General features: G+C 40.2%; 3 protein-coding genes and 2 long non-coding RNA genes across 29 annotated transcripts; 2 read left to right on the top strand and 3 right to left on the bottom strand.

Annotated features, from left to right (window-relative positions):
• Positions 1-7462: 7462 nt before the first annotated feature.
• On the top strand, positions 7463-92935 carry UGCG (UDP-glucose ceramide glucosyltransferase). Of its 2 annotated transcripts, none has more exons than XM_030294202.1 (9): positions 7463-7639; positions 73338-73479; positions 82200-82302; positions 83030-83131; positions 84614-84726; positions 88181-88359; positions 89661-89747; positions 90246-90435; positions 90797-92935. In XM_030294202.1, exons 1-9 carry the CDS (start codon positions 7635-7637, stop codon positions 90965-90967), a joined length of 1092 nt encoding a protein of 363 aa, XP_030150062.1. In that variant the 5' UTR covers positions 7463-7634; the 3' UTR covers positions 90968-92935. The 2 variants fall into 2 exon arrangements, with proteins under 2 accessions (XP_030150062.1, XP_030150061.1); XM_030294201.1 differs by lacking the exon at positions 7463-7639 and adding an exon at positions 53598-53733.
• On the bottom strand, positions 54920-343637 carry SUSD1 (sushi domain containing 1). 17 transcript variants are annotated; one of them, XM_030294183.1, is made up of 19 exons: positions 343530-343637; positions 329568-329681; positions 326765-326920; positions 314864-315016; positions 314047-314226; positions 299074-299253; positions 289710-289807; positions 288735-288921; positions 274880-274989; positions 269869-270061; positions 244029-244120; positions 242522-242708; positions 232012-232108; positions 227497-227755; positions 222938-222977; positions 135524-135610; positions 62881-63031; positions 57723-57747; positions 54920-54956 (listed from the first exon to the last, which is right to left on the bottom strand). In XM_030294183.1, exons 1-19 carry the CDS (start codon positions 343633-343635, stop codon positions 54945-54947), a joined length of 2427 nt encoding a protein of 808 aa, XP_030150043.1. In that variant the 5' UTR covers positions 343636-343637; the 3' UTR covers positions 54920-54944. The 17 variants fall into 17 exon arrangements, 15 of the variants coding, with proteins under 15 accessions (XP_030150043.1, XP_030150042.1, XP_030150044.1 ...); XM_030294182.1 differs by lacking the exon at positions 54920-54956 and having other exon boundaries at positions 57582-57747; XR_003964319.1 differs by lacking the exons at positions 54920-54956; positions 62881-63031; positions 135524-135610 and adding an exon at positions 65512-66216 and having other exon boundaries at positions 57582-57747.
• A 12490-nt stretch (positions 343638-356127) lies between these two features.
• LOC115499788 lies at positions 356128-372044 on the bottom strand. Its single transcript, XR_003964295.1, has 3 exons — positions 371674-372044; positions 370228-370305; positions 356128-357252 (listed from the first exon to the last, which is right to left on the bottom strand). It is a non-coding gene; the product is annotated as an uncharacterized LOC115499788 (long non-coding RNA).
• Positions 372045-377220: 5176 nt separating this feature from the next.
• PTBP3 (polypyrimidine tract binding protein 3) lies at positions 377221-498019 on the bottom strand. 8 transcript variants are annotated; one of them, XM_030293960.2, is made up of 15 exons: positions 497836-498019; positions 494955-494988; positions 458689-458761; positions 437269-437438; positions 433707-433853; positions 424493-424657; positions 414010-414120; positions 412414-412588; positions 393851-393928; positions 391086-391225; positions 390806-390839; positions 387676-387768; positions 386358-386574; positions 382388-382465; positions 377221-382245 (listed from the first exon to the last, which is right to left on the bottom strand). In XM_030293960.2, the coding sequence occupies exons 1-15, from the start codon at positions 497841-497843 to the stop codon at positions 382113-382115; spliced, it is 1656 nt and encodes a 551-aa protein (XP_030149820.2). In that variant the 5' UTR covers positions 497844-498019; the 3' UTR covers positions 377221-382112. The 8 variants fall into 8 exon arrangements, with proteins under 8 accessions (XP_030149820.2, XP_030149819.2, XP_030149821.2 ...); XM_030293959.2 differs by having other exon boundaries at positions 458680-458761; XM_030293961.2 differs by lacking the exon at positions 424493-424657 and having other exon boundaries at positions 458680-458761.
• Positions 449395-475925, top strand: LOC115499787. Its single transcript, XR_003964294.1, has 4 exons — positions 449395-449527; positions 456799-456804; positions 474968-474979; positions 475916-475925. It is a non-coding gene; the product is annotated as an uncharacterized LOC115499787 (long non-coding RNA).
• Positions 498020-525998: the final 27979 nt, after the last annotated feature.

Below are 525998 nucleotides of genomic sequence, written 5' to 3' on the forward strand. Positions count from 1 at the left end.
GAAATTATCAGTGGTACCAGGGTACAGATGTCTAAGAGTGTAGGGAGAGGATTGAAAAATGCAATGGAAAAATTAATTGGATTGTCAATACATACAAGATTCCTGAGATGAGAGGAAGTTAGGAAGAGTATAGCTGTCCCCACAGGAAATGTATACTAAATATCCCTATGAAATATCCCAGAAAGAATGCAGCTGTGATATTGGGATTTATAAAAAATATATATTTGGTCTTCATTCTGGTTCCTGGCATAGGACTCCTAAAACCCTTGGAATTAACTGTGATGACGGAGATAAAGGTGTCTGGTATTGTTTTAATGAGGCAGCCTTTAGAAAGCACCTAGGGCTAGAGGCTGGTTGCCTGTGGGACCAACCACGTGATTTGAGGGTTGGAACTTTCGTCTAGTCCTCCCCGACCTCTGGGAAGGAGACAGGAGCTGGCAATGGAGTTTAGGCAGCAGCTGCTGATGATTTAATCAGCTGTGCCTACATAATGAAGCCTCCATTAAAGCCCCAAAGGACAGGATTCAGAGAGCTTCCAGGTTGGTGAACATGTGGAGATTGTGGGAGGGTGGCGTGCTTGGAGAGGGGATGGAACTTTAGTGCCCCTTTCCCCAGACCTTGCCCGATGCAACTTCTTCCATCTGGCTATTTCTGACTTAAATCCTTTTTATAATAAACTGGTAATGTAGTAAGTAAAATGTTTCTCTGACTTCTGTGAGCCACTAGAACAAATTAATGGAAATTAAGGAGGAGTCGTTGGAATCTCCAATCTATATCCAGTAGGTCAGAAGCACAGGTGACTACCTGGACTTGAGATTGGTGTCTGAAGTGTGTGTGTGTGTGTGTGTGTGTGTGTGTGTGTGTGTGTGTTGGGGGGTGCGTGTGCAGTCTTGTAGATCTGAGCCTTTAACATGTGGGATCTGATGCTATCTTTGGGTAGATAGCATCAGAATTGAATTAAGTTGTAGGTTACCCAGCTGGTGTCAGAACATTGCTAGTTGTGGGAGGAAAAACCATACCTTAGAATTCAGTGCAAAAATCTTAAAATAATCAAAAACCCTGGTTAGGAAAAAATAAGAAAACAATGCTTCTTTAGGCTTTAGGTGGCCTGTTACTGATTTCCTATAATTATGGAGACTTCTACTAAATCCAGAACTGAGGGAATTTAAAGGGCATTGTAGTATAATCACCCCATGATGGATAGGTACTGAGGTTCCTGTTAGCCAACAGTAATTTGATCTGGCTCTTTGGTAAAAGTACCTTAAGTTGAAGTATGAATGCTGAAAGATTTCACTAATTTTCTCCTGAGGACCACCTAACGATAAGAGGCTGATCCCAGGCAGGTAGGCCTTGTCCAATAAGGATTACGGAAGCAGTTTGTCTACTACTACTCCATTTTGTTGTTGTTGTTGTTGTTGTTGTTGTTGTTGTTGCTGTTGTTGTTGCTAAGCTATGCTGTCTGCTTGAGGTTTGATCCAGCACTACTCTATTCCAGCAGACACATCTGTTTTATGGAATAGGACTATTCTCAACCCTTACACCATCCTCCCTCAACCAGTCAGGTGTGAAGGCAGAAGACAAGACCAAAAAAGAAAAGAAGACAGTCCTAAATAATCCTCTACATATTTTGACTTTGGATTTCATGTGACAACCTAAGGAGACAGAATATTTTGTATGATAGGACAGTACATGATCTCTAAGTTCTACTACAGCTATTTAACTTATATTAATTCAGCTAATTCAGGAATGTTTGCCAGAATCTTCTTAGAATGGTGCCAACAACATTTATGTAATCACCTGTAGGTGAGGAAGGATAGATGTAAACACAAATTAAAAAAAAATTTTTTAATGTTTATTTATTTTTGAAGGAGAGAGAGACAGAGCACAAGCAGGGGAGGGGTAGAGAGAGAGGGAGACACAGAATCTGAAGCAGGCTCCAGGCTCTGAGCTGTCAGCACAGAGCTGGACACAGGGCTTGAACCCATGAACTGTGAGGTCGTGACCTGAGCTGAAGTCAGATGCTTAACTGAGTGAGCCACCCAGGCACCCTGTAAATACAAATTTTGACTTGCTGAAATTTAATCTTTGATAGTTAAAAAACTGCTACATTGATATGAACCCAGAATTTTGGAGATTAGATTATAAACAAAGTGATCATATAATTTATTGCCAAAACCTGACTCTTTTGAGAACAAAAGAAGCAAATTCATAATCACACCAGGGCAACAGGAACAAACTGAGGTTGTCCCAGGCAAACCAGGTAATACAGTTACTCTAATTATAAACTACATTTTGTGTAAGCAGAGTCAGGATTTCACAAATGAAGGATGAGTAGTTCTGGAGAATTTCTCTCTCCGCATCTTTCTCACTTTTCTTCCTCAACCCAGTTTCCCTAAGGTTTTCTGTTTCCTTCAATATCCCAACCACTTTTTCTAATTCTAATTCTCTACAAGAATATGAGGTGAATAAAACATTAAAACTAGTTTCACACATACTTGAACTTTAGCTGCTCTCTATAGTTACTAGCAAAACAGATGTAGTTTCGTGGGAACTCCAGACTGGCTACCAGTATGACTGCTGGAGGTACAGCATTTATGTAAAAAGTTAGTCTATATTCCCTATTTTCCTTTAGAGAAGGAACTTTATGGCCCCTTTCTGGCGTGTAAAAAGTCAACAGTATTAGAACGTGTTCATTTGAAATCACATGAAGTTTTATGCAGAATAACTTGTAGATTAATAAAATATTCTTTATTCTTTTCTGTTGAGGCATAATTGACATAATATTGTGTATGTTTAAGGTGTATAACATGCTGATTCGATACGTTTATGTGCTGCAATATGATTAACACTGTAGCATTAGCTAATACCTCTCTCATGTCACATAATTACCATTTCTTTTTTGTGGTGCAAGTACTCTTGATTTTATCCTATGTGGCAGTCACATGGCTTTTCATATCTCCGCCAAGCAAAGGGAGAACAAATCTGCCTTATTCATAAATTTGTATATCCATGCTGAAAGTTTTAGATGCACACACCATGATTGTCACAAGATATAATCATGTCTTCATAAGGTTAAAGGAAGAGGTAAACCTGTGACAGCCAGCCCAGTGCCCTCTGGGGACTTCAAAAAAATGTCATTAACTTCACATCAGACATAAAGGTCAGAGGGAGGGCAAACGATGGAAAAAAGATGTACTTTCAAACAACTTTCAAAAACTGACTTTTTAAGTGGGAACCTGGCTTTTTAAGTGGGAAACTGTAAATTGGACAAATTTACCTATAAATTGGACAAATACTTGTTCTCAAGTTCCTGATATGAATGGGATCTTGGAATTGAAGGGAAGCAGAATGTGCCACAAAATAATCAAAATATGGATTATTTTGAGCTGAAGTCAGTTAAGACCCAGAAGACTCAAAAACTTTTACCTTTCTCCTAAATATCCAAAAGAATTTTAGATAAGGGACCTAACCCAAAAGGAGAGCTGTTACCAGAAATAACTTTTTAATGTATTTTTTATTGAAGTAGTATATTCTTTTTTTGTTGATATGTAATATTACATTAGTTTTAAGTGTATAACATAGTGATTCAACAACTGTATACATTATTCTCACGAGTGTAGCTACCATCTGTCATCATACAATGCTATTACAATACCATTGACCATATTCCTTATGCTATACCTTTCATCCTTGTGACTTATTCATTCCGTAACTGGAAGCTTGTATGTCCCACGCACCTTTACCCATTTTGCCCCTCCCCCCACCCCTCCCCCTGGCAACCATCAATTCTTTTTTTTTTTAATGTTTATTTATTTTTGAGAGAGAGAAAGAGTGCACATGCATGTGCACATGAGCAGGGGAGGGGCAGAGAGAGATGGAGACAGAGAATCCCTAGCAGGCTCCATGCTGTCAGCACAGAGCCAGAGGCAGGGCTTGATCTCATAAACCATGAGATCATGACCTGAGTTGAAACCAAGAGTCCAAGGCTAAACCTGCTGAGCCACCCAGGCACCTGTTTGCTCTTTGTATTTATGGGTCTGTTTCTGCTTTTTTGTTTGTTAATTTATTGTTTTTTAGATTCCATATATAAATGAAAAATGGTTTTTGTCTTTGATTTATTTCACTCAGCATAACACCCTCTGTGTCCATTCATGTTGTTGCAAATAGCAAGATCTCATTCTTTCTTTATAGCTGAGTAATATTCCATAATATATATATATATATATATATATATATATATATATATATACATATATATACATATATATATACATATGTATATGTATGTATATGTATGTACATATACATATATATCCCACATCTCCTTTATCCATTCATCTGTCAGTGGACACTTAGGTTGCTTCCATATATTGGCTATTTTAAATAATGCTTCAATAAACATAAGGTGCATATATTTTTTTGTCATTTTCTTTGAGTGAATAGCCAGTAGTGCAATTATTGAATTGTATGGTATTTCTATTTTTAATTTTTTTTTATTTTAAGTAGGCTCCATGCCCAATATGAGGCTTGAGATTAAGACCTTGAGATTAAGAGTTGCATGCTCCACTGACTGAGCCAGCCAGGTGTCCCTATTTTTAATTATTTGAGGAACCTCCATACTGTTTTCCACAGTGACTGCACCAATTTACATTCCCACTGACAGTGCATGAGGGTTCCTTTACCAGAGATAACTTTTTATCTAAAAGACCTATCTGTATGGCAGGGCAAACATCTAATTGCCAAACATCTCTTCTTATCATCCTGTGAATTACCCTCCTCACCTTTGAAGCCCCAAGCCCTTATCCCATTCCTTAGCTCAGGACAGCATATAAGCTTCAACTGCTTGATTTGCCCTCAAATGTCATATCTTTGGGGCTTCTGTATATGCAAAATTAGACTTGTTTTTCTCTTTTTAATGTATTATATCATTTTAATCATTAGACAACCCAAAGAACCTAGAAAGGAAGAAGGGGAAATTTTTCTTCCCCTACAGAATGAAATCATCTTTAAGTAGTGTCTCCACACTTGTGCCAGCACATGGGAATCATTGTCAGAAGAAAGAGGAGGCACCCTTGAGAAACCCTGTATTATGTAATAATGACTTAAAGAATAGCCAGGATTTATATGGGACTTACTATGAATCAGGGACTGTTATAAATACTTTTCATATATTACCTCAGGAAAAACCTGGGCTTGGAGTCCTATAGGTCTGAGTCTGAATACTGGTTCTGTCACTTTCTAATTGTGTGGTCATAGGAAAAAGGTTCTTAAACTGTAATATTAAATTTCTTCAAATGCAAAATAGTCCTAGGGTTGTTGTTGAAATAAATGAGATCAGGTATGCACCAGCTCTAGTAGTGTGCTGGCACATAATGGTCCTTTCCCTCTTGTGCTGGTTACCCTGTGAGCCTTCAGATGACAAAACTGGTGCTAAGTGAACATTGTCTGTAGGCCAGGGAGTAGTTAGCCATCCTGATGTCACATGATATGGAGCATTCATTCACATGAGTGCTCATTAACTTTAAAAAGATTATGTGTCCTGTCAGTTAAGCGTACGACTCTTGATTTGGGTTCAGGTCATGATCTCACAGTTTGTGGGATCAAGCCCCGTATTGGGCTGTGAGCTGACAGTGCGGAGCCTGCTTGGGGTTCTCTGTCTCCCTCTTTCCCTACCCATCCCTCACTTTCTCTCTCTCTCTCGAAATAAACTTACAAAAAAAAAGATTATTTGTCTCTATCTGCTTGGGAAAAGTAGTTCCTGTTTCTTGACCTGTTTTCTAAAAACATGGAGAGTCTGGGAAGCAAAGACCCTGGTAGGATTCCCCAAAGCCACAGGAGACATTACAAGAATGACAAAAACTAATATTATGAAGATGATGAACTCAATTTGCATTTCATTTTAGGGTCCTGAGATTTAAAATTTTTATTTTCCGAGAAAGTCATTCATGGGGAGAACATTTATTTCTGGTGACCTGGCACTTGAAGGAGAGTGACCCTCACATAATTTCTTTTTGTCAAAAACTTCTGATATGTGATATTTACATCTCCACCCATACAGTTACTAGTAAAAAATATAGATGGTTTATATTGATCATTCTTAGTACTGAAAGACTTGCTAATCAAAGAGTCAACAACCACAAACCACTTTGAAAGTGAGGCTGGCACTCATAATTAACCTCATTTTTCAAGTGAAGGAACATGAGCACCAAAACAATGTGACCTAGCCAAAGCCACAACAAGTTAAGGGCAAGGATGAAGACTAGAATTCAATAAACTCTGAATCTCAAATCACAATTGCCTTGTACAGTCAACCTTTGTTAACCATTAGCAATTTTATGGTTCTTTCCTATGTTTGTGCTCGTGGTATTCAGAAGTGGGCTTTGTTGTTGTTCCTTGCTATGCAAGAGCAAATCGTGCTTACAATCAACCTGTCTCTCTGTGTGTGTGCGCGTGTGTGCGTGTCTCTCAAACACACACACACGTGCGCACACACGCACACACACACAATCTATTGAGAAAATTCCTTCCTAAACAATAACCTACTAATAAGTACTTTTAGATAATCAAAGGATAAGTGCATCAAAAGTATGTGGTCTTGCTGAGTCCCTTTAGGCTAAGATGTTATATAGAGAGATACCAGGAACACTTTAAGATGTAAGGCAGTTCACTTCCATGCTGTGTGTCCTGACCAGCCCATAGAGAATAGGTCAAAGTCAGTCACCAGTACCAGCTATCAATGCCAGTGGTATTTGCCTAGCTAGGATCCTGATCCCAGGATGCATGAATATCCTATTTTTCTGAGTTTTCAGCTTTTGGAGCTCTCTGATGTTCTATTATACTTTGGTTTTGAGAAACTATCTCAGGCTCTTCTCTGGCTGACCGGTTTCATACCCCCAGTAACTAAGTAACACACTTTGTATCCATGATCTGTGTTACAGCCAAGAGAACAGCTGTAAAATAGTTTGAGATGTTGAAGGTTGTTTTCCTTTTGATTCTTGTACTTTTTTGAACAAGCTACCCTCTTCCTAGCTTTCTTGAACAAACTATTGGGTGGCAGCAATTGCTTCCAAAGGTACTGTTTTAGAGGGATGGGCCTATACAGCCAAGAACAAAAAGTCAAAGTCTTGGCTTTGAATTCTAAAGTAGCCTGTGGAAATTGATAGCAGAGAAAACAGGCTTGCAAGCGCAGACTTTTAAATTGTAATCGTTGGGCTGTTTGAAAGTGAAAGTATTTTTAAGTTCAGAAGCTTGTCTTTGAAAACCAGGAGCCAAAATCCAAATATAAAGTTTATACCATAATTACCAGATTTTGGAACAATATAGGATGCTGGAAGAGCAGTTTTCCTAGCCAAAAGACAGTAAGATTTCCAGGACTTGGCAGAAAACAGAGAATTGGAGAGGACATGAAAGGAACTTGTCTTTATGGGTGTGGTTTCTATCCTTTACACTTTTCAGGCTGAGTCCCAAGAGGGTTATTGAAGAAACACATCAGCTATTCCATGAGGTTTAGGGGACCGTCAGAGCACGAGAACCATCGTCAGACTCCCCAGAGTGTTGCCTGATGAGATGGCATACCTTGTAGCGAAGGCTTCGTCCCTCGGAGAGCATCTGAACTGAGGAAGAGCAATTCCTAAATGAGGTACCAAGTAGCTGGGCCTGAGGCAGCTTCCTGGAGTCATGCACACCCCTGCATGATGTGAGAGAACCATCAAAAATTCCTATGCCACAGTATGATAGTTCTACAAAAAAAGTAAGCACAATTATCATAAGATCCAGCAATTTCACTTCTAGCTATATACCCAAATGAATTGAGAGCAGAAACTCAAACATACATTTTTATAACCGTGGTCATAGCAGCATTAGTCACAATATCCAGAACGTAGAAACAACCCAAGTATCCATTGACAGGTACACAGGTAAGTAAAATGCGTTATATACACATAATGTAATATTATTCAGCCTTAAAAAGGAATGAAATTCTGATACATGCTAAAATAGGATTAAACCTATCAAACATGCTAAGTGAAATAAGACAAATGCAAAAGGACAAATACTATATGATTCCATGCAGACGACATACTTAAAATAGTCAAATTCATAGAGAGTAGAATAATGGTTACCGGAGGTTTGGGGGAAGGGAGAATGGAGAGTTTTATAGGTATTGGGTTTTAGTTGAGATGGTGAAAACGTTGTGGAGATGGATAGTGGTGACAGCTGCACAAAAATGTAAATATGAACAATAATCCCAATGAACTGTACACTTAAAAATGGTTAAAATGGAAATTTTAGTGTGATGTATATTTTACCACAATTTTTAAAACTCAAGGGGGAAAAGTCCCATGCCCCCAGTAGGAAGACAAAAATGACTGAAAGTCAAGCCAGTGGCCTTGGAGAGGTCAGGAGGAGGGTATAGAGTGATTTGTAAAGCCCTGATGACTGATAAGCCAAGAGGACACACAGTTTAGCATGGTTATAGTGGGAATAGTCAGGTACCACACAGGAAACAGAGATTTTCCCTCTCAACAGAAATCACTGGGTGGTTTGCTAATGACTGAAAAACATATTCCTCTCCCCCCAAATTAGGATGATATACTACCCAGGATTCAGATCATCCAGATCTTAGATGACTACTAAAAAGGGACAGAAAAAGGTGAAGGGAGAAAATACCAACTTGACCATTTATCAAAAAAAGATTGAGTTTAAATTAGAAGGTGCCGAGATTACTTTGGATAACAGGGTTAGGTTTTCCATCATCAGTGAAAGAAGGATTCCAGAGCTAATGTAAGTTGAGTTACACATAAGTCATTTCCATTTCCACACATGCATGGATGTGTGTGACTGTGAAATGTATTCCCATTACAGTGCTGTATGCCTTTTCCAAACCTACAACTAAGGTGCTTCTCAAATCTGTGGCAATTCTGGAGCTCTTCTGTGAGGAACAGGGAGTTCGGCCTGTTACAAGATTAATCCAGCTTCCTTGGTCTCCAGAGAAGATGGCCACACAGTTTCACTGATGGCCAACCTCAAGACCAACCCCAGGACATGGGCAGCATGAAGCTGGATCTTTAGGGTACCTGGTAATTAAAACAGTAAACAGACTTGGCTTTCCAGGTCCCATGTTACACTGTTGCCTTTGAGAATACCTTTGGACTACTTGGACTTTTGGATAACTTCACCATCATCTTTCCAGTGGTTAGTGATAAGGATACAGAAGGGCTTCCTAAAGTAATAGCTATTAATAACTGCTAACTGGTAATCTGTATTACATAGTTATTCTTTGCTGGCACTGTGCTGAGTACTTTACATGCTTATCTCATTTAAGCCTCACCACACATCTGTAAAATTAAGTGCTAGTATTAATCACATTTTGCAGAAAAGGAAATTGAAGATTAATAAAGGCAGATTACTTGCTCCACATCACACAGCTAGTAAATAGCAGAGTGAGAAAGAACCCAGAAACCTGACTTCACAGAGCTTCAAGAGCTAGAAGATTACTTGCTTATTGTTTTGGGATATCCTCCTACTCTAAAAATCTAGCTTGACATGGATATTTATGGATACAATATAGTAAGAACTGGCTTAACTATTAGATTTGTGTTTGAGTACTCACAGGTTGATTACTGGTCCACATAAACAAAACTTCTGTTTGGTACCTAATAATTCAGCGATGGTTTTGAAATAGGACTTTGTCAAAAGCATTTGGGGTATCTTGGCGTTTACTAGTTTTATGAGCAATTCATCACCCCAATTCTATCCAAACTGCCTCTTAACATAGAACATGCTACATCTTTAAACCATATAAAACTCCCATCATCCGGGGCGCCTGGGTGGCGCAGTCGGTTAAGCGTCCGACTTCAGCCAGGTCACGATCTCGCGGCCCGTGAGTTCGAGCCCCGCGTCAGGCTCTGGGCTGATGGCTCAGAACCTGGAGCCTGCTTCCGATTCTGTGTCTCCCTCTCTCTCTGCCCCTCCCCCGTTCATGCTCTGTCTCTCTCTGTCCCAAAAATAAATAAACGTTGAAAAAAAATTAAAAAAAAAAAAAAACTCCCATCATCCAAGACTTCCCCACAACCATACTATTGGAAGCTTTACTTTTCTCTGTGGTATAGGGTTATCCTATTCATACAGGCACAGATAACTGACTTCCACAACTACCTCATGTGGGAGTAAGAGTTAATGGTTTTAAAGGCTGCCTTAGAAGCATGAGGGCTAATATCAGGGAGTAAGTTTGGAGCAACTGAGATAGACTACCGGCTTACCTCATGTCATAGAAGATGGTCGAGCTTTTTATTTTTGTCCTGTAGGCTACTAGGCAGGCAGGTAGATAGTGCCTTATCTTGGAAACAAGGGAAATAACAGTACAAACACTTCTCCATTCCTCATTCCCTCTGTCGTGTGATATCTCAGCAATCTTGCCCCAGTGGTGACGGGGCACTGTTTGGTACAGGAAGCATGCAGATGCTCTGTTCCTGAGCTTGATTATTACCTAGCTACCCAGAGCTTGCCTGTGGGAATACAGAATTCAGAGGAGGACTCTTCTGACCAGGAACAGTTATGAATGAAATGAAAGTCAGGCCAGAGAAGCTCATTTCTGGGTGTTTTATCTTTGTCCTAAAAATGAATCTAGCCAACCTCTCCAGATTATCCAAAACCTTTGACACGCCCCCACAAAGATCTCTGATAGCCTGACATGTCCTTTTCTAATGTACTCACACTAATGACACCCTAACCAGATGTAAAGACAGACCTCCAGAGGTCTAAGGAACTGCTTACCTATTCCTGATCATGAATGTCCCTAGGGCAACTTCCAGAACATGTCTCCAGAATTTTAAAGTTCTGAGAAAAGATTATTTTCAAAATATAATCAAATACTAAGAAAACTATTAATCAAGGATAAAGGAAGAAAACAGATTTTTTCAAACACAAAAAGGCTAAAATTTTACCTTCCAAGTAACTGTTCTTAGAACTTACTTGAAGATATGCCCCAGCTGGGGCGCCTGGGTGGCTTGGTCGGTTAAGCGTCCGACTTCGGCTCAGGTCATGATCTCACGGTCCATGGGTTCAAGCCCCGCGTCGGGCTCTGTGCTGACAGCTCAGAGCCTGGAGCCTGTTTCAGATTCTGTGTATCCCTCTCTCTGTGACCCTCCCCCATTCATGCTCTGTCTCTCTCTGTCTCAAAAATAAATAAACGTGGGGTGCCTGGGTGGCGCAGTCGGTTAAGCGTCCGACTTCAGCCAGGTCACGATCTCGCGGTCCGTGAGTTCGAGCCCCGCGTCAGGCTCTGGGCTGATGGCTCAGAGCCTGGAGCCTGTTTCCGATTCTGTGTCTCCCTCTCTCTCTGCCCCTCCCCCGTTCATGCTCTGTCTCTCTCTGTCCCAAAAATAAAATTAAAAAAAATAAATAAATAAACGTTAAAAAAAAAAAAAAAAAAAGATATGCCCAGCAAATTTAGAGAACAGACCAAGCAAGATGAGATATGGAATCCAGAAAACAGTGTACCACTCTTAACCCCCCCAAAAAAACAGCAAAGGGAGGGGGCGCCTGGATGGCTCAGTAACTGTCGGACTTCGGCTCATGTCATGAACTCATTGTTGGTAGGTTCAAGCCCCATGTCAGGCTGTGTGCTGACAGCTCAGAGCCTGTAGCCTGCTTCGGATTCTGTGTCTCCCTTTCTCTCTGTTCCTCCCCTGCTCACACTCTGGTGCTCTCTCTCTCTCTCTCTCCCTCTCTCTCTCTCTCAAAAATAAAGATAAAAAAAAAGAGTTAAAAAAAAAAAAGCAGCAGAGGGGGCACCTGCGTGGCTCAATCAGTTAAGCATCTGACTCTTGATTTTGGCTCAGGTTATGATCTCACGGTTCATGAGTTCGGTTCCTGAGTTCGAGTCCCGCATTGGACTCTGTGCTGACAACACGGAGCCTGCTCTGGATTCTCTCCCTGCTCTCTCTGCCCCTCCCCCATGCATGCACTTTCTCTTTCTCAAAAATAAATAAATAAACATTTTAAAAAAGCGACAAAGGAAGGAAGTTCCTGGATGAAGCTAATTAGCAAGTCTATAGAACAGCTATTCCAGATTGAAACTAGAAGATTAAGGGCTCTTAGATGAAAGTTTACAGAAATAAAGGGAACCCAATATTAAAGAAAATATTTTTGACAACTTGGAGAACTTGAGGAAAATGTAAATACAAATAAATCAAGAAGAAAGAAAAGTCATTAGAATTACAAAATATAGAAAAAAGTCATGACCCAAATGTGAAGCAAAAGACTTTCAGATCAAGATGGTAAGAGTGGATATATTCCATGATAATCCCCTTTGCTCTGTATGCATAGCAATAATAAAAACATAAAGAAAGAAAACCGGAAGTCATAACTAGGCCCAAATACCAGATAAATGCAAAAAATCCAAAAAAGGAACAGAAACTCAAAGCAGTAAAAAGGACGAAAGCGGGCAGCTGGAAGTTTGCCTTTTATAAAGTGAAAGGGGTTAAAAATGCTCCTGTGAGACAGGAAACTGGAACCAGACACATACCTCAAAACCCTGAGCAGTAGTGGGCCATCTTCAACACTGAAAAGAGAATGAAAATTAACCACTGCTAACTGCTGCCTGAGACCATAACTTCTAATGAACTGCAGGCCTGAGGAGACAGAGATCAAGATCATAGCTTTGCAACCAGGAGATAAGCCAAGACATCCAATGGTATGTGACTAGATCTGTCTTATCGTTAATATCACCTCTGATCCACTGTTATGAGACCTAGCTCTGAATTAGGGACCCAAAGGGCTGAGTGGAGGTAAAAACTCAGACAGTCAACAAAGGGTAAGGAGAGAGGTTAAGAGAGAGAGAGAGAGAACTGTAAAATAAAACAACAAATTCTCACTTAAGATGAAACAAAATTTCAAGACACAAATTTATTATTGTTTTTTTAAACATTTATTTATTTTGAGAGTCAAAGACAGAGCATGAGTGGGTGAGGGGCGGAGAGAGAGAGACATACAGAATCCAAAGCAGGCTCCAGGCTCTGAGCACAGAGCCCGATGTGGGGCTCGAACCCATAAACTTTGAGATCACAACCTGAGCCAAAGTGGGACGCTTACCCGACTGAGCCACCCAGACACCCCACAAACTTATTGTTAATAAAGATGACTACAAAACAGAGGGTGGACAGGGGCACCTGGTGGAGTGTTGTAGGGTGCAAAAAAAAAAAAACGTGGCTACTAAAATCTAAGAGAGACTTACTTTTCTCAGTCTGCACTTTGGTACCTTTCAAATTTGGGGAGGGAATTTTCTTTTTCATTCGAAGAGTCCAGGGAATCCCACCTGCTTCAATCTATAAATCTTAATATCAATCTATAACTTGATAATATTACATATAGTTAAGGCTCTCTCTGCAAGGTTTTTTAAGAAAAGGTCTTTCAGAACCTCAGCTCAAAGATCCTGTTGACAGTTTTGCAGAAAAGGCACCCAGTACATATTTGCTGACATTGGTGTTGTTATTGTTGATAATGATTATGATAGTGGCAATGATGAGATGAACAGGAACTCATTTCTTCACTCCACAAGCACCAGAGCTTTGTGAAGAGTCAACATCCTGATTTCTCCAGAATGGCATGTCAACAATGCTATTGCCCATTTCCTTCAGGGCTGGGCATTGACATGACTTCTACTTGCTATAAGGAGTGTCTCCTCTGTACTCATTCAGCATATCATTCTGCCCCCCAAGTGGGTTTTCAGAAATACCACCATTAGATCTGGTAACCCTGAATCAAAATTCTCTCCACTCAGCAGTTGATGCTGTGGTTGAGAGTGGACCATGCATTTGGGAGGAACCTAGATTTCAGGAAGCAATACGTGCTCACTAACCAAGCAAAGCATCATCAGAAACCGTATTATTAAGTGATGCATTCTTATCTCTCAGGGACCAAACACATCCACTTACAGCATTGTCTGGCAATTGCAGACCTGCCGACCAGGGGTAGGGGGAGAGACATAAGATCATTGCCACATAGCATACCATTTAGCCCAATAATCCTGCATCAGCTGTCTGAATACAGCGTGGCCCAAGGCTGATCCTGGAATTCTATATTCATCATATAGGCATGGTCTTTGTCACAGAGGATTCTCCATCCTTGCTCCTCTCCTCCTCCTTCCCTCTTTTCTTTCTTCCCTTTTTCCTTCCTTCACTCACCAGGCATGCTTTGAACTATGTGTATCAGATACTACTCCAATAAGAAGGTGGTAAGAATCACGTCAATTTTAAATTAGGAAAAGTCTGAAAGACCCCAACATCAGGAACTGAAGTAGGTTTTTTTCTGAGGAATAAGTGGAACAAACAAAACAGCAACTCCCTGGGGCGCCTGGGTGGTTCAGTCAGGTAAGCGTCTGACTTCAGCTCAGGTCACGGTTCGTGAGTTTGAGCCCTGCGTCAGGCTCTCTGCTGTCAGCACAGAGCCTGCTTCAGATCCTCTGTCTCCCTCTCTTTCTGCCCTTTCCCATGCTTGCTCTCTTTCTCTCTCAAAAAACTAAATAATCTTAAAAAAAAAAAAAAAACCTGAGCAATCCCCATCAGAGTTGCATATGCTTGAGTAATACCCTCTCCTACACCCACACCTGATTTGGTTGGCAAGATTCTGTGGGCAGTTGTAAGTATGATGGATAGAAAGATTCCCTTGAGTTATCTGGGCTCTTTGAAGGAGGAACAGAAAGGGCCACTGCCCAGTATGGTTGTGCAAGTTGGGTTATGCAAAGGAGTGCTTGGAGAAGGTGAGTCAGGGCAGAAATCTAGCTTGTGCTCTGTGCACTAAACCATGAGGTGAGTGCTGCAAAGGATAGCACATTTTTCTCATTCCTACAAAGGTAGACTGACTATGTTTTAGGAAGTAGATCCATTTTCTCTGATTGTAATTCTCTGATGAGAAGGTCAAGGAGTTGTAACCAGAGAGGGAACACCGGCTGTGTGGAGAGGCACAGGCTTTACAAAACAAGGTATAGAGTGGACATCGCCATCCACATCAGTTCCCCTGCTTTGAAACAGCCTAGAGCCAGGATTTTTTCTGACAATCCTAATATATTTCTAACTTGGGATTCAGACTTCATAGTGGGGCTTCTGGTTTCTAGCCAGTCCGTCCTCACATTAGTCCTGTTGATGTTTGTCTCCCTGAATGTGAATATATCCTCCTTATCCTCACTGACATCTTTGGATGGGAAATTCCTAGAGAATCCTCAGGAAGATGCAATGGGACTTGAACATTAAGTATTTGAGGAGATGTCACCCAGGACCAGCCCTGTCATCTAAAAAACCTGCCTGGAAAACACAAGTTTCCAGTCGTGGCTTGATCCCAACTCTATGCCTGCTCTTGAATAAGTCCTTACCTCTCTCTGGGTTTCAGTTTCTCGGTCTATACAATAAGAAGTTTGGGTCTTTATTGTTCCCTTAGGCTGTGGTTATACCCTGCTTGGCTTTCTGAGGTTGGAAGCATAAAAGTGACTTGGCAGCAAGGCCTGGTTTGTAGTCCCGTGGAGCCTGCATCTAGGACAAGAGGAATGATATGGTTGGAAGGCGCAGAGCCCTGTGCTTCTCTCCCTATGCAGTTCATGCCAAGTGAATCAAGGATATAATCACCCTTGGCATACCGAACATTACTGCACTTACTTCAGCTTCAGCTTCTCCTTTTATTCGTTAAGTTGCCATCCCTCCCACCTGTGCATGAGTATGCAGGTTGCTACAGTAAAAACCCTGGAGCTTTGAAGTTCCAGTTTCACCCCTTAATAGTTATGTGACTGATTCCCAGTTTCCTAATCTGTAAAGTGGAGATAATGATGTTTATGTCATGGAGTTGCTATGAGGATTAAATGAGATTCTGTCTAAAAAGCACATAACACAGGGCCTGGCTAATACATAATAATTTCCTTTCCTCTCCTACCTATCCACTCCCCTCTGCCCCACCACCAGTGTGCACATGGCAGTAAAGACTATTAAAATTTTGCACTGTGGAGGGGTAACTTGACTGTCTAATGACACACGTTCAGACATGAAACAGGTATGCACTTGGCTATTTGTGGCTTGATATCTCACGCTTGCCATTTTTTTCACCACAGTTTCATCTGAACAGATGTCTCATTAGAATGATAAAAAAAAAATGTACGTTTTTCCTCTGAAGTGGTAGTTTCCTCCAGTTATGCTGGACCTGATAATTTTGTGTGTGTATGGAAGAGGTTAGCATCCAGTGGGTCCACTCAAATGGCATTGGGAAGTCCCCTTAAATTTCAACCTCAGTGCTCTCTGATGAGTTGACTGTCTCCCAACATCCATCTGTGATTTGAAGCCCCATTGTGTTGTTACCGATACCAAAAATTAAAGAATTCTTCAAGGATTTCACCCCCTCCACAAGGCAGCCCATTCTATCTGTGGAGAGTTCTCTTTTAATGAAATGTACTATCTGCAACAATCACACACTGTTCTGATGTGTAGAAAATAAGCAAGTTAGTATAATGTGCTGGTTAAGAGCAAGGTCTCCTTATTCAGACTGTTTGATCTTGAAGACTGACTTTGGTACTTACTAGCTTTGTAACCTTGGATATGGTTAATTTCTCAATTTCCTTATCTAAAGAAATGGGGTCAACCTGGTTAAATAATTCAATATGTATAAAATGTCCGATACATAATTAGTTCTTATAAGTGTTTGTTTATAATACTGACAATGATCTCCCCTCCACACAAAAAGTTGTCATATCCCAGAATAAAGCTGAGAATGGCCCATTTAACAGCAGTAGAACTGGGTAAGTGAGAGGAGCCAGTACCTAGCACTTGAACCATCCATTTCAGAGATATACCCAGCTACAGGTCCTAGAAACCTTGTCTTGAGACAGACCATTATAACTAGAAGGAAGATTTCAATGTGAAGAGCAGTTTTCTGCTTATTGATCTCCTGGCTGATCATATGAGAGCTCAAGTCTCTGTCTCTGCCAGGTGAGTACAGTACACCTGAGGACAGTAAGGTCAGAATGGCTGTGAATTCCTGATCACCATCCATCTTTGCATTGTTGGTTTGATGCCCATGACCCAACCATCTCCTGGAACTTCTAGACCATGTCCTTGACTTCAGCCTGCTGCTATGAATAGTATATGCAACTTGTGTCAGTTACCAAATGGCTCCACCAGGACTTGGAACACCTGATTGAGAGAACTTCTTGGCAGAAAAGGCAAAAAAGTTGCTCCTGGCTCTGGCCTCATGCCTAAATCCTAAGAGTATGCTTGCTTTTGGTGCTGGAGGCCTGAGTTTTTAGAAAGGACACAGGGAATCTGTTGGCAAAGTTATCTGGGTTTTGGTTTACCCTGCTATACAAAACGAAAGGGGGGGCAGGAATTAGGGTATGTTAGAATTACTAAGGCTTCTTGGTAGTCAGAGCATGAAATAACTTCCCACTTCTGATCATTCTCAACTTGCTTGCTGGACCAGTTGAGGAAAGCTAGGATATTCACAAAGTCTGAACTCAGGTGTGTAACATCATCAGAATCTAGGAGGATGCCTGGAAGACAGCATTCTACAATGACTCAGACAGTCTGAATACTGAGGGATGCCCTTCAGTTTCTCTGCTTGAAGACCTTAATTTTTAGAAGTGCAAAGAATGAAAGATCAATAAAAACTGGATTGATGGAGGAAAGTTACCTATGGGAAGTGGTCCACATTTTCTACTTCCACTTCCAAGACCAGCTTTCCCACTTTCCCCTTACTTCCATCCCAGATTGTTATAACCAAGGTCCTCTACACCTTTGACTTCTTCCTCTTGACATACCTTGACATAACAGACACAGGTTCTTCCCAAAGGTTACTGCTTCCTCTGCTGTCCTTTCCATACTCTGTCTACTGCAGGAGCCAGAAGAAAGAGCAGCATTCTTACAGTCCAGTGTCATTTACAAGCTATTATTCCTATACATCAAATAGAACATTTTCCTCTGTTGAATTTCAAGCCACTAGGTTATATCACAATTCCCTTCCTTGACTCAAACTATCTTCCTAGTCCTTTCCCCAAATTTACTTCTTGCTCACGGTCCATGTCCAGTCCCTTAATAACCATGGGTGACCACAATGTCTGTGGGGATGATCTATCCCATAACTTCTTGACCTTCTCAATCCCATGACCTCCATGTAATTTCAGTGACACCCACCCCCCCCCAGTCATGGACTAATCTTGGATTTTGTCAGTTGCCCCAAACTACTCCATCTCTAGAATTATAACTCTAGTGTCCTATCCTCAGTATTCCACTTCTCACACCCCTTGCTCTTTCTAAACCTGCTCTTTGATCTTAACAAGACCTCCAGTATTTGATTCTTCCATTTTCCACTTTCTTCCAGTCTATTTGTCTCTCCCCTATCTAAATGAAATTCTTAGTTCTTCAGATCAAATACTGTTTGGCAAAACTTTCTGTTCTTTTGTCTCCTTAACCTTTTATCTAACCTACCTGGAAAAACAGCTGGACCTTCCATGACACATCACTGATCAACTCTCCTATTCCTCATCAATGTTTATTTTTAATTTATCTATTCTCTACAAATTCCCTACCCCTTCTGTGTCCCACCCTACCTTGTCACTCTTACAAGACATCCTCATTTAATACCTTACACAGAAAATAGAAAGTGTTAAAGAGTAATTGCCTTTAAGTCTCTGTCCCTCATTTCCAGTATGCAAAATTACCTTCATCTCCCTCCTCTGGTCTAAAACTAATCCTCTGATCTAAAGCTAATCTAAAGCCAAAGCTACATGTGCCATGAATTTTATCCCTGTCTACATCCTCATGGGCCTTTATCAGTTAACTCTCTGTTATCATTAATGTCTCCCTCTCAACTTGCATCTCAGAAGCTTCTATACCAGGCAGGTCCTGGTTCACTAGGCTTTTGCCTCACCTGGGAAATATCCACCTTGAGCATTACTTCAGGGGTGCCATTGATAGAAATATGAAAGTCAGAAAAAGGGGAAAAATTGTTAGGAACAAGAATTAGGAATTGCGACTTTAGTTTTTTAAGTACAGAGTTTGATGGGCCATTCCAGTAGAAATGTAGAGTAGGAGGTTTGGAGATGCTCATATGTATCTTTAGGAGAGAGATCAATCCTAGATATCCAACTTTCTTCCTTCCAGATATCCCTGACACATCAAGGGCATAGAACTATCCATTAACTTGGATGAGACGGGGGTGGGTCTTATCCCTGAGTATTTCTTTTCCTAGTATTTTGCTACAAAAGTCCTCTTAAGTTTTGGGGATATTAACATATTTATTTTAAAGGTATGTCAAAAAAAGGGTATGTCTTTGGTGCTGAAAATCCAGATGTTATAACTTTGAATTTCATCTCAATCTCCAGATGTGGAATCCAAAAAAAATTCTCTAGTCTTATAAGCAGAAAATAACAGTGTAACTCTGGGTCTTTATTAGGAATTCTTATATTTTTGTATAATTGAGGAAACCCTTAGAGTCATTGTACAGCCCTATTTATTAAAAGAAAGGCTCTGCAAGCCTTCTTGGGAGTCTCTCTCTCTTTGTCTCTCTGATCATCATGGTTGTCTCTGTCTCTCTCAAAATAAATAAATAAACTTAAAAAAAAAAAAGAAAGAAAGAAAGGCTCCCAGGCCACCTGGGTGGCTCAGTTGGTTAAGAGACAGCTCTTGGTTTCAGCTCAGGTCATGATCTTATGATTTCATGGGTTCAAGCACCACATCAGGCTCTGTTCTGGTGGTGCAGAGCCTGCTTGGGGTTCTCTCTCTCTCCTCTCTCTCTCTCTGCCCCTCCCCCACTCACACTGTCTCTGTCTCTCTCAAAAAAATAAATAAGCTCTAAAAAAAATTTTTTTTAAAGAAAAGAAAGGCTCCCTGAACTTTTGTTAGAGAATGACTTTACTGGAGCATCTGGCTGGCTCAGTTGGTAGAGTATTTAACTCTTGATCTCAGGGTTGTGAGTTCAAACCCCACATTATGTGTGGAGCCTACTTAAAAAAATAATAATAAAACAAGGCTTGCTTTAAAAAAAAGGGGGGGGCAGGTGCCTGGGTTGCTCCATTAGTTGAGAATCCGATCTTGATTTTGATCAAGGTCATGATCCCAGGGTCATGGGATTGAGCCCCGTGTTGGGCTCCACATCTGCTTAAGATTCTCTCTTTCCCTCTGCCCCTCTCCCCTGTGCTCTCTCTCTCTCTCTCAGGAAGGAAGGATGGAAGGAAGGAAGGAAGGAAGGAAGGAAGGAAGGAAGGAAGGAAGCAATGGAGGGATGAAAGGAGGGAGGAAAAGAAAATGAGTTTACTGTTTCCCCAGAAGTCAAAGTACACTATTCTACAGATGCTTCAACCTCCTCCTTTGAGTACCACTTACTGACAGAATATCTGCTACATTTAGAGTAGAAACAGGCAGAGGCTGAGAAATGCTGATGAACTTTTGGGTGGCATGTCTTTGGCCTTTGGTTGAACTACTACTCCTCAGAAGTTTATCATATTCCAAATTCCCTTTGATAAAATTGAGCTTTGTTTCTCTGATGGATAATTGCTGTCACTCTCAATTACCTCATTACATATTTAAAAATTATCTTATGTTGCTTTGAACTACCATAACCAACACACTCTTTTGATGATAACACACTGATTATAAATATCATCACAAAGTACACTTGAACATTCATCAGAAACTTGAAGATTTCCATGAACGAACAGGATGACATTCATCAATGTGCTTGAATATCTGCAGTGCCACTCTGCCAAATGGTCATCTGTCTTCTCTTTGAATCAGAGGTCATTATATGGGGTTTGGATGGATGAAACTTATAAATAAAAAGGTTGGAATTATAAGACTAGAAGAGTCTTTTAAAGGCCACCTACTCTTTTTAGGCACTAGACCATAAGTCATTCCATAGGATGAGATTTTATAATATATTCCTTTTTAAATTAAAAAAAATTAAATTTTAAAATTCTAGTATCATTACCTTATTTTTTAAATGTTTATTTATTTATTTTTGAGAGAGAGTGTGAGAGAGTGAACAGGGGAGGGGCAGAGAGAGAGAGAGGGAGACAGAAAATCACAAGCAGGCTCATGCTGTCAGCAGAGAGCCCAACTGAGATCATGACCTGAACTGAAACCAAGAGTTGGATGCTTGACTGACTGAGCCACTCAGGTGCCCCCAAATACAGTGTTATTTTAGTTTCAAGTGTACAATATAGTGATTCAATGATTCTATACATTACTGAGTGCTCATCATAATAAGTGTATTCTTTAATCTCCATCATCTATTTCACCCATCCCCCCACTCACCTCCCCTCTGGTAACCATCAGTTTGTTCTTTGTATTTAAGAGTCTGTTTCTTGGTTTGTCTCGCTCTTCTTTTTTTCCCCTTTATTCTTATGTTTGGTTTCTTGAATTCCACATATGAGTGAAATCATATGGTAGTAGTCTTTGTCTCAAGCTCCATCCATGCAAATGGCAAGATTTCATTCCTTTTTATGGCTGAATAATATTCCATCACACACACACACACACACACACACACACACACACACACACACCTTCTTTATCCATTCATAAATCAATGGACACTTGGGCTGCTTCCTTATCTTGGCTGTTGTAAATAATGCTGCTGTAATGTAGGGGTGCATGTATCCCTTTGAATTAGTGTTCTTGTATTCTTTGTATACATACCTGGTACTGTGATTGCTGGATCGTAGGGTTCTATTTTTAGCTTTTTGAGGAATGTCCATACTGTTTTCCACAGTAGCTGTACCAGTTTGCACTTCCACCAACAGTGTACAATGGTTTCTTTTTCTCCACATCCTCTCCAACACTTATTATTTCCTGTGTTTTGATTTTAACCATTCTGACAGGTATATTTCATTGTAGTTTTGATTTGCATTTCCCCAATAATGAGTGATGTTGAGCATCGTTTCATGTGTCTGTTGGCCATTTGTATATAATATATTCTTATCTCCTTCCCTTTCTTCCTCTCTTCTTCCTTGTCCTCCTCTTCACACAAACATTTACTGAGCACTCACAATGTTCAAGGTCTTATGGTAAGTATTGCTTAATATTTAGTATTGATTTAGTGATGAATAATCATTTCCTATCTTTAATACTCTATCTGGTAGAAAAAAGAGAATATGTTACTGCAGCCAGGAACCTAGGCAGGACATTTTTTTTTCTTAACTAAGTGATTAAGAAATATTTCTATTGTGGGACTCCTGGGTGGTTCAGTTGGTTAAGCATCTGACCCTTGATTTCAGCTCAGGTTATGATCTCATGGTTTGTGAGTTCGAGCCCTATGTTAGGCTCTTGCGCTCACAGTGCAAAGCCTGTTTGCGATTCTTTCTCTCCTTCTCTCTCTCTCTCAAAATAAATACACTTTTTTTTAAAAAAAGAAATATTTCTAGGGAGATGATGCTTCAACTCACCCTTCAAAGATGGGCAGCAAGTAACCAAACAGGCAGGGGGGAAAAGGGATTCCTGACAGAAGAGACATGATGAACAATCTTTCATGGAAGAGTGAGAGCACATGGTGAAATTGTAAATAGTGAAATGTAAATGAGCATATTGTGCGAATGTGGATAAAGGAGAGTCTGGTCACTTATTCTGATGATATTTCAGTAAAAATAAAAGTAGCTCTTAATTATATCCCTCTTTTTTAGCAGAATCCTTAAAAAGTTGACAAGAATATAATCTGATTCTATATCATTTATTTCTTTAATTTATTTATTTATTTTCAGAGAGAGAGAGAGAGAGAGAGGGAATCCCAAGCAGGTTCTGTGCTGTCACAGAGCCCAACTGAGGGTTCGAACTCATGAACCATGAGATCATGACCTGAGCCAAAAATCAAGAGTTGACACTTAGCCACCTGAGCCACCCAAGCACCCCTGATTCTATACCATTTAATTACAAGTGCCTTAGTACCAAATACAGGAAGAGGGAACTCAAAGGAAGTTTTGCATCTCTTCAACTTCTAAGAGTTATTCTTACTATTTGCTGAGGGGAATGGTTATTAATAGGAATAGTCAAGGGAATAATTCCTCAATTATTCTCAGCCAAGCTTCCTGGCAGTATTTCATTCAAATCAGAAGGATGTTAATTCTATTTTTCATAAGATAGAGGAGTATGACCAGTTGTAGCAAGTAGAATCCAAACCTCAAAGAGTCAGTTGGATTAGCCTCAGGGAATCCTGGTTTTATCCATGTGGTCCATAAACTAAATTATTATATTTGCAAAAAAAAAAATTCTTTAAGGACTGGCTATGAGCTTTATTTTGTATTCAAAGGCAGGAGGTGATAAATCTTAAAACAGGTCACATGACTTCTAGAGCTGATGTCACTGAGGTCTCTCTTCATCTCTCCTTGATCTATATCTTTCCTTTTGTTTTTTTTTTGTTTTTTTTAATGTTTTTATTTTATTTTTGAGACAGAGAGAGACAGAGCATGAACGGGGGAGAGCCAGAGATAGAGGGAGACACAGAATCCAAAGCAGGCTCCAGGCTCTGAGCTGCCAGCACAGAGCCCGACGCGGGGCTCGAACTCACAGACCATGAGATCATGACCCGAGCCGAAGTCAGACGCTTAACCGACTGAGCCACCCAGGCGCCCCTCTATCTTTCCTTTTGATCCTCATCCTTCCTCTTTTCCCTTTCTCTTTTTCTTTTGTCTAAATTTCTTCTTAATTTGTCTTATGCCTACCAGTATCTCTTTGGGCATTTAAATTTTTCTGCTAGTGATTTGGGTTTCTAACACTTTACCTAAAACAATATTTCAAGTAACTCTTTAGACTATTCATTTCTCAAGGCATGTCAAATAAGTTCCTCTCATGATTCCTCATACATTCCCACACTTGACAGAACCACACCTGGAGGAATGGGATTATTATTGTCTCTGTGTCACTTAGGAGCAAGTCTCTTGTGGAGGATCCTGTCTGTCCTTGGCCCTGCCCTGTTCCACACTTTTAACAGGGATGTGTATGAAGATATAGATGTCAGAATTACCAAATCTGCAGGTGACTCAAAGCCAGGAAGGATAGCTAAGACCATAGATGGCTGGCTGGAATGCTGGTATGAAATCAATAAGCTGAAATTTAAATCAGGCAGATAGATGTAAAGTTCAATGTGTTAAATTTAAAGAGAACTGACAGAAACTCAAGTCCTGAGTGGGATTAGTTCATGTGAGCTAGATTGAAAGGGTTTGTTGTTGTTGTTGTTGTTGTTTATTAATTTTTTAATGTTTATTTATTTTTGAGAGAAGGGGAGGGGCAGAGAGAAAGGGAGACACAGAATCTGAAGCAGGCTCCAGGCTCCAAGCTGTCAGCACAGAGCCCAATGCAGGGCTGGAACCCACAAACTGCAAGATCATGAACCTGAACTGAAGTTGGATGCTTAACCAACTGAGCCACGAAGGTGCCCCTAGATTGAAAGGTTTTAATTGAATATTAGCTTAGTAGAAGCCAAAGCATGAAGCAGCTGTTGAAAAGGCTAACATATTATTAGACTGTGAATCAAAAATAGGGTCCAGATCAAAAGAAGGGATTGCCATACTGTACTGCGTGTTGTCATATCATACCTGAAACATGATTATCTATGGTGAGGTAAAATAGGTGAGATAGATGGAGGGGGAAGGACAGTGAGAGGTCAGAAAACTAGAAGAGGGTCTAAACACCATGTCAGATGAAAGTGGTGAAAAAAACTTGGCAAGTAACAAATAGGAAGAGACTTACTATCTGAAGGTCAGTGTGAGCCAGACAACAACTCAAGAGGAATGTAGCAGTAGCTAATGTTGGCTCCCATCTCTGTCCTTCCTGTGCTCCTTGTCTCTGCCCAGTTCCTTTTATCCCTTTGAGTTCTAAAATGAGTCCAGACTTCTTCCATCTCAGCCCTAGCTCTAGTACATAGATATTATCTCTCTATGACTAAAGTATGGATGAGGTTGGCTTCATGGGTATATGATTCGTGCTGTTGCACAGGAACCTGCACTTAGACCCCATGCTTGGTCTAATTTTTACCTGAAATTCATAACAAGTTTTGAATAAGGGGCCTGGCATTTTCATTTTCCACTGAACCCCACAAATTATATAGCTCACCCTGGGTATAGAAAACATTCTTTTCTTCTTAGACCAATTGGAGTTTTCTAAAAGGAAGATTTACTGTCAACAGGAGATAGCAAACAATGTCAGCTACACTGATAGCTAGAAAAGAATACAATTTCAGATTATAAGTTAACCCCAAAGTGAACTAGAACTCAGCCCAAAAAATGTGATTTTCAGAACATTTAAGGGGGTCTATAGTTTTTGGCTCCTTTCCATCTCATTTTTGGCTACCCTAAATGTTAAATTAAGATATGCATATGCTCTGAGATGGATTTTGGTTTGGCAACAAAACCAAGCTGTAGGATCTGTGATACAGACTCCGTGCCAGGAATGGGCCCTAGGTCACTGGCTTTAGCTTCCTCACCACTTATCAGTGCCCTGTTTCTTACCTCCTCCTTTTGCCTCTTTCTTCTCATTGGAGATTGGGGCTCTGGCTTCTTCACTTTGACTCCATTTACTTCCTGTTTACTAGTGAATTGAAAAGTCCAGTTACACAAATTGGAGAACCTTGTCTTCCTTGCCTATTATTGGCATCATGTAAAGTTGCCAGATTTAGCAAATGAAAGTACAGGATGCCCAGTTAAATTAGAATTTTAGATAAACAATGGGTAAATTTTTAGCAGTTGTTCCAAATATCACATGACATCTGCTTACACTAAAAAAAGTATTTGCTGTTTAGCTGAAATTCAAATTTATTTGAACATCCTGTATTTTATCTTGGAACCCTAACATCATTAACACCCATGGATCTTGGGCCACCATCTAATTTCCTTGGTGTCCATTGTCATCTCTTCAGGTTTTTGCCTTCTGTTCTTATCTAATGCCAAATCCTGGCTCCTGCAATTTCTGCCTCCTCTCGAATTCCCATTTCAACAAGAGAGCAGAAGTGACTAACAGATTCTGAGTTTATTGAATAATCATATATGTTTCCCAATTCACATCACCAGTTCTTCTTACCTGTCCAAGTTCTCCTTCATAATTCCATTTCCAACTACCCCCAGAGAAGTCACAGTTACTAAATTTTGCAACAGAGATTGTGACTGGTTCTCTCACCATTATTTCCCCAGTAGCTACTGTATTACATGGCACCCAGTGGAGTTCAATAAATATTTGTTGAATCAGTTAAGTAAAGAATAAATTCTCCATAGACTGTTAGAACAGATGGAATAGAGTGTTCTATTTTATTCTGGGGGAAGGACTAGAGCCAATAGTACTAATGCTTAGGAAAATAATTTTGGCTTCAACACCCCCCAAAATTTCCTGCCATCAGAGGTCAGGGTGGTAGTGTTGAGAAGTCAAGAGCTGCCCAACCCTGGCAATATTCAGGAGGAGACTGATTCCCTATGGCCTAGTAAGAAGTGGTTGCCATAGAGAAAATTCCTGGACTGCAGTGAGAATTGTTAGATTACTTATAGCCCTCAGATTTAAGGATGCTAATGTACTCTCTCCACACATACTTTGTTTTTTGTTTTTTGTTTTTTGTTTTTTTGCACCTTGAAAGTTGCTTATGCTCTTGAATGCTGCTCTTCTGAGACCTAGGATGTATAATGGTTGCATACACATGTTAATGATGTGCCAATTAGCTTTGGTTTCAAATCTTGAAAGGCATAAAGACAAGAAAGTGATTCCTATCAATAAAAAATAAAAAGCTCTTAACTTTTCAGTTTATCTTTGATTTATATGTTTCTGTGTCTCTGTGTTGCAACGCTTTCCTTGGCCTTTTTCAAAAGGAACAGTGTAACAGTTGAAAACAAGTGACTACATGTCCATGGGGGAAATGTTGTGTTACCCAAAAGTACAGTCACTCATGGAAACCCAAGCTAGTACTTCAACATGAAAGAAAGTATTTGTAGGCATCATAAACATAAGCATTCCCCCCAGCAACCCTGGAATCCTTACATATCCCTCCATTCTTTTAATGTTGTAATGTGAGAGAAAGAATGAGATATCTGCGGTAGTGTTGTGTTTGAGCGATGCATGGTGTTGGTGGGGCAAGGCAGGAAGATAAAGAAGTATAGGAGAGTGGAAGCAATGTGTGATATCCCTGGGGCTGGGATGGGGAGTGTGCGATGGCTTTGGATGTGTGTGTCACATGTGAAAGCTGAGTAGAGACAGTACACATGTAATTACACACTCAGTAATATTTAATGTAATACTTCTTTAAATAAAAATTAATGCTGGGGCACCTGGGTAACACAGTGGTTAAGCCTCAGACTCTTGATTTCAGCTCAAGTCATGGTCTTACTGTCCATGGGATCAAGCCCTTCATTGGACTCTGTGCCGACAGTATGGAGCCTGCTTGGGATTCTCTCTCTCCCTTTCTCTCTCAATAAATAAATAAATTTAAAAAAATTAATGCTTTGGGTGAGGAACATGTTTTAAAGTTAGATAACAGTGGGAACGCCTGGGTGGCTCAGTCGGTTGGGTGTCCAACTCTTGATTTCGGCTCAGGTCATGATCCCAGGGTTGTGGGGTCGAGCTCTGTGTCAGGCTCTGCACTTGGCAGTGTGGAGCCTGCTTGGGGTCCTCTCTCTCCTCTCTCTGCCTCTCCCCAGCTCATGCTCTCTCTCTCTCTCTCTCTCTCCAAAGACATAAATAAACATTTAAAAAACAATGATGAATGTTATGGTATGTGAATTTCATCTCAATAAAGCTTTTGGTAAAAAGGTTAATACAAAGATCATGACCTGAACCAAAATCAAGAGTTGGACCCTTAACAGAATGAGCTACCCAGGCGCCCCACCATTAAACAACTTTTAAAAGCCTCTTCAGATATTCTTGTTTTAAAAAATCTTTTGGGGGGTGCCTGGGTGGCTCAGTCGGTTAAACATCTGACTTGGGCTCAGGTCATGGTCTTGCTGGTCATGAGTTCAAGCCCCACATTGGGCTCTCTGCTGTCAGCAGAGACCACTTCAGATCCTCCATCTCCCTCTCTCTGCCTCTGCCCACTCACACTCCTGGGCTCTCTCAAAAATAAATAAACATTAAATCCAACTCTTTTTTTTCTAATGTTTATTTTTGAGAGAGGGAGACAGACCATGAGTGGAGGAGGGGCAGAAAGAGACAGTGACACAGAATGTGAAGCAGGCTTCAGGCACTGAAATGTCAGCACAGAGTCCAACGCGGAGATCAAACCCATAAGCTGTGAGATCTTGACCGGAGCCAAAGTCTGATGCTCAACCAACTGAGCCAGCCAGGTACCCCTAGTGTCCAACTCTTGACCTCAGCTCAGGTCTTAATTTTGAGGTCATGAGTTCAAGCTCCACATTGGGCTCCATGCTGGGCATGGAGCCTACTTTAAAAAAAAAAAAAAAAGTTGCTTAATGTGTTCTGTGTGTTGTAATCTCTCCTCCCTACAAGGCCCTGCTCTTAAATAAAATCTGTGTGTATGAGTGAGATTTGTGTGGAAACCAATGAAGGAACTGAATTTCATGTACAGATTGACCTGCTCAGAATGGAAAATGAGACAGAAGAGGCCGAAGTCCAGTATGTAGGAAAGACCATGAGATGTAAGCCTCCTAGACTGTGCCAAAACTTTAGAAAGGGTCCTGAACTTGTGCTGGCCATGGAATTAGGACAGTTCAGTGAGTTCTATGTATATCTCAAAGATCAAGGAGGCCACATCTGAGAATCAGGTTAAGTCTGTTAAACAGGATTAAATCTTATTTGGAAGGCCCTTGTGAGCCCAGTATAGGAGTGGGGAGAATCTTGCCATACATTCTACTTACATCTGAAAGGGCCTTTGGAAGAGAGAACTGCCTCAATAGCCTCAGTTTAAATATTTGGGGCCCAATTCTCTAAGGCTCATACTTACATTTATTACTTGACACATTTCAAGGGGTTATTCACCCTCAAGATATTAGAATATGTATTAAGCTCAAGATCCCAGGTAGATAACCACATTTCTTATTTTACTAATAGATGTTCCATCCTGAGAGCAGATGTTTACAATATACCATGTGTATATGATTCTCTTCTTTCTATCTTAAAGGTTTCCCATTGAAAATGATAGTTGAGTATGAACAATGACAGCCCCTATATAGTTTCATAGCACTCAAGAAGCATGAAGATAACTGTATACTGGCTTTTCTATACTTGTTTCTTATAAATAAACCACTTTTCCCCCTAGAACTTTACGATTATAACCTATTCTGTTTTACGGTGGGCAAGCCTCAAAAAGAGACCCACGCTGATCCAAATCAGAAACTCCAGAGCTAGATGTCCAGGCATCAGTATTTTTTTAAAGCTTTCCTGATTTTTCCAATGTTTTGCCTTAGTTGCAAATTGCAGGAACTGTCTTTAGAGGCATGTGTATTTTGAAAAATTCTTATCCCCTCCTACAATATTTAATTCTATGGCTTGAATAACTAATTATGTAATACTTCCTATGTTTTTTCCCTCACTGTCACTTGTCAAAAGCACAACCTAAGGAATGAGAATTTAGAAAACAATATATTAATCCCAAGTAGCCTGATCATTTAATTCCTAATAATAATAATTTGAATTACTCCATTGATACTTCATTTTTAAATTCATTCCTTTGTTCATTAGCTCCATGCATTATTAAGCACCCATTATGTTCCCATAGTCTTCTAAGCACTGGTGATAAAAACAAAAATGAACAAGATATAGTCCTTGCTCTCAGGAAAATTGACAAGTCAGTAGGCAATTACAATATAGTGTGAGGCAGGTTAATGAGAGAGCAAGCACATGGAATGCTGGGTGCCCATTGAAGTGCATTTAACTGAATCTTGAAGGTTAAGAAAGTTTAGAAAGTATTGTCTAAGCTGAGACTCAGTGGATGAGAAGGACTTAATCCGGATGTAAAGACACAAGAGAAGAACAGTGCAGAGGCCAGAAGAAAAACAGAATGAACCCAACCAAAGAACTCTCAAAGATCCACATGTAGTTGAGCAGGACTACAGCTTAAAATTCAAGGAGGGCAGTGATTAAAGATGGGGCTGAACAGATAAGCAAAAGTCAGATTATGAAGGACTCTGTCCATCATGTTAAAGAGTTTAGACTTTATCTAGGTGGGATGTCATAGAAAGAGTTTTTAAAAATCAGAGTGACTAAAATTGAAAATATTGACAACACCAAGAATTGATAAGGATGTGAAGTAACTGGAATTCTTATATACAATACCTACTAATGCACCACAATCCAGCGGTTCCACCGTATGTTATGTACCAACAGAAATTAGTGCTTGTATCAACCAAATGATATACACAAAAATGTTCAAACAGTTTTATTTATAATATCTAATATCTAAACCCTGAAGATGACCCAAATAGCTGTCAACACTAAAAATGGTAAATAAATTGAGGTGTATGCATAGAGTGAAGTACTACATAGCAATAACCATTCATAGCAATAATACATAGCAATAATCAGTTCAACCTACTGAACGACATAGGCACCCCCACTTATATGGGTTTTTAAAGTAGGCAAAACTGGGGTGCTTGCTGGGTGGTTCAGTCGGTTGAACACCTGACTCTCGATTTTGGCTCAGGTCATGATCTCAGGGTTGTGAGATTGAGCCCTGTGTTGGGCTCTGCACTGACAGCACGATGCCTGCTTGGGATTCTCTCTCTCCCTCTCTCTCTGCTCCTCCCCATCTTGCACACTCACACATACGCTCTCTCTCAAAATAAATAAACATTAAAACAGAGCTAAAGTCAGCAAAACTAATCTGTGGGACAGCAATCAGAATAGTAGTTACCTTGGAGGTGGAGCATGACTCAAGTGGGGACATGTGGGAGCCTTCTGGAATGCCAGAATATTCTATATCTTGATCTGGTATACATAATTGAAAATATATCAATTCATATATTTAATATTTGGGCACTTTACGAGGTTACACCTCTCACTTTGGGCACTTTTACTAAGTCAACACCTTTATTAAGTAATGCCTCAATAAAAATTAAAAAGCAGAAGGGCACCTGGGTGGCTCATTTGGTTAAGCATCTGACTTCAGCTCAGGTCATGATCTCATAGTCTGTGGGTTCAAGCCTTGCATCAGTCTCTGTGCTGACAGCTCAGAGCCTGGAGCCTGCTTTGCATTCCGTGTCTCCCTCTGCCCCTCCCCTGCTCACAGTCTCTCTCTCTCTCTCTCTGTCTCTCTCTCTCTCTCTCCCTCTCTCTCTCTCTCTCTCTCAAAAATAAACATTAAAAAAGGGGGGGAGTGACATAACAAGATTTGCATTTTAGAGTGGCCACTCTCGTTGTAGAATGGACTGGAAGCAAGAATAAAAATTAGGAATAATGTCAGTAAGAGAGCAGTGGCCTGAAATACAAAATGGATCAATTGTATACATAAAAGGTAAGGAAGAGCGTGCTTGGTATTTCCTACGTGTGTGGTGGATGAGGGAGAAGGAAAGGAAGTGTGAAGAATGATTCAGAAGATTCTGGTTTAGGCAACAGAATGGATGGTGATGACATTCACTGAGAGAGAGAGAGCACAGAGGTGGAGCAAACTTTAGGTCATATTTAGTAAATGAGAAAAGGTCTGGGAAGGAGAACGGGGTGTGGCCAAGGCAGGCCATCCACTCTTTCCAGTTGGTCTGATGAGAGGGTCATAATCTCAATTTGAGTCACCAGCATTTGGTTAGCACTGGAAGGACCGGCTCCAGCCAGTCAGAGTGGTTGAGGGAGATATTAGGAACCTCTCTTACCTCATGAATAGGAATTTGTGGTTTGCAAGCAAAGCATGTGAAAAATAAAGATGGGTTTAGAGCAATGGGCCTCAAGTTTCCAAAATGCCAGAAAATGAAAAAGTAAAGCAGATAATGCCAAAGGAAATAAATATGCAGACCTTCTTCAGACATATGATGAGGAACACAGATCTTGAGTCTTTAAGAATGAGTTTATGCAGTTGGTTGGAATGAGGGGTGAGGGGAGGCACAAGGGCTCTAGGGTCAAACAAACACAGGTTCAAACCCCACCTCCACTACTTACTTGCATTGTGATTGAGGGCAAGCCAATTAAACATCCCAGGCCTGAGGTTTAAATAATTTCATATATGTGGAAGAAGTTAATTCATTATGGGCATTAAATATATGGATTTCCCTTTCTTCTTCTTCTTTTTTTTTTTTTAATTTTTTTTAAATGTTTATTTATTTTTGAGACAGGGAGAGACAGAGCATGAACGGGGGAGGGTCAGAGAGAGAGGGAGACACAGAATCTGAAACAGGCTTCAGGCTCTGAGCTGTCAGCCCAGAGCCCGACACAGGGCTCGAACTCACAGACCGCGAGATCATGACCTGAGCCGAAGTCGGGCGCTTAACCGACTGAGCCACCCAGGCGCCCCTTCTTTTTTTTTTTTTTAAACTGAGTTGAATTCTCAGCAGCTTTTTTTTTTTTTTTAAGTTTATTTATTTTTGAGACAGAGAGAGACAGAGCATGAACAGGGGAGGGGCAGAGAGAGTGGGAGACACAGAATCAGAAGCAGGCTCCAGGCTCTGAGCCATCAGCCCAGAGCCCGACGCGGGGCTCGAACTCACGGACCGTGAGATCATGACCTGAGCTGAAGTCGGACACTTAACCTACTGAGCCACCCAGGCGCCCCCCTTTCTTCTGTTTTTAAACTATTTATTTATTTATTTATTTATTTATTTATTTATTTAGAGAATGAACGGGGAAGGCACAGAGAAAGAGAGGGAGAGAGACAGAATCCCCAGCAGGCTCCCTACTCAGCAAGGAGCCCAATATGGGGCTTGATCTCATGACCATGAGATCATAACCATGAGATCACGACCTGAGCCAAAATCAAGAGTTGGATACTCGACTGACTGAGCCACCCAGGCACCCACCCTTTCTTCTTATTATGGACAAAGGGTCTCCAGTTGAATTTATATAAAAAGTCCCAAAGGGCAAAATGGCCTACTCAGACCACTTCACCAGATACCACTGTGCCTTCTGTTCATTGATTTTCAAAATGCTATTCTGCAGCCTTTTCTAATTATGTGAAGTAATCATCTTCTCCCTGTAATGCATGGTATATATAAAAAAAGTAATCCTTAAGCACTACAGGAGGTGTCTTTATTCTTGTCCATTCCATCTCTGATATTCCATCTTTCTCTTCCTATAATGCTGTTGAAGATTGTTATACAGGACTCAGAGATTGAATAATTGGCCTTATCACTATAGTTTAAAATATAAGTTTGACAAAGGTATTAATTAGGATTAGTTTGGTGGCATTAAACTAAATGCCCTAAAACAAGGATGGCTCAAAAACACAGAAATGTATTTTTTTTAATTTTTTTAATGTTTGTTTATTTTTGAGAGACAGAGAGAGACAGAGTGTGAGCGGGGGAGGGGCAGAGAGAGAGGGAGACACAGAATCCGAAGCAGGCTCCAGGCCCTCTGAGCTGTCGGCACAGAGCCCGATAGAAATGTATTTCTTGTAAAAGAAGCCTGAAGGTAGGCATTGCTGGGGTAGCTCAGCAATAATCTGATAACATAAGGGCTTCAAGCCACTGTATTTCTGTCTGCCGTATTAGCGTATGGCTACCATCCTTAGGGTACCTCATGGTTGAGGATGGCAGCTGGAGCAGCAGGCATCTTCTCCTAGTTGCAGGCCAGAAGGAAGAGAAAAGGCATAGGGGCAATAAAAGGCCTCTTCCACAGGGGGCAGTCTTCTTTATGTGGTCTTTATGAAAATTTCACAAAACATTCCAGTTTACATTTCATTGACCAAAACTAGCTGCAAGGGAAGCTGGAAAAAACATAGTTCCACGTGGTAAGATGCCCAGACAAAAGTCCAGATTCTGTTACTAAGGAGGGAGGGAAGAATTCATGTTGAGGTAGGCAACTTGTACTCTCAGGGATTTCATTCATCCAAAAAATATTTATTGTATGACTCTGTTTATTAGGCACCAGACCCTATTCCAAGCATTAGGATTTCATCAGGGGGAAAAAAAAGTTCTGTCTTCACATAACTCACATTCCAGTGGAATAATAATTGGTAACATTTATTAAGTGAATACTATATGCAAGACATGGTTTTAAGTATTTTATTTGTATTCATTTGATATTTGCAACAATCCTTTGGGGTATGTGCCATCACTATCCATATTTTGTAGATTAAAAAAAATAACCTAAGCACAGAGTTAATAATTTGGCAAGTTAATAACTTGCCCAAATTGATATGTCATAATTGGTAGATCCAGGATTTGAATTCAGTCTAACTCCCGAATGAATGCTTTTAATCTCTATACTATATTGCTTCTCCTCAATGTTTTCATATGCTTAATTTGCATTCTCTCTTGGGCATAAATAATTACATATATGTTTTGTGGGCACAAAATAGTTGGGCCCAATCCTCCCTCTTTCTTGTTCTGGTCATGAGGCATTGGAAGGGGGATGGCTGGCTATCCATTCTACCAGGAGTGAATGGGAGAAAGTCACCATATACAGGACCTAGGAAATCATTGGGCTGCTTGTCAACTTAGAGTGCTGCTCAGATGCAATAGTAAGTAGAAAGTGCCCTCTTTTTTAAAAGCTTTGACTTGAATTAGAGTCAGTGATGGCATCACTAGTTGTCAATCCAGAACCCTGGACATCATTTCTGACTCTACCCACTATTTCACATCCACATATAATCAATTAGTCCTTTTGTTTGAACCTTCTAAATACTTCTAGAATTTGACAGCTTATTTTCTTCATCTCTGTTGTCACATTACCAAATTCATGGCATTATCATGTGTCTGTGTAATTCAGTACCCACATATATGGTGTCCCTGCCTCCAATGGAGCCCTCTTGGGTCCACACTCCACATTGTAGGCTGGGGACTTAATAACCACAGCTGGTCACATTCTTAAAACCCTTCTTAAAACCCTTCAGTAATTCTACTTTATCCTCAGAATAATAGCCAGACTCTTAACCTGACTTACAGAGTCTTAAATTTCAAAGCAGACTGAAGACTGTTGCAAGCTGGGTTTCCCCCAGGAAGCAGCCCAGATTCAAGAGGAGGAGAATTAGACTCTACCTCTCAAAAAGAAGGGAAGCAGAGAATCCATGGCCATCTTTAATCTACCACAGATGTCTAATAGGTATCTCAGTTGTAACACATCCAAACAAAACTCTTAATTTCCTCTCCAAATCTATTCCTTGTGGTGATTACCATCCCAGTAAATCGGACCATTATTCATCCAGTTACTCAGGGTCCATATCTTAGAGCCATCTGTGACTCTTTAGAGCCATCTGTGATTCTTTCTCTCATACTCTGTATCTTATTTATTAGCAAATCCTGTTAGCACCACCTTCAAAATACATCCTAAATCTAATTACTTACTCTCTTCACCTCCATTGTTCCTGCTGTCATAGAATCTATATTTTAATGGAGCAGGCAAGTAATAAAATATATATATATATATATATATATATATATATATATATATATATATATATACCCTAATACAATTCCATACAGCCTTTTCCTGGACTACATTAATAGTCTTCCAACTGGATCATTAGCTTCCATTCTCATTCTCATGGACTCTTCACTGTACAACATCCAGAGAGATCCTATTAAAGTCATATCAAAATCATGTCACCCACGTACTCATAATGTTCCAGTGGCTTCAAATCTCAAAGCCAAATCCAAAATCCTTACTTTGACCATCAGAGCTTTGTTTTGTCTGGACCCTGGCCCTCACTATAACCAATTTCTTAACCTTTCTTCCCTTCATTCACTATACTCCAGCCCCACTGGCTTATGTGCTCTTCCTCCAAGAAGCCAAAAGTGCTCCTCTGCAGGGCCTTTGCACTTGCACTTTGCACTAAATGGATCTCTCCTTCCTTACATGCATACATTGTTTACTTCCTCACTTTGTTCAGTTCTTTGCTCAAATGTCATCTCTTCAGAGGAGCCCTCTCTACTACTGCAGAAATATTTACTCTTTATCCCCTCTCCCACACTGTACTATGTATGTATTTACTTGTATTGCCTCCCTGCTCTTAGAATACAGCCTCTGTGAGAACAGAAACTAAGTAATTTTGTTCACTGCTATTTCTCTATCACTAAAAACAGTGGTATCACATAATAGGTGCTCAATAAATATTTGTTAAATGAGTGAATAAATGTGCTTAGTCTGCCAACATGTTAGATGATCCAACAGCTAGAGCCAGAAGAGGGTATTCAATAAAATCTTGAGAGTAATGTGGCTCAGTGTGGAGCAGCGCCTTCCCTAATATTAATAACGAGGAGATTCTATTGCAAATCAAAGAAAGGTATAAAACTTGTGAATCTGCTTCTCATTTATTCTCTTCTAGGGATCTAACAATAGTCCCTCTTGGAAGAATTATGAATTACCAACATTAATACAACGACTTTCCTTTTATTCCTTCTTTAGGATATTAGATTATTTCCTATCTCTTTCTGGCATATACATTTTATAGTCCTCTGACAGGATTCCAGTTCTACTGATAAAGATAAATACATGTACCCTACCTAAGTTTGCTTGGTAATATAAACCATGGATAAATCATCAGGGCCCATGTACAAGACGAGCTGGCCAAGGTGATAGGAGGACATAGATGTAAGAAGAGATTGGGAAAATTACTGTAATATAGGAGGTTATAAATGTTGGTAAAAAAAAATCCCTTTCCTAATCAGTCTTAAGTTGTAACCTAACTCCCATTGTACCATGTATGCTAGGTGGTTAAATATCCCAATTAACATTAAAAAATGTTAAATTCTATCTTTTTGAAACACTAAAAGCAATTTGAGTACTAGCAGAAATTGTCAAAATTAATTTTGTCAGAGCTCTGTAAATTAACCAAAGACCTATAACCATCTGAGGAGACTTTATTCAAGAAGAAATAGGTTATCTGATTAGACCTGTAACAAGTAAAGATATCACAATAACAAAAAAGAAAAAAAAAACTTACCTAGAAGAAAAACCCAAACCCAGATGGCTTCACTAGTGAATTCTACTAAACATTTAAAGAAGAACACAGATCCCTCAAAAATTTTTTAAAAATTAGAAGTGGAGGGAATACTTCCCAGCTATTCTATGAGGCCATATTATCAATACCAAAACCAAAGACATTGTAAGAAAATAAAACTACAGACCAACATCTCTTATGAATATAGGCCTAAAAATCTTCAACAAAATACTAGCAGACTGAATCCAGCAATATCTAAAGAGGGTTATCCAACATGACCGAGTGGGATTTATTCCAAGAACACAAGGTTGGTTTAACATCTGAAAATCAATCACTACTGATAGATTAAAGTACTGATAGAATAAAGGGCAGAAACTATATGATCCTTTTAGTAGATGCAGAAAATGTATGTGACAAAACTCAACACTTTTTTATGATAAAAATATTCAACAATTTGGAAATATAAAGGAACTTTCTCAACCCAGTAAAACCCACAGCTAACATCATAGTGGTGAAGGACTGAAAGTTCCCCCCAATAATCAGTTACAAAACAATGATTTCTGATTTTGCCAGTTCTATTCACATTACACTAGAGGTTCTGGCTAGGGCACTTGGGCCAGAAAAAGAAATAAAAGGTACTCAGATTGAAAAGAAAGAAGTAAAACTATTTCTATTGGAAGATCATCATCTTCTGTGTAGAAAATCCTAATGAGCCACAAAGAAGCCATTAGAACTAATAAAACAAGTTTAGTAAGGCTTTGGGATACAAGATCATTATATAAAAATCTATTGTATTTCTGTACACTAGCAATGAATAATCCATAAATGAAATTAAGAAAATAATTCCATTTATAATAGCATCAAAGAGAATAAAATACTTAGGAATAAATTTAAGAAAGGAAAAGGTACGACCTATGCACTGAAAACATTGTTGAGTGAAATTAAAGATGACCTAAGTAAATGGAAAGTCATCCCATCATGAATCAGAAGACTTACTATTATTATAATAGTAATGCAACCCCTATCAATATCCCAGCTGTCTTTTTTGCAACAATTGACAAACTGATCCTAAAATTCATATTAAAACTCAAGAGCCAACCAAAACAATCTTGGAAAAGAACAAATTTGGAGAACTCATACATACGAATTTCAAACTTACTGCAACTCTACAGTGATGAAGACCATATGGGACTGGCAATAGAATCGAGATTCTAAAAATAAATCCATACATTGATGGTCAACTGTTTTTCAACAAACATGCCAAGACCATTCAAGGGGGAAGAATCATCTTTTAAACAAACGGTGACAGGACAACTGGATATACATGTACAAAAGAATGAAGTTGGACCCCTATCTCACATCATATAAAAATCAATTTTAAGAAATTAATTCAGGGGCTCCTGGGTGGCTCAGTCGGTTAAGCGGCCGACTTTGGCCCAGGTCATGATTTCGTGGTCCGTGAGTTCGAGCCCTGCGTCGGGCTCTGTGCTGACAGCTCAGAGCCTGGAGCCTGTTTCAGATTCTGTGTCTCCCTCTCTCTGACCCTCCCCCGTTCATGCTCTGTCTCTCTCTGTCTCAAAAATAAATAAACATTAAAAAAATTTTTTTTAAATTAATTCAAACTGGATCAAAGACCTAAATATAGGAACTAAAACCATAAAACTCTTAGAAGAAAATGGGGGAGTAAACCTTGTGACATTGAATTAGTCAATGGTGTCTTTGATATGATACTAAAGCACAAGAGACAAAAGAAAAAATAGATGAATTGGACCATTAAAATGAAAAGTTTTTGTTTCAAAGGACACGGTCAAGAAAGGAAAAAGAATAACCCTCAAAATGGGATGTTTGCAAATCATATATCTGATAAGGGGTTTGTATCTAAAATATATAAAGAACTCTTACAACCTAATAATAAAAAGATAAAAACCCAATTAAGAATCAACAAGGGATTTTAACAGACATTTCTCCAAAGAATGTATACAAATGGCCAATAAACACATGAAAATATGTTCACCATCTGTCTTAGTCTATTCAGGCAGCTAAAACAAAGTACACAGACTTTATAAACAACAGGAAATTATTCCTCACAGTTCTGCAGGCCAGGAAGTCCAAAATCAAGGTACCAACATGGTCATGTTCTGTTGAGAACCTTCTTTGTGATTCATAGCTGGCACCTTTGACTGTGCCCTCACATGGTAGAAGGGGCCGGGGAGCATTGTGGGATCTCTTTCAAAAGAGCTGTAATCCTGTTGATGAAGACTTCATCCTCATGGCCTACTCACCTCCCAAAGGCCCCACTTCTTAATAACATCATCTCTGGGGGTTGGTATTTCAATATATGAATTTTAGGTGGTCACAAACATTCAGGTTAAAGGATTTTGAGGTAGACATGTTTTTATTTCTCTTGGATACAAACCTAGGAGTGTCGAGTTGTGTGGTAACTTTAATTTTTGAGGAAGTGCCAGACTGTTTTCTAAAATGGCTGCACCATTTGACCATCTCACCAGCAATATATGTGGGCTTCCATTTTCCCACATCCTCACCAAAACTTGGTATAGTCATATCAGTAAGTGTGAAATGGTATCTCATTACAGTTTTGATTTGCATTTCCTTAGTGTCTAATGTTTCTATGATCTGAATGTGATTTGAGTTCAATGATTTTTGGTATATTCACAGAGTTGTGCAACTATTATTATCTAACTTCAGGACATTTTCATCATTGCAGAAAGAAATCCCAGACTCATTAGAAGTCATTCCCCACCTCCCCCTCCCTCCAGCCCATGGCAACCACTAGTTTAATTCCTGTCTCTATAGGTTTACCTATTCTGGCTATTTCATTAAAATAAAAGTATGCGGGGCGCCTGGGTGGCTCAGTCGGTTAAGCCTCTGACTTCAGCTCAGGTTGTGATCTCGCCATTCACAAGTTGGAGCCCCATGTCGGGCTCTGTGCTGACAGCTCAGAGCCTGGAGCCTGCTTCAGATTCTGTGTCTCCAAATTCTGTCCCTCCCCCACTCATGTTTTCTTTCTTTCTCTCTCTCTCAAAAGGAAGGAAGGAAGGAAGGAAGGAAGGAAGGAAGGAAGGAAGGAAGGAAGGAAGGAAGGAAGGAAGGAAGGAGGATGGGAGGGAGGGAGGGAGAAAAACTCAGTGTAGTGGGTATTGTGGTTATCTCTACAATTCTATTTTTCCCCATTCATTACATAGCTGCTATGCAGTTAGGGTGTGATTATCCATACTATCAGCTTCAGTGGGTCCTGATTTGACCATTCTAGTCTTTTTGCCATAGCATAAACCAGTGAGCAAGTGGCATCAGGGTTTTTGTTAAGTGGGTATGAATGAATAACACATTTTCTTTCTTCTTGCACATGAAGGGAAAACTGTGAGGTACAGGCAACTGTTAGCAGCCATCTTACAACCATGAGACAAGTCAGCTAGAAGACAAACCTGACACACTGAGAAGGAGAAAGCCAAGACTATCACAAAAAAATGGATCAAAAGCCCTAATGGAGCCTTGCCTGACTCCTGTGTCTTTTAAGCTGTGACTTAATGTCCTGTGCCACATGACAAATTTGCCTAGGACAAGTCTCAGCTTACACAAATTCTCCTAGCCTGATTGGTAATAGTGCTCCTTGCTTTCTGGAAAGGGTCCTGATTTAGACAATCATTTATATGGTCAATTCCCTATAACTGAATTTTCAATTACATATCCAGTTAAATTTAATAGTTAGTCAAGGCCAACTGTTTCTCAGATTGTGTCCATTCACACTGTTTCCTGGCTGGCTCTCAGCAAGCTCCCTCCGGTTATTCAGTTATTTAAAATACTTGGAATCACGGAGGAACAACAGAAGACATCTTGCTTTCCTCTCACTTTACCTGGTGGTCTCTTAAACTCTTTCTTCAGGACCCAGGACTTCTCCGTGAAGTCTTTCTAGACTTTCCTAAATAAATGTAATCATTCCCAGTCCCAAACAATTCTCCTCATACCTCTTCATCAACACTTTTAACATTGCATGCAATGATCTGTTTTCATGTTTATCTTTCTAGCCAACTATGAGCGTCTCCTGAAAAAACAATTACATCAATTTTAAGTTTGTATCCAAAGCACAAGAACAATGTGCTCCTGGAACATAGTTTCTTTTGAAATTTGTTGAGGACTAGAAAAGGAAAAGAAATGACTAAATAGGAAAGCCGTTCGTTTACCTTGTCATCTTAACAATCTTGTTCGTATAATTTTGCTCAGTATTTTCCACTGTACAGTGACTGCCCCTTAATGATATCCCCCAAACCCAAATGATTATAAAATAATTAAAATGGGCAATTGAATTTAGGGATGAGCTTAGTAAAGAAAAGGCCTCAATAGTTGTTTCTATTTCCTTGAGTTGCACAATGGGCTATTTCATGCTTCTTCACACTTGAGATAATACTTCAAATGTATGCCCACAATAGGGGTGCCTGGGTGGTTCAGTCAGTGAAGCGTCCAAATCTTGGTTTCTGCTCAGGTCATGATCTCACAGTTTCATGAGTTCAAGCCCCACAAAGGGCTCAAGATGACAGTGCAGAGCCTGCTTGGAATTCTCTGTACCCCCCACTCTCTCTGCCCCTCCCCCACTTGCACTCTCTCTGTCTCTCTCAAAATAAATAAATAAACTTAAAAAAATTTATGCCCACAACAAAATAAAGATTTAAAAATAATCTGTTAGGATTTTTGAACCATAAAATTGGTAGGATGGAAGGAGGGCTCATCTTCACAAATTCATTCTTAGTTTGTTGCTCATTCATGCAGTTGTTGTAATCTTTTTGAAAAAGAAAATTCTGACCTTAAAAAAAAACCCAGGTATATATGTTGTCATGTAAACTGACATGTTGTTGTCTGAAAACTTCATCTTCTGTTAATCCTGATATCCTGATGGCATTTTTTAAAAAAATGTTTATTTGTTTTTGAAAGAGAGAGAGCATGAGGAAGGGACAGAGAGAGGGGGACAGAAGATCTAAAACAGACTCTGTGCTGACAGCAGAAAGCAGATGCAGGGCTTGAACTCATGAACTGAACTGTGAGATCATGACCTGAGCCAAAGTCAAACCCTCAACCAACTCAGCTACCCAGGCCCCCCATCCTGATGCATTTCATTCTAAGTATTTTTAAGGTATTTATTACCCAAAAAAATATTAACACTTATTCAATATCACTGTTTCTTACATGTCAGAAGGCCCCACGTATATCTAAATACCTTTTGTTTTAATGTTTATTTATTTATTTTGGGAGAGGGAGAGAGAGTGAGAGAGCACTGCATGCATGTGAGCAGGGGAGGGGCAGAGAGAGAAAGGGAGAGACAGAGAATCCCAAGCAGGCTCCAGGCTGTCAGTACAGGACAGGGCTCGAGCTCACAATGGTGATATCATGACCTGAGCCAACATCAAGAGCTAGATACAAACGACTGAGCCACCCAGGCACCCTTAAATACCTTTTTAATCTTATTCTTCGCTTGGTATAATATTATATTTCAAGGCCTGAAATAAAAGGAATTTATTCATGGAATAAAAGTTTGTTTGCTCTTTATTAATTAATTATATCTTTCCTATTCCATGCAATTGTCATCTAATTGCATTTGTTTCTTATTGACTAAACTAGTTATGTTGGCAAGAAAATGAGATCAGTAGGATATTCTTATTTGTGTAATAAGCAAGGATTGTTATATGCTTGTATTACAGACAGGCTGATTTGCTAAAAAAAAATCCTTATGGGAATAGTTAATTTTAATATTTTTTAATAGCTAAAAACAGTAGAAGGAGAAATGGAGAAGACCAAGTTAGTGATCTATATGAAATTAAAATGAATGAACTCTATTAAAGAATAATAATAAAACTTTCATAGAATTTCATGTGCTTGGAACTGTTCTAAATATTTAAAATACGTGAACTTTAATCCTCACAACACAGGTCGTAGAGCTAGTAAACGGTAGAACTGGGATTCAAACCCAGACACTGACGTTCACAGTGTATGTGCTTAACTGATAGTCTACACTGAATCCTAAAACAAAGCATTCTTAAGATGAAAGGTATTTGGGGCGCCTGGGTGGCGCAGTCGGTTAAGCGTCCGACTTCAGCCAGGTCACGATCTTGCGGTCCGTGAGTTCGAGCCCCGCGTCAGGCTCTGGGCTGATGGGTCGGAGCCTGGAGCCTGTTTCCGATTCTGTGTCTCCCTCTCTCTCTGCCCCTCCCCCGTTCATGCTCTGTCTCTCTCTGTCCCAAAAATAAATAAACGTTGAAAAAAAAAATTTAAGATGAAAGGTATTTTGTAGAGATCCTAAACTCAGGTGATCCAGGTCATCTCAACAGCCTTTGCTCCGTAGTAAAAGTTAAATTCACATTTTTCTTACATTGTTAATACTATGAAATAATACCAGAAGAAGCAGATTTTATTGGTATTTCCCTGAATTATTTTATGAGAAGAAAGCACTTATGAAAAAAGACTGTTCTTTTTAATTCTTCTACTAGTTTTTACTCTCCTAGGTGAATTGTTCTGAAATGACAACATATTTTATGAAATTCCTTTTTTTTTTTTTTTTTTTTTTTTTTTTTTAAATTTTTTTTTCCAACGTTTATTTATTTTTGGGACAGAGAGAGACAGAGTATGAACGGGGGAGGGGCAGAGAGAGAGGGAGACACAGAATCGGAAACAGGCTCCAGGCTCTGAGCCATCAGCCCAGAGCCCGACGCGGGGCTCGAACTCACGGACTGCGAGATCGTGACCTGGCTGAAGTCGGATGCTTAACCGACTGCGCCACCCAGGCGCCCCTGAAATTCCTCTTAACCAAAGCAAAGATGTGGTAAAAAAGCAAGATGTTTAAATTGCCAGTGTCTCTAGGCGTAAAATACATGACCTATTCTTAATATGCTTTTCTGTACCTTCAACGGTGAAATTCACCTATATGGAACATTGGTTTCCAAACTAAATAGTGCTAAACAAAAATCACTTTACAATCAGAACCGTGAGAATTGTTTTTATGGGTTTTTGTTGTTGGTTACATTTTTACTGTTGGTGGTGGTGGTTTGGGGTTTGTTTGTTTGTTTAGTTTTTGTTTTGTTTGTTTTTTACCTGTCAAATTCAGAATCTTTCTTTTTTTATGAATATAACTTATTGTCAAATTGGCTTACATACAACCCCCAGTGCTCATCCCAACAAGTGCCCTCCTCAATGCCCATCACCCATTTTACCTCTCCCCATCTCCACCATCCACCCTTAGTTTGTTCTCTGTATTTAATAGTCTCTTGTGGTTTGCCTCCCTCCCTCTCTGTTTGTATCTATTTTTTTTCCCCTTCCCTTCCCCCATGGTCTTCTGTTAAGTTTCTCAAGATCCATATATGAGTGAAAACATATGATATCTGTGCTTCTCTGACTGTCTTATCTGTGCTTCTCTGACTGTGCTTCTCTGACTCAGCATAATACCTTCCAGTTCCATCCACATTGCTGTGAATGGCATGATTTCATTCTTTCTCATTGCCAAGTAGTATTCTATTGTATATATAAACCACATCTTCTTTATCCATTCATCAGTTGATGGACATGTAGGCTCTTTCCATAATTTGGCTATTGGTGAAAGTGCTGCTATAAACATTGCGGTACATGTGCCCCTATGCATCAGCACTCCTGTATCCCTTGGGCAAATTCCTAGCAGTGCTATTGCTGGGTCATAGGGTAGATCTATTTTTAATTTTTTGAGAAACTGTTTTTCAGAGTGGCTGCATCAGTTTGCCTTCCTACCAAAAGTGCAAGAGGGTTCCCATTTCTCCACATCCTCGCCAGCATCTATAGTTTCCTGATTTGTTCACTTTAGCCACTCTGACCAGTGTGAGATGGTATCTCAGTGTAGTTTTGATTTGTATTTCCCTGATGATGAGTGACGTTGAACATCTTTTCATGTGTCTGTCGGCCATCTGGATGTCTTCTTTGGAAAAGTGTCTATTCATGTCTTGTGACCATTTCTTCACTGGATTATTTGTTTTTTGGGTGTTGAGTTTTGTAAGTTATAGATTTTGGATACTAGCCCTTTTTCCGATATGTCATTTGCAAATATCTTTTCCCATTCTGTCAGTTGCCTTTTAGTTTTGTGATTGTTTCCTTTGCCGTGCAGAAGCATTTTATCTTGAACATCCCAGTAGTTCATTTTTGCTTTTAATTCCCTTGCCTTTGGAGATGTGTCGAGTAAGAAATTGCTGTGGCTGAGGTGAAAGAGGTTGTTGCCTGCTTTCTCCTCTAGAGTTTTGATGGTTTCCTGTCTCATATTTAGGTCTTTCATCCATTATGAGTTTATTTTTGTGTATAGTATAAGAAGGTGGTCTAGTTTCATTCTTCTGCCTGTTGCTGTCCAGTTCTCCCAGCACCATTTGCAAAGAGACTGTCTTTTTTCCACTGGATGCTCTTTCCTGCTTTGTCAAACATTAGTTGGCCATACATTTGTGGATCCAGTTCTGGGTTCTGCATTCTATTTCATTGGTCTATGTGTCTGTTTTTGTGCCAACACCATACTGTCTTGATGATTACGGCTTTGTAGTAGAGGCTAAAGTCCAGGATTGTGGTGCCTCCTGCTTTGGTTTTCTTTTTCAATATTACTTTGGCTATTTGGGGTCTTTGGTGGTTCCATACAAATTTTAGGATTGTTTTTTCTAGCTTTGAGAAGAATGCTGGTGCAATTTTGATTGGGATTGCATTGAATGTGTTGATTGCTTTGGCTAGTATTGACATTTTTTTTTAACATTTATTTATTTTTGAGACAGAGAGAGACAGAGCATGAACGGGGGAGGGTCAGAGAGAGAGGGAGACACAGAATCGGAAACAGGCTCCAGGCTCTGAGCTGTCAGCACAGAGCCCGACGCGGGGCTCGAACTCACAGACTGCGAGATCATGACCTGAGCCGAAGTCAGCCGCTTAAGCTTAACCAACTGAGCCACTCAGGCGCCCCTAGTATTGACATTTTAACAATATTCTTTCTTCCAATCCATAAGCATGGAATTGTTTTCCATTTCTTTGTGTCTTCTTCAATTTCCTTCATAAGCTTTCTATAGTTTTCAGCATACAGATCTTTTCCATCTTTGGTTAAGTTTATTCCTAGGTATTTAATGGTTCTTGGTGCAATTGTAAATGGGATCAGTTTCTTTATTTCTCTTTCTGTTGCTTCATATTGGTGTATAAAAATGCAACCGATTTCTGTACATTGATTTTGTACCCTGAGACTTTGCTGGATTCATGTATCAGTTCTAGGAGTCTTTTCATGGAGTCTTTTGGGTTTTCCATGTAGAGTATCATGTCTGTGAAAAGTGAAAGTTTGACTTCTTTGCCAATTTTGATGCCTTTTATTTCATTTTGTTGTCTGATTGCTGATGCTAGAACTTCCAACACTATGTTAAACAACAGTGGTGAGAGTGGACATCCCTGTCGTGTTCCTGATCTCAGGGGGAAAGCTGTCCGTTTTTCCCCATTGAGGATGATATTAGCTGTGGGCTTATCATATATGGCTTTTATGATGTTCAAGTATGTTCCTTCTATCGCGACTTTCTTGAAGGTTTTTATTAAGAAGGAATGTTGTATTTTGTCAAATGCTTTTTCTGCATCTATTGACAGGATCATATGGTTCTTATCCTTTCTTTTATTAATGTGATGTATCATGTTGATTGATTTGCGAATACTGAACCAGCCCTGCAGCTCAGGAATGAATCCCACTTGATCATGGTGAATAATTATTTTTACATGTTGTTGAATTAGATTTGCTAGTAACTTGTTGAGAATTTTTGCATCTGTGTTCATCAAGGATATTGGTCTGTAGTTCTCCTTTTTTGTGGGGTCTCTATCTGGTTGAAGAATCAAGGTAATGGTGGCTTCACAGAATGCGTCTGGAAGTTTTCCTTCCATTTCTATTTTTTGGAACAGCTTGAGAAGGATAGGTATTAACTCTGCTTTAAATGTCTGGTAGAATTCCCCAGGGAAGCCATCCGGTCCAGGACTCTTTTTTATTGGGAGATTTTTGATAACTGATTCAATTTTTCCACTAGTTATGGGTCTGTTCAAATTTTCTATTTCTTCCCATTTGAGTTTTGGTAGTGTGTGGGTGTCTAGGAATTTGTCCATTTGTTCCAAGTTGTCCTGTTTGTGGCATATAATTTTTCATAGTATTCTCTGATAATTGCTTATATTTCTGAGGGATTGGTTGTGATAAATCCATTTTCACTTGTGATTTTATCTATTTTATCTTCTCTCTTCTTTTTGAGAGGTCTGGTTAAGGGTTTATCAATTTTGTGTATTTTTTCAAAAAACAAACTCTTAGTTTCATTGATCTGTTCTACTGGGGCTTTTTCTTATTCTATATTGTTTATTTCTGCTCTAATGTTTATTATTTCTCTTCTTCTGCTGGGTTTGGGGTTTCTTTGTTGTTCTGCTTCTAGTTCCTTTAGGTGTGCTGTTAGATTTTGTATTTGGGATTTTTCTTGTTTCTTGAGATAGGCCTGGATTGCAATGTATTGTCCTCTTAGGACTACCTTTGCTGCATCACAAAGGATTTGGATTGTTGTGTTTTCATTTTCGTGTGTTTCCATATATTTTTTAATTTTTTCTTTAATTACCTGGTTGACCCATTCGTTCTTTAGTAGGATGTTCTTTAACCTCCATGCATTTGAAGGGTTTCTAAACTTTTTCCTGTAGTTGATTTCAAGTTTCATAGCATTTTGATCTGAACATGTGCATGTTCTTTTATATTTATTGCGGGCTGTTTTGTGAACCAGTATGTGTTCTATCTTGGAGAATGTTCCATGTGCATTTGAGAAGAATGTGTATTCTGCTGCTTTTGGATGCAAAGTTCTAAATATATCTGTCAAGTCCATCTGGTCCATTGTATCATTCAGGGCCCTTGTTTCTTTAGTGATCCTATGTCTAGATGATCTACCCATTGTTGTAAGTGGGGTATTAAAGTCCCCAGACTTTAATAAGTCTCACAGACCATAAGATCATGACCTGAGCTGAAGTCGGACGTTCAACCAACTGAGCCACCCAGGCACCCCATCAAGTTAATATTTCAAAAACTTTCTGGCATATAACTTATGTTGTGTTCAATAAATTAGAGTCTCAGCCTGTCTTTGTCTCTTTCTTTCAATAAACTACCAAGTTTGTTTACACACACACGCGCGCACACACACACGCACACAGCCTAGGTGAATGTTTTAACATTATAAACTTTAATAAAGAAATTGACTTGAGTCTATCTAAAAAGAAAGCAACTTTAGGGGCACCTGGCTGACTCAGCTGGTGGAGCATGCAACTCTTTATCTCAGGGTCATGAGTTTAAGACCCACTTTGGGAGTAGAGATTACTTTAAAAAAAACAAAGTCTAAAGAGTATAAATAAAAAAAACATTTTAATTAAAAGAATAAAAGGAAAGCAATTTTAAAAATATTTTGAAAAAGAAAATAGTTGACATTTACATGAGACATATTTGGAAATCTTTTATTTAGCTTCCTTTAAGAATAAACATTAGTGCTTCAACCTAGCACACTAGCACACTATGGACTAAAACAAAACCAAATATGAGATTTGAAAAGAAAAATTAGTATAAGTAAATCATTTTAATTAATCATTTGAATAAGTTAGCAAAACAGCTGAGAATGAAATAATGAACTCTAGTGAACTCCAGGCACTCCCCTGGACCACACCCAGACATACAAATACACTATACGTGTGGACTGTCAGGATCAGGCCCTGAACTGAGAATTTACCTAGAACCTTTGTGTTTGAAGGCTAGTCACAGCAATATAGTATCTTAGGATTTGTTCCTACCCATTTCATGGGTAACAAAACCAATGTAAGTTAAGCACCTGAGTTAAATGAGTAGATAAGGCATTTTTCTAACTAATTGCAAAACATGCTGAGGGGGAGAAAAAAACAAATGAATTAAATTACTTCTTTTGGCACTAGCACCACAAATTCCAGATCAATTGATTTTAACTTTGTTTTTGAAACTTCAAATTTACCCAATTTCTGGAAGATCACCTTTTTTTTTTAATGTTATTTTTAAAAAGTTTTTTATAGGGCTGAAAATTCACAGTATACCTGTCTTTTAAAAATAACAACACATTAACTGTAGGGAACTGAATTGTGATTTTTAAAATGTTTATATGAAAGATTCTTTATAATAATGACAAAGATGGAAAATACGTCCCATGCTGACATAAAAGTCATGCATTGACTCTGTCAAGGAGAATATAGGAGTTGGAGCAGGTCTTCAGGTTGTAATTAGGCAAACTAACATGTAGTTACTCTCTGCAATTCTGTGATCTAATTAGTAATATGAAGGAGGGGTTATGTTAAATAATGTGTATTTTTTTCCACACAGAAAAAATATTTTTAAAGTATTTAAAAAGTTGAAAGGAGAAAAGGAGAAAGTTTAACAATTTTTCCGGTGACTTCTCTCAACATAGATTATTTATTCATTCGTTCAACAAATATTTGAGTGCCTAGAAGGTGCAAAGCCCTGGGATCTGATGACAAACTAGATTATCTCACTTATTCAGACACTTACAATATGTACATATACATATGGTGGAGTACTCATTAGTTTTTAAAAGATAGATTTTATTTTCTGGAGCAGTTTTAGGTTTACAGCCAAACTGAGCAGAAATTATAGACAGTTCTCATATGCACTCTGCCTCAACACATGCACAGCACCCCCTACCCCCAACAACATCCTCACCAGAGTGGTGCCTTTGTTACAGCTGATGAACTTCCACTGACAATGTCATTACCCAAAGTCCACAGCTTATATTAGAATTCACTCTCGGTGTTGTAAATTCTATGGGTTTTGACAAATGTATAATACATGTACCCACCATTTTAGTATTAATGTTTCTTTATTTATGTTGAGGGAGAGTGCAAGTGGGAGAGGGGCAGAGGGAGAGGGAGAGAGAGAGAATCCCAAGCAGGATCTGCATTGCCGGTGCAGAGCCCTACATGGAGCTCAATCACACAAACAATGAGACCATGACCTGAGCCAAAATCCAGAGTCAGACGCTTAACCAACTGAGCCACCCAGGCACCCCAACAAAGTATTGTACAGATTAGTTTCATTGCCCTTAAAATCCTCTGTGATCACCTATTCATGTCTCTCTCCCATGACAACCACAACCACTGATCTTTTTACTGTCTCTAGGTTTGCCTTTCCTAGAATGCCATATAAGTGAAAAGATTGTCTTCTTTCACTTAGTAATATACATTTAATCTTCCTTCCTGTCCTTCATGAAGGCTTGATAGCACATTTCTTCTTGGTGCTGAATAATATTCCATTGTTTGGGCGTACCACATTGTATCCACTCATCTACTGAATGACATGGTTGCTTCCAAGTTTTGTTAGTTATGATTAAGTTGTTAGAAACATCTGTGTGCAGGTTTTTGTGTGTACATGTTTTCAACTCATTTGGATAAATATCAAGGATGCTATTGCTGGATCATATGGTTAGGAGTATGTTTAGTTCTGTAAGTAACTGCCAAACTGTCTTCCAAAGTGACTGTACCACTCATAATTTTAAAAGAATAAATAACAAAAATTTTCTACTTGGTTCTCATCAACCCCTTTGTAAAATAGAAAAATGGCCATATTTTTCACCATAAAAACAATAATGCTCATTATAGGAAATCAACAATATAAAAAGGCAGGTAAAAAAAATCAACACATTTCATTCTTCAAAGATAAATAATTGTCTGGTATTTCTTTCAGTGTTTTTTCTGTGCATAGCCTTTCAAGTGTCACATTTTAAACTTGATTTATCTAGAATCTCACCAATGATGATGTTTCTTAGACACAACCCAAATTGGGTATCCTGATTGTTGAAAATGTAACTTTAAAAAATGTAACATGAACCTTTATATATAGGCATATAGGGCATTATGTAACTAAGAGTATTAACTTACCAAAGATAAATTTTGTTCCTATGAAGTAATTTTATGTATGTACCTGTATTCTCCCAGCCTTCTGCCCTATCTTTTCGGGGACATGGGGCCAGAATTAATACAATTTTATTTAAGTTTCAGTTTAGAGTCAGCTATAAATATTTTGGTTTGGGTTTGGCTCAAGCCAAAAATGTGTTGTAACTACTTGGTTTGAACCAGATATTTGGAATTATTTTCTTGTTAAGGTTTTATAAACTAAAGTTTCTAGGGCCATTAAATGATAGTTAATTTTGGATTTTGTTTGCCTCTGAAAACACTGCTCCTCAAAACACTGCTCCTCAAAATTTATTAGTGTGAATTCTAATATATACAAATGCTACTAGATTATCTCTGGAGAGAATCAGAAGCCCTGGCCTTCATGAAATCGGTTTTCTAAAAGAGAAGAGTGCCCATTAGATAACCAAAAAAAGTGTTAACTGCTAAAAGTGAGATCAGTGGACAGGTTCTTTGCTAGACTCCTATACTGCTGTGCTACATGGAAGAAATGCACACTTTTATAGTATCTATAGAATGTTAGGATTATATATTCTAATTTAGGGTTACATATTCATGCATATTCATTTTGGAATATGTGGTCCTAACAGATACTGTAGAATGGTTTGTACAAGACCAACCGAAACTAGGCTCAAGTACAATATTGCTGCTTCTTATACAATATTGCTCTGCACTCAAAGTGTGGGGCCTGCTTGGGATTCTCTCTCCCTCTCTCTCTGCCCCTCCCCTGCTTGCACACGCGCACACGTGCGCACATACACTCTCTCTCTCTCTAAATAAACTTAAAATTTTTTTCCATTTGTAGTTATTTTGCTAGTAGTGTACCATCCCACTATAACTTTAATTCATCAACCAATAACTCTGAACAATAGAAGTTTCCTTTGTAAGCACTGTTCTTTCTCACCGACTTTACCCCAGTAAAACACAAAGTATAGTAAATGCAGATTGGTTCTCAGTACAGACATTAATTTAAACTCTTCTCTGATTGTAATTTATCACTTAATTGTAGATTAAGGTAGTTCATTTACTCAATATCAGCTATAATAAGTAGCAATGATAAAATAACCAACTTCTTTTCAAAATTGATTCAATTCTGAAATCTCAAGGGAGGTCATGGATTATTTTAAAGGAAATCACTTGAAATAATAAACACTGGCTAAACATAAAACAATCAAGAAACAATATAAACTCATCTAGGCTAAAGAAACAAACAGGAACATTTAATACTAGATTAAAACATCTCCCTGGACAGATTTAAAATGAAGATAAATGCTAAATTGCCTTACAATCCATAGTGCCACTGCTTAACATTTTAGAGCAGTGCTATCCACATGCGTAATTTAAAATTTTCTGGTAACTATATTTTAAAAGTAAAACAACAAAAACAGTAAAATTAGTAATTTTTAATTTAACCCAATATATCAAAAAATAGCTTCACGATGTAATCAATAATTGTAACCAAAATTGGTTAATGAGGTGGTCTTCGACATCGGCGTATGGTTTAGACGCACAGCACGTCTCAATTTCTACCAACCACATTTTAAGCGCTCAATAGCCACATATGGCTACCGTATTGGACAGTAGTCTTAGGGGACTTCCATACTAACTGATTCCTTATATTTGTGAATGTGAGAATTTCTTTTACGTTACATTCTCTACGGTGCTTAGAGATATGTGAGGCATACGATTATTTTGCTCTCCGGTTGGTTGTGATCCAAGACAACACAGCATTAAAAGCATTGAGAAAGAAAGGCAATGGGACACCCGTGCGTCCAGGAGCATGGCCTGGAGGAGGGCCTAAGCCTCTCTGAGCGGTGCCCGGCGGAGAAGCTGCAGATACAGCGTTGGAAACTGGATTTCGAGACAACCCGAGCGGCTGCCTGGAACTCCGTGTCTTTCTCTGGGGCGCCCCCGAACACTGCAGCCGGACAGAGGGCAAGCAGCCTCTGAGCCGGACACAGGGTCACGCGCCGCCACCGCCGGGGGAGGCCGGCCCCGGGGCTGCAGGGCTGGCCGCCCGGGGCGCCGCCGCCCGACGCCGAGGGGTAGGCGCGGGCGGAGAAAGGAGCCCGGGGAGAGACGGCGGGCTCGCGTCCAGCAGAAGCCTCGCAGGGGCGCGCTCTCGAAGGTGACGGTGACGCAGCGGGCGCGAGGGCGGCAAGGTGGGCGGGGAGCAGCGGCGCGCACCGCCCCTCGGAGAGGCGGGCGCCACGGTTCCGGAGGGCGGGGGCGAGGCGGGGCGCGCCGGGGAGTCGGATCGCTGGCCGCCGGTTTCGATTAGTGCACGGAGCTGCGGCGGCGGAGCAGGGTGCGGAGCTGCGCGGCCCGGGGTCCCGCGGCGAGGCGGCGGGGCGTTGGCATCTGGGGCGCAGGCGCTCAAGGACCGGCCGGCGCCTGTGAGGGTGTGGAGAGGCGAGCCGGAGCGCGGGGGCCACTGCCGCTCTGACCACGGAGCCCGGCCACCGCAGCGCCCGCAGCCGCGAGCGCGCCCAGGGCAGCGCGCGAACGAGTGCGCGCGGGCGGGGCGCGCAGGCCCTGCCCGCCCCTTCCGTCCCCACCCCCCTCCGCCCCTTCCTCTCCCCACCTTCCTCTCCCCTCCAGCGCCCCCGCGCCGGGCGCCCACCCTGTCCTCCGGCGGGAGCGCGGTCCGCGGCGGCGGCCGGAGCGGGCCGGGCCGGGCCGGGGGATGGCGCTGCTGGACCTGGCCCTGGAGGGAATGGCCGTCTTCGGGTTCGTCCTCTTCTTGGTGCTGTGGCTGATGCATTTCATGGCCATCATCTACACGTGAGTGAGGGGCAGCAGGAGAAGCCCTTGGCGCGGGGGTCAGGGCCTCCGGGTGAGAGAGTGGGAGGCATTGCGCTTTGGAGAGGATTGGGCTCGGGTGGGAGTGGAGAAAGCTAATTCTCAGACTGTTACTCCATTCCCTCTCACCTTGGACCAGCTGGGGCGGGGGTCCTTGAGGGGGGAAAGTGGTGAGTGAGGGGGTTTGCTGGGCTGCGGGCGACTGCACGGCCTGGGGAAAGGAGACTATGATCTTTCTATGTGTCCGCGGAACGTTGCTTGCTTGGTTTCATTGTGTTGGGGCTTCGTTTGATTTTTCATCTGGGCCAAATATAGTGTGTTGTTGTGCTGTAGTTGTTTTTTCGACCTGGACGACATTTCTGTTATGATGATGATCATTTTCACTCTTCTGGGAGCTGTACACAGCTACCCGGAGACCTCCCTGTGGATTTTTCTTCTTCCTGGATGCCTTTAGATAGGTGTGGAGCACCTGTCCACCTTGAAAAATATCCACCAAACCTCCGGGCTGACGTTACAGCCTAGAGTCATGTCAGCTTGTGTATTTCATTGTAGTTTTCTTTCCTTTTTTCCATTTCCTTACATACAGTCTTATTTAAATTTGTCTCCCCCCTCCCGACCTTTTTCATTATTAATTTAACAACTACATCTTGAGTCCTTACTAGATGCCATTCACTGGGGACACAGTGGTGAGCAGGACAACATTCCTGTCCTCATAGAGCTTACATTCTGGAAAGGAGAGGCAGATAATAATTCAAATAGCGTTATTTCACATAGTGATAAAGTCTGAATGATATAAAATAGGGTAGTGGGATGAATAATGATAGAATAATGAGTAATGAATAATGATAGAATAATAATAAACATTCACTTGTTTAAATGTCTTTAAAATGAAATCTGCCTTCCTAAAGAAAGGAAAGAATTACAGAGAGCACATTGCTGATACAGATTCACTGGCATTTTAGCCTGAAAAAAACATGATTATACATAGTAATCTTTATCACCAACTAGAAGAGGGCGTGTGTCAATAGAGGAGATGGGAAGACTTTTTTCTTTAATGTTTATTTATTTATTTTTGAGAGAGCACAAGCGGGGGAGGGAAAGAGAGAGAGAGAGAGGGAGAGAGCGAATCCCAATCAGGTTCTGGGCTGTCAGTGAAGAGCTGGATGCAGGGCTCTATCCCGAGAGCTGTGAGATCATGACCTGAGCTGAAATCAAGAGACAGATCCTTAACCTACTGAGCCACCCTGAGATGGGAGGACTTTTAAGAAATTTGTTACTCACCCCCCACCCCCACCCCACTTTTTACTCTAGAAAAAAATGTGCTTTTCCTTTTGGAAATTTTGCATTTTATCAGGATAGGGTGGCATTTCCTGGTACTGGAAAAAGGTGGTACATTGTAGAAAACATACTCCAAAGATATTTATTTGGAGGTGAAAAAAACATGCCACTTGGATACTGCTGATCTCAGTTTTTGTAGTTTGTAGCTGATGTCACTGAACACTTTCTGGAGTTCATTTTAAATATATATGAGTTCTTAAAAAGCAATGTTGTTACTATTTTCCAATCATAAAAATTTTAAAAATGCGAACTATGTAAGAAATTTAGACAGTACAGAGAGGAATAAAGAAAAGTTACACACACCAGAACTTCACCTTGTCAGCCTTTTGTGGCTGTCCTTCCAATTGTGTGTGTGTGTGTGTAGAGAGAGAAAGAAAGAAGGAAGGGGGTGGGGATTGACATTATAATTATTGTTCTGTAGCCTGCTTTTAAAATTTATCTATTTAGTAAAATGCTTTCTGGGAGCTCCTTTTTTACAAGGCACTTTTCTAGGTGCTGGAAATAAGGTTGAAGAACAGGACATCCAGGCTTTGCCCAACCTGCTCACATGGGGTTTCCATGTAAAATGTCATGACCACTTTTTTCCTATTTTAATAAATATCGTCTCTGCATCATTTTAAATAGATTTATGGCATTTTCGTTTATGAGGTACTAATATATATTCATTGATGGGCATTTAGGTTTCCGATTATCAACATTACAAACAACCCTGTGATGAATTCATATGTGTACACCTTTGAGAGGATTTCCTTAGTTTAGGTTCCTGAAAGGAATTATTGGGCCAGGAGCACATTTTAAACTTTGCTACATATTGCCCTATAGGAAGGTTGTATCTATTCGGAGTCCTGGTAACATTGTATGTTGGTCCTCATTTCCCCCTTGGATTTTATCGTGCTCCTCACTGTTTTCTGTTTTTTATTTTCATTCCTTTAATTACTAGTTCTATTGAACATTTTTCATATATTGATATGCTAGTTACATTTAGTTGTAAATTACATACTCATAATCCTTTGTGCTGCAATCTATTGCTGTATTAATCTTTTTGATACGAAGATTGTTTTTCTGTGATAGGTTGCATTTTTTCCCCCAGCTTTTTTTTTTTTTTTTTGTCTTTCAACTTTGTACATACGTTTAACTTGGAGGAAAGTATGTGCACCTGTGTTTTGGATTGTCAAGGCCTTTTTTTTCTTTTTTTTTTTTCAACGTTTATTTATTTTTGGGACAGAGAGAGACAGAGCATGAACGGGGGAGGGGCAGAGAGCGAGGGAGACGCAGAATCGGAAACAGGCTCCAGGCTCTGAGCCATCAGCCCAGAGCCCGACGCGGGGCTCGAACCCACAGACCGCGAGATCGTGACCTGGCTGAAGTCGGACGCTTAACCGACTGCGCCACCCAGGCGCCCCCTTTTTTTTCTTTTTTTAATGTTTCTGACTTGTGTAATTTTATAGCTATTCTTCCAATTATTATATGGTTAATATCTGTCTTTTAGTAATTTGAATTCTTTCCTTTTTTTTTTTTTACATTTTATCATGTAATGTACTCATTATTTTACTTTGTGATATGATGAGATCTAGAGACTTAATTTTAGGTTCACCTAAATATTTAGCCACTTGTCCCAAAATCACTAATTGAATTATTATTTGATTATACCACAGTTTTGAAATACTATCTTTATTATAGACTAAAATTCTTCTGTATTCTTGCATGTTTCAAGATTCCCAGTGCTGTTTCATCGATCTGTTCTTGTACTAGTATCCGCTATTTTTTTAAGATTTTTTTTAATTTTAATTTTTAAGTAATCTCTACACCCAGTGAGGGGCTCGAACTCACAGCCCCAAGATCGAGAGTGAAATGCTCCACTCGCTGAGCCAGCCAGGCACCCCTCCACTGTTTTAATTAATGAAGTTTTTTTTTTTTTAATTTTTTTTTTTCTTCAACGTTTTTATTTATTTTTGGGACAGAGAGAGACAGAGCATGAACGGGGGAGGGGCAGAGAGAGAGGGAGACACAGAATCGGAAACAGGCTCCAGGCTCCGAGCCATCAGCCCAGAGCCTGACGCGGGGCTCGAACTCACGGACCGCGAGATCGTGACCTGGCTGAAGTCGGACGCTTAACCGACTGCGCCACCCAGGCGCCCCTAATTAATGAAGTTTTATTACCTCATTACTGGTGAGGAAAGCCCCTTATTCTTTTGTAAACCTTATTGGATTTTATGCATTTTTACTTAAAGATATACTTTAAGATTTTTTCCCAAGCTCTAAGTAACCTTGTTTTTCAATTGGAATGATTAAAATATTATTTTTAATTGGAAGTATTAAATTTGCAGCTCAATTTAGAGAAAATTGACTTCTTTCAAGATAGGAGTATGATATATCCCCTTCCCTCTATAATATATACATAATGATAAAATCACACTTTTTTAATTAAAACAAACATGAGAAGTGTAGCTTAATATTCCAAGTAACCCATGGTGTCAGACTTGAGACAACTCTACAATTGTTGTAAGTTATTTATTTTGTGCTTAATGATTCACAGTAAAGTTTTCTTTAAATACTTTAAGTTAGTGCATTTAGCTTCATTAAAATACCATAGAGAGGCTTTGTATTTATTTTCTCATGCCCTACATAGTTACCTTTGTGACTTCCAGTAACAGGATCCTGAAAATAGAATGAAAAAAATGCAATTAGTTTATAACATTATAATGAATAGTTCATTCATTAAAGGAATCTTAAGAATACCTTTTTGAAATGAGTAACTCAACATAGAGCAAATAGTCAACAGCTTAATTTCTTTTTTTTTTAACAGTTCTTTTTTTTTAAGTTTATTTATTAATTTTGAGAGAGAGAATCCCAAGCAGGCTCCATGCTGTCAGAGCAGAGCCAGAAGTGGGGCTCAAATTCACAAACTGAGATCATCATCTGAGTCAGAATCCAGAATCTTAATCCAGATGCTTAACCGACTGAGCCACCCAGGCAACAGTTTAATTTCTGTATAAATTAAATCTTACCTCCCCCCCCCCCTTTTTTTTTTTTGCTGAATTCTTTCTGCTGGTGCCACCTTCAGAATTGCTTACTGATTTGATTTGATCCCTTTCTTATTGTAATAAGGATACTTCCTGGTTTGAATTGTTTTCAAGCTGAGCACTAAGGTTTGTTCCTCTACCCCTTTTTCTACTGTACTTAGTAAAATTGCAAACTTAATATCAACATTTTGACAAGGAAAGCTAAAGAACACTGGCAACAATATTTTGGTTAAGATGTCCTAATATTCTGTATTTTATTGAATAATATGTTTTCTGAATGCATGTTCTGTGTCCTCTAGAATCCTTTTTGAAACAAGGTAAAGCATACATATTAAAATAAGCAGATATTGAGACTTTTCTAAAATGTGTGTGCTCATTGGGGCGCCTGGGCGGCTCAGTCGGTTGTGCGTCCGACTTCAGCTCAGGTCATGATCCCACGGTTCGTGGGTTTGAGCCGTGCATTGAGCTCTGTGCTGACAGCTCAAAGCCTGGAACCTGCTTCTCATTCTGTGTCTCCCTCTCTCTCTGCCCCTCCCCTGCTCACACTCTGTCTCTCTCTGTCTCTCAAAAATAAATAAATGTAAAAAAAAAAATTTATAAAATTTGTGTGCTAGCAACTGATGGAAATGGATCCTATTTCAAAAACTTATATGGCTCTGGTTGTCACATTAAAGAGATTAATCATGGACACCTAATTGTCAAAAACATTTAAGTCATACAGATACTATAGGAAAATGGCTGAGAAAAGCTATAAAACTTTTAAAAAACTTGGGGCGCCTGGGTGGCACAGTCGGTTAAGCGTCCGACTTCAGCCAGGTCACGATCTCGCGGTCCGTGAGTTCGAGCCCCGCGTCAGGCTCTGGGCTGATGGCTCAGAGCCTGGAGCCTGTTTCTGATTCTGTGTCTCCCTCTCTCTGCCCCTCCCCCATTCATGCTCTGTCTCTCTCTGTCCCAAAAATAAATAAACGTTGAAAAAAAAAAATTTTTTTAAAAACCAACTGTTTCTTTTTTTAAATCAAATACAATGTGCAGTGGTATCTAGTTAATTTAGATTCAGTGTTCTATTGAATTGTGTCTTCTTAGAGACACAGCCAAGTATTAAAAAAATGGAGCTCAGGCTGGCTTCGTCCGTAGAGCCTGTGTTTCTTGATGTGAGGGCCGTGAGTTCAAACCCCACATTGGGTGTAAGATTACTAAAAAAAGGGTAAATAAACAACAACAAAAAATAGAGATCAGTGTGATTAATACAGTGAGCAATTCTTGCTCAGATTATTTGTTAAGATTTCACAGATGTCTTACAATTCTTATAAGCCTGCAATTTAACATAATTGAGATAATTTGTAAACTAGAGAGCCATTCTTTTTAGTATTTCAAAATGATCTCTGTTCACTGGTATCTCTATCTGTATACTGCTTTGCTCTTTTCCAATTTTAATATTGAACTGATACTTAGTCATTTCATGATATATTCTAGATGGCACACGTTTCCGGGATTACTGCCTATAATGCTCAAGATAAAATTCAGATTAGAGCACTGAAATTCAGGGCTCTTATTCCCAAGACTTTTTTTTTTCCCTAGGTGACCTTTATGAGTTTTTCCTTTTTTGAGATCTAATGTGGTTTGATAGCTTGGGGGCTGCGGTGAAATCCTTTAAGAAGTCTGGAAGCAGCCATTTTCTTCTCTTTTTAGCCCTTGGGAGCCATATTGCTGGATGATAAGGGTATCTGAGCGAGGCACCTTGCCTTTTTTCCTCTATCTCCCTTCTTTTTCTGTTCTCTCCCCCCGCACTCCCATTTTCCCTCTGCTTGGATTATCTTTTTTTTTTTTTTTTTTTTTGTCCTCTGTATGTAATGTCCTAATGATTAGTGCTAGGCTTTATCATTTAATTGACTGGAGGTGCCAGGCTAGTGTAGAAATACTCCTTGTATCTGTAAATATTAACTGCCCTCTAGTAAAGCAGAGGTCTTTTCCCTGGAGGTTTCCTTCCAGTTCATTCTACTTTTTTCTAACCTATTTAGCACAACGACTTCTATACCTGCTGCGTAGTTTTTGAGTGGAATTTAAATACTCATTGTATCAGGATGTCTGTGGTGAACCACCTGTCAGAAACGAATTGTTTTTAATGTAAATTTTAGCACTTTAAATGTTATTTTTATTTTTTTATTTATTTATTTTTTTTATTTTTTTTTTCAACGTTTATTTATTTTTGGGACAGAGAGAGACAGAGCATGAACGGGGGAGGGGCAGAGAGAGAGGGAGACACAGAATCGGAAACAGGTTCCAGGCTCCGAGCCATCAGCCCAGAGCCTGACGCGGGGCTCGAACTCCCGGACCGCGAGATCGTGACCTGGCTGAAGTCGGACGCTTAACCGACTGCGCCACCCAGGCGCCCCTTTAAATGTTATTTTTAGATAGTATGGCCTTTGCCTTAAATTCATTAATACGTTGGCGTTCTGAGCCTTAGTGGAATGTGAATTGAGAGCTTCTTGTTTGGGTTCAGTTCTGAGATACACTTGGACTTTGGCCACATGTTGATCAGGTAGGGTCATTGCTGCCAGGACCACTTTGGGTGCCCCTTTAACCTGAGCCTGGGAAGATACCAAATTGGACTATAGTGTGATAGCTTTAAAAAGCAAAATGACCATTGTAATTCAGTGTTAATATTCAGTGATGGTTCTGTTGATTCATCAACCCTCCCTCTTCCTACGTGATTAGTGCAGTACCCCTTATCTCTATTCTAGATTATTGTAACTATCTCTATTCACTGGTATCGCTTCCAACAGCCTTGCTCCCTTTTTACTTTACTTTTCTTACTGTTGCCTTATCCTCCTGGAGCACTAATCTTAGATCATGTGCTTAAAATTTTACTATGATTCCCTATTGCCTTCACGTTAAAATTCAGGCTCTTTAACAAGACATGCATAGTTCTTTAGGAGCTGAGCCCTGTACTTGTTTCTTCAGCAACATTGAATTACTGACATTCCCCTGATTATGCAATGTGTTTTCTTTAGAATTCTCCTTCCTTATGCTCCTTTTTTTCCCCTCCTTTTTTGTTTAACTAACTTCTACTCATTCAAGTCTATTTAGACTTTAGCTTTTTACTGGGTTAGGCGCCCCCCTTCTATCCTTCTTTAGTACCTAGATTTTACCCATCTAAATTGTAAATGTGTGTTCAGTTGTCTCTTTTCCCAATTAGATTGTAAGCTTTTGAGGGTAGGGATAGTGTCTTATTTACTGTTCCGTCTCCAGTGTGTACTAGGCACTCAATTATTGCTGGTTGAATGAATCATCTTTGAATTTTTTCCAGTAGTGATGGTGGATTTACATTCATTAGTTCAGTATCATTTGGCCATTGTGATCTGAGGTAGATGGTCAGATTTGGGGATGCTTTCAGTGGCCATGGACTCTGATGAAATGTATTGGACCAAACGGAATCTTTATTTCCCTATTTCTAATTAATTGCACATTAAAATAGAAACAAGACTCTATTAATAACATGTTTACTTACAGATCTGAGTCTCCTCCCCAAGGTTTTCCTATGGGAATGCCTGTCTTGTCATAAATAATCTTTACCCTTAGATCTGGCCTTCAGGGGATGCCGAACCCAGTGCTTTCCTGAGTTGGTTGACATGCAGATCATTAAGTGTCCCCCACTTTTCCTCCATCCACAGAATTTTATTTTATAAACAGAACAGTTTAATTTAAACATCACATTCTGCTTTAGGGAATTTTCTGGAAGACCATTGAGACAGTTTTGATTTGAAAACAGCTTGAGTGGATGCTATATTTGAGGGTCTCCTGTGTTTTTGAGCACTGTGTGCTGGGCTCATAGTCTGTTGGGTGCCTGTGTTACTTAGTTGTTATTAGCAAAATACCATGCCCTGTCCATCTCCCATACACTAGGGCTAACTTGTCACCAAAGGATTAGTGAGTTGGGGTTTTTTGGGGGGAGGGAATGGTAAAATTAATAAAGATCTTATTTGTTTTCAATGGTAATGGAATTTTTCGTATTCTCTAGTATGTAATTAAAGTCTACTGTCCAGTGGAAATAGTTTGTGTTTTCCCATAAATCTAAGTCACTACTAGTTATTTTGTGTCCTCTGGGGAATCTTCTGTCTGCAGAGTTCAGGTTGCACCAGAAGGTGTGCTTTGTGTTGCTGAAGAAGCCCATTTTGATGCAGTGCAATTTTTTAAAAGTTAAGTGGTATCTAGAAGTAATGTTAGTCATGACACCTAGTGATCATAAACACACAGTAACAGCCTTCCAGGGCACAGGCAGAAGTAACAACAACAGAAGCCTTTAATCATTGGAAATTGCAGGCATGGACTATGTGAAGTAGGGGACCTGCTGATATAGCAGTCAGCCTAATTTTACATGAAATATTAACAGGCTTGGTGGCATGGAACAGAGGAGATGAATTCCGAGAGTCAGATAAATCGGTTCAACCGAGCCACCCAGCAGAACTATTAAAAAAAAAGCGCTGTTGGGGGCGCCTGGGTGGCTCAGTCGGTTGAGCGTCCGACTTCGGCTCAGGTCATGATCCCACAGCTCGTGAGTTCGAGCACCGCGACGGCTCTGTGCTGACAGCTCAGAGCCTGGAGCCCGCTTCGGATTCTGTGTCTCCCCATCTCTCTGCCCCTCCCCTGCTCATGCTCTGTCTCTGTCTCAAAAATAAATAAAAACATTTAAAAAAAAAAAGCGCTGTTGGGGTGGGGGTGGGGGGCTGTTAAGCAAGGTGAACTTTGCCCTCGAGGAATCCTTACTCCCTTCGAAGCCTTTTGTGAGATTCTTGCTTCACTTCTGGGAGGTGTAGTTCTCTGCATTAAGGTTGCTGCGGAGGCTGCTACCAGCCTACTGAAGGGGAAGAGCAGAGCCTGCCCTCTCTCCAGGGAGTGTCCCTTCATACCAGGCTTCCCTCCTGCTCAAAATGCAATCAGAATATGAAACTGTAAAATAAGCCATTTAAAGTGGTACACACTAGGGGCGCCTGGGTGGCTCAACTCTTGATCTCGGCTCAGGTCATGATCTTGCAATTCGCAGTTTGTGAGATTGAGCCCCGCCTTGGGTTCTGTGCCGACAGTGTGGAGCCTGCTTGGGATTCTCCTTCTCCCCCTGCCCCAAATAAACAAACATTTTTTTAAGTGGTACGCACTATTAAATAAAAAAATTTATGAGAAAGGGAAAGCAGGGAGGGGAATTAAAAGATTAGAAGGCTTGGGGCGCCTGGGTGGCTCAGTCGGTTAAGCGGCCGACTTCGGCTCAGGTCATGATCTCACGGTCCGTGAGTTTGAGCCCCGAGTCGGGCTCTGTGATGCCAGCTCAGAGCCTGGAGCCTGTTTCAGGTTCTGTGTCTCCCTCTCTCTGACCCTCCCCCGTTCATGCTATGTCTCTCTCTGTCTCAAAAATAAATAAACGGGGGCGCCTGGGTGGCGCAGTCGGTTAAGCGTCCGACTTCAGCCGGGGCACGATCTCGCGGTCCGGGAGTTCGAGCCCCGCGTCAGAGGCTCTGGGCTGATGGCTCAGAGCCTGGAGCCTGTTTCCGATTCTGTGTCTCCCTCTCTCTCTGCCCCTCCCCCGTTCATGCTCTGTCTCTCTCTGTCCCAAAAATAAATAAACGTTGAAAAAAAAATTAAAAAAAAAATAAATAAATAAATAAACGTTAAAAAAAAAATTAAAAAAAAAAAAAAGATTAGAAGGCTCAAACGATAAGCCAAAATGGCAAAAAAGAGTAACAGTTTTAGAGATGAGCTGTTAGGAAACACAAATCATCCAAGATAAAATAAGGCCATCCCATCAGCTTAGAGGTTGAAAACCCTTCTGCAGAGCGGCAGTTAGGATTCATTGAGGTAAAGCTGTTATAAAGTCCACCAGAAACCCTGAATATTTCTTACAGTCACTTGGAGATCTTTGAAGTGTTCTGTGAATAGATGTCCTTCTAGCTCACAATGGAGGGCAGGACCTGAAGGCCTCTCTCTTTTGACTGTGATTCACCCCTCACGACTTTTTGGACTTGACTTACTCTGAGGAAGCAGCCCAGCCCGTGTACCCATACTCCTGTCCCCTGTGTTCTGTCCCTTGTCCCGCTGCTGGCAGGTACAGCCCTGCAGCAGCTGGCCATGAGCACCTCCTCCTCCCTGCCCTTGAGAGTGACGTGCCTTAATTACATGAATGCGACTTTTGTGACAGAGGGTGACTCCAGCTCCTGACTGAACATTTAATTTAGAAATAATTCCTCGGGAAAATGACACATTGAAGTTTTCCCGTGCTTTCTGTCTCCCCAAAATGGCTCAGTCACGTTCCAGGATGATTTTATTCTTTAAACATGAAACCAGTCAAAACCATTGACCGGATATAGAGGAGGTCCATTCCCTTTTGTAACCCAGTGTGTTCCTGAAAATGTAATAAAATCAAATTTCTGAAACTCAGATGGACATATATATTAGGAGGGGTGGTTCTGTTTCCATAAAGAACTAAGATTATTATTAAAATCCCAAATTATGGCCTGGGACACGCTGCCACTGACTGAGGGCTTTCCAGGTGTTCAGGGCTGTGTGGAGGGGCCTCCCTCTGGCCTGGACTGGAGTGCTTAGAAGGCTGCCTTGCAGTGTTTGCTCTGGGGACTGCGCCGGGAGTGGTGATTTAATAGTCTACAGAACAGTCTCTTCTGGACTCCCTCAAAATGTCTCCATTCTAGGAGGCAGTGTGCTTGGATTACATAGTCACTGGGGGGTTCCTTTGCTCATGGTGTCTGGCCTTCCCTGCTCCACTCTGAGCGTAGCCAGCTCTCCCTCTAGCAGAGAGAGCCAAGTGAAGGGTTCTGTGGCAGCAGAATCCCACATTTTGAGTCAGGCTCTGAGGGTAGAGGAATTCAGAGAAGCCAAGACTGATGCAGCGCCTCTGACCCACTGAGAACCCATCTAATGGTTTAAAGGAAGAGATCAGGCCACTTCAGGGGATAATTGGCGTTAATGTTCCTTACTTGCATTGCCTTTACACTTTTGGATGATCTCCGCAGAACTTCAGATTTGTTCCTAAATATTGGGTGTAATTTTACCTTGGGATATAATTTTAGCCTAAGAACTGCATACCATTTAAACTTTGTATTAAATGTGTTTTATGCCATGTTTTGACTGTCTCTTTTAACCGTGATTTGGGAATTTTGATGATCCCTTTTTCCCCCTTTAATCTTTCTTAATACACCAGAGTTGTTTTATGTTTTAAAAAAGCGCCTTATAGGGGTGCCTGGCTGGCACTCTCGGTCGGTGGAGTGTGCGAATCTTTGATCTTGGGGTTGTGAGTTCGAGCCCCACATTGGGTGTAGAGACTAGTTAAAAATAAAAGCCTTTAAAAAATAAAAAAATTTTTTAAACCCAACGTAATAGCTTAATATTTAAGTACCTATCAAAGAATCTTTAAATATGTGAATTTCCAGTTCTTCCATTCTGGTGTATAAGCCTCATCAATGTTTGTCATCTCTAAATCTCCTACTAGAACTATGGTAATTCAGAGAAGTTACATTTGGTGGAAAACGTCCTTAAAATTAGCAGCTTTAAAAAATGATCAATATTAGCTATCATTGAATGTTTACTTGTGGCTTAATTGCCTCTGTTTCTTACAACTACTTTGAGGTACGTACTAATTAATTATACACACTTTTAAAAAATTTGAGATAAAGAAGTGATTTACCCAAGGATTGGATTACTCAGCTAATTATCTGTGAAGCTGGTATAGAAATCCAGGAGAACCTCCTCCACCCCAGGCTCTTAAACCAGTATGCTGTCTGTAGGGCTGTGGATAACCTAAAAATAACCCCGGAAGTAATCTGCAAGGATAGAGTGTTAGTATGGGAATTTCTTCAGTTGCTGTGAATCTTGCTTCTGATAACTGGCAACATTGAGACTCGTGTGGAGAGAGCCCCTACTGCTTTCCTGCAGCTCTTCCCCATTCTCACACTGTTTGAGCTACTTCGTGGGCTACTTCTTTTCAGCCCATCCTGTAACTAGCTGCTTATCTTCCTGATTTTCCTGAGCTTTCGTCTCTCCTTACAGGAAATCTAGTCTTCCTAGGTCCATGGTTCTCAGCTTTGACTGCACCAGGGGAGGCGTAAAAAAAAAAAAAATTACAGTCAGTTAAGCCTCTCACTCTAAATTTCAGTTCAGGTCATGATCTCACGGCTCATGGGATCAAGCCCTGCCTTGGGCTCTGTGCTGACAGTGTAGAGCCAGCTTGGGACTCCTCTCTCTCTCTCTCTCTCTCAAAAATAAATAAGGGGCGCCTGGGTGGCGCAGTCGGTTAAGCGTCCGACTTCAGCCAGGTCACGATCTCGCGGTCCGTGAGTTCGAGCCCCGCGTCGGGCTCTGGGCTGATGGCTCAGAGCCTGGAGCCTGCTTCCGATTCTGTGTCTCCCTCTCTCTCTGCCCCTCCCCCGTTCATGCTCTGTCTCTCTCTGTCCCAAAAATAAATAAACGTTGAAAAAAAAAAAATTAAAAAAAAAAAATAAATAAACTTTTTTTTTTTTTTTTTTTTTTAAGTACTGCTTGCCTAGGTCTCAGCCCTAGACATTCTGATCTAACTGGTCTGGGCATCAGGATTTTTTTTAACTCCCCAGGTGATTTTCATGTGCAGTTAAGGTTGAGAACAGGTGCCCTAGGCTGTTCACCCACAGTTGTGGCCCTCACCTGTTATCTCTTGGTTTCATTGAATCCTCCATGTAGCCAGAACTCAAGTTCATCACTTCATCATCTTGCCCCTTGCCTTCCCTCCTATCAGTCTGCCTTGTTATCCTGAACCCATCTCATAATTTATAGCTTCTCAACTTTCAAAATCCTGCAGAGGGTAATCTCACAGCCATGTGGGTTAGTACTACTACACATTCATGGTCTCAGATCTCAGCTAAGCCTTCAGTGCTCTCTGGCACTGCCTTGTTTCTTTATTTAGCCTAGGTCACCCATTACTGGCGGAATCTCTTCTAAATCTTCACTATCCTGCCTTCCGTCTTGTCAGCTTTTCTTCACTCCTGCTCCACACTGTGGAGCCTGCCGTGCTATGCCATTTTCTGTCTTTACCTTTGACTAGCTCTTCCCCTCACTCTGTATACTCAAGTATTTAAAAATATTTTCCCCCAAATTAAACTGAAAAACCTTTTTCCATGTAGTTACTCTTGCCCTTTTACTCACCGTCAGGTTTCATGAGAAATTAGTGTTTATTCCGTTACCACATTGCACTTTTCATTCCTTTGCATCCATTCCTTTGCTTCATTCCTTTGCTTCCTTTTCATTCCATGCTCCCCCCTCCCCATGCACAGTGCTCCAGAGGCAGCAGATCCACACAGTGAGGTGGACATTTCAGTTCTTGCCTTCACCTCTCAGCTGCATTCAATGTTGCTCTTCCTTGAACCCTTTCAGAAAGAAAACAGCCAAATAAAGCCGTCTTTAATAAATCCTTTCTTCCTGCCTTTCTGCGTCTTGGCTTACTCCCTCCTGGTCTCCTGCATGTGTTATTGGCTCTATGTCAGTTACATTGATTTGTGGCCACCTGCTAATGGCATGCTTTACCCGGGAGAGCTTATGTAGTCAACAAACTCTGGATGGCTCCATATTTCTCTCTCTAGACTAACCTGACCTTCTGAGCTCTGTATATATGTTTCTTTATTCTTATCTAGTCAATGTTTTTTAAACTTGAGAACATACTGTTGTTTATCCTTATTTTGCCGGAGCCTGGAGAATTTATAGTCTACAGCAGTGTGGTTCACTGCTGGCCTGCATCAGAATCATTTGGATGCTTATAAAAATACAGATTCTTAGGCTCTGCAACCAGTCCATGAAGTTGTGATTTTCACCTGTGGGCATTATGTATACAAATATTGAGAAACGCTGGTCTCCTGGTCTGGAAATTGTATCATAGCAGTAGCTGGAGCAGTTGGAGGGCTTAGCTTCTTTGTTTTCCGTGTTGCAGGAGTCACTAAGCTTCTTTACCTGATGTCTAGTATGTTAAAAACCATTGTTTCCTATATTTTGTCTGATTTTTTTATGCTTATTTATTTTGAGAGAAAAAGTAGGGGAGGGACAGAGAGAGAGACGGAGGGAAGGGAAGGAGGGAGCGAATTCCAAGCAGGCTCCGTGCTCAGTGCAGAGCCCAACATAGGACTTATCTCATGACTGTGAGATCTTGAACTGAGCCAAAATTAAGAGTCGGAGGCTTAACCGACTGAGCCACCCAGGCACCCTGATTTTGTCTGATTTTTAAAAAGTTGTTTCAGGTGGGCAAGCAAATTGGGTCCCTGTTTCTTCATCTTGCCCAAAAGTTTAAGTGTGGGGGGTGGGGTGGGGTTTAGGTCAAGTTTTTTGATACTTTTGTAAAGACAGAGACAAGGCTGTATTAGCCCCAAATTGGAAATAACCCAAATGCCCATCAATGGAAAGTAACTAAATAAAGTGTGGTATGTTAATATAAGGAATACATGCTGTAATGAAAATGCATGAACTGTAACTAAATGTAACAACAAGGATGAATCTCACAAACATATGAAGTCAAAGAGGCCAGACACAAATGAGTACATCCTATGGGATTCCATTTAGATAACATTTTAATACTGGCAAAATTAGCCTATGGTGTTGGAAGTGAGGACAGTGGTTACCCTTGAGGGGGAAGGTAGTTAGTAGATGGGGACATGCAAAGCCTTCTGGGGTTCTGGTAATCCTGTTTCCTGATCTGGGTACTGGTTACATGGGTGTTTCACTCTGAGAAAATTCATTGAGCTGTATACTTATTTATATGTGACTTCACTGTTTGTGTGTCATGCATCAATAAAAAGTACTCTCCTCCACCCTCTAAAAGAAGGACAAGGTTGCAAACAAAATGCATGATGGGAAGGTAGAACTGGATTCCCAGTGTAGAACCTGAAAGTGAGAAAGAACTGTGCAAAGGATCCTGACAGAAGGCAGGTCACCTGCTCCAGGCCACAGGTGGAAATGCATACCTGTGATCGGTCCTGTGCAATGTGTGGATGCAGTAGGCTCAAGTTCAATTCTAAGTGATACAGAAACCCTGCCCCGAGATACCAAAGTAAAAACTGGTTTGAAACCAGGAAACCTTGTAGACCCTGTCAGAGCCACCCCACTTGGAAGACTCTACCACTTGGGCCACTTTTGAGACTCCAGGCAAATTGGCTGTTGATCATGTTTTGAAAGCTACAGATTGGTTTACAATACACTGGCCAAGGCCAAGGCACCCGCCAACATCATTTCTCTGTGTGGCAGGCGAAGTTAATAGATTTCTTGCTTTAGGACATAGCTTGGTTGACCGTAAGAGTTTTATATGAAGAAGAACTTCTATATATGTGCAATTCCCCCATTAGACTGCAGCTCCTTGACAGTAGGGAATTTGCCTGTCCATCACTGTATCTCCAGCACACAGGATAATGCATAGTATACATTCGGGGTTCAAAAATGATTGTTTAAAAAAAGGGATTAGGGGCGCCTGGGTGGCTCAGTCGGTTGGGCCGCCAACTTCAGCTCAGGTCATGATCTCGCGGTCTGTGAGTTCAAGCCCTGCGTCGGGCTCTGTGCTGACAGCTCAGAGCCTGGAGCCTGTTTCAGATTCTGTGTCTCCCTCTCTCTGACCCTCCCCTATTCATGCTCTGTCTCTCTCTGTCTCAAAAATAAATAAACATTAAAAAGAATTTTTTTTAAATAAAAAAAATTAAATTAAAAAAAGGGATTATTTGGTAAGGGGATGCTAAGTAGTTGTAGAGCACCACTGTGTGCTCATCATAGTGCTCTGTGATTTTGTGTGTGACTTCATGGATATTCTTTTATTGTTTTTGCTAAACATTTCAAGCAATTTGTAACAAGGGGCTTTGTCAGTTGTGTTACATAAATTGAAACTGTATTCTCCAAAGTAGGATTCTTGTATCCTAGGGTATGCTCCACAAGAGGACTCAGTGGGATATGGAAAGAAAATATTGGGGGATGGAGGGAGGAGAGATGGTTGTGGGGGAAAACACAAAAGACCTTTTTTTAAAGGTCCTGTGATATAGTTGGGAGTTCGAGTTATTTTTGAGTAGAAATTTCAGATCTAGTATTTACCAGTTGTCTTCATCATAAACCTGGAGAGGACTTCATTGTTGTTTGGTGAGTCAGAATGAGTCTGATAAAATACTGCATTCTTGATACGAAAAGCTCTTCAAAGGATAGGAGGTATATCTCTGTTAGTGTTTAAAACAAAATATCTTAATGAAGGAGAAGGGGTGGGGGAAATAGGATCAGTACTAGACTATTTAACACTGTTTAAGTTATCCTTGTTCTTAATCTAAAGACTTGCTAAATGCAATGAGATAGTGGGCTGGGTTTCTCTGAATTGGTCATGACCTTGTGCGTGTTTTGATAAGCTTAATAGCACTTGAATGATCTTGCAGTGGGAAGAGAATAAAAAATTTCTGGGATTTTAGTCCACCTTATTTTATCCTCCGTGTCTCAAACTGTTCCATGATTTCAGTGTTTTTGCTTCTCATTCTCTGCCACATTCTGGATAATTTCTTCAAATCTAGATTCCGTTTGTCCAGTCCTCTCTTAAACTGTATATGCAGTCTTCTGTTTTACCTATCTATTGAGTTTTTATGCCAACAATCATAATTTTTATTTCTAGACATTGCATGTTGTCTTTATATATATGATGGTCTCTCTCAATCTTTCTTTTGGGTTTTGTTCAGCAACACAGGTAGTTTGCGTTACAGGTTCCAAACCTGTGTGGTCAGGTGTTCTCCTGGAAGACTTTCCTTCTTTGAGGGGTGGATCCAAGAAGGCAACATCCGAATCTTCCCTCTGTGGGCCAGCATTTTTCTACTTTGCCTTTCAGGGATTCCATATTATACAAGGTTGTCAGAACAGAGTTCCCATCATTCTTACCTCAGGCTTGTCTCCATCTCTAGATCACCTGGGACTAACAGGTGGCCCTGGGGCAAAAGCATCCAACCCTCACTCACTCAGAGATTTCTCCTCATTTCTGACCTGAGAGGTTTCCCTTATTTTCTTAACAGTTCAGTCATGTATTTAAAAACATGCTTTGAGTGCAGTAGTATCAAATATTATAACCATTCTGTAAGAATGTGTGTGTGTGTGTGCGCGCGCACCTGTGTGCATGTGTGTTGGCTTGTATATGCATTTTTTAAAAGTCTGGAAAGATGAACGAGAAACTAATATTGCTGAGAATGTGGTGGTAAGAACGTGGCAGATGGGGGACAGGGGCGACAGGGAGACTTCTTTTACGTGAATATTTTAATATCTTCAGTGATTTGAACCATGTGGATACAACTGGTTCAGTCAATTAAATATATAAGTTTTTTTTTGTCTCCAGCAGTCTATATGTTCTCTATTGGCTGGGTTTCCTCAGACATCTAATCTGCCATTTTGTTAGATATGGAATAGTGGTCATTTTTGTGGTTATATAAATTTTAGATTATGGTTTTACCTCTGTCTAACCTCTCAATGAACTTGGTAGATGAATATTTTCCAAACTATCTATGGCAAAGGATCAGCTCTTTAAAATTTTTCCAGTCTGGCATGGACTAATACTCTGGTAAACTATAATAAAAATAAATACTGGGGGCGCCTGGGTAGCTCAGTCAGTTGACTGTCTGTCTCTTGATCGCTTCTCAGGCCTTGATCTCAGGGTTGTCAGTTCAAGCCCTGTTTTGGGAGGCTACTAACTACATACATACATAAATACATACATATACATACATACTGATCATGTGCTTGGATGGCATGGAAAGGTCAAAGTGCTATAAACATTTCTAAATGCTTCTCTCAATTTCTTCTCATCACAGACCAGTAAAAAGCCACTTTATTCACTGACCATACTGAGCAGCACTGCTGGAAATGGTGCCCCATTATTATCCAGCATTTGGGGACTGTGGAGCAGAAATTGGTATCACCTTGTTCTTTAAGAAATCTTTTGTTGGTTTAAATTTTTTTCCATTGTAGGTAACCTGTTTTCTTTCTGTAAAATCTTTAATGGCTTTATCTGAAACATTAGATGTTCACTGTGGCACATCCCTGTCTTTAATTAGCTGAGAGTGAGCCCATGGCTTACTGTTCTGGATGATGGTAGTGATGTACTTCCAGAAGGCATTCATAGATTAATTGCGTATTTCATCAAATCCAGGATGCTGGTGTTTTCTTGATCTTCTAGAAGGTTTCATTGGTTGGGTTTCATGCTATTAATTTAGGACTGCCATCTGGCTGCTACCAATCATAAGATGCCATTGATTTCGGAGATGTTAAAATGTGGAAGAACGTGTGTCTTAAAATATCTTGCACGTGGCCCCCTGATTGTTCTAACCTGTAATTACTGTTGAGTGCTTAGAGACGTGCTTATGAGAAGGAGGGAGGAAGACTTTGGTGACCTCCTTTAGAAACATCATCACTCTGCTGAAAGGCATCTCTTCTCTTTGTTGTGACACCGTGAACATTAACTGGGGCAAATTCTCTCTTTAATTGGCATGGCTTCCCTCCTCAAGAGCCATGGGATGGGTCAGCACTGAGAACCTTGGCCAACTTATCTGTGAATTGGTGGCAATGGTGTATCTTCCAGTGTCATTACCAGACATTTTTCTCATTATTGAGATTTCAAATTCCCTCTGTTCCATCCCAGCCATTCTGAGCTTGTGAATATTGGGAGTGCTGCTAGTTATCCCATTTTCTTGCTTGCCCTGCTGGTAGCCTAGTGCTTCTTTCCATCATGTGTTATGTGGACTGCTTACTATAGAAATATCTCAGATTTTTCTGGTTACACTTCTCTATTTTTCTGGGGAAGATAGGGATTTCCCTCCCCCCACCCCCTACAGTTTTTATAGTTTTTGGTCTCTTTTGATGGCTCTTTGGGAGGAAGGGCAGTTAATGTGTAGGCTAACACTATAATTCATTTCTTCACCATGTATTTATTGAATGCCTACTCTTTGCCAAGCATAGTTCTCTAAGCACTGTGAGTACAGCAATAAACAACACTCTTAAGCTCCAGCCTCCATTGGAACATTCATTCTGCTTAGATCTGGTTTTCCTAAACTGGATGCTTACCTGATTACTTTCCTACATTTTCAGATAACCCTTTAAAAAGATGTCAATTAAAAAAAAATTTAACTTCGTAGTTTCTTGATAGCTTGACGCATACTTTATATAGCACTATTGTGTTCTCCAGAAATAATGTATATATCATTTGCTTTTCAGCCGATTACACCTCAACAAGAAGGCAACGGACAAACAGCCATATAGCAAGCTCCCAGGTGTGTCTCTTCTGAAACCTTTGAAAGGAGTAGATCCTAACCTAATCAACAACTTGGAGACATTCTTCGAATTGGATTATCCCAAAGTAAGTACAGTCATGTACTCATTAGAAATGGGTGGGATCATGTTTGTTTGGTTTTTGGTGTGTGTGTGCGTGCACACGCTTCTCCCTCATGGTCAACACTTAGAGAGGCATTCTGATACTGTAAAAGGTGAAGGTATTAAACATTCATGGTGATCTCGGCCTCATACAACTTATGCTCTAGTAGCAGCAGTCACAGGACAGAAATGGGGTTGAGGAAGGGAGGGGTGCAGATTCCTTTTTGTAACCGCTTGTCCATCTGAATTTGAAATCTGTGAGTAAACCTCCTGGAACTCGGACATGGTTAAGTGCCTGGCAATTTGAATATAAAAATCTTGGGGCGCCTGGGTGGCGCAGTCGGTTAAGCGTCCGACTTCAGCCAGGTCACGATCTCGCGGTCCGTGAGTTCGAGCCCCGCGTCGGGCTCTGGGCTGATGGCTCAGAGCCTGGAGCCTGTTTCCGATTCTGTGTCTCCCTCTCTCTGCCCCTCCCCCGTTCATGCTCTGTCTCTCTCTGTCCCAAAAATAAATAAATGTTGAAAAAAAAAAAATTTAAAAAAAAAAAAAAAAAAAAGAATATAAAAATCTTGTTCCATGAGAGTTGTACGTGAATGACAGGAAGAAGAGGCAGTGAGAAAGAAAAAGCGGCGTTTAATGGTCTGAAATGGGATTCAGGATAGCTAGAAGTAAACATAAACCCCCTGTAAAATGTGGCTTTTGAGCCAAGAATAGGTTGCAGTTAGTGATAACATGGGTCTTCCTCATACCTAATTTCTAATTTCTGTATCTTTCTGACTTTTAATGCCCAATTGTTTTGTTCCTATCATTTATCTATACAAGTTGTAGATCTATGAACTCAACCTAATCCTTCATTGGAGAACTCCCGGTTTTGTTGAGATGAGAGTATTCTTTTTATCTCTTCCTTTTAATATTCCACCTGTAGTTTCTTTTTTTTTTTAAGTTCATTTATTTATTTTGAGAGTGAGAGAGTGTATGAGTGGGGGAAGGGCAAAGAGAGAGAGAGAGAGAGAGAGAGAGAGAGAGAGAGAATCCCAAGCAGGCTCCACACTGTCAGTGTGGACCTTGAGGAGCTCTGTGCGGGTCTCGATCCCACAAACCATGAGGTTAAGGCCTAAGCCCAAATCAAGAGTCAGATGCTTAACCGACTGAGTCACCCAGGTGCCCCTCTGCCTGTAGTTTCTTACGAGAACTTAACTGTTCCTCGATTTATGTATTTAGCTTCATCTCAGCTTTTTATTTATTTATTTAAAAAAAATTTTTTTTTAATGTTTATTTATTTATTTTTTTTTTTTTAAATTTTTTTTTTTTTCAACGTTTATTTATTTTTGGGACAGAGAGAGACAGAGCATGAACGGGGGAGGAGCAGAGAGAGAGGGAGACACAGAATCGGAAACAGGCTCCAGGCTCTGAGCCATCAGCCCAGAGCCTCTGACGCGGGGCTCGAACTCCCGGACCGCGAGATCGTGACCTGGCTGAAGTCGGACGCTTAACCGACTGCGCCACCCAGGCGCCCCTAATGTTTATTTATTTTTGAGACAGAGAGAGACAGAGCATGAGCAGGGGAGGGGCAGAGAGAGAGGGAGACACAGAATCTGAAACAGGCTCCAGGCTCTGAGCTGTCAGCACAGAGCCTGACGCGGGGCTTGAACTCACAAACCGTGAGATCATGACCTGAGCCGAAGTCAGACGCTTAACCGACCAAGCCACCCAGGCGCCCCCATCTCAACTTTTTAAATTGCGTGTTTGAAACACTGCTTTTGGATGTCTCTTTACATGTCTACATGCTTGATTTTAAGTCCATTTGAATTTTCCCTCCATGGTCTCTATTCACTTGCCTCAGTTTTTACCCTCACTGTCTCAGCTTTTCTATAGTTTTTGCCACTTGGAGACTCCTTCCTATTTCTTTAGGACAGTGTAACCCAAGTAATGAGAAGAAAGATAAAATACACACCACACTTCTCGTAGTAACTGGTTTTCATGCTCTTATTTTCTTTCTTTTTGCTCTTATTTTTCTCAGTAGCATCAATGAAAAGAATAGAGAAGACACAGATGTGATAGCCTTAATGCAGCTCTTATTAAGTATGTAGACACAAGTATAATTCAGTTATTTTGTAGTGTTTTTATGTTACTGCTTTTAAAGTTTGGAAGTCGAGGTATTTGAAGCTAATTTTAAGCAAAACCATTATGTGTTTTTCTTACAATTTGTGTGTGTTGTGTATTATATATGTATTTAATAATTTTAGAGATCTGAATCACGCATGTATTATCTATCCCATAAATTGAATATGTAATTTAAAAAAAATAAGATCTCTACTTGATTTTTTTCCCAACTAGAAGTGCAAAAAGTGGCCTTTAATAAAATTAATTGTAAACTAAGCTTTGCAATAAGGAATATGGAAGGTTTTTTCAGGAATGCCTAGGTGGTTCAGTCAGTTGAACATTTGACTTCGGCTCAGGTCATGATCTCACATCTTGTGAGTTTGAGCCCCACATCTGGCTTGCTGATGTCAGCGCAGAGCCCGCTTCTAATTCTGTGTCCCCCTTTCTCTGTCCCTCCCCCTTTTGCGCTCTCTCAAAAATAAACGTAAAAATAAAATAAAAATGGAAGGTTTTCAAGCCTCACATTGTATAAATACATGCAGAGAGATTTTTTCTTTTAATGTTTTTTAAGTTTGTTTATTTAGAGAGAGAGAGTACAAGCAAGGTAGGAACAGAGAGAGAGAGAAAGAGAGAGAGAGAGAGAGAGAGAATCCCAGGCAGGCTCCGCACCGGCAGTGCAGAGCCTGACGTGGGGCTTGAACCCACGAACTGTGAGATTATGACCCAAGCTGAGACCCAGAGTCTGTTGCCTAACCAACTGAGCCACCCAGGTGCAAGAGATTTTTTTAATAAATGAAAGAATATCTTCATTGATTATTACTAAATCTCAGAACAGCTTAGAATCATACATTTATCCTTGTGAAACTTAATGTCACATTTCAATTGTTTAATCCTCATCCTACCCTTTCCCCATTCAACCACTCTCAACTAAGTTATGGAACTTCTGTGTGGCAGCCCTTGTGCGATGATAGTCACAGAATTTAATTGGTTGAGGAAGTTAGTGTGGGCTTTAGTTGCAGAAAGAGTTTCTAAAAATAATCCAGGAACATATGTATCCATTAATTCTGAACATTTGGGGTAAGTCGATAACTGATTTCTTCTTCTGAATGATTTTTCTTTTATTACAATGTGGGATTATCTCAAGAGCTCTTGTTTTTGCTTTTTTCACAAATATGCCTTTGAGGTATTTAAATTCGTCAAGGAGAAAACTATTTTGATTCTTACTATAAAATGAGGAACTCCAAATGTAAGAGATTGTTTTTTATTACTTTTTCAAAATTTTATTTACTAATTATAAAAGTACTGTTAGCTGTGTAAATCGAAAATTTGTAAAGTGGAGGAAAAGTGTCAAGCACCTGCAGTCTAAAGGAAAATTTGGATCTCACGGTATTTCATTTGCTTTTTACTTTTTAGATTTTTAAATATTTATTTATTTTTGAGAGACAGAGTGTGAGTGGGGGAGGGGCAGAGAACGAGGGAAACCCAGAACTCCGAGCAGATTCCAGGCTCCGAGTTGTCAGCACAGAGCCCAATGCGGGGCTCAAACCCACGGACCATGAGATCATGACCTAAGCTGAAGTCGGATGCTTAACTGACTGAGCCACCAGGCGCCCCAATTTCGTTTGATTTTTAAAAGACCAAGAGCAATGGCCCATGTTCCACAAGAAACTGAAGTGAAACCACTGACCTCCCACCAATCTGAGTGTGAACAGACAAGTCGCTTGTGTGCCCAAGGAGGCCTGTAGTCCTGAAACGAACATTTGTGTGACTGCCAGGCCCAGCAAACTTTACTATTTGCTTTTTGTCGAGTGTGAACACTGTTTTAGAGAAGTATGTCTGGTTTCATCCTGGACCTAAATTTTTCCTCCTGATTTGATTTGGAACATTATAGGTGATTCTAGAAAAAAAAAAAAAGAACATGGTCAGAAATTTAATTTTTGACACGTGCAAGAATATTTCTTGTTCTGGTACTTGTTCTAAATTTCTAGGTTTAAATTTTGGTGAGACTGTTACTATGCTAATTGTCCTGAAAGATTTCTGTGCTTTACGTGTCTTATCAATTCACTTATTTTGATATTTATTTTTTGGGGGAGGGGGGAGTGAAAAAGCCATGTAATTCATTTTCCGCAAATTGAGCACTCGGTGGCAGCAAAGAAGGCATTTAGGGAGAGATTTAGCTGTAGCAGGAAGATTCAGCAAAATAGCTTTACTTTAGTAAATCCTTGCCATATGAAGAGTTTTTTAGTTAAATGATCAGAATTCTTACCAGAGTGAGGCTGTGGTCATTGTGGTGGGTTTTTTGCTTCTCTTGCAAATACACCATTGGTTTAAAATGTTACAAGTCCAGTGCCATGTTTAGACTCTTTCTTACCAGTGGTGTAGCTCTCCTTAAGAAGAATTGTTGGGGCGCCTGGGTGGCGCAGTCGGTTAAGCGTCCGACTTCAGCCAGGTCACGATCTCGCGGTCCGTGAGTTCGAGCCCCGTGTCGGGCTCTGGGCTGATGGCTCAGAGCCTGGAGCCTGTTTCCGACTCTGTGACTCCCTCTCTCTCTGCCCCTCCCCCGTTCATGCTCTGTCTCTCTCTGTCCCAAAAATAAATAAACGTTGAAAAAAAAAATTTTTAAAAATAAAAAAAGAAGAATTGTTTTCTAACTGGATAGTCTTCTAAACAAAGAATTAGAAGACAGAAAATCGAATCCGTTATCAAAAGACCAAGCACAACATATGTTAGTGAAACTTCCAAATCTGCAAGATTAGGAATTTACCAAGTAAATTTGGAAAACAGTATAAACAAACTATTTCTTGAAAATAGAGATGCATATAACTCAACTTGTCCAGTCTTTGAATTCAGAGCTGTGTTCTTACGAAACATTTCCTTCCTGGCATCTATCTTTTACTCAGAAGTTACCCTAAAGACAAATGCATTAACTTATAAGTGTATTATTAATCGTTCCATGCCAGAGACTGTTCTAGGCATTTGGGGTCTAAATCTCTTCTTGTCATAGAAAATTTATATTCTGTAATCCAAATACCCTCATAAAATTTTTCTTTAAAAATGATATGTAGTTATTTATAGACAATTCAAGATATTACTACTTGATATGCAATGTAATTGATTAATATCATTAAAAAGTTTTCTATTTTAAGATGTTTTGTCTTGTTTGCTATAGTTCAAAATTTATATTCCTAATGTCTACAGGGCTGAATCAGTGAGCCCTTTTTTCTTATGTCATTTATATACCTAAATCTAATGCTATATATGCATCTGAACGTAGCGTACGTGATTATTGCCATTTCAGACATTCACTTCTTGAATATCAAAGGGCTGGATCCCAGGTTGTGGATTTCCTACACCTCTCTTGTTCTCAGCCTTTTAGTCATTGTACTGTTTGAAAAGGAAATTACTGGGGCGCCTGGGTGGCGCAGTCGGTTAAGCGTCCGACTTCAGCCAGGTCACGATCTCGCGGTCCGTGAGTTCGAGCCCCGCGTCAGGCTCTGGGCTGATGGCTCAGAGCCTGGAGCCTGATTCCGATTCTGTGTCTCCCTCTCTCTCTGCCCCTCCCCCGTTCATGCTCTGTCTCTCTCTGTCCCAAAAATAAATAAACGTTGAAAAAAAAAATTAAAAAAAAAAAAAGAAAAGGAAATTACTAAGGAGTTGTTGGAGACTAATCTTCTCATCTAAATTACTCTGGGTTTTAGGCGTGCCTGGTTGTTTCAACTGAGTGTCCGTCTCAGGTCATGATCCCAGGGTTGTGGGATCGAGCCCTGTGTTGGGCTTTGCGCTGAGTGTGGAACATGCTTAGGATTCTCTATTTCTGTCTTTCTCTCTCTACCCCTCTCCCCCGTTCGCACTCTCAATAAAATAAAATAAGATAAAATAAAGAGATATGAAAAGTTTATTAAAAATAAATAAATAAATTGCTCTGGTGTTTATTTCTAGATTCATACTGCCCATTTATACTGGAATTCACTGTATTGTATAGCTGTTTCAGATTTATAAAGTAAGCGTTTTCTTGAAATATTTTTAAAGTGTAATATTTTTAATAAATGCTATATTTTTGAACATATATGCTTACATTTGATCCTTTAGATAGTGTAAAAATATACAAAAAATTTTTTTTGTTTATTTTTGAGAGAGAGAAAGAGAGCACGAACGGGGGAGGGGCAGAGAGAGAGAGGGAGACACAGGATCCGAAGCAGGCTCCAGGCTCCGAGCTGTCAGCATAGGGCCCGACATGGGATTCAAATCCCCCAAACTGTGAGATCATGACCTGAGCCAAAGTCAGACGCTTAACCTGCCGAGCCATCCAGGCACCCCTAAAAAATTTTTTTTTGTATTAGCTAAGAAAGCTTTCAACCAATATGCTGTGTTTTGCCGGTTACAGTGTAGTTGGAGTGATTTAATTATTCCAATACAGAGATTCCTAGCAAATAAAATGTTTGATCAAACTGAAGACATAGAGGTGGTTAGCAGAGCTGAAAAATCAAGATTCCTGGTTAACATTTAATACCTTAGAACATACTTGGAATGCTACCTCCTATTTGGTATAATTTTCAATATCAGAAACAAGCGAAAGCATAAGTCGTGTGTTTAAATAAAAGTCTGAACGTTTTTTAGATAATATGAATTGAGTTTCATTTGCACTCTGGCTAATCAGGAGGTGTTTGGTTTTCATTTGAAATTAAAAGGCATAATCAATAAAAATGGAAACTTTAAATCTTACATTTGAATAAAGGTAAACTGTCTCCTTTGAATACTTTTCTAGAGCTGTATTTTGCAAAGTTTTCTCTTGCTAGGGAAGAAAGCAAAGACTAACTTTTTTTATTATATTTTATGGAATTGTATCATTTACGAACATTTCCTTTCACTTGTATTTGCTCATACCTGCAAAACAGCATAAATTATAAAAGCATTAAAGAAACTGAGGTGTTGGGGAAAACTAGGCATTCTTACAGCAAGGGTGGCTGAGCAGTTCACTCTAGGAGGGAAGCTAATTGTAACTTTTACCCTTTGGAAAGTCACTTAATCTTTCTGATCTTCATTGTTAAGGTCGATGCCTTTTGGCTAGTTCAGCGGAACATTGTTTTGAGAGTCAGGTTGGGAAGAGGACTGATGCTTTACAGGATTTAGGAGTCAACCCTTTGGAAAATTCAAGGGCGTGGGCAGGAGTGGTGTCCTTCCCATTCTCAGATTTTTATCTGGTCCCTGAAGACTAGGTAGCTATGAAGTTGGTTTTAATACCTCCTGAGTGGCAATTTTGGTCAGTCATCATTAAAGGTAGCTAGTTGATAGAATGTATAATAATAGTAGGTAGAAAGTATGAGAAAAGTATACATTGTTTTCCCAGAGTCTACTTAACTATTGAGAAAACTTTTTTTTTTCCACTTGAAAAAAAAAATCTTATTACCTTCTTCATTGACCTTAGTTAGTCCTGGCCCTTCTCATACTCAGCTCCTAATTTCCATATTGCCAGTTTTTGCTGAGTTTCCCTTTACCTGAGCTGGTTCCTGTATGTTAGATACTTAGAAAGCTATGTCCTTAGCTCTTTGTATTTTATTTTTTAAACACATAGCTTTGTTTTTTTTGGGGACACAACTAACCTCCCTCCTTTGCTTAAAAATGTCCATCCCATTTTAGAAAGAGAATTGGTAGGATATTTGTCACTGACTGAGTCAGCATGAATTTAGCAGCACTTAAAAAAAAAGTTACTACTAAGAATACTTTTCCCACAAAATAATAAAGTAGCATCTTTATATGTGAAAGCAAACACTTTTTTTTAAAAAAAATGTAGTAGTTTATTAAATGGTAATTTAAAGGTTTAGCTCCAGATTTTTTAAACCTAGTTACATGTCCGAACTGCCCCCAGAGATTCTAATTCAAAAGTAAGAGTGGGGCCCAGTATTCTCTTTGAATAAATGTCCCAGGGTAACCGACACAGCCAGTCAAATGTGAAGAAATGACTTCCCTAATGTCCTATCAAAGAGTAAACATCCTATCAAAGAGTAAACGTAGCACTGAGCAAAATAAAACCCTGGATATTTTCATTGTTAGAAGGCTAATCATGCTTCTCAGGATGATAGACTTTCAACCAAATTCTATTTTATTTCAAAAAATTATTATACAGCAAAAATCTAATAGCACTTTGTCCTTTTCATGGGAAGAGTTTGGAAAAACTCTTTACGTTGATTATTCTGGGATTTGATACATACTTTATGGCACCTTCATGAAATAGTAAGTTCAGAGACAGAGCTTCTAGAGAACAGGGAGATGTTTCATGATGAAGGCCACAGAGAAGCTTGAGATCCAGTTTAATTCAGGCCATGCCTGTCTGGGAATGGCAAGACTTCCAACTGTGGGGGTTGCCAGTCTCTTCATTATCTCTGCTGCTTGCAAATCAGCCCCTGTTCTGGAGAAGCTGCTCTCAATTAAAGCAACACTTGATGTCATAAGTATTTGCATCGTTATGAGTACTCTCTTAACTTTTAAATGCTGTGTGTACAACGGCTTCTTTTTCCTAATGCTTTTTATCAATCAGTAAATACCAATAATGTGCTTATTTTTGTAAAAGAGGTTTAATCTCCGTAAAATGTGTTCTTTGACTAGTATGAAGTACTCCTTTGTGTACAAGATCACGATGATCCAGCCATTGATGTATGTAAGAAGCTTCTTGGAAAATACCCAAATGTTGATGCTAGATTGTTTATTGGTAGGTAACAAATAAATTCTACCATAACCCTTTTGCTTTAATAGTATTAAGTATCAGTAATCCTTGCATTAAACTATAGATTAAGCTGTTGGCCACCCACTGACGTTATTGGGATGTTTGCTCTCTGCGTGTTTGTTAGAGTAGGGAAAGGTGTTTCTAGCCTTTCGAGAGAACTTAAGTTATAAAAACACAGGGTGGTGGTGGTGGTCGTCGTTGTTTTTCCATATCTGGGATTAACAAAATAACCAAAAAAAAAAACCAACCCAAGTTATGTTTTTCTCAGACACGAGAATCTGTTATTTTTGTTTCTTTACTATTTTCAACCTGTGGGCCTTCTTATATCTCATTCACTGTAGTTGGGAGTGAGCAATAGAATTTACTTTTATTATATTGCAAAAAGAATATTTTTCAAAAGCCTGCAGGCTTATTCTAAAGACTTGTAGAGAGATATTTGCCATTAAACATTGATTCATACTTAACTATTGATGCAATAATTTAAGAATCAAACTGAAACTAATATATTTTCAAAGACAAATTAATTCTCTTTTTGAGAACGAACAATTTTTTCTAAATATGAATAATAAGGAATGCAAAACACATTAAAGTATGTTTGTTTCTGTTATTATGTATGAAGGTACTTTTCACTTCTCCCTACCATGTATCTGTATAATAGAATATATTTTCAGTGTTGGATGAATCTTTCATAGTTGTATCTTTAAATTTTTAGGTGGCAAAAAGGTTGGCATTAACCCTAAAATTAATAATTTAATGCCAGGATATGAAGTTGCAAAGTATGATCTGGTATGGATCTGTGATAGTGGAATAAGAGGTGAGCTGCTTTTTATTTGTTTTACAGAACTATTCATTTGATGATAAAATGCCAAAAGCATTCTAAAAATACATGCATCAATCCTTTTTGTTTGCCTAATAAAGTAATTCATTTCATCATTATTTCATGGTAAAATGTCAAGTTATACTTATTTGGAATTTTTTTTAATGCTACTCTAGAATGTTACATCTGTAGAATTGTTTTTGTTTTGAAGAGAAAATTCCAACTATTAAAAAAAGAATAGTCACGGTCTACCATACAATCCTTTACACAAGATTTTTCATAGTTGTTAGTTTTCCCGAGTTCATGTAATAACTTGTCTTTTACTTTAATCTGTTTGTGGCACCAATACTGTCTCACACAAAGGGACAGAAATTAGTGAGTATTTTACCGAAATACAAACATGGCTTTTAATTGGTTTTAGGAGGAAAATATACTGAAATCATAATTTGCGTGTTTGCATTTTTAAACATTTATATTCTAATATAATGTTATAATGTCTAACCCCTCAGTATTTGGGGTTGGGTGATTGTTGTTGAGGCTGCCCTATGGGATGGTTAGCAAGCATCCCTGGCCTCTCCACACTAGATGCCAGTAGCACCTCTTTCTCAGTAGTGACAACCAAAAATGTCCCTAGACGTTGCTAAGTGTCCCCTGCAGGGCAGCAGTTGGGAACCACTGTTGTAGAATATGTGTATTGAAGGCCCAAATACACTTTTATACAATAGGTTTGTTCATAGCTTTTGTATTTTTGAAGGAAATAAAAATACAAAGTCATGGAAAAAGGTAGGAGGTATTTGCTATTTGAAGAGGGGACAGTGATTTAAATTTTTTTTATTAGCTTGAAACAGATGTGAAAATTAATAGAAGTGTGACATGCCTGATTAATCAGGCTCATTATGAGTCTTGTCAATTCATGGACAGAGAGACTACGTTCATTCTTCGTGTTTGCTACCTTAAATTATTTTCTATCGTACATTTGTTTTGTTTTCATAATATATGTTCATCTCTCGGTCAAGTTTAATCTCATTCAATTCCCATTAGCAGTTTTATGACATAGGATATCTCATATCCTCCAAGAAAGTGGAGGCTCATCTCCTGTAGTTAGAGAGTGCAGGAAACCAGCGTAAGAACTGAGGTCCTTTCAGCTCTGCTCCTGTAACTTTTCCATTAGGAACACATTGTCCACATTCTAGTTGGGAGGTTCTGAAATAGGGGGAGTACCATTTTCAAGGTATATCCTGGCTCTGGTACATATTAGCCTGAAAGTGTGTAGAGTAAATTAGCTTATCATAAAGTATGCCTTTTTGAAATTTTGTATTCTACCTAGAAAAGTGATTGAGAATGATTTTATTAGATCCAGATGTAAAAAAGAACTTTATAACAGCTCACAAAATACATTTCACATTGGTGGGCATTTTACTAAAAAGGATTGTTTTTTTTCTCTTTCCCTCACCACCTGTTTGTCTTTTTTTATTGTAGTAATTCCAGACACACTTACTGACATGGTTAACCAAATGACAGAGAAAGTGGGCCTGGTTCATGGGCTGCCCTATGTAGCAGACAGACAGGGCTTTGCTGCTACATTAGAACAGGTAAGTATGGTTGTCATAGATAATATTGTTGCATCCCTGATCTTCCAGAAACTTGAGATTATTCTGAGAGTTGGGATGGACTACGTGGAGTTAACTGTAATTAAGTCTGTTTTAACCTGCTAAGTACTGGCATCCTCAAGATGAGAGTAGCTGTTTTAGTAGTGAAGAAATTCTTGGGCCCCTGGAATCACTCACAGCCGCACTCTGGCAGTGAATGGATGTGCAAAGGAAATATCTTGTGGTCTCATTACCAGCTGAACACAGTATATTGTTTCCTTCTGGTCCTTGCTTTCAGTTCTAGAGTTTGGTTCTAGGCTTACATAAAAGCACATGACATATAGTTCTTTCAGAAATCTAATCTGAAAATAATTTTTTTTTTAAGATTTTAAGTATTAATCTCTACACCCAAAGTGGGGCTCAAACTCACAACCCTGAGATCAAGAGTCACATGCTTTTCCAACTGAGCCAGCTGGGCACCCCAAGAATCTTTTTTAAATATCAGAGTATTTGAAATACACACAACAAAGGAAAATTGTTGTTATAAAATTATAAGTTATTACATTATAAGTTATTATAAAATCCATTTGATTTCCTTTTAAAATGGATCTCTAAAAATTACTGGAGAGGGGTGCCTGGGTGGTTCAGTTGGTTAAGCATCCGACTTCAGCTCAGGTCATGATCTTGCAGTTTGTGGGTTCGAGCCCTGCGTCAGGCTCTGGGCTGACAGCTCATAGCCTGGAGCCTGCTTTGGATTCTGTGTCTCCCTCTCTCTCTGTCCCTTCCCTACTCACACTCTGTCTCTCTCTGTCTCAAAAATAAATAAACATTGAAAACAAATTTTTTTTAATTACTGGACAAACTTATTTTGTGGTTTCCATTTTTTTCTCTTCACCCTATAATAGAATTATATAAACTATAAATTGTGGGAAAATGTAAGAAGCAAAAAAACAACAAGCTATAACCCTACCAACTAGAGGAAGTTTCTATTTTTTTTCCTATGTTGAGGTGGTACTCTAAAAACAGTTCATATATGATTTTTGTCACTTCATCAGCTTTTCTCCCTATCCTTAATAATTTTTAACATTTAATTAAAAAAAAAATTTTTTTTAACATTTATTTATTTTTGAGACAGAGAGAGAAAGAGCATGAACGGGGGAGGGGCAGAGAGAGAGGGAGACACAGAATCGGAAACAGGCTCCAGGCTCTGAGCCGTCAGCACAGAGCCCGATGTGGGGCTCGAACTCACAAACTGCGAGATCATGACCTGAGCCAAAGTCGGCCGCTTAACCGACGGAGCCACCCAGGTGCCGCAACATTTAATTTTTTTAAGTTTATTTATTTTGAGAGAGACAGAGACAGCACATGAGCAGGGAAGAGTCAGGGAGAGAGAGAGAGCTCATCCCAAGCAGGCTCCATGCTGTCAGTGCAGAGCCCAACGCAGGGCTTGAACCTACAAACCATAAGATCATGACCTGATGAAACCAAGAGTCAGACACTTAACTGACTGAGCCATCTAGGCGCCTCATGAGTAATTTTTTATAAAAGTGATTTTTGTTGACTATATCATAGTCTATCATCCTATCCTAGACCTGACTTAACCATTCCTGTGCTGTTAAACATTTAGGAAGAATGTTTTCACGTCATAAGGGAAGGACATATGGTTGCAATCTTTTAAACACGTCAACTTGCTTTTAAGTGTATCTGCACTTGTATGATTTTGAATTGCAGTCTTGTGATTACTACAGATCTTAGGGGGTAAAGGTACATTGTGTGTGGAATTTAACCTTTGGCACTTTGAGCCATGACCTCTTAATACTGCCCATGAATACATTTGTCCTATTGCAAGTCTTTAAATATCAGAGTTTTTGTTTAGTAAGAGAAACTCTGAGTAGTTACTTTAAAATAAAATACTTAAAAATTTTTTTTTAGTATTTATTTTTGAGAGAGAGTGTGAGAGAGCGTGCGAGTGGGGGAGGGGCAGAGAGAGAGGGACAGAGGATCCAAAGTAGGCTCTGTACTGCCAGCAGAGAGCCCGATGCCAGGGCCTGAACTCAGGAACCGTGAGACCGTGACCTGATCGGAAGTTGGACACTTAACCGACTAAGCCACCCAAGCACCCCCAAAATAAAATACTTTTTATTCTTATATGCCACATCATACTTTTGTTTTACAAATATCCAAGTTGATTTATAATGGCAGTGGTAAGCATCTCCCAGATCACACAAATCAGTGACTTAGGTTAAGTGTAATCCTTAAAGGCCCCTTTGCCATACTTAGAGTGAATGGAAATAGAGGGATTGTTCCAGTCTGTAAAGAAATCCTGGGAGCCTTTGATGGAGTCCCTATTTCCACCTCATTCCTAAAGCCTCACTTAATAACTGCTTAAGAAATTAAGATGTGCGCTTCTGGTCTTCAGCATTTGGTTCAGTTCAGCCCCATAAACCACAACTTCACTACAGTCTGGATGTCGAGCAGGCAGCAAGAATCCTATTATTTGTCACCACCCCTGCCAGTTCTCTTGTTCCATGCTGTGTGTATGTAACTGCTGCCATTGGGAAAAATCACCCTTCTCTATTTCAAGCTAGTTAGGAAAGCAGCATATCTAAGATGTAAACAAAAGGGTTTTATGTCTAATAATTAGGATGATGACCATTTTATTCTACCACTAATTTAGCAACTTGCATAGCTCATGACTTCAAAGCATATCTAGGGAAAGGGGGAGTAAAATGGAAGACAGAATTTCAGTATCTTCCCTGTTTGTGAAAGATACATTGAAAGATAACATTGGGCAAATCAGGAAGAAGCTCAGTGACTCAGGGGCAGGAAGCAGCCAGCTATGCAAAAAAGGGTGCAAAAAAGGAATTTAGAAACAGGATTGTCCTGTAGGTTGATATACCTACAGGTGAGTATTTGAGTATTTGTGTGTTATGTATGCATGTGTGAGTACACACATAAACACACGTGCATACGCATACACATATATGCATATACATATACCTTTATGTGTAGGGGTGTGTGTGTGCAGTTACACATATTTAAAGTACAATATATGTTATATATTATAAAGTATAATATAAAATATTAATGAATATTTTATATGTGTTTGAGTCCTATTTTTACCTGACTTATATCCAAATTAGGTTTTATTTGGATGAATCTTTAGGGAAGACAGTATTTATTTGGGAATACAATATATACTTTTCCCTCCTAGAAGTATATTTTTCTTCGTAATGGTAATAACAAGAATAGTCAACCAAACAAGAAATTACTGATTGCCTGCTACATGAAAACACTGTTTTATAAAAATTTTTATTCAGGTAGTTTATGTAAGAATAATAAGATACTCAGTCATACCTAAAGGATATTCTTTCGGAAAAAAAAAAAGTTTATACATGCCATACTTTTAACATAACATCCTAATTACACACATATGTTTTTGCTTTTGTTTCGGCAGGTATATTTTGGAACTTCTCATCCAAGGTCCTATATCTCTGCCAACGTAACTGGCTTCAAATGTGTGACAGGAATGTCTTGTTTAATGAGAAAGGATGTGTTAGATCAAGCAGGAGGGCTTATAGCTTTTGCTCAATACATTGCTGAGGATTACTTTATGGCCAAAGCCATAGCTGACCGGTAAGCAAACTAAATCACATTAGGCTGTAGTATTTTTAGTACCTGACTTCTGTTGGTTTATTGTATTTGTTAAAGTCTTGGATTAAGGGGCTATTTTATTTTAGTTTTTGCTAGTGAGTACAGAATAGGTCAGTATTTTTTAAGAAAGTAATTCCTGTTCATAGATATTGTTATGAAAGAAATATGTGAATAAATGATTGTTCTACATTCTTTAATGTGATTTGACATAATGAAAAGGAAGCTTCTCTGTGATTATAAATTTTCATTATTATGGATGTAAATTTCTATGTGTTTTAGAAGAATTAAAAAAGTGCAGTCATAAGCTATCAGGTGATTTAAATTTAAAGATTTACAAAATTTAAAGAATATGATTCCACATTTTGGAATTTCTCAGTAGATTATTTGATGCTCTGCTAAAAAGCCACTTAACGATTCATATGAATGGCTTAACATTTTCTCTATCACAAAATTGTTTGCTTTTAAAGGGGTTCATTGCCTCATGTGATAATTTACTAAAGATAGGATTTTAAAAATTGGTATGTTTTAAAAATTCTTTCGTGATGTTATTCATGTGGCTCATAGTTTCATAGTGTTTCCGATGAGATGTATATATAATACCACTTTTTGTTTGCATTTCATGTTGAATATCCACACACACATCACACATATTCCCCATCCCACCCCACCCCACTCCACCCCCCACTGCCCGCCATTTGATTTGGTGGGTTTTTTTGGTTTTGGTTTTGGTTAGTAGTGATCAGAGACTAAACTATTAATTTTTTTTTAACGTTTATTTATTTTTGAGACAGAGAGAGACAGAGCATGAACAGGGGAGGGGCAGAGAGAGAGGGAGACACAGAATCTGAAACAGGCTCCAGGCTCTGAGCCGTCAGCACAGAGCCCGACGCGGGGCTCTGACTCACGGACCGCGGGATCGTGACCTGAGCCAAAGTCAGACGCTTAACCGACTGACCCACCTAGGTGACGCGAGACTAAACTATTAAATACGAACCCACTCCACTTGGTACTTTGAGAACATCTGTATTTTAAGTTTTTTAAACTGTAAACTGAGAGGTTGTAGCTCCTTCCAGTTCTAGATGGTACTGTCATAGTCCTGTGTATTTGCTAAAACATCCAGGGGTATGATACACCCTAAGTAGGGTGCTGATCCTGAGAACTAGGCTCACCCTGAACACCAACAGTTCTTAAGTCCTTACAGTGATGAGTAAGTAAATGCATAACCAGTCATGCCTGCAGGTGTTCATCATCACAGTTCACTTTATAATTGTCTTAATTTTCAGAGGTTGGAGGTTTGCGATGTCCACTCAGGTTGCAATGCAAAACTCTGGCTCTTATTCAATTTCCCAATTTCAATCCAGAATGATCAGGTAAATCAGTTGGCTTTCTTCTTTTTATACATGGTTAAAAGAAAAAGGGGGGAGAGAGTAATTTTTACATGGTCTAACTTGATATTTAAAATATCTAAAAGTCAAATTTTTGTTTAGTTCCAGAAAAGAGAGGTTAGCATCTTTGTTAAAATAAATTTTAATGTCTAAATATATTTTCTTGCTGTGTAATCCTGAATGCGTTCAGTAAAGAGATGTTGAGACTTTGCTGTCTTTAATGTGCTGTTCTCTATTTTCTTTCTACACTTTGAATTTTATAATCTTTACTCATTAGAGTGTAGGCCATACAAATGAATATATAGATTTCTTTCTTTAATGTACTAAATAAAAATAGAAAAGTGATTCTTAAATACTCTTTAGAGACAAGGGCTTTTATGGAACAGGCTAAAGAGCTGATCATTTGGGGGGCAGGGAGTTGATTAGTCTTGTAACCAGGCTGTTTTAAAGAAAAGGTTTTTTTTGTTTTTTGTTTTTTTTTAGGTGGACCAAATTGCGAATTAACATGCTTCCCGCTACAATAATTTGTGAGCCAATTTCAGAGTGCTTTGTTGCCAGTTTAATTATTGGATGGGCAGCCCACCATGTATTCAGATGGGATATTATGGTATTTTTCATGTGTCATTGCCTGGCATGGTTTATATTTGACTACATTCAACTCAGGGGTGTCCAGGTATGTGGATAGGCATGAAAAGGTTGGCAGTCATTTGGTGGAACTAAAACTGGTTTAATTTAGAAAAGCTTGAAATTTATCCAACCCATTCTTCAGCTTCCCATTGAAGGTTAACATCGGGTTTAAACATTACCTTCTTTAGTGGAATGTGGACACAAAACTTAACTTGATTTTCAACTTTCAGGTGATAGTTATACTATCGCTTTTATTAAGCCTCCAAAAAAAATGATGTTAAGCAGTTCAGTTATCTAAAGAAGCAGGCTTGATTTCATATAGTGTATTTTAAAAGAGTGAAATTGAAGAATTCCATTTTTTAACTGTGTATAGTTCGACAGTAAATTTTTGTTTTTTTAATTCCTAGGGTGGCACACTGTGTTTTTCAAAACTTGATTATGCAGTAGCCTGGTTCATCCGTGAATCCATGACAATATACATTTTTTTGTCGGCATTATGGGACCCTACTATAAGCTGGAGAACTGGTCGCTACAGATTGCGCTGTGGGGGCACAGCGGAGGAAATTCTAGATGTATAGCTACAGCTTTGTGACTGTACATAAAGGAAAAAAGAGAAGTATTATAAATTATGTTTATATAAATGCTTTTAAAGATCTACCTTCAGTAGTTTTATCACATGTATGTTTGATATCTGTTCTTTAATTTATTTTGCATGGCACTTGCATCTGTGGAAAAAAAAAAAAAAACCCACATCTGTAGTCTTGGCCAAATGGTACCCTTTGTTTTGTGGAAGTAGAGAATCAAGAGAATTGGTTCTAGGAACCTGGCTTTGGTTTTTGTTGTTGTTTATTTTTTAAAATAAATATATATATATATATATATATAAAATATATGAATGCTCTGCAGCAAACACTATGACAGTATCCTTCAGTAGAGAAAGTTTCTTACTTGTGAGTACACTCTTTTAGAACATTTATGGGATGGCAGCAGCTTTGTTTTGGGGTTTAGAAAAGACTAGAAAGTAATCACTTTACGGATCTAAAGTGAATGGTGTCACGTGGTGAACAGTCCACGGTGAGGTACTAACTAAGAAACTTTTTCATGCTCTATGCCTACCTCTTGTAGTTGTTGCAGAGCAAATATAAATTGTAATAAGGTAGCTAGGCCTTGCAAAAACAAATGGAAAAACTTTAAAAATAATAATAAAAGAGCTGGAGTCTAGTATTTATATGAATCTGTGAGAGATTTTTTTTTTTTTTTTGGTCTCACTGCAATGAACCAAAAGTGGTTGAGTTTGGTTTTTAATTGTAGCCATGTATTGAAGGCATCCTTTTGACCAACTCTTGTTGGTTCTGTCTTGAACCATTGTTAATCACTGTGCTGGTAGACCTTTCCTTCCCTGCTTCTCACCTGCCCAAGTCCCTTCTTTCCTTAACTTTTTTTTTCGGGGTGGGGGGGGGTTTTGTTTTAGTGTGACTGGATGTTTTGATAGTTGTGAGGAAAAATGCATTTCAGACACATTTCACACATGAGCTATTTTCTTACACAGTATGTCTTGTTAAAAAGAATGTAATTTCATGATACAGGTATTTAATATCTTTTTTAAGTAAATATTCTAGCCATCAAATAAATTGCAGTAGAGTATTAAGTGGGGACAGGATGAGTTTTACTCTTAAAATTAATCAGTATCAAACTAAGTCTACTGTGTGTGTGTGTTTTTTTTTTACTCTTACAGTTAGTCTAGTCTTATTTAAATTGGATTTTTGTATTCCAGTTTGTATGACAGAATAGATCAGTGCTAGTTGTAAATGCATGCTGTATGTCACTCTTCTCTCCCCATCATGCCGCTGAACTTGCTTGTCAGGTTGTGCTTAACTTGTGGTGAACTGGACTTGTTTTTGTTTAAAACAAAATAGGCAAAAATGTAAGGGATAGTGCATAAGCCTTTTTTTTTTTTTTTTTTAACCTTTGGTAGTGGAATTTTTGCTTTTTCTTCGGGATTAGATGGCATGTTGTCCATATGAACGCCTGCTGCAGGGCTGATGCTGGCAATATGGCAGCTTTAAATTCTGTTACTACAGTTTCCATGTCAAAGCATAGTGTGTAGCATATCAGCAATAACTACATATTTAAAGAAAATGAACACGTTTTCACCTCACTGAGCCAACTCATTTAATTGTCTAATGACTAATATACATGGTTTAAATTGTAATATATCAATGTGTATACACTATGTATATACATTATGTATAAGCTTTTCTCTGGGCCAAACTGCTTCATTTAAAAAAAAAAATTTTTTTTTTTTTGGCGCCTTATGACGAATTTGTTTGAAGGGCATTTTCTTCATGAACAAAGGCTTTGATGCATATTCCTTTCTATGTGAAATGGGTAGTAGTGTTCCCTGAGGAAAGTTGCACAGTGAAAACCAGTCTAGTTGTGACCCACTCTGTTTTTTTTTTAAATCTCTATTACACAAGTTGAATTTTGCTGAATATGTTTGTAACTTGTCGGTTTGTTTAATGAAGTTTGGTTGATGCCATCCTTTGCACTGCTGAAGTGAAATCTTGCTTATTACTTGGCTTTTTGCTGATCTCAGTATGGGCAATGTAACAACACATCCAAATGGCTGGACAGACTTCTTGTGTTTTGTAAATAGAAACAATGACTGTTCTGTGTGTGTGTTTTATGTGGTCGTGGAGTATTTCCTTGAAGTGAAGCTTCACTTAAGCAGGACAGAGTGATTCTTTGTTTAGCAAGTTTAGGAGTGATGGTAAAATGGTAAGAAATAATATAAATGTTGAAGAAAGCACCACAACAGAACTGTAGGAGTCCAAATTTAATAAACCGTTAAAAAAAAATGTCTAGAATATACCACGTTTTATTTAAAATCATTGTATGAAGTTTTTTGTTTAAAATAAAAATTTGAATACAATCAAAACATTAACAATAATGTATTCTTGTTTGCTGTCTTGTATTTTTATAAACAACATATTCCACCATTCATATCAGGATTACTAAAAGAATTCTGTCAAGTGTTAATTTGAAATCTTCCTTTTTACCTGGGCTACAAAGTCAGGCTTATGGCTTGACGTTCGGCTTATCTGCGTTGGTTGCGTTGGTTGCACGTTATAACCACCTGGAGAACTTAAAAAAAAAAAAAAAATACAGATGCCTGGGCCCTGCCCACAGAGATTCTGGTTTAATTAGTGTGGGGTGAGGGCTGAGCTCTGCTTGTTCTGTTTGTGCAGGCAGGCCTGAGAAGCGCTGGCCCACAATCGCCTGTAGAAGAGACCCATTCGCCCCCGTGACCCCCTCGCCTAGGCTCAGAGCCTGACTCAGCCTCTTAGATGGTACAACTCCAGTGGTGGGAAAAGGCGGAACCAAGGAAAGGAACCGGCTCTGCTGCTGGAGACCTACATGGGAGCTAGACTAGGCCGTCCCCCACGCTCTCCAGTGCCAGGCCCCTCCCGGCCTAGAGGCGTTTCTGGGCCCATTTCACCACCAGCCTGTGAGGGAAGAGTACTTTTAACTGAGGAGCACATCCCAGGAGAGGAAGAGTCGAAAAGGAATTTGAAGGGATGAGAATGTTTTGCCATTAAATAGTAGTGATGGTTGCACAACCTTGTGACTATACCCAAAAAACCCACTGAATTGTCTGCCTTTAAAGGCAAATTTTATGGTCTGGTTAATTCTATTCCATTTTTTTTTTAATAAATGAAGGAAAATTAAAACCACTGTAAATGTATTATTTCCTTCCAGTCTTCTGGTACCGTTTGCTGAAATGGCTTCGAGAGAGTGCGTAGGACTGCTCTTTATGTGGCTTCCTTGCTCAAAGAATTGCCATTTTGAAAATCTTTCTAAATTTGACAGATGAAAATATTGTACCTCGTTGTTTAAACATAGGGATTTTGTTTTTGAGAGAGAGAGGGTGCAAGTGAGCGAGGGGCGGAGAGAGAGGGAGAGGGAAGCAGGCTCCCCTGAAGCAGGGCTCGAGTTCACCCGACGTGGGACTCAAACTCACAAACCCTGAGATCATGACCTGAGCTGAAGTCAGATGCTTCATGACTGAGCCACCCAGGCGCCCTAAACATACGGAATTTTTTACGACTGGCAAGATTATCTCTGCACGTAAGATTTACAACCACTGGAATGTCTTCCATTTCTTGGTCGTATTTAAATGAGGGTCTTAATGCTTTTTTATTGTGTATTCCACATCTCTTTTCTTTTTAACCATAAAAAACAATTTACATTACCAGACAAAACACTGCTAAAATCTTTGCATTTAAGATAATGTTTTCCCAAGGCAAGATGGGGTAGGCATGGAAATAACTGATTAACATTTGTGTAACTAAATGGCCCACACAAGTGTCCTGATCAAAGATCAGTCTTCCCAAATGTGATTTCCCTGCCTTAGAACACACCATTTTCAGCTTTGAAGTAACAATATACTGACATAAAGCTTACGTGGCATGTGAGTACTATTTTTTTTCAATACATTTCTGAACTTCATTGGCTAGTATTTAGTGGAATATTTCCTGGGCTTTAGAGTGAGGTTACGCTAACAGTGCAGTCATTTGGGCTTTCCCTCCCCACCCCACTCCCCCACCCCCATGCTTCAGAAATTATTTAGCCAGGAATTATCTGTTACTTGAAAGTTCAAAAGAATCTATCCATAAGACTTTACGGGCCTAGCACTTCAAAAACCTTTTCAGTTTATTTCATTGGTAATAATCAGTTCACATTTCCAACCTCTATTCTAAAGTCACTTTTAGTCATTTACACCATAGAGATGCATATGGCATTCTCATAATTTTCTTCCAACTCTCGCTAGCTACGTATGCTGCAGGGCAGGAGGTCTGCAGCCCCCGTGCGGGTTGAACTTGGACCTCTGATCTGAGAGTAGAGTTGGCTGGCAAGGCCATCCCTCCCGAGGCTACCAATACCCTCTTTCTACAAAGAAACCCTGACCCTGTGACTCCTTCTCTTGATATGCTTTAATGGCTTGATGTTACCTTCAGGGTAAAGCCCAAGCTTTACTATGGCAGAAAGGCTGTTTTATGGGGTGCCTCGGTGGTTCAGTCGGTTAAGCTTCCAACCTTGGCTCAGGTCATGGTCTCACAGTTTGTGGGTTCAAGCCCTGCGTCGGGCTCCGTGCTGACAGCTCAGAGCCCGGAGCCTGCTTCCGATTCTGTGTCTCCCTCTCACTCTGCCCCTCCCCTGCTGGCGCTCTCTCTCTCTGTCTCAAAAATAAAAACATGAAAAAGCGCGCCATTTTAGGTTATATCCTCGCCAGCACCTCCAGATCCACTTGTTACCATTTTGCCAAACTCACTCACATAAACTCTCATTGTAAACTTCCTGCATTCCTTGACGTCTGCCCTTCCCTGCTCTGGGCTTTGTGCCTGTTCCTTACTTAAACTCCAGTTCCTCTGACCTCTGCCCCGCTCTCGGGACTCTGCCCAGGGTGCCAACCCTTCCATGACTATCTTCTCTGGTTATATGCCCGGTGTCTGTGCCTCCCCAGCCTCACCCTGCACTTCTGTCCTAGCACTTAATACTAGTTCTTGTAATTGCTCCTATAGTTGTTTGTGTTCATCATTAAATTCGAAATGTCAAGGGCAGGGAGGGTCAGTCTCTTACTTGACTTTGTGTTCCAAGCGCCTAGCTTAGGACCTGACACAAAGTCCGTTTTATTGAATGAATTAACGAACAAATAAAGATAAGCATGCCTGCAGCACTAATCTTACGCCTACAGCCAATCACGTCATAGTTAGGAGCGCAGACTGTGGAGCCAGACCGGTTGGGCCCACTTTCCAGCGTCACCATATGCTTCCTGTATACACTCTCTGCGCCTCAGTGGATTCCAGTGTGATCTACTTCTCAGGGTCGATGTGAGAATTAAAGGAAATACTGGATATGAAAAGCCACATTCCTGGTAAAAGCTTGTGTTACAATAAGGATCTCCAGTCACTAAGTGAAAATGAAAGCTTAGTTGCACAGTCGGACAAAGTAGCTCTTCTTCCTCCAAGGCTTGAGGAAAAGAATCGTTCACAATCTGATGGAGAGAGTTGCTTGATCTTTTGTAGGGCAACTGACCCCTCCGCCCTTGGTGGTTCACAGTAAATATTCTATCTAGCGTTCAAGACAAAAAATCAGTCTGATTTATTTAAACTATTATAAATAGTGCTATTGTAGCCCATATAATACTGGCCAGAATGTTAGCTGATGGCCTGAACTGCAAGGCCTGGCAGTAAATTGCAAGACCTCACTGCACAGGCCTGCGTTCCCAGAAGAACAGTCCACAAAATCTGAAGACTGAGCACGTGGTGTTCACAGCAGAGCGTTGCAACACGCTATGTGCAATGAGGTGCACCCGTGACATGGGCAACATTCAAGGAATTTTACCTGACTGGAATGTTTCCTGCTATTATTCTTTAAAAGGACAACTGGTTCTGTGTAACTAAAAGACATTTCCTGGGTGTTCTCTGACCCTGAGCACTGAGAGCAGTGAGTGTGGAGGCTGAGGTCTCTAGACCTGGCCATCTGAAGGGGAATTTTCTTACACATGGCTTTGCAGCTTTCATGGTTCCTAAGCTGTAGGATAAGAATTATTTTATTTTTAATTTTTTTAATGTTTTTTTTTCTTTGAGAGCGAGCAACCGCAAGGGCAAGCGGGGGAGGGGCAGAGAGCCAGGGAGATTCAGAATCCTCAGCAAGCTCCAGGCTCTGAGCTATGAGCACAGAGCCTGATGCAGGGCTTGAACTCATGAGCCCACTTAACCAACTGAGCCACCCAGGCGCCCCGGATAAGAATTATTTTACATGCCAACTGTAGTGCCCCACTCCCCTATCATAAGGCCCCAAACTCTAAACCTTTATAAGCTTTCCTGAGATTCTGATGCAGGCACTTTCCAGGACACTGTGAGAAACATTTCAGTGGAGTTGTATCACCATGGGGATGCATTTTACTCAAGTTGACAGTGGAGTGAAGGTGGTGGCCTTGTGGGCAGGAGGGTTGAGGCTCAGCCCCTAGGATATAATTTTTTTGATCTCTAGGTGAAGTGGTTGCAATATTGTGATTTATAGTGAGATATGTGTGTGTGTGTGTGTGTGTGTGTGTGTGTGTGTGTGTATTTTAATGTTTATTTTGAGAGAGCACGAGCAGGGAAGGGGCAGAGAGAGCGAGAAATAGAGAGTCCCAAGCAGGCTCCCTACTTAAAGTGCAGAGCCCAAAGTGGGGCTTAATCCCATGAAGCATGAGATCATGACCTGAGCCTAAATCAAGAACCAGATATTCAACTGACTGAGCCACCCACGCACCCCTTTAATAAGAAACATATATTTCATCTTCAGCACCCTTTCTGGCACAGAGTTCCTAAAACCCTTATAATTTCCTGTGTGAAGAGAGGTCTTTTGTTATGTTAATGAGTTGACTCTAGGACCTGCATCTAGAGTTGGGGTTGATTGCCCGGAGAACCAAACTTGGGATTGGAGGTTTGGAACTTTCAGTCCCACCCTCCTGACCTGCAGGGAGGGGAGAGGGGTTGGAGGTTGAATCAATCACCAATGGGCAATGATTTAAATCATGCCGATGTAATGAAGCCTCCATAAAAACCCAAAGGATGGAGTTCAGAGGACTTCCAGGATGGTGAACACATGGAGATTTGAGGAGATTCACGTGCCTGGAGAGGGCATGGGATCTCCAAGCCTTTCCTCATGCCCTGGCTTCTGCATCGTTCCCATCTGGCTGTTCCTGAGTTATTTGCCTTAGTAAATTGGTAATCTGGTAAGTAAAATGTTTCTCTGAGTTCTTTGAGCCACTCTAGCAAATTAATGGAACCCAAGGCAGGGGTGGTTGGAAACTCCAATCCATAGCCAGTTGGTCAGAAGCACAGGTGACAACCTGGACAGGTGTCTGAAGGGGCAGGGGGCCAGTTGGGGGACAGTCCTGTAGTACTGAAACCTTAACCTGTGGGATCTAATGCTATCTCTGGGTAGATAGTGTCACAACTGAGTTAAACTCTTGGACACCTAGCTGGTGTCCTGTGCATTGCTAGGTAACATGGGAAGAACCTCTCCCGCCACACACTGGAATCCTGATCGGGAACTCAGTAGTGGCCGGGTGGAAGTGTAATCACCAGTGGTTGCCACAACACACAGGAATCTACAAGGCAGACCATACGGAACAGTAGGTGTTGATCGGCAATCCAGAGGTCTGGTAACAGGAACCTCAAGGCAGAGGAAAACATATTTGAAAAGTTAACAGAAAGTTTTCAATATTTTTTTCTTAGAACCTGTAATTTTGAACTTTATAACCAGGGTAACTGGAACTTTAAATTTTTACTTTGTTTGCATGGATTAGCACAAGGGGGAAAGTGTATGGAGGAGTACCATGGCTGTGTCTAAAGACACTGAACCAAAGCTGCTGAGCAGAGGTAGGAAGCAGCCTCTGTCCTTCAGAGTCCCACTGATTTGGACCAGCAGTGCCACACCTGTCTGGCCAGGGAAGTCTGGGAAAATGACAAGCTGCCATCTCACTTCTGATCACAGCCCCTCCCAGCTAGGACCACTCAGGCTGCCATACGTCCTGCTGTGACCTTGTCTGGGGGAAACCGGTGTGATTCCATAGATAGCAGTAGCGCTAGAAAGAAAACTGAGCTCTCTTGCATCTGAGAACAGAAACCCCAAAGTCTCAATCCCCAAAGCCTCAACAGAAATGTCGGGCTTCCTGTCCCTGTTACAGCCGGCCTGTATTACGGTGGCCATCAGTCCACGCTGCCTGAGGGATTCCAACAGCTGACTTGCCAAATTATCAGGCAAAAGAGATTGCAAATGAAGAGAACGTGTAATTTGTGGTAGAGACCAAGCTGGCCAGAAGATGAGGGTAAGTGGAGGCAGAATAATGGGAGAAACAGGGGCGCCTGGGTGGCTCAGTCGGTTAAGCGTCCGACTTCAGCTCAGGTCACGATCTCGTGGTCCGTGAGTTCGAGCCCCGCGTCGGGATCTGGGCTGACGGCTCAGAGCCTGGAGCCTGCTTCCGATTCTGTGTCTCCCTCTCTCTCTGCCCCTCCCCCGTTCATGCTCTGTCTCTCTGTCTCAAAGATAAATAAAAACGGTAAAATATAAAAAATAAAAAAATAATAATGGGAGAAACAGAGGGGGAAATTCAATCAAAACACAAGGAGGGGGGAAACATAATGACAACTTTTAAGAAGACAGAGCATAAAAAAATGAAATTCTGGAACTAAAAAGCAAGATCTCTAAATTTAAATTTTCAACGTACAAATGGAGCAATTACTTGTAAAAACCAAATTCATGTTTGGGTGGGAGGGTGTCTCAATAACCCAGAGCCAAAGACAACAAAACAAAACATACTAAATGCAAAAATTCACAGATAAAAGACATAAAGGACTCGTCAGGTGGAGACTTAATAGACTAACAGTAGGAGTCCTGGGAGAAAGGGGACATGGAAGAAAACTAAAGGCCTGATTTCCATTGAAGGGGCCCGGGTGGGTTTATTGAAAAGACACACTCCCGGGGCGCCTGGGTGGCGCAGTCGGTTAAGCGGCCGACTTCAGCCAGGTCACGATCTCGCGGTCCGTGAGTTCGAGCCCCGCGTCAGGCTCTGGGCTGATGGCTCGGAGCCTGGAGCCTGTTTCCGATTCTGTGTCTCCCTCTCTCTCTGCCCCTCCCCCGTTCATGCTCTGTCTCTCTCTGTCCCAAAAATAAACGTTGAAAAAAAAAAAAAAAATTAAAAAAAAAAAAAAAAAAAAAAAAAGACACACTCCCAAAGAAGTGTCCTGGTGAAATTTCTGAGCTTCAAGGATAAATTTCACCCTCATCAGCTTCAAAGAACAAGTTACTGACAAAGGAAACAGAGTGAGGCCATCATCGGGCTATCAGCACTACCTAGGCTCTTGGGAGGCACAGGAATGATATGGATAGGCCAGGGGGGGCAAAGTGGATTATGATTGGAAAGGCTTATGTCCAGTCAAAACATTAGTATAGGAGGGCAAAAAGAAGGCATTTCTGGACCTGTAGGGCTACAGAAGGCACACCAACCATGTACTCTATCCGAAGTCAAGAAAGTACTCAAGAAAACAACCCCAATCAGAAATCTCTGCATGGGAGAGTTGAAAGAATTCAAGGAAACAGTGGTGAATAATGAACCTTGTGTTAGCCACGGTCTGAAAGGATGATGCTAGTGTAGCATGGAATAATGAGAATTTTTGAATCAGATAAGACTTTTTATAGGGGAAATTTCAAATGGCCTTGGCTAAAATTCTAATTTCTCTCAAAACCTAGGAGTAGGGACGTGAAAGAAATTAGGGCTTCAAGCTTTCCGGAGCTTTACAAGTCTCAAGGGAAGGGCTGCCGTGCCATTTCCACGGCGTGCAACAAACAACTCAAAATTGCTCCTTAGACATGAAACATCCTTTGTCTGTTCTTCCACTGAGGATTTCTTCACTGTAGTAGTAGAATCTCTTCGAGCTCTTTCTCTCCCCGACCCCCCACCCCTTTCTGTATGCTGTCTCTCTTTCTGTCTCTCCCACCTGGTGGTGTCTTTTCTTTACCGCCTCAGCTCTCCAACCTTTTTGTTTGTTTTTTTTCTACCCACATTCGTCTTACCCTTTACACGGGGCAGGTTAGCTACAGATTGCAAACTTAGCTCCAGGCCCACCTGTTCAGATCCAAAACCCATCAAGATGTTCAGTGGGACAAAAGGAACAACTTCTGCCTTAGAAATAAAAAAAGGACTAGCAGAAACCTTGTGATTATGGTCTGTCTTTTTACAGAATACACTTTCATTAGAAGGCTGTGCACTTTGGGGCACCTGGGTGGCTCAGTCAGATAGATAAGTGTCCGACTTCAGTTGCGGTCATGATCTCGCAGTTCGTGAGTTCGAGCCCTGCGTCAGACTCTGTGCAGACAGCTCAGAGCCTGAAGCCTGCTTCAGATTCTGTGTCTCCCTCTCTCTCTGCCCCTTCCCCGCTCACACTCTGTCTCTCTCTCAAAAATAAACAAACATAAAAAAAAAAAACAACAAGGTCCTGTATGAGGTTCAAGGTCATTGGGAAGCAATAGGGTTGAGAATAGGGATAGGGATGGAGGTGGGGACCATGAGATGAAGACGGATGGGGTGACAGGGCAGGAGCATGCTAAGCCTTGAAATCCTAGATAAAGAATGTAGGCTTTATCCTGAAGGCAGTGGGGGAGGGAGGGCATTGAAGGGTTTGTGTTTTAGAAAGATTTCTCTGGTTGCTACATGCAGGTAGAGTTTTTAGTGATAATGACCTTGAAGGCAGAGACCAGAAGGAAATTTTTTGTTCTAATTTAAGAGGAATTCTGTTTATTTATGGAAATCACCCCCACCTTTATGACCTCAGGGTGGCTAGAAACTTTTGTTTTTTCCATTTGTGCAGGTCGGATGGGAATGTGCCACTTACAACCTAGCACTTTCTACAGTGGGAATCCTTTCATGTCCCATACCGACCCTATATCTGTCTTTATGAGGGTCTGACCTCACAAAATCCCGGGAGGCTGACACCTAAGAAAAATCCTGTCAGAGTGACATCCCACTTCATCTAACTTCCTACCTTCATCTGACTTCTCCAGGACATCACTCTCCAATTTGTTCCTGCATATGACAGGCTCTCAGTGCTAACTTTATTTCCCTTTTCCAGTCTCCCACTCACAGTTTGGCTTTCCCTACTGCTACCTAATATTCAAAATTTAATTCTGAAGAATGTTAAATTAAAACCTTAGGTAGGGGTGCCTGGCTGGCTCAGTCGGATAAGCGTCTGACTCTTGGTTTCAGCTCAGGTCATGATCTCATGGTTCATGAGGTCCAGCCCCATGTCGGGCTCCACGCTGACAGTGTAGAGCCTGCTTGGGATTGTCTCCCTCCCTCTCTTTCTGCCCCTCGAACCTATCGTGTGGTTGAGTGTAGCTGGAATAAATAAATTTAGCAATTGGTATAATTTCCAAGTTTGCTTCCTGACCCCCATTATGAGGGCTATTGTGGTAAAAAAAGCAAATTAAGCCTTCAAGGAGTACTGTCCAATAGAAACATAATGTGAGCACACATTTAATTTTAAATTTTCTAGTGGCCATATTTTAAAAAGGTAAAATGAAACAGGTAAAATTAATTTTGGTAGTATATCTAATTTAACTCACTATATCCACCATAGTATCATTTCAACACTAAATCAACATACAACATATTAGTAAACTTATTTTTGTCCTATGCTACACTTACAGAACAACTTATTATGGACTACAGGTACTCAGTAACCACATGTGGCCACTGGCTACAGGACTGGATAGCCCCACTCTAGACCTTCTCCTGCCTACCATGAGAGTTAGCCAGAAGCAATGATACATTCCTGGAAGATTCTCAGAAATGCATATGTAATTAAAAAGATTTGATTGTGGTTATGGTTATTTGGTAATGTTTCTTTCATATCCCTTTCTAACATACCTGTTTTATCTCTGCAGCTGTCAGATAAACTCAAAGAAATATATAGTATTCTTACAGATTTAATTAGGTAGTGATTCAAATTGTATCTGCTGTTCTAGATATGCTGTCTTTACTCGAGCAAAGCATAGTTCCTAACATCTGGTGTGCAACTATGGGTGCGATAACTGTTTTTATGCATTCAAATAAGGAGAAAGCATTAGTTGCAATTTGCTTTTACCTGGCAAGCATAGCTGTCCACCTTGGCTGTCTTGCCTTGGGATTACATCAACTCTGCCTCTGTGCCACAATTTAGTCCGTGCTTGACTATCTCCTTGTTCCATAGGACATGATGCTGGCCCATTATATTGATGACATCAAGCTAATAGACCCTGGAGGCCCGGATGCAGCAGATGCTTTAGGGACCTGAGTAAGATACAGATGTGATTGAAGCGAGAGAAGCATGCCATGAAAATATGGGGGCTGCTGCCTCGTTAAGTGTAAGTCTCTCATACGTGCAAACATTGGGAAAAATTAAACTGGCAACAATAGGGAAGCTTTATTAAGGAGGAACTTGAGACAATTTCCAATGAAAGCCACGACAAGGCTCATGAAGAGACCATTGCACTAGTGTGAGACACTAGGCTTGGACCAGATGGGGGTCTAGATCAGGGAGAGTGGAGGCGGGTAACAGTCTCATTCCTGGTTTGGCTGTTGTCAAAGAACTCACATGGCTTTCCAATCACAACTTTTAATATATTAAAAGTCACTACTAACCATTTTTTCTGTGAGTTGACTGAAAAAATTATCAACTCAAATCTGTCCAGATGTCATATGACAGTTCTGTGTGGATTCAAGTTTCAATTTGACATTCCCTGAACTTTCTTTGTTGGGAGGTCCTCAAAAATCACGTTTCTGCAAAGCAAATTAATTCTATAAGAAATATTTCTAAGGAGTAGCATCTTACTCAGTGCTTAATGGGAAGAAGAGAAGTAACATTCGACTATCTAATCATGCACCAGATCTGTGAGCCTATTTATTCCTTCTAAGAACCTTATGAGATTGTAATGATTATATTCTTTTTTTTTTTTTTTGAAACAAAGAGAGAGTGCGCGTGTGCATGCAAGCAGGGGAGGGGCAGAAGGAGAGAGAGAATCTTAAGCAGGCTCTATGCCCAGTGCACAGCCCTACTCAGGGCTCCATCTCACAACCATGAAATCATGACCTGAGCCAAAATCAAGAGTTGCATGCTTAACCAACTGAGTCACCCAGGCGCCCCTGATTATATTCATTTTATAGATGATAAGAGTAATCAGGGATTCTGACAAGTGAGTTCCCCACTGTTTTCAGAATTCCCACCTGCCAGGCTAACTTAGCCCCAGTTGATCTGGCTAAGGCCCCACTTCTCCTTTTGCTCCATACAAAAGGGCTCACAGAAAACTTAGCAATGCTACGGTCATCGGAAAACTACTGTCTTTTTCACTTCCAGCCTGGGACCACCAGAACCCAATAGGAAAAGCAGAGGGGTGGTAGGGGAGTGGGGAGCAAGAGCTCAGTGTGCTCATTCTCAGCAGGGTTGATGGCAACCACTACCATCTGTAGAGTTACAAACGTGTTCCCACTTGTTTCTCTATTGAATAAGATCTTCACAAGAACTCTCTGAGTAGGTATCATGAGGTCCATTTTAAAGATAGAGAAACTGAGGGTGCGCCTGGGTGGCTCATTCGGTGAAGTGCCCAACTTTGGCTTAGGTCATGACTTCTCAGTTCTTGAGTTTGAGCCTTGTTTCTGCTGTCAGCACAAAGCCTGCTTTGGATCCTCTGTCCCCCTCTCTCTCTGCACCTTCCCCACTCATTCTCTCTCTCTCAAAAATAAACAATTTTAGAAAAAAAAGATGGAGAAACTGAGACTCAGAAGTAGACTTACATGTGTACAGTTATGTAACTCGTAACCGGCAGAGCCAAGGTTTGAGTTCAAATCATCTGACTCCAAAGCCAGAACATTTTCCACTGTATCAGGCCACAGAGGAAAATGAAGCATGGAGCATCTTTCTGGATAGAGTCAGGGGCCTGAGATTCCCTGGTAGGGGGCCAGTATCCCTGCAGGGTGTCCTTCTTTCCTCAGGTTGCTTTGGGACTTTAAGGCAAATCACTGTGTATTGTAGTCAAAGGCTGGTGTGGCATGCTTTCTCAAGCATCCGAGCCCAAGGATTGTTATATATTAGGAAACAAGGTGGTGTTCATTCACCATACTCCTCCCTCCTAAGGCAGCTTCCAAAGTGACTGAGGCATAATCATAAGATTTCACAAAAACAAAGCTCAAAATACTAGATTTATGGCTGAAAAGGAGACCATGGGTTCACCTCCCCAGACTTTCTATTATTATCCCCAGAATGGCAGTCTTTTCTCTCTGAGAGGCAGAATATATCCCAGTAAGTTCATGGCATGGAGGAGCAGAGAACCTGAGTTTTCAGAGAGCAAGCTGCTCCAAAAGAGAATTTTCTGGTTAGTCACTTCTCCCTTGGGGAGCACTGTGTGAAGGAGAGAGGGGCTGAACGTGTCTGCCCATGCTTTCACCTCTTCTCTATGACAGTGTGAGGAAGGGGGAACAAGCATTCCTTCCTCTCAACACTGTGCTTCCCACATTGCAACATCCTGAGTCTACCAGGGATCGTCAGCAGATGCAATATGTAATTCATTCTGACGAGGAAAGAAAGACAATGGTCTTGATGTCTTATCTAGAATGGTAGGTAAATGAGACAATAGTGTAAGAGGAAGGACTAGTAACCAGGAAGAGCAGATGTGTTATTTGCAGACAGGTGGAACGACCAAATTAGACTTTCAGGGCTGTAAAGAACTTAGAGATCACGTACAACAAATCCCTGCTTACCTGACAGGCTTGTTTGGCAAGGTCATGTGGGAATTCATGGGGCTGGGATGTGAGTCCAGCATTTAGTTTGGTTGTCCTAAAGAAGTCTAATGACCTCAGCCCCATACCCATGACCCCCTTCTAAGGCTTTCTCACCTTAGGGCCCATGCTGCTACTGTTGAGCCCTCCAGCATGGCCATAGCTGAAGGGGGGAAGGGTAGCCAGCCTAGATGCTGGTCTATAAACTGAGCAGGAGGGACTCCAGTGACTAATTGAACCCGCTAGATTCTGTCTTTTGAGGATTTTTGAATATGAGACATTGGGCTCTGAGCAATTGATAGGAAGGGCAAAAGACACAGAGAACAGGCAGTAAGAAGACATGAGCTGAAGCTATGAGTGAGCAGGGTGTGAGGTCAGATGAAGAGCAAAAAGCGTTTCATAGGTGGAGATGTGAACAGCAAAGAAAGGATGGAGGAGCTGGGTTCAAACGATGGGGAAGCTCTGGAGTAGCGATTGGCTCCTCCTGCTGCGGAGGGAGGTGTAGAGATCACCCAGCTGCCAGACCACGTTGGATCCTGCACTACCTTCCAATTACCAAACTATGTTCTAGGCCCTGGGGAGGTTAGCTGTTGAGCTATTAATAGGGTCACCAGGGACCTGGTTATATGGCCAAGATGTCACCCTTTCTTAAAACATGTAGCTTCATAAAACACCAACACTCAGGGTAAAATGGGTAAGCCTTTTTGTACATTACAACCCAAACAGGCTAACACATTGGCTTTTCCGCTAGCAACTGCACCTGTACAAACCACATAAATCAGTATTAAAAGTTTTGATCCCATAGTTGTGTCCCCTCTGGCAGCAACACCTACAGTTTTTTGATTGGCCCAGAATTCACTTATGATCCTTTCCTCCATCCCAAATAATCACTATCAGAGCCTTAGAAACCTCCTGGTACAGCCTATACTACTCCTTTTTCCCTAAGCAGGCACTCCTTGGGCAATGGGTGCCTCTGTGTTTAGTGTCTGTCCTAAGGTCCAAGAATAGCATGAGCAGTCGTGATGATTAAGTGCCCAGAGCATGACTCCCTATTCACAAAACGTGGAGCAGCTGGGTGGGAATGCACGTGTTGGATGAAGGGAGGTAAGTCAGGTGGGAAGATAAGAAGAATGCCCGGCTAGCTAGGAACTGTAATCTCTAGCTTTGCTTGGATGTGCCCTAACCTACTGCGACTTGACCTCCTCACCTTCTTCACCCCATTTTTGCTCTCTGCCACTCTTCTCTCCTCCCCCTTCCCCCCTTCCCTGGCCTCTCTATGGGACTCTGGGGTGATATGAGTAAACCCCAACAAAGCTTCTACCAAATCCAGGTCTCCTCCTAGAGAGTCTCCAGTGATAAGAGCATGGATTTTTCACAGTTGGTTACAAACTTGACTTTATTTTCTCACCTATAAAATTGGCAAAGTTCAGTCTCTCCAGCAAACGGTGTTGGGAAAGTGACATGTGGAAAAATGAAACTGGACCACTTTCTTACACCATACACAAAAATAAATTCAAAATGGATGGAAGACCTAAACATAAGACAGGAAGCCATCAAAATCCTTGAGGAGAAAGCAGGCAAAAACTTCTTTCACCTCAGCCACAGCAGCTTCTTACTCAACACCTCTCCAGAGGCAAGGGAAATAAAAGCAAAAATGAACTATTGGGACCTCATCAAGATAAAATGCTTCCACACAGCGAAGGAAACGATCAGCAAAACTAAAAGGCAACCGACAGAATGGGAGAAGATATTTGCAAATGACATATCAGATAAAGGGTTAGTATCCAAAATCTATAAAGAACTTATCAACACCCAAGAAGCAAATAATCCAGGGAAGAAATGGGCAAAGTTTAAAAGCCCATTTTGTTTACAAAGGTGTAGGAAAACAAGTACTGTCATACATTGCTGGTGGACATATAAATTGGCACAATTTTCAGGCTGAAAATTACAAATCACATGCCTTTTGACTTAATTAGCTCGACGTCTAAGAATGTATTCTAAAGATATACACGTAGCAAACTTTACTCGCTTTCTTTCAGGAAGCATCCATTAAGGATGGCTCCAGTGAAGAAGCAGCAGTCTTTGGAATTCTCTGCAGCCCATGATATGGGATAACCGGTGTTGTATGTGGCCAACAGCCTGTCTGGGTTGAGAATAGATACAGATAGGTGGCCTTTCTCTTTCCATCAAGCCTTCCTCGATTTTTCCAATAGAACGACATACAGAGCACCTCACTACATCCCTTACAGAGTGCAACTGAAGAACTCAAACTATTCACCAACTATTCTGCCTTTCTGATGAATGAAAGAGTAGAAGAGTGTTGTGACCATGTAATAGGGGATATTGGGCAAAAAGCGACAGTACTGTTGCATAGGAAATACCAGAGTACGGTGTAAATGGGAAATCATTTTCAGTTCTGACCTCAAGCAGTAAGGGGCTCCTCTAGCCAGACAGCCTTTAAAACTCCTTTTTGCCACCACAATCTGTAATGCATTCAGCCACTAGAAGAGCGCACAGGGTCCTTGGTTAGAGATTCAGAGCACCAGGCTCACTCAGCTGTTCCCAGACTCAGCATCCAAATACCGGTACCTTGAACCATGTGCAGAAAGATGACCTATAGCAAATGGATCCTATAGAAAGAGGCAGACCTCCCAGTGCAGGGCACACTGTGTGAGATGGGGAGACATGGGCTACCTACAGAGAATTAGACCCAACCTGCCCCTTTGCTTTAGGGTCATTGCCAGAATCACCTAAAGAGGATCCAGAGCTGGGGTTCAGAAGCCATCATGGGCTGTTACCAGGGTGTATTATATAGCCTTGCTTCAATCCTTCTCAACATTTCACTTTGCCATTTCCATAAAGTTCTGAGCTTGGCAAATTCCAAGGCAATATTAGAGTCCTCTAGAAAAATAAAGATAGGTACTGCCTTTTACTAATTTTTTCCCCACCATTCCTGCCATACATTACAACAGTTCTTCATTTCAGGGGTTAATTGGATGGAAAGATCATTTCATTTGTCTATTTTATGTAGGACGAGGCTTCCTGTGCCTTCTTTTCTTATCTGCAGTATCAACTTTTATGATTCTGTGGTAAATTTACTAACATGGAAAGAATAGGGGAGAAGGGGAGGGGGTTGAAGAGAATAATGGTGGGGTCTGGAGTGCCTGGGTGGCAGAGAGATACTTCAAAGAGAAGAATGAATAGCAAGGCCCTAAATAAGTTGTACTCTGAGTTTAGTAATGTTAGCTGTGTTCATTGTGAGGACAGGTGTTTGCCCTCTGATAATAAGCAGACTTTAATCCTAGGTGTGAGTACAAGTCATGTCAACAGGGGTGGTTCCAGAGAAATTCACAGTAATTGCCCAAGACACAACATTAGCCCACAACCAAATTCTCACACTGAAAAGTCACTGGCAAGTAGGAATGCCAGTCTTGATACAGCTCATTAGGTAACAGAAAAGGAACTGATCCTTCAAGTCAACAAACATCTTCGGATGTTTCAAGGGCTAGCCAGGCAAGCCATTCCAGCAAGGGAGAGGTGTGGCTCTGGTGTGTGGTGACACGGTGAACACCCAAGCTCCGTAGTGCTGATTAGTTGTGTAATGGGTGGATGAGTCAAAGATCATGCTTCCTAGCTTGTCAGATACTTGGTAGCTCCCAGGAACTTGCTCCAGACTTCCAGTGGCTCCATGCAAGCAATCCTGGAGCTGATTACGAGACCACATCAAGACTCAAATTTCAGTGTCATAAGCACTGAAGCAAAATCCTCCTGACTCACATCCTTTAATCCAAAGAGGAAGATTTCAGTCAGAGATTGTGTTTCTGTGAGCATCTTCATTTTCACCAGGGCCTTGTGAATTTATGTGGACAGCACAGGAGGAGCAGCAAATTAAGAGTCTGGTCCAGCAAAATCAGCTCTGGCAAGGTATGAAATCTTACCCACAAGACATGGTCGTGCTGCCCAGTCCATAGCACCAACAGCTATGGTACCATGTTCCCTGCAGGGAGCTTCCTCTTCCAAGTCCCCTGTAATGTTGGTATCGACACTTATCACCCTGCTACCTTATAGTTTGGGAATGGATGGAATGGTTAGCTTTCCTTCTCATCCCCAGGGCTCCAGGAAGAACAAGTAGTCATACACTCCTAGGTTTAATCCCTGGCTAAGCTACTTAATAATTGGATGACCATGGGCAAATAATCTGAGTCTCGATTTCTTCATCTGTTTATTAATAATAATAATACCCACTCTGTAGGGTGTTTTTTGAAGATTAAATTAAATCAGCTCTATAAAGTGCCTAACACAGTGCCTAGCACAAAAAAAAATGGTAGTTTTCATCTCTGGAATTAGTGAGTCTCAGAACTGGAAAAAATGTTAAAGGTTATCCAATAAGACCCTCCTTCTGTTATTCTGTTGCCAGAATCCCCTATTGCACCTCCAAGACATGTGGCCATCCAGCCTCTACTTTGAGTGTATCAAGGCAAGAGACAATACTCCTAGGAGTTCTGAGGTTCTTGCTGAAATTGAGCTGAAATATAGCTCTAAGGGGCTTCGACTATTTGGAATAGTAACCCCTTACCCACGTACAAGAGTAGCACTCTGACTGTGCAGACTTGTACCACACATCTCTGGGCGATGCTGTTCACACAGACCACAATGTAAATGGTGCCTCCTGGAGTTGGGCATTGTGATGGCCCTGTCTATGTATAAGTCATCCAAATATTTAGTGTCAACCTCACATTCCTTTGAGTCTTTTCTTCTCCAATGAAAACCTCCAAATTGCTTCTATCATGTCTCACATGACAAGTTTTGCATCTCTCATCACTCAAGTCACTCAGTGCTCAACTATGTACTGCCTGGATCTGGGCACAATGCTTTAGTCATCATCTGACCAGTCTGGAGAAATGAGACCCACTTTTCACATTTCACACCACTAAGCTATGTCCTCTCACCCCAATTCCATCCTGAACTTGTATGGTTCGTTTTATTATTTCAGTTCTCATTTAATCCTTACACTTGCCCCTATGAAATTTCATCCAGCTGGGTACAGCTCATCATTCCAGATGGTGAAGACATCTTTGTATCATGCAACATACTCATTCTCTCATGTTGGTACAGAGATTACTCAAGACTCACAGGACAAAGGGCAGAGTTCTTTCTCCCACTCTTAGAAAATTCTCCCTAACTGACATAGATTCTTTTTTCTTTCCTTCCTTCTTTTTTCCCTTCCTCCCTCCCTCTCTTCCTTCCTTCCTTCCTTCCTTCCTTCCTTCCTTCCTTCCTTCCTTCCCTCCTTCCTTCCTTCCTTCCTTCCTTCCGATACTTGTTTCACTAACATACAGTAAGATGTCTCTTTATTCACCACAACTGTACTATGGGAGACTTTGTTGAGTTTCTTGTTCAAATGATTTATTCCTTCAGACAACAGTGTTGGGCACCTACTGTGTCTTGATACTGTAGTAGATACCTATAGTACAGGCAATGTTGTGCTGGAAAACATTTAACACTGACTTCCCAGAAAAAAAATCTTTGATCTGTAGCATTTGCTGATTTCCATGACATAAGTACTTCCAAAATGGCAGACTTCAAACTATCAATGTGATGTCACTGAACATGGAGTTGGGAGGAGATGTGCACAATTAGCTCTTGTGAACTAGCATGAGCCAACTCCAGCACACTACTGATGATGTACACATGAATCATAGGTGGTTTCTGCCTTAGAAAAACTCCAAGAGGTTTTTAGAATCTATGATGCACAATGCCCTTCTTCTCTCTAGACCTACTATGCAGAAACAATGTCAGTGAAGGATATAAGATTTGTCAGGTATAGGTTGTTCTCAGTGAACCATTGTGTTTCATACTTGCAGTGGACCTTTTAAGTGGTTGTGAACCTAAATGTTTCATTCAAAATTATTTCCAGAAGCAAGGTTAAACTCATTCACCTATAATTTAAGGAATCCTATCTCCTCCTTTAAAAAAAAAATTAGTACAGGGGTCCCTGGGTGGCTCAGTTGGTTAAGCTTGTGACTTCAGCTCAGGTTGTGATCTCATGGTTGGTGGGTTCGAGCCCTGCGTCAGGCTCTGTGCTGTCAGCTGGAGCCTAGACCCTGCTTCAGATTCTGTGCCTCCCTCTCTCTCTACCCCTTCCCTGCTCACACTGTCTCTCTCCCTCTCAAAAATAAATAAACATTAAAAAAATTTAGGGGTGCCTGGGTGTCTCAGTTGGTTAAGCATCTGACTTCAGCTCAGGTCGTGATCTCACAGTTCGTGAGTTTGAGCCCCGCCTCAGGCTCTGTGCTGACAGTTCAGAGCCTGGAGCCTGCTTTGGATTCTGTGTCTCCCTCTCTGTCTCTCCCCCACTCACACTCTGTCTCTCTCTCAAAAATAAATAAACATTAAAAAATTAAAAAAAAATTAGTACAGGGCACCTAGATGGCTCAGTTGGTTGAGTGTCCCACTCTTGATTTTGGCTTAGGTCATGAACTTACAGTCGTGAGATTAAGCCCCATGTGGAGCTCCATGCTGGGCATGGAGACTGCTTAAGATTCTCTCTCCCTCTCCCTCTGCCCCTCCCCCATTCGTTCTCTCTCTCTCTCTCTCTCTCTCTCTCTCAAAACAAAAATAATTAGTACATTTCTAATCTTCTAGTATGTTTACTATTCTCCATAAGTCCTTAAAACTCTCCAAGCACATTTTAGAAATCCCATTCCTCAATTCTCAGTAACTTGGGGTGAATCCCATTCCAATTTGGGAACCCAGAGTACATACTGCCTCTTCACCTACCTTGAGCTTTGGTTCCAACCAATATTTATTCTTCTCTTTTGGATCCAAAGATCTTTCTACTTGATGAGAATGATAAAAGGAAAATAAAGGAAAGGATCCTTTCTCCATGTTTTCATGACAGATAATCTTTGCTAACTGATGGGCAGAATAAGTTCCCCATCCCCAAGATGTCCACATCCTAATCCTTGGATTAGGAAGGACGTTATCTTACATGTAAACATGTTATATTTTTTGGCAAAGAGGAATTAAGGTTGCACAAGGAATTAAGCTTGCTAAACAGATCTTAAAATAAGGAGAATATCCTGGATTATCCAGATGATCCCAGTGTAATCCCAGTTTTTTAAATGTAGAAGAGAGAGGCAGAAAAGATTTAGAGATGCTGCATTGCTGGCTTTAAAGATGGAGGAAGAGACCATGAGGCAAGGAATGCAGGTGACCCCTCAAACTGGAAAAGGCAAGGAAATGGATTCTCCTTTAGAGCCTCCAGAAGGAAAAAAGCCCTCCTTACTCTTTGATTTTAACCCTGTGAGACCCATTTTGGGCTCTGACCTCCAGAATTGTAAGACAGTAACTTGGTGTTTTTAAACTACCAACTTTATGGTAAAACGTCCTACAGCAGCCATAGAAAACTCATACATCAACCCACTCCAGGCCTTCTTCCTTGCCATCTTCCATTATCAAGGCTGCAAAGTCCAGTACAGATAGTCCCCAACTTACAATGTTTTGACAAGTAGGATGGTGCAAAAGTGATACACATTCAGTAGCAACCATACTTCTAATTTTGAATTTCGATCTTTTTCCAGGCTAGTGACATACGGTAGAATCATCTCTCATGATGCTGGGTAGTAGTGGGTACAGCTCCCAGTCAGCCACGTGCTCACAACTGAGGCACACGCACCACAACTGATGCGGCAAACAACTGATACACACGCACCACAATTCTGTACCCACACAACCACTCTGTTCATCACTCTCAGTACAGTAGTCAATAAATTACACGAGATATTCAACACTTTAGTATTAAATAGGCTTGCTATTAGATGATTTTGCCCAACCATAGGCTAAAGTGTCCTGAGCACATTTAAAGCAGGCTAGGCTAATTAAAGTATTTTCAACTTAAGATAGACTTATCAGGACGTAACCTCATTGTAAGTTAAGGAAGATCTGCACTTGCTAAGTCAGTGGTTCTGTGCTTTTATAATCCATTACCAAAACCATGATGGTGACTTAGATACCAGTGTCACCAAAATATGGTGATGTGGAGATCCAGAGGACCTTGACCACTGAAGAAAGTGCTTTGGCTATCAAGACATGTTCTATCACTACGGGCGCTGGGGCGGTTTAGTCGGTAGAGCATCAGACTTTGGCTCAGGTCATGATTTCATGGTTTGTGAGTTCGAGCCCTGCGTTGAGTTCTGTGCTGACAGCTCAGAGTCTGGAGCCTGCTTCAGATTCTGTGTCTCCCTTTCTCTGCTCCTCCCCCACTCATGCTCTGTCTCTGTCTCTCAAAAATAAACATTAAACAAAATAAAAAAAAAAAAAAAAAAGACATGCTCTATCACTATAGCCAGACAGTATTTTCTCCAGAGGTAGAAGGGAAGATAATGCTTCTTCTCTATGGTGTATGTTCACCTGTAGTCACATCTGATGTGCGAGCTCTCCAGCTACACAGCACTATCTTTACATAACACATACCCACACAAACTCTTTTCTCAAGGTGTCTTCATAGCACTAGAGTGCTACATCCAGATGACTTTCCAAACTTGGCCATCCATTCTACCTAGAACCAATTTCCCCTACAACCTCAGTGTCCTGGCTCCTGAGAGCAGAAGTCTCACATCACCCCAATCCCAAGACACACAACATTTTCCTAGTCAGAATGGGTGTTATTTTTTCCAGAGGATAAAAACCTTATCTTAATACAGGAAAAGTGTATCTTTGCTTCCTAATCCCCCTGAGGAAATTACCCGACTTGCGCATGGTCTTGTGATTCTCATAAATTTAATGTCACTTTTTGGTCAGTACTGCTTCTCCACCCTTGCTTCTCTAACTGATTCCTCTCCCCACCCTACCCCCCACTTTCCCTCCACCACGAAACCATCAGGAAAGCAAAGCAAGAACTTTGCCACATATTTGATGTAGAGGCCACTTTTAGGCAGCAGGCTTGAGCAATGGAAACATGAACAAAGCAAAAGGGCCCACAGACTCTTTAAACAACATAGCCATAGGCCCCAACTGACCAATACAACCAGACACAGTCCCTAAGATTACTAAAAAAGGGAAAATTCCATATGTTCCTATACTCCCCCTCTCTATGGTATAACTGTGGCCCCCACCACTGCCTCAAGGCAGATAGTCTCTCCTTTGCTGTCCTGCCTGCCTCCTCTCTCTTTCAGTGTACTTAATAAACTTCTCTTTTGTTCTGCCTTGGGTGAATTCTTTCACTGCCCACACCACTGGCCCCCCACCCATTACAATGTCTCACACTTGGTGACGCCCCCCATCCAATCAGGTCACCCCACATTTGGGTCTTACATGAATGAGATTTTCAGGAAAGGGTGGACAGCTTATGTACTGCCATTATCTTGCCCTATACTTCCCTTCAGCTTGGTGGGCAGGCTGCAATCCTTTCCCACAACCAAGGTATTTATTTCCGTCTCCCTTTTTATCCTTACCTATGTGCCCTCCATGGAGTTTCTAGCCTAAGGTAATTGATTTCCATACCACCATAAATGTTCCCTTGAGTAACTCTGTTCTCTTTCATCTCTGTGTTCCAATCTTATGTTTCATGCCCCAGAGTCTCTGGAACAGCATTCACTGAGTTTATTACTCATGCTTTGTACTCTCGTACCCTGAGTTCATCAATCATTAATATGTCCTAGGTGCTGTGGGACATGAAAGATGCTCCATGCGACTTGAATCCTTGTAGTTTACCCGTCTAGTTGGGACATTACCAGATAACGATGCTGTGAGATAGGAGTGGCATGCACTTTAATAAAAGAATTGACAAGTTCCAATGAAAGCTCTGAAGTGGGCAACATGTCACTTCCAATTTGAAGACAGGGTTCAAGGAGGAGGGGCTTCCAAGATGGGCCTTGAAGAATGAGAACAATTTAGAAATGTGAAGATGGGGAGGGTGGCAATTTGGGCCAAGGAGGCTATCCTGTGAGCAAAAAGTTCAGACTTGTGATAATGCTGGGCGTCTGTCTCCATGGAGAAGAATGAAGCTTGGCTTGGACAAGCACAGCATGGTGGGTGAAGAGTGTGAGATAAGACTAGAAATGTAGATGGGGTCAGACCTCAGAGGGTTCTCAAGTCAGCAAACAGGATTTGGCCTTTCAGCTATAGTCAATGGGTATCTTTAAAGTTTGGTGAGCAAAGAGTAAAGCCACTTACTTACTTACTTACTTACTTACTTACTTATTTATTTACTTAATGTTTATTTTTGAGAGAGAGAGAGAAAGACAGCATAAGTGGGGAGGGGCTGGAAGAGAGAAAGAGAGAGACAGACAGAATCTGAAGCAGGCTCCAGGCTCTGAGCTGTCAGCACCAGAGCCCGACACGGGGCTCAAACTCAGGAATCATGAGATCATGACCAGGAATTGTGAGATCATGGCTTGAGCCAAAGTCAGATGCTCAACTAACTGGACCACCCAGGTGCCCTGCCACATACTTTTTAAAATGTATAATAGCCATTCACTAAAAGAATATTGGTATTCAGTAATTTTTAAAAATGTTTTATTTGTGGGGCATTAAACATTAAAAAAATGTTTTATTTGTTTTTGAGAGAGAGAGAGGGCACATGTGAGTAGGGGAAGGGCAGAGAGAAAGGGGGACAGAGGATCCAAAGCAGCCCTGCACTGACAGCAGAAAGCCCAGTGTGGAGCTCGAACCCACAAACCGTGAGAGCATGACCCGAGCTGAAATCAGGAGGTGGATGCTTAACCGACTGAGCCACCCAGGTACGCTATGGCCTTCTTATACAAGGTAAAGTGGTTAAGAGAACATCAGCCTTAGAGTCAAAAAACACACAGTCAAATCCTGCCTCCTCCTCCACTAGCTGAGATTTGACCAGCTTAACCTCTTTCAGGTTCAGCTGCCCCATTTATAAAAATGGAGACTGTAATAGAATCTACCTCAGAAGGTTGTTGTAATGCTTAAATGAAATAATAAATGACACATACTTAACATAACTGACTCACAGAATAAGTGTTCAGGACATGTTAGGGGAGAAAAAGCACAGCACACTTTCTCCACAGCCTGGAAAACACACCTCCTACCCCCAATTCTTGTGCCCAAACTATTAGGTAGTTGGTACTGAGTTTTCCACAGCTGGTCATAGGCATCACTCTGTTGGTTTTGCTCAAACACGGGTCAGGGAGAGAAGGAAGAAGAGGGCCTAACTCCCTAAGTCCCACCTCTATTCCTGCTGTTTACACAGGGTTGCAAATTTAAATACCACAGAGAACAGACAGGTGTGTAAACAAGTGAAGCAGGCCCAGGAAGATGTGTGACAAATAGAAGAGTAGGATTTGATCCTGGCCCCATAAAATTGCCTTTGCTTACACTTCCTGGGGTGCTTAGGGCTGGTAGACAAAATGGAGCAAGTCATAGTTTGAATTATAAGAATGCTTGTAATGTTACCTTTGTGAGGAACATGAGTCAATTCTCGACTGATAACACTATCGACACTAGGTGAGGACCTCGTAACCACTGACCTGAACTTTTTATCTCATGGACGTGGTGAACTGTAACCAATACTCTGTACTTGTGTGAGTTGCATTATTGACAGCTCGGAGGAGAGTTTGTGGACACACACAGATATGTAATGGTTCCTATGCATTTTAGCTTTTTTTTTCTTTCTTTTATCCTGCCTAATTTTTAAAAATTCCTTATTTCCCTTAAGAAATTGTGTTCAGTGTCATATGTTCAAATAAAAGTGTACAAAGTAAAATGTACAATTAAAATCCTTTATAGAGGGGCACCTGGGTGGCTCAGTTGGTTAAGTGTCCGACTTCGGCTCAGGTCATGATCTCACAGTCCGTGAGTTCGAGCCCCACGTCGGGCTCTGGGCTGACAGCTCAGGGCCTGGAGCCTGTTTCAGATTCTGTGTCTCCCTCTCTCTCTGCTCCTCCCCCGTTCATGCTCTGCCTCTCTCTGTCTCAAAAACACAAACAAACATTAAAAAACTAAATAAATAAAACTAAAATCCCTTATAGAACCATCTCTTCAGAAATTACCTCAGCAAGAATTTGATAGATTTTTTTCCGGTTTGATCTTATGCCATGTGCACACTGTATTTGTTTCCTGGGGCAGCCATAACAAAGCACCACAGACTAGGTGACTTAAATAACAGCAATTCATTTTCTCACAGTTCTGGAAGCTGGAAGTCTGAGCTCAAGGGGTCAGCGGTGTTAGTTTCTCCTGAGGCCTCTCTCCTTGGCTTGAGGATGGCGGTCTTCTACCTCTGTCTTCACATGGTCTTACTTGTGTGTGTCTGTGTCCTAATTTCCTTTTCTTATAAAGACACTAGTCATATTGGATTAAAGTCCACCATAAAGACCTCATTTAAACCTTAATTACCTCTTTAAAGATCTTTTCTCCAAAAACAGTCACATCCTGAAATACTGGGCATTAAGGCTTTAACATAGGAATCAGGGGATGATGTACAAATTCAGCCCGCAACACACACATGTAATAATTCTTATAATAATTCTTTTTCAGCAGAGTTATGCAACTTGCTTTTTTCACTTAAGGTAGTTTCAGCACATTTTCAAGTCAGAAGATGGTGTATCTTTCTGAGGAGGCTGAGAGATTGAGTATTTAGCTGTCTCATCTCCTATATATGGCGAGAGAGAAGGGGTTGGGAATGGCCATTTGGGTCCACAACCAATAGCATCAGTCAAAAATACACTGGCTCTTCACTGCCTCTCTTCCTTCTCCTTCTAATTGCTTTTATTACTTTGTGTTTTCATCTGAAGTTCACGTGATTTTCTTATGCTTTTTCTTCATATCCCACATTAAGTTGGTTATTGCATAAATTATGCTGTTTGCTGTTTCTATGATGGGTGTTCATTGAAAAATGATATTATGTCCTTGCTTTCTTTTCTTAGCTCTTCTGGCTTCCTTGCTTTATCTCATTCAGTTGATTTATGACTACATCTTTTATCTCGCTCTTTCTCTTCTGTGGAAAGTGCAAGGCATGTGTTACCTGAAAGTTCCTGCTGCCTCCTAGGATGTGTTCTCCAAGTCTCCTGTTTGACTCTCAGTAGTGTGAGTGGTTTCTCTTTTGCTTCCCTCCTTGTGTCTTTAGGGTCCCTTTATATTCTGCCCCTAGTACTTAAAAATGCACATTGATGCCCTATGTTCATCCTTTCATTGAGTGTGTGTGTGTGTGTGTGTGTACACGCACACATGTGCACAGGGGTCTTGAGCAGTTGGCATTTATGAATTTTGTCTCAACTTTCTTTCTCTGGAACTTGACCTTGTCAGGGCCCATCCTGTGGGCTGCCTTCATTTTGTAGAGTGTTCCCAACCTGAGGTGAAGTTCATTCCCTTGCAGGCCCCTTAAGGCCCCTGAGCACTGATTTGATGTAGCAGTCAACTCTATCTTAGTGTCTTTTTTTTTTAATGTTTATTTATCTTTGAGAGACAGAGCATGAGCAGGGAAGGGGCAGAAAGACAGAGGGAGACATAGAATCCGAAGCCGGCTCCAGGCTCTGAGCTGTCAGCATAGAACCGGATGCAGGGCTCAAACCCATGACCTGAGCCAAAGTCAGATGCTTAACTGACTGAGCCACCCAGATGCCCCTATTTTAGTCTTTAATGTCATCCTTAGGAAAGATTTTCTTACTTCAAGACATATATAAATATTTATCCGTTTATGGAAGTATATTTATTATATTGTTTCCAAATGGCTAGCCAACTTTTCCAATATAATTTTTTAAATTCCCCAAATCTTTCCTACCTATATAACTTGCCGGACAGTGTTTATACACATAGTGGATATGATATACTGAATAGTGTACAGACACAGAACTTTTCTAGGCTTTTCTTTCCATCTCACTAAAATAGCTCTTCCAGTTGTATCTATTTTCAGAACACAAATGTATATTCACAAACAGATTATGTTGCATTATAGTCTGTTCTTAGACATAATATATATAAAATTTTAGCTTTATAATACAGGAAATTGAAAGTTGCATAAACAAAAGTTCCCACTGCTCTCACCTCCCACTTATACCCCATGTACAAGGTCTAATCATAATGCTGACCTGATTAGAGCATAGCAGATATGCCCTAAACAAGAAAACTTAGGGACAGCCTCTACTGCCTGTGGGTAGGGCCACAAAAGCAGGGCAAAAGGACCCATGCCGTGACTCAAGAGTGAGAAATTTGTCTGAAGTTATCAAATCTTCATTTTACTATAGCAGACAGGGCAAAGTCTTATATAGACTTTTGTTTGATGACCAAAACAAGTGACCCCAAGATTTATCTTAGGGAGGGAGCACTCTTTGTTTAAAAAAACACTTCATGGCCCACTTAGATATATCAAGTTGGTTCTTGGGTCGCAAAGCCTAGTCATGAAGTGTAAAGAGGGAGTTCAAATGCTTTATGAGAACAAAAGGAATGATTTTAGACTCCTATGAGGAGAAGACAGAAACAAGGAAGAACAAGAGAAAAAACAGAAGCCAGTGATACAGTAAAATCCCCAGGGGTGGGAGAGCTAAATGGGCTTTTTTTTTTTTTTTTAATTTTTTTTTCAACGTTTATTTATTTTTGGGACAGAGAGAGACAGAGCATGAATGGGGGAGGGGCAGAGAGAGAGGGAGACACAGAATCGGAAACAGGCTCCAGGCTCTGAGCCATCAGCCCAGAGCCTGACGCGGGGCTCGAACTCACGGACCGCGAGATCGTGACCTGGCTGAAGTCGGACGCTTAACCGACTGCGCCACCCAGGCGCCCCTAAATGGGCTTTTAAGAGGACACCCAATATTTAAAGTTGAGTTGTTACTATAGCTTTGATGTAAACTCCCCCATCTCTCCAGGTTCTTAGCATCATCTGCTCCTCAAATGAAAAGCCTGTGTTTAAGGGGGGAAGGGAGTAGAGGACAGCAGCTGTGTTCATATCTAGTTCCATGAGTTGTCATGGATGGTCCATAATCTAAACTTATTCAGCAGAAACATGAACCAGAGCAGAGGTAACCATGAGCAAGTAGGTTCCTCAAACTGTTGCGAAACCTTGGGGAAGATCATTGATTTCTACAAGTTATAAAATGGGGACTTTCGATTATATTAAATCTTGCAAGCAGGGTGATCCCAGCTCTGTAGTTACCCAAAACTTCACTGGCTATATCTGTGTTTGCCTCTCAAAAGAACTGGCATCACTCCTACCTTTGGGGAAATGCATTGCCATATTGCTCAATTTACCTCCCAGAAACAAGTGGGGAGAGGGAAGGATAAACAGAATTTCAAAACCTCTGTTAGTTTTTCTAATGGTCCATTTCTGAGCAGAGCAGATTAGATAGAATTACATTTTTCTCTTTGTAAAATGTGGTTAATCATAATAGCTTCTTCACATGGTTGTGGTGAAGATTACATGATTAGTGGTATATGTACAGCACTTTAGAAGTGCCTGGCACACAGTAAATCCTGTGACATTTACTATTATGAATATTTTTAAAGTTTATTTATTTATTTTGAGAGAGAGAAAGAGAGTGATGAGGAGACGGGCAGAGAGAGACAGAGAATCCCAAGTAGGCTCTGCCTGACACGAGGCTCGAACCCACGAACCATGACATCATGACCTGAGCCGAAAACAAGAGTCAGACGCTTAACTGACTGAGCCACCCAGGCACCCCTAGTATTATGACTATTAATACTACTGTCATTATCATGCCTAGTAGAATAAGGGGAATTGAGCTGCAGGGACTCTAAGAGGAAAGGAGGCAGAATCTTCAGGAGTAAGAAGAGGAGTGCCCTGCCCTCGCCTCTCCCTTTACCTCAAGTCTTCAACAAGTCCACCATACACGAAAAACAAATGCCTGTGGGGAGTTTCGGGAGGCAGGGGCAGTTGTGGGGCAAAGCATCACAGAAAGGAGCCAAGTTATGGGGTAGAGAAGAGAGACTGGCTTCAGCAGGTGGGATGTAAATGAAGCCAAGAGGAAGCTAGAACTTGAACTCAAAACTGAAAATGATTGGGGGTCAATAAACTCACCAGGAATCTGCAAACATAATTGGAAAGGATTAAAGAAATCATGCCAACAGAAAAAAAAAAAAAAAGCCCAAATCACATTCAAGTGATGCTCTCAGCTGACCTAAGCTCACATTAAAAATAAACTGCACAAGGGGCACCTGGGTGGCTCAGTCGGTTAAGCGTCCGACTTTGGCTCAGGTCATGATCTCACAATTTGCTGAGTTCGAGCTCCTTGGGCTCTGTGCTGACAGCTTGGAGTCTGGAGCCTGCTTCAGATTCTGTGTCTCCCTCTCTCTCTGCCCCTCCCCTGCGCACGCTCTGTCTCTCTGTCTTTCAAAAATAAATAAATGTGAAAAAAATAAAATAATAAAATAAAATAAACTGCACAAGAAAGTTAAGAAATAACTTGTTGAGAGACCCTGGGTGGCTTAGTTGGTTAAGTGTCCGACTTCAGCTCAGGTCATGATCTCGTGGTTTGTGAATTAAATCTCTCTTTCTCTCCCTTAAAAATAAACGTTTTTTTTTTTTTAATAAAAAAGAAGTAACTTGTTGAAAATATATCAGATAAACACTTCTGGGAAAATGGTCACTTCAATGCAAATTTAAAAATTCCCTTCCAGACTATGCTCATTAAAATAAATAGAAATATCCCCCAAGAGAGTGGGGCCCCAATCTCATACATATTAGGAAAATTGGCTGGCTGTGATTCAATTCATACCAAATTGAAAAGTGGTGCTGGGAATTCAAAGTGTTAACATTCAAACTGGTGAGCCTTGCTGGGATGGGTAGGGGACAAACTTCTGAGAGCCCCACCATTACTACCCAACAGAGAGTTGGAGTGGGTTGTGTACATTTGGGACACGTTCCTCTGTAAAGTATTAAGAAGCTTACAGAGAACACTAGGTAAGTAGCTCCTCTTGTTGACTTAACATTGCTTCCACTTCAGGACCGGTTAGGTCTGTAGGGAAGATGCAGCACAGGAGACCGGGTGGGGTGTCGGGGAGACTCTCCAACCAACAAAACCTAGCCCTAGCCCTAGCCCTAGCCCTAGCCCTAGCCCTAGCTAGCATCTCCCTAGCCAGACGTGCACCAAAATAGCTGCCTTTCCCCAGAGTACACAGAAGTATGGAGATTCACTCCACTGTTACCCCAGCCAGAAGGACAAGATCAGTGAAGTTATACTCACAGCTATGGGATTTTTAACAACTTCTGAAAGGAAATGCCATTTCCCAGAAGATTACCAACCAACAAACAATAAATAAACTAATGGAATGTAAGAGAGAGTCCAGAAGTAGAGGAGTCAATTAATATAGTCAATTAATTTTTGATAAAGGTGCCAAGGTAAAGCAAATAAGGAAAGAATAGTCTTTTTCAATAAATTGTGCTATTGAAATACCTTACCTCACACTATATATACATCAACACTTAATGACTCACGATACACAAAAATTAACACAAAATGGACCAAAATAGATCATTTACTTAAATCCAAAAGCCAAAACTATAAATCTTCTAAAAGAAAACATAGGAGAAATTTTTTTCAATCTTTGCCTAGACAAAGATTTTTTTTTTAAGATTTTATTTTTAAATAATCTCTATGCCCAATGTAGAGCTCGAACTCAGAACGCCAAGATCAAGAGTCACATTCTCCATCAACTGAGCCAGCCAGGTGCCCCCTAGACAAAGAGCATGGACCATAAAAAACAGAGAGAGAGAGAGAGAGATAAATTGGACTTCACCAAAATTTAAAACTCTACTCTTCAAAAGATGCTGTTAAGAAAGCAATGGTCTGGGAGACAAAATTCACAGTATGTCTATTTGCCAAAGTACATATACCCAAAATATATAAAGAATGTTTATAGCTCAGTAGTGATGAGACAAGCAACTCAATTTTTAAAATATGCAAAAAGCTTTAACAAACACCTTGCAAAAGGACATATGTGATTGGCAATTAAGTGCATGGAAAGATGTTCAACGTGATTAGTTGTTAGGGAAATACAAGCTAAAATTGTAATAACATTCCAGCACATACCTACTAGAATGGCTGAAATCAACAGAATGGACAATAATAGCAGCAGTTTGGAGAGAATACAGAAGTCCGGGAATATAAAAAGCTACGCCAGTTTGGAAAACTGTTTGGTGGTTCCATATAAAGTTAAATATATGCTTACAGTATGATGTAGCAATTTCATGACTGGTTATTTACCTGAAGAAAAGTATGTCCACACAATTACTTGTGCACAAATGTTCATAACAGCTTTATTCATACTGGCCCCAAATTGGAAACAACCCAAATATCCACCCAAAGTGAATGGACAGGGGTACCTGGGTGACTCAGTCATTCAAGCATCCAACTCCTGATTTTTGCTCAGGTCATGATCTCACAGTTCATGAGATCAAGCCCTGCATGGGGCTTGACATGGAGCCTGCTTAATATCTATTCTCTACCTCCCCAACTCGCACGCACATGCTCATTCTTTCTCTCTCAAAAAAAAAAAAAAAAAAAAAAGTGAGGGATGCCTGGTGGCTCAGTTGTTGAGTGTCTGACTTTGGCTCAGGTCATGATCTTTTGGCTTGTGAATTCGAGCCCTGCATGGGCTATGTGCTGACAGCTCAGAGCCTGGAGCCTGCTCCCTCTCGCTCTGCCCCTCCACTGTTCATACTGTCTCTCTGTCTCTGTCTCTGTCTCTCTCTCAAAAATAAACATTAAAAAAAATTTTCAAAAGTGAATGGATAAATAAATTGTGACAGAGCCATATAATGGTATACTCCTCAGTATGAAAAGGGAACAAACTATTGACACAGGAAACAAAAGGAACGGATCTCAAAAACATATGGTCCACTAAAAGCGCCAGACACAAAAGACCTCATACATATGCATATGGCACTCTGGAAAAGACAAATCTAATATAGAGAGAAAGAAAGCAGATCAGTGGTGCCTGGGGCTCTCCATGGTGAGCGGGGATTGACCGGGAAAGCAGAAATGAACTATTTGGGTTGAGAGAAATGTTCTTTTACTTTCCGTGGTGGTGGTGACATGTATGTACAATTTACCAATCTCATTAAACTATAACTGCAAATGTGTGCATTTTAATTGTATGCAAATATACTTCAATAGAGTTGATTTAACAAAACAAAATTTCTGTTGAAAAAAGCTACATGAGGGGCGCCTGGGTGGCGCAGTTGGTTAAGCGTCCGACTTCAGCCAGGTCACGATCTCGCGGTCCGTGAGTTCGAGCCCCGCGTCGGGCTCTGGGCTGATGGCTCGGAGCCTGGAGCCTGTTTCCGATTCTGTGTCTCCCTCTCTCTCTGCCCCTACCCCGTTCATGCTCTGTCTCTCTCTGTCCCAAAAATAAATAAACGTTGAAAAAAAAAATTAAAAAAAAAAAAAAAGAAAAAAGCTACATGCTATAAAAATATCTTTATGATGATAAACAGGAACCTGGACTAGCCAGTGTGGTAGGGAGGGAGGTCAGATACATGTATAATATCCTTATCTTTCAAAAGAAGTTATTCATGGATAATTAGAGATTCAGATTCTGATCAAGATAACAAGCTGAGCAAGGGCTGCTAGTTCTCTCCCCTGAAGGTGCAAACAGAAATGTGAGAGAGATGTCAATAAATTCCAGAACCTAACATAAGACTGCAAGAAAGTCTTGAAGAGACACAAAGTGCTTGGGTCTTGGTGAGGGGGGGAAATAGACTTTGGAAGCCTAATAGTAATAAAAGTAATACACAGTGTTTATTATTTGCCACTCTTCTAAGTCTTGGATATATATATTATCTGATTTAATCCCCTGAACAGTTCTGTGAGGTGGGGATTGTTATCCCCATTTTACAGATAAGCAGACTGGGGCAGGGTGAAGCTAAGTAGTGTGCCTAATATCACATAGCCAGTAAGGGCCGAGCCAGGATTTAAACCCAGGCAGCCTGGCTCCAGAGTTAGGGCTCTTGTGTCTGCACCCTGGGGCTTCCCATTACAGTGTTAGGAGCCATAGGGTGAGGGAATGGCTGAAGGAACACACTCTCCCCCTGCCATTTCCTCTCCCCCATATTGCCCTCCTTGGGTGGAGGATGGCAATACCCACAGAAGGTTGATCAGAGAGGGTGCTTCTGTTCTCCACAGCATCTTCTGATAATGACAAGATGAGGCCATGACTGGCCCCTGATCATTACCTTGCTTCTCCCGCCATCTGTGACTAGGAAATTACAAACTAGGATACCACCCTGCAAAAGATCTGTGCCTGGATAAAGTGGTTTAGAGATTGCCTAAAGAGTGGGATTGCCTGGGGTCCTTGGGGGTGCACTAATGTGGAGTGGTTAAGCCCACCAGGGGCTCCCCCATCCCACTCATCTGGAGAAGATGACAGTGCTCACATTTTCATCTCTCCCCAAAGACAGTGGCCATCAGGCACAAGGGAATATGAGCTCACAAGAAGAAAACAATGAGACATCTGAGGAACACAAACACTATAAAAGAGCCAACACCAGAGGAAGCAGAGTTAAAGGACCACCAAAATAAATATCAAGTTAAGATTACAGATATGCTCAGAAACACAGGAGGGTATTAGAAAAGAATAATAGATGTTATGAGGAAGAAGCAATGTCATGTGAGAAATAAGGTAAGTAAGTAACTTTAATTTCACTGCCACCTAAATAAATAATGGCAAATATTAAAAAACAAAATGTGTGACAATGCCTAATTAAAACTAGAGAATACCAACGTACTGGGAGAAAAGGGTTGGGTCACAGGGATATGAAATTGTGCTAAGATACTTGGGGAGAAGACATGGAGAATTTTAAAAGGCATAATGTAGGGGCAACCTGGCTGGCTCAGTTGGAAGAGCATACGACTCTAAATTTCAGGGTCGTGAGTTCAAGCCCCGTGTTGGGCATGGAGCCTACTTAAAAATCAAATAAAAGGCGGGGAGCCTGGGTGGCTCAGTCGGTTAAGCATCTGACTCTTGGTTTCAGCTCAGGTCATGATCTCACAGTTCATGGGTTCGAAAGCCTGCTTGGGATTCTCTTTCTGGCCCTCTCCTGCTCTCTCGCTCTCTCTCTCTCTCTCTCTCTCTCTCAAAATAAATAAACTTAAAAAGATAAATAAGATAAAATAAAAGGCATATGATAAGGTAACAAGGAGAAACACATCAGATAATAAGAGCTAAAAGAAGCTGGAGTGGCAGCTTAATTTTAGGTAAAATAGATTTCAAACTCTTCATTCCCCTCCCCTCCAAAAAAAAAAAAAAGCCTATGGGAAAAATAATGATGTCATATAGTTGTACAAGTATAGTAGACCCCAAAAAACATAATGATTATGAGCATGTATATATCTGACTACTTAGCCTTAAAATATATAAAGCCATAACTGACAAAACTAGGGAAGAAACAGATAAAACCACCATTTTTGGAAGAAGTTTGACACTTACTCAGAAACTGTTAGATCACACCGATTAATTACCAGCATAGAAGATTTAATAAATACATGATTGAACATTTTAAAAGCAGGACAGCAACATATTTTTTTCTCAGCACATCTGAAGGAAGAGCCTTACTATAGCGGTGATTCTCAAAAACAGGAAGTCTCGCTGAGAAAGAGACAGGATACTGACTTATAAAATTAATAATGATAGAGGAAATTTATAGAGCCAGAAAAATTAAAGCTAGTCTAAAAGTTTAAAAATCTGCATGAAACAGATGAAATTCTAGGACAGTTGGCTAAATAAGAATGAGACTCTGATATCAACACAGAATACCTCTCCTCTCCTCTCCTCTCCTCTCCCCTCCTCTCCCCTCCCCTCCCCTCCCCTCCTCTCTCTCTTTCTTCTTTCTTTCTTTCTTTCTTTCTTTCTTTCTTTCTTTCTTTCTTTCTTTCTTTCTTTCTTTCTTTCTTTCTAAGTACTAGACCCTGGCTAACCCAGATTCATCTCCTTTAATTCTTAGAACTAATATTTAGTAAGTACCTACCGGTGCCAAGCACTCTCTCATTCCATCTTTACAACAACTGCATGAGCTAGGTACCATTATTATCCCCATTTTATACAAAAGGAAATTGAGGCATGGGAAAACTAAGAATCTTGCTCAAGGTTACCCAACTTCTAAATGTGCTGTAAACACTTAATATTTAAATATTAGATTATGAGATGTAATAGCATCATCATTTTATTTATTTCCTTTTATTTTTATTTTTTTTCACGGGCAATGCTTTCTTCTGTCTTAAAAATAGTAGGGCTAAAATCTAGTAAAATGTGGACACATACCCTGTACTTATTTTATGTTGTGATTTACAAGGTATAAATTCTATATTTTGTAAAATGTTTTGAAAGAAGTCGACAAAGTAATTCCCCTTTCTTGTTCCCAAATGCAGAGGTCTGAGAGAAGTCTCATGGTCAATGAGCTTCTGGGTGTTATCAAATCCAATTTCCTCTGAACTACTAACTGCCCAGATACATTTACAGGGCATGCAGGAGTCCCACTTAAACAGTGGTTTTTGCCACATATCTATCTATCTATCTATCTATCTACTATCTATCTATCTTAATTTTTTTAATGTTTATTTTATTTTTGAAAGAGAGAGAGGGACAGATCATGAGCACGGGAGGGCCAGAGAGACAGGGAGACAAAGAGTCTGAAGCAGGCTCCAGCCTGAGCTGTCAGCACAGAGCCCACAAACCATGAGATCATGACCTGAGCTGAAGTCAGACACTTAACTGAGCCACCCAGGCACCCCCGTATCTATTTTTTTCATTGAAGAATCTGATTTAGGGAGGGTTAATACTCCCAAGATCACAGAGCTAGGAAGTGATGGAGTTGGTACTTGAATCCAGTTAATCTCACTCTAAGAACCAAAGCATGTGATTACTAACATGCCCCTCACCAATGAGATCAGAAATAGGTCTCTATATACTAACTGCCCAAGATACACTGTTTAGGTTGGTGGGGGGGGGGGGATTTAACTCCAAAAATAGTATGTAAAAATTTCCTTTAAAAATATACATTAATAGGGGCGCCTGGGTGGCTCAGTCGGTTAAGCGTCCGACTTCGGCTCAGGTCACGGATCTCACGGTCCGTGAGTTCGAGCCCCGTGTGGGGCTCTGTGCTGACCGCTCAGAGCCTGGAGCCTGTTTTGGATTCTGTGTCTCCCTCTCTCTCTGACCCTCCCCCATTCATGCTCTGTCTCTCTCTGTCTCAAAAATAAATAAAAATGTTAAAAAAAAAATTTTTAAATATACATTAATGGAAACCAATTTGACAATAAATTTCATATTAAAAATATTAAAAAATAAAAGTATACATTATACATACACATCATATGTGATATTATATTTATATAAATTTATATTATATATAAACTTATTTAATTTTAATATAATTATAAGTACATAATAAAATTATATATTATATAGATATAGAAACAAACAGAGATACAGAGAAAGACACAGATTGAATAGTCTGGTAAGAGTTTTGTAATCATATTGCATGGTTGGATCCCAGCTCTCCCATTTATGAACTGGGTAACCTCTGGCAAGATATTTAATCTCTCCATGACTCAGTTTCCTTTGTCATAAAATGGGGAATTAATGGTACCTAATTCAGGGCTGTAAAGATGAAACCAGTAGCTACGTGGAAGAGCAGTTGACCAACAGCAACTGCTCACTAAGTATTAGTTACTTTATTTGTTAAAAAATGGCTATTTCTGGAGAACATTTCACCTCTGTTACTTTCGTAATCAAGGAAAGTTGCTAAATTAGGAATAACTCTACTGTAATTGTAACCATGTGATACTGATGCAGAAAGAGGTAGATCAATGAACTAGATTGGAGACTTCAGAGAAGTCCCAATTATACTGGGATAATATTAATAGATAATAAGGATGTAGAATCAGTGGGGAAAGTATAGGCTATTTCATCTAGTGAGCTCGTTTAATTTAGTGCCACGCATGGTGCTTTTTCTCAATTAGGTTATCCACCCGGGCTGGGAATCAGATGGCTAAAGTCCACTTCGGACAGTGTTGTCAGCCCTGGCTGCATAGCAGACTCGGGTGGAGAGCCTTTAAAACTCCTGCTGTCCAGGGGTGCCTGGGTGGCTCAGTCGGTTAGGCGTCTAACTTCAGCTTAGGTCAGGATCTCTCAGTTCGTGAGTTTGAGCCCTGCATCGGGCTCTGTGCTGACAGCTCAGAGCCTGGAGCCTGCTTCGGATTCTGTGTCTGCCACTCTCCTGCTCATGCTCTGTCTCTTTCTCTCAAAAATGAATAAACTTAAAAAACAAAACAAAACCTCCTGCTGTCCAGGGCCCTGCCCTGTCCATTTAAGTCAGCATCTCTGGAATGGGGCCCAGACATCAGCATTTTTCAAAGACTTCCCCCAGATGATTCTAGCGTGCAGTCAGGATAAATAACTCCTGCTTTACAGGGCATTATTTTACCAAAATGATATATTAAAGGTTAATTTCCTAGGAACAAATTTCACATCAGTTGTTTATTAAGAGATTTCGCTCGCTATTCCTGCATTCCTCCCCTTAGGGGATCCTAGTTGGCAGGTACACTTTGCATTTAGATTTTTCCCTGGGGAATGTTAATTGCTTCAGCTATCATAACAGAATGGAATTTTTACTTTTCCCTGGTGTCACAGAAGAATCTGTACAGTGCACCTGAACTCTGACCTTCTACGTCTATTTGGATGGTACCCCCAAACCCAGCAAAGGAAGTGGTCCCATTTAATTGCGGGACTGAGTCAGTTAAGAGCAGCACCAAGAAATCACCAGACCATCCCACAGAGCCTGAGATAGTGAGGAAACCAAAAGTCTTTCTAAAGTCAAAAAGTTCTGCCTTTATTTCCAGATCTTCTTCCTGGTTTCCAAGCAGCCAGCCACCTGCTCTCAGCTTTCACCAAGAACTAAACAATTTAAGGAAGGAAGAAGATTATTCTAGGCCAGAAAGGTTCTGGGAAACTTTAAGTAACCTTGCCTGTGGAGAGGACATTTCTTTGCCTCTTTCCCTCGTCAGGCCTGACCATCTTCTGGGTCGGGGAGAAGAAAACCCTTTATCTTTTCCTAGTCGGGATCTTTTTCTAGGCCTAACTGCCTGAGCTCCTGCTGAAAGACCTGTTAACAACTGCTTTGCGGGGAGAGAAGCAGCTTAAGAGTAGACCACTAAAGATAAGATTGAGCAGGAGCAGCTGCCAGATTCACTCATTTGCGTATCCACGTATCCACAGTGCCGGTGGTGCAGGTCTGTATTAAACCCACAGAAATGTGTCACTGAGACAAATCACAAACCATCTCCGGTCTTTCTGGAAACCCATGAAAAGTGCCCTTGGGAGGGGAGGGCGAGTCGCAAATGGGAATGGTTTGATGGATGGTTGCTTTATTTTTTTTAATTTTTTTAATGTTTATTCATTTTTTTGAGAGACAGAGAGTGCGAGCAGGGGCGGGGCAGACACACACGCACACACGCGCGCGCGCGGGCAGAATCAGAAGCGGGCTCCAGGCTCTGAGCTGTCAGCACAGAGCCCAACTCGGAGCTCGAACTCACTAACCGTGACATCACTGCCTGAGCCGAAGTTGGCAGCTTAACCGACTGAGCCACCCAGTTGCCCCTGATTGATGGCTTTAAGGAATTCTTTGACTGCTCTATGTGGACACACTGTTTGCTTTCAGTGCCCATCACAGACTTCTGGTCTCCACATGCAATTGGAGGAACTGCTAGAAAACCAATACTGTGAAGACTAAGCACTACACGTAAAAGGAGAGTTGGCACAGGAAACACACAAAGAAAAATTAAGAAGGCTCCTCAAGGTCCCAGCCAGGTGGAGGCTCCCCCCTGCAGCCAGGTCACCCCAGGGGCTGTGTCCTCACCTTCCGTGTTAGCCAGCATGCTTCCTCAGACTGCCCACAGCCCAACGCTTTCCAGCAAATCCCTTTGCTTTTATGTCACACACCTGCCTTTAGAGATTTTCTGGGCCTCAAGAGAGATATTTATTAAGAAGTAGAAAGGGCATGAGTCAGGAAATGAGAAGAAGCCCAGAGCTTTTAGATCATGTGACTGAGGACGCTACTTTTCCCTTCTCTGAACTTCATTGCCATATTTTAAAAGACTGGGGGACTATATTTCTTTCCCCTCCCATCTGTGAACATTTACCGTACCCAATACCTTCTTCATCATGGCAACCAGATTGCAATTGCTTCTTCTGTCTCCCCAACCAGACTGAGAGCTGAGTATGAGAGGGGCCATATCTGTCTGATTTATTCTTGTGTCCCCAGCACAGGGACATGCACATAGGCAATCAAAAAATGTATCTGTTGGGGCGCCTGGGTGGCGCAGTCGGTTAAGCGTCCGACTTCAGCCAGGTCACGATCTCGTGGTCCGTGAGTTCGAGCCCCGCGTCGGGCTCTGGGCTGATGGCTCAGAGCCTGGAGCCTGTTTCCGATTCTGTGTCTCCCTCTCTCTCTGCCCCTCCCTCGTTCATGCTCTGTCTCTCTCTGTCCCAAAAATAAATAAACGTTGAAAAAAAAAATTTTTTTTTTAAATAAAAAAATAAAAAAAAAATGTATCTGTTGAATGAGAGAAAGGAAGGAAGGAAACAGGATAAGACGTCTCACTAGGCCACTGGACACCTATTTGCATAAAGGCTGCTAGGAGCCCTAAAAATTGCTACAAACCAGGAAGGAAGTAAACTGCTTCTCTCCAATCCCTATGAAAGGGAAAATAAATGGGGTCAGAGGCAAAAACAAGATGTGGCCTAAATCTCTCACAGAAGCCTCTGTAAATGTGAAAAAGCAAAGCTACCTGTGGGGGCCATGAGTTCACGAACACCCCAGGCTGGTCCTCCTGAGGAGGGGCGGGCGTTGGCAGAACAGAGAGTGGAAGGGTTTTCTTCCAAGGGATCAGAGAGGCCTGAGGCCTTGCAAGAGCTAGCAGATGAGACTTTGTTAGGGCTTTGCCATTTATACACATTTTCTTAATCTCGAAGGAACTGTCCAGAATAGGGAGGGCACGCAGGGGCCGGAGAAGAGTAGGAATATCAGTATGGTGCCAGGCCTTGGAGGAACTGACTGGAAGGGCCCCTGGAGTGATTTGGGGGAGACTCTGGTGCATCCCCTTAACACACATGGCCCCAGAGGAGGAGGGAGAGGGGACACTGGTAGACTTGGGATCTCAAGGAGTCTCAGCATAATCTGGCAAACACCTCTGAGTATAAATTGGGTTTTAATTTTCCAAAAAAAAAAAGAAAATTGAGAAATATTTATCATTAGATTGTTTTTGCAGTAATCCTGACCTTGTGCTCAAATCATGGAATCACAGAATCAGCGGCTCAGAGGCCAGTCCCAACTTTTACAGAAAGTATCCCCAACAGGAAAGTCAACAGCAGCTACCATTTTATTCCACTTCTTTTCTGCCCACAGGGCCAGGACTACGGGGAGGTAAGTGAGGCACTCGCTTTGGTGCAAAATTTAAGGGGTGTCCCAAAACATAGTCGTCACAATAAATGTGTAACTGCATTGATGCAAAAAAGTCCATGATGAACAAAAGAGCAAACTTTTAGAGAAAGACAAATACCATATGATTTCACTCATAGGTGGAATTTAAGAAACTAAACAAATAAAGAGAAAAGAGATGAAGAAAAAACCAGACAAATACAGAGAACTGTTACTAGAGGGAAGATACACTTATCATGATGAGCACTGGGTAATGTAGAGAATGGCTGAATCACTATATCATACACCTGAAACTAATATAACACTGTGTTAGTTATACTTCAATAAAACAACCAAAACAAAACCAAAATATTTTAAATAACGAAGGGTTTTGGGGTGCATGGATGGCTAAGTCAGTTACGTGTCCAACTTCGGCTCAGGTCATGATCTTGGGTCCATGAGTTCGAGCCCTGCGTTGGGCTCTGTGCTGACAGCTCAGAGCCTGAAGCCTGCTTCAGATTCTGTTTCCCTCGCTCTCTGCCCCTCCCCAACTCACACTCTGTCTCTGTCTCTCCCAAAAATGAATAAATATCAGAAAAATTAAAATAAATAACCGTGGGCTCTGATCCTATACTTGCTCGACCCTGAGAGTGAACATTGTGTTCACCTTACCCTAGCCGTGGCTCCAACCAAACTCATTCTCATTTTAGGGCTTTGTACTTGCTGTTCTCTGTCTGGCATGTTCCTCCCAAATCCTTGCATAGTTGGCTTCTTCTCATTATTTAGGATTTTGCTCTAGTGTCATCTTCTCAGAAAGGCCCTCTCTTCTCTGACTTTGCTACAAAATCACCCACCCTATCCCCATCACGCTATTCCATTACTGTTTTACTTTTTCCAAAACACTCATCACTATGAAATTATGATATTTGTTTCCACATTTGCTGATGTCTCTTCAATGCTGAATACATAGTACATGCCCCGAAAATATTAGTTGAATGAATAAAGTACATGAATGGAGCACTTGTCTATGAGGCATTATGCTAAGTGCTTTACATGCTTGATTTCAACCACTGTTGTACAGAGGAGTAACCCGGAACTCTGAGGGGTTAAGAGAAAATTCACTTCATGTGACATAAGGTCACACAGCTAGTGAGTGAATGGAGGCTAAAATCATCCAGGTCCTATTTCATCGCCTCTACTGCTACCACCCATGCTTTGGGTTCCTTATTGCCCTCTTCCAAGGAAAGATTTAACTCTTTTATTCCCAAAGTCACCCTTGGCTTCTCCACTGAGCCATTGTTGTGAAAACAGTAAGATATCAACCCTTTCTTGATTAAAAGCATAGCCAACAGTGGGTTTGCACGTCTAGGAAAGGCTCTGGTAGGACATGTTTATGGAGAGGGCTATCCTTACCAGCCTGGCTGAGGCTGGGGCTGCCTTCTTTGTACAAGTCCTACTTGTGATCATGTAGAGTGTACCCAAATCCATCTTCCTTTGAGGCTATGAACTGTCCAACTGTCCAACCAGGTTCGATGAGAAAGTAGCAGCTTGGGGAAACAGATCCTATCTGTGAGCTAATTTCCTCTTTGGCCTTGTATTGAAAGGTGCTGTGCTCTGGCTTCCTCAAGGCCTGTGTGTGTGTGTGTGTGTGTGTGTGTGTGTGTGTGTGTGTGTGTGTAAACAAGGTTAGATACCATAAAATTCACTAGTAACCTTACTAAGTTGTGTAACTAGAACCACAACCCAGTGTTAAACATTCCTCTCACCCACTAAAGTCTCTCATCCCCATTTACAGTTAATCCTCATTCCCTTTTTTAAAAAATGTTTATTTATTTATTTTGGGGGGGAGGCAGAGAGAGAGAGAGAGAGAGGGAGAAAGAGAATCCCAAGTAGGCTCCAAGCTAGCAGAGCCCAATGCAGGGCTCGATCTCATGAACCGCGAGATCGTGACCTGAGCCCAAATCAATAGTCGGATGCCCAACGGACTGAGGCACCCCCAGTTAATCCCCATTTCTACCCCCAACCCAAGGCAACCGCTAATCTACTTTCTGTCTCTCTGGATTGGCCCTTCTGGCCATTTTACATGGATGGAATCATTCCATATGTGACCTTTTGTGGCTGGCTTCTTTCAGTTAGCATAATTTTTTTTGAGGTTCATCCATGTTGTAGCATGTATATATTTTGTTCCTTTTACTTACTGAATAGTATTCCAGACGTGTGCTTTGAATGGGACTGAATGAGCAGCTCAGGCCAATGGCTCCTTCTTCTAGGCCTCTTTCCCGGAGAAGACGTCAACAGGCCTACCCACAGGGCCTCCCCGCCTCTGAGTAACATTTGTCCAATTCTGTCTTCATGGGAGGGCAAACCTGACCACCTCACCTCGCATTTGGCAACAGTTTGCTTTTCGCATCTTCAACACAATGTCCTCTGGTGGTCCTGGTTCTCCTTTATTAGAATGAAAGCTCTCTGCAGGGAGAAATCAGGTCCTCAGCTGCTTCTACATTGTCTCAGCCTTCCAAGAACAGTGCTGGGCAAAAAGCAAGTGCCTGATAGATATGTGTGAGGAATGCTTGTGTGCAGGGCAAGGTTTCAGCAGGGATTGTGGGTAATCCCCAGGTTCTTTCCATCCCTTCGGCCCTGGATGCTGTGCTCGGTGTGTGCTTTAGCACCTCAACACTGAGTGAGTCCTGTGAGACACACAGCAATGGCTTGCCTGCGTTAGCTCTCCTGAGGCCATTGGCCCAAATGTCCCTCCAGTCAATTCTACAGAATATACTCGAAAGAGCAAAAGTTCTGGCTCGCAGTTTGACCTCAGGAAAGGTTTCTCCTCTGGAAAACAGGAAAAGTATCTGCCCCACAGACTGGGAGGATTAAATGAGATAAGGTATCAATAATATAGTCAGGCTCAGAACACAATGGTGGCCTTCCCCTTAATGCTTTCATCTTCTCCCTCCCCACCACTTCTGTGCTTTTTTTTTAATGTTTATTTATTTATTTTGAGACAGAGAGAGAGAGAGAGAGCGAGAGAGAGCAGGGGAGGGACAGAGAGAGAATCCCAAGCAGACTCTGCACTGTCAGCGCAGAGCCCAGTGCGGGGCTCGATCCCACGAACTGTGAGATCATGACCCAAGCCAAAATCAAGAGTTGGACACCTAACCAACTGAGCCACCCAGGGGCCCCTCTGTGTCTTTTCTTACCCCTCCCCTCCCACCTCTCCCAAAGTCAGTAGTTCATGCAAATTCAAAGCCACTTTAGAGTTTGGTAAACACGGTATCCTAAAGGTATTACTATCTCTGTGGAAGGATGTAACATGGTTGGGGAAGAAGTTCCAAGGACTCTGATTCAGTTTTGATATCGCTGAGATGTTGAAAGGCAGAGTGGCAAAGGGACAGCTTTCAGATGTGTTTCATTTGATTTCTATAATAGAAGTTCCAGAGAGGTATTGTCAACATTGAACAATTCAGAGTTTTCATATTATAATCTGGATTTCTGTCTTCTATTAAAAACAAAAAACAAAAAACAAAAAAACACCCCAGAAGATCTGGCCATTGGGTTTCATGTTTTGGAGGGCAAGAACCTTCCAAATGGCCTCAGTCCCATGGGTTTTCTCTTGCTCTGAAGACTAGGGTCTTCTTCACCTACACTCATTACATTTCTTGCCTGGCCCCTGAGACTTGAATCCATGCCCCTTTAAAAACTGATGCCCAGGGGCACCTGGGTGGCTCAGTTGGTTAAGCATCCAACTCTTGATTTCGGCTCAGGTCATCACCCCAGGGTCGTAGGATCAGGCCCCACATAGGACTCTCTCTGAGCGTGAAGTCTGTTTGAGATTCTCTCTCCCTCTCCCTCTGCCCCTCATCCCCGCTCATGCTCACTCTCTCTCTCCAAAAAAATAAAAGGTGATGCCCAAAGAGAATCATTCCTGGGACTTACAAAGGCTTCGTAATGCTAACTATCCCCCTGGGGGTAAGGGGACTGTTATTCTGCCTTTAGTTTATGTTATTTTTTAATGTTTATTTATTTCTGAGAGAGAGAGAGAGAATGCAAGCCGGGGGGGGGGTGGGCAGAGAGAGAGGGAGACACAGGATCTGAGGCAGACTCCAGGCTCTAAGCTGTCAGCACAGAGCCCAACGCAGGTCTTGAACCCATGAACTGTGAGATCATGACCTGAGCCGAAGTCATATGCTTAACCAACTAAGCCACCCAGGCACCCCTGCCTTTATTTTATCTTAATATCCACTGCAAAATATAGATAATAGTAAGAGCTTGAAGTGGGGAGTGCTGGGTGGTGGAGAGTTGATGCTCAGCTTGGTCTTAATTTTTGGCTAGGGTCTAGGAAGGGAAGGTTTGGTGAATTCCTTTCTATGCTTGAGAGCAGATGTCCTGCCCAGTCCCTTACCTCTTCACATGAGACTGTATATGTAAACTGCTTAGCCTGGTGGCTGGTGCAGACACAGTAAGCACTCCATACACACTTGATGGCAAGTATTACGATTGCTTTTGTCGTTACCATGATTAAACCCCTGCTTTCCTGCTGCTCAGCCAGCTCCCAGCACAATGGGCTCCTAATACCCTTGCCTTTTAACAGCCACCTCCACTGCTTTCTGTCTCCTGACCTCTTCCAAATGCCTGGACTCACTTTGCAGCCCCGCACCCACCCCTTAGACCTACCCATGGCACTACCCCTGTGGCCCTGACTTCTGGCTTTCCTCCACGAGGACTAGCAGATTCATCCCTGGTTGCCCTGCTTCTACCTGCTCCGGGTCAACAGCTCAGGGTGTCTGGTCCTGCCTCTGGCCTAAAATGCAGGCTTTTTGAGGCAGTGCCTCCCGGTGAGCTCCTTAATGAAATCTAGACATCAGAGGACACAAACGCATAGGCTCCTGTGACTCTCAGGGGAACGAGGACCTCCAGGACAGCAGGGACATGTCTGTGCCTGACATGTCCACTACTGTATCCCCAATGCTAGACCAGTCCCTGGTACATAACAGGTGCTCAGTCAATGCTTGCAGAATGGATAAATGAATTAATGGACAAATGAATGAAGGAGTGAATATGGATGAGAGACCTGTGTGGTAAAAACAGTAAAAACTTGTAATTCTCCTAGATGTGCTGATTTCACGATGCCACTTATTTCTCTTCCACGAGTCAGGATAATATCATTAAAGGGAAGATAGTCTATGTGAGGGCCTTCTAGGGGAAGAAGCAGGGAATGTTCCCTCTACACTGCAGTCAAGCCCTGAGCACGGCATGGGGTCAGTGGTGGTGACCTCTGAAGAAGCTGGGAGGGAAGGGGGAGAGAGAGAGGAGAGTGCCTGCAGCATAGGAAGGACCAGGGAGCTTGGGGAGCCAGCTGGGGATTGAGAAGCCCCCAAAGGCTGAGTAGGAGAGAGGCCTGCTTGGATTTTCCTCCTGTGGGCACCACTGGTAAAATTTCTGCTCTGCAAACCCTACCCCTGATTTGGTACTGACCTTAGAGGCAAGGCCCTCACCCAGTTATCAAAAGGCAGTCACCTCATAAATGCAGCTGCTTTTTAGTGTTGCTGATATAAAACCAACAGCACCACCACCCACCCCATTCTGCGTCTCTGTTCTGTTTCTTTTGCTGCCTGTTTCCTATGCTGGGCGGAGAGCCAAAGCAGCTCGGGGTTACCAAACCCCAAAACCATGAAACCACTTCCCTTCCCTCAGAACGGTCCCAGCAATGTAAGCCCAGATGTGGATCCTTCACTTTTTCCTCCCCCGCCCCCACCTGTCCATTTGTCCCCAGAGATGAGTCATGAACCTCTTGGAGCAGTGGGAACCAAGAAGAACCAGGCCCCAAGCACTGGACAGCAGATTACTACTTCTCTTTCTTCTGGCCATGTGTCTTCACTCTTTGGGCAAAAGTTAATTTTAGCCAGCCTCTATCAAACTCCCGGAGGCTGATTTTCTTTTACCATGATTTCTCTGGAAATTTGAGTTTTTCTATTTCTGGTGCACAGCAAACCTGGGGTGCCCGGAAGGCTGGGAGGGGGGCAGAGTCTAAACACTTTTAGGCCTCTGGGATCCTGCTCCTTCTGTATCCCTGCCTCATCCTGGGGCACCATTCCCTACCGCCATGTTGAGGTTAGAATTGGGGGACCCCAGGGAAGGTCCTTTACCATCATATGCACCACTGCACTACCTTAGAACTCTTTCTTCATGGGGTACCTGGGTGGCTCAGTCAGTGGACCATGCAACTCTGGACCTCTGAGTCATGAGTTCAAGCCCCATGTTGGGCATGGACCCTACTTAAAATAAAAAAAAAAAAAAAAGAACTCTTCCCTCTCATTTGTTACTCAGGATCCAGAGCAACACATGTTCTGCCATACCCACCTCCTTGTGGAGGTAATAATTATAGCTAAAATTTATTAAGCATTTATTTTGTTTGCCCAGGCATTATCCCACTTTAATTATCTCATTTGATGCTCATAACAACTCTATAAGGCATGTGATATTATTTCCTTCATTCTTCAAGTGAAAAAACAGGCTTAGAGAGATGAGATAATTTGCCCAAACTCACCACCTGGTGAGCTGTAGTGCTGGAAATCTGAACCCAGGAAGCGAGACTCCAAAGTCTTATGTCTTGCCACCATTTCCATATCCTCTGATAGGGCTGAGAAGTCAAGGGAGGAGGTTCGTACAAGGGTTTCCTTTGGGGGCTGTTAGTAAGCAACCTCTAGGGATGGAGAGAACCATCTGTGAGGAACTAAGGAACATTCCCCAGTTCCCAGATGGTGGGGAATATGTTTATGCCAGCTAAAATCTGACACCTCTTCATGCCCTCAGAATCACCCCAGCCTTCAAGTCAGAAAGAAAGCCCCTCTCACTGGATTCTCAACTGAGCCAGACCAGCCCCCAGGGGCTCAGGGTCTTGTGGAGCTAACAAACTCCTCCCCTTCACCTCTGTGTTCCCTGCCCACCCCTTCTTCCTCTGGAAAGGCCCCCTCCTGGGCCTTGTCCAAAAGAGTCCCTGTCGTGAAGGAGACCAACCCTTGAGCTGCAGGCCCAAGGAACAAGTCCTCGACATCCATCAGTCTCCTGCCCCTGGCCGGCCTGTGTTCATCACTACCCGAGCCACTCTGTCTCCAGGGAAACCACTACGTTACCTGAGATTAACACCACCTGGCCCAACTCCACCCTCCCACTTATGGGCCTGTAGGAAATCTGATTTAACTGTATCTAAAACCAGGAAGTATGTTCCCACTGGGACTACATGTGCTAATTCTCAGAAGCTTTCTTGTGACAGAGGAAGAGGGGGAAATATATTTTAAAACTTATCTTTTTTCATCCTTTGTTCAAACCCTGAGACCTAAACTCTTGGTCCCACCCCGTCTCACCCTTAACCTCCACTCCCTACCTTCTCTGGCCTTTTCGAATAGAAAAACTGCCAGCAAATCTCTCCCTGCGCACACGCACATGTTTATTTTTCCTCATTACAAAAGTGAAATATGTCCAGTGCAGCTGGAGATGCCTTAGGAAGACAGAACTCATGGGCCTTGCTGAGGGACTGGATGGGGAGGGTGAGAGAAAGAGAGGAATCTGTAATGACATTGAGATTTCTGGCCTGAGCATGTAGATACAGAAGGAAGCTTCCAGTAGTGGACTCACAATCCCACTTCCTGCAAAGGGGGTACTTCATCCAAGACAAAATGAAGAAGAAATTTGGGAAGTGTGCCCCACTTTCTGATGTAGAGGGGAGGGCCAGGAAGCAAGGATGGCCGTGGGACGCGGGACCCACGGTGCTTATGTCATCTGTGCCGCTGTGGGTCAACCATGGTCAGAGAGGCTTCTGTGATTAACAGAAGACTCTGGGCCAGCAGAGGAGGCAGGGGCCCCAGGAAGGAGGCCACTCACCGCCGTGCCATGTGCCTTGAGTGGCGGTTGAGCCAAGAAGAAAACACATGGGAAAACTGGCCCCTGGAGTGGCTGTTTCACCAGGAGAAACCACAAAGAGCCAAGCCCCCCCAGGTAGGGCTGCCCTTGGCCCAGCTCTCTGCAGGCTGCTGTGCCGGTTAAGCAACGGGTGGTAAAGTTTTCCTCTTCTTACAGAAATACCTCTAATACAGGAATAATGTTAATGACTAAAATGGCAGACACGAGGAGGTGGCTGGGGAGCTATTCTGGGGCAGCCGGAGTCCTCTAGCAGGGCCTTGCAAATTCGACCACAAAGAGCCCCGTTCTGAACACAGACAGTTTTTGGAAGCTGGAGTAGCTGATGTGAGTTTTACTGCATGACACGCAGATGTGAGAAATGTCACATTTCTTTGTTTCTATAAATAAGATCAATTTGCTCAGGGCCTTCACACACTTGGTGAGCCAAATACTTCATCTCGGTCACAATCCGAACGCTCTCTCTCATTTCAGCATCTCCCTACTGCACACCCACACGTATGCACAGAGGATGCTGCAAAAATGCTGAGGTTGTCAGTAAGAGGGAGCAGGGAGGGGGCAAGTTGGTCCAAAAGACGCCCATCAAGGAAATCCACTGAGAGGGGAGCCATGGCTGTGGAAACAGGGAGATATCTCAAAGCCACCAGGTGCGAACCAGTTTGATTACTGCAAGGGGTAGAGCAAATGAAGTGGTAAGAAGAGAGCACTGGTCTAGACCCACTGGGCTGCAGAATGCTTTCCCCCAGCGAGGGAGAGAGAGACCATCAGTGTGGGCTCGCAAAGCTGCAGGCCTGCATCATGGGTTACACAGCAGGGGGAGGAGGCATGACCAGGACAGACTCCCAACAGGCTTGGTGGCCCTAAGAGCACTCCCCCTGTCCTGGGGCTCTGGAAGCAGGCCTCTGGCAAACTGTTCCTTTCTGCTGTGTACTTCCCAAATAATCCTCAATCCAATTGCTCCCGCGTTGCCTCTGATCTCCCCTTCAGACCTTGGCTTTGCATCTGGCTTCAGTTCTCCACTTTACCCCCCACCCCCACCCCATGGACTCTTGGCTCTTCTTGGCTTTCCAAGCTTCCTCAGGAGGGACTCATTTGTGATTCTCTCTTTCCTCACACTGAAGCCACAGGTCCTTCCGACTGACTCCTTTTCTCTGGCTGCTTCAGGAAGCATAGGTGGGAATAAATGGGTGCTACTCCCTCAAAAGCCAAAGTTCAACAGTTACCCTTGTTGCCCCGGGGTGGTCCACGTTTATTCCAGGCCCCAGCTCAGGCTTGACATGATGATTCTGGCTTGCTTCGTCTATCTGTAGCCTGGCCTCACCCTGCCCTTTTCCTGTGCATGGTCTGTTGATTCTTCAACAATTACAAATTCTTCTTACTCAAATGAGGGAGAGAACAGGGGCTATTTCATAGCTGAGTTCCTCAGTCCGGAAATCTTGTTCCCCTTAGGGGAATGATCTTGCCCCTAAGGCTAACAGCTCCCTCTAGTGGCTGTGATGCTACAGCTGAGGGCACTGAGCTATTGCAAACACTGTAGGCACTGTTCAATGTATTCTACTTATATTAGTAATTTAATATTCACATCAATCCACTGAGAGAGGCATTATTATTGTTATCACCATTTTACAGATAAGGAGATGGGCACAGAGAGATTAAGTAACTCTAGCCCAAGATCACACAGCTAGTTTAAGGAACAAAACCAGCCCAGGAAGTCTGGTTCCAAAGTTGGTGATTTAAGCTTTGTACCACACCGACTCTCAAAATGAAATACAGTACCCACCCACTCCATTAAAACCCTCAGCACACCTCTGCCCCTCTCACAGAAATTCCTTTTCTAGCAGACATGCTACAGGTTTAAAGATGGATAGTGTGAGCCCCTCTTCATTTCACTCTTAGCAGGTAAGGCAAGGATGGTACTTCTTCGACCAGGCAGTCCACTGCTCAAAGGTTCCTCTGGTTCTGGAGCAGCACGATGCATATTCAATGGCCTTATCCAGCATAAAGATAGTCCCCATGTTAAGCTGCAGTTTTAGGCTGGGGATAGACTGGCTCTCTACTTGCTGTGTGGTTATGGTTCTTCAGCCAGGCACAGGAAAGGAATGATTTCTGACCATGGACTCAGTTCTAGAAAGAACTCAGGGACATACTCTCCGAAGAACCTGTCTGCTCCATTTCTACTGGCTGCTAAACCTCCCTGTGAAGAGAGAGGCAAGCCTACCGTCTCAGCCTGCCACCCCAGGCTAGAAGCCAGCTCCCAGACACACCAAGGGACCACCAGAGAGCTCAGCAGCTGGAAGAGATGTCCAACTGCCAATCAGGGACCCCAGTCCTCACCTGAGGGGCAATCTTAGCCTCCGCACCTTACTCTACCAAGACTTGGTCCTACAGGCTCAGCTCCAATGTGACTCAGCAGTGGGAGGAATACGAAGGGTCTCATGAGATGTTTCCTACTGACCCTCATGTGGGAAACCATGTGGTCCCAGTCATTTGAGGATGGGCCCATGACAGTCTCGTGGGCATCATTCTCCCTTTAGTTTCCCTTTCACTTTTGCTGCCTACATTGCCCGGAACCATGCAAGACCTCTTTCAGCCTAATATTCCCATGGCAGGAGTTCTGGGAAAACACAGAAAACATTTATTTTTTTTTTATTTTTTTTTTTCAACGTTTATTTATTTTTGGGACAGAGAGAGACAGAGCATGAACGGGGGAGGGGCAGAGAGAGAGGGAGACACAGAATCAGAAACAGGCTCCAGGCTCCGAGCCATCAGCCCAGAGCCTGACGCGGGGCTCGAACTCACAGACCGCGAGATCGTGACCTGGCTGAAGTCGGACGCTTAGCCGACTGCGCCACCCAGGCGCCCCAACACAGAAAACATTTATGAATACCAAACCCAAGCAGGCATGAAGTCAGAGTTCAAAAAGCACAGTCCACAAGCTAAAAGAATTTTTAAAAGGAAGCCAAATCTTTAAGTTGCATCTCTACTGTATTAGAAGGGACTTAATTTATAATTTCCAATGAGGTTATGTGGGATAAAGCCTTTAAAAGTTAAGACTGACAAAAGGATGGGCTTTGAAGTTTATAAACAAACCTTCTTGAGAATCTTCTCTTCCTTTTTCTACTATGCCACCTGTAAAGTTAACTGCCCAAACCTCCAAGAGCTGTTGATAGCAAATAGCCAAAGGAGGTTTGCCCCTCACCAAAGGAAAAGCCCAGTGTTCTTCATCAGAAGGACAAAGCAGGGACACAGTATTAGAGTAAATACTATTCCTGCTGAGGCCTTAAAATATACATGGGACATCAGACCTTTTCTAACATAGTGGTACCCAGACTGAAGTTCACAGGGTAGCACATTTTGAGCTTTTTGTTTTTTTTTTGTTTGTTTTTTTTTTTTTTAATTTTTTTTTTTTCAACGTTTATTTATTTTTGGGACAGAGAGAGACAGAGCATGAACGGGGAGGGGCAGAGAGAGAGGGAGACACAGAATCGGAAACAGGCTCCAGGCTCTGAGCCATCAGCCCAGAGCCTGACGCGGGGCTCGAACTCCCAGACCGTGAGATCGTGACCTGGCTGAAGTCGGACGTTTAACCGACTGCGCCACCCAGGCGCCCCCATTTTGAGCTTTTTGAATCAAATCTAAGACATCATTAAAGTAAATACAGCACTATTTAAAAAAAATTTTTTTAATGTTTATTTATTTTTGAGAGAGACAGAGACAGAGACAGAGCCCGAGTGGGGGAGGGACAGAGAGGGAGGGAAACACAAGATCTGAAGCAGGCTCCAGGCTCTGAGCTGTCAGCACAGAGCCCAACGTGGGGCTCAAACTCACAAACCATGAGATCATGACCTGAGCCAAAGTCGGAGGCTTAACCAACTGAGCCACGCAGGTGCCCCAATACAGCCCTATTTTATGTACCACTGAGAAAGAAGAAAATGTTACTAAACCAAATGTTCTATTTGTTATAGGATGCAAATCATCTTTAGAGATGTTAAAATGTGAAAACAAATCCATAGAATCAGTGAAACATGATTGATTCAGTATTGTTAGGATGAAATGGGTCACTCCTCACAGAGTGCTTAGGGCAGTGTTTGACACACTGGAAGAGCTCAATAAATGTTCTGGGTTTTTTTTTTAATTTTTAATGTTTATTTTTGAGAGAGAGAGAGAGAGAGAGACAGACAGAGAGACAGAGCATGTGTGGGGGAGGGGCAGAGAGAGAGGGAAACACAGAATCTGAAGCAGGCTCCAGGCTCTGAGCTGTCAGCACAGAGCCCGATATGGGGCTCAAACCCATGAACCACAAGACAATGACCTGAGCCAAATCTGGATGCTCAACTGACTGAACCACCCAGGCGCCCCCTAATAGATGTTAATTGTTGAAATACCTTGACTGTCCATATATTTGGGATTTAATCCTAAGAAAGGTAAGAGGCTGTATTCAGGGAGAATAATCCACTTTCCATGGCAGAATGGAGAAGTATAGGTTGAATTGGTGAGGTGGACAGTCACGAGGAGGCTGCCAGAAGATACACCAGAAAGATGGGTTGCATGGGGCTGAGGTGAGCACACTCTGTCCATGCCAGGGAGGAACTGTAAGTCTGGTCACTGTCTAGATCCACCCTAGAGAATGGGAGCCACTGCCTACTGGAACAAAAGTCACAGCAGGGAAATCCTGTGACAAGGTTTGAGAAACCTGTATTATTACTGAAAAAATGAGGGCACGAACTAACACCATGTCAGCTAGGCAAGGGTCCCTCACCATCCAAGAGCAATTGCAGTCTTGAGATAACGCAGCATGATGAAGTGGTTATACCACTAGAGAAGGGAAAGTAAGGCCACCTCATGACATCTTTCCACCCACCACAAAGTTCCGTGTAGTTCACAGAGGGGACCAACACATGACCATGAAGGAAGGGCCATCTGGCTCAGGCCTACTTCCTCATTGCCACCAGCTGTGCCCACATTTGACAGTTGCCATTTGGCAGCTGCCGGTAACAAATGACTATGAGGAAAAGGAGCTCCTGGTTCACACAAAACTCACTGCACCTTGTTTCCGGGCCCCAGTTAAGTCCTGTCACCCCTATTTTTGCCTTTCCTTTTCCGTTGCCATTAGACAATATGACCTAAAGATTTTTGCTTTGGAGAATATATGATTGTTGCCTATCTGGCCAAAAGCGGTGTTATTAGTGTTTCATGAGTAAGGGATTCCAATTAAACAAGGCAAATTGGACACACACTTACCTCTCTGCATTAAAAACCCACAAAAATGACAGTAAATGGAATATTTTTTTTTCAAAAGCCATAAACCAACAAAGAGAATTGTAAGGAAATAATAGTAGACTTAGATGTCAGAACTATTTTTTTTTTAATGGAAAGCAGATAGAAGAGTTAGAAGATAGGAGAAAAGTGGGAAGCCTGTAAGGGAAGGCCAAGAAGGAGCAAGATGATTCCCACTCAGGAAAGGCTTAGGGCTTGGAGACACTATTATCTCTCACAGCAACATAAGCAGCCAGAAGACAATTGAACAATAGCAGCCAAAACTGCTACAAGTATCATTTTCTTAAAGAAAAAAAAAGTTGTCTCCTATACACCAACAATGAAGCGACAGAAAGAGAAATCAAGGAATCGATCCCATTTACAGTTGTACAAAAAAACATAAAATACCTAGGAATAAATCTAACCAAAGAGGTGAAAAATCTATACACTGAAGACTAGAGAAAGCTTATGAAAGAAATTGAAGAAGACAGAAAAAAATGGAAAAAGATTCCATGCTCCTGGATAGGAAGAACAAATAGTGTTAAAATGTCGATACTACCCAAAGCAGTCTACATATTCAATGCAATCCCTATCAAAGTAACACCAGCATTCTTCACAGAGCTAGAACAAATAATCCTAAAATTTGTATGGAACCAGAAAACACCCCGAATAGCCAAAGCGATCTTCAAAAAGAAAATCAAAGCAGGAAGTGTCACAATCCCAGACTTAAAGCTAGACTACAAAGCTCTAACCACCAAGACAGTATGGTACTGGCACAAGAACAGACACTCAGATCAATGGAACAGAATAGAGAACCCAGAAATGGACCCACAAACGTATGGCCAACTAATCTTTGACAAAGCAGGAAAGAACATCCAATGGAATAAAAACAGTCTCTTCAGCAAATGGTGCTGGGAAAACTGGACAGTGACATGCAGAAGAATGAACCTGGGCCACTTTCTTACACCATACACAAAAAGAAACTCAAACTGAATGAAAGACCTCAATGTAAGACAGGAAGCCATCAAAATCCTCGAGGAGAAAGCAGGCAAAAACCTCTTTTATCTTGCCTGCAGGTCTCCGGAGGCAAGGGAAACAAAAGCAAAAATGAACTATTGGGACCTCATCAAAATAAAACGCTTCTGCACAGCAAAGGAAACAATCAGCAAAACTAAAAGGCAACTGACAGAATGGGAGAAGATATTTGCAAATAACATATCAGATAAAGGGTTAGTATCCAAAATCTACAAAGAACTTACCAATTCAACACCCAAAAAACAAATAATCCAGTGAAGAAATGGGCAAAAGACATGAATAGACACTTCTCCAAAGAAGACATCCAGATGGCCAACCAACACATGAAAAAATGCTCAACATCACTCATCATCAGGGAAATACAAATCAAAACCACAATGAGATACCACCTCACACCTGTCAGAATGGCTAATATCAACAACTCAGGGAACAACAGATGTTGGCAAGGATGTGGAAAGAGGATCTCTTTTACACTGCTGGTGGGAATGCAAGCTGGTGCAGCCTCTCTGGAAAACAGTATGGAGGTTCCTCAAAAAATTAAAAATAGAACTACCCTATGACCCAGCAATTGCACTACTAGGCATTTACCCAAGGGTACAGGTGTCCTGTTTCGAAGGGACACATGCACCCCCATGTTTATAGCAGCACTATCAACAATAGCCAAAGTATGGAAAGAGCCCAAATGTCCCTCAATGGATGAATGGATAAAGAAGATGTGGTATACATATATATACACATACACATATACATATACATACATATACATATATGTATGTATATATACATATACATATATATACACATACACACACACACACACAATGGAGTATTACTCGGCAATCAAAAAGAATGAAATCTTGCCATTTGCAACTACGTGGATGGAACTGGAGGGTATTATGCAAAGTGAAATTAGTCAGTCAGAGAAAGACAAAAATCATATGACTTCACTCATATGAGTACTTTAAGAGAGAAAACAGATGAACATAAGGGAAGGGAAACAAAAATAACATAAAAACAGGGAGGGGGACAAAGCATAGGAGACTCATAAATATGGGGAACAAACTGAGGGTTGCTGGAGGGGTTGTGGGAGGGGGGATGGGCTAAATGGGTAAGGGGTATTAAGGAATCTACTCCTGAAATCATTGTTGCACTATATGCTAACTAATTTGCATGTAAATTTAAAAAAATAAAAAATAAAAATAAAAAAATACATAGCACGGGTCCCCAAAATATAATATATTATGATAAGTACAGAAAAAAAATATTATCTTCCTCATCTTAGGGGGGGGGGAGCCCATCATTCAATCAACCCGCCTTCCTCAAGATATATCTATCTTTTCCTTCTCTCTTTTAAAAAAATATTTATTTGAGAGAAAGAGAAAGAAAGAAAGAGAAAGCAAGCAAGCGAGCATTCCTGCACACGAGCAGGGGGGTGGGCAGAAAGAGAGGGAGAGAGAGATTCTCAAGCAGGCTCCACACTGCCAGCACGGAGCCAGATGCAAGGCTTGATCTCACCAATTGTGAGATCATGACCTGAGCTGAGACAGAGAGCTGAAACCAAGAGTCAGATGCTTAATGAACTGAACCACCCAGGTGCCCCATTCCTTCTCTTCTATAGTCAAACTGATGTTAAATATTGTCTGCATTCCCTGTCTTCATGTCCTCACTTCCCATCCATTCCTTAATGAACTTCACTCTGCTTTTCTCTCCCATCACTTTGCCTAAAACCCATCCTGCAGTCACTAGTCCAGTGGGCACTTTGGCATCCATATAAGATTTGAGTTCTCTTCAATCTTAAGGTGACATTATTCATCTTTCTCTCTTTCTTTAAAAAAATTTTTTTTTAATGTTTATTTATTTTTGACAGAGAGAGAGAGAGAGAGCATGAGCAGGGGAGGGGCAGAGAGAGAGGGAGACACAGAATCCAAAACAGGCTCCAGGATCTGAGCTGTCAGCACAGAACCCAACGCAGGGCTTGAACTCACAGACCACGAGATCATGACCTGAGCCGAAGTCAGACACTCAACCGACTGAGCCACCCAGGTGCCCCAAAGACTCATCTTTCTCTCTTTTTTAAGACTCTTTTCTGCCTTTGGTTTCTGAATCTCCACACTCTTCTGAGGTCTGGCCTCTCCTTCATGACCTTCTTAACAAGCTCTTCCTTTTCCTCTCCCTTAAATGTTGGTTTCCTGGGGATTCTGTATTGTTCCTGTCTTAATCTAGCCACTGTACCAACTACTTCTATACCTACTGGAAACTCCACAAGGTTTCTCATTGATGGATTACACTCAGGTGAATGTATCATCTTCCCAACCATCTTCTAGCTCAGGGAAAGGCACCACCATAAACTTGGCATTCCTATTACATTCTCCCCTCTCCCTTGCTGTTCTTGTCATCCATTGCTGCATAAAAAATTACTCCCAAAGCATAGTGGCTGGAAACAGCCTATTATTTTTAATCATAATTTTATGGGTCAGATTTCAGGAAGGGCTTGGATCAGTAGTTCATCTCCGATCTACGTGCTATCATCTAGGGCATCTTGGGAGTGGAGGTTCTACTTTCAAGATGTCTTCGGGGCGCCTGGGTGGCGCAGTCGGTTAAGCGTCCAACTTCAGCCAGGTCACGATCTCGCGGTCCGTGAGTTCGAGACCCGCGTCAGGCTCTGGGCTGATGGCTCAGAGCCTGGAGCCTGTTTCCGATTCTGTGTCTCCCTCTCTCTCTGCCCCTCCCCCGTTCATGCTCTGTCTCTCTCTGTCCCAAAAATAAATAAACGTTGAAAAAAAAAATTAAAAAAAAAAAAAAAAGATGTCTTCTTCACTCACATTGTGTGACATCTCAGTACTCCTTGATTGATCTCTTTCTCTTCATATGGCATCTCATTCTCCAGGGTTTCTCCAATGCCTTGGGCTTCTCACAGCCTATTCTTTGGGTAGTCATATTTCTTTTTTTTTTTTTAATTTTTAATGTTTTATTTATTCTTGAGAGAGAGAAAGACAGAGCATGAGCAAGGGAGGGGCAGAGAGAGAGAGGGACACATACTGAAGCAGACTCCAGGCTCTGAGCTGTCAACACAGCGCCCGACGTGGGGCTCGAACTCACGAGCTGTGAGATCATGACCTGAGCCGAAGTCAGACGCTCAACCGACTGAGCCACCCAGGCACCCCTGGGTAGTCATATTTCTTACCCAGAGGTTCTAAGAGATAGGAAGTGGAAGATACGAGGCTAGTTGGGCACTACACCTTGAAGTGACAATGTTACACCTTCTGCATTCTATTGGTCAGAATAGTCTCAGGGCACACCCAGAGTTAAGAGGGTGGAGAAAGGCTCCATCTCTTGATATGGATGGGAAATATTATTGCAACCATTTTTGGGAGTACAATCTACCATGTTTACCCACACAATCAATTGCTAGATCTTATCTGCTCTGCATTCTAACTGCTTCTCAAATGCATTTACCTCTCTCCCTTACCACTATCATCACCTTATGCAGGCCACCATTTTTTTTCTTTTGGACTGTCTTAGCTTCCTAACTGGCTTCCATGGTACTTCTAGATCTCTTTTATTCTCTGTATGACTGATAGCATGATCTTTTTGAAAGGCAAATTTAGTTATGTTTCTTCCTATACTTAAAACTTTTACATAGCTCCCATTGCCTTTAGGAACAATCTAACATAGTATGCAAGTCCATTCATGACCCTACCTCTACTTCTACTTCCACTCTCAACTCAGATGGTGCGATGGATTAATCTATAGCTCTACATATTTAGGAGCATTTAAAAATAGGTTTTTAACTTTACATAAAATTGTTTTTATATTTGTGTTAATGTTTCATCTGTGTCTTTTGGGAAATTTAGTTTTGATTATGAATTTCTGGTGCCTATAAAATAGCTATCACCTAAAAAGTGCTTAGAGGTGAAGGTACTGTTTCCAAAAATGTTTCACTATGACACCTTTCTATACTCACACTTTCAATCTTGCCTCCTCTGTTATTTTTGGATGTAATTTAAATCACTGGTTATTCATAAAGACTAAAACTTCAACACCTCCAGCACTCTTTGACTGTGTCCATGGCTTCTGATTTTATAACAGTAGCTCTTTATGTATTTTTCTTTTTTTTCAAGTTTATTTATTTATTTTGAGAGAGACAGGAGTGTAAGCAGGGGAGGGGAAGAGAGAGAGGAGTGAGAGAGAATCCCAAGCAGACTCTGTGATGTCAGCACAAAGCCCAACATGGGGCTCAAATTCATGAACTGTGACATCATGACCTGAGTCAAAACTAAGAGTGGGTCGCTTAACCAACTGAGTCACCCAGGCGCCCCCTATAACAGTAGCTCTTTTTTGAATGGCTTGTTTTACACAAATAAAATGTATTTATGTGATATTAAGTATAAATAAATAGAACTTTTAAAAATTATTACAAACATCTTTGTCTTTTAATAGGATAATTTTACCCATTTACATTTATTGTCATGACTGATAAATTTGGCCTTTTGTCTTGAATTTTAGGTTTTGCATTTTTTCTTATGCTTCCTTTTTTTCTTTGTTTTCTATCTTCTAATACTTAGCTCAAAGCTTTATGACAGGCCTTTGATAGTGTTTTAGAAAATATGTCAATGTTTCTAATTTCTAATTCTTATCTTTATTTCTTTGCATGGTGAAAAGTTTTAAAATTTTGACTAGACCACTTTTTCCCCTACTGTTCAATATTGGTTATTGACAACCTAGTATGCAAAAGACACAGATGACACAATGGTAAAGAAAAGAAACAATCTCTTCCCTCACAAAGCCTACAGTTTAACAAAGAAGACCAACCATAACATAAAAAAAGTAAAATAGGGCCAAGTACAGATTTTATATTCAGGTTATTGTCATACATGTTTAACTATACAATCAATTGCAAGAATAATCTTTGGCTTTTCTGGTCCCTTTGGAACTAAGTTTACCTTTATTATATATAGTAGGTGATTTTCAGTGTTGCCATGATTTTCCAATTCTTGGGTCCTTTATTTATCTCCGCTTGGCTACGATATGTCATTCAAATAGCTTGGTAAAGGGATTCTTTTATGGGCTCTCCAAGAGCCAGCTACAAGGCAAAGGGAACTCAATACCATAAAAAATTGACACATTCATGATTTTTCACCATCAGAGGACATGCAGCAAGGTTGTGGATTAGGAAAAAAAACTTCCTAGCAAAGCTATAGAGACCACTGCTCAGTTTTGAAAGAGACATTTTTCTAAGACTTTAGGAGTTAGAGTAACCACTCTGCATTGCTTATAGGCACAATTACCATTTCAAGATCCACTGCATCCATAATGAGATCTCATAGCTAGCCATGCAAAAGTTGAGGTGTGTTTGGTAGTAGTAGCATGGAGAAGCCTGTCTCAGGAAACCAGAAAGGAACTGAAATGATGTACTCTGATCCCGCAGTCTAGATTGAGATGGCACCTGTTTCTTCTTTCATACCAGACATCTGGGACCTGATACAGGATGGTGGGGAAGGGGAAAGACTAGCCACTTGAATAATGACTGCTTTTATGAACAGCTACTTAATCTAGACAGATATAAGCAGGAGGCCAGCTCTGAAACTGTAGAGCCCAGAAACTGGGGAAATAAAAATTAATCTGAGAGTCAAGAGAGTGTGTCAAGAGATTGATGTCATGAAACCAGCCTAAGTTCCATGCCAATATTGGACACCCTTGCCTGTATGTCAAAGACAGCTCTTCTATTATACAATACATATTAATGCTGACTTGGAACATTCTGCCTGCCTGCCCATGTTGATCAGCCGCCTGAAGGTGGTGGAAGAGAAAAGAAGGCTAGTGTGAGAAAGAGGATAAACCATCCAATAATCAGGCCTACTCTCTTGACCCTTGAAAGGTCTAGAAATGTTATCACCTACCACCAAACCCTTAACTTCTCAAATATGAGTTAGTCCTAGGGGGGAAAAAGTGTGGGTGGGGTATTTGGGGCAGAGCCTCATATCCGTACTCTCGGGAAAGGAGGTGGAGACACCTGGAGAAGAGATATATTTTCTATGTGGGACCACAAGGATTTACTAAAGGAAGATGTATAGGACAATGGTTTGATAATGTAAAGGATTTGTTTCTACCATCATTTCACTCCTCTCTTCTCTTCCATTTCTCATCAAACATAGACAATATATTTACAAGTGATTTTCAGTAAAAGGTATTTCCTTCAGATCTACATCTATCTATCTATTTATCTATCTATGTATCTATCATCTACCTCACATAAAAAAAGGCGGGGGGGGGGGCACCTAAGTGGCTCAGTGGTTCGGATGCTTGGTTAAGTATCCAACTTTGGTTCAGGTCACTATCTCATGGTTTGCGAGTTTGAGCCCCACACAGGGCTCTTAGCTGTCAGCATGGAGTCCGCTTCGGATCTTCTGTCTCCCTGGTTTTCTTTCCCTCCCCCATTCATGCACTCTCTCTCCATCCCCCTCAAAAATAAATAAAAACATTTTAAAAATTAAGAAAAGATTCACTTGGGGCACCTGGGTGGCTCAGTTGGTTAACCATTGGACTTAGGCTTAGGTCGTGATCTTGTGGTTTGTGACTTCAAGCCTCAAGTCGAGCTCTGTGCTGACAGCTCAGAGCCTGGAGCCTGCTTTGGATTCTGTGTCTCCCTCCCTCTCTGCCCCTCCCCAGTTTGTACTCTGTCTGTCTCTCTCTCTCTCAAAAATAAATAAACATTAAAAAAACAGATTCTCTCTCTATCCCTCTGCCCCCTCCCCTGCTTGCTCTCTTGCTCTCTCTCAAAAAAATAAAATAAAAAGAACTTTAAAAATGCATTATAAATGTACTTAAATTCAGGGGAGTTGATTTGAATTTAAAATGCAGTTATTGGAGGTGGCCTAACCTCCTTCCAATCCCAATGTTTTTCACTGAGAAAGTAGCCTTTTGAATATTTCATCCCATATGTTGTTATTTGCACTGGGTTATTGAGCATAATCTCAAACTGCTCTTTCTACCCAAACCTACAGAATAAGTAAGAAAGGGAAACAGTGATTTAAACAGGATCTGGACTGTCCCCAAGAAAGACACCTCCAAGATATGATAGACAAAACAGCTAAAAGGGTGATATGAGTTTTTGGAAAACCCACTCATGTCACTATAGGACATTGTCACTATATTTTTGCATTGAGATATTTGTTCTTTCAACTTGTAAGGAAACCCATCCAACTTGTCTTTACTAATTGCTCAAAGGCCCAAAATAGAAGACTCAAGAAATACATTTTGGCACAATTTTCATTTGTTTGTTTGTTTTCCTTTAGCAAACCTTTCTCTTTCTGCTGTGTTATATTTGTTCTTCTAACACCTGTCATAACTAAACACAGTAGCAATGACATTGAGCGCAGTGACTTCCCAAGGTGCCTGACAGAGCTAGCCCCAAAACCTGGCTGTTAGACTCAGAATTCTTCCTGGAACACCGTGCTGCCTCAATTCTCCCACAACACAAACCACGGAACTGGCTCTAGGACAGCCATGGAGCAGGGATGAGTGGCAGTTATCAGAATTGTAAGTTTTCTCTTTTCAGACTAACTCATATAATCAAATAAATCACAAAGATTACTCTTGTAAGCTCAGTTGGAAAGCACCGTTCACTCCTTCCAAGAGAAAAGAAAAAAAGAAAAGAAAGAGAAAGTCATCTGGGAGAGTGATGCCATTTCACAGTGACTTTGTAAATTTCCTAAATCAGCCAGTGTGCTGTTTCTTTCCTCACTTCAGTCCAGACCTGGAATGTGGGAAGAACTAGAAAGATTTTCCTGAAGCCCCAAAGAAGCACCAGAAGGAAATGAGACCGGACTGTTCCCTCCTCAGTAGAAGGCCCAAAACAAAATCACCATCCACATGGGATTAAGCTAAGTCTCCTTCTCCCACCCCATTGTTCATGCTGACACAAGTCAGAGGGGAGTGTTTACTGCTGAATCAGGCACATCTCTTCTGTTTCAATTTCACAGGAATAGAAAGAACTACAATAATGAAAACACTATCCAAAGGGACTGGAACCCTCGATTGGAATGTAAATTGGCATACACAATTTCTTAAAAGGTCAAACATGCTATGCTAAGTGAAAGAAGCCAGACACAAGAGGCCACATATTGTATGATTCCCTATTTATGAAATTTCCAGAATAAGCAAATCCATAAGGGATAGAGAGTAGATTAGTGCGGTTTTCAGGGGACAGGGGGAGGGAGGAATTAGGACTGATTGCTAATAGGTATGGGTCTTTTTCTGGGATGATGGAAATATTCTGGAATTAGTGGTGATGGTTGCACAATATAGTGAATGTACCAAAACCCACAGAACTGTGTATACTTTAAAATGATGATTTTTATGTTATATGAATTATATCTCAGTTAAAACACATTAAAACTAAAAACACCGGGGTCCCACATTCCAAAGGGTCTGAATTAAAGCAACAACTTTATATGGATATATTCAATTACATAAAGGATATCTTTTTCAATGTGGAAAAAAAAAGGAATGGAGAGAAATAGGAAGACCGGTTGTGTCTGATAAAAATGATCTATTGATCTTGTTGTGTTTTCATAAGCAAAAAATAAAGTCAGGCAGAACCTTTCCATAAAACTTACCATAGATTCCACTTCTGAGAATCTACCCAAAAGAAATGAAAATATGTTCACACAAATAACTGTACGAGAATACTCACAGTGGCATTATTCACAATAGCCAAAAACTGGTCAACCAACTGGTGAATGGAACAGCAAAATGTGGTGTTTCCACATACTGGAATACTATTTGTCAATTACAGGAACAAAATAATGATACATGAAATGACATACACAATATACTTCAAAAACATGATGCTAAGGGTGGGGGCGGGGCGGGGGAGGGGAAACCAGAGACAAAAGACTACATAGTCTATGATTTCACTTGGGTGAATTTTACAGAAAAGGGGAATGATGAGAAAATTCTAAAACTGGATTGTGGTAAGGGTTGCACTAAAAATTACTGAGGTGTATTTTAAGTTAGTGAAGTGGACGGAAAGCAACAAAGCAGGGCAGGAGGGAAAGGAAGAAAAAAATTGAAACACAAACACACAAAAAATAGAAAACAAGGTGACAGAAGTAACACCAAAGTTTCAGATTAAGACATAGTTAATGCAAAACACTCAAAAGTTTAAACTAAAATGTGGGTAAAGATATACCAAGCAACAACATAAAAGCCTGGCAATATTAATAGCAGAAAAGTGGAATTCATGGGTTAAACCTTCAGTGAGACAAAGAATCATTTTATGAATAAAAGGTAAAAGATGCAGGGAAGAAATAGTAAAGCTTGTCATGCTCTCATCTTCTAAATACAGGACTGTAGCAATATGTTCCTATTAGTCTATCACTGATCAAATGGGCAATAAATAAATTTATAAAAATGTTGAATAATACATATAAGCTTGAATTTGTAGATCCATCAAAGATGTATAAACTAGTTTCTGTTTAAAGGTATAAGAAAAATTTGCAGAGAAACAGCCCAGCAAGAAAACCTCATTAAGTTCTGAAACACAGAACTTTTTCAGACCACACTCTCTGACTGCAGAGCATTAAGTAGACATTCATAACAAAACCACAACACAAAAATAAAACCTCTACTATAAAGGGATGAACTTCTAGTTCTTGTCCCCACACTGCATGCTTCTTTGCCCCCCCACCTCCCTCCTCACACTCTTCCCCAAGTCAGGTGGCTTTAGAGCTCTGCTTACTTCCTTGTCCTTTTCCAGTTCTGTGTGCCTGGGGACTGACTGCTAATGCCCCACTAGGGACCACCAGGATACCTCTTAGAGCCCAGTCAGCTCTCATAGCATGATGCCTGAGTATTTGCTCCTAGGATTTAGAGCAGGGTCTCTGTTGGGCTTGACCCCCTGAGTTCTGTGCTCCTCTAACTTCTCCAGAGCTTCTGAATACTATTTTTTTAAATAAACATTTAAAGTTTATATATTTATTTTGTGAACGAGAGGGGAGAGAGAGAGAGAGAGAGAGAGAGAGAGAGAGAGAGAGAGAGAGAAGTGGGGGAGGGGCAGAGAGATTGGATCCCAAGCAAGCTCCACACCATCAGCCCAAAGCCCAATATACGGCTCAAAGTGCGAGATCATGACCCGAGCCAAAATCAGGAGTTGAATGCTCAAATGACTGAGCAACCCAGGTGCCCCTGGATGAACATTATTATGAACGGGCTCAGCTATTAATACAGAGGTGCCTTGATTCCCATTTGATTCGTGTTTCTTATATAAAGCTATAGGAGAAGCTCTCTAAGGAGAAGTACAGAGAGATGAGATGAGGATGATTTATGCATTTTTGCAATCCCGGACATAAAAATTACTGGCAAGTTTCACCAAATCTCATCTTGATTTTTAATATCTACCAACTGAAACTAGAAAAGACTTCTGTGCTGCTCAACATTAAAATACTATTGCAGGGGCACCTGGGTGGCTCGGTCTGTTAAGTGTCCAACTCTTGATTTTGGCTCAGATCATGATCTCATGGTGCGTGAGTTCCAGCCCTGCTTTGGGCTCTGTACTGACAACACAGACAGAGCCTGCTTGGGATTCTCTCTCTCTCTCCCCCTCTCTCTGCCCCTCCCCCACTCATGTGCACGCTCTCTCTCAAAATAAATAAGTAAACTTTAAAAATAAAATACTATGGTAAACTATTTACAAAAATGAATGAGATGCTTCCATTTAATAATGCTTTCTTTCTTTTGCCAAAGAATAACAATCACATGTTAACACTTAATGACAGAGATTTAAATAAATCTACTCTAAAGGGATTAAGAAGATCAAAATAATAAAGAAAAAAGTGGAAACCAATTAATTAGGAAACAAAACTAGACAGAACAGAGAAGTAAATCCAAGAGCTGTTTCTTTGGGTTATCTAGTTATTTAAAAATAATACTAAGGCAACATAAATAATGAGATTTATCCTGAGTTTTAAAAGGATTTATTTAGTGGCATGAAGATCTAGAACTCATCAGCAAATACCATACATTTCTGTGTGCTAATTGAATAGGAAGATCCCAATGGAATACACAGTTCTCACTTCTGCCAACCTCCCTGCCACTCATGGCACCCCACCACACCCCAAGACTTCACTTCTCACTTCAACAGCCCTGAAGCAGTGAAATCTCCTTACAAAAGACGATTGGCCCTTAAGGCTTGACAAGACTTCTCAATCCTTTTCTCTAACAATGTAAAAAAAAGTTCAAGTTATGTGGCAAACCTCAGGGCAAAATGCCCATTCCTTTCAAGTAGTGTTGACCTTCAAGCTGAACCACAGCCCCCCTGTTAGCCTTGTAAGAAAGCCTAACTGAAAAATAAGCTGGGAGAACATGGAGACTAAAGGGCATAGAGCCCAATGTTTGACCTGGAAAACACAGAACTAAAGACTTTGTTACAGGAGAAAGCAAATGGGGGTAGGGGTGAGGGTGGGAGAGAGGATCATAAATGTTCCATGGGGAAAAAGCTAAACAACTTTGCACCAGACTAATCAGTTCAATTTCTCCTCTAGTCCCATCTTTTCTGTTTTAGTTGTATAATTTCCGATTTTGTCTTTTCTGTAAACTGGAGATAATCAGCACACATATCCAAGAATTTTTAGAGCAAATCAGGTAGCGTATATGGAAGTACTTTGCAAAATGCAGTAGTTGATACATTGGTAGTGTAGGGAGAAGGGTTTCACTGCCCAGTGAGGGATGAGATAAGACAACACATGACTTGGGTCTGTTCTAGGGCACCCATGACATTCAGCTTTCAAATGCAACATGTGTTCACACCCACCGGGAAGCTGCTGGTAGGCTGCCATGAGGTTAAAGACCCTTCATAAGTCAGAAGGGTCTGAAAGAGAAGATTGGCTTAACTCAGGCAGGAATCTTTACTGCCTTGTCCTCCATTCTATCCATGCTACCTGGCACATGGGAGAGCCCCAGTATACATGTTAAACAAATAGTAGATGTGAGGGAAATGGAGGGAGACGACTGAAAGGTAACTCTGGGGTTTGGGTGACCAACTGGGAGATAATACCATTAACTCAACCAGGCTTCAGAAGAGTAACAGCCATGTGGAGGGCCCAGAAGCATTGCTTAGCAGTTAAGAATGTGAACATCAGAGTTAGACATCCTGGATTTGAATTCCAGCTCCACCACTGACGATCTTTGTAACTGTGGGCAAGTTATTTCAACCTTCAAAGCCTAAATTGCCCCACCCATAAAAATGGAGGTTATTTTAGCACCCAGTTTATAGGGCTCATTGTGAAAATTAAATAAAATACACTGTGAAGGGACTCAATAATCACTGATTAATATTATTATATTCTCCTTTCAACCACACTGCATTATGTTTTCAAATTGACCTTCACCATCTTTGTGGTTAGAACTGATTTTTTTCTGATAACATAACTTTCCTGTTTCAACATTCATGCCAGTTAATCAGTCTGTTTCTCCAGTCACCAGGGCAAAGACATGTGCTCAATCATACTTACCTCGATGGGGAGAAATAATTGTGGAGCCCCTATGTTTGTTGAGGTCCATGTCATAACAGAGCCTGTGCTGTAAGAAGCATTTGTATGTGGTATAGGAATGTCACCAGGAATGCCCTTGGAAGGCCTCCAGGCAGCAATATCCAGAAGAAGGTCACAGCCATGTTCAGGGAATGCAGGCCCAGCCCAACAAAATCTGAGACAATATGGGGATAACCACATGGTCATGTTCACTCATTATGCTACTGTATGTATAGGCGGAGATACCCAAACATTTTGGCCTCTCTCTCTAAATCTTAAGGTTGAAAGTAATTTTCCCCTCTTGGTTTTTAAGTATCCACTAAGGGACTGGAATACACCCTTTACCTGGGACAACATGTAAGTCTAAAAGCAGAAGCTTTTTATGTGGTCTTTTAAATTTCTCTGTATATAAGGACTATGGCTTTGGGGTCACCCCTGTCCTCTATGTAGGTCATGCTTTGAAGGTATAAGTAGAACCCAGAATAAGAATGAAATTTTGTGGTTTTTTGTTAGAATAAACTTGAATATTTTATATAAAGGTCCTAATTTTTATAACATCCTCAAATATGTTGGGGCAAGTTATATTTTCCAATATATATCCCAAACCACATACTCTGATTATAGAAAAGTGCAAATAACAAGTTTCATTCAAAAGATCCTGATTGCATCCCAGGAACTATTGATTCCTATGTCATGACCCAAAATTCAGACCTCAACACTTGACTTAAAGTCATGTTATGTCCTATTCTGCATTCGTGTAATGTTAAAAGCCCACGATATAGAATTAAATGTCTTCTGATTCTTCATTTATCACTAATTGTATGACCTTGGATGAGAGACTTGACCTTTCCGATGCCTCTGTTTCTTCATTTGTAAAATGAGAATAGTAACTGTTCCTAACTCATAGAGTTGTCACTAATGAGTTAATACACATTAATACAGAACTTAGACTAGTTCCAAAAGCCATACCATACACTTTTTTATGCTAGCTGATGTTGTTGTTCTGAGTTCTCTTGCTCAAGTGGCTGATATAGAAGGAAAGGAAGAAATACAGAAATACTGTAATCAAGTGCCAAGCTGACTTCCTTTATTCAGGTTAATAAATGAAGGCAAGGAGCTGTCCTTTGACTCTACTGCTGGCTGCTGTGCTGAACATTTCTTGGGCAACCATGTCCTAATATGCTGTGGCAGGACTGGAGCAGGGCTGGCTTGCCCCTTTCTGGAAGCTGAGGTTTGGGAGTAGGTGTGTGTGTGTGTGTGTGTGTGTGTGTGTGTGTGTGTGTGTGTGTTTAGGGAAAGATGGAGAGATCAGCGCACTGCAAGGAAAGCTAACCTCAAGGAGAGAAAGTACCAGATTCAGGATATTGGTTGCCCCAGGAGCTAAGTACATATTTTATCTTTCTCCCAAGTCTGGACCCCACCTGCCTTCAATCCTGATGCAGGAATGAGGGAAACAGTGGGGCAAAGCCTGTAGAGTAACTTGTGCCAACCAAGGCCCAAACCAGAGTATACTTCGGAAGAGAGGAGGGAAAAGGTAGAATTTCCTTCAGAGCTCCGCAACCTTCCTGTTCCAGTCAGTCAGGAAGAGACAGGGGCCTGCCTCCTCTGTTTCGGGCTGAACCATATTCTTCATGACACCACACTGCCTCCACTCTGAGCACCATGTCATACGGAGACAGTCTCACAGTCAAATGCTTAGTCTGGGTTAAGTGCTAAAATTAAAACAGCTGGGATGGGATGGGGAACCAAGGGGTACAGGGAAGAGAAGAAAGATAATTTCTTCAGGTGCCTGGGTGGCTCAGTCGGTTGAGCGTCTGACTTCGGCTCAGGTCATGATCTCGTGGTTCATGAGTTCGAGCCCCACGTCGGGTCTGTACTGACAACTCAGAGCCTGGAGCCTGCTTCAGATTTTGTGTCTCCCTCTCTCTCTACCCCTCGCCTGCTCACATACTCTCTCAAAAATAAATTAACATTTAAAAAAGGAAAGAAAGATAATTTCTTAAGTGCCTACCAAAAGCCAAGAAAAGAACTGGGTGCTTTTCCATGATCTCACATAGCCCTCAAAAATGACTCCAAGTTCAATATTTCTATTTATTTCCAGGCACATTGGAAAACTGAAGTTTGGTGTTAGAACCAGGATTTGAATCCAGTGCTGGTTCCAAGGCATATGATCTTGCGAGTGCGCCAGGAAAAAAAAAGGGAAAATAGGGCGGTTGGCGCCAGAGCAGGACTTGAGATTCACAATAACAGGATACGCTGAGCACAGCAGAGCTCTTTGGTTATCGCACTTGTCAGTCACCTGCTCCTATCCCGCCTGTTTACAAGTCAGGAAATGAAGCAGGGATTACAAGTGCAAGGGGAAAATTGACAAGCAAGCCAACTCTAGAACTTTCACTCGCCAGTATGGTTCTCTCACATTTTGTTATCAGCAGGATAGATAACATGTCAAGGTGGTAGAAGGTTGCAAGATGAGTGTGTAGACCACGTCTCCCAAAGCCACACTGGACTGCAGGCACAGTGAGAGAAATCACAGATTTGGCTCAGCAATGGCAGGCGGAACCCCTGGGGCACCAGCAGCTCTCCCCTCCCCCAGCCAATCCCTCCCTTTCTGATTTGAGGGCTCACACACATTCACACACACCATAGGATTTAGCAGACTCCACAGGTAGACATATTTAGCTCAAATCCTGGTTCCACTGGCTCCCCTCGTAGGGTTGTTGTGAAAACCACAAAACAACATCTGTGGAAAACCACCACACGGTAGTGTTTGTTCACTCACTTCACTGGTCAAGGGTAATTCTCGACTTCTCCAAATGGTTACAGGGTCCTGCCAGCTCAAATCCTTAAATATGTCAAATCAGCCTCCTTCCCCAACCTCGTTCAGGCTACCAGAATGCTCCACCAAAACTGACTTCATCCATCCAATCTGACTTCATCATAGTCACAGAAAAATAGATTTGTGAAGGGGAAAAAGAGTGTGTCATAAGGGGCACCCGGGTGGCTCAGTCAGTTAAGCATCTGACTTCGGCTCAGGTCATGATCTCCCAGTTCGTGAGTTCAAGGCCTGCATCAGGCTCTGTGCTGACAATTCAGAGCCTGGAGCCTGCTTCAGATTCTGTGTCTCCCTCTCTCTCTGCCCCTAACCCGCTCAAGCTCTAGCTCAACATTAAAAATAAAAAAAAAAAAAAAAAAAAAAAAAAAAAGAAAGGTATCATTCAACTTTCAACCTGTACTCTACTGTCACACTATACACCTGTAGTGTACTGTTAATTAATATAGTTTAGAAATCCTCTAGTTATCTTGTGAAATAGCACATTCTGAACACTATCTTGGGGGACTGTATGGTTTTGAGTCCTTTTGGTGAGAAGAGTCATTTACATTTTAGAGCTCCTCATCCACCTGTCACAGCTGACCCTGAACACATCCCTGGGCTATGTGACTTGGCTCGGCAGTGGTGGCTCCTCTTCCAGAGTAAACCCCCAATATATTTTTTTATACCATTAGGGACATATAGTACATTTACAGTCTTGTGCAACCTCCACCACTCTCTAGTTGCAGAGTATTTTTATCATCCCCAAAAGAAACCTCAAACCCACTGAGCAGCCACTCCCCATTCCCCCTCCCCTGGATGCTGACAGCCACTGATCTGCTTTCTGTCTCTATGCATTTGCTTACTCTGGATATTTCATACGAATGGAGTCATATTGATAACATATCTTTAAGAGCTAAGGCTAACCTATCACACCGAGGGGTTCTGGCCTGGAAGCCCCTGGCCAATCAGGATCCCCAGGCTAATCTAACTCCATTGTGGTCTAGGCCACCTTGACTGCCCCAATGAGTGACTTTCTCAGATGAGGAAAGATATTTGACTGGGCTGCTTTTTCAGTGATCTATGGGTTGAAACCCCATCTTCCCTCTTCTTTGGGCCTATCCAACCTTGATGCAACCTGGTCTTGGACGTCAAAGTCAATAGCTCCAACACTGCAGCGGGGCCATTCTGCTATAACGACTGAGCTCTCTTATGCTATTTGAAGCCAAAGAAGTAGCTGCAACTTCTTGAGGAATGAGTGTTGGATGAGAAGAGGGTCTAGGACAGAGCTCTGAAGAACTCTGATAGAAAAGACTGGATAGAGAAGTCGTTGAAAAAGAGGCCAAGAAAAGTGATTAGAGATGGAAGAGAAAAACCCAGGATTGTGAGATATCCCAGAAGCCAATGAAAGCATGTTTCAAGAAAGGGAGAGGAGTCAACAGAGATCAAACAAGCTGACAGTGAAGACACAAGCTTCACAAGAGCAGTTCCAGTGGAAGCCAGGTTGCTGTGGGTTGCAGGTAGAATGGGGGTGGAATGGACACAAAGATACTCAATATCAAGAAGGCTGATTACAAAGGAGAGAAGAGAAAGTGGAGTGCATCTAAAGAGGGGCATGGGGTCTCAGGAGAATTGTTTTGGTTTTCTGGGGTTTTTGGAGGGGCATGAAAGAAAAGAGCATGTTTTAATGCTGATAGGGAGTTTCCATAAAGGAGAGATTTGACAAGAAGAAGAGAGATAGCCACATATGACGGCCCGCAGAAGGCAGAGGATGCAGCCAGAACAAAGTTCTCCTAAAAGTGGATCTGCCCCAGCCACCAGGCACACAGTCTATCGAACATATCTGGAAGCAGGGAGACCCTAGGCAGTAACGGTGTGGGCACGAAAAATGGCAGGTGAGAGCCTCCTCCCAGGACTGGTCTGCCCTCACATCAAAATGATTTCCTGTAAGTGGTCTTAGATGAGGAACTGGTGCAGAGCCAGCCTGGTTCCTGTCAACACTCCTCCCTCGGGGACTCCCTCACAGCTGTCCTAGAGGCAGACAAAGCCTCTATTTGAGAGTCTTTCATTGGGTAAAGGGATAGTAATGAGTGGAAAAGTTCGATTAGAGCAAGAGCCAGAAAACAGGATTCCTGGCTCCCAAACTTTGATCCCCCCACTCCTTCTGACAGAGGCAACATCCCCCAGATGGAGCAGGCTCTGAGGGATGAACCAACTAAATAGACAAAGGAAATGATCAAAATAAGTGCACAGAGCATGTGTCATAGGAAGAAGTACAAACAATCTTTGGTTATTTAAAATAAATAAATCTGGAGGATTTTGAATCGTTAATTATCCTGTCTCTGCAGGATGTACATCCTGAGACTTGCCTGGCCTCTCCAGGCAGTTGGCTCCATTTCCAATGAGATTACACAAAAGCTAGGACCAAGCACGAGCGGCTTTTCCTCCTGCTAAGTCTCATTACCAGCGGTGGCACTGTGACCGAGCACCCGAGGCCAGATTGCTCAGAAAGGGTTGAGGGTAGGCTGGGCACCAGCCTGCAGCAGCAGCTGACGCATTCAGGAGCCCTGCTCAGCCTCCTCTGCTTTGGAGCCTCTGCAAGCCTCCCCTCTCCCTGGCCTTTACAGTCCCACCAGGGAACCAACTCAAGCTCTTCCCTCCCCTCCTCCTGGGTGTTCCCAGCACAGCCATGATCATGTGATTATGATGTGATTGTGAGGGTTGAGGTGGGGGTCAAGGGAATGCTACTGATTCTCAGGATGAGTCACAACCCTCAGAAGGAGGAAGAAAGGCTGGTGCCAAGTTCCTGTTCCCCGTCAGGGCCTTATCTTGCCCCTAAGGTGACTGCCACACACACGCATTTTGGTGATTTTACCTCCTGCACTCCAGGCTCTGGGTTGAACTGCAAAGGGTAGTGATTCTCAAAAAGCATTTTTATGGCACTATTTCAACTAATCCTCCCATCTCTGGAGGCACAGAGAGTATTACTGGAATATTTTAGATGATAAAGCTGAAGCCCAAAGATGTTAATGATATGCCCGTGGTCTTACCGCTAGTGGAGGAGTCAGAATTTGAACTCAGATCAAGCAGGTTCTTGTCCAGTATGGCTTAACTGCCTAAGACTCAGTCCCTGCACTCCAGAAACTAACAAGGAATGCACACAAATTACCATAATGTGATTATGTGCATTAGACTGCAATAGGAATTGAGAGAAGGGAGACATCACATCTCAACTTTTTTAATTTGGGAGAAATGGTCCAACTGTCTGAGGCAAACCAGTCAGGATATCTGGAAGCAAATTTGTTTTGAAAAATCTTGTTAGGTGGACTTGCAAGTCGAAAAAAACAAAGTAAGACTTCCAAGGCTAGGTGTGCCTGGGTGGTTCAGTCAGCTAAGCATCCGACTCTTAATTTTGGCTCAGGTCATGATCTCACGGTTTGTGAATTCGAACCCCGCATTGGGCCTGTGCTGACAGCTCAGAGCCTGCTTAGGATTCTCTGTCTCCCTCTCTCTCTTTGTCCCTACCCTATGTGCATGCTCTCTCTCTCTCTCTCTCTCAAAAATAAACAAATAAACATGAAGAAAAAAAAAAAAGACTTCTAGGAGTGAACATTTAAGTTGGGACCTGATGGTAGGCTTTGGACGTACAGAGATGGAGGAGACCTATGGATGTTACTTCCAGAATCGGGTCAATAAAACGAAAGGCATGATTGTCAAACAGGAGGCCTAGGAGCTGACACATGATAAGGATGATTTGTAAACTCAAACCTGAATGTGCAAGATTCATAAAATTATACAAAATTACATAAAATTAAGGTATGTATGACACTGAGCCCTTGTTCCCTCCAGCTTGCAGGAAATTTAATTTCAGAGATTGACAGGGTTCTCTTCTCCTCTCATCTCCCACTGCCATCACCTCTCCAAGAGTTAATGATCAGGAGTTGTGATGTGAAGCAAAACATTCAGGAGGCATCTCTGGTCACTGGTGTACACAAAGGGCTGGCAACCTATTTTTCCATAAAGGATCAGAGAGCAAATATTTCAGGTTTTGCAGCCCAGATGGGTGTCTGTCACAACTACTCAACTCTGCCATTATTGCTTGAAAGCAGCTGACTGGTCATACAAAAATAGATGGTGGGCCAGATTTGACCCATGGGTCAACCCTTCATCAACATGTCTTCCACGATCCAAGATCCCCATAGGCCAAACTTACATTGATCCTTGAAGTTGGGTGGCCTTTTTCCATGGCTGAGAGCCCCAGGACCCAGAGTCCAGGAAGACCTTCCTATATTTAACATGGACTTATTGCCACTGGACAGCTTGGCATCTTCCTGAGGTTCTGTGGAGGATGGACCACAGAGACCCATGACAGGAATGCTCTACTTTTTGAAAGTTCATGTTAGGCCACTGGGCTTTCATGAAAGACCTACATTAGTACCTGTTTTATCCTAACTGAAGTAAACCTTTTTTTTTTTTTAATTTCATGAAAAAGGGCAAAAAGCAAAAATAGCATTTGTTTTGCAGTGAGCCTTTATCATTTTTTTTTAAGTTTATTTATTTATTTTGGGGGAGAGGGAGAGCACACAAGCAGGGGAGGGGCACAGAGAGAAGGAAAGAGAGAATCCCAAGCAGGTTCCACGCCATCAGCGCAGAACCTGATGTGGGGTTCAAACTCACAAACCATGAGATCGTGACCTGAGCCAAGATCAAGAGTCAGAGGCTCAACCAACTTTGCCACCCAGGGGCCCTTCAGTGAGCCTTTACAGAGGCAGCACACACGCTGAGCAGTGAGTCACCCGCCAAGCTCCTTCCCTGGAAACTACACTCAGCATCTCAGCATCCAGCCACCTGAGTTCTGAGCTGTGTCTGTGAGCATCTGTGCTCTATCTTGATTTATTCTGTGCTTCCGTTAGCAAGATGTGCCCTAAGGTATCAGAAAAGCCTGAGAGAGGTTATTTTTGGGGTCTGGGAATGCTCTAAAGTTTTTTCATATAAATTCATGGTAATTGCTTCTTCCCTTTATGCCATTTCAGCTTCTGAAAATTTTCAGAGGAACGCTCCACTTTTGGATAATGGGGGAAACCTGTATTTACAGAAACTGTGGACATCATTCCTTCTCTTGGGGAAAAAAATCTTTGCTCTTTCACAACTAGAAACCCTACCCCTCAAAGGCACTCTACAGCTCCTTTCCCTAGCATAATGTGCTCAAATCCTTCAGGATAAAGGGGGAAAAGTCAGGAAAGGGGGTGGATACTTCTTCTATAGGCCTTGTGGCATGGGAGCACAGAGGCTTGGCCACCTGCTGGAATGTTGAGTAATATACAAAGAATACAATGACAAACACCTCAATTAATTATCTTGCCTAGTACCAGAACATTCTAGCCCCAGAACAAGTTCAGGCCTTGACATTCCAAACTTACAAATCCAGACCATCTCTCCACACCTCAGTGGGTCCTGGTGTTGGAGGTCCTCAGAAAACTTCTGAAGACAGGTCAGGGTTCTGGTGATAAAGAGGGGAAGTGCATGATTCAGCCTTCCCTGGGACACCAGGCTCCAATGAAGGTGACTCAGCCTTGGCTTGTAAGCAACATTGCTAATCACTTTGACAAACCACTTGTCCCTACCAGCCGCCACTCCAAGAGGACTCCCAGCATATCTGTGGTGTGAAGTACACCTACCAGCCAGTTTCCATTTTCCCCATAAAAGCCTGTTTTGCTTATGCTTTGGGTGAATTGTTTAAGCTCTGTGGAACTTTAGCCATAATTCCAAGAACAGGAGAACAGATGCCACTTTCATTGTGAACTTGTCTCCAAACCCCCAGCCTCAAGTGGCCTCGTCCCTCCTGAATTCAAAGCATACACTCAACAGTGCCTGCTATTCATGGCATCATTGTACCCTTGGCCTCTCTCAGGCCCCTGTAGTAATAGCACAGGCTCCAAGCATGGTTCCTGCTGCCACCTGCTCCCCAGTAGATGGCCAGGCTTACTGGAAGGGAATGTTCTCTATGCAAGGCAATTTGAGACAGGAAAAGTCATCCTCGGAAGTTAGGGATTGGGTGGACACTAGAGCTTAGGAAATGCAAACAGCTTGTGCTGGGAAATTGTTCTTGTAAAGAGTCCATGAGAAGCAGGTGTCTATCACCCAGACTTGAATGTTATTCACTCAGGTGGAAAATAGAAACCATCATCCAGGTTGATTTCTTGCTCCTTATCTGTGCACCCATCAATCGTTGACAATGAGCTTATTTTCTTTAAGATTATTGATCTATTTAAGTAATCTCTATACCCAACATGGGGCTTGAACTCCCAACCCAAGATCAAGAGTCACGTGCTCTTCCAACTGAGCCAACCAGACACCCCAACAAGATCATTTTCTATGCACACAAACATCATGCAGGAAAGACTCAATCAAGCTTTGTTAAATGGATGAATTAATGAAACTCACTCTCAGGATTTTGGCCACATTTTGCCTAATTTTCCCTACAGTTCTAGAGAAAGGATATTTTATAAAATAGCCTTCTCATTCCACAGAGCTGTACAAAGCCCCGTGTTTAACTGACTTTACTTCTTAACATGACAAAACGATTCTCATGCTTGAAATGGCTGTCATGGGATGCCAGGGAGGCTCAGTTTGTTGAGCGTCCAACTCTTGATTTCAGTTCAGGTCATGATCCCAGGGTCATGGGATTGAGCCCCACATTGGGCTCTACACTAAGTGTGGAGGCTGCTTAATATTCTTTCGCTAAGCATCTGACTTCAGCTCAGGTCATGGTCTCATAGTTCCTGAGTTCAAGCCCCACTGATTTCAAGCCCCACATTGGGCTCTACCCTGACAGTGCAGAGCCTCCTTGAGATTCTCTCTCTCTCTCTTAAAATAATAAATAAATAAACTTAAAAAAAAAAAAAAAGATTCCCAGGTGGCTGGGTGGCTTAGTCAGTTAGGTATCTGACTCTTAATTTCAGCTGAGGTCATGATCTCAGGGTCTTGGGATCAAGCTGGGTATGGAGCCTGCTTAAGATTCCCTCTCTCTCTCCTTTCCCCTCTCCCCCCAGCTCATGCATCCTCATGCTCTCTCTCAAAAAAATTCAGAAAAAATGAAAAGATTCTCTCTCTCTCCAATTAAAAAAAATGGCCACAACACAGCTGCTTGCAAGACAAGAAGAAAGGGAAAGGAGGCAACAGCCCCAATTGTACCCTTTATCAGCAAAGTGAAAACTTTCCCAAAAAGTCCACAAGTAGATCTCATTTCAACCTAATTCACCAGAACTGTATCCTCTGTCCCCCAAAGACAACAAAGGAGGTTGGGAACTTGAATGTTGTCTTCTCTAGCCTCTAATGAAGAGAAGGAGGATCTAGATATGTATGGGGGGGTTAACCTAAAATCCGGTCACAAATGGCTACACAATTTTGAAAAACAAAAGCACTGAAGGGGAAACTAGCTCTGTTCTCTACTGAAATAGATTATGAAAACACAGGAACATAATCAGTGATACACCCAAGATCTGAACAGAGATTCATAGAAAGGGAGAATTAGCTCAGAAATAGATCATATATATATAATACATATTATATTTATATATGTTATTATATGTTATATATATTACATATACACATACATATTGTATATTTAAATATATAATATGTATGTATAGACTGTGTATATACATATATATATATAACATATACATATATACACAGACTGTATATATGTATATGTATATATAATGACTCAATATATGATTTTATTTAATTAAAAAATTTGCTGACTCTTGGGCTGGATGATGAAGTACATTTGCTGCTTAGGGAACTGTGGCTCTGAATGAGCCATGGCTCTTGTTGGAGGGAAGTTAACTCAGAAGAAGGGAACTTACCATCTACCACGATGACAGGCCAGACCCTTTCCTGCCTTTGAAGCTGGCAAAGTAGGAACAGAGTATGCCTGCACCAGCATCCAGGAGATGGTAAAGGTGCATTTCGAAGATCCTGGGGACTATAACTTCTCTTTCTCCTGAAATGAGGTTGCATTTTCCAAGAAAACTGAGTGGGAACCAGGAGCCATGGGGACTTCACAGAGGGACATGGGAAGAAAGAAGGTTCTTTAACAGAGGACTCTGTGGAAGACTCTTTCTGGAGGTGGTAAGGACTTGCCCCTTATGTTATATGAGAGAAATGAGCCAACTGAAGAAAGTCTCAGTTTCTGCTCTGTGACAGTAAGTTTACTCTTTTCTTTTAATGCTTTTTTTTTCACTGAGAGAGGGAGGAAGACCAGAGTGAGAGCAGGGGATGGGTAGAGAGAAAGGAAGACACAGAATCCGAAGCAGGCTCCAGGCTCTGAGCTGTCAGCACAGAGCCCAACGCGGGGCTCAAACTCATGAACTGTGAGATCATGACCTGAGCCAAAGTCAGACACTTAACTGACTGAGCCTCCCAGGCTCCAGCATATGCTTGGTCTGTGGGAAAACTGAGCAGAAAGTTCTAGAGGAGGAGAGAGCAACCATTGTGTTTCTACTTTGTTAAACTCTGGCAGAAATGATCCTGAAAGTTCATCAGTCCATGATGATAATGATCATGATCATGATGATAAAAATAAGAATAGCAGCTGACATTTAATGAGCATTTAGTATATAGCAGGGGTATGGATTGTGTCACTTAATCCTCAAAACCACCTTTTAGAATTCTGCTATTGCCATTCCCTCCCCTTTCTTCTTCCAGTAAGTGATGAAGTCAGGATGCAAGTCCTGGTGGAGTGACCCCAGAGCTCACACCGCTAACTCTGATCTTGTCACACCTCCTTTGGAAGAGCCCCAGATCTGCCAGACCCACTGCCAGCAGGGAGACCCGAAACGAACAGCAGGAGAGATGGTCCTCCCTGGAATGAAGGTGCATGAAGCTAAATATCCCAATTTTCTGACTCCTTCCAGCTCGTAGGTTGATAAGAAATGTTTCCCTTGTATAAAGATGAGGATGCAGCTACATACCAGATGCACCCAGAATTGCAGCTTTTCAACTGCTCTGTCAAGAACAGGAGGAATCAGAGGTTTTCTGAATTCCTCATATTCAGTAAGAAAAGTAAATCCCACTACTTAAATCCCATCGTTGACAAATAGAGAATTACAGCTTAAAAAATGCTTTTAAAAAGCTTAGAGAAAACCATAAGTATAACTTAAAATGTGATGTGTGGGGCGCCTGGATGGCTCAGTCAGTTGGGTGTCTGACTTCGGCTCAAGTCATGATCTCATGGTTTGTGGGTTAGAGCCCCACGTCAGGTTGTGTGCTGACAGCTCAGAGCCTGGAGCCTGCTTTGAATTCTGTGTCTCCCTCTCTCTCTGTCCCTTCCCTACTCACGCTCTGTCTCTCAAAAGTAAATAACATTGAAAAAAAATTTTTTAATGTCATCTGTGACATCCCAAAACCTTGAAAAACATAAAAATGACACAGATTTATCAAAAGATGGACAAGGAAATATAAAGCAAATGTAAATTAAACAAAAAGTAGAGACTGTAGTTATTATTCTAGATAAAGTAGAATCCAAGAAAAAAAGAACTTGAAAAAGTCACATAACTTACACTTGAAAGATAACAGCCATTATCTTTTATGTATCAAATAACATGTAAGAGTGAAACCTGCTGAAAACTAAGGAAAAGATGACAAAAATAGAATAAAAATAAGAGATTCTAAAATATTTCTATTATTATGTGACAAATCAAACTTGCCATAAAGGTAAAAGAAGCAAGGAAAAGAAGAACTGAATAATAAGTAATAAGATGAGGATCGATTCTGAAGAATACTTGTCTGTAAGATCTGTTTCTGGGCTCAGCCCCCCAATTCTAAGGGACACACTCCATGCCTCTCCTCTCTTACATTTAAGACAAACAAAGAAACAGCAAAGATCCTTGTACACACATACTTACATACCATTGTCCTTATTTCTTGGAGGCAGATTACCAAATGTGAGATTTCAAGGCCAAATATAAATACGTTTTTCATTTTAATGGATATTGTTGGACTGAATTCGTAAAAACTGCAGAGATTCATATTTCTACCAGCTCATCAATGCTTATGTTTTGCCAACCTCAGTGAAAAATGGTATCTCCTAATTGCCTTAATTTGTATCACTCTGTCTTCCACATTTATTGGACATTTGCATTTCCTTTTCTATAAATTGCCTCATTATGTCCTCACACACTTAAAATTTGACTTTTTAGGGGGCACCTGGATGGCTCAGTTGGTTAAGCGACTGACTTTGGCTCAAATCATGATCTCACGGTTCATGAGTTTGAACCCGGTGACAGGCTCTGTGCTGATAGTGCAGAGCCTAGAACCTGCTTCACACTCTCTCTCTGCCCCTCCCCTACTTGTGGGCTCTCCCCCCGCCTCAAAAATAAATAAATAAACATAAAAATATTTAAACAAAATTTGACTTTTTAAAAATCAATCTGTAGGGGTGCCTGGGTGGCTCAGTCGGGTAAGCGTCCGACTTTGGCTCAGGTCATGATCTCATGGTTCGCGGGTTAGAGCCCCACATTGGGCTCTGTGCTGACAGCTCAGAGACTGGAGCCTGTTTCAGATTCTGTGTCTCCCTCTCTCTCTGCCCCTCCCCCACTCGGGCTCTGTCTCCTTCTGTCTCAAAAGTAAACATTAAAAAAAAATTTTTTTTAATCAATCTGTAGGACATTAAATCTCTATTACCATGTATTACTAGTATTTTTCCCAACCTGCCATGAGTCTTTTGACTTTGATTTTGGTGTTTTTCAACATACACAAAAAAATATTAATGTAGCTATCCATATCTATGTTTTCCTTGATAAATTCTGGGCTTTCTGAATTGCTTAAGAATTCTCCCTTTATCCCAGTTTATACATATATTCCCCTAAATATTCCTTTTTTCCATTTATTTTTTTAATGTTTATTTATTTATTTTTGAGACAGAATGCAAGTGGTGGAGGGCAGAGAGAGAGAGTGGGGGTGGGGAGAGAGAATCCCAAGCAGGCTCTGCACTGTCAGCACAGAGCCTGACGCAGGGCTCAAACCCACGAACCGTGAGATCATGACCTGAGCCAAAATCAAGAGTCAGACACTTGACCAACTGAGGCACCCAGGCACCCATCTTTTACTCACATTTAAAACTTTAATCCATCTGAGATATACTTTTTGTGATGCATGAGGAAGAGGTCCAACCTCATTTTCTTCATGATGCATAACCAGACCACTAATTAAATAGATGGATTCTTTTCCCACTTAATGTGACGTCCACCTTTGTCCTATATTAACTGACTACATGCACCCAAACTTATTTCTGGACTCAATTATGTTTCCCTGATCTGTGTAGAGATTTTTGTGTCAAGTTCATGGTGTTTTCATTGCCACTGTTTCATAGAATTGTAAAAGGTGTTAAGTAACTACAGGTCAAGCAGAAAGAAGAGTGAGAAGCTACTGGATTTGGATTTGAGTCCCCAAACCATTGATCACGTTTGTGAGTACAGTTTCATGGAAATATAGAGAGGAATCCTAAATCTAGTGATGTCTAGAAAAGAGCAGAAAGTATAGGTTGTGCTCTTCAAGAATTTGGCAGTGAGAGGACATGAGAAGGTGGTAAGGTGGATTGAGTGGGAAGCAAAAAAAGGAAATATTTTAAAGCCCAGGGAAAATATGTACGTTTGTGACCCAGAATGAAAGAGTCAGTGGAAGGGGACTGACAATGGAGGATATACACCTACTAAATAAAGAGTTATAAACATCCATGAACTTCTTTCCAGAAGAACTAAAATACTGCAATTATAAAATGGTGTTACTTGGTTTCAGGCTCTGTATAATATGTGTTGTCATTAAGGCTTGCTATAGTCTCAATTCAACATGAAGCACTATATTTAAAAAATAGGTGAAGGGATTAAGAGGTACAAACTTCCTGTCACAAAAGTAATGGGGGTGAAAAGTACACCATGGGGAATAATGTCAACAATATGGTAATAACTTCGTATGGTGACAGATGGTAAATACACTTATCACGGCAAGTATTTAGTAATGCATATAAATGTCAAATTACTATGCTGTACACCTGAAACTAACATAATATTGTATGTCAACTACACTTCAATTACAAACAAACAAACAAATAAATATCAACTACATCCTCCCTGTTGGTAAAAACTATGATGAAGTTAATTTTTTCTCTGTAAAGTATGATTCTGAGGAGGAGGCCCATGGAAGGCACTGTATTCTTTTTTTTTTCCTTAAGTTTTATTTATTTTGAGAGAGAGAGAGAGCAGGGGAGGGGCAGAGAGAGGGAGAGAGAGAGAGAATCCCAAGCAGGCTCCGCACCATCAGCACAGAGCCTGACATGGGGCTCAACCCTGCAAACCATGAGATTATGACCTGAGCTGAAATCAAGAGTTGGACACTTAACCGACTGAGCCACCCAGGCACTCTGGAAGGCACTGGGTTCTGAGGCATCACAGGGACTTGCCTATTCCTTTTTCTTCTGCTCCAAATAAGGGAAAAGCCAAACCTGCATTCCTACCTTCTGGGGCAGAGTTTTCCAAATGTGGCTTGCACAGTAGTTAGCTGAGAAGCTTTAAAAAAAAAAAATGTCAATGCCCACGTGGCACTCTAGGCCAATTAAATCATAGTCATGTGAGACCCGAGTGTAAGTATTTTTTAAAGCTTCCTGGGTGATTTCAATGTACCGCGAAGATTGTAAACCACTGATCTAGAGCTTCTGAATCAGCTGACATGCAATGCTGTTTTCTGAACCTGGGACATGTGAGCCTTGGCAAGTTTCAGTGTGAAGAAATATTAGAGACAGATGACCAACACTCTTCCATGTGACAGAGGATATTCTCTGCAGGCCACTTTACTTAGGATGTCTCTCAAGGAGAAAGCTGGTGATACCTTGAATTACGGTGTTTGCCAGGGTATTTCCAACATGGGCAAGACTCAAGAAGACACAACGGTGTTTGCATAATGGGGTGCTCTGGTCATTGTTCAGGGGATAAAAAGGTTAAAATATCATAGGAAATGAAAGAGAAGCTACTCCTGAGGTGAATGTGAGAATTTAATTACCAAGAGCAAGAACAAGAGTCGTTCACTTAGGAGTTTCCTAGGAGGTGAACTCATTTCTTTGCCAACTCTCCCAGGGGCTGGAATGCTGTTTAAACCAACGGCCAAGAGGCATAGAAAAATTAACTATAGTACAAATTGTTTTGACATCCAAGCAACTAGAACAAACATCCAAGCAACTAGAACAAACATGTATTCATACCCACCCTAAAATCTAAGTTTGCAAAACTAAAACTGTATTTACTGGAAAACAAAATGAATTCTATTGAAATCTGAAAAAAATGGAACACTAGGGTGTTACCCTGACATTTGAGAAGCAAAAAGCAATATCTGCTAGTGTTTGATTTTTATTCCCAGGGGTTGTCTTTTTGTGATCTCTTAACTAGAGAACAGGAAGTTGAATTTATCATCCAGAGACTCCTCTCATAATGAGCCAGATGTCTGCACTTATGTAACTGTGTAGACAAAAAAAATTTTCCAAGCTCAAGATTGAGAGTACAAAGCCCTGGTGGGTACTGTAAGTGACCTTGAATAATGATGTAACCACTCTAAATCTCAGTTTTACCATCTTTAAAATGGGGATGATGGTGATGATGATAACAATTAGATACCTACAACATAAGTTGTTTACAAAAGGGCTTAGCTCCAGACCGAGGACAGGGTAAGCATTCAATAGATCATAATCATTCCTGTATTCATATTCTATTTATAAAACAAGAGACTTAGAAGTGTCCCTAGCTGTCATTATCTGATTTGTAAAGATCATAAAGAAATAACTGAAATGTTCTGGCTTTGATAAAGGACACATGGTTTCATTTACAGATGCACTATTCTAAATCTTAACTCTTGATCCTGATCCCTCAGATGAAACCACTCTCCTTCTGAAGTTGTGTTCCCATCTCTTAGCTACCCTAGTGCCCTCTCTCCAGTGAAAAACTAAAAATACACTGAGTAAACAGGCTACAAGCTATTGGTTTATTTTTAAATTTTCTGATTCCCTTGGAAACATAACCATCTCCCATCGGCATATCAGTTCACTCTGAAGATTATAGCCAGATAGAATGCCACGTGGAACAAATTGAAAGTCCCATGACCTAACACCAACCAGTGCAGTGCTGCAGGTCATAAGTGAAGGAAATTCCAGAGGTTCTCACTAGTATGAGTTCTGGAGACATGGACAAGCTTCTGGAAGAATAATAAACACTCCCTCATAGAGTCCATTGGTCCACCACTAATTGCTATATAGTGTTGCAAGAGAGACTGTCCTGCCCAACACACCATTTCTTCTTCCTTGTTTCCTATCACATTGGGGCACTGTCTAGAGGCAAAGCCTACTTCACAATCACAGAGAACACTGGATGATTCTGTACTGACATAATTGGAAAACCAGAAGGAAAGAGATTCTTATTATTTAAAATGTCCTAGGTGAAAGAAAGAACTCTTGTCCATTAACAAATACCAATATACTTCTGTTTTAAACAAATAATGCACAAGAGAAAACTAGAGATATCAAAACTTATTTTTAAAAGGTTCTAAATAAAGTATTAGCAAATAGAATCTAGAAATGGACTTAAACAGCAGTACACTATGATTGTGGGTGTGTATTCCATTAATGCAAATGTGGCTAAATATTAGGTAATCTATACTAATATTGATCAAAGGGTTGTCCTACCATATGAACCCTTATAGATATCAATAACTCATAACATTTAGTGTCCACTCCTGGTAAATGCTCTTTGTGAAATGGGATTAGGTGAATAATTTCCTTAACATCCAGACATATCTCAAGCCAAAGGCCAATACCACCCTTGCTGATAATGTGTATGACATTGCTTTTACGTGATAGATATTGCAATTAAACAACAAAATAAGAGGGTTAAATATTAGATTGAAGAAAACAAAATTATCATTATTTGCAGATAATACAAAAGTCTAAGATTCAGCAGAAAATTATTGAAAAGTAAAAATAAGAGAGTTCAAAATTTTTTCATGATATACTATTAATATTCAAAAATCACAAGTCTTACAGTATATTAAAATATAACCCCAAATCAATCCATTCATAAAAACACAAAAACATAAAACTACACAAATTTGAATTATATGAAAAAGCAGAAAATTACCAAGAAATATAAAATAAAGTGAGTGAAAAGGTGAAAAGGCATGCCTTGTGAGTAAACAGAAATATTCAGTATGGTTGTAAAAATATAAATACTTAAATATAAATTCTAAAAATCTAGAAAATCACCTTGTTTATGGTCAAAATCCCAACATGGTATTTGTGGGAGGGAGCATTTAAAAAAGTACTCCAACTGCATAATAAAAAGGTGATATTTCAAATCAATAGTGACTGGGAAGAGATAATCACATAAATAATTATGATATTATAACTGTGATGAATAGTAGGAAAGATAAATACAGGTTTGGTGTGAAATGTTTTAAATAAAATTTGGGTTCTTGTTTCATTCATTATGCAAAATAAATTCCAAATACAACAAATGTTTTAAAGTAAAAACTAGAATTCGCAACTACATGGATGGAACTAGAGGGTATTATGCTAAGTGAAATTAGTCAGTCAGAGAGAGACAAATATCATATGACTTCACTTATATGAGGACTTTAAGATATGAAACAGATCAACATAAGGGAAGGGAAGCAAAAATAATATAAAAACAGGGAGGGGGACAGAAACATAAGAGACTCGTAAATATGGAGAACAAACAGGGTTACTGGAGGGGTGGTGGGAGGGGGGATGGGCTAAACGGGTAAGGGACATTAAGGAATCTACTCCTGAAATCACTGTTGCACTATATGCCAACTAACTTGGCATAAATTTTAAAAATAAATAAATAAACACTTTTAAAAAAAGTAAAAACTAGAGTCAACATGGCAGAGAAGTAGGGGAACCCAAAGTTTCCTCATCCCTCAAACACAGCAGTATTTTGCCAGAAGACTTGGAATTCCAGGAATCCAGGCTACAGAGTGACAGAAACATCTCTAGAGGTCCACAGGGACAACCTGACGGGCCATAGGTACGTGATTGCGAACTGGGAGAGATAAAACGGGCAGCAGAGGCACGGAGGGTAGGGATCCCCTTCCGCAGAGAGACAAAAGGAAGAGAAAGAAAGTCTGTAGAAGTGCAGGATTGCATTTGGACAAAAGAAAAACTACAGACCGGGGAACGGGAAAAACGGAAAAAGAACCAACTTCTAACTTGCAAATAGCCTTAACAGGGAGGATCCAGGGTTGCAGGACTTCCTCTAGACTGGGGCCCACCACCCTGTGTGCACACCTGGGGAGGAGGGAAACCAGCTCCAGGCTCGGTAGCCAGCTCAGAGGCGCAGTCAGAGAGAGCAGTCCTCTCCCTTGAGTACTGTGGGAAGAAGGTATATATCCATTCCAAGAACAAAAGACCCTGCAGGCTCCCCCCAGCCAGAGGCCCTCTGTTGGCTGGGTGGAGTGGCACTCCCCCAGAACCAGGGCCAGTGGAGCAGGATCCTTTAAGACATTGGAGTTTGAATCCCAGCCAAGTGCCTGGGAAGTATGGGAGACTGTGGAGTGGGACAAAGAGGCCTGCTCATGCCCATGCAGCACTGTGAGGATGGCCTAAACGGAGTAATCGGGGACATCCTGTCCAGGGAGGAGAGATTTGGGTGTCGCTATTCTCCCCCCATTACCAACAAAGTGGGGCTTCAGGGAACAAAACACCTGGCCTACAGTGGAGGTGGGGCCCACCTACATCAACCCACACACCTCCATACCTGGTGACTGCATACCTAACAGAGCAAGATTGACACTGACAGCCTCTCCTCCACACTAGCACAGCCACTGGTTCCAAGGCACAGACAGACATCTGTCCAGTGGTTTTGCGTTTTCTAATTTGATACTTGGTCCATTCTTTTATATATATTTTATTTTATTATATTTATTTCTTTTCTTCCTTCTATTTCTTCCCTTCTCTATTCTGGTTGTTGGTTTGTTTAAGCAGACATTTTTAACCTATTCTTTTTACACCTCTTCTGTATCTCCTTTACTTACCTCTCTCTCTCTCTCTCTCTGGATTAAGCCATATAGTTTCTCTGATTCTCTGCCTGGTCAATTTTCTCTCTCTTTTTTTTTTCTTTTCTTTTTCCCCACTTTTGTCATTTCTCTCTTTGTATGGGATAAGGCTTCTTCTATGACCACCCCCTTTTCAAATTTTTTCCAGGGTTATGCCAATGAACAAATCAATGCACACCTGGTGGAAGGTCCCAACCACCACTAGGAGTAGGAAGATAAAGCAACCAGAGCCACAACAGAGAGCATGCAACACACTCCAAAAACACCTCCTGAAGGGCCAGGTCATGGACAGTGTATGACCCCTGCTCACAGGTGCAGGACACATAAAAAGCTATTAAAACATGCAAAGGACAGAAAACTAGCCAAAATGATGAAATGGAAGAATTCTCAAAAGAAATTACAGGAAGAAATGACAATTGAGCTAGAGAATTGCTCAAAACAGATATGAACAATATATCTGATCAAGAATTTAGAATGATAGTCATAAGATTAATAGCTGAGCTTGAAAAAAGCACAGAACAGAGGAGAAAATCTATTGCTGCAGACATCAAGGAACTAAGAAACAGTCATGATGAATTAAATTCTGTAAATGAGGTGCAAAATAAACTAGATGCAGTAACAGCAAGGAGGGAGGAGGCAGAGAGGGGAATAAGTGAAATAGAAGATAAAATTATGGAAAATAATGGGGCTGAGAAAAAGAGAGATAAGAAAATACTAGACCACAAGGGGAAAATTAGAGAACTGATTCAACGAAATGTAATAATACCAGTATCATAAGAGTTCCAGAAGAAGAAGAAGAGAGAGAAAGGGGCAGAAGGTTTACTTGAACAAATTATAGCTGAGAACTTCCCTAATCTGGGGAAGGAAGCAGACATCCAAATTCAGGAGGCACAGAGAACTACCTTCAGATTCAGCAAGAACAGGGCTTCTTCATGGCATATCATCGTGAAACTGGCAAAATACAAAGATAAAGAGAATTCTGAAAGCACCTGGGGCAAACAGGCCTCAACCTACAAGGGTAGACACACAAGGGTAATAGAAGACCTGTCTACTGAAACTTGGCAGGCCAGAAGGGAGTGGCAGGAAATACTCAATGTGCTGAATAGGAAAAATATGCAGCCAAGAATCCTTTATCCAGAATAGAAGGAAAGATAAAGGCTTTCCCAGACAAAAACTAATGGCGTTCATGACCACTAAACTAGCCGTGCAAGAGATCCTAAGGGGGACTCTGTGAGTGGAATGCTGCAAAGACTACAAAGGACCACAGATATCACAACAAGCACGAAACCTATAGATAACACAATGACACTAAATCCGTATCTTTCAATAATAACTCTGAATGTAAATGGACTAAATGCCCCAATCAAAAGACAAATTGAAACAAAACAAAACAAAAAACAAAACAAAACAAAACAAAACCCCAAGATCCATCTATAAGCTGTCTACAAGAGACCCATTTTAGACCTGAGGACACCTTCAGATTGAAAGTGAGGGGATGGAGAACCACCTATCATGCCACTGGAAGTCAAAAGAAAGCTGGAGTTGCCATACTTACATCAGACAAACTAGATTTAAAAAAAAAAATTTTTTAACGTTTATTTATTTTTGAGACAGAGAGAGACAGAGCATGAACGGGGGAGGGTCAGAGAGAGGGAGACACAGAATCTGAAACAGGCTCCAGGCTCTGAGCTGTCAGCACAGAGCCCGACGCGGGGCTCAAACTCACGGACCGCGAGATCATGACCTGAGCCGAAGTCAGCCACTTAACCAACTGAGCCACCCAGGCGCCCCCAGACAAACTAGATTTTAAACTAAAGTTTGTAACAAGAGATGAAGAAGGGCATTATATCACAATTACAAGGTCTATCCATCAAGAAGAGCTAACAATTATAAATGTTTATGCCCCCGACTTGAAAGTACCCAAATATATAAATCAATTAATCAGAAACATAAGCAATCTTATTGATAAGAACATGGTAATTGCAGGGGACTTTAATACTCCACTTACAACATCTAGGCAGAAAATCAGTAAAGAAACAATGGCCCTGAATGACACACTGGACCAGATGGACTTGACAGATATAATCAGAACTTTTCATCCAAAAGCAGCAGAATACACATTCTTCTCGAATGCACATGGAACATTCTCCAAGATAGATCACATATTGGGTCACAAAACAGCACTCAATGAATATAAAAGAATTGAGATCATACCATGCACACTTTCAGATAACAATGCTATGAAACTTGAAATCAACCACAAGAAAAAATTTGGAAAACCTCCAAATGCATGGAGGTTAAAGAACATCTTACTAAAGAACGAATGCGTCAATCAGGCAATTAAAGAAGAAATTTAAAAATATATGGAAGCAAATGAAAATGAAAACACGACAATCTAGACCCTTTGGGATGCAGCAAAAGCACTCCTAAGAGGAAAATACATTGAAATACAGGCCTATCTCAAGAAACAAGAAAATCCCAAATACAAAATCTAACAGCAACCCAACCTAACCAAAATCTAACTGTAACCTAAAGGAACTAGAGGCAGAACAGCAAAGAAACTCCAAAGCCAGCAGAAGAAGAGAAATAATAAAGATTGGAGCAGACATAAATAATATAGAATCCAAAAAAAAAAACCACACACACAAAACAGAACAGATCAATGAATCTAAGAACTGGGTTTTTTAAAAAAACATAAACAAAACTGATAAACCCCTAGCCAGACATCTCAAAAAGAGAAGACTCAAATAGATAAAGTCATGAATGAAAGAGCACAGATCACAACCAATACCACAGAAATACAATTATCAGAGAATGCTATGAAAAATTATATGCCAATAAATTAGGCAATCTGGAGGAAATGGACAAATTCCTAGACACCCACACACTTCCAAAACTCAAACGGGAAGAAATAGAAAATTTGAACAGACCCATAGCCAGCAAAGAAATTGAATCAGTTATTAAACATCTCCCAACAAATAAGAGTCCTGGGTCAGATGGCTTCCCAGGGGAATACTACCAAACGTTTAAAGCAGAGTTAATACATATTCTTCTCAAGCTGTTCCAAAAAATAGAAATGGAAGGAAAGCTTTTGGACTCATTCTCGGAAGCCAGCATTAGCTTGATTCCCAAACCAGACAGAGATCCCACTAAAAAGGAGAATTACAGGCCAATATCCCTGATGAACATGCATGCAAAATTTCTCAACAATATACTAGCAAATCAAATTCAACAGTATATTGAAAAAATTATTAACCATGATCAAGTGGTATTCATTCCTGGGCTGCAGGTCTGGTTCAATATTCGCAAATCAACATGATACATTACATTAATAGAAGAAAGGATAAGAACCATATGATCTTGTCAATAGATGCAGAAAAAGCATTTGACAAAATACAGCATCCTTTCTTAATAAAAACCCTCAAGAAAGTCAGGATAGAAGGAACATACCTTAACATCATAAAAGCCATATATGAAAAGCCCACAGCTAATATTATCCTCAATGGGGAAAAACTGAGAGCTTTCCCCTGAGATCAGGAACATGACAGCGATGTCCATTCTCACCATCATTGGTTAACATAGTGTTGAAAGGCCTAGCATCAGCAGTTAGACAACAAAATGAAATAAAAAGCATTGAGGGGCACGTGGGTGGCTCAGTCAGTTAGACATCCAACTTCGGCTCAGGTCATGACCTCACAGTTCACAAGTTTGAGCCCCGAGTCGGACTCTGTGCTGACAGCTCAGAGCCTGGAACCTGCTTCGGATTCTGTGTCTTCCTCTCTTTCTGTCCCTTCCCTGCTCATGCTCACTTGCTCTCTCTCTCTCGCTCGCTCTCTCTCTCTCAGAAATAAACATTTAAAAAAAGGCATCCAAATTGGTAAAGAAGTCAAACTTTCACTTTTCTCAGATGACATGATACTCACATGGAAAACCCAAAAGACTCCACCAAAAAGCTGCTAGAACTTATACATGAATCCAGCAAAGTCGCAGGATACAAAATCAACAGACAGAAATCGGTTGCATTTCTATACACCAATAATGAAGCAACAGAAAGAGAAATCAAGAAATCGATCCCATTTACAATTGCACCAAGAACCATAAAATACCTAGGAATAAACCTAATCAAATATGTAAAAGATCTGTATGCTGAAAACTATAGAAAACTTAATGAAAGAAATTGAAGAAGACAAAAGAAATGGAAAAACATTCCATGCTCATGGATTGGAAGAGCAAATATTGTTAAAACGTCAATACTACCCAAAGCAATCAACACATTCAATGCAATACCAATCAAAGTTGCACTGACATTCTTCTCAGAGCTAGAACAAACAATCCTAAAATTTGTATAGAACCACAAAAGACCCCTAGTAGCCAAAGGAATGTTGAAAAAGAAAACCAAAGCGGGACGCATCTTGATCCTAGACTTTAGCCTCTACTACAAAGCTGTAATCATCAAGACAGTATGGTGTTGGCACAAAAACAGACACATAGACCAATGGAATAGAATAGAGAACCCAGAACTGAACTCACAAATGTACAGCCAATTAATCTCTGACAAAGCAGGAAAGAGTATCCAGTGGAAAAAAGACAGTGTCTTTAGCAAATGGTGCCGGGAGGACAAGACAGCAACATGCAGAAGAATGAAACTGGACCTTTCTTAAACCGCACACAAAAATAAATTCAAAATGGATGAAAGACCTAAATGTGAGACAGGAAACCATCAAAACCCTAGAGGAGAAAATAGGCAACAACCTCTTTGACATCAGCCGCAGCAACTTCTTACTCAACACATCTCTGAAGGCAAGGGAAATAAAAGCAAAAATGACCTATTGGGACATCATCAAGATAAAAAGCTTCTGCACAGTGAAGGAAACAATCAGCAAAACTGAAAGGCAACCGACAGAATGGGAGAAGATATCTGCAAATGACATATCAGATAAAGGGGTAGGATAAATCTATAAAGAACTTACCAAACTCAATTCCTGAAAAACAAATAATCCAGTGAAGAAATGATCAGAAGACATGAATAGACACTTTTCCAAAGAAGACATCCAGATGGCCAACAGACACATGAAAAGATGCTCAATGTCACTCACCATCAGGGAAATACAAATCAAAACCACATTGAGATACCACCTTACACTGGTCAGAGTGGCTAAAATTAACAACTCAGGAAACACCAGGTGTTGGCGAGGAACCCTCTTGCACTATTGGTGGGAATGCACACTGGTGCAGCCGCTCTGGAAAACAGTGTGGAGGTTCTTCAAAAAATTGAAAATAGAGTTACCCTACAACCCAGCAATATACTAGGAACTTATCCAAAGGATACAGGAGTGCTGATTCATAGGGGCACATGTACCCCAATATTTATAGCAGTACTTTCAACAATACCCAAATTATGGAAAGAGCCCAAATATCCATCAACTGATGAATGGATAAAGAAGATGTGGTTTATATATACAATGGAATGCTACTTGGCAATGAGAAAGAATGAAATCTTGCCATTTGCAACAACGTAGATGGAACTGGAGGGTATTATGCTAAGTGAAATAAGTCAGAGAAAGATATCACATGTTTTCACTCAAATGTGGAATTTGAGAAACTTAAGAGTAAGACCATGGGGGAAGGGAAGGGGAAAAACAGTTTCAATCTGAGAGGGAGGCAAACCATAAAAGACTCTTAAATACACAGAACAAACTGAGGGTTGATGGCAGGTTGGGGGAGAGGAGAAAATGGGTGATGGGCATGGAGGAGGGCATGAGCACTGGGATGTTGTATGTAAGCAATGAATCATAAGAATCTACTCCCGAAGCCAAGAGCGCACTATATACACTGTATGTTAGCTAACTTGACAATAAATTATATTTAAAAAAATAGACTGGAAGATAAAATTGAGCATATCTCCTGGAGAAAATAATAAGGAAGAAGGAAATAAACAAGAAAAGAAATGAAGAGGGTCAACTAATTGTGGTAATATCCAACTCATAAGAGTTCTATAAAAAGAACATTTTTGAAAAGCACAGTGGAGAGAGAATTGTCAAAACAAATTCTTAAAAATTGAAAGACATAAATTGCTGATAATGAGAAAACCTATTACCAAAGATCCAATACGATGGGTGAACAGAGAAGACACCCACCATGAAAGCAGATCTTCATGACATTTTAGACTGTCAGAGGTAAAGGAAAGATTCTAAAAGTTTAAATTTTTTCTCTTAACATTTATTTATTTTTGAGAGACTGACAAAGCATGAGCAGGGGAGGGGCAGAGAGAGAGGGAAACACAGAATCCGAAGCAGGCTCCAGGATCTGAGCTGTCAGCAAAGAGCCCGATGCAGGGCCTGAACCCACAAACCATGAGATCATGACCTGAGCAGAAGTTGGACACTTAACTGACTGAGCCACCCAGGCACCCCAAGCTTCTACACACACACACACACACACACAGCACATCAGAGATGAGTGATCAGTGTGGCATTCTACCTCTCAATAGCAACACTGGATGCCAGTAGCATTGCTTTCAAATGCTGTGGAAACAATACTTTCAAAATGCTGAAGAAAGAAAAGATTTCCATTTAGAATTCCATTCCTAGGTGAACTGTAAGTTGAGTATAAAGTTAGAATATTGACACTCAAAAATGCCAGGTTTAAATATTTTAACCTTCTTTGCATTCATTGTTAAGAAACCACTGGAAGAGGATATGTTCAGCCAAAACAGTGCCAGACACCAGGAAATGCCCAAGAGATGGGAAGGACCACTGTGCATCGAACTTAGAAAGCATCCAGTTTAGACTAGAGGAGGAGGACAGAGTATTCAAGGAAGGATATCTCCAAAGGAGAACAATATAAAAGCAAGTGGTAAATTAATTATCTTATGTGTTTGATCATAACTGAGAAGTTTACAGTTCTCCTAAGAAGTTGAGGCTCGTAAAAAATGAAGAAAAACCAAAGTATGGCAGTTATTAACTCCAAAAAAAAGAAAAGAAAAGTTCAACAAATTTAATTGTAATATACTCTGTAATTAGACAGTGAGCAAAGTAGAAATGAAAAAGTACTATACATTGACATAAAAATTGTGATGTAATTATTGGGGGTTTAAGGGGAGGAAGGGGGTTTGCAAGCTAAAAGCTCAGATTCCATACAGAGAAGTTAGGAAATAATGCCTAAAATTAAAAATAATAAAGTAGTAGTTATGTAAGGCTGTTGTTTAGAAATATGGGAGAAAATACCAGAAAAAAATGGCTGCAAGAGTTGAAGATGATTCTCTTAAGGAAGTAGAAATTGGGTTGGGAGTGGTGGCGCAGAGGCCCGCTTTGTTTTTGTTATGACTTACAGTACCAATTGAAATTTTGACCATGTACATGTATTGTCTTGGTGAGAATAAAAACATTAAAAAAATAAAACAAAAACCAAAATTACATAAGATCTAGAAGAAAGACTGCACAGGTATTTTTATAATCTTGGGTGAACATCTTTCCGAGCACATCATGAAAAACAGCAATCACAAACTAAAGATTGATAACCTCGACTGGGTAACAATGAAAACTTTCCAATGACAAAAACAAACAAAAGCTTAAGAATAAAGATGAAAGACAAAGAACAAATGTGGGAAAATATGTGCAGTACAAATGACAGACAACCTACTGCTGCTCTAACATAAAGAGTTGAGCAGTTAAGAATAAATTATTCCTCCTCCTAAGTAAAAAAAAGAACCAATACGTTCTTCAAAAGAAAGAAAAGAAATGAAAACACTAATTCGAAAAGATACATGCACTCTTATGTTTATTGCAGCATTATTTACAATAGTGAAGGTATGGAAGCAACTCAAGTGTCCATCGATAGATGAATGGATAAAGAAGATGTGCTTTATATATACAATGGAATATTACTCAGCCATAGAAAAGAATGAAATCTTGCCATTTGCAACAACATGGATAGAGCTCAAGAGAATGCCAGATGAAATAAGTCAATCAGAGAAAGACAAATACCATATGATTTCACTCATATGTGGAATTTAAGAAACAAAACAAACAAAAAAAAGTATAGTTTCTGCAACTGATAAAATTTTTTTCTCCTGTCACTACAGAGCTCTGAAGAAGAAAGGAGGAGGTATGACCAATGGCAGTTCCTACCACTCACTCTTATCAGGATTCTTCTAGCGCCCTTCACACACACACACAAACACACTACATACACACCACACATATACACCCATGCAACACACACTGTGCGTACACATAACACACATACACACACATGTACAATACAGACACACACACATGCACACTTTGGGCAGTTTATTGAGGAATCACACCTGCATTTTTGTAGTATGTTCCTTCCTGGTATACTGCTCAGTCGTTTCTAAGCTTTGTATCCTTTCTGCCAGAAATACTGCCCACAAATGGGGGGCACGTTCTGTCTGCCCACTAAAGTGGAATCAGTGCACAGAGAAGCACAGCTGCCTATTTCCTGGTTCAAGTCATGGAAAGGGTTTTCTCCCCTTGACACAAGGGCTCTGTTTTCATGAAACAAAGCCAGAGTGTGCAACGAGCTGATTCCTCCATTAGGGTGTCTGTCTTAGTCTTTGGTGGTATTAGGAGATCCCCTTCCTTTCCCAATTTTGTCAGTACTCCATGGGTATTTAGGGAGAGGTTCTAATTATGAGTGACTGCATTTGGAGACAACGTGGACCTTAAATCTGTCTAATCACAATGACCAAAATTCCGCAGAATATATGTAATCATAGAACATGGTCCCTGGGTCAACAGACACTGTGGAGGTCATTAATTCCAGTGCAGTGGCTGCTCAAAATATTGTTGGAATTTCTCTTGAGAGATTACCATCGGAGCCTGCAGCACATTTTTTTTTTTGGTATTCTGAGTCCACATGTGAAATCCTTTTTAGATTGTATTTGATTTTTGAAAATAGGTAAAAGTCATTTGCCACATTCTCCAATTTATAAAAGAAATGTTTACAACTGACTAAGTTTTAATGATATATACCTTATATGCATACAGAACATTTTCATCCTATATAGAGGCATGCAAAGACAGAGAACACTGTGAGGTAGTAAGACTAACTGAGGCTCTGTTGTAGCTCATGAACACATTCTTAAGAGTTCCCAAAGGGGATTTGTAAAGATTTATTAAAACACTAATACCATCACAAGTGAATAATCCGATTTGTTTTAGGGGAAACCATGAATATCGGGTTTGTCTTGGGGGGTGGTAAGTCTCATTAAAGTCACAATTTGTCTAGCAGATGTTCTCTTCTTTCTAAATGTTATTTTGTTATTTTGAAAGGCTTAATAAGCAGATCTTCCCTTCCTATACCTCCTTCCCTGCACCCTCCAAACCAGCCAATCCAGGTCACCATCACCTCCTTCGGTTTTTACCTTGGTGATGTCTCCTTCACATTGGGCCTTCCTCTCTAGTTCCTCCACTGTGTTCAAATTAGTAATCAAAAATCTGCCAAAAAACAAGAGTCCAGGGCCAGATGGCCTTCCAGGGGAATTCTACCAGACATTTAAGGAAGAGTTAACACCTATTCTCTTGAAGATGTTCCAAAAAATGGAAAGGGAAGGAAAACTTCCAAACTCTTTCTATGAAGCCGGCATTACCTTGATTCCAAAACCAGACAGAGACCCCACTAAAAAGGAGAACTATAGACCAATTTCCCTGATGAACATGGATGCAAAAATCCTCAAGATATTAGCCAACCGGATCCAACAATACATTAAAAAAATTATTCACCACGACCAAGTGGGATTTATACCTGGGATGCAGGGCTGGTTCAATATCCGCAAAACAATTAACGTGATTCATCACATCAATAAAAGAAAGGACAAGACCAGATGATCCTCTCAGTAGATGCAGAGAAAGCATTTGACAAAATACAGCATCCTTTCTTGATAAAAACCCTCAAGAAAGTAGGGGTAGAAGGAGCATACCTTGAGATCATAAGCCATATATGAACGACCCAATGCTAATATCATCCTCAATGGGGAAAAACTGAGCGCTTTCCCCCTAAGGTCAGTAACAAGACAGGGATGTCCACTCTCGCCACTGTTATTCAGCATAGTATTGGAAGTCTTATCCTCTGCAATCAGACAACACAAAGAAATAAAAGGCATCCAAATCGGCCAGGAGGAGGTCAAACTTTCACTCTTCGCAGATGACATGATACTCTATATGGAAAACCCAAAAGATTCCACCAAAAAACTGCTAGAACCGATTCGTGAATTCAGCAAAGTTGCAGGATATAAAATCAATGCACAGAAATCGGTTGCATTCCAATACACCAACAATGAAGCGACAGAAAGAGAAATCAAGGAATCGATCCCATTTACAGTTGCACAAAAAAACATAAAATACCTAGGAATAAATCTAACCAAAGAGGTGAGAAATCTATACACTGGAGACTAGAGAAAGCTTATGAAAGAAATTGAAGAAGACACAAAAAAATGGAAAAAGATTCCATGCTCCTGGATAGGAAGAACAAATAGTGTTAAAATGTTGATACTACCCAAAGCAGTCTACATATTCAATGCAATCCCTATCAAAGTAACACCAGCATTCTTCACAGAGCTAGAACAAATAATCCTAAAATTTGCACGGAACCAGAAACACTCCAAATAGCCAAAGCAATCCTCAAAAAGAAAATCAAAGCAGGAGGCATCACAATCCCAGACTTAAAGCTAGACTACAAAGCTCTAACCACCAAGACAGTATGGTACTGGCACAAGAACAGACACTCAGATCAATGGAACAGAATAGAGAACCCAGAAATGGACCCACAAACGTATGGCCAACTAATCTTTGACAAAGCAGGGAAGAATATCCATGGAATAAAAACAGTCTCTTCAGCAAATGGTGCTGGGAAAACTGGACAGTGACATGCAGAAGAATGAACCTGGGCCACTTTCTTACACCATACACAAGAAGAAACTCAAAATGGATGAAAGACCTCAATGTAAGACAGGAAGCCATCAAAATCCTCAAGGAGAAAGCAGGCAAAAACCTCTTTGATCATGTCTGCAGCAACTTCTTACTCAACAAGTCTCCAGAGGCAAGGGAAACAAAAGCAAAAATGGAACTACTGGGACCTCATCAAAATAAAACGCTTCTGCACAGCAAAGGAAACAATCAGCAAAACTAAAAGGCAACTGATAGAATGGGAGAAGGTCTTTGCAAATGACATATCAGATAAAGGGTTAGTATCCAAAATCTGTAAAGAACTTATCAAACTCAACACCCACAAAACAAATAATCCAGTGAAGACATGGGTGAAAGACATGAATAGACACTTCTCCAAAGAAGACATCCAGATGGCCAACCGACACATGAAAAAATGCTCAACATCACTCATCATAAAGGAAATACAAAACACAACCGCAATGAGATACCTCACCCCTGTCAGAATGGCTAATATCAACAACTCAGGGAACAACAGATGTTGGCAAGGATGCAGAGAGAGAGAATCTCTTTTGCACTGCTGGTGGGAATTCAAACTGGTGTAGCCACTCTGGAAAGCACTATGGAGGTTCCTCAAAAATTTAAACATAGAACTACCTTATCACCCAGCAATTGTACTATTTAGGTAGTTATCCAAGGGAAACAGGTATGCTGTTTCGAAGGGACACATGCACCCCCATGTTTATAGCAGCAGTATAAACAATAGCCAAAGTATGGAAAGAACCCAAGTGTCCCTCAATGGATGAACTGATAAAGAAGATGTGATGTGTATGTATGGGTGTGTGTATGTGTGTGTGTATTTATATATATATACACACATATACACACATATATATACACACATATATACACACACACATACATACATATGTATATACATACACACATACATACATATGTATATATGTATATATACATATATACATATATATACATATATACATATATATGTGTGTGTGTGTATATATATATACACACACACATTGCCGAGTAATACTCCACTATATGTATGGGTGTGTGTATGTATATATATACACACACCCATACATACATAGTGGAGTATTACTCGGCAATCAAAAGGAATGAAATCATGCCATTTGCAACTATGTGGATGGAACTGCAGGGTATTATGCTAAGTGAAATTAGTTAGAGAAAGACAAAAATCATATGACTTCACTCATATGAGGACTTTAATAGACAAAACAGATGAACATAAGGGAAGGGAAACAAAAATAATATAAAAACAGGGAGGGGGACAAAGCATAAGAGACTCATAAATATGGAGAACAAACTGAGGGTTGCTGGAGGGGTTGTGGGTGGGGGTATGGGCTAAATGGGTAAGGAGCATTAAGGAATCTACTCCTGAAATCACTGTTGCAGTGTATGCTAACTAATTTGGATGTAAATTAAAAAATAAATAAATAAAACAAATTAAAATAAAAAAAAATCTTATTGAAATTTCATGCCTTTGTTCACATTCTTATACCCCCACCCCCATTACCAGCATTTCCCTCCTGGTCTTCTCCACTGGACAAAATCCTACTAATTATTCAAGGCCCAGCCCCAAATCCATCTGAGTAGTGGATTTGCTGGCCTCCTGCATTGCTTCCTGTCATTCTGCTTGTCACTCTGAACTCCCATCACAGAAGGCACTCAGTCAGATATATGCTGGGTGTTGTGAAATGAAGGTTAGACTGATTTCTCAATACAGGGGAAATTCAGGGTCAAAAGGAAAGCAAAAAAACCCACTAGTTTGTTTCAGAATGAATGATAAATTGACAACAGACTGGACTGGATTTTACACTTCCAGTCTCATATCTTTGAAACTATATGGGGAAGCTTCTCGAGCATGCTTAATATGGGGGACACACATCAAGCCTTCCTTTGGGTTTAAGAAATATGACCCAGAGAGATGTGACCAATTGGAAGCCATCAATTAGAGGAGTAGTAGGCAAAAAAAAAAAAAAATTATCTGGAAATATAGAAATTGAAGACACACACTGTGTGAGCCAGGATGAAAATCACACCTAGTCTTTAGATAGTGAAAATGTTGGTCAGCTGTGTCTGATGTTCACCTGGCTTCCTACTCCAATGTTCTCATGTTCTTCATCGGTTGCTCTGTTTTTACTGGTACAAGAAAAACTAAAACATTCAGGTATGACTTCCAGAGAAAAACGTCAGCAGACTTGTTGTGAACTATCTGATCATCTTCCCCCCTTGCAGGAGGAGCTTACAGTTTTTCTTACTGATGTGTAAGACTTCCGTGTAATTGGGCTCTTAACTCTTTTGTTAGCCATATTTATTGCAAACAAGTTTTTCCCAAATGGTTAGACACTTATTCCCACCCTTTCCTAAAAATCCATCATTCCTCGGTGATTTCAAATTGCCACCAAAGCTTTATCCTTAGCAAGGAGGACCACCAATAATGCACATCTCCAAATGCCACACAGGCTGTAAAGTGGGCTCAAGGTGGACCCAGGATGCTCCAAACCAACCGGACAATGACATACGGGAAACTAGTAGCTAAAAGCAGACCACTGGCACCCAGGTGGCTCAGTCAGTTAAGCATATGACTTTGGCTTAGGTCATGATCTAACGGTTTGTGGGTTTGAGCCCTGAGTTGGGCTCTGTGCTGACAGCTCAGAGCCTAGAGCCTGCTTCAGATTCTGTGTCTCCCTCTCTCTCTGCCCCTCCCCTGCTCATTTTTTTTTTCAACGTTTATTTATTTTTGGGACAGAGAGAGACAGAGCATGAACGGGGGAGGGGCAGAGAGAGAGGGAGACAGAATCAGAAACAGGCTCCAGGCTCTGAGCCATCAGCCCAGAGACTGACGCGGGGCTCGAACTCACGGACCGCGAGATCGTGACCTGGCTGAAGTCGGACGCTTAACCGACTGCGCCACCCAGGCGCCCCCTTTTTTTTTTTTCAACGTTTATCCCCTGCTCATTTCTGTCTCTCTCTCTCTCTCTCTCTCTCTCTCAAAAATAAAGAAAATAAACATTAAACAAACAAACAAAAACCTGTGGTGATTCAGCAAGTTTATTCCTGAGAATAATAAAAAAGAATAATAATCTACAGACTATGGTCTTAGAGGATGTGGCCTATTTGGAGCATTTCCAAAATACGGTAAAACTCAGACTAACTTAAGCTATGATTTCCTTCACTGTGCATCAAACCCCATCCCTTGTGTTATGGTAAAAAAAAACAAAAACAAAAAAAAAAACCTCACTAGGTCCCTGAGGAGCCTCCTCAGAATTAAATGGGAATTCACTGAGCTCAGAGAATTTTGGAGCTTCCCGGTTGAAATGCTTGAAAGTTGGCATCCTGTTCTTCAGACTCATGTCTCAGGCTCTCATTTCACTCAGAAAGTATCTGCTCAAAATCAGTTCTTTTTCCTGTCGCTCACTTCAAACAACTTATTTTACTTCTGATTTATCAGCATGCAGCCTCGTGGCTGACCAAGCAAGTGATTATGCAAAGCAGAAGTCCTACAGCAAAAAAGATAAGTCCATTTGGAAAGTTTGTTAGAGTTTCCTAAAACACAGGCTAGCTTGCAGTGGCAGACAAGAGGTACTATGATCCCAATGTTCATGGGAAACCAGTGAAGTCTCAGGGATTGAGGGCAATCACCTGGGTGACCAAGCTGATGAAAGCTGCATGGGCAATAAAGGGCCATTTGGCAACCCACTTGCAGGCAGAGGCTGAGGACGATGACCTCCCTGGTCAACCTTAGAAAGTGAAGTATGCAATACAGTCAATACAGACCACACTGCCAGGCCAACTCCCCAGCCGTCAGTCAACTCCCCAAGGCTGTTCAGCTTCATGCATCCCTCCAGGAAGGCAGGCTACTTCCTTCCCTCTAGAAGTGGGTCTCTCTTTCTTTTATATGTTATAAGCCTTGATCTTTCTATGGTTGGCTTTCACTGAGCCTCCCATGCTCTCCCGGCTGTATCTCCACTGTGGGTTCCAGCTCTCCATCTAACTCCAACCCTATCTGAGTGGCTTCTCCATGAGACTTGCAGGGCTCAGCAGCAGCAGCCTGGGGGTGGAGGGAGAGGAGGCCAGAGGAGTGGCTGTAGAAACGAGGGGAAGTGGAGGAAGATGGAGGAAATGGAGACTGAGATATAGTCTCATGAGATCGGTATGGGGCTGGTCCTTTTGCCTTTGTGGAGTTCCTTCAGCCTCTATCTAATCCAGCCAATTATTTCAGATGCACCAAACTCAGACTGATAGACCAGATGGCTATGTATTAATTTTCCAAGAGAAATCCAGTAAGAATGCTGATGAACACAGATCACAGGCAGCCAAGTCAGACTCAGCTGCTTTGTACCCTTGGTAGCAAGCTGGAGACAGGCTGGAGTCTTGGAACCTGACAGCCCCATGCACCATCTCCCTTACAGGGCCATACACAGTGTGGACATGTATGTTCTGCAACCAGGACCAGCACGTGGTCTTCCTTGTTCAGCTCAGGACTTGACTGCCCAGCCAATGCCCCTCCCTAGGTTCCATGATAACAATTCCCCTGCCCTGCACACTGCCCTTCTTTAGCCAGAAGGCAACATAGTGAAGTATCTCCCACTGTCCCTGACCATCACCAGCATGGCAAAGTCCCTGCAAACCACAAGGGCCCTGGACTCATCTGGTGCTAATCTCTATAGGATCCCAAGCCGCAGCTAACACAACCCACCCCCCAAAAAGCCAAATTCCCTTGGCTCTTGAAACTCAGCCCTCTTTCAGGTTCTTGGGTCCACTCTTCACCAGAAGGCACTTTGGACACAGGGAGTCACAGCTGGTGGCTAAGAGTTTTGACTGCTTTGCCCTCAGCCCCATCCACTCTCTGCTGCATACACCTACTAACAAGTCCTTGGCTAGGGAGGGTCCTGGGGGCTGGGGAGGACCTTTGTGCTCTCCAGCTCTGATCCCTGGAGCTCTGGCCATCTGGAAGCCTTGAGTCTGATCAATGTTGCCTTACTCTGCCCAGTTCACCAAGACTCAGGATGGCCGCTTCCAGGGACTATAGGACAGAGCTAGCCCGCCGGGCCACACACCACTTCTCTCAAGTCTGGCAGAGATAGACTTTTTCAGGCCACGCTCACAAATCCTGAATCCTGTTAACCCAAAGGATACGCACCCAGGGACACAGAGAAATGGCACCCTTTCCCTCCCCCAAAATCTCTGTACCTCACCCAAGTGAATGCATTCAGTCAAAGTTAAGAAAGCAGTCTTACAGACCCAGTTGCCTTCTTAAAAATCTCAGGGCCATTGACCATTTCTACTCCCGTAAGCCTTGGCACCTCTCCCTAGAGAGAACAGAATTATGCCCTAGGGTTTGGCCATAAAGTCAAATAGCCCTGTCAGAAGGACCCAGGAAATACTGTGGTGGGGTTTAAAGTTTATCATTGATTTTTTTCTTTAGCAACTTGTAGTAGGCAGAAATCTAAAATGGCCCACAATCCCTGCCCCCTAGTGTTCACATCAGATGTCCCCCTCCATTGGAACTTATTTCTAACCAACAGAATACAGCACAAGTGAAAGGATGTTATAGACATAATTAAGGCCAATTAGTTAATTTTTAATTAAATTTATTATTTTTTAACGTTTATTTATTTTTGAGAGAGAGAGAGCACACACGAGCAGGGGAAGGGCAGAGAGAGGGGGACAGAAGATTTGAAGCAGGCTCTGCGCTGACAGCAGAGAGCCTGATGTGGTGCTCAACTCACAAACCATGAGATCATGACCTGAGATGAAGTCGGACACTTAACCAATTGAGCCACCCAGGTGCCCCAATTTTTAGTTAGTTAAAAAGGAGATTATCCTGGGTGGGCCTAACTTAGATGAAAGCCCTTTAAAAGAGGGACTGAACACCTCCCCGCAGCCATAGACTCTCGTTGCTGGCTTGATGAACTAGACAGTTGTGTTCAGGAAGCCCATGTGGCAGACAAACAGGCATCCAGACATCTAGGACCTGAGCCACCAGCCACCAGCCAGCAAAATGTTGGGACCCCCCACCCAGCCCTACAACCACAAGGAAATGAACACTGCCAACAATCTATATAAGCACGTTAGAGAAATTTTCCTCAGTCGAACCTCCAGCTGAAAATGCAACCTAGCCAATACCTTGACTGCAGACTTGTGATACCTTGAGCAGAGAATCCAACTAAACTAAACCTGGACTCTTGACCCATACAAACTGGGGCATAGTAAGTGTGTATTGTTTTAAGCCACTAAGTTTGTGGTAATTTGATACGTAGCAAATAGAAAATCAACACATGGCTATAAGCATATATAGTCTTTACTATATTTCTCTTATAAAAATTCACTTTCTAGTTTCTAGTTGTCTCCCAAAGTCACATTACCAAAGATTCACAAAGAGCTTTTAAGAAATCTGAATCACTACTGTGCAGCAAGGAAAAATGAACTCAATAATAAGCAGCTTCGGGAAAATTTCAGAAGGCCAAATATGTAGGGGTGCTTGGGTGTCTCAGTCAGTTAAGCACCTGACTCGATTTCAGCTCAGGTCATGATCTCATGGTTCATGAGTTCGAACCTGGCAGTGGGCTCTGTGCTAACAGTGTGGAGCCTGCTTGGGATTCCCTCTTTCTCTCTCTGTCCCTCCCCTGCCCACTCTCGATTTCTCTCTCAAAAATTAATAAATACACATTAAAAAAAAGAAGAAAGAAAGCCAAATATGTAATGTTTAAGTTAACAGCTGGCAACAGAATTAAGGAGGAAAATATTTTTGTTTAAAATAATACTTTGGTGGGGTACTTGGGTGGGTCAGTCGGTTGAGCGTCCAACTCTTGATTTTGGCTCAGGTCATGCTCTTAGGGCTGTGGGATCAAGCCCTGTGTTGGGCTCTATACTGAGCATAAAGTCTGCTTAAGATTCTGTCTCTCTCTCTCTCCCTTTTCCCCAACCCTCTGCTTGCGCTCCCTTGCTCTAAAATAAAATGAAAAAAAAATCACAACAAAATAAGAAGATAAACACTCAAAAGACTCACTTTCACCCTGTCCACCTCCACCCCATTATTCCTTGCTCTATTTGTAACCATTTTCATTAATTCACTGTTATTGTTCCAGTGTTTCTTTATATAAAATTGAATACATATTTTCATTTCCCCTCTTACACAAAGCATAGCATACCATATCCAGTATTCTCTACCTTGCTCTTCTCATTAAAACAATATATCTTAGAGGGATTCCTGGGTGTCTCAGTTAAGTGTCCAACTTCAGCTCAGGTCATGATCTCATGGTTTGTGGGTTCAAATCCCATGTCAGGCTCTGTGCTGACAGCTCAGAGCCTGGAGCCTGCTTTGAATTCTGTTGTCTCCTTCTCTCTGCTCCTTCCCCACTCACACTGGATGTGTGTCTCTCTCCCTTTCAAAAATAAACATTAAAAAAAAAACAATATATCTTACAAATTTCTCCATATCAGTACATAAAGCTCTTCTACATTCCCTTTCCACAACTGCATGGTTATTCCACTGTGTTACATGGAGATATCATTGTTCATTTCCTCTGGAGAGGCATATGGGTTGTTTCTCTGCTTTTTTGATTATGAACTAGGTCACAGCAAGTAACCCTGTACATGTGTCATTTTCAACATATGCAAGTGAACCTACAAGAAGTGGGAATTCTGAGTTACAGGATAAAGGCACCTGGTAAAGGCAATGTAAGTATTGCCAGGTTCCCTTCCTTTTCATAGAGGTTGTACCATTCCATAACCTCTCTAACAATGTTTGAGTGCCTGCTTCCCCACAGCCTCAAAAGGAAGTATGTTGGGGGAGGAGCCAAGATGGCAGAATAGCATGGAAGCTTTTTGTGTCTTTCACATCCACGAAATACAGCCAGACCAACACTAAACCATCCTACACACCTAGAAAACTGATTGGAGGATTAACACAACAATCTGCACAACCTGAACCACAGAATTCAGCAGGTACACGGCGCGGAGAGCTGAACTTGGGGAGCGAGAAGCCACGAAAGGTAAGGAACCCCTTTTGCAGGTGGAGAGAGGACGGAGACTGGGGAGGGGGGAGCATACGGGAATCCCAAAAGCAGCTGGAGAGAAAGTGGAAAATTGGAAACAGCCGCAGGGACTAAACTAAAAAGGGAGAAAGGAGAGAGGGCTTAAACTCCATTAAGACTGTAAACAAGGGGAGCACAAAGGCTGCAACTCCGCAGCTCGATACCTGGCGGTGCTCTGGTGGGAAGGGCGAATCCCCAGGAACAGAGTGGGGTCCAGGAGGTTCTGAGGCCACACGGGGAAAAGCGGTTCCACTGCTGGAAGGGACATTTGATAGAGACTGTTGAAGCCACCTGGTCCCAGCAGACCCCGGAAGGCAGCCACATTCGCTGGTACTGGGGCAAGGTCGTTGAGGGTGAAGTCTGGTGCCAGATGTGTGTTGTGATTTTCCATAATCCCTGAAACGCTGCTGCTACACTGTCTCATGAACTTTTTCTGGGGTGGGCTGGCACCTGGCCGCAGTCTCGGGGCACCAGCAACAGCAGGGTCCAGCAGGCATTCCTGGTTGCAGCCGACATTCGGCCATTGCTCGGTGAGACCCCCCTGCAGAGGGGCTGAATGGGTCAAACCCACCGTCCTTCGTTAGCAAGGGGCCGGGGAAAACAGCCGCATCTGAGACAAAACTTGGGAGAAGGTACTGCCTGGGGCCTGGTCACAGAGAGTGAAAAAGTGGGGAGTGGACGAGAGCTGAAGACAGAGGACTGGTACACGATTGCTGATCCGGGAGAACAGAATGGGTAACTGGGTGGCGCCATTTTCACCGCTCCCGCGCATGCGCATACGCACCTAAGAGCACTGCAACAATCCACCCCAGTAGGCTAGCAGCACCATCTAGTGAAGAGTGGAGCTGTTACACCGAGCCCCGCCCAAATGGGCCAACTTCGCTCTTCAAGAACACAAGCCTCATACCGGCTTAATTTATGGACTATAAAGAGCTACACAGACTGACTTCTAGGGGAAAACAAAGCAATTTCAGTCCTACTTCAATCTGTTAGCAGGTTCATCTATTATATATTTTTTTTCCTTTTTCTCTTTTACAATTCTTTTTCTTGAATACAGAAAGAGAAAAAATTCATTTCTATTTCCAATTTTTATTAAAAATATCTCTTTAAGTTTTATTACTATATTTTTTACTTTTGTGTAATTTTTTTTCAAATTCTACTTTACTTCCATCATTTTATTATAGTCTACTTCAGTGTACTCACCTTTTCAAATTTTCAAACAATTTCCTTTTTTTTTTTGTCTTTTTCATTTCTTTTTCTTGAATGCAGAAAGAGAAAAACTTCACTTTTATTTCCAATCTCTTTTAAAAACATTTTTAATTTTTATTACTATATTTTTTGCTTTTATGTAAATTTTTTCAAATTCTTACTCCCATCATTTTATTTTAGTCTACTACAGTGTATTCACTTTTTCAAATTTTCAAACGATTTCTTTTTTCTTTTTTTTCTTTTTTTTATTCTTCTCTTTTTCATTTCTTTTCTTTTTTCTTAAATACAGACAATGAAAAAATTCATATTTATTTTTAATTTTTATTAAAAATATTTTTAATTTTTTCTACTATATTCTTTCCTTTTGCATGTATTTTTTCAAATTCTATTTTACCCCCCCATCATCTCATTTTAGTCTACTTCAGTGTATTCATTTTTTTTAATTCTCAAACGATTTCCTTCCACCCCCCCCCCCTTTTTTTCTCTCGAATCTGTCAAACCACTTTTAACACCCAGACCAAAACACACCTAGGATCTAGCATCATCTATTCGATTTGTGTGTGTGTGTTTAATTTTTATATTTTTTAAATCTTTTTTTAATTTCAATTTTTCTACCTCATTAATTCCCTTTCTCCCTTCAAAATGACAAAAAGAAGGAATTCACCCCAAAAGAAAGAGCATGAAGAGACGACAGCCAGGGATTTAACCAACACAGATACAAGCAAGATGTCTGAATCAGAATTTAGAATCACGATAATAAGAATACTAGCTGGAGTCGAAAATAGATTAGAATCCCTTTCTGCAGAGATAAAAGAAGTAAAAAATAGCCAGAATGAAATCAAAAATGCTATAACTGAGCTGCAATCACAGATGGATATAGCGGCGGCAAGGATGGACAATGCAGAACAGAGGATCAGTGATATAGAGGACAAACTTACAGAGAATAACAAAGCAGAAAAAAAGATGGAGATTAAGGCAAAAGAGCACAATTTTAAGAACTAGAGAAATCAGTGACTCATTAAAAAGGAACAACATTAGAATCATAGGGGTCCCAGAAGAGGAAGAGAGAGAAATAGGGGTAGAAGGGTTATGTGAGCGAATCATAGCAGAAAACTTCCCTAACCTGGAGAAAGACACAGATATCAAAATCCAGGAAGCACAGAGGACCCACATTAGATTCAACAAAAACTGACCATCAACAAGGCATACCATAGTCAAATTCACAAAATACTCAGGCAAGGAGAGAATCATGAAAGCAGCAAGGAAAAAAAAGTCCCTAACCTACAAGGGAAGACATATCAGGTTTGCAGCAAACCTAGCCACAGAAACTTGGCAGGCCAGAAAGCAGTGGCGGGATATATTCAGTGTGCTGAATCAGAAAAATACGCAGCCAAGAATTCTTTACCCAGCAAGGCTGTCATTCAAAATAGAAGAAGAGATAAAAAGTTTCCCAGACAAACAAAAATTAAAGGAGTTTGTGACCACTAAACCAGCCCTGCAAGAAATTTTAAGGGGGACTCTCTGAGGGGAGAAAAGATGAAAAGAAAATATGTATATATATAAATAAATACCAAAAGCAACAAAAGATTAGAAAGGACCAGAGAACACCACCAGAAACTGCAACTCAATGAGCATCAAAATGGCAATAAATTCATATCTTTCAGTACTCACTCCAAACGTCAATGGACTCAATGCTCCAATCAAAAGACATAGGGTAATAGAATGGATAAGAAAACAAGATCCATCTATATGCTGTTTACAAGAGACCCACTTTAGACCTAAAGACACCTTCAGATCGAAAATAAGGGGATGGAGAACCATCTATCATGCTAATTGTCAACAAAATAAAGCCGGAGTAGCCATACTTATATCAGACAATCTAGACTTTAAAATAAAGACTGTATCAAGAGATGCAGAAGGGCATTATATCATAATCAAGGGGTATATCCAGCAAGAAGACCTAACAATTGTAAACATTTATGCACGAAATGTGAAAGAACCCAAATATATAAATCAATTAATCACAAACATAAAGAAACCCATCGAGAGTAACACCATAATGGTAGGAGACTTCAACACCCCACTCACAGCAATGGACAGATCATCTAATCAAAAAATCAACAAGGAAACAATGACTTTGAATGACACACTGGACCAGATGGACTTAAACAGATATATTCACAACATTTCATCCTAAAGCAGCAGAATATACAGTCTTCTCCAGTGCACATGGAACGTTCTCCAGAATAGACCATATACCGGGACACAAATCAGCCCTAAGTAAGTACAAAAAGATCAAGATCATACCATGCATATTTTCAGACCATAACACTAAGAAACTCGAAATCAAAAACAAGAAAAAATTTGGAAAGGTAACAAATACTTGGAGACTGAAGAACATCCTACTAAGGAATGAATGGGCCAACCAAGCAGTTAAAGAGAAAATTAAAAAGTATATGGAAGTCAATGAAAATGATAACACCACAACCCAAAGCCTCTGGGACGCAGCAAAGGCAGTCATAAGAGGAAAGAATATAGCAATCCAGGCCTTCCTAAAGAAGGAAGAAAGATCTCAGATACACAACCTAACCTTATGCCTTAAGGAGCTGGAAAAAGAACAGCAAATAAAACCCAAAACCAGCAGAAGACAGGAAATAATAAAGATTAGAGCAGAAATTAGTGCTATCAAAACCAAAAAAGCAGTAGAACAGATCAATGAAACCAGAAGCTGGTCTTTGAAAGATTTAACAAAATTGATAAACCACTAGCCAATTTGATCAAGAAGAAAAAGGAAAGGACCCAAATAAATAAAATCAAGAAGGAAAGAAGAGAGATCACAGCCAACAAAACAGAAATAAAAACAATAAGAGAATATTATGAGCAATTATATGCCAATAAAATGGGTAATCTGGAAGAAATGGACAAATTCCTAGAAACATTATACACTACCAAAACTGAAACAGGAAGAAACAGAAAATTTCAACAGACCCATAACCAGTAAGGAAATCAAATTAGTAATCAAAAATCTGCCAAAAAACAAGAGTCCAGGGCCAGATGGCCTTCCAGGGGAATTCTACCAGACATTTAAGGAAGAGTTAACACCTATTCTCTTGAAGATGTTCCAAAAAATGGAAAGGGAAGGAAAACTTCCAAACTCTTTCTATGAAGCCGGCATTACCTTGATTCCAAAACCAGACAGAGACCCCACTAAAAAGGAGAACTATAGACCAATTTCCCTGATGAACATGGATGCAAAAATCCTCAAGATATTAGCCAACTGGATCCAACAATACATTAAAAAAATTATTCACCATGACCAAGTGGGATTTATACCTGGGATGCAGGGCTGGTTCAATATCTGCAAATCAATTAACGTGATTTATCACATCAATAAAAGAAAGGACAAGAACCAGATGATCTTCTCAATAGATGCAGAGAAAGCATTTGACAAAATATAGCATCCTTTCTTGATAAAAACCCTCAAGAAAGTAGGGGTAGAACGAACATACCTTGAGATCATAAAAGCCATATATGAACGACCCAATGATAATATCATCCTCAATGGGGAAAAACTGAGCGCTTTCCCCCTAAAGTCAGTAACAAGACAGGGATGTCCACTCTTGCCACTGTTATTCAGCATAGTATTGGAAGTCTTATCCTCTGCAATCAGACAACACAAAGAAATAAAAGGCATCCAAATCGGCCAGGAGGAGGTCAAATTTTCACTCTTCGCAGATGACATGATACTCTATATGGAAAACCCAAAAGATTCCACCAAAAAACTGCTAGAACCGATTCATGAATTCAGCAAAGTCTCAGGATATAAAATCAATGCACAGAAATCGGTTGCATTCCAATACACCAACAATGAAGCGACAGAAAGAGAAATCAAGGAATCGATCCCATTTACAGTTGCACAAAAAAACATAAAATACCTAGGAATAAATCTAACCAAAGAAGTGAGAAATCTATACACTGGAGACTAGAGAAAGCTTATGAAAGAAATTGAAGAAGACACAAAAAAATGGAAAAAGATTCCATGCTCCTGGATAGGAAGAACAAATAGTGTTAAAATGTTGATACTACCCAAAGCAGTCTACATATTCAATGCAATCCCTATCAAAGTAACACCAGCATTCTTCACAGAGCTAGAACAAATAATCCTAAAATTTGCACGGAACCAGAAAACACCCTGAATAGCCAAAGCGATCTTCAAAAAGAAAATCAAAGCAGGAGGCATCACAATCCCAGACTTACTCAAGAACAGACACTCAGATCAATGGAACAGAATAGAGAACCCAGAAATGGACCCACAAACGTATGGCCAACTAATCTTTGACAAAGCAGGGAAGAATATCCATGGAATAAAAACAGTCTCTTCAGCAAATGGTGCTGGGAAAACTGGACAGTGACATGCAGAAGAATGAACCTGGGCCACTTTCTTACACCATACACAAGAAGAAACTCAAAATGGATGAAAGACCTCAATGTAAGACAGGAAGCCATCAAAATCCTCAAGGAGAAAGCAGGCAAAAACCTCTTTGATCATGTCTGCAGCAACTTCTTACTCAACAAGTCTCCAGAGGCAAGGGAAACAAAAGCAAAAATGGAACTACTGGGACCTCATCAAAATAAAACGCTTCTGCACAGCAAAGGAAACAATCAGCAAAACTAAAAGGCAACTGATAGAATGGGAGAAGGTCTTTGCAAATGACATATCAGATAAAGGGTTAGTATCCAAAATCTGTAAAGAACTTATCAAACTCAACACCCACAAAACAAATAATCCAGTGAAGACATGGGTGAAAGACATGAATAGACACTTCTCCAAAGAAGACATCCAGATGGCCAACTGACACATGAAAAAATGCTCAACATCACTCATCATAAAGGAAATACAAAACACAACCACAATGAGATACCACCTCACCCCTGTCAGAATGGCTAACATCAACAACTCAGGGAACAACAGATGTTGGCAAGGATGCAGAGAGAGAGAATCTCTTTTGCATTGCTGGTGGGAATTCAAACTGGTGTAGCCACTCTGGAAAGCACTATGGAGGTTCCTCAAAAAATTAAACACAGAACTACCTTATCACCCAGCAACTGCACTACTAGGTATTTATCCAAGGGATACAGGTATGCTGTTTCGAAGGGACACATGCACCCCAATGTTTATAGCAGCACTATCAACAATAGCCAAAGTATGGAAAGAGCCCAAATGTCCATGGATGGATGAATGGATAAAGAAGATGTGGTGTGTGTGTGTGTGTGTGTGTGTGTGTGTGTGTGTGTGTGTGGTGGAGTATTACTTGGCAATCAAAAAGAATGAAATCATGCCATTTGCAACTATGTGGATGGAACTGCAGGGTATTATGCTAAGTGAAATTAGTCAGAGAAAGACAAAAATCATATGACTTTACTCATATGAGGACTTTAAGAGACAAAACAGATGAACATAAGGGAAGGGAAACAAAAATAACATAAAAACAGGGAGGGGGACAAAATAGAAGAGACTCATAAATATGGAGAACAAACTGAGGGTTGCTGGAGGGGTTGTGGGAGGGGTTATGGGCTAAATGGGTAAGGGGCATTAAGGAATCTACTCCTGAAATCATTGTTTCACTATATGCTAATTTGGATGTAAATTTTAAAAAAATAAAAAATAAAATTTAAAAAAAAAGGAAGTTTTCTGGGGGCACCTGGCTCAGTCAGTTGAGCATCTGACTCTTGATTTTTGCTCAGGTCATGATCCCAGGGTCATGGAATTGAGCCTCGTGTTGGGCTCTGTGCTGGGCATTGAGCCTGCTTAAGATTCTCTCTCTCTCCCTCTGCCACTCTACCCCATTCATGATCGCTCTCTCAAAAAAAAAAAAAAAAAAAAAAAAGAGAGTGTGTGGAGTGTGTTGTTAAACTTCTGGATTTCCCTCAAATTGATAGCTAAGAAATGATATCTTACTAATTTGCATTTTTCTTAAAAGTGAGGTTGAACATCTTTTTTTAAAAATGTTTTAGAGCCATTTGCATTTCTTTTTTGTGAGCTATAGTTTCATGTCCTTTGACCCCTAATTGGACTTTTTGTTTTGACCAAATTTCTAAGAAACTGAAAATAATAGGTTGCCAATACTTCCACATTCTAAAATGAGGTTTTTTAAATAGTCTTACGACACCTGATATCCAGGATGTAAAGTGATTTAAATGGAAAAGGTCAAAAGAGAGAAATTCCTTGGAGAAAGCCATTGGTGTCCCAAGAATTTTCAATCCCCCACCACAATGACAAGGGGATCTTTCCTCAGCCTGGAAAGAGAAGCTTCAAGGGGACCCCACACTCAGAGTTTCTGACTTGCGTCCCGTAAACCTTTGAAAGACACGCTGGCCTGGTAGCGGATTCCAAAGATAAGAAACTCAAGGGTCAAGAAGCTGAGGTTGTCAGGGCAGCAATAGGACAAAAAAGGGGGATCCACACTGGGAACAAGCTACACTTCCACTAATGTGAGGACAAAGGGTCAAATGAATAAGGAAACTTGTGTGGCTGGAGTGACCTGTGAGAGCAGGCGGTCCTCCATTTGGCATGGAAGGATCCCATGAGTCCAGTGGATACCTGGGAAAGTAATTATGTTGGGGGAGACACCTTGGTGTGACTTCTCCCAAAAAAGGACAGACTTCCAGGGCAGGACATCTCCAGGAACACCAGCAGTGAGAGGCCATGGGATACACGTTCAGGGGCAGGAGCTGAGGCAGTGACTTAAGAGGCCAGGATAACAAAATAGAAAATACCTAGATATACATAACACAAAATAAGCATAAGCTACCTTGTAAACTGAAAACTAGAATACTCTAGAGAGGGACACACACAAAATTAAATGGAGATACATTCCATGTTGTGAGATAGGAGCACTCTTTATTGACCACATTCCCCCCACTCCAACCAAAAAAAATAAGATTTTGGGGGGAATATGACCAAATAATTCCTTAGTTTATGTATAATAAATATGTATACATGAATAAATATATAATAAGATCTGAGAATAATCTGAGAATTAACAGAAAGAGTGGTAACTTAATTTCACTTGGTACTAAAAATCCTATTTTAAAGTTAGAACAGGGGCGCCTGGGTGGCGCAGTCGGTTAAGCGTCCGACTTCAGCCAGGTGACGATCTCGCGGTCCGTGAGTTCGAGCCCCGCGTCAGGCTCTGGGCTGATGGCTCAGAGCCTGGAGCCTGTTTCCGATTCTGTGTCTCCCTCTCTCTCTGCCCCTCCCCCGTTCATGCTCTGTCTCTCTCTGTCCCAAAAATAAATAAACGTTGAAAAAAAAATTTTTTTAATAAAAAAAAATAAAAAATAAAATAAAGTTAGAACAGGTGGTATTGGCACAGAAATAGATCAGCAGAACAAAGGAGAACATTCAGAAATAGACTTTGGTATCTAATTCAGTATATAATTCAAACCACTAGGGGAAAAAAGTCAATGAATATTAATAGGACAACTGGCTAAAACCATTTAACAGCTTAATTTAAAGAAATAAAAAAAAAAAAAAGATCCCCTCTGTCCCGAACCTCACTCTGTATACTAAAATAAATTTCAGATGGATTAAAGATTTAAATGTTTTTATTTTTTTTTTAACGTTTATTTATTTTTGAGACAGAGAGAGACAGAGCGCAAGTGGGGGAGGGGCAGAGAGAGAGGGAGACACAGAATCCGAAGCAGGCTCCAGGCTCTAAGCTGTCAGCACAGAGCCCGAGGCGGGGCTCGAACTTACAAACCGTGAGATCATGACCTGAGCTGAAGTCGGACGCTTAACCGACTGAGCCACCCAGGCGCCCCTAGATTTAAATGTTTTTTAAAACTGCTGAATTATATTTATTACCTTGAGATTGGAAGGTCCCTCAAGCAAGGCACCAAAGATACAATATATAAGGAAAAAATGGATAAATCTGACTACCTAAATTTTAAGGTTTTGTGTGGCAAGATATGACACAATCAGGGTCAAAAGGGGGAATGATAAACTAGAAAATTTGTTTATAAAATATATGACAGCCAGGAATAAAAATTACTATGATACAAAGAGCTTTTCATATCAATAAAAGACAAACCAAGTACCGAGAAAAAAGGCAATTCACCCAGACAGAATTATAAATGACCAATCAACATGCAAAAATAAAGATATGCAAATAAAGCATGGAAACATCATTTTTCACCTATCAGATTAATCAAGATGAAAGATATCAACAGTGCCCAGTGGTGCTGAGGCTTTCTACTGGTGAGATTGTAAACTGGTATAAACTTTCTGCTAAGATGCCTCTGACAATACGTAGTAAACGTAAAACATATCATTTTCAATTTCACACAATTATACAATTTGTATAAGAATAGGAAACATCTGGAAACATCCTAAATACATAATGTACAAAAGAGTATTGGCTAAATAAAATATGGCACAAAATTCTAATGCGGTCACCATTGACTGCATTTAAAAAAAATGTGCCCAGAAATGAAACAAGTTTACAAAACTACACATGTAGTTTGACCCCATTTTCGTAACCCAAAAAATGGGTTGCACCAAAAAATGTATGGATATGGATACACATGCATACACACACACATCACCAAAATGATTCATTTATTCTCCTTCTCTCTCTCAAACAATACCAACACTGCTTTTTTAATTGATTTGCTTCAATGTATCACCTGTCCACAAACTTAGGCACAAAGAAAGCCCCATCCTCTTTCCTCTCCAAAATGCAGCACTTCAGTTCAGCAACAGCAGTCATGCAGGCAAAAGTCCCCTAAAGCACTAATTGATTGACTACTACTAACATTGGTTTTCTCTTAGATGAATAGAATGGAAAAATAGAAGGTTTAGAAACTCCAAATGTGAGATCAGCAATAAAAAGGGAACACCTTTTTACTTCCTTTAACATCACTTTAAGTATTAACTTGATCCCAAACTAATGTGGAATTGCAAGATAATCACTTTTGCTCTGGTCTTGGGTTAAGTGCCCAGCTACAGTTTCAGGTCTTGAGTCAGAGACAAACTATTACCTATTTCCCCTAATTAACCTCCAACTCTTTGGTGATTTGTGGCTCCTTGTAGAAGAGATCTCAGGGGGAGATACCTTTTACTGAAAAGACAGATAAAAGAAGATCGGCTACAGTAGAAAGGTCAATGGTTAAAATACATATATGGAGAGAGAAACACAAAGGCCTGGCTCTCCCCAAAACCAAAAGGATGTCCAAAGGTGAGCTCAAGGCCAGTCAAATCCCAGGAATGAGGACTAGACTTGCATCAGATGACTCGGCCCCACAACTCAGGTCACATACCTGTCTGAACCCATTTCTCCATTCTAAAGTGGGAAAAACGGTAACCCCTAACCTTCCCACCACACATGATTGCTATGAGGATGGAATAGAAGAATGTGTATAAACAAAAACTCCAGTGGAGATAAACAAAAACCTCAGGCATGCAGACACACAAATCAGCCAGGGAACAATCTGCTCCTATCTGGTCAACCTCTAATTTTGATTCCTAACCTAGAAGGGAGCTCACAACTGGGTCCCAGTGCTCACCTCTACACGCTTCTCCATGACAGTCAATAGGGGGAGATCCTGCCTCCATCCTCAGCTTGGACCTGGCTTTATTTAGAGGCACTCCAAAGCGACTCCAAGTGCTGCCTGGGCAGCCCTTGGGCAGACAGACCCTGCATTCTCCCGGGAAGACCCATTATTGCTCTCCTGAGATGCCCTCCCCACCTTAACCACGAATCCGCTTGGGGGAAAAAAAAAAAGAACAGTATTGTGGTAAAGCTCCCAGGTGAATTTAGAGAACCTCAAGCTGCCCGCCGCCATGTTTATGAGGAAACTGTTAGAAAAGAACTGCAGAAAGATATACATCCTTTCTGCAAACTTCAGCACCTGCTTCTGTTCAGTAATACTACTGAGCAACTGTGTTATGTACTCAGAAGTACAGTTTACTGAACATTTTACTTAATATTTAGTCAGTTATTTTACCCAGAAACTTTTGATACTGAGCAGGTGGGATTTCTTGCTTTCAACGACAATTTTGCCAAGTTCCCATGTGGACCACAGTAACTTCTTTGGCAGTTAATTTTAGAGCTGGAAATTAAGGGGGCTACAGAAACATATGGTATTTACAGAACCAGTAAAACAACAACAACAACAACAACAACAATAAATTCAGATTTTCTCTTTGGATAGAGGAGACTTTAGGAAAAACCTTACTCATCAGAGACCCTACCCTACAGTAACCACAATAATTTGTAAGGATTCCAAATTTCATTCAAGAGCTGTGAAAATAGTATGAGTTTGAATAGTTGCACATAAAGATTAAAAGCAGAAAGGTATTTGTATTAGTCTTTTGAGAGCTCTACTCTATAAATCACCTAAGATGAGAGCAGGAAAGTTTCTAAACACTCATCTGCAGTTGTAGTCCAAGATAGTACCTCAGAGGACAAAAGACAACTATTCCTAATACTGCCTAAGCCGGCAGGGCCAGGGGCCGACAGCTGTCACTGAACATCCAGGTGTCAGGATATTGCTTCCCTCTCTCTGACTCTTCCTAACTGAGGAGATATACTTGGACCTGGATCTCCCAGGGCAGCTTCATAGACAGTTTCCACCTGTTTCTACTGTTCCTATTGTTTCCTCATCTGTAATACACAAGCTCAGACCACACAGATCTGACCCTCACTAACACCCAGGAAGCTCATGGAGAGAGGACACACAAGTCCATCCTATCAGAAAGACTGTCCCTTTTCCTCAGGACTGCAACACTGCACAGTTCCAGGGCCACGTTCATATGCACCTTGCCCTGAGGTTATACAATATAACTGTCTCCTGGTTTCCTCCCCCTTGCTTTTTATTCTCCAGGCCTAGAAGAGGGAGAAAAGGGATAATACCATTGTTACTCAGGAAAGCCACACGCCTCTGTCTTCTCCATTCATTTCTTACTGAGCCTTGGAATTACACCACCAGTTAGAGAAGAAAGTTAAAGAACACTGATTCAGAGTTTAAAAGCCAAATCTAGTACATTCCGTCTGTAAATTCAGCAAGTTGACGGTGGGCCCACGGCTGCTTGCATTTAATGTGTCATGATTCATGATAAAGGAACAGTCATAGTTATTGAGGTTGTAGGTAAAGGGGAAGATTACACATCACTCACCTTCTTCCCCCTTCCCTATGAACACATGGATTCTGGCCATGGGCTTTATAACGTTTCAACCCATTGTTACTAAAGGAAGGCACAGGTCATTTATATCAGAGAGTAATAAAAAAGGTAGACAAGGCTGCTATAAACTTTGGTGTGGAAGAGAAGAACTGACTAAATTAACAGAATATTTTTATTGGAATGAAAACTTGTGGCTTTTGATTACCTGTAAACCAATGGATCTGTATCAAAGCGACACTGCCTAACACACATTGCAGGGAACTTACTGGAGTCAGGCCGGGTTAGTATACTATTAGCATGTCGATCGATTGTAAGAAAAGGGTTGCTTCTAAAATGTTTGACAAGTTTGCCTACTGTCAAAGAGCTCTATCCTTTTGAATGACCTCCTTCATAAAGGCAAATTCTAGCCCAAACTTAAGTCCCCCTCATCGCTCATTGTAAAAGGATGGATTCCAAATTAATTCAGAGATGCCATAAAGGAAGATGCAGAGACTCTCTTGTATTCAATGTCCAGAAGAGCTGACTCTCAGGTATCACTCAGAGGAAGACAAGGGTCCAGCCCACATGATCTTTGGCCTGTGGTCAATATTATATTGTATATCAAGGGTCTCACGTTCACACACAGAACTGGTTGTGTAGCAAGCAGAGAAGACATCAGCAATTCCTGAGTTTCCTCCTTTTGGGGAATTCCACAGAGGTATTCACCATCCTGAATCCAGAAACGGGACCAAGCTGGGAATGGAAAAAGTTGCGGACCCATACACACCTGGGTGGAAGCCACATGGGGCCTCTGTCTAGGCAGGCACCTGAGAAACAGCCATAACATCTGCCCCAGCACCGTGCATCCTCCACAGGTAGTGCCCGTCTGCAATCTAGATGTGGAGGAGGAAAAGAGTCCATTGACACACTCTGGTTTTCCCTTGGTGTATCTCTATGTGCAGCTCATGTACCCTCATGGGAAGCAGCATGGGAAATCAGCACAGCCATCACCAACCCTGCTCTTTTTCTGCACCAGAAGCACATCTCCCTCCCTGCCCGAAGGTGTAGACTACTCGTGCCTTTCACCTGCTGAGTGCTGAGCCCAGGACAACCTCTGCCCACATCCCCTTTGGCTCTCCTCAATCCCAGCTGTTCTCATGACTCCAACCCCATCCTTCCGCCATTCCGCTCATTTCTCAAAAATGACAGTCTCACATACCACACGGCTGAGAAGGACAGGAATGCGAGAATAATCACAACAGCCACGGAGCCCAGCCCAACGCCCACCATCTGCTGCAGCATGAATGACGAATCTGCGGAACAAAACCACATGCTAAGCCCACAGCAGGAATCGTGGCCTTCCCAGGAGGCACAGGTGCACCTGTACTCACTACATTTTAACCCAGAGCTTGGCCCCATTTACTAAACCATCCCAAGAATGCTCAGAGTGCCTCTGTGTCCCCTGAGTTGGCCTGGAGGGTGTAGGGCCTAAGGAAAATACAGTTCCAGGGGATTTCTGAAGAGGAAATAGAAAACCAGGCCACATTCAAGTTACAAGGGATAAAAAAGCTCATCTTGTTGTGAATACAAATACAGCAGACCGTGTTGCTTGTATTGGTCCTCTCTCAACCAATTATGCCTGAAAGTTTTTTTTTTTTTTAATTTTTTTTTTTTCAACATTTTTATTTATTTTTGGGACAGAGAGAGACAGAGCGTGAATGGGGGAGGGGCACAGAGAGAGGGAGACACAGAATCGGAAACAGGCTCCAGGCTCCGAGCCATCAGCCCAGAGCCTGACGCGGGGCTCGAACTCACGGACCGCGAGATCGTGACCTGGCTGAAGTCGGACGCTTAACCGACTGCGCCACCCAGGCGCCCCATGCCTGAAAGTTTTTATAGGCAGTTTTCGTTTGCGTTGAGGAAGAAAGAAGTCATTCTGATATCGTTTGGATTTTTGCTCCAAAAATGATAGGTAGGTCCAGTGGTCAAACACAGCAAACAAATCCTCCCTGCCGGATAGAGTCATCTGTCATTTTCCCTGCACACCTACAAGGACAGCACCTCCCTGCTCTGCTCAGCAGGTTGCCATGAGGATAAAGTAAGAAAATTGATGTAAAACCTCTTTGGAGGATGTGTATATGTTCTCTTTGGGGGGTTTCATATGTCAACCCCAGGGGGATGCTTTGTTATAAACCAAAAGACACCCACATTTGAGTTGCACATTTGGGCCAAGTGACTGAATCAGAGCATCGTGTTCTACACTAAAGGGCTCATTTTCATTTGCAAACAACTTATTTAGCATTTACTATATGCCAAACACTGTTCTAATTACTTCTCCTAACTACCCAGTGAGGACTATAATAATAGTGTATTGCAATAATAGTGCCCAGCGTAATAATAGTACATGGGACACTATTATTATTATTATTCCCGTTTTACAGATGAGGAATGGAGGCACGGAGTGGTTCAACAACTTGCCCAAGGTGACCTAGCTAATAAACAACAGAGCCAGATCCAAACCCAAGCTGTCTGGTTCCAGCATCTTTGCTTTTAACCATAACACCATGCTTTCCCAGTGCAGATCTGAGCTACATGGTCTACAGCAGAGAAGGTCATGTTCCCCCCTCGTGTAGGCCCTGTCCTTTCCTGCACAGGCTGAGGATGATGGGGTCTCGGACTGTAGCAGCGTAAAAGACCAACTGTGCAATGGTGCCACCAGACATCAAAAAGATCTTGCGGGATGACCCTGCATGCATAGAATTAGAAAGAAAAATACCGAGGCACCTGGGTAGCTCAGTCGGTTAAGCATCTGACTCTTGATTTCGGCTCAGGTCATGATCTCATGGTTTGTGGGACTGAGCCGCACATTGGGCTCTGCGCTGACAGCACAAAGCCTGCTTGGGATTCTCTCTCTCCTTCTCTCTCTGTCCCTCCCCCACTTGCACGCACTCTCTCTCAAAATAAATAAAACGTAAAAAAAGAAAAAGAAAAATGCCATCAAGCCATGGAATAAATGTAAAGAAGCACAACTAAATCCAAATTTTGCCAAATGATTTGCCGTGGTTTTTACTGCCAGAACATCCAAACATTTCATTTTTCTGTACCCTCCTGTTACCAATGCCCCAGGCACATGCTTAGTCTGCCCCTTGGGTCATCCAGCACTGCCTTGGAAGAGTTGAAAACAGCAAAAGCAAAGCTCTGTTAAGTAAGGAGGGGCTTGAGAGGAAAATTAGTAGCCCCTGGACTTGAGACCCTCAAACATAGATGACTCCCTTCCTTGGCAGTGAAAGAGGCACATCTGAGAAGAGTTCCTGCTACTTAACTTTTTCATTACTTAATTTGCGCTACAGCAGCCACTGGACACAATGTGGCTATTTAAATCTACACTAGTTTCCATTAAATTAAAAGTTCAGTTTCTCAGTCATATCATTTCAAGTGCTCAATTTCAAGTACACATTTCAAGTGCCCAGTAGCCACACGTGGCTAGTTGCTACCATATTGGACAGCACAGCTTCAAAATCTTCCCACTGTTGCAGAAAGCTATGTTGATTGGCACCTGCTCAGATCTCTCCAACCAGGCTAGGAGCAGTTGGGTTCTGTTCTCTAATAGGGTAGCTGGCACCAGCAAAAGCAGCCATGGACTACACTTCTTGCTAAAAAGCTCTGCAAAATCCATTACCTCAGAAAGTGTTTTCAGGAGACTTTCTGGAAAAAAAACATGGCTTATGCTGTTTGGCTACCTTTAATATTCAGGGGAAAGAAAAAAAAATGTCTTGGTGTTTTAAGAGGCCATACTACAAAATGGAAGGATGTGGTTACACTAGAAATTAGTGGTGAAAAAAAAAAAAAAAAAAACTAGGAGAGTGACTCACATTATTAGTGATAAACAGTGCGGTATCAGCATAGGAATGAATATACTGGAACATAACAGCCTAGAAATAAACCCACGTATACCAAATAAATTTCAGAGCTTAAATACTGAAGTCGGGTTGTCCAAGTCTGTAACTGTGGACTCTGGACAAGTTGCTTCGCCATTCTGTGCCTCAGTTTCCCCACTGAGGGATGATCGAGTAACATGGGAATGATAATAACAGTGTCCACCTCATTGGGTTATTGTGAGAAACAGATGAGGTAAGTCATGTTAGCACTGTGCCTGGTACGCAGTAAGCAACTGGCAAATGTTAGCTATTGTTAATTATTGTTTTGTTACTGTTTCAAATCATTAGGGGAAATGACACATCACTCGTAACTAGTGTTGAGAAAATTGGCTGGCCATTTAGAATAAAAGGATTTTGACCATTTGAGCTTATACTATATATGCCAAAATAAAACCCGGACAGGTTAAAGGCTCAAATAGCAACCTAAAAAAATTAGAACAAAATGTAAGTGAATGCCTACCTAAAATATTTATCTAAAGCAGGTGAGAATTTTCTAAGCATTATTTACTAATGCAGAAACCATAATGCTAACTGCTGGGAACTACTGTGGCTCCTACCACAAAGCCACCTCTTAAAAGATTTTGCCTGGCCTTGACTTCAAGTTATCATCGACTACACTTTGCAAAGCCTATCTTCCTTCTACAAAGTTCCATGTTCTTTGCTCATCTCCAGCCTGCTTTCTCTTCACCATTTCTCAAAGACCACTTGCAGTGGTCCACTGGCTCATGTGAAAACTGTATGAACCTGCATTATAGAATGTGCTTCATCCAGGTCAGAAGACTTTATGTGAAGCAGTTAGCTCTTCTCTTGCTTTGAAATGTCCCCTCACAAACCAACAGGACAGAAGCAAAGTGGGAGTGTATGAACCTGACTTTCTCTTGACCATCCACCAGCAGGACATCATTTACCCTAAGCCACATGCCTGCCCAACTACTCCTTACCCTACACAGAAGTATTGGACAATCATCTTTTTTGTTCTGCATAACATGACTTGGGTTCTGGCTCCAGGCATGGTTCTTGCTGGTATGCATCTCTTGGTCTACTTTGTGCATGTAGTCTGTGAAAATCTGAGTCCATCCAATCCAAAGTGTTCACAGTGTAGCCACACAAGATTTCTTTAGGGACTTCCCGCCGTTAATTCCTCACTGAGAACATTTACGGCTGACCAATTTGTATTACATTTTTTAAAGTTCTGCCATCCTCTGGTTACCCTCCCTTCCACGGTTTCATGCTATAAAATCATGCTTATTTTTCTTCTGAATCACTTGTAGAATATTCTATCAGAAACTGAGGTGAGTGAGTCATGTGTTATATCACAGATTTGCAGTGACTCAACCTTGACAGAGTAAATCCATTAGGCTAAACTCCACCATTCTCTTCAGGGTGGCTCCCTGAGTAGGTACAGTGTTCAGGAGGAATGACAGGCCTTCTCTGGGCTTATCTTCAACTCTTGCACTAATGCAAATATCACAGGTGCTGAGGAGCAAGTTAGAAAGACCCTGTGCCTACTCTCAGGCTCTGGGACAGCTTGAAAACTGCCTATGGATGTGGACATTTTTTTCATGAATTTACACAAGCAGGGCCATTTCCTGAAAACAATAATTCTGTTCTGCAAAAGGTACAAATAATTAGCACCATGACTTGTTTGGCATGTGAAATTCCTGTCTGCTATTCTAGGGTCTCCTCACTTGAATTCCCTGCAGAGGAGGAGACGGCGAAGGAGATCAAAGTAGAAGATTAATTTAGAGATAAGTAACACCTGATGAATCAGCAACTTTTTAAAAATTCATTTTCGGGGCGCCTGGGTGGCTTGGTCGGTTAAGCGTCCGACTTCGGCTCAGGTCATGATCTCACGGTCCGTGAGTTCAAGCCCCGCATCGGGCTCTGTGCTGACCGCTCAGAGCCTGGAGCCTGTTCCAGATTCTGTGTCTCCCTCTCTCTCTGCCCCTCCCCTGTTCATGCTCTGTCTCTCTCTGTCTCAAAAATAAATAAATGTTTAAAAAAAATTTTTTTTTTAATAAAAAAAAATTCATTTTCTACTGCAGCTTCCAAATTACCATAAACTTAGCAGCTGGCCCCCATTCATTAGCTCGCACCTCTGTAGGCCAGAAGCTCAGGCACAGTGTGACTGGGTCCTCTGCTCAGCGTCTTCCAAGGCTGAAATCAATGTGTCAGGTGGTCTGCCTTTCCCTCTGGAGCCTCTGGGGAAGAACCTACTTCCAAATTCCTTGCAGCTGCAGGACTGAGGTCCCCATATTCTTACTGGCTATCAACCATTGGTGGCTCAGCTCCTATGGGCCACCCACATTCCTGCCATGTGGTTCCCTCCATCTTCAAAGACAGTAGGAGAAACCCTTATGTCAGATCCATCTCTCCCTTTGAATCTCCAATCTCCCCTGTTTCTGACCCCTAGATCCAGACTGAAAGGGCTCATGTGAAGGTCAGGTCCATCTGGATAATCTATTTGGGATCTTAATTACATCTTCAAATCCTTTCACGGCAACACTGAGAATAGCCTTTGAATGAGTAAATGAGAGAAGGTGGGTGTCCAGCAGTGGCCACATTATAATTCTGCCTACCACAATTATGCAGGTTTAAAATATGCATGCGTGTGTGTGTGTGTGTGTGTGTGTGTACGTACATGTGTGTAGCATACACAAACATAAACATACACACTAGGATTAGATCTTAAGGTAACTCTTCCCTGGCTTATTTAAGTATTACACTTCCTATGCTTCATTTTTCATCAGACTATGCGGCTGGCTCACCAGTAATCATCCAACCCAATGGGTTCCAGGCACTGCTCCACTCTTCAAACGTGTTCCCTCAGGGTATGAAATCTAGTATGAAAGGACAAGTGCACCAGTTTCTCTAAAGTATGGCAGAATGGCTAAGGAGAGGGAGAGGGAGAGGAAGAGGGAAGAAGGGAGAGAGAGAGAGGGCGTTCCTGCCTGTTGAGTAAATTTTAAGAAGCTTCAGGGAGGAGACAGCATTTGATTTTAATCTTGATGAATAGGTGGGATTGTAACAAACTCATGAGCAAAGATTACAGGAAGGTTATAGGGCAATCCAGGTGGAAATAAGCAAGTAACCGTATGAGCAAAGACATTGAGGAAAATAAGCAAGGGCCGTAACCAGAGAAGAGCTAGCACATCATTTTGAATGGAGAAGGAGAGATGCAACTAGAAGGGCATGCTGGTGTCCAAGTGAGGCCTTAGAAACCAGTCTAAAATGTAATGGAGAACCATGGAAGAACCATCAGGGGAAATAGGAAAATCAGAGCCACAGTTTGGACAGATGAGTCAGGCATGTAGGCTGGAGTGAAGAAGGAAACCCTGGGGTGCCTGGGTGTCTCAATCAGTTAAGTGTCCGACTTCGGCTCAGGTCATGATCTCATGGTCCGGAAGTTCAAGACCTGCTTCGGGCTCTGTGCTGACAGCTCAGAGCCTAGAGCCTGCTTCGGATTCTGTGTCTCCTTCTCTCTCTGCTCCTCCCCGACTCTCTCTCTCTCTCTCTCTTTCAAAAATAAACATTAAAAAAAATTTTTTTTTAAAAAGAAGGAAACTATGAACACCATGATGGAAGAGGAGAAAGGAGGCTTTGCCCACTGTCTGTGCTACAGATAATAAAAGCCTATGCACAAGGGGACGAATCCAGAAATGAGACTAGCACACCCTAGGCGTAAAATGTGGCTGAAAGGGAAAGGGTCACTAATGACTCAGGGGTTTCATGCCTATGACTGAAGAGTGTTCTGTGATTACAGTGTGTGATCATCTCCCATATATCAAATGACTTTGCTTTGTGACTCAGGAAATCACAGACTCAGTACTTTGTGGCTGGAAGGGATCAGAAAGATTGTGGTAAGAGGCAGCTGAGAACCTGCCAAGTTAAATATAATTGCAAAGGCCCTCAGCTGATTAGTAGCAAGGCTCAAGCAAGGAAGCCCAGGCCTCCCCATTTCCCATCAAACCAACTGCTGGTTCCCTGCTAATCACAAAGCCCTTTTAGGAGCAATCTGCGTCAGGTAAGTAGCATAATTTGTCACTGGGCAAAGGCAAGAATGGGGCCATTGCTCGGCAAATGAACTGGAACAAGTTCAGGACTAATCTGGATCCTGCAAATTATTTTGTGAGATGGCAGTCTCCAACATTTTTGCGAAAGGCGACTGCCAAAGGTGTGTGCACAGTACAGGTAATGTTTGTACAATATAGAGTAGAATTGCCTTCAGAATTTCAATATTACACTGGGTTTTCTATTATCTCCAGAGCCTCCCAGTACTTTGATTTCAAAGGTTTGAACCCTCTTTCAACACTGGTTTTTAAGTTGAGAGGGGGTAAAAAGGTACCACCAAAAGCCACGTAGACATTTCCAAAGCAAAATCCTCCCTGTTAAGTTAATCACAGTAGAATGACTATAGCCAGCTCTTTGGCCATTTCTTCCACCCAGTTTGAGTTTGCTAATCATATCAAACAGCTGCTGAAAGCCGTGGATTCTGGAAGCTATTTCTATGTCCAGGAGGCCTGCAAATCTCCATTCTTCTGATAAAAGCACCTTTTTTCTTTGTGGGAACTCTATTCCCATCCTTATAGCCTTAGGGAATGGATTGGCTGCAAAATGTCCAAATGTTGAAATACGTGGCTATTTCTTGTGGCTTTCATTTAAATTCCATGACAGGGGTGGGAATGCAAGCTGGTGCAGCCACTCTGGAAAACACTATGGAGGTTCCTCAAAAAACTAAAAACAGAACTACCCTACGACCCAGCAATTGCACTACTAGGTATTTACCCAAGGGATACAGGTATGCTGTTTCGAAGGGACACATGCACCCCAATGTTTATAGCAGTGCTATCAACAATAGCCAATATATACATACATACAGTGGAGTATTACTCGGCAATCAAAAAGAATGAAATCTTGCCATTTGCAACTACGTGGATGGAACTGGAGGGTGTTATGCAAAGTGAAATTAGTCAGTCAGAGAAAGACAAAAATCATATGACTTCACTCATATGAGGACTTTAAGAGAGAAAACAGATGAACATAAGGGAAGGGAAACAAAAATAACATAAAAACAGGGAGGGGGACAAAGCATAAGAGACTCATAAATATGGAGAACAAACTGAGGGTTGCTGGAGGGGTTGCGGGAGGGGGGATGGGCTAAATGGGTAAGGGGCATTAAGGAATCTACTCTTGAAATCATTGTTGCACTATACACTAATTTGGATGTAAATTAAAAAAATAAAATAAAAAAATAATTCCAAGACAGGGAGCTTAGCCCATCTACACACAGAAGTGTAACAACACACATCTTTGTTAAGAAAGACCCTCACTAATTATGCTAAGTGAGATAAGTCAGACATAGAAAGACAAATATACGATCATATTTATATGTGAAATCTAAAAAGGGAGAACTCATAGAAATAGAGAGTAGAATGGTAGTTGCCAGGGTCAGGGGGGTGGGGAGAAATGGGGTGATGTTGGCCAGAGTACAAACTTCCAGTTATAAAATGAATAAGTACTAGGGATCTAATGTACAACATGGCAACTATAATTAACAATACTATATTAAATACTTGAAAGCTGCCGAGAGAGTAGATCTTAAATGTTCACACATAACACAAATATACATGGTAATCATGTGAGCTGATGGAGGTGTTAACTAACTTTACTGTGGTAATCATTTTGCAATATAGATCAAGTCACCACCTTAAATTCAATGTTATATGTAAATTATATCTCAAGAGAGTAGAGGGGGGTGGGGCACAAAGACCCTCGCTGCCTGGCAACCACAATCCAATGGTCTGGTAATGCGCCTTGCCCAGTAAAAAAGCCATGTCCTCTGCTCTTTTTGAAGCTGGTGTCAGTAGAGATTAAAAAGATGGGAAATAAGATTAGAAGACAAGCAGACAAATGAAGGAAGTCTAATTCTCCAGGTCCCTTCCCATCATTTCCTGCTAAGCACCCTCTACTGACAAGGTAACAAATCCCCCATTGTGAAGTGCCCCGAGCTGGAGTCCTCCTGCAAGCAGAGTTCTGCAGGCACTTCCTTACCACCCCAGCCTATTGTTTTATGCTGCTCTGAGGTAACAGACAGGATGCAAGGGGTTAAACTGATACTCCAAGCTAAGAGCAAAATTCCTCAGGGTGTTGCTAGGACTCATAAACCGCAAAGAAAAAAGGTCCAGATACAAAGGTCATAAACTTGACAGGATTTCTGGTATTAAGCAACAAACTAATGGAATTCCTAGGAATCAAATCCACTGGCTGGCTGCCTGTTGGTTTAAAGAAATGTACTGCCAGGGAAATCCCAAGTCTGGCAACCAAGGAGCTGTGATTGCTCAAGCCCTGAGGCAGTTCTCCCACCTGGACAACTGCCCGTGGGAGGAAGAAGGTTTAAGCTACACAGCACCCAGCTGCTACATCTCTTGTGTCTGTACAGCTCTGGAGGAAAGGGACAAGGGTACTCACTCTCCCATCGGGCAGACCCAGGAAAAGACTGAGGCAGCCCATCTAACCGACCAGGCGGCTCACTCTGCTGCCAGGGCAGGGGATGCCAGTTTTTCCCATCCAGCAGGATGTGGTCGCTGTTATGGGCGCCCTGACCACTGCACAGCCTTTTATCTTTTCCTCCTTTCTAAATGAAAGTGCTTATTGCGCTTATTCAGTTTCCCCTTTCACATTATAAACTGCGGTTTAAGGATGCTTACATTGGGCATTTAGTCATAGATTGCTAATAGATCATGAGAGGTCCCCCTGGATTTGATCAAGAGGGATGGACCATCCTCAGGAATCCTGGTCTTGGAGCTGGATGCAGTAACAGACCCACACACAGTTGTCGTCCAATAGAGTTCTACTTGTGGTTGTATAGAGGATAATTCTTCCATCGTGGAGGGGGTTTTTCTTAAAAGTATACATATAAGTGTGTGCGCATGCGAAGCAGCTAAATGGCTCAAAGCAGTGGACTGTTTTGCTCTTTGTATTGGTCTGTCAACATGTTTCTGCGTGCCTCTTTTCCTGATGGGGATCGTGTCCACCTCTCAGTGCAATCCGAGTGTCGCTGTCCATGTCAATCACACTGATCTGCCCCCAACCAGCCACATGAATAAGCCCAAAATCCAAGGTAGGCTGCTCATAGTACATAGTACTCTAGGAGGTGGTACCAGTCATCCCACGGACAGGCACTTAATCTAGGAGAAAGGGTTCTTCCCCTGAATTGAAAAACTTTCTGTTCCCACTGGAGTTGCTAAACTGGGCAGCTGGTGCCCATCCCTCTCCATCGCATGGCTTATTGTAGAAGAAAATGAAGCCAACCCATCCTTAGAAACAGAAAGCAGAGGGGTGCCTGGGTGGCTCAGTCAGTTAAGCGTCCAACTTTGGCTCAGGTCATGATCTCACAGTTCATGAATTCGAGCCCCGCGTGGAACTCTGTGCTGACAGCTCAGAGCCTGAAGCCTACTTTAGATTCTATGTCTCCTTCTCTCTCTGCCCCTCCCTTGCTTGTGCTCTGTCTCTCAAAAATGAATAAATGTTAAAAAAAAAAAAAAAGAAAGAAAGAAAGAAAAGAAACAGCAGAGACAGAGGCAGAGTGTGCCACTCCTGGTGTCAAGTCGCAAGTGTCAGTTTCTGGAGTCCTGGTGCCCTTGTGGGTTTGGGTCCATAAGCTCCCCACCCCCATCCTTTTCAGCTATGGCCTTTTGCTTAAACTAGTATGAGATGGGTTTCTGTCACCTTTAACAATTTAAAAAGAAATCTCATTAACATAACTCGATGCTGCAGGCTGGAGGGGAGAAATAAGGACAGGATGCTTAAGCAGAAAATGGTTTTACCTTTCACGTGAGCCCAAACTGCACAGGAGCATCTTCTCACCTATAAAGGAAAACACAGCAACACGTTTAACTAGGCAGCACATGACATCAGTTTAAATAATACATTTTAGCCAAGAAAATTTAATGTTCTACTTCTCTTAATTTGGATGAAAATATCTTTAAGGCCTCTTCTAGCTCTAACATAGTATACCTTAGCCATGTGACTACTAAGTATTCGAGGGACTGGCATAGGTAGCAGGGACAGAAGTGACCCTGGGGATCAATTCTATAGCTTCTCAAAAGATCTCACAAAGCACACACTATGGGTAAAGGACAGAAATGGCAATGAGTTTCATTCCCCTGGCCAGCTCTGAGCAACTGGCATTGACTGCCTGTGAACTCTGTTGAGAAAGATTCCGAGGTCACATCCAGTTCAGCAAGATAGTGATGCATGTGATAGGCTAGGCTATGAGAAGCCTTGGCATATAATAATACTTCACCTCTCTAGAGAATACTTACCCGGCTGCCTCAGTTACCCAAACAGTAACCAAGGGCCAGAAAGAGAACAAAATAACAACAACAACAATAGTAATAACATATGAAAGCTCATCCATGGTAGAGGAGACCCACAAACTCATTGGAATGAAATACCTTCTCTTCTCCCCCAGTTATTGTGCATATTTGTCTGTTAGGAATGGCTGGGATTACTCTGCAAAACATTCCCCAGAGGAAACTAAATAGCAGGGGTTAGAGAAGGATCCCTCTAAGTTCAAAAGGAAATTCTCTTTCAAGTGACAACCTTGGGCAATCTGGTTTTCTTAAAAATTGAAAAAATATATTTACACTGACAAATTCTGGGGAAAGCTCAAAATGGCCATAAGCTTTTGAATGTGACTAATTTTGCCTTGATGCTAAGTGCATCTAGTGGAAAATAATATCCAATAATAACCAGTGAAAGGGATCTAACCTTAATAACCAGTAAGGCAGGTACTTGGGAATGGAGTATATTAAAGGAGAGAAATTGGTGGGGCCAGGTGAAGAAGGGAGCTCATTAAAACAGAGTGTCATGACCAGATTTACACTTTACAAAACTCATTCTGGCAGTTATATGGATCAAGGAGACAGAATAAGAGACAGGAAGATGAGTTAGAAAATTTGATGTTCAGGCAAGAGATGTCAAAGGCTAAACAGTGTTAATGAGGAAGGAGAGAAAAGGATGATTTTACACAGCATTACGGTGATCGAATAGACAGGATTTGATGATGCACTAGACAAGAAGATAAGGAGGCAGGAGGCAAGAATTATTCCTCCATTTCTATCTTAGCAACTGGGTGCGTGGTGGTGCTAGTTACTGGGACAGATACACAGAGAACTGGGAGAACTGGAAAACACTTCCTGGTTTCAAATTTTACTCCAAAGCTATAGTAATCAAAACTGTGTGGTGCTGGCATAAAGACAGACACATAGACCAATACAGAATAGAGAGCCCAAAAAGAAGCTCTTGCATACATATAAAATAATTTTCAACAAGGGTGGCCAAGAACATTCAATGGGTAAAGGAAATCTTTTTGACAAATGGTGCCAAAGAAGATATACAGATCTTTTTAACAATTGGATTTAGCAATGATTTCTTGGATGTGACACCAAAGGCATGGGCAACAAAAGAAAAAATAGACAAACTTGACTTCATCAAAATTAAGATCTTTTGAGGATATGGAGAAAAAAGCACACTCATGCACTGTTAGCAGGATGCAAACTGGCGTGGCCACTGTGGAAAACTGTACGGAGGGCCCTCAAAAAATTAAAAATAGAACTACCATATGATCCAGTAATGCCACTATTGGGTATTTACCCAAAGCATATGAAAACTGAATTGAAAAAAATACATGCACCCCTATGTTTATTGCAGCACTATATACAATAACCAAGATATGGAAGCAATTCAAGTGTTCATCAATAGGTGAATGGATAAAGATGTGTGTGTGTGTGTGTGTGTGTGTGTGTGTGTTGCTCAGCCATAAAAAAGAATGACAACTTGCCATTTGCAACAATATAGAGGGATCTAGAGAGTATAATGCTAAGTGAAATGAGGCAGAGAAGAGACAAAGAGGAAAAAAACTTCTAAATACAGAGAACAAACTGGTTGATGCCCAAGGGTTGGTGGGTGGGTGAAATAAATGGGTGAATAAATGAAATAAATAAATGAAATACTGAGTTCACTTATCATGATGAGCACTGAATAATGCAATGAATTGTTGAATCACTATATTGTACACTTGAAATGTAACACTGTATATTAATTATACTGGAATAAAAAAAAGAAGCTTGTAACATTAAGAACTTTTGTGCATCAAAGGGCACTTACAACAGAGTAAAAAGGCCATCCATGGAATGGTAGAAAATATTTGCACATTGCAAATCTCATAAAGGATTAATATCCAGAATATATAGAGAACTCCTAAAACCCAACAACAAAGAAATAAATAACCTTTTTCAAAAATGGGTAAAGGGAGGCATATGGGTGATGCAGTTGGTTGAGCATCCAAGTTTGGCTCAGGTCATGATCTCATGGTTCAGTTTGTGGGTTCAAACCCTGAGTTGGGCTCTCTGCTGTCAGCACAGAGCCCACTTTTGATCCTCTGTCCCCCTCTCTCTCTGCCCCTCTCCTGCTCATACACATGTGTGCATGTGTGCCCGTCTCAAAAAGTAAACATTAAAAAAAATGGGCAAATGACTTGAATAACCATTTCCCCAAAGAAGATATAAAAGTTGTCAAAAGCATTTTGAAAAGATGCTCAACATCGCTAATCATCAGAAAAACAGAAGCCCAAACCACAATGAGACACCACCCCACATCCATTAGGAGGGCCATTATCAAAACAGAAAACAGCAGTTCTTGGGGAGGATGTAGAGAAAATGAATAATTGTGTACTGTCGGTGAGAATGTAATATGGTGCCACTGTTGTGTGGCAGTTCTTCAAAAAAATACAAAGATAATTACCATATGACCCAACGATTCCAACTCTGGGTCAATGCCGGAAAAATGGAGAGCAAGGACTCAAAGGAGATATTTGTACAGCATGTTCATAGCAGCCTTATTCAAAATAGCTCAAAGATGGAAGCAACCCAAGCATCTATCCACAGATGAATGGCTAAAATGTGGTGCATACATACAGTAGAATGTTAAAAAGGGAGGATGGGGTGCCTGGGTGGCTCAGTCGGTTGAGAGTCCGACTTCAGCTCAGGTCATGATCCCACGGTGGTGAGATCTGGTTCCCACTGGGCATGGAGCCTGCTTGAGATTCTCTCTCCCTCTGCCCTCTTCCCCACTCATGCTCATGCACGTGCACTTTCTCAAATTAAAAAAAAATTGGGGCGCAGTCAGTTAAGCATCCGACTTCAGCTCAGGTCATGATCTCACAGTTTGTGGGTTCGAGCCCCACATCAGACTCTGTGTTGACAGCTCATAGCTTGGAGCCTTCTTCAGATTCTGTGTCTCCCTCTCTCTCTGCCCCTCCCCTGCTCACACTTTGTCTCTCTCAAAACTAAACCTTAAAATATTTTTTCTAATTAAAAAAATAGAGTGTGTCTTGGTCATAAGTATGTGATGAACCTTATAGTCCAGGTGGCTCAGATGCATTAGTCAAGAGATGTTTCTATTGAGGTGCCTGGGTAGCTCAGTTGGTTGAACAGACAGCTTCAGCTCAGGGCATAATCTCACTGTTAGTGGGTTTGAGCCCCACATTGGGCTTTGCACTGACAGCAACGAGCCTGCTATGGATTCTCTCTCTCTTTCTCTCTCTCTCTCTGCACCCTTCCTCCACTCACACTTTCTCTCTCAAAATTAAACATTAAAAACCTTTTTAAAAAGGAGATGTTTCTAATAATATTAATACAATGTTTTTCTAATTTCCATCACCAATCTATGTGAATTTATCCCACTCTTCGAGTTCTCCTGGGACAACCCATCACAATGGCTCTTCCAGGAGAACTTCTACCCGGCCCACTGATCCAGCTCCTGCTTTCTGCCTATCCAACTCACTAGATTTATTCATTATACAATGACTACATAGTTCTAGGTCTCATGAAAGAACCACCACTGGAATAACATAGTCTTTCTAAGGATGAGGAGAGGTGGGTATGGCCGAGGAAGCAATGGAAGGAGAAAATAGGGCAGTGCTGACGTTAATCTGCCTCTCCTTCCTGCTTCCAAGACAGAGTGAGGGGAGGCGGCAGCTTGGCAGGAGTACAAGGAAGTGACAGGGAAATCTAGATGTTCCTTTCTAACTAAGGCTTCAGCAGTGCAGTAGGATGAGGGCATTCCTGCAGCTTAAGAGGAAGAACCAAAACTAGGTCAGTCCAAGCATAAATCCAGCCAGGTCCTGCAGGAAGTTCAGAACATCAACCTCCTTAAAGGTTTCACCTGCCCATCATTTATAAAGGCAAAGTAGTCAACACATTTTTATGGTTATTACATGCAGTGTCCATCTCCAATACCAGGAAAACAAATGTCCAAACATTTAACTTTCACATGAAAAAGAAAACAGAGAAGTCACAAGAGTTTTTAAAGAAGTATATACCTTATTCCATTCACTTGTGATTCGTAATATAATGCAGTAATCATTCCCTTTTCTCAAAGGTGCATTATAGTATTTCCCATAGTACAGCCTGTCCCCAATAGATATCTCCATGGCATCATCTGGGACATCTTTGGCCAGTAGTTCCGCAGCCACATATCCACTGGCATCAGAGGTGTTGCTAAAGAATGAGGTAGCCCCTTCAGAATCACAAAAAAAAGTGCTTTGGAGGGCCAGGGGAAGCACCAACACCTGGTAGGAACTGGAAATAAAAAGAAAATGTCTATCAGACCCTTGCTTCATTCATTTATTTATTCATATTTATTGAGCACCTGCTATGAGAGAAACACTCCTCTAGGCACTAGAGGCACATACAACACTGCACAAGAAAAAGTCCTTGCCCACAGCGGATCGACAGTCTGATGGCTCCAACAGGTAGGGCACTTCAGTTTGAACCTGTACTGCTAACGCCACATGACATGGGGTGAGGGATCTCAAGTTCTCGCTGAGGATGGACGCCAAGTACATCCTCTAGAGCTGGGAGAAGTTGTTACAAGTATGGCCGCCCTGAGTGTGCATGCCATAAAGCCGATCTAATCAATGCTCTCCACGTGGGCAAATAAAGCCCAGCTGGGCCAAGGGTTCAGCAGTCACATGGAGGCTGGCCGCCTACAAGAGTTAATGGGCTAAGTCTGCAAAAAGGCTCTAATCACATGGCAACCTGAAACGGAACTCATGTGATCTGCATTCCCTCCGGTTCACAGACTGATACCAAAGTTCATGTGAAATAAATGAGAAGGAAGGAGTGCAAAGTCACCATGAGTTAGTCCAGCCTGACAATATCCTGAAATAGCCTGAAAGGGACAATGTCATATGTGCATTGTGGAACTGTTCCCTAAGTGTGGACAAAGAGGCACACCAGCAATCTACTCTCCTTTTGTGTGTGTTTATTATGGTTTATCCCACCAAATTCAAAACCTGTCGGTGAAAGGAGGTGTCAGCATAAAAACGCACTGAGAATGAATCACGACTTCTTTTTTGTTCCCATCTCTTCAGTCCTTATCTCCTGCCTCTAGTATAGCACATGTTTGAACACCTGCTTTCCCGATCAGGCTTAAGAGCAGGGATTTATTTTTTTTTTATTTTTTTTTTTTATGCTTACACTTTTATTATAAATTATATAAATCAGGACCAGCCAAATGAAGACTCAAAGGGCAAGGTCTAGGAGGGTTCTGAATGCGGTCTCTGTGCTGTCTTGTGGAATCAGTTCGTGACACTTTCCTGCAATGTGTTCACTAGCCAGGAAGCTCCACTGATCTTCAGCATCCAGACTTTTTATTGGGATTTCATTATGTAGGCATGATTGATTGAATCATTGGCTGTGACTGAACTCACTCTCCAGTCTCAACTCTGTTTATGTGGTTGATCTTTCTGGTGACTAGCCCAAAAGGAGCAGGGATTTAAATGATTGACACTTATATCCTTGCAAATCCTTACACAGTTCTTTGGCTGTGATTGACTCCCCACTAACATTTCTTGAGTTGAAATTTCAGTAAAGAGGAAAAATATGCATCAGTACCGAATATGATTGGGGTCATTTCCAAACCATTAGGCCACATGATCTATTTTACCAATAAATATACACTACCTGCTCCACATTCCTAAACGCCCTACCTCTTCCTTCCTAAAAGTCCATGGGTCACTACGTTAAGAAAAGGGAGCCCCCCACCATAGTAGGTGTTGGACTTGGAAAATCTCCACCCCAAAAACCCTACGTGTCCCAGAGTCCTGATTTCCACAGTGTCTGGGCTCACTTTCCAGCAAAGGGCTTTCTCCAAAAGGTACAAAGTAAAGCCTGCAGGGCAGTGAGCTGTCATCACCACCACTGTAAACATTTACTAAGAATCCACTCCCTACAAGGGAACACTTGTAACAACACAGTTTCCTGGAGACCTGAAGACATTCCTACGAATCATGGCTGCAGGTAAGAAAGTAAATAGTGCGGCAGCTCCATGCTGCCCACAAGCTCCTCTTCAAATCCACCATGTCTTTCCATGTAGATAGTGGTGTTCAAGTGCAAGTTCAAGGCATACCTTTGGTTCTGGACATTGCCCATTAGAGGCACCAGTCATGGGGCATAAAGCAGTCTTCCCCAGATAGCATGATCATAATCAGCTGAGTTGCTTGATAATTATACAAATTTCCAGCCCCTATCCCAGACCTACTGAACAGAAATCTCCAAGAGTCAAGTGCGAGAATTTGCACTGCTGATAAAGCACCCCTAGGCGATTTCTAGAAGTTGGCAAGTGTGGGAGACACTAGCATTAAGAGAACCCGGGAACAGGCTGTATCATCTGTCCAAGATCACCAAGCTAAGGAGGCAGCCATGGTCCCAGAGCCCAGCTCCACCAAGTGCCCCAAGCCACTGCCCTACCCCCAATGATGCACAAAGCAGACTCGGGCCTGTCTCACACACTGGCAAAGCTGCTGCTCCAGCTCAAACCAGGTACTCAGGGAGAGGAAATCACCCCACTTGCCTTCTGGTAATTAACCCTGATGACGTTAGGGAAGCAGTTGTGGCTGTTTGGAACATGACTGTTCTGGAAAGACTTCTCCCCTCTTTCTCACCGCCACCCCCCCCCCCCCTTGAATGACTCACAGATCTCCACTTCCTGTTTTGGAGGCATTGGAGAGCACATTAGCCACAAAGATAGACTGTCATTTGGCTTTTCTTTTTGCCTTACGTAACTATTTGGCCTACATATTACATTTACTCTTGCAAGTTCTCTCAGACAGTGATATCATAACTTCTGTTCTCCTTATAGCAACAGAATTGCAGTGCCTTCCAGTAACTTGTCAGAAACAGAACAATGTGGGCAATAGCCATCCCAGGAAAGACCTTTAAGAATTTGCTGCACTTAAACTAATGGAAAGACAGGAAAAGCCTAAGTTTCATTATATATGGACACACAGATTGGGACACCTGGGTGGCTCAGTCAGTTAAGCAACCAACTCTTGATCTTGGTTCAGGTCATGATCTCACGGTTTGTGGGTTTGAGCCCTACATCAGGCTCTGCGCTGGCCGTGTAGAGCCTGCTTGGGATTCTCTATCTCCCTCTCTCTCTGCCCCTCTCCCAGTCACGCTCACTCTCTCTCTCAAAATAAATTAATAAACATTTTTTAAAAATAAAGATAAATGGGGGCGCCTGGGTGGCTCAGTCGGTTAAACGTCCGACTTCGGCTCAGGTCATGATCTCACGGTTCGTGGGTTCAAGCCCCGCATCGGGCTCTGTGCTGACAGTTCGGAGCCTGGAGCCTGTTTCGGATTCTGTGTCTCCCTCTCTCTCTGCCCCTCCCCCACTCACGCTCTGTCTCTCTCTGTCTCAAAAATAAACATTAAAAAAATTTTTTTAAATAAAAAAAATAAAGATAAATGGACACACAAATAATAGATCCAGACTTTCTTTTAACTTTATAATATCTCACATTTATTTTCACCTTGATTGTACTAAAGGGTCATTAGACTAACAGGTCAAGACTGACATAAGACAATGAAGGTTAGGTCAAGGATGGCAAGGTTATTGCCACGTCCTTGCCTTATTCCTGTGAGAGAGTTGCTTATCTCTCCAGGGAAACCTCTATCTTCCTTTCTAAAAAAAAAAAAAAGGGAATAATTCTATTTTCTTAATCCAACCATGACCCTCTAAATAAAATGCCTAATGGAAGACAATGTAGTTCTCCAACTGAGGTGGATTAATTCCATCCTAATGCAATCTGGAATCCCAGAAGCAGTTATTAACTACCCAGTGCCTTGCCCTTAACTCAATATGTGGTTGAATTAAGAGAGTTATCCAAATGACCCTTTCAGAAGCCACTACCCATACCCAAAGATCATCCTTAAATAAAGAAAAACATACTCTGTCTTTGGTAAATGAAATGATGCTCTTGATCCATCATCACGAAGAGATGTATGTGAAGATATGAGTGCAAAGGATCACACCTGATACATCACACTCAACCAATGCTTGTCCACTGACCAAAGGAATGGATTTAATTATTGAGCTAAGCTGCCCAAATGCTTGTTTCTGGCTCCTCAGAAGTCTCTCTATTCATTTGGAAGGGCCCTGGTTGGAGTTAAACACCCAGTCTGTGCCCAAGGAATCAAAAATAAAAGGCCCCGGGGCACCTGCATGGCCGACTCTTGGTTTAAGCTCAGGAAATGATCAGTTCGTGAGTTCAAGCCCCACATCTGGCTCCATACTGACAATACAGAGCCTGCTTGAGATTCTCTCTTTCCCTCTCTCTCTCGCTCTCTGCCCCTCCCATGCACTCACTCTCTCTCTCAAAATAAAACTTAAAAAAAAAAAAGTTTAAAACAATAAATGAATAAGAGGCCCTGCCTATACTGCCCCAATAATTTGAGTGCAGCACCTAAAGAGAGATCTCCTCAATTAAACCAAAGTTTCCAAAACTCTATGAGGATCCCTGGACAACCATGGAGAAGGGGGCACTGCTCACCTGATCGGTCCATTTTTCTCCTTGGCTTTCCTCAGTCTCAGACGTGGTAGAGGCTTTCCATGCACTGTGACAAAGTCTACTTCTGGAAGGGGAGGCTCTGAAAACAAGTCGAAAAGAGGAAAAGGGTGTGATCAGAACAAATGGAAGCATGACCAAAGTGGTCCTAATGGGGGCCATCAAAAGGAAAGTTCAAATGTAAGGACTGATGAGCATTTTCTGACATATGCTATAACACGGATGAATCTTGAAAACATGACACTAAATGAAATAAGCCAGACTTAGAAAGACATTGTATGATCCCTCCTACATGCAATATCTAGAACAGACAAATTCATAGAAGCAGAAGTAGATTGGAAGTTGCTAAGGACTGAGGGGTGGGTAGGCAAGGGGGAGTTAATTGTGTAATGATCAACAGAATTTCTGTCTGGGGTGATGAAAAGATTGCAGAAATAGATAGTGGTGATGATTTACAATATCATGAATGTACTTAATTCTGTGCCAGAAAACGGTTACAATGGTACATTTTATGTTATATATTTTACCACAATAAAGTTTAAAAAAAAAAATAAGCAATTCCCCAGTGCTGACAGGGTGGATACAGTGGGCCTTACAGTTAACTTGGTGGACAGGTTCCAGATATGCTGGGGAAAACCAGCATATCAGACTTCTAGATCCTTCCCAATCACAGAACATTCTGTCCTTCTTTTGTTCTCTCCAGCAACCAGGTTTCCCAAATAGACTTTCCACTGGGAGGGGACTATGTTGGCTGACACCAGTGTTCTAGTATCTAACTGATAGCTACATTCACAGTATGAAGGCACCGGCCGCCATTGTGCCTTGTGGGTAACACAGCTGAGATGCACTGGGCACTAACTAAATGTACTAGCTGTTTTCTGCACAGACCTCATCTCATATGATCTTCTCAACACTGCTATCAAGTGGATGAGATTTATAGAGGGACAAAGGAAGAAAGACAAAGAATAAAATATGAATGCCCCCCCCCAACCCTGGCCTAGAACTCTGTTACAGTGAAAGTGAGGAGTAGGAGGCCACAATAAACACTCCAGACTCTATTTACCCAAACAGAAAATAGACTTGGGGTAGAAATTTCCAATCCAAATTATAATAAAAACTTAGACCTTCCTAGATAGATTTTAAAGCACTATCATGAGGGGCGCCTGGATGGTTCAGTCAGTTAAGCGTCTGACTTTGGCTCAGGTCATGATCTCACAGTTCACGAGTTCAAGACATTGGGTTCTGCGCTGATATCTTGAAGCCTGGAGCCTGCTTCAGATTCTGTGTCTCCCTCTCTCTCTGCCCCTCCCCTGCTTGCACTCTCTCTCTCTTTCTCTTAAAAATAAACTTAAAAAAATAAAATATAATACGGTAGTTGCCAGAGGGAAGGGGATTTGGGGGGTAGACAAAATAAGAGAAAGGGATTAAGAGGTACAATATTCTAGTTATAAAATAAATAAGACATGGGAATGTAATGTACAGCATAAGGAATACAGTCAATAATATTGTAGCAACTCTGTATGGTGACAGATGGTGACTGGATTTATTGTGGTGACCATTTCATAATGTATATAAATATCAAATTATTATGTTGTATACCTGAAACTAATATAACTTGTATGCCAATCATTCCCCAATTAAAAAAAACTCTAACCGGGTGCCTGGGTGGCTTGATCGGTTAAGCGTCCGACTTCGGCTCAGGTCATGATCTCACAGTCTGTGAGTTCGAGCCCCATGTCGGGCTCTGTGCTGACAGCTCAGAGCCTGGAGACTGTTTCAGATTCTGTGTCTCCCTCTCTCTCTGCCCCTCCCCTGTTCATGCTCTGTCTCTCTCTGTCTCAAAAATAAATAAACGTTAAAAAAAAAATTAAAAAAAAAAAGCTCTAACAAATATGTCATTTATACATCATCAATCAACACCTTTATTAGCTACCTTTATACATCACGTACCATGGGAGGCTGGAAGAAACAGCCAAGGAAGACACAGTTTCTGCTCTCCAGGAGTTCAGACTCTAATAGTGGAGACGGTTTCAGAAACAGGCAGTGCTCAGAACCATGAGAAAGTTATACACAGGGTGTTGTAGAAGGTGCAGAGGAAGGACACCTGAACAAGGGCAGGGGGCGCTGAGACCACAGAATGCAGAAATACATGTATACAGGGGCAGGAGGTGGGAGAGAGGGCAGAGACAGAACTGCAGCCCCACCAGTAGTTCAGCGTAGCTGAAAGGTTGAGCCCCGGTCTGGTAGGCAACAAAGTGGGAGGTGTGGGTACAGGTCAGATCTGAGGTCCTGGCAATAGAATGAAGTCATTTACAGATTTCTTAGCAGATGTGTATTTTAGAAAGACAATTTAGGGGCAGCTGAGTGCCTCAGATGGTTAAGCATCCAACTCCTGACTTCACCCCAGGTCATGATCTCAGAGTTGTGAGATCAAGCCCCGAGTCAGGCTCTGAGCTGAAGGTGGAGCCTACTTGGGATTCTCTCTCTCCCTCTGCCCCTCCCCTGCTCATGGTCTGTCTCTCCCCCTAAATAAATAAATAAATAAATAAATAAATAAATAAATAAATAAATAAATATTTTTTTAAAAAAGAAATATTAGGGTACCTGGGTAGCTCAGTCAGTTAAACATCTGACTCTTGGTTTCAACTCTGGCCATATCTCATGGGTTTCCTGAGTTCAAGCCCTCGTGTTGGGCTCCACACTGACAGTGCAGAGCCTGCTTGGGATTCTCTGTCTCCCTCTCTCTCTTCCCCTCCCCCATTTGTGCTGTCTCTATCTCTCTCAAAGCAAGTAAACGTTAAAAAAAAAAAAAAAAAAAAAGAAATACAATGTAGACAGCTGGTTGCAGGAGGAATTGAAAAAGAACCAAAGTACCAGTTGTCCAAAACCTTGTTAAGATGTGCCTGAGGTCTGAAGCAAGTGACAGCACTGAGAATGGAGAAGAGGGGGCAGGTGGAAGATACACTCAGGGAAAGAGAAAACAGAACGTGGTGGAAGATAAGGAAGAGGGAAGAATCTGGGCTTTGGTTTTGACAACTGAGTAAGCAGTGATGTCATGCAAGGTCTGGAAGAGAAGTTCAGAAGCAGCTCACTGACATGCTTGTGGAATTGTCCAGCCGGCAGTTAGAATGCAGGTCCAGACAGGAGCAAACCGTGGTGGTGCTTCAGAGTCAGCCGTCGGTAGTTCCCCGGGGTGATGGGGTAAATGCACCTCAGCACCGACCACTAGGATCCCCAGGCATCTGATACCAAGTGGAAGAGTGAGAGCCCCAGTAACTTTTATTAAACAGTGCTAAATCTAGAATTCCTTCCAAAGTCACCTAGATATGGCCACATAAATTACATTTCCATAAGCCTGTGGGATTGCTAGGGACCCTGGAAGGTGACCTGGAACAGCCCCTGCTTACACAGTCAGGGTCTCACAAAAGGCCTTGGAGGTCTACGCTGTTTCCAAGAGGTGTGTGTTCCAAAGAGATTCCGAAACTCACGCCCCTGAGGAAGACGACCGCCAGGTTCCCGCAGCCGCGATGGGGAGAGGAGGCTGAGGTTTGAAAAGCCTTGGCCAGGTCCTCCAGGGTAATGTGCCCCTTCCAGTCTGAGAATTTCTGCCCTCAGCCCTTCACGCTAACATTGAAATGCCCTTTCATTTGTGATGTCCTGTTGTCACAGTAAAGCAAGTGGTTTTTATCACACATTTCCTGTTTTCAGCCCAGAGGGGGATGAACTGTTCACTCTCTGAGAACCTTCCTCGGGCTCTTTTAAATTTTTCCTCTGTTTGCTCTTCTCTGATTAATAATTCCAGTTACTCTAGTCTTTTGGTTCACCTCTTAAGACTGCCCAGTTTTGCCCCATCCTCGGTACAAGCAGAACAAAGTGCTAGCTCAGCTGGGAGAAGGCAGGCCCACAGAAGGAGCTGGAAAGCCACCCCTGACTGTTTCGTGCTACACTGCCCTTTGCTAGTTTCATGCCTGCAGTTAGTTCTAAATGTGCCACTGCCATCCGGCCAATTCCATCCACATGTGACTTCCAGACTGCTTTCTGTTCCAAGACCTTCCCCACCTTCTATTTTAAATAGGCTACTTTTTTTTCACTCATGTAAAAGCTTGAACTTCATTAGGCAAGTTGCTTGCCTCATTTCAAGGTTAAATAATCTTAACTCCCAGCCATGTTTTCCGAGGTGCTATTCCCAGTCCCATGCCCCACCCCATCCCCCGGCCCCAGCTGCTGTCCTGGGTAGATGTGCTTTTCTTTACATTAGCCTCATTACTGATTTAAATCAAATCAGACCCAAGGCCAGAAATGGGTCATGTCTGGGCTGGAGAGTGTAGTTCTTCCACCCTGGGTATGTAAGATGGGGGAAGGCCCCAGAAGCAAATGACAAAGGAAAATATGGGGACTTCCATGTGAGAAAACTCTGGAGAGTAAGGAGAAAAGCAGTGAAAGAGAACTTTCCCTATAAAAAATTAAATATAGCATAAAATTACAATAATTGAAATAGTATGGTACAAGCCCAGGACAAGCAAAGGAATGGAAGAAACTAGACAGTCTAGAAAGAGATCCAAACAAATAAATGAGAATATAGTGCATGGCACAGACAGTCTTTCTAAAGGTAGTATGGGGGACACCTGGGGTCAGTTGGTTAAGTGTCCAACTTCAGTTCAGGTCATATTCTCATGGCTTGTGAGTTTGAACCCCGCATCAGGCTCAGTGCTGACAGCTCGGAGCCTGGAGCCTGCCTCTAATTCTGTCTGTTTCTCTCTCTGCCCCTCTCCCTCTCGTGCTCTCTCTAAAAAATAAATAAATATTTAAAAAATAATAATAATGTAAAAATTAAAAAAAAAAAAAAAGGTGGTGGGAAACTGGCTTATGAGTTAGGGAAAAAAAATACCCTGTAAATTTAGCCTTATACTATATATCAATTCCAAATGGGTCTAAGTTTAAAGGCAAAAAGCAAAACTATCAAGAAGCATCAGAGGGATGGCTCAGTCAGTAGAGCATTTGACCCTTGATCTTGGGGTTGTGAGTTCAAACCCTACATTGGGCACAGAGATTACTTTAAAAAAAAAAAAAGACGACGAAGCATTAGACAATATTAGAGAATAAGAACTGATCTAATTTCAGGGTGGGGAAAGGTTTTTCTTGGCATGACCAGAGGCAGAAACTATAAAAGAATCAAAAGAATTGATTACATGAAATTTTTAAATGTCTAAAATGTTAAAAAAGAATACTGACAAGAAAAATAAACAGTAAATAACCCAGGAGGTGGGTTATAATATGTATAACAAAAGGTTAATATCATTAATGTAGGCAAACTATTAAAATCAGTAAGAGAAAGGAAGTAATATAAGTGAAAATGTGTTAAAATTCCTCTAAAACACACCAACACGAATAAAAAGAACAGAAAAGAAAATTGAATCTGTGCCAAAACTAAAGCCCCAACTTTACGCTATAAATTTCAAGTAAATACAAGGAAATGACACACATAAATAAATACATACAAAGACACCACGTTGGTTCTTTTTGAATCCTTAGCACCTCCCCAGCAGATCACACTGCACACTTGGGGAGGCATGATCAACTGAAACTGACAGCAATAGAAACAATGGTAGCTTGCACCATAAGTCAGCAGCCATTACAAGGCTGGCTACATTCCCCCTATCGATGAAGTTGTGAGACTTGGCCTTCCGGGGAGAAGGAACAATCTTCTCTTCATCTTTACATCCCCCCCTTCAGCACTTAGCACAGGTCTTTGTACATAACCAGTCAATAAATATTTGCTGGGTTAAATTGTTAAATCACCCCATGCCCCTCCCACACTCTTCCACCACACACAGAAACTCTGGTTTTTAGGCTTCTGATGTAAAGAAATGTTCTCATTCATATTTTGTAAAAGCTAACGCTAATACAAGAAAATAACACACCCAGCCTATTTTCCTCTGCGGTGTATCATCTTGTCTCCATGGGGCCTAGGTCAGGGTGTGGATGCTTTCAGTGAGGGGAACTGGGAGATACCCATCCCCACATAGCCATTCACTTGGAGGTTTGGGATTTAGATCTGCTAGAAAGTAGCTGGGAGAGTTCGGGGGATGAGAGAATAGGTGGCCCATGGAGGTACGGAAGGGCCATACCTTCCTTCTGGTCTAACATTACATACCCAGATGTCAAAGAACTTGTGCCCATGAAAGACTCTCAGAGAGTCCGGACAAACACAGGAACAGCTGGGATGAAGGCCAGTCCCTCTCCGGACCTCTACTTAGCAGCTTCTGCCCCCTGGGAGCGAGGGGGACCAGCAGGAATAAGTGTGGTACCCTGGAAACAGCCTAAGGAAATAGGGTTCTCAGAGGACACAGGGGTGCACTGTCCTTGGGAAGTCTATGGGTAGCCAACCACGGACGAGAAGCCTCTGGCAGAAGAACTCACCAGACTTGGTCCTGTACAGTGCTTTCTGGGGACACCCAATAGGAAGAGAGGAGATATCAGACATGGGGGCTGTGGCTTCTAGTCCTGTGGGGGAATCAGAGCTACCCTGACTAGACCTCTCCATTCTCTCCATTAAAGGGACAGTCTGCTAATGCTCAGGACATACCTTTGTTTTTGATTGCTTTCCTGAATATCTGAAAAAAGTACATTCTCTTTTTCTTTTCCCGAATGCAGGCAGAGATGGGAAATTTCCCATATTAGTTTCCAGCCTTGGCACTAAAGGGCACCTTGGGAAGGAATGGTTTCCTTGACATCCTTTCTTCCCTTTTCTCCTCCAGCATTCTTGATTCTATAATAAATATTCAACCTCAAATTATCACCGTGTTGTGTACACAAGTGGTTTAGCTTAACCTTTCCACACACATTTGTTTTCTCTCTCCCCCGCCCCCCACTTTCCCTTCTCTGGTTTTTTCTCTCTCCCTATGGGAAGACAAGCTTTCTGACTTGGCTAGAAAATAGCATAACCAACGTGTGAAAGCTCTTCTGACTCTGGGTCTACACCAAGGATGGAGTTTGCTCTTTACCCTGTCCTAAAAGGAGTGTAAGTAGTGGAGCTCTTCCGAGGAATTCAGCTCACTGGGCTCTACCTGAGGGAGCCTGTCAACCCTGAGGCACAAGCCCTGGGAGAGGACCTGGTCTCCCCCTCCCCTCAGGCCAACACGCTCTCCTTTTCTCACTCCAACACTTTCCTCTGCCCTTCAACGTGCCTAGAACTTGCACCCTCCTCTGAGGTCAGCGATATATTTAAAGCACTACTCTTCATCCTGTTCCCATCAGGAAGATTTAGTTTAATGTAAGGCATTCGGAAGGGAAATTCCATTCACTTTCCTTCTGGGAAATCAGCTGCTGAGTTTTCCAGGCCCAAATCCCTTGCCTCACATTTCTGGTAAGATTGAAAAGTTCAGGATTTTATTGAAACACAGCCGTATCTTAGGCAATCAAGGCATACCTCTTCCTATCAACGCATAAGGCTCTCTTTTTTCCCCTTTTATAAAAAAAAAGAGAGTTTGGGTGGTTTTTTGTTTGTTTTTTACCTTTTGAAAAGATCATAACAACTTGAATTTTTCACTTTTTTAAATTTCAAATTCTTTAAAGTAGGGTAGAGTTGGAAAATATGCAGCCGTTGTCACAAAGAACTTTTTGAAGGGTCTCAACGGACTTAAATAGCTCAACAGTGTCCCCTGGTGGCCATGAGTACAGGGCGCTTCAGCTAAGGGGGCTATAGTTAGCCTACAAAACAAGATTAAAATAAATGTCTCCTCAAGAAGAGACTCCCTTATCCAACTCAAAAAATTTGAAATACTGATTTAAATCAGCAGTACAAACCAGCCAAACACAGTAAGGACCACAGAGCAGGAAACTAAATAGGTATTCATTTGACTAAGTCACCACAGAGAGATGCCCAATTGGACATTACTTCTCCTTCCAGCCTAAAACTTAGTAAATTCTTTTTTTTTTTTTTTTTTTTGAAAGCCTTTCTTAACTCACCAGCCATCCCCTCAATGCCAATACCATGCAATGGCCATTCAGGGTTTGTTGTGCTATGTGCCAGCACTATCTTTACATCTCTGCCTTCAAGGAGCTTAGTTGGGGAAAAGCAAATAAACAAGTAAACTAAAAAACACAAATTCTGGGGGTGCCTGGGTGGCCTAGTCGGTGAAGCGTCCGACTCTTGATTTGGGCCCAGGTCATGATCTCATGGTTTGTGGGTTCAAGCCCTGTGTTGGACTCTGCACTGACGGCCTGGAACCTGCTTGGGATTCTGTCTCCCTCTCTCTCTGTTCCTCCCCTGCTCTTGCAGCCTGCCTCTCCCTCCTTCCCTCCCTCTCTCTCCCCCCCCCCTCTCAAAATAAATAAACGTTAAAAAAATTTTTTTAAATACAAGTTCTGAAAACAAGTTCTATGATGAAATTCACACAGGATAAGTGGATAGCGAATGATGGGGTGGAGACGGAGGTTATTTTTGAAAGGACGGGCAGGGAGAGCTTCTCTAAGGTACTGGCATCTGAGCAGAGACCTGGATGATTATAAAGAAGCCATGTGCAGAGTGTGCACCAGGAACAGTAAACAGTAAATGGAAAGGCCTGGATGCACAAACAGGTTTGACCCATCTGAGGAACAGCGAAGAAGGCAGGAGGGCAGCAGATGCTAGCTAGAAACAGAGAGAGCAGAGATGTAGTCAGGGAGACAGGGAGCCAGACTCCATGCTTCATGGTAAGAACGTGGATTCTATTCTAATTCTAATGCTAATGCAAACTCATTGGACGGTTTTGAGCTGGGGATGACACATTCTCCTATGCATTTTTAAAAGATCACTCTGACTTCTGAGTCAGAAGTCAGACTCAGACCATCTTTTTAAAGTTATGGTCTCACCACACTTGGGAATGGGGGTGAGGGGTGGGAGACTGACAGGCACCCGTGAAAGCAGAAAGACCAGTAAGAAAGTCAGTGTAGGAGTCCAAGCAAGAGGTTGCTGACTTGGATAAGGTTGCTTTGTGGTGAAGGTGAAGATGGAGAGAAGTGGGTGGATTCCAAATATATTTTAGAAACAAAAGCAGAAGTTGGTCGGGAAGGGTAGAAGCTTTTTCGCCTGAGCAACAGGTGAACAGGAATGCCAATAACCAAGATAGGGAAGCCTGGACGGAAAATGGCTTTGAAGGTGAGAGAAGGGTTGAGAAATCAAAATCCTCTTGGACTTGTCAATTGGGTGTGCAAGAAGTTGTTTAAAAGATGACTGGATATATGAGCATGGCACTCAGGGGAGAATCTGGGACTAGGATACATATCTGGGAATCCTCAGCATACAGGCAATATTCTTAGCTGGGCAGAGGGGGTAGATAATGAAGGAAAAGGAAGAAGAACAGGCAGAGAGGGCATCCGTAAAAGAGGACTGAGCAAAGAGGAGCCAGCAAAGAGGACTGAGAAGGAGCAGCCAGTGAGGCAGGAGGACCTAAAAGCCCAGAGAAACTGTATTTCAAGAAGGCAGGAATGCCAAATGCTATGGTGGGGGAGGGGGTGGGGGGGCGGGGAAGGGAATAAAAATTTAATAAAAACAAAATCGGGCAGCGGATTTTGCAAGATGGAGACACTTTCAGTAAAGCAGTGTGGCCAGGACCACCACCTCCAGTTTGGAAACAGTTAAAGGAAGTACCTGAAGTAAGGATGTGGAGTCTATAGAACAGACACTTCTTTCAAGGAGTTTTATGGTAAAGGGGATGCTGAAAGAAGTAGCTGGGGGGAATACGGGCTCAAAGGAAGTGAGTTTTTTAGTTTCTTTGGTTTTCATTTAAAAATGGAGATCCTACAACATGCTTGTGCAGTGCTAGGATGATTTCTCTACTGGGGATGATGACTGGGCAGGAAGGGACGGGATCCAACACACCCATTGAGGGGAGCAGTCACCTGAGGAGTGGGGACCAGAGAGAAGACAGAACACACGGTTCTGCACGAGAGTAGCAATGGGAGACTTGGGAGAGGCAAGTCCTCCGTGATGACTTCTAATTGCTCGGTGAAGTAAGAAACAAGAAGACAATACTCCGAGTCTTAGCTCAACTCTCCCAGATTTGAAGAGAGACAAGAAAATGAGAGGAAAGTGAATTTTCCAGGGACCAGAGTGGGACTGCCTATCACTTCTCCCTGGAAAGGACAGACTCTTGAGGCACTTGCGACAGAATGATGATTAACTCATGTTACTGAGAAACAGTACTAATGAGAGAAAATTCTTTTTAGGTATGAAATGTTTGAACTATTTCAAATATCCGGAAGGAATGTAACCAGCATTCATAGACACGCTAGCCGGATTTAATTCGCATTAATGGTTTGTTTCAGCTGTCTTTTTAAGGAATAAAATATTACAGTCACAGTTACAGTAGTCTCTCCAGTTCCACGCCCTTTTTCCTCTCGCTCTTCAAGTTCATTCTTTAATGATAGGAAGCAATAGTGTTTCTCTCTATCTGGGCCCATCTACGGCTCTGTGGTGACTTCGTTCATCCAAATGCTGTTATTCAAGATTTACCTGTTATCTGGGTTGTCAGGGAGAGGACCACAGGAAGTTCAGAAGACAAAGCCTGGACGTGGACACTGTAGTTGGTGCCCGGATGCAGGTCCAAGCACACCTCGGGAGCCTGACTGCTGGTAGTGATATTAAAGATTATTTCCTGGGAAAATTCCTTCTGATACCATCTCTGGCCCTGAATGTGGAACTGAAACACAGAAAAGTTCACTAGGTGAATGGCTGGCCTGGAAGGCTCCAAATGCCTCCAAACCTTTTCTCATGAGCAATCTTGCTCTTAACTCTAAAGTTCCTTCAAAAAGTGAAATACAACAGTAAACAAATATTAGAGACGTAATACCATAAATACTGTCGCCACGATATATCAGCGCAATAAAAATAGCTTTAAATCAAAATGTGCGAAAGGCCGAGGCCCCAGTACTGACAATTTTCTTGGTCTCGTTCTCACATATACAATGAGCAATGTGAAAGTCTGCTCATATACAATGAGCAAAACTACAGGAGCAAAGCCACAGAACATTTTCCTAGAAAGAAAACGAAGGGGCGTCCAGGTGGCTCAGTTGGTTAAGCATCCGACTTCTGCTCAGGTCATGATCTCATGGCTTGTGAGTTCAAGCCCCACACGGGGCTCTGGGTGGACAGCTCAGAACTTGGAGCCTGCTTCGGATTCTGTGACTCCTCTCTCTCTGCCCCTCCCCTGCTCACACTCTGTCTCTCTCTCAAAAATAAACATTAAATAAAAGTTAAAAGAGAGAAAGAAAGCAAGAGAAAGAAAGAAAGAACAAAAGGAAGGAAGGAAGGAAGGAAGGAAGGAAGGAAGGAAGGAAGGAAGGAAGGAAGGAAGGAAGGAAGGAAGGAAGGAGGGAGGGAGGGAGGGAGGGAGGGAGGGAAGGAAGGAAGGAAGGAAGGAAGGAAGGAAGGAAGGAAGAAAGAAAGAAAGAAAGAAAGAGGAATCTGAACTAAGCCTTCTCCAGAGCAGGACCTGAATTAGGAAACTCCAAGCTGGTCTGGTAAAACCTCGGCAGGATTCTTCTCCTCTGCCTGCCCCCTTCTGACATTCCCTCCATTTTCCTGGAATATCCCAGTACAGGGGCCAATACACATACTTTTCTGCCCACTTAAATTCTTCTAGTAGCAGCTCATCCCACGGGCTTTACCTTTCTTATTCACAACTGCATCTAGCTTCAAAAATTCCCCTTGACTCCCTAGACGATATGTTCATACCCTGGTCAGAGACGCATGCAAAAGCCATGGATTCCTTCCACGGATCCTGTGTGAGCATCAGCTCTGCATCAGGCTACGTGCCCAAAGAAACTTTCATGACTTACTCATCAATCCCCAAGGTCTCTCTCTTCAAATATGCACTAAAGTGCCCATCTTCTTGCTTGTGCTTGCAATTGCCACTATCAATCCGCCATTGATAATCACAGCTGTCGAAGTAGATTTTTAGGTTCACTGATATTTTTTAAGCCTCCCACACAAGACAACATCTATACATAGAGTAACTTACTGAATACATCTCCTCTGTATCAGCTGTTTTTGTACTTCTCCATCTCAAGCAGGTTTCATTAAATATTGAAATGTTACTGATGATCTGTTTTACTGCAGGGGGGAAAGAATGAGAAATCAACTTACACTCTATACAAACATGCTACCTTTTATAGAGCATGCAGCTCCTGATCTCAGGGTTGTGAGTTTGAGCCCCACAGTAGGTATAGAGATTACTTAAAAAATAAAATCTATAAAATAGAATGCTATCTTGTCATGGAATCACTTACACAGGACAATTTCAGTAGTACTTTAATTTAGAAATTAGTGGTGGCAGTCTGAGAAACACCACTTTTACATTTATGTAAACTCAATCTTAATGTAAGATTTAAAATCAAAAGATACCCAATCAGAGGATCCCTTTTAAAAATTACTTAAATCCAGTCACTGCAAACTCCCCTGGTTTACTAACCTAAAACTGCAATTCGGGCTTAGACAACCTCATTTATACAGATAAGTATCAATTTCAAATTCTGAGCAGGGAGCAACACTTGAGCAGAGCATTGAGAAGTGCTCTTCTTTGAGGAACTGAAAAACAATTTGCTAAGAAGTTTCACAGCAACACTGCCATGATTAATAAATCATAAAGACAACTCCCAAAGCACCTGAAAAAAAGAAAAGTCTCAAGGGAACCAAGCCTTTATTGTGTAAACCCCTGGCCTGACAGGTTCCTATGAATGAAGCCACATTGGTAGATGTGACCCTTCTTTATGGATTGGGCAGCTTTGCCCAGAGAAAACCTGTTCCACAGGTCACAAGCTGTACTTCAAATGTTGTAAGACAGAGTAGGTAAGAAAGTACAGGTGTTTCAGAATAATGGAATCTCACTATTGGGTACAGAATTTAAAGATAACTAGCAGTAGTCCAAGGAACTTTATACTTATGAAACTTTCAAAAACCGATAACCTCAACACTATTTAGGTTGCAGACCATACAAAAAGGTAGAAAGTTTCCCAATTTACTCAAGATGACTGGATATCCACAATTCCTAAATTGTGCAAGCAGTTACAAAACACACTATGCCAAACTCACTTATCATTATAAATGCAAAAACCTAAAATAAAATATTTGTAAACATAAGTCAGCAGTACCTTCAAAGAACAATACACTATGATCCAGGAAGATTCATTCCAGGAATACAGAGGTGATCATTATTGGGAAAGTATTAATAGATTAAAAGGGAAAGGCCACATGGTTACTTCTATATCCATTATGGTTAACACATTTAATACATGTTCCTGACTAAAAATCTTAGTCAACTAAGATTTAATTTGATAGAAACTCCTTAATTTAAGAGTGTTTATTAGAAACCACCATCCTTGCTGGTAAAATAATGAAGCAATTTCTAGTAAAGTCAAGAACAATACAAAGATGCATGTTCTCATAGCTATTATTTAGCATCAGCTATGAGATTCTAGATGACATGGAGAGAGGCAAGAACAAAATGAGCTATAAATACCAGGAAGAAAGGGAATAATGCAACTTCCAGTAAATCTAAGAGAATCAACTGAAAACAAATATGAAATCACTTGAAAACAAGAGAAAAACACATGCAAATAATGGAGTTTGGCAAAGTGTACCCAAATATAAGAACACAGAAAAACTAGTCATTTTCAATAGATCTATAAGAACAAGTATGGTAGGCTAAAAACAGGCCCCCTCAAAATGTCCACATCCATCTGTGACCATGTTACCTTACATGGCAGAGGGACTCTGCAATTGATTAAGATAGGGAGATTATCCAAGATTATCCAGATGAGCCCAATGTAGTGACCTTGGTCCTCATAAGAGAGAGACAAGAAGATCAGGGTTAGAGAGAGATTCAAGGACAAAAGCAGCAGTTAAACCAACGAGCTTCAAAGATGGAGGATGGGGCCCAAGCTAAGGAATGTTAGTAGGATCTAGAAACTCGAAAGGACAAGGAAATTGATTCTCTCCTCCAGCTTCCAGAATGAATACACACCTGCTGACACCATCATTTTAACAGAATGGAACTGATTTGAACTTCGGACCTCCAGAACTATAAGTTCATGTTGTTTTAAGCCACTAAATTGGTGGTAATTTGTCAAACTAGCAATAGGAAACTAAAACAACAAATAAACTACAACAAAAAGATGCAGTACCCAGCCATCACAGTTCACTGTGCCCAGCCACCGGGTTCAGATTAGTCCCAGCCACTGATGCATACCATGGCCAGCCTCATGTCCCCAGCAACACCAGCACGCAGCCCCCAGCCACCATAGTGCTTCAGGAAATCCAGTATAGAACTAGTGACCCAGCACAAATTTTGCTAACACCACCACTTGCTCTCAAGTTCCCCGGCAGGCATGCCCACCCTGCCTGGGCCCCACTAACACCACAGAGAGCAAGCACAGCCCACAACAGGCAGAGAATCAGTGCAAACAACTGCACTGAAGGGAAAAGTGATTCAGACACTACAGCAGACTACACACATAGCAGCACATATAGGATACTCTCCTGAAGTGCCAGGTTCTGGTGAACAGAGGAGACTGCACTGTAGGGCACTCCAAGACCTCTTCTTCATAAAGTCACTACTTTCAAGATCAGAAGACACAGCTGACTTTCTTAACACACAGAAACAAACACAGAGAGGCAGACAAAACAAGGAAACAGAGAAATTTATCCCAAATGAAATACGAAGACAAGGCCATGACCAGAGATCTAAGTGAAACAGATATAAGTAACATTACTGATAGAGAATTTAAGGCAATTATCATAAGGATAATCACTGGACTTAAGAAAAATAGTGGAAGACATGAGTTGAGACCCTTAGCACAAAGATAAAGAATAATATAGCAGAGATAAAGGGCTCAATAAACAAAATGAGAAACACACTTGATGGAATGAACAGAAGAATGGAAGAAGAGGAATGAATTAGTGACCTAGAAGACAGAGTAATAGGAAGTAATGAAGCTGAATAAAAGAGAGAAAAAAGAATCATGCAGAATAGGAACTCAGTGACTCCATCATATGCAATGACATTCATAGTATAGGAGTCCCAGACGAAGAAGAGAGACAGAAAAGGAGGCAGAGAATTTATTTGAGGAAGTAGTGACCGAAAAATTTCCTAATCTGGGGAAGGAAACAGATATCCAGATCCAGAAGGCACAGAGAACTCAAATCAAAATCAACAAAAGCAGACCCACACCAAGACATATTGTAATTAAATGGCAAAATATAGTGGTAAAGAAAACATTTTTAAAGCAGCAAAAAAAAAGAAGACGGTTACTTACAATGGAAAATCCATAAGGCTAACAGGAGACTTTTCAACAAAAACTTTGTAAGCCAGAAGGGAATGGCATGGTATATTCAAAGTGCTGAATGGGAAATATCTGCCACAAAAGATGCTCTATCCAGCAACAGAAGGAGAGATAAAGAGTTTCCCAGACAAACAAAAACTAAAAGAGTTCAACCAAATCAGGCCTGCAAGAAATATTAAAGGGGGCTCTTTGAGTGGAGAGACCAAAAATGACAGTATAAAGGAAGGAAACACAAAAGCAATAAAAATGAATGTTTCTGTAAAAAATCAGTCAAGGAATTCACAAAATAAAAGAATATAAGGGGCACCTACCTGGGTGGCTCAGTTAGTTAAGCATCCAACTTTGGCTCAGGTCATGAGCTCATGGCTCATGAATTCAAGCCGCACTTCGGGCTCCGTGCTGACAGCTCAGAGTCCACAGACTGCATTGGGTTCTGTGTCTCCATCTCTCTCTGCCTTTCCCTTGCTCATACTGTCTCTCTCCCTCTCAAAAATAAATAAACATTAATATATATAATATATATATGCTATATATATATATGATATATATTACATATACATATTATGCATATATATATTACATGTAATATATATTATATTATATATTATATATATATAAGAGGCACCTGGGTGGTTCAGTCAGTTGGGCCTCTGACTTGGGCTCAGATCATGATCTCATGGTTTGTGGGTTTGAGCTCTGTATTGGGCTCTGTGCTGACAGCTCAGAGCCTGGAGCCTGCTTTGGATTCTGTGTCTCCCTCTCTCTCTGGCCCAATCCTGCTTGTGCTCTTTCTCTGTCTCTCAAAAACAAATAAACATTCAAAAATACACACACACACACACACACACACACACACACAAATAAAATATAATAACATATATCTAAAATATGGGGAGGAGAGGAAAAAAGACAGGGTTCAAACTTGAATGATCATCAGCTGAATACAGACTGCTATATGCAGAAGACATTAGATACAAACCTAATAGAAACCATATATTTAAAACCTTTAATAAACATGTAAAGAATAAAGAGGAAGAAATCCAAATACATCACTAAAGAAAACTGGTGCACCTGTGTGGCTCAGTCAATTAAGTGCCCAACTCTTGATTTCAGCTCAGGTCATGATCTCAAGGTCCATGAGATCGAGTCCCACATCCTGCTCTCTGCTGACAGTGTGAAGCCTGCTTCGAATTCTCTCTCCCTCTCTCTTTTCCTCTCCCTCCCTCTCTCTCTCTCTCAAAATAAGTAAATAAACCTTAAAAAAGAAAAGGAAGAAGAAAACCAGTAAACTGTGAGAGAGAGAAAGAGAAGAAAGAATCAGAGAAAAATTTCAGAAACAACAAGTAATGAAATGGCAACAGATACGTATCTATTGATAATTACTTTGAATGTAAATGGACTAAACACTCCAATCAAAAGACACAGGGTGACAGAATGAATAAAAAAACAAGACCCATCTATATGCTGCCTACAAGAGACTCATTTCAGACCTAAAGACACCTGTAGATTGAAAGTGAGGGGGTAGACAAGGGATACAGGAGTACTGATGCATAGGGGCACTTGTACCCCAATGTTTATAGCAGCACTCTCAACAATAGCCAAATTATGGAAAAAGCCTAAATGTCCATCAACTGATGAATGGATAAAGAAATTGTGGTTTATATACACAATGGAGTACTACGTGGCAATGAGAAAGAATGAAATATGGCCCTTTGTAGCAACAGGGATGGAACTGGAGAGTGTGATGCTAAGTGAAATAAGCCATACAGAGAAAGACAGATACCATATGTTTTCACTCTTATGTGGATCCTGAGAAACTTAACAGAAACCCATGGGGGAGGGGAAGGGAAAAAAATAAAAAAGGAGGTTAGAGTGGGAGAGAGCCAAAGCATAAGAGACTCTTAAAAACTGAGAACAAACTGAGGGTTGATGGGGGGTGGGAGGATGGGGAGGGTGGGTGATGGGTATTGAGGAGGGCACCTTTTCGGATGAGCACTGGGTGTTGTATGGAAACCAACTTGACAATAAACTTCATATATTGAAAAAAAATTTTTTAAATAAAGTAAAAAAAAGAAAATAAAAAAATAAAAGTAACACTCATTAAAAAAAAAGAAAGTGAGGGGGTAGAGAAACACGTGTCATGCAAATGAATGTCAAAAGAAAACTGGAGTAGCAATACTTAGACAACATAGACTTTAAAACAAAGGCTGTCGGGGTGCCTGAGTGGCTCAGTTGGTTAAGCATCCAACTCTGGATCTTGGCTCAGGTCATGATCTCAACTCAAGTCATGATTTCACGGTTTGTGGATGTGAGCCCCACACTGGGCTCTATGCTGGCAGCACAGAGCTTGCTTGGGATTCTGTCTCTCCCTCTCTCTGCCCCTCCCCCGCTTGTGCACAGGTGTAGTGCACACTCTCTCTCTCAAAATAAATAAATAAACTTAAAAGAAAAAAGACTGTAATAAGAGTCAAAGAAGGAAACTACATAATAATAAAGGGGACAATCCAACAAGAAGATATAACAATTGTAAATATTTATGCACCCAATATGAAAGCATCCAAATACACAAAACCTTTACTAACAAACATAAAGGAACTAATCAATAGTAATACAATAATAGTAGGGGGCTTTAACATCCCACTTATGTCAATGGACAAATCATCTAAACACAAAATCAACAAGGAAATAGTGGCTTTGAATGACCCATTGGAACAGATGGATTTAACAGATATATTCAGAACATTCCAACCTAAAACGACAGAATATACATTCTCTGCAAGTACATGGAACATTCTCCAGAAAGATCATATATTAGGCCACATAACCAGCCTCAACAAATTCAAAAAGACTGAAGTCATACCATGTATCTTTTCTGACCACAGTACTATAAAAATAGAAGTCAACCACAAGAAAAAATCTGGAAAGCACACAAATACATGGAGGTTAAGTAACATGCCGCTAAATAATGAATGGGTCAACCAAGAAATCAAGAAGAAATAAAAAAGTAGGGCACTTGGGTGGCTCAGTCAGTTAAGCGTCTTAACTCTTGATTTCGGCTCAGGTCATGATCTCATGGTTCATGGGACCAAGCCCCACATTGGGCTCTGCACTGACAGCCCAGAAATTTCTTGGGAATCTCTCTGCTCTTCCCTTGCTCTCTTTCTCTCTCAAAATAAATAAGCATTTAAAAAAAGATAAAAAACTACATGGAAACAAATGAAAATGAAAACACAACAGTCCAAACCTGTGGGATGCAGCCAAAGTGGTTCTAAGAGGGAAGTTTATAGTAATATAGGCCTACCTCAAGAAGAAAAATCTCCCATAAACAACATAAACTTACACCTAAAGAAGCTAGAAAAAGAACAAACAAAACCTAAATCTAGAAGAAGTAAGTAAATAATAAAGATTAGAGCAGAAATAAATTATATAGAAACTAAAAAAACAATAGAACCAATCAATGAAACTAGGACCTGGTTCTCTGGGGGGAAAAAAAAACGGTTTAAAACCTTTAGCCGGATTTATCAAGAGAAAAAGGAGAAAGGACTCAAATAAAATCACAAATGAGAAAGGAGAAAATAACAACTAATATCACAGAAATACAAACTCTTGTAAGAGAATATTACGAAAAACTATATGCCAATAAATTACACAACCTAGAAGAAATGGATAAATTTCTAGAAACATGTAAACTACCACAACTGAAAAAGGAATAAATAGAAAATTTGAAGAGACCAATGATTAGCCAAGAAATTAAATCTGTAATCAAAAAACTCACAACAAACAAAAGTTCAGGAACAGATGGCTTCACAGGTGAATTCTACCAAGCATTTAAGGAAAAATTAATACCTATTTCTCTCAAACTATTTAAAAAAAAAAAAAACAGAAAAGCAAGGGCAAGTTCCAAATTCATTCTTTGAGGCCAGCATTATCCTGATACAAAAACTGGATAAAGACACCACTAAAAAAGAGAACTACGGAGCAATATCCCTGATGAACACAGACACATAAAAATCCTCTTTAAAATACTAGCAAACTGAATCCAACAATACATTAAAAAAAATCATTCACCATGATCAAGTGGGATTTATTCCTAGGTCACAAGGGTGATTCAATATTCGCAAATCAATCAACATGATACATCACCTCAATATGAGAAAGGATAAGAACCATATGATCTCAGATGCAGAAAAAGCATGTGACAAAGTACAACATCTATTCATGATAAAAACGCTCAGCAAGTAGGTTTAGAGGGAGTATACCTGAACTTAATAAAGGTCTTATATGAAAAACCCACAGCTATCATCCTTAATGGGGAATCACTGAGAGCTTTTCCCCTAATGTCAAGAACAAGATAAGGATATTCGCTCTCAACACTTTTATTCAACATAATACTTAAAGTCCTAGCCACAACAATCAGACAACAAAAAGAAATAAAAAGCATCCAAATTGCTAAAGAAGTAAAACTCTCATTATTTGCATGATATGAGACATACATATGTATACACACACACACACACACACATATATATATATATATATATATATATCCTGAAAGATTCCACCAAAAAATTGCTAGAACTGAGAAACAAATTCAGTAAAGTGGCAGGATACAGAATCAAGGTACAGAAATCTGTTGCATTTCTACACAACAATAATGAAGCAGCAAAAAGAGAAATTAAGAAAACAATCCCACTTACAATTGCACCAGGAATAATAAGGTACCCAGGAATACATCTACCAAAGAGGTAAAAGACCTGTACTCTGAAAACTATAAAACACTGATGAAACAAATGGAAGATGACACAAAGAAATGGAAAGACATTCCATGCTCACAGATAGGAAGGATAAGTATTGTTAAAATATCCCTGCTACCCAAAGCAATCTACAGATTTAATGCAATCCCTATCAAAATACCAATAGCAATTTTCACAGAACTAAGACAAACAATTCTAAAATTTGTATGCAACCACCAAAGACCTTGAATAGTCAAAGCAATCCTGAAAAGGAAAAGCAAAGCTGGGGGCATCACAAATCTGGACTTCAAGTTTTATTACAAAGCTACAGTAATCAAAACACTTGAGACTGGCACAAAAAAAAAGACACACAGATCAATGGCACAGAATAGAAAACCCAGAAATGAACCCACAATTATATGGTCGATTAATCTTCAACAAAAGAGGAAGAATATCCAATGGGAAAAGTCTCTTCAATAAACGGTGCTGGGATGGCATCATGAAAAAGAAAAAAAAAAGGACTGTTTGCACCATATGCAAAAATAAATTCAAAATGGATTAAAGAGGGGGGCCTGGGTGGCTCAGTTGGTTAAGCATCCAACTTGAGCTCAGGTCACGATCTCACGGTTCATGAGTTCAAACCCCATGTAAGGCTCTATGAAGACACCTCAGAGCCTAAAGCCTATTTCAGATACTGTGTCTCCCTTTCTCTCTCTCTCTGCCCTCCCCTGCTTACACTCTGTCTCTCTCTCTCTCTCTCTCTCTCTCTCTCTATCAAAAATAAATAAACATTAAAAAAATTTTTTTAATGGATTAAAGACTTAAATGTGAGACCTGAAACCATAAAAAATCCTAGAAGAGAACACAGGCAGTAATGTTGTTGACATGGGCCATAGCAACTTTTTTCTAAATATGTCTCCTGAGGCAAGAGAAACAGAAGCAATAAGTAAACTATTGGGACCACATCAAAATAAAACACTTCTTCACAGCAAAGGAAACAATCAACAAAACCAAAGGCAACATACAGAATGAGAGAAGATATTTGCGAATGACATATCTGGTAAAGGGTTAGTATCCAAAATAAATAAAGAACTTATAAAACTCGACATCCAAAAACCAAATAATCCAATTAAAAATGGGTAGAAGACATGAACAGACATTTCTACAAATAAGACATACAGATGGTCAACAGACACATGAAGAGATGCTCATCTTCACTTACCATCAGGGAAATGCAAATCAAAACTACACTGAGTTATCACCTCACACCTGTCAGAATGGCTAAATGTAACAACACAAGAAATAACAGGTGTTGGTGAGGATGTGGAGGAAGGAACACTCCTACACTCTTAGTGGGAATGCAAACTGGTGAAGCCACTGTGGAAAACAGTATAGAAGTTCCTCAAATATTAAAAAAAAAGAACTATCCTAGGGGCACCTGGGTGGCTCAGTCAGTTAAGCCTCCAACACTTGATTTCGGGTCAGGTCATATAATCTCAAAGTTTGTGAGATGGAGCCCCACGTTGGGCTCTGCGCTGACAGCAAGGAGCCTGCTTCAGATTCTCTCTCTCTCCCTCCCTCTCTCTCTCTCTCTCTCTCTCTCTCTGCCCTACCCTCTTCCCCCTCTCGAGCACACACACGTGCACTTTCTCTCTCAAAAATAAATAAATAAGCTTAAAAAAAAAAAAGAAGTAGGTGACAGAGATTAAGAAGTGCACTTGTCATGATGAGCACCAAGTAATGTAAGGAAGTGTTGAGTTACTACACTGTACACCTGAAACTAATATAATACTTTGTGCTAACTAAAATTAAGACTGGGGCGCCTGGGTGGCTCAGTCGGTTGAGCGTCCGACTTCAGCTCAGGTCATGATCTCACACTTCGTGAGTTCGAGCCCCGCGTCCGGCTCTGTGCTGACAGCTCAGAGCCTGGAGCCCGCTTCAGATTCTGTGTCTCCCCCTCTCTCTGTCCCTCCCCTGCTCATGCTCGGTCTCTCTCTGTCTCAAAAATAAATTTAAAAAAATAAATAAATAAAATAAAATTAAGACTAAATTTTTAAAAAATTAAATAAAATAATCAAAAGATCCTTATCCACAGGAGAAGAAACCACAAACTTCAAATAAAATAGAATAGGAATAGATTTATTAGAAATAAATCTAACTAGAAATGTCCAAGACTTATGAAGATTTTTTTTTTCAGGACAGAAAAGAAAACAATAGAGAAATGCCACATCCATGAATGGAAAGACTCAAAAGTGAACCTTCTTGGAACGTGGTGAGTTTACACATTCATTCAATAAATACTTAGAAAGTTCTTACCATCTACAGGCATGCTTTAGGGGCTAGGGATAAAGTGGAGAGGAAACAAAGTTGCTACACCTAAGGGAATTCATTCTAGCAAAAAAGGCAGAAAATAAATAAGTAGACAAAACAAATAAAAAATATAATCTTGTGTGCTGGTAAAGTCTGAAGAAAAGCAACGCAGGAGGCTAGAAAGCACAGAGATGATTTGTGAGCAGAGACCCGACGGATGTGAGTCACCAAGAATGGAAGAAGAGCAGTCAGAGGGAGCTCCAAGGTCTGTGTCCCCCGTGTAGGACATCAGCTTGGCACACTCACTGAACAGAAAGCAATCACTGCTACATTTCTTTGGAAGGATTAACGAGAATAGCAAGAAAAACACTGAATTGAAAGAGGTCATACATAAGCAGGTATCAGTACCTATTATAAAGCTACAACAGTGTTTCTCTACCTTTTTTCATTACAGCCCCACAAGCAGCCTTTTATTTTTTTAATTTTTTAATATAATTTATTGTCAAACTGGCTAACATATAGTGTGTAAAGTGTGCTCCTGGTTTTGGGGGGAGATTCCCGTGGTTCATCGTTTACATACAACACCCAGTGCTCATCCCAACAAGTGCCCTCCTCATCGTCCATCACCCACTTTCCCCTCTCCCAAACCACCCCCCCCCGCCCACTCTCTGTTCTCTGTATTTAAGAGTCTCTTATGGTTTGCCTCCCTCCCTCTCTGTTTGTAACTTTTCCCCCCTTCCCTTCCCCCATGGTTTTCTAACAAATTTAAACCCTAGAGGAGAAAGCAGGCAACAACCTATTTGACTTCAGCCACGGCAATTTCTTGCTTGACACCTCTCCAAAGGCAAGAGAATTAAAAGCAAAAATGAGCAGCCTTTTTAAACAGTTTTCCCCTAATCTCTCACCTTCTATAAAAATTTAATACCCCCAGATATGCTGTATGTTTCTTATGTACTATATGTTTACCTGTGCTTCATATATAAAAAGAATAAAATTCTCTCGCCCCTCAAGAACAAATTTTTGCCCCCTTGTGGGTGATTTTGCCCCCAGGGTGACATCACCCACACTGAGAATATGCTAGAGTAGTTAAACAGAACTGTTTCACTGGTTAAATTCAGTTGCATCTTGGTCAGAGGGCAACTCTCACCCTAGGTCCCCTTCCCTCCACTCAGGGGGCTTATGGTTTGGACCACAGGCAGGTTGAACCCGTGATGTGTTCAAATGGGGAGAAAAGGATCCCCAATAGAACCAGTCCTGAATCTCTTCTTACCCTGCTCTCTGACCCCTTGCTATGGAAAGTACATGCCCTGTCCCTCATACCAATATTCCTTCCCTGCTTCATTTTTAGTGGTCACTCTGCCTACTCTTTCTCTCCCTTCCCCACCCAGAAGGCCAACCTAATCAAGAATCCTGCAGTTGAAAAACCAGACCTGCAAGAATGCCTCACAGAAGAGAAGAGTTGGTTCCTAGTTCATCAACTTCTTTGAAACTTTGTTTCTACTTCAGTAATGTGAGGGAGCAACTCTGGGCAAAACCAGTCATTACTTCCTCTGTGCCCCCATAGTACCTGCAAATACCTCAATTACACGTTATGCACCGTATTATTATTGATTCTGTCTATTGCCCCCACTGAACTGAGAGACACGGTTTCTGCCCTTAACATGTATTTAATCTAGAAAAAGAGTTATACCCTATATCTGTATAATAAAAATATAAGGGCATATATAATAAATGTCATAAAGTAAATTTAAATAATAGTTAACATCTCACAGATGCTTGTTGTGAGTGAGGTATTGTGCTGGTTCCCCATAACCCACTTATTTTCACAACAAACCCATGATATAGGTATTGCTACTCCCATTTTTACAGTTAAAGCAACTTAGGCACATAAAGGTTTAAGTAATTTGCCCAAAGGCATACAAAGAGTAAGAGATCTGAGATTTGAGTTGGATAGTCTGACTCCAGAGTGTGTCAAACTATTACACATACTTCCCTGGAGCAGAGTATAGAAATTCAGAAAGAAAATTTATTTTCAGTTGGAGAGACTGTAGAAGAAGGGGGGATGGGAATATTAGGAACTAAATAAAAAAGGGGCGGGGGTTCCACGTAGAAGAGCGAGCATGAGCAAAGATACGGGGGTGGAAAAGTTAGCACTTGAGAATTTATTCTAGATTAGTGCTGCAATTTGTTCAATGATAATGGTGGCCAGTTAAATCCAAATCTCTCAACACCTTTCCCAAAATATTCTTCAGATCAACAAGAAGAACAAACAAATCAACATAAAACCAGTGCTGTCATACTAACCAGAAGACAGAGAATATAAGAAACTTTAAGTTGCCTTTTAATAGAAGAATAAATGCCAAATTCCAGCAAAGCTATCTCTCAACCTCCCACAAGTCACTGTAGAAAGTAGGGGGCTCTGAAAGAGCAGGGAAAAGAGAAGAGGGAAATGAGGGCCTGAACGTGAGCCAGATTCACTCCCAGAAGGAGAAATTCCATCTTCAGTGTGAAAATACTGAAAGGAAAATCTGGTGTACCACAGGACTGTCTACAAGCAAAGGGTGAAAGTCTAGGACACTTCAGGTAGTGGCATGAAAAAGGCACTGCTTCTGGGATAGAAGATGATTCAGTGGAAAGAACTGGTGTCCTGGGGAGACGAAGCAGTGATGAGAAAAAGCAAGGGGGAATGTAAGATCCTACAAGACAAAAGGGAACCCCAAAATAAAACAATATATAACTCATCCCCACACTCACCAAAAAAACAACAAAAATATCCTTTAAAGAAACTGCACTTCATTGAGTAACAGAAGAGGGCACTCTTAACCTAGAAATATTATTAACCATTCTAAACTACCAATGTTATATAATTAATATACAAAAGCAGTGTTTAGAAAAGAAAGAAAGAAAGTGAAGAAGGTGATAATCAAAATATTTCAGCTTATGAAAAACTACAATTTTTAAATAACCCCCAAACTAGAATTAAAAAAAAAAACAACCCTATGACACAATTAATTGAAATAAATATCCTCAAATAAGCACTATGGGTCAGAAATTCAAAAACTAAGAACAGAAATAGACACAAAGCAGACAGAAAATGAGACAAAAGTGACTGAATTCAGGAAACAAGCAAAAGGAAAAGACAAATCTGTATCAGAAATAAAGCTAAAATGTCGTCAGACCCAAAGAAGGATTAGAATAAAAAATTAATAAGGGGCATTGAAGAAATACAGGAAACCAACCAAAAAGAAAAAAAAAATGATATTAAAAAGAAGTAGCAAGGAGCAAAATTCAAGTGGTTGAAACAGAATATAAGCAGAGATCCAACATATGTATAATTGAAGTCTCTAAAAGAAAAAGAATATTAAAGCAGAATATTTAAAACTATAATCCAGGATAAGTTTACAAAAATCAAAAGATCTGAATATAAATACTGAAAGGTCCCACTCTATACCTGAGAAAGCTCATCCAGAACAATCAAATCTAAGACTTAGCCAAATAAAATTATTACACCTTAAAGATAAAGAGGGGCACCTGCGTGGCTCAGTTGGTTGAGCGTCCGACTTCAGCTCAGGTCATGATCTCACAGTCTGTGAGTTCGAGCTCTGTGTCAGGCTCTGTGCTGACAGCTCAGAGCCTGGAGCCTGTTTCAGATTCTGTGTTTCCCTCTCTCTGCCCTTTCCCTGCTCATGCTCTGTCTCTCTCTGTCTCTCAAAAATGAATAAACATTAAAAATAAAAAATTAAAAAAAAAGATAAAGAAAAACTCCTCAGCATCTTCACTCAAGGAAATAAATAAGATCCAAAGGCAACAGAATTAAGTGGCATCAGACTTCTCAAAAGCTACATAAAAAGCAAGGCAACCAAAGAACTGAATTTTATGAAAACTCAAATCAAGAAATGTGAACCAAGAATTTTATATCCAGCCAAAACTATCAAGTATCAAGGCCACAGAGAGTTTAAAAATGTATATACATATAGGGGTGCCTGGGTGGCTCAGTCGGTTAAGTGTCTGACTTCGGCTCAGGTCGCGATCTCGTGGTTTGTGGGTTCAAGCCGTGCGTCGGGCTCTGCACTGACAGGGCACACTCGCATGCTCTCTCAAAATAAATAAATAAAAATAATAAAAATAAAGTGTATATACATATAATATTCCATATACACAAGATCTAACTATATGCTGGGTACCAGAGGGACACCTAAAACCAAGTGATTCAGAAAGACTAAATATAACATGATGGACAATAGTATCGCAGACAAATGGAAACCGTTAGAAAGTCGGGGTTGCAATCCTCACATAAGTAGAGTTCAAGTAAAAAAAAAAAAGCATTAAATATGACAAAGAACACTTTTTAATGCAAAAAACCACAATTCACAATGAAGATAAAATGCAACCACCTTTATAAAGTAAAAGAAAGCATAAGAAGGAATATAATAAATATGAAAGCAGAAATTAATGATGCGGTCGAGCATGGGTCAACAACTTCAGAGCTTTACACCCAGCGCTGAGCCTGGGGCTTGAACTCACAACCCTGAGATCAAGACCTGAGCTGAGATCAAGAGTCAGACGCGTCAGATGCTTGACCGACTGAGCCAGCCACATACCCCTAGCAACTTGTTTCTATAGAGGGTCAGATTATAACTATCTTTGTAAAAAGTTTCTGGTCCAGTTCTGTCACAACTACTCAACTCTGTCTTTGTAGCACAAAAGCAGCCATAGACATTATGTAAATAAAAGGCTCGGCCTTTTGTGTCCAATAAAATTTTATTATAGAAACAGGCAACAGGCGAGATGTGGCCCACAGGCTATAAAGAAAACAGATCTAATTAATAAAACAAAACCTTGGCTTTTTTAAAATAAGAGACCAACTGCCAGCTAACTTAATCTGCAAAAAAAGGAAGAAAATACAAATAGAGGGAGAAATACTCATTGAAACAGAAGAAAATTCAAACGGTTAAATGAAACTACTTTGCAGACCACTCTGCAAATAAATTTAAAAACAGAGAAAATGGGCACTTCCTAGGAAAATACAGTTTTCTAAAACTGACCCCATTAGACGTAAAAAGTTTAAACAGACCATTTTCCATAAGCAAAAAACTGAGACAATTATCAAGGAACTACCCCCATGGAAAAGCCCCATGCCTGGACGGTTTCGAGGGGAAATTCTACCTAACCATCCGAGACCAGATAGTCCAAATGCTATGTAACAAAGAAGGAAACCTTTCAAATAATGAAGGGCATAATGATGAAGGAAATCTTTCAAATTCTTTTTATGAAGCAAAGAAAATACTAATGCCTAAACCTGATAAAGATGGTACAAAATAGAGAGAAAACTATAAACCAGTATCACTCATGAATACTGGCGCAAAAATGCGGAAGAAAATATTAGTGGAAACAATTCAACACCACAGAAGAAACAAATACACCATAACCAAGTAGGATTTATTTCAGGAAGAGAGAATTGGGGTGGGGAGGGGTGTAGGGGGGCTATGAGAGAGAGAGAAATTTGAAATCATACCAAAATTTAAAAGTTAAAGGAAATGAAATAAAAAAGAATATACTGTAGTTAGCTTTCCTTTGCATTGTATTAATGGACATTTTAGACTAAGGAGTAAGTGATCTTTTCTCTGATTTCAGCCTAGGAGACAGCAGTCTTGAAGTCTGTGTATACATGATTAGAATATGGAAGTCCTGGGGCGCCTGGGTGGCTCAGTTGGTTAAGCGGCCGACTTCGGCTCAGGTCATGATCTTGCGGTCCATGAGTTCGAGCCCCGCATCGGGCTCTGTGCTGACAGCTCAGAGCCTGGAGCCTGTTTCCGATTCTGTGTCTCCCTCTCTCTGACCCTTCCCCGTTCATGCTCTCTCTCTGTCTCAAAAATAAATAAATGTTAAAAAAATTTAAAAAAAAAATATGGAAGTCCTGAAAAGAGTAAGATGAACCCACTGCCTCCAAAGCCATTGAGGACCCATTTAGTGAAGCACTCCAATGTTAAATAACCTATTCATCTTTATTTACCCCATGGGTATGATACCACCAAGCTGGATCTACAATGTCATTATATTATTTTACAATGAAACAACCATTGGGGCACCTGGGTGGCTCAGTCAGTTAAGTGTCCGACTTCAGCTCAGGTCATGATCTCATGGTTTGGGAATTTGAGCCCTACATCGGGCTATGCGTTGATGGTGCGGACCCTGTTTGGGATTTTCCTTCTCTCTCTCTCATTCTCTCTCTCTCTCTCTCTCTCTCTCTCTGTCCCTACCCATTCGAGCACTCTATCTCAAAAAAAAAAAAAAAAGAAGAAGAAGAAAGGAAAGGACAGAACACCATTTACTTTCCCCATTTTTGGCATATTGCAAATGATCGGGTATTCTGTTCAAAACACACGCCAGTTTTTGGCTTGACCAGCTGCCAAGTATGAGCTTCTCAGGCTGATGGTTTACAAAAGAGGCAGAAAGACTTCAGACATAACTCTCCTACCAGAGAATACTGTTATAATATTTATCATTTTGAAGGAAACTGTCAGAAACAATGTTAAATTTTTTTACCTTTTGTTTGGACTTCAATTCTGTAAATAGGAATCAGTTATGGGGGAAGTTTTATAAGGTCAACACAGATCTCAAATTATGTGTGCTGTTAGAAAACTTAAATCATAAACCACCTTAACAGGGGCGCCTGGGTGACTCAGTCAGTTGAGCATCCGACTCTTGATTTCAGCTCAGGTCATGATCCCAGGGTCATGGGATCGAGACCCGCATCAGGCTCCATCATGCTGAGCATGGAGCCTGCTTGAGATTCTCTCTCTCTCCCTCTGTCCCTCACCCCTCTCCACCAATCATGCTTTCTCTCTCTAAAATAAATAAATAAGATTTTAAAGATAAAATAAGCCACCTTAACAGTCATGATTTTCTACCAGGCAATAGAGGGAAGACTATACTGTTTCCCTCTTTTTGTTTTTTAGAAAATGTACCAACAGTATTTTAGAAGTAACTGAGTGCATGCACTCCTCTGCTAAAGAGAACAACAACAACAATAACAACAACAAAAAGAAATATGTTATTCAAGGACACCTGGGTAGCTCAGTCGGTTAAGCGTCCGGGTTTGGCTCAAGTCATGATCTCGCAGTTTGTGAGTTGGAGCCCCGTGTCAGGCTCATGCTGCCAGCTCAGAGCTTGGAGCCTGCTTCAGATTCTGTGTCTCCCTCCCTCCCTCCCTCCCTCCCTCTCTCTCTCTCTCTCTCTCTCTCTGCCCCTCCCCCACTTATACTGTCTTTCTCTCCTTCAAAAATAAACATTAAAAAAAAATCTCTTATTCATAAACATTATAGTTTTTAAAACACTAATTAGGAGCAGTCTAAATGGACAGTTGGCTTTGCAAGGGAAATAGTGTCAGAAAGAATGGCTAAGCATCAACTATTTTGAAAACAAAATTACTATTTTTATAACTGTTCTATAAACAGTGGTATCATCTTATCATCCTTTAGTTGTCCTTGATGTACATTCTGCATTTTATCTTAGAAGGAACAAGAAGATATAAATCTGTTCAAAGTGGGGAGTTTTACAGTCACTTTGTTGAAATTTTTCTTAAGGCAAATTTGGTATCTGGTTACACCTACCCTGAAATTTGCAGGCTAAAAGTATGTGATCATATTATGTGGAGAGAAATTTGGGGAGTTCAATCACTCATTCAACTGTGCAGGGCAAATTCAAACAATTCCCTTGGTTCAGCTCCACAGGCTCAATCTTCTACCAGAGGTGGGCAGCCTTCTGTTCAGGCACAGACCCCTGTGATTCAACCCAGAACCACTGCCTCCTCAGTACTGATGAGAGAACAGTCTGAAGCTCAGTGACACCTACCATGTATCAGATCTCCATTGAGAAAAACAATATTTAGGACACATGGACTCCAGTCATCCCTCCTCATAATCTAAAATAATCTAATCCTCCCCTGAATCAAGCCAGATCATCAAAGCACACGCACTTTTAAGGCATCTTTCCTTGTCCACTCCACACTGAACTGTGCTTTCCTGTAATATGAGCCATGCTGACGAGCAATAAAAGAAACAGCCTCATAAAATCCTCTCAAAATGCTGCTTGTACATTTCACTACCATGAAACCCCCTAGAATTGGAATTCCCATCTGATCACATTGTTGAAAAAAATTGTACGTCTCCCGAGAAACACAGCCTTGTTGTTACCTGAAGGACAATGTAATGGCTCCCTTTCTGATTGGATGGGTCGAAAACTAAACCTAAATTTATGAGCCACGAATGAACAAATAGGTTGTAAGGATATGGATTAGTCCAACCTTATTCCTACATACTTCGTTATGCCCCTGACTTTGTTTTCATTCTTCTTTAGCTTACATATCTAACTCATTTTATTTTCTATACCCAGGCAGGTCACTTAAAGTTTTTCCTAGAAAACCAAGATGGGATATAAGTAATACTCTTTTGTTTAAAAAATTCTATGTTTAAAAAAATTTTTTTAATGTTTATTTTTGAGAACGAGAGACAGAATACAAGCAGGGGAGGGGCATAGAGAGAGGGAGACACAGAATCTGAAGCAGGTTCCAGGCTCTGAGCTGTTGGCACAGAGCCTGACATGGGGCTTGAACTCATGAACCGTGAGACAATGACCTGAGCCAAAGTCAGATGCTTACCGACTGAGCCACCTAGGCGCCCCATAAAAAATTCTATGTTTAATATTAATGTAATAAATCACAAAGGAAAAGGTCAATAGTACTGACTGCATAAAATCTGAAACTTTTATATGTCAAAAACACCATAAACAAAATTAAAAGAAACTATAAAACAAGAAAAATGTTTGACACAAATAATAATGAAATTCTTACTATACGAATAAGTTGTTTGTATCAATAAGAATACAAAATTGGAAGAATTAAATAATAATGGTAAATAAATTGTTCAAGAAATTTGGATGTTGAGGGGCACTCGGTGGCTCAGTCAGTTGAGCATCCAACTCTTGATTTCAGCTCAGGTCATGATCTCAGAATCACAGAACTGAGCCTTTCTCTCTCTCCCTCTGCCCCTCTCCCTCACTCACAATCTGTCTCTCTCTCTCTCCAAAATTATTTTTATTTTTTTTTAAATGTTTATTTATTTTTGAGAGAGTGAGAGAGAGAAAGAGTGTACAAGTGGAGGAGGGGCAGAGAGAGCAAAGGAGACACAGAATCTGAAGCAGGATCCAGGCTCCCAGCTGTCAGCACGGAGCCCGACATGGGGCTCAAACCCAGGAACCGCAAGATGATGACCTGAGCTGAAGTCAGATGAGCCACTTAAGAGCCCCTCTCTTTCTCCAAAATTAAGAAAGAAAGAAAGAAAGAAAGAAAGAAAGAAAGAAAGAAAGAAAGAAAGAAAGAAAGAAAGAAAGAAAGAAAGAGAAAAGAAAGAAATTTAAATGTTGAAATAAATGAATTTGAAGGAACCTAAAATTGCTTTCCTAACATAGACTCCTAGAACTAGAATAGAACTTTCCTGTTCAACCCTCTAACATTGCAGACATCAATAACTTTGCTCAAGTGTGTTAAAGGTTGCTATTTACCTGTCTTCCATTTCCACAAAAGGAAAGACAATTGTGGTCTGTCTCCACTCCCTACTCACTAATCCTCAAGGATGGAACAATAAATATGTAATCTCACTGGTAAGACACTACCATTCTTTGGGTCACATTTCCTAGTGGGTGGAGTTCATATATCACAGGTCACAGCCCAAACAAGACGCAGATTCTTGGTTTCTGGGACCTGCCTGTTCTCGGGTGCAAGGGGCACATATATCTCCAGTCTCCAAGAGGCAACTAACCAGACTTCACCCATTGCCCTTAGCTCGGGCTAAGCCAGGGGAGGGTCCTTTGCAGATCCAATTGCCCATACTCCTGGAGGAAACAGGAGTAGGAAGCTCCATTTGGCCACATACCTGAGCCTCATTCTCTAATATAACTTTTATTGGAAACTCTGTGTTGGAGGTAGTTATCTGGGAATTGGCCCAGGCAATAAAGTTGATATTTCTTATTTGTCATTCTATGGAAAGAAGGGGTAAGATTCAGTCTCTCCCAACTGCAAAATGCAGATACACTGACTGGACCCTGAGTTTATATAAAGACAAGAGCTATCACAGGGGAGCAAAGTACCATGGGGGAAAATGGAGACTCTCAAGTCTCTGTAGCTGAAACTGCAGGAATAGAGGAGGTAGATAATCAATTATCAGGAAAACTTCACAAACCAGGAAAAACTTCAACACGAGTTCTTAGGCATGAGCACACTGAGTTATCTTTGGCTACTTTTTTTTTTCCTTTCTATCACTTTATCACATCTTTACATTCAAGAAAGGGCCTTTAGGGGCGCCTGGGTGGCGCAGTCGGTTAAGCGTCCGACTTCAGCCAGGTCACAATCTCGCGGTCCGTGAGTTCGAGCCCCGCGTCAGACTCGGGGCTGATGGCTCGGAGCCTGGAGCCTGTTTCCGATTCTGTGTCTCCCTCTCTCTCTGCCCCTCCCCCGTTCATGCTCTGTCTCTCGCTGTCCCAAAAATAAATAAACGTTGAAAGAAAGGGCCTTTAAATTACCCAGGAGTAGCTAAGGTCTATACAGTCAGAGCAGTGCTACTCACAATGTGGACTAGGAGCACCACCGAGGCCTGGGAGCCTGCCCGAAACGAAAATCTGATGTCCCCACTCCAGATCTACTGAATCTGAACCTCTAGGGTACAGCCCAGGCACCTGTGCTTTAATAAGTTCTTTAGTTATTCTTATGTTATCACAGAGACTCCGACTGGGGATTCTACAGCAATGATTTTTCTTGCATTAAAGTAGATAAAATCCAGTGGGATCATTACAAACTCCAGTGCCAAGAAGGAATTATAAAAGATATAGGCCTAGAATCCTCTGTTTCTAGAAATGAGATCTGCCAAGTCTCAAAAAAAAAAAAAAAAAAAAAAGGAATGAAATCAGTTTACAAAACAGATTTTGTTCTCACACACAACACAAGATTAGGAGAGAATGAAGTAAAGTGAAGGAAATCACATCAAGGTGAAGAAAATTTGAAATCCTGTTGGTCCAGCTAGAAAAAATATGATAAGGATGAGGAAATGCATCCAAATGTAACTGTTCTAAAGAGCCTAGAAAAGATGGGGATATTTACTAGGTTGGGGATAGTGGCTCAAGATCATCAAGGATAAGAGAGGGACTCCTTTGGCAGACAGAAGAAAATGACACCTGCCCCAACAGGTGCCCAGATTGGGGTATCATTCTATCAAGAGGGGTCTTCTTAGCATTTTAAATAGGGAAGGCAGGGTCAGCATTAATGGGAAACTCCTCAATAACTAGAATTGTGATGCTATGTAGTTAGAGAAAATGTGGACATCCTGGGGCACCTGGGTGGCTCAGTCAGTTAAGTGTCTGACTCTTGATTTTGGCTCAGGTCATGATATCATGGTTTGTGAGAATGAGCCCCATGTGAAGCTCTGTGCTGGCAGCACAGACATTGTTTGGGATTCTCTCTCTCCCTCTCTCTCTGTCCCTTCCCAACTCATGTGTGCGCATGTGTTCTCTCTCTCAAAATAAATACTAAATAAACTTTAAAAAAATAGAAAATGTGGACATATTTAAGAAGAGAATGACTAGGGGCACCTGGGTGGCTCAGTTGGTTAAGTGTCCAACTTCAGCTCAGGTCATGAACTCACAGTTCGTGAGTTCGAGTCCCACGTTGGGCTCTGTACTGACAGCTCAGAGCCTGGAGCCTGCTTCAGATTCTGTGTCTCCCTCTCTCTCTGCCCCTCCCCAGCTTCCTCCCTCTCTCTGTCTCTCTCTCTCTCTTTCTCTCTCTCTCTCAAAAATAAAAAAAATAGGGGCGCCTGGGTGGCTCAGTCGGTTAAGCGTCCGACTTCAGCTCAGGTCACGATCTCGCGGTCCATGAGTTCGAGCCCCGCGTCGGGCTCTGGGCTGATGGCTCAGAGCCTGGAGCCTGTTTCCGATTCTGTGTCTCCCTCTCTCTCTGCCCCTCCCCCGTTCATGCTCTGTCTCTCTCTGTCCCAAAAATAAATAAACGTTAAAAAAAAAAATTTAAAAAAATAAATAAATAAAAATAAAAAAATATTCAAAAAAAATTTTTTTAAAAGAAGAGAATGACTAGAAAAATCAGTGAATTTTTCATGCACTATTAAATTAGTTTCAAGTAGCATTGTTCATGTAGCTGGAACAGCAGGTATAGCACAGGCTCTAGGGACACCTGCCTGGGCAGTGCAAGGAATTAGAACTTGAGGAAGAAGGAACAGAAAAACAGGTGCATTAGGGAGGATCCAGGGAGAAGGACAGTTGATCAGACCCAGGCCTGGGTTATAGGTTGCACTGAACAGAAATATGTACCTCCTAATGACATTAAAGGTGAGCAGGATTTATTTGAGCACAGGATGATGCTGGCAGATCCAGAACTCTCTGGCATCATTCTCTCTCTATGGAGACTTCACTGGCCAAATCCAAAGTAGTATGTCAGTAGAACAAAAATCTAAACGTGAAAACAAAAGGCAACTATAGGGAAGGAAAGTACTAACAACTAGCAAAAGGAATTGGCCAGACCTGGGGATAGAGAAGTGGGAAAAAGCAGGTTGAAAGCCTACAGTGGGCATCACCAGAGGGAACTGATGCTGGAGGCTTACCCCCTGCAGAAAAGGAACTGGTGGCCGGAAGGGCTGCTTCAGTGCCCATTAAGGAAGCTCAGGCGGCTGAGTCTTTAAAAAGTCAGTTCTAAGGAAAGGCGGGGCCTGGGTGAACACCACTAACCTAGTGCACTTCCTGGACCTCATTAGACCAGTGAAAGCACAAGTTCCAGAAACTCAAAGCAGCTCAAGGATCAGCTGAAGATAATTCTCCAGGCGACAAATGCAAAAACTCCTAACCACGAAGCAGCACTCAGAGGCAAGGCATTCAGTAATACGAACCCCAGGAGCTCAGAACTAAAACGATTCTCAAGATCTTTCTGGGGAGAGAGAAATTGAGAGAAAAGGGCAGGAAACTGCAATGGTGAAGGAGGCATGCAAGACAGTGCAATTCATTTGAAGACTTTCCTACTATTCCTCCCACTATACCGTAGGGTACCCTGCCCACAAAGCAAGGAGGGTCCTTCACTAGAGATAAAGATCTTCAGCGATGGATAGAAACAGAGCCTGAAGGAGAAATGAAAATGAAAAGGTGCTAAATACTTGAGGTGGGCACCAAGAAAGACCTGGAGCCACCGTGGCAAAGTTCTAAAATTTTCCACAGAAGAGGATTTCCCTCCCCACAAAAACATATGGCAGGACTACTGTCAGACAGAATCCAAGTAACTTTATGAGAAGAGACCATTTCCCAAACTAAGTTCAAATTCACAAGTGGTGGACTCCAAATTCCTTGGGAACCTATAGAGGCTGAAAGATCACGTGCTAGATTATACTTACCAATGGTAATTTGGGATCCACCTTGTAAGGAGAAGGTAACAATGGACTTACTTTCTGAATTTGACACCATGGGACTCTGATTATATTCAGGCTACAGTTTAGACCTCACCTCTTACCACTTTCTCCAGCTCACCCTGCTCCAGCCATATTAGCTTCCTTGACGTTCCTAGAACATGTCAAGGACATGCCTCTCTCAAGACTTTGTCACTTGGCGTCCTCCTTATGCATGGCTTACTCCCTCACTTCCTCCAGATCTGTGCTTAAATGTCACTTTATAATAGAGGCCTTCCCTGACCATTCATTGTCACTCCCTTTGCCATGCTTTATTCTTCATTTTAACACTAAGCCCCACTTAACATCTGATTTATTTCCTTACTTGTTTATCTCTCGCTATCCTGACCTCCTGACTCCCACGCCATGACAGCTGGGACTGTTTTATCGCTGCTATGATGTCAGCTATTAGAACCTGCCTGACACATAGTAGGTAAGAAATAAACATGCATTAAATGAATGCATTTATGCATCATTGGAAGTTTTTGTTCACGGTCCAAGCTTGGCAAAAAGCAAGGTGGGTCTGGACTGACTATGCACTGGGTTCATAGAGCATAATTTTGCTTTTTTCTTTTGAATAACTAAATAATTAGTGAGAAACAGTGGAATTTCTGATTAAGAATGAGGGCCCTGGAGCCAGACTGCTGTGTTCAAATCACTAGGTTTGTGATCTTGGACAAATTGTTTAACTTCTCTGCGCCTCATGATCTTTGTCTATGAAATGGGAATAATGGGGTGCCTGGATGGCTCAGTCAGTTAAGCATCCAACTCTTGAGCTTGGCTCAGGTCATGATCTCACGGTTAGTGGGATCGAGCCCTGCATCAGGCTCTGTGCTGTCACCACCGGAGCCTGCTTGGGATTCTCTCTCTCCCTCTCCCTCTGCCCCTTCCTCACTCTCTAGCTCTCTTTCTCTCTCAAAATAAATAAATTAAAAAAAAAATTTTTTTTAATGGAGGTACAGTTCACACAACATGAAATTAACCACTTTCAAGTGTACAATTTAGTGACATTTAGTAAGTTCACAATGTTGGGCAACCATCACATAATTCTGCTTTTCTTCCCTCAGAACAATGGTTAGTCTGGGAGAGAAGTATCAGGAAGGTAGGAGCAGGATCTACCCTATTCAACTGCATTCCTTCAAAGGTGGCAGCCTCTCCACCCATCAATTTATTAAACCCAATGGATTCAAGAACAAAACAATTCTGTGACCCTCCCCACTAGTGAGAGCTGTGCAGTTGACACAGCTGGCCTTTATCTGGCTTCCTCACAAGGCCACATGGCCCTTTCCTAAGAAGCCTGACCTTCATTAGGCCACTGCTCTCTATGTCGGGTTCATATGCTCACACACAGTCTAGTCATAAGGCCTCTTTGTCCCGGCTCACATTCATGATCTCCTGGAATTTGGTTCTAGTTGTCCATATGGTCTACCCTTGGAGCTCAGCTATCTTCAAGTCTGGGTAAAAGACAGTAGACCTTACAGGTATTTTCAATCCATCACTGTCAGAGAGCCCTAAATAACACAGTCCATTCCTGATCTGTACCCTCTAGGAGCCAGAACCCCTGTGGGGAAGGGAGTAGGTGGTAAGATTCAGGCACTCTGAAACCCAGAAAAAGTTGGTGGTCATTAGAAACAGAACCCAAGGGGCGCCTGGGTGGCTCAGTCGGTTAAGCGTCCGACTTCAGCCAGGTCACGATCTCGCGCTCCGCGAGTTCGAGCCCCGCGTCAGGCTCTGGGCTGATGGCTCAGAGCCTGGAGCCTGCTTCCGATTCTGTGTTTCCCTCTCTCTCTGCCCCTCCCCCGTTCATGCTCTGTCTCTCTCTGTCCCAAAAATAAATAAACATTGAAAAAAAAAAAATTAAAAAAAAAAAAAAAAAAAGAAACAGAACCCAAGACTCTTGCCTCCCAGACGAGCATTCCCAACATTGTGCAATTCACATATTTCTCTTGTCCTGAGCCACAAAACAGAAAGACACACACACCCACCTGCTGGTGCAGTTGTCATTGTTATTTGCACTGAGTGCTGCTCAGAAGATCCCAGTAGAGTGATATTCACTGTGTAATCCGCTGCTGGGTACAGGTCTAAACACACTACTGGAGCTTGTTCCCTCGTTGTGAAGTTAAATGATGCGGCATGATAAAAATTATTCAGATACCACCTCTGACCCAGAACTTTAAACTGTCATGAGATTAAAATAAAGTGTTGCATTAAATTTCCTGTTGGCTTGCAGATATCTAGACTATAAGCAAAATGGAGATAAAGCAAGAAGTTCATTCTATTAGTCTTCACCCACTTAGAATCATTTTTAATACCATAGTGAGCTAAACCAGGATGGACTTTACAAAGCTACCTTACCTATCCTATTCAACGTCCCCCTCAACCAGCTATAGGGCAGAGCTTAAAATGCATAACTGCATCTCACATGAACAAAACATAGGCTACCCTAAGGTAATCCATTGATATCCTCCCAGGTAAAGAAGATTGCACCGGAGGGGCACCTGGGTGGCTCAGTCAATCGAGTGTCTGACTTCAGCTCAAGTCATTATCTGACAGTGGGTTTGTGGGTTCAAGCCCCTCATTGGACTCCATGCTCAGAACCTGCTTGGGATTCTCTCTCTCTCCCTCTGTCTCTGCCCCAATCCAGCTCATGCTTTCTCTCTCAAAATGAATGAATAAACTTAAAAACATTTTTAAAAATACTTTAAAATTAAAAAAAAATACTTTACAAGACTGCACTGGAGCTATTGGGCAAAATTCTTTTATTTTCATTCATAAAGAATCCATCAACAAGCTTCACAAAGTTGAGTTTTTTAACTTTATGAGGACTCCTCCAAATTATGCATTCAAAGCAACTGTTCAATGGTCCTTCACTTGGTCCTTCCTATTAGAGCTCTGATAAAAGAGTGTTTGGTTCATGGATTCATCATGCACGCTGTTAACCCAATAATACCCTACCCACTGCCAACCCAAGATGCATGTATAATATAGGGATTTAAGAGGAAAAAAATATGTGAAGGTCTCAGAAGTAATATGATAAACCCTTGATCAATCAGTGTGCTACAGCTGGACATCTTTGTGTTTAGTATTTCCTTTGATGCTCATGTCACTGGCTATACCACCCCCCATCCCTCCTCATTCCTTGCCAATCTTCCATAGTCATCCAAGACCCTGACACCAGGTGCTTTGGGAGATTCCTCTCTCCTCAATTCCTACCATTATCTTCGGTAACTTAAAGATCCTTATAAATAAGCCATCAAAACTTGGCCTCAGAGTTCCTTGAGCTCAATGTTATAAAGTTCCTTCACTCCACATTAGCTACTCATATCCATGGCCACATCCCAGACTGTGTCACGTTGAGTTGCTCCAAGATCTCACAAGCCCCTATCTTTCTGAACCACTTGCCCATTATTCCTCATCTCTCTCAAGAGAGAGATTTCTTTTTTTTTTTTTTTAATTTTTTTTAACATTCATTTATTTTTGAGACAGAGAGAGACAGAGCATGAATGGGGGAGGGTCAGAGAGAGGGAGACACAGAATCTGAAATAGGCTCCAGGCTCTGAGCTGTCAGCACAGAGCCCGACGCGGGGCTCGAACTCACAGACCGAGAGATCATGACCTGAGCTGAAGTCGGCCGCTTAACCGACTGAGCCACCCAGGCGCCCCAAGAGAGAGATTTCTTCCCCCAAGATTTCCTCACTCAAGATCTTCCACCAATATTCTACCACCCCAGTCCTCGTCTTCCCCAACTCTCTCAGGTACCACTGTCAATCACTTCAATTATTCTCTTGTCCAGTACCCTCAATCCCCTTGCCCCTTGGTTCTCAATTCTACCCATTCTAGAAAATGCAAAACACAGTGGGTCAATCCAGACACTTGACCACCAGTTCTACATTCAGGCTGCTGCCATCTGCTGGAGAAGACCTCACAACTATGGAGGTTGCATTTCTACACAGTCTCATCCTAAACTCCACGTGGTTTAGTCTACAGACAAAAAATTACTTTCTGGTTACAAATATGAATCACACTGCATGCATGATTCTATACTGAAGTTATTTTATTTAAAAATATATTGTAGGGGCGCCTGGGTGGCTCAGTTGGTTGGGCGTCCGACTTCAGCTCAGGTCATGATCTCATGGTCTGTGAGTTCAACCCCCACATTGGGCTCTGTGCTGTCAGTTCAGAGCCTGGAGCTTGCTTTGGATTCTGTGTGTGTGTGTCTCTCTCTCTACTCCTCCCCCACTCACACTCTATCAAAAAATTAATAAATGGTAAAAAAAAAAAAATTTTAACATATATTGTAAAGACTGTCATTAACTTGTTCTCTAAATAGATATACAGAGCATACAGCATTGGGTATACAATGGCAAATAAGATAAGGTCCTAACCTCAAGGAACTCACAGATGAGTATCTAGGCAAACAAAATACCCAGGGAGGGGGCACCTGGGTGGCTCAGTCAGTTGAGTATCTTTTCTCTTGACTCTGGCTCAGGTCATGATCTCAGGGTTTGTGAGTTCGAGCCCCACATCAGGCTCTATCTGCACTGACAGTGAAGTCTGCTTGGGATTCTCTCTCTCTCTCTCTCTCTCTCTCAAATAAATAAACATTTAAAAAGAACTTTTTTAAACACTGAGGGAGAAATGCTACAATACATGAGGCTGTAGGAGCACTCAGGAGGAACACCTCATCCTCCTCTTTAGGGATGGGGAAAAGCTTCCCTATCTTAATTATGGACCAGAGGAGAAATTAGCATTAACCAAGTGAGTTAGGGGGTAGGAAAAACTATTCAGAGATCAGGAACAGCATTTGGGACAGGAAGTCAGCGAAGGTGTCCCACCAGGGTTGCTGACTGAGCTGAGCCTTGAGGATAAATAGGAGGCAGTCAGGTAGGATAAGGAAAGGAAGGACACTGCTAGTAGGAGGGTCACATACATGAAGACACAATGCAAAAGAACACAAGAAGCTAATCAGGGAGTACGGGGCTTAGAGCTTATAGAACCAATGAGGCCTGAAGAAACTGATTTAGGAGAGACAGTGAAGGAAATAAAGAGATTGGATAAGATGGCTCAAAGTGGGGTACAGAATGATGAGAGAATGGGCAAGGAACAACCTTGAGGGTAATCAGATTTAAGGGACAGGCAGAGGAAAGGAATCCTGGGAGGGAGAGACTGAGAGGGTCTCCAGTAGCAAATGCTGTCCAGTGTGAGGTAGAACCTATTTCATGTCTGCATAGTGGTCTATCAGATGAATGTATGATTCTCTACTTAACCAAATCCCTACTGATGAACATTTAAGTTGTTTCCAATTTCCCCTATTATAAATAAAGCTTCAGAGAACAGCATAATCTTTCTGTATATGTCTGCATAATTAATTACAGTCCATTTCCAAAAATTTACTGATAGATGCTAACAAATAACTATTCTGGAAAAGTCATGACAGTTTCAGTGGCCAGCAGCTGTGGAGAACAGTATTCTATGCTCAAAGAAGAATCATGGTGTCTCATGGCTTAATTTGTTTTTCTTTTTTGGCTTACACTAACAGGTGTTCATTTGCATTTTTATAATACATATATATTCTATACTGTCTTTGCAAACTGCCTTTATTGGGTGGGGGGTTGGTTTGGGGGTTTTTTGTTGTTGTTGTTTTGAGAGAGAGAGAGTGCATGAGCAGGGTAGAGGGGCAGTAAGAGAGAGAGAAAGAGAGAGAGAGAGAGAGAATCTCAAGCAGGCCCCTCGCTCAGTGTGGAGCCCAACTCAGGGCTCAATCCCACGACCCTGGGATCACGACCTGAAACAAAATCAGGAGTCAGAAGCTCAACCGATTGAGCCACCCAGGAGGCCCTACACTGATTTTTTGACATCATCTGTATCTTAAATTAATGTTAATTTTATTCAGGTACTTGAATATGTTTCTAGCCCCTGTATTCTTCCTAATATAAAAATATGAATATTTTGTTCACCAGTTTAAAATCCTTCAGTGACTCCACAGAGACATCAAATAAGACCCAAACTCCAAATTACAGGGCTGTTCACGATCTAGCCACTGCTTAGGTTTTTGCCTCATCTCTTGCTATTCTCCCTTGCTTTCTTTGTTCCCTAAGAGAACCATGTTCCCTAAAACTCAATATGCTACTCTACTTGCCCACAGTGTCCTTCTTCACCTTTATCCCACATCATTGTGGGATAAAAAAAAATTGTTTAAAAACGGGGTGGGGGGGGTGTTGCCTGGGTGGCTCAGTCGGTTAAGCATCTGACTTGGGCTCAGGTCATGATCTCGCAGTTCGTGAATTCGAGCCCCACATTGGGCTCTGTGCTGACAGCTCTGAGCCTGGAGCCTGCTTCAGATTCTGTGTCTCCCCCCCTCTCTGCCCCTCCCCTGCTCATGCTTGCTCGCTCGTGCTCTCTCTCTCTCTCAAAAATAAATATAAAAACAAAAACAAAAACACTACCTTAGCGTGACTTGAAAGTTACAGGTCCTGATACATTATATTGTTTTGGTAAATGGCTAATGAGTTAATTAACTTTAATTTAATACTCAGTCTACTCTGCCAAATGACTTGCTAGGCACTAAAAATGACACAAAATAAAAACTCTCAGTTCCTACCTCAGTTTATTTATAATTTTGAGATGTGTTGACTTTTAAAAAGTCAAGTTAAATGGGGACCAATAGCCATGCAATGAGTTTCTTAAAGATCTGCAAGTATGAATTTGATGATAAAATAAGCTGTAATTATAAAATGCATAAAATAATAAAACATACACATGTGAAATACCAGACAGGGAAACCGATAGCAAGTCACCAAATACGATGTCTTCCTCCAATTTAACCCCTCACTTGGCATCCATCTCACATCTCATATCCATCTCTAGCGACAAAAATCAAACTGTCTAGACATTCATTCCATCAGTGTTTTTAAATACTTTGGATCCTCACTTGGAGAGCACCCAAATTTTTAAGTGACACAGTACTTTGACAGACAGCATGAGAGATCTTCTTACTTGGTACGTTTGTTCTGATCCAGCTTTCCTAGGGCCCCTGCTCAGTTTCAAACAAGCTTCGCTGAATATTGAAATATTGAAAGTTGCATCATCTTCTGAGAGATCATCTTCTAAAAGATAAGACATGTGGACAGGTTGTATATCTTAGCAAAACATATCTTGGCTAAGTAACATTTGAAACTGACACCTTATAAAAGCCAACAGGGTGTTTAACAGCAAGGGTATCACATTTGGCTTCAAGTCCTGGCTCCACAACTTCTTAATTGCATGACCTTAGCTAAGTCACTTAAGCCCTCCAAACCTCAGTGTCCTTCGTGAAATCCAGTAATCTGACTTGCTTTTCCTTACATCACAGGCTATTGAGAGAATCAGATGAAATAATTCATATTTAAAAATCCATGTAAACTAATAGGGGGCCCCCTCAGTGGCTCAGTCAGTTAAGCGTCTCACTCTTGATTTCAGCGCAGGTTATGGTCTCACGGTCCATGAAAGATCAAACCTCATGTCGGGCTCTGTGCTGACAGGGAGGAGCCTACTTGGGATCCTCTCTCCCTTTCTCTATCTGCCCCTCTCCTACTTGCTCTCTTTCTCTCTCACAATAAATAAACATTAAAAAATTAATCAATGTAATCTAATAAAGCTGTGATACTTTTAGAAAGTTGGATATCACTTGGATAGTCCATATGTAAAATGTCATGGAGGGAAATGTGTCAAAAGCTAGAAAGTCTGAGAATAAGGAAAAGATCAATAGAAGTCAAAGAGCATGGATTAGAACTCTCAGAGTGGGGGCTTCCTACCTAGAAGATGATCAGAAAGTAGATGGCCAGGCAAGATGTTTGCTTCATAGCAGGCAGTATTTCAAGAACTACTCACAGAACTAAGGCAGTAACATAATCAGAGAGCAGACTTATTTCAACTGCTGGTTTAAAAAAAAAAAAGTAATTTCATATCTCCTCCAGTCTAATTTATTCCTTCAATGTTCTAGTTTCTTCACATGTCATTGAGAGTGAAGAGGTTTGTTACTAATGAGTAAAAAACTCACAGGGACACCTGAGTGGCTCAGTCAGTTGAGCATCTGACTCCTGATTTTGGCTCAGGTCATGATCCCAGAGTCATGGGATCAAGCCCCATGTCCGGCTCTGTGCGGAGTGTGGAGCCTGCTTAAGATTCCCTCTCTCCCCCTCTGCCCCTCTACCCCATTTATGTGTTCTCCCTCACTCTCTCAAAACAAAAAACAAAAACAAAAAAACACCTTACAGAATGTCTAGGAATACCATGGCTAATTTGCAAGGAAAAGCAAGTTTCCTAACAAGCCAGTACATTTTTGTCAAATGAGAAAAAATTTAAATGTCTATCAGAAAGAAGAGGCTTTTTATAACTACCTAGAAAACTACATTTCTCCCATGGGAGTCTCTGCTACCTAAGAAGTAATAATGACAACAAATTATTCAAAATCAAAATTGCCCACAGCATTTTAGATATCACTCACACATGCAGCACAAGGCAATTAGCTGGGAGAAAATATTCTTAGCTATAATTGGAAAATGTAAAACTATGGTTATGAGAGACAATTTGAAGACCTATCTATCACTTGTTCTCCCTTTATCTTCACAACTTTTTAGCTGTTATTTATTTTTTTCAAAAAGTTTATTTATTTTTAGAGAGCCAGAGTGCACAAGAGGGGGAGGGGCAGAGAGTGGGGTGGGGGGGAGAGAAGATTCGAAGCAGGCTCTGTGCCGGCAGCAGTATCTGATGCGGGGCTCAAACTCACAAACTGTGAGATCATGACCTGAGCTGAAGTTGGACGCTTAACCAACTGAGCCACCCAAACGCCCCTATTTATTTATTTATTTTTGAGGAAGAGAGGGAGCTTGAGCAGGGGAAGGTCAGAGAAAGAGGGAGAGAGAGGATCCCAAGCATGCTCCTCGCTGTCAGTGCACAGCCCGACACAGGGCTCAAACTCACAACCCATGATGAGATGATGACCTGAGCTGAAATCAAGAGTTGGACACTTAACCCACTGTGCCACCCAGGCTCAGATTTAAAGATTTTATAAGATCCTTTTAAAGATTTAATAAGGACATCAGAAGCAAAAATTGCTACGTGTGTGCATGATTTTGAGGCACGCCAAATATATGTACATAAGGACTACCACACACAGTATATGTCTGTTCACAAACGGAACATAAAATAGAAGTACTGCCTGCATAGTTCCCAGCTCAGTATGATTTCTCACTCACAGCCATCATAGTCTGAATTCAGGGGAAGATGGCAATGTGAACAAAGGCATCTGGCTCTCACTTCCCACCCCCAGTCCTGACAGAAGTGACTGAGAATAGTAAAAATGGGTCAAAATTTGCATCTGGGTTAGAAAGAAGGGTGGGTTGACATACACAGGCATAAACATGAAGATGTTTCTGCTTAGCACCGTGCGGAAGAGACCAGATGAAAGGAAGATACTGAGATCTACTATGTGCCTTTGCCATCAAGCAAAGGGGCATGATGGCCTCAAAGTGTTCAAGGAAGGAACCGGAGAAGAAACTGGTGCCCACAGAGGTAGGGGCTAGAAGTAAGGACAGCAACAGGACACATAAGTGATGGATGCTCCACTTGGAACAATTTAGCCTCGTAGTTCCTGATCCTATCTGAACATCAGAATGGCCCAGACACAGATCTGAGGTGTGAATACACATCTGTATTTTGTTTTAATTCACCAGGCAATGCTGATAGGCAGCCAGGGTAAAAAGTAATATATACTACTATTACAACTACTAGTAGTAAGTAATTACTAGTAGTAGTAATAATAGTAATAGTCCTTCCTTAGCATACTGGAGACCAGTGACATGGAACGACTTCTACACGGAGGCCCAGGGACCTGGAGGTCCCACCTGACAGAGAGCCTGTGTTGGCAGAAGGAGGGACTCAGTGCTCTCCTGCCTCTGTAGACCACAGCATCACAATGAAGTCGGACAACGGACACTGTCCGAGAGCACCAGTTTCACTAATCAAGACAGCAAAGTGCTCAGAAATAAAGCTCAAGCCAGTGGGCTTTCTCACAGCTAGTTGTTTCCTGAAGGATGCTGGATTATCCAATCAGCAGCAAATCCTTCAAGATGAGATGTGACAAAAGCACACACTAATATCATCCAATAAAAAGCAAAGTGAGAGAGAATGCCATCCATTTTATTATGAGGGAAATATCAGACCTAGATAAAACTTTTCTTACTTATTGTAATAAAGTAACAAGATTACTTATTGTAATCTAGAAAAAAATAAGTAATCTAGAAATAATCTAGAAAATAATCTAGAAGTAATCTAGAAAAAAAAAAGCCTGTGAAATAATTCTACAAAGAGGCAAAGAATAAATATTCTTTGAAAAACAATTGGATTGCTTGGGTGGCTCAGTCAGTTAAGCATCTGACTCTTGATTTTAGTTCACTGATGATCTTGTGGCTCATGAGATCAAGCCCTGCATCAGGCTCTGCTTAGGATTCTCTCTCGCTCTCTCTCTGCCCTTCTCCTCTTTCAGTTGCGCGCGCGCTCGCTCTCTCTCAAAAATAAATAAATATTTTAAAAATAAATAAAAGTTTAAAAATATTGAGCAAAGTAATAGTATAATTAGGCAACATCTGTTTTGTAACTTCAGTAAAAAAATTTTAAAGATAGATTAAAACGGGATAAAGGATGAGTTAATAAGAGAATGCAATAGCAGAAAGGAAATTGGTTGAGAGGCAAAAAGAAAAAGAAAACATGGCTGGCTCAGTCTGTAGGGCATGTGACTCTCGATCTAGGGACTCTCGATCTGGGGGCTTGTTGAGTTCAAGCCCCATGTTGGGCCTAGAGCTTACTTAAAAAAAAAAAAAAAAAAAAAGGAACTAGATGAGACAAGAAACAAAAGGAAATGCAAGTCCAACAACAGAATTTAAAGTGCATTAGAAATAGTGAAGGCCAAAAAAAAGAAAAGAAAAAAGAAATAGTGAAGGCCAGGGCGCCTGGGTGGGTCAGTTGGCTGAGTGTCCGACTTCGGCTCAGGTCATGATCTCACGGTTGGTGAGTTCAAGCCCACATTAGGCTCTGAGCTGATGGTGCGGGGCCTGCTTGAGATTCTCCCTCTCTCCCTGCCCCCTGCTTGCACTCTCTCTGTCCTTCTCAAAAATAAGTAATAAATTAAAAAAAAAAAAACTTTTAAAAAATAAACAAAGATACATGTTTAAAATGATTAAAAATAAGAAGCTGGCAGTAAAATGCTGTATTAAGCCAATAACATAAGGGAAGCAAGAGGGGAAGGAAAAAAAGGAAGTACAGAATGCTAAATTCTTTATTCAGGAAGAAATTAACATTATTTCAGAACACTGGTAATCAGAAAAATATATATTCAAATAGGATTTTGTCTGTTTTTTAATGTGTAACATAGAATAAAAATAAAATCTATACTCTCTGAATCACTGAAAAGGAAATTTATGTAGCAAAAAGATAGAAAACAATGGACATAGCAAAGCAATATAAAAAAGAAAAAAAAATTAAGATGACAGAAGAAAGGAAAATCATATTACAAAGAACACTAAATGTAAATAAATTGCTTAACTTATCTACTTAAAAACAAAACTCTTCTCAGGGTGCCTGGGTGGCTCAGCTAGTTAAGTGTCTGACTTCCGCTCAGGTCATGATCTCATGATTTGTGGGTTTGAGCCCTGCATCGGGCCCTCTGCTGTCAGTGCAGAGCCTGCTTCGGACTTCTGTCTCCCTCTCTGCCCTTCCCCTGCTCATGCTCTATCTCTTTCTCTCAATATAAATATATAAACATTAAAAAAAAATGTTTGTAAAGATTCAATTAAAAAAAAACAAAAAGCTTTTCTCAAGAAGGCTCACAGTATATGCTGCTTCCTAGAGTACATCTACAGCAATGTTATTCAGACAGCTTTTAAGAACAAAAGTGTTTAGAATATGGGAATGGGGAAACAAGTGAAGGGGATTAAGAGTACACTAATCATGTGAGCGCCTGGGTGGCTCAGTCAGTTAAGTGTCCGACTTTGGCTCAGGTCATGATCTCGTGGTTCACAAGTTTGAGCCCCGCACAGGGCTCGGTACTGACAGCTCAGAGCTTGGAGCCTGCTTCAGGTTCTGTGTCTCCCTCTCTCTTTGCCCCTCCTCTGTTTGCACTCGGTCTCTCTCTCTCTCTCTCTCTCTCTCAAAAAAAAATAAAAACATTAAAAATTTTTTTTAAAAACAGTTATCATGATGAACACTGAGTCATGCATGGAACTTCTGAATCACTATATTGTACACCTGAAACTGATATAACACTGTACATTACACGAAAATTAAAATTTTTCTTATTAAAAAGGAACAACAGTGAACAAAAACATATTATGCAAATAGATACACAAAGAAATCAAGAAAACCAATATTGTTATCAAACTTATTCCAAGGCAAAAAATATTATACAGGTTAAAGTAAGCCATTTATTACTAATGAAAGTTAGAATCTGCAATTAAGACAAATATCATAACATCAAAATGTGTGAAAGAAAACAATTAGGATTTCTGAGAGAAACTGAGAAAAATGGCGATCCAAGTAACCAAAAACCAATAATACAACAAAAAATAGAAGAGCTGAATAACTTTATTAATAAAGTTGACTGAAGACCAGATCTTACTCTACTCACAAGCAAACATTATCACAAAACTTTCCCAAATAATAAGCCCCAAGAAAATGTCAATAAGTCCCCCCCCAAAAATACCAAAATGTAATAAAACTAGAAATTAACAACAAAGTTAAATGTTAAAAAAAAAAAAAAGAAAGAAAACCTGCCACTTGTATAATTCACTTATAATTAATCCTTCAGTCAATGGGGAAATCAAAATAGCAATTATGTAATGCTTTGAAAGTAAACATAAAGATGGGGCGCCTGGGTGGCGCAGTCGGTTGAGCGTCCGACTTCAGCCAGGTCACGATCTCACGGTCTGGGAGTTCGAGCCCCGTGTCAGGCTCTGGGCTGATGGCTCGGAGCCTGGAGCCTGTTTCCGATTCTGTGTCTCCCTCTCTCTCTGCCCCTCCCCCGTTCATGCTCTGTCTCTCTCTGTCCCAAAAATAAATAAACGTTGAAAAAAAAAAAAAAGTAAACATAAAGAGAACATATATTAACACACTCATAAACATTTCTTCAACCAAAGAGAAAATCAATCAAAGAGAAAATCAGAATCACAATTATATCATGCCTAGAAAGTAAGGATAAAGAGAATATGTATCAGCGTCTAAGGAATTCTACCAATGCTCAAGTTCAGAAACATTAAAGACTTTTATGCTCCATTGAAAAAAAAAAATTTAAAAAAAAAAAAAAAAAAAGGGGCGCCTGGGTGGCGCAGTCGGTTAAGCGTCCGACTTCAGCCAGGTCACGATCTCGCGGTCCGTGAGTTCGAGCCCCGCATCAGGCTCTGGGCTGATGGCTCAGAGCCTGGAGCCTGTTTCTGATTCTGTGTCTCCCTCTCTCTCTGCCCCTCCCCCGTTCATGCTCTGTCTCTCTCTGTCAAAAATAAATAAACATTGAAAAAAAAAATTAAAAAAAAAAAAAAAAGACTTTTATGCTCAAACAGGAAAAAATGGAAATATGTTGAATTATACATTCAGTGGAAGAATTTCTTAATAGAACAATATATAACCAACTTAAGAGAATCAAGGAGAAAGAAATAATAAAACTAAGGGGAGAAATTAATGACATAGAAAAAGAAACACTTAAGGGGCGCCTGGGTGGCGCAGTCGGTTAAGTGTCCGACTTCAGCCAGGTCACGATCTCACGGTCCGTGAGTTCGAGCCCCGCGTCGGGCTCTGTGCTGACGGCACAGAGCCTGGAGCCTGTTTCCGATTCTGTGTCTCCCTCTCTCTCTGCCCCTCCCCCGTTCATGCTCTGTCTCTCTCTGTCCCAAAAATAAATAAACGTTGAAAAAAAAAATTTAAAAAAAAAAAAGAAAAGAAAAAGAAACACTTAAAAAACCAAGAGTTTATTCTTCAGGGAAAGGAACAGTAATAAAACAGACAACTCAAGCTAAGCTAATCAATTTTTGAGAGAAAACCCAAATTAGGAATCAAAATAACCTGGGGTTATATAACCTGTAACCCCAGAGGAATTGTCAGTAAATATTCCATATGACATTCCACTGATATACTTAAAATCTCAACCATACTCTTTTAGGAAAATACAAATAATGAAAATTGACTGAAGGGGGCCCTGGGGAGGCTCAGTCAGTTACATGTCCGACTCTTGATTTCAACTCAGGTCATGATTTCATGGTTCAGTTCATGAGTTCGAGCCCTGAGTCAGGCTCTGTGCTGACAATATGAAGAATACTTGGGATTCTCTATCTCCCTCTCTCTCTGCCCCTCCCTACTCGTTGGCACTCTTTGTCTCTCTCTCAAAAATAAATAGGGGCACCTGGGTGGCTCAGTCAGTTAAGCATCTCTTGGTTTCAGCTAAGGTCATGATCTCATGGTTCATGGGTTCAAGCCCCACCTCAGGCTTTGCACTGACAGCATGCAGAGCCTGTTTGGAATTCTCTCTCTTCTCTCTCTCTCTGCCCCTCTCCCTGCTTTCACATGAGCTTTCTCTCTCTCTCTCTCAAAATAAATAAACTAAAAAAAATTTTTTTAATAAAAAACTAAACTTTTTTTAAAAATTAAAAAAAATTGGGGCGCCTGGGTGGCGCAGTCGGTTAAGCGTCCGACTTCAGCCAGGTCACGATGTCGCGGTCCGCGAGTTCGAGCCCCGCGTCAGGCTCTGGGCTGACGGCTCGGAGCCTGGAGCCTGTTTCCGATTCTGTGTCTCCCTCTCTCTCTGCCCCTCCCCCGTTCATGCTCTGTCTCTCTCTGTCCCAAAAATAAATAAACGTTGAAAAAAAAAAAAATTAAAAAAAAAAAATTAAAAAAAATTGAAGAAATTATAGGAAACATAAACAGATTTTTTAAAAAAGTCATAGGAGAAATTAACAAAGTTATCAAAGAATTATCTCCCAAAAGGGATAAAACCTAACGATCTCAAGAGAAAATGTGTCCAACTTTAGAGGAAGGCAAAATTCCAAAGTGATACAAACTTTTCTAGAGCATAAAAAATATGGAAGACTTCCCAATTCATTTTAAGAGAACTAGCATGAAGCTTATAATGAGATCAGATCACCAAATGTGCAGGATCTAAAGGAAGAGAATGGCAAATCTTTACAACAGTGCATATATGAACAGAAAAGATAAAACTTAAGTAATATTGAGTAAATGTAGAAATGTACTTTTTCCCAGTTGGGATGCCTCCATATAACCCAATTCTCACTAGATTAACTTGTAAATTTAATCCAATTCCACTTAAAATTTCAGGCAGAGGAAAGAGATCTGGAGACATTTAAATACTCAGCCATGGTCACCTAACTCTTCAATGCAGAGTTAAAATGCAAACCACGTCTGTCTGACCCTACAGACCATCTTTTTCTTGGAGAGAAATTACCTTGTAGAGGTAACTGGGTATTAGTAAAAACAGCTGACACTGAACAGCAAGCTGTCATTTTGACTAAATAATGACACACGAGTTTGAAGTCTTTTCAATAAGACCTATTCCCTAGAAAAACTAAAACTATAAAACAAGTAACAAAACGTCAGTAAATACATACCTATCAATAATTACTTTGAATGTAAATGGACTAAATGCTCCAATCGACAGATATAGGGTGAGAGAAGAGATTAAACAACAATACCCATCTATATGCTGCCTACAAGAGACTCATTTCAGACGTATAGACACCTGCAGATTAAAGGAAGGGGGTGGAGAAACATCTATCACACAAATAGATGTCAAAAGAAAGCTGAAGTAGCAATACTTAAAATGGAAAAAGACTTTAAAACAAAGACTGTAAAAAGAGACAAAGAAGGACACTTTGTAATAATAAAGGGGACAATCCTACAAGACAATAGATCAATTGTAAGTATTTATGCACCCAACATGAAAGCACTCAATACATAAACCAGTTAATAACAAACATAAAGGAACTAATCAATAGTAGTACAATAATAGGAGGGGACTTTAACATCCCACTTACATCAATGAACAGATCGTTCATACAGAAAATCAACAAGGAAAAAGCGGCTTTGAATGATATACTGGAACAGATGGATTTAACAGATATATTCAGAATATTCCATCCTAAAACAGCAGAATACACATTCTTTGCAAGTGCACATGGAACATTCTCCAGAATAGACCATATAACAGTCCACAAAACAAGTCTCAACAAATTCAAAATGACAGAAGCTGTACCATGCATCTTTTCTGACCACAGCGCTATGAAATGAGAAATCAACCACAAAAAGCAAATTTGGAAAGGGTACAAATACATGGAGGTTAAATAACATGCTACTAAACAATGAATGGGTCCACCAAGAAATCAAAGAAAACAAAAATTACATGGAAATAAATAAAAATGAAAACATAATGACCCCAAATCTTTGGGATGCAGGAAAGCAATTCTAAGAGGCAAGATTATAATAATACAGTCCTACCTCAAGAAGCAAGAAAAATCTCAAATAAACAACCTAAGTCCTAAAGGTGCTAGAAAAAGAGCAACAAACAAAACCTAAACCCAGAAGGAAGTAATAAAGATTAGAGTAGAAGTAAATGATATAGAAACCAAAAAACAATAGAACAGAACAATGAAAGCTGGTTCTTTGTAAAGATCAACAAAATTGATAAACCTATAGCCAGACCGTTCCCCGCCCCAAAAAAAAGAGAGAGAAAGAGAGAGAGGACTCAAATAAACAAAACCACAAATGAGAGAGAAGAAATAACAATCAACACCAGAGAAATACAAACTCTTGTAAGAGAATATTAGGAAAACTATATGTCAATAAACTGGACAACCTAGAAGAAATGGATACATTCCTAGAAACATATAATCTACCAAAACTGAAACAGGAATAAATAGAAAATTTGAACAGACCAATAACCAGCCAAGAAATTAAATCAGTAATCAATAAACTCCCAACAAACAAAAGTCCAGGACCAGATGGCTTCACAGGTGAATTCTACTGAACATTTAAAGAAGAGTCAATACCCATTCCTCTCAAACTATTCCAAAAAATAGAAGAGGGAGGAAAAGTTCCAAATTAATTCTATTAGGCCAGTATCATCTTGATACCAAAGCCAGATAAAGACACCACAAAAGAAAGAGAACTACAGGTCAATATCTCCGATGAACGTGGATGCAAAAACCCTCAAGAAAATACTAGCAAATGAATCGAACAATGCATTAAAAAAAATCATTCACCACAAACAAGTGGGATTTATTCCTGGGATGCAAAAGTGGCTCAATATTCACAAATCAATCAACATGATACATCACATCAATAAGAGAATGTATAAGAACCATATGATCATTTCAATAGATGCAGAAAAAGTATTTGACAAAGTACAACATCTACTCATGATAAAAAAAACCCACAGCAAAGTAGGTTTAGAGGGAACATACCTCAACATAATACAGGCCACGTATGAAAAACCCACAGCTAACATCATCCTTAATGGGGAAACACTGAGAGCTTTTCCCCTAATGTCAAGAACAAGATAAGGATGTTCACTCTCAACACTTTTATTCAACATAATACTTAAAGTCCTAGCCACAACAATCAGACAAAAAGAAATAAAAGGCATCCAAATTGGTAACAAAGAAGTAAAACTTTCACTATTTAAAGATGACATGATACTACATATAGAAAACCCTAAAAACTCCACCAAAAAACTGCTAGAACTGATAAATTCAGCAAAGTCACAGGATACAAAATCAACGTACAGAAATCTTTTGCACCAATAATGAAGCAACAGGAAGACAAATTAAGAAAACAATCCTATTTACAATTCCATGAAAAACAAAAAAATACCTAGGACTAAACATAACCAAAGAGGTGAAAGAAAACTATAAAACCCTGATGAAAAAAAATTGATGATAACACAAATAAATGGAAAGACATTCCATGGTCATGGGTTGAAGGAACAAATATTGTGGGGTGCCTGGGTGATGCAGTCAGTTAAACATCAACTTTTGATTTCAACTCAGGTCATGATTTCATGGTTCATGGGATTGAGCCCCATGTCGGGCTCTGTGCTGACAGCTCAGAGCCTGGAGCCTGTTTCGGATTCTGTGTCTCCCTCTCTCTCTGACCCTCCCCTGTTCATGCTCTGTCTCTCACTGTCTCAAAAATAAATAAAAACATTTTAAAAAAATTTTTTTAAATAAATAAATGTGAGACCTGAAACCACAAAAATCCTACAAGAAAGCACAGTCAGTAATTTCTCTGACATCAACCATAGCAACATTTTTCTAGATATGTCTCCTAAGGCAAGGAAAACAAAAACAAAATAAACTACTGGGACTACATCAAAATGAAAATCTCTGCAGAGTAAAGCAAACAATCAACCAAACTAAAAGGCAACCAACGGAATGGGAGAAATATCTACCAATGACATACCAATAAAAAGTATTCAAAATATATAAAGAACTGATACAACTCAATACCCAAAGAACAAATAACCCAATTAATTTAAAAAGGGGCAGAAGACATTAACAGACATTTCTCCAAAGAAGACATACAGATGGCCAACAGATAGATGAAAAGATGCTCAACATCACTCATCGCCAGAGAAATACAAATCAAAACCACAATGACATATGACCTTACACCTGTCAGAATGGCTAATATCAACAAAACAAGGAACAACAAGTGTTACTGAGGATGTGGAGAAAAAGGAACCCTCATGCACTGTTGGTAGGAATGCAAACTGGTGAAGTCACTGTGGAAAACAGTATGGAGGTTCCTCAAAAAGTTAAACACTGAACTACCCCTATGGCCCAGTAATCACATCATTGGGTATTTTATCCCAAAAATACAAAAACACCAACTCAAAGGGATACATGCAACCCTATGTTTATCACAACATTATTTACAATACCAAGACATGGAAGCAGCCCAAGTATCTGTTGACTGATGAATGGATAAAGATGTGGCATGCGTGCATGCACATGCGCGCGCGCGCGCACACACACACACACACACACACACAGGAATATTATTCAACCATAAAAAAGAATGAAATCTTGCCATTTGCAATGACATGGATGGAGCTAGAGAGTGTAATGCTAAGTAAAATAAATCAGAAAAACATAAATACTATATGATCTCACTCATATGTAGAATTTAAGAAACAAAACAAATGACAAAAGGAAAGAGAGAGAGAAACCAAGAAACAGACTCCTAAGTATAGGGAACAAACTGACGGTTACCAGAGAGGAGGGAGGTGATGAAACAGGTGAAGGGTATTAAGAGTACACTTATCATGAAATGCACTTATTGTTGGTTAAGTGGCTGACTTCGGCTCAGGTCATGATTTCATGGTTCGTGAGTTCAAGACCCACATCAGCTCACTGCTGTCATTGCAGAGGCTCACTGCTGTCAGTGCAGAGCCTGCTTTGGATCCTCTGTCCCTCTCTCTGCCCCTTCCCCCCTCAAAAAAAATAAATAAAACATTTAAAAAAAGAATACACTTATCGTGATGAGCACTGAGTAATGTAGAAAATTGTAACACTGTATGTTAACTGTACTGTATTAAAATTTAAAACTTATGAAAAAGAGAAGACATACTCCTTTTTAAATGTTTGTTTATTTTTGAGAAAGAAGTGGGGGAGGGGCAGAGTGAGAAAGGGGCAGAGGATCTGAAACAGGCTCTGTGCCGACAGTAGACAGCCCGATGCGGGGCTCAAACTCACAACCTGAGCCAAAATTGGATGTGAGAAATATGCCCCAATAAGGCCTATTCCTACTAAATCCACAGCAGTTTATCATTAATTTTGAATAAGATTCTCTAGTTATATTAATTCTACAACATCTTTCCCTACATATTATTTGTTTAGAAAGAAATATTTTGGGTTTTTTATATAGAAGTACCTTAGGAATCTAATCTGTGTAATTTCATATTTGGCTTTCTATTGTTAAGATCCACAGACTATTCGATTATTTCTGCCAAATCCATGTCACTTCCCAGTTCCTGGTGGTAGTAATACCCGAAGGCTGAGGTACATTTTAAGTGGGACATCAAACAGCTAGTTGAGAACCACCTCCACTCACCCAAAATAATAAATGACACTAATGGCTTCTTGAGATTTGCTTACAAGGTATTTAATCAGTCCTGACACCCCATAACCAAAATTACAAAAAAAAATTTATTATAATTGTCACAATATTGTTGTAAAAATCATGTGATAACTATGTGCAGTGAGGTTTATTACTACTTTTTGAAACTCCTTCCTGTCCACTTCTCTTCTCACTTAATATCTCCCTTCCTGCATCTTAGGGCTGCCTCTTCCCTATCCACTCACTCACTGTCAACTTGATTCCCACCCCTCACCGGTCCTGGGGTCAGTTTCCTACCTAGATGGAAAGCTGCTGGGTCACCCTCTCTGGCTCCTCCTCTCTTATAGCCAAGAGTAAGAAATGACCTTGCCCTTTCTGACCAAAGATAAGCCACATGGCTACTCTCTAGTTCCTTGGATAACTGGGAATTGGCTGCACTGTCACCAAATGTTCTCCTCTTTTAAATGTCTCATTACTTTCCATTTCAACCAGGGACCCAGCTGTGAAACAATACATCAGTGCATCAGTAAGATAGGAATCTCTCTTACTAGATCTGTGCTGGTTCTGACCCCTGGAGTAACTGCATCCTCCTGGCTACAGATCTCAGAAAATAAGTGGGAACTCTCATGCCCAGTTGATTCTGAAGTACACTCCCCACATCCTGTTTCCTAGGAGGCAATGAGACCTCACCTCTACCTACCAGCTGTCTGGAATCCAATGATGGCAGGCACGGAGCGTGTGGGCAGGGCGGTGAAGATGCTCACGGTGTAGTTGGTGCCTGGGTACAGATCTAGGCACACTTCGGGGGTCCTGCTGTCTGTGGTCAAGTTGACGGTCTCCTCATGAACTGATTCCACAGGGTGCAACCGTTGTCCTTTTATGTGTATCTTTGGGAGAGAGAAAGAAAAAAGAACCCACCATGACTCCAGTTAAAATAATAGAGAGGGGCGCCTGGGTGGCTCTGTTGGTTAAGCATTGACTTCGGCTCAGGTCATGATCTCACGGTTCGTGAGTCCGAGCCCCACATCAGGCTCTGTGCTGACAGCTCAGAGCCTGGAGCCTACTTGGGATTTTGTGTCTCCCTCTCTCTTTGCCCCTCCCCCACTCACAGTCTTGGTCCCTCTCTCTCTCAAAAACAAATAAACATTTAAAAAATTAAAGAAATAAAAAAACAACAGAGAGAGACACTTTGTGGGGCTGGATCCCATCCCCCTACTACACTGTGCACCCAGGGGAGATGAATAGGTTAAGTTTCTGCTATCGGGTATCTGATGATGAAGTCTCACCCTAAGAAGTGACATAAAATGACATGAATGACCAGCCATCAAGGAGGCAGTCACAACCTGAGAGCCACTCTCTGCATCCTGTCACCCAGTCAGCAGATGCTTCCAGGCCCCCTCTGGAGGAGTGAAATACAAGTGCTTGGAAACAAGCAATAGTGATGATGCCAAATATAAATATATCCCCCACACGTATACTCTGTCGAATGACAAATATATTAAACACAGAATGTAAAATAAAATACACCAGACTATGTTAAAAATTCTGATCACTTTTTAAAAGGACAATCAGACAATTAGACTGAGAAGACCTTAGAGCAGGAAGTCCCTCCAAGTCACGTTCCTGTCGCATACTATTTCTGCCCTGTCAAGAAAACGTTGATCATTTTACTTACCACATAGATAATCTTGGAGACTGTTCTTCCTGGGTTTATTTGCCACCTCACACAGCTGTTATTAAACACTGATACATCATTAACTTCTGCAATTATTTCTAAAACAGAAAAAGAGAGTCCACTCACAAAATGCATCAATGGGCTTTGGAAAAATCCCAATGGCAATCATGATGGACGTAGTTTATCTGTGCAGCTGACAACTCGGCTAATCACCATTCATGCTCTGATTCAGAAGCCAAATCAGGCAATTCGAGCTGCCCCAGGCCAATCACCCAATTCATCTTCATCAAAGATGGGCCTGGCCCATTACCTGACTTGGAGGAAAAGAAAAGACGGATGGATAGCCACTTGAGTGTGGGTAAGAACTCCAACCTGTGATTGGCCTGGCAGGCCACTGGATGCCACTGGCGTTCCACTCATGTGGGATGGAGAGGCCCAGAGCTGAGCCCTGAATCTTCCCTGCAGCCACGTAGGTAAGATCTGTTTCTGGCTTCCCCATCTGACCTGGCTGACACAATGCTCTTATTTCCAGGTCACTGCTGTTCCCAACAAGGAAATGACATGCATCACCACACACAGGGCCATTCTTCAGCAGCAGTGTGGGGTAAACTACATAAATTCCCCACAAGGTCCCTGGATAATTCTGGGGCTCCTCTAACTGAAGCTATTTAATTCTGATCTATCAGAAAGCCACAGATTTCTTCAAGTTGTTCTGCTTGAATATTGTGTGTATTTCATGTAATAAATTTGGCAGTGTGGGAAACCATATGAGGGCATTGGTTCTGAGGTAACACAGTTTCCAAGGGATTGTACTGGCTCTCTTTCCTCCCCTGCTTTACTCACCTTACCTCACTCCTGCTTCGCAGGGTGTCATTCCCTCTTGTGTAATAAATATAAGCCCTGTGCCACAGGCTCTGCTTTCTGGGAAACCCAAGATAAGACTCCCATCAAGAAGGGTGAGAAAGGGGCACCTGGGTAGCTCAGGGGGTTAAGTGTCCGACTTCAGCTTTGGTCATGATATGGCCATTTGTGGGTTCAAGCCCTGCATCGGGCTCTGTGCTGACAGCTTGGAGCCTGGAGCCTGGTTCAGATTCTGTGTCTCCCTCTCTCTCTGCCCCTCCCCTGCTTGACTCTGTCTCTCTCTCTCTCAAAAGTGAATGAACATGGAGGAGGAGGAGGAGGAGGAGGAGGAGGAGGAGGAGGAGGAGGAGGAGAATGATTACAAGAAGGGTGAGAAAGAGAATTCCCCATCTCAGAAGATGCCTCCCCTCATCTCATCCCCTGTCTCTCCCTTCTCAGCCTCCAACATGGGAAAGAGAGCCTGACCTGTACCTTGGGTACCTGTAGGATTGACTCATTTCCCCTGTACTCACAACCAATGCCACCATCAGACTGTGATCTACGGATGATCTCTTTGCCAAAGAAGATTTTACATCTTTACTAAATCACCCCATCAGCAGCATTACTGGGTCTCAGGTAAACCCAGGTCAGCCATCAATAAGTGAGAATAAATACAGACAGAGAGAGGAAAACAGGCAAATTTCTGGTGAGACACCAGAGGATCACCTATGGCTGTCTAAAGCATTCCTGGGTCTCTACATCAATGCTTTTCCCAGAGCACAGATAAAATGAAATCAAAGAAATATTCCAGTTGTGGACATGAGTATCCTAAGAGATGTAAAGATCCTATCTGTTTGCCGCCCTGAGGAGCATGAAGATGACGTTGGTGCCAGTCTTTCATTAGCATGAACAAGCCCCAAATACTCCGGGACCCTTCCCTCCCCATCACCCTTCAAAGTCCCTGGAGCCCTGGACTCCCCTGCTCACTCACACATCACTCTGATACCAACTCACCACCTGGTCCAGAAAGAAAAGGAAACATCCCACCCCTCACCTTGTCTCTGACCGCCAGTGAGGCAAATGTTCTTCTCACTCAGGACCCCCCTGCTATCCAAGCAGAGATTAGAAAGGAGACATGAAAGTTTCCTTCCTTGTCCTTCCCTTCTGCTCATTCACTATGACAACAGCAAATGACATCTCAAAATTGCCATCTGCCTCCTGCCTGTGCCGTGCTCTCTTGCACGGATGGACCGAGATCTGATTACGGGGATGTCAGATATTTCATCCCAAGGGGCCGTTTAACAAAACATGCTTGCTTTTCCCTCCAGGTGTCACCAGGTGGAAAGACCTCTTTATAAACACATCAGGTATTAAACACCCACATTAATGCTGCCTTTTTAAAAGAGATGCCCTCATTCTAACAGTACTGATAACTGAAAACATTTCTGGAAGTTCTCTTTGGAACTGGCTCCAGGGTTCTTTATTCACCATTCACTGAATGATGAATCCTCCCATGCCAGACACTGGGCTGTGACAATGATCAGAACATATCAGAACATTCCCTTGGGAATGTGTGGTCTAACGGAGGGAGCAGACATAGAAGCAGGTAAGTACAACCCAATAAATCTTAGAACAAAGTTACACACAAGTACCACAGGGTAGAGAGAAAGGAGCCACCCACTGTCACTGGAAGACCTGGGGAAGCTGGCTTTGTGGAGGGCATGACCTTAAGGGACGAACGGCTAAAGAGGGGGGAAGACACCCAAGCAGAGCGAACCTAACGCAGGTCTGGAGCTACAGGAGGGTGTGGCATATTCACGGTGTTGAGTGACAGAGAAGCGTAAGGCACTGAGAAGGGCGAATGACAGGAAATGAGGCTGTGGACGTAGACAGAACAGACTGGGCTTGATCCTGCCCGCCAGACTAAGTGCAGACTTACTCCCGTGAGCAAAAGCAGGAAAATAATGGAACTTTTTTTTTTTTAGAAAGATGATTCTGGTATTTGTTGAAGTAGACACCGGAGTAGAACTGGAGGTTGTAAGAACAGGATACTCTTTACTCAGCACTTACAAAATGGCACACACTGATAGATCTTTAAAGATTAGATCTCATCTTGGGGCACCTGGGTGGCTCAGCTGAGGTCATAATCTCACAGTTCGTGAGTTTGAGCCCCGCATCCAGCTCTGTGCGGATGGTGCAAAGCCTGTTTAGGATTCTCTCTCTCCTTCTCTCTGCCCCTCCCCGCCTTATTCTCTCTCTCGCTCTCAAAAATAAATAAATAAACTTACAAAAAAAAGATCTCATTTTAACAGCAGTCATAAGAAGCAACAGTGAACACTTATTGAGTAATTACTATGGGTCTGACAGTATGTATAGTACTTTAAAAGTGTCATTTATTTCATTTTCAAAATAACCCCATGATAATCATTTCACCATATACGTGAGTCAAACCACCACGGTGTACGTCTTAAACTTATGCAGTGATGTAGGTCAATTATTTCTCAATAAAACTAGAAAAAATATATTAAGAATTAGGGGCACCTGGGTGGCTCAGCTGGTTAAGCATCCGACTTCAGCTCAGGTCATGATCTCACCTCTCATGGGTTCGAGCCCCATATCAGGCTCTGTGCTGACACCTCAGAGCCTGGAGCCTGCTTCGGATTCTGTGTCTCCCTCTCTCTCTAACCTCCCCTGCTCATGCTCTGTCTCTCTCTCAAAAAAATAAATATTAAAAAAAATTTTAATATATTAAGAATTAATTTAAAATAAGCCCATGAGCTTGACATTATTGTGTCCATTTTATAGACATGAGGCTTAGAGAAGTTAAGTAACCTGCCAGAGGTCATATGGGCTGTAAGCTGTCAAGTCAGGATTCAAAAGTAGGCCTGTCCGACTCCAAAGCCAAGAGCCAAGGCACTGCAGAGGTTATTCAGCAAAGAAGGGGAGGAATGGTCTCAGGGCCTTGTGTTTAAAGCCATGAGACACTTCTGAGGGAGACACAACAGGAGGTGAGCGATAAGGACAGGCAGGAGTTGAGGCTGACTGCCAGTTTTCGAGCTTGACAGTCTGAATGGATTGCCTTTTATTGTTCTCCTGGGAAACACAGGGAGGGCTACCCTGGGTTTGTGAGGAAAAGACTAACGAGTGTGTTCAGAACATGCCAGATAGGAGTTATCTGCAGAATATCCAGGGGAGAAATAATCTTGAGAGTCAGCCATGTGTGGATGGTCACTGAAGCTGTGGGTGCAGGTGGAACGTCCAGGGAGGACACGGAGATGAGCGCAAAGGCAGAATGCTGGGAAACATGGAACCCAACGGGAACCTACAGGAGAAAGAGCAGAAGAGAGGGAGGAGGAGGCTGGCTGGTGGGTGCCTGGAAGTCAGGGAAGGAAGATCTGAAGGAGTGTCCACTTCCTTGAAAGTTATCTCCCTTCCTTGCCACCAGTTCCCCACAACCTCCTCACCTCCGGCCCAAGAAGGACCTGGAGCAGATCATCACGGCACCAGGGAAAACCTCCATCTCTTTCTTCTCTCACATGGCTCTTTGTCCCCTGACAGAGTGCCCACAGCGTCATGATGAGATCCGAGGTTTGACTTCGGGCAGAGCAGGCCTTTGCCTTGTCCAGTTATAGGACACTTAGGCCTCTCTGGCTTAAAAAAAAAAAAAAAAAAAAAAAGGAGGGCCCCACACCATCCAGTTGAACTATTCACTAGATTTGGGGAACCAAAGCTTCAGGAGGTAATAAAGTACCTTTGGTTTGCTTTGGATTCTTTATGTGGTGCATGCATGTGTGTATGTATGTATGTATGTGTGTGTGTGTGTGTGTATATGTATGTAAATGTGTGTGTACGTATATATACATACACACACACACACACATATATATATGAGTATTCTACTAGCATCAAGTATTTCTCTGCAGTACTTACCACATTTGTAACTAAATAATTTTGTCTGGTTACTTAATGTCTCCTGAATCTCTCCTGAATGTGAGCTCCATGATGGCAAAGACTGGGTTAATCTCTCTATTCCCAGAACCTAATAGACTATCTTGTATTTTTTTTTAATATTTATTATTTGGTTGATTGAGTGGATGGATATGGAAATCTGATCAACAATGCTAAATGTTGTGGAAAGGTTAAGAGGAATGAGGACTGAAACTAGAACATGAATTTGGCACATGGTCACTAGTGGACCTTGGCGAGAGAGCCACCGTGGAGTGAGGGTGTTGGATGCCTGATTCTCCTTCAGGAGGCTGAGTGGAGAAGCAGTGTGGGTGCGGACAGAGAAAGTGGGCATAGACTATTCCTTCAGAAATCTCAGTGTGGGGGCGCCTGGGTGGCGCAGTCGGTTAAGCGTCTGACTTCAGCCAGGTCACGATCTCGCGGTCCGTGAGTTCGAGCCCCGCGTCGGGCTCTGGGCTGATGGCTCAGAGCCTGGAGCCTGTTTCCGATTCTGTGTCTCCCTCTCTCTCTGCCCCTCCCCTGTTCATGCTCTGTCTCTCTCTGTCCCGAAAATAAATAAACGTTGAAAAAAAAAAAAATTTAAAAAAAAAAAGAAATCTCAGTGTGGACAGGGACTAATCCAGCATACTCTCTTGGTTTCCAATTTTATATCCTTTTTCTCTATTTTTAGAAACAGTAAAAGCTCACAGAGAATAAATTGAGGTAACCCAAGCAGATGGTCAAGCTCAGTGTCACTTCTAGTCAAAATCAGTATCTGATTTCAAAAGGTAAGTGACTGATCTTCTAATATGACTCATAAACTACCTCCAAAGGCAGAAATTACCCGACACATTTCGATAATGGCATCACTGAAATCAAAGTGACTACTTTGAATAAGTACATGCTTGGCTGTAAGAGTTCTTCGTTATTTCTTTTCCTTTTTTCAAGTCACATAAAATAGGTAGAAATAGCATGGCTTAGGGTAGTGCTTTCCTAAAAAGCACTCAGGATGATTTTCTTGTGGCACATGAATAAATTTATATGTTTGCTTGCATCGACTTCTTCGTATATTAGAAAAAATACACATAGTCATCCAACTCATAATATCACACATACTACAAAGTTTCTTTGATCAATAAATTTGAATTATACTGGGGCACCTAGGTGGCTCAGTCGGTTAATCATCTGACTTCGGCTCAGGTCATGATCTTGCAGTCTGTGAGTTCGAGCCCGGCACCAGGCTCTGTGCTGACAGCTCAGAGACTGGAGCCTGCTTCAGATTCTATGTCTCCCTCTTTCTCTGTCCCTGCCTCGCTTGTGCTCTCTCTCTCAAAAATAAATAAACATTAAACAAAACTATAAAAAAATAAATAAATTTAAATTATAATTTTAAATTTTGTGTTTTTTTAAAGAAATTTATTAAATAATACTTTTGCGGGGCGCCTGGGTGGCGCAGTCGGTTAAGCGTCCGACTTCAGCCAGGTCACGATCTCGCGGTCCGTGAGTTCGAGCCCCGTGTCAGGCTCCGGGCTGATGGCTCGGAGCCTGGAGCCTGTTTCCGATTCTGTGTCTCCCTCTCACTCTGCCTCTCCCCCGTTCATGCTCTGTCTCTCTCTGTCCCAAAAATAAAAAAATAAAAACATTTAAAAAAATAATAATAAATAAATAATACTTTTGCTATGGTAAACATTATTGGCGGGGGGGGGGGTGGCATTCAAATAATTCAAGCTTGGGAAACACTGGTAGGAGAGAGACTGTGGGCATTCCAGGCTTCCAGACCTAAGTTCAAATCCTGTCTCTGCCATTTACTAGTTACTGAATGACGCTGTGAAAGTTGCTGAACTTTTATGAGTCTCAGAGTACTCATCTACGAAATGAAATGTAACATACTTACTTTATAGGGTTTTCTTGAGGACAAAATGAAACCAAACATTAAGACCCTTAGCAGAGCCCTGGGCATCTAAGTCAGTACACAATCAACAGCAGCTATAATACTTGACAGCCAAACTTCATACACGTATTCAAACAAATCCAAGCCATGTGGCTTTTATATAAATGTGTCCATTTATTCCAGCTGACCTTTCTTTTCCATCTTTCTTTTCCATAATTGCATTAGAGCTTCATGTGAGTACTCACTAGGCTGAAAAGGAAGATCAACAACAAAACAGAGGGGCAGACGCTCACAGGAGGCCTGGAGGAGTCAGGACCTGAGTCAGGTTAGGGGGCTCAGAACAGATCCCAGCAGATAAACAGTCTGTGTTTCAATAGAGATATTACCCTTCTGAGAGCATGGCGTGAGTGAGCATCCACTTTATAATTATTAACTCAGATTCTAAACATGAAAAGCCAAATGACCTGAACAGAATGAAAGCCAGGCACAGTCTTATCAAGAATGAATCAGCCTCTTTGATCTTGAGGTAAACCAACCCACTAAACATCAAGCTTCCACCTGGGGTTTTTCCAGACACTAAAATGGTTGCCTAATTCTCAGCTGTCTGGAGTTGCCAGTCCAAACTGGCCTTAAAGAAAAAAAAAAAAAAAAAAAGTCCCACCACCTTGCCGGAGTCCACACTCCATTAAAAACATATACAGATCCATGCTGCTAATCCAAAGAAACAGGGCCTCCAAAAATATTTTTAACTAAAAACAACCCAGGTAAAGTGAAGATAAATTATTCCACCCAACTTGGAACAAAACATTCAAACATAAAAAGAGGGATAAATAGAACGAAAACAGAGAGCAGAGGGAGAAGGCATTCGGAGGTTAGGCAGGAAAGCAGAAGACGGGAGGAAGACCCAGAAATGGACACTGAAGAAGGTAAACACAAAATACACACAGGGAGCTGGTACAGAAGAGGTGTGAAGAAATCGGTGAAAACAGGGAAAAGAAGGAAGAAGGGAGTTCGGCCAGGCAAGAGCCATGGCAATCAGCGTTTCTCACTACATTTCCAGAAGCCTCTCCTACCTACCCACCCAGATCGTGTGCACTGCACCGTGAATTCATCAGCATGCAAATCACCCCCTTTATCTGCGGAAATTGAATTTAGCTGCCAATCTTGATTGAGGGCATAGAGGCCTCCTCACAGAAAGATCACAGCTCTCAGGGAAAATGCCTTTTCTCTCCTTAAATCAAAGCTTGCATAAACCCAAGGAAACAGCTGCAGCTGGAGCCACAGACTCCGTGAAAGGTGGCAGGCTGAGGACGGTAATTATAATTAGCAGTTACATAACATGTTTGTTCTTCAAAGTGCTCTACAAGCATCAGCTAATTAATAGCTTACTATGCCCCATGCAGACCCACTGGTTTTTCAAGTAGTGACTAATCCCTGTATCCCCACTGAACTCTGGATGGCGGAGGCAGAGCAGGGTGAGCAGTGAAGCAAACAGCTGAGGGTCCAGAAGCTATGCCCAGCTCTCTCCAAAAGTGACGCCGGAAGTGGCTCAAGGCCAGGAACATTTCCCCAAATGTTTAATTCAGCACCCCATGAGACAGCTTGCCTCACTTCCTCTAAATAACTCTTAGATGTCTCAAAGAGATATCTGTATATCCATGTTCAAATAGCCAAAAGGTGGAAGCAACACAAGTGCCCACCAATGGATGAACAGATAGACAAAATGTAAACACATGCAGTGGAATATTACTTAGCCTTTAAAAAGAAGGAAATCCCATCATTTGCAACAACATGGATGAACCTACAGAACATTATGCTAAGTGAAGTAAGCCAGGCACAGAAGGGCAAATACTACATGAGTCTGCTTACATGAGGTATCTAAATTAGTCAAATCCACAGAAACAGAAAGTAAAATGCTGGTGCTATGGGGAGGAGGAAGTGGAGGGGAGGTATTGTTTAATGGGTACAGAGGTTCAGGTTTGCAAGATGAAAAGGGTCTGGAGATTGGTTGCACAGCAACGTGAATATACTTAACCCTTAAAAATGATTAAGGTGCTAAATTTTATGTTGTGTGTTTTACCACAACTGAAAATTTAAAAATAGGGGCACCTGGATGGCTCAGTCAGTTAAGTGTCCAACTCTTGATTTCGGCTCAGGTCATGATCTCATGGTTCATGAGCTTGAGTCCCACTTTGGGCGCTGTGCTGACAGCACAGAGCCTGCTTGGGATTCTCTCTCTCCTTCTCTGTCCCTCCTCTGCTAACTCTCTCTCTCAAAAAAAAAAAAAAAATTAATTAAAAATAAACATTAAAAACCTCTTTATCTATTACACCACCTTTTCTCTGAAAAGGTGTCAACGTGCGCTACACAGGACTCTTAAGTAGGCCCCCCTGAGAAAACGGTTCGTGAGAAAAATTTCTCAGCCGGCCAAGTAGAGGAGATAGGACTCACTGTGATTTAAGGTGAGTTTCAAAAGATGGATGCACAAAATTTTCTATCCAACCTATTTTCCCAATCTACCCCCTAAATCTTCAGGATTTAGCTGACAAACCTAATGCCAGGTGCCCTCTCAAGTAAATGGCACAGCCAAGCAGTACACAGAGGGAGCAATGGAATGGCTCCAGGTCCCACGCTCCTGCTGGCCATTTGCTGCCAGGAAACAAAAGCCCCACAGAACAGAGTCTATACCTGTGCATGTCAAAGGACTTTCTCTCCAAGTGCCTTTCTCTGTGCAAATGGAAATGATCTTTCCTCCAGGGCTTTCAAAGCCCTCTTGACAGACGTAATGAGCCACACTGCCCAGCCTGGAGCTGTGATTCCCCACCAGGACCGCATGCTGCACTTCCGGAGGATGGCCACAGTTGATCTCTGCAATGGGAAGTAGCAAAGCACTAGTTATGACCCCCAACTTCTATCCTTATAAGTCATATTTTAGAAATAAACATGTAGGGGCGGCTGGCTGGCTCAGTCAGTTGAGCGTCCGACTTTGGCTCAGGTCATGATCTCTCGGTTCATGGGTTCGGGCCCCATGTCGGGCTCTGCGCTGACAGCTCAGCCTGGAGCCTGCTTCGGATTCTGTGTCTCCCTCTCTCTCTGCTCCTCCCCAGCTTTCACTTTGTTTCTCTCCCTCTCTCTCTCAATAAATAAACAAACATTAAAAACAATTTTTTAATACATTTAGTAATACATTTAGTATTACATTTAGTAATGATAGAGTCCATTCATCTGGGAAAAGAGAGAACATGAACCCCATCAAATAATCCAGTTGCAGACATACAAAATAAGATTGTTCAGAAGTAGAGAAAATAGATATACCTGACTTTAATGAAATTTACAAACATGTATACATAGAAAATGTTCCAATTAGGGATGCCTGGGTGGCTCAGTCGGTTAAGTGTCCAACTTCAGCTCAGGTCATGATCTCGCAGTTAAAGAGTTCAAGCCCCGCATCAGGCTCTGTGCTCACAGCTCAGAGCCTGGAGCCTGCTTCGGATTCTGTGTCTCCCCCTCTCTCTGCCCTTCCCCCTCTCGTTCTCTCTCTCTCTCTCTCTCTCAAAAATAAAGCATAAAAAATTTTTAAAGAAAATGTTCCAATTATAAGACTATTTACATTATGAAGAATTCCCATGGTTAATAGAACCATCCCAGGGTTCTATTAAATATTAACATTTTCAAGTACCTTCTACCATGTATCATCAGATCACAAACTCCAAAATAGATAATAGATAATAGATGTAGTTTTCTTGCCAATTGAATATTAAATGAAATATAAACAAAATATTTGAACTTTGTAAAGCAAATTAATAAGGAAAGTATAGTCTAAACATTCAATTTATAAGTATCTTTCTTTTATAAATATTTTTTTTAACGTTTATTTATTTTTGAGACAGAGAGAGACAGAGCATGAACGGGGGAGGGTCAGAGAGAGAGGGAGACACAGAAGCTGAAGCAGGCTCCAGGCTCTGAGCAGTCAGCACAGAGCCCGATGCGGGGCGCAAACACACGGATCGCGAGATCATGACCTGAGCCGAAGTCGGACGCTTAACCAACTGAGCCACCCAGGAGCCCCATAAGTATCTTTCAAAGAAAAAAAATCAGCTGCAAAGAGGGAGGCAGGCCTGACATTACAAAATTGATATGAAATTTCTTCTCTGCAACTCTTAACTACTAGAAGACACTAGAATATTTACAGAAACTATCTGAAGTAAATGGATTTTGATGTTACCATTTTAGACCCAGCCAAACTCTACCTCATGTAAAAGAAAGTCTTTCTCTGCCCCTCGCCAGCTCGCACTCTCTCTCTCTCAAAAATGAATAAACACTAAAAAATTTTTTAAATAAATAAAGTTGAACAAGGTAAAAAAAATAATTTGAAAGTAAAGTTCCAAATTATTTCAAAAACTCTGAGCAATGAGGCAAAGGGAAGAAATAAACATGCTAAATTTCTCATGCTGTTATGGGGAGTTCACAGATATCATTTTATTAAACAAAGCATAATAAATGTAAAATAAGGAGGTCATAATAATCTCAAATGCAACCAACAATCCCAGTCATACCTAAATACAGAGGAAAAAATATATATAACTTTTGTTATTCATCCTGCTTTTTAGTTTTCTCCCCAGTCTGTAGAAAGCCAAGAAAATTAAGCACTCTTGACATCCAGGCTTTTAAAATATAAGGGCATTTATTGAGATAAAGCACTCAAGATAGAGGAAAATGGTATGATCTGTTCCCTACTCCCCAAAGACCATTCTTGGCCTTAGAAGTAGGTGGCTTCTCTTAAACGAGCTTCTGATACAGAACAGGTAGATTTCATGGAATTGCACTTGCCTCCATCCCACTATGGATGCTTGGACTTTTGCAGAACCCCAGAGTTATTTCCCTGAGGGAGGCCTCCCAGAACAGGCTTTCATCTGTTGTCACTGAAGTTATCGTAAGAACTTCAATACAACAGCTCAACCCACCTGACCAGTCACTTGATTCCAAGATTTTTAGTATATGTGCTGCCGAAGCGAGCACAATTCCGAGATTTTTAAAAAGGAGTTAGTCTCTGGTCAGTGCAGATTCAAATCATGAGCAGTTATGGGACCAGAACCAGATGGTCATTTCATAAATCCTCCAACCCTGCCTACCTCACAAGTCCCATATTTGCCCACAGAGATTAATTCCCTTTTCATACATGTTTACCAGACACAAGGCTTCTTGGCCCTCATCATGTTTTTCCCTTCAAAGCATCAAACCTTTAGACATATCAACCAGCCCAAAACACTCCAAGACACAAGTATATTTGTGTGTACATGAGCAGCCAACCGAACAGGTGGTTAATGTTTCATAAGGCTGCCCAGTCATTGTTGACATCTAAAATATCTTCCAGTTAAAACCAGGGTTCAGTTATAGCAGGAAATAGAGGGAACAGGAGTGAAGAGATTGAGGGTGTAGGTTATGCAGGTTTATGGACCTTGAAACTGGAATTCTAAGCAGCACACTGGAGACAGTGGGAAGGAATCCAGTGATAGATAACTGGATTAAGGGAGAAGCACAGATTCTAAAGGTATAAGAATACAGAAGATAACTAAACTGCCTTCCATCCTTGGACACAACTAAGAATAATGGAAGACATGGTGGCTTTTGTTGGGAATACAAGATTTTTTTTTTAATTAATACCAAAAACATGGGGAGCCTGGGTGGCTCGATCAGTTGAGTGTCTGACTCTTAGTTTCAGCTCAGGTCATGATCTCTGCAGTTTGTGAGTTTGACAGCGCAGAGCCTGCTTGGAATTTTCTCCCTCCCCCCTCTCTCTCGGCCCCTCCCCTGCTCATGCTCTCTGCTCATTCTCTCTTTCTCTCTCAAAATAAATAAACTTTAAAATTTTTTAAATAAAAAAACTAATACCAAAAATATTAATTTGGGAGTTGATGAGACATCAATAGCTTGGTCTCTAAGAACTAAGGTCCAGCAACTCAGGAAGGTGCCTAGTGGTAGACAACCTGGGCTCGTGACTCTATGCCTTCCCATTCCACAGCTACTCAAGTTGGAGAGTCTCTTGGCAAGAGATATTGAGAGAGGATTCTAGCATGGCTTGGATTAAACACATAGTTCTAAACAGAAGGTGTACATCTGACTTGCCTATGGGGCTTTGGAAAAACACCCATCTGGAGCCTCACAGCCTCTCCCCTTCCCCAGAGATAATTCTTCCGAATCAGTAGTACTGAGTTGGGTTCTTGGCAACCACATTTCTACAAGGTTCCAAGTTTGGTTTTTATGCACACCCTCAGCTGAGAACCTAAATGGAATACTAGTATGAACAGCTACCGTTTATCATCACATGCTTGAGGGTTTAACATCTTTCTATGAATATATTATGTCTTCCCAAAATATGGCCAGTTCGTAAAGGACAGACTCTTTATTTTACAATCTCTTGCACCCCCACAATGCCTACTTAAAATAGTATGTTTTAGGGACTCCTGGTTGGCTCAGTTGGTTAAGCATCCAACTTTGGCTCAGATCATGATCTCATAGCTTGTGGATTTGAGCCCCGCATCGGGCTCTGTGCTGACAGCCCAGAGTCTGGAGCCTGCTTCAGATTCTGTGTGTCTCTCTCTCTGCCCTCTCCCACTCCCACTCTGTCTCAAAAATAAACACTAAAAAAAAAAAAAAAAAAATTAATAAATAAGATAAATAAAACAATCATAAATTTCTTTTAAAAAATTATATGTTTTACATAGTACTTAAAGAACTGTTCATTGATAGCACACTACTACTTTGTCATTGTTCGAGATGCAATAAATGTTACTTTGATATGAACAAAGCCCCTGAGGAAGGAAACCTCAGTACATTATAAGTATAAATAACAAGACAGATATACATTACCTCTGTGTTTGTTATCCAACAGAGGTAACTCACACCTACCAAACACCAAGTAGATGAAAAGAGAGTAAAAGACTCACAAAAACTAGTATCAGTTTTGTACCAGGGAATTCTGTTCAAACCTCAATAATTTTATTTTTATTAAAAAACAGTTTTTTTTAATGTTTATTCATTTTTGAGAGACAGAGTATGAGCAGGGAAGGGGCAGAGAGAGGAAGACACAGAATCCAAAGCAGGCTCCAGGCTCTGAGCTGTCAGCACAGAGCTTGACGCGGGGCTCAAACTCACGAACTGCAAGATCATGACCTGAGCCAAAGTCGGACGCTCAACTGACTGAGCCACCCAGATGCCCCAAACCTCAATAATTTTAATCATGACAGCATCCACTGAAATCCTACTCAACATCAGTCTATTAGATATATACTATCTGACTGATTTCTCACAGAAAACCTTGCAAGGTAGACGGTTTTTTTTCATGTAGTTTATAGATATGAATATGGAGCTTAAGAGCCCCTAAGAGCTCCTAAGAGCTTAAGTCACATTCAAAAGTCACACCAATAGTAAAAGATAGAGCCAGCATTCAAGCCATGGGATGTATGGTCCCAAAGTCCAGGTCCATTAAATCTGGAAAGCCTCAGGGCACCTGGGTGGCTCAGTCAGTTAAGCATCCAACTCTTGGCTTCGGCTCAGGTCACAATCTCACTGTTCATGGGTTCGAGCACCACGTCGGGCTCTGTGCTGAGGGTGCGAAGCCTGCTTGGGATTCCCTCTCTCTCTGCCCCTCCCCTACTCGCATGTGCTCGGGCACGCACTCTCTCTCTCTCTCAAAATAAATAAATAAACTTTTCAAAATAAAAAATAAAAAATAAAAATAAATAAATCTAGAAAGGCTCACAATGAAGAGGTCCACTCAAAGCCCTGATTGGGACTGACCTTAGAGGTTAGCTAAAACCTCAGGAGAAAAGGCTGCATGAAGGAGCATTCAAATGAGTATGGAAGTGTTGTGTAACAACTCCCTCTGCCAAATCTTGCCTCCATGAGTTTTTCCAGAGCAAGACAGCTGCTGGAAATAGACTTACCTCTGCATCAGTGTCATACCCTGAAGCCTTCTTAGTACTGATGGGGTCTGGCCTGGGTCTGGCCTGTCACAGATATCCCCACCACGCTTGAGAGACATGGCAGCTACTGCCACTTCTGCTCAGAACAAATGGTACACAAGAAAGCAGGTGGCTGCTATTTAAAAATACCCCCAAAATCAACCCAACAGACGTTACAATAGGTGGTAATAAAAATATGACTCTGGGGCACCTTGGTGGCTCAGTTGGTTAAGCGCCTAAGTCTTGATTTCGGCTCAGGTCATGATCTCACAGTTTGTGAGTTCGAGCCCCGCGTCAGGCTGCAAGCACAGAGCCTGTTTGGGATTCTCACTCTCCCTCTTTCCCTGCTCCTTTCCTGCTCACGTGCATGCACACTTTCTCTCTCTTTCTCTCTCTCTCTCTCAACATAAACTTTAAAAAGTAATAATAAAGTAAATAAAAATATGGTTCTATATGAAATGCCCAAAGCTTTCACTATCACAAGGAAATAAGCCATTTAAAAACACTTTAGGGGCACCTGGGTGGCTCAGTCGGTTGAGCATCCAACTTTGGCTCAGGTCATGATCTCACGGTTTGTGAGTTTGAGCCCCGTGTCAGGCTCTGTGCTGACAGCTCAGAGCCTGAAGCCTGCTTCATATTCTGTGTCTCCCTCTCTCTCTGCCCCTCCCTCACTCACACTCTGTCTCTCTGTCTCTGTCTCTCTCTCCCTCTCTCTCAAAAATAAACATTTTTTAAAAAGTTTAAAAAAAACAGTTTATATCCAAAGGAAAGAAAAATAAAGAGCACAAATTTGCATTAGATATGCATTAGGGGTGTTCATTTAAGCACACGTTTCTCTGGCTAATTATATTATGAAGGAACAACGTTTGGATATGTATCAGCAATACCGTCAACTAATTATGAACATGGCTGGGAATTCTTCCCTACTGTCCTCCTATATCTGCGATTTTATTCAAATAATCAACTGCAAAACTGGTCTCCCCAGGGGGAAGATGTGCTGTGCCAATTTCAAGGACCACATTCACACTCTATTTCATATCTTGAAGGTAAAAATGTTTACCCACATTACTAGCTTTAATATTCAACCCAAGAAAATATTCTGGAAGGAAATCTGTTAATCTGTTTGATGAAAGGTATAGGAGATTTATGGCATCTAGTCAACAGCTGACTGCATCACAAATTTCATCTCCATTGGCTGCTTCCTATTATGAACATCAGCACAATAATGTGATTGATTTCAGAAATAACATAGTAATCTAAGGCGTCATCTAAGACTGAGTTAGAGACCAATAAATACCCAAGCTGAGAATGAAAAAAAAAAAAATGACCAATAATGTCCATAAATTGAGCAGACGTTTTGCCAACTGCCAAGGGAAGGAATGATAGACCTATTCCACATACTGATATTGACTCCAAAAAAGTCTTCCCAGAGAAATAAATTTGTAGATGGAGAGCTCTGGCAGAGAAGCAGCAACAAATATGAAAACTAAAGAAAATCATATTAAAGTTAGTTTCATTTACACAACAATAACAGAAATGTCTCTGTTGTGCCTTAGAGTCAAAGCAGAATTACATATTGCCTAGAAATTTGTGTGACATGGCAGGTTGTAAGGATCCAGATGGTCAGGTTAACATCAGAGTCTACACTATACTCATGTTCTGTATCAGATAATTCAGCACTTAGCCCTCTATTTTCTTCATTTGTAAAAATGTTCTTCCCCCACCTCTTAATGGTAAGCTCTTCATGGGCTGTACCTATAGCCCATATTTTTAAAATAACCCCTGCAGTCATGTGAGCTATTAATATTATGAACATTAATCTTTGTGATGCATATATGTATGAAATATGGCCTAAGGAATGGGGCTGAAAAATGTAACCTTGCGACAAAGTTTCATCCACTTTATGGCGTGCTCCTAATTTGCCCACATGGAATTAGAGCCTCATTCCAGGATCACTGGAGTACTAAATTTCATATATGATCAATGTGGGGGGTTGGAATCTAACATCTCAGTATGTGGCAACCTGCATTTAGAAAATGGTATTGCCATCATCAAAGGAAAGTGGGAGGGTTATAGGATGCCATGAAGCACATTCTCAAGAGTAGCTTATTAACTGCTGTAACTAAGCTAATGAGCTCATTAGTACCAAAAAGTCCACTTGCCCTCAAGGCAGTAGGGGAAAAAAAATAACTTTTTGATGTATTTTGTATTCTAAAGTCTTCCATGAATGTTAGCTTTGGCTAACAATACATTTCCTTCAGATCATATTCATAGAGGCTCACTTGGAAGAAAAAAAAATTTCCATTTCACATAACAATACTGATTGTCAAGAAATAGTGTCTGGTATGGAAACCTCCTTTGGAGGAGGTGAACGTGTGAGTGCTGGGAAGAAACAAAGAATTTATCAGCGTATCTCTTCTAAGGATCTTCCATTTGTAGATGGGATAATGGCTGTAGATGCTTTGAGCAGCGTGTGAATCTTTCTTTTTTTCAAAAATATGACATTAAAACTCTTCATTCTGGGGCGCCTGGGTGGCTCAGTCGGTTAAGCGTCTGACTTCGGCTCAGGTCATGATCTCACAGTTTGTGAGTTCGAGCCCCGCGCCGGGTTCTGTGCTGACAGCTCAGAGCCTGGAGCCTGCTTCCAATTCTGTGTCTCCCTCTCTCTCTACCCCTCCCCCGCTCGCGCTCTGTCTCTCTCTCAAAAGTAAATAAACACTAAAAAATATATATATTTTTTTTTTAAAACCTCTTCCGGGGCGCCTGGGTGGCTCAGTCAGTTAAGCGTCTGACTTCAGTTCAGGTCATGATCTCACAGTACATGGGTTTGAGCCCCGCATCAGGCTCTGTGCTGACAGCTCAGAGCCTGGAGCCTGTTTCATATTCTGTGTCTCCCTCTCTCCCTCTGACCCACCCCTGTTCATGCTCTGTCTCTCTCTGTCTCAAAAATCAATAAACGTTAAAAAAAAATTAAAAAAAAAAAACCTCTTCCTTTTAATGCTCTATTTGTAAACAGAATACTTGAATTGAAAACTAATAGATCAGGCAACGTGAAAGCTGGAGGATTCTAGATCTTCCCACTATGTGGTAGGAAATTTCACAAAGATATTACATTTTTTATTTTTTTTTTCAACGTTTATTTATTTTTGGGACAGAGAGAGACAGAGCATGAACGGGGTAGGGGCAGAGAGAGAGGGAGACACAGAATCGGAAACAGGCTCCAGGCTCTGAGCCATCAGCCCAGAGCCCGACGCGGGGCTCGAACTCACAGACCGCGAGATCGTGACCTGGCTGAAGTCGGACGCTTAACCGACTGCGCCACCCAGGCGCCCCAAGATATTACATTTTTAAGTTAGAAACACTACCTGCTGCTCCCTACTAGCTTATGACCTCTTATTCTGATGGTGAACACTTATCTGGCAGGTACTTTACATCAAGCACAGCACCAAGTGCTTTATATCATTATCTCATTAAATCTTCACAATAAGTCCACAGGATGAAAACAATCTCATTCCCTACTAAAGAAGGAAACTGGAGTTGAGAGAAGTTTAGAGCTGGTTACACAATTCCCAAGTGGTTCGGCCAAAACTCACCCAAGTCTCTCTGATTCTAAAGCTCGTGCTTCACCAGCCCGTGTCAGTCTTACAAGAGCGTCATCATTCACGCTGCAATGACTCCATTTGCAAGTGACATATTTCAATGGCATTTACTTGGCAAAAGGATAACACAAGAGATTTGTTGCACGCAGCAAGGAAGTCAATACTGTTTTCCTAAATGTTTTAAATTGTCAGTATGTAGTGAGGGTGTCAGAAAATCTGTTTCAAATGATTACCTGGAACACAAAAGATAACCACAGGAAAAGTGTGCTGCCACTGTACCCTCCCTCGCTCACAGCAGAGGCCATGAGTCACTCACGGCACACTTTCCTGCCAGGTCTGGACGTGGCCTCAGAATCGTCTCCAGACCCCTGCTAAAAATTCAGAGACAGCGGTGCAACAAAACTTGTGTGCGGTTCCTCACCTGAATGCCCTAATCTGTGTTCCAACTTATGTCAAAACTTTTTCAAACACTCTCCACTTTGCAGAGGTGAGATTGGGTTCTATTTAGAAAAATCTTAAAAGCGGAAGAGTTGGCTCAGCAACAATAAATATTCTTCTGGATGGATCCCGGACCCTATTGTGTGCTTCTGGGCCCTCCAGGTTTCCTTCTTGCCTCCCACCTCCAGTACTCACAAGGGTTCTTTCTACATGGAATTTGCCTTCTAGAAAGTGCTTTGGGTTCTCATCTTGATACATAAGCTAGTGACACAAGGTAAGTCACTTCCTCTCTCTGGTTCTTAATGGGAAATAATACCCATTATTACTTGTAAATAGAATATATGTGAAATGAGAAATAACCTATTAACCACTTCAGAAGGAATTTCTAAAGATCAGATGAGACAATGTTTACAGAAAACCTTGTCAACCTTAAAGTGCTGGCCACCCCATTTGCAGCAACATGGATGGAACTGGAGGGTATTATGCTAAGTGAAATAAGTCAGGCAGAGAAAGACAAATATCATATGTTTTCATCATATGTGCATCCTAAGAAACTTAACAGAAGATCATGGCGGAGGGGAAGGGGGGAAAATAAAAGTTACAGAGAGGGAGGGAGGCAAACCATAAGAGACTTTTAAATATTGAGAACAAACTGAAGGTTGATGGGGGTGGGGAAGAGGGGAAAGTGGGTGATGGGCATTGAGGAGGGCATTGAGGATGAGCACTGGGTGTTGTATGGAAACCAATTTGACAATAAATTATATTAAAAAAAACAAAAGAAACAATAAAAAAAAAGTGCTGGCCACCTTTAGAGAAAGGCTCTGTTATTAGTAGACGTTAGAAACCATGTTGTATCCTCATTAACTCAAAGGAGAAATTCGTGCCTCTGCAATCAGCCCAGAAGTGCTGGGCCCCCCATTCTTTGAGGGCCATATGCATGGATATGGGGAAAATCAGGAATCAGCCCCAAGGCCTTGCCCTGCTTCATCAAAGCACAGAGGTGTCATGCCAAGTGAGAAGGAAGTGTGAAGGTACAGAAGACAAAGAAGATGTGGAATCAGCAAAGGATATGAAGCTTGAGGGCTGAAACAAAACAGGAGGTCAGGGTCTCAGCAGGGCTCAGCCACGTGATCAGCTGGGACAGCAGTTCAGGAGCCAACTCCCTACTGTCAGGCATGGTCTGCACCCCCTTGTGAACGGAGTTCAGGCTGCTCCCACAGGCCTTAGGCATGCTAGGCAGGGTGCCAGGTGCTGGAGAGATCATGCCTAGGACGACTCCGTGGTCGCAGAGCTCCCAGATTATAGTCCAGTAGGGGTGACATAAACTACAAAAATAATCATAAATAAGATACTTACATATTGGACACTAAGGAAGACAGTAATGTCAGAGGTGACACTGAAGCTGAAACTTAAAAGATGAGAAGGAGCATGCTATGTAAAAAACCAGGGAGACTCCATATATACGCAAATATATACGCAGAATAGAATATCACTCAGCCTTAGACAAGAATGAAGTTCTGACACCTGTTACAACATGGATGAACCTTGAAGACATTATGCTAAGTGAATGAAGCTAGACATTAAAAGTCAAATATTGCATGATTCCTCTTCTATAAGGTACCTAGAATACAAATTCACAGAGACAGAATGTACAACAGAGGTTACCAGGGGCTGGAGGGACACAGGAATGAGGAGTTATTGTTTAATGGGTACAGAGTTTCTGTCTGGGATAATGAAGACATTCTGGAAACAGATAACAGTGATGGTTACACAACATTGTGAATGTACTTAATGCCACTGAATTGTATATGTATAAGTGGTGAAAATGGTAAATTTTATATTATGTGTATTTTATCACAGTAAAAAAAAATTTAAGATGGTTGGCAAGTATTTTAAGTAGCAGGAGATGCAGGTGTAAAGGCCCTGACGTTGATAAAAGCTTGACATGTTGGTTGGAAGAGAATGATGGGAAATGTAACCTATAGAGAAGTCAAAAAGGCCAAACCCTGTTGGTTTCAGAGGCCATGGTTAGGAGTTTGGATTTTATCTTGGAAGATAGGCTCCCCCCACCCCCCAGAACCCTCCAACTCATCGACCAACACTGCAAACCACTCCTCCCCAGACTCTTACACAGCAAGTAAACTACTCAAAGAGAAGAGCACAAATGTCATCTCTTTCCTGGAACCACCCTATCTCCCATCAGAACCCTTAGTGTTTATCCATCTTTTCACATAATACTTAGGAGCTCACCCTTGCATCATAGTTCATGATATACCTGTCTTTTCTCTTCTCCCAGACCCCAGATTTCCTTAGTCACAAGGTCTACAGTTTATCTAGCATCAGACCTGGACTCTGGATTGTTGTTGATGATAACACAGTTGAAGTGATTCCCTCACTTTGCTTCTGGCTTAGTTGAATTTTAAAAGTTTAAGTTCTCTAAACTGCCATGTACAACTTGCATCTTCTTTGAAAGTTAAACAAGTAATAATAAAGTAATAGGCAATACCAACTAGAGATTGATTCTGTCTTTTCCAGAGAGCTGATGGAAATGTGGGACTGATGTTTCAGGAGCCCCAGATGCCCTGGCATGAGAAGCTGTCATCCTCCCTTCCAGGTCCCACCTCTGAGAGCTGTTCAGAAGGGAGTCTGTGCCTCGGGGTCCCAGCCACAGCAGCAGAACCTCCAGGGACACAGTAATTAGCAAACAATGGGATCCACCAACTGTACCTTCTCTGATGGGGAAGTCTGTTAAATTGGACACCAAAGCTGCATCTGTAACACACAGCGGCTCCCTTCCCAAGTACCTGTTCAAGTTCACAGTTTGCTAGTGTTTTCAGTGGAATTCCTAATTCCTCTGAGCTGAGAATACAGTGCTGGCTGGCACACAGCCCAGAATCTGGAGCCCCAGAGAACATGAAGGATAAAGAAGAAGGGGTGTGCTCAGAAAAGCAGGCACAGCCTTGAGAAGCTGGTGGCCATGTGGTGACACGGGGGAGGAAGAAGAAGGTGTCAGCAGGCAGACGGAGCAGTTATTAGAGGAGGTAAAAATGGAGTGAAGATCTTTTAAATAACAGTTCTTTGGGGAATGTAACAAGTATTCTCCTCTAAATTAACTTTCTCCATCCTCAGTCCAGTAATCCAGACGACTAGTAGTTCTCAAAGCCACACTAACTCTTTTATCAGGGTTTTCCTATATAAATCCTCAGAGAGTTCTTTGATATGCATTATGGCACATTTTAATCTAAGTTGTGCATTTTAATTGATCCATTGAAAGATAATGTTAGAACTATAATGTACTTTTAGAATTTCTTAACCCCCAGTATGATCATTAACTATTAAAATATGTGTAGAGCCTGAATCGCAGATCAGAACAGCACAAGAATTAACTTAGCCAAGCACTTCACTGAGATTTTCTAGCTATGCAGTAAAGTCAATGAAAAGTTTTCTTTTTTCCAAAACGGAAACAGCTTTGTTACTTTGTCTAATATGTTCAAAATTCTTTCCATAAAGAATATCAAATATGAAAATCATCCAGGATCCCCTCCAGTGGAAGTTACTGCTGTTAATATTTTGTTGTACACCCTTCTAAGCTTTTGTAAGCATATATATACATATGAACTCTTTCAAAACCAAGATCATGTTACACATATAGTTGATAACTCAGTAATACACTATTAAGACTAAACTATGTTAACAAATATTATTTTCTAATGTAATTTTTACTGGCTACATAATATTCCATTTCATGTATATGCCATGATTTATTTAACCAATCTCCTACTAACAGACATCTGCAGTTGTTTCCAATATTTCACTTATAAACAACTATAACTACAGAAAATTATAAATAAGATTGCTTTACACTTCTCTCTACAAATAAGCTTGAAAATCTGGATAAAATAGATGATTTTCTAGGAATACGTAAATTACCAAAATAGACACCAAAATGGGTAAGAAACTTAGACCAATAAGTATAGGATTTTTTAATAGCACCAGGGCTACCTCTCCAAAAAAGCCATAACCAGATAATTTTCGAGTGAAATTTTCCGAATCTTTAAAAATTCTATTTATAGTAGTCCAAAGAATAAAGAAAGAAATTCTCTCAAATTCTCTTTTTAAAATTAAGAATAACACTGACACCAGACCCAACAAAGATGGCACAGAAAAAGAAAATAAGCCAACCTCACTTCTGAGTATCAACAGAAAAATTCTAAATGAAATTTAGCAGGAGCGCCTGGATGGCTCAGTTGGTTGTCAGACTCTTGATTTCGGCTCAGGTCATGATCTCATGGTTTGTGGGTTTGAGCTCCATGTTGGGCTCTGCACTGAGAGCATGGAGCCTGCTTGGGATTCTCTGTCTCTCTGTCTCTCTGTCTGTCTGTCTGTCTGTCTCTCTCTCTCTCTCTCTTTCATTCTCTCTCTCTCCCTCTGCCCCTCCCCCTTTCTAAAATAAAAATACTTTTTTTAATTTAGCAACTATAATCCAGATGAAAAGAATAAAAAACCAAAGACCCAGAAGAATCCATTCCAGATACTAGAATATATTATCGGGAAATCTAATAATATAATTACAGGTTAGACATGACTTGTTTAAAGCAAAAACATACATGATCACCTTAACACCTGTCTAGAAGACATGATAAAAAATAACTCATTTCTGATTCTTTTAAGCCCTAGTAAAGTTGGGATAGGTGCTTCCTTAAGATTATGTTATGCCAAAAACTAGCATAATTGTAATAAATGAAAAGAGAGAAAGCCAAAAGGAAGAAACAAACCAAAAGCCACCAACATCATGAAAACAGAAGCAGTACCCCAGCATGATTAAGAATACAACCTCTGGAACCAGAATTCCTGGGTTCAAGTTCAGCTCTATCACTAGCTGCATGACCTTGACCTTGAACTGATAACTTCACTTTTCCAAGCCTCACTTTTCTCACCTGTAAAATGGGATAATAACAGTACATCCTCATAGGGTTACTGTAAGGATTGAATGAATCAACATATATACGGTGCTTAGAAGAGCACTTGGCACATAGCACTGGATCAGTGTGCATAAGAATATAAGTAGGTACCCGTAACATCAAAAAGCTAAGGTCATAAAAAACGAAAACCAAAGCCATGAAAGTCATGAATAAGAAATGAATATTCAAAGTCAACATTACTATTTAAATTTTTGTTCTGAAAATACTAGCCTGTGGTCAATCAAGAGAAACAGAACTTTCATAAATATAGAAAAGTAAAAGGTGCCTGGGTGGCTCAGTCGGTTAAGCACCAACTCCTGGTTTCAGCTCACGTCATGATCAAATGGTTTCATGGGTTTGACCCCCATGTCAGGCTCTGCGCTGACAGTGTGGAGGCTGCTTGAGGTTCCCTCTCTCCCTCTCTCTGACCCTCCCCCACTCACACTGTCTCTGTCTCTCTCTAATAAAATTTAAAAAAATAAAACTTAAAAAAAAAAAGATGGAATTATCATTATTTGCAGATGATAAGATAACTCTTCTGGAAAATATCAAGAGAATCAACTGTAAACCTATTACAAACAACAGGGATTTACTGGATCTATTTAATTCATTCACTACCCTAAAGAGAAATTTAGAAAGAAATATGAAAACAATCTCAAAATGATACAATCTGGGAACCTGAACCTTTTGAAAACTCACCTTGGCAATTTAATTTTGGGGAGTCCCACGTGCCCAAGGCTGTGCAGCTTGAAACTGTATCTTCCAGGCCACTGAAAAATCCTTCTTTGCAAGCATAACGAACCTGGCTGCCAAGCCTAGAAGTATAATTTCCTACGATATAGCCATCTGGGACCTCAGGAGGGGTGCCACAGTCTATTTCTGAAAATAAATTAATGTCAAATTCATTACTATGTGAATATAAATTTTCAAAATTCATCATCCCCCTCCCTCCACACACACCTGAGTCATATTTTACAGACTGATTAATTTCCATTTGACTTCTGGGCACGTTTCCAATGATTGTCTCTATTCAGCCTTCTGGCCTTCCATAGGTAATAGCATCCATACATGCATAAAGCTGATGGAATTTGGCAGTCAGCCTTCACTAATTCACCCTAAAGAGAAGCCCAGCCCAACAAAGTAAAAAATTTAAATTGCAAAATACCTAAAGATATATATGGCTTTGGAATTTCCAGAGTCAATTTTCCTCTGCTGGTCCTTAACAGATCAGCTATATTTACTACCTAAAATCATGTTTAATAGCATAATATCTATTTACTGCTAAAAATCCCTAAAAATTGTAGCTTTCTTAAAAATATAAGATAGCCCCCTTCTACCCTGTATCATTGGCTTTATTTCATAGGTTGTACAGCTGCGCAAAGGAATAGATAATCTCCACTCACATCCCCAACACAGACCCCAACCCCAACCCCACAGACACAGGCTCAGCTCAGGAGAAAGTCATCTGAGAACAGAATCTCGCCCTCAGAAGCTTCCTTCTTTGGCAGAAACCCACCTGTGCATGACGTGGCGTCTCTGGTCGGGTGGAAAGGCTCAGGCCCATTCTTTGCCAAGTACCCATCCATACAGTAGCATTCGAAACTTCCGTAAGTGTTCACACACCGTCCTCCTTGTCTGCACAGGCCGGAAACCTCACACTCATCTATGTCTTGAGACCCCAATATAAGAAGGGAGAGAAAAACAGAAAAAGGAAAAAACGGGCAGGGGGCATTGTGACTGCCATTTCTCATATTCTCAACCTACCCTTGCAAAAATGGATGCATTTGTCTACAATGGTATCATTGATTTTATTTTATTCTTCAAAGGTTCTTTTCATATGTCCTTTACACCGACAGTACTAAAAGGTGTTCCATAAATGCTTGTCGATGTGTTCTGGAAATACCCTAAAACCAACCACCATCACCAACTCTCTGACGCCAACAAAAGGAACCCAAAAAAAGCATGCTGAAAAAAATCCAATTACTAGAAAATAAGGATGGCCTCTACCTCATACTAAAATACCTGGAGTAGAACTCCAAATATAAAACAATTTAAACCAGAGTGAAAAATGCTTTCCAGCTCATGAGCATAGGATGGTGAGGCAGGTCATCAGAGGAAAATTCAGAAGGGTCTCACCAATTTTACCAAGATTCCAAGAGCTTAAAACAGGCTTCAAGAGGAAAAAGACATGCCCCTTGGCAGACTTCTCCTCTTGACTGCCAGAAGTATCAGGTATAGAGGTAAAAACCACATGGTAATTCAGACACTGAAGAGGAAACCTCTCTGCCAGCTGGCAGTTTTTTCCCCAAGAAATGGCTTAGGAAAACAAAACTAAAAACTTTAGGAATTCCATCAGACACATGTACACACACACACACACACACACACACACACACACACACACTCCTATTTCACCCAGAGGAAAAAAATACCTTAAGTGAAATGGGACTTTTCCCAGGACACTTGTAAGAACCCAGGCAGCGGGTGGGGACCAAGGGAATAGCAGGACTGAAGAAAACCTGGTTCTTAACCGGCTCTGGGATTTTAAAGGCCAGTAATTTTGAAAGGGCCACTATAAAGTGGCCAATATTCTATTTTGCCAGATAAAGAGTTGTTTTGTTTTGTTTTCCAAAAACTACTAAAGCCATAATTTCATAAAAAGAAGGAAGAAAGTAATATCAGAACCCTTTAAAATTTGTTTAATTATGACTTTATTAAAATTCACTATATTCTCCCTTTTGTTTGGTTTTTGGTCTTGGACCAATGAACTCCTCATCACTCACTGATCATTGTTTGAGAGCCAGAAATTCGTTTAATTGCTGAAAGAGTCCATACAAGCTACCAGTTCTGATCAGCCTATATCTTTAATGTATCAGACTTACGGGAAAATCTGGAAGATTTTCCATTCCCCTCTCTTTCTTGGGGATTCAAGAGTGGAATCCATTTCCCCTCCCCTTGGTTGGTCTTGAGACTTGTTTTGGACAATAGAATGCAGAAGTTAACACTATGCCTGCTCTGAACCTAACAGTAGAGACAAGTGACAGCTTCCTCTTTCCATCTGTTGGAATCCAGTGGCCATGCTGTAAGGAAATCCAAGCCATCATGCTTAGGAGAGAGGCCAGAGGATGCCCTACAAATGAGATACCATGTGAAGAGAGAGGCCACATGGAAATCTAAGGTGGCCTGACTGATAGTCAGCATCAAGCCCCTAGAATGTGAGAGAAGCCCTCTATTAACTACCAGCCCAGTCCAGCCACCAGCTGAACGTTTCCACATGAGTGACAGAACCACCTAGCCATGGAATTGTGAGTAATAATAAATTGTTGTTTCAAGCCATTAAATGGAAGTGTGGGGAGGGGATATGGAGAGTACAAATTACGCAGTAATAGATGACCAAAACACTCTTCACATATGAAGAGATACAGAAGTCCAAATGAGATTAATGAAGATACTATAATCAGGGTGCCTGGCTGGCTCAGTTGTAACAGCATGTGACTCTTGACCTCAGGGTTGTGAGTTCAAGTCCCATGTTACATGCAGAGATTACTTAAAAATAAAATCTTAAAAAAAAAAAAAAGGAGGGGTGCCTGGGTGGCTCAGTCAGTTGAGCATCTGACTCTTGATTTCAGCTCAGGTCGTGATCCCAGGGTTGTGGGGCCAAGCCCCATGTGTGGCTCTGCACTGAGCATGGAGCCTGCTTGGGATTCTCTCTCTCTGCCTCTACCCCTTTCCCCAACTCATGATCTCTTTGTCTCTCTAAAAAAAAAAAAAAAAAAAAAAAAAGATACCACAATCAATGAAAAACGAGGGGAGCTTCTGAAAAAAAAAATGAGATCTTGGAAATTAAAAACAAAATATGAATGCCAAAAATAAAAACCCAATAGAGGCATTGAATAACAGGTTGATCACTGCTGAGAAATAAACTTGCAAATTCCAACTTAAAGAATTCTCCAAAAACACAGAAAAATAGATTATAACGGGGGTGCCTGGGTGGCTCAGTTGATTAAGCATCTGACTTAAGCTCAGGTCATGATATTGCAGTTCACAAGTTCAAGCCCTGCATTGGGCTCTGTGCTGACAGCTCAGAGCCTGGAGCCTGCTAAGGATTCTGTGTCTCCCTCTCTCTCCGTGCCTCCTCCTCCTCCTTCTTCTCTTTCTCTCTCTCAATCTCTCTCTCTCTCTCTCTCAAAAATAAAAACATTTTTTAAAGAAAGAAAGAAAAAGAAATTATATGAGACAGTAGCTATAGGACAATAAATAAGGACAGATCCAAAATATTCAGTATCCATTTAAGAGGAATTGTGGAAGGGAATGGTGCTGATGTATAAGAATTAATATCAAAGGAAAAATTTCCTCTGCTTAAGTATTCACATCCAAACAGCCTTTTGAGGTGACAGGCATGAATGTTGAAAATGAAAGTCATTCTGAATTTCATGGAATAAAAGAAAAATCTATAAAGGAAGAGAGAAAGGAATGGTAATCTATGAGGAAAAGAAAACAATCTGACCTAGGACTTCTTGTCTGAAAACCAGATAATAATAGAGTAATATTTATAGAATTCTAAGGAAAAGGGAACAAGACATTATACTATATTTAAGCCAAGGAGTGACATTTCAGAACATGAAGGATCTCAGAAATTATACTATTGGCATTTCTTTTCTGAAAAAGATTTTGAAAAGTATTCAAGCCAGTGAAAAACATCAGAATAAATACTGTGAAGAAAGGGGAAAACATAATTAAAACAAACAAAAAAAACCAACTTCTATCAACAAAGAGCGGTAAGAAATGAAACCAGTGAAAACTCAGTTAAACAACTGTTGGTAACAGAATCATGGAATTTGGGGTAATAGTTACCAAAGGATTCTTAAAATGTAAATAGTATGAAATAAAATCAATCTCAATCCATCACAAACTTTAGAGATGATTTCAACACTCCAGGATCCAGCATGTGTTCCTAGAATTGGAGCTATCATTTTAGCTTATCAAGATCTTGTGTTCCAAGTAGGAGTATGTTTGTAAAATGCATACATATACCTTTGACAGAGAAATCATCTTCCAGCCTGCCCACCTACCCCAGACTCCTCAAAAGACAGAGTGAGAATAAGTGGATTTTTCAGTAGACTTCTAAAAATCGGCAGTACAAGTACTACAGGGCAAAAATGTGGCTAAGTAGTGAGGGTATGGAAAAGACTTAAGAGTTTCTACATACTAATCAATTCTGTATGAGTCACTACGGTCATTAATCAGTTTGCTTTGTGTACAGTCATTCAACAGCCTAATAACAATGATAGTTATAATGAATGCTAATAGCAATGGCCTCTGCATATCAACTTGCACATGCCAAGTACTGTTCTAAACACTTCATTATTTATTACTAATTATTTTTCATCTCATTTAATCCTTACAACGGACGCTATTAGTATCCCCAGTTTACAGATGAGGTAAGTGAAGCACAGAGTGGGTAAGTAGCTGGACTGAAGTCACACAGGTTAAGGAGCCAAAACGCTAGGGTTTGAAACCAGGTGTCTGGCTCCAGGACCGTACTAGCCACACTGTGTCTCCCATTGCAATTGGTTTGTACCATTATCCAATCAATAATTCTATCTTGTCCACAGACGTTGTCAAAGATATCAGCTGCCTTAATGAAGTCTACAAGTATCTACCATCTGTCCCTGAAATTAGTTTGACATGATTTTGCTCTTAATGACCTCTTAATGTTCACAAACCATCCCTTCTCTAATCCACTCTAGAATCTTAGCTGGATAAACATGTTAAGCTCATTAGAATAATTTCTCCATGTAAAAACGGGACTCTTGCACTGTTGGTGGGAATGCAAACTGGTGGAGCCACTCTGGAAAACGGTGTGGAGGTTCCTCAAAAAATTAAAAATAGATCTACCCGATGACCCAGCAACAGCACTGCTAGGAGTTTACCCGAGGGATACAGGAGTGCAGATGCATAGGGGCACTTGTACCCCAATGTTTATAGCAGCACTCTCAACAATAGCCAAATTATGGAAAGAGCCTACATGTCCATCAACTGATGAATGGATAAAGAAGTTGTGGCTTATATATACAATGGAATACTACTTGGCAATGAGAAAGAATGAAATATGGCCTTTTGTAGCAACGTGGATGGAACTGAAGAGTGTTATGCTAAGTGAAATAAGTCATACAGAGGAAGACAGATACCATATGTTTTCACTCTTATGTGGATCCTGAGAAACTTAACAGAAACCCATGCGGGAGGGGAAGGGGGAAAAAAAGTTAGAGAGGGAGGGAGGCAAACCATAAGAGACTCTTGAAAACTGAGAATAAACTGAGGGTTGATGGGGGGTGGGAGGGAGGGGAAAGTGGGTGATGGGCACTGAGGAGGGCACCTGTTGGGATGAGCACTGGGTGTTGTATGGAAACCAATTTGACAATAAATTTCATATTAAAAAAAATAAATAAAAATAAAATAAAGAATAATTTCTCCATGTGATGGATTCCATGGGCCTCCAAGGTTATACCATGTTTGCTTGTGAAGAAAAAACATTCTGAGCAAGTGAGCAACCTTATCAACGTACTTAACTAATCAAGGGAGGAAATTTTTCCTTGTCCCATTGTTTATACAAGATTATTTAACTTCATCCACAGCCAGGACAATTCCTTGCCAGAAAGTAGCAAAACTAAGTAGGACAAACTGACCTGGTCCTAGGGCCCTGGCATTCTATATTTAATCCTTTCGACCAATAGCCTGTGTTCGAAAGTCAGACTCAGGTTTGAGAACTGATTTTGCTACTTACTAGATGGACTAAGGTCCGTTTCTTAACCTTTCTAAACACTTTTGTAAAATGAAGCTAATTAGTTCCTCAGTACGTGTGAGCTAATGTATGAATGGGCCTTGCCTTTCTACTGACTCAGTTCTCCCTGGAGCATAAGCCACCCCTTCAGAACCCTCACCAAACCCTGAATGTGACCATGAGCAATGCTCACACACACATATACACACTCTCATGGGTTTCTTGGCTGCGGTCTGAGGAGTGGCCACATGGCTTGTTCCACTAGATTTGAATGCTCTAGAACAGAATCAAAAGATCCATCTGGAGGGCCCTTAGGTAGAAAAGGCGTGTCATAGAGGCAAGAGTTTAGCTTTGGCAAGAGTGCCAGAGAGGCAAGTCTGTGAATCCCCCATTAAACACAAGCTCTGGGGCACCTGGGTGGCTCAGTCGCTTAAGCATCCAACTTTGGCTCAGGTCATGATTTCACACAGTGCGTGAGTTTGAGCCCTGCATTGGGCTCTGTGCTAATAGCTCGAAGCCTGGAGTCTGCTTCAGATTCTGTGTCTCCCTCTCTCTCTGCTCTTCCCATGCTCGTTCTCTTTCTCTCTCTCTCTCTCTCTCTCAAAAATTAAAAAAAAACAAAACAAAAACCACACAAGCCTTTGCCTGCAGAAGCCTTTAAAATCTGAAGACTTAGAATGAACTCCATGAGGAAAAATGCACTGAAGAACTTTCACATTCATGAAATGCTCTCACAGCCTGCTTTTCTCCACATCAACAGCTAACAACTAGTTCCTTCCAACTCCATGAAGGTAAGACAGAAATTACTTCCCCACATCCTGGAAAGTAATTGTTTTCTTCCTGCCATTTTCCCTCCTCAAATGTGAAGTTCAGCTCAAAGCCTACATCTTAAGAAACCATGTTTAGAGAGACACAAATACTCATGTAAAACCAAGATTATTAAGGGTGCCTGGGTGACTCAACTGGTTAAGCATCTGACTCTTGATTTTGGCTCAGGTCACGATCTCACGGTTTGTGAGTTCGAGCCCCACCTCGAGCTTTGCACTTGACGGTGCACAGACTGCTTGGGATTCTCTTTCTCTCCTCTCTCCCTGTGATTCCCCCTACTTGTGCATGCATTTTCCCCTCTCTCTCAAAATAAATAAACTTGAAAAAAAAATTTTAATGGAAAAAAAGAGCTGTTGCCTCTGAGTTAATATTAGATGACTTTTTTCTTTCTCCTTTATGTTTTTATGTAACTGCTTGACTATTCTACATGAATATGTGATTTTTTTTAATAAATGGAAAAAAACAAAACTATATTCCTCTTTTTTTTAAAGCTATATTCCTTCTTATGGGGAAAAACATACTGGCTTATCCTTTTTTTTTTTAATTTTAGAGAGTATGAGCAGGGGAGAGGGACAGAGAGGGGGGAGGGGGGAGGGGGAGAGGGAGAGAGGGAGAGGGGGAAAGGGAGAGAGGGAGAGAAGGAGAGAGGGAGAGAGGGAGAGAGAGGGAGAGAGAGGGAGAGAGAGAGAGAGAGAGAGAGAGAGAGAGAGAGAGTCAGTCTTAAGCAGGCTCCATGGCCAGCATAGAGCCCAACATGGGGCTTGATCCCATGACCCTGGGATCATGACCTGAGCCAAAATCAAGAGTTGGACGCTCAACTAACTGAGCCAGCAAGTTGCCCCTGCTCTGTCTTGTTTTAGGAGAAACAATCACTACAATCAAAACTAAATGACCCATTCACCTCTCCTCTCTTCCAGAGTTCCATCCTAGGGTAACAGCTCCATCCTTCTTGACACAACTCTTGTTAACATAATAGCTGAATAAATGAAGAACCATTTCCAACATCATGCTCAGAGAGGCACTGATCATGAACAAACAGCCTGAACTCAAAGGGCTACCCATTTCCTTCACAATCTTGCCAATACCATTGGTTTGCTTAGGAAAACCTACTTTATAGATGCTCCAAAGCTCCTGTCCCAATTACTCCTCCCAAAAAATTTAAACGAGTGGAGCAAAAAAGAGCCATGTGTGCATATTTTACCACATTCAACAGGGCCTTGGGAAAGAACATGGGATACCCATATCCTGGCGCTTGAGCGAGCAAGAGGCAAGAGTGAAGTGAGAGGGATGCTCAGCTGTGGGGGGAGCTCAGGTATGCTCCCTCACTCCCAAAGAGAAAACATGGTGCCTTAGTCAAGGCCTCTAGCATTTAAGGAACGGAGCTTTGGTTTAATTATCTTTTGATTCAGAACCTTTTGCCTCTCTCTCCTTCCTAGGAGCAGGGGCCTGAAACTATCACCTACTACTACTAGGAGACCTCAGCAGGAGTCAGGGGGATTCCACAGGGAAGGCAGGCAAGGAGCCAACGGTTATGAGCAGCGCTCTGGGAAGTGGGCAGCAATAGTCCCCCAGTGCACTTTTCCTTAGGTTTATCTTTTCTTGCTTCTTCCTTCTTTCAGAGTAGTGAAACATAACACTTTAGTAATGAAACGAAGCTAAAACAAAGGATTAGGATTTGGGGAGGGGCACCTGGGTGGCTTAGTCGGTTGAGCCTCCTTCCCACTTCCAGCTCATGTCATGATCTCATGGCTTTTGAGTTCGAGCTCCTTGTTGGGCTCTGTGCTGACAGCTCAGAGCCTGGAGCCTGCTTCAGATTCTGTGTCCCTTTCTCGCTGTGCCCCTCCCCCTGCTCATGCGCCCTCTGTCTCTCTCTCGCTCTCTCTCAAATAAAACCATTTAAAAAAAATTTTTTTTAATACATAAAAAGTATTCGGGGAGCAAAATCCCATTTGGAGACAGCACCAGGAGAAACCTCAGGACAGCTGCAAGCCTATTGAGCAATACCCCACGTAGAGCCAGCAGTCTCGTGGGACTACGCATTTGTGCCTGAGGCCACAGCAGGCGGCTCCAGGACCTGAAACAACAGGGCAGCTGAGAAGCTTGTGGGCAAAGGCTCACACGGAAAATAGGCTCCTGACCTGGGAGAGAAACCAAAAGACTTGTCCTGGTGGGGGTAGGGATTTACCTCTTAGAATGAAGGGGTTTACTTTACCATAGGCAGACCTAGTGAAACAGGCTTTGAGCAGAAGGTTCCAGGAACTGCTGGAATAGCAAGGCATTCACTCCTTCTAGGTTTTTTTTTTTTTTTCCCCTTCCCTTTTCCCCATTTCGCAGTCAAGGCTGAAATGCTATCGCATTTCTCCAGAAGAAATGGTATCAGTCCCATGATACTGTGGAAAATGAGCTGACAAGAAAGAAGGCTGTGGCTGCCATCAGAGTCAAGATGGATTCCCAAGATGTGGGCAATTCAAAGGTTCAGAGAAGACAGTTTGCAGTTTGCAGCAGCCCTGATAGGGCCCTGCCTCTCTGGAGTTGTGCTGGCAGGGACATGACAGTGCCCGCATATTCCCTCATCAATTTCATTTCTCTGGACTTACTGTCAGGTTACCCAAGCCAAACCACCCTCCCACTGGAGGTGCCACACAGCCTCTTCCCCTGCAAAGTTTCCATGTTCCCCAGAAGTTGTTTGGGGGCAGCCCTGGGGACCAAAACGTCTGCAGGTTCTCTGTAACTAGAACCCCTACAACTCATTCCTCACCTCTTGCTGGTGACATCCAAAGAGGCCTACCTGCGACCAGCTCCTAAAATTGGCTTAACCTCTGCAAAGTACGATAAACACTGGGTCACAGGAGTTCTCAGAATTCAGGAATTAGGATCCATATCCTGTGATTCCAGACAAACACCAGATAACTGCTGATGCCCCCAAAACTGGCTAAGCCTCTGCCCCAGATAAAGTCCACTGACATTTCTGTGGCAACTGTGACTTTTTTTTTTTTAATGTTTATTTATTTTGAGAGAGAGAATGAGCAGGAGAGGGGGCAGAGAGAGAGGAGAGAGAGAGAATCCCAAGCAGGCTCCGCACTGTCAGCACAGAGCCCAGATATAATGGCTCGAACTCATGAACCATGAGATCAAGACCTGAGCCGAAATCAAGAGTCAGATGCTCAACTGACTGAGCCACTCAGGGGTGCCCCTCCCCCCTTTTTAAGTGGCAACTGTGCTTCTGATACAAACTCAGTATCATTGAGAAAAGTCATCCTTTTACAAAGTCATAACTGGAGACTTCAAAAGGAAAAGTCATAAAAATGACTGCCAATGGATATGGGGCTTCTTTTGAGATGATGGACATATTCTAAACTTAGATAGTGGTGATAACTGCACAACTTTGTGAATATACGGAAAATCACTGAACTGTATACTTCAAAAGGGTGAATTTGATGGTATGTGAATTATATCTCATTTTTTTATTTTTTTTTTAACGTTTATTTATTTTTGAGACAGAGAGAGACAGAGCATGAACAGGGGAGGGGCAGAGAGAGAGGGAGACACAATCTGAAACAGGCTCCAGGCTCTGAGCGGTCAGCACAGAGCCCGACGCGGGACTCGAACTCACGGACCGTGAGATCATGACCCGAGCCGAAGTCAGACGCTTAACGGACCGAGCCACCCAGGCACCCCTATCTCATTTAAAAAAAAAAAAAAAAAAAAAAAAAAAAGATCACTAAATAATTACAAGAAGTAGAACAAACAGAAGCAGAGCCTAGATTAGGATTTTGTTCCAGAAAGATTGGTTCTTATTAGGCTGACATCTACTTGGCCCCTGCATAAAATATTTCTTTCTTCTTCTTCTTCTTTCCTTCTTCTTATTGTTTTAAAGTCAAATGCATCCTTGGGAACTACAGTCTTCTACACAGTTATAAAAGTTTTTCCTGGCAAACTCCCACAGCCTTGAAAGCACAATTTCCAGTATCATGTCCTCCAGAAAGTTCCCTGATCCCTTCCCTGCTTTCAAGATAAGAGCCCCAGTGGATTCCAGATTCCAGAAAGTAACCTTTGCTTACCTACAACTAACACTTTCTAATGAAATTAATGGTCTGCCATCACCTCCCGCTGGCACAGCCATGGCACACAGGCCGTGCATGAGAAATGTGTATTGAATGAGCTGAACACAACATCATCATCTTGTAAGGTTTTTTTAAAAAAAAATTGGTATATTTTTTAATGTATCTAATTTAATTTTGCAGCATTGCACTCTGGCAATCATGTAGCAAGTGGTCTGCTACCTAAAACAACAATGTATCCCAAAATGTTTTCTCTAAGGGAATGTGGTTCATTGATGCCAAGAATAAATCAAATGTGCTACCCTTTGGGGGATTTGGACCTTGGTACAGGTCAAGAAGGAGAATGAATCAGAGCATCAGGATCTGTGCTTCCTGGTGGGTAAGGAGATAAAACATGTTCTCCTCCACCTTCCTTTTCTCTGAAAATCTTTAAATATCACAAAGCTTTTAAGCAGAGTCATTAAGTCTATGCAAAACCATCTTAGAACCAGGAGTCTTTTCCTGACTTTCCTCTTCCTTACTGTTGATAGATTTTGTTAGAAAACCAAAGACCTATAGTGTCATACATGCTGTGAAATAGAGTCTGGCTAATAGAGGGCCCATTGAAAATTAGGATTTTGCCGACCCACTGTATTCAACCAACATATGCCCAAAGCTTCAAAACTGAGATCCAAAAAGTTGCACTCCTCACACCTCATTCCCCATCTCTAACAGGGCTGTGCTCTGATCTCCCAGAAGCCAACATCTGAATGCCCACCCCCGGGGCCCACAGTGTGCACAGTAGTGAGTGCCAGCGTCACCCCAAGAACACCCCACCTGCAGATGGCATACCATCTCTAAGAGTACCGTTCAAATGCACAGAACAAGAAAAAGAATATTATACTCAACTCCCACAGACCCGCTCCCTCAAGATTCAACATTTACATTTTGTCATTTAAGATTCCTTATAGATCCTAATAACAGCAGATAATACTGTTACTAGATATTTCAGCATGCATCTCCCAAAATAAGAATATTATCCCAAACTGGGGTGCCTGGCTGGGTGGCTCAGTCCCAGTTAAGCGTCCAACTCTTGATTTTGGCTCAGGTCATGATCTCACAGTTGTGGGATTGAGCCCCGAAACGGGCCCTGCGAGGGGTGTGGAGCTTGCTTGGGATTTTCTCCCTCTCTCTCTCTCTCTCTCTCTCTCTCTCTCTGTCTCTCTCTGTCCCTCCCCCACTCACTCTCTCAAAAATAAACATTAAAAAAAAATAAAATTAAGAATATCTCAAATATCACAGCTAACAAAATTAACAATAATTCCCTAATATTAACTAATACTCAGTCCACATCCAAATTTCCCTCATGGACCTTTTTTTTTTTACTATCTAGTTTTTTTTTTTTGTTTGTTTGTTTTAATGTTTATTTATTTTTGAGAGAGCGAGCGAGACAGAACATGAGCGGTGGAGAGGCAGAGAGAGAGAGGGAGACATAGAATCAGAAACTGGCTCCAGGCTCCAAGCTGTCAGCACGGAGCCCGACCACGGGGCCTGAACCCACAAACCACAAGATCATGACCTGAGCCAAAATCAGATGTTCAACCAACTGAGCCACTTAGGCACCCCGCTCATGGACCTTCTAAACAAAGGAGGGTTCCTCCCTTAAATCACACCCTGTCCCAGCCAAGCCACCTCCCTCCTCCCCACCCCAGATACTGTCCCGCCATCACCAGGATGCTATCCCTGCAGCCCCCTTCTTGAGTACCTGTGCAAAAGGTGCCATCATTGGGAATGAATGTTTTGTTGTTATTCGTGGCTCGATATCCTTCTAGGCAAATGCAATAAAAGCCTCCGAGCGTGTTGTGGCAAGATGTGTGGTTTCCACAGACCACAGTGGCTCCAAACTGGCACTCATTTTTATCTGTTGATACATTGAAATAACACACAGAAAGGGCTATCAATCCATACCATGTTCAACAACCCAGACTGTTCTGCTGTGCTACAGACTCAGGAGTTGCTACTGCATTGACAACGTCTCAGTGATCTACCCCCCAGCCTCTTTTCTTTTCACCAGGCCTCTCACATGATAGGGCACGGGCCCCTTGGAGCGTGCACGAGGTGTATATAAAACCACAAGAGAAACCCAACATCTTAATCTGGTCATTCATCTTTTTTGAAGACTGGGCGAAGGGGATTCTTTTTCAACTTCTCCGTATTTAAAAAGATTGTATCATAGGCCTGGGGAAACGAATCCGCAGCATCCCATTTTTCCAGCTCCACCAGCCATTCTCTTGCTTTTTTCATGAAAGGCAGAATAGGACGATTTTGCATCCAGTGATTAACCGGAAAATTCGTTACTTCTGAGTTACCAGGAAACACAATGGAATTAGTGCTTAAGCCTCATCCGGGAGCAGGGCTAATAACAGTTCCTGCTAATCGTCAATGACCCATGTGAATAATATTAGTCACCCAGTGAGAAGGAGCTGAAAGAGAGGAGCTTGATGAGTCCACAGAAGCCTGCCCTGAATATTTTTAATTCGATAATTTGATAGGGATGTAAAATGAAAGTAAACCTCCCTCCTGTCTCTGTTCCGTAGCTCAGGGGTCAGCAAACTTTTTCTGTGAAGGACCCATCATCAGTCTCTGCTTCCATGCTTTGGGAACACGAGAGCAGCCACAGACAATAAGTAAACAGATGAGCAATGTTGTGTTCTAATAAAACTCTATTTACAAAAACAGGCAGCAGCCAAATTTGGCCTGCAGGCCAGACTTTTGCTGACTCTGCCCTGGACTCTACCATCAGAACTCCTGTGACCAGTTTCTTATTCATTCTTTCAGAGCTGATCTATCCAGCTAGTTTTGTTTTGTCTTGGGGGGAGCAGGGGAGGTCATCAACTTTTCGGATTGTTATTTGGTGTTTCACTACAGCACTGGTTCCTTCAAAGCACTTCAATCGCGTCTCACAATTGCATTCAATTCCTGCCAACTCAAAAGTACCCTCCCCAAAATCCAGTGTTCCTTTTTTTTTTCTTCCCCCTCATTTTCCTTATAGGCATTATCTTTTTGGAAATGTAACTGAACATGGAACACAGTTCATTGTCAAAACCGTCTACAGTGAGATCTGCACGGAACGGTAGAGAAACAGAACCCTCAAGTCACAGCCAGGCCAAGTTTCCAGCCCAGCTTATGAGCACTGCACTGGGCTTTCAGACCCAAAATGGCATATTCCTGCCCTTTGCTATTGTTTCTGACACTAGTCTCCCCTGCAGATTTCCCCAGCACGGACACTGGGTTTGTAGAGAATTCTAAATTTCTTGGGTCCCCTGACTTAACACCAGGTTACAGCAGGCCTGGCAGACACGTATTCATGCTACGGTGTGGTCTCAGCAGGCCAAGTACTGGGATACACAGGGTCCAGTGTCTGAGAGCGAGTGTCACATGAATTAAAAAAGCCCCTTCATCCCATTAGGAGAAACTTCTACTCAGAAGTCAAAGAAGAATCGAGAGTGGGGTGGCTTACGTGGGAGGGGGACTGTATTAGGGGAAGGAACAGAAAAAGCTTGTCCATGCTGGATTCCAACCTCATTTCCAAGCCCCTGCCAGCCATCTGCCAGAGGAGAGGGGTGGGGGAAATGCGTCAGGAGCCTCAGACTGCAAGGCAGCCACGATTCTCCGGACAGAATCCTAAAGAAAGAGGGTCAAAGGTGACACCATTCCAGTCTGCAGGAATGGGCAGTGATGTGTGACTGTGAAAGCGTGTTATCTTTGAAGTAGAATATGACTTTTGGAACTCAGAATTATTATTTTTCTTTAGGTAGAAAAAACCCAAAGATATCACAACAAGGTTGTATACACTGCTAGTGCACAACTATCAATATTTGTACTGCACGTAATAAGGTTCCTGGGAGAAAACTGTGTTCTCCCAACATTCACTATTATAAATATGCTGTGAGGTTCTCCCTCTCTCTGAGTTGGGCTTGAACCTGGATATTGCCCGACTCTCATGGCATAGTGGACACCATGAAGCAAAAAATAATCTTAGACACTTCTAGACTAAAGGTCTTTGTATTCCTTTAAGACACCCAAGACCCCAAAGGGCTACAACTATAAAAAATCTGGAGGATGGATTCTGGTAGTCATAAGACTCTAAGCAACAGTATTTCACCAATTAGCCAAGAAGTCCAATAGGCAATTGTATTTTGTTTTTCCTCAGGGTACTAATACTCATCGTTTTGCACCAAAACAACCAGGAGAAATTTAGGAATACAACATTCACTCAAGTTAAACTCAAGACTTGAAACATTTCAAATTTGTGTTAGGTCAGAGAGTTGCCAGAGATTCAAGTTCAACAACCCTCTAACATTGAAAGATACGTCCCTGGAAATGCTAAAGAAAGGGGTTCGGGGAAACACTAAAGGAAAGGAGTATTATAACAGACAAAACTTCTTGTAAGAAAAACACGTGAACAAAACAACGTTTTCCCCACAAGGAAGTAATAAGCTCTTTAATACTAGAGAATCTTATTAGTTGATTCAACTTTTCATCTTGACCCGGGATTCAGAACTTACCAACGCAGTGAGTCCTCCCATTGCCCACAAATCCGTACTTGCAAATACACATCTTCATCCCTTCTGTTTGCTTGCAGGTAGCATGTTTGTGGCAAGTGGCACAGACATCTAAACCTGAATCATAAATTGTATATTTCAGGAAAAGAAAACTTCCACATTTTTTTTGAGACACAGAGACAGAGCACGGGTGGGGGAGGGGCAGAGAGAGGGAGACACAATCCGAAGCAGACTCCAGGCTCTGGGCTGTCAGAGACCCACATGAGGCTCGAACCCATGAGCCGTGAGATCATGACCTGAGCAGTGAGATCACGACCTGAGCAGAAGTCGGATGTTTATCCGACTGAGCCACCCAGGTGCCCCAGGAAAAGAAAACTTCAGTCCTATTTTGGGTAGTAGACATTTACAATGAAAAACCAAAATTTGAATTGCAAAATTATAAAAGATAGATCTGATCCCATCCTTAAAAACCTGCAACAAAACAGCTACTCACTGACCACAGAGTAAAGTGCAAATATCTCTACCTGGCAATCAAAGCTCTTAACAGTCCGACTCTAAGCTAATCCCTCCAAGCCTCACTGTTTCCAAACCCAAACCACACACAGTATTCTCTAGGCAGGAGGCCAACGACCCCTTTTTCCCACCCATGCTATCCACTGTCCTACTTCATGCTGTAGTCACGGTTTGCCCTTCAACTAGAATGCCTATCCCACCTTCTCTCTCCAGCTTGTACCCATTCCTGTTTCAAGACACCCCTTAAACATCACATTCTCCGTGGGGTCTTCCCCATTCCTTCGTTCTTGGGGAAGATTAAATGTATCTTCCTCTGTGCTCCACTAACCCTTGTAAATTCCCACATCCACCATGTAAATTTGTTATTATACACTGTTCCAGCTCTGTCTTCCCAGCTGCATTTTATTAATGAGCTTCTCCTCAAGGACAGGGATTATGTCATTTGCCCACATATCATCATGGCACAGTATAAAAACATTCAATATACTTTTATTGACCAAATGGATAAAGGAACCTGTAATCCTACCTGCTACAACTCAAAGAGCAAGTGGAAGGCAGAAGAACTCATCTGTCTATTACCCTATCATTTTTTCTTTTAGGGAAAAAAATGAATGTGTTTAAAATGTCATTGAGGGGCACCTGGGTGGTTCAGTCGGTTAAGAGTCAAACTCTTGATTTTGGCTCAGGTCATGATCTCACAGTTCGTGAGTTCGAGCCCCACGTGTGGCTCCGTGCTGTCAGTGCAGACCCTGTTTGGGATCCTATCTCTCCTCACCTCTCTCTCTGCCCCTCCCTCACTCTTGCTCTCTCTCTCAAAATAAATAAACTTAGAAAAAAAGTGCCATTGAGATAACAGCCAGGTCCCAGCCAGATGACCAGATCCCAATTACTCACATAGGCAGCAAAAATGCGTGAGGCTAACACACACACACACACACACACACACACACACACACACACACACACAAATCTACCAGACCGTGATCCATATATGCCCCGAGATCAAGAATTTCTACCTGAGGCGATGTGGGATATCACGTTGTCCTCCGAGTGTCTGTAATTTCAGAAGTGGCCTAATGAGGACAGTCTTTGAGCATGAAATTCCATCTTAGCCTTGGCCCCATTACCACCCAGCTAATAAAGACTTAGCCCTCAGGTTGCTCTAAGCAACTGAGACAGGGAGATTTCCAAGGACAGACAATCCCTGACTTACGACAGTTCACCTTACAACTTTTCAGCTTTACAATGGAGCAAAAGTGATACACATTCAGTAGAAAACACACTTTGGATTTTTATCTTTCCCCAGGCCAGTGATACGCAGTGACCCTCTGTCATGATGTTGGGCAGTGACAGCCAGCTGCGGCTCCCAGTCAGCCGAGCACTCAGAAAGGTAAACAACCCATATGCTCAGGAACCATTCTGCACCCACACGGCCATGCTGCTTATCATTTTCAGTATGGTATTCAATAAATTACATGAGATATTCAACATTTCAGTATAAAATAGTTAAGTGATTTTGCCCAACTGTAGGCAAACTTGTTTTGGGCGAGTTTACGGTAGGCATGGCTAAGCTACAATGTTTGATAGGTTAGGAGTATGAAATGCATTTTTGACTTAGGAGATTTTCTTTTTTTTTTTTTAAATTTTTTTTTTCAACGTTTATTTATTTTTGGGACAGAGAGAGACAGAGCATGAACGGGGGAGGGGCAGAGAGAGAGGGAGACACAGAATCGGAAACAGGCTCCAGGCTCCGAGCCATCAGCCCAGAGCCTGACGTGGGGCTCGAACTCACGGACCGTGAGATCGTGACCTGGCTGAAGTCGGACGCTTAACCGACTGCGCCACCCAGGTGCCCCAGGAGATTTTCAAGTTAGGATGTAATGCAATCATAAATTCAGGAAGATCTGTACTGCTCATTAACCATGCCTGCTTTTTCTTTTAAAACAAATATAACACAGAAATGAGACAAACCACTGCTTATCACTAAGGGATATGAAATTAACCACGGAATATTTACAAAATGTGTTATATCCCAGACCATTACAAAAAAATGCAACAAGGTGCAAAAAAAAGTAGAGATTGTAGAGGACATTCTACCTGACTACCATGTAACCATGTGATAAGACTACAAAATAAAACAAAAGATGAGTGTCCCCCCTAAAAAACCTACTTGGGAACTGCAGAACAGTCTCTTAAAAAATTCTCAGGACTAAGAGGATAGCAAAATTGAATGTTTAATACTAGATATAAGAAGGTATTTACTCCAGAAACTTTTGGGTTTTTCATGGTTTGGTACTTTCAAAGAGAGAAAGAAAGCAGCCAGCCAGGAAACACACACACACACACACACACACACACACACACACACACACACACACACCTCTTAGAATTTTAATGCAAAAAATTCAGGGGGAAAATAAATTCCTAAAAGAAAATAGAGGTTTATCTGGGGAGAGGGTGAGGAATTAGTAAAGAAGAAATCAGGGGCGCCTGGCTGGCTTAGTCAGTGGAACATGCAACTCTTGATCTCAGAGTTGTGGGTTCAAGCCCCACAATGGGTTTAGAGATTACTGAAAAATAAGATCTTTTAAAAAAGAAAGAAAAAAACTATATTCAAATTCATTGGGATAAAAACAAAACAAAACAAAACAAAACAAAAAACCTTTCCCCAAACTCAGTGCATCATAAAGACTGGTAGTCATAACTCAGTGAAATTGGTGAGAGGAAAAAAGCATATGCAAACACACAACATTAGGAATAAAAAAGAGCTTGTAAGAAAATACACATAAAAGTTTTTTTATTACAGGGGTACCTGGGTGGCTCAGTAAGTTGGGCATCCGACCTTGGCTCAGGTCATGACCTTATAGTTCATGAGTTCAAGACCCACGCCAGGCTCACTGCTGGCAGCACAGAGCCTGCTTTGGATCCTCTGTCCCCCTGCTCTGCCCTTCTCTCACTCATTCTCTCTCTCTCTCTTTTTAAAATAAACATTTTTTAAAGGTTTTTCTATTACAAATGACTTTCCAATTGAACACTGCAGATTTAATACATTCTCAAAGCCACCCCCCCACCGAATGACATCTAGGACCAGAAAGGCATAAACTTTGGCAGACAAGATGATGGCAAATGAGGATGTCAACAATATTTCATAAGATGGAAGAGATGGACATACGGGAATGTCCTGAGAAGAGGAACTAAGAGCTGACCCCAAAAGGCTCAGGAATTGGGGCCACTGAGCACTTTAGAAGGCAGGAGTAAGGGACAGGCTCAAAGTGAAGGAACTAGGTGTAAATACAGATAAGGAGTATGGGATACCCAGTTGCCCTCGCTAACCCTGGAATAGAACAGAGTTGTACAACCTGGAGAAATGGACCAGAGAGGCTCCGGATTATAGGGGCAACAGGCAGAGCTGAAGTGAGAATGCATCCCCATACCTAAATGTCCATCAGGTAAATATATGTAACCATTTTAACATATAACATTTTTAAACAGTGCTGTAGGACACTCAATTCATAACCACACGCAACCAAAATTCTGGAAATACTTTTGAAAAAATGGATCCTGGTCAAGTCCACAAATCCACTGTGATCAACCATATAATGATGAACATTCTTCTGTGTATGTATTGTGCAATAACAGAAATAAATACCATATTAATGAAACCAACAACAAAATGACAAAATGTCTGAGTTTTTTTCTTATATGGAATATTTGTCTTTATAAACATGGAAGCATTTTTATACATCCAGTTCCAGAAACTTGTATCAGATAGAAAAGGATTATTTCATTCAATCCTTGATTGAATCTAATAAACACACACACAAAAATTAAGAAATAAAGTAGTGCCACCCACTCAGATAAATTAAAGGAAGTCCAGTCTGAATTAGTGAAGGACAGAATGTAAAGTTTTTTAAATAAATTGAATTAAGTTCAAGTTCATTCAATAAACAGAACCAGACAAAATAAGGCCTTATAAGAAGGCAGTCAGATAGGGGTGGGGGGGGTGGGGGGGCAGGGGGAAGGAAGCACTGGACCTGAGACTCCAAATTGAATCCTAAATCTAGCTGAGTCTGATTCATTGTATGACCTTTAACAAATCATTGAACCTCTCTGGATCTCAGTTTTTTCTTCTGTAAAACAAGGGCTTTGGGCTTTTCAAATTTTAAAGAGCATTCAAATCACCTGGGGACAGACAATGTTAAACTGCAGGCTCTGATTCAGCTTGTCTGGGTGGGGCCCTATAGTTTGCAGTTCTCACAAGCTCCCAGGGGAACCACATTTTGAGCAGAAGAGTTTAAGTGGGCTCCAAAGTCCTTGCCCCCTCCCTAATCATCTGAGACTTCACCCTTAGTGATGAGGGAACATAAGGCAAGCTGAGGGCAAAGTATAAACTAACAGCATCCCGTGCCCCATCCCCTAGGTGGGATGTGTGTGATATTCCTCAGACACTCCTGGCTGGCCAACAACAAAGGAAAGGAAAGGAAACAAATGGTTGACTGAAAAAGATCACAATCCTGCAGGCCAGGAGTCTCCTTCAGTTTACGTTCCTGGAACCCTAATATCAGCCTCATCAAGATGTAAGGGAGTTTAAGTGCTTGCCATGGTAATGTGGGAAACAAAGGCAAATGAAAAATTAAATTCCCTTACTGCCTACAGCCCAATGACAAGTCCTTGAAACAGGCAGAGTGACCTCCCTGTAGGAGCTGAGCTGCCTCAATGATGACACTTTGCTAGAGGCAAAAGAGAACCTTGACTTAACATTATCCTGACTGCCCCCCCTCCCCAGGATCCTGAGTCTCCTTAAACACATAAAAATTCCTTTGCAAACATCCTTTATCTTTAACCCCCAAGTATTTGTTCGCAATTATACTCCAAATATGTGGCCCCTGATATGTATCTCAAGTGTCTCATGACTGAGGTTTTACTAAGCAATACTAAATGACGTTTTCCTAACAACAGTTAGCCCCTCAAGGTCCTGGAAACCTTGTTTCCAAAATACCTTAGAGACTTATGCTGTCCCTAACCTCTTCCTAACCTGAAGGTATATAGTCACTCTTCACAACCCCAGTACAGCTCTTTCTGCCCACATATCCTGTCCCCGTAGTTTAATAAAATCACCTTTTTGCACCAAAGATGTCTTCAAGAATTCTTTCTTGGCCGTCGACTCCGAACCCCGACCACCCCAAAACCCCATCATTAGGGTACCTATCTTAATGACCCACTAGGAATAATTTAGCGAAGTATAACCCCAAAAGGACAGTACTTGGCATGTTTGGTTCAATAAATGTCTGTTCCCCATACCAGCAAAGAAGACAACATGGGTGGCTCAGTCGATTAAGCATCCAACTCTGGTTCAGGACATGATCTCAGTTTGTGAGTTCGAGCCCCCCATCGGGCTCTGTGCTGACAGCTCAGAGCCTGGAGCCTGCTTCCGATTCTGCGTCTCCCTCTCTCTCTGCCCCTCCCCTGCTCAGGCTCTGTCTCTCTGTGTCTCAAAAAAAAAGGAAAAAAAAAAAAAAAAGACAAGACGTACACGAGGCTACCAAAGGCTTCTCAGGCTACCTGCAGAAGGGAAAGCAGCTTCCAGAGGAAGAAGGACTTCAGCTATATCTTGTTATTCAGCCATAATTAACCTAGTCTGTACGGCCTTACACAGCAGCTTCTGAGTTCTAATTGCTTGAGGAACTAAGTAGCCTCTTGGGGGGCAGCGGAAAACAACTTATCCTAAAGAAAGGGGCAGGAAGCACAAATCTAATCCAAGGGCGGGGAGAAAAGACAGGGCGGGGAGGGCCACATCTGAGCACACAACAGTTCCACTGTTCACCAGCCTGTAGCTCAGTTAAGAATCACATAGAGGTGGAGTGACCCCTTCATCCCGGTTTTAATACTACAAATCCTATGACCCAGAAAACACCTCATTAAGGTGCAAACCAAGACAGCTGGTCACCCGACCTGGGAGAGCTTGTTAAAACAGAATCCCCAGGTGGGAGGTGGGGAGGCGGGGAACACCAGAATCCCCAGACATTCTCATTCAGTAGGTATGGGGTGGGGCCTGAGAATCTGCATTTCTAAGAAGCTCCTGGGTGGAGCTCCTAGTGTGGTCCACCACACTAACAGCACTGCAAGTCTGGTTCAACCTCATGGACTTGGGTCAGAATCCTGGGGAAAGAAAAGGCAACACTGAAGATCTCTTTCACCAAGTCTAAACTGATGCACAGCATAGCTGGACAAGGTGACAGAGATATTCCCAAGGAATGGGAATTCTCCAGGCCAACAGAAAGACTGCCATGCCTTTGCATGAGGGGAAGTGGGGTGGGGGGGAGGAGGTGTAGGGAGGCAGCTTCACATCCATACCAAGGATGACTTAATTCTGTCATGAAGAGGTGGCGGCCATGCAGTAACCAAGGGCACTCGTACGGAGGTGAGGGACCCCCATCCCCCCACCCTAGGGATACCTAGAATTACTGGCAGAGACAATGGGGACTCTAAGGTCTAGACAGACAAAAAGGCTAAGCCCTTTTTGTTACTATTATTGTGCCCCCAGCAAGGACGACCTAGATTCACTTCCCTTCAGCACTCCTTATCAACTAAGCCAGCTAAAATCACATTCAACAGTGAGAGAACGAGACAGCTTTTGGTGTCTCCACCTAGACTGGAGGACTTCTCTCTTGCTCCCTGGTTAGGTGATCTCAGACAAGTTAAACTGTCAGTCCTCCAGTTTTAATCTGTGAGATGGAATTGTGTCACGAGGATTAAATGAAAAATATAAATGCTGTATGAACTCTAAAGCACTAAACAAAGGGCTAATTTACATGAATATTTATGCCTCTTTCCGTTGATGTTGCAATTATTGTTAGAAACAGGTCATGCAAGATGCAGTGCCTGCTATTTGGCACAGTGGTTAAGAGCAGGGGGAAGAGACATTATGCCACTTGCTGGCTGTGTAATCCTTGAGAGGTCTCTGTGCCTCAGTTTCCTGTAATTCTGAATTTGAGAATAATAAAAGCCCACCTCATATGGCTGTTGTGAGGAATAAAGAATAAATGAGTTAATATACGTAAAGCAATTAGAATATGTTAGATGCTATTATAACCACCACTCAACAATTCCGTTAATGAATAAATGAAAATAGTGACAGCTAGCCAACTCCCAATTATACTAACGAAGAGGGTGATGGAAAACTGCACTTGTGCAAAAACCCAAAACAGTATCTTTGTGTGGACAGATGCCTACCTATTCATGGGGTTGATATTCAGGATCCATAATACCTTAATTTACATAATCACCCCCTCTGTCTTCTCCACATCCTTCCGGCCTTCTGGGTAAGGCCTTGGAAGTGTTCAGCGTCCTCACCCTTTCAGCCCTGCTCACCACCCCCTCCTCTCCTCTAAGCACCAAGTAGACCAAACCTCAGGATGGAATGGAGGGTGGCAGCCTGAGCAAGACATTCTCGCTCTGTATTTCTTTCCTTTTTTTAAGTTTATTTATTTTGAGAGAGAGAGGGGGGGAGAGAGAGAATCCCAGGCAGGTTCCATGCTATTAGCATAGAGCCCAACATAGGGCTTGAACTCTCAAACCGTGAGATCGTGATGTGAGCCAAAATCAAGAGTCTAACACTTAACCAACAGAGCCACCTAGGCGCCCTTGCTCTGTATTTCGATATGCAAGCAACGATTTAAATGAAATAACAGCACATGGGCTCTGACAACACAATGAAGAGATTGTGTCCACTGCCAAGGGAAGAAGGTAGTTTAAAATCACAAATGGAGTGCTTCCATTTAAATCTTAATCTAATCCCCAGCTATTCACAGTCATACCAAACAAATGCACTGCACAAGCTTCATGAGATCCTGTCTCTCAGGATATACTTGTGGCCATATGTGGAAACACTGCAAATGACCTGAGGAAACAAACAAGCTTAAAACTAAAACATCCAGCTAAAACTCTGGAAGAGCATTCCCAAGTCTTCCACATTACGTAAAACTGCTCTTTTTCTTCCTTCCTTTCTTTTTTTTTAATGTTTATTTTTGAGAGTGAAAGACAGAGAGGGAGCAGAGAGAGGGGCAGAGAGAATCTGAAGCAGGCTCCAGGCTCTGAGCTGTCAGCACAGAGCCTGATGTGGGGTTTGAACTCACAAACAGTGGGATCATGACCTGAGCCAAAGTTGGACACTTAGCCGACTGAGCCACCCAGGCACCCCTAAGTTTATTTTATTTATTGAGAAAAAGAGGAGAGAGAAATCAGGGGAAGGGCAGAGATAGAGGGGGAGAAAGAATCCAAAGCAGGCTCTGCACTGTCAGCAGAGAGCCTGATGTGGGGCTTGGACTCATGAACCAAGAAATCATGACCTGAGCCGAAGTCGGAGGATTAACTGACTGAGCCACCCAGGCACCCCAAAATTGCATTGCTCTTAAAGGACTGCATCAAATTCCTGAAATGAATGGAACTTGAGAAACCTCAAATTCTCTCCTTTCCACATCCCCAAAAAACAAAACAAAACAAAACAAAACCATAGCCTCTGCTTTAAAATCCCCCAAGACAGAGTGCACTCTCCTCTCGGGCAAAGCGATCCTTGCAGGACAATGTGGACCACCATACATTTCTCTTCCCCACCCCAACCCAGGACTGACATTCCACATCAGGAACCTGCAGTCTTTCCTTGTGGAAAATGGTTATAGGGCCCTCAGCTTCCTTTTGCCCTCTTGTGTCCCCTTTCCTGTTTGACCAACACCAGCTCAGGGTGGGGCCCCCCACACGTGGCCTACAGACCAGGAACCAACCCTAAGTGCCCCAATTTCAAAGGTTTTGAGTTAAGGAGCGTTTCATTGAGGCCACACCCTCGGTTCACATCCAACATGTCACCCCACTAAGCGTTGCCTCACACCTGACTCACACTGTCAACCAGATGGAAAACTTCTTTTTAATCCAGGCAATTCATTTCCCCTGTCTCCTCTGCCAATAGGCCACTTGCTACCTGGGGCTACAGAAAATGGGGAACCCATTTTAGGATTTGACCGGAAGGCTGAAGACGTGCCCAGGGCCAGATCCCTGGAGATGGAAGACAGGCTACAGGGAGGATCTTCTTCATCAGCTCGAATTCGGCTCCCTCACCTTGAGCAACTGTAAATCATTCCAAAACAACTCCCTCCCTCCCTCCCTCAACCATTTCTCTTCCCCCCCCCACCACCACCCCCAGGCTGAAGAGTGACTATGCTGCTCTGACTCAGGATGACAGAGTGAATAAGAGGCCTATGAAATGCATGATTAGTGACATCATGTGCACTTTACAAAGCAAGAACAATTTCCTCAGGCCTCTGCCCCAGTGTTCCCTCTAGATTCTCAAGGCCTCTGCCTGTCCTCCTTCTGGCCTTTCGAACCCCAGCCAGTCCTGAGCCAACAAGGCCCCTGCCACTCCCGCCTCTGAGCCCTGCCAGAGAAGGGAGAGAAACAGGACTGACTGGTTCCCATCCTAGCCCATTCCTAACCTTCCCTCCCCTGGGCTTGGCACCCCACCCACCCACCAACACCCTCCTGCTCTCCCAACTGTGCAACTCGCACTTCCCTCACACTCAGGCCCTCTGAATAGAGCTCCTCCACTCTCTCCTCCCCAAAGCACCTTGGATAACAATTCAATGTAATTCAGCACATGTAACCAATGAGAGACTGAATCTATAAACAGACAATGGCCAGACCATATACAAAAATAGAACGCTGACCCACAATCTGCAGCCATCAGTCCAGGAAGTCAAACCACAACCTCTGTAGCTGTAAGTCCCAAATTGGTCAGGATTTAATCAATAACAGCCGGCTCCCCTAACTGTTGCCCTCACTTCAAACTTAGGACCAATCAGAGAAAGCCAAATATACTCCCGTAACCAATCACAAACAACGTCTGCTGTTAGTAAAGCCACCGCCAGCTTCTCCATGCCAACAGGAAGCCTTCCCCTTCCCCTTTGATCCACTATCAAGCTTTTATACACCTCTGCCTGTTTTTGAGTCTGATAAATGTAAGTGATGCCGGCTGACTCTCCTGCTATAGTAGCAAACTCTATATAAAGAGCCCTCGCCTGTTCTCATTTGGGTGGGCTTCGTTTACTTTCATACCAAACTCCTAATACAGGCCTCGATCTCTACTCACACGGAGCTCTTAGTCTAGTAAACAACTACACTGCAATATGGTATCAGTGTGTAGAGTAAGGATACCATATAAATACGTACACAAGTGTGAGAGTATCCCATACAAGTATGGTACACAGGGACAGGCAGGGTACCGCTGGTGCTGCAAGGGAACTGGACAACTTCCCGGGGGCGGGGGGAAGACAACTGGGCTGGTTTTGAAATATGAATAGCACTCACTAAGTAGACAGTTCGGGAGGAGGGAAGGGCAGTTCTCCATTCTTCTCCCTCCCTCCCCTCTCAGAGACTAAGCTTTCCCACTTGTAGCCCAATTTTGCTTTTTGATATGCTCCATTAAATACCTCATTTGTTTTTTAATTTTCAGTGTCTCCCTCTCTACGGAATGATACACTTCATTCTAAAACGTGCTTGTGTCTTCTTTACCACCACCAGCCAGCCAAATGCTATCTTCTCTTTCCTTCTTCTTTTTTTTTTAAGTTTTATTTATTTAAGTAATCTCTACACGCCATGTGGGTCTCGAACTCACAACCCGAGATTGAGAGTCGCGTGCTCCTCCCACTGAGCCAGCCAGACACCCCTCCTTCTAATTTCTTTGAAGCGTATCCTTTTTTTCTACTTTTTTTAAGTGTTTATTTATTTTTGAGAGAGAGACACACAGCATGAGTGGGGGAGGGGCAGAGAGAGAAGGAGACACAGAATCCAAAGCAGGCCCCAGGCTCTGAGCTATCAGCACAGAGCCTGACACAGGGTTCAAACCCGTGAGCTGTGAGATCATGACCTGAGCCGAAGTCAGACACTTAACCGACTGAGCCACCCAGGTGCCCCCCTTTGAAGAAAATCTTTAAGAGCCAACGGATGTCTCCGCACTCCCTCGAGCTCTCTGCATCTAGCTCTCAGCCTCACTGCTCTACTCTTGTTAACCTCAAGGCTTCAACTGACCACCAAGTCTCCATCACTGGCACACACCTATCATCCACAGTCTTAACGCCCTATTGAGTTCAACTTCTCCAGAAGCCCTAACATCACCTCAAATTCAGGAATCCAAAATGACTTATCTTTCTTCCCAAACCTTCTTCCTCCTCCTACAGAACCATGTATCTAAGTTCACGCAGTCCCCAAACCTTAGTGTCCCCTTTCTCTTCTGTTCCCTTGCACCTTAATGTCTGTTAGGTCCTTCCGTTCCATTTCTACTTCATTATCTCCATTCAGTCTCCTTCTCCTGCTGTCTTTACAGTGGGGCCAGTCCTCAGAAATTCCAGGCCAGCTATTACAACTTCCTCAGTGCCTCTAAGCCTCCAGTCATGCCCCACATTGTCCACTGGAAGGAAACATGCCCTTAATAAAACCAGATTCTTCACGTTTGGAAATGAAGAAGGATGCCTACATAGGGAGAGGAGGCTCAGCGGGGCAACCCTGACTTCCATTTCCCGAAACTCACCCAATAGTAGCCTTTAAGGATGACCTTAGGTAGTAATTTTGTTCCACTGTCTTAGTCCAGTCACTTGATGGGACCACGCTGGAGCATTTCCTAGGCTAGAGAATCTTCACACAGGTTCTGAAATTGGCCCCAAGCATCTACAAGTTTGTCTGCACTCTGCCACGTGCACCAAGTCTGGGAAGGAAGTTAGAAAGCCTACCAGAATACCTGATGTACCAAAATGGCCATCCCAGAAGGTTAAGCCATCAAGAGAAATGTCCACCAGTGATAGTAAAAGTTGTAGTAAAAGTAAAAAGGTAGGGGCGCCTGGGTGGCGCAGTCAGTTAAGCGTCCGACTTCAGCCAGGTCACGATCTCAAGGTCCAGGAGTTCGAGCCCCGCGTCAGGCTCTGGGCTGATGGCTCGGAGCCTGGAGCCTGTTTCCGACGCTGTGTCTCCCTCTCTCTCTGCCCCTCCCCCATTCATGCTCTGTCTCTCTCTGTCCCAAAAATAAATAAAAAACATTGAAAAAAAAATTAAAAAAAAAAAAAAAGTAAAAAGGTAAAGAGAATTTGGGGGAACAGGAGTCGGAGCCACAAAATCCCCCCATATCTCCCTTCATGGAAGTTCCCTTCCACCTTAGGATGAATGGTTTTACTAAGAAAGCTGGAGGGTTTTCTTATTCTCACTTTTTATGTCACTCCCTGTACGGAAACTTCCAATTACTTCCAATGGCTTCCCAGCACCCAGGAACAGCTAAGTCTAAATCCCTGGGTCTGCCAGTTAAGGTGCTCAAGCTTCTGTGAATTCAATCTGCTTTTCCACCTCAATTTCCCACCCATCTTCTACATTCCAGTCAGACTGAAATCACAGGCCCCATGCTTTTACACCTCCGTGTGAATCCTCACATTGTCCCTTCCATGTAGAAGTCATTCGTTCTATACGTATTTATGGAGAGCTGACTGTACCCTCTGCTATGAGCTGGAACGCCTTTTCCCTCATCTTCACATACCCAAATATTACCAAGCCTTGTTTGCCCAGTTCAACAGTCCTCTCATCCATGATGCCACCAGATTCCCCAAGCTAGAATTAATCTTGCTCTCCTCTGACCACCTACACCTTCTCGGAGCACTTAGGGCAGTCTGCCTTCCGTTACTGTTACTTGGGTAAATACCACCGCCCTTAAGGGTTCGAATCCTCTTGTGTAACTCGCACCACATGTGACAATACGTTTCAATTGTCTGGAAATGGTTGACTTGCTTGTCTGTGGCCTCCAGAATACGAGCTCAACGAGGGCCAGCGCAAGGACATCACATCCTGCACAGGGAAACTATTCAAGGCCCATGTGTTGGATGAATGGCTTGGTTAAGGAATGCTTTATTCCTGTAAACTTCCTTGCACTTCTTTCTCACCACATTAGCATCTGGGTCTTCATTAAGGTGAAAAAAAATTAAAAGGCAGAAAGAAAATTGCTTGGGGTAAAGAATTTGTCGTGCAAAAGCCACAGCAGGGCAGGAAGCGTGACAGTGCAGCCGGAACGCCCTTCCGCGCCCTTCCACACCGGGCGCGGCTCTCCCCAGGGGCTCGCGCTCCCGCCTACCCCCGCCTCGCCCCAGGTCCCCGGGCGCCGAGGGCGAGGCAGTCTGCGACAGGTTCCCCCCCCCAACCCCCGCCCCCCGGCGGCCCGGGGCGAGGGCGGGGAGCCCCTCCTCCGTCCGTGCGCCCGCCTTCCCGAGCCCCAACGGCCGGAGGGGGCCCCGCCTGCGCTCCACGCCCCGGCACCGCGCCCGCCCGGCCTGGGGGCGGGGAAGCGCCCGGGGCGCGCCCGGCGTCGTCGGGGGCCCAGCGAGGCACCCAGCCGGCGCCCCTGCGCCTTGCCCGTCCCTTGCCTGCACTCACCGTCGGCGCCCCGCGCTCCGCTCGCGCCACGGGCCAGGCCGAGCAGCAGCAGGAGCGGCAGCAGGCGGCGAGGCGGGCGGCCCGCGCCCCGGGGCCCCCGGCCCATGCCGCCGCTGCGTCCCTCCTGGCGCGCCCGCGACTCCTCCCGCGGCCCCGAGGCGCCGAGATAAGGCGGCGGGCGCCGCGGGGAGGGGGCCGGCCGGCCGCTTCCGGCGCCGCGCAGGGCGCGGAGAGCGCCGCGGGGTCCCGAGGAGGGCGCGGGCCCTCCCCCCACCGCGCGGCCTGCGCGCTCTGCGCGCCCGCCAGACGTTCGTTTGCTACGCGCCCCTCACTTCCCCGTGCACCTGCTGCGCGCCTGGCGCGAGGTGGCCCGGGGAACACAGCGGTCAGAGAGACACGGTCCGCGCGGAGGTTCCGCAACTGGGAACAGATATCCAGCACACAATGACATAGCTGACCCTAGAGTCCCGGACCGTGCCAGGAGGAAACGTCTGCCGTGCTTCAAGCATAGGAAACGAACTGGAGATCTGAACCTGCCTGGGGATCAGGGTGGTACCCCGGGTGGCAGCGGAAGAGGGGTGAGAGGCAGAAGGAGCGGGAATCTTCGAGGAGGGGAAAAGAGACCTGGGGTGAAGTGGCTGGCACTCCAAGGGCAAGGTGAGAGGGCAAGAAGCCAAGTACCCAATCCACAGAAGCGCGGCAAACAACCAGGTGACAAGATTACACAAGGCAACCGAGCTGTGGTGGGGGAGGAGCTAACAGGAGTTCCTACTGCACCCAGGATATTCAGCCTGGGGCGTCGGAAGGCTTCTTGAGGAAGTAAACTAAGGCTGAAAAGGATGTAGGAGGGGAATCCAAGCGGTAAGATGGGCAAATGCTGAGACACAGGGACTTGAGAGTGTATTCTAGAAATGGGGAGGACCTCCTTAGAGTAGGAACAGATGGTTGGAGAGAGGCATTAAAGCTGCAGAGATAAAATCGACCTCATAAACCAAGGAAAGGAGGTTGCTCAGAAGCTGTAACAGGGTTTTAAGCAGAGAGTGACCTCATCAGGAAAGGCTCCCATGTCTGCTCTGTGGGACTGGGACAAGGGAGGCGGGCAGACCAGCCTGGGGCTGCTGCAGGAATCCAGGCATGAGAGGACAAGTCCAGGAGCAGGGTATTGGCAATGAAAGGTGGCAAATCAGAGTGGTATTGGGTGGAATCCACTAGATTTTGTGACCAGTAGAATGTGAAGGAAAAGGAAAGAGAAATTAACAGATGTCGCCTAAATTTCTGGCTTGGGCAGCTGGGTTGATGATGGTGGTGGGAGTCACTGAGACTGAGACCCAAAGGGAATATTGGCAAGTTGGGGTAGGGAGAGGCTGCAGGGTGGGGGAAATAAGTTCCAGTTTGAAGGCTTCGAGCTTGTTATGCCTGTCCAAGAGCAGGGCCCCCCACTCCTAAACCCATATCTTCACGTGCTTTCTCTTCCATGAGCCTGCTCTAAATCTAACCACCCATGAACACACCCATATAAGGGCCAAACTTGTTGTGTAGCCTTAAAAAGAAGTAGTTAAAAATAAACTGCCTAGGCTCTTTTGCAGCAGGCTTTCTTGCTAATTATTTTTTTGTGAAGCAAAGATAAGAGCATGCTTTGGGGAGTAGTAGATGGGCAGTGGGGATACTGTGGTCTGTCCTCTATAATTTAGACAAAAGTTCTGCTAAGGTTAACTCTTCGTGAACTTTGAAATCATGTAATTGCTTCCACAAAAATACACTCATTTATGACCTTTTTAAACCAACCTATACTTCTCTGCCATGTCCTTCTGCAGAGTAAATAAATACAATTAAATATATTTGTGTATATGTGTCTGTATGTATGCATATATTTATAAATTGATGATATCAGGAAAAATAGTACAAAACTTGGAAATGGGCAAGTTTACTGGGTCTTTTCAGTGAGGTGTTGGGTGTTGTAACCTTTCCAGATGTTACCTAATTCTATTAGGTATTAGGTAGACTTTCTATTGACTAGGTTCATCTCATCACACCTAACAGACATCTATCTATCTAGATATAGATATACATATACATAAATTCTTCAAATTTTCCTCTGAACCTTGATATCTTACTAGTTGGCCTTTAAAAAAAATTTTTTTTAATGTTTATTTACTTTTGAGAGAGAGACAGAGTGCAAGTGGGGGAGGGGCAGAGAGAGGGAGACGCAGGATCCAAGCAGGCTCCAGGCTCTGAGCTGTCAGCACAGAGCCCCGTGTGGGACTGGAACTCACAAACCGCACCGTGGGATCATGACCTGAGCCAAAATCAGGGGCTGAACCTACTGAGCCACCCAGGCACCCCACTAGTTCTCCTTTGAAGTCAACATCTCGCTCAGTCCCTCATGAATTAATTAGTTGAATAAAATCTTAGGTTTTCTTTTTATATTTATGTGATTCGTGTTTTTAATATTTTGAAAAGTTTATACTAGCATAATCCATGTCATTCATATTCCACATTAGATTTGTGGCTCCCATCAGTTACTTTGTTGGCTCATTTTGTTGCTTTCAAGCAAATATTTTTTTCATAAAAAGAATTACTTCTTACCCAATAGTGAGTTCATGGAATCACAAAATGAAAAATAATCTCCTGGTCGATATGTGTCACTAGAATTAAAACAGAATATTAAATTAGCATTAAATTTGCAGCAGTGGGATTATTGCTGAGAAAATATTTAGCTTAAGAAAAATATTCTGCTTTTAAGAGAACATAGCCAACACGCAACACCTTCTTAAAGAAATTTAGAGAGAGCTCTTTTTGTCCATATCTAGATTTTTATAACTTCATCAAAAACCTTTTGACTTTTGGGACGCCTGGGTGGCTCAGTCAGTTAAGCATCCGACTTCAAGGTTTGTAGGTTTTGTCAGGCTCTGTGCTGACAGCTCAGAGCCTGGAGTCTGCTTTGGATTCTGTGTCTCCCTCTCTCTGTGACCCTCTCCTGCTCACACTCTGTCTCTCTCTCTCAAAAATAAATAAAAACATTAAAAAAAAAAAAAAAAAACCTTTTGACTTTTGGTTTCAAGATGGCATTGTAAGCCCTGAAAGTTCTCTCTCCCCCACCTTCCCAAACCCTAGTAAAGTGGTCAAAGATACACACACACAGACACACACACACACACACACACACACACGCACACAATTAAATATGCAACAATGCTTTCAAACAAGAAAGGATGACATCAACAAACCAGATAGCTTTGAGGAATGTATTGGGTTACATTTGCCACATGATCTCCACAAAAATATCCACCAAAAGAGATAGGAGGTAGGGTGAAAAAAATAAAAATACATACCATTTAAAAAAAAATTTATAGGTACACTTCAAGTTATTATTTGTACATATTAATATAATGTGCAGATTTTATAATGTTTTAAGATTCAATTGAGAATCACTATGTAGAAATTGTTGAAAAAGATGGAGAGTACACTTCTTACCAAATCAAAGCATTTTATTCTCCTCATCTGTGTACATGCTGCATACAGGCTGCTCACCACCATCAGCTCCTTCTTTAGGCTTCAGGCTTCCCAAATCCCAGCTACCTGGCTCTCCAAAACACTGTCAATTTCCACACTTTAAAAAATAAAACGGTTTTTTTTTAAGATTTTATTTTTAAGTAATCTCTACATCCAACGTGGGGCTCTAACAACCCCAAGATGGACAGTCACATGCTCTACCGACTGAGCCAGCCAGGCACCCCAAAAAATCATTTTAAACTTCATTTTTTAAAAAGACTTTTATAGTAATTTAGTCATCAGAGGGCCCTTGTATAGTTACACAATATGCTTGAATCGCAGCTAAAATATGGAGACTACTGACCAATATCTGAAGTGTTTTCAAGGGACCTCAAACAGGCATACAAGATGAAGAGAGCTTCTTAAAGGGACTCCTTCCAGGACAAAATTACTCTACTCTTTGGAAGCACAGGAAAGAAGTTTCTGATAGTTCTAGAATTGCTAATTTGATCCTGTCTCCATCACCAAAGTTAAGAAATTTTGAAGTCTATCTTTAATGTATCTTGCTGCACAATTGAAACATTCAACGACAACTTGTACACCATGTTCAAAGCATCATTATTCACAATACCTAAAGGGTTGAGACAACCCAAATATCCATGGAGAAACAAAATGTCGTATATTCATACAATGGAATATCGCTCAGTCTTAAAAAGGAAGAAAACTCTGACATGTGCCTCAATATCAGTGAATCTTGATGACACAATGCTAAGTGAAACAGGCCACTTTTATAGGGATGAATATTGTATGATTTCATTCATATGAGGTACTTAGAGTAGCCACATTTCTAGAGACCAAAAGTAAAAGGGTAGTTGCCCGGGGTTGAGGGTAGAGGGGAACAGGGAATTTGTGTTTAATGGGTAGAGAGTTTCGGTTTTACAAGATGAAAACAGTTCTGTGGCTGATGGTGGATATGGGTGCACAGCAATGTGAATGTACTTAATGCCACCGAACTGTGCATTTCAAAATGATTAAAATCTTTTTTTTTTTTAAGTCAGTGGAAAAAAAAATTAGATGCCAGTTTTTCTTTTTATTTTACCAGACAAGAACTAACACGTAGGCCTTTCCAAATCAGTTTTGGATCCTGGTAACTCTATGTGGGATTAGAATTACAGGAAAGCTCCCTGGAAAAGTCCCATCCCCCCATAGACATAAGTGGATGGGATCCCAAGAGACTCCTGAGTGGACTGAGAAACAGCCAGGGTGTGGGAAGGAGGAAGACAGGCAAATAGAAAGGGAACACCGGTCCACCATCTCTAGGGTTTTTCCTCAGGCTCCCCTTCGCTATGTCTGCTTCCAACGTAAAGTTTGGGGTTTGCCCAGTGGATGCTCCTCTGGGTACAAGGCCAGAAGGAGAAGGGGACAGGGAGGCCGGGTACCAAATATTCTGGAACTCTTCTGGAAAAATCCCTTGCTTGACCGACCAGAAGGGATGTACTGCTTTTCCTACAGTTTGGCTTGGGAACACCACCAGCACGTTTGCAAATGTTAAGTGAAGTGCTTATAGGCTTGTTTTAGGAATGGCTTAAATATCCTATTGTAATGAGTTTGATATACTCTGGCACTGAACTTCTTGCTTGAAGTTTGCATTAACAGGAATGATTCTAATGTTTGAAGAAAAGAAAACCACATGCCCAAAAGGGTGTCCCGTGGGCCAACTCCCCAAAGCGGGAGCTTAATACCTAATCTAATTGCAGTTTCAACCTCCCCTCAAAATGTAGTCTCAATGGGTCAGTCAGGAATTTTCCCAGAAGAGCCAATGAATCTGTAGCGTGAGCCCTCTCCACCTCCAAAGGAAGATGAGGTCATCTGCATAAGATCCCTTGCTCTTTCCCCTAAGGAAAAGTGACTTTGGGGTGCCTGGGTGGCTCAGCCAGTTGAACATCTGATTCTTGGTTTCCACTCAGGGCATGGTTTCTCCTTTCATGAGTTCGAGCCCCGCACTGGGCTCCGCGGCTGACAGTGTGAAGCCTGCTTGGGATTCTCTCTCTGCCCCTCCCCTTCTCATGCTCTCTCTCTCTCAAAATAAATAAATATAACATAAAAAAAAAAAAAAAAGCAACCTTGCCTGAGACAATCCTGTCCTTTTACTAATAACTTTCTTGCCCCGCCCTCCTTCCCGTAAAACCCTTCCATTTTGTGCAAGTCCTCAGAGTTCTTCTGGACTTGCTAGATGGGATGCTGCCCAATTCATGAATCACTTAATGAAGCCAATTAAATCTTCAAATTTACTTGCCTGAATTTTGTTTAACATTTTAAATTATGCTTATTGAAAATTGTGTTTGAAACAGATAAAAGTGGGGACACCTGGGTGGCTCAGTCTGGCTCTTGATTTCGGCTCAGGTCATGATCCCATGGTTCGTGGGTTCAAGCCCTGAGTTGGGCTCTACCCTGACAGCAAGGAGCCTGCTTGGGATTCTCTCTCTGCCCCTCGCCCCACAACGCACATGCACGCATGGGCTCTCTCTCTCTCTCAAAATAAACTTTAAAAGATAAATAAAAGAAGCAGATAAAAGTGAATCCCTCTATATCACCCCCACTGTACATCCACACACAGCTACCCTAGCTGACAAGACATCTGAGAACACCAGAAGGCCACCTTGACCTTGAAAGGAGCCACATTGACCTTCCCAGAACAGAGGTGTCATCTCAAGCAGATGTGTGGAGACTGATAACAGGGACCTGCCTCTGGAGAAATGCCCCTGCTGCTGGCTGTCTCTAAGTCAAGCAAAGGTAGACTTCTAGACTTCTCCTTCTTGGATGCTCGGGGACTCCCAGACCCCTCGTTGCCATGTGAGGAACAGCAGGATTATTCTGCCCTCTCTAACACGTCTCTCCCTCCCTCCAAACAGGCACACAAACCATACACTCAGCCTGGAGTTAGTTTGTGGAACTTGGGTAGCAAATACATTATTTGCTGCTGCACACGGGTGGGCTGGAACCAGGGCTATCAGATACACAGCCCACCCAAAACGCCAGTGTTCTTACAAAAGCAAAATAAGCATGGGTTGGGGGGCGCCTAGTGGACCAGCAGGTTAAGCCTTTGACTCTGCTCAGGTCATGACCTTACAGTTCATGAGTCGGAGCCCTGCATCGGGCTCTGTGCTGACTGCGCAGAGCCTGCTTGGGATTCTCTCTCTCTCCCCCTTTTTCTGCCCCACTCTCTGTCAAAATAAATAAATAAACGTTTAAAAAAACAAAGCTTTGGAAGATTATCCATTCCAAATTGTACTTAAAAAAAAACAAAACAAAAAAAACCCATGGGGTGCCTGGGTGGCTCAGTCAGTTGAGCCTCTGACTTCAGCTCAGGTCATGATCTCCCAGCTCATTGCGGTCAGCCTGTCAGCAGGAAGCCTGCTTCGGATCCTCTGTCCCCCTCTCTCTGCCCCTCCCCCCGCTTGCGCTCTCCCCCAAAATAAATAAATATTTAAAAACAAAACAAAACAAAACATGGGTGGGAAGAGATGGCTCAGGAAAGCAGGGAAGGCCCCTGGCAGAGCAATGCCCTTCCCTCTCACTTCCCACCGGCACTTGCTCTCCAATGGGACTCAGATGCCCCGTGATCCCACCAGCAGAAGCTGGAGGAGCAGATGTGGATTTGGGAACCAACTCCAGACCCTCTAACAGACTGAAGTTCACATTCCAGTATTTGTCCATCCTCCCCTTGACCTCGGTGAGACTGGGGCTCTGTCACCCAGTCTGTCACACACACACATGTAGCAGGCCCCCACAGAGTCACCTGCTTCACTTGAGGAAGCCTCAGCTGTCGGTCTGTTTGTTCCACAAACCCGGAAAGGAAGCCTGCTGACAGCCCATTTCCGGACCCAGGATCAGCCCCAGGACCCTGCGCAGCCACCCACAGCCCTAAGGAGAAGAAGGGCACGCCCAGCATCGACAAACACAATTGCGGAGGAAGCCCACGACAGATTTTGTGTGATAAAGAGCAGCTGACGGTGAAACCCAGATCACTGACCTTGGCAAATTGTTCAACCTTCAAAATATAAACACTTTATTCTCTGATTTTGCAATGCACTTAGCTACAAGTTTACTCGGTTTCTTTGCTTTTTTTTTTACGCCCTAGGTCTTCCTCTCTCTGCTCCCCTTCCTCTTCTTTAAACTTCTTCTGGTACATCTTTGAGCATGTCTTTCAGAAAGTTTTACTGGATGGTCAACTTTCTGAATGTTTGCACGTCCAACTATGTCTTGATTTTGCTTTCAAAATTCGATTGTAGATTAACTGAGTATAGAATTCTGAAATCAAAATGATTAAAAGGTAGTTTAACGGGGTCTGGAATTTTCCCTTGAAATTTAGCCTTCTAGCTTTAGTGTTGCAGATGAGAACCCCAGGCTAATTTGGTGATCAGCTCCTTCTAGGTGATGTGTCTCCCTGCCCCCCCCCCCCCCCCCCACGAATTTTAGGGATTTTTCTCCTTCCCCTTGGAATTCAGAAATGTCATGCGGATGTGGTTTTCATTATTCTTACCTAGTACTCATTGGACCTTTTTATTTTGTGATTTGAGCCTTTCTTTGGCAGAGACATTTTTTTCCTTTTGATTCTTTGATTATTTCATTCTCTCAATTCTTTTCATGTATATCCTTTCTGGGATTTATGGTAGGCAATTTCTAAAAGTGTGCCTCTAGCCTCCATGATCCATCTCTGCTTTGGCTTTATCCACTGAATGTGGGAGACCAGCCTATCTCACTAATTCTACCTGAGGCCACCCTGAGGTCACTCTGTTCACTAATTTGACCTTCATCCATACCCGTTCTGCTCTTCAGTCCATCTGTTGAAATTTTTTTTAAATAATTTTTTTTAAGTTCCATGCCCAGTGTGGGCTTCAACTCACAACCCTGAGATCAAGAGTCACATGCTCTACTGACTGAGCCAGCCAGGCGCCCCTGTCAAAATATTTTTTTATTCCAGCAATCATGCTTTTAATTTCCAAGAACTCTGTTTCTTTTTTATAAAAATGGTTTTTATCTCTGTAGATGTGATAGCATCTTGAATTCCCTTTAGTATACCAACTATCGTATTTTAAAGTTCTTTTCTTTCCTGATTAACTCTGTTTCATCAGGAGGTCGTTCACTGACTTGTAGTTCAATGACTCTTCTGCTGGTTTTCCTCAGTTGTTTCATGATTTTTGACTGTTCTTATTTTTTCCAAGGGAATCTTGTCTATTTAGAATTAGAGATTTGGATATACTTCCTCTGTCCTGGTGAGAATTTCTGCTTGCTTGTTTTTTGTTTTTTAAGAGTTTTATTTTTTTAAGTAGGCTCCACACCCAATGTGGGGCTTGAACTCATGACCCCAAGATCAAAAGTCATGTGTTCTACAGACTGAGCCTGCCAGGAGCCCCAGGAATCTGTGCTTTCTTAGGAGTAAGTGAAGATTTGGTTACAGTGGTCATAGCTCCAGTGGTCTTGGGGGTGGAAGGGGGAAACTGCTACTTTCTCTGGCTCTAGTGCCTTCTCTGGGAGCCTCTTGTATCATGACTCTTGATTCTCATCTATCTATATCTATATCTATATAATATAATATCATCTATATATATTATATATATTATAAAATTATTATAAACATATATAAAATATAATTTTTGTCAAATTGGTTTCTATACATTATCTTTTTAAAATTTGTTTTAACATTTATTTATGTTTGAGAGAGAGACAGACAGACAGCGTGAGTGGGGGAGGGGCAGAGAGAGGGAGACGCAGAATCTGAAACAGGCTTCAGACTCTGAGCTGTTAGCACAGAGCCCGACATAGGGCTTGAACCCACGAACCACGAGATCATGACCTGAGCCAAAGTCACACACTTAACTGACTGAACCACCCAGCCGCCCCTCATGACTCTCCTCTTATTTGGTAAGCAATAAGCTTTACTCCAAATTTTCACTTGAGGAAAAGATTTTAAACTTGCCACTTCAAAGCACGGATGTTTACAGCTCATGAATTAGTTACCATCGTCATACCAGTTCCTTCTCCCGGTCCCTGCTGTCTCTGCACTTGGAGCTATTCTGGAGTTTTAAACAGAAAGTACACTTTTTTGGAGATCCTCTCTTTCTACATTTATGGGGGTGTAGGTACATTGGCTCTTTCACATTTTTATTAATCTGATCACATCTGCCTTATATCTGTCACAAATCATTTCTATATTGGTGGTCTGACAACTCCCTGCCTGGATTGCCAGTGCTTTCAAGTGATTCCTCTTTTTTTCCCCCTCACCTAAAAAAATTGAGATATAATTTACACTCAGTGAAACACACAAATACTAAGTTTACATTTCTACTTCTGAAAGTCCCCCTGTAAATTACTTTTAGCACTCACGTGTCTGTCTTTCTCACTGGACTATAAGTTGCTCAAGGGCATGGCAAGTGCTTTGTTAACCAGCTATCCTTGTATCTGGCAACTCCTGGTACCTAGTATGTGTTCTACATATTTGGGGAAGGAAGGAAGGAGTGGAGTCAGTCACTGTGGGTGTTAATATTCACCTCAGCTGCACATCCTTGGAGCAGGCCAATGTGGAAAAGCTTCAGATTACTCATCTCCCGACATGTCTAATTTCCTGTTCATTCAAGGGCTCAGTGGTTCCTAGACGATATATCCCCAGGTGACTGTCTCCCAAACTGTCTCCAGGATTCTGAGACACCTCGCATTGTACTGACTTGCTCACACAGTTGCTTTAAAATGGATATGAGTGAGAAACTTTGAATCTGTGCCAAAGTGGGTAATGGAAAAGAAAGCATGTATTATCCAGTTCAAAAGATTTCTTATGCTTTGATTTTCCCTGGCAGGTTTTTGGAATCAACCCTGCGCACTCACAGATAATTTTTAAATCAAATTATTCTTTCTCATCATGGTAGCTTCTTAAACTCGATTTGCCAATATCAGCCACAGTGTTGGGCTGACAGGCCAGAAATTGTAGATGCTCACATGTTATGTGAGGTTGTCACACATCATCTAAGTTGCACCCACTGCACCTGCTCAAACAGGATAACTTACCAACTCACCAGCTGCTGTTAAAGTTCTTCTTTCCCAGGTCCCTCTCCCTCATAGCCCTGCTGTGTACTGTTTAAGAGACTTTTTGTTCGAGGGACTTTAAATTATCCAAAATGTTGAAATCAAAACTGGAATTTATTGGCTCCCATAACCTAAAATATTCAAAAACAGGTCTGACCCAAGGTCATCACCAAACTGAAACAGTGCTCCTGGAATCCAGTTTGTCCTCTTGGCTCTGCTTGCTCCTCAGTTTCTCCCTGACAATCATAACGTGGTTCTTGCCATAGAAGTTCTTGAATCCTCTCAGCTTCAAACTCAGTGGACAGAGAAAGCTTCTCTTCCCCAAGAGTGACACAAAAGCCTTGAGCCTGTTTACGCCTGGGGACAAGTACCCTTAGCTAAACCAACCACGCCACCTTACCGGATAATAGGGCCAATAGTTAGCCTGGAGCCACCGGGACTCACCCTGAGTGTGGGGTCAACCGCATCCAAATCCCAAAGACCGAGCTGGAGAGGAGTGAGTGGTTCTGATGGAAATACAGAGAAATATTTTATCAGCAGGAAAGAGGGTGCAAGTCACAAAAACAGCAGGTGTGATAATAGCTTATGAGCATACTGGCTATTCTGAATCACTCTCTTCTCAATTTAGTGAACATGCATTTCCATGAATCCTAACTCATTTGAGCTCGCCTCCCTTCCCATATGATATTCGAGGGTGTGGCTTTGAATCTCTTATCATTCTCTTATCATTGGCAAATCGAGTTTAAGAAGTAGCTACCATGATGAGAAAGAATAATTTGATATAAAAATTATCTGTGAGTGCGGAGAGTTGATTCCAAAACCCTGAAGTAATCTTAAGTAACTCCTTTTGGTTTCGTTTGATTGATTGATTTTTATTTTTACATTTAGGTAGGCTCCACGCTCAATGTGGGGCTTCAACTCACAAGATTGATCTCTCTGAGATCAAGAGTCGCATGTTCTACTGAGGGAGCCAGCCAGGTGCCCCTGTTGTTGTTGTTGTTGTTGCTTTAAACTGTATCTACTCAAGGAGTTATTTATATCCAAAGCTGAACACAATACTCTGAGAATAGTCTGACTAGTGTAGAATCAAGTGGCTCTTTCCCCCCAGGTGCTGATAGTAGACCCTTGTAATACACTCAAATTTTGTATAACTCAGGTATACAACCTTAAATGCACACCCATTACACTTTACCTTTTCAGATGCAGTCCATTGTGTGTACCCTCTGGTAAAGGGGTAGAAAGATCCTCTGGTCTTTTAGAATGTGATGACTTCTGGGGCACTTGGGCGGCTCAGTGGGTTGAGCATCCAACTTTGGCTCAGGTCATGATCTCGTGGTTCCTGGGTTGGAGTCCTGCATCGGGCTCCATGCTAACAGCTCAGAGCCTGGAACCTACTTTGGATTCTGTTTCTCCCTCTTTCTCTCTGCCCATTTCCCGCTCACGCTCCATCTCTCTATCTCTCAAAAATAAATAAACATTGGCTTTCTGGAAACCAACTCTCCACCTCCCCCAGGAATAATGAGGCTGAAGTCACCTTAGGCTGGCTCTCGGGACCTCTCTAGGGTGGGAGGTACTAGGCAAGGAGAATCCATGGTCTCCTTAAACCACACACTATATTTGTAGCCTCTGCAAAGAGGTAGGAAGGACTGGAAGGCATATACACCAACCTAGTTTTCAAGAAGCATTTGTCTGGCTTAAACAAAGACCTATGGGGGCCTCAAAAAAGGGGCTTCGGTCTCCAAGATTAGGAAAGGTATCATTAAGAAGGCCTTCAAGCAAGACCCTAAAAGACAGGTATGTTTTCACAACAGGTGAAAATGGGGTCCCAAGAGGGAACACAAGATAGAAAAGGGCTTTTGTCTAAAAAAATCTACACATGAAGAAATTTGCTGGGCGTCTGGGTGGCTTGTCAGTTAAGTGTCCAAGTCTTGATATCAGCTCAGGTCACAATCTCACGGTTCCTGAGATCAAGTTCTGCATCGGGCTCTGTGCTGACAGCATGGAGCCTGCTCGGGATTCTCTCTCTCTGCCCCTCCCCTGCTCCCATGCTCTCTCTAAATAAATTAATAAATAAATATTTTTTTAAAAAAGAAATTTGCTGGGGAATGGAGGTGTCTGATTTGTCATGGACACACAAAAGAAAGGCATACATTAAAACGAAGCTAAAAGGAAAATTCTGCCTATTCCCAGCCCTAAGCCTTCATGTTGTCACTTCCCTAGGAAATGTCTCCAAGTCAGGATACTCTTTAATTGTAGTAAGAGGAGTCCCCATTCTGAACCCTGCTTTTCAGAGGACCCTGCATGTTACAGTCGTAGTCTTAAAAATTAAATTTTTTTAAAGATTTTTTTTAAAGTAATCTCTACATTCAACATGGGGCTCAAACTTAGAACCCCAAGATCAAGAGTTGCATGCTCTACCAAATGCCCCAAGTTAAATTTATTAATGTACAAAATAGCATTTCATCATCTAATCATAAAAATAATATGTGTAAATTATGGATTTTTTTTTTTAATGAACAGTCTTAATGAACAGTCTTTATTAGACTCAGACCAGAGTCTGAGAGTCTTGAGGACCTCTATTTGTCAGTTTTCTTCTCAACCTTCTTTCAGGCCTGTTTCATTAGTCTTGTGAGCTGCTCTTCCTTCAGATAATGGACTGTGGCCTTCTTCCTCTTCTTCGGGGTGGCTGTCATCGCCTGGTTCTTCCAGCCAGCCTTGAGAGCCAGGTGCCCGGTTCAGGCAAACTTTCCTGTAGGCTACCTATGTACAACCTTGAGGGAAGCAGGAACTGACCCTCTGCTTCTTCTTGTTGTAGGGCAGTGGGGCCCATTGAACACCTTGAGGTGCTTAGGGCAGCCTGGCCTCCCTTGGTATTGGAGACAGCCTGCCTCGCACCTTCATAAAGAATAACTGGAGGCAAAGAATGGGTAGCGGCCAAAGGATGGGCTGGCGATCATTCTCTTGCAGAAAGAGACCAGGTACTTTAACTTGTTTCTGTGGAAATTGCCAGATACGTTGATGCTCTCACAGCAAGTGACCATTACCTCCTGGCCCAGTGGTACCTGTTTGGCCACAATGGCTGCCAGGTGCCCTGGGAGATGCCTGGGCCATGGAGCACCAGGACCTGCCCTCTGCCATCTTCTGTGGCCTCCTGGGAAAGTGGAATGTTATAATACAGATAAATTATAAAGAAGAAAAGAAAGACTTGGCATGAACATTAAAATTATCTTATTGAAAGTCACACAAAGTGCCCTCTCCCTCAGGATCCTACTCTTAGCATTGGCATAAGCACCCCATCACTCTAAACATCGACCCCGTGATCAACCCTGTCCAGACTTAGGAAATGCCTCTCCGCTTCTCATGCTCCATATTCCTAAACAAGAGGCAGTAGCTTCCAAATGCTTTGAAAGTTTCTCACTGTATCACTGTTGACTTAAGATGTAGACGCTTCAAACTACAGGAAGGACTGAAAACTGAAAGTACATCAAAAGGAGAGAAGACAGATTGGCTACCTTATAAATCCCTTCTCTGGTACGGTACAAATGTCAGATTCTGACGTGATGAGGTACCATTTCCCAGCAGTGTTCAGGGCCCACGTTGGTTTTGTTTTCATGTTTTATCCAATTCTTGGCTCTAAAGATATTCGGAGATTTGCACAGTTTTTGCACAGTTTTGCTTATGATGGCTGACAAAATATTTTGCAACATTACCAGTTCATATGACTTTTAAATCTGTAAATATATAGATCTAGATCCAATGTATATGAACCACGATACCAGCTCTTTATGTTGGCAACAAAATGAGCACTGATGGCTAGAATCGTGAATAGTTTCATTTTTATAAAAATATTTAATAAGATTTAACCAAGTCTTTAACATTAAAAGTCAGCTTTATTTAAGTGATTTTGCCTTAAAATATTGATCCTGACTAATCATAATTTGAATTTTATTCTTAATTTTAACAGAGGATTTTGAATATAACATGTATTAAATGCTGTACCCTGTGAACACAATTCAAAAAAGATTTTTAATCCTGCAGGATTAAATCTGGCCCACCACCTGTTTTTGTTTTGTAAATAAAGTTTTATTCGAACACAGCTATACTGCTCATCGTTTACATGTTGTCTGTGGCTGCTTTCATGTTACAGTGACAGAGTTGAGTAGTTTTCACAGAAACCATATGGCCCACAAAACCTAAAATTTTTACTGTCTAGTCTTTCATAGAAAAGGTTTGCCAATCTCTGCTTTGGATGATTACTGCCAAAGGAATACAAATTATGTGAAAATCTTTAATATATCAACATAATTTTGCTGAAATGAATTTTTAAAATTTATGGAATACATATATACAAATTATAAATTATGAATGTTTTTATTTTATTACTTATCCAAACATCACTGGCTTCTCAACAGAACACCCAGACATGTGTGATATTGGTAGTCATCTTTAATAGCCTGCCAACTTTTAGCTGTATCAAAGCCAGAGCTTTTCACATATTTTTCAAGTTTATATTTAGGAAGTTATGTTTTTCCATATGAGGTGTGTTTACTCTTGCCCTGGGCTCTGCAAATACAGGGGCAGGCTTGCCAGAGTGTACTCTGAAATATACCCCTGTTCTGCCATATTGAAGTCTGAGCCTGGATGCTGGAACTTGGGAGATGGACCCCTGTGCCTTTGATGGGAGTTTGTACAGAGGGCACCATCCCGGAACAGTAACACTCTTACTCGCTCTGTGCCCTGCTTCTAGATGGGTGGCCATTAAGATATTTGGACAGACTCAGTCCCCAGAAGGACACTTCCCTCTGCAGTTGAGCAGATGGGACCCACTTTGGCCCTGGAAACCCATGTGAGCTTCCAGGCCAGGTGTGTGGGAGGCTCTGGCATGGAGAAGAGCTCCAAAGGGCTCGGTCAGTGCTGAAACAGCTCTCTCACCCACGCAGGCAGCTCTGCATTTCCTTCAACAGCTATGGTCTTCTGGCCACTGCCCAAGCTCTCTCCTCTGCTTGCCCAGGCAGAACCTATATGCCAGCAAGAGCTCTTGGTGCCTGTGGGGACTGTGTAACTCAACATGTGAGGCTGACACTCAGGACGCATCCGTCTCTGCTGCTGGGGGAGGCAACTATTCACAAAATGTTGGCAAACTTTTCCTTAACTATTGCCAGATTTAGCAAATAAAAATGCTGGATGCCCAGTTAAGCTTGAATTCATAAACGACAAATGCTGTTTCAGTATGAGCGTGTCCCATACAATAGTATTGTACGTTAAAGTAAGTGTCACTTCTCAGACAAGGCACTTAAGGACTCGGGCATTCGAGAGTCACTGTTCTTCCCCTGCTGAGGAGACTTTGGAGGTTATGTGTTTTAGATGATACGATAGAGGATGGGTGGGGCGCCTGGGTGGCTCAGTCGGCTAAGCATCTGACTTCAGCTCAGGTCATAATCTCACAGTTTGTGAGTTTTAGCCGCGCATCAGGCTTTCTGCTGTCAGCACAGATCCTGCTTTGGATCCTCTGTCCCCCACCCCCCTCTCCTCCCTGCTTGTGCTTTCTCTCACTCTCTCAAAAATAAACATTATATATATATATATATATATATATATATATATAAAGTTAAAGTTATATATATATATAAAAGTTAAAGGATGGTTGCCCAGCTCATAGAAATGAACTTTCATTCATAGCTGGAAAGTTGTGAATTTTTAGGGTTTATCTATTACCACAGCATCACCTAGACCCTTCTGACTGTTATATCATTCGAGACCCTGCCCAGACGTCACTCTGGCTCCTTCCTCTTCCATTGTGCTCCTCTCATGTTTTATGAACCCCTTGCTTCCAATGTTTAATAAATGCCTGCTTAGTTCTCTCTCCCCCTCTAACCAGGGCACAAGAGTCTTGCCTTATTTGACTTTGTGATCACCGGATCTCACACAGGAAGTACTTTAGTGTGTGCTGAATGAATGGCCAGAAGTTTTCTTCAAATTCATCTTGGTATCACCAAGGACGTTACCTCTTTAGGTTTTATCTCCATTATTCCTTAAATAAAGGACCACCTCTCTAAATAGGTCTGCAATCTTGGGAAATTTAGTTGCATGTAGCTGTGTTATTTATATAGTGACTGGTCATCAGAAGAACAAGAGATTGTGGGTGATGACATTCATTCTTAGTCACAAATTAAAAGAGAAACATGACAATGACATTTCCACTGTGAGAGAAAAGGTCACCTGGCATTCAGAAGCCCTAATTGCAAGGCCATGTTTACATTCTAATCATCTATGCTTTCTGGAGATGTCATTGCTACTAATACAGAAAGGCTGGGGCCCACAGTCTACTTAGAAGAAAAAAGGAATTACTATTTCCCTAAAAATTTAGATCAGTGATGCTCAACCACGAAGTGGGAAGTGTGCATGCATATCAGAATCTCAGAATGGGGGAAAACATAAAAAATATTTTGATTTTGGGGTGCCTGGGTGGCTTAGTGAGTTAAGCATCCAACTTGGGCTTGGGCCATGATCTTGAGGTTCACCGGTTTGAACCCCATGTCGGGCTCTGAGCTGACAGATAGCTCAGAGCCTGGAGCCTACTTTGGATTCTGTGTCTCCCTCTCGCTCTCTCTCTCTCTCTCTCTCTCTCTCTGTCCCTCCCCTGCTTGTGCTCTCTCACTCTCTCTCAAAAATAAACATTTAAAAAATTAAAAAAATTTTATTCTATTGTGAAAATTCATTTTGTAATACAAAATACAGAGAGATTCAAGTGTGACACTCTAGGCTGTGAGGCATGTGGAGAATATGGAATGGGCAAGCAGTCAGAACAAGCTGCAGTTGAGGTGGAAATCGGTGCGCATTTGTTAGCCAAAGGGTGTCGTTTGTGTTGCGTGTTTGGTACCATCTGTGCTACTGTTCCCACTGCAAACACAAAGTAAGTCATCTTTGTTTTAAGGGGAGTGGAGGCTTTTATTTTAAAGCAAGTTTTGATTTGGAGTTCTTAGGATGTGGCAAAAAAAAAAAAAAGAGGGGGCTTTGATGAGGATAGAAAGATGAAGAAGCAGAGGCAATTCTGTTTGGAGGTTTGTCTGTGAACGGGAAGATGAGAAGTAGAAGGGTAAAGCGAAAGAGCTTTGGGAGTTGTATTTCCTTGTTTTAAGATTGGAGAGACTTGGGGCGCCTGGGTGGCGCAGTCGGTTAAGCGTCCGACTTCAGCCAGGTCACGATCTCGCGGTCCGTGAGTTCGAGCCCCGCGTCAGGCTCTGGGCTGATGGCTCAGAGCCTGGAGCCTGTTTCCGATTCTGTATCTCCCTCTCTCTCTGCCCCTCCCCCGTTCATGCTCTGTCTCTCTCTGTCCCAAAAATAAATAAAAAACGTTGAAAAAAAAATTCAAAAAAAAAAAAAAAGATTGGAGAGACTTGAGCATTTTTTTTTTATTTTTTTTTTAACGTTTATTTATTTTTGAGACAGAGACAGAGCATGAACAGGGGAGGGGCAGAGAGAGAGAGAGGGAGACACAGAATCTGAAACAGGCTCCAGGCTCTGATCTGTCAGCACAGAGCCCGACGTGGGGCTCGAACTCACGGGCCGTGAGATCATGACCTGAGCCGAAGTCGGATGCTTAACCGACCGAGCCACCCAGGCGCCCCTTGAGCATGTTTTAAAGGCTGAAAGGAAAATCCAGTACAGGAGATGAGGTGGAAAAAGCAGGAGAGAACAGAGGATGGATAGAGATAATGGATTGTGGATAGAGAGAGATCTCGGGGGCAGGGGGGAGGGGTGAAGAAACTGAACAGACGAGGGAAGAGGTTAAGAGGGACAAAGAATTGGGGCACCTGGGTGTCTCAGTTGGTTAAGTGTCCAACTTCGGCTCAGGTCATGATCTCATGATTTGGTTTGGTTCGTGAGTTCAAACCCCGCAGGGGGCACTCTGCTGTCAGCATGGAGCCTGCTTCAGATCCTGTGTCTCCCTCTCTCTGCCCCTCCCCTGTCTCTCTCAAAATTAATACACACACACACACACACACACACACACACACACACACGGACAAAGACTTGGTTTGAGAGTCCCTGGCAGGTTTCTGGGGACTGCAGGCCATCGTGGTAATCAGGGGGTAGGTAGAAAACTGGATTTATTTGCCTATTTTTATGAATATCTGGACTCCAATGCTAAATTTGTACAAATTTCTGCAGTTCCATACTGAAGTTTGTGGGTGGTCAAAGAAATTCACTTGGCCAAATTTAGAAACTATTATCCTACTTCAGGGTGAGGCTAACATTTTCAAACTTTTCAAAAATGGCTAGCTTGCAATTGAGCTTGTTTTGTTTGGAATATAGAATTGAAGCCCGGAAGACATTGAATCTGAGCTATAAAGGCTCAAATACCAACCTTGTTCATTCCTTTAAGCATGTGTTACAAAAATTGATTTCTAGATTATTCCAGTTGATATTTGAATGTCTTTTCATTTGCTCATCTTGATGATGTTCTAAAGGACAAGAATTTTGAAAGTGGTTTCCAAGAAAAACAAATCCCAACCTCATTCTAGTCCAGCTGCAGGATAAACTCAGGCTAACTTTTCCTTGTGTGTGGGGAGGTAGACCCAAATTTCCTTTGTGAAACTCAGGGTGGGAGGGAAATTCTTCCTTCCTGATTTTCAGTCTTTGCCAGAAAATGCCTCAAGAACAGCTTAGGTGATACGGCGTTGAGTCAGTTGCATAAGAAAACATTTAGAAAAGCACATTGGTGGGGCGCCTGGGTGGCGCAGTCGGTTAAGCGTCCGACTTCAGCCAGGTCACGATCTCGCGCTCCGTGAGTTCGAGCCCCGCGTCGGGCTCTGGGCTGATGGCTCAGAGCCTGGAGCCTGTTTCCGATTCTGTGTCTCCCTCTCTCTCTGCCCCTCCCCCGTTCATGCTCTGTCTCTCTCTGTCCCAAAAATAAATAAACGTTGAAAAAAAAAAATTTAAAAAAAAAAAAAATAAAAAAAAAGAAAAGCACATTGGAAATCTAGGGATGAAGTAGTTCCCTGTTTATCGTAAAGAAGAGACCGGTTTTGTATGCCACAGTATCATTTCCGTCAACGTATGAGGCCAAGCTGATTTGTCTGCACATCGGGCCACAGAAACCAAATAGAGGCAGGCTGTGTCTTCCACGTACATAAGATGCAAGGCTTGTTGTGGGAGCCAGTACACTCAGCACTCACACCGATACTACCTTACTAAGATTAAAAACACGAAGCTTTTCGGGAACCCTCTTGCCCTGTTGGTGGGATTGCAAACTGCTGCGGCCGCTCTGGAAAACAGTGGGGAGGTTCCTCAAAAAATTAAAAATAGATCTACCCTATGACCCAGCAATGGCACTGCTAGGAATTTACTCAAGGGATACAGGAACACTGATGCCTAGGGGCACTTGTACCCCAATGCTTATAGCAGCACTCTCAACAATAGCCAAATTATGGAAACAGCCTACATGTCCATCAACCGATGAATGGCTAAAGAAGTTGTGGTTTATATATACAATGGAATACTACTTGGCAACGAGAAGGAATGAAATCCTCTTCATTTGCAACAACAGGGATGGAACTGGAGGGTATTATGCTAAGTGAAAGAAGTCAGTCAGAGGAAGACAGATATCATATGTTTTCACTCATATGTGGAACTTGAGAAACTTAACAGAAGACCACGGGGGAGGGGAAGGGAAAAAAAAAAGTTACAGAGAGGGAAGGAGGCAAACCCTAAGAGACTCTTAAAAACTGAGAATAAACTGAGGGTTGATGGGGGTGGGAGGGTGGGTGATGGGCACTGAGGAGGGCACCTGTTGGGATGAGCACTGGGTGTTGTATGGAAACCAATCTGACAATAAATTTCATATTTAAATACATACATACATAAAAACACAAAGTTTTTAAAGACCAAAATACATTTGTTCTCAAAAATTGCCATTGCTTTGTTTTTAGCCGTGATGTTTAATTAGTATAAACTGTCTAATGAGCCTAAAGGGTGATGTGGGGGGTGTTGTAAGTTTATCAAAGGAGAATAAGGAAGAGTTGAGGAAAAACTGCTCTAAATAGGAAAAAAACAGTGCCAAGAATAATCGCAGAGGCTTTACCGTGCTGACAGTACCTTACTTAAATTCAAATTCCTGGCCTAGTTGGAGGGCGTATCTGGTTCTATGAGGATGGTGACTTTAGGATAAGAAACACTTTATTGTGAAGACATTCTAGATTTCAGGCTTTGGGTCTGAGATAGATGGGCAGGGTTTCCTTGTCCACCTGACCCTTTCATGCCCACTGAGATCATTAATTCCAGATGACCCGCTAGACCGTGTGTGTGTTGCCTGGTGTCAGAGTAGGAACGTGGCATGAAACCATGAAGGTTTCTCTGGCTTTATGCTAATTTCCATCGTTTTCTGGCCAAACCACAGTTTAGCTGACATTTCCATAAGATGATGGTATAATATCATCTTATTATGGGGTGGGGACCCACTTCCCCAGTTTAAGACATCTTTGGCATCTTCCAAACACCTAGCTAAGATAATTAGGTCTATGGCAGAGACAAAGGAACATAGCAATCTTTCTCTTCAACTGGATTTTCTAACTTCATTCTTGTGTCAGGGCTACAACCTTAGGATCTCAGGGAAAGGGGACATAGCTATTCACTGGAGGTAAATGTAGAACTTTTGGATCATTTCCTGGACTGTTGGATGACTGTTCAATAATAGGTAACTTTAGATAACGTTTATGGTATTACAGGATTATCCTAAGTACTTTATAAACAGTAACTCATTAATGCCTCACAACAACTATACGAGAAGGGCATTATTATGATCCTCATTTTCTTTTTAAGTAAGCTCTACACCCAACGTGGGGTTTGAGCTCACAACCCTGAGATAGGAGTCACATGCTGTACTAAGTGAGCCAGCCAGGTGCCTCTTCATTTTATAGAGAGGCAACCAAAGGACCAAGTGCAATGGACTGAATTGTGTTCCCCAAAATTCATATGTGGATACATCAATGTGACTGTATTTGGAGATGGGGGTCTTCAAGGAGAACATTAAGGTTAAATGAGGTCATGAGGGTAGGGCCCTAATCCAACAGGACTGGTGTCCGAATAAGAGGAACAGACCAGGGATGCATACACACAGAGAGGCCATGTGAGAACACAGCAAGAGGACTGTCTGCCAGCCAAGGGGAGAGGCCTCAGGGGAAACTAAATCTGCTGACAACTTGATCTGGGACTTCCAGCTTCCAGGACTGTAAAAAGATAAATTTCTGTTGTTTAAACCACCTAGTTTGTGGTATTTTGTTGTGGCAGCTAGCAAACTAATATACCATGAAACTAAGAAATTTGCCCAGGATCACACAGCTCTTAAACAGGAGAGCTAAGATTTGAACCCGGGTAGTCTGGCTTCAGCAATCATACTCTCAACCTTTTTCTGTCTTCATCCAATGAGTTAAAGCCACACTTCTCAACAGAAATATAATGTAAGCCACAAATTTGAACCTCACGTGTAATTCACAATTTTCTAGCAGTCACATTTTAAAAAACAGATAAATTAATTTTAATAATGTATTTTATTTAAAAATTTAGGGGCGCCTGGGTGGCGCAGTCGGTTAAGCGTCCGACTTCAACCAGGTCACGATCTCGCGGTCCGTGAGTTCGAGCCCCGCGTCAGGCTCTGGGCTGATGGCTCGGAGCCTGGAGCCTGTTTCCGATTCTGTGTCTCCCTCTCTCTCTGCCCCTCCCCCGTTCATGCTCCGTCTCTCTCTGTCCCAAAAATAAATAAACGTTGAAAAAAAAAATTTAAAAATTTAAAAAAATGTTTATTTATTTTTGAGACAGAGACAGAGCGAGTGGGGGAGGGGCAGAGAGAGAGGGAGACACAGAATCCGAAACAGGCTCCAGGCTCTGAACTGTCAGCATAGAGCCTGATGCGGGGCTTGAACCCACGAACCGTGAGATCATGACCTGAGCCGAAGTCGGACACTTAACCGTCTGGGCCACCCAGGCGCCCCTTAATAAAGATACCCTGTTCAGGTTGCCCCTCCTCCCGGAAGCCTTTCCTACAGCCCACACTGAATTGGATGCCTTTTTTTTTTTTTAATTAATTTGTTTATTTTGAAAGAGAGAAAGCATGTGTGAACGTGCACAAGTGGGGAAGGGGAAGAGAGAGAGGGGGGCAGAGAGAGAGAATCCCAAGCACGTTCAGCGAGGTCAGTACAGTGAACTCACGAACCGTGAGATCATGACCTGAGCTGAAATCAAGAGTTGGACACTTAACTGACTGAGCCACCCAGGCGCCCTGGATACCTCATCTATGTGTTTCCTCATAACATTTCATCCTAATTCATCCTGACATTTAGGTCTTCTTATTATACTTATTTGTATATGTGTCTGCCTCTCTGATTATACTGTGAGCTCAGTAGCAGATATGCTTTATTTATCTCTGTGCCCAACACAGAATCTGACACATAAAAGGCAACAGTAAAGTTAAGATGAACTTAATACACATGCTTTGGCATACAAGATTCTTCATCCTGGTTGACCAGAATTTCCCCCAAATCATGAGGAAACCAGGCACAGGCCTCCTGGAGGGAAATATGGGTGGGCACTAGAGCCACATAAATGTGGGTGTGTGGGGTGCTGTGTCTCTATAATCTCAAGACTCCTTAGATAAACATAAAATCAAAGTAAAATCAAATTTTCTATGCAAAAGCAGTGTCAAAAGTCAGATCTTCAAATTTCACCAACATACCTATTGAGAAGACAAAGCTAGTTTACTGCTTACCTCAGTAAGCTTTGAAAAAAGCTTTGGCTGTGTCTCAGATGGTCTCAGATAGAGGGAGTAAGGTCAGAATTAGGTGGAAGTTTGATTTAAGACAGGTTTTTCAAAGAAGGGATGGGAGGGGGGATCTTGGTTAGGATTGGGTGAAGGTCACAATATCACAGTCCAGGAATGGTGTAAATAGCAAGGTAAGGATTTTAAGGGGAAGACTCAAGACTCAAGGGCAAAAATGATTGTTTTCCACTGAAAACTTGATGAGTATTTCTTTAAGATCTTATATGAAAAATCAAACTATTTACCTACACAGGAGACTCCTGGAAAAATAAAAGTCACCCTAATGAAGACAGAAGAGTAGCAAAGTCAGGCTAATGAAAACAAAGGATTCTCCCTAAACTGATTTAGCAGGATTCTGGCAAAAATTGGGCTCATGAGGACAGGCCCAAGGATGAGGTCTATTTGAGAATAAGAGTTTAAAAGAGCTTGACTAGAGGTGCCTGGGTGGCTTAGTCTGACTCTTGATTTCGGCTTAGGTCACAATCTCTCAGTTCCTGAGCTCTGTGTCCAGCTCCACACTGACAGCATAGAGCCTGCTTGGGATCCTCTCTCTGCTGCTGTCCCGTGCACACCTTCTCTCTTTCTCAAAATAAGTAAACATTAAAAAAAAAAAAAAAAAAAAAAAAGAGCCTGACTCAAGTTTTGTCAAAGGGAGAGTCTATGTCAATGGGGAGCAGCCTAAGGTCCTCTTGGCTTGCCTTTCCTGGCATGGAACCATTGCTTCACAAGCCAGGGCAAAAGTGACAGGGACCCAGTATTCTCAACATGCCACACCTGAGGAAGAGCCTCCGTTCCACAAAGAGGGGCTGAGTAGAAGAAGGTCCCTACTTCTTGACCACACTTGGACTTAGTGTCAGCAATAGGTGGCTGTGAGAAGGATGAGAAAAGGTATTATTCTGCTACTGGGGATGTTCTGGGTCTCAGCAGTGTGGGACCTGGGGACAGGTTGCCATCTTGGTTCAAATACCACAGACTCTCACCTTTCTTATTATGTTTTCTTACCTAGCTGTTCTTCAATAAATGTTTTCTTATGTGCTGTTTGCCTTTAGGAACATTTCTGGAGTCCCCCTGTCCCCCCCTTTTTTTTTGTAGCTTCACTTTTACTGGGGAGCAGGTCAGTGGAGCACCTTATGACATCATGCCAGAAGTCAGTCCTCAGAAGTATTTCTTTTAAGATCCATGGCTGGCAAAGTTGTTCAAGGAGACTCAGGATGAAGAACAATATGTATTATATTGTAAGTGGTGATTTTATGTATGCAGGAAAGGATCTAAAGCTTTGAATTAGTACATAATGGACGATTACGTGACTAACAATCCTGTAATGTTAGAGGTTAACTTATAGAATGCCATTAAGGTGTGATTTGAGAAAGCATATATATCCAGTAGAGGGGTGCCTGGGTGGCTCAGTGGAATAATCATCTGACTTTTGATTTCAGCTCAGGTCACGATCTCATATTTATGAGATCGAGCCCCATGTCAGGCTCTGTGCTAACAGCACGGATCCTGCTTGGGATTCTCTGCGAGAAGTGAAAGGTTTCACTTTCTGAAATAAAACAAAAAGCTGTGCTGTCTAGTTAATAGGTTTACAACCTATTGGAAATATGTACGAACCTCTCCCAACAATGGAGTCCCAAATCCTTAGACACTTCACTTCCTGGTTCTTCTTATCCTCTCCATTTTGTGGGCTCTGCAATGAGCATGTGCCAAAGAACTGAAGTTTCTGCATCACGTGAGGGGATGTACATTTGTTCCAATCAGACTACTTTTTGCCTTACATGGGCATAGGCAACTTCCGGCTAATGGTGTAGCCTCGGTAGTCCTCAGCCAATGAGGAATCAGGGGAGGGACCTGCACACTAGGAGACTAACCTACCAGAGTGTGCCTGTCCATCAGACAGGCTCTTGCAAGAATGTTGATTAAAGCCCCGCTTCACTGTGCTCAGTCTCCATGTCCCTCCTTTGATTGGGTCAGTGGGCTTACTTCTCACATTCACTCTCTCCCCCTCTCTCTCTGCCCTCTCCAGCTTGCTCATACTCTCTCGCAAATACATAAACTTAAAAAAACACATCTATGTCCAGTAGAGAAGAGAACCCCAAGTGTTGTGGTTTAATTGCTTGAAGATTAGCTGGTTTTATATCTAAATTAGAAATTTCATTTTAGAATTTCTTTTCCCACTGATTACATGAAACGTAGTTCTTTTCTACACAGCTTGTCATCCTGCCAGCTCCTTCATTGAGTTAAATAAAACTTTAACTTGTGTCTATTTTTGTATGAGAATTATGTTTTTAACAATTAAAAAATTTTACTTTCAAACCTCTGTAGTCTCAATTCTGAATTTTTTTCCTACACAGATAGCACAGACCACAGGTAGTAAGATTAAGGAAAAGACAGTTTTTCTGAAACTCTGGCTCCTAAGGTCCTGAAGATTCTCTTAGCAGGTCATGCACTCCTAGGGGAAAATGTGTTATGGACTAGTTTGTGCCCCCACCCTCACCCACCCACCAAATTCATGTTAAAGTCCTCCAGTACCTCAGAGTATAACTATATTTGGAGATAGGGCCTTTAAAGCTGTAATTAAAGTAAAATGAGGTCAGATGGGTGGGCCCTAATCCAATATGACTGGTGTGCTTATACAGAAAGACATAGACACACACACACACACACACACACGACCGTGAGGACACAGAAGGCAGCCATGTACAAGTCAAGCGGAAAAGAAACCAACTATCTAATACATTATGCAGGGGAATATTTTGGGTTCCTTGGGACTGACCAGATGTAGGAAAACTTTGCTTCTGGGGGACATCATCGAAGAAATTATGGCTACCCCAAAAATGTATAGGTTAGAAGCAACAGTCTCAGTAAGGGTAGGGATCTGCAAATACTGCAAATACAAATACTGTAAAAGATAATTGTGCTGTTGGGAGTTTGTCACAAAATTCCCAAAGCCCTGACGTGGAGAGTAGGTATTTTTGTAGGTTGAGGCAGGGCCCCCCCCCCCCACTTCCTTCTGTATTTATTCAGCTTTCTGTGTATTTCATTAATCAGCTGGCCGCTTGGTTTAGACAAGATTGTTGGTCTATAATAGCCAGTTTGCAAAGTTACCAGAAAACACCAGGGTTCTATCTATAATGGTCTTAGTATTTTTAGTTCAGGAATGGAGGATGGGCACTGCCAAGGTAAAGAATTTAGGGCTGGTTCCACCATAAACTCCTACCACTGCAAGGCAATGGCAACTCTTTATTTATTCAACAGATAATCTACCATATGCTGGTCTCTGTATGGGTGCTTTAAGGAAAAACTGCTACTTACTGAACAGGGGTTATCATTAGAATCCTGTAATCTCTTTAATCTTCATGCCTTTATTTGTGAGAATTCAGGGTAATTAATCTGAAAAAAATTAAAAGAAAAAAATTTTTAATGTTTATTTATTTTTGAGAGAGAGAGAGAGAGAGAGAGAGCGAGCCAGGGAGGAACAGAGAGAGAGAGGGTGACACAGAATCCAAAGCAGGCTCCAGGCTCTGAGAGCTGGCAGCACAGAGCCTGATACAGGGGTCGAACTCACAAACTGTGAGATCATGACCTGAGCTGAAGTCGGATGCTTAACCAACTGAGCCACCCAGGCACCCTAAAAAATTTTTTTTAATGTTTATTTATTTTTGAGACAGAGAGACAGGGTGTGAGAGGGGGAGGGGCAGAGAGGGAGACACAGAATCCCAAGCAATCTCCAGGCTCTAAGCTGTCAGCACAGAGCCTGATGCGGGACTCAAACTCAACCCATCAGATCATGACCTGAGCCAACTGAGCCACCCGGGTGCCCCCACAGTAATTAATCTAAAAGTGAGCTAACTTGTCATACATCAGGCACACAAGCAAACAATTTTGTAGCTTGAAGATCTGGTGTGTGTGTGTGTGTGTGTGTGTGTGTGTGTTTAAAGAAAAAAACCCTGGAAGCCATGTTTTGAATATACAGATCTTATGCTTGTTTTGGAAAATCTGAAACTGATAGCCACTGTTCTTGGACCCTATTGAGAGATGTTTAAAAACACTAGATATCAATAAATCAGGTAGATTCTTCAAATATATATATATATATATATATATATATATATATATATATGTATATGTATATAGTTACTTGTTTAACCAGTATTTGTTAAGTACACAGGGTAGTGCAGTTGGTTCTGGACATACAATGCTGGCTTTTAAAACAGCACCATGGGGCGCCTGGGTGGCGCAGTCGGTTAAGCGTCCGACTTCAGCCAGGCAGGTCACGATCTCGCAGTCCGTGAGTTCGAGCCCCGCGTCAGGCTCTGGGCTGATGGCTCAGAGCCTGGAGCCTGTTTCCGATTCTGTGTCTCCCTCTCTCTCTGCCCCTCCCCCGTTCATGCTCTGTCTCTCTCTGTCCCCAAAAAACTAAATAAACGTTGAAAAAAAAATTTAAAAAAAAATAATAAAACAGCACCATGACTTTGTCTTCATGGAGTTTATGGTCTAGTGCAAAAAACGGTTATTAACCAAATGATCGTGCAAAGACAATAATAACCAACTACAGTATGCACTCTGAAGTCACCTACTGCTGCCAGGAAGTTGTTACAGATAACCAAGTCAGGTTTCATCAGCCTAATATTCTATTGCCAAAAAGGGGCCTTGCTGTGACCTGAAAGTGGATGTAAACTAGCTTTCTGTCAACACAGAGAACATTGCCTTGGAAGTCACACAAGCCACATTTTTCATAGTATCTGAGAACCAACCAACCTGTTCCAAGCACATAGCTGAGCTGATTCTGAAATCTGAAGAAAAAATTTCCTGTTACCCAAAGGAGGAAGAGGGAGAGAAGAAAAATCAGGTAAATTCTTTAGAACTAGTTTGTAAGCCAGCATCAAGCTACAACAAAAGACACACCAGTCCTTTGCACCATTACTATGTTCCTTGATGGCATGGCTAGAGTAACTTTTCAACTTTAAGCTTCCCAGCAAATATATGTGTCTATGAAATTGGTCTACATAAAACTACAACAGTAAGAGGTATGGGGGGTGAGAGAATCATTGGGACATCCTAAACCTTCTTTTTTATTATTATTTTTTTTAATTTTAGAGAGCAAGCATGAGCAGGGGAGAGGGGCAGAGGGAGAGAGAATCTTAAGCTCCATGTTCAGAACAGAGCCCAATGTGGGGCTAGATCTTGTGACCCAGGGATCATGACCTGAGAGGAAATCAAGAGTTGGACACTCAACTGACTGAACCACCCAGGTGCACCCCCCACACCTTTTTTTAAAAAGAGTAAGTTTTTATTCCTACTCAAATCATTTTCTCTCATATTTTCTCATATTTATTGCTTTTGTCACAAAGAATAGATATGCAGTAGAAATCCTTAGGATAAATTAGGAAATTGGAGTATACAGCTATGATTAATATGTCAAAAATCTTTTCCAAAAGAAACACAAAATAAAATCAAAGGTAGTATAAAAATAATAAAGCATTAACAAACTAAAAAACAAACTTATTTGGGAGATCAAAACAACTGAAAAGCAAGTTCTTTAAAAATACTTCTGGCAAGATGGCTGAAGAAAAAGAAAGACACAACTAAAAAAAAGATATTAAAAAATGACTAAAATTACGAATTAGGTAGACTTTTAAAAATACTATAAAATAAACAAGGGCACTTAAATGGCTCAGTTGGTCTGACCCTTGATTTCAGCTCAGGTCATGATCTCATGGTTTCTGAGATTGAACCCCACAATGGGCTCTGTGCGGACAGTGTGGAGCCTGCTTGGGATTCTCTCTCCCTCTCTTTCTGCCCCTCCCCCCACCCCCTCTCACAATAAACAATTAAAAAATACTATAAACTTTTTTACCAGTTTGAAAACTATTATATAAAGTGGTTTAAATTATTAATAATCTTCCAAGTGGAAGGAGAGAGTGTGCATGGGTATAGAAAACACTGAATGTGAATTGTGCAAGTTAGGTGACAGAAACATGAAGTTTCTTATACTAAGCTTTCTACTTTCACAAATGTTTGAAATTTTTCACAAAAGCACAGGCTTAAAAAAAAAACACCAACGCAAATAAAGTTTTGGAGGATGACAGAAAACAAAACAATCATTTTGAAAACAGGCAAGTAAAGGCCAAGAATCAAGTGTTTACCTTGTCTGTTGATATGGGAAATTTCTCTTATTATATAAAAGTAATCACAATAATAAATGCAAAAGGCAGGACAGAACTTTGCCATTTTGTTATCCTTACAAATTAATGAATTTATAGGATAGTCAACAATGGCTAGTACCATTTTGACACACTTAAATGCCCAATGCTATCTATGAAGTATTCTTCTCTCTCCCCACCCCCAAAAAAGGAGGGAGGTCAGGAGGAAGGTGAGGAAAGCAGTAGCTCCCAATTTACAGAAAATCTGAAGTGGGGAGACATTAAAGAAGTAACATCATGGGACATACATACTCAGTGAAATCCAGACTGAATTTTTACATAGTAAATAGCTCAATTTCTTCAACAATTAAGTTGCAAGGGAACAACATCAAAATGATGGAAAGGAAAGCTATACACTGTATTGAAAGACTTTATCAGCAACTACAACATACGTACTTACACATACTTAAGTGTTTACAGATGACATCATATGATGACTGGGACTTGCTTCAAAATCATCCAAGGAATGAGATGAATAGATGAAACCAAATCAGTCACTGGTTGCAGTGGGTATTGGGTACATGGGGGTTCATCACACTGATTAGTATATATTTGAGAATCTTAACGACAAGTTTTGCTAAGCCTTTTGTATAAAGTCTCTTCCTTTAAGGATGCTAGTGAGCTAGGGGTCTTTCTGGCTTTTCTTGGTGGATATATGGGATTAGACATCAAATAGCCCATATGATCAGGCTTATAGTTGCAAAAACAAAACTATTTATTAATGAAAACTTTTCTGAATGAGTTGGGTGTAAAATTTTCAAAAATGTAAAATTTACTTGAAAACAGTTTGTGCTTTTTGTTTTGTTGAAGGTACTATTTTTCCTATAGGTATGCCATGGTTAGAGAAATGCCGTACATGTGCAGGAGGGTTACACTGTGAAACCCAGTTCATGGTATCTTGAGTACTTTACAACAGGTCTTACTTACTAGGATCGAATAATCAGCTAGGTTAAGCACCAAGAATGGTTTATAGCTCCTTGCTGAATTACATTTTTCAAAATCCTTTAAAAAATTTTTTTTAATGTTTATTTTTGAGAGAGAGAGAGAGAGAGAGAGAGAGAGAGAGAGAGAGATCTGAAGCAGGCTCCAAGCTCTGAGCTGTCAGCAGAGCCTGACACGAGTCTCCAACTCACGAGCTGTGAGATCATGACCTGAGTTGAAGTTGGATTTTTAACTGACTGAGCCACCCAGGCGCCTCTCAAAATCCTTTTAATTGAAGTATAACACACAGATAAATGTACAAATCTAAAGTGTCCAAGCTGAATGAATCACCAGAAAGTAAACACTCCTGGATAACTGGTGCAAAGGTTAAGAAATCAAACATTAACCACACACCAGAACCTCTCATGCCCTCAATTATCACCTTTCCAAAGGTAACCACTATCTTGTTTTTGATGTAAATGGAATTATACATTATCTACTCTTTTGTGTACAGCTTTATTTGTTCAACATCACATCTGTGAGATTCTCCATGTAGCTTTTATGCAGTTTTATTATATATTTTGCGTAACTATAAAGTATTCCATTTTATAGATCATTATGAAATCTCTTTATCTCTAATAATGCCTGATGCCTTAAAGTTTACTTTAATTAATACAACTAATACCAGCTTTCATTTGGTTAAATGGCCCTGCATGGAACATCAGAATTATTCATTTTTCCTGGTGAACTATACTTTCTTTGTACCAGCAGAGTTGAAAGTTCTACATTCGAACCCGATGGCTTGTTAAGTGTAGTATTTCCAACAAAATTATTAGAATTTTATCAGTTCAGTATATTTTGCTAGAAACACAGTGATGAATTTCCACTAAAAGCTGAAATAGGAGAACAGAAAAAAAAATTGATGATGTAGGAATAATCACTCAGATTGCAAAGAGTGGAATTTAACACTGTGAACTATTCCTAAGTTCAATTTTCAGTCCTAGTTCAATCAACAAATGTTGGCCATTAAAAATCTGACATAGCTTTGATGGTGTCCTCTGATTTCTTCAACTGTCCTTCTAGTATTGGTATATCTTAGAAATGGTCACTGCTCTGAAATGGCTCATTTCTAAAAGTGAAGAGGGGCTCAGTCGGTTAAGTGTCCAACTCTTGGTTTCGACTCAGGTCATGATCTCACAGCTAGGTTTGAGCCTAGCCTTGGGCTCTGCGCTGACAGTGTGGAGCCTGCTTGGGATTCTCTCTCACTGCCCCTTCCCTGCTTATGCTCTTTCTCCCTCTTTTAAAATAAGTAAATAAAAAATAAAAAAAAAAAACTTAAAAAAATCTTTAAAAAAGTGAAGACTAGATAATTATTGCAGTGTATGTGTTCCTACATATTAATAATTAGCTGTAGGATAGTTTTAGCCACATGTATTCAGACTAGAATTGCCTAGAGAGGCCTCAGGATCCACTCTGGGGGCTTGCTATTGAAGGCAAGAGTTTAAGACTATTTGGTTTATGGATTTAGGCTGACATTCCACAGTTACACAAGAGAGGAAAGACCATGTCAAGGAACGGAGAGAGGATGGCCATCTATAAGCCAAGGAAAGAGGTCTCAGGAGAAATCAACCCTGCTGACACCTTGATCTGAAACTTCAGTCTCCAGAATTAAGAAAATTAATTTTTGTTTAAGTCACCTAGTCTGTGGTACTTTGTCATGTCAGCCCTAACAAAGTAATACAAACAGCAACTGTTTTTAAGAGTTCTCAAACTTGCAACTTGTAATTACATTTTCAGCTTAAACTTTTCAAAAGGAGGTAAGCATTTTTTTTACTCTTCAGCAGAAACACCCCCACCACTATGCAATGCTTTCAAATTGGTCTTAGTAGTTTCCAGAACAGCATAGAAGTACCTCAATCCTGTGTACAGACATTCAAGATCACAATCCTAACAGTTGGCAGGACAGAACCCCTAGGGGCAACACTGAGTACTGAGTAATGCCAAAGAGTCCTGGGTTCTAGTCCAGATTCTGCAATTAACTGTCATGTGGCCTTGGGCCAGTCACTTCCTTCTCTGCACTGCTGATCTTTAAAAAGTGTAAACTGAACTAGGTGGTCTCTTAGATCCATTTATTTCCAAACTACATGACTCAGGGATGGTTGTAAGCCCTCTACTGTGTAAATGAGCATTTCACAGAAAAGCAAGTTTAAAACCTCATTTGGCCATAGTGTTATTTTATCTTTTGTTGATAAAAATGTCTGTAATGCTGGAAAAAAAAAAGTAATTACATTTACGGATATAAGACATTTTACAGGCTAGCCAGCAAAGATCAATAGTGGTTACCTAATTTCCTATTCCATTAAAAATAAATTCCCACTTCCAAAAGATCCTTAGTAAAAGATTAAAGAAAACTCCTACAATCCAATAGGTCTTTAAAGAACACAGAAATAATACTTTTGTCTAAGTAAAAGCAATATATAGGCAGCTGTAGCTGTGTTACCTTTTAACTAAAAGCAAGACAAATTTGGTCTGGAATGACACCTCACGTTTCAAGTATGTATACTAATCCCACAGGAAGCCAAAAACCGAACTGGAAAAAGTGTTCCAACTCTTGTTTGGCAATCGCATTTATATGAAGAGTTGTGCGTGTCAGACACTTACACAGAAAGGTGGAGAAAGGGAGAGAGGAGAGAGAAAGAGAACTCATGCAAGTGTGCCAATATGCTTGTGCTACAGGGAGAGGGCCATAGAAGTTGTTACATTGTAGGACTATTAGAAAAGCACTATGCCCTTCATTATTAAAAATCATTCCTTAATTAATTAAAAGAGAGGTGGTTAGCAGACTTAGGGTTTCATCAGTTTTTAAAGTTGTATGAATATGTGCTTGCTATGATCCCTAACTATGACAAGTTTAGATGGATGGCTATGAAAAAGAAAAGAAAATATGACATCATTAGAATTACAAGTAAGACAAGAAGAAACCCAAAGTACAGACACAAGAACACAGAAAAATTTTAAGAGAGTACAGATGTCATGACATTTATTAAAAGGCATGCTACAATGCTATACTTGTTAGGAAAAGAGATTAGAGATACCAAGTAATTGTCAGCAAATATACAAACTGAACGAAAATGGAATATACTGTAGTGTACAGAAGCTTGAATTAACCATGCACTACGCATTTAGAAAATATGTTTTTTAATATTTTATCTTCTCTTTGCATTTATAACATAATTCACTTAATCACAGAATCCTCTTCTTCCAACACCACAAACTGTGTTACAAATGAAAGCTGGTACTGCTGCTTATCAAAATATACAAGACAATTGATGTTTTATATAAAACCACTTTATATGTTAACTTGTTCCCAAAAACCTTTTTTTTTTTTTCTTTTTTGGCCTGGTTAAAAAAAATGTTGTTACAAATATTTACAGCATCTTCTTCTGTTAGATGAACATTCTTATAAACTGAAAAAGGGAATTTTATGAACAGACCACATAAAACACAAGACAATGTCAGAGGCTCCTAGCTGTGCTATTTTTTTTTTTCTTAAATACAGTACTGAAAATGCCCATCAAACCCTTGTCATCCTAATCCATTCTGTTCACATTTATACTCCCATTTTCTCTAAGTAGTCTATTCACCAATAGGAAGTAGAAAGTAAAGGCCGCTTTGCGCTGGGTCTTCTTGCAGAAAGGAGCTTGGGAAAAAATGCTTAATGAGAGGAGTTAAAACCAGAACAGTTAAGTCTTTGGTCAGAGCAATGAGGTGACATTTTGATGCAAAACTTTGCTTGGTCAGCAATCTATAATTAGTACTTTCTGGATATGGGATGAATTTTTAAAAGATCTGGGTAACAATGGTAAGGGGGGAAAAGGCCAGAGCATGTTTTGTTTTTTAAATGACATCAAAAATATCTATTTAAATATTTGTTAATACAACTACTACATAGATTCAAAAACTGAAAATAACAACAACAAAAACAAAATCTGTTTACAGTGCTGACTTAAGCTTGCTATAAGCAGCTTTCGATCATGACTATTATCACCAAGGTCACTGGACCAGACAAATATCCCTGTTTTCTGGAACATATGCCTCAGGTTACAAAAACAAAAATGACGACCACAGAGATTTAGAGCGGCTCATTCTTGGACCTGCACAATGCTATATAATGAATATCATGTGATAAAGGCAGAAGTGTAACTGAAACCTCATTTCTACAGTTACAATTCTTTGCTTGTATGAATAGTCTGTGAGATAACATTCTTTTAAAACTTTATAGTACATATTTCCTGAAAACCAGAATACTGATAACTACCTTAGTCTCAAATAGGAAGAACAGGTCAATTAAGACTACTGAAGAAGGCACATAAACTTTGGTCCTGTTTTGTTTTCTTCCCTCTATAAAACCCCCCACTAATATTTTAGTAATTTTCTACTCTTTAAACCATTCATAACTGTTAGAATTTGCTGTGAAAAAAGACTGCAAATAGTCTTGTAGATAACAACACAGCTCTTTTGAAGGACAGCTGAGTTCTATTTTCTTTAAAGGAAAACTTCTGTGCAATCTAAATTGTATTTTTTAAGCACAATAATAGAATATTTTAAGTCTGGCAGTTTTATTCTTGTTAACGACTGATCAAGACGAAAGGCTAAGAAAAATGCTTTTACGCATAGTCATGCTGTCTTTTTGGTTTAAAAATAGCAGTACACATTAGGTTTTCTAAGAGATAGATTGATAGTTTGGCAAACTTAGGGTTTTTAAGTGACTCAAGGGGGGGAAAAACACGTACTTTTGAGCTTGTCACCTTCTGCCCAAAAATATTTAGTGGGACCAGAAATTACATGATAATATATTCATTATATAAATTCCACTGCCTAATGACATTTATGGGAGTTATCTCTTTATCATCTGAAGCAGAACCAATGATCACCATCCTAGGTGGAGCCAAATAAGACATTGCTCCCTTAAGGAATTAGGCAGGCAGAAATTAAGTCTTTAAAAATTGTGAGATTTGCAACTTTTAACTACAGAATAAGAAACATTACTAAAAATAACATCATAATATTTACTTTTAAAGACTATATGGCATTCTATTGGAGCTACTGGGGAATTCTGATATTCTTCAGTAAGTTATTGATTAAGATATTAAGATACTGGGTCATTTTTCTATTTGTATCTCACACAAAACACATTTTACTGCTATGTAAGTTATTTAAATCTCAAACTTTTTGGCATACATTGCTATTGCTGAACGTGTACTGCTATTTTTTGAAGACCTGAATATATATACTTTGTGTACAAGTCAAGACACCTCCAAAAGTGATTAAGACAATAGTCCTTAAAATAAAGTAAATAAACTTAAAAATAAGATACTATGACAGCTCAACAGTGAAAATAAACATTGCTTAGAAGATACTGAATAAATGTACGCCAAAACAAAAGTATGAAGATCTAGTTTTTCCACTACCCTGATATCTTTAAATCTCTCTACAGAAACTATGCCAACAAATACTGTAGACCTCTATAATTCAAATAGTAAATAACTCAATATGGGCAATATCCATGCACTACAGCTAATTTCAGACACAAATTGAAGATTTCAAACATACTGTTTTAGACAAGAATATCTCACTTTTCCAAATCTTAATTTGATTTTGTCAATAAATTAAAATGTATGTAATGTGTATATGTATGTACATTAGAAGAGTGCATGTATATGTATACATACTTACCTACACACACACACACACACACACACACATCCCTGAAAAAGATTCAAATGTTCTCTCTCAGATTTAAAGGCCATTCCCTACTTCAAAATTAACATTCAACACTATTACTATCTCCTTTCTGCTACACTGACACTAAATGTTATGAGAATCATGAATTAAAATTACACAGTAATTCCTAACTCAAAGCAAACAAAATAATCCAATAAATGTGACACTGAAAATTATAATAGTGCCTGTATGGAAGGAAACAAGAAGCAAATTTGGGGAGATTTCTCAAAAAAAAAAAGGTTTTTTTTTTTCCTCTCCCCTCTTACCAGAGGGGTAAAAATGTGTAAACACACATTTTGTAAAGTGAAAAAAATAAAAACTATATAGCTAATTATTACTATCTATTCAGCCAATGTTAAAATGGATTCATTTGAAATGAATCTCAATTTAGTGGCCTCCTTCCTAGTCTATCAGATACCTGCTCCTCAGTGTGAAGTGAATTGTTTTTTATAACCTATAGTATCTTTTGTAGTCTCCAATTTTCTGTAAAATTTCTTTTGTAAAAATCTTCCAACATTCGAATTAATGGCTGCAATATAGTAAAGAAGTTGAGATATTCTTTTTAAAGGTGAGATGAGCTACTCTGAGAATCTGAAAAGTGTAAAAGGGATGGACAAAAATGACCCCTATGACAAATTCTGCTTTAAAAAAATCTAATCAAGCATTGAAAAAATAATGAACAAATGCAAAGTTTCTTATTAAAAAGAAATAATTTTACATTATAGAATCACTGAAGTAACATTAAAATGCATTCTTACACTCAACCAAAAAGAGAAAGGGACAGAGTATGAGAAAGGACCCACCTTCTCATACCCCATATAATGTGGACACTTAGTAATAAAGTTACATTAACAAAGAAAAGCATCGCACTGTACTGAGAAAAACCAAGTAATCCTGAGACAAATTCTAATGGGTGATAAAGGTTAGACAAGATTCAGAAACTGAAATTGTATTTTATAGTCCCAAACTGGTATGCTATAACTGGCAATGACCGCTATTGGTCACAAAGTGAAGAGGCCTACAGGTGTGCAACTGAGTTATTCCCCAAACCATTCACCCTTCCCCACCCCATCTCTGCACCAAAGCACCAAAAATTTGAATAAAAACTATTACTTATTGAAAACCACTTAAAATTGCAATGAAAAAACTTTAAAATCCTTACCAAAACAGGGAAAGAAAAAACAAAATGCTCACCAAGCCCACAATATAGCTTTCAAGATACTTAGATAAAATTCTAACCTATTGTATCATAAGCACATAATAAGGCACATAATAAGAAATTAAGTAAATACACAGTAATTCTGAATAAGTATTAGAGATTATAGTGGTACAAAAAACCCTTGAGATTAATTTTTTTCCAAAAGAAGACCTTACCAAAAATAACTTTTAAAAAATCTGTCAAACCATATGATAGACCTGAATATTTTCCTTGTAAACTTTTTTTTCTGAAAACAATTATAAAAAAGTAGTTTATAAGTAGGATTATTTTTCTTTTTAAATTTTCGAAGATCATATTACTCGGCAAATAGTATCATTTTGAAAATTAAACCATGATTTTTCCTCATAAAATTACTATTTCTTTTGACACCTTAACAGATCTTGGATTCCACTTAATTTCCTTTGGGGACAACTGAGACACTTCATTTCTCCAAATAGTCTTAAAAAATTAAAGATATGTATTCTTCAAAGGAGTGTCTTACAGTGAAAAAAAGAAACAATTGAAAGAAAATGTGCAAGTTTATAAATTTTCTTCCAATACAACCCAATTTGTTTATGTATAATACCTATCAATATATGCCTAACAACCGATATAATTTAGAAGTGAACATAATTTCCTATAGGGGTTGAACTTCTGAATCATAAAGTTAAAAACTTTGTTGTAAGTAATTTTAAAAGCCTGTATGTTTAAATTTTTCCAAAGTACAAAGGAGTTTAGAAATGTTGTATAAGGCTGATCTGGACCCAAACTAAAAGAAAGACTGCCCTCTTGAAATCCAATTTAATACAGGGAATTAAATTATTAAAAAAATTCTTTTCCTGATTTTTTTTTCCTGAAGGTTATTTTCATAGACACTAAGGTACAAAGGAAAAAACGAACCTTTGATCACATACTGGCAAGGGGGAAAAATGGAAAAAAAGAACGTCCCTTAATTTTCTGAATATACGTGGATATCAAACTCAGAGTTATTTTTGTGAAAGAGGCAGAATTGGTCTTGAGTTGCTTCAGTCTATGTCTGAAGGTTTTACTGAAATTATGGTCCAGTCTTAGGAGAAAAATTCACAGAAAAATCAGATTGTAGATTTTGAGAAGGAAACTCTGAGGTGATGATTTTCTCCAAGGTCATGGTTATGAAGTTCAATGAGGGCCTGGATTGCTTCTTCCACAGATCCCAACTGAATGAGTGCCATTTTGCGATCTTTCCTGAAAATAATGGAAGAAATATAAAAAGTATGTAGAATTAATTTTACCCACAAATCTCCCCAACCCTAGAAGACTTCATTGAACTACCTTTAAAATTTGCACACCACTTAAAATAATGTATTTCTTGAAAGCATGGACTTACTGAAAGAATTTAAAAGCCTTCACTGAACATCCAGCTTCTGTGAAAAGGTTCTTCAGATCATCCACTGTAACAGAAGGGCTGTGAAAACATCACAGAGAGTGTCAACTATCTTAGCCCCAGTTCTCAAATGAACCAAAGATTAATTTTCAACTGTCAAATCTTCAGAGTATCTCACATTTCTAAGACAATAAAGCCCTGAAAGGGCTTTTGGAACTGCCCTGAAAGATGTTCAAAGTTGACACATACATGTTCTAAAACAATGTACTTTGGTCTAAAATCTTTTGCATAAAATACGGGCAGGTATTGGGGCACCTGGGTGGCTCAGTCAGTTAAGCATCTGACTTCAGCTCAGGTCATGATATCATGGTTCATGGGCTCAAGCCCTGCATCAGACTCTGTGCTGACAGCTCAGAGCCTGAAGCCTGCTTCAGACTCTGTCTCCCTCTCTCTCTGCCTCTCCCCTGCTTGTGCTCTCTCTCTCAAAAATAAATAAACGTTAAAAAAATTTTTAAAAACACGGGCAGGTATTTAAAGAACAAGAAAATCTATCTGTATTTCTTTTAAAGCGATAATTACCCATACCACTGGCTTCAGTAATTAATGTTAATGGTATTTCCAAAACTACTTCTAGTGTTTCCAAAATTACTTCCCAGTTCTGACTTGTTGGCTCTTGACCAGATGTCTACATTTTTAATGGCTTTTAGGGTAATTCTGAATACATGTATGTGGGAGTCAGGCTCTAAGATGCTTCCCCCTCCCCTCACTACTATTGCCTCCTAGTATTCAAGGCCTTTAGATACTCCTCTTCCATAAGGAAGAGATGTCCTCTGTAACCTTTAGGGTACCATAGAAACAATATGTTTGACTTCTTCTTTTTTTTAACGTTTATTCATTTTAAAAAAAAATTTTTTTTTAACGTTTATTTATTTTTGAGACAGAGAGAGACAAAGCATGAACGGGGGAGGGGCAGAGAGAGAGGGAGACACAGAATCGGAAGCAGGCTCCAGGCTCTGAGCCATCAGCCCAGAGCCCGATGCGGGGCTCGAACTCACGGACCGCGAGATCGTGACCTGAGCTGAAGTCGGACGCTCAACCGACTGAGCCACCCAGGCGCCCCTCATTTTTGAGAGGCAGAGACAGAGCATGAGTGGAGGAGGGCCAGACAGAGAGGGAGACACAGTATCCAAAGCAGGCTCCAGGCTCTGAGCTGTCAGCACAGAGCCTGACGCTGGACTCGAACTAACCGACTGAGAGATCATGACCTGAGCTGAAGACGGACATTTAACCAACAGAGCCACCCAGGGGTCCTGACGTGTTAGACTTCTAAGGCTAAGAGACATTGCAATTCCCACCCTGCCCTCCCTTGAATCATCAGCTCTGGAAGAAACCAGCTACTCTTTCAGAGGGATGCTCAAACACCCATATGGAGAAGTCCTTTGTGGCAAGGAACTGAGGCTGCCTGTCAACAACTAGATTCATAAGTAAGTGAGCCACCTTGGAAGTGGATCCTGTAGCCCCAGTTAAAACTTCAAATTTTTGAGACACTCTAAGTTAAAACTAACCAGCTAAGCCACTCTGTATTCCTGAATCACAGTAACAGTATCAGCTAATAAACATTTTAGATAACTAATATAGTGGCCTATCACATGAGAGTCAACTGACTAAATTATTCCAACATAGCAGTTGTCCTATTCACTAATTTCCTATGAGATGATTTAACTGCCATACTGTCTTAAGAACACTGTATCTCATCTCATAACTGCCAGTAAGGACGGTGCAGGAAGACAATGATTGGTTCTGCATGGAGACAGATCTGAGTTCACATTCTATTTCTCATTCATTTGGTGTATGACCTTGAGTAAGGTACTAAACCTGAGTTTCACTGATAAAATGAAACAAATGACTTTATTTCAAAGGTTTTTAGGTATGAATTAACAGAGAAAGAAAGAAAGAATAGTGGTTACCAAGGACTGGAGAGTAGAGGGAAATGGGGAATTACTCTTAATGGGTACAGAGTTTCAATTTGGGATAATGACAAGAATCTGGAGATGGACAGAGGTGATGGTTGTACAATCTGAATGTACTTTAATGTGAATGTACACCAAACTGCACATTCAAAAATGGTTAAAATGGGGGCACCTTAGTGGCTCAGTCAATTAAGCATCTGACTGGCTCAAGTCATGATCTCCTGGTCTGTGAGTTCAAACCCTGCATCAGGCTCTCTGCTGTCAGTGCAGAGCCTGCTTCGGATTCTCTGTCCCCCTCTCTCTGTCCCTCCCCTGCTCTCGTGCACACTATCTCTCAAAAATGAATAAACATTTTTTTAAAAGGTTATTATATGGAGATTAAATGAGGTAACAAATGTAAGTTGCCAGCATGGTGCCCAGAACTTGGTAGATGGTTCAGAAAATATTCATGTCCTCTCCCTCTTCTGCCTACACATCCTATGTAGGCTGCAACCTGAGACCAGCCCCTAGATAATGTATTTAAGAAGGTAATAATGACAAGAGCCTGCCCTGGTATCCAAATATGTTGTCACTCTGTCTCCATAATGATGAGCTGCTACATTTCTAGATCCACATAACCTAGAGATTTTTAAGGGACTCCTCCAGTTTCTTAGCTGGCATGAGATTTGAGCCATTGTCCAATTCAGATTCAAGGTTCCTTCAGGTAGCCTATCCAGAGACTAGCTGGCAGCCTGAGCACTCAACATTATTTTGGGTGATTACTTTCTATTCCTATTCATCCCCATTCTCATTCTCAATAATGTTCTAGAACTTTTTTACCCTTCTCCATTCCCTCAAGTCTTTAAATTTCTACACACATGGCCATACACAACGCCACTCTTTCCAAAGTTTATTCTCTTTTCATGTATTAGATTAAGTTATATACAACTGCCATCTTCATATGTGCTTAGAGTGCAGAGCCTGCTTGGGATTCTCTCTCTCCCTTGCTCTCTGCTCCTTCCCCACTCAGCTGTCTCTGTCTCAAAAATAAATAAATAAACTTAAAAAAAAAAAAAAAGATGATGATGACTAAAGAACAAGTCTCCTACAACACTGGTTAAAATGGAGTAGTCACAATAAAGTAATTTTTAGCTTTTATAAACATTTAAAAAATTATTTATTTTATTTTTGAGAGAAAGACCGCAACAGTGGAGAAGGGATGGAGAGAGGGACACAGAGGATCCAAGGAGCTGAAGCGGGCTCTATGCTGATAGCAGCGAACCTGATGCAGGGCTTGAACTCACAAACTGTGAGATCGCGACCTGAGCCAAAGTTGGACACTCAACTGACTGAGCCACCCAGGCACCCCTATTTTTTTAAAAGCTTATTTTTTATTTTGAGAAAGAGAGAGAAAGAGAGAGAGAGAGAAGAAATGCGCACATGCACAAGGTGCGGGGTGGGGTGGGCAGAGAGAGGGAGAGAGAATCCCAAGCAGGCTCTGTGCTGTCATTGTGGAGCCTGGTGTGGGGCTCAAACTCACAAACCCTGACTTCACGATGTGAGTCAAAAGTAAGAGTCCAAATGCTTAACTGACTGAGCCACCATGTGCCCCAGAGTAATTAACATATACATGGTTTTGCAACTTGTAGATAAAGAAAATTCATTTTTACCATATTCTTAGACACATAAATTATTTGAGTTTGTTATATTAATTCTTTACTTCTATACAAAGGGATGAACAAGTATGTACCAATGGAATATTTCTGCATAAACTTATTTTTATGCCCTTTTATAACTGAAAGGTAACGTTGCTAATTCTCCATTTGGAAAGAAACTTATCTTTCACTTTTGGTGTATGACTAGAGATATGACTTTAAGACATGATGGTAAATAAGTAATCTTATAAGAAATTGGTGACTAGGACAACTGCTACGTTACAATAATTTCAGAGTTTCTACCTCTCCCAAACCATATACTGTAGACTATTAATCATCTAAATGAATAATAATTAATTAGGTACATACGGGATGTTGGAAAGATGCAGAGTGGCTGATGGTGGAAAAATATTCTGGAAGTTTTTAGAGCCAGGTTTTTTAAAGCGATGCAAAGGACTATTGCTAAAATCCTTAGTCAGACCTTGGTCTTCTTGTCCCTCTCGGGGAAGCTGAACTGCCTGATGTTTGGACAGTGTAGCACGAAGCACTTTTCCGTAAAGTCTCTGCCCACTCAGGTGGTTCATAGCTAGTGCATAGAAGAAAATTAAGAAAAGTTTGGGTATTAAGATAAAGTTCTTGTAAAATTTGTCTAAATTATCATTAAATTCTTTTATTTAATCATTTAAAATTATATTGCCAGTTCTGGGTGTTATAATAGTTTTAAATTCAAAAACTCTTACATATAGAAATGTATTAAATGACTTTACTATGATGAAAGAGAAGCAATTAAACAAAAAATAAATATCTTTCTAGCAGAGTGCTAGAAAGTTCCATAGTGCACAGAACAAGTGCTCAGGAAATGGCTATTGAATAAAGTATTTTAATCTCAAGCAACACATTGTTTTTTGTTTTTAAAAGCAGACTCCATGCCCAAAGTGACTTGAACTCATAACCCTGAGATCAAGAGTTGCATGCTCTACCGACTGAGCCAGCCAGCACCCCTGGCAACACATTCTTTTAATAAAAAAATCTGAGTAGTAATATTTTAAGAGCCACTGTAACTATGAACTATTAAGGCCATGGAATGCAACTTTCTTACACCATTATTATGAAGTTTGCTCAAACTTTTAAGCCATGAAACAGTTACAGAAAACTTAATTTGGAAGAAAAACAAATAAATAAACAAAATTAAATGAAACAAAAAAAAGTCACATTTATTAGTTTATACTTAATGGAAAAAACCTAGAGTTTATAAAGGTCCAAACATCAACAATATGTTAAAGTAGATAAACGAACTTCAGACTTCAAAGAGCAATAATTATTTTTTAACCTTTTTTTTTTCCCCTGAAAGAGAGTTCGAGCCTGAAAGGGAGAAGGGCAGAGAGAGGAAGAGAGAGTCCCAAGCAGGCTGTATGGCCAGCACAGAGCCCGATGTGGGGCTCGATCTCACAACTGTGAGATCATGACCTCAGCCGAAATCAAGAGTCAGACGCCTAACCCACTGAGCCACCCAGGTGCCCCTCTTTTTTTAATCTTAAATCAGAAGTAGGCTCAAATAATAATGAAGACATTTGCATAAGAAGGTACCCTTCAGTAAAATGATAGTCCTACCACCTAGAAATTTATTTTATAGGCAAATTCACATACAAAAGGAGGAGGCTTTCATTACTACTATTAACCATAGTACCTAGCTGAGCTTGACTTGCATCTGCCATCTGAACCAAGGCATTTTCTTTCTTATTAAACATAATCTTCACTCGATGTACATCACCATATACTCCTAATAGAAAAGACAAAACAAAACCTTAATTAAACAAAAAAAATGCCTGTTTAATGTTCAATTTTACTCATACATTTAAAGAAGGCTTCTTTTCTCATATACATATTCCCTGGGCAATTCCACACATGTGCTCCCAAATTAACAAATTTGCCTTCTATGTTCTAGATCTATTAATGTACTCAACCCTTTTCACTTGGATGTCCCATAAACACTTCAAATTTAGCATGTCCCAAATGGATTCATTTCCCCTTTTCTCTCCCTGCTTCCAGTGTTCACCAACTCTACCGATATATATTATCATCATTCATAAATTTGCTCCAGTCAGACACCTGGGACTCATCTTTTAACTTCTCCCTTTCCTTTCCATTTAGTCAATCACCCAATCACCAGCATCCATTGATTTTATGGCCTAAATATCTCTTATATTTGTCCACTTCTCCCCATCCTCACCACCATCAAAGCTACCATTATCGTTTCACATCTAAACTACCGTAACAGCCTCCCAACTGACCTCAATACAACCAATTTTTCTGTATTAGTCTTCCCCAAAGTGGATCTAATATTCCAAAGGACTGGTAAAATGATTGGGGTGTAGGGGGAAAATAGTCAAACTCCTATTTATACTGAGTTGATTATATAAGCTAATATGAAAAACTATATTTTACTAATTTTTTAATATATGCATGAAATTATAGGCAGAAATTTCTACAATAGGAAAAATACTTTTTTTTAAAAAATTCAATATATCAAAATAGATTGCAGTTTACATGCTAGAGGGTATCACCAATATAATAAAAATAAGACCCTTAAATATCAGTAGCACCGTAACCACACTTTGTTATGTGACAAAAAGAATGACTATGAATATCTTCAAGGGACACAAAAGGAGTGCTGGTTATCCAGTGGGCAAGCACCTAACAGCAACTAAAGTCAGAGATGAATGGTACTTTTAAAAAAGACAAGTATTCTGAATTCCAAATTAGCTGTCCTTCTCAGAAGTGACAAGTGGCTGAAATAGACATTAAAAAAATAATACATACAATTTGTTCTTCAAGTTGAGGGTGATATTTTTTTAAACGAGTAAGAAATTAACTACTTTTAGAAAGAAATGTACATTAGTTATTAAAGAGACATGTGAAAATTTATCATTAATACATAATTTTGTTACTGAAAATTACATGAATGTGTCATGAATAAAAACTTTACTTTTTTATGAACTACAAATGAGTATGAAGAATCTCTGTGGGATGATAGAAATGTTCAAAACTGGATGTAGTAATGGCTGCACAATGATGTAAATTTACTAAAAATCAATGATTTATGTACCTAAAGCAGGTGAACTATATGGTTATAAATTATACCTCAAAAAGATCGTCTAAAAACCTATTATCCACTCAAAAATTTGAAACAATTTTCTAGCCTATTAAAACTTCCAAATAAAGCGTACCATTTGTTAACCCCATCTGTTAAAAAAATATTCTAATGCAGCAGTTGTCAACATCAGCTGATTTATTTAACAAGAGGAAAAAATGGAACTTTTCTAGGTAAAGTACAATGAAAACGAGTGGATTAGACTGAAAAATTACTAAATCATGAGGTACAGTGACAATGAAACATTTCCACTTAAATTGCTTATCTTTATGAGCTATCATTTCCAGTTATGACAACCTTTAAGATCAAGCACTAAAATAAAGTGAACTTGGAATCAAAGCTGAGAACACAGATTCAAAATGGAAAAGATTTTAAATAATGAAACATATTAAATAATATTTCTCACTAAATGTTAGGAAGTTTTTTACTAAGTTTCACCGTTAATAAAAATCTGTAAAATACGGACTACTTATTTCGTTGTTCTTATACTTCTATTTGTGCATATTATACTATACATAATGAGTACAGTAAAAGGTGGATAAAGTTTATAAATAATCATACATAAATTAGGAGTACATGCTAACATTTTTTTTTTTGAACTAAGAGAGGAACACTATTAGAAGGTCTGGAGACTATTTTCATTTTATTTTTTAATGTTTATTTATTTATTTATTTATTTATTTATTTATTTATTTTTTAATTTTTTTTTTTCAATGTTTATTTACTTTTGGGACAGAGAGAGACAGAGCATGAACGGGGGAGGGGCAGAGAGAGAGGGAGACACAGAATCGGAAACAGGCTCCAGGCTCTGAGCTATCAGCCCAGAGCCCGACGCAGGGCTCGAACTCACGGACCGCGAGATCGTGACCTGGCTGAAGTCGGATGCTTAACCGACTGCGCCACCCAGGCGCTCCAATGTTTATTTATTTTTGAGAGAGACAGAGACAGAATGTGAGGGGGTTAGGGGCAGAGAAAGAGAGGGAGACACAGAATCCGAAGCAGGCTCCAGGCTCCGAGCTGTCAGCACAGAGCCCTATGTGGGGCTCGAACTCACAAGCTGTGAGACCATGACCTGAGCTAAAGTTGGACACTCAGCTGACTGAGTCACCCAGGCTCCCCTGGAGACTATTTTTAAAACCTGAATCTCATTATGCCTCTTCTCTGCTTAAAACTATTCAACGGTTTCCCACTGTTCTTAGATTAAAAATCCAGCTCCTTAATTTAGTTACAAAGCTCTTCCTGACCATGTCCGTATTCATCTGTTCAGCTTCAACACTTTCCAGTGGGAAGTGGCTTCCTTCACTTCCATGTTCCAAGAGCTCTCTCACGCATTGCTAGCATCTGGGAAAGCACATCTGCCCTTCCTTTCTGCCTGGCTAATGCTTACTCATTTTTCACAAGTCAGCTTAACTATCATTTCTATTGGTACACCACCTTTGATTCTCTCAGCTAGGTTAGGTCTCCTAAGTACACGTTCCTATTACAATCTCTATTTCCCGTTTCATAAAACTTTATTGTAATTACTAAGTCTTACTTATTTCCTTCTCTATCTTCAGTGTCAAACACACTATTTATTAGCACATAGAGACAATCGATAAATATTACTGAATGACGAAACATGTTTAATCCACATTACAGACATTAAAAACAGCAAAAAAGAACTTACCAAATAGGATAAAAAGCCCATGTGGTGTGATAAGCTGTTTGAAAAGGATAACACAAAATATAAGTGTCTAAGTAAAACAAAGTAAGTTTACTTATAAAAACAGCAGCTGACTTTGTTTAAAGCACTGATTTTATATGCTTCTTCTATATATACTAGTAATGAATTTTAATAAAAATCCTTGAAACAAACTTAAACATTTTAATTTGAATATAACCCTAGACCAGAAGCTATGATACCTCCTCCTGAAAAGAGTAAAATTATAAAATAATTTTCAACTCACATCCGGATTGAGATTGGTGACAAGCAGAACAGAATTTCCTGGTACACCACTAGTCCCAGGAATGGCCATCCTTCCAGTGACAGCAGAGGAGGTGATTGTGAGAGGGCCCAGAGCTCCAGGAACAGCTGGGACTGATATACCTTTTTAAAACATCAAAAGCATTTCATATACTGGTTATCTGGGGAATTACAACACTGGATATAACTTAAGTAAATAAATGAAGATGAAAGCAAAAATATAGAAGAAAATAAGTCAAAGCTACCATAAAAATATCAAAGGCCAGTTAGCCTAGAAGTCAAGATCCTTATTCTTTGACATCATCACAGTCAGTACTCTGTTATTTATAATACAGAATTTTGCAGAGCAACTGAATTCACTGGTCTTAAAAGTCGTTAGAGGATCTATCAACTGTTAAGTGCTCCATTTCTTCAAAGATATTTTAGCACATCCCTATAAGGTAGATGTATTTTTTCATTTGGCTTTTACCACAAAATTATATATATTAAAAAAAAAGCCCTTCAGCAAAAGTCATATTTGTGACTAGGAAGTATTACATGTCCTAAAAGTGGACTGTGGCAATGGCTGTTCAACTCTAAATTGACTAAAAATCACTGGACTGTATACCAGGCATTCAGAATACATAACATTCTGTATAAGAGAAGTATTTTGTGAGAAAAAAAACCTGTAACCTTGTAAAGTGCTATATAAATATTATAACCATCAATAATTGATTTATAGAGTTCAGTATTCTTCTGTAGTGAGAATTTTCAGAGCTCTCTATTCCCCTAGATAGTCCAGAACTATTTCAAGTTTGGTAATACTGGAATATTGACACTATATACTATGCCTAAAATAGCACTTTACTTTTCAGAAGGTCCTACTATTTGTGTTCTCAGCTTAAAAATTATCTAAGGCAAAATCTCTAGTTTATGTAAAATAAACCAGTTCCTTAATGGTATTTCTTGATTCTTTAAGCTCAAAGTTCCTTATAATACAGTCTGGTCACTTTCCCACAAATCACATAATTAAACAATATAGTTTACATTCAGACTATTCTGCTTGACTATCCAATGAGGTCATTATGACCATCATCCTCCTGAGTTTTAAAACTCTGCAGACCACTTTCTCAGGCTGGATATTTTTCCCATGAAATCGATATTCAATGGGTCCTTTACATGGCCTCTTCCCATGCCCCTCCAATCCAACACTGCAACTTCTGAATAACCTGTGTAGGTTTATTACATATCACCAGTAGTACAATGTAGCTATATGGTACGGTGTGTAGTATGTTATGTACGTATGCGGTGTGTGTGTATATGTATCTACCCTCTACTGAAGCTTAAGTCTTATCAACTCAGGAGTCTCTTAAATGCATTTTTTCCCCCTCTTCCTTAATATCTGTGGTGATTTACACATGGTGTGTGTCAAAAAGAAATATCAAGGGGCCCCTGGGTAGCTCAGTCGGTTAAGCATACTTCGGCTCAGGCCATGATATCACGATTCGTGTTTTGGAGCACCGTGTCAGGCTCTGTGCTGACAGCTCAGAGCCTGGAGCCTGCTTCAGATTCTGTGTCTCCCCCTCTTTCTTCCCCCTCCCATGCTCATGCTCTGTCTCTGTCTCTCAATAATAAATAAACATTAAAAAATTTAAAAAATATATCTAAGATGAAGGAAACCATATATCACTACTCCCAAATGTTTATCAATTAAACTTTGGGGAGCTTCAAATAAATAAAAATAATGTATAATGCCTTCATTTTAATGGAATAGGTAGAATATTCATTTAATTAAACATGTATTAAGATTTCTTAAAACCACCAAAAACATAAAACTTAAATGTCAACCTTATTATGTTTTCTCTTTTAGTCAACTTCATCCTCTCTATCAAAGATAGTAGTTGAAATTCCCAAGATTAGAGGGGCAGAATATGAAGATTACTGACAGAAAGGAGTTATGTTGCAATTTAAAATACAGTTATACTCATAAATCAGCTGGAAACTGGAAATGTCATATGTACACTAGGCTTAACATTATGCCACTCTTCTAATCACCAACCATAGTGTTTTCTTTAGGCATTAAAGAGAAAATCATAAAGTAAATTTTTTCTTTTCCTGAACTTATGATCAAATTTATTTTGTTTACTATTTGGAAAAGAGTGAGAGAGTCATTATCAAAGTATTAACCAATTGCTATCTCTTAATTATCTCTATTAGCTAAGAAAATATATATATCTCCTAAAATAAACAGCATGCATACTCTCTATGGTAATCCTCTGAAACCATTAATGATATAAGAAATGATTTAATATTTAATATTTATTAATTCAGGTATTTACTGACTGCATAGTATGTGTTGAAGGCTATCAAAGGCATTAAGAACCTAAATGTAAATAAGACACAGGTCCATTCAACATGTAATTGATAAGCTTATTAGCAAAGACAGAAGCAGTTCATACATTTCATAGAGTAATCTAAAAGGCAAATGTCAGGCTACTTAATATAGTCAACCTATAGTATATCTGTGTCAATAACAAGTATAAATGATGCAGGACACATAATGGAATTTGGGAACTGAGAATGGAACCACAGGGAATGAGCTGTGAAGACAAGGAAGCTGTGCATCATACAATGAGCCATTCCTATGGTTGATATACATAATGCTTTTATTGTAAATTCTTCAAATATAGTGATGTTTTTCATCTTGATAAGCTCTTAGAACATACAGATCACTAAAAAACTGTTTCAAATTCAACTTTAAAGAGTCACCTGTAGCTTGATGAAATCCAATGGCTGGGGCAAATCCAGCAGCCCCTGCATATGGTGAAGAAATTATACCTGGTGCACCTAATGGGGAAGAAAAGCTAAAGTAAATATTCTACCTTCTATAGATACGGTTATCAAAGCAATAAAAAAAAGTTTTATGATGGTATACTACTGATAAAGAGATACTGTTATGGAATAAAGATTTGTTCAAAAGGTGATACCTAATGTGTAAGAGCCTCTGCCCTTTCCAGAGCCTAACCTCTTTCACCTGGGCTCAAGGTTCAAGAGTACAGCTTAGCTGTTATTTAGTTTTGAGTTACTAGTTACTTCATTTTCATTTATTTTGTTTTGTTACTTAGGCTGAGATTCATGCCCTTATTTAGAGCACTATTTCTATGTGAAAATTTCTATGTCAAATACTTACTAAAATGTACTATACCTAGACGGTACGGTGGTGATGAAAATATGAAATAAAAATCCTTACTTTTGAAAGGCTTACAAACTACAATTGTATGAATTATGTAACTCATATAATAATATATTATAATATGAATTATATATGAATATATTATATATGAATATAATATATATAATAAATAATATTATTATATGAATTACAAGAGATTCATATACTGAAGATCTAATAGTTTAAACACAAATGTACTGCAAGTGGTCTAAGAAGGAAATGCAGAGGATTCACTGTGATTGTTTGGAGGTGTCTCAGGAAGTAAAACTTGAGCTAGACATTATGTAATTGAAAAGCACAGTGCCTACTGCATACCAGATGCTAAACAAATGCTGGTATTATTTCCTTTCTTTCCAGAAGCCTGGAGACTGTGACCATCAAGAAAAACAGGAGTTAGTTCCAATGGAGAAGTCAATACTAGTCGCAAGACAATGTGATTTCGGACATGTCAAGGTTGAGGTGATGGTAAGACACAAGTGGAAATGAGAAGGCATACTTAGAAAAAGTAAGACACAGATCTGTAAATCATCTATGTAGAAATAAACGTGAAAGCCGTATGAAAAAAAGTTACACTTTTTTAAAAAGACAGAAGACAAAAAATGGAAGAGAGTATTAATGGATACTTTAATGGATTCCAAAAATGGAATGGAGTATTAGTACATTTAAGTGATAGAGGAAGAAGATGAACATTCTAAGAAAAAGAGAACAGCCTTAGAAATAGAAAAAAAAACAAAACAGAGAATTATAACCCCTCAGGATCTAGAGGAACAGTGTTTAAGTGGGTGGGGGCTCAGGATAAGTCAAAGAGAATAAGAAATATAAAAAGTAAAGAAGTTTTAGAGCAATATCGAGAAGTTAGACTTTAAGAGTCAAAGGGAGAGGTTTTTTTCTTTTTAATGATAGGTTGATGAGCATATTTATGGGAAGAAATATGTAGGCTGTATTTTCCAGAGGAATTAAAAACTCAAAAAGTTTATTCTCTTCATTAAAAATAGTTAACAGAATCTGTTAAATATGTAGTTGTGATTTATTAAAATAACTCAAGAAAATATATAGTCATTAAGAGACTTCAGGGATAGAGCTGGCAGGGAGAACTGACAGTTAAGTGAAGATACAAAAAATGAGATAACTGACAGAATTAAGTGATGAAATAAGAGGAACGTAACATTTATTGAGAGCACACTGAGAGTCAAGCATTTTTCTAGTGCTAAGGAAGAACTGTCCTTGTTAAACTTATATTCAAGTAGGTTCAAGACCATACAGAAAAATGATTTAAAAAATTTTTTTAAGTTTATTTATTTATTCTGAGGGAAAGGGAGGGACACAGAGAGAGGGAGAGAGAATCCCAAGGAGGCTCCACACTGCCAGAGCAAAGACTGATGTGGGGCTCAATCGAAGAACTGTGAGATCATGACCTGAGCCAAAACCAAGAGTCGGACACCAACTGAGCCACCCAGGCGCTCCTAAAATGATTCATTTTTACAACAGTAATAACTATATTTAAGGCATAAAGACTTAACAAAGAGGCTTCAACATGGATATGAGTAATTATGAAAATCTGTGCTAGAAAGTTAAACATATGAAGAGATATATAGTAGATTGCATTATTGTTGCCAAGTATTTACCTGCCCCTTCCGTATAACTCTGGCTAGTACTGTGACTTGCACACATCTTTATGCAATTCCCACTGCACTTAATTAGGAGTACACAGCGATATAACATACACCACCTCTCTATAAAGAACCTTCAAGAGGCATTACGGGTTTACATCAGCTCTCCTATTTTTTACTCTCTGGCACCAGAATGCCATGTCTCAAATGTAATGACACTTTTAAACTGGGCACTAGATCACAAATACATGTGAAGGAGTGCTGCAAGAATGGGTTCACAGCTGCATAAATGTCAGGGGTGTGAAAGAAATAAATGTTAATTGCTGTAAGCTACTGAAATTGGGGGGAGGGCAAATGAGGTATTTTTAAAACACAAGAAGACTGAAGCGCCTGGATGGCTCAGTGAGTTAAGTGTCCGACTTCAGCTCAGGTCATGATCTTGCAGTTCGTGGGTTCAAGCCCGGCATCAGGCTCTCTGCTGGCATTCAGAGCCTGCTTCGGATCCTCTGTCTCCTCTCGCTGCCCCACCCCTGTTCACACTCTCTCCCTCTCTCTCTCAAAAATAAACAAACATTTAAAAAAACACACAAAAAGACTAATACAGATGGCTATGGTAGGGGGCTATGAGGTTGCGAGACTAGTAGGTTTTAGAGAAATGAGGAAAAATTTTGAGGTAAGTATCCCAGAATGCTAAATAGCGATAAATAAAAGAATTGGCAAACAATTAACAGGGATAAATTTTAAGTAATTGCTCCCAAGTAAAATATGATTAATAAGAACATTTGTTAAAATTTGACAGAAGAATCATTGATAGTTTCTATAAATAAACATTCCCCCAAATAAGCAGAAACAGAAACATTTTAGCAAAGTAACCTTTAGACAATGGGTTAGTATCTTTATGAAAAGATTATACAAACTTTTATGAAAAAGGCTTAAGAGTTGAGTGACTAACAATTGTTTACATCTGGAAAATGTACCCCTACAACAGCCAATTAAGGCAATAAAAATTGTTAACATTTTTACCTGTGAAATCAGTTTATCAATAATATTTATAATAATAAAACCCTAAAGAAACACATTTAATGTCCAAATTGGAGAATGTTTAAATTATGAGTTGCTAGACAAAATACAGAGCCATTTAAAATACTACAGAGAGTGTGTACTACAAAAAAAATAATGCTCCGTAATTATTTTTTAAAAATGTGGACCCAGTAGCAGATTAAATAAACAGACCAACCTTCATGCAGAAAATGCCCGAAGAGTGTAAAGATTTTTAAAAAAATCTAACAGCCAACAAGATAATAAAGAATAACGAGGTCAAAAGCCAAGCCCCAAGAAACTGAGCTTTGGTTTTATCAGCCTCATGGGGTAGTAGACAAGATGAAAATTCCAGGATTGGCCCCAAGAAGGAAGTCAATAGATGACCTTTATGGCATTAATTTGGAAGTGTACACCTTAATAACCTACCCTTCTCACCCTCAGACAAGACTGTAAGAAAAAGCGCCTTCATGTCTAGTAGAAAAGGGAGGAAAAAGTTGCTGAAAAGGCCTAACCAAAAGCAAGCTCTGACAATTTGCAGCAGCTCAAATTCACATTTCTTAGGAGTCCAAAATAAAACTAATGAAGTTATGGATTTAGACTGAAATGGTCCCAAACACAGAGCCTTTAATTTTGCAGACAAACAAATTCTCTCTGGAGGAGCATACCATGATCCCAAATAACTCATACAATTAATTCTCTAAGTAAAACGAATAGCTCATTTAAAAGAAAGAAAAACCTAACAGAGACAGACACAGGAATTATCAGATCAAGATTTTAGATAGTACACTTGAAGAAATAAAAGATATGCCAAAAAATACTGTAGGTCAGAAGACACTTAAAAAGAGCAAAATAAAATTTCTAGAAATGAAAAACACAATTAATGAAATCTAAATTACTGGATGAGCTTAACAACAGATTAGACAAAGTTTCAAAAACTTTGATTTGTGAAATCAAAGGTCCTAAGGAATTATTCAGAATGCATTTTAGAGAGATAATATAGAAAATATGAAAGTCTGAGACCCTCAGAATAGAGTAAGAGGGTATAACAGGTCAAATCAAAGTTTCAGAGAGTAAGAAAAGAAATTGTGAGAAGGGAAAATATATGAAAAGATAATTTCTATAACCAATAAAAGGCAATGACCCATCAAATCAAGAAGCTCAAGGAAGCTCCAATTAGAATAAACACATCACAGACACATCACACTGAAACCACAGGGCATCAAAGATGAAGAAAAGGTCTGAAGAATAGCCAGAGAGAAACAAGCGGTAGTTAAATTGACGCAGCTGACTTTCTTTTTTTAAATTTTTTTTTCAACGTTTTTATTTATTTTTGGGACAGAGAGAGACAGAGCATGAACGGGGGAGGGGCAGAGAGAGAGGGAGACGCAGAATCGGAAACAGGCTCCAGGCTCCGAGCCATCAGCCCAGAGCCCGACGCGGGGCTCGAACTCACGGACCGCGAGATCGTGACCTGGCTGAAGTCGGACGCTTAACCGACTGCGCCACCCAGGCGCCCCGACGCAGCTGACTTTCTAAGAGCAACAATGAAAACCAGAACATCATCAAATGATTTAATATACTGAATGAAAAGAAAAAGAAATACATCTGTTGATCTAAAACTCCATAGTAAGCAAAAGCATCTTTTAAAACTGACAACAAAATAAAGACATTTTTGAACAAAAATTTGAAAACTTCAAATATGTTATCATGGACTTTCCTAAGTGAATACTGGAGGATACTGTTCAGGTAAGTGAATCCAGATGGCATATCTGAGTTGTAAGAAAGAATAAAAAGTTGGGGCGCCTGAGCAGCTAAGTCAGTTGAGTATCTGATTCTTGATTTCACCTCAGGTCATGATCTCATGGTTTGTGAGATCAAGTCCCACATCGGGTTCTACGCTGCCAGTGCAGAATTCTCTCTCCATCTCTGCCTTTCCCCCACTTGCGCTCCCTTTCTCTCTCTCTCTGAAACTAAATAAATGAACATTAAAAAAAAAAAGAAGGAATAAAAAGTCTACAGTTACATACGGTTTGATCTAAACGAATATTTATTATATAAAACAATACTAACAAGTTGCCTGATTAAAAAAATTTTAAGGGGCACCTGGGTGGCTCAGTTGGTTAAACGTCCAACTTTGGCTCAGGTCATGATCTCACAGTTTGTGGGTTCAAACCCCACATCAGGCTCTGTGCTGACCATTCAGAGCCTGGAGCCTGCTTCAGATTCTGTGTTTCCCTCTCTCTGCCCCTCCCCTGCTCACACTCTCTCTCTCTCTCTCTCAAAAATAAACATTAAAAAAAAAGTTTTAATTTTAAAATGTAACAATAATATCATGAGTTAGGAGAAGGTAAAAGAGGGTAAAAGCAGTTAAACTTCCCTAAAAGTTCTTAAGTTATGTAAGGAAAGGGTACACTATCAGTTAACTTTCGATTTTGGTAAAATAAGTATGAAAGTTAAAAATCATAGATACAAACACAAAACAGTACTAAATTCCAAAAACAGCAAGAAAAACAGAATAATAAACAAAAAACATTACTTCAACAAGTATTTTTGAATGCCTATTTCATGCCAGGCATAAACATATATAAACTAAATAGAAGAAAAAATCTACCCTGGTGAAGCTTAATTCTAGTGATAAAAATAAAATAATAAATACAGTAAAAAACTACAAGTAAGAAAGTGATAAATACTATAGAAATCAGAATAGGGGTGCCTGGGTGGTTCAGTCGGTTATATGCCCGACTTCGGTTCAGGTCATGATCTCGGGTTTGTGAGTTCATGCCCTGTGTTGGGCTCTGTGCTGACAGCTCAGATCCTGAAGCCTGCTTCGGATTCTGTGTCTCCCTCTTCTCTGCCCTTCCCCATCTCACTCAAAAATAAACAAACATTAAAAAACCTTAAAAAAATAGAATAGGAAGAATTAGGAGCACTGAGGGCTAGTCAGGGTAGGTCAAAGGCAGCATGAAAAAAACTGAGGGTACCTGAGAGAAAAGTACTCCAGCTAGGGGGAATAACTAGAATAATCTAGAGGTGGGAACATACTTAAAATGTTTTATAAACTGGAGGGACTGTCAGTTTGGTGAGGAGAAAGAGTGGGGTGGAGGGGGGCGGGGAGGGTACTGACAAAGATATTTAAAAAGTAAAATTGGAGTGCATGGTATAGGGCCTTGTAATCCAACATAAGGATGTGAGCATTTACTCTGAAAGAAAAAGGAAGTTTTGGAGGGCTTTCAGTCAGCATTAGACTGAAACTGATAGGACTCACTTTTCTTTTTTAAAAGGGATTATGTAAAGTTTTGACATATAGTTAAAACATGTGAAACTATCATCACAATCAAGATAACAAATATGTCTTTATTTCAAAAATTTCCTTGTGCCCCTTTGTAATCCCTCTCCCTCCAAACCCTGTCCCTAGGTAACCACTGATCTGCTTTCTGTCACTATAGACTAGTGTGCATTTTTCAGACTTACACATAAACAGAATCATACAATAGGTGTTCTTTAAAAAACCTGGTTTCTTTAATTCAGAATAAAGTTTTGTCTGGCTTCTTTCAATCAAAATAATCTGGTTCTCCTTATTGATATATTCCTGTGTATTTAAATAGCATTTCATCATATGGACAAACTATACTTTAAAATACTCACCTGTAATAAAATATTTCTAGATTTTGGTCATTACAAATAAATTGCTAAGGACATTTCTACACAGGTATCTGTGTGGATATGAACTTTGATTCCTCTTGGATAAGTGATCAGGTAGAATGAGTGGGTCATAATGCAGGCACACATTTAACTTTTAAGGAAACTGTCCAAGTCTTTGCTAAAGTGGTCTTACCTAAATTTTACATTGCCACCAACATAGTACACCAGTGAAAGATGGTCCACATCCTTGATACAGTAAACCTTATAAAATTTAGCCATTCTAATGGGCATGTACCACTATCTTATAGTGATTTTAATTTCCACTTCCCTGATGACTGGGGATAAGCATCATTTCAGGTGCTTGTCGACATTCATATGCCATTTTTTGTACACTATCTTCATATCTTTTGCACATTTTTTCTTGGTTTGTTTTCTTCCTATTGAGTTATAAGAGGTCTTCACATAACTTGATGTAACTACTATGTCTGATATATGTGCTGCAAAGGTTTTCCTTCAAGTCTGTAGCCTGCCTTTGATTTCCTTTTTTTAAAAAATTTACTTCTTTATTCTATTACTTTTTTTTAGTATTTATTTTTGGAGAGCACAAGCAGGGGAGGGGCAGAGAAAGGGGGACAGAGGATCTGAAGCAGGCTCTGCACTGACAGGCTGACAGCAGTGAGCCTGATGTGGGGCTCAAACTCCCTAACTGCAAGATCATGACCTGAGCCAAAGTTGGACACTCAAATGACTGAGCCACCCTAAAGTTTATTTTTGAGAGAGAGAGAGAAAGAGAGAGAGAGAGAGAGAGAGAGAATAAGCATGGGAGGGGCAGAGAAGGGGGAGAGATAGAATCCCAAGCAGGCTCTGTCAGCACGGAGCCCAATGCAAGGCTTGAACACAAGAGTCGGACACTTACCCAACTGAGCTACCCACGTGCCCCTGCCTTTGATTTTCTTGATGTTATCTTTCAAGCACTGTTAACATACAGTGTAATATTAGTTTCATGTGTATATTACAGTGATTCAACATTTCTATATTCCCTACATCACCCAGTGCTCATGACTACAAGTGCTCTCCTTAATCACCATAACCTATTTAAACCCCCTCCCCCACTCTGGTAACCATTCGTTTGTTCTCTGTAAGTAAGAGTTGGGGGTGGGGTGCTCGGGTGGCTAAGTGACTGGCTCTTGATTTTGGCTCAGGTCACAGTCTCACTGTTTGTGAGTTCAAGCCCCGCATCAGGCTCTGTGCTGACAGTGTGGAGCCTGCTTGGGATTCTCTCTGCCCCTCCCATGTGCTCTCTCTAAATAAAGAAACTTAAAAAAAAAAAAAAAAAGAAAGAAAAAAGAGTTCAGGTGCCTGGCTGGCTCAGTCAGAAGTGCATGCAAATATTGAGCTTGGGGTGATGAGTTCAAGTCTCATGTTGGGTAAACAGATTACCAAAAAAACAAAAACAAAAAAACCAAAACCAAACAACCAAACCAAACAAACAAACAAACAAACACAAATTAAAGTCTGTTTATTGATGTCTTTCTCTTATTTCTTCCTTGGTTTTATATTAGATTCTACATGAGTGAAATCATGTGGTAGTTGTCTTTCTGACTTATTTCACTTAGAATTATACTCCCTACCTCCATCCATGTCATTGGAAATGGCAAAATTTCATTTTTTATGGCTGAATAATATTCCATGTGTACACACATTCTTTTGCATGTTGCTGTCCAGTTTTCCCAACACTGTATGTTGAAGAGACTCTTTTTCCCATTGGATATTTGTTTCTGCTTTGTTGAAAATTAATGGACCACACAATCGTGGGTTTATTTCTGGGTTTTCTCTTCTGGTCTATTGACCTATGAAGTCCAGAATTATGATGTCCCCTGCTTTGCTTTTCTTTTTCAAGACTGCTTTGGCTGTTTGGGGTCTTTTGTGGTTCCATACAAATTTTAGGGTTGTTTGTTCTAGTTGTGAAATCTGCTCTTGGTTTTTGATAGAGATTGCATTAAATGTATAGACTGCTTTGGGTACTACAATCATTTAAAAATATTTGTTCTTTCAATACACGAACATGGAATGTCTTTCCATTTCTTTGTGTTGTCTTCCATTTCTTTCATCAGTGTTTTACAGTTTTCAGAGTACAGGTCTTTTACCTCTTAAGTTAATTCCTAGGTATCCTACATAAGATATCTTAAATTATTTTTGGTACAATTGTAAATGGGATTGTTTTCTTAATTTCTCTATCTGCTGCTTCATTATTGGTATACAGAAATACAACAGATTTCTGTTCTTTCATTTTATATCCTACAACTTTACTGAATTTATCAGTTCTAGCAGTTTGTTGGTTGAGTCTTAGGGTTTTCTATATATAGTATTATGCCATCTGCAAATATTAAAAGTTTTACTTCTTCTTTCCCAAACTGGATGCCTTTTCTTTCTTTTTGTTGTCTGATTGTTGTGGGTAGGACGTCCAGTACTATGTTGAATAAAAGTGTTGACAGTAGACATCCTCGTCATGTTCCTGACCTTAGGGGAAAGGCTTTCAGTGTTTCCCCATTAAGGATGATGTTAGCTGTGGGTTTTTCACACATGGCCTTATTTACATTAGGCCCTCTAAACCTACTTTGTTGGGCACTTTCATCAAGAATGGATGTTGTGCTTTGTCAAATGATTTTTCTGTTATTTACTGAAATGATAATATGGTTATCCTTTCTCTTACTGATGTGATGTATGATGTTGATTGAAATACGATTATTGAACCACCTTTCCATCCCAGGAATATCCCACCTGATTGTGATTTTTAAAAAAAATGTATTGTTTAAAGCAGTTTGCTAGTATCTTATTGAGAATTTTTGCATCCATGTTCATCAGGGATATTGGCCTATAGTTCTCTTTAGTGGGTCTTTATCTGCTTTTGGTATCAGGATAATGTTGGCCTCAGGGAATGAATATGGAAGTTTTCCTTCCTCTTCTATTTTTTGGAATAGTTTGAGAACAAAAGCTATGAGCTTTTCTTTAAGTGTTTGGTAGAAACTGCCTGTGAAACCATCTGGTCCTGGGCTTTTGTTTGTTGGGAGTTTTTTGATTACTGATTCAATACCTTGACTGGTTACTGACTGTTCAAATTTCCTATTTCTTTCTGTCTCAGTTTTGATAGTTTATAGGTTTCTAGGAATTTAACCATCTCTTCTAGGTTGCCCGGTTTGTTGGCATATAGTTTTTCCTAATATTCTCTTACAACTGTTTGTATTTCTGTGGTGTTGGTTTTTTCTCCTCTCATTTGTGATTTGGTGTCCTTTCTTTTTCTTTTTCTTGGCAAGTCTGACTAAAGGATAATCAATTTTACTGATTATTTTCCAAAGAACCAGCTCCTGGTTTCATTGATCTGTTCTATTGTTTTTTTGTTTTTAGTTTCTATATCATTTATGTCTGATCTAATCTTTATTATTTTCATCCTTCTGCTGGTTTTCAGTTTTGTTTGTTGTTCTTTTTCTACCTCCTTTAGGTATAAGGTTAGGTTATGTGAGATTTTTCTTGCTTCCTGAGACAGGCCAGTATTACTATGAACTTCCCTCTTAGAACCACTTTTACTGCATCCCAGAGGTTTTGGACTGTTGTGCTTTCATTATCATTTGTTTCTATGTACTTTTTAATTTCTTCTTTTATTTCCTGGTTGACTCAGTACTGACATGGTTTATTAGCATGTTATTTAGCCTCAATGTGTTTATGGTCTTTCCAGATTTTTTCTTGTGGTTGAAAAGATGCATGGTATCATTTTGATCTTTTGAATTTGCTAGTTTGTTTTGTGGTCTAATATGTGGTCTATTCTGGAGAATGCTCCATGAGCACTTGCAAATAATATGTATTCTGCTGTTTCAGGATGGAATATTCTGAATGTATCTGTTAAATCCATCTGTTCTGGTATGTCCTTCAAAGCCACAGTTTCCTTGTTGATTTTCTGTTTACATGAACCGTCCGTTGGGGTAAGTGGGGTGTTAAAGTCCCTTACTATTAGCATATTACTATCAATTAATTCCTTTATGTTTGTTAATAACTGTTTTATAGTGTATTTGGGTGCTCCTATGCTGGGTGCATAAATATTTATAATTTTTGTATCTTCTTGTTGGATTGTCCCCTTTTTAATTACGTAACATCCTTATTTGTTCTTTACAGTCTTTGTTTTTAAGTCTGTTTTTGTCCAATGTAAGTACTGTTACTCTCTTTCTTTTGAGATCTGTTTGTCTGACAGATGTTTCTCCATCCCTTCTCTTTCAAACTGAATGTGTCTTTAGGTCTAAAATGAGTCTCCTGTAGGCAGCATTTAGATGGGTCTTGTTTAAAAAAAATTTTTTTAAATGTTTGTTTATTTTTGAGAGAGAGAGAGACAGAGTGTGAGTAGGGGAGGGGCAGAGAGAGAGGGAGACACAGAATCTGAAGCAGGCTCCAGGCTCTGAGCTGTCAGCACACAGCCCAACACAGGGCTCGAACCCATGAACCACGAGATCATGACCTGAGGTGAAGTCGGACGCCCAACCGAGCCACCCAGGTGACCCTAGATGGGTCTTATTTTTTAATCAATTATGTCAATCTCTGTTTTGATTGGAGCATTTAGTCCATTTACATTCAAAGTAATTATTGATAGATACGTGTTTATTGCCATCTTATTACTTATTTTGTGGCTGTTTCTGATTTTCTCTGATCCTTTTTCTTTTCATGTTTTGCTGATTTTCTTTAGTGATATACTTGGATTTCTTCCTCTCTATTCTTTGAATGTTTTATTAGTGGGTTTTGGTATATGGTTACCATTAGGTTTGTATATAACTTCTTCTGCATTGGTTTAAACCTTACAGTATAGGTCTAAAGATCTATTTCAAGAAAGTCAGTTTGTCAGTATGGTACAAGATACAGGAAAAATTTTTAATTTTTTCAGTATGAATACCTATGTGTCTAAAAACTTTTTGAAAAGATTTTCTTTCTCTATGGAATTTTACACTGTTGAAAAATCAACAGATGTATTACATATAAATGAGACTATTTCTAGACTCTGTATTCTGCTCTATTAATGTAAATCTATATATCCTATATACACTACCAAACTGGCTTGATTTCTGCAGCTTTACATTAAGTCTTTCATTAAGCAATTATTGTAAATACTTTGACTATTTTAGATAGCTTTTAAAAAAAATATTTATTTTAGAGAGAGAGCACACGAGAGAGTGCACATGCAAGCAGGGAGGGAGCAGAAAGAGAGGGACAGAGAATCCCAAGCAGGTTCCATGCTATCGGCACAGAGCCTGACGTGGGGCCCGAACTCATGAACCAGGAGATCATGACCTTAAAGGAAATCAAGAGTTGGACACTAAACCCAACTTAGTCACCCAGGCGCCCCATGCTCATTTCACATATGAATAAACAAAAGTGCAGAGAAGTTAAACAATTTATTTGCCCCAAGTCACACAGATCATAAATAGAAGGTCTAGAATTAGAATCTAAAAAGTATGATCCTGGGGCGCCTGGGTGGTTCAGTTGGTTAAGCATCCAGCTTTGGCTCAGGTCATGATCTCACGGTCCATGGGTTCGAGCTCCACGTCAGGCTCTTTGCTGATAGATCAGAGCTTGGAGCCTGCTTCGGATTCTGTGTTTCCCTCTTTATCTTCCCCTCCGCCACCTGCACTCTTTCTCTCAAAAATAAACATTTAAAAAGTATGGTCCTGAGGAATAAATATAACAAAGCATGCACAAATTTGTGGAGTCACCTAAAGTCACCAAACTCTTTGGAAAGACATTAAGGAACATTCAAAAAAAATGAAGAGATGTACAATGTTCAAAGACGGTTAAGACTGTATTGTAAAGATGTCAATTATCTTCTACGTGATTTATAAAGTCAACGTAATCCAAATGAACTCTAACAGCTTTTTCCTTGAGGATGTGACATGTTGACCCTAAAATTCATAGGTAAAATGATGAAGAAGTGCAAAGACACTCTTGAAAAATAAGGTAAAAAGATTTATTCTGTCAGGTATTGAGACTTGTGGTGATGATTAAAGGAGAGACTAATAAAAAGACCCAGGAATAATACCCACAAAACAACTTAAGCAAATATTCAGCTGAAGTTAATGCTATGTGTTAACAACTCTGAAACCACGCTCTGTGTATTACAAGATTGAGCAAATAAGTAAACACATTGAAGCTAATAGAAACTAAATATCTCATTCTTGAAGCAGGGAGCTAACAGTATGAAAAGGGTGCGGGGATTGGAATTGGAGGTATTAGTTAAAATTTGTGGTTTTTAACCACACAGAGACATATATTTATGAAGCACAAAGAAATACATTTATGACCTACACATACATATGAATCCCAGTAATGTTCATTTAAAGTGCCTAGAAGCAATGATGTTCCTATCAACAATAAGCACATCTAATGCCTGAGTATTGATTTCAAAAAACCATTTCTAACTAAAAGGAACCGGGCCTCAATGGAGAAGTAGCCGATTGCAGCACTAAGGGAGGGAAGGTAAAGAAGAGCTGAAATATCTTCAACCAGAAAGTTAGGAAATGTTCAAACGAAGACGGGGATATGTCAAGGGCCATAGAAGCCACTGTGAAAGGGCTCCCACTGGCCAAACCTGGGACAGGTTGAACATAAAATGAAAAATCACAGCATAAAACCCACAGAATAAGAAGAATCTATAAGACCATGGGAATGCAAGCTGGTGCAGCCACTCTGGAAAACAGTATGGAGGTTCCTCAAAAAACTAAAAATAGAACTACCCTACGACCCAGCAATTACACTACTAGACATTTATCCAATGGTACAGGTGTGCTGTTTCGAAGAGACACATGCATCCCCATGTTTATAGCAGCACTATCAACAACAGCCAAAGTATGGAAAGAGCCCAAATGTCCATCGCTGGATGAATGGATAAAGAAGGTGTGGTATACATATATACAATGGTGTATTACTTGGCAATCAAAAAGAATGAAATCTTGCCATTTGCAACTATGTGGATGGGACTGGAGGGTATTAGGCTAAGTGAAATTAGAGAAAGACAAATGTCATATGACTTCACTCATATGAGGACGTTAAGAGACAAAACAGATGAACATAAGGGAAGGGAAACAAAAAATATAAAAATAGGGAGGGGGACAAAACAGAAGAGACTCATAAATATGGAGAACAAACAGGGTTACTGGAGGGGGTGTGGGCTAAATAGGTAAGGGGCACTAAAGAATCTACTGATATTATTGTTGCACTATATGCTAACTAATTTGGATGTAAATTAGAAGAAAATTAAATTAAAAATTATAAAAAAATCTGTAAGACCACACTGACAAGAAAAAATAAATGAGTAATAAATAAGCATAGAGACCTAATGCACAGTATAATGAATTTAGACAGACATTATTACATATAAATGTATCAAAGTAACATGTTACACACCTTAAATTCACACGATGTTAGATGTCAAATTTATTCAAAATGAATGAATAAATAAATGAAGGGAGTGGTGGTAAGAAAAAAGTCCTTTATAATAAAATTACAGCTAATAAGCATTAAAGGAATGATGAGATTAACAAATCTCCAATAAGGTAACCATCACAGTAACAACAATATTTGGCAATGGATGATACAATTCAAGAGTGAAAAGCGATAGGGAACAGGATATTTATACAGTCTCAATGTATCACCCTACAAATTACAGATAAAAATAGTAATTTACTGGGAAGAAACTTTGCAGAAATCACGTTAGTAAGTGATCAAAGTTAGTATCGTCATGAATTAGATAAACTGGCATCCTATGTCTCCTGATGTAAACAACTGAGAAAGACACAACGCTGTTTTAGCCAAAAAAAAAAAGCAGACACTCATATTGAGAGACAATCTATGAAATACCCAACCTGAAATCTTCACCAATTCAAATATCATGAAAGACAAAGAGTGAGGAAATGTTCCAAATTAAAGGACTCTAAAGAGACTCCAAATAAATTAGCCTAATACTGGTTTGGGTCTTTACCAGAAAAAATTCTCTTATAAAGAACATTACTTTTGCAACAGGCAAATTTCTAAAAGGTCTATGGATTAGATCATAGTATTATATAAATGTTTATTTCCCAATTTTGATAAGTGACCTGTGTTTAGGTAAGAATGTCCTTATTCTTAGAAAATACACACTGAGGGGCGCCTGGGTGGCTCAGTCGGTTAAGCGTCCGACTTCGGCTCAGGTCATGATCTCACGGTCCGTGAATTCGAGCCCCACGTCGGGCTCTGTGCTGACAGCTCAGAGCCTGAAGCCTGCTTCAGATTCTGTCTCCCTCTCTCTCTCTGACCCTCCCCCGTTCATGCTCTGTCTCTGTCTCAAAAATAAATGTTAAAAAAATAATTAAATAAAATTAAAAAAGAAAATACACACTGAGTATTAAGAAGTAAAGAGGCATCATGCCTGCAACTAACTCTCTAATAATTGAGGGGAAAAAGAAAAAACAACTATCCACCTCTTCCATATAATCAGAGAGATGATGAAGTAAATGTGGCATGATGTTAACTGAGGAATCTTGGATGCTTCTGGATATAAGGGAATTTCTTTGTACTAATCTTGCAACTTCAACTATTTCAAAACAAAATTATTAAAATACTATAAAGTTTATTTATTTTGAGAGAGAGACAGTGAAGGTGGGGAAGAGGCAAAGAGAGGGAGACACAGAGAATCCCAAGCAGGCTCTGCATTGTCAGCATGGAGCCCGACGCGGAGCTCGACCTCACAAAACTCAGATCATGACCTGGGCAGAAACGAAGAGTTGAATGCTCAACCAATTAAGTCACCCAGGTGGCACTAAGATACTATAAACTTTAGAATGTAGGTATATATATTTATGATGTCAGAGGAACAAAGGATTTCTTAAACAAGACACAAAAAACATAAATATAAAAGAAATGGCAAATAAATTTGACTAAATAAAAATACCATAACAAGAATAAACCAGTAAGCCAAAAATGGAAGAAACTATTTGAAACACATATAGCTACAGCCAACAAAGGACTATTGTGTGAGATATATATAAAAAGAATTTCCACCAAAAAAAAAAAGAAAGAAAAATAAAAAGAAAAGAAAGAAACAAGACAGCAAACACAAAAATAGGTAAAAAAAAGTTAAAACAGAAAATTCATAAGGGAGAATGGCCAATAAACAAATAAAAATATGTTTAACCTCATGGGTAATCAGGAATATCTCACTGCAGCATTGTCCATAATGACCTCAAACTAAAACAATCCTAATGACTATCAACAATAGAATGGATAAACAAACTGTGGTATATTCATTCAATAGATATCTATACACTTGATGGTACTGAGAATGAATAAGCAACAGCCATATATATATACATATATATATATATATATATATATATATATATATATATATATAAATATGGATGAATCACAAGTCAACAAAAGAAAATGAAGAGCATGATGCCATTTACATAAAATTCTAAATAAAGGAGAAAAAATGTTTAAATTAACACTTAGAGCTGCATAATGAGTGATAAGAAAAACATACACAAGGAAAAAGCAGAAAAGCAAAAGAATGAATATCATCAAATTTGAGACTGATCATCCTGGGACAGGAAGGGAAGGAACATACATAATCAATGAGAGTGCTACAAACACTGCTTCTTCAGGATATATAAATATATTATTTCTTAACCTGGATGATAACTACATGGGTGTTAAAATATATATTTGCATATTTTAGAAGATTTTCTAAAGGTATAGTGTATTATCACTAAAAACAGGGACAGAGTGCTTATGACTTAACCCTAGGAGCAGTAAAGAACCTTTCAAAAAAGAAAGAAGAGATAGTGAGGAAAAAGTCAGGAGAGTGGTATGGCACAAGCCAAGAGAAAAGAGAAGGGAATAGTGAATCATGTTAAATATTAGCAAGAGGCAGAGTAAACTTTCACATAATATGCAAAAAAGTACTGTTCTCTGTAGATGAATCAGCTCTCTTAAGATGTGGACATTACTTTGCAATGACTAAGGATTTATTAAAACGATGAAAAAGGCTGTTACTACTCTGTTATTTTATACTCAGAAACCAAAATTCTTGATCATAATTGAAAAATGTCCTCCTCCCATAATGTATAATTAATTACATCAAAAATATATACTCAATGATTGGAATAAGTACAGTTCTGCATTTGATAGCAAAGTTTTGGTAAACTTGAACGACAGCCTCAATTTCTATCATGTATTCCTGAAATTGTGATTACAAAGACCTCTGGCTCTGCCAAATCGGACATGTAAGTAGAGGCTGGTAACAAGTATAAAACACAAAAATTTGCTTAGACCAAGACAGAAAGTTTAACAGTTTAGGAACATGAACTGAACAATTCACTTGTCTTTCTCAGTTATAAATAACAGAAAGCTTTTACTTGAAAATAAAGTTACAAACTACTTTCCAGAAAATTGGACATGTGGCTAAGGATTCATTTTTCTCACCTATAAAATAAATATGGACTAAATATCACTTAAGGTCTCAATGAGCAATATTTTATGGTGTCATCTGGGAAATGAAAACTAATCACAAAAGGTAATAAAATTTAATACTTTATCTAGATAATAAACCACACCTTCAAGGGCTGCAAAATCCAAAAGTAGCATATATCAACCTAATGATATACCCAACTGGGCCATCCATTGCTTCTTCCTTTACATAAAGATTTGTTTTAAAAGTACAAATATATTGGTAACTAATTTTATTTTAAAAAAAAAATTTTTTTTTAATGTTTATTTTTGAGACAGTGAGAGACAGAGCATGAACAGGGGAGGGTCAGAGAGAGGAGGAGACACAGAATCTGAAACAGGCTCCAGGCTCCGAGCTGTCGGCACAGAGCCTGACACAGGGCTCAAACTCACGGACCACGAGATCATGACCTGAGCCGAAGTCGAACGCTGAACCAACTGAGCCAACCAGGCGCCCCTATTGGTAACTAATTTTAAATAAAAGAAAAAAGCCCTTCAAACCAGCATTTGCAGAGATAATTCAGAAGGTTGTCATTTTAATAATTATAATGCAAAAATACAACTTCACACAAACTTAAGTTACAGATGGGAGTTCTGATTTATAAAAAAAAAACAAAATAAAATAAATCCCCTTCTTTGAACAAAGGAAGAACATACCACTAATTTAGGCCCCTTTTTAAAATAACACTACTTCAGGGGCACCTGGTGGCTCAGTCAGTTAAGTGTCCAACTCTTGGTTTCAGCTCAGGTAATGATCTCATGGTTCATGGGTTCAAGCCCCATATCGGGCTCTGTAGTGACAGCATGGAGCCTGCTTGGCATTCTGCCTCCTCTCTCTGCCCCTCCGTGGTCACTCCCTATCTCTCTCTTCCAAAAATAAATAAATATTTAAAAATAAATAAAATACCACTACTTCAAAAGGAGAAAAGTATTTCTCTCAAGAACACAGATACCAATATTCCGTGGCTATAAGTCAACACATTTAAAGCAATGTTAATACTTATGAGCATTAATTTAAAGCAAATGGTTGTTTGGCTTACAAAGAATGAGTAAGATTAATGTTAGAACATAAATTTTTAACTCAATTTCAGATATTCATTTGTTTTGCCAACTAACAGAATCTACTAATATTAAGATTTAATTAAAGGACACATTTTGTTCCAAGATTTTTCTTTCCTTTAGAAATCCTGAGAGAATCCAAGAAGAAAAAAGGCTGATATACACAGATTAATGTATAAAACTTGTAACTTCAGAAAGCTTGCTTTGCGACCCAAAATGGAACTACTCACCAAAAGCAGCAGCCATAGGGGGTTCAAGGGATGGCTGGCCATCACCAGTAGGAAGGTCTAAACGAGTGAAGTCTCTGCTTTTGTCATTATTATATTTCACATTAAGGCTGGTGAGCTTGGAGAAGTCAATACGCAGAGTGCAGCATGCATTATAGATATTCTGGCCATCCAGAGCCTAAAGCATGTAAGAAAGGGACTGAGGTTTTGCAAGACAACAACACTGATAAATCAAGTAGCCTCTACTTTGACACAGAGTGGCAATTAGGTGTAAAGCAGAGAGTAAAGGACTAAAAGCCAAAGACTTGTGTTTACTTTTACCTAGGTCACTAACTGTGTGAACGTAAGAGAGAAAAAGAAAATCTCTCAGTTTTTCACAATGTCATAATAATCCCTTTCTTGTCTATGGTAAGATCAAATGAAAGGAGAGAAATGTAAAAGCGTGGAAAACTTACACATTATTGAGCATCGTACTAGCTACCATTATGATTATTTTGTCCACAACAAATGTTTAAAAATGATTTGATTTTATATTTCATAGCATTTTTAGCACACTTTACACAGTTTAAGATGAAACCACAACATATGAAATATTATCTATCTCTTTTTTTCTCTTGTAAATCTATTTTATAATACTTTGAATAATAAATGAGGGAAATTTTGCAATTAGTTCTGACATAAGACCGAAGATCAGTAATTCTTACCCCCTTCACAATAATGAAAACTTATCAAAGGAATATATGTAGCCACTTGACTTTCACAAATGCTCAAATTTATAAAAATAGATACCAGAAACCCCAAAACATGAAAAATGCAAATATACAAAAAACACTGGCTTATAAACAGTTATAGATGAGTACATCATCATAAAGGTACAAAGTAATATGTGCAGGTAAAGGGTACAGCAAATATAAAGTCCATATTCCTAATATGGCAGACAGTGTGTGGTACAGAAAACTACTAAAAACCTTAGTCCCAATCTTTGAAAAGAAATTAGAAATAATTCAGATACTGATAAAAGATAGAATTAGGGTTAAGAATAGATCTCAATAGGAGATGAGTAAAATATAATCAAACTGAATATGAAATTTTCTACTTGTCAAAAGTCAAGCACTCATGTACTAAAAAAAAAAAAGACAATATAAACCAACAGCAGCAAGCTTCCTAAAATGTTGTATATTCACAAAATCAGAGCTCAACAAAATTCAGCAGTGAATACAGTTACAAAATTACAATCTTTGGGCGACTGAATCAAAATGAAGATACAAGAAAAAAGATAATTCTACTTTATTATTCAGATTTTATCAGGAATACTGTGCTCCACTTCTAGACTTTAAAAATATGACAGAAATGAGTCCCAAAGATCTGAGAAGTGATAAATGATTTGAAACCATTTCATATGAAGAAAGAAATCTTTAGCTTATCATTTTAAAAAGCATATGGAACAGTGCATTTAAAAGCAGTAAATTTTACATTACGTATGTTTTACTACAATTAAAAACACACGGTAAATTGCAGCAAGGGAGAAGACATGATGGCATTCTTTGGTATCACTGAAGACTAATTAACAAATGAAAAATGAAAAAAGATCGTAATTACCATTTTGGCATAATGTGCATTCACTGGGTCAGCATACTGAAGCAAGGCTTGAAACTGATTATTCTTTGTAAAGGTGATAATCTTCAAGACTGTGCCAAATTTAGAAAATATCTGGAAAAAGTTCACAGGTTAAATCTAAGGTAAAAATTAGGCTAATGTACTTTTATAAATATAACTCAATTCATAAATTCCATTTTTATTATTTTTTTAAGTTTATTTATTTTGAGAGAGAGAGAGTGAGCACAAGTGGGGGACGAACAGAGAGAGAGAGAGACAGACAGACAGAGAGAGAGAGGGAGGGAAGGAGGGAGAGAATCCCAAGCAGGCTCTGTGCTATCAGCACAGAACCTGATGGCAGGGCTCAAACTCACGAACCATGAAATTTTGACCTGAGCCGAAATCAATAGTCAGACGCTTAACCGACTGAGCCACCTAGGCAGCCCTAATGAAAAGAATTTCCTCTATTAAAATTGTTGGTACAAAAATGACTTAAATCAAGCCTAAGATGTTAATGTTTCAACATCCACGCATGGCCTAAAACAGTGCCTGATGCACAACAGGTACTCAAATATTTAACCTATTTTATAGTATGTGATAAATGGCACAATACGAAAAACATGAGACTACAGTAGGAATTAATTACTGGTAAGAGATAATGGTGTTACAAAGCAAATGAATGGAAGTGGAAGAGTCATATGGATCAACTATTTCACCTTGAGAATCAGCATCAACTTCTTAAGATTTTTATAGGCAGACAAACTATAAAATGTTCCTCTACAGGCCACTCTGTTAATTCATTCAATATTCAAAGAGCACTCTTCTAGGCCTTGGAAATCAGCAGTGAATAACAACAAAAGTCTATGCCCTAAGGAAAGACAGACGATAAATGAAAAACAATGTCTCATCATAAAAAAGTGTTATGAATAAAAATAAAAGGAAAAGGGGTAAGAGTGAACTGGAATGTAACTTGGGAAGGTGCAAGACTGGTCAAAGAAGGCCTCTCTGAAGTGTCTTTGGAGAAGAGGAATAAACACAGTGTGGAGATTTCCTGACAGATACCTGGTTACCCTACCAAGTTCTTACAATATGCTTGCTCTACTCCATCACCAATAGCCACGGTTACTACAATGCACTTTGTTTTCCTCTTATATCCCATCCCATCTTAAATGTGGATCTTAATCAGCCAGAAGCTTGTCCGTCCACTTTTAAGAATAAAAAGATAATTATTCCCTATGCTGGTAAGAATTTGCTATTATCACTATTATCAAATACTATATATGAATGTCCTTAATAGCCAAATAGTCCTTCCTCCCTTTTAATTACCTTTAGAAAGAATGATCAATAATAAATACCCTAAAGCATAGCAGCAAAAGAATAGGCAACTTCTACTACATCAAAATTTAAGACTTATGTGCATCAAAAGACACTATCAACAGAGTGAAAACAGCAACCCACAAAACAGGAGATCATATTTGCAAATCATATCTGGTAAGGGGTTACTATCCAAAATATATAAAGAACTCCTATAATTCAACAACAAAAATCAGCAAAGGACTTAAGAAAATAATCAAATAGCCAATAAACACATGAAAAGATGTTCAGCACCACTAATCATTAGGGAAATGCAAATAAAAACTCAATGAAATTTCGCACTCATTAGGACAGCTTTTATCAAAAACAAAAACAAACCCAGAAAATACCAAGGGTTGGGGAGGATGTGGAGAAAACAGAACCCTTGTGCACTGTTGGTAGGAATGTAAAATGATGTAGCTGCTATGGAAAATAGGATGGTGGTTCTTCAAGAAAATTAAAAAAAAAAATTACCATATGATTCAACAGTTCGACTTCTTAGTATAAGCCCAAAAGAACCAAAAGCAGGGACTTAAAGAGGTATTTATTTGTACATCCATGTTGGTAGCAGCATTATTTGCAAAAGATGGAAGCAACCTAAATGTCCATCCACAGATGAATGGATAAACAAAAATGTGTTAAATACATACAAAGGAATATTATTCAGCCTTTAAAAGAAAGGATATTCTGATACATGCTACCACATGGATGAACCCTAAAGACACTTAAGTGAAGTAAGCCAGTCACAAAAGAACAAATTATCCATGGTTCCACTTATATAATGTAAAGAAGTCAAATTCATAGACAGCAAGTAGAATGGTGGCTGCCAAGGGCTGAGAGAAAAGGGGAATGGGGAGGTATTGTTTAATGGGTGTGGGAGTTTCAATTTAGGAAGACAAAAAACTTTTTGGAGATATAAGGTGAGTGGTGATAATTGCAAAACAATGAGAGTGTATTTAATGTCACTGATCTGTACACTTAAAAAACAGTTAAAATGGTAAAATTTATGTATACTTTACAACCCCCAAATAAAATAAACTGTCCTAAAGTCCAAATACTCATTTTTGGCAAAATGCTAACAGATAATCAGCTTAGAGTCAAACACTTCTTATAGGAGATAACACCACTGAACAAGATTTGCAGAACCAATTTGTCTTAGAAGGGCTCATCAAAAAATGTTATTACTTAAAATTAGTTAGTCTGAGGATTCGTTGTTGAAATTCCTTTAAAAAAAAAAAACAACGCAGTTAATTTAGTTATGGTCATACTTCAGAGTTTAGAACTTTGGGATCTTGGGCGCCTGGGTGGCTCAGTCATTAAGCATCAACTTTGGCTTAGGTCAGATCTCACATTCCATGAGTTTGAGTCCCACATCAAGTGAGCTTGAGCCCTGATTTGGTGAGCTTGAGCCCCACCTAGAGTGATCTCATGCCCCTCTGGTGAGCACGAGATCAGCTTCTCAGGTAAAACAAGAGCCCTGGGCAAGCCCTGCTTCTCTTTTTCTGCCCCTCGTGGGATTCTCCCTCCCTCTTTCTCTCTCTGCTCCTTGCTCACTAGTGCCCTCGCTCTCTCAAAACAAACAAACAAAAAACAAACAAACAACTCATCTTAATCTCTCATTTAACTGTTCTGAAAACATTAGGAATTTCTTTTTGTTCTTTAATGAAAATTCTGGTCCTGTCACAGGCCATTTCCTCAGTACACCCTGCGTGTTCTAGATAATATTCTTAAAATTTATAAAAGAATACCACACTTATCTTCTCAGCTGACTGTCAAAGAATATAGATTTTATGTTGTATCTTTCTTTAAGATACAAGCATTCCTGGGAAAAGGTCTTGTATTTTCTTATTTCCATCCTTGGTGATACTGTGATCACAAACACACCCCAATCTATATAAGTGCATAATCTGAGTGTTGGGTAAAGGAGTAGTAATAGACTTTTTTACTGCAGCCACAGGTAGTATTCTAAACTACAAGTAAGATTATATCATACATAATTTTGCTCTGGTTTACTTCTCTAACCACATCTCCTGATACTCTATATCACACTATTTATACCAACAATGTGCAGTTGTGTCTAGTTCTCTAAATGTACCAAGGGATTTCAGACATCTATGCCTATACACATGGCTATTCCCTTTTTCTTAGAACTCTATGCTTAATACCTAGTAAATTTTCATTTATCTTTTCCAAAACTCAGCTCAGGAAAGTAATGCCACCAGAAAATTCTCAGCCTCTCCCAAGTATCAACAGAGTTCATTCTCTTTCTTATTACTCCCTTCTTGGTCTCATATATATTTTTGTTTTACTTATACTGTGCTATACATTTGTTTACATATGTCTCCTTTAATTAGACTGAAAGCTCCTTGAAGGTGTGTGTATGTACACACACACACACACACACACACACACACACACCTTGTCTTAATCATTTCTACATCATTGAGTAAAATTCTTGGCATATAAACAAGTACATGGTAAATGCTTATTATGAACTGATAAAGAATTATACTTAAAAAAAAAAAAATAAATAAAAAATAAAATAAAATAAAATAAAAAAAAAGGGGGGGGGGCGCGCCTGGGTGGCGCAGTCGATTAAGCGTCCGACTTCAGCCAGGTCACGATCTCACGGTCCGGGAGTTCGAGCCCCGCGTCGGGCTCTGGGCTGATGGCTCAGAGCCTGGAGCCTGTTTCCGATTCTGTGTCTCCCTCTCTCTCTGCCCCTCCCCCGTTCATGCTCTGTCTCTCTCTGTCCCAAAAAATAAATAAAAACGTTAAAAAAAAAAAAAAAAAAAAGAATTAGACCTGATTGGAATTACGGCAATATGCAGTTTTTTGAAAATAATAAACATTCTTCATGTAAAACATCTCATTAATGAAGTAGTAAGAACATACAATTTGCTCTCAAATCTGGAATTTTACACTAAATTATGCTTAGAACCTAGAAAATTTCTACTTAACCTTCAGATTTTATTAATGTTTACATTCTCTCATTTAACATGAACACTAACATGATGCACATCCTCACTCACTGCTGTGTTTGGCTGTGTGATTTTTTTTTTTTAACTTTTATTTATTTTTGAGACAGAGACAGAGCATGAACGGGGGAGGGTCAGAGAGAGAGGGAGACACAGAATCGGAAGCAGGCTCCAGGCTCTGAGCCATCAGCCCAGAGCCCGACGCGGGGCTCGAACTCCCGGACCGTGAGATCGTGACCTGGGCCAAAGTCGGATGCTCAACCGACTGAGCCACCCAGGCGCCCCTTAAATTTTTTTTTTTTTTTTAATGGCTGTGTGATTTTTAACTGAATGTGTTAACAGAATATAAATGGGTGGAACTGGCTAACCATGGATAGTTACCTAGGGTCCCCTGGATTGTATGTACTGACAGAGTAGCCTTAAAAATCAATCTGATACTTTTGAACAAAGTAAGTGAGCAACACCAGGGAATCTAGGCTAATGCCTCAAGTGTGATTTTTTAAAAAATTTATTTTGAGAGAGAGAGAAAGCACGAGTGGGAGAGGAATGGGGTGGTGGGGGGGGGCGGATAGAGAGAGAGAGAATCCTAAGCAGTCTCTGCACTGTCAGCACAGAGCCTGATGCAGGGCTTGAGCCCATGAACAAACCACAAGATCATGACCTGAGCCGAAGTCGGATGCTTAACCATCTGAGCCAATCAGGCACCCCTCAAGTGTGATTTTTAATAACTTTTCATAATTACCAACAGTAATACCAACAGTAATAATTTACCAACAATTTTAAACAGATTTGGTCTCATAAGATTAACATTCAGGAAAGTTTAATATATATGGATTTATTATTATTGATTACAGTAATAATTTGACTCTTTGATTCTACTTCTCTAATATATTTATTTTTCTGTCATAAACACAAACACACAGACCCAACTCTTGATGTCTCCTGTGCATTTAATCTTTTAAGACTTTAAAATGGGATGAAGAGAGAGGTGCCTGGGTGGCTCAGTGGATTAAGCACCTGACTCTTGATTTCAGCTCAGGTCATGATCTCACGGTTCATGAGGTCAAGCCCTAAGTCAGGCTCTGCACTGACAGCATGGAGCCTGCTTGGGATTCTTTCTTCCTCTCTCTCTACTCCTCCCCTGCTTGTGTGCACATGTGCGCACTCACTCTCTCTAAACAAACAAACAAATAAACAAACAAACATTAAAAGGGGGGGGGATGAAGAGAATACCAAAGATCAAATTCAGGTAAAATTAATCTTCATGGTGATGTTTATACATGGAGCACTTATCAGAAACTAAAAAAGTTCACTAGTATTCACTTGTAAAAAGTGTACTGGGGCGCCTGGGTGCTCAAACATCCAAAAATAAATACACACTAAAAAAAAGAAAAAACCCAAAAACCTAGTGTATCGGCTATAATTTGTTTACAGTAATTTTTGTCCCCAATGAAACAGTAAGATTTAAGAACCAGAATTGTATATTACTAGTACTGACTCTTTTAATAATTGCTTTTTAAAGTTATTTATCTTTACTCTGCAATTCAAAAAGATCAGTTCTTTATCTTGAAGACATTCATCTATTGGACATTCATAAAAAACTCCCTTAAATAACAGTATTTGGAAGTAATGGACTACATGAGAACATTGTTTTGTACTATTTCAGTACACAAAGACATTTTTTAGTATGCAAGGTTGAATTTACATTATGGAATTGTTGAGAAATGACTTCCTAACTTACAAACACTCTCTAGATTATGCAATCCAATCCAATGGCTTTAATTACCACCCATATGCTGATGATAACCAAATCTCCAGCCCTGAATTCCTACACTCATTCCAAACTTATTTCCCAATTGTCTATTCAACATCAACCACTTGCATGCCTAATAGGTATCCCAAAATTATCTTGTCCAAAACACTACCTCTACCCCTGCCCCAAATCTTCTTTTCCCTTTAGTCTTTACTATCTTAGTATAAAATTGCTCTATTTTACCAGAGGCTCACATCCAAAATCTGGAAGGCATTCTTGATTACTCCACTTTTTCTTCATAAATCCACGATTACTCAACCCATCAGCAAATCCTTCCAAATATATCCATAATCACCACTTCCCGAGACCACATCCTCACATGGGTCACCACCATCTCTTACCTGGACTATGCTAAGATCCTCCACTTATGCCTACAATTTATTCTTAACACAGCAACAAGAGTGATTCCATTAAAACATAAATCTATCATCTTACTCCTCTACTCAAAATCCTCTAATGGCTTCCCATCTTACATAGTGTAAAGATTATAAAGGCTTTGCATCATCTGGATCCTAACCCCTTCTCTGATTCTATCATTTATAGTTTTCCCACTTTTTACAATTGCAATTACCTAGCCTTATTTCTGATATTTCAACACATTAAGCACCCTTGCACTTAGATACTTTACACTTGCTGTTCTTTCTGTGTTATTCTACCACATACTTTAAGCCTCTGCTCAAATATCATCATATTGAAAACCTCCGTTAACTTTCCTCACCTGAAATAGCACCACTCTCATCTCACTCACTCACTCCCCTTACCATGAACTAAAGAAAAAAACACTAACTTCAAGAGATGTCAGAGAAGAGCTTAGCTAATGCCAACTCTTCAGCAAAAAATATAAAATAATATGCTAATTAATTACAACAGGTGCAACCAACTCCATACTTCCATGTATTATCCCACCACAATATTCATCACATTTTTAGGCTATTACTTAGGAAGTTATATCTTACCCACAAGACCAGAGCAAGGATCAGTTTCTTACAGTGCAATTTACTAGTGTCTAATAATTACAGCTAACATTTCTTGAGCACTTAATATGTATCTTTCTAATGTATACCTTAATATTTCTAGGTGCCTTAAATGCATTAACTCATGTAATCTTCACAATAAAGATATAAAGATAACTTCACAGTAAAGATATAAAGATATATAAAAGATAGACACCATGTCCAGCCCCATTATATAAATAAGAAAAAGATACAGAGAGGTAAGTTAGTTGCCCAGGGTTACAGAGGTAGTAAGTGGAAGAGCCAGGATTCAAACCAGCTCCAGACCCTGTATCCTTAATCATGTTATACTACACTTTAGTTGGCTAATGACACAGAGTGCTAGGGGAGAGGGCTCAGTTAATGCAATGAGAGAAAGACTGAGGAGGCAAATTTGAGCTGTAGACTGAATGATGTAGGTTCAACTAAGTGACCGTCTCAGTGAAGTGTTTTGGAAAGAAATAGGAGATAGAAACGGACTAAGACATGAGTAAACTGGGGGCAAAGGGCCAGAAAAGCCAGTGGCTAAATAAGCAGAAGGGTGTTAGGAAATGAGGTTAAAGAGAAGGGGAGAGGTCTGCATGTGGGACCTTAAGGGCCTTGGTAAGGGCTTTGATTTCATTCCGACAACAAGGGAAAAGAGGATTAAACAAGGAAGTGTGATAACTGAAAGGCTGAGAGTCCTGCTTACTATTAAGGACTCTCAGAATTACTCCTCTTCACTCTGAAGGACCTCATGATCTTTTGGGAGAGAAACAAGGTTTGTTACTGCTCTCAGGGAAAAAATAAATGGAATGACAGGGCAGAACCACAAGACTCTAGCTAAACTCAAGGTTGAATGATGGCACTGTTGAGCCACAGGTGCAAGAACATCTTCTGTAAAACAGCGTTAGTAAGTTAGTAGCAGCTTCGATGTTACCGTTACAAAAGCAAACAAACACTGCTGATGGATCACAGTGCTCACTGACACTCTGGGATAAACATAGGACAAGAAAAGTCACCAGAACTAAGAAGCCAATCACTTAAGCAACTGCTGAAACCTTTGTAAGGAAGAAGGGTGGCTATGGATAGTACTGTTAAGGCCTTTCCTAGACATGCTTCACAAATGCGTATATTTAGAAAATGGTATGCATAAAACTACTATAGGGAACACAGTAGGCCTAATAAATGGTATATTTTGATATTTATATGCATGGCACAGGAACTGTGTTGGGAAATGTATCTGAACTTTATTGCCAATTAGTACAATGACTGTGGGAAAGTAATGTGACTTTAAGGACCCCAGTTTCCTAATTTATAAAATGTGAGAATAGGATGGAAAGTACTTCAATTCTTTTTTTTTTTTTAATTTTTTTTTAAACGTTTATTTATTTTTGAGACAGAGAGAGACAGAGCATGAACGGGGGAGGGTCAGAGAAAGAGAGACACACAGAATCCGAAACAGGCTCCAGGCTCTGAGCGGTTAGCACAGAGCCCGACGCGGGGCTTGAACTCACGAACCGCGAGATCATGACCTGAGCCGAAGTCGGACGCTTAACTGACTGAGCCACCCAGGCGCCCCGGAAAGTACTTCAATTCTTAAACACACATGCACATATACATCCTTATGACTCTTCACTTAGTAGTGCAAAGCCAAAGGTTTGGAAAACAGTTAAATGATTCTGGACTGACTTGGCATCACACTATGCAGTACATACTGAGATATAAATATGAAAATAAGTATATGTTTTAGTGTTTAAAATTTTTTAAATATTTATTTATTTTTGAGAGAGAGAGAGTATGCACGCCTGAGCGAGGGATTGGGGCAGGGAGAGGGAGAGAGGGAGGGAGGGAGGGAGGGAGGGAGGGACAGAGGGAGAGAGGGAGAGTGGGAGAGTAGGAGAGGGAGAGAGAGAGAGAGAGAGAGAGAGAGAGAGAGAGAATCCAAAGCAGGCTCCAGGCTCTGAACTGTTAGCACAGAGGTGGATGCAGGGCTTGAACCCACAAACTAGGAGATCATGACCTGAGCTGAAGTTGGATGCTTAATCGACTGAGCCACCCAGGTACCCGTTTTAGTGTTTTAACATTACAGTGTATGGCTTGACAAGTATGAGGGAATGGAATCAATATGCAGCAAAAGAGGACAAAAACTAATTGAAGTTTTTGGGCTAGATACCAAGTAATTGTACGTTACATTTTGAGGATATGTATATATGGAGTATTAGTTAAAACTGTAACAAGCAGGGGTGCCTGGGTGGCTCAGTTGGTTAAGCAGCCGGCTTTGACTCAGGTCATGATCTTGCAGTTTATGAGTTCAAACCTCACATTGTGCTCTCTGCTGTCAGCACAGAGCCTGCCTTGGATCTTCTGTCCTCTTCTTTCTTGCCCTCTTTTGGAAATACATACACACACACACACACACACACATATATACACATATACATATACACATATACATATACACATATACATATACATATATACACACACATATATATGTATAACAAGCATACAAAACACAACATTGGACTTCATATTAGGAGGCTTGAGTTCTAACTGTCTCTTCAGTTACTCTCTACAATATTTAATTATCTCTCAGTTTTATTCACTACAAAATTATGTAACTTAGTTACCTTCCAGTTCTTAAATTCGACACTCTCATAGTAGGCCATGATGTGGTGGGGTGCCTTTTATCACAACAGTTTGGACATATTAATGGGTAGTCTATGAAAATTATGTTGGCCATCAGTCAGTATTTAACATGATACTTCCATTTTATACATGAAGAGTTACCACATACTTTCCTTTCAGAGTTTTTAAAATGAAAATACTCAAATGTAAGAAAGAGTTAATAGAATAACTACTATCAGTGTGTTTTTAATAGGATTCTATGCTTTGTTCATTTTCATGCTTATGTATTTTTAAAAAAGAATTTCTTACATACCCTTTTATATCAAGTATTTAAGTTAGAAAAATGAAGCTATAGAAAAGTTATCTCTGGGCGCCTAGGTGGCTCAGTTGATTGAGCGTCCGACTTTGCTCAGGTCATGATATCGCAGCTCATGAGTTCGGGCACTGCATCGGGCTCTATGCAGACAGCTTAGAGCCGGGAGCCTGCTTCAGATTCTGTGTCTCCCTCTCTCTCTGTCCCCCCCACTTGTGTTCTCTCTCTCTCTCTCTCTCTCTCTCAAAATAAACATTAAAAAAAATTATCTCTAATAGATACTATTTCCTACATAAAACAGGATGCCTAAGGTTATTATTAAACATATATACCAGCCAAAAGAAAAAAAAAAAAAAAAAGAAAGAAAGTTAAGATATAAACATCAAAAGCTACAGAGGTCACATTTGCCTCTTAAGAGGCACTTTACCTGATGAAGAACTTCCAGAGTAACAGGGTAAAAGAGGTTTTCAATAATTATTCGGAGCACAGGGCTCTGCCCAGGTATGACTGTGCCTTCATTGGTAGGAGCTCCAGGAAGGGCCAGGCTTCCTGACTGGACAGCGCTGACAGCCTGCAGTGCAGCTTGGGCTCTCTATAAAACAATCCAAAATAAGGAAAAAAAATACATATCTACTTTCTCTAGATGCACATATCCTAAATTTGTAATCAGTTAAGATTCAAAAGACTTGCTTTCTTATCACAATGACACAATGTTTAAGAAAGGTACTTAAAGTTACTTGAAGAAATGAAAAAAACACATGGCAAAAAAAAAAAAAAAAAAAAAAAAGAGGAAAATGTGGAGATGATTTTTATTTCCTAATTTTTAAATAACAGGAAAAAAAAGTGAAAGTAACATTAAAGATGACTTAAAAACCACTCAAGTCCCTCTTCTTTTTCCCTCCCTGAACCACTGAGTTCTAAAACCTTTGGGTGGCATATGATAGATGCAAATATGGAGCTATGGTGGTTCAGAGGGGGTTAGGAATGCATCCCTATAGGAAGGCATCCTGGCATAAGCATCAGAGCCTGAGCGATGAGGACAGCATCTACATAGTAGGCTGCCTGGCAAGGGCAACTTGAGCCCAAACAAGCTAAGAAAGGTATCTAGTGTGGGGGTGGTTCAGTGCTAGACATCAAACCTGAGGAATATGAAAAGGGTAAGAAATGCATCCAGAAGAGAATAGCCTGGCAGGACTGTTAGAGCCCAAGGAGAGTTAGGAAAGGGTCCACATGGTGTGAACCAATGTAGTGAAGACAGTCCAAGCAGGGTGAAGAGGAGGTCCATGAAGGCCTGACTGGGGTAAGAAGGTAATTCAATGGTGGGGCAGCCTAAAATAGGATGTAAGAACCCAAGCAGGGGCAGGCAGAAAAGCTTTTATTTTTTTTTTTTTAGAAAAAAGACAATATTTACTTATAATAGAACATTTACGGAGCACTAATTGCAGGTATCAGTCTATGCATTCACTATACAACTCTCTTTAATTCTCACAACAATTTACAAGGCATGTATTATTACATTTTTTTCAGATGAGAAAACCGAGTCTGAGATGGGTTAAATGGTTTGTCTGGAGTCACACAGAGGACTGTAAACAGTGGTACTTAAACACTTGATGAAAATCTGAAAATGTCTCAAACACAATTCTGAACCCCACTTCTGTCAAACTCCTGGAAACGTCTCCTATTTTTATTGTTCTTGTTGTTGTTATTGAATTACAGTTGACGTACAATGTTATATTAGTTTCAGGTGTACACCATTGTGATTTGAAAATTCTATATATTGCTCAATACTTACCACAAATGCAGTCACCATCTACCACCATACAACACTAGTACAATATTATTGACTATATTCCCTATGCTGTACTTTTTATCTACATGACATTTATAACTGGGAGTCTGCACTTAATACCTTTCACCTATTTTGCCAAACCCTCCTCCCAACCACCTTCCTGTGTGGCAACCACTAGTTTGCTCTGTGTATTTAAGAATTTGTTTTTTGTTTTTCACTTATTTTCTAGATTCCACATATAAGTAAATCACACATTTGTCTTTCTCTGTCTGATTTATTTCACTTAGCATAATACCCTCTAGGTAGATCCATATTGTTGCAAATGGCAAGATTTCATTCGGCAGACGAGTTTCGAAATAGCATGCTCCACTAAAAAGACCAGAGTGCCCTAAAACAAGTCGAGTTCCAGAGCTGGAGCAAAGACAGTACAAAATGAGTAACTTTTTTGTTTCTTTGGTTTTTTTTGTTTGTTTTTACTAGGATGCAAAGAACTATTCAAATATTTATGGAAACATGCCAAAAGATAGAAGACAGCTTCTTGAAGGGGCTCCCACTGGCCAAATATAGGACAGTTTGAGAATCAAAATAGTGATTATAACAAATAACAACCCATCAAATAAAACAGGAAACCTTAAATCCATACTGGTATAAGTTGACAGTTGGTAAGAAGTATATATATACTGCTTTAAAGTACCTTCCCCCAAAATATTCCTCTTTCCTCCTTTGTAAGTCATAACTTTACAGTGGAGAAGCCAAACATGAGCCTCATCAAGGAATCTAAGAGCACATCAGTAATGTAACAAACTGAAATTATGTGCCACCTGATATGATGCAATGAGAAAAAAAGGACATTACTTCTACAATGTTCCTGTCAAAACTATATACACTGAATGTAATCACAAGGCAATACCAGATAAACTCAAATTGAGGGAAATCAAGACGACAGACTGCCTGTAATTATCCAAAGTGTCAAATCAAGGTCATGAAAGTCAAAAACTGAGGAACTGTTTCAGACTAAAGAACACTAAAAGATGTGACTTCTAAACAGAACATGTGATTCTAAATAATGTTTGTTTTGCTCTAACAAACATTACTGGGATGATAGGCAAAACTTGAATGGGGACTGAGGACTCAATGTCAATTTCCTAATTTTGACCTATATATTTTGGTTGTGTAGGAAAATGTCCTTGCTTATAGGAAATGCACACTAAAATATTGGACAATGAAGACCGATCAGGTAAGCAATTTATTCATAAATGCCTAAAGAAATCAAAACTTGTATTGTATCTGTAACTCTTTTTCAATTTTATGACTGCCTCAAAATTTAAAACCATTATTTAGAAAATGAAGTGGGTGAAGGAAGGAAAATTTAAGGGAAAAAAGCATGGTTAATGATTAATGAAATCAAATGCAAGTTTTCATCAATCTCTTGGTTCCATTCTCATCATTCCTTAAGAATGGTGATAATTAGTCTGTGCCACAAAATGAAAAAAAAATCACCACTTTTTTACATATTATATTCACTTCCAATTTTAAATTAACATTTCTTGTGTTTTGCTTTTATTATTTTAATTTTTAGTTTATTATATCATCTCTCTAATGTGAGACATTATGCTATGACAAATAACATTAAAAGAAGAATCTTTCTGAAGATTGGCTTTTAACTTTGTGTATGCTTAATAGATGAACTTCCACTTTTTTTTTTTTTAAAGTTTATTATTTATTTTGAGAGAGACAGCAAGAGGGAGAAGGAGAGAGAGAATCCCAAGCAGGCTCCACACCAGAAGCACAGAGCCTGATGGGGATCTGGAACCCATGAACCATGAGATCATGACCTAAGCTGAAACCTGGAGTCAGACACTTAACCCACTGACTCACCCAGGTGCCCCAGAACAACTTCCACTTTTATGCTTATATGCAACTCCTTTTTTATACTTTTTACCAGCATTTTTAGGCCATATAGATTTTTATGTATCAGGTAATATTCAAACTGCCCAACATTCAGTTTCTAAAACATCATTATCTTTGAGAACAATGTATGCGTAATTATTTGAAAATTTTATATCATTTGTTTTCAAAACTGTGCTCTTATAAAAACAGCCATGTGTATGGAATACAGAGCATCCCAAGCCTGCCTCAGAAACAGCAGTTTATCTCATATATTTTACACTGGGATCCCCAGTAAGAGTTTATTTGGAAAATGGGTTCTATTGTTTTCAAGTTTGAAAACTGATTCAGACCTCCACTTTGAGTCTATAATTAGCAGAAGGTGTGGGTCAATTAATAATTAATTTTAAAAAGACCCAGAAGGTAGAATTAGCAGACAAGAACATGTGGGACTCGAACTCATGACCCCAAGATCAAGAGTTACATGCTCTTCCGACTGAGCCAGCCAGGTACCTCTAAATTTTTCATTTTTAAATTTATTTAAATTTAGCCACATGTAGCCAGCAGCTACCATTCCAAACATAACTCTAGAACGTCTAGGCAAAGACTTCAACATAGAGAAGTTCTAAATGGAACAATGGTTCTTTTTTTCTTAGATCAGGAGGATTAAATCTTTACAAAACTAAGCCTGCACAACCAAAAGTAAACTTAACCTTGCTGACTTTACTTCATTATGCCATCAATCATTCTACCAATCCTTTTTATTAAACAATTCTACACATATGCTTCCTGCTACTGATATTACTATTTTTATCATAGCTCCTCTTCCTTCACTCATCCTTTTTGGCATGGGGGGGTACCACAACAGAGAAATAGGAGAAGCCACGGTACCTATTGTGCTAATCATTCTAGAGTTCTCAACATATTCTGCATTAGTATTTCACAGAGCACTGAGTACAAAGGTCTCTGAGCAGCAGGCATGCAAGAAATGCTTTTGACAATAAAAACCTGAGAAAATAACACCTGAAGACAGATTTATTTAATAAATAACTCTGTAGTTTCCGTTTTTAATTAGACAAAACATTCAAGTAAAAAAAAAAATAAAATTGAGGCACACTCTCCACAGAGGGCAACAGAAAAGTTGGGGGTGGGAGAAAATGAGAAATATTTTCTTAATATAAAGAGATTATTTCACATAGAAGATTTATGTTCTGTGTATTTGATGCTAAAAATTATGAGGCAGCAGAATTCCTACTATGGGAGATAATTTTTAAAGTGTTTTCTAAACAAACTCGCTGGAATAGTTTAATAACTTAATAAAGGAAACAGCAGTAGCATGACTGGAAATGCAAGTATTTCATCAAGGTGAGGGGAGGACAAATAGACTTCATATAAAATTTAAACATGTCTGGATAACGTGAAAAAGACATTTCTAAAATTGAGATAGAAATGAATGTACAATAAAATGCACAGACCTTAAGTGTAGAGTTAGATGATTTTTTAAGAAAACATTTTTAGGCAAAATCTTTCCATGGTTATCTCTGCAGATTTATAAATGTCCACCCACAAGGTAAAAAACAAAATAAAACAAAACTGTCTATACCCTAATGATGGTTATTAATAAAACCATTTCTCAAATGCTGTACCTCAAAATACAATCTAAATTTTTTAGCTATAATTTTAGTTTACATATTTTTTAAGCTTATTTATTTATTTTGAGAGAGACAGAGAAAGCACAAGTGGGGGAGGGGCAAAGAGAGAGGGAGACAGAGAATCCCAAGCAGGCTCTGCACTGTCAGCTTGGAGCCTGATGTGGGGCTAGAACTCACTAAACCACAGGATCATGACCTGAGCCAAAACCAAGAGTTGGATGCTTAACTGACTGAGCCATCCAGGTGTCCCAACTATAATTTTAGTTTAAACAAAAAAGATAAAGATACTTGAAGGGTTCCTCAGTTGGTTGAGCAGCTGACTCTTGATTTCAGCTCAGGTCATGATCCCAGGCTGAGCTCTGTGCAGAGTGCGAAGCTTAAGATATCTCTCTCTCTCTCTCTCTCTCTCTCTCTCTCTCTCTCACTCTCACTCTCACTCTCACTCTCACTCTCTCTCCCTCCCTCCCTCCCTCCCTTCCTCCCTCCCTTTGCACTTCTCCCCTGCTTGTGTTCTCTCTCAAATAAATAAATAAATTTTAAAAAATATTTGATATTCACCTGACCCTCTCTGGAAAGTATGTCCATAGGCTGGAAAAGAAGTTATGTACATGTTTTGGGTTACCTTGTTATTCAGAGAATAAAAGATAATGAAATAGTAATTTATCAGTTTCCCAGGGCTGTCAGAAAAAAAAAAGACATTTGGTACATTTTATATATGCAAACAAGTACCTTAAATTCTGACTTCAACTTTGGTGTAGGACTTTGAATAAAAGAAAAACTATTACATTTTATCAAACATCAATGTATAAAAATTGCACAAAAATAACAAAATGGAAAGGGCACTAGGAAGAAATCAAGGCTATCGAAGAATGAACTAGGTCATTTCAGCTGGCTTTGGTTGCCAAGCAACTGGAATGCCTCACAGTTTCTCTTTAGAATAATCCAGTCTTTAAGAGTTTTATTAAATTGTTTATTCCTTGTTCAAGACTTATTCTAACATATTTAGGAATCACACTAATAAGAAAACTGCCATGACTTACATGAATGAAAATTTAAAACTCTAGTGAAAGACAGGAGTCAAAATACATCCTCCTCAAAAGAATCATAGAGCAATATAAATATGTTAATTATCTCAAATTAATCTATAAAATCAACCCAATTCCAATTGTGTTTTTTTTTGGGGGGGGGGGGTAGAAGTTATCTAAATAATTCTATTATATATGGAGACATAAGTAAAATACAATAGCTAATTAATGTCTGAAAAAAGAGTATAAAAGAGGGCTTTGCCCTACAAAATATTAATACTGGAGACATTAGCTCTAGGGACGTGAAAACAGGAATGGAACAGAAGTGAATACAAAAGGTAGTCTGGATTAGACATGGAGTACACACCATGTGAGTAGCACAGACATAAGGGTATATCAGAGCCAGGCAAGCAGAATGTGTACGTATGTCTAAGAAGGGTATACATGCATGTTTTAAGTAGGTACAGCAAATGTACAGAAAACTAGAACATGACAAAGAACAAGTTTCACATAAGTAGATAATAAATGGGTTATTCAAAAAAACGATAAAGGAGAAACTGGTCAATGGGAGTTAAAAAAGAGATCAAAGCCTACCCTCACTCCCCACCTCCAAAATATTTCTAATAAAACAAAAATTTAAACATTTAAATAAAAACAACTAAGACATAAAAATATGAGAAGAAAAGACAGGTAAAAAAAAATTAAAAAAAAATTTTTTAATGTTTATTTATTTTTGAGGCAGAGAGAGACAGAGCATGAATGGGGGAGGGTCAGAGAGAGAGGGAGATACAGAATCTGAAACAGGCTCCAGGCTCTGAGCTGTCAGCACAGAGCCCGACGCGGGGCTTGAACTCACGGTCCGCGAGATCACGACCTGAGCCGAAGTCGGACGCCTAACCGGCTGAGCCACCCAGGCACCCCAAAAACAATTTTTTTAATGTTGGTATACTAGGTCCTGATGAGCATGGTATCAAAATCAGAAACCATAATACAATCTTAAGAGATTTGACTATTGTGTAAAAATATTTTTAAAACCGCATTAGTAGACAAAACTCAGAGACAGAAAGTAGACTGTGGCTGCCAGAGGCTAGGGGGGCAGAAGAATGCGGAATTAGCGTTTAGGGCATAGAGTTTCAATTTGGGAAGGTGAAAGAATTTATTTTTTTAAGTTTATTTACTTATTTTGAGAGAGAGAGAGAGAAGGAGGAAGGGGAGAGGGAGAGAGTGTGAGAGAGAATCCCAAGCAGGCTCTGCACTGTCAGCACAGAGCTCAAAGCAGGGCTTAATCTCACAAACCATGAGATCATGACCTGGTGTCCCAAGGTGAAAGAATTCTGGAGAAAGATGGTGGTGATGGATTGCACAATATGAATGTACTTAATGCTGCTCGGCATTTACAAATGGTCAAAATGGTAAATTTTATATGTAATTTACCACAGTGTTAAAAATGGGGAAAAAAAACTGCATCAACAGAAATCACTATACTTTATAAGTTATCAAATAAATATTAAGTAAACAATAAGATATGATTTCATCCTCTAATAAAGATGACAGGAAAACTGCTTGCTTACACATATGAGTGGCACCCTAAGCTGGCACATATTCTTTAAAAAAAGCAATCATGTGGGGCACCTGGGTGGCTCAGTCAGTTAAGTGACTGACTTTGGCTCAGGTCATGATCTCACCATTCATTAATTCAAGCCCCCCATTGGGCTTTCTGCTGTCAGCACAGAGCCCACTACGGGTCCTCTTTCTCCCTGTCTCTCTGCCCACCCCCCCCGCCACACTTGCACACATACCCTCTCCCTCTAAAATAAACATTAAAAAAAGCAATCATGAAACGTATATCAAAATATAAAATATGCATATGCTTAGTCCCAGCAATTTCACTGCCACAAATGTTAACTAGTAAGAAAATGTTGCAAGTGTGCTAGGATATGTAAGAATGTTGCTACAGTGCTATTTCTAAAAAGTGTAAAATTGGAAACAATTTCAATGTCTATTAACAAGACATTGGATAGATTATGGCTGTCTTATAGAAGGGAGTATTATGCATTCACTTAAAAACTGTGAATTCTGCCTTTATAGCCATCAAAAAAATATCCATGACACATTATAAAGAAAAAATATGAGCTTTCAAAACATTAGGATCCCACTTATGTAAAATTATATACACAGATAATAATACACCTGGATAGAGAAGGAATACACACCAAACTGTTAGCAAATGTTAATTAGTTGTCTCTGGACAACTGTGTTGTTGTTGTTGTCATTTTTACTTTTCTGGACTATTTGAATGTTTCACCATGAGAATGGATGCTATTTAGAATTTTGAAGTCAATTTTTCATTTACAAAAGTCTACACTATTTAAAAATGTCTAACATCTCATTTACTAAGTTTATATAGGTTATTATATGCCACTAATATCTCTTAGAACAAGCTAAGGATTATGCACAGAAAAAGTCTTTGTTTTAAAAATGTGGAAAACTAATTTAAATTCAGTAGCTTGCACTATAATGACTTTCAGCACAGAATCAAAGGGCTGGAGGAGTTCTTTTACCTAGAGCAAGACTATAGGGCCCAAACATGCTCATAACATAATAAAAAAACCTCTTTCTTGCTTTGTGGATCAATTTTTCTTACGCTTAAGTAACTTCAAATTACTATTTTAGCTACTACAAATCAACCTGGAGAGACACAAAAGATGAACTATAGTCAATATGAACTATATCAAAATAAAAACTGAAAAATGAGGTTAGAGATGTTGATATTCTACATTCCACATTCACCTAGAAGAGTCAAAAACCATTTAATGAACATATCTATACAAATTCTTATTAACATCCTAAATGTTAACATCAAATAGAAGCGGCACTGAAATTCTTAATGCCTTTGTTATATATTCTAAGTATTCTATAAAAAGTTCCTTTTGGACTTGAAATTTTAAGAGATAAGAATGTAAGTTTTTCTCTTACTCGTGAAAAAGGTTTCAAGGGCAAACTAAATTTCTGCCATTTCTGCAGTCAAATGCTCTGCCTCTGAGCTATACCCCCAGTATCTGTCATTTCTAGCACCGCAACTTCAAACATATTTCTAAATGGCACTACTTAAGCCTTCAGGTAAGAATTTACATACATAATCTTTACTAATAAAGCATCCTAACAGGAAGGAACATGATTTTTTCCTCTCTGAGAAATAGAAAATTAATCTTAAGCTATTATACCATGTATTCTTGTAGCTTTTTTTTTTTTTTTGTAGCTAATTTTTTAAATGCTTTCAATACTTACAGCTTGATTAGGTAGATTGTCAGTCTTAAGTTCTCTGTGATTGGAATACTGAATAAAAACAGGCTGGCTTCGAAGGTGAGGAGTAACAGGAGTGTAGTAATTCACCATAGTAACAGCAGCTTCCTCAGAAGCCATTTCTAAGAAAGCCTGTAATAAACACAAGAAAGTAAAGTGAAAGCTCATGTTTTTGAAAGACAGCTAAGAACTATGAAAAAACTCTTGCTTCAAAGTGTACCACTGATGTTAAATGAAAATACATATGAAAAGTCGAGCTCAATAAAGGATTTGGGACCGGGAAATTGTCAGTTGAATAAATGATTTCATGTGGTTTTTGGTTTTCCTCTTTTTTCTCTTTCTTCTAAAATCTAGAAATAATTAAAAAGGTGAAAATAAAGGTGAGCATCAGTACTGTAAAATGGATGCTTTCAGGGGTTAGAATTTAATAGTTCTTTCCTAAATAAGAACTTCTCCAAGATGGGGCATAATGATTTGCTCTTTCACCTTTTAATTAAATAGCTGTTTATGATACACTTAAGTTTATGATACAATTAAATGCAGAATTCAGGTGTAAAGGCTCAATTGTTCAAGTTAGGGAAATGGGATAACATCTTTCCTACATTAAGTCAATATTGATTTGAATCATTGAAGTGACTGTTTCTGAGATCTGTGTTAAAAAATACAGAGGCAACAAGCCCAAAATGAAGTCACCTGTACTAAGCCCGACTAAGCCCACATCACCAAACCAGGAGTTAATACCTAACAATTATAGTTTCAACCTCTCCCAAGATTAGAATCTTAAACCAGTTCATCTGGAATTACTTGGTCAGCACTAGTGAGGTTATCTGCCTGACAGACCCCAACCATTCCCTAAAGGAAGATGACCTTACCTCAAACAACTCACTCTACTAGTAACTTCCTTGCCCCACCCTATTTTGCCTACAGAAGTCTTTCATTATGCACTGCTCTTCACAGCTCCTTTCTATCTGCTAGATGAAATGCTACCCAATTCACGAATCCTTGAATAAAGCCAATAAAATCTTTAAAATTTACTCAACTGAATTCATCTTTTAACACCTGTAATCATTGTACGAATATTAGATATCTGCAAAATAACACAGGAAGAGCTGAGATCAGAAAAGGCTCCTTGAGATCTATGTCTTATTCCACACATGGCCTCTTCCAGCTGTAAGAACTCCTGAAACTTCCGTGAGAGGTTCTGCCACCCCTATCATAATGGTTAGTCACGAAGATGAAATACTAACCATTCTGAGCCCTCAGAACTACCTATAATGAACATCTCAAATTAAAAATGTATAGGAAGAACTCTTGATCCAAGTCCATGCAAATTTCTAGTTTGATAACTCAATTCTTTTTTACTACAACAGAGCATGTAATTAGCAAGTGTACAGTAACCACTTCAAATTATATATAAAACACAATTTATAAAAATATGTTTATTAACAAAATTTCCTGAACATAGGAAATGGCAAATATCTGTAAGTCAAACTATTTATTTGTTTATAGTTATCTTACTAAGTGTTTCTATTTGGCAAATATTCCAGTAAAGGAATATTAACCTGACAAATGTTAAATGTGATGCTTAACTGTATCCATCAAATGTCACAAATGAACCAATTAAATGCTTTAATTAACAACATTCTATGAAGTAGTAATGTTAGCCACACCACAATAGATCAAATATCATTAACTGATCCTCATTAAACAAATAAATTCTACTATCTTCAAGAAATGCACTTTAAAACCATTATCTGTATTAGTAATATGCTTTTACTAATTTTTCTAAGGAAGATAAAAATGATCAAGGTAACCAAAAAGCAATAGCAACATTTCCTGTCTGGTTTTTAATCACCTTTTGAACAAAGAATATATAAACTTTTTGCTAATAATATTCACTATATAGAGGGAGAGTATCTTTCTGAAAACCCCTTCATAAATGCAAAGAACTAAACTCAATGTCTAACATTAGTCACACAAAGGAAAAGCTAAACAGTATCTTTGGAATACATGATTATTGTTACAGAAAATTTTTCTTGAAAGTATATACAACCTAAAAATTCATACATAAAAAGAACTTTTTCCACATGGACCCCAGTAGGAATTACTTAGGTTTTTCTAAAGTATCCAAAGAAATCAATTTTCATAATAAGGGGTGGAAAAAAAAAAATCCCAGAAGTCATTAACCACAGAAAGGCTGGCGAAAATATCCCGTATGCTGCCCTCAACACTCCCACCTCTAAGCGCCATCAGAAAGATTACAGCTACAAGTAGTTCTAATGACTCACATCACTCTCTTGCTAAAGTATATAACAAAATATTTTCTAAACATGATTTATGACTGAAAGATAAGCAATTAACACAATAGCACTGCAGATAAATAATAAACCCAGAACCAATAGCAGAGACAAAAACAAATTGTGACATTGCTGCCCCTCACAACCATCTAACAGAATATACAGGATACACTGCATGAAACATGATAATGTACATGATACACATACACGATACATCTCACAGCCATTAGACTTGGCCATGTTGGCTCTTTTAAAACCACCCAAACCATATATTCTCAGTAGTGGCAACTGAGTTAAAATAAAGATCCAGGCACATGTAAGATTTCCAGAAGATGTAAGATAAATGTGTAAACATACAAGAGCTGAATACTAAAACATGTTATTTAGCCTCTCCAGATTTAAATAACCTCATCCGAATTAAACAGGAATGTTAGTTTCACTAAAGGGCCAGAATCAGACATGATAATCTCTTTCATGTCCAAACACATACCAATCTGTTTATAAATATATTTGTTTCTTAAACTTATTTACAAAAGTGTAAGAACATAGGGTCTTATCACAATGTACTACACAATGTTTAGGGCTTAAATCTGTTGTCTTCTTCTTACCAGCATTGCTCAGTTTAAAAGATTTTCAGGACAACCAAAGACTGGGAAAGAACTAAAGAATTCATCCTAATGGGGTCTGAGTTGGAACAAAAAAGCAGGTGATTACTCAAATCAACATAACAAGTATTATATTTTTGTCACGGTCACCACAAAAGCAAGTTTCCTTATTCATCTTAAGAAAAACCTATTAACTTCTGAAATGAAGAACCTCTAACAATCTCTTTTGAATTATTAAAGAAGTTATATATTAATTCTAAACTAAAATATACTACACATTTCTATACAGATTTTGGAAAACTTATCCTTTAACTACCAAATGAGGCATAATTTATATCCTCTCTGTGTCTTGGTATTCTGATAATCACAGGGTATTTTCATAAACTATTTTGTAATTAAGAATATAAAATTTTTTTGTTCAGGAAGAAAAGGACAAGTCATTGAAAAAGAGATAATCCTATGTCCTGTGTTAATATTTTTGTTTGTTGCTTCCTGTCATACATAAAAAAAAATCTATTTAAAAAACTACTTTATGTAAATAAAATGAAATTTAGAAAATACAGAAAAGTTCAAGAAAATAAAAGTCATCTTTAACACTAGTACCCAGAGATAATCACTGTGGTTCAATCTTTAAATATTACATACCTGGCTCTTTCCTTTCAACATCAAAAGATTAGTTACTTTGCCAAATGGTAGACCTAATGATATGACCTCTGCTTCGGTGACATCACTTGGAATTTTGCGAAGATGGAGAACACGAGAAGGCGAACAGGGAGGTCTATCTCCTTTAAATTTCTTGTTGTCATTCCCATTAGCTAAAAAAATATAAGATTTTTTCAAATTACTGAAACTAATTTAGGTTGACATACTACATTAACCCTATTGTCACATTTCATCTCCAACAGTTTTAGTTTTTGAAATTCAGGGAAACTCTAGGGCTGATCAGAGATAAGGACAGTGGAAAACCATCCACTTTCAATGAATGGGTGTTTTTGGTTTTTCATGGCAAGTATTAAATTTTTTAAAAATTGAAGTCTGATTTTTAATTTCAAGGGAAAGTATTGGATAAATAAATTAATATAGAGAGGGATCAAATTCCTCTAAACAACTATTGTGAATGGAGAATAATGTTTATAATGTCTTTAATGTATTTTTAAAGATATTCTGCTAACTTGTTCCCGTGCTAAATAAGTAAATATGAACAATTAACTTTCAGGAAAGACTATAAAAGAAATTTTATATTTACCACATCCTGAGGGGATTTGGATTCGAGCTGTATCATTATGAAAATTAAGTTTATTTCTCAGGCATTATGTAGTTTTTACTAATCTATTTATAAAGTGTTTTTTAGAAGCTAAATTGCAGTTTCCTAAGACAATCTTATTCCTTATCATGTAACAGTAGGTCTTAACATAAGCATCTTATTAGAAATGCAAATCTTCAGCCCCACCTCAGACCTACTAAATCAGAACCTAAGGGGTGGCACCCAGCAACCTGTATTTTAACAAGCTCTCCAGATGATTTTGATGCAATCTGAAGTTTGAGAAGACTGCTGCACAATAAAGAAATCCATTATCTCAGTTACAGCTAGATTTTACTTAAATTCTTTTGTTTTAACACTGACAATAACTAGAATTGATAAGCCTGTAATGAATACTCAAATTTATGTACATAAGATTCAGAAATGTTTTTCCTTGGAAAAAAAGCACCATATAAGACTGAATGCAAATTATCTGAAAGCCCTGTTTCATTACAGTGTGTGTGTGTGTGTGTTTGTGTAAATGCTAAACAGTACCATACTTAGCGCTATTAGGAGGAAAATACAATCTTTCCAAATGTCTAAAATTGTCATTTTTCCAAACATTAATGGAACTTTGCAACCAGATGTCTATGGCTATAAATAAATGAGGACCACATAAAAATTATATGGCCATATTGTGTCCCCATATCTGTGGCATAGAAGTCAACTTGCTTTCAAGTGAGTAGCTTGACTTAATACCCAAATCAGCACTCACTCCCAATTCTCTGTTCATGAATGCAGGCAGCATCCTACCCAGACACCAAATACTACTGATTCCTTCAGGTCCTTAGTGGTCTGTACCTGTATATAACAAATGCCTAGTGAGACTGTGGAAAATAGGCAGTTAAATATTTATTGCAAATTAATCTGTGAGTCAAGAGATTTCTTCTCCTCTCAACCACCCAGAAATATTGATTTTTCCCTCCAAAATCACTAATTACATTTTTCATGTCCATTCACAATGTCAGTAAGTTCACCTATGATCATTTCCACTTCTACTCTACCTCCCTCTAGCCTCAGTCCCTCCTCCACCCCCACTCAGATTCAACATCCTATCGACCGACCACACTATCCTGCTCTAAACACGCTGACCAGCTTGCAACCACCTGAAATGTCCCTTAGTTTCTAGTTTTCACAGTTTTCACTTATACTACCTCATTTGAGTAGACAAATAAAAATATACTGAGTTAAATATTAACAGGTGAAGAGACAGAAGTTCAGAAACTAAATGATTTTGTACACAGCAAGCAAGTGAAAACGTCATTCAAACTGAAGTTTAAAGGTTAATTTTTTTTTTTTTTAGCACAAACATCTCAAAATGTCTTACCATTCCTAGAAAAAAGCAAGCCACTTGACATGGACATACATTTTGAAAGTATGTGCAGATTTATGTGGATTATAATGACAACTGTCATTAAATTAGAACACTAATCATCACGTCCTAAACAGGAGTGAAAGCTAGGCATGGAGTATGCCCTTTTGCACCCTCCTTTGCCTCGATGGCAAGATAGCACTACCACCATCTTGTGCCTTCTTAACTAGCACAAGGTGTTAAAGACTGGAAAAACCTCCTAGATGCAAGGAGATTTTATCAGTTGACCCAGAATATTCCAAAAACAAATGGAAGAACACTGGAAAGGCTGCTCCTGAGCAGGGGAGTGGCAGAGAAAAAGGGACAGAGAGAATCCCAAGTAGGTGCTGAGCTGTCAGCGCAGAGCCCCTTGTGGGGCTCAAACTCACGAACTATGAAATCATGACCTGAGCTGAAACAAACAGTCCACACTTAATGGACTGAGCCACCCAGGCACCCTGAGGTGGTTTCTTTAACAGAGGTTTTCATCATCTCTGTAAAACTGTGTAAGCAAAAATGAATGCCTGCACATGCTATGTGAACTCGTGTTGGACTATCAAATAAAGACCTATGGTAACAAATTAAAAAAATTTTTTTTTCAATGTTTATTTAGTTTTGAGAAAGAGACAGACAGAGACAGAGCACAAACGGAGGGGGGCAGAGAGCGAGGGAGACACAGAATCCGAAGCAGGGTCCAGGCTCCACCGAGCTGTCAGCAGAGAGTCTGATGAGGGGTTCAGATTCACAGACCACAAGATCATGACCTGAGCCGAAGTCAGACACTTAACCGACTGAGCCACCCAGGCACCCCTGGTGACAAATTTTATCAAGAGATACTTAATTATAAAAACCCAGCATTTTAGGTTGTTAATTGTTCTGAATTATAAAAGTGCCTGAGCCATGTTAAGAGCATGGGCTATTAAATCAGACATCCTGTTCTAGCAAGTTACCTGAAATAGCTGAGCCTCAAATTCTTTCCCAGTAAAATGAGTGTAACAGGGTTATTTTGAAAAGTAAATTAGATAACATATTTAAATACAAGGTGTAATGCCTAGCACATAGTAATCAATAATATGTCACGATTTTCTTAAGAAAGATTTTTATCTAGAAGTGATAGTCTTTCTACTTTTTTGGTATTAAAATGATGATTATAGGTAACAATGATTTTTTTCTCTTATAAGTGCTTACTTTGGAAAATTTAAGACAGTGTCCAAATTAACTAAAAATTTAATTATTCTATGAAAGCTAAAAATCTAAGAATGACCACAGAAAAGGTGATAGCCAAAGACTCGATAAATATAATAATCTGAAAATGGAAAATACATAAGCAAATATATGGCATCATTTAATAAAAGTCAACAGAAAACAAGGAAATTCTAATGTATTAAACACGTAACTTTGAAGAATTGTTCTCTGTACAAAAAAATAACATGAGACTTTCCAAAATTTTTATTATAAAAATCAGCATTCAAAATACTTCACTTGTAAAAATTTCATATTTTACTGAATGATACACTGAAAATTACTGAATACTTGCTACATATTAGGTTCCAAAGAGAGTAAGTAGGTTTTTATTTTTTTCAATGTTTATTTATTTATTTTTGAGACAGTGTGCAAGCAGGGGAGGAGGAGAGTGAGAGCGAGAAGAGAGAGACAGAGAGAGAATCCCAAGCAGGCTCTGTCCATGCTGTCAGTGCAGAGCCCGATGTGGTGCTTGAACCCATGAACTATGAGATCCTAAGTAGAAGTCAGATGCTTAACCTACTGAGCCACCCAGGTGCCCTGAAAGAAGCTTTTTAAAATTCATGTATTTCCATCTCAAAATTGGAGAAATCCACCAGGAAAACTATCCTAGAAATCTGGATCTTTTTAAAAATGCAACTTTAATAGGATATACTTTATCTGTTTATTAAAAAAATTTTTTTTAATGTTTATTTTTGAGCAGGGGAGGGGGCAGAGAGAGAGGGAGACACAGAATCTGAAGCGGGCTCCAGGCTCTGAGCTGCCAGCACAGGGCCCGACACGGGGCTCGAACCAGTGGACTGTGAGATCATGACCTGAGCCGAAGTCAGACGTTTCACCGACTAAGCCACCCAGGCGTCCCTAGGGTATACTTTAGATACAATAAAATCTATGTAACATTTTAAATGCAAAGTTTGACGACTTTTGACAAATGTATATATCCATATGACCACAAAAATCAGGATACACAACTTTTCCATCATCCTCAAAAGTTCCCTGGTGTCCCTTTGTAGTCAGTCCTCCCTCTAAGACTCTCACCTCCTCAAGCTATACAGCTATCATTTGACATTACCATAGTGTCTTAATAACTATAGATTTACAAAAACAAAAACAAAAAACTATAGCTTTACAGCAATTCTTTTTAAGTTTGTTTATTTATTTTGAGAGAGAAAGAAAGCGCAAGTGCAGGAAGGGCAGAGGGAGAGGGGGAGAAAGAATCCCAAGCAGGCTTCATCCACACTGTCAGTGCAGAGCCGATGCAGGGCTTGAACCCAAGAACCGTGAGATCACAACCTGGGTCGAAGTCAGACACTTAACCTACTGAACCAGGCGCAGCAGCAATTTTTTTTTTTTAAGTTTGTTTTTTTTTTAGTAATCTCTATACCCAAAGTGGGACTTGCATTCACGACCCCAAGACTGAGTGGCATGCTATTCTAAGCCAGCCAGGAGCCCCTTTACAGCAATTCTTGAAATCAGGTATTTAACTGGGGAGAATTCATGTCATAGTAATTTTGAGTCATCTAAAACATACACATCATCATTTCTCTCTGCATTTATTTACGCCTTCTTTAATTTCCCTTAACGTCCTGTGGTTTTCAGTGTAATGGTCTTGCACATATTGGTATGCTGACCCTATACTCTGCAACCATGCTAAATTCTTTAGAATTTTCTACATAATACAGTTTTATTGCTTACTTTCCAACATGTGATGCTTTTTATTTCTTACTCTAGTTTTATTGAGCTGGCTAGGACTTCTTGTACAAAGATGAATAGAAATAATGAGAGTGAACATTACTTCCATTACTGTGGATTTCAGGGGACACGACTGTCTTACACCATTAAGTATATTGTTTGCTGTAGCTTCACACATTTAGTAGGGTAAACAGGTTCCCTTCTATTCCTGGCCGAGGTCTTATTTGGCCGAAGGTCTTATTTATCATGAATAAAAGTCAAAGTTGAATTTTAAATGCCTTCTCAGGACATATTAAGATGATCATAAAGTTTTTCTCTTTATTCTGTTAATAGAGTATATTGTACTAATTTTCTAAAGTTAAACCACTTTGTATTCTTGGAATAAATCTGACTTGGTCATGATGTATGACCTCCTCTACATGTATATATATATTTATATTTACATATATATATAAAATATACACACACACATATAGCTGAATTTGATTTAATGCCTTCTAAATATATTTGGGTCCATTTTCATGAGAGATATTAATCTGTAATTTTATTTTTCCTCTTGTATCAAGGGTAATACTAACTTCATAAAAATAAATTCGAAAGTGTTTTTTTAAATTTCTTTTCATTTTATTTATTTGAGAGAAAGAGCACACGTGAGAGAATGGAGGAGAGGGGCAGAGGGAGAGAGAGAACCTTAAGCAGGCCCCAGGCTCAGCATGGAACCCAATGTGGGGCTCAATCTCTCGACCCTGGGATCATGACCTGAGCTGAAATCAGGAGCTGGACGCTCAGCAGACTGAGCCACCCAGGAACCCCAAAAGTGTTGTCTTCTATATTCTGAAGGAGTTTGTGTAGCACTGGTATGGTTTCTTCCTTTAAAAAAACCACTGGGTCTTAAATTAAAAAAAAAAAAATTATGTTTATTTATTTTCAGAGAGAGAAAGGCAGGTGGCAGGGGGGAGTGAGCAAGGGAGGGGAGAGTAGGGGAGAGGCAGTGTGGAGCCTGATGCAGAACTTGAACTCAGGAACCACGAGATCATGCCCTGAGCCAAAATCAAGAGTCAGACAGTTAACCAACTGAGGCACCCAGGTGTCCCTGGGTCTTAACTTTTTAATTATCAATTTGATTTTTAAAACAAGTATACGGGTTATTTGGGTTTTCTAGTCATTTTGTACCAGTTATGATACTCTGTATTTTTCAAGGAATTTGTCCACTTCATCTACATTGAATGAATGCCTATTCATTCATTTTATTGGCTTAAAATTGTTCATAATATTTCCTTAATATCTGTCTTAGCCTGCTTAGGATACTGTAACAAAATATAGACAGGGTCATTTAACAATAGAAATGTACTTTCTCATACTTCTGGAGATTAAAAGTCCAAAATTAAGGTACTAGCAATGTCACTTTTGAATAAGGACTCTTTTCCTGGCTTAAAGACAAGCTACCTTTTCAGTGTCCTCACATAGCAGAGGTGGAGGCAAGAACAAACTCTCTAATATCTCTTCTGATAGGACACTAATCCCATTGTGAAGGCCCCACAATGGGCCCAACTCCCAAGGCCCCATCTCCACATACCATCACAATGGGGGTGGGGTTTAAACAAATTACCAACAGATGTTGGTAATTTCTGTCTTCTCTCATTTTTTGGTCTACCTAGAGGTTTATCAATTTTATTGACCTATACAAAAAGAACTATTGGTTTCATTAATTTTTCTCTACTGTTTTCTATGTCCTTAATTTATGCTCCTATATTTAATATTTTCTTCCTTTAAACCTGGAGGTTTAACTTGTTTTTCTTATACTATGCTTAGAAGCTTAGATGATTTATTTTACACTTTTCTAATGTAAACAAAGCTGTAAATTCCTACTTCTAAAAACAGTTCTTGCTGAACCCTTCAAAGTTTAGTAAATTGTGTTTTTGTTTTAATTCACCTCAAAATATTTTCTAATTTCCCTTGTGACTTATCTGATTCATGGGTTAAATGTTAATTTTTAAATAAATAACTGGAAAATTTTCCCCCATATACTTGAGGATTATGCGTTTTTGATTTCTAATATAATTTTAAAGAGAACGAACTATAAATAATTTTAATGCATTCACTTTGAGACTTGTTTTAGGATGCACATATAGCCTATCTTGGTGATTATGTCATGTGAACTTCCAAAAAAGCATATTCTGATGGTGTTGCAGAAACTACTCCACTGTCAATTAAAATAAGTTGGTTGTTAGTGTTGAAAACATCTATATTAGGAGATCTACAAACTTTTTCTTAAAGGGCTACATAAATAATTTAGACTTTGTGAGTCATACAATCTCTGCTGCATCTATTCACCTCTACAGTGGTAGCATGAAAGCAGCCATATGGACAGAAATAAAAGAGTGTGCCTCCATTGAAATAAAGTTTTATGAATAAACATCAAAATTAGTACCTCATATAAGCTTCAGGTATCTCAGAATATTGTTCTTTGTTTTATTTTTTCACAATTTAAAAATGTAAAAATCAGTCTTAGGTCACAGGAAATATAAACCCCTGTCCTGTGTCCTAACTGATTTTCTGTTTACTGTGCTATCAATTACTGAGACAGAGATTTTGAAATCTCCAGCTATAATTGTGAATTTGCCTATTCCTCTGTTTAGTTCTATTAGCTTTTACTTTATATATCTTGAAGCTCTGTAACTAGGTAAATATACATGTATATTCAAGATACATATATTTATCAAGAAATACAAATAAATACAATGGACTACAAAATGATAAATAATGAATAAATATGAAATACACATACACACACACACACACACACACACAAAACAGTACAAAGAAAGCCAAGAAACAAAGGAAGAAAAATAACAAAGAATAAATGGGACAAATAGAAAACAAATAGCAAGATGATAGACTTAAAACTAACCATGTCACATAACTATATTAAGTGGAAATGACATAAAGATTCCAAATACAAGGCAGAGTTCATCAGTCTAATAAAAGCAAGACTCAATTATGTGATGTGAAGAAGAAATCCATTTTTTAAAAATTTTATTTTAAAGTAATCTCTACACCCAATATGGAGCTTGAACTCAAAACCCTGTGAAAAAGAGTCACATGCTCTACCGACTGAGCCAGCCAGGTGCCTCAGAAGAAATGCATTTAAATATAAAAATCTCACGTTCAAAGTAAGAGGAGTGGAAAAAGATAAATATGTAAACACTAATCATAATAAAATGCAGTGGCTGTACTACTATCAGACAAAGTAGACTTCAGGAAAAGGAATATTACTGGGGATAGAGAGACATTTCATAGTAATAAAAGAATCAATTTATCAAGAAAACATAATATGTCATGCATACATGTACTGCATGCATACATGCAAACATATACTGGGGGTGCCTGGGTGGTTCAGTCGGTTAGGCGTCCGACCCCGGCTCAGGTCATGATCTCATGGTTCGTGGGTTTGAGCCCCGCATCGGGCTCTGTGCTGACAGCTCAGAGCCTGGAGCCTGCTTCGGATTCTGTGTCTCCCTTTCACTCTGTCCCTCTCCCGCTCATGCTCTGTCTCTCTCTCCTTCAAAAGTAAGTAAAAACATTAAAAAAACAACAATAACATATACTGGACACATAAAAGGCAGACAATCTTTTTAACTGGAATATTTACACTTTGTTTACTTTTGTTTAAGTGACTGCTCTGGGGCTAAATCAATATGCATCTTTAACTTTCCAAGGTCTACCTTTAAATGATATCACCTAGGTACAACGTAAGAACTTTTCAAAGCATAGGTCTATTTCCCTCATCATAACCTTTATGTTACTGTCATATTTTAGTTTTCACATATGCTATAACCCCAAAATTTATTTCCCTTATCTTGCTTTAAATAGTCAATTATCTTTTTTTCTTTTTGCATCAGGTTTTTGTACACTTAACGTATCTTACAGACCTTTCCATAGACAGCATTCCATACCTTTTTTCTCTTTCTTTTCTTTTTAAACTAGGGTAAAATCACATAAGAAAATTCACTACCTTAACCATTTTTTTTTTTTAGATTTTATTTATTTATTTATTTATTTTGGTAATCTCTACACCCAACATGAGGTTCAAATTTACAATCCTGAGATCAAGAGTCACATGCTCTACCGACTGAGTCAGTCAGGTGCCCCTTAACCATTTTTAAATGCAGAATTCAGTAGTGTTAAATACATTCTTAATGTTGTGCAACTATCACCACCATCCATTTCAATAACTCTTTTCATCACACAAACTGAAATTCTATACTCATTAAACAGTAACTCCCTAATTTCCCTCTTCTTCCAGCCCCTGGCAACCACCATTCTACTTGCTACCTCTAGGACTTTGAGTACCCTCATTTCCTTTTGTGCGTATTCTACAGCTAATTTCTTTGTGGTTACCATGGGGATTACATTAACATCCTCAAGTTATAACATTCTAATCTGACTTTATACCAGCTTATCTTCACTAATATGCAAAAACTCTGCTCCTTTACACCTGTCCCCATACCCTTCTGTTGTTGACGCCACCATATTATATCCTTATACACTGTGTGCCCCAAAACACAAACTAATTCTTTTAAATGTGTTAGTCTCCTAAATTACATGGAAAAACAAATGTGGAGCTACAAACAAGTCACATGCTTTTAGATTAAGAACTCCTTAAAAAAGGCAGTCTCTTGTTAAAGACCTGTACTTTAGGTCTTTAACTATAAACTATAGAACTATAAAACTATAAAACGCTGATGAAAGAAATAGAAGACAACACAAAGAAATGGAAAGACATTCCATGCTCACAGACTGGAATACGGTTAAAATGTCTACACTACCCAAAGCAATCTACACATTTAATACAACCCCTATCAAAATAACAAGAGCAGTTTTGATAGAACTACAACAAACAATCTCACAAAAGACCCTGAACAGCCAAAGCAATCTTGGAAAAGCAAAAGCAAAGCTGGAGGAATTGTAATTCCAGACTTTAAGTTACATTACAAAGCTGTAGTAATGAAACCACTATAGTACTGGCTCCAAAATTAGACACACAGATCAATGGAACAGAAGAGATAATGCAGGGGGCAGTTGAGCCTCCAACTCTTGATTTATGCTCAGGTCATGATCCGAGGATTGTGGCACTGAGCCCCGTATCAGGTTCTACACTGAGCTTGGAGCCTGCTTAGGACTCTGAATCTGACTCTCTCTCTCTTCCCCCTCCCTCTTAAAAAAGAGAAAAGAAAAAAAGGAGAGAAAACCCAGAAATAAACCCACAATTATATAGTCAATTCATCTTTGACAAAGCAGGAAAGAATATCCAATGAGGACAAAAAGTCTCTTCAACAAATGGTGTTGAAAAACTGGACAGCAACATGAAAAAGAATGAAACTGGACTACTTTCTTAAACCATACACAAAAATAAAGTCAAAGTGGATTAATGACCTAAATGTGAGGTCTGAAACCATAAAAATCCTAGAACAGAACAGGGACAGTAACTTCTTGGATACTGGCCCTAGCAACTTCTTTCTAGATGTCAACTGAGGCATGGGAAACAAAAAACAAAAACTATTTGGACTACAGCAAAATTAAGTTTCTGCAAAGTGAAGGAAACAGTCAACAAAAATAAAAGGCAATCTACAGAACGGGAGAAGAGACTTGTAAAAAGCATATCTGACAAGGGGTTAGTATCCAAAACACATAAAGAACTTATAGAAGCGCCTGGGTGGCTTAGTCAGTTGGTTAAGCATCTGACTTTGGCTCAGGTCATGATCTCAGGGTTCTTGAGTTCAAGTCAAGCATCGGACTTTTTGCTGTCAGCACAGAGCCCACTTTGGATGTCTATCCCGCTCTCTCTCTCTGCCTCTCCCCCTCTCATGCTGGTGTTCTCTCTCAAAAATAAATATTAAAAATAAATAACTTACAACACTCAACACCCAAAAAACCCACAAATAACCCAATTAAAAAATGGGTAGAAAACATGAACAGACATTTTTCCAAAGAAGACATCCAGATGCCTAACAGACGCACGAAAAGATGCTCATCATCACTTACCAACAGGGAAATGCAAATCAAAACTATAGTGAGACATCACCTCACATCTGTCAGAATGGCTAAAATCAGTAACACAAGAATGAAGAGGTATTTGTGAGAATGTGGAGAAAAAGGAACCCTTGTACACCACTGGTGGGAATGCAAACTGGTGCAGCCACGCTGGAAAACCATATAGAGGTTCCTCAAAAAGTTAAAAACAGAACTACCTTATGATCCCACAATCACACTAGTGAGTATTTACCCAAGGAATACAAAAACATTAATTCAAAGGGATATATGCACCCCTATGTGTTTAAAAAAAATTTTTTTTTAATGTTTATTTATTTTTGAGAGAGACAGAGTAGGAGCAGACAGGGAAAAAGCAGAGAGAGAGAAACACACAATATCCAAAGCAGGCTCCAGCACAGAGCCCGACGCAGGGCTTGAACCCACGAACCATGAGACCATGACCTGAGCCAAAGTCGAACACTCAACTGACTGAGCCACCCAGGCGTCCCCTGCAACCCTATGTTTATAGCAGCACTAATTCAAAGGGATACATGTGGCCTGTATGTTTATAGCGGCACTATTCACAATATCAAAGATATAGAAGCAGCCTTAGTGTGTGCATCAATAAATAAATGGATAAAGAATATGTGGTATATAGGAGCACCAGGGTGGCTCAGTTGATTAAGTGTCCAACTTCAGCTCAGGTCATGATCTCACAGCTTGTGAGTTCAAGCCCTGAGTCAGGCTCTGTGCTGAACCTCAGAGCCTGAAACCTGCTTCGGATTCTGTGTCTCCCCCTCTCTCTGCCCCTCCCTCACTTGCGCTCAGTCTTTCTCTCTGTCTCAAAAATAAATAAACATTAAAAAAAAGAATATGTGGTATATATAAATCTTCTGTATATATGTATATAGGTATATGTATGTATGTGTACACACACACACCAAATATTATTCAGCTATAAAAAAGAATGAAGTCTTGCCATTTGCACTGACATGGATGTAGGCAGAGAGTATTATGCTAAATGAAATAAGTCCGTTAGAGAATGACAAATACCATACGATTTTACTCATATGTGGAATTTAAGAAACATATGTGGAACTAAGAGCAAAAGGAAAAAAAAGTGAGAGAGAAACCAAGAGACAGACTCTTTTTCTTTTTTTTTTTTTTTTTTTACAGTCTTGACGTCTTTTATTTTTTTTACATTTATCGCGCCATGAATTCATAGGGAATGGGTTCGAACAGCTCAGGCTCCTTTCCATTGGTTCTCACAAAGTGTGCTTCTCTGGGTGGGCAGGCTGGCGCTTCAGGTGAACCCAAGTACCTTTCTCCTTGGCTTCCTTCTTTTTCTGATCATTTTCCTTCACACGCTTCAGGAAGCTGTCTCGGCTCTTTGAGTGCTTAATGTGCTCGATACGTACATTAATTCTCTTAGCAAGAATCTTGCCCTTAACTTGTTTGTGTACAACAATGCCAATAGCATGATGGCTAACACTGTAGACTCTTCCGTGGTAACATTTGTGGGGCATTCCTTTTTGAACAGTGCCCATTCCCTTGATGTCCACAATATCACCTTTCTTGTAGATTCGCATGTATGTTGCCAAAGAAACAACTCCATGTTTTCTAAAAGGCCTAGAGAACATATAGCGAGTACCTCTCCTCTTTCCCTTTGTGTTGGTCATTTTGGCAAATTACTGGAAGATGGTGGTATTGTGAGACTCTTAATTACAGAGAACAACCTGATGGTTACCAGAGGGGAGGGGAGGGGAGGGGAGGGGAGGGGAGGGGGAATGGGTTAAATAGGCAATGGGGATTAAAGAGTGAATTTGTGATAAGAACTGGATGATGTATGAACTGTTGAATCACTATACTGTACACCTGAAACTAATACAATACTGTATGTTAACTAAGTGGGATTAAAATTAAAACTTACAGGAAAAAAGTAACAGCTTAAATAATGCAGAAAATAAAAGGAAGAGTTATAATCATTGTTCAAAAACCACTAGCTTTTTAGACTCTTAAATACAGAGAACAAACTGAGGACTGCTGGAGGGGTTATGAGTGTGGGGATGGGCTAAATGGGTATGAGACACTGAGGAGGGCACTTGTTGGGATGAGCACTGGGTGTTGTACATAGGGGAGGAATTACTGGAATCTACTACTGAAACCATTATTGCATTATATGCTAACTAACTTGGATATAAATAAATAAATACATATACACATAATAAAATACTAACTTTTATAATTGCCCTTGTATTTACTTTCATTCAGATATTTATTCCTTTACATGGCTTTGAGTTACTGTCTCATGGCCTTCATTTTCAAGCTAAAGGACTTCTTTGAGTTTTTCTTGCAGGGCAGGTCTAGTGGTAATAAACTCCCTCAGCTTCTGTTTATCTGGAAATATCTTAATTTCTTTCTCTTTTTTAAAAGATTTTATTTTCACGTAATCTCTATACTCAATGTGGAGCTCGAACTTGCAACTCCAAGATCAAGAGTTGAACATTCCACCAACCAAGCCAACCAGATGCCCCTCTCTTTTTTTTCTTAATTCGTGACTGGCCCATAGAGCCAGGTATGTTACATGTAAATGACCTAATTTATTTTTAAATCCAATTTATTTAAAATAAAACATAAAGATACTTTTTGAACTCATGAACTCATGAACTCATGAGTTCATGAGATCATGACCTGAGCCACAGTTGGACACTTAACCAACTAAGCCACCCAGTACCCCAAAACACAAAGATACTTTTTTTTAATTTTATTTTTTATTTTTTAAAGTTTACATCCAAATTAGTTAGCATATCGTGAAGCAATGATTTCAGGAGTAGATTCCTTAGTGCCCCTTACCCATTTAGCCCACCCCCCCCCCACACCCCCTCCCGTAACCCTCTGTTTCTTCTCCATATTTATGAGTCTCTTCTGTTTTGTCCCCCTCCCTGTTTTTATATTATTTTTGTTTCCCTTCCCTTATGTTCATCTGTTTTGTCTCTTAAAGTCCTCATATGAGTGAAGTCATATGATTTTTGTCTTTCTCTGACTAGTTTCACTTAGCAGAATACCCTCCAGTTCCATTCATGTAGTTGCAAATGGCAAGATTTCATTCTTTTTGATTGCCGAGTAATACTCCATTGTATATATATACCACATCTTCTTTATCCATTCATCCATTGATGGACATTTGGGCTCTTTCCATACTTTGGATATTGTTGGTAGTGCTGCTATAAACATTGGGGTGCATGTGTCCCTTCGAAACAGCCCACCTGTATCCCTTGGATAAATACCCAGTAGTGCAATTGCTGAGTCGTAGGGTAGTTCTATTTTTAGTTTTTTGAGGAACCTCCATACTGGTTTTCCAAAGCGGCTGCACCAGCTTGCATTCCCAACACAAAGATACTTTTTAAGGACAGTTTTGCCAAGTATTGGACACTTGGTTGACAGTTTAATTCTTTTAGCACTTTGAATAGATTGGCTCACTGCTTTCTGGTGCCCAAAGTTCCTGATGAGAAATGTGCTCATATTCTCATTGAGGCTTGTGTGTGATGAGTTGATTCCTTCTGCTTTCACGATTCTTTGCAGAAAGTTTATTATAATGTGTCTCATGGGAGGTGTCCTCGAGTTCACCTTACTTGGAATTCATTAAGCTTCTTGGATATTTATACTCCTGTTTTCCATCAAATTTGTGGCTGTGGTAACTCTGGAAATCAGATTCTTCCCCTTCCTCAGGGTCTTCCGTTTTGTTACTGTTTTTCTTTTTTTGATTGTTGTAGGCTATTTCTCTGTACCAAGAATCAGCCTCAAGTGTAAACTTAAGGTCTTTTCTTCTGGTTTCTTCCGAGCCTTTGCCTAGGCATATACTATCACTTTCTAATTTTCCCTGTAGATACAGTTGTTTTCTAATGTCTTAGTTTTTGATGCCTCACTCCCAAATAAGGTAAAAGAGGAAAAATGAAGGAAGAAGCAAAGAGCACCAGGCCTTTAAATCCACTAGAAGTCACTGGGAGAGGCAGATATATCTGCTTCCCTACCCCCATCTTTCTTTTTGGAACTTTAATTACATATATGGTCAGACCACCTAATTTTTGTTCTATAGGTTACTAAACTATTCATTTCTTCCTCAATCTATTTTGGTCTGTATGCTTTCATTTCTATTGTGGTTTGTTTGTTTGTTTTTAGGATTTTATTTTTAAGCAATCTCTACACCCAACGTGGGGCTCACACTCACAACTTCGAGATTAAGAGTTGTGTGCTCTACTGACCAGGAGGACCAGGCGCCCCTCTACTGATGTCTTTAAATTCAGTGATCATTATATAACTATATAATGTGCTATTAATGCAATGCCATGTGTTTTTTAGATGTATTTTTATCTTTAGAAATTATATTTGATTTTTTATAGGTTCCATTTTTCTGTCTTATACTAATATTTTCCTTTAAATCCTTAAACGTACTTTTGATAACCATTTCAAAGTCCAAATCTGCTAATTTCATCACCTCTGTCATTTTTTAGGTCTGCTTCTGTTGACTGATTTTTCTCCTGGTTATGAGTCACAGTTTTGTGATTCTTTCTATGTTTGGCAATTTTTGACTCAACAGTCAACATTGTGAGCACTAGGATTTGTTTTATAACTTTAACATGCCAGACTCTTTTCTGGACAAAAAGGCAATTTCATATCAGGCAATTCTTTTGGAGTCTTTTTTTTTTTTTAATTTAAATTTTTTTTTAATGTTTATTTATTCTTGAGAGAGAAGAGAGACAGAGCACGAGCGAGAGAGGGGCAGAGAGAGAGGGAGACACAGAATCTGAAGCAGGCTCCAGACTCTGAACTGTGAGCACAGAGCCCGATACAAGGCTCGAACCCACAAACCATGAGATCATGACCTGAGCCAAAGTCAGACGCTTAACCAACTGAGCCACCCAGGCGCCCCTGGAGTCTGTTTTTAAGCTTTGTTAGTGTGGGTTTAGAATGGTAGCATTTACGCTAGAGCTGGTGTACCATTAGCAGTAAGGCATGTGTGGCTTACTATTTGGCAATAGATTCAAAGGTAGATTTCTAGAGCACTTTTCTCACAGAGCTCCCTTCTCTCCCATACACTGCCTCCACAGCTCCTAGCCTCAGCCTTTCAAACCTGGATCTGTCTATTCAACTCAGCAATTCTGCCATGTTTGCTTGGGTTCCCCTCCACCGTGCCCCCACCCTGCCCCCGCAGCTTACATAAAGTCTAAAAACAAAATGGCCAAGTGATAATAGGGCTTGCCTCAGTTGTTCATTGTGATCCGAAATCCTAGTCCTGCATATAATAATAATATATTTGAAATAACAGCTGCTTCAAAAAAAAGTTAACTTGTCAGTCATGTAAAAAGTCTAAATGTAGACATTCCAAACGTGGAATGGTGACATACAAAGTTATCAGTGACTCAGGCTCTACTTGTCTTTCTGTTGGGGTGCAGCCTTCAACTTCATCCTCTAAAATGGAAACTGGAACTCCCACAGGCAGTAGGATAAAAGAGGAAAAAGTATACGCATGTAGAAATGCTCCAGAAGTAACTTCTATAACTTCCTCTTACATCTCATTAGCCAGGACTTAATCACATGACCACATCTAGCTGTAAGGAAGACTGAAAAGTAGCTGTTTAATTTGGGAGACAATGTGCCCAGATGAAAATTAGGGTTCTGTCACTAAAGAAAACAGAAGAAAACAGAAAAGTATTGGGGTACACAATAAACCATCTATGCCGTAATTCCTAAGATTAAATTTAAAAGGAAAGGTATACATTTCATGAAGAAATATGTAGAACATTTTCATAATTACCAAAGGACATAAAATAGGACCCACAAATATGAAATCACAGGTCAGGTTCCCAGATAGAAAGACACAATTTTGTTTATCACCATTCCAATTTTTTTATCTTGCGGTAAATCCATAAATTTGTAATTAATTTACTTGCAAAGTTTCTTCTCCATGTGTAAAGGTGTTAATATGTTGACCCCATTAACAGAACTATGCCAACAGCTACATCTTATCAGTTTTATCATCTGCTAACACTGAAATATCCGTTATTACCCAATAAAGGTTTAATGTTGAATCATCTCAAGGAATCAAAGTATAGCTTCTGGGAAGTCATTCTATCAAAAGTGAAATATCCAACATTAATGAAAATTGAGTTTTAAAAGTTCTACCTTCAACATCAACTTTTTATGAGGCAGTAATACAAATGTAAGTTTTGGTGCAACCGTGTCATGATAAAAATACTGTTCTGACAGTCCCAGGGGCAGACGTGTATGTGCAATTGGTCTGGTGCATACATAACTCCTTTACCAAACAAGCAATATTCTACTAATAGAAAGAAGCTATAGTTGTCAAATTTTACAAATTATTTTTAAATCCACATTTAGAACCACAAAAATTTTGTGATTCTACCCATTATCAATGCAATTTAAAAAATTTTTGTATTTTTATAGCAGCACTACCAACAATAGCTAAAGTATGGAAAGAGCCCAAACGTCCATCAATGGATGAATGGATAAAGAAGATGTGGTATATATATACAATGGAGTATTACTTGGCAATCAAAAAGAATGAAATCTTGCCATTTGCAACTACATGGATGGAACTGGAGGGTATTACGCTAAGTGAAATTAGTCAGAGAAAGACAAAAATCGTATGACTTCACTCATATGAGGACTTTAAGAGACAAAACAGATGAACATAAGGGAAGGGAAACAAAAATAATATAAAAACAGGGAGGGGGACAAAACAGAAGAGACTCATAAATATGGAGAAGAAACAGAGGGTTATGGGAGGGGGTGTGGGGGGGGTGGGCTAAATGGGTAAGGGGCACTAAGGAATCTACTCCTGAAATCATTGCTTCACGATATGCTAATTGGATGTAAACTTTAAAAAATAAAAAATAAAATAAAAAAAATTTTTGTATTTTTAAAAAAATACCTGGGGCACTAGGTGGCTCAGTCGGCTGAGCATCCAACTTCCGCTCAGGTCATGATCTCACAGTTCGTGAGTTCAAGCCCCACACTGGGCTTGCTGCTGTCAGTGCAGAGCATGCTTCAATTCCTCTGTCTCCCCTCCCCCCCCCGCCCCTCCCTTGTTCATGCTCTCTCAAAACTAAAAACTAAAAGCAAAAAAAAAAAAAAAACCAAAAAAATCACCTTACACAGGGATTAAACTCCTTTGTAAATGAGCAGTAAAGCCTTTCTCTCCAAATTTGTTCAAAATCAATTAGAATATAGTCATGGAATGGAACACCAAAATCTTGAAAGTTTAAAGTTTTTTGAAGTTTGCAAATATTAGACCAAATATCATAAAAATATTTTTGTGTGTAAGTGACCTCCAAAAAAAAAAGGTAAAATTTCCAGGTGTCAACAGCCAAACCTCTCAGCAAAAGCAAACTAAAATTAGAAATTTCCCATAGAAAGAAAGAAAGAAAGAAAGAAAGAAAGAAAGAAAGAAAGAAGGAAAGAAAGAAAAGACAAGAAAAGAAGGGTAGGCGAGGGAAGGGGAGAAATTTCCCATCTACCAGAAACATTTAAAAAGGAAGCCTATCTCTGTTCAGGAATTTACATTCTGAATTTTCTCTTCCTCTCTGGCTTAAGAATCTCCAAGGTAATAAATTAACATATACATTAGAAGATGTAGGGGCTGGTGGTACCTTAGAAAATCTAGCAGAGCAAACCACAAAACACCTTAGAGATTCTCACAGAAGAAAAAACAATTCAGCTAAAAACTATTACTCACACAAGGAAAAACACTAGAATATAAGCAAATATTCAACAGAAGAATTAAACAGTACACTAGACAAAGTTGAACAGAGAATGAGTGAATCAGAAAAACATTTTAAAGAAATTATCCAAAATACAGGACCTCAAGGAAAAAGACATGACAATATAAGAGGTTAAAACAAATACAGGACTGAATGAAATGGGTCTTATACATGTCTAACTGGAGTTACAGAAGGAGCTGATTTTTTTTTTTTTAGGTTAATTTTATTTATTTTGAGAGAGAGAGAGAGAGAAAGAGAGAGAGAGAGAGAGAGAGAGAGATCATGATCTGAGCCAAAATGAAGTCAGAGCCACCCAGGTGCCCACAGGAGGCAGTTCTGTGAAGAGCTGGGTCACTCCAAAACAGGATAAATGAAAGTTAAGTCTCCAGCAATGGTCCTTAATACTGGCTGAACCTTATATTATCACCTAAGAAGCAAGCAAGCAAGCAAGCAAGAAAGAAAGCAAGAAAGCAAGAAAGCAAGAAAGAAAAAAACAGTGCCTAAACCTACACCACCCAGAGATTTTAGAATTGGTGTGGGGTAGGTCAAAGTATCTTTGTTTCCCTCAAAGCTTCCCAAGCTATTTTAGTGAGTATCCAGGTTTGAGAACCTGTGATCCATACCTACAAACAGCTAAACCAATGAACAAAAATAAAGAGAAAAATGTTAAAAATAACTACAGAGAAGTAATTTTACCTACAGAGTAGTAAGCCTGCTCACAAACTTCCCAACAATAGAAGCTAAAAGAATAACAGAATCATACCTTCAAAGTGTAGAGAGAAGTAACTGTCAACCTAAAATTCTAAATAGCTAACTAACATTCAATAGTGATAATGAAATAGACATTTTTTAGTCATAAAGTCTGAGAAGTTACCATTTATAGAGCTTTGCAGAAATAGCTATTAAATAGGGTGGGCTGAACATAGAATGGAATGGGATATAAGAAGAAATTCAAAACATAAAAGCAAAAAACACCACAAACTCTTGTTGCCAGCTAAACTCACATTTCATTTTTTTTTTTCCCTAAGTAATCAATCAGCCAGGATGAAAATCCTCCTGGTCATCCATCCTGGTAGTTCATAAACATGACCAAACAAAGTGACCTGTTTTTAAAAGAACAAACATATGGGCCCCACCCTAGATGTACTGTAACTCTAGGAATAAGGACATTTTTTTAGCATCCTACACCAAGAGGATAATCAGGTTTAGAAATATCAGGTTCTAGTATTTCCTTAATACAGCAGTTCTCAAAGTGTGGCTCCGCAGTAGCATCACTGTTATCAGGGAACTTGTGGAAATGCAAATTCTTAGGACCCACCTCAGATCTACTTTATTAGAAATTCTGGGTATGGACTCAGCAACCATGCTTTAATAGGCCCTCCAGGTGACTCTGACACCAGCTCCAGTTTGAGAAAGCTGCTTTAGTCTCATGCTCATATTATCTGTTCACACTTCTACGTGAACAAATCCTCTGCTGCTGTCCTGCCAATAAAATCTATCCATTTAGTCCTCTAGAGCAATGTACCATGGTTAACCAATTCCTAGACATTCTTAATCTCTTCAGTGAATTTTCTATCTTTTCCCTCAACTGAAACTAACCCTCTTCTCTTATAGAGTTCTCACATAAAAGCAGTTCACTCTCCCAAACACCATGTGGCTGAGGGTCTGGAAAGTGAGGTTCACTCATTCCTGCTTCCTATATCTCCAAAAACATTTGGATAAAAATCTTGCCTTTTGAGACACTCTCCACTCTCAAGCCTTTTAAACTGCGGATGATACTAACTTCCAAATTTCTCTTGTGATGTTGGGAAGAACCCAATGACTACCCAACATTTCCATGTGGATGTTGCAGAGGAACTTCAAATTCAATATATAAACATCAGAACCTGCCATATTACCCAACTCTGTTCTTCCTACAGTTTCTATATGAATGGCACCACCACTCATCTATCTAATTATCCAAGTCCAAAACCTGGAAATAAATCATCAATGGAATCCCTTATCCAAATATTCAATTAATCACCAGTTACTATCAATTTCACCTTCTGTGAATTCTCTAATTCTCTCCATTACAACTGCTAGTGCTATAGTACTAATTACCATCCCTAACTGGGAAATCCTATACAGCAATAGCCTCTTAACTGTTCACCCTCCCTCCTGTATTGCACTCTTCCAGTTCATTTCACAGTCCCTAAATTTTAAGAACATGTATTTTTAAACAATGTGGTAACTTATGGAATGTAAATTATGTTCCAATTTTTTAAAATCATGTAAACTTATAGTTTTAATACTTCTATTATTCTAAATCATCATTAAACACAAGCTTTTAAATCCAGCTCTTTTACTCAATTGTTCTGGGTCACCAACATATTGACAGTTTTATCACAATTATGTAACACAAAGAACATCAATCAAAAAAGGAATTATCGAATTAGACACAAGTTAAAATTTAAGGGCCACAACTGCTAACTTCATCTATGTGAACTTTCCTACAATAAATTTTACCACAATAAATGTTTGCTGAACTTTACTGCAATAAGTGTTTTTGTTATAAACAATGGCATTTCAGTAAATGTTTAGATGAGCAAACGAAGAAAAAAATTTTTTGAAACTCATGGAAAGAAAACATTCTAGATTCTGAAAAAACGAAAACTCACCATACACACCTGTAGAAGTAGAACTGTTCATGGTAAAGGGTCCGTCAATGTCATCAGAAGAAAGAAGCTCATCAGATCCCCGCTGAAAAGCAAGGGCAATATTGTTAATAAAACAAGTCTTGGATAATGGTTCACATTTACTACTAAAAATATTAAAACTTAATATTATTACTTCTGTTTGAATATCAAGGCCTTTAAAGGGAAATCCTCAAGAATCACAAAACTTAAAGGCTGGAGAAGTGAATTTCACAGAAAAAAAAATTACTGCATATCCACATGGTTGTTAGTTATATATACCAAAAAAAAAAAAAAAAAAAAAAGCCAACCTGCTATCATATAATTGGGGACATAATCCTTCATCCCTTTTTGAACAAACCCAATCTTCAGATGTTTCATTTGAAGTACCAAAAACCATACTTAGGGGTTGCATCCTGAAATTTTTTCTATAATTTATTTTAAGGTATATTTGGTATATTTTAAATATACTTAGTATTTTAAAATATGTTGGTTTTTTTAGTATATTCTTAAGTATTCATGTGGAAATAATTTGTGTAGCACCTGTTAAGAATCCTGACTTGATACCTACATATTTTTTTATTTTTCATTTTTTATTCATGTATTTTTTCCTATGTGTTTTTTAAAGTTGAACACAAAGATGCAATTTACTTCTATATTTGGTGATAGCTGAAACCCTTTATAATTGGTGATTTTTGTACCCATTAATCTTCAGAATGATCTTTAATGTGTACTAATTCTTAAACAACTACTGTTTAAATAATTTACTCTTTTCCGCTGATGAGAGTTTTGACCAATTGCAAGCTGAACTGTCAATGCGAAAAGACAAGTCAGACAAGCCTTCTCATTTTAACTGTAAGATCTATTACCAAGATTTAAAAGTTTACATTTACAATGGACAATAAATGCCATGTACAAAGTTAAAATCAACCAATTTCCAATGCTACTGTTTGTTTAACCTGGTCAATTTTGAAGATCACATATTTTGGTCTACTGGATGATAAAACTTAATCCTTAAACTATCCTACAAATATCAGAATAGTAATTATGCTCCAAAATATGTTTAATGTTTAGGTGTTGAGTACCATTGTAGGAAACAACTTCAGCCTTTGCTAAAGAAAGGCAAAGCACTGATGTGTTTGCATAACAGAAATACAATTACTTAAACAATTCTTGTATTAAACATCTGGAAATTATTCCCTTTCGTTCTTCACAAGTTTATACAGACAGCTTGGGACAAGAAGAAATTAAATAAGCACATAAGAAGAAATAAAAAGGAAAATCTCAACTTCCAGAAAGATAACAGAAGAGTATTTTCATAATTTTGGAGTAGAGAAAGATTTCTTAAACAAGAAACAAAAGCACAATTATGAAGGAAAAATACTGATAAACTTGACATTGAAATTAATTTTATTTACAATATACACAATGTCAAATTATTATGTTGTACATCTGAAACTAATGCTGTATGTCAGGTTTTTGGGTTTTTTTTAAGAATTTTATTTAATAAGAGACATTAGGAGATTTAAAAGGCAAGTAACAGAGTGGGAGAAAATATCTGCAATACACATAACCAACAAATTTTATATCCAGAACTTACTAAGAAAGAGAAAAAAGGAGAAAAAAAATCCTCACTAGCAATCACTAAGAAAGTCCAAATAAAAGAAAACAACAAAAGAGTTCCATAGGCACCTAACAAAGTGGTAGACTTTACTTGTGTTCCAGAGTATTTGTGCCTTCCCTTTTTCCTGTGAAAGGATTTTTCACCCCCATCCATGGTGACATAACTTGCCATGTCTCCTGTGGGAGAATACTTCCCTCACCCACTGACACTGAGCACAGTTTTACAATATGCTCTGGCCTATGGAATATGAATAGACATGACCCATACTAAATCCAAGCAGAAGCTTCAAAAGATATTACTAGTTTCTGCTAATTTTTTCCTCTTTCCCCCTTAAATACGGGCTGTTCTTTCAACCTGATTCCCAGAAAAAGAACACATACAGCTTCAGAACAGCCACCAACCACTATAAGTGAATGAGAAACAAATGTTATGTCTAAGCTATATCTAAATGACTAAAACCATATCCAATAGACATATGAAAAGATGCTTAACCTCACTGGTCATCAGGGAAATGTAAGTTAAAACCATAATAAAATACTAGATATTAAAAAAGACTGACAATATCAAGAGTTGATAACAATGTGGAACATCAGAACTAGTATATTGCTAGTGGGAGTGCAAGTTGGCACAACTTTGGAAAACTGACCCAATATACTAATGTTGAATATATGACTATCCTACAAACCTTATGTATTCTATTCCTATGAATACACTCAAGACAGTTCATGCTTATGTGCACCTAAACACATGAGAATGTTCTCATCAGCATTGTTTCTACTCATCAAATTGGAAACAGCTACGTTATCAACTCTAGTATGGATAGATTGTTGTAAATGCACTCGATGATTTATGCCACTGAGAATGAATTATTGCCCCATACACTAACATAGATAAATCTCACAAGCATAAGAAGTCATTCACAAAAGAATATATACTGTATCATACTACTGCATTTATATGGAGTTCAAGAATATGGTGAAAACAAAATTACACATTGGACAGCAACATGCAAAAGAATGAAACTGGACCACTTTCTTACACTTATATACAAAAATAAAGTCAAAATGGATTTAAGACCTAAGTATGAGACCTGAAACCATAAAAATCCTAACTTCTTTGACATCAGCCATAGCAACTTCTTCTAGATATTTCTCCTGTGGCAAGGCAGATAAAAGCAAAAATATATTACTGAGACTTCAACAAAATAAAAAGCTTCTGCACAGCGAAGGAAACAATCAACAAAACTAAAAGGCAACCAATGGAATGGGAGGATATTTGCAAACGACATACACAATAAAGGGTTAGTATCCAAAATATATAAAGAACTGATGCAACTCAACACCCCCAAAATGAATAATCCAATTAAAACATGGGCAGAAGATATGAAGACACTTTTCCAAAGAAGACATACAGATGGCCAACAGACACATGCAAACATGTTCAACATTACTTATCTGAGGGAAATACAAATCAAAACTACAATGAGATATCACCTCACACCTGTAAGAATGGCTAAAATCAACAACTCAAGAAATAACAGGTGTTGGCAAGGATGTGGAAAAAGGAGACCCCTCTTGCACTGTTGGTGGGAATGCGAACTGGTGCAGTGACCATGGAACAGAGTATGGAGGTTCCTCAAAAACTTAAAAATAGAACTACCCTACAATCCACCAATTGCATTACTAGATATTTACCAAAGAATACAAAAATACTAATTCAAAGGGATACATGCACCTCAATGTTTATAGTAGCATTACCTACAATAGCCAAATTATGGAAACAGCCCAAGTGTCCATCAACTAATGAATCGATAAAGATGTTGCAGCATATATATACAATGGAATATTATTTGGCCATAAAAAAGAATGAAATCTTGCCATTTGCCATGACACAGGTGGAGCCAGAGTATTACGCTAAGCGAAATAAGTCAGCCAAAGATAAATACCATATGATTTCACTCATGTGTGGAACTTAAGAAACAAAACACATGACCAAAGGGGGGAAAAAAAGAGAGAGAGGCAAACCAAGAAACAGACTCTTAACTATAGAGAACAAATGGATGATTACCAGGAAGAAGGTGGGTGGAAGGGGGATGTGCTGAACAGGTGACAGGGATTAAGGAGTGCATCTGTGATGAGCACGGGTGCTGTATGGCAATGCTGATCATTATACTATACACCTGAAACTGATATTAGGCTATGTTAACTGCAATTTAAATAAAAAGTACTTTCATTCTTCAAAGACACCATTAAAAAGAAAAAGAATGAAAAACCAAGCCAGAGAATGGGAGAAAATATTTGCAAAAACTAAACAAAGACAAATAACCCAATAATAATAATAATAATAATAATAAACAGGCAAAAAGCATTTGAAAAGACATTTCTCCAAAGATATACAAATGGCCTATAAACACATGAAAATATCAAATATCAACATCATTAGACATTAAGGAAGTGGAAATTAAAAAAAAATAAGTGCAGTATTTGCACTTTATTTGTCTGTTTTTAGGGAAAGCGCGCAAGCGGGGGACAGGGAGAGAGAGAATCTTAAAGGCTCCAACACTCAGCACAGAGCTTGAAGCAGGGCTCAATCCCATGACCCTGGGATCATGACCTGAGCCAAAATCAGGAGTCAGACGCTCAACCGACTGAGCCGCGCAGGTTGCCCGAGAAATGCAAATTTTAAAACCACAGAGAGCACTTCAAATAAAATGTAAGACTAAGACATCACCACACACCTACCAGAACAATTAGAATAAGGAAAGGTGACATATCAAATGCAGGTGAGGATGTGGAAGAAAGTGGATCTCTCATACGCTGAAGATAGGAACGGTACAGCCACTCTGGACTGTTTGGTGGTTTCTTTAAAATGAAACATACACAGCAATCTCAAAAGATCACATTCTCAAAACAAAAATGCACATGTTCTACGATTTTATTCATACAACGTTCTCAAAATGACAGAATTATAGAGATGGAAAAGAGACCAACAGTTGTGAGGGAGCAGAGATGGTTGGGAGAGGGTAGTGGGTAATTAAAGGATGCCAGAAGGGAGATCTTTGTGGTGATAGATTAGTTCTGTATCTTGACTGTAATAGTTACATGAATCTACACATGCAACAAAATGAAACAATTATAAACAAGCACTTTATCAATGTCTTTGTTTTGATAGTGTGCTGTAATTAAAATGTAACCATTGGAGGAACCTGGGAGGGTACACAGGACCCCTCCACAATATCTCTACAATTTGTTGTGAATCTTGAAATTTTTCCCAAATAAAAAGTGAAGACAAAAACCAAAACAGGGGCGCCTGCGTGGCTCAGTCGGTTGAGTGTCTGACTTTGGCTCAGGTCATGATCTCTCGATTTGTGAGTTTGAGCCCCACATCAGGCTCTGTGCTGACAGCTCAGAGACTGGAGCCTGCTTCATATTCTGTGTCTCCCTCTCTCTGCCCCTCCTCCACTCACACTCTATCTCAAAAATAAATAAAACATTAAAAAATTTTTTTGAAATAAAAAATAAAAAACAAAACAGAACAAAACAGATGTATCATTCTAAGCCAGAGGATTCCTACTTGACTTGAGACTTTTTGCTGGCTTAAAATAGTCATCACCAACACCTGTGCTCGATCAACCCTCAAGAAGGGATAAGACAAGACTGGTCAAGCTGTCAATTACTACAGCTCACTGTCAGAGCTCATGCCTCACACTACTGTTCCATACAATGGTGATCCAGAAGGCATCCCTTCAAAGACAGGCAACATTCAAAGAAAAACAATCCTATGAGTTCCTTATGGGAATCTGTACATAAGGTAAAGGAAGGGAAGACTCAAAAGCCAGACAACATACACCAGAAAAAGTATACAACTTTAAATTATGAGCAAATAAGAACTTTGTAAAATAAAATAAAAAATTAAGAAAATAGTCTCTCCTAAATAAAATGCAAAGGGATATAACAGCTCAAAGGAGATGTAAGTAAGAATTCTACCAAACGATTTAAAAGATAGATTGATAAAAAAAAGAATAAAGCAGTGTCATGAAAGTCAGACATTACAAAGAGGAGAGCCAAAAGTGCAAAACACACCTTTCCACCATCCAAAGAAGTTACCTACTGCAGAGAACCAACTCTTAATCTGGACTTTAAATATCCAAAAGCCACACAGAAAAAATTTTCAGGAAAGCCCTCCCTTGCAGGCACATGAGATTACTTAAATGCAACTGGCGAAAGTGTCAGACTGTTAACAAAGGCCCCACACAATGTTTGACAGCTAAGAATCCAAAAACTTCCCTGCAGTCTTCTTAATGCACACAAGCCATTTCAGTTTCAATTTGGGGAGAACTGAGTTACTCATAGTTCTATTTCCATCTTATTCAATAAACTGTTACCTGGTTTCCTAACAAGTAAATCACCAATCAACCATTAACATGAAATTATTCCCTGTTGCTTACTGAATCAATTCTAAACTTACTGTATGGCCATTAAAAGCTCTTTCTAACCCAGACCTCCTCCTACACACAGTAACACTCCTGTCTTGTAATTTGCCCCAGACACACTATCTTTATTCTTGCCTCGTTATGCTATTCTCCCACCTCAAACACTATCCCTTCACTACATATCCATTCCTACATAATGATAAGTAAATACTATCACATCCTTGAAAATTTTCCTTTCCCCAAAATGAAGAGGCTGAACTTAATTTTGATTGCCTTGCGGGATTAAAATGTACGTATGGGGGCGCCTGGGTGGCGCAGTTGGTTAAGCGTCCAGGTCACAATCTCACGATCCGTGAGTTCGAGCCCCGCGTCAGGCTCTGGGCTGATGGCTCGGAGCCTGGAGCCTGTTTCTGATTCTGTGTCTCCCTCTCTCTCTGCCCCTCCCCCGTTCATGCTCTGTCTCTCTCTGTTCCAAAAAATAAAAAAAAAAATAAAGGTTGAAAAATAAATAAAAAAAATAAAATGTACGTATGTTTTAGGATGTTAGTACACTTGCATAATGTATTCTTCCTATATGTATAGCTATCAATATCACACATTTTGTCAAATATGTATGCAAAGTTTTTTTTTTTTTCAGCCACTTTCAGTCTATTATTGTGTCTTACACTTGATTGTATTTCCCCACAGTCTATAGGACAGTGTCAGGTATATTATATGTAATGACTCTCTGCCTTGGTTATACATTACAATCATATAACCAGTTAAAAAAAATTGTTTTTATTTGAGAGAAAGAGCATGTGCTCAAATAGGGGGAGTGGGGCAAAGGGAGAGAAAGAGAGAATCCCATATAATCAGTTTAAAATCAACACCAGATGTCAGGTCCTACCCCAAAGATTCTTAACCAATAGGTCTAGGCTAAGGCGGAACCTGTGTATTTCCAAAGCTCTAATGTGTACCCACCTGAGGACCACTATAAACAGATATTTTAATAAACACAGAAATATAAGAGTGAAGTGGTTTAAAAGACTAAAATAAAATAGTCTTCTAGAGTAGACCAGATCTAGGTTCGAACAGACTCCACAATCTTAAATTTACCTTTGTATGATACTACACATTATTTAATCTAAGGCTGTTTACTCATCTGTAAAATGAGGATAATAATGCTACCCATCATCACCATCCTCTGAGGATTAATGTTTCTAATACATAAGGTATCACTAAACACTAGCAGATAAACACTAATGATTAATTACTCAGTCCTTTTCAAAAGCTATACGTGTCAGTAGTTACTTGTATTCAATGTAATTAGTACTAGATAACAATCTCCTAAAGGTGAAAGGTAACATTCTTTCAATAAAGAAAACTTTCTAAAGTTTTAAAAAGAAACGTCACCTTCCCATCCTAACAGCAAAAAATTAACGAAAGGCTTGGCTTTGATAAAACATGCTTAAAAACTGAAAGCAATACTTTTCACATTTTATGTAACAAACTCTTAAAATATATATCCATTTCTAATAAATAAAATTGAAACATTCTTTGTATAGGATTGCATACGAGAGCTAATAAAGTCCCATTTTATGATTAACCTCTGAGGATGAGAAAGAATAAAGCATGTATCTGCCTGGGCATTAGGACTTTTCCTGCATAACACTGGTAAGATCTGTTAAGAGAAAAAAGTAAAAATTTTCACTATAACCATCCTTATTTAAGCATCTTTGCATACTTATTCAATTATCTCAGGATAAATCTGTAGATGTTAAACAGCCTGATTTTTTATTTTTATAATTCATTGTATCTTAAGTACATTCTGCAACATTATAATATGAATCCATGCCTCTGTCTGTAATCCTTTTATAACTGATAAGCTTTTGCCACACTGTTGCAGTCTTTGTATTCTATTCAAAATGAATATTCAGAAATGAAATAAACAGTTCGTCCTTTGTGAGCATAAAGTAAGACTGCAAGAAATCTCAAGTTTCCACTCAACGATGTAGAGTAACTTAAAGTTGCTACTACACTACACGTGACTAGGAAGAAGCATTTTTATTTCTATAGGGGTCTTTCAAATATTGTTAGAATTAGCACATGACCACCTCATTTTATTTTTTTCCCACAACACTTTAGTATTACTCAGAGTCTGGCTCACAATTTGTGTAGGAAAGAATTTAACTTTGCCAATTAGAGGTCTGGCTTTTGCCCTCTCCTTCTGGGAAGTATCTCTAAAGTCCTGGAAGGTCACGCTTGAAAGAAGTATCTTTTTTTTTTTTTTTTTTAACTTGAGGGCTTTAGGTCACTGACAAGGGACTGACCACATCAAAAAAATCAACGATGTAATTTAGGGTAAATATGGGCTTTTGCTCATGCCTAAAGACTGAGATCTGCCTCAAGGGCAATCAATTATGCCTACACAAAGGAGCTTCTCAATAAAAAAAAAATATAGTTAATCACTAAAGCACAAGTGAACTTCCCTGTTTGACAATACTCCATAAGTACTACCACACACTGATGATGGGCAAGTAATGTGTCCTGATGCCACAGAGAGAGGACAAAGGATGCTCTCTGTGTTTGGTACTTCCCCAGACTCTGCCGTATGTGTTTCTTCCCTTGGCTGACTTAAATCTATACCCCTTCCCTGTAATAACCACTAACCATGAGTATAACAGCTTTCAGTGAGTTCCATAAATCCTTTTAGCAAATTATGGGACCTCAGCATTGGTTTGGGAAACCCCCAGAACTTACAGTTGGTGTTGTAAGTGAGGGTAGTCTTCTGTGGACTATGTCCCCTAACTTTGCAGTTGGCCTAATTCCTCTCAAGGTTAAATGATGAATCAATCAAATATAATAAAAGTATTCATTTAACAGATTTTTAAAAACTGTATTCTTAACCTCTGAATTACCATTTGGACTTCTAACTATAAAAGAAAAATTTAACCTAAAAATGTGATTAAATATTCAAGTATAGAAAAACCAGAATAATTAAGTTAAATTTATGTGACACCTTAAATAAATTAATGTAACATCTTAACTATCACACTCTATGTTTCCACACAAAATATAAACTGCCATAATAAAAAAATGATGAACACTGCAGAGTCTTCAAAATAAACACATATATCGGGGCGCCTGGGTGGCTCAGTCGGTTAAGCGGCCGACTTCGGCTCAGGTCATGATCTCACGGTCCGTGAGTTCGAGCCCCGCGTCAAGCTCTGTGCTGACAGCTCGGAGCCTGGAGCCTGTTTCAGATTCTGTGTCTCCCTCTCTCTCTGACCCTCCCCCGTTCATGCTCTGTCTCTCTGTCTCAAAAATAAATAAACGTTAAAAAAAATTAAAAAAATAAAATAAAAAATAAATAAATAAACACATATAAGGGGCACCTGGGTGGCTTAGTCAGTTAAGTGCCCAACTTCAGCTCACATCATGATCTTGCAATTTGTGTGTTCGAGCCCTGCATCAAAGCTCTGTGCTGACTGCTCTGGGCCTGGAGCCCGCTTCAGATTCTGTGTCTCCCTCTCTCTCTCTGCCCCTGCCCTACACGCACTCGCTGGCTCTCTGTCTCTGTCTCTCTCTCTCTCTCTCAAAAATAAAAACATTAAAATAAATAAATAAATAAATTGTATTTAAGTCTAAAAATTCTACAAGATCTTTCAAGAATAACAGGAGCAACTTATAAGTAAAGCAAACACTATAGTATTGAGTGAAGTATTGGAATGACTGGTTTTATTTTTTTTTAATGTATTTTTCTTTTTCTTTATTTTTGAAAGGGTGGGGGGGAAGAGAGGAAGAGGGAGAGGGAGAAAATCCCAAGCAGCAGACAGCACAGAGCCCCATGCAGAGCTCAAACCCACAAACTGTGAGATCAAGACCCCAAGCCAAGATCAATAGCTGGGTGCTTAACCAACTGAGCCACCCAGAAGCCCCATGACTATTTTTATTTTTATACTTTATCACACAAGAAAAAATATTTGATACTAAAGTTTCATACCTGAAAATCCTGTTTTACATCAGAAAAAGGGTTGACTATCATATAAAATAAACCACACATCTCTCAAATAGTTACGATACTTTTAAAAAAATGGTAACTTTCTGACCCTAATAGGGGTCTGATAAACACAAGACAAAGAGAACAAAAAGGCTTACATTTGAAAATTCAGTCACAGAAAAAGTATTCTGATAATCAAAATTTACTGGCTAAGCTTTTCCCCAAGAATTCATTTTCAAATTATAGAAAACAATGGTTATTAATATTATAAAGCTCAAATCCCAAAAGCCATATTACTTTGTAAAGTTCTGTAAAAGAGGAGAAAAACACAATTAGTTCTGTATTAAACATTCCCTTCTTTTAAAAACCAACTTTTCTTTCCTAGACATAAATTCTTTCTCCTGAAAACACATCACCATCTATAATTACAGATTACTTCAGTACAAATTTCTGAAAATTATACTTAATATTTATATCCTATGTGTCTGAAAAGCAATTTTCCATTAAAGTAAGGGAAGAGCGATGCAGACTAGGCAAATTGAGGATCTCTCACAAGGGATGACTGCTATGAGAGAGGATGGTTTAAGAGATGGGTGGAAGATGAGCAGAATGAAGACCCCTGTACCACAGAGAAACAAATTAACATTACACAAAAGGCTTTAACAAGCCAAATGAAGATATCACAGAAGGTGGGCTGCATGAAAACACTGGCTCAACCGTCTCCTTAGAAACACACAGTAAATTTACGTAAGTGCAGCAGTTGCTTTCTGGACTTGTTAGCTCTCTGGCTAAGTCAACACACCAATCAGCTTCACTGCCTCTGGTACCAATTACTGAAGTTCTCTCCTATTGAAGAATAATGAAATATACAGGACCAACAAAGCAAAACAATACTGTAATTAGCAGCACAAATAAAGTGTTCCATTAACAAATTTGATGGAGAGTGGTTTTATTTAGCATTAGAGCAATATTATTATGATAGAAAGCAATCCACACAACTGAGAAACAGCCACTAAAGTAACATGTAAGGAAGATTCTGAAAAATAAACCATTAACTCACAGTTAATCTTCAGATCATATCAAAAATGCACACGTAATTCAAGAATAAGATATCATTTGTTTTAGCCTATCAAGATGCTATGACCATAAAAAAAAAAAATGGCTATCAAAATTATCTCAGAATTGTCTATGATCCTAGTACTTTTTTTAAACAAAAGAATCTTAAATACTGAAATTAATATCCAAGTTGTACCATGAAGCCAAGCTAGCCTCCCCTTTTAAATGTCTAACAGACAGTCTTAGTGAGGCTCTATGAACACTTCCCAGAACAGAAACACCTGTTAATCCTGTGGATACATTTTTCCGTAAACAGGAATAAAAGTGACATTATGTAAAGTCTCACCATAGTATATACACTTGTTGATTATGATCTCCTGATTACTCACCTTTATATCTTCCTCCACAGAACCTACTATAACATTTTACATGGCACCTATGTTCAAAACTTTCTTGTCTAAAAAGGAATTTAAAAATGAATAAAAACTACACAGAGAAGAGAACAAACAATATTCAGTGAGGCTTTCAGATTAACTGTGAGGCAGTATGTAACTTCAAGTATTTTTTTCCTAATTCAGCCTTTTGTTAACATTCACCATTTCACAGCTTCCTGTTATTCAAAGCACATCCAAAACCCAAAGGCACTAGCTATTATTGGTAACTCTACCTTTGCAAATGACTTGGAGATCATATTCCCAAACACTGTGGCCCCATTAACACTCATCATCTACTAAATGTGTGACTATACCTAAACATATTTTTTTGGTTAATGTTTATTTATTTATTTTTGAGAGAGAGGAAGAGAGAGAGAGAGAGAGCATAAGCAGAATGGGGCAGGGAGAGAGAGAGAGAGAGAGAGAGAGCATAAGCAGAATAGGGGCAGGGAGGGAGGGAGGGAGGGAGGGAGAGGGAGAGAGAGAGAGAGAGAGAGAGAGAGAGAGAGAGAGAGAACGTGCACGCAAGCGAGCTCAAGAGAATCCGAAGCAGGCTCCAGGCTCAGAGTTGTCAAGGCAGAGCCCTACGCAGGGCTTGAACTCATGAATGAACCGTGAGATCATGACCTGAGTCGAAGTCGGACGTTTAGCCAACTGAGCCAACATTATTCTTAAAAAACAATTACCACCCCCCAAAAAAACAGTTGCCAAACTGTTCTCTTGTGCTATTTTCCTTTCCAAGTCTACCACTATTGAGATTTTAGGACAGTGAGAGTAAAAAAGACAACGATGGGGCAAATTCTACAAACATAAAGCTATAGCAATGTTCAAGACAAAGAAAAAACTCTGCCCTTTATGCATGGAGTTTACAATCCTGCAGAAGGAAACAAATAGTCAAAAATATTAAACTATGTAATATGTTTTAGAGTCATAAGTGGTTTTTAAAATGTAGGATAAGGAGCAGCCAGAGATGAAGAGGATTACAATTTTAAATAGGCAGTAAAGGAAAGACAAGATAAAGTGACATTTAAGCAAAATGTTAAAGGAGGTAAGGAGTAAGCTATGTAGTTATCTGAGGGAAGAATGTTATAGGCAGAGGAAAGTGACTAGAATGCTTTGCATGTTCTAGAAAACTCTGAGGAAGCAACTGTTACTGCAACAAAGTGAGCAAAGGGAAAACAAATAGAGATTAGGAGGGTGTGTCATAATATGTGTGGCCTTGAAGGCAATTCTAAAAAATGTTATTGTGTGAAATGAAGGACACAGACTTTTGAACAGAGGAATAATATGATCTGATTTACTTCTTACAAGATCACTCTGGCTACTGTGTTGAGAACAGTCTGTAATAACACAAAGAGGGAAGCAGAAACTCTAGCTTCTCTAGTTAGGAAACTATAATGACAATCCAGATAAGGGGCCAAAAGAGCACCAGTTCCTGCGGAGAATGGCTGGAGTGTGAATATATTTGGAAAGATTTGCTAATGATTTCTCTTCTCTCTGGAAGAGAAAAAAAAGAAGTAGAAAAGTCCTGGTCGTCCCAAATAGCTAACACTGTAAAATATCCTTGCCCTGTGGTTAGTCTACAGACATTTTTAAGATTATATTCATATTCTCTAATTCTCATCCTTCAAAGAAACTATAAAAATCAGGTTATGTTATTTAACATACGTTAGAGGGTAAATGGTACAATTAAAATCTAGGCTTGGTTTAAGGGCATGTGAGTGGCTCAGTCAGTTGAGCGTCATGTCACCATCTCATGGTTGCTGAGCCTGGCGCCTGCTTGGGATTCCCTCTCTCCCTCTCTATCTCTGTCCCTCCCCTGCTCACACTCTCTCTCTCTCTAAAATAAATAAAAATTTAAAAACAATCTAGGCCTGGTTTATTTTTCATCCTACATATCTGTTCCTCTAGAGTATAATAAACAAATTTCTCCTCTAGTATGTTATGCCAACCTTTTGATCTATTTATTCCACATCTAGACCTTATTTTACATTACAACCATATACAAAGATATGTATATAGACCTTCCTCAACTTATGAATGAGGTTACGTCCTGATAAATCCATCATAAAGATAACCTGAGTCAAAAATGCATTTAATACACCCAACCTACTGAACATCCTAGCCTCGCCTCGCTTACCTTCAACGCGCTCAGAACAATTACATAGCCTACAGTGGGGCAAGAACACCTTACACAGCCAACAGTGGGGCAAAATCATCTAACACAAAGTTTATTTTATAATAAAGAGTTGAATAATTCATGTAATTTATTGAATACTATACTGAAAGTGAAAAAGACAATGCCTGTATGAATGAGTACAGAATGGTTTTAACTGTATCAACTATTTAACCTTGTGATTGCACTGCTAACGGGGAGCTGCAGCTCTTTGCTTCAGCAGCTGCAAGGCATCTTAAGAGTTTCGCACTGCTTATCACTAGCCCAAGAAAAGTTCAAACTTCAAAGCATGGTTTCTACAGAATGCATATTGCTTTCATGTCATCATAAAGTTGAAAAATCTTAAGTCAAACCATCATAATTGGAGACCAGCTGCATGTAATCATCCTTAACAAGAGCAAAATAAAAACAAGGATACTTACTGATTACATAGTACACACCACGTAGTGTTATATGCGCTCTAGCATACATATTTCATGTAATCTAAGAAGCCTTTAATTTTAAGACCCAAAACTTTATCTAACACCTTAAAAGAAAAAGTACTGCCAATTAAAAATTGTCACTATCAACTAATACGCTATCAACTTATGGATGCACCCTGATGTCAGAAATGTTAATAAAAAACTGTGCCTGAGAATCAATGAAATATCAAATCCTCACAAAATTCTAATCATTCAATATTATATGGTGACCAACTGGTTCAAAATATTATGTCATATATAATTGATTAAAAATACTAGTTCTACCCTTTTCCTTTCCGCATTTTAACTTTTGAGCCTCTTTCAATTACCTTTTTTCCCTCAAGGTGATAACTAATGAAATATTACTGCATAACTTTGAAACCACAAGCCTTTATTTTTTTTTTAATATATGAAATTTATTGTCAAATTGGTTTCCATACAACACCCAGTGCTCATCCCAAAAGGTGCCCTCCTCAATACCCATCACCCACCCTCCCCTCCCTCCCACCCCCCATCAACCCTCAGTTTGTTCTCAGTTTTTAACAGTCTCTTATGCTTTGGCTCTCTCCCACTCTAACCTCTTTTTTTTAAAAAAAACCACAAGCCTTTATAAACACATGTAAAAGAAATCTCAGCAAGGCAAGGAAAAAATGTTCTCTCTTCCATCATAGCCGCTGAAAAAGACACAACTCTGGTCATGAAACTGTTTACAAATGCTATTTCTAACAAAGGAGTCATAAAAATAACAAAGGTCTGGGTTTTGGCTAGTTGTCATACTTAATATTATTTATTGTCCTAGCAGTAGTAATACTTATATTGACACCTATTTTCTGAAATATATATACACTTGCAAGTTTTTTTATTAACCCAATCATTACAACTTTGCTCTCCTCATACATTTGTAAACAAAACCTAACAATTTCTTAGGTTTCTCAGAACAGGGGTGGAAAGATAACACCATTCTGGGAATGAAGAAACTAAGGCACAAATGAGTTATGTAACTCAGACAAATCATACTACAAATAAAGAGTACAAATAAAGTACAAATAAGGATTCAAACCAGGGTGCCTGGGTGGCTCAGTCGTAAGTGTTGACTACAGCTCAGGTCGTGATCTCGTGATTTGTGAGTCTGAGTCCCATGTTGGACTCTGTGCCTGGAGCTTGCTTCAGACTCTGGGTCTCCCTCTCTCTCTGCCCCTCCCCCACTCCTCTCTCTCTGCCCCTCCCCCACTCATGCTCTGTCTCTCTCTCTCTCTCTCTCTCTCTCTCTCATAAATAAACATTAAAACAAATAAAAAAAAATATTCAAACCCATGTAGGGCAATTTCAGAGTTCATGCTTTTAATTGCTACACTGAACTGCCAAAAACATTAACTCATCACTATGTTCATAATAAGAGATTAGTTAAATGAGTTACAATATATCCATGCAATGAAATATTAGGTGGTTATTAAAATGATGAAACGTGGCACTTGGGTGGCTCAGTTTGTTGAACCTCTGACTTTGGCTCAGGTCATGATCTTGCAGTTCATGAGTTCAAGCCCCACATCAGGCTCACTACTGTCAGCACAGAGCCCTCTTTGGATCCTCTGTCCCCTTCTCTCTGCACCTCCCTGACTTGGGCTCTCTTAAAAATAAACAAACACTAAAAAAAAATTGTTTTAAATAAATAAAATGATGAAATAATACTTATCAATCTGCATATCACTTAATATAACACTGTTCATTAGTTACAATACATATTTTCTATTTTTGTAAAAATAAATAATAAATACATATGTACCATGAGCCTGTATGTAAAAGTCTAAGAGCAAGTTTACCTAAATGTCAGTAGGGATTATCATATCTGGCTTTTCTGTCATGTTTAAATATTAATTAATCAGAGAGAAAGGAGTTATTTTCATTTTGAAAAATAATCAACTCTTAAAATTTTGCCAATATGTGTCTCAAGCTCTGTAACTGGATCTTTCAATTAAACACATTTCATGAGGATTTTTGGCCAGTTCTACTATAGACCATTTACCATATTATCATCTCAAAAATGTTAACAAAACATTTAAAATTTCTTAAAAAAATAAAATTTATTTTTGCATCATTTAGTGATCTGCAAGCACCTCTGAACTGTGTAACAGCCAAATTATATGGACTTAGGATGGTCTTCAGATCATATGCTTTGCCAACAAACTTTTATTTGAATCTGTCACTTACCACCTGTTTGATCTAAGGTATTAGATTACAGTAACATCACAGGTTTGGTATCCTGTTCTGTAAAATTGGTCTAATGTTATAATAAATATGCAAAGTTCCTTTTTATAAAGGACTTCTTGCATACTGATACCTAGCAAGATAGGGATTAAATGCTTTTTTTTTTTTTTTTTTTTTATCTGGAGGAGAGGGGCAAAAGCAGTACTTAGAAAGCTGATGTCTGGGGGGGAAAAAGAATGCTGATGTCTGTCTACTTATTCTATCAATTGAGAGAGATGTTAAAATCTATGATTATGGATTTGGCTCTTTCTTCTGTCACCCAAAACTGTCATGCAACTTCTCAAGAAAATGTCTCCTTTTCTTAGGTAGGAGTCCTCTCTTAAATGACAAATCCTAAAATCTGAGGACTGCTAGCTTAGTCTAAAAGGTTGATTCTCCGCAGCTTCTACTATTCCTTCATTGTTGATGCTATTGCTCTAAATGTCATCACTAGCAATACAGCTACTGAATGAAGTTCCTGTCTGCAATAGTGACTGAGCACAAACCACTGTTAATCTGCCAGTATTCCCTCTGCATGTGAAGAAGGAAACTCTCTGGTGTTAGTCTCAACTATTGTTGCTGGTAACCTCCCAAAGATATAAAGCTCTCAAATTCCATATACATTCATTCATTCTCTATGATCCTCCAACCTCCACCTTCACATATGTACACATACCCCTATTGCCCAAATCACAACAAACATTGTAATGTTGAAGTCTAAAATTAGCCTCAAGACCAACTCCAGGTTCAATAATTCTCTAAAAGGACTCACAGGGGCGCCTGGGTGGCGCAGTCGGTTAAGCGTCCGACTTCAGCCAGGTCACGATCTCACGGTCTGTGAGTTCGAGCCCCGCGTCGGGCTCTGGGCTGATGGCTCGGAGCCTGGAGCCTGTTTCCGATTCTGTGTCTCCTTCTCTCTCTGCCCCTCCCCCGTTCATGCTCTGTCTCTCTCTGTCCCAAAAATAAATAAACGTTGAAAAAAAAAAAAATTAAAAGGACTCACAGGACTTGGCAGAAAGTTGTGTTCACAGCTAAGACTTATTATAAGGATACCAAACAAAGTAGACAAAAGAGAAAGGCGTATGGGGCAAAATCTGGAGGACACCTAGAGCAAGCTTCCAAGAGTCCTCTCCCAATGGAGACACACATACTTAATTCCTCCAGCAATGAACTGTGATAATACATGTGGAATGTGATAACCAGGGAAGGTCATTAGAGATTCACTGCCCAAGGCTTTTATTGGGAGCTGGGTCACACAGACACCCTCTGTCCAGCATGTACCAAAAATTCCAGAAAGTATAAACCATTATCATTTACACAAACATTCTAGGAACAATAAGCCACTCTTATCATTTAAGGATAAGTTATATCAATGTAGGGAACTGTTTACCAACCAGGATTCTAGCCAAGGGCCAACCTTACAAGCAGCCTTTCTAAGGATAGCAGTCTTCGGCCTACTACATTAACTATTTTCCGTACATTTGCCAAGCCCAAATGGCCAAACAGATCTTGATTTTTCTTGTAGCTCTCTGGTAAGGCTGGAACCCAGACACACTTCTTTAGTTCAGGTTCTATTTCCATGGTCATTGCTGCTACTATGGCATTAGTCATGAATGTGAAAGGGGAGAAACCAGAGGCTCTGTGCTGCCTCCACTAAGATCAAAGACAGGACACAGTGCTGTAGGGTTAAATGCATTGAACAGCACAGGCTATGAAAGCATACCCTCTGGATTCAAATCCTAACTCCACTACTTTCTACGTGAAGTTTAGGTCATGATTCCAGGGTCGTGGGATTGAGCCCCATATTGGGTTCAGCGCTGTGTGGAGCCTGCTTAAGATTCTCTCTCTCTCCTTCTGCCTTTCTGCCAACTCACATACTCTCTCTCCCTAAAATATAGAAAAAGAATGTGAAGATTATTCATGAGGAATAGTTTATTATAGCACAATACTGGAAATAACATGAGTCCATCATTAAAGGGCCTAATGAATTAACTTCTATATCCACAAAATATTTTATAGCCGTTAAAAAATTAGAATGGGGGGAATTCTGAGGAAGATTCCCTACACTTTAGTGAGAAAATCAAAGTGTAGAACAATGTATATACATGTTCTGCTTTTGGTATTGGAGGAGGAAGAAAAATATGTATATCTGCCTTTATATGCATATAAGATACTGTAAGTGTGAATTATAAAACTAATAAAACTGTTACCTTTGGGGGAAGACTAAAACAACACTGCAAATGAAAGTTCTCTGTGTAAACATAATTAAATTTATTTTTGTTGAATTACTTCTGTTCTTTTAACTTTTGTTTATGAACTTTTATTTTCATCAAATTCATGTTCTATAACAAGTATTACAAACAAGTTTATATGATAAAGCAAATCTCTCCAACCTAATCCTAATCTTTAAACAGCTCTCAGTTATTCTAATGGACATCCTCATAACCCTGGATAATACAGTTATACCACTACTTCTGAGTTACCAACTTTAAAAAAAAACCAACTGACCTCTAATATGAAAATTTAAAAATTCATCTCTTAAACTTCCCACTTTTCTTGCCTTCTTAATGTGTGAAATATATACTATTAATTTTAATTCTTATATAAGTTACCTTTAAATCTTAAATAGTAACCTTATAGTTTTAGTCCTTATTTTGCCAATTTGACAACCTCTTGATTCTCTACTTTGAAAGATAAAGCTGTTAGCACAAGTAATCTGTTCTCTCCTTCCCTCCCTCTGCCAGCTTCACTTCCATCTTGTTATAGTTGTTACATTCTGCCCTGCAACAACAGCATTCTAGGCTTCCACCAATCATGTCCTGCCCAAAGTTTGACTCAAAGCTGAAAAATCAATAAACAGCATTTACATTTTCATAACTATGTAAATACTGTTCAAGGAAACATAATGCTTACCACACTTCACTTTCTACTTTATAGTCTAATGTTACAACCTAAGGACCACTTGAAAAAAACTATTCCTAAAATCAAGATCAAATGGATTCTTTGTTACATTCAATATCTTAACACCATGCCTCATTCTAATTTGGCTTATAGTCAGATCATGATTTTCTTTCCTGTTTTGCTCTCCATGATTATTTTTAAATGCCTTTATTTTCCTCACAGGATTGTGAAGATACCAATCATTCAATCCAGTCCCCATTTTTCTTCCCAAAATCTCCTTCCTTAAATCCTACTTCCCCCTGCTTCAATCTAGAGTGCTTTCTAGGCCTTCTGAACAACTGTTAACCCGAGCCTTCTTTTTACACTTCTGGGTTGGCTCAACTTTTTCTTCAACTTCTGTCTTCATTGTCTTTAGTTTACTTTATCATTTTGCCACAGTATATCCTTAAGTAACCACCTAAATGATGGTAAACAGAAGGCAAACTTTCTGGGTCCATGCATGTCTGAAAATTCTATACTCATAATTGTAGCCTCGTAACTAATCATTTGACTTAGTAAAAGAATTCTGGGTTAAAAATTACTTGTCCAGGAGCGATGGGTGGCTCAGTTGGTTGCGCATCCGACTTTGGCTCAAGTCATGATCTCATGCATTGTGCATTTGAGCCCTGAAACAGGCTCTGTGTTCACAGCGCAGTACCTGGAGCCTGCTTCAGGTTCTCTGTCTCCCTCTCTCTCTGCCCCTCCCCTGCTCACGCTCTGTCTCTCAAAAATAAACAAACATTAAAAAAAGTATTTGTCCAAAAAATTATAAACACTGTCCCATTTTCATTTAGTACATAATGTGGAGATGAGCAAGCTACAGACTGCAGTTGAGAACCCAAAGGTGTCAGTGACAGGACAAGTTAGAAGAAAGCTTTTTAAATTGTTCTTTTCTAAAAATATTCTCAGAGATACAAAGCCTTACTAAATTTGCCACACAAAGATACATGTTATAAACTTATTGGAAAAAAGTACTCAACCAATTGAAAAACAAATCTAAGAGATGATACAAGAGACCTAAAAAACAAAAGACATCAGATACCTTGAAGTTTAAACTGTTATGGGAAAAAAAAAAAAAAGTTGAGTTCTAGAGAAAATGAGAAAGTATGTATAACCCAAGACTAAAGTTCTGGATCATAATTATTATGATGAAATATAATAAGGAAAAAAGGATAAATCAACAGTTGAGTTGAAATGTCACGTTCCTATTAGAAATCAATAGAACAGGGGTGCCTGGGTGGCTCAGTTAAGCATCCAACTCTTGATTTCAGCTCAGGTCACGATCTCGCAGTTTGTGAGTTTGAGCACCACATCAGGATCTGTGCTGACAGTGTGGAGCCTACTTGGGATTCTCTCTCTGCCCCCCCCCCGCTCGCTCTTACTCTCTCTCTCTCTCTAAATAAATAAATAAACTTAAAAAGAAACCAACAAAACATACAACATATGACCAGAAAAAAACAAATAATACAATTAATACCTTGAACTAACAGATACACTTACTGCAAAACCAGACATCCACCTAAGAATATACACTTACAAAAAGGATACTGTATCAGCTTGGCAAACTGTATTTATAAAGAGCCAAATATTAAGTATTTTAGGCTTTACAGGCCATAGAGTCTCTGCCACAACTACACAAAAGCAACCATAGACAAAACACAACATGGCTGTGTTTCAATGAAAAGTTATTTACAGATACTGAGACTCAAATCTTACCAATTTTTCACCTGTCACAAGATAGTAATCTTTGTTCTTTTTTATTTATTTCAAATTTATATCCAAATTAGTTAGCATATAGTGAAACAATGATTTCAGGAGTAGATTCCTTAGTGCCCCTTATCTATTTAGCCCATTCCCCTCCCACAACTCCTCCAGTAACCCTGTTTGTTCTCCATATTTATGGGTCTCTTCTGTTCTGTCCCCCTCCCTGTTTTTATATTATTTTTGTTTCCCTTCCCTTATGTTCATCTGTTTTGTCTCTTAAAGTACTCATAGGAGTGAAATCGTGTGATTTTTATCTTTCTTTGACTAATTTCACTTAGCATAATACCCTCTAGTTCCATCCATGTAGTTGCAAATGGCAAGATTTCATTCTTTTTGATTGCTGAGTAATACTCCATTGTATATATATACACCACATCTTCTTTATCCATTCATCCATCAATGGACATTTGGGCTGTTTCCATACTTTGGCTATTGTTGATAGTGCTGCTATAAACATTGGGATGAAAGATAGTAATCTTTCGATTTTTTTTAATACTATTTGGAAGTGTAAAAACCATTTTAGCTTGTAGGATGTATTATAAAAACAGATGGCAATGAACTCTTATTTAGCCCTTGAGTCACAGTTTGCCAACTCCTGCATTAGTTTGTAAAAGAAATACCAATTTTATCCAAAAGAATATAGTGAACAGAGGCTCTACAATAAAACTACAGGGTGCCTGGGTTGCTCAGTCAGTTAAGTGTCCGACTTCAGCTCAGGTCATGTCACAGTTCGTGAGTTCAAGCCCCCCGTCGGGCTCTGTGCTGACAGCTCAGAGCCTGGAGCCTGCTTCAGTTTCTGTGTCTCCCTCTCTCTCTGCCCCTCTCCTGCCTGTGCATACACACTCTCTCTCTCTCAAAAATAAACATTAAAAACAATTTTTTTTTTTAATAAATAAAACTACAGACAATAAAAGAGTAGCTAATGTTTGGAAACTAAAATTTTAACACTAGTAAATAATCTTGGGTTTAAAAGGAAATTTTTTTCAGGGCACCTGGGTGGCTCAGCTGGTTAAGCGTCCGACTTTGACTCAGGTCATGATCTCGTAGCTCATGAGTTTGAACCCCGTGTTGGGCTCTGTGCTGACAGCTTAGACCTGGAGCCTGCTTCAGATTCTGTGTCTCACTCTCTCTCTGCCCCTCCCCCACTCATGCTCTGTTTCTCTCTCTTTCTCAAAAATAAATAAACGTTTAAAATAAATAAAATAATTTAAAAAAGAAAATTTTAAAGTCTTAAGTATAAAAATATTTAAGAAATAATGAAATGAAAACACAGATACTAAACTTGTGGTATTGAGCTTTAGTACTTTAAGATAAATTTACAGCTGAAACAAGAAATTTAAAAATAAGTGGACTAACTATCCAATTAAAAAAACTTAGAAAGGGGCGCCTGGGTGGCTCGGTAGGTTAAGCGGCCAACTTCGGCTCAGGTCATGATCTCGCGGTCCATGAGTTCAAGACCCACGTGGGGCTCTGTGCTGACAGCTCAGAGCCTGGAGCCTGCTTCAGATTCTGTGTCCCCCTCTTTCTGACCCTCCCCTGTTCATGCTCTGTCTCTCCCTGTCTCAAAAATAAATAAACGTCAAAAAAAAAAATTAAAAAAAAAAAACTTAGAAAAAGAGCAAAAGAACAAACCCAAACATGAAAAAAGAAAAATTTTTAAACAACAGAAAAGAAATGAAATCAAGAACTGAAAAATCACTTAAAGATTACTAAAAACTAAAAGCTGGTTCTTTTTAAAACACCAACCTGGGCCTCTAGCATAACTGATCAAGGAGAGAAAAACAATTCCGAATAAAAAAAGAATAACAAAAGACCAAAGAGATTAAAATTAACATGAGTATTATGAACTGCAGAATAAAAGCTTAAGAAATCAATAATCAAATGAATATATTCCTACAAAATATAAAATTCCAAAACTACTATGAGAGGAAACACAGAACTTCAATTAAACCATAAGAATTAAAGATAGTGAATTAGTAAATAAAGACCTCTCACCTTCTACTCCCAACCTAGGCCCAAATGGCTTTACAGGTGAGATCAACCAAACTTCCAAACTTCTGAGAGAAAAACTATTAATAAGCTTACGGTGAAAAACCTGGCAAATACCTTAACCAAGTGATTAAAATTAACATTACAAATAATAGGACAAATCAACATCTTTTGCCTTCTAATATAATACACTGAGAAGAACATAACATCACTTCTATGGTATTCCTACCAAAAATATACAACCTAAATCTAACTATGAAGAAACAGATAAACTCAAAGTGACGGACACCCTACACAATAAAATGCCTATATTCTTTTAAAATGTCAATGTCATGAATCAAAAAGACTGAGGAACCAAGGTGCCTGGGTAGCTCAGTCGGTTAAGCATCTGATTCAGCTCAGGTCATGATCTCATCATGGTTTGTGAGTTCAAGGCCCACATCGGGGTCCACGCCAACAGTGGGATTCTTTCTCTCTGTCCCTCCCCTGCTCATGCGTGCTCTCTCTCAAAATAAATAAACTTAAGAAAAAGAAAAAAAAAAAGGACTGAGGAACCTTTTGACATTTTCTGACTTGCATAATTATACTATAGTAATGTAAAGAAAAGTTTTGTTTTTAGGTAATATACTCTGAAGTATTTAGCAGTTAGAGAATAAATAAAGTAAAATAAGGGATGCCTGGCTGGCTCCGTTGGAAGAGCATGTGACTCTTGATTTTGGGGGTCATGAGTTTGAGCCCCATGTTGGATATAGAGATTACTAAAAAAAATAAACTTTAAATAAATTAAGATAATATATCGATGAAGTTTCAAAGACTCTACTGACAAATTATTGATTATGAGGGAAAATTAGTAACTTAATAGTAGAGAAACCTAGATGACAATCACATTAACCAATTTACAATTCAGAAGGAAAAAAAAGGATATATGTAGAGATGTATGTATACCTAGAGAAAGGTGTGTGTGTGTGTAGAGAATATTAACAAATGAATATGAGTGATGAAACAAATGGAGCAAATGTGAGCTAACTGGGTAATGGTTACACAGGTTTTTGTACTATTCTGCAACCTATGTTTGCATTAAAATAAAAAGGTTTAAAAAAATTTAGTGTAAAGTAAAAAAAAATACGGTTATCAATGAAATACACATTAGTACACTAAGAAAAAAGAAAACCTTTAAAAAGGAAAATCAAAGTATATACAAACCATGGTAAGCTATTAGAAAGAGATAATGTGGTCATATAAAAAAGTCATATGCATAATGACTGACAACCAAAAAGTATCTGCACTTACATAAGCAATCTTATTTGGATATTAATAAGCTATTTTATTATTCATTTTTTTCAGTATTTATTTACCACTTTGAGTTAAGTAGTTGTATTAGTTACATACAGATGCAAACTAATTACCCCCAAATTCAGCAGCTGATAAAAAACAAGTATTTTTTAACTCAATTTCCATAAGTCAGAAATCTGGGCATGACTTTGCTAGATCCTCTGACTCAGTGTCTCTCACAAGCTGTAATAATTTCAAAGTTCAGTAGAGGAAATAGAGGATCCACTTCCAAGTTTAGTCAAGTTGCTGCTGGCAGTATTCAGTTTGTATGTGGACCACCAGGCAGCTAACATGTCACCTCACTTTCATCAGAGTGAATAAAGTAGACAGCAAGAGAAGCCAGTCTTTTGGAACTCAACCTCTCAAGTTGTTAAGATGTTAATACCACCATCTTGCTACTTTACCTTGTTGTCTGTCTGGCTTATCTATTCCTTAACCTACCTTAAAGACAAAAAGCAGATTAAAAGAACAGGAAAAGGAACAAGAAAAAGATATACCAAATACCAAATACTAATCACAAGAACAATGGAATAACTACATTACTATCAGACAAAGTAGATTTTAAGGCAGAATTATTACTGAAAATAAAGATGTGTATTTCAAATAATAAGAGTCAATTCATCAAAAAATAGAACATTCCTAAATATGAGTGCATCTAATAACTGAGACTCAAAAATACAAATCAAAAACTGACACAACTACAAAGAACTTTTTTTTAATCTGTAAGTATACATAGAAATTCCAATACCCTCTCCTCTTTCAGTAATTTACAGAACAAAAAGAAAGAAAATCAGAAAGGATATCAGAAGACTTGAATTTTCATCCTTCCTTCCTTCCAAGTTTGTTTATTTTGAGAGAGGGAGAGAATATACACAAGCAGGAGAGAGAGGGGAAAAGAGAGAGAAAGAATCCCAAGCAAGCTCCAGGCTGACAGTGTGGAGCCCAACCCGGGGCTTGATCCCATGAAATGTGAGATCATGACCTGAGGCAAAACCAAGAGCCAGATGCTTAACCAACTGAACCTTCCAGGTGCCATCTTTTTTTTTTTTTTTTTTTTTTTTTAAGAAATCTAATCTCAACACCCACCATGGGGCTCAAACTCACAACAAGATCAAGAGTCAGATGCTCTACCAGTGGAGCCAACCAGGCACCCCAGAAGACTTGAATTATCAACCAGCCTATCTTATTGACATTTAAAAGGCAATATGCTCAACAAAAGTAAACTATATATTCTTTTAAAGTGTATATAGACCATTCATACACACCATATACTTGACATTAAAACAAATTTCAGGAGGGACACCTGGGTGACTCAGTCAGTTGAGCCACTGACTCTTGATTTTGCCTCAGATCATGATCCCAAGGTCATGGGATGAAGCCCACATTGGGCTCCACAATGAGCATGAAGCCTGTTTAAAATTCTCATTCTCTCTCTCTCTCACTCTGTCCCTCTCCCCTGCTCAAGCTCTCTCTGTCTCTCTAAAAATGAAAAATTAAAAAAATTTTTGGGAAATGTGAAAAGACTGAAATGATTCAAAGTACTATATAAAAAAACAGTAACATGAAGATATCTGGAAAAACCCAAAATATTTAGAAATTCCCAGTATATCAAAATCTGTGGGATACAGCTAAAGAAATTTAAAATCTGAATTAACACAGGATCTATTTTTAAAAACCGAATTCATAATTAAAAACCTTCCCACACAAAAATATGCACCCACAAATAGTTACACTGAATTTCATCAAACATTTAAGGAAGAAATATTAATCTTATACAAACTCTTTAAAAAATTTTTTTTAATGTTTATTTATTTTTGATAGAGACACTGAGTGTGAGCAGGGGGAAGGGCAGAGAGAGAGAGAGAGAGACAGACAGACAGACACAGTATCCAAAGCAGGCTCCGGCTCTGAGCTGTCAGCACAAAGCCTGACACAGGGCTTGAACTCACGAACTATGAGATCATGACCTGAGCTGAAGTTGGACGCTCAACTGACTGAGCTACCCAGGTGCCCCATACAAACTCTTTTTAAAAAAAAGGGAATACTTTCCAACTCATGTCAGTTTTGGTCATCTGCTATTTTCTGTCTTTCAAGGAATTTGTACATTTCAGTTGTTACTTATTATCTCCTTCTACTTTCTTGTGGTTTTATTTACTCTCAATAAAAATGAAAACAGAACAAATCAAACTTTTGGGATGTGGCTAAAGCTATGCTAAGAGGAAGATTTATAGCATTAAAATTATTACATTGGAAGTATCTTAAGTGAAAATACCAAGTGTTGGTGAGAATTTGTAATAACAGTAACTTTCAAACACTGCCATTAATAATTTGGAACTATCTAGTAAAGCTGAACATGTGTATTGTCCCTACACTAGCCTACAATTTCTCTTCTGGAGTAGCAAGCACATTTCTAAGATGGTCCATACTGCTTAGCATTCACACCCAGGCCTAACTCCCTCCCCTTAGATGTAGGCTACACCTAGTGACCTACTTCTATGAACAGAATACTTTAGCGGAAGTGATAGGTTGTTCCCTTCCAGATTAGGTTTCAAAAGACTGACTTCTGCTTAACTCTTACTCTGTCTCTTGGTTACTTGGGAGAAGCAAGTTGCTGAGGCAAGCTGCACTATGGAGAGACTCACATGGCAAGGAATTGAGGGCAGCCTTTAGCCAACAAATAAGGAAGTGAGGCCCTCAGGACAATAGCCCAGGAGGAACTGACTGCTGCCAATCACGTGAGTGAGCTTGCAAGCAGATTCTTCCCCAGAAGATGACAGCGGCATCTACCAACACCTTGATAGCAGTCTAGCATAAGAGCCCCAAAGTCAGAGGACCCAGCTAAGCCATACCTGGATTCCTGACCCACAGAAAATGTAAGAAAATAAATCTTAATAATAAAGAGTAAAAGTGATGAAACAGAAAAGTCAACCAAGAGAAAATAAATGAAACCAAAAATTGCCTTTTAAAAAGGATCATTAATATTGAAAACCTCTAGCTATACCAATCAGAAAAAAAAAACAAAAAACAAAAAAAAAACCCACCATGAATTATCAAGATCAGAACTGAAAAGATGGAAATCATTACAGATCCTAGGGATTAAAAAGATAAGGAGCTCCAACGTGACAAATTCCTTGAAAGGTCTAAATCCAACACCCATTCATTTTAACAAAAAACAATGAGTAGAAAAATTTGTTCAACATGAGAAAGACATCTAAGAAAAACCTACAGGTAACAAAGACAGACTACTCACCTTTATGAGCAGGATGTTGTCACCTCTACTTAGCATTATATTGGAGGTTTTAATTTTGGATTAAGGCAAGAAAAAAAATCATCCAGATTCGAATTTAAAAAATAAAACTCTACTCACAGATGATATGGTCATGTATAAAAAAAAAAAAAAAAAGATCCTAAGCAGTTAAAAAAATACAGTAACAGCAATGCCATAAGTTACAAAGTAAATGTGCAAAGAAGTATTTCTATATATTGAAGAGAAAATACAATTTACCATACAAAAAAAAGGGATACATTTAAAACATACATATAAACTTGTACACTGAAAACTACAAAACAGCAGTAAAAGAAATTAGAGAAGACCAAAAAAAATTGAGATACTCTATTCCACAGGTAACAAGACTCAGTATGGTTGAAACATCAATGTCTCCCTAATTGATCTAGATAGTCTGTGCAATCCCAGTAATCCCAGTTTCTAAATAGAAACTGACAAGCAGACTGTAAAATTTTTAAGGAAAGTGCAAATGATTTAGTATAGCTAAAACAATACTGATAAAGAAGAACAATGTTGGGAGGACCTAACACTACTTGAATTTAAGACACTATAAATCTACTGTTATGAAGACAGTGTGACATTAACACAGTAATAGATAATGGTTAAGAATTCAGTAAAAGAAATGGTTAAGATAATGTGTAGAAATAGACACACTCACAAATGGTGAACTAATTTTCAAATAATGGTACCAATACAATTCATCATGGAAAGGAAAATCTTTTCATCAAATGTGTCAAACTCATTATATAACCATATGGAAACAAGTGAATCTCCATCTCTACCACACACCACACACAAAAACAAGTCTGAGATTCATCTCAAACCTAACCTTTCTTAAAAGTTCAAAGTACAGGCTTAAAGCAAATAAATAGAATATTTTTATATCCTTGGGATAAGCAGATTTCTTAGACAAGACATAGAAAGCCATAACCAAAAAATGCAAAAGAAATTTATCAAAATTAAATTCTATTTATCAAGATACCATTAAAAAATGAATAGGCAAGCCACAAGGCTAGGAGAAAATATTCACAGTACATATATCTGAAAAAGGACTTACACCTAGAATATACAGAAAACCCTTATAACCCTATTTCAAATAGAGTTCAAATAAAAAAAAATATTGACGATCTTGGGGGAAAAAAACATAGGGGGAAAAATACCTTCCATATAGAGAAATACAGATAAGAATTACAAGGTTTCTTTCTCATCAGAAACCCTGCACCCATTAAGAAAGTAGAATGAGGAGGAACCTGGGTGGCTCAGTCAGTTAAGCATCCGACTCTTGGTTTTGGCTCAGGTTATGATCTCACTATTTCATGGGTTTGAGTCCTGCATTGGGTTCTGCGCTGGCAGTGTAGAGCCTGCTTGGGATTGTCTCTCCCTCTCTTTCTGCCCCTTCCCCACCTACAAACACACACATACTCTCTCTCAAAATAAATAAACTGCATATAAAGGAAAGAAGGAAGGAAGGAAGGAAGGAAGGAAGGAAGGAAGGAAGGAAGGAAGGAAGGAAAGAGAGAGAGAGAGAGAAAGAAAGAGAAAGAAAGAAAGAAAGAAGGAAAGAGAAAGGAAGAAAAGAAAGAAAAGAAAGAAAGAAAGAGAACAAAACAAAACTGCAGGCCCCAAATGGAACCACTTACGACAAATCACCAAGTCTGGACTTAATACGTAACCTACTAGCAGTTTCAACCTCCCTCAGAATTGGAGTCTTAATTGGTCAGTCAGACACTTTCTGATGAGCATCAATGAGGCCATCTGTCACAGGGCCCTCTCAATCCCTCAAAGGAAGATGGAGCAATCTACATAGTAAGACCCCTGTAAAAGAAGGTGACCTTGCCTGAACAATCCTTTCTTTTCTTTTCTTTTGCTAATAGCTTGCCCCACCTTCCTTCCTATAGAAACCTATGTTGTACAACACCTTGAAGCTCCCCTCTACTTAGCTGGAATGCTGATTCATAAACCCCTTAGTAAATCCAATTAGATCTTCAAATTTACTTGGTTGATTTTAACAACAGAAAACAATTATGAACAAGATAGATGTTAATCCAACTAAATCATCCCTTAAAGTGTGCAGAGTTTATATATACCGATTAAAAGACTGTCAGAGTGGATTTGAAAAAAGACCTTACAGGGGCGCCTGGGTGGCTCAGTCAGTTAAGCGTCTGACTTCTGCTCAGGTCATGATCTAACGGTTTGGGAGTTCAAGCCCTGCACAGAGCCTTGCACTGACAGTGTGGAGCCTGCTTGGGATTCTTTCTCTCCCTCTCTCTTTCAAAACAAATAAACTGCTGCCTATGCTCTCTTCCTCTCTCAAAATAAATAAGTAAACATAAATAAATAGATAGATAGATAGATAGATAGATAGATAGATAGATAGATAGATAGATAGGACGGGCATCTAGGTGGCTTATTCGGTTAAGCATCAGACTCTTGGTTTTGGCTCAGGTCATGCTCTCACAGTTCTAGCTGACAGTGTGAAACCTGCTTGGGATTCTCTCTGCTCCTCCTGCATGCTCTCTCTTTCTCTCTCTCAAAATAAATAAATAAACTTAAAAAAAATAAAAATAAATTAAGAAATATGTAAGACTTAATGAACATTCACAAAAGATAAGTGAATGACTAATAAATACATGAAAGAGTAGAAAAGCATGAAAAGGTAAGCACCACCATCAGTCATGAGGTCAATGCAAATTAAAACTATAATGAGATACGGTCAGCCTTTCTGGTTATACCCACTAGGATGGGTAAGTGAAGACTGGCAATACCAACTGTAGACAAGGATGCAGGCAACCTAAACTCCATAATACAAAGCTAGTCCGAGTATAAAATGGTACAACATTTAACAAAACAGTTTGACAGTGTCTTACAAATTTAAATATATGCATATCTAATTCTATTCCTACATATGGTGTAGAATGAAGCATACATCTATCCAAAGACATACACAAATGCTTAAAGCAGCTTTATTCACAACAGTCCAAATCTGGAAAGAACCCAAATGTCTATCAACATGAGAACAGATTTTTAAATATTGTAATACATTCACAAAGGAATACTCTCAGAAATAAAAAATAATGAACTACTGATACATGCAACATGGTTGAATCTAAAACTCATTTTGCTGAGTAAAAGAAGCCAGACATCAAAGAGCTTTTACTGTATATATGACATATAAATATTTTATTCCATTTATACAAAGTTCATAAACAGAAAAATTAATAGACATCAGAACAGTTGCCTAAACTGACTCTGAAAAAAGGCAACAAAACAATTTGGAATGATGTTCTATGGCCTTGACTGGAGAATAGGAAACATAGGTGGATACATTTCTCAGAATTTATTGCACTGTACCCTTGAAAACTGTGCATTTCACTCTATGCAAATTACAGCCCGATTTAATTAAAAAAAAAAAAAATCCAGTAAAGGCCTTCTTTATTTTGTATAGCTCAAGCACTGCAGCAGGCAAGCTTTTTCTGAAAAGGGCCAGAAAGTAAGTATTTTAAGCTTTGTGGTCATATGATCTCTGCTACCACTATTCAACTCTATCCATCTATCATGAAAATCACCAGACAATATGGAATTAGCATGGCTGTGTTCCAACAAAACTATTTACCAAACAGGTGGCAAGCTGGATATGGTCCAGAGTCTGTACTTTGCTAAGCTCTGGTCAAGCAAAAAAAAAAAAAAAAAAACCCAATCTTCAAAATCAATTTAAATATGTTATATTGTTCTTCCCTTTATACTAACAGGCATGATAATTATCAGAAACCAATTAATAGTCTTTCCTAAACATGAGTTTTTCTATATGCATCTAATGAATTAAAATAGGAAGACAACGGGGGTCTGGGTGGCTCAGTCTCTTAAGCATTTGACTCTTGATTTTGGCTTAGGGTTCGCGATTTTGAGCCCCACGACAGGCTCTACACTGGCAGTGTGGCATCTGCTTGGGATTCTCTCTCCTTCTCCCTCTCCTTCTCCCTCAAAAATAAATAAACTTTAATAAAATAAAATAGGAAGACAACCCAGAAAACATATAAAAAAATCATCATTAAAAAAAATCATTTGTGGGGCGCCTGGGTGGCTCAGTTGGTTATGCGCCCGACTTAGGCTCAGGTCATGATCTCGCAGTTTGTGAGTTCAAGCCCTACACAGGGCTCTGTGCTGACAGTTCAGAGCCTGGAGCCTGCTTCAGACTGTGTGTCTCCCTCTCTCTCTGCCCTTCCTCCACGCATGCACGCGGACTCTCTCTCAGAAATATTTAAAAAAAAAAAAATTTTTTTTTTTAAATTTTTTTTTTAAATTTTTTTTTTTTTCAAAGTTTATTTATTTTTGGGACAGAGAGAGACAGAGCATGAACGGGGGAGGGGCAGAGAGAGGGAGACACAGAATCGGAAACAGGCTCCAGGCTCTGAGCCATCAGCCCAGAGCCCGATGCGGGGCTCGAACTCACAGACCGCGAGATCGTGACCTGGCTGAAGTCGGACGCCCAACCGACTGCGCCACCCAGGCGCCCCCAAAATTTTTTTTTTTTAAAAGGTAGTGAAGTAGTGAAGAATTTTTTTAATAGCTACTACAGCATTTTGAAAACACAACTACAAATACGGGAAATATTTGAGTTTCAGATAAACCAACTAGTAAATAAAGTGTAAGCTGGAAATTTTTTTTAAGTTTATTTATTTATTTTGAGAGAGAAACAGAAAAGGAGGAGGAGCAGAGAGAGAGGTTGAGAGAATTCCAAGCAGGCTCTGCATGGTCAGCAAGGAGCCCGACATTGGGCTCAAACTCATGCATCATGAGGTCATGACCTATAAGCTGGAAATTTTAAATACACTTAGGTACACACACAAAAAGCTATGTTACCCACGATGCGGACAGTTTGGTTTATCTGGTATAATGAAGTTCTTTTTTTTTCTTAAGTTTTATTTATGTAAGTAATGTATGCACCCAATGTGGGCCTTGAACTCATGACCCCAAGATCAAGAGTCACATGCTCTTCCAACTGGGCCAACCAGGCACCCAGTATAATAAAGTTCTTGAAACTTGTCCATTATCACTCATAGTCACCTAGTTGGTTCTTCATTCAAAAGAATTTAAAATAAAGGATAACACTGTTTCTTTTTTTTTTTTAATGTTTATTTTGAGAGAGAGAGCACACCAGCAAGCAGGGGTGAGGCAGAAAGAGAGAATCTCAAGACAGGCTCTGCAGTATCAGCACAGAGCCCAACTGGGGGCTTGATCTCACGACCCTGAAATCATGACCTGAGCTGAAATCCAGAGTTGGGTGCTTAACTGACTGAGCCATTCAGGTGCCCCTGCTTGTTTTTAAAAGCATATTAAAACATGAAATAACATGAGACAATAAAACAAATACTTTGTGAGAAGTACCCAAAATTAATTTTCCTGCATAATTTAGGCAAGGCTCAAAAATTGATACGCTGTATCCAGGGTATACAACTACATAAGTAAATCTCAAACATGGTATGTCCCTAAACTGCTTGAAAATGTTTATCTGTATTCAAGAAAATTCCAATCTAAAAAATGGATCTAATTCTTTCTCACTACAGTAACACCTAATTGAGGAAACACCAGCAAAATCAGAAGGCTTGGGTTCCATTTTACGTTTGTCACCAAACTAGCTGCCCATTTTGCTATCATTCACTTATCAGGTATTTTTTGAGAGATTATGTGCCGGACATTGGAAACACAGTAGTGAAGAAAATATCAAAATTTCCTGCCTTCATGACATATCATAGTCAATAACTTCATCTCTAAAAACAATTCCATTTGTTTCTCTAAAATAAAAGATTTTATATTGAGTATTTTTAATTCTTTAAAAATGAAATCCATATTATTTGTCTGAGTCTGGGAAAGCAACTTGTGGAGCATAACCTGAAATCCACTCTTGCCAGTGGCTGAAACTATTTGTTGTATCATCATATTCAGATAGCAAAAAAAGGTAAGAAACTGATACTCTCAAAAGACTTATTTAAATTTGCTAATTTTGGTTTATACAATCTAGACAAATTATGAGCCTTATTAGCCTATTACCTGGTAACTAAATTCCTTGGATGGGATCCAAGAAAGAAGCAGAACAATCTTAGGAGAAATTCTCCATATAATGAGTAATTTTACAGACATTTCCAGTATGTAAGTCTATAAAAATATAGATTGACCAGTGAAACAACTAAATCAGCATATTGTTTCTTCAGAGTAGGATTTGACCTTTGTTTCCAAAGTGCTTGCTACTAAACAGGTAGTCAGAAATCCAAATCATGTATTCAAATCCAGTGGCTATGCCTAGTCTTTTTCTTTTATTTATCATCAAGATATATTTTTTCCCCACAATAAAACAGGCATAACAGTCCCTCAAGGATAATTTCTCAATTTCAAAATGGTAAGTTTTTTAAATGTCTCGCTTACTCATTTTTGCCAGATAAACTAGTATCACGAATTACATTTTGGATAAGACCAAAACAATATTCACTTTAAATATCCTTTCCCGGGGCGCCTGGGTGGCGCAGTCGGTTAAGCGTCCGACTTCAGCCAGGTCACGATCTCGCGGTCCGTGAGTTCGAGCCCCGCGTCAGGCTCTGGGCTGATGGCTCAGAGCCTGGAGCCTGTTTCCGATTCTGTGTCTCCCTCTCTCTCTGCCCCTCCCCCGTTCATGCTCTGTCTCTCTCTGTCCCAAAAATAAATAAACGTTGAAAAAAATAAATAAATAAATAAATAAATATCCTTTCCCTCACAGGGACATACAGAGACACCAAAAGTGATTCTAGACATGAGCCTGCAATTTCTAATCTCCATGTCATTCTCTTTAGCGTCATTCTCAAAAGAGAAAATGACTTGAGTATCTGCGGTGAGAAAAAAAAAAAAAAAGACGACGATGAGAAGCATACCTAAGAGGTTCCTCCATTTATTTTCAATTCATAAAATATGTTTAAAGTTTGCCAAAGCAAGCTAATTCAACCCAACTTCAAAAGACAGTGTAAGCAAGTAGTTCCCAATTATGTTAGTCTCAGAATCCTACTGTTAGTTTCATATGCTATTTGCTGTATTTGTGGATTTTTTCAAGTTTATTCATTTATTTTGAGAGAGTGAGCATGCAGGAAAGGAGCAGAGAGAGAGAGGGAGACACAGTCCCAAGCAGTCTCCATGCTGTCAGCACTGAGCCCGACATGAGGCTTGATCTCACGAACCAGGAGATCACGCATGACCTGAGTTGAAATCGAGTCAGATGCTTACAAGACTGACCCACCTAGGTGCCCCTATGCTTATTTTTTAAGATGTTTCAAGAATATGAGCAGCAACACATAGAATAACTGCAAATGTGGAAGTGCTGAAATTGCTAGCAAGAAGAGATGATGAAGAGAAGAAAGTGATTAAACAACTTTACATAAAATACATATAAACATCAATATTTATTTCTGTTTTCTACAGTAATCCAAACTATTAAGTGGCCTCTAGAACTAGATTCTCAACAGGTTTATCAAATATCAAGTTGCTAAAGGAAACCTTAAAACATCCATGTATATTTAAAAACCTCATACTGATGAACATTGTTTACTTGATTTATAGTTTAGAATTCAATAAACGAGAAAACTGATTAAACTGATGTGACATTACTTAGAAGAATTATTACTGTCAAATACTAATTATCCAGCTCTCCTGCTGCTCACCTTCTAGACAGAACCCTTATTACTGGCAGCCAGTTATAATGGGGTGTGGGGTAAACGTCCAGCTTTAGAACCAGGAAGACATGGGGCGCCTGGGTGGCGCAGTTGGTTAAGCGTCCGACTTCAGCCAGGTCACGATCTCGCGGTCCATGAGTTCGAGCCCCGCGTCAGGCTCTGGGCTGATGGCTCAGAGCCTGGAGCCTGTTTCTGATTCTGTGTCTCCCTCTCTCTCTGCCCCTCCCCCCGTTCATGCTCTGTCTCTCTCTGTCTCAAAAATAAATAAACGTTAAAAAAAAAAAATTTTAAAAAGAACCAGGAAGACATGGGTTTCAACTTTGGTGTACCACACCTTGAACCTATTTTACATCTCTAAAATGGGAATTTATTGATATCTACCTTGAAGAACTGTTATTAATTAGTGAAATACGTGCAAAGCAAGCTGGCACATAGTAGGAATTAGAGAAACCTTAGCTGCTACTATTACTGTATTACTCATAAGCACATCCAAGAGAAGATATAAGAAAGAACATGACAGGGAAACACAGCCTAGGTTACATTTAACTGCTGAGCCAAAACAAAACAAAATCGAACACACTCACTCTGATAGTTCAAGTAAAACTATAGGCTAAACTTTTTGTTCACATTTTAGATATACAAGATTAATACTGTAGTACCTCTTCAAAAATATATAAAATCCAAAATCAGCTACAAATCCACTTATTTTGGAGCTAAATAAAAATGAAAGATTATTATCACACAGTAAAACAGGTAATTTTATGAACAGGTGAGATGATTTCACCATTGGAAAAAAAAATGCTGAAACTAAGATTTAAAAAAGCTTATGAAAGGATAGTAAAAGAGTCCTACCTTTAAACCGACTGCTATAAGATCTGTAACAACACTGTATGGAAAAAGTAAAAAGAGAAAATGGAAAACAAAGTTAGAGAACAAGTTTTTAAAAGACAGAGATAATAAGATTAAAGAAAAAAAGGAAAAGCACTATAATAATAAAAATTAATAAAAATAAGAATGTGATGAGTTATGAAATGTTAATACAAAGAAAAGTGATGGGTCAGTCTAGCAACAGCAGAGTATAAAAGCAAAGCTTTAACCGCAACGTAAGAAACAAATAGTAGATCAAATTCTTTTAGTATTTATTAAAGTATAGGTGTGTTTCAATAACATGAATATGTGTTTATCCATTTGCCTCTATTTAACAAATCCAAATCAAAACTTAAAAATCACCAAATTTCATTCTTTTAAATCACTGGTCTGAATTATCATGTTTAAAATTCTAAATGAAATAAAACCACTGAGTGGCTTTTACAGAAATAGAAGGTATCTTGCAAATTTGCATCTACCACCCAAAACAGCTCACCAAAATACAGCTAAGATAGTCTCTCAGAACTAAAATAAATGCAAACATCAAATTTCAGACATGAAAAATTTCAAAGATCTGCTTTAAAAAAAAAAGCTCTACCACATCAAAACTGTGTTTAAGTATAAATTATCTCAGGAGGAAATGAACACATACACACACACAAAAGACAGTTGGAATTTGAGGAAGAACTAGAAAGATACAATGACTGGTGGTTTGTTGTTTCTTTTTTAACTATCCGAAATAATGAAAAAGGACCTTTTTCAGGCTGTGGGAAAATGCAAAAAGTTAATTAGCCTCTAGAAGCAAAAATTTAGTGTTCAAAACCACATCCTTTAACCCCAAGGTGTAGAAACCCTATAAAGTTCTCCCAAGCAAAAATCCATCTCTTCTAACCCCCAAGAAACCATCTTCAATTACAATTTACCTCCATATCTCCTAAAGCTCTAACTAAATTCAACATATTATTAAGAACCTTTACCGCTATTACTTAATAAAAGTAAACAAATTTATGAATCTGGCTTGCTCAATGATGCAAATTTACTTGTTTTAAACAACCATGTAGGTTAAAATTTTTTCCTTAGACTTGGTGAAAACTTGAAATTCATTTGTCTGAAATTTAAATGTGTCAAATAACTGTGCATAAAAATTAAGATTGTATCAGTCCTGAACTTACCTTCCAGGATCTGTCTTACTGCCTCACATATTTCAACGAATAAACAACTCATTCTTAGCTTTAATAACATATAAAGGGTGAAGAGAGAGTTATTAAACTATCCAAAAGAGTAAGTCTGCACTGCACAAAATGCAGAACTCCAGTCCTCTTTATTATCACTCTAAATTTTCCAATACCAAAAGCTAGCCTGCGTCCACAGCTCAAGTCAAATCATCTAACGGACAACACACTACACACTGTGAGACACCAATTTCACAACCTCCCTAAACTGAAATACTGGCATAATTACACAAATAATTAAAACAGCAAAATTATGCACCCATATAAAGTGTAACTGAATAAGGTGATGTGCAGTGAGTTTTCAACAATGCTCTCAGAAAAGTTTCAATTAAACAATAAAAATAGCTTCAATTAAATTAAAACAAAATAAAGAACATCACAACCATGAATGAAATCTAAAATCGCACTTTGTCTAAAGTCAGTAGCAGTATGCAATTAGCATTCAAATGAGTTAATCCAAATATTCCATACACTTCATACTGTGAACATACATAAATGAAGACTAACGAAGACAAAAATTGTTGGAAGATTCCATTGTCTTTACACAGCATGGCAACAATCATCAACTATATGGTAACATGCACAAGGCTTTTACTGTTTAAGCAAGTTTCATATATTCTACAACCAAGGGGTTTGCAGATATCTTGTCCTCAAAAGCAAGTAAAAGGCCAAACAAAACCTCAAATACATAATAGGAATAAGTAAGGGGATTTGCAAGCTCTGATAGAGCTGGAGATATTTTAAAAATCTTGATGTACATATGTAACAATAATTAATCTATGAAGATCTTAATCCAGTCGTTTCCTTAAACATTAAATTATCTGTCAGGTCCCACGCCAAATCCCTGGGTCCTCAGACAAATATTTATAACGGCGATTCCAAATCTTTTTATTTTGGTCACGGACCTCATTAACTTTTAAAGAGCTCCTCGAAAATTGAATAAATTCACGGGGCTTCTTTTGGGGGGTTGTGGGGGAGAGCGTCCACGGTCACCAAGTCCAGACGCCCGGTATACAGATATCGTTGGCACAGCTCACAGCCCAAGTCGGGAGACCTCCTCCGGTACCCCCCCGCCTCCCCGCACGTCTACATCCGCGGGGGGCACTGGCCTCGGGACCAGGTCGCCGCCCAGACGTGCACCGACGCGTGCATTCGCCATCCGCCTCTCCGCGGCCGCTCGCCTCCCCGCCAGGGGAAGCTCCGGCGCTCGCCCCACCTCACCGGTAAACAGCAACTCCCCAAGCGGGAGGACGCCCGCCCCGAGCGCCGCCTCCGCCTCCCCCAGCGCCGCGCACCATTTTCTGAAAGGAAGTGTCGGCAGGCCGGGCCGGCTCTCCGGACTCTGCGCGCGGAGGGCGGACCCCGGCACCCGGCGGCTGCACCCGGCTTTCCTCCGCTTCCGGGTGTGAGGATGGGAAGGGGCGGACATTACGGGGGCGCCCCGTGGGGGAAAGAGAGGCGGCGGCGGACCGCCCCTCCACGATTTCGGGCCGCGCGGAAGCCCCGCCGTCGGGCTCGGCCGGGGCAGCTCCTCCGGTCGCCAACGCCGCGCCAGGCTCCCCGGCCGCGGCGCGTCCGGCCGAGAGCCGAAAGGAAGCGGGGCAAGCGCAGCCGATGAGCCACCGAGTACTTACCCATCCATGGCCCAGACTGAGGAGCGCACGGTGCGGGGACTGACGGGCTCACCGCGAGCGGAGGGCGGAGGCGGCGGCAGCTGGGCGGCTCCGGGGACTGGCAAGCGGCGCCTCTCCGGAGCCCCGCCGGGTGGGAGGTGGAAGGAGAGTGGGAAACAGGGGCGGAGACCAGGGACGCTCCCGCCACCGCCGCGCCCCCACCTTCCCCACCCCGCAAGCGCGTCCCCGCCTCGCCTCATCCCGCCCCTTAGCGTCGACGCCCTCCCTCCACCCCGCCCCCAGCCGGCCTCCGGCTCGGCTCCAGGGCGCCCTCTTCCTGCCGTTGCCCTAGGACTCCGCCTCCCGGCCTCTCATCCCAGCGCACGCGCGCGCCTCGCCCCTGCCTCCCTCCTGCGTTCACGGGAGCGCGCTCCTTGTGCTTCTCGCTTTGCAGTCCCTCCCGCCCACCCGCGGGCCCTGCCGGCCTTCCGGCTACTCTGCCTCGGGCTGCGTGGGTCCGACTCCGCTGTCTACCGGCGGGAAGAGCGTTGGAGACCCGACTCCTGAGCGTAGGTAGGAGTGTCTCGCCAGGACCCCAGAACAGCGCCAGAATTGCTCCTGGTGAGCGAGGCTGGCGGTGGCTCGACCCCAAGCACCGAGGCAAGGCGCGGGCAGTGGTCTTCCGAAGCCCCGAGCCCTGCAACCCACGGAAGCCGGGGTTCAGGACCCGGGCCGGGGCGAACTCCAGTGCGGGACCCGCCGGTCGTCCGCCGGGTCCTATGAGTGGATCTCTGGGATTCCCAGTGGACCGATAGGTTGAGATTAAAATGAATGAGATGATGATCGCTTCTCGGCCTTTTGGCTAAGATCAAGTGTAAAATGAATGAGATGAAACAGACTGCCCGTAACTTAAGAACCTCTCAATTGTGTACAGTTTTAGTCTCTATTCTACCCTACTGTCTGGGTTTGGATTTACACGAAATAGTCGTTGCACAATACGGAAGGGCCACTATATTGCCAGTATTTTATACAGGTTTTCATATCCCTTCATGTAAAGAAACAAATCCTATGACGGAGTGATTATTCCCTTTTTTTTTCCACGTGAAAATGTAGATACTGGTAAAGTGATTTGCCCACAGTTTCACTGCCACTAGATCTCTTTCCTCTCGTCTGGGCAAAATTTTGTATCTAAGTAGTGGCACCTGGATCGTTTTCCCTTTTATATGCTGTATGGTTCTGAAATTCAATGATTTCCCAATTCACAGTTCATCAAAACATGAGCCACGAAAGGCTATCCTCAACCAAATTCTTAACCTGACCAGGAAGAGAGGGGCTGCCCCCCCCCCAGCCTCCTCATTTGAAAAGCAAGTAACAAGACACTCAATCATCCTCTATCTTTGCTAGTATCCTGCTTTTAAATAAGTAGGTGCTACTAAAACGACTTAAACTGTCGATTCATCCATCATTAAGGCATTATTTATTGAGTGTTTACTATGTGCCTAGCACTGCAGGAATAACCAAGAAATCAGATTCCAGCCTTTATGGTTGAATGGATTCGTCAATCACTTTATTATTTATTGGCAAAAAACAATTTTCAGATAGCTCAGGTATCTAATTCAGGGAGCCTACTTTTAAAGAACTGTATCTAACTTCAATCCCTCTTTCCAAAAGATAAAATATATTTTGTTTTATATGTTAAATACAATATTAAGTTGCACCCTACATTGCCAGACAGATGTTAAAAATTCAGCAAGACAAGCTATTTTTTTTAATGCTTATTTATTTATTTTGAGAGAGAGAAAGAGAGAGAGGGAGGGAGCACAAGCAGGGGAGGGGCTGAGAGAGGGAGAGAGAGAGAATCCCAAGCAGGCTCCACACTCAGCACAGAGCCAAGGTGGGGCTGGATTCCACGAGCCTGGTATCATGACCTGAGCCAAAATCACGAGTTGGATGCTCAAAAGGCTGGGCTACCCAGGTGCTCCTACTTAATTTGTTTTTATACTGCATACTAGGTCATAATTTCATGTGCCATAATTAATTTAACCTCTTCCAAAATAGTGGAAATTTAGAGTTGCTAATTCAAAATAACAATATTGCAAAGAACATAATATATATGAGCATCTCTGCACATATGAGTGTTTCTGAGGAATAGGTTCCTAGAAGTAGAATTGCAGAACAAAGAGGTATAAACATTTTCAAGTTTGATAAATATTGCCAAAATGATTCCAAAAAGGCTGTTCTGATTTACATTTTCTTAAGTTGCCTTTCTCTTAGCCCCATGCCTTAAGATAGCTGACAGATTTCAGTTTTAAAAAATAAATGTGAAATCGATCTGAAGCTCATTGTCCCTATTACTAACAATAGCTCTGGAAAGTCTCCAATGTAAAGATAGCATATCTGACTAATGAACAAAACTGACATTTCCTAAACACTTAACATCCCATTTTACAACAGAAGCATAGATAGAAGAAAACAGCTGACAACAGAAAGCAAGGTGAAACCTTTCTATTTCTCTTGCCTTTTGGTCCTAAGTTCAAAAGACTTCTCACTGATTGAGTGCCTTAGGTTTGTGAGTGCCTCTGATTCAAAACAGTAGACAGAATAGAAGTTAGGTCTTCTAGAACCACTTTTAGAATCCTAGATATTCCCATAGTCCAAATGGCATGGGAAAACCGTGGCCTTCTATAATCTCAGCAAAAGTTTCTGAGGTTCCGGAATGATCAGATATCATCCACAAGACCTAGCTGGTCATGAGAACTTTATGTCCTGTCGAGTGGCTTTTTGATGGTGAAGAGAATATTGTGTTCTCTGTTTGCTCTAAACTTTTGAAAAGTAAGACAGTTACAATGACTTAATTTATAAATTTTCTAAGATTTTGCTTCTTTTTGTTTTTGTTCTAATTTGTCTGAGAAATTCCCCTGGGGGAAAAAAAATAAGAAATTCCCCTGAAATGCCTTCACTGAGAAGACACACACACACACATCCACTTTATCCACTATTATTATGTTTGGACAAAATGTAGCTTTTGAACATTTGCCTTAAGGCATTCCATTATGCATTGATAGTTAACCTTTAACTAACATTACCCTATTCATGTTTACAGGTAAGACTTCTTAAGACATACAAGTAATAGAAAGATGCCAGTATAGGTCAGAAATAAGATCAGCCTTTAGGTGAATCTGGAAGGAGCATATTTTTTTTTTTTGAGAGATAATTCTTTATTATTTTTTCTGGAAGGAGAACATTTTAATATATTATCCCATGACAAATAGAAAATATAATCATTAATATGTATTCCTTAAAATAGAAACTGTACTGAGTAAAAAAAGCTAAATGCCAAAGGTACCCATTATGATTCCATTTGTATATAATATTTTCAAAATGAAAAAATTATATATATGGAGAACAGACTAATGGTTTCCAGGGGTTAGGACCAGGGTGGGAGAGTATGGAAAGACAAAGGGACAGACGGCACTATAATGGAGTCACAAGGGGATGTTTGTGGTGATGGAACAGTTCTATATCTTGATTATGGGACTGGTTAGACAAGTCTACACATGATGAAATTACATAGAACTTTAGACACATGCAAGTGCATATATAGAACTGGCAAAATCTGAATAATAAGATTTCTGGATTGTATCGATATCAATTTCCTGGTTTTGTTATAATTAAGATGTTACTTTGGGAGAAACTGGGTAGAGAGTACACAGGACCTCTTTGCACTGCTTTTTAAAGTTCGTATGAGGGGCGCCTGGGTGGCGCAGTCGGTTAAGCGTCCGACTTCAGCCAGGTCACGATCTCGCGGTCCGTGAGTTCAAGCCCCGCGTCAGGCTCCGGGCTGATGGCTCGGAGCCTGGAGCCTGTTTCCGATTCTGTGTCTCCCTCTCTCTCTGCCCCTCCCCCGTTCATGCTCTGTCTCTCTCTGTCCCAAAAATAAATAAACATTGAAAAAAAATATTTTTTTTAAAAAAATAAAGTTCGTATGAATCTGCAATTATTTCAAAAGAAAACTTGAGGAGTGTTCCCTTCAAACTTGTTATTTGTTCAATAGCTAAGCTATAATACACTTCAAGGCTTAAGAAAAATGTGTGGGAGTATAATTCACGTTTTTCAGGCTACATCACCTTGGTAGTTAGTCAAACAGGGTTATAATAGCTAGCACACTGAGCCTCACAGACTGCCCAATCTGTCGAATTGTGAACCTTGCTTTAAAGGCCTTCCCAACTATCAGGAGGAAGCTTGAAAGCGTCTCCTACTGACTGCTCTACCACCATGAGTCATGTCCACTTTCTTCAACCTGTACCTGGCCCTGACATACTCATCTGCACATGAAGCTCCTAACATGACCAATACCTGGTTCAGAGGTTTCCAATGTTTGCATGGAAGGTGCTGTCTCTTATCACCATCCTGTAGTAGGACCTACCAGCCCATATCAGAATTGCATTGGATTTTCTGGAGCATTTTTCCGAAATGGGAGCATTCCTTTCCCCTTTTTGTCATTTTATATCACATAGGTCCCTCAAAATTTTTAATGAAGCAGCCCTTTCTATTTTTATTCACAGAAATCTTTTAGGATTTAAGCATGAATTTGTGGGGACTAGGCCAGAGAACCAACTAACAATCACTGCAGTGTTCCAAGTGTCATCATTCCCCCAGGCACTGACATTTTATCCTTAAAACTGGTGCACACCACTCTCTGCCCTGAAGATGGGTTCTTAACCTGGGAAACTCCTTGGCCCCACTGCAGGAGTAGAACTCTTGGAAGTGGAGGTTGGCACACCTTTGCAGATATGCTTAAATATATTCCTGTTTGATTTCAAGCTGATAACCCCTGCTCTCACAAAGTGAATTCCATTCACTAATTATCAAAGAACTAGAAAAAGGACACTTTAAGTAGAAGAATACCTCTGCCTACACAATCAAATGAACAATAGTGTATAATGGTTAAGGATGTGCTCTAGAACCAGACTACCTAGTTTAGAATCTTAAATCTTCTTGGTCTGTGTAGCATCGCACTGGGCCAGCTCCTGCTGGAGCTGAATTTCCCAGCCATTGGCATCCCCTATGGGATGCCCCAGGAGGAGAGGTTTTCTCAATACTAGAAGTTTAAAGATTTTTTTTAAGTAATTAAAAAAAAATTTAATGTTTATTTTTGAGAGAGAGTGGGAAAGGGGCAGAGACAGAGGGAGACAGAATCCTTAGCAGGCTGCAGGCTCTAAGCTGTCATTACAGAGCCCACGTGGGCTTGAACTCACAAACCACGAGACCATGACCTGAGCCTGAGTAGGATGCCCAAATGACTGAACCACCCAGGTGCCCTAGTTTAACGATTTTCAGTGATGAATTCTGGTGGCTACCAACCTATTCGGCTGAGGCATGGACATTGCACTATTGCAAATTGCGTTTAACAACAACATGCCTGAGGGGCACCTGGGTGGCTCAATTGAGGTTCCGACTCTTGATTTCGGCTCAGGTCATGATTTCACAGTTTGTGGGATCGAGTCCTGCAGTGGGCTCTGTGCTGAGCACAGAACTTGCTTGGGATTCTCTCCCTCTCTCTGCCCTGCCTCCTTCTCAAAATAAATAAATAAACATTAAAAAAAAAAAAAAAAGCCTGAGGATTCCAACCTCTATCGGCGTTGTGTGGTCAGAGCCGGCCAGTTTGGTACCATGGGCTTGGCCATCACACTTATGTCAGATATCAGATGAGAATGATGCCAAGATCCTCAAGGATGTGCAGGATTGCTTTGAGGTCAATATTAATGAGCTACCTGATGAGACAGACATGTCATCATACCTTGAACAGACACAGTAGAAGACTCCCCCACCCATTCTGAAATGTGTCCATCTGTCCCTCTGCAGGAGACAACACCAGGTGTGGGAGCGAAGGAGACACTACTGCCAGCTACCCCAACCCTGGCCCCGTGGCTTCCCTGTTTTCCATTAGCACGACTCCTAAACTTTCATTTCCTGATTTTCTGTTAAGTTTTTAACAGTAGACCAGCACTTGCTAAGAGTAAACTGGAACAATTTTCTTAACGTCTCTGTGCTTCAGCTTCTACAACTGTAAAGAGGGGATAATAATAGTACTTACAGCTTTAGGGGAAGGTTTAAATTAGTACATGAAAAGTACCTAAGATGATATTTACCATATGGTAAATGTTCAATGTTTATAGTTGTTCATAATTATTACTTTGATTATTATTATGAGCTTACAAAACAACAGAATTCCTTGAGTCATTTATTTATCATTTTATCATTTAATGTGGACAGTGGAATGGTGCTGGTCTCTAAACTGTTAACTAGTTCCTAACAAGAAAAGAATAGAATGAGAAAAAGTGTCTGGAAACTCCTAACAATTGAACAAATACTATTTCTATTGAACCTAATAAAAAAAATTGGATTAATATTCTGTATTTATTTTTTATTTCAATTTCTAGTTATTTTTATTGTATTTTTACAAGAGTATTACTCAAGGGGTGCCTGGGTGGCTCATTTGGTTAAGCTGCTGACTTTGGCTTGGGTCATGATCTCATGGTTCATGGGTTTGAGCCCCGAGTCAGGCCCTGTGTTCACAGCTCAGAGCCTGGAGTCTACTTTGGATTCTGTGTCTCCCTGTCTCTCTGTCCCTCCCCCACTTGTGCACTCTCTCCCTCAAAAATAAATAAACAGGGAAAAAATTTAAAAAAAAGTAATACTCCACAAAGGATTGGAAATTTCTTTAAAAATGGCTCTTCACAATTTGAGAAGCACTAGTCTACTATTTCTCTATATATGGATCCCTCTTTTAAAAAAAATTCAGCTTTTGGGGTGCCTTAGTGGTTCAGTCATTTAAGCAATCTGACTTCAGCTCAGGTCATGATCTCATAGCTCATGAGCTCAAGCCCCGCATCAGGTGAGCTCGAGCCCTGCTTTGGGTAACCATGAGCCCTGCTTCAGGTGAACATGAGCCCTGCTTTGGGTGAACCCAAGCCCCACATTGAATGAGCCCTGCTTCTCTCTCTCTCTCTCTCTCTCTCTCTCTCTCTCTCTCTCTCTCTCCCTTCCCCTCCTGGGATTCTCTCTCTCTCTGCCCTTCGCTCACTTTCACCCTCTCTCTAAAAAAAAACAGAAAAAAGATTTTCAACTTTTGGGGTACCTGTGTGGCTCAGTCGGTTAAGCATTCCGATTCATGATATTGGCTCAAGTCATGATCTTACAGTTTGGGAGTTCAAGCCCTGCATAGGACTCTGTGCTGACAGTGTGGAGCCTGCTTGGGATTCTTTGTCTCTGTCTCTCTGTCCCAAAATAAAGAAAATAAAACTTAAAATTTTTTTCAACTTTTTATTTTAGAAGTAATATATGAATATGTTCTCTATTCGAGTGTTGTTTTATTTTTTATGTTTTACTATGGAAAATTTCAAACATACAAATAAATGGGGGCACCTGGGTAGCTCCATTGGTTAAGCGTCTGTCTTCAGCTCAGGTCACGATCTCACAGTTCTCAGGTTCGAGCTCCACATCAGGCTCTGTGCTGACAGCTCAGAGCCTGGAGCCTGCTTTGGATTCTGTATCACCCTCTCTCTCTGCCCCTACCTCGCTTGCGCTCTGTCTCTCAAAAATAAATAAATAAATGCTAAAAACAAATAAACAAATAAATGGAAATAGTTTAATGACCCTCAACTACCCATCACTGATCATTTTAAATCCACTGATAAATTATCAGTGTAGAGGGGTGCCTGGGTAGCTCAGTCGGTTAAGCATCTGACTTTTGATTTTGGCTCAGGTCATGATCTCACTGAGTTTGAGCCCGATTTGGTCTCTGCACTGTTAGTGCAGAGCCTGCTTGGGATTCTCTCTCCCTCTCTCTCTGCCCCTCCCCAGCTCTATCTTTCTCTCAAAATAAATAAATATAAACTTAAAAAAATTATCAGTGTAGATCAGTAATTCTCAAACTTTAACATGAGTTAGAATCACCAGGAGGGCTTGTTAAACAGAAACTGATTGTTTCTGATTCAGAGATGGGTCCCCAAAGTTTGCATTTCTAGCAGATTCCCAGGTGATACTGCTGATTCCCAGGTGGTGTTGCCCAGAAACTTTTTTTTTTGTAACCTGAGCTCACAGAATACTTTTTCAGATTTACCTTTAGGCCATCTACTTCTTGAGAACCAATAACGTATTTTTGCCCTTGTCCCCTCTTCATATTCTTGCTTCTTTGTTCCTTTTTCTCATGAGCAACCCAAGTAAGTGTCAATGAGATTTTCTTCCACTTGTTCTCTGTTATAGGTGATGCTTGAAATAGTTACTAACTGGTACTAAATGGACACCACCCATTCAAAACAGGTGTCCTTAAACAACTAGTAAGGCCAAACCTTTGTACATTAGCTTAATACCTTCCTGGCTATAACTTTACTATAGTGGGCTATGTCACAATGACTCAACTGTATCAGATACCTTTCTGTATACCTTCATTTTAGCATGCCATGATATCATTTGGCCTCTATCTGAATCAAATACATCACTTACATACCAAGCCTCTCTATCCTTTTCTCATTAGCCCAAGACAATTAAAGTGACACTAATGGGTGAGAAAGCAACTGTAAATACAAACGTAGACACAAATGTACGTGATAGCACTTCGTTTTAAGATGGTTATCCACATGATCTAGAATATAGTTATATATAGATATCTATATCTAGATCTATATATATATATATATATATATAAACACAAATGTGAAAAATCCCAACATTCTTACAAAAAACCCTTAGACTTCCATGAATGTATTCACAGGCTCATTTAAGAAATCTTGACCTGCGAGCACCAGGGTGGTTCAGTCGTTTGAACATCTGACTTTGGCTCAGGTCATAATCTCATAGTTTGTGGGTTCAAGCCCCACATCAGGCTTTGCACTGAGAGTGAGGAGCCTCTCACAGCTTCAGATTTGCTGTCTCCCTCTCTCTGCCCCTCCACTGCTCATTCTCTCTCTCTCTCTCTCTCTCCCTCTCCCCGCCCCCCAAAAATAAACATAAAAAAAAAAAAGAAAGAAAGAAACATTGGCCTGGAGCAGTCTATCAAACTTGACTCATTCCAATACCAGTTCCATAATTCTTTCTCAATCCATGAACCATCTTTACTTTTGTCTACTTAACATTTTTCTTTAAAGCACTTCACTTTTTTTACTTAATTTTCTAAAAGGGAATTTTCTATCACTGTCATATAGAAAACCAGTATCATTTGCCATAAGAGCTATCATAAATAAAAATAGATACAATGAAAATAGAAAATGTTATTAATTTCTAGCCAGATACTATTATTTGGCTCCTGCCCAAAACCCTATCTCTCTTTTGGTAAAAAGATTACCAAGTATTGGCATAAATGACACACTAGCATCAAAAGGAAAGTGTTCTTCTATTTATAGCTTTCTGAAAATTTCATCAGGTAGATATTCAATTCAATATATCAAGTATTTTGGCTTTTGAGATTATCTTGATGGCCAGTATATGATCATGAGATTATCATATAGTTTTTCTCCTTTTTACTTTTAAAATTAAAAAAAAATTTTTTTAACATTTATTTATTTTTGAGGGACACAGAGACACAGAATGTGAGCAGGGGAGGGGCAGAGAGAGGGAGACAGGATCCAAAGCAGGCTCCAGGCTCCAAACTGTCAGCACAGAGCCCAACGTGGGGCTTAAACCCACAAACCGTGAGATCATGACCTGAGCCAAAGTCGGAGGCTTAACTGATGGAGCCATGCAGGCGCCCCACTCCTTTTTTCTTTTAACGTAGAAAATTTGTTGTCATAGATTTTCTCATGTCAATACATTCTTGCATTCATAGAATAAAATGTACTTTGTCAAGGTATGCATTTTTAAATACATTAGTACATTTGTTAATATTTTTATTCCAGTTTTAATATCTCTATTAATAAATGAGATTGCTTTAGAGTTTTTGTGGTCTGTACAGTTTTAGTATCAGAATTATGGCAACTTCCTCTGGTAAATTAGAAAATCTAGTTTTAGTTTCCACTAGTGGTTATCTTTAAACTTTAAATAATATACTTAAATCGTCAACCTCAGAAACAAAAATGTATTTATTGATTCCACTCTAAGAAATGAACAAATTAACCCTCACACTCTGTCATGACTCTCTTTCTTTATAGTCAATTTGTCAGAGTATTATTATCTTCACATTATGTAAATTTTCTGTTAGAATTATAACCATCATGTTATATTTTATGAATATTCACATCTAAGTGAATTAATGCTCATTGACAATGTTTTTTTTAATTTATCTTTCAGTCAGCAGAATTATATCTTCAACAATTTATTTTTTTTTTAAGTTTATTTATTTTGAGAGAGAGAGAGCATGAGCTAGGGAGGGGCAGAGAGAGGAAGAGAGAGAATCCCAAGCAGGCTCCACACTGTCAGCGCAGAGCCCAATGCGAATGTGGGGCTCAAACCCACCAACCATGAGATCATGACTTGAGCCAAAGTCAGACGCCTAACCAACTGTGCCACCCAGGTGCCCCATAACAAGTTTTTTAGAAGGCATCATGGATTATCTGTTTCCTGAGTCCTTATGATTCTATTACTTTTCTACATTAAAACTTTAGTGGATGAAGAACTATTGAGTTCCCCTCCTTTCCCAGAAAACCCTGTAGCTATAGCCTAACTCTTCTTTAAAACTATGATGAGCCACCTGGGTGGCTCAGTTGGTTAATTGTCCAACTTCGCCCTAGGTCATGATCCCACAGTTCACGAGTTCAAGCCCCGCACTATCATTGCAGAGCTTGGTTGGGATACTCTCTCTCCCCCTCTCTCTCTCCCTTCCCCCTGCCAAATAAATAAATAAACTTTAAAAAATAAATAAATGAAAGATCAGTAAAACCAAAAAAGAAAAACTATGATGAAAAGGATTCAAGCCAGTCTTTTCCTTCTAGAATATTTAAGATTTCACATATTTATTTATTCATTTATTTTGAGATTAAAAGAGAGAGACCTTGAGTGGCAGAGAGGGTGAGAGGGAGAGAGAGAGAATCTTAAGCAGGCTCCACACTCAGCACAGAGCCCAACACAGGGCTGGATCCCACAACCCTGGGATCATGACTAGAACTGAAATCAGGAGTCGGGCGTTCAACCAACTGAGCCACTCAGGCACCCCTAAGATTTTATTTTTAAGTAATCTCTACATGCACTGTGAGCCTCAAACCCCACAACCCCAAGATCAAGAGTTGCATGCTCCACCAACTGAGCTGGCCAGGTGCCCCCAAGCCAGTCTTTCCTTCTATATGAACTAATTCTTTGGGCAGATGTGTAAAAGAAACCTTTCTTCATCTTTGAAATTTAGATAATTATTTAGAATAAGCCTTATTTTGAATACACTAATTTTTCTAGAAGCAATCTTATAGACAATTTTCTTATTATATACTATTATATACCCATTTTTTTCCTGTTTGTTGTGGTTTTTAATTATTTGCAGGTATTGTAACCGAATTCACGTGAGTTTGCTCCTTGGTGAGTCACAGATAGAAACTACCCAGGTGGTGTAGTTGTCACACAAAGGAAACTTTACTTGCAACAAATAAAGAGATCACAGGGAATAACTTCCAAAGCCCATGACTCCTTGAGGAAGGGTGAATGGGTTCCTTTTAAATAGGGTTAGAATGAGTATTTAGATAGCAGAGCCTTGTCACCTCTACCGTATTTAGAGGCGGGCATAAGGTGGCATATGTGCCTTATGGAAACATGCCTATACTTATATTGTATGTTATGTAAATGAAATGTGTGCTCCTCTGGGGCAGAGATTTTAGCATTATAACGAGGTAAAGATAACTCTCCCTGGGTTACCCTCTGCTCCATCTGCACAGGCATGAGTCTGGGATTAAGTTCAAACTGGTCTGAGTGGTCTGGGCCTGCCAGAATTCTTTGTCAGCGGAGTTGTTATTGCTTAAGGGGTAGTTTGGATTTCCATCAGGAGATACTATACCCCTCAGGTCTTTTGCCTGAGTTAAGAGATGAGCTGTAAAGAACAGCTTAAGGAAAAATGTGGGACAAAGGTCAGTGGGTACAAGCAGATGAGCAGTAAAGGTCAGGTGTTGGTGTCTAGCTGGTGACAGTATCCTTGGTAATATCTGCAAGGTATCCTTGGTATCTATCTTCTTCCAGAATGTGTCTTCTCTCTCCATTTTTTTATGGTGTCTTTCTTTCTTTCTTTCTTTCTTTCTTTCTTTCTTTCTTTCTTAAGATGTATTTGTTTAAGTAATCTCTACACTCAATATAGGACTTGAACTCATAACCCTGAGATCAAGAGTTGCATGTTATTCTGACTAAGCCAGACAGGTGCCCCTTAATGGTGTCTTTTTGTTTTTTAATTTTTTTTTAATGGTTTATTCATTTTTGAACGATAGGGCATGAGCAGGGGAGGGGCAGAGAGGGAGGGAGACACAGAATCTGAAATAGGCTCCAGGCTCCAAGCTGTCATCACAGAGCCCAGTATGGGGCTTGAACCCATGAACCTTGAGATCATGACCTGAGCTGAAGGCCAACACTTAACCAACTGAGCCACCCAGGCACCCCAATGGTGTCTTTTGATGAACATAAACTCTTAATTTTGACAAAGTAAAATTTATCAACCTTCTTTGTTTATGATTTGGGCCTTTAGCTTAAGTTTCTATTCAGTATTATACCATAGTTTCTATGCAATAAAGACAAGAAACAGAAACAAAAGATATTGACATTGGAAAGGAGAAAATAAATTGCCATTTTTCCAGTTGAAATCATTATGTAGAAAGTTTAATAGTATGTTAAATTAAAATTAATGAAATGGTTTAGTAAGGAGTTTCAGTATAAGATGAATATATAAAAATCAATTGCATTTGGATATATCACTGCCAACAAGAGTTAGAAAGTATCATTTAAAAATAGAGCACCTGGGGGCGCCTGGGTGGCGCAGTCGGTTAAGCGTCCGACTTCAGCCAGGTCACGATCTTGCGGTCCGTGAGTTCGAGCCCCGCGTCGGGCTCTGGGCTGATGGCTCAGAGCCTGGAGCCTGTTTCCGATTCTGTGTCTCCCTCTCTCTCTGCCCCTCCCCCGTTCATGCTCTGTCTCTCTCTGTCCCAAAAATAAATAAACGTTGAAAAAAAAAAAAAAAGTAAAAATAGAGCACCTGGCTGGCTCAATCGGAAGAATATGCGCTACTCTTGTTCTTGGGGTCATGAGTTCAAGCCCCATGTTGGGTGTAGAGATTACTTTAGAAAATAAAAATAAAAATGGCAATTCAATTGCCACAAAACTATAGAACTTAAAATGGTAGAAATGACAAATTTTATGTTATGTGTATTTTACTACAAAAAAGCAAAAAAAGATGCCATTAAATGTTGTTAGCAATAAAAAAATAAGATACTGAGGAATATGTTTAACCAAATATTTGTACTACCTTATGGAAAGGAAGATGAAATTATATTAGGAACGACCCAGCTTACTTAAATGATATGTTTATAGATCAGAAGATAGTAAGTTGTAAAGATATACTTTCCCAAAAATATCTATAGATTTAAATAAAAACTCAAAAAGATTTTCCCAGGAGTTTGAGGAAATGTATTCTAGAATAGCCAAGACAATCTTGAGGAATAACAACAGAAGAGGACTTGCCTCACAAAGTATTAATACATATATCATAAAATTAAATAATCCTTGGAGCGCCTGCGTGGCTCAGTCAGTTGAGCGTCTGACTTCAGCTCAGGTCATGATCTCACTGTTCATGGGTTCGAGCCCCACATCGGGCTTTGCACTGACAGTGCAGAGCCTGCTTGAGATTCTCTGTCTCCCTTTCTCTCTGCCCCTCCCCCCTCAAAGATAAATAAACATTAAAAAATTTTTTTAATTAAATAATCCAGAAAAATGTATTGCCATAAGGATAGGCAAGTTGGTTGTCTAATGGAACAGATCTGACCATATATGAAAACTTGATGTAGGACACAGGAGGTATTTAGATCAATTGGGGTTGGGGGGAAGTGGAAAGTTGATCTCTAGCTCATTCCAAATACAGTTATCAACCTCCTACTCACATACAATGAGCAGCTCCAGATGACTAAAAATTGAAAGGCAAAATTTTTAAGCTTCTAGAAGAACGTTTAGGAGACTATCTTTATGACTTTAGGATAGAAAAAGGAGTTCTTACAAACAATTTCAATTTTTTTTAATGTTTATTCATTTTTGAAAGACAGAGAGAGACAGAGCATGAGCAGGGAAGGGGCAGAGAGAGGGAGACACAGAATCTGAAGCAGGCTCCAGGCTCTGAGCTGTCAGCATAGAGCCTAATGCGGGGCACAAACCCACAAACCACGAGATCATGACCTGAGCCGAAGTTGGACACTTAACCAACTGAGCCACCCAAGAGCCCCACAAATAATTTCAATTTAAAGTTAAAGACATGTATGTACACTTTAGCAATTCCACTTAGTTATATGCAACCTAGAGAAACTTGCACATGTGCACCATGAGACGTGTGAAGGAATATTCATAGCACCACTGCTTATAATAAAATATGTAAAGAACTTAAATGTCCATTAACAAGAGAAAGGGGCAAATAAATTGTGACATATTCACACAATTGGAATGTCATACAGCAATGAAGATGAATAAAGTATAATAGGCAATGATATGGATAAATAAAATAATGAAAAAATAAATCAGAGAAAATTGTATGTACTAGGATACCATTTCTACCAAATTTAACCAATGTATCATACACACACACACACACACACACTTTTATAAAAGATGACAAGGGAAAGATAAATATAAGATAAATATAGATAAATAGATAAAAAGACAAATATAAAGCTTGTGGGATCAAGAGAAGCACATGATTCATTTCTTGTCCTTTTGCTGGGTGATAGTTTCATAAATGTTTATTATCATCTCATGATTTACATATACAGTAGAACTTTGGTTTGCAAGCATAAATCATTCTGGAAACATCCTTGTAATCCAAAACACTTATATATCAAAGCGAATTTCCCCATAAGAAGTAATGGAGACTCAGATGATTCATTCCACAACACAAAAATATTCATATAAAAATGATTACAATGCCGTAATATAATACAAGATAATAAAGAAAATACAAAATATAAAGAAAAATAAACAAATTAACCTGCACTTACCTTTGAATACCTTCTTGGCTGGTGTGAGGGAGACGAGAGAGGAGGGTTATTGTGTAGGACGACTTTCACTCTAACGGAATCACTGCTGTCTATTGGCTCAGTGAAATCTTTCTCTTTTCCTGCAACTTTAACAAGGAACCTATCCAATGATTCTTGCTTTTGCCTCCTTTTGAGGATTTCGCAGAAATGTGACATTGTATTGTTAAACAGATTCGTTGCTCGCACTGCTACAGCCTTATTCAGGTGGTGCTTTTTTACAAATTCTTCACTGTTTCCCACATTTTACACATCTCCCTAAGCTCATTTTAAGTGAGGGAGTCCTCTGCCTTTCTCTCCTCCTCCTCTGCAGACGAGATGCACATGTATAAAATCTTGCAGTTTCGGCCACTCACATACCTTGTTCGTATTTCTTGATGATTTCCTTCTTAACTTCCACTATGATCATCTCCTTATTCTTACTGCTTTTCTTTTCAACCTTTTTCTGCGTGGGGACCATGCTCGCACGGATGTTGACTACAGTGCAGTATTAATAAACTTTGTCATATACTGTATTTAATGTAACTGGCAATAAGGCAGCAGAGGAAAGGGTCTCTATCTGCAGGCAGCCTGACCTAGAATGAAGCAAAGCATTCCTAAGCTTACACTTGTATGGAAGAACAAAGGACTATCTGTAGTGACAAAAAATACACTAGTGCCAGTTGTGGGCACTTTCCAACATTCTTTTAGAATCACTGATTTCTACCAAACACCATGGCCTGAGACCGAGCATCTGAGTATGGGAGATGGTCACTCACAATCCCACAGAGAGAAAGGGGTGGGGAGGAACCATTGGCTTGGTTGTGATCATGTGACATTGGGCATCATGTACTACTTGTATTGCAAGACATCACTTGTTTATCAAGTTAAAATTTGTTAGAAATGTTTGCTGGTCTTATGGAACACTCGCAGAACAAGTTAACTCACAATCGAAGGTTTTACTGTACATTACACATATTTTGGATGTATTAAATTATTATACCCACACATATCCATAAAATCTAACCTATTTCTGTCAGCAATGATATAGGTGCCTAGACCTCATTCCTTAGGGCAGAAGTTTCACAACCTCGATACAATTAACATTTTTGTAATTTTTTTGTGTGTGTTTTTTTTTAAGTCTTTATTTTTGAGAGAGGCAGAGACAACGTGAGCAGGGGAGGGGCAGAGAGAGAGAGACAGAGAATCTCAAGCAGGCTCTGCACTGTCAGCACAGATCCTGACACAGGGCTCGAACCCATGAACCCATGAGATCATGAACTGAGCTGAAATCAAGAGTCGGACACCTAACCAACTGAGCCACCTAGGTGCCCCTGTAATGTTTATTTTTATTTTTTTATTTTTTATTTTTTTATTTTTGAGACAGAGAGAGACAGAGCATGAACAGGGGAGGGGCAGAGAGAGAGGGAGACACAGAATCTGAAACGGGCTCCAGGCTCTGAGCTGTCAGCACAGAGCCCGACGCGGGGCTCAAACTCACGGACCGTGAGATCATGACCTGAGCCGAAGTCGGACGCTTAACCGGCCAAGCCACCCAGGCGCCCCTGTAATGTTTATTTTTAAGGGAGAGAGAGAGAAAGAGAGAATGTGGGGGGAGGGGCAGAGAGAGAGGAGGACAGAGGATCCATGCAGGCTCTGTGCTGACAGGAGACAGCCTGATGTGGGGCTCAAACTCATGTACTGTGAGATTATGACCTGAGCTGAAGTCAGATGCTTAACCGACTGAGCTACCCAGGCACCCTGGGTTAGGTCATTCTTGCAGGAGGAAAGTAGACTGTCTTGTGTATTGTGGAATGTTTAGCAGCCAACTCGGGCTCTATTCACTAGATGCCAGTACCACTCTCCTCCCAAATGTGACAGTTAAAAATGTCTCCAGACATTCACAAATGTCCCCTGGTTAGCAAAATCCATTGAGAACCATTGCCTTGGAGATTTCCCTTATTTTCTTCTAAATTCAATCACTGAAAATGATGTGTTTTTTAAAAAAAAACTATGTAGTCCTTTAAGACTTTAAAACATTTTTTAAAAAATGTTTATTTATTTATTTTGAGGGTGAGTGCATACACACGCAGGGGAGGGGCAGAGGGAGAATCTCAAACAGGCACCATGCTGTTAGCGCTTGATCCCACAACCCATGAAATCATGACCTGAGCCAAAACCAAGAGTCAGACGCTTAACCAACTGAGCCACCCAGGTGCCCCAAGATTTTTAAACTTTTTAAGCAAACTTTATTTTTTAGAGCAGTTTTAGATTTACAGAAAAATTGTGAACAGAGTACAGAGTTCTTACATGTCCTTTACCTAGTTTTTGTCATTATTAACATCTTACATAGTAGGATAAATTAATCATATTAATGAACCAATATGATACATTGTTATTAACTAAGTCCATACTTTATTAAGATTTCTTTAGTTTTTACCTAATATTGTTTTTCTGATTCAGGATTTCATCCAAGACACCACGTTACATTTAATCATTATGTCTCTTTCGGATTCTCTTGGCTATGACAGTTTCTCAGACTTCCCTGACCTTGACAGTTTTTGATAGTCTTGACAATTTTGATGAGTACTGCTCGTGTATTTTGTGCAGGTATTTTATCTGGGATTTGTCTGTTTTGTTTTGTTTTTCTTCCTCATGGTTAGACTAGGGTTATTGGTTTTTGAGAGAAAGACCATAGAGATAAAGTGCCATTGTCATCATGCCGGATCCGAGGTAGGTATTATTGGGTGCCTGGCTGGCTCAGTTGGTGGAGTGTGCAACTCTTGATCTCAGGGTTGTATGTTCAATTCCCACATTGGGTGTAGAGATTATTTAAATATAAAATAATTTTTTAAAGGGTATGTTTTATCAACATGGCTTATCACAGTTGATTTGACTTTGATCACCTAACCAAGATCATGTTTGTCAGCTTTCTTCACAGGAGAGTCATTTTCCTCCCCTTTCCTATTGTACTCTTTGGGAGATGTCACTGTATACAGTCCATACTTAAGGAATGAAGAGTTATTCTCCACCTTTTTAAGGGGGGGCAGTATTTACATAAATTATTTGGAATTCTTCTATACAGGATATTTGTTATTTCTTCCCATTTATTTATTCAATCAGTATGGACTGAAAGATATTTATTTTTACTTTGGTTATAGTCTAATACCACTTTATTTTTTTGCAGCTTTGTCCATTGGAAGGCCTTTCAGTTGACTTCTATTCTCTTTTGATACTTCCTTCAATGTGAGCTGTTTGTTTTGTTTTCATTTTTCAGAACTTGCTAACTTTCTTCCACTACAAGATGTTCCAGGCCCATCTTGTGTATTTTCTGCTCTAGTTCTAGAATTGGTCATGTCTTTTTTTTTTTTTTTTAGGAACTTTCTTTAATTTTTTAAGTTTATTCATTTATTTTGAGAGAGAGGGAGAGAGCATGCACACGGGCACACATCGGGAAGGGGCAAAGAGAGAGAATCCCAGGCAGACTCTGCACTGTCAGTGCAGAGCCCAATGTGGGGCTTGAACCCATGAACCATGAGATCATGACCTGAGCCAAAGTCAGATACCCAACTAACTGAGCACCAGGCGCCCTTAGAATTGGCCTTTTTTCCAAAGAGCCCTGATTCTTTTTATTGGAGTATATAGTATTAGAAATCCGGGGCACCTGGGTGGTTCAGTCAGTTAAGCGTCTGACTTCAGCTCGGGTCATGGTCTCATGGCTTGTGAGTTCAAGCCCTGTGTTGGGCTCTGTATTGACAGCTCAGAGCCTGGAGCCTTCTTCAGATTCTGTCTCCCTCTCTCTCTCTGTCCCTCCCCTGCTTGCGCTCTGTCCCTCTTTCAAATATATATAAACATAAAAAAAAATAAATAAATAAAATCTAAGGGGCACCTGGCTGGCTCAGTTGGTAGAGCATTTGACTCTTGACCTCATGGTTGTAAGTTCGAGCCCCACATTGGATGTAGAGATTACTTAAAAATAAAACTTTTAAAAAAAGAAAGAAATCAAATCTGAATACTAGGTATGCTCATGTTTACTGGAATTAAGATTGATTTTTTTTAGTTTGAAAGTTTCAATCTAGCATGTTATAGGATTTATAGGATTTTAATCTTTTTTTTTTTTAATTTACATCCAACTTAGTTAGCATAGTTCAACAATGATTTCAGGAATAGATTCCTTAATGCCCCTTACCCATTTAGCCCATCCCCCCTCCCTCAACCCCTCCAGTAATTATCTGTTTGTTCTGCATATTTAAGAGTGTCTTATGTTTTGGGGTACCTAGGTGGCTCAGTCATTTGAGCATCTGACTTCAGCTCAGGTCATGATCTCACAGCCAGTGAGTTCAAGCCCTGTGTTGGGCTCTGTGCTGACAGTTCAGAGCCTGGATTGTGCTTTAAATTCTGTGTCCCCCCTTCGCTCTCTGCCCCTCCCCCACTCACATTCTGTCTCTCTCAAAAATAAATAAACATTAAAAAAATAATTAAAAAAAGAGTCTCTTATGTTTTGTCCCCTCTCTGTTTTTATATTGTTTTTGCTTCCCTTCCCTTATGTTCATCTGTTTTGTATCTTGAAGTCCTCATATGAGTGAAGTCATATGATATTTGTTCTTTTCTGACTAATTTCGCTTAGCATAATACTCTCTAGTTCCATCCATGTCATTGTAAATAGCAAGATTTCATTCTTTTTGATTGCCGAGTAATACTCCACTATATATATATATATATATATATATATATATATATATATACCACATCTTCTTTATCCATTCATCCATCAATGGACATTTGGGCTCTTTCCATACTTTGGCTATTATTCATAGTGTGGCTATAAACATTGGGGTGCATGTGTCCTTTCAAAACAGCATACCTGTATCCCTTGTGGATAAATACCTAGTAGTGTAATTGCTGGGTCGTAGGGTAGTTCTATTTTTAATTTTTTGAGGAAACTCCACACTGTTTTCCAGAATGGCTGCACCATTTGCATTCCCACCAGCAGTACAAAAGAGATCCTTTTTCTCCGTACAGGATTTTAATCTTATAGTCAGTGTTTATTTACTCTGCTCAGTTTACTTTGATCAATGGTTGCAGATCTGTCTTGCAGGTCACTGTTAACCTTTCAGCTGCCCCTCACTTTCCCATTTCACTTATAAGTCAAGAAACTGAGTTCTGGAAAATCAAAATGTGTGTTACATTGTCTCTTCCTCAATTCTACCTTCCTTACCATTTGAGAATGGATGCCAAGGTGGCCTTAATTTTTCCATAGTCCGGCCAGGTCCCTAGTCCTTATTTCTTCAAGTTTCAGATTACTGTTGGATCTTTAGGACCATCTCATTTGCTTTCTGAGAAAAGCAGTGAGTTACTATTTAGAGGAAATGCTTACAAATCTCACCACCTTCCTTAATTTGGGTGCAAATTGGAAGGTATTCTTCATAGTCTGTGATAGGATTATGTCAGTTCCCTAGTTTTATTATACTTGAAATTTTCTTCTCTGCTTTTAGTTCATTTCTGTTCATTTTCCTAGACTTCCATCTTCCCTTAAAGTTATGTAATCATTAATGACTTTCATTATGGGGCACTTGGGTAGCTCAGTCAGTTGACCATCTAACTTTTGATCTCAGCTTAAGTCTTGATCTCTGGGTCATGGGTTCAGGACCCACACTGGGTCCCACGCTCAATGTGGAGCCTACTTAATATATGTATATATATATATATATATATAATATTATATTTATAATATTAATATAATATATAATAATATATTATTATTCTCAAGCAGCTATTTCCACTCTTCCTTCCACAGCCCTTAACAGGATTCTCCCTTACTTTATCCCTAACTGGTTAACTAACATATGATTCATCTCATCTTTTCAAAAAAGGCGAGGCAGTCGGGGCACCTGGGTGGCTCAGTCGGTTGAGCGTCCGACTTCAGCTCAGGTCACGATCTCATGGTTCATGAGTTCGAGCCCTGCGTCGGGCTCTGGGCTGATGGCTCAGAGCCTGGAGCCTGCTTCCGATTCTGTGTCTCCCTCTCTCTCTGCCCCTCCCCCATTCATGCTCTGTCTCTCTCTGTCTCAAAAATAAATAAACATTAAAAAAAATTTTTAAAAAGGGGAGGCAGAAAGAAATATCAGAGGGTCACCTGGGTGGCTCAGTCGGTTGAGTGTCTGACTTTGGTTCAGGTCATGATCTCAGGGTTGGTGAGTTTGAGCCCTTCATTGGGCTCACTGTTGTCAGTACAGAGACCACTTCGGATCTGCTGTCTCCCTCTCTCTGCCCCTCCCCTTCTTGTGCTCTCTCTTTATCTCTCTCTCTCAAAAATAAATAATAAAACATAAAAAAAAGAGAAAAGAAATAGCTGTGGGTAGGGTAGCAGAGGAAAAGGGGCAACTCCCTTTTTTTCTCTTCTTTTCCATTTAACCTGCTACTTACAACTCTTTCTCCCTGAGTTGAAGTTAGTCTACTATACTATATAGTTTAGTATACTATAGTTGGTCTAGCATACTATATATTACTATAGTATAGTTGATTTGCTTTTCCTACCTTGGAATTTCATTTGTCTATAGATATATAAAGTTGATACATATGACAGATGCCTATAATATTGTAAAATTTCTTATATGGGACAAAATAGTCCATTCTTAGGTATCTGAGAACATATCATCAATAGGAAATATAAATTTTATTTTACAATTAGAACAAAACCTTTACTCTGGCCACTAATTCAAACCTTCTCTAAAATTTTTGACATAACTATTTAACAAGGAGCCAAATAGATTGATTCGAGTACATCTGTTTTCTTTTTCCTCCTTTGCCTTTTGTAAAGGAGATCATAGTCTACAGGGTCAGTGGAAATGTTCCAGGGATGCCGGACAACTGGATGGAGTTGCTGTTCTCCCTCCCCAATATGTTTCTAAAAAATGTTTAACTGCAGATAATCCCACAGGGCACCAGGCAAATGTTCAACCCTGAACAGGCAAACAAGCAAAAGGTCAGTAGCAGAAAAACAAAAGAACAACCTGAGACATTTCTCTATGAAAATATGTTATTTATGTCACTGGAAAAGCAAATCTCCCCATCCCTTCCCCCATCCATGGAGGTGGAGGGTTACTTCTAGCAGAGGATAATAAGTCTTCACATAGCCTCTCTTCTCCTGGAGCAGTGGGAGTATGAGACCCTAAACAAGAATTTAATTTAGTAGAGGGAGGTAGTAGGATGACACCAACACAAATTTAATTTGGCACAGTCCAAAGCTTGATCTTTGTGTAGTAAAGTAGTAGGCATTAAGAAATAGATGGCTCCATTATGGGCCAGATTCTTAAGCTAACTTTGAATGGTTTATTGTTGTTGTTTTAATGACTGTTAGGCACAGTTTGAAAGCTAGAAGATAAAGAAAAGAATTGACATTCTGCAAAATAAAATACTATCTTTACAGTGAACAGGGATGAAGCTCTCTTGATTATAGAAGAGTCAAGTGTTTCTCAGCTTGGAAAGAATACATATACTGACAGTAGAGTATTGTGTCATAGAATAAATGCCTGACTTTGGGAGATGTGAGTGTATTTTACAAATAGCTTTTTACTGGACACCAGGAAGAATTAGGTAGAAATATCTCCAAGGGAACTGTACTTGGAATACCCAGACCCAACCCTGGACTCTCTTACTAATGTCATATTCTATATAGAATCAATAATTCAGATTTGGGAAAATGTATGGCCTGGGAAAGGGGGATGGCTCATGATATGAGACAAATTCCTGTGTGTGGGGCATGGTATCTCCTAAAAGGAGATGGAGTTATTAAAAGTAAGTTTGAAGAAGGAAATCTGAACAATATTGATGCTCTTAGCGACAGATATGAAGCAGATATGAAGACAAGGAGCAAAGCTGGGGGGAAGCTCAAGAGGGAACCCCCTGCAGTGGTTTGTATTCTTCTGATACTTTTGTCTTGAGACAGAGTATCGCTTAAGACTCAGGTACAGATGCATATAACAGAAAACAAAAAAGTAACAGTGACTTAAACTAAAGATTAATTTCTCCTGTAAAAGAAGTCTAGCAGTAGTAGCTTCAGGGCTATTATGTCATTCCATGGTCATCAGAGACCCAGCCTCCCTTTTGTTTTATTATGTGAGCGTATGGTTTTCATTCTTAACATTACAAAAATGACTGGAAGCTCTTTATTTTTATTATTTTTAAAGAAATTTTTGGGGCGCCTGGGTGGCTCAGTCGGTTAAGTGTCCGACTTCAGCTCAGGTCATGATCTCGCGGTCCGTGAGTTCAAGCCCCGCGTCGGGCTCTGTGCTGACCGCTCAGAGCCTGGAGCCTGTTTCGGATTCTGTGTCTCCCTCTCTCTCTGACCCTCCCCCACTCATGCTCTGTCTCTGTCTCAAAAATAAATAAATGTTAAAAAAAATTTTTTTAAAAAGAAATTTTTGGTTTTTTTTTGAAGTTTATTTTGCACGTGCATGAGAAAGAGAGAGGGAGAGAGAGAGAGAGACAGAGAGAGAGAGAGAGAGAGAGAGAGAGAGAGAAGGCAAGTGGGGGAGGGGCAGAGAGAGAGAGGGAGAGAGAAAAAGAGAATCCCATGCATGAGATTGCAATATCGTGACTTGATCATGACCTGAGCCGAAGTTGGGGGCTTAACCCCCTGAGCCACCGAGGTGCCCCTAGAAGCTCTTTAAAGAAACTTTCCCATCTCTCTCAAAAATAAATAAACATAAAAAAAAAAAAGACACTTTCCCGGAAGTCCATTGCAATATCTTCCATTTATATCTCATTGGCCTTAATTTGGTAACATGGCCACCCCTAGGTAAAGACAAGTTGAGAGATTCAGGTTTTTTTCTGGGCATGTTGACACTTCCAATAATAGATACTGTTGGTAGGGGCGCCTGGGTGGCTCAATCAGTTGAGCGATGGACTTCAGCTCCATGGATCCTGAGTTGAAGCCCCACATCCAGCTCACTGCTCTCAGTGTGGAGCCCTCTTGGGATCCTCTGTTTCCCTCTCTCTCTGCCCCTCTCCCCTTGCACTATCTCTCTCAAAAATAAATAAAAAACATTAAAAAAATAGATACTGGGGCGCCTGGGTGGCTCAGTCGGTTGAGCGTCCGACTTCGGCTCAAGTCATGATCTCACGGTCTGTGAGTTCGAGCCCGGCATCGGGCTCTGTACTGATGGCTCAGAGCCTGGAGCCTGCTTCTGATTCTGTGTCTCCCTCTCTCTCTGCCCCTTCCCTGCTCATGCTCTGTCTCTCTCTGTCTCAAAAATAAATAAAAAACATTAAAGAAAAATAAAAAAAAATAGATACTGTTGGTAAAAAGAAGTGGAGAATGCATAATAGGTAGGCAAATATCAGTCTCTGCATTAGCAATTATCACATAAAGCTAAAGTTAATTGCCTTATATATAATTATAATATATTAATATGATATCATTATATTAACATATTAATATAATAATATGCCCTCATGTAAACCTCAACCCTTTGGCTTAGTTGTGTGCGGATGGTGTAGTAAATAAACCAACAAGCAAAAAAGTGAAATAAGGCATGATCCATACACCCACATACCTAGTCCACTACTTGCACTCAAGTAAACTAGCACTTGTCTATTGAGGAAATTGTTTCTTGGAATTCTACGAGATGGCAGCTGCAAAGTGAGGAAAACCCACAGTGTACCTTGGAGCAGTGAGAATATCAGAAGGCTATGTGGGAAACTCAGGAGGGTACTGAGACGACTGCCCCCCCAACCCTAAGCTTTGTTTCATGAATGTTGTAGGGGAAAGTTCACCTTTGAAGGAGCCACAGGAAAGGGGAAGGCTAGTCCCCCACTCCATGATTGTAACATAGATGCTGCTGTTCCAAGCATCACATCCAGAAATAACATGTAGAAGAGGCAACCAATTCTGTTGTCTTTCTTAAAATAAGAAAAACTTTCCCAGCAGACCTCACATTTGCCAGAACCAGATAACATGCCCACTTCTAAACAAGGCATCGGCGAGGGCCATGGGATTACATTGACTAAGGTCAGTGACTCTCAATCTTGGCCGCATATCAGAAGCACTCAAGGGGCTTTAAAAAATACCACCCGTGTGGGGTGCCTGGGTGGCTCAGTGGGTTGAGCGTCCGACTTTGGCTCAGGTCATGATCTCACGGCTTGGCTTGTGGGTTCGAGCTCTGCATCAGGCTCTGTGCTGACAGCTCAGAGCCTGGATCCTGCTTCAGATTCTGTGCACCTCCCCTCATACTCTTTCTCTCTCTAAAACAAATAAATAGACAAACAAACAAACATTTAAAAAAATACCACCTGTGTACTCCGTGTCAACTTAATTAGAATCTCTGGCAGTAAGACCCAGACATCAGAATTTTTTAAAGACCCCCAAGTGATTTCAATTTGCAAACATAGTTAAGAACTACAAACCTACATCTTCTGGTGCCCCAACCAACAGCATTAGCATTACCTGGAAACTTAATGGAACTACAAATTCTTCAACTCCATTGTCTAGACTTAATCAGAAACTTTGGGTCAGGCTCATTAACCTGCATTTTACAAAGCTCTTTAAGTGATTCTGGTGCACATTAAAGTTTGAGAACCACTGACCTAGACTAATCAGGATTTAAAAAAATTTTTTTTTAATTTTTTAAAATTTATTTTAGTTTGGGAGAGAGAGAGGCAGAGAGGAAGGACAGAATCCCAAGCAGCCTCAGTGCCATCAGTGCAGAGCCCGATGTGGGGCTTGAACTCATGAACTGTGAAAACATGACCTGAGCTGAGATCAAGAGTCAGACATTCAACTGACTGTGCCGTCCAGGTGCCCCTAATCAGGATTTTATTCTAAACTGTAGTTATGTTTACCTTTTCTATTTAAAAAAATTTTTTTTTTATGTTTAGTTATTTTTGAGAGAGAAAGAGACAGAGTGTGAATGGGGGAGAGGGAGAGAGAGAGGGAGATACAGAATTCAAAGCAGGCTCCAGGCTCTGAGCTGTCAGCACAGAGCCCGACTCGGGGCTCAAGCTCATAAACTGTGAGATCATGACCTGAGCCGAAGTCAGCCGCTTAACCGACTGAGCCACCCAGGCACCCCTATGGTTACATTTTCTAAAGCATGGATGAACAAAATTAGCAAGGCCTAGGAGTTGAAAAAGCACGGGCAAGCAAAGAATAGTGTCAGCTGTAAGCATTTGCTTTCACTTAAAGAAAACCTTTCTAGTTTTCTTCGTAATTTTTTTAATGTTTATTTTTTTGAAAGAGAAAGGGGGCAGGGAGGGGCAGAGAGAGAGGGAGACAGAGGTTCTGAAGTGGGCTCTGTGCTGACAGCAGAGAGCCCGATGCAGGGCTTGAAACTTACAAACCATGAGATCATGACCTGAGCCAAAGTAAGACGCTTAACCAACTGAGCCACCCAGGCACCCCCAGAGCTTTCTAGTTTGAATTCATTTCCAGCATAGAGGAAAGTTGTAATAAAAAAGGAATTCTCATATATCTTTACTCCAAATCACCAATTTTTAACATTTTTCTACATTTGTTTTAGCATACCCTCTCTGTCTCTACACACCGCATGTGTGTGCACATGCACACGAATAGGTGGATCTTAATTTCCTTTTATTCCTTAATATTTCATACTAAGAACACAGACATATGTTCTCTTAACCCCAGTACAGTTATCAAATTCAGGAAATTCATCATTGACCTAATACTTTAACCTGTAGTGGGTAGAATATTCTAATTTGTTGATTGTGCTATAGCAAAAATTTTTTTCTATATAGAATCCAGTCTAAGATCACATGTGTTTAGTTGTAATGTCTTTTTAGTCTTCTTAAATATCTCTTACAGCTCTTCAGCCTCTCATTTTTCTATTACATTGACATTTTTGACTTCTCATTTACCTCCGTGATGATATAAACAATCAGGGTTAACTTTGCTCTCCAGGGGATATTCAGCAATTTTGGAGTGTCAAGACTGGAAGGGCTGGGATGGTGGTGTTGGTTGTACAACAATGTGAATGTACTTAAGGCTACTGTGCACTTAAAAATGGTTGACATGAGGGGTGCCTGGGTGGCTGAGTCAGTTGAGCGTCTCTTGATTTCAGCTCAGGTCTTGATCTCATGGTTTTTGAGTTTGAACCCCACATTGGGCTCTGTGCTGGCAGTTTGGAGCCTGCTTGGGATTGTCTCTCTCTGTCTCTCTCTCTGCCCCTCCCCTGCTCTCTCTCTAAAAAATAAGTAAACTATTAAAATTATTTAAAAAATGGTTAACACGAGGGCCCCTGAGTGGCTCAGTTGGTTGAGAGTCTGACTCTTGATCTTGGCTCAGGTCATGATCTCACGGTTTGTGAGTTGGAGGCTTGAGTCGGGCTTCAGAATTCTCTCTCTTTCTCTGTCTGCCCGTAACCCCTTGTGCTTGTGTATGCTCTCTCTCTCTCTCTCTCTCTCTCTCAAAATAAATACACTTTAAAAAATTTTTAAAAATGGTTAACATGGTAAATTTTACGTTATATATCTAAACATACATACTTGGAGGTGGGGGCTCTAGCATCTAAGGGGTACAGGCCAGGAATGCTGCTAAACATATGAATACACGTGGCAGACTCCTAGAACAAAGGATTATCCAACCCAAAAGGTCAATAGCAGCAAGGTTGAGAAATACTGGTCTAAGTTATGGTTGACCCTTGAACAATGCAGGGGTTAAAGGCGCTGATGACCACATGGTCAAAAATCCGTATATAACTTTTGACTCCCTCAAAAAGTAACTAATAGCCTCCTGTTGACCAGAAGCCTTACCAATAACATCAACAGTCTATTAACATGCATTTTATACGTTATATGTATTATATACTGTATTTTTACAATAAAGTAAGCCAGAGAAAATAAAATGTTATTAAGAAAATCATAAAGAAAATGATTATAGTACTGTACTGTGTTTATTGAAAAAAAAATCATGTAGAAGTGGACTCCCACAGTTCAAACCAGTGTTGTTCAAGAATTGACTATATATTTTTTTTTTATTTTTTTAAATTTTTTTTTTTT

Source organism: Lynx canadensis, chromosome D4, assembly GCF_007474595.2.
Source record: "Lynx canadensis isolate LIC74 chromosome D4, mLynCan4.pri.v2, whole genome shotgun sequence".
In the NCBI taxonomy this organism is placed as follows: Eukaryota; Metazoa; Chordata; class Mammalia; order Carnivora; family Felidae; genus Lynx; species Lynx canadensis.

Excerpts from the sequence above, each read along its gene's own strand:
- UGCG (XM_030294201.1), top strand. The coding sequence starts at position 53,636 with ATGGCGCTGCTGGACCTGGCCCTGGAGGGAATGGCCGTCTTCGGGTTC. Across the intron at positions 53,734-73,337 it reads TTCATGGCCATCATCTACAC|CCGATTACACCTCAACAAGA; the intron begins GTGAGTGAGGGG and ends TTTGCTTTTCAG. Across the intron at positions 89,748-90,245 it reads TTTCAATCCAGAATGATCAG|GTGGACCAAATTGCGAATTA; the intron begins GTAAATCAGTTG and ends GTTTTTTTTTAG.
- PTBP3 (XM_030293959.2), bottom strand. Across the intron at positions 412,589-414,009 it reads ATGCACATTATGCCAAAATG|GCTCTGGATGGCCAGAATAT; the intron begins GTAATTACGATC and ends TACATGCTTTAG. Across the intron at positions 387,769-390,805 it reads TGGGCTTTTTATCCTATTTG|GAGTATATGGTGATGTACAT; the intron begins GTAAGTTCTTTT and ends CTTTTCTATTAG.
- SUSD1 (XM_030294183.1), bottom strand. The coding sequence starts at position 343,635 with ATGGGCCGGGGGCCCCGGGGCGCGGGCCGCCCGCCTCGCCGCCTGCTG. Across the intron at positions 227,756-232,011 it reads GAGAAAAATGGACCGATCAG|TTCCTACCAGGTGTTGGTGC; the intron begins GTGAGCAGTGCC and ends TTTTATTTCCAG. Across the intron at positions 135,611-222,937 it reads AGTTTGGGCTCACGTGAAAG|AGAGCTTTCATTCTAATAAA; the intron begins GTAAAACCATTT and ends TTCTCCCTGCAG.